The sequence below is a fragment of the Hemicordylus capensis genome, chromosome 4 (genome assembly GCF_027244095.1).
Source record: "Hemicordylus capensis ecotype Gifberg chromosome 4, rHemCap1.1.pri, whole genome shotgun sequence".
Lineage (NCBI taxonomy): Eukaryota > Metazoa > Chordata > Lepidosauria > Squamata > Cordylidae > Hemicordylus > Hemicordylus capensis.
The window spans coordinates 124,140,915-124,677,898 of NC_069660.1; the positions used below are offsets into that span (position 1 = coordinate 124,140,915).

The following is a 536,984-nucleotide window of genomic DNA, read 5'->3' on the forward strand; positions in this document are numbered from 1 at the left end:
ACAGAAGCCCTTGATTCTCATACATACATGTACCAGAATTCTCAAATGTCAGGCAACATTTGTTTGCTAAGCATCCACTCGTGTGTTTTTCCAGCTCTGTCTTCCTTCTATCCCTCAAAAGAGGCCCCATACTGACCTGTGCCTGTTAACCATAGCCAGCTATGAAATTAAAAGTGGTGGCACCAATTGTGACTGGGAGGGAAGGAAACAGGAGAAATCCCCGCAGCATTTCCTTGCCCAATATACTCAGCAGCCGGCTATGGGTAGGAGGGGCGCAGGCAAGCCTTTGACATTTTTGCCCCTGGAGCAGAAACAGACTGTCAGACTGACAAACATGACAGCCCTTGCTCTGAAATGGCTCTCTTTTCTTAAAACGACACAGAGGGATAGATGGTGGAGCCACAGGAAATGGGTTCACTTTTGGAATTGGCCACTTAAAGTGGGCTGCTTCCTATCACCAGCAATAGCTGGAAAAAGCATATGTGGGAAGGTCTAGGGCAGATGATATGTGTGCACTACTAACTGCCACAAAGTATACATTGTAACGTGGACTTTTTAAAAGACCATTGGGCTTACGAAGGTTTTGGTTCATCATACTAGACCATCTGGTCTGTCGAGCACGACACCACCTTATTTTATATAGCCAAGCCTAAAAGAATCCTAATAAATAACATTTCTTTTACTCCCCACTTTTTAGGGTTATATTCATTACTTGTGAAACCTGATACAGAACATGTGCATCAAATCCACAAAATTATTTACACAAAACTTGTGCTTGATTGTAAATTCCATGTCCCTGCATCCATTATACATAACTCCTCTATTTCCAAGTGCACCCTGGAGATCTAGGGAGCACCATGCTGGCTTATAAAAAGGCATTCCCAGCTTAAACAAACTAATCACAATAAACTGCTGACAAAACATCTTTTCATATGAAGGAAACCTGTGGTGGTAAGAAATAAACATACCACATAGGAGGCTTCAGAAAAACAAATTCAGAGGAATTTTGGGATGGAAATCCTCCCCCTAAATCACCTTCCTGTACAACAGATCCAACATCAGTTTAAATGTTACAGATTTATTTCTTGGAAATCCATTAAGCACAATGGAGGTATATGTAATAGTTAAGTAGTGATGTAGAATGATGCGTCATGGTGGGAGGAGATAGAGGCTGCTCCCTCTGCCCACCATAAAGATGCACATACACATTCACACTCACATGTGCATATGCACATAAGCTCCCACATATATATGAATATTAGAGCCCTGCAGGATTAGATCAAGGGCCTATTGAGTCCAGCCGACCTCCAGCTGTAGTCAACCAATTACTTTGGGGGAGCCCAAAGTACAGCAACAACAGCTGTCCTCCATGGTTTGCCTCCATCGTAGACCTTCTGGTATTGAGAGGTATACTTCTTTTAAACATGGAGGTTCCATTTGGTTCACCTGGCTAATAGCCATGATCCAACACAAATTCGTCTCATGTGCATTTGTGCAACACACATGATATACACAAATGCACACACGAATAGTACTAATATGAAGCAAGTCTCATATTGTCTATAGGAAGGGGGAATAATCCTTTTCTAACTGGCTGTTTATTACTACTACTACTACCACCACCACCACCACCACCACCACCACCACTAATTTATTTAAAATATTTGTTGCCATTTTTCAATTAGCCATTCTCAAAACTGTTGCTATAGTAAAAGGTATACGATGGCTTCCCGTCCCAAAAGGACTCACAATCTAAAAAGAAATTGAAGGCAGACATTAGCAACAGAAACTGGAAAAAAGCTGTGCTGGGGTTGGATAAGAACAATTGCTTTTCTCATGCTAAATACAAGAGAGTTACAACTTTAAAAAGTGCCTCTTTGTCCAGTTAGCAAGACTGATGTACATGAAATCCTAAATATGTTATTTAATATGAGAACTTTGGTCCCTTTCATGACCATTGGAATCTTCTGAAAAAGTCCTGTCCTCAATATCTACTGTTAAGCTCCAGAGTCCAGAAGATTCTTGTTCTCTAAGTAGGAGAGGACAGAAGGTAGGTCTCTGGCTGATTTGTAGTAGATCAGCAGGTGTTTAACTCTTAACTGTTTGACAATAGCTACAGCAAAAAGGTGTTCACTCCCCGCCTGCACACACAATTAGGCTAAGTACACTTGGAGAAAAATCCAAGAAACTAAGAACACTTGGAGGAAAATCAGGAGTGGATTTTTATGTTGAAAGACTAGTTCAGTTCTGATACTGAAGACAAATTCCTCAGCTGAACATATGCTCAGAGGCACCCTGTTCCTTAATCTAAGTTTATGCCCACCCCCATGAGCCAATGTTGTGCACCAGTTGATAGGCCTCAGGATCCCAGTAAAAGACATAGTGAATCCCACAAGGCTGAAGGATGCCCACCTCTGCTCCAAAGGGCATGTGGAATGATAAGGTGTCCTGCAAGTGTTTCTTAGTACCTTCAGGAATAAGCCAGATATTCCACCTGAGGCACTGCTGCCCCTCACAGTGTTGAAACTATTTTTTACATGGATTCTGTTGACAGACTGACTCCATTCAGGAAACTCACAAGGTCTTCCTCACTTGCATTCCAGTTGCAGTTTAGGGAACCAGACGTTCCTACTGGGTTTGGAATCCTACTTGCTGGCAGTGCCTGTACACAGTGTATTAGTTATCCCAAGTTCTTAATTCATTTGCCATCTCTTTTGAATCAAAGTCTAGCATTTGGGAAGGAGTTTCCAAACGTTAAAGCGTTTACCTTCTGTCCGTCTGGTGTGATGCATAGACCATCTTCTCTCTTTCTTACATTTGCTGCACTTCTTTTAGCATTTCGTATTTCAAGAGAAACCAGGAAGAATTATAGATAATCGCAGTTGGAAAAAATTTCAGACATACCCTGGTTGTCTGTTGGCTCTCTTCTTCCTCTCTTCTCAGCTAGCCGGGTGCAGTTTTGGGGTACCAGACATTAGCTGCATATACAGTGAGATGGGGGTTGAGTTCCTTCTTCTCGTTGTTCTGTAAAACTTCTTGTATTACTGTCTATAAAAGCCATTTATAGTCTCTTTTAATACACAAACTGAAGGAATTTGATATGCAGTATGAGAGGAGGCGAACTGTGGAGACAGAAAAAGACTAAAGTCAGGGATAATTACAGTGCTTATTGGTATTTCCCGTCTAAATTGAACTGGTTCCCCCCACTCTAACTCCCAGTGCAAAGTATATAGAGTTTTTCTAGAGCAGGGGTAGGCAACCTTGGCTCTGCAGCTGTTGTTGAAATACAACTTGCCCAGCCACAATAAATTGTGGTGCAGTGCCAAGGTTGCCTATCCCTGACCCAGAGCAATGCCAATCTGTGCCTCCAGAGAATTATTATGGCCAACAGCAGTGTTCAGTTCTATCAGGGTCTCTCTCTCTCCCTCCCTCTCTCTCTCTCTCAAATCTTTTTCTGTCTCTAAGGGGGAAACTGGAATTTTCTGTCCGTTTACAGCGTTTTGGCACTTGTGTCACAAATCAAACCCAGAGAAAGATACTGCCACTCTGCTGTGTGCCATATGTAGGCCATTGTGATTTGGTAGGGTTTTACCTGTTGGCTGCAGTACCATAGAGCAGGCAGTGCAATGCAGGAGAGGCAGACAAGAGTGCAAGGCTGACTCTAGGCCCCAGCCAGGCCCACAGGCCCTCCTACTCCTATCCGGGTATGATTTCCACACAAAACTACAATCATTCTAGTCCAAACCAATAAAACCTTGCGTATGGAAGAGACTGCCTGGATCCAGAGGGTTGACTTAGGTCACACGTGTCAAAGTTCCTTGCAGTCCTACATTTCAGTTATATTGATTTAAAGGGCGACAGCATTTCTGCAGCCAGGAAACTCAGATTCTGATAGAAAAATAAGGATTTCTTGACTGAGTTTGTGATGAACATCATTATTGTCTTTGTATACTCTACCTGGTAAGCTCGTCCAAGCTTTCTGTAGCTCCTATGGCACTACTGAGGGCATTTACAGTAATTTGATTTCTGTAGTGTTTGCTTTTCACACAAACTGGGAAACACTAAATCTATTGTACTTACAGCTGATTGGCTGGACGGGATGTTTACAAAATTCCAAGTGCTCAAGAAACAGGAGGGGGGAAGGGAAGGTGCACGCACACCCGCACACAACATGCTCCCTTTGCCCTAAGAACTTGACATGCACCCACCCCTCTTCACAGGTAACTGGGGCAAATAGAGATTGAAGCAAACAATTCTGCTTCTGTCACATGTAGTTTGAGACTGAGAAACCATAAGTAACCCATCAAGTTGTGCAGACATTAGGACACATGCTAAATAAAATTCCTGCATTAGTCATCTGTGCTGTACTAGTCTAGTACTTTGTATCCCCAAATATGTTTTTGTTCATGTCCAAAGCATGCATCTGCTTTTATTTAAATCAGTTTATGACTTTAATTATTTTTCAGACACACACTAAATACCCCCACCACCCAAGCTAACCCCTTCAGTTGGCAGTTCTCTTAAAATCTAGGCACTCAACTAGATAATACTAAAAATGAAAGTTTTCTTCAAGCCTGACTGCCTTGAACCACAACTACAAAAGGAAGTTTATACCAAAAGATCAGCGTAATGGAGTAAGTATTCCTGAATCACTTGTTCTGCTTCTAAGGGATGCATGTGGTTTCAGTGCGCAGGGCATTCACAGTGTGCCAGTGAGTAAAATCTTATTCATTCATCCAGGAAACAAACACATCAGAAACAATCATAATGGGCTTAGCCTCATACTTGAAATGGGCTTGGCAAATCAATAGCACATGGACTGTTCCATCACTTGAAGATTATTTTCCAACTAGCTTAAACCACACAGAGCATCTGTGCGCTGTACTTGATTGCTCCCCTTACCCTCTGCCACAGCCCCCCTGACATCAGAGATCTCTCCACCCTCACCTGAGCTGCACTCCTGCTCCTCCTCCTCCATCCGGTTGCTTCCATCCCCCTCACCCCTCTTGGTCACGGCTGCAGCGTTACTGGCACCTATTGGCCAAGCTGCAGCCCCCTATCCCCAGAGATCTCCCCACCCTCACCCGAGCCCCACTCCTGCTCCTCCACACAGGAGCAGCAGCAGCAGTTGACCAGGCCCTTCCTCACTACCACCATCACCATGGCTGCTCGTTCCCCTCAGGCTGCTGACAGGCCCGGGCCCATCCCTTGCCTGCCAATGGCCTCAGTAGCCCCAAACAGGAGCAGTGGTTGACTAGGCCCTTCCTTGCTGCTGCTGCTGCCGCCGCCGCCATAGCCACTTGTTCCCCTCAGGCCGCTGACAGGCTCGGGCCTATCCCTCACCCTTCCTTCTTTCTCTCTTCCCCTCCCTTTTTCTCTCTTTCTTTCTCCTCCACTTGCTTTCCCCCCTCTGTCTTTCTTCCCCTCCCTTCTTTTTTTCTTACTTTCTCTCTCTCTCTCCCTTCCTGAGTTAACATATCTTGTTCATCTTGTTTCCTCATCTAATCCACACAACAGCAGCCTCCTTCTCCTGAAGGGGCTCTTTCCTCCCTCACAACCCCTCTCTTCGCAGACCCCTGCCCACTATCCTTTGATATATAGATAGATTCCTCTCCTCTACAATCAAGAACATCTTCTGACCAGTAACAGTTGCATTCCAACTGACCTTAACCATCACAGGCTCCTCCTCCCTATCTGCATATGGAATCCCCACTGCCCGGTCACCATGGTGCTACAGGCAGCTCCTCCCTATCTGCATATGGAATCCCCACTGCCCAATCACCATGGTGCTTCTGCTCTCACAGGCTCCTCCCCCTATCTGTATATGGAATCTCCATTGCCCAATCACCACCGTGCTTCTGCTCACGAATTCTCACGAGAGCTGCCATGCACGGGATTAGCCACGGGTATGCCTTAGAGAATTAGATAGATAGATGGCAGAAACAGAGAAAAACCAGGTAGTGCACACATGGTTTTTCCTTATTCAATAATAGTATAAGCTGAGATCCTAACCCTAATAACCCATGAACAAATCTTGACAGGGGACTTAAAGCAGACCTCCCAATTCTACCACCTAACTACTGGGCTAACTTCTCCATCCTTTTCCTTAAGTGCATCATAAGATCAGAAGAATCGCCTTTCGGGAGCAGGGAAAGAAGGCAATAGCCACCCCTTATTGTTTGCCCGCAGCATCTGGTATTTCAAAGCATGCTGCCACTTTATATGGAGGTTCCATTTATATGGCTAATAGCCACTGATAGATCTTTCCTCCTTGAAATCTGTCTAATCACTTTTTAAAAACACAGAATAGCAAAGCTCAAGCAGATGCCAAAGGAGAATTTACTGATACTGCTGAATTGCACAACATGAATAACAAATGGAAAATATTTCAAAACATAACATCAGGACCAGCTCTAATACAGAACTAAACACTTGTGTATATGTGTCCTACTTTATGTTATCTTAATAGAGGAAGATAATTTTGTGAAGAGGCTGTCTGTGAAGCCAGAGAGGAAGATGGACTTAAGGGAATTCAGAAAATGTAAGAGAGAGTTGGAGCGTTCTGAAGGCTGAGGGCCTGCTTGCTTGAGAAGCATTACCATGACAACAGCAACAAATATGGTGGCCTTGTATATTAGACAAGAAAAGCATCATTTGTACAGTATTCAATTTCACAAACATGGCCACTGTCATTTCTCAATAAGGATTCTGTGTGGGCCAGTGGCTGAGCTGCTGCAGTATCCTGCAATGTTACTCCACAGTATTAAAGTTATTTGGAGTTATTTTCTCTACCATCCATTCCCACCCAGATCAACCCTTTCCAGATATACAGAAGTGCACACAAATCCAAGGATAATGAGTACAGAGATGGGATGATTATGAAAAGAAATAGCAAAATAAAATATTTTGTAAAGTACAATGTTAAGATTATTTTGCAGACCAAACTGCACTTGGCTTTTATCATTGCTGGACTACAGTAATTATCAGCTCAGGGGCATTATGGAGTGAGAGGGCATTAGTAATGACCTTCTGTATCTATATCTTCTTTGATGGAAATGTTTTGTCCAAGGCTAGACAAGGCAATACAGTGGTCCTTGGCTTTGCTATGTGAACTTCACTAGCTAAATACTCATTCACTTTTAGAGTGAGTGTCATACTTTCTGGGTTGTTTTTTTTTTAAATAAACTGTGCAGAGAAGTCTGGTTTTCTTCTAATATTTCAACTCAGTAAATATTGCACACAGACCTCATATTCAAGACACAGTTTGTTTGGTCTAACATACCAATTTGATGATTTAGATTTAGATTATTTGTTCTTTTAGTGACAATCTTTTACCAAACAAGAGGAGGGCAAGCCTTAAAAGTGTATCACCAGGCACTTAATTGAAAGCACACATCAGCGTTCCATTGCCTGCACTCATTTCCTATTGTCTTCTGGGCATATTTCATGGCACTTCCCCCCCGCTAAATAAATGGTCAGCTTTCTACATATCTTAGCGAATGCTTCTCTGTGTGTGAGGCCAACCACCCAGCCTGAGAAGAAGTGCTCAGGATTAATCTCTTTGAGAGCTAAAGCTTATGGGAAATCAGACTGGAGCCATCTTGGTGGTGGCTATGACTCTCCAGAACAAGATGCTCAGCCACTACAGCCAGGGTAGCTAAATGAACCAGTGGTCTGTCTTGGTATAAGCCACCTTCCAATGTACCTATGTACAGTACCTTCCATAACTACCACCCCATTCCTACCATACATGAACTATTGTTTGTCAAGCCTTAGTTGTTTCTACCATTGGTAAAGAATCCATCCTTACCTGAGGATCCCCCAGCTTACCTGCAGTATGCAGGGCGACTTGCTAGTAGGGATGTGCACGAAACAGATTTTGCATTTTGTTTTGAAACAAAATGCAAACGGCCTGAATGTTTCATCAAAACAGCAGTCGAACCAGTTGTTTCAACAGAACAAACCTCGAAATGTTTTGAGTATTTCAGCCATAGGGAACAATGGGGAAATGTGAAACACCCCATTGTTCCCCATAGGTAGCTTCTAGAGACACCAAGGTTAGTCGGGTGGTAGGGCATGATGGGTGATACCTACCACCCAACCCACAGAAGAAATGGGTAAGAAGCAGTGATAGTAAACAAATTTTTAACTTGTCCCAAAAACATAGGATCCCCCATTGCACATCCCTACTTGCAAGCTTGGAAAGCAGGTTCTGAAATAGGTTAATTGTCACCTAACCTGAAATGTATAGCTCCTTTCAGAACCTCCTCAAGGCATGCAGATAGGGGTGTGCATGGAACTGGCGGGGGTAGGTGGTTCGAAGGTGGGGGGGGGGCATTCCTTTAAGGGCAGAGGAGGGTGCTCTTACCTTCCCGCCACATTTGCCCCACCAGCAGTCAATTTTAAAAGTCTCCTTCAGGGTGGCAGTGTACCTCCCTGCTGCCCCAGTGTCCTCATACGCCTGGCATGCGCACACACGCCAGGTACTTCCATTAATTTCCGGCCAAGGACACCAGGGCAACAGGGTGGTAAACTGCTGCCCTAATGGGTACTTTTAAAATTGAGCGCTGGTGGGAGAAATGCAATGGAAGGGGTAAGGGCACCCTCCCCTGCCCTTAAAGGTATGCCCCCCGCCTTCGAACCAGCGGAACCGCCAGCTGATCAAACAGGTTCAGAGGCTCATAAAGGGCTTCCAGACTGGTTCTGTGCACATCCCTACATGCAGATACTCCTTCTATTGCAGATGAGATCATGGTTCTCTATTACAAGATCCTCAAGGCTTAATGGAACATAATGTAGGGATGGGAAATGGTATCTTGCTTCCCTTACAAATGTAAGACAGCTGTCAACTGATAACTTGATTAAGAAACAATTCCACCCACCTCTCTTTTTTCTCTCTCCCTCCTTTTCGTACTCTTCCTCTCCTCTCCCTGACTCCATCCGTTTCTCCTACTAGTTCTCCTTCCAGGCAAACCAATTAGCCGGCAGCATACAAAACAAGGAGAGTATAAATAAGTGAACAATTTCAGCTCAGTCGGTCATGTTGAATCTTTCTCATCAGTTTGATAATATTGCAAATATGATTGATAACCATGCAGATAAGAATGGTGTTGTCTTATAACCGATAGTTTTGGTACAGAACTAATGTCTGGTGACATTAAGTATAATTGTAGCCACACTGACAAGTGAGAAATCCTGTTGCAGATGCATATAAAGATTTTTTCTGCAGCTGGTGGAGTCGTTTCTTTTATTATTACTTAAACAAAGCAATACAAATATTTTCGGCTCCAAAACCAGACATTGAGATTGGCACAAACATCTTATTGAAACAGGCAAGGAACAAGGGAAGTTCTTCATGAATGTGCCGTGTTTTGCAACAAACACCTGCGTGTGCTCAGGGACTGAGGGATAGAACAGGAAAGGGATGAAGGAAGAAATCTTGCCAGCCAGCCTCAATTTTGGGAATAGTGACAATTGTACATACCAAAATGCCTAAAATTGTTTTCCTCCGACAGTTTATTTTCTCTGTGATTTTACTATTTCCTTCTCTACTTCATAGGATTGCTTTGTTATGACACACATAATCAGTCTTTCAAAATGGTCTCTCTGAGGCAGTAATAAATCTATAGAATATAGAAAACCACATAGGAACATAGGAAGCTGCCATATTCTGAGTCAAACCATTGGTCTGTCTAGCTCAGTATTGTCTTCACAGACTGGCAGCGGCTTCTCCAAGGTTGCAGGCAGGCAGGAATCTCTCTCAGCCCGATCTTGGAGATGCCAGGGAGGGAACCTGGAACCTTCTGCTCTTCCTAGAGTGGCTCCATCCCCTGAGGGGAATATCTTACAGTGCCCACACTTCTAGTCTCCCATTCAAATGCAAACAGGGCTGACCCTGCTTAGATAAGGGGACAAGTCATGCCTGCTACCACAAGACCAGCTCTCCTCTCACATGACAAACAATATATGTAATTAGGATTATTCTTAGCTCCTAGACATCAAACCAGCATATAGTCCTGGTTCATCCACTGTAAAGGCCAAACTATGTATGACATATAAAGCATTATTAACCTTCATGGGCTTAGTTGCTCCTTAGTTAATAGCAGCAAGCTAAGGACCCTGAGCATTCAGGACCATTGCAGGGGCTTTTACACACAGCAGGTTTTACTTTGGGTTTACGGGGAGGCTTTACTGCAAACTCAAAGTTGTCCCAAAAAACTGACACAAATAGTGGATTTTTTTTTTAAACCATGGATATAAATTACACTCTAATGCACAGTGAAAAACTTGAACTGTGTATGAACTGCTCCCCAGTAACTCTCAGGGTAAATCTAGTCAATATGTGATGGCACCCCCTTCATTCTGGAGGAGATGAGAGTTAAAAGGCTTCAAAAGCCCCATGTGAAAAGCTTCCAGGAGGATTGGGGCATCCCACCCAACAGTCCCAATCCATGTCCCCACTGATCCAGCTGAAACCCTTGGGAGCAGGTGGTTCTCCAGATATCCTGGGCCCAAACCAATAAGGGCTTTAAAGTTCAAAACCAGCACCTTGAATTGGACCTGGAAATAAATTGGTAGCCAGTGCAGTTCTTTCCAAATGCGTGTCATATGATCCCATCAGGCAGCTCTGGATACAATCCCACTGCCACATTTTGCGCTAGCTGGAGTTTCCGAATATTCTTCAAGGGAAGTCCCACATAGAGTGCATTACAGTAGAGGGAATAGACCACAGTAACTCAAATTTTGTGCCTTGAGTGCTATGCCACTGATTGAGGGCATGCACACAAGCAGCCCGGGTAGGGCTGCTTTGTGTGGAGTGCTGGGATCGGGCCCAATCCCAGCACTGCCCCACTGGGGAGCCCAAGGTTTCCACCCCCAGGTTTTTACCCAGGGAGAAGGGTGCGAGTGCATCCTTCTCCCTGGGTCCCTGGTCCTGTGTGTGCTCGGGCTGCCTGCCACCCAAGCTTGTACAAAGCCAGGTGGCAAGAGCACCTGGCAGCAGGGGGATCCCCCAATGTACGGCACGGTGCATTGTGGGATGCCAGAGGACTTCTGTCACTCTCTGCAGTGCCAATCATGTGTCGGGAAAGCAGCAGAGCTTGGAATGGCAGCAGGGAGCTTGTGTGCGGGGAGGCAGGCAGGAACCTGCTTCTCTGCTTGCCCTCCCCAGCGCGATCGTGAGAACGACTTCATTATGTATTTATGATTTTTACGAGCAATTTTACAACTCAAAGCTTACAAGGGCATTAATGTGCCTTTTCTTTGTCATTTAGAATAAATTCTCAAACAAGTTCCTTCCTGTCCCTCCGGTGAGAAACATCATGACATTTTCAAGCCGGTAAATGAAGATATAATGCATAAATTACCCAGTGTGAAGACGATGAAAAGAAGACCTGATCTGGTAGGGACCTGATATTTTGCTGAGTCACATGAATCATCGTCGCCAAGGACAGTCTGTAAGTGGCCTCCACATGTTAACAAGTAAATCAGCCTTTCCATGGCATCAGCATGATATCTAATTTCATACATCTTCTGGAACCAGCTCATTATCTGTTCAATCCCTGTCAGATGTGATGCAGGATCTTTCTAGCAGCCAGCATTTACTGTTACTGCTCTAACTTTAGAAAATTACATGAAGTATTTGTTTGAATCTCAGGGCTTCTATACACACACTTGATACAGGGCATTTGTATTGGTGGGTCACAAGTTGTACAAGCTTGCTGTAATGCAAATGGGCTGGTTCAGACGATGTGTCTGACCAGTCCCACCCACCAGTAATTAGGGACACAAATGTACACATCCCATTCCCCCTTCCTGTGCGCTGTTCTTGTTTTCATAATTGTGTGGCAGGCACTTTAATGTACTATTAAGCGCCATGAAAACTAAAATGGGTGTGGGATGTGCGTGCTTATGTCCCTAACCATGTGGTGAGTGGGGCTGGTTAGATGTATCAGGGGAACTGGTCCTAGATCTTCTCCAAACTGTTAGAAAGTCTGTGTTTTCTTTTCCCACCCAGCTTAAAAGGTTGGCAGTACTCATGCAATGCTTTTAAGGCCACTGTTCTCAGATTGCAAGGTAGGCCTCCAGAATGAAATGAAAGCCATTGCTAGGGATGGTGCATGAATCACTGTAACTTGATAGACCTTTTAGCTTACACTTGCAAAAATGTCTGCTAACGATGCACAGGAATAAAGACAATCCTCAACTCACGTCTTTTTAGCCGGAATGGCTCTATAAAACTAAAAAGGATTGAAAAGTTATTTTTGACATTACCATCAACACTGAACAGATGGTGGCATGCAGAACTGATGTGTAAGCAACGGCCATTGTATGGGTTTCTTTGTCAAAGTAGAATATGGATCTAATTCTCAGGTTTAACTCCCTCAATATAAAATAACCTTTATGTTGGCATAGAGGTAAGAGACTGTAGTTCACTGGTAGAACATATGCTTTGCATGCCACAGGCCCGAGGGCTCAACCTTGGCAGTTCTAGGTAGGACTGGGAATAATCCCTGTCTAAAAACCCTGGTGAGCTGCTGCCGAACAGTGTAGACACTACTGAGCCAGGTGACTCAACTTAAGTCAGCTTCACATGTTCATGTTCACATGGAGAGTGTGGCTTGCTCAAAATATTGCTAACTTGGCTATCAGGTCAAATTCTGGTTTCTGTTGTAAAATAAAAACTACGTTAATTCAGATATTCTTAGGCAGACTGATTCAGGTTCGTATAGTCTGAACAAAAAGGTATACAGATGGGAAAGAGTTAACTTTTTAAAATAAATTGGATACTGTTTTGAGAGGGATGGTATGTAGCTGAGTCTTGGGTCACACAGCAGCTGGAAGATGAGATGAAGTATTTAATTCAGCCCTCAATGCTAATAAACTAGTATCTCATCAGACACCCTGGTTTTTCATTAAGCTCTCCGTTTTGGTTTCCACCCATGTTCTCCCTTCACATGGACTCTCCTCATTTCCCTCATGGCCTCTACTGCAAAACACATGCATAGCTGGTGAAAAAATGACTCTCCAAAGATGATGTCATAAATTAGTCTGAGAACATGTTTGGAGTGAATTAACAGGGAAAGAACGAGATCTCAGTGGGGAGTGGTAAGGAACAACTCCAAACAGTGCTGCAGCCGATGCCTTCTGACTTTGTCTCTCTCCGCCAGCTCACTACACCCTGGCAACAATGAATGAATCACCTCCATGATGCATCTGACATCTACTCATAAAGCTAAGCCCTCATCCCATGAGAGTTCCTTGTGAAAGAAAGCATGGTTTTATGTCATGCTAGCACTGTGACAGGGAGGCGCTGAAATGATCTGTTTCTCAAGCAAGGCCCATAATGCAACATCTAGCTATCTGCCTCTTCCTCTGTGACCCGTGTGTTATATAACTTACCAAGCCACATCATGCGCTCCAGTTGTCTCTATTTTCTGTTCCTAGTAAAACTGTCCTTATGTTTGCCATTGGGAAAGATGTTAGGAGTGCCTTTTAACATGCTGGTTAGTGTGCAGACAAGTGCACAATAATTTCTGCATCTCCCCCAGTTCTCTGCAAATCAAATCTCCAAGAAGGGGGTAGGGGTGGGTATGTACACACACATGCATCTTGACTCTAGTGCACATGCATGTGTGAGCAAATACATGAACACCAAGTGGCAACACATTGCATTGCTACCATCTCCCCATAACTGCCTATCCAGAGACTAAAAGTTACTGAATGTGTTTGAGCTGTGGCTTTTTATAAGAAGAGCAATCACTTCTGCTGCAAAATTAAGGTTGAAAAAAATCAACTGTTTTGATGAGTTTACTCATTCAGAAGCTGGTACAGGTTGGGTACAGCTGGTGAAGAACAGGACTTAGCAGTGTGCCATGCAATGAGGGGGATGTGGAGGCCGTGGAGTGGAGTGTAACACAGCGGAAACCGAGGCGTGTTCAGTTTATTGAACCAAGTTACTAAGATTTATTACTTCAGGTCTCTTAGCTTTCCTGTTTCTGTTTGTCTTTTTAATGGTTGTTGTTTTTGCTGTTTTATGGTTTTTACTGTTTCATTGATTTTAAGATTTTAAATGTACCTTTCATAGAATTTTGTTGTATTTTAACTTTTGTAAATAGCCTTGGGATGCATTACGGAAGGCAGTATAAAAATTGAACAATAAATAATAAAAAAATAAACTATTACCAAATCATGAGCAACAATCCTACTCTGGGTGAAAGACCATCCTAACAGAAACATAACACTCTCAAAGTGTCCAGTAAGAAATACAAACTGACCAATCAGTCTACAGAACTGAAGAAGACATGAACATTCTAAACTCTACCCCAAGCCAAAACACAGATATACTTACAATACATCAGTGCCAAGAACAAAGACAATGTATATACACAGAAATCCCAACAGAGACAGGATAGTGATCTGTGGTGTGAGAACACAAATGTCCCTTCTTTTATCACAAAAATAACGGAGGGAATGTCACACACAGGAGAACAATGTTTGTCTCATGCTGCCCTATACTCATTTCTATATTTAAGACATACCTGTTCATGAAAATGTAATGTTCTAGGAACCCACCTATCAGAGGGAAAGGTTATGCTTTAACTAAGCAGGGCTAAGGGGAAGACCAGGCTGGGGCAAGTAATGAGTCTCTGCCCCTCATGGGTGGCACTTTCATGAGGCAAGGTGAGGCAGCATATTATTGGGGCACCAGCTGGATGGAAAAATGCCCCCTGCCACCGCCAGCAGGGCAGTTCTTTCAGGACTGATCTGACCCTTGCAAGCTTTGCAAGGAGCATCTCTCCTCACACTCTCTGCAAAGCTTGCAAACAGCACAAGGAAAGAAGAGGAGACTGCTGGCAACCTTCCTTCTTCCCTGGCCCCCACACCACCTTCAAAGGTGCCAAGGGTCAGCTCTGAAAGAAGGCTGACCCTCTCCAAGGCCATGGGGCAAGGCAGAATTTGGTGCCTCATCTCAGGCACCACAATACTTTGGGCCACCCCATCCCCCACTGGCTGCAATTTACATTCGGTTCTTAGAGCCAGCATGGTGTAGTGGTTAGAGTGCTGAACTAGAACCAGGGAGACCCAAGTTCAAATCCCCATTCAGCCATGATACTTGCTGGGTGACTCTGGGCCAGTCACTTCTCTCTCAGCCTAACCTACTTCACAGGGTTGTTTTGAGGAGAAACCTAAGTATGCTCTGGGCTCCTTGGAGGAAGGGCGGGATATAAAATGTAGTAGTAGTAATAGTAGTAGTAACAACAACAATAATAGAATGCCTGCATTACACTCCTGACATTGTTCTGTGCTGCAAAGTTCTTGAACCCGTGTATATTTGGCAATGGAGCAGGCAGCCTCAAGTCTGGTTCATACATTAGCAAGAGGAGCGAGGAATGCAGAAAACAAATTACTTCTGTTTTCTCGAGGATCTCACACTGAGTAATGTGCAAGGCCTCTTTAGCATGTTAGAGCAGAAGCAGGAACAGTAAAAGGGGGATTCGCTCTGCTTCTGCCTTTGCTGCTTCTCTGTAACACATGAACTGGCTTTCAAGTACCCCCAAACTCAGTGCCCAAGCATAATTTCTCTGGCTCAGTAAAAAAATGTTGTAACACAGGCTCTCTTCTGTCCCTTCCCTCATGATTTCCTGTCTATTAATAAAAACTGAGGATTTGACTGCTATCCTTTACCTTCCCACACCCTATGCATTTAAGTGCCATATGTTCCTAGCTGTCTCTATCTGTAGTTATGCATGGCAGTGTGGCACTTAAAAGACCATGAGGCTATTCACACAATGGGGTGAAATTGGGCTAGCGGAGGCTAGCACGATTTCGCCCCATCGTGTGAACCACCAGGCTCGGCTGTGAGCCCGGTGGTTCCTAGGCGGGTAACCCGCCTAAATACCCCTGCCCTAAAACCAGGTTTGCGGAGCGAGCGCTTAGCAAACCTGGTTTTGAAGATCATGAATAGCCACACCGCAGCTCCGCACCGTGGTTACTCATGAGTAGACCCCCTGAGAGGAGGCGAAAAGCTGCCTCCTGACTTTGGGGGTCTCCCCAATATGCCCTGCACACTCATGCAGGGCTGACTGGAGCTTCCAGGGGCCGCGCGGCTCCCGAGCTCCCCAGGCCCCACCGGCTCCATCACAGAGCCGGCAATCGTGTGGGCAGCCAATCCGGCCACCCAGGGCTCCCACCCGGATTGTCTGCAGGAAGAGCGGGTTTAGCCTGCTCTCCCCGCTGTGCTTCCCAAACCGGGTCTCCCCAATCTTGAGACCCGGCTCCATTTTTTCATGACCAGAACTAGCACAATTAACTACGATCAGCCAACCCCACATGCTCCTGTGGAGTGTTTCATTAGAACCCTGAATTTTCAGGCAATCCCAATTAAATCGCTGTGGTCAACCAACATTTAACCAGGACTGCTAATTCTGGTTAGTGATCTTGGTTAACTGCTGGTTGACCACAGCTAGCTATTAATTAATTATATACCACCCCTCCAAAAATGGCTCAGGATGGTTTACAACAAATAAAAACAATTAAAATAAAAACAAAATCAATTAAAGAATTACAATCATTTAAACATTAAAAACATTAACATTAAAATAATTTAAGACCAGCATTAAAAATTTAAAACATAAACCTAATTAAAAGCCTGGGTGAATAAATGCATCTTCAGTGCCTTTTAAAAAGTTGCCAGAGATGGGTAGGCTTATTTCAACAGTGAGCACATTCCGAAGTCCAGGGGCAGCAACAAAGAAGACCCATTCCTGAGTAGCTGCCAAATGAGTTGGTAGCAACTACAGACAAACCTCTCTAGATGATCTCAACAGGTGGTGGGGCTCAGAAGACATCCTCTTAAATACCCAGGGCCTAAGCCGTTTAAGGCTTTAAGGGTAATAACCAGGACCTTGTATTTTACCCGGAAACGTATCGGCAGCCAGTGTAATTATTTCAACACAGGAGTGATCATCTCTCCTAGATGATCCAGAGACCAACCTGGCCACCGCATTCTGGACCAACTGCAGTTTCCGGACTATGTACAAAGGCAACCTCATATAGAGCACATTGCAGTAATCCAGCCTAGAGGTTACCAGCATATGTACCACCATTTTGAGGTCATTCATCTCAAGAAACGGAAGCAGCTGGCGTATCAGCCGAAGCCAATAAAAGGCACCTCTGGCCACCTGGGACACAAGGGAGAGGTTTAGATTCAGAAGCACCCCCAGATGGTGAACCTGTTCCTTCCAGGGGAACGCGACCCCATCCAGAACTGAAAGATCAATATTGTCTCCTGAGTTCCAACCCCACACCATAAGTACCTACGTCTTATCTGGATTCAGCTTCAGTTTGTTATCCCTTATCCAGCCCATTACTGCCTCCAGGCAGGTATTTCGGGAGGTTATGCCTTCTCCTGATGAGACTGACATGGCAGGCTGTCCGATATCAAGCCATCGAACTGAACTGGTTTGATGTTAAACAGGTTCATTTCTGAACCTGTTCACACATCCCTAATAGAGACATCTGAATGCAATTACAACATAATGGCCCTGTTAGGACATTATGCCAAATCATAGATAAACATGTTGGAAGTGAAGGACTTTGCGCTGTCTCTTGTCTCAAAGACAGTGGAGGACAGACTAGTGAGTCAGAGGGTTAGAGGGTCAAGACATTGGTCATCCCTTCTCTACTGCTCTGACACTATCCATTTGGAATGTAGATTGCTACTCTTAGGGACTAACTTACTTACTTCCCGCTTTGCAATTCCTCTCCCCTTCATCTCCCCTTCCTTCTACCTTGCAATATGCAAGCTCCTCTCCCTGCACCATGTGTGCAGAGATGCAGAATCCATCTGCATCCAGCTAGATAGATAGATTAGAGATCCTAACTCCTCACTTTCCTATCTAGAATGGAGTTCTCTAATAAATACCACTTATAATGATTCGAAATGATGAACTGGCTCCAAGTTACTTTACTCTCAGCATACACACATGCCTAACTAAATTCCTCTGTGTTGTGCCTCTGTGCACTCTGCTATAATGAAAAAGGGTTTCTCTTACCAGAGAGAATTTCCAACAGGTTATGGGCCCAGTATTTTGAGCTGCATGTACTGCAACTAAAGAGTTAAGTCTGTTCCAGGAGATCCAGTGAGATCTAGCTGTGGACACTTTGAATTGCTAATCTACAGCAGCTGCCCTTTTATGGATCTTAGTGAGGATGGCTACTTTTCTAGAGGGAAAGCTCAGGCTGACTATCCTAAACCCAGACAATTACTTGGAATGGAAAACATGATTGAGGCTTGCATTGTGAGCTGAAGGACTACAGAAAGTCACTGAAGAAGATGCACCCGCAGATGGAACCACAGCTGCTGAGAAAACTGCTAAAGAGGCGTGGCAACTCAAAGATGCAAAAACTCAAGCTTTGATAGCTGCTTCCATGAGTAAAAATTATCTTTCTACAATATGCGATTTTGAGAACTCAAAGGAGATGCTAAGCAAGCTAGATTCCTTGCATATGAAAAAGGGGTGGGCATACACCTTTAACTTGAGAAAGACAATGCAGAATCTCCAGTATAAAGACGGAGACTGTTTTGCCATGCATGTTGAACTGCTATGGGACTTTTTTGTTGCATTTAAAGCTACAAAGGAGTAATTTACAGAGAATCGGAAGCTGGAAGCTCTGTTCCTAAGCATGCCGCCAAGCTATAGCAATATAATCGGCCAATTGGAAGTCCACACCGCTCTAACCTTTGAGAGAGCTGTGGAAACAATCTCTTCTGAAGCAAGCAGAAGACAAGTTTTGAATTATCGATATGAAGGTGAATTGGCAAATAACTTTGCACTTAAGGCAACAATTGGCCATTCCAGAGGAAACTCAAGGTGGGGAGGGAATGCTGCAAGAGGAAACTGCATGGGCCCCCCACATTTGCATACAAAGGGGTCTGGCTCCATTGCCAAGGGAACTCAGTCCAAAGAGAGAGGTCACATGACCGCCAGCAGGAAGACTGCTCCTGGAATGAGGCCAACTGCGACTAATGCCTTTAGATGTTTTCTGTGTAACCAATTTGGCCACAAGGTGGTGAACTGTCCCAAGAATTAGACAAGAAGAGTTGATTTTACTGAGAGCTATTTAAATAAGGACTTTAAGAGTGCTGATTCAAACAAGAATTTCAGTGTTTCCCTTTTTCAAGGAGATGGAAAACTCATATTAGACAGTGGTTCCACAATTCATATCTCAAATCATTTGGATTTCTATACTGAACTGTTTGATATTCCTGAAGAGATTGCTCATTTGGGAAATAATACTATAATTAAAGCAAAGAAGAAAGGCGAAGGAATTTTGTATTGCAAGTTATTGGATGGATCAATTAATGAGTTTTTCGTGAGAGATGTTTTGTATATCCCTGACTTCCCAAGCTCTTTGCTTTCAATATCCAAGCTAGAAAAACAAGGCTGTGAACTGTATATTATAAATAGACAATGTGTTGTTACCCAGAATGGAGAAGTTTGCCTTGTAGGCTCTGAATGCAAAGGCCTGTACAGCGTGCAAGAGCAACCTGTGCCAAAGACAGACAGAGAAATATCAGCCTGGTTCAAACCTGAAGCATGCCAGCCCAATGAAGTGAACCTGGCTCAGTCATACTCACATGAAAACTGCTTGAAACTGTGGCATAGATGCCTGGGACACAGGAGCTACGAGTCAATCCAGAACATGAAGGAAAGGGGATTAGCTGATGGCATTGATTTTGTACCATGTGACATTGTGACTAACTGTGTTTGTTGTCTTGAGTCCAAAGCAGTTAACCAGCCATTTCCTAAGCAGAGTGAAAGGAAGACCAGAAGACCCCTGGAGCTGATCCACAGTGATATATCTGGACCACTACCAGCAACCATAGGCAATCCTCTATAATAAAAGCCTTGGTGTCCGTCCGTGGACACCAAGGCGTGTGTTCGTGCCTCCCTGGCCTGTACTGGGCATGCGCGAAGCGCATGCCCAGAACAGTGCAAGGGAGACATGACCGGCGGCCATCTTGGGCAGCCAGAAGCGGCTGCCCCGAAAAGGCCGGGTGTGCGGCGGCGGGGGAAACTGGCCGAGGTGGCGGCAGAGCCGCCACCTCGGCCAAAAAAGACGGAGCAGAGGCCGGCAGCGGCACGGAGGCCAGCGGCAGCCGGCGGCACAGAGCCGACCGCGAATGGCCCGGCCCAGCCACGGAGGCCGGCAGCGGTGCCCCCAGAGTCCCCCCGGCCGCTGAATGAGGGGGGGAAAGGTGGCGGGGGAAGCCGGCCAAGGCTCCGCCACTGCGCCGGAGCCAGGAGGGAGAATTTGGGGCCTGAAGCCGGGCAGGGGGGAGAAACGGTGGGGGAAGCCGGCCAAGGCGGCGGCAGAGCCGCCTCCGAGGCCTAGCGGCGACGGAGCTGAGCGGGAGGGCGAATATGGGCCCCTTCCCTTCCTAGCGCCCGTTATTCAACGGGCTAAAATTAACTTGTTTCAAATATTTTCTCACATTCATAGACGATTTCCCACGATACATGGTTGTCTTTCTACTAAAGGAGAAATCACAGATGCTCGAGAAACTCCAGGACTACGTGGCCATGGCAAGCAACAAATTTGGGTGGAAGCCAAAGATCCTGTGCAGAGACAATGGAGGAGAGTATATGTCCAGCGCCACACAGCAGTTCCTGAGAGAACATGGAATCATGCATCAAACCACGGTAGCTTACAATCCGTCACAAAATGGAGTCTCAGAAAGGAAAAATAGAAGTCTCCTGGATATGGTAAGATGCATGCTTGCTGATGCACACCTCCTACAGAAACTCTGGGGAGAAGGCATCATGACTGCTACATACATACAAAACAGAATGCACACAAAGCCTGTATGAACAACACCATATGAACTTTAGCATAGTCATAAGCCGTCCATAATGCATTTGCATGTCTTTGGAAGCACAGCTTACTCATACACTCCCAAAGGAAAAAAGGACTAAGTTAGGGGATAGGGCCACAAAAGGGATTTTTGTAGGCTACTCAGCATAATCCAAAGGCTACAGAATTCTGGATCCTGACACCAACAAGCTAACCATAAACAGATCGGTGTATTTTGATGAGAATGAAAGAGCTACGTCTTCAGAGGGGGCCTACACCGAAGCAAGCAATCAACCCAAACACCCCGACGACTGGATTATGCTTCCTGATCTCAGCGGAATTGAGGAGGAGGAGACAGCAGATCCAGATCCAACCACGCTTGACACAGAGACCCCCAGCGATCTACCAGACACACCTGAGATAATGGAAGGGACCATAGAGGGTGAGGTGAGGCAATCAGTGGGCTCAAACAGAGGTGGTTCAGCCTCGAGACTGTCCTACCTCACAAGAATGGTGGAACAACCAGAACCCACATCATGGGAGAAAATATCCCAGCTACCACAACCAGAAGCCCAGAAGTGGAAACAAGCTGCAATGGAAGAGCTTGAGGCTCTACAGAAAAACAAAACCTGGACTCTTACTAAGTTTTCTCAAGGGAGGAAAGTTATAGGCTGCAAATGGGTTTTCAAACTCAAATGGTGAGATTCAGCACTACAAAGCCAGATTAGTAGCGAAAGGATATCCACAGAAATATGGACCAGATTATGATGAAACATTTGCACCAGTGGTCAAACACACCACAGTAAGGACTCTGTTAAGTATTGCTGCTAGCAAAGGAATGCATGTTGAACACCTAGACGTTAAAACTGCATTCTTGCATGGCAAAATAGAAGAGGACATTTACATGCAACAACCACCAGGTATCTTAGAGAAAGGCAAAGAGCACCTTGTATGCAAACTGCAAAAGAACATTTGTGGTTTAAAACAGGCTGCCAGAGCATGGAACACAAAACTAAATGACATGCTGCTTCAAGCAAACTTCAAAAGAAGTGAAGCGGATCCCTGCCTGTACACCAAATGCAGAGATGGCAAATGGACTTATATTTTGGCATTTGTTGATGATTTGATTCTTGCCTATGAGAATCCAGATGACAGCAAGGAAATAATGCATCATCTGAACAGAGATGTGGAAGTCAAGCAACTTGGCAACATTGCATACTACTTGGGCATTCAAGTACAAAGAGAGAAAGATGGAAGTTTCCTCATCAACCAAGAACAGAAAATTAAAGACCTGATAAACCTGCTCAGACTGGAAAATGTGAATCCTACACCAACTCCAATGGAAGTGAACTACATAAAGCAAGAAGATCAAACTGAGCCACTATCTGACAACCACAGATATCCTGAAGCATTGGGTAAGCTTCTATTCATTAGTACACTCACTAGGTCAGATATTAGTATAGCAGTTGGCTTACTTTGCAGAAAGACTGCATCACCAACAGTCAAGGACTGGAATGCAGTTAAGAGACTTGTTAAGTATCTAAAGGATACTGCACACTTTAAGCTCAAGCTACCAGCTAACAGTCAACCAAAACTAGAAGCATACATAGATGCAGACTGGGGTGGAGACCTAACAGAAAGGAAATCCACCAGCAGTCACATAATTTTCTATGGAGATGGAGCCATAAGCTGGTCAAGCACCAAGCAAGACATAACAGCATCATCAACCACTGAAGCAGAATATGTATCAGCTGCACAGGGCTGTCACGAGATACAATGGCTGTGTCAACTACTGAAAGATCTAGGTATAGAGGTACCACAGCCCATACTAGTGTATGAAGACAACCAAAGCTGCATTCAACTCTCCAAACAAGATGTAAAGAGGCGTACCAAGCATATTGATGTGAAGTACCATGTAGTGAGAAGTCTGCAAAAGGATGGACTAATCAAGCTGATCTACTGTCCAACAAATGAAATGCTTGCAGATCTACTCATTAAGCCACTACCAAGACCCTGCTTTGAAAGGCTGAGAGAGAAAATGAATCTTGTGAACTGAGTCACGAGACATCGAAAGGGGGTGTTGGAAGTGAAGGGTGCATTCCAAAGGGTGCAGAGATGCAGAATCCATCTGTATCCAGCTAGATAGATAGATTAGAGATCCTAACTCCTCACTTTCCTATCTAGAATGGAGTTCTCTAATAAATACCACTTATAATGATTTGAAACGATGAACTGGCTTCAAGTTACTTTACTCTCAGCATACACGCATGCCTAACTAAATTCCGCTCTGTTGTGCCTCTGTGCACTCTGGTATAATGAAAAAGGGTTTCTCTTACTAGAGAGAATTCCCAACAAAACATGCCAGAGGTTTGAGTTTCTGATCGTTCAAAACCATGAAGATGTGGTTTTGTCACCCATCTGCAATTCCATTTTCACTCCCAAACCTGAATTTGAACCCTAGTTTCTAGTGAGTTTTGCTGCTGAAACTTAAGATTAGAAGGCACCATTGAGCCGTCTGAATCCTGCCACTGACCATAACCTGTGTTTTGTGTGCAAGGTCCTCCTGCCACCATATAGAGGCCAGCTGAAAGCATCCCATAAATGCATGAGTTCTAAGGCAGCCACATTTGTCGCTGGCCGCCTCTTGGATCTGATGCCCCGTCCTCTGGTGTCCCCTTGCTCCTCCTGCCACTGCTTGGCAATAGGGATGCTGCGTCTCTGCAGTTCCTTCCTTTTAAGGTGACGGAATGGCACTGGGAAAAGCATGCTTTAAATAAAAGAAGGAGAATAGACACATGTGCAAGGAGCCCTTTCGTTGACCTAATACCTGATCTAGCCCCATTCCTGGGGCTCTCAGATTTTATCAATGGAGTGTGGTTTCTTTGGCCTTAATGCACTCAAAGGTGGGGGGTGGGGGACTAGACCAAGGCACATGCCTGAGACTCCCGGGGGAAGGCATTGGTTGCTGGACCATGGAAGAGCCATAGCTGCTCGTCTAGTATTCCAGGAACATATCTTATTGAATTCCTAGGAGGAGATATGCATATTAAGACAGGCAAAGGATCCTAGGGATTGGTTCACTCTAAGCAAGGGTGTCACCAGGCTTGCAGAACCGGGCAAAGCAGTGAGAAAGACCCAACACACACTCATCCTTGTGCCGGCTTGCCAACCGGGGGTTGGGTTAGCCTTCTCATGAGAGGGCCAGTCCATTGGAGAAAAAAGAAAGACTAATTTGTGTCAATTCTCTATTTGACTGCATTCTCATGAGGTAACCCTTCCAACTATAGGAGTAGCCACTGTTGTGCGGCTTCCAGCACCACTGGTTAACAACAGAACTCATACTCCGCACCTCCCCCCTTCTACCCAACCCTTTTGGACTTAAAAGTGGTCTGGGCTGCTTTGGTGCTCAAGCAGTTAGAGGTTGTCTGGGCCGTCAAGGAGAAACCAATGATGAATTGTACATCCTAGTCTAATCACTACCATCTGAGCCTGACGCTATGGCAGTTGAAAACCAGCTACTGTGTGGCACTCTGGGATGGGAGACCTGTGGATTAGAATGGACCCTGACCAGCCAGGTGACCATGAATAGCAAAACCAAGCATGGAGATGTGTTGCAGAGAGACCAGACTCTTTCAAGGGGTGCCTATATTCTTGGTTCCTGGCAGTCACTGAGTCTGGGAGGGATATAGCGGAGGGACCCTTCTCAGGGCTTTGGTAGAACTGTCAACTGGGCTGGGTGGTAAAAGCCCTCCAACTCACATGTGTCTCTCTATGCCTGGATTTTCTCTTGAGAGACTGATCCACTCAGAAGGAGGATCCATCTTCATCACACAAGGGGAATCATTATGCAATTTAATCCTGCTCTAGATGGACAGTTCTTCTCATGAGCTTTGTCTGAGACCAAGAATGCTTGCTTCCCCTACAAACTTGTACAAAAATTAGACCAAAAACCAAAGGGGCAAATCCTAAGTAATATTGTCCTCTTCCTATCCATCCATAATATCACCCTCTTCCTATCCCTCATCCTATTCATCCATCCATCCATATTTATTTATTTGTCATATTTTATACCACCTGATACGTGCATCTCTAGGCAGAATACAGAATTTTAAAAACAGAATAAAAACACTTAAAATTTCACAAAATAAAAATAGAAACAATATCATAAGATAAAAACATCAGTTTAAAAGTAATTTCATCTAAAAGACTGAGAAAACAGGTGTGTCTTGAGGAAGCACTCATGCACAGTATAGGGATGGGGGGTAGAATAGAGGTCCCCGGAGAAATGGGGAGCAGGGGCCATGCATCTCATGGCATATGTGCTGGATTGTGGGCTGGTGGTGGTGTGTCACAAATGGCTTTTGACAGTAACAAACTCATTCTTTGACCTTACAAGAAAAAGTAGAGGGATCACTTGTGCAGTCTTTCCTGGATCAGTGCAAGTGGGAAGAAAGAGGCCCAATCCTTTCTTCGCAGGGTAGTGGAGGCCACAAGACCCTTCCCACCCAACTGCAGAAGACAGTGGTGTGTGCAGTGTGAGGAAAGGGTTAAAATGTCTTTGCCCTGTTGAGGACGGGTGAACGCTGCAAAAAAGGCATGATCATATTGAGCATGCCCCCTCTAACATCGCGGCTAATAGTTGCAGCTTCACCAGTGTGCTGACATTTTGCCAAGGGGTTCCTCTACCCAGAAGCTGGGTAGAGGAAACTAATTGCCAAACTGCAATTAGTCAGTCATCTGTAGCATGATTGTCAGTTTCACTGATTAACCACCACTTTGTCTACCCAATATTTCATGCTATATCCAAACAGGGCCTATGTTTGAATAGGGCTGCTGTTTCCTGTCCTTAGAATGTTAGGTCTTCCATGCATGCTGTTTATCAGTCACATGACTCATCTACTCACAGATGTTCTGGAGCCTTTAGATGCTTATGGCAGCATGGCCTCCCATTGTCCCTGGGATCGTAATGCTCCTGATTATATGTTGCTTGCTTATCCCTCCCTCCTCCTGCCAATCATCAGCTGCAATACTGTTACCTTCTCATGCCTGTGCAACGGAAATGCCCACAAAAACTAAAGACCGCTGGGATTTGTAATTCTTGAGAGAGCATGTCACACAGGGAGACACAGTTCCCTCTGTCTCTTAAACTACTACAAACTACGATTCCCAAAAAATATCGGACCCGAAACGAATCACCCCTGTTTCGGGTCTGAATTTTTCGGGTGTTTTGGGTCTCCTTTTTGTGCCCCAGAAAAGTGCCAGCCTTGTCTTCTTCTTCCCCCTCCATTTTCAGTTTGATGTCTCTTTGAATTTCCCGCCTTTTTGCCTCCATTGATTTAAATGCAGAAATTGCTTTCCTGTCACTTTAATTGAAAAGGTCCTGGGGCCAAAAGAGTGGGGTGGGGTGGTAGTGCCCAATGGGTGGAGGCTACCACCCCAATTACAGAGTGATTGGGCAGAGGGCTGATTTTTGGTGATTTTTTGAGAGTTTTAGTGTCTATGGGGCAGATTGGGGCAGAAAGTGGGATCTGGGGCAGAAGAGTGGGTGGGGTGGTAGTGCCCAATGGGTGGAGGCTACCACCCGAATTCCAGGGCAGAGGGCTGATTTTTGGTGAATTTCAGAAGTTTAAGCATTTTAAAGGTTTCCCCCCTTTAGGTATAATCTCTTCACGTCAGTGGGAAAGGGGTGGCCTAGAGTAGGGTGGGCTTGGTGGTGGTGCAGGGTAGGGGCAAGGAAGCTACCTGAATTTTTTCAAAGGATTTAGGCAGAGGGCTGATTTTTGGTGATTTTATTTGTTGGAGTTTTGTTGCTTCTGAGGTGTTCTGAGTGTGGATTCTGTGATAGCAAATGAGATTTTCAATGACACACCATGAATCCACTCTCATCTGCTATCATAGAATCTAAACCTTAAAGACATGTGAACTTCAACAATTAACCAAAAATCAGCCCTCTGCCCAAATCCTTTGAAAAAATTCAGGTAGCTTCCTTGCCCCTACCCGGCACTACCACCAACCCCACACCACTCTAGGCCACCCCTTTCCCCCCTACGTGAAGCGATACACCCTCCATTCTACCTAATGGGGGAAAACCTTAAAAACGTGTAAACTTCAGAAATTCACCAAAAATCAGCCCTCTGCCCAATCACTCTGCAATTGTGGTGGTAGCATCCACCCATTAGGCACGACCACCCCACCCCACTCTTTTGGCCCAGATCCCACTTTCTGCCCCCGATCTGCCCCAAAGACACTAAAACTTCAAAAAATCACCAAAAATCAGCCCTTTGCCCAATCCCCCTGAAATTTGGGTGGTAGCCTCCACCCATTGGGCACTACCACCCCACCCCACCCCACCCTTTTGGTCCCAGGACCCTTTTTTTACATGAATCGATTTGGATTCCTTATTCGGGTCAATCCGAATCCGAACCAAATCAGGGGTGATTCGGGTGGGCAAAATTCGGGCACAGAACAGAACAGGGGTGTTTCGGTTCGGGTCCGAACCGAAACATGGAAAATCCGTATTGCACACCCCTATTCAGAATGTTTCCTGTTCTGTTCTAACAGTGCTACTTATTAACTCCAGCAAATCAGGCAAGATCTTATAAATTCTGGACATATCAAACAGATACAAAGAGCACTTGCACACTATCAGAAGGGGGGTGGTTTGGGGCTAAGAGTACATACCCCATCCTGGACAGACAAGCATGGTCTCTATTGGGCTCTGCAACCCCTGCTCCCAGCTGAACACCCAGCAGTGAGCTTGGAAAAGGGAAGTCCATCTGAGAATCAGGAGAACTTACCTACAATGCACCGTGCTGCCAGGAGAAGGGAAAACCTCATTATATCACAACTGACCTCTGATTAGGCAGGAGGAGGGAGGAGGCCAGGCAAGCCCCATTCAAGTCATTTTAAGCAAGTGATCAAGAGTGAGCTGCATAGAGTGGCACATTCACAGTTCACAGGCCTTCCAGCCGCAGCGCTCTCTAAAAAAGAGCATGACTGCATTTCTGTTCTTGTCAAGGACCACAATAAAGCTTAAATCTAATCTCTAAAAAACATGGTGGCTGGGTGCCAGGATCTGCAAATGAGCAGAAAGCAGACAGACGATCAACAATCCCAGGTGCCAAGGCCCCTGCTCCGCACTAACCTGGGTTAAAAGTGAAGGTAAGAAGCAGCGTTACCCAGATTTGGACTGCCAGGGCTTGGTGGTGGTGGGGAGTCGCCCTGGTGTACACAAGCATACAAGCCTGGGTTAGAGGTAGATATCCCAAGTTTAGATGTTTGTGTGAAGAGGCTTATAAAGTGAAGTAAGTAAGTCTGAATAAACTTCCCCCCAAATGATATATTAGAATGGCCTTATATTACCATTTTGCATTTGGGTCACAGACAAATGAACTAGAATGTTCCTTTTTGGAATAAAATGTCAGAATCGGTAGCTCCTCATGCACTGTTTCTCTACATATGGAAAGCATGACCGCAGAGTGCCCTCAATGCTTCATTTTTAAAAAGGTGTACAACTTGTAGGGGGTTGTGCTTTTCAACTGCTATTCCTTTAATATGCTATCCATGAGGTAAGTGGACAACAGCTTGTAAGCCCAGTTTTTAATGTTTTAGGCATGTACTAAAACTGTTTTGACTAGGCTGTCATTTTCCTGAAGTTACTAAACTATATGACTTAGTAACCAACTTGGCATTCTGTGAAGCTGAGAATAAGCCATCCTGTCATTCTGCCTAACAAAGCTTGTCATTTGCCATTCTGTCTGGCAAAGTGAACTTAAAAGCTTGTCTCTCAAGTGACTGTTATTCAGTCAGTCAGTCAGGAGATGACCTTAGTGGGAGAAATTCACCACATTCAGTCCTGTCCATAAAGACATGTCCTTTTTTTGTTTTTGGAACTCAAAATTTCCTCTGCAATTCTGTCAAGAGAGAATCTATCTATGTGGTCACTAAGAGTCGACACCGATTTGACGGCACTTAGTCAATCAATCAATCAGTCAATCAATCTTGAGACAGCTCTGTTTTCTCACAGAGATAACCTCCACTTTGGGCGCACATTTATGTGGAAAAGGAGGATAAAAATAATACAAAAGAACTCTTGGAAAGGAGAGAGAAAGCCACTTTAAAAAGCAGTGAATGTGCTTCATGTGCTTCATCACACGTTTTCACAATAATGTATCAAGTGGATTGCGTGTATTTCACTGCCAACACATATTGTGGGAATATGAGGCCTGTTACTGCTCTCTGTAGTGCTTCACAAAGAACATTCAGTTAGAGAACTGCATGTAACTGCCTCCCACATTAACAATTTTATTGCAGAAACATGCAGTAACACAAAATGTGGCCCTGAGGTGAGTTCAGCATGCCTGATGTACTTAACAATTTGTGAGACACTAAGCCCAAGAGACCCTTTCCTCAATATTTGTTAAAGTCAAAATGTTGGGTACAGTCTCTTTAAGAGGCAAGCCCAGAAGGCCTCAGGATGAGAAAGCCATGTGAGAAAACTGGAGGAAACAGTTTCCTTTTACAGCAAAGGTATGTGTGAGTAGCTGACCCCGTATGGTCTCCTCAGGGGCCTAATAGAATAGTCCTAAGCACTGGCATAGCTTTAGCTTGTGCACGGGAAGCCTGTGTTCACCTCTTGGCATGGGGCCCTCCCTGTTCTGGCCACTCCTGCTGCCACTGCTGCCACCTCTTTGGCCCGCTTGTTCGTTACCACCTCCCCTCTCCATGTCAGCCTCAGCCTCATTCTCTTTTCCATCTCCTACTAACTGCACACTGCCTGTTTCCCTCTCCTCTTTCTCGTCTGCCTTGTGTGCGCTATTTGCAAATGCACACTTCCTGCTTGCAGGAAGCAGGAAGTGTGAGTTTGCAAACAGTGTGCACAGGGCAAAGGAGAAGGAGGAGAGGGAACGAGGCAGCATGCAATCAGTAGGAAAGGGGAGAGAGAATGAGGCTGAAGCTGACATAAAGAGGAGAGGTGGTAGTGAGCAAGCGGGCAGAGGAACAGGTGGGCAGCAGTGGTGGCAGGAGTGGCAGCAGGAGTGCCCAGGTGGCCGGAGGAGGGAGCAAGCGAAAGGGCTCCTGGGGACAGAGGGGCCTGTGTTCAAGGGACACCCCGCCCCTGGTCCTAAACCCAGGTGGACCAGAAACCAAGGACAGCCATTGTAACTTGTACTTGTTATTTCATCAATCTAAGTTTTTCCTGGACCTTTCCAGGGAATTGTAAACAATAAATAGTTGAGTTGTTAGAAGGAATATACCACTATAAGAGGATACTTGGGGAATATTTTTGCCATCCCCATCAGTGTTGGCCCAGGTATATCACCTAACTTGTTTTGTACATTAGCAACATGGCAACAACTTTCACATGCTCATGGTGATATTTTAGAAGTGCTTTTGTCAAGGATCTACCCATCAAATCCATTATTGGATGAATAGGGTCCACTACCATCTCGGGGCCTTTCTAGTGGAAAGGTAGTATAATATTTTAAAAAATAAATACATGAGCATCATATTCACCCAAATAGAAGACGACTCTGAATTTTAGATGACCCCCTTAGAAAATGCAGATTAAATGCAGATTTTATCTTTATTTAACCAAAATAAGATTCTCAATTTAAGATGACTCCCTGATTTCTAACGTCAAAGGATTTAGAAAAAACCTAGTCGTAGATTCAGATAAATACTGTACCAGTAATTTTTAGAGCACTTTGTGCAAAGCCCTTTACTTTGTTTAGCATCATCATGACAGCTCTGTAAAGCAGGCCATTTTACACATATATATGCACCTCGTGCACAGGGCTAAGATACATTCCCAAGGCTTCATTCAGGGCTGTGTTGATCCCTTGACATTATCATCCAAGGGATTTTTGAAATTTGAATCCAAAGACTCAAGCCAGTGTTAATAGGACTGCCCTGGGGTATTTGGTCAGCACCCTAATGTTCAGGTGTTGTGGGGGAATTAGCTCTTAAAAGGGGGTCAGCTCCACAAGTTTTAATTTGTACAAACGTTTGGATTCAAGAAATGACTGGATTGAGACAAGGTGATGGTTTCAAAATAAAAAGATATTTGTTTGAGGGAGGGGGAATACAGAAAAGAGAATTTTGTGATTAAAGAAATTAAAAATATGTTTCTATATAAATCTATTATTAGGTGTTTTAGCTTACAGTCTAATAAAATATGTTTTTAAGTAAACCACCGGCAATGAGGCATTTTAGCTTAAAGTCTAATTGTGTAAGTAACCAGGTGGGAAAGAGAAAGAGGCTTATGAGAGAGGTAGATGGGGCTGTATTTAAGAAAGGGGAGCAGAGATCATTTTTGGCTCAAGGAAGGAAGAAGGCTCTTATTCACCTGATCTGGACGATGAGACCCCAGGACTCCTGGAGGGACTGTAGAGTCTTGCTCCTCAGCGTGGTTGGAAGCAGGAGGGTTGTAGAGATTAGTAGAGGGAGAGGTGCCCACAAGAAGGGTACCTCCATGAGACCAGCTTCCTGTGGTGGCTAGGCAAGCTGGATGGATCAGCAGAAGGACCGATCCGGAGGATGGCATGAAAAACTGAACACCCCCAATAGAAATGGCAGGTGGACAGCAGATCGCCCAAGCTGCTAGTGATTTCAAGCTCTTTGTAGGTTGTGTGAGAACACAGGGAATGCTCAATGGAGTCCCAAGTATAGCACACGGTGGAGTATACAAGGAAGCACGAAGATCGTAGGGAGCATCTGATAAAGTCCCAAGTGAGAGGCACAAGGGAGCATGAAGATTGCTTGCTGGGGTCCTTGTTGGAGTCTCCAGTGAAAGGCATGGGAGAGCATGAAGATTGCTTGTTGGAGGAGTCCCAAGTGAAATACATGGGGGAGCACACTGGGTCATGGAAGGGAGGGTTCTTATATCCCAAAACATGCCTTGGGGGCAAATTCCTACTCTCCTACCTGTTTGATTAGAAGTGCCAGGGTGGACCTGCACGGAATGCATTGTGTCTGATTGCTCTTTTCTGAGTGTAATAATGTGGGGATCGCCTTCTGCATGCAAGGCTGATTGTGATGAAAACCAGAGTACACAGGTGCACAAAAGAGTAGCGGTGCCTGGATGGGCTCTCTAGTAATCCTATCAATAATTTCAATAGGTACACCTCTATGTCTGTGTCACTGACTCTTCTTCTTTGTGATGGGGAGACCATTGCTTCACTACCTTATCTACTTTTCTTCCCGCTTTGCATAATTGGCTCATTAGCATGTCTATCTCTCATGAGAGGATGAGGGGAGTTATGGCATTTAACTCCAAGTGCAGAGTGGCCTTGGTCGAAAGTTAACCTTAGTTAGTTAACTTCTGGGGTCTGCTTAGATGAGGCTCCTGCATAGGGAGGGGGCATTTATAAAGGGAAATTCCACTATCTTCCTTCACCTAGTTGTGTTACCTACATAAGCCCTAAAGGTCACAAGTTTCTGTACCCTGCTGGTACAGGCCCATTTTCCTGGAAACAATACTCTGCCCCGCCTGACTAGAGATAAGTCATTGACCATCCATAAGTCTGTTGACCATCTTGCCCTGCCTGAGTAGCAATAAGCACAGATAAAGCTGATAGGTGCATTATTGTTGGTTTCTGCCTTGTAATTGGTTCACCTTGTCTACCAAAAGCTAAGCTTTAATCTGCTTGTACTAGTATTATTGGTGTATACCATGAAACCTTGGCCTATGATAGGCTCTGTACTCAATCTAAATATGTAAACAGTATAAAAGACTCTTGCCAAAAGCCTGAGGGTGTGCTCACTTCTTGAAAAAGAGACAGCTGGCATGTCGTGATCAATAAAAGCTTGAACCTGATGGACGGTGATGGGCTCTGCTCACTAAACGAACCCAGAATTCCTGGAATTTCTCTGTCAGCGTGCATCTTGATCCCCGTTCCAATTTGCTTTGTTTGTAGCCAAATCTAGGGGTAACTAGCCCATTACCTGTGTGACCTGTTCCCATGTGTACCATAAACTGAGAGCTTACATTGCTGTGAAGCTCCTGAGCATATCCAAAGTGCAATCTCCAAGCCTGGGGATGCAACTGCAAACAGGGAGGCTCCTGGGAGCCGGGCAGAATAAGCACAGCTAGCAACTGGTCCATACTGCCTCAACCTAGGATTTTTATTTGCCCATTAATCTAGCATTAGCTTTCAAAAGTGTGTAAAAAAACCCTCATCAAGAGAGTATGAATACTTATAGCATGGTGTTAATCAATCACTCAAAGCTAAAGGAGTCTTAGAACATACAATTAGGTTTGAAATGGAGTCAACAAAACACATTCGATTTAAATTTACCCGAGACAAAGATGTTTATTCATCATGAGAACCCCTTGCTGGTGCCTCCTGTTCCTTGGAGTGTTTAAGTTTCAGCATGACATTTAATACTTGTGCAGACTTATTCTCCTATACAAATTATGTCTGTTTTGACAAACACATGGTACTGTATCTATACCAGATGCTAAGTGGAAGCAGACTAGATAATAGTTTGAAGGCTTTCTTGAATGCAAGATATCGTCCCTTTATGTAGCTGGAAGGCTTAGAAGAATATATTGTTTCCAAACAAAAAAAGGAGGGGGACTTATCTCAATTGAAAAATCACTTTCCCATAAAGTAATCATTTATTGGTTTTACTTACAACCCCCACCTCAAAAACCCCAACCCTTTGATAACAATAAAACTGCTCCATTTAATTCCAATTTATGGTATTATTTATGGAGGGAAACGCCTTTAAACATTTCAGTGAACATCACCTTTGCAGATGATGCTTGTGGGGAAGAGAGAAATGAATAAGTGCAGAGAGAAGGTGATGCACATCTGACTTTTAATGAAAAACGGTTCATCAAATCTTTCAGGGAAGTTCTCCTTCCAGGGCAGAGTCTGAGGATGCCTGATATAGCCATGTTGTTGAAGCTAAGCCTATTTGGTCCTGGTCATATAATAATAATACTAGTACAAGTGCCAGGACCATTGGTGATCACCTGGCAAGCTCAGGTGTGCTGCCTTGAGATCCTCAATGGAAGAAGGGTGGGATGCAGATTTAATAAGATAAAGAAAATCCCAGGGGTGGGTGGGTGTGTATGTGTGTGTGACTCTTTCTAGGGATGTGAACAAAGCATTTCAGTGGGTTGGGAAGCAGGACCTTAAGGACAATTAAAGCAGGTCATTACCTGTTCCTCCACCCACCTCCGCTTTTCCTATTGCAGTGCTATGCCACTCAGAAGTCATCCCGTGGCTGCTGCACTAATTCAGCAGCTGCGCATGAACATCTAAGTGGCACAGTGCCACAGCAGGGAAAGCGGCAGGGCGGCAGAAGAGCAGGTAAGGACCTGCTTTACTTGTCCTTAAAGGTCTTGCTTCTGCCCCGCTGAAATGCTTCATGCACATCCCTAGAAAGAGTCACACACACACACACACACACATACACACACACACACACACACACACACACATCTCAGTGATTTTATTTATCTATCAAATCTATATCCTGCCCTTCCTCCATCAAGGATCTCAAGGCAGCACACATGAGCTTGCCCGGCAATCACCTATGGTCCTGGCACTGATCAGGACCAAATAGGCTTAGCTTCTCTGTTTAGCTTCCCTACTTCCCTAGAGTCTCTTTCGAGGATCTGGGTGCAAGATATTCAGGAAACTAGGGATAATTCAGGAAACTAGGGATAGTTTTCTATTGACACCCTGGCTATAGAACTCTCTCCTCAGTGAGGTTTGCCCACTGAGGCAAACAGTGAGTCTGCCTCCACCCCCAGCCAGTTAAACCTCTTTTTAAAAATTTCCCAGCCTTTTAGTTTTGTGTTTTTTAACTTTGCTTTTTCCAGTCATCCTTCTCAATGTATTTTATAAACTCTTTGTGTCTTGTTTTTATTGTATTGTATTTACTATGAGTCACTCTGGAAATCCGGTATTGAAGAGTGTGATATTAAATCTGTTAAATAAACAAACAAACAAAACTAGCAAAGAAGATGTCACCCTTGTTCCAAGTGTCCTTATTTATTGTATTTCAATCCCACCACATTGCCCATGGGACTCTCAGGATTGCTTTCAAAATGCCAGTAATAACAAAACCATTTAAAACAATGTAAAAAACTTATTACGTTAAAACAAAAGCAACAGCATGATTAATCAAGAATTAAGGCCCCCTAGGACTGTAAAAATGTGAGCCATTATTTATATACCACCCTTTGCCAATGTGTTCAAGGCAGTTTACAATTTAAAATAATGGCATACAGTAATAGACACAAAACAGAAGGAAAAATCAATGGGGAAGGAAAGGGGGGGAATAAATGCAGGTACCCATGTTTACATAATGTTACATAATTGCTAGGACAACCAGGTGAAATGGTAATTGAGGGAGACTGTTCTAAGTGGGGAGGAGTCAAGTGGCAGTTGGTCTCAGCTGAACCAAGAGAGTGGGCCTGGTTGTATCCATGCTCCCTCTCAAGATCAGTGGAGATGATTCCATATGGAGTGTGAAACTCACTTCAGGACATAATGTAATCCCGTGGTTCCAGGTGGAGTGTGAAACTCACTTCAGGACATAATGTAATCCCAATGTTCTCATGGTACCACCACCCCTCCCACGGTGGTGGCAGTTGCAGTGCACTCCACCCCTCCCGGTGGTGGTGGCAGCAGCAGCAGCAGATTCCTCACCAGCAATAGTTCAATCTCTGGTTTCTCTGGGATGGCTGAGGAGGACCTCTGCCTGAGACCCTGGAAAGCCACTGCCAGTTGGGCAGAGTAGGGTTTGAGCAGTTCAGTCTTGAAGGTTGAAACGAATTGTTTTGCAAAAGTCCATTTGTAAGTTGAATATTCATAACTCAAAAAACTAATAGTTCCCAAGAGTGACTACTTTGTGTGTGTGGGTTGGCATTTGTAAGTTGGGGACTTCTTTAATGTAATATGTTATGGAGCTTTGTTTGAAAATCAGATATTTGTAACTTGGGAGTGTCTGTATTTAGGCAGTAAGAGACATCAAAATGAGGAGGAACTAGATTCATAACAGTGCTGTCCGTGTGCACACAGAGCTATTGTGAGCTTGTTCATTGTAGCAAATGCTTTGTGAACAGTAAGTACTTAGCCATACTATTTGGCTGACCAGCTGTGATGCTTCCAAAAGCTAAAAGTTCAATGATATGAAACAAAAATTGTGCCTACTTTAAATAGTGCTTCAAATTATTAACGGAGAGGCATGTTGTTAACCAGGTAAAGTCATTTTGCATCGATTACACTTTTAGAAAAGTTCAAGAAAATAAATATATGTAATAGAATTTTTTCTCTTTTTTTCTTTTTACAATGTAAGCCCTTTGGGGACAGGGTTCCATCTTATTTGTTTGTTATTTCTCTGTGTAAACTGCCCTGAGCCATTTTTGGAAGGGCGGTATAGAAATCGAATTATTATTATTATTAATTGTTAATAGCATGGCATGCTCTACCAGCTGCACGCCACTGGGGATGGGCAAAAAGCAGCAGTGGACTTCATGAGTGTGCCGCTGGGGAGCCAGGGAACGCCATTTGGACTGGGCAGTACGGTGCACCATGCTGCAGAGAGGTGAATGGGTGAGTGAGATAGCCCCAGAGATGAGTGAGGTGGCCCCAGAAGCAGGGCAGCATGGGTTCTTGGAACCCGTATGCCCTACTATAACTCTACCACAGCAGGGTTGTAGCAAGGTTGGAGTGGGCCCAGAGACAAGATATATATATATATCTCCTATGTGCCACAATAGAACATCATCCTAAATTATATTTTAAAAGGTTTTGTAAATTGTGGATGATGCGAGTTATTTAATGGTACTAGAGAAAGACATGCTGTTCTGGTAGCTCCAGCTCTTAACACTCACATCAATTTCGGAGGATAAATACAACTGAAGGAAGCCCAGGCGGGTGCATGGCTGGGGGAGTCAGTCATCTGACATGCCTCTGGGGGGTCATCTGACATGCCCAAGGCAGTGGGCCCCCAGACAACTGTCTCCCCTTGCCCTATTATAGTTATGCCCCTGCACCACAGTGTAATTCCCTGATGGCAATAATCTTCAAGGCAGACAGGTAGTCCTGATTTAAGGTCCTGGTTTTGACCTTCAAAGCCTTGTGGGGTTTGGCGCCTGTCTACCTACAGACCCACCTCTCCCATCCAATTACATCCCATTCAGTCAGATCTTCTCAGATGGCCCTTCTGTCGGTCCCTGATTTCCGAGAGGTTCGGGGCACTAGGACCCGTGAAAGGGCCTTTTCAGTTGCTGCCCCACTTCTCTGGAACTCCCTTCCCCTTCAGATTCATTTAGCTGCTTCCTTATTGATTTTTAAATCTCTATTGAAGACTTTTCTTTTTCACCAGGCTTTTGCCCTGTAGTTTACCTATTTTTCTTTTTTGTTAGTTACTTTAGTTTTTAATTTAGAATGTAATTTTAATGCTGTCTTGCTTTGCATGTTTTTGTACACCACCCAGAGTCTTCAGAGTGTGCAGTATGTTAAATGTTTCAAATAAATAAATAAATAAATAAATAAATAAATAAATTGTACATGATACAGCCATAGTCCAGAAGGAACCTTGTCTAGAATTACCAGAGAAGAAGGCTGCCAACTGAGCAGAAACAAACAGCCTGGCCTATCTTTTGTATTTAAAAGCAGGCTGATGTGCACAAATTGGCAGATAAGGCTTTTTCAAAGTAAACACTGTAACATCTACACCTTAATCTGCTATTAAGGGAGGTACAGTGGCTGGCTGAAAAGAGTGTAATCCTAATAGCAAGAGAGAGAGGGATCCATTCTCGTATTCATTTCATTTCTGGGAAGCCAGGCTTGCCTAACTGGGTGTCCACTGACAGGCCGCCTGGGAGTTTTCTCTCTCCCCCTAGGGTCAATGCACTGGGTTTGCAGTGCTTGGGGCAGATGGAGGAAACAGGAAAGGACAAAAATAGGCTGCTAAGAATGATCGGTAGCTGTTAGAAATGAAAGGAGGGAAGTATGCAAGAGAAGCTTTTGTGGAAAATCAGATCTCAAACTGATCCCCAAACAAAGGTCAGCAGTGAGAGGCCTATTGTTGGCCCCTTCGGCTGAAGGGAGTGAGGCATTCCCACTCAAGTTCAGAAGATTTATGCACATAAAGCCACAACAAAATTATGGGAAAACAGGCCCTGGATGTTAAATTCTAATGATGTATGGGAAGGCAGTATGCATTTTGGAACCCTGGGGTTATGCCCCTCATGCTGAACAGAGCGGATGTCAAAGTCCAACCCATTGCTATGAAAAGGGCCTACCAGGGGAGGTTTTCTTTTATTATCACTCCTAATAAATGTTTGGGGAGTTTTCCAAAGTGAGCCAAACATTTTTGTTTTGTTTTGCTACTTTGCTGATGCAGCATTTTAAATTGCAGTCTTCTTTCTCTCTCCCCTCACCCAATACATATATTCAGGCCATAGAATAGAAACAGAAATTAAAAGGGGTTAAATACCATTGCCCTCCTCTGAGTTCATTCCAGTTTGTCTCCATTCTTTTAAATATGTAACGTCCCGAACTGAACATAGTACTTACTCCACAGAAGGGCTTGCATCCCCACCGGTCCAAGAGCAGGATGCAGATATTGACTATTGACAGCGAAGGCAGGAGTTCCTCGATGTAAACTGAGTACCCAGAAATGTTGGGGGCAATATGCTAAATCATTGTAAACCGCTTAGAGAGCTCCGGCTATAAAGCGGTATATAAATGTAAGTGCTATTGCTATTGCTATTGCTAAACGATGCTGTGCATCAGAGCCGCTGCGCCTAGAGCCCCTGGTGGCGCAGTGGTAAAAAAACTGCCGCCCTGTAACCAGAAGGTTACAAGTTTGATCCTGACCAGGGGCTCAAGGTTGACTCAGCCTTCCATCCTTCCGAGGTCGGTAAAATGAGTACCCAGAATGTTGGGGGCAATATGCGAAATCATTGTAAACCGCTTAGAGAGCTCCGGCTGTAAAGCGGTATATAAATGTAAGTGCTATTGCTAGTTCCCAGCATTCCCCATGCGAATTGGGCACAGCTGCTCTGACACACAGTGTCACTCACACTGAGGAGGTCCCGCCTTTGCTATTTGAACTATTACTTCTTGTAACTTGGCAATTATGGGTTGCAGCATCTGGAGTAAGAGCTGTATGTGGAGAATGCTTTCATTCACACATGGGGTGGAGGAGTGATTTTCAGTGATCCCTCCTTTGCTTTGCAGCCCCCTGTGCCTGCTGAAAACATCCCTCTGAGCTCAGGGAAGCATTCTGCAAGCACAAATCTCTGTTCATGCAGCCTAAAACCGCCTTCACGTTTTTGCACCTGCATCACACTAATGATTCTTGTTCAGCTTGTAATAGTCCCAAAACACCTCCCTTCAAAGTATTGCCAGACCTTAACTTGGGAATGCTCTTAGCATGTTCTGATCAGAACTCTTGTAATATTTTTATTATTAGCATTTATATAATGCTTTTCAACAAAAGGGTCACAAAGCACTTTACGTAGCAGAAGGAATAAAAAATGAGAAAGAATGAGAAGAACATAATTCTCTGTCCTGAAGTGGCTAACATTTTTTAAAAAGAAGCACAAGGGAGATACTAGCAATGGCACTGGCGAGACACTGCACTAGATGAATGGGCACAGTTGATCTCCCTCTGCTAAATATTAAAGTCACTTTTTAAAAGGTGCCTCTTTGTCCAGGTAGCAAGGATTGACAGAGGAAAGGGGAAACAATCTAGCTAAAGAACAACATTGTGCAGCTGTTCCTTTTGGTGAAAACATCATATAGCAAGTCATCCATGGCTGGAGCAACAACTTCCCTAAATCTGAGAAAACCTGCTTCGGCTTTAGCTACCCACCATCTACCATACTCTACAATGTACAGGGCAAAGTGACGTAGTCACCTCAAGTGGTTAATTATTGGGGTGCCAGCAAAGTGGCAACATGTCCCTCACCTGCTTCCCTCTGTCACCCCTGCCATTTGAGTAGCTCTTTGCCAAGTGATGGCGCAGCCACTGCTTGACAAAGAGCCTAGCCATTCTGTTCCTCTCCTGTCCTCCTCTTCTTTTTTGCTACCGCTGCTTCCTTCCTTGCTTGCCACTAGGCTGATAATGAAAAGGGGAAGGAATTGAAAGAGGAAATGGCATCTTCAGTATTCTAGTGACATTTCTTCATTTCCTCTTCCACTTCCTTCCCCTTCTCATCATCAGCCCAAGGGCAAATAAGGGAGGTTTGGGGCCACTACTGACAATGCACACTTTTGCTTAAGACTCACCAGCCATGCTAGGAACAGCTACCATGCTATTCTCCCAAAATCAATTGTCACTAAATAAACACTACACCGAGGAAGCCTGAATTCTTGGATTCTGTACGCCTGGCAACACTGTCCCATGTAACTTCAGTCCCATCCTTTCACAGGGTACCTTTGAGATGTGGACCAATCGTTGCCGTGCAAGTCATAGAAACTGTAGGAGGCAGGACTTGTACAAAGCCAGTCAGAGAAGCTTATTCTAAGCTAGCTCCCCCACCCCCACCACATCAAGGTAGATCTGAAGTAGACAATATAAGCATATAAGTTGAACTATTAGTGAGTCCAGGAAGCATGGTGTATCTAATTTATACCTGTCCAGTTATTCCCCCACTCCACCAAAAGTCATTTTACAAATTATCAGCAATTAGCTCTTTGTGGAGAAGAGGATAGAGGGGAGGGAAGCCAGGTTTTGCTGTCTAGTTAACAGACATGCATAACAAGTAGGACTGACTAAACCTTGTGGTTTCCCAACATAGATTTAAGTCCTTTAAAAAGGCCTTGTCATACATGGTCCATCATCCATTTGGTCACGCATCATAGCAAGCAGATTTCTTTGGAGATGGGGATTCTACTGGTATGCTTGAGTTGTTCCTTCTGGCTGGCAAGAATGAAGATAAAAATAAGTCCACCTCCAAAATTCCTTATGTGAAATAGCCTCCCCCTGGGTACATGTAGGGCAGGAAATGCAGAGTGAAAAACGCAGCTGTCTGTTGTTAGGCAGAATTGTTATAGAAAAATCTGGAAAAATCTATTAGCAAGTTTCTAACAGTGGGGAGGACATGTACACTTGCTGTCCTGTGTAACTGATAGCTAAATGACTAATTATCACGTTTCTCAGATGTCTGCTTCAACATTGTCCAGAGCACCTGGGGTGTGCTTATCACGTCCCTGGAGGGTTTGTTTTATTATTATTAAGATCTATATTGCTTCATAAGGTCAAAACAACCTCTGTCTCCAAGTATTGCCATCTAGTACACCCTACTTGGAAAAGCAATTCTATTGGCTAATGTAAAGACTAATCCCCTCTGATATAAATGAAAATATTGAAACCAAATGTTTTGAATAAAAGCTCTTAAAGCTAGAAATCTGAGAATTTGATGTGTTATGGGAAGAGGAATTTTTTTGAAAGCTTTTGGTGCTATGTTCTTGGAATCAGGTGTGCGAGACAAGAGGAGGAGAATATTGGACTAAATGTGCAAAAAAAAGATCTGAGAGAGGGGGATAATCCCATGTATTAAAATACATGTAAATTAAAGGGAAGGGGAACAATACTGAAGCACTTGTTGGCCTTTATCCAAGATGACTGCTCCCTAGATTAATGTTTCTGGTGTTTTGAGCAAAATAAGAATCTATACTTTTAAGCCAGCAATTCTGTTAGTTGTAAATTAAATCTTCTCCATTGATGTCAGAGGAGAATTGCTGATTAACATACATTTTGGGTGTTTCCTTTGGGGGGGGGGGAAATATCTCTGATGCTTTATAAGTCCTGAAATGAAATAAGCTTTTTCTCCTGGCAGGTGGTGTGTGCTGAGTATATCTGCATGTACCTTTTTAGAAGACACAGGACCACTCATCCTTCCCCATATGCCCACATTAACAATTACAGTATACTGTATGGAGAAATATAGCAGGGTGGATCAATCTTGTGATTTTGTTCACAGAGGATTTATATTTTTAACAAAACTTTTCAGTTTATACAGCGGATCAAATCTGCTTCATCCTTCTGCTGAATTGTACATTTCTGCCCCCATATGTTCCAGTGAGCCTGGGCACAACTAATAATTGGGTTCATGCAGAGCTGGCATTAGCAAAGGGCATCCTTTGGAAAGTAGCAGCTTGGGACTCATTGATGATGCTTAGCCTGGCTCCCCGGTGGGATGTAGCTATAACTGAGCAGGTGGGTTCAAAGAACCCAGGGCCCCCAGCTCTTGAGGGCCCCCTAGCTCCACCCCTCCCTATTTTCTTCATTATCTCCCTCACTCTGAGGGGCCGCCAGGGAGAGGGGCAAACACGAGCCCCCTCTCCCCTAGCTGGAGATGATTGGGCCCGGCTGGCAATGAAGAACTGCTAGCTGGGTGGGCTCTTCTCCCTTACCTTAGTCTATCTAACACTAGATGTAGGTTTCTTTCATTCTTGCTGGGCTGGCAGCAGTATTCAAACCAGCAGCTGCCGTCCGCCATGTTCCCCCCCCCCCATAGTGCCCCCATAAATTGTCATGTCTGCTGCCACAGTAAGTGAAGTGAGACCCACAAAGGTAGGAGGGGGGAGACCAGTAGCCACCATGCTCAAGGCCCCCTCAAATCTGGAGCAGGCCCTGGATTCATCACAGGAAGTGCAGAAGAGTCAGATCAGGGGTCATAGAGTAGAGACAGATAGAATGGTTAGGGAGACCCTTACTCACTGCCTCTACTCCCAATGCCCTGAGTGGTCATTAGGATAGTTGGTGCAAAAGGTCGATGGTAGGGATGTGCACAAATCCATTTTTTCATTTTGATTTGTACCCAAATTGAATCACCCCCAAATTGTTTTGGGTCCATCTCTCCCCGCCCCATGAATCACCCCAGATTCGATTTGTACCCAAATTTTCTGAATCTGAATCAATTTGGGGCAAAAAAGGGGTCCCGGGGGCAAAAGAGTGGGGTGGGTGGTAGTTACCAATGGGTGGAAGCTACCACCCAGATTTCAAAGAAAATGGCAAAGCGGTGATTTTTAAAGAGTTTTTGCAGTCTACGCGTCTTTAAGCGTTTCCCCATAGGGAATGATGGAGATTTCAGCAGCCTTAGTTATGATTCCCGGGGGGACCAGCAGGGACAGAGTGGGTTGTGGTGGGTGGTAGTGCCCAATGAGTGCATGGAAGCTACCACCCAGATGTCAAAGGAATTGGGCAAAGGGGTGAATTTTAGAAGATTTTTGAAGTTGGCATGTCTTTGGGGCAGATTTAGGGTAGAAAAGGGGTTTCAGGGGTAGAAGAGTGAGTCAGGTGGTAGTGGCCCAATGGGTGCCTACTACCACCCAGATTTCAAAGAAATTGATGAAAGGGGTTATTTTTAAAGAATTTTTGAAGTTTGCACATCTTTAAGCTTTCCCCCCATAGGGAATAATGGGTAATTTCAGCAGCCCCATAACTCCACTTGGGGGGCACCAGGGTGGCCCAGAGTGGGGTGTGATGTAGTGCATATTGGGCGCCAACCACCCCCCAAACGACAAGCCCATGGGGCACTGGTTTTTGTTGTTTCTGAGATGTTCTTCTGAGAGTACATTAGGTAGGAAATAAGAGTGGATTCAATGACAAACATAGCTTCCTTGCACCCATTGGACACTACCACCCACCACAACCCACTCTGGGCCACCCTGGTGCTCTCCCTCACCCCGGGGGAGTTATAACTGAGGCTGCTGCAATCCCCATTGTTCCCTGTGGGTAAAAGCTTAAAGATGCGCCAAATTCAAAAATTCTTTTAAAATCACCCCTTTGCCAAATTTCTTTGAAATCTGGGTGGTAGCATCAACCCATTGGGTACTACCACCCAACCCACTTTGGCCACAAAATGGAGGTCTCAGAATCTCCCAATTTTTCGGGTCTGAATCTGGGGTGATTTCTTTTGTACCCGAATCCTGGCAATTGAGAACAGGGGCGATTTGTTTTGTCTACATATCAGCCAAATCAGCCAGATTTGGGTACAAATCATTTTGTACCTGAATCATTTCACACATCCCTAGACGATGCACTGGAACTCCATATCCAACAGTTGCTATACGAGAGTAACAGGAGGTAGGGTGGTTCAAAAGATGGCAGCACAGGCTGATTTACTTTTTTGTGTTTTATTATATCTTTAACATTTGTAAAAACAAACTAAAATTACTAAAAAGGTCAGTTTCCGAGATGTCATCTCTGAGTACTACTTAGCTCATTCTCTCTGAGGTAATTTATGAATCATGGTTGAGAATTTCTAGTGGTATGGAATCTTGCCTTAATTCTGCCTTCCTATTACCTGAGAGTAAGTCCATTTAGCCCAGTGGAAGTTACTTCTGATTAAAATCTTTAGGTTCCATACTGCAATATATCAGTGTTTACTCTGAAGTATGCCACACTGTTTGATTTTAGCAGCCTGAGTAAACCAGATTCAAGTCCCCACTTAACCATCAAGCTATCTAGGTGATCATTGACCAGTTGCTCTCTCTCTCTTTACACCACTGATTGCTGTAAGGATAAGTTCATCAAAGGGGTAGCAGGGGTGGTGATGGTATCTGGCCCCCTCTGAGCTTCTTGGATAAAGATGGAATAAAATGTAATAAGTAAACCATTTCTCTGTAAATGTGGGTAGGATTGCAGCCAAAGTGACACACACTTACTTGGAAGTAACCCGTATTGGACAGAGTAAGAATTACTTCTCCGTTAACATGTGGACTCCTGGACTCTTAACCTAGAATTAGCCTGTAGTGCTATGCTGTAGCCTCTTACCATAATGTGTTTTTAAAATAGCTATAACACTGCAAGTGACCTTAATTTCCAGGCATTCACCTACTTCTCCAATATTATTTAAGGATTTCCTTGCGGTAACTTAACCACTAAATGGCTGCACTTAGATGCTTGTATAAAGATTAATACGGGTGACATGTTCCTTCTATATATGTATGCCATTAACTACAGCAAAAAAGGTTTTATTTAGTGATACAGGATGTGAATGTTTCTAACAGCAACCTCCACAGAGCAAGCCATGCAGAGAACAGCTTGTTGTCTAGTGTGTGTCTTTAGGGGATGCCCCACTTAGAGCTAAGGGCTCAGCTAAGTGTGTTCCCTTCCCGGCTGAATCTGGTTGAGTGGCAATGGTTGAGTCTGTTTAGTGTTATAGGTGGATGCAGCTGCAACTCATTCAGAACACCAGATGGGCCTTTGGGGCCTCACTATAGTCCCAAGTGAATGGAGGGTGCACCTTCTGCAACGGCACACTCCGGGCGGGGGACTCAGTGCCCCCCCCGCAAGACTCTTTGCCATGCTCCCTCTCTCAGGATTCTCAATAAATATTTGACAATCCATCTTTTTAGAGAGGCTATAGTGAGGGGGGTTTCTAGGATGCACTTATTTGAATTTCCAGATTGGCCGACCACACGATTACTGGCTCCGTCACGAAGCCGGTAGGGGCAGCGGGGATCAGGGGCCACCTGGCTGCCGGAAGTCCCAGGATGGCCCGCGTGAGTGCATGGGGCATTCTGGAGACACACCCCCCCCGATGTTGGAGGCTTGTTGTTGCCTCCTGGTTGGGGGTCTCCTTGTGAGCTGCTGTGGCATGGAGCCACGCCGCGGCAACTCACAATCAGGAAAATGGGATTAGCAGAGTGCTCATTTTAGAGGAGGGGGAATTAAGCAGGCTAGCCACTGGGCTCGCCCGTGAGTCCAGTGGTTCTCATGACCGCTGGAAAGTGGGCTGGGCTGCCTTAGCCCACTTTCCAGCGGTCATGAGAATAGCCTCGTTGTGTGCTTGTTCCCATGCCTGAGAGTTGGCAAGCTTAATCCCTTGTTTAGCACTAGGAGGAGATTTAGAGTAGAGCCATCTTGTTCTTTTCAGCTTTATTGGAATTAAGGTTGCCACCTAACTAGAATTTTACCTACCTGCCAGTCCAGTTTTAAGACATTACAGTCAACCGGAGATTTGCTTCCTTCCCTTAACAGATAACAAATGATGTGCCAGTACTATAGTGCTGTTAAGAGATGCCCATACCTGGCAAAAGAGGGGGTTGCAGGAGCAGTGTGCTCCTAACATGGGATCCAAGCTTCCCCTACTGATGGTAGACCCAGGAAAATGTAAGAACCTCCCCCCAGTATGTCACAGTGGGTTAACGGTCAAGTGCCCACCACCACCACCAAATAAGCAACTTGCACCCTTTATTGTGGAACCCACTGCTAAATCACAAACTGGAAATTAAAATAAGGCTGCAGTCCTAAGCATGCTTCAGAAATCTAACATGTGGGACAAAGCTCACCTCTGCCCAAGAAATGTGGAAGAAGCCTGCCTATTCGTTTGCCCACAAAAGATCTGTGACTCTTTGAAATTGAATAGAATACTATATTTGTTTCTGTTGGGAATTCTCTCTGGTAAGAGAATCCCTTTTTCATTATAGCAGAGTGCACAGAGGCACAACACAGCGGAATTTGGTTAGTCATGTGTGTATGCTGAGAGTAAAGTAACTTGGAGCCAGTTCATAGTTTCAAATCAATATATATGGCATTTATTAAAGAACTCCATTCTAGATAGGAAAGTGAGGAGTAAGGATCTCTAATCTATCTACTAGCTGGATGCAGATGGATTCTGCATCTCTGCACACATGGTGCATAGTAGTGTGCATGGTTCGGTTCGGGCACACTGTTGCAGACCTCCGGAGCGGTTCGGCAGTCCGGCGGTTCGGATGGGCGGGGGCATGTAGCTTTAAGCGGGGGGGTGGTAGTACTTAACACCCCCCCCCCGCTGCTCTTCCCCCTCCGGCGCTGGTAGTTTAAAACATCTTCTTGGGGCGGCAGAGTTCCTCCCTGCCGCCCCTGCCCCCGTCGTCGTTCCTTAAGGGTTAAAAGAGACTAGCGCTAGCGGCGCGCATGCGCCGTGCTCGGCACGCATGCTTAGCTGTGATGCTGGCGCTCGTGTGCGCCACATGACATATGTGGCGCGTGTGCCAGTGTCAAACACAAGCGCGCGCGCCGAGCAGGGCGCATGTGCGCCGCTAGCGCTAGTCTCTTTTAACCCTTAAGGAACAACGACGGGGGCAGGGGCGGCAGGGAGGAACTCTGCCGCCCCAAGAAGATGTTTAAAATGACCAGCGCCGGAGGGGGAAGAGCGGCGGCGGGGGGGGGGGAGTACTACCACCACCACCCCGCTTAAAGTAACAGTTCCCCCCATGCTGGACCGGGGGGACTCCGGACCATGCACACCCCTAATGGTGCAGGGAGAGGAGCTTGCATGTTGCAAGCTAGAAGGAACAGGAAGAAGAAGAGAGAGAGGAAGTGACAAGGCAGGCAGGAAGGAAGTGTCCCTGAGAGTAGCATCTACATTCCAAAGGGATAGTGTCAGAGCAGTAGAGAAGGGATGACCAGTGTCTTGACCCTCTAGCCCTCTGACTCACTAGTCTGTCCTCCTATGTCACTGAGACAAGAGACAGCGCAAAGTCCTTCACTTCCAACAGTTTCAACAGTTTTTTAAAAGTATAATAAATGACTGTTAGTTGCTGGTACTCATCAATAAACACATTTTGTCATACACATCATCATCACTTAAACTAACATGCACAGAAAGAAAGATGTGTTTAAGAGAAGATGGTGTGCACAGCGAAATGTTTTTATTGATGAGTATCAACTTTTATTTTTGCGCAATAAAGGGTCTTCTGAAGAGAACTTCAGAATATGTGTTAATGTGTGCATTATATATGTTAATATGTGCATTGCATAGCTGATGTATCAACTTATGTTAATTGCTGGAACTGTGTCATCATCAGTTTAGAAAGTAAATAACCAAATAAAGGCAAGGATTTAAAAAAAGAAAGAAATCCAGCCCACTATTTTCTAAAAGTCCCCCTATTTTTTTATTATTATTTTTACATTTATATTCTGCCCTTCCTCCAAGAAGCCCAGAGTGGTGTACATAGTTAAGTTTCTCCTCACAACAACCCTGTGAGGTAGGTTGGGCTGAGAGATCAGTGAGTGGCCCAGATTCACCCAGCAAGTTTCATGGCTGAGTGCCCAAAGAAAATATTTATTATTTGGAAGGTTAAATTGCAAATCCGCTTACAGCCTCCTACAATCCTCTCTATAAAGTGTCCCTTTCCTTTTGTACTTTGCATGTGATAGGAAAAGTACTCCACGGGTCCAAATGAGAGGCAAAGGACAAGCGTAAGCCATTCCTTTATGTACAGCTGGCCAAATTGTTGCTTCAGCAGAAACTCTTCCACACAGCATGCAGAGATTTCCCTTATGGTTTCCAGTAAATGAGAAAATCCATGAAAGAGTAATTTAAGCTCTGACCTTTTTTGGGTAGGTGGGTGATGTCATTTGATTTTTGTATGTGTGTGAGCAATCCAATCCCTGTAAATGCACATAAGTTCAGAAGGTCTGGTCTAAAGCTCAGGCACTGGGAATAAAGAACAAAAACAAAGGCAGCAAGCAGGCTTCAGCCCTCATAAATTTCTGCCTTACAATTACAAAATGACTTATGATTGCTTGATCAGAACATTGGCCGCCATGCGGCTATAGATATTAAGCTGTGTTTAGAGTAGGGGAAAGGGCCATTCTCTTTTCCTCATACAACTGACACTTCGTAATAGTCTCTTTGTTATCCAAAATGCTTGTTTCATTCACAAGTGTCTGGCAGAAACCAACGCTTTTAAAATGATGATGTCCTCTTAGCAAGATTCTGAGGTTCGAGTTTATAACCTTCAAAAAGAACCGTGCAATCAATGACTGGCTGGTTGTAAACATTTTTTTCTTCCCGAAGAAGAAAATGCTAAGTATGACACAGATCTTTTTTAAAACAATGTATCACCAAAACTATACATCTTCAAGATTAACTTGAAGGACAGATTTAATTTTTTACCCAATTCAGGCTTGGAGGAGAAGAAAACACTGTTCTAATGAAGGGGCAGGGGAGTCCTTTGCCTTCTATGGTTATTATGTATACATCAACTACACCTCTCTGTATGAGTGATACATGTGAATTATCGCTCACACATAGATCTACATCTTATTATGAAAGAACTTCATGATTCATGGGGATGCTGACATTAAAACACATTCCTAGCTTAAATGTTTTAAACACAGGGCCAGAACACATTCATAGGAGTAAGAAATCCACTGAAATCTGTGAGGGATGAAATGCACATTACATTAAATCTGTTATTAAGAGATGTGCCTAAGCCTGATAACTTCTCTTCTGTAACAAAAAGCAGCCTTTCAAGGGGTCAGGTTGGGACTAAGAAGAATTGGGCAGGTATAACTCTTCTCCCCGCCCCCCACTGTCCCACCCCACCCCGTGCCAATTTCCTGTCAAAAACCATCCCTCTAACCCTGCTGCTTTCTCCAGAATCCTTTTGCTGCAAATAACTTATGTATCGGGGGGTAGGGGTGATTTTCAGTGGGGAGACAGCACAGGAGGAAAGAGTTAAACTCCCCTCCCCATGCACCATGGTCCCAGTTCAGATTTGGGTCCCGTGGGTTGATTTGCGTTAAATCAAAGAGAAAAGAGAAGTTTATAATCTTAAACATACATGATTCCCAACAACACATTTAATGTAAGTTTTTAGGTTGTAACTTGTTGAATGTTACAACTCCATGTATGCAGCAGAGCTGAATATGATGCCATTTCCACAATTGGCTGGCGGTACAGCATTGCCACATCCAAAGGGAAGTGGCATGGGATATACTTGCACACACAACCTCTGTAACTTCCTCCTTCAGGGGTGATGATTTTGTGCTGGCAGCCAACCTGACTGTGCATTTTGGCTGGATGCCTGGCTTATCATACCCCTTGATCCATAATAGTGTGTGTGTGTGTGTTTTTCTGCGTGCATGGAAGTTCTGTACAAATGGCTTTTCCATCCGTTTTGCAGGCACCAAGTGGTTCTCTGTTGAAACCCTCGTGGGCAGTGAACATCCGTGTACAAACATCCGAGCCCCGTCTTTTCAAAAAATACTGGATTGTGGCAAAAAGGTGCACTTTAGGAAAAAAATTAAGCATGTTTATGTCTTCTTGGAAAGAACAGGGCTTATAACCTAGCACTAACCACGTGTTTTGGGAATCAAATGCTATTGATTTCAATTAGAGTTACTGTCAAATCAATATGCTTAGGATTGTCAGTCATCACATTTTTATTTTATTTATGTATTATATGGTCCATTGACCATATCCACAGTCCAACAAACTGCATCCCTGTCTATCAATCTGATCTAGAGGCTGCCTCCCACTAGTAGTTACAGGTCTAGCCTTAATCACAAGATTTTTCAAAATGGCATCTGACAGTGTAACAGAGAGTCGACCACATTATACAGAAAGCTCTGTGTCTGCTCAGGCTGCATACAACTGGGGACCTGGGTAAAAGGGCATGCGTGCGCCCTTTCATCCAGGTAAAAGCCTGGGGGGAATTCCTGGGCTAGCTGGTGAGGTAGTGCCTGGATCAGCCTCGATTCCGGTACTTCATACAAGCAGCCCTATCCAGGTAGAGCTGTCCAAGCCTGGGTAGGACTGCTCGTGTGGACAGCCTTAAAGGTCAAGTTGTGCTGTTGAGTCAGTGTCGACCCCTGGCGACCACAGAGCCTTGTCGTTTTATTTGGTAGAATACAGGAGGGGTTTACCATTGCCTCCTCCCGTGCAGTATGCGATGATGTCTTTCAGCATGAGATGATGCCTTTCAGCATCTTCCTATATCACTGCTGCCTGATATAGTTGTTTCCCATGGTGTGGGAAACATACCAGCGGAGATTCAAACCAGCAACCTCTTGCTCCCTAGGCAAGTTACTTCCCTGCTGTGCCTTTTGGTGGCTTGGCAAACAGCCTTAATGTTGTTAAAATGGCCTTCAAGATACTTGGATGACATAACATTAAACCCAGCCCAAGCCCTTATGCACTTATAAATGGAATGGAGTTTTAAATAGAATAGATATTCACTGGGGTTAGGAAAGTTCAGCCTGAAAACCAGCAGTGGGCAAACTAGATGGGCTAAGACAAACGGATCTTGTTTATCAATATCTAAGATCCATTGTTTCATTGTTGCACTAGCATGGGGACTATTCATTGCAGCAACACAGTGAAAGAAAAGCCCTGAGCACTTTTTTTTTTTTTTGTGGGACAAAAACATCTTCCAAGGTAAATCAAAAGTAGGGGTGTGCGATTTGGATTTTCTGTGTTTCGATTTGTAACCGAATCAAAACAACCCTGATTCGATTTGGATCTGAATCTGACCCATCCAAATCACCCCAAATTCGATTCGGATCCGAATTGCGGCTGATCTGAATCGAATCGATTCGGGTTTTGGATCTGTCCTAATAATTCCCCCAGATTCCCAGCTTTCATTTTTTTAAAAAAAGCTAAACTCTAGCCCTTAGTGGAGTTATGGAGCAAAATGTGTGGTCACTATTTTTTAAGTGTTCGGATTCTTTAGTGTATAATAACTTTCACTCGATGAATCCTTATGAGGATTCATTACACACCTTCATTTCTTCTATTCATTTTGACTGTCTTTTAGACAGTGCCAATTGTCAACTGCCATGTGCCAACTACACCCCACTCCCACCCTCAAGGCAGTGAGGTACTACTCAGTTTAAGTTAAGTGCCTAATGGGTAGAGGCTACCACCCAAATTGCAGAGGAATTGGACAAAGGGCTGATTTTTGGTGAATTGTTGAAGGTTTAGTGTCTTTGAGGCAGATTTGGGGCATAAAGTGGGATCTGGGGTGGAAGAGTGTGGTGAGGTGGTAGTGCCTAATGGGTGGAGGCTACCAGCCAAATTGCAGAGGGATTGGGCAAAGGGCTGGTTTTTGGTGAATAGTTGAAGTTTACTCATCTTTAAGGTTTTTCCCTATAAGGTATAATGGAGGTTTCAGCAGTTCCATAAGTGCACTTGGAGGGCGCTGGGGTGGCCCAGAGTGAGTGGTGGTGTAGTGCACATAGGGTGCCAGCCACTCCCATGGGGTTGCTAACCCATGGGGTACAGGGTTCGGAGGTGATCTGAGTGTAGATTCTCTGGTAGCAAATGAGAGTGGATTCATGGTTTGTATTGAAAATCTCATTTGCTACCAGAGACTCTACTCTCAGAACACCTCAGAAACAACAGAACCCTGAACCCCATGGGCTAGAAACCCATGGGGGTGGCTGGCACCCTCTGTTCACTACAGCACCACTCACTCTGGGCCACCCCAGCACCCCCCAAGTGCAGTTGTGGGGCTGCTGAAACCTACATGATTTCCTATGGAAAACTTCAACAATTCACCAAAAACCAGCCCTTTGCCCAATCCCTCTGCAATTTGGGTGGTAGCCTCTACCCATTAGGCACTTAACTTAAACTGAGTAGTGCCTCACCGAATCTAGCCAATGGACCACAGGGGTGATTTGTTTTGTCTCCGAATCACCCGAATCAGCTAGATTTGAGTACAAATCAATTTGTATCCAAATTTATTCGCACATCCCTAATCAAAAGGGTCAGCTAATGTCAGCTGTCAAAGCTTGCCCCGTGCCAGCCCGTCCGCCCATGGAGGCATGTGTACTCGTTTGTGCCCCCAAATGGCAATCCCTCTCCCAGGGACCCTGGAGATCGGGGCTCCCCTCTCCTTGTGCCACTAGATCTGCATACTGCACCACAGCAGACTGAACACAGGAATTTTGAATGGTTTTAAAGATCCATCTACGCATCCAGTGTTCCCCTCGTCTGTACACGTAGCCCGGCTCTGACATATGAAGTGTCAAAATCTTCATTGATTGTGGGTGCATGCAAGGCTTCACAGGGAAAGGGCAGGGGGTTGCAGCACTTCTGCTCTCTTTTACCATGGAGAGTTTGGCCCCCATTTGGGGTTAGTTCAACTCATGAGTGTGTAGTCTGACAGAAGACCTAGGGGTTACAGCCACAAGGCCCTCCCCATAGACTGGTCCTCTCAAGAAAGGAATAACCCACTGTTAGAAAGCTGCCAGTGGAGCAAGAGTGTGATTTGGTTTGCATAGTCTGCTTTGACAAGGTGATCTCTCGCAACAGCATCTTAGGTGACGGCAGGACAGACCTCCCAGGATCCTTTGCCCTACATATCCCCTCCTAGAAAGTCATCATATTCCCTTCCCTATCCCGAGTAACAGGGAAATAGGTCCCCCAAAGTATCTTAATACTTTTGATTTTAAAATATGACCTGAATAAATGCAAATATTAAAATATCTATCCTGGTTTTCTTGGGTTCCTTTCATTGTGAGCCAAGGAGAGGGGATATGGGGGGATTCCAAATATTCCAAGCTTAGACATTTATATTCAAATGACTTGTGTTCAAATGAAGGTGTCTGTCTGTATGCACAACTATGGAAATATCATGCCAAAGCAACATGAAGATAATTAGGGAAGCTGTTGGGAACACAAAGGGATACTGGTATGGTTTTTGAAGGTATGTCTAATGATTTAGAACAAAGAAAGACACAACACCTTGTGAAGAGAGATATAAGAGCCAGATGTGAAAGGCACTTGCATATTTCACTGTGGAAGAGATGTGCCGCTTTCTGCTTTGGACACAACATAAGAAATGCAGGTAAAGGTTCCTGTGTCTTTTCTCTGCCCTGCCATTCCAACCCTTTATGTAATGTCCAAAGTTGCTTTTACATTTGACTGCTTGATAACTCTCGTGCAGCACTTTAGAACTCAACAGCATATGTAGTTCAGAAAATAAACACCCTATTTTGTTAATAATTGATATACCTTTATTAAGCACAGAAAGTAACAAGACATGGGGTTATCAAAACTGTACAACCTTTTTGTCTGAAAGACACAAAATACAGACACAAATACACATGGGGTGTTCAAACTGGCCACAGGGATTAAGTGGGGACATTTCTCCCACTATTTTTTTTTAAAGGACAAAGAAATTAGGCCCATTTTCTTTCTTTTTTTTAAAAAAAGTATTGTATTTTGGAAATGGCACACTCCAGACAATGATTCAGTTGCTTCATGAACACCCCAGATTTGAATGACAAAACAGAGAACAGTTGCCTCGTAGAAAGCACTCGACTCACACAGGGTACACACCAGCCTAGCTCATGGCTGTGCATCCTCCATTCATTTGAAATTGCCTTGTACAGAAGTGCTGCACAAGTCTAGCTGGAATGGACAGGGGATGCCCAGCAGCAGCGCTGGTTGGGTTGCACCTACAATCAGCAGTGAGGTCTTCCTTTGGAAGCATGAGGTAGATACACATCATAGACAAGACCAGGACATACATGACCATAAACAATTAAGGAACAACAAAAGCTGAATGTACAATCTTCTTCCAAAACTATGATGTGGAATTTTGCACCAACCCTACACAATGCATGACATTTTGACTTCTTGTGACAGTAAAGGAACAGCTGCCCAATGCAAAGAATATTTGAAAAGGCAATAGCTAGTGCTTAGATAAACACCGATCTAACAAAGTACTTTTGAGTAGATATATTTCAGAAACAAGTCTTGCAGTAGAAAGTCATTCCTCTTGAACCCCTTAATCCTTAACAGTTCCGCTGATGAGACGGGAGCGACCTCATGTTGGCATTGTGTGAATATAAGTTGATGATAAGGCAAGCAAAGGAGGAATTGCTATTGACATGAAGCAATCAACAAATGTTTCTTTAAATATAAAGAAACCAGCCAGAGGGACATAAGGCCCCTTACATGACAAAGATGTGAAAGGAATAGGGAAGGGAAGGGAAGGGAGGGAAGGGTAATGATTTATCTCTTTTAGTTTTCATTGTGGAAGTTTGCTTGAATGATACCCACAACTTAACTATTGTTTTGGGGCAGGAAATTTGAAGAGCTATGTAAAATGATGATGATCACAATGAAGATCTTAGAGCCATTGACACATTACAAATCTGGATGATTTAATTTGAGAGTCTTTAAACAGCTCAAATGAATTTGGTAAACTTTTAACAAAAAGTATTCAACTTACTAACATTAGCCTGATTAACAGAAGGTAGCTAATGTAATACAATTTTTTAAGAATGAAGATTTTGGGAAGATCTAGGAAATGACAGACCTGTCAGTCTAATATCTGTTCCAGGTAAATTGGTAGTGAATAATAATGTGATAATTCATTGGTAGTGATAGAATAATGTGATAATTCATAAACAAAATAGCACAGGCCTTTTCAGGTGTAGACCCTTGGCTCTGGAATGCCTTCCCAGAAGAGCTTCACCATGCTCCCTCCCCTTAGGGATTTTTTTTAAAAAAAAAGATCTTAAAACCTACTTGTTCAGAGAGGCTTTTTAATGTGCTTTATTACAGCACAGTGGGTTTTTAATTTTAATTGGGTTTGTTTTAATAAATTTTATTCTACATTAATAATAATAATAATCTGTATTACGGTCGTTGACCAGCACAATTCTACATTGTGTTTTATTTGTTTTATTGTGTTATATTACTTTTACTGTTTTACTGTTGTGAGCCACCCCAAGCAGTATTATACTGGAGGGGCGGGATATAAATATTTTTAATAATAATTGTTGAGGATGAATCGGCATGGCTTCTACAAGTCCTGTTGTGGAATGGGACTTTAAACCACCTCTGAGCAGCAGTACAGTGCTCATTCCCATTGAAAACAAGGAAAAGGAGTGCTGTGCTGATGCCCAGCAATGCTTTAAAGTCATTCCGCAGCAGCCCTGATGCTACACCACTGAGGCTAAGGGTGTGCAGAACCAGTTCGAACCAAACCAAGTTTGCTTCAAACCAGCCCAGTTCAACCTTGAACTGGACCAGCCTAAAAAAAAGGTAGTTGCTCTGAATTTGACCTGGAACTGGCCCAGTCCATTTTGGAGCGGTTCAAGGGTTATGCTTGTAAATGGGAATCCGGTGAGGATTTCCCTTTACAAGCAAAGGGGTGGGGGGGATCCTTTAAAAGTGTTCTAATGGTGGCCAGGGGGAGGGCGAGAGGGCACTTTACTGGCTTCGTCGTCATAATCAGCTCCTCTAAACCCTGCCGGCACTCTCCCTCAGCAGTGTGGGCCAGCAGCGACCCAGTTCTGGCCTCTGCAGAAGTCATGCAAATGGCATCCACAGAGGCCGAAACGAGGCTGCTCCTAGCCCGCACTGCTGGTGAGAAGCACTGGTGGAGTTTCGAGCAGCTGCCGATGCTGGTAAGGTGCCCGGCCGCCCTTAGAACACTTTTAAAGGATTTCCCCACCCCTCTGCTTGTATACGGGAATCCTCACTGGATTAACCTTTAGAAGCACAGCCCTTGAACTGAGTTGAACTGGGTCAACTTGGTTCAACCGAATGGACTGGGCCACTGGCCGGTTCGACTGAACTGGCTCGCAGATCAGTGGTTTGGTTTGAATTCCGTTTGGATTTGAACTGGACCGCCAAACATGGTTCCATGCACACCCCTGTTGACTGGTTCCTTTGAGGCTGCCTTTGAAGTTGCACAGCAGCTCCAGTGGATCCCTTACCTTGGCAGAAGAATGTGCAGAATGTAGCCCACTACACACTACTCAAGGTCCAGGACACTCATTTGCATGGTTTGTGTTCGTGTAAGATCTCATTTTGTTCATGTATGTTCTCCAGTCCAGACCAAGTTCTCGAAATACTGCTATACCACATTAAACAATATAGCATGCAACATCAAAGAAGATGAACAACTTGCAGTAAATAAATGGCATCAAAATGTAGAGCTTACATCTGAAGCAAAAATACAATTGTTGTGGGGGAAAGGCACTGTTCAAATTTGTGACAAAATTATTGGTTAGGAAACCCTCTTTCTTTCTGCATGTCTGAAATATATATAAAAGTCAATCCTTTAATACTGAAATCCTCAAGACTTTGGCAGCCCCACTGAAATTAACAGCACCACCCTGGACTAATGGCTTGAAGTTTGCTTGAACTAGTGGCTTGAAATAAGAAAGACATTTGTATGTGCATCCTGGGATCACATGCATGGTTCTGAGCCAAACAAATAAATGTGCATAGCCCCATTAAACCAGAGGGACACATATATATCTGTAGGGTCATTATTTGCATTTGCTCTACCATTAATTACCCAATACAAATTTCCCATTAACTCAGACTGTTAATAAAGTAAGTATAAACTCATCATATAATAAAGTGATCATTCTGAAGTATTCTTAATTAAGTGCATCAAGGTCAAACTATTAATTACATTTTAATCTTGAATATAAGCCTAGAAAATGTCACTTGTCTATTTGTAAATATTGCTTTTTTGGTTCTGTGAGTCTGTAAATATAAATCTAAAAATTTAGAGTAAATTATTGATAGAAATATTGATAATGCAGCATCTCTCTCTTTTTCTCTCTCTCAAATATACATTTAATTATTTTACACAGAAAAAAACTAACCCTTCATCCCAACAACCCAGTTTATAATACTTCCTATGAGATCTCTACTTTTTAAAAAAATCTGAGAGGAAAGATTTGAAACAGGGAAAAGAAAGAATGTACAAAGCTGTAGAATTCACAGTAACTGAAATTAAACATCTTACATAAAGCCACTTATATTTAAATATATATATATATGTATATCTTTATGCCCACATTTAATGTAGTAAAATATAGCTATGATTGACTTAAAGACTCTAGTCTTCTCTGAAGACATTTTAAAGGTTTTCATACACAGAATATGACTACATAATACATTCAGCTGAAGGTTAGGCAAAGCACGTTATTTTTAAATACACAGGTAGCATATTGGTTCTCCAGATACCTCCCAATGATCTAGTCCTGCAAACACTTGAGAATGGCAGCAATTTACTCCTAAAAATAATCTCAATTTCATTTTGAGACATTCCAGACCTGTCAGGATCCTCAGATCTGCTGGGTGCTACTCCAGCACATGTGGACAGATCCTCACTGTTGTCTCCCCTTTGCCAGCACAAATGCCTGTGTAGAGTGGTGAGGGTGAAGAAGGGCCACAGAGGAATGGACCCTGTGTTGGCTCAAGGTGACTTTTGAAACAGGCTTTGCAGCAACTGGCAGCTGATAATGTTTATCTCCATGATGTGAAAAGATTCATTAGCTTATTTCTGTTTATCAAACTGCTATTAAGAGACAAGCACGGGGCAGTTTAACAAGATGATTGCTCAGTTAGCAATCTCCTCAGGCTTTCCTCTGAACAAAACCCAGCCAGATTGCGGTGGCCAACCTGAAGCTCTCCAGCTGTTGGACTACAGCTCCCATCACCCCCGCTGCAATTTACTGCAGCAGGGGATGATGTGAGTTATAGTACAAAAGCTGGAGAGTCTCACCCCTGAGCCAAATGATCAAGTGCATTCAGGCCTTACTCCCTTCCGCAATCCCCTTTGTAGTTCTTAACCCAGCCAGCCTAAGGTTCATGAGTTCCTAACATCAGTTTGGTGTACAAGTGTTTACAGGACTAAATTCAAACCTTGTTTAAACACCTAATTAAAGGCACATCTCTTGCCCAAACCATACTGTATAAGTCTGTCATACATACTCATCTTGAAGTCTGAATATCCACTGATCAGAATATCAACTGGGAATACAGATTGAATGGGTGCTGCACAACTGACTAAGCACCCTGGCTGCATTTGCACTAGAATTCTACTGAATTCTAGATGTTGCTTTAGCAGAATGAATTTTTTTCTGCTACAGCATGATAAAAACTCCACTGAAGGTAATAAAAACTGAGCTTTTGACAGTCTGCAAAGGGAGAGCAGCACTTCATTTTGTTTTCAGTATGGAGGAATCAGAAGACTGTGTTTCAGTCCACAGAGTGACAACAGAATATTCTTACAGTTTCAAATCCCATACTTTTCTTTTGGTTTGGGGTATATTTTAAGGCCAGTGGAAGGAAGGGGTACAACAAAATATTGTGAAAATTAGCACTGCTTTGCCTTTTTCGCATTCCAAATGCTACTTTGGGATAGATTGAATTGCAATGCGGAGATGACTAACTAGCTGTTGGTTACAAAACACTGAGGGGCTTTAAGGAATCCTTTCATTCCTATACATGGTGAGTCATACAGAACAAGAAGCTCAATAGTTTTCTCCTCCAAACACTTAAAAAAAGAATCACCATAAAACTGGAAATGTTGGAAGCACAGAGAATGTGGGCCTGACCTAAGTATTTTTGATAACAAAAAACTAGCTTTTGATAATGTAGAACATTCTTCTGCAGTTGGGGTGGGGTGGGGTGGGGTGGAGAGTCAAATCAGAGTATTAAAATTATTTCCTAAACTGAAAAAAGACAATGATATCTATGTGATACATTATAGGTCAGTCCCAAAATGTGGACACATCTGGATGCCCCTGAGTAAAAATCTAGAACTGTTTGTGCTCCACAGGCAGAGATCTGGATTTATGTTTATTAGAACATGTATGTCCCACCTTTCAGTTGTGTAAGGGTCCCCAAGGCAGCAATAACAGATGCAGTAACAATGTTCTTCTGAATGAAAACTGAAGCTGCAGATAATAAGGCAGTGGGCAAAATGCTAAGCTCAGCTCAACTATCATACAAATAATAAAGAAATAGCGTTTGTGAAATGGCAATGTGTAGTTGATGAAACCAGTGATTTTAAAGTCAATCACTCTGTGCTTGAAACTCATCTTTTCTGATGAGATGGAATCCCCTGACCAAAGGGAGGAGGGGGAAACAAAGACTCCCCCGGCAGCTTATAAGGGCTGAAATCCCTTTACAGACACCATGTGTCACCTTGACATTTGCAGAACTCAACACTATGGTTCTTTAGCAACAAAGCAGCATTTACGCAAAAATAAAAAATAAATTTCCAACTGGCTTGTGTTTCACATTGAGAGCCTGTGGACCCTTGTATACAATCCACGGCTTTACATAAATAGTAGTTTAGTCGTGTGTTAACCTAGCATGTTGCACGAGGTTCAAGGACCACATTTATCCAGAGAAATGAAGGAAATTTCTCCTCGTTCTGCCAAGGAATCCAAACCAATCAGTTCAAAGCAAACGGCAACAAACAGCTCCTTTGAAACCTCTGCTCTCCTATGCTGCTTCTCGGACTTGCATCCCTGCCCCTAGGGTTAGGCTGTGCTGCTGCTGGAACAGGGGGTGCTTTGTGTGCTGCCAATACTGTGGGCTGCACTGCTGTTTTCAGAGGCCGGTGGGGATGTGGGTACCTGCTGTCTTCCCGCCGGTTCTCCTGGAGGAGAGGAGGAGAAATCGACAAAGAAAAATTATATGGTACAAGAAGAATCTCTGATTATCCCCATAATCTTCCTGCCACTTCCAAACAAGCAAGACATTCAGCACAGCAAGAGAAACTTCCACATTTTAAGCGTGCCAGAATATTTTTTGAGGGACACACTGATGGGCTACTTGCGATGCTGGTTGCCCTGCAGCGTTCCTGGTTGCACTCTCAGCTGAGGACAGCCAGGGAGTGGTATTCACAGTAATCTGTGAAGGGACTGAAGCTATACAACTCTGATGGGAAGCAGGCATTTTGTGTTTTATGGAAGATCACCACCCAGAGTGGGAAATGAGAGGGTTTTTTGTTGGGGTGGGGGGAAAGCTCGTGTAGAAACGTATTATTTTAATGTATTTTTCTGTATCACTTCTGCATCCTGCTGTCACCCTCTGGAGCAGGGTGACAGCAGGATGGGATATATCCCTCAGGAAGGGATATATGGATCCCACTTTATCCTTGCAATTGCCCTGATAGGCTGAGTGTGTGTGACTGGCCCAAAGTGACCCAGGACCAAACTCCAAGTTGGGCCATGAGAGGAAGCAAGTACCAACCTAAATAAAGAATGGGCCAAGGCAGCTGAGAAGGGAGAAGTCAAGTTAACGCCTATTGTGTGATTGAGGCCTGCATTAGGGCTGCCACATTCATTGAAGAGAATTCCTGGTCACATCTGTCAAAAGGAGGGAGGGTGCATATTTCAAAACCCTGTTTTTTGTTTGTTTGTTTGTTTTAAGTTTGAACCAGGATTGGAAAAAAGGTACTCAACAGTGGAGCTTGGTGGCTGTTTTGTGCATTTTCCCCTATAGCGTCCTTTGCACAGGAGAGGAATAGGAGCCCATGTCGTTTTGGGAGCCTGCGGGTGGAGCTTCTGCAGAGCTCCATCTTTCCTGTTGTAACAGGAAAGGACAGTTGTTTGTTAAGGCCTGTTGCTCCCTTCACTTCTCCCTGCTACTCCGCACAGGAGGTACTACCTCAAGAGGGGCCCTCACAAGACTGCAGGGGCTGCATCAGGCAACGAGTGTTCTAGGGAGAAGTGGGAACCCGAAAATGCCAGGAAAGGAAAGGGGGAGGGACTCTTTTTGTCCATATGGTTCACAGTTAAACCCAGAGGCCCACAACCAACCACCCTTGGCAACTCTAGAGATGATCCAGAAAGGAGGGAAAGGGGTTTCCTGAGCCATAGAGAGGCAACCTAGCCAGTTGGCAGCACTGGTGCCAGAGAAAGGGCAAGAAAATAGGGCATTTAAACATTTGCACCATGTAGCTACAATTCCTGAAGAGAAGCAGCAGAAAAATTGCTTTAAAACTTGCTAAAGCAATCTTCCTGCAGCCACAATCGGATCAGGACCCCACCTGACCGCTACGTGCATAAAAAACAAACCATGGAGGCCCCAACCATACAATGGGTGTGTCACCTAGTATGGCTCTTAATGCATTTTGTAACTGTGCAGCTATCTGAACATAAGTCTCCCCAGTTTGGCCCCAGCACTTTATTGACTACATTACACCATGTAGCTCTCTGACTAAAAGCTGTGCGCCAATACATACATTCTGCCAACAAGGGGCTTTCGGAAAGTAGAAGATAATGCAGAAGCAGCAGCAATGAGCAGGACATAAACCTAGTGGTCCAACTGGAGGGATTTGATGAGCCTGGTGTTTCCTGTGGACCATCTGCTGAGGGACTAGGGAATAAGACTATTTAGATTGTAGGGAGAGCACAGATCTCGATTGATCCAGAATAATTTTTAATCAAGAGGAATCTCTGAAGAGGGCCATAGCTCAGTGGTAGAGCTCTTGCATTGCAAGGAGAATCTCCCAGGTTCAATCCCCAGAATCCCAGAAAGGGCTGGGGAAGATAAAGTCTTCCGTCTGGAATCCGGGAAAGCCACTGCCAGCCAATGTGGCAGTACTAACCTAGAGGGACCAATGGTCTGACTTGGTAAAAGAACCTTCACACGTTGAAGGCAAATATGCCAAAATACACGTGTGTGCATATGTGTGTGTGTGTGTGTGTGTGCGCGCGCACGCATGCACACACACACCCGTGTATATATACCGTATGTGTGTGAGAAGCTGTCATATATATGCCATTTTTACATTTGTGTAAGCACACAATCACAAATACATTGATACATAAGAATCTGGCCCAATGCTTTTCCAGTACAAAATGCTGCTGAATACCTTTTTGTAGAAAAATCACTGGAAGCAATGTGCATGTTAAATTGCATGTTAGAGTGTAGGTAAAGCTCCTCATTAATATTACTGCTTTATTCTTCTGCCCGCCAGTTACATGTGCCTGAATGTCCTTCTGAGATATTCCAAAAGCCACTTTTACAAGATAGTGATCAGCAAACCTCCCTTTGCTAAGAATTGGAAACGTTTAGGGAGAAAAGAGACCCCTCATTTCCATATTTGCGCAGAAACTGCAGTTGCTTCCCTTCCCTTATTCGGGCCCCTCAAGTCCTCTGCCAGGAAAGCAGTTCTGCAAAATGTAGAACTGGCCCATATTCCCTGCTGCTGGGTCCTATTACAGTGATGCTGTCACCCATTTTATAAACCACACGATTACATAGAACTGTGCAGCAACCACAGCATATCAGATACGATCTGTATACATTTTGCTCTCACTTTGTGCCAATGAATACCTTTTCGTCTTTCGGGAAAATGGCGTGTACAGCTGTCATCATCTGGAGGCCAAAAATATACTGTCTTTCCCCTTCCCCCACAATTCTTTCTGGGTAACTTTTCCACAGATGCATGCTTTCCTTTCAAGTATGGGGTTATGCCCCCTTGTCTCAGTGGCACAGCCCTCTGCTGGAGTTTAATCTTTTCTCCTGCACCCTCCTCCTCCAAGAAAAATGTTGGCTGTTCTCTGTTGGTGGAACAAACCGCATTTGCCGTGTCCTCCCAACTATAGTGGCTCGGCTTCCATTATTAGGAGTTACATGGAACGAGCTGAGCAGCCACAAATACTAATTTGACTAGTGAGCTGCTCTCCAAATGGTGGGAAAGTGTACAGAAATGTGGTTGTAAAGAGTGGCTGTGGGTGTGTGCATGGCTAGGAGGGTGCCAGCCCTAACGTGTCTCTTCTCAGCTGGCTTTGCCCCTGCTCTGCTTTCCTTTGGTACCTGCTTGTTCTCATGGCCAAACCTGTGCTATGGAACTTGGGAGAGGGCAGAAGGAGCTGATTGGTCATGACTGGTAGCTGCTGTCACAGTGGCCTTGAACAATGCATTGAAAAGGCCTTTTCCTTACTGCTGTTTCTAAGAGCATAGGGCATTTGCGGGGGAGGGCTCTGTCTCTCTCAAGGGCAAAGTCACAGGTTCTCAAGCACCGCTTATTATCTTTTGATCTGTCTTAGCTTTCTGGTCTGCACACAGCTGCAGCAGTTCAGAAGGAGGTGGAGGACTCACAGGCACCTGAAATGCTTTATTACATCGCTCTCCCATTTTTGAATCATACTTGATCATGAATATTCAGAATATATTTTAATCTAACTCCCATGTATATTGTTTTGGTTTATTCATTTAGAACCGGAGTTTTCAGTGTGTGCAAGGTAGCCCTCCCTAAGGTCTAATTCTGGTGGTGTGGCTGTTTGTGCACATTTGGGTCCCACGTTGCACAGGTCACATTTGAAATGGGGAGACTCGAGCAGAGCTGCTGGCCTCCTAAGGAGGAAAGCACTAGTGGGGGGGAAGCCACAGCATAAGCTGTAGTTTACATAATATATAATACCATGTAATTTGCATAATATGCAATAAGAGTAAATAATAATATGTATGTAATAACTTGACTTGCACAGTGCTTTTTGAGTGTACAAAACATGTCACATGCATTACAGAAATGTGCACGAATGGCTTGTGCCTGGGCTCGCGGGGCAGGGAGTGGTCATTTGCCATGCTGACCACACCAATGGCCAGTGCCATGCGCATGCCGATGCTGCACAGAGGGACTGGAAAAGCAGTGGGGCATGAAGGAGCAGGTGAGGAGCTCCTTACTGGCTCCTGAAGGGAACTGCTGCTCACCCTATCAAGCCAGCTCGAATGCCAGCGCCCGAGTAGGTTCGGCGCTTCCCAAAGGAGGTGCTCAACCAGCTCATGCACATCCCTAAGGCATAACCCCTGCTAACTGGGCAAAGAGGCACCTTTTAAAGTGGTGATTCTCTTTATTTAGCAGGGGGAGAGTAACTGGCCCTATCCACACCCAGCACGGTACCTCCAGTGACTGTTGCTGGTTTGTGTCTTATGTTTCTTTTTAGAATGTGAGCCCTTTGGGGACAGGGAGCCATCTTATTTATTTATTGTTTCTCTTTGTAAACCGCCCTGAGCTATTTTTGGAAGGGCGGTATAGAAATCATCATCATCATCATCATCATCATCATCATCATCATCATCATCATCTTGATGCAAACCTTACAAAAACCCCTATTAAGGTAAGTAAGTATTGTGATCCCCATATTGTAGTTGGTTCTCAGCTCAGGCTGAGAAGGAGTGGCTTGCCTTAAGCCACCTAGTAAGTTCACGGCAGAGGTGAAATCCGAATGAGAACTTCCTGATTTGTAGCTCTGTCTCTTAGCCACAATGTGATAACAGCCATCATTCTGGCCTGCCTCATTTCAGATGTTACTGGTGTGCCATGAGAGCCCAATTACCGCAACAGTAGCAGCTAAACTGCACGGTTTGGGGGCACTGCTGGACCCATCTCTGCTTCTGGATGCCCAGGCAGTGGCCAGGTGTGCCTTTGCTCAGCTTTGGCTAATGCACCAGCTGCATCCCTTTGGAAAGATGGCAGATTTGGCCATGGTTAGACAGTTAGATTACTGCAATGTGCTCTATGTGGGGCTGCCCTTGAAGATTATGTGGCACCTGTATCTGGTGTAAAATACAGAGGCCAGAGTTTTGTCCAGAGCTACTTGCTATTATGCTATTTCTGAAAAGAGCTGCACTTACTACCAGTTTCCCTTTAAGTCCAATTCAAGGTGCTGGATATCACCTTTAAAGCCCCTTAATATTTAGGTCCTGTATATCTGAAGGACCACCTGTCCCAAATGACAAGATCATCAGACAGGGCTCTGCTCTATCTGCCAGCATTGAGGGAGGCTCAGTTGTGCATATGGGACAGGGCCTTCTCAGTTAGTCTCCTCTAGGCTTTGGAGTGCTCTCCTGAAGGACAGTGACTCTTTGGCATCCTTTGCTGCCTTAAGAGCAGGGCTGCTCAACTTCGGCCCTCCTGCAGATTTTGGCCTACAATTCCCATAATCCCAGGCTATTGGCCACTGTGGCTGGGGATTATGGGAGCTGTAGTTCAAAAACAGCTGGGGGGCCTAAGTTGAGCAGGCCTGCTTAAGAGATATGTACAGACTTGGCTGTTCCGTCAGACCTTCGCTTTATTTTTATTTTTTTGGCTGTTGGTGCTGCTTCTCTGTGTTGTATTTTATTGTTTTATGGGCTGTATGTTAGTTTTTAATTTTTATAGATTTTAGGATTGTTTTTAATGTATTTGTTGTGAACCGCCATGAGATAAATTTGTTATGTAAGGCAATATATAAGTTTAATAATAAAATAACACAAATAATATTGGGGAGGTTTCAGACACATTTTTCTTGGCAGGAGTGGCTCTCGATGACAGTTTGACTTACAGCCTCCTCTGTTTCTAAGGCTGATGGGAGGCAACACATCTAACCAACTATCTAACTCGCAGCCCTGTGAGGTAGCTCATTATTCTTTTCATTTTACAGATAGGACACTGGGCCTAAGAAAGCTGCCTAAGGCAACCCAACAAATGTGTGGCAAAGCTGCTATCTTAACCCCTGTTCCCAAGGTCCACATCCAACATACTTCACACTGGAGGAGATGCCTATTTCTTAGGTTAATATGGCACTTTCGCAAAATGGCCGGGTCCTGTATAAATAAGCTTTAACCCATCTGCATGCAACATGTACTTGGTTATTCACACTTAGGAAGACTGCCAGTACTGTTCCCTGTCCAGGAAGTCTGACTCTTTGCTTTGCTGTTCCCATCTGCCAAATATAATTTGTTGCTTTGTCAGTTTATTTCAATCAGATTCTATTAAACAGAGTCTTCTCAACTTCCAAAGGCTTTTTTTGGAGGTGGGGTGGGGGGGATGCATCTTGTTGATTGGAAGAATGGTCCAAAGACAAAGGAACAAAATCTTCAGACCATCCTCTTGACCGGAAAGGATGGCATGTATGCACAGTGCATTTTAAAACTGCTTGCTTTGTGTTTCAGTTTAAAAACTTATAAAGCTGTTTTTAGCCCTAATTTGCAAGGCTTATTCATGTACCAAAAAACCCTCCAAAACAACCCCAGAGAGGAAGATATTTTCTGCAGCTAGTTTCTGAGAGTTCCCTGAAGCTATATGGCATGATAAAAACTTTGACTTCAAAATGAACCACACAATTTCATAGTATGTACAAAGGCTTGTAGTTGGTGATTATTTTCAGTAATGGAAGTACAAATGCAACAAATCTCTCCTACAAAAGCCCAGTTCCAACATTCCATTATACCAGCTCCAGGTTTCAGGGGACCGTCAGCAAACTGCCCTCCACGGACCCGCTCCTAATTATTCTGCCACCACCCGATGAGGGTTATGGGCACAAAAATGGTCTCAGGAATCACTGGTGGGCCCTTCTAAGGACCCTGGGGTCTCAGAAATGGTGCTGTGCATGGACAAGTTTGATTCTCCATGTCTGTAGTCTATGTCTGTCTGATTCTCCATTTCTGTGGTCACCAGGAGCAGAGAGCTGGACTAGCCTCACCCTAGTGGCTCAGGAAAAGTCGCTCACCTTCTCCATCTTCAATCACTTAAGACAGGAACATAGGAAGTTGCCTTATCCTGAGTAAGACCATTGGTCTGCCTAGCTCAGTATTGTTTACACTGACTGGCAGAGGGCTTCAGGCAGGAGTCTCTCCCAGCCCTACCTGGAGATGCCAAGGAGTGAACCTGGGACTTTCTGCATGCAAACACACAGCTGCTCTTCCACTGAGCTATGGCCTCATCTCCTAAGGGGAATATCTCACAGTCTAATGTGAAGTCACCTATCCAAATGCAAACCAAGGAGGACGCTGCTTAGCAAAGGGGACAATTCATGCTTCCTACCACAAGACCAGTTCTCCTCCCCACAAAGATGATCTGCCTTATTGCTTTAAGAAATAAAAATGAAAAGCTTGCTTGTTCAGTTGAATTGTGGTTTTTTTAAAAAGTCCCCACCATTTAAAAAAGTCCCCAAACCTGATTTGATGGGGAAGACAGGTGAGATCTCTCCTAGTAGTTTTTTGTATTTACTGCAGCCACAGGGAGCTCTGAAAATGATCAGGGCAGCAGAGGGGAGTGGGGAGAGAAAGTGTCCATTCCCATGGGCCATTTCCCTGGTCAAAATCCCCCCCAAATGCATTTTCTTTTTGCAGGAACAAAAAAATCTATAGACCTTGCTAGAAAGTATGATTTTGATTGAAAAAGACGACCTACAGGGAAATAATTAACTACCTCCTCTTTCCATTGCTCTGATCCAGTTCAGAGCCCCCATGGCTGCAGTGAAGAAAAAACAAGGGAGAAAAAACACCCCAGGGGTTACAAATAGGGCCCTTGCAGGGTTTTCTTCTTCCTTCTTAAAGGTCTGTGCATTAATGAGCATTATCTTAGATGTTCAACAAAAACGATTCTTCAGTTGTGAACTGGTTCGGCTGAACCACAAACCGGTTCGGCGGTTTGAGGACGGTGCTAGGGAGGGGGCGGTGAGCGGCACCTTTAAAACTGAGTAGAGCAGATCCTTACCTGCATGCCACTGCTCCATGCAGCTCCCTGCTGCTGCGGCACTCCCCCCAACAGCCTGTATGCAGCTGTGCATCACCAGCATGCACGTGGCCTCTGCACATGCACAAAAGCCATTGGCATGGTCAGCAACACCATGCTGACATCATATATTTGTATAAAATACAAATGATTCTTTCCCCTCCCCTAGAATGTGCTTTGTAGCTATGATTTTATTTATTGTTAAATTTATATACCGCCTTTCATTTTTTGATTTTGCCCTAAATAATCAATAAATGTGGGGTAGAAATATAATTAGAACATATTTACATATCACAGTTGCAATACTACATCAACTCTCCCAGCAGCTAAGGCCCACAGTTGTTAAAGAGAGTAGCTCCGGCATTGCTTTGTCTAGCAAAGTAGCCTAGGATTGTCATTGAAAGGGCTCTTGGTTTCCATACCAAATAAAGGTATTGAGAATTTAAAATGTATTACATAATTGGGGGGGAAACGAGTCAGACTCACCTGTGTGAGAATAGATGAACCATAATGCTCCTGTCAGCAGTGCACCAATCACAAAAGCTGCAAAGGCAATGCCCACAACTGTCATAGTATCCAGGCCATGGAAGACAGCTGTGAAATTGAGAAGAAGAAGAAAATCAACGCTTACATTTGGAATATAGAGCTACATTTTAAATTATTTCTAAACACATAGAAAACAAACAAAAACCACTACCACCACTGCCACTATTTATATAGCACTTTTCAAACAAGTTTCCAGAGTGGTTTACAAAGAAAAATAAAGAATAAATAAATAAGTTGGTTCCCAAAAGTCTCACAATCTAAGAAAGAAACAGAAGATAAACACTAACAATTGCCACTGGAGGGATGCTGTGCTAGGGTTGGACAGAGACAGTTGCTCTCCCCCTACTAAATGTAAGAAAACCACCACTTTATAAAGGTGCATTTTTGCTCAGTTAGCAGGGCTTACAAAAGGTATTTGTTCAAATCATTTCATAATAAGAGCTTGGGACCTAGCTTTCTGCCAGGCCAGATGCAGATGAAAGGGGTGCTGTAGCAAGGGGAAAGCCAAATATCTCCTCCCCTTACCAGAAACAGAGCCACTCCCTCTTTCCTCTCTTTTATGCCCTTGTAACCATTAGGGATGTGCACGAACCTGTTCAGAGGCCCTTTTTACAGGCCTCTGAAAAGGTTCAAACAATGGCCGGTTCAAACGTTCAGCAGGGGTGGGGGGTAGGACTTTAAGGGTGGGGGAGGATGCACTTACCCCTCCCCCTACTTTCCCTCCACCAGTGCTGGAGTTTAGTAAAATGCCTCGGGGTGGCAGCACATCCGGTACTTCTAGCAACTTCTGGGCGGCGGGGAGGTACGCTGCTGCCCCAAGGCATTTTACTAAACTCCAGCGCCATTGGGGGGAAATTGGGGGGAGGGATAAGTGCACCCTCCCCCGCCCTTAAAGTCCTACCCCCCACCCCTTTGAGCCACCATTGCCTGGTTCTGTGCACATCCCTCGTGGCCATGCCCTCTCTCCCCATTCTTGCTGCTTGAAAGCCCATTTCTGATGAGAAAAAGGAGAGGTGCTTGCGGCGGAGCAGGGGAGAGGGGCAGCAAGAGAGACAAGTCACAGCAGTAATGGCAGGGGTGAAGGGAGTGTACCGAGGGAGAGTTTGCTAGGAAGCCACCTTAAAAAGCAGAAGGCTGTGTCTGCTAAACTCTCTGCTTTCTGTATCTGCAGATATGCATATAGGAGGACCTCAATATCTGCGGATTCGTTATCCATGGATTTGCATATCTGCGGTTGGGTAATAGATACCCGACCTCGGCATATGCTAGGAAAAGGGGATGGGACACATCGACCTCACATATCTGCAGGTCGGGGGTGGCCAGAAATGACCGCTGAAGTCATTTCCGGCTACCATTTTGTGTTTAGGAGACTCAAAATGGCTCTGTTTACAATAAGAAGGGGGGAATCAGCTATTTTCAATTGATCTGGGGGCATTCCAGGGCACAGGAGGAGTAGCTAAGTACAGTAGGCAGCTTCACCGCGTGTTTCCCCTCACGAAAATCGATGTTTTGGTGATCTTTTCCCCTGACCGGGAATCTAACCCCCAATTTCGCATTTGCTGCAATGCCTTGATATTTTTGGTTTCTGTATCCACAGTTGTATAATGAAATGGAACCTCTGTGAATATCAAGGTCCTCCTGTTTGTTTGTTTGTTTGTTTATGTAGGTAGGTAGGTAGGTTTCTGGCTAATTCAAAGGGAACAGTGAGCCACAATGATTAACACATTGATAGTGGCACATATCCCATGAGAACAAAGCATGGAAGCAGGATGTCATCTAAAAATGTCTCCATGAGCAACCTGAAGCCAACTCAAGTTTTAGGTTCATGAGGTTTCTTGCGAGTTATCGCTTGTTTTTAGTTTGAAAGGCAAAAATAGCTTACTGTTCTAATTTTAGTAGATTTATTTTTATATCTGCCTGTCCCTTCAGCCTGGGCCTTTGGGGTAGGGTGGGATAAGAATTCAAATAATTAAATAAGTGCCCTGCCAACTTTGCTCCATCTCCTCCGCCCCTTCAGCTTCTTAGTTAGCTGGGGAACGGAAAGGCTGTTAACAGAAAGGCAATGCCAGCTTGAAAGTCAGCAAAAACATAAATAGAAACAATTGCTATCTACATTTGGCAGTTATTTTAATCATGAGAATCAGTTCCAGGCCACACACACACACACACACACACACACACCAACTTCTCTATGGAGTAGGCAGGGCAATTTATATGTGAGAGCATCTGGTTCCTAATGTATTACTCTGAATGTGGGCTAACAACTGCAGCCACTTTCAGTCATTCTGGTCTTTTCTGCCTTTCACAGAGGGGCATTTACATGATCTGCTCCTAGCTGCATTGCTTAATTTCTTTTAAGATTTAACTGCAGATGTAACATATCCTATATCATAAAAGGCTAAAGTGTGCAGCCGTGCTGCCCATGTCTTTTTGGGCCATTCTAGGCATGCGCGGAGCGCATGCCCAGATTGGCCCCAAAAGATACGGCCGCCCAGACATGGGCGGCCATGTTGGAGCAGGAGAAGCGGAGAAGAGTGCTGGCGAGGCGGCGGCGGAGCAACATCTATACCCACGGTGAGCTGCGGCAGCCTCCCCTTCTCCACTCTCCCCGTCGGGACTTGGGCTCCAAGAGCAGCACCCCCCCCACTAGGGCCCGTTATTAAAATGGGCTTACAAATACTAGTCTATTATAATAGAGTATCGAGAAATGGGGACTTGGGTTCAGTCAGCAAAGTATATAGCTATGTTTAGTGCTGATGAAGAAACCAGAGGCTTTATAGGCCTTCTCTGCAAAGAGAAAGCTCTGTTGCCACCTCTAGATTGACAGCGGGGGTGCAAAACAGCATAAGGACAAGGTTCGCCCAGGATCTTCCAGCTGCAAAACCCTGCTTCCTTCAGTGCATACAGACTTCCTTCAGTGTGCCTCTCAAACATATTTGTTTGCTACATTTATATCACACGGGTTCTCTCAGAGTGCCAGGTTAGGGCCTCACTACGCATTACACACATATAAGTGTACCACACCCCTCTCCCCTGCCTTCCAGGAAAAGCTACTGGGATCTTGGTGATTTGGAGTAGTGAAGTGGTGGGGAAGGAAGGGGTTAGCCATTACCACCTTCCCTGTTCCAAACTGCGCCCTCACAGAGTACCTTTTCATGAAAAATGAAAGACTATCAGGCTTCAGTTAGAAATGTTTACATGTAGTGTACAGCTGGGCCAGGGCTGCACAACTTCGGATCTCCTGCTGCTTCTCGACTACAACTCCCATCGTCCCCAGCCACAGTGGCCAGTAGTCAGGGATTAAGGGAGTTGCAGTTCAATGTCTGCAGCCTTGAGTTATGTCCTTAGCCTCAGAACAACTCTACAAAACCCAAGGCCACACAGGAAACCACCTAGTTAAGTAGCAATTTGGACCTGAGCATCACATGCCCATGCCCAGGGTTTCCCAAACCCCCGTCTCCAGATTTAAGGTGATTATCAGTCCAATACATTTTTAAAAATGCTCTGGTGTGCTCGTTTGGAACAGACAAGCTCATGCAACTTACGTGGTGAGCCTTCAGGAGGTTTTGACTTGGAAGGAGTTTTATCTGTTGCTAAAGAGAGAGAGAGAGAGAGAGAGAGAGAGAGAGAGAGAGAGAGAGATGCATGTTACTTGTTTCAGCAGAATTTTATAAGCTACTTCAGCAATCCCTATGCAGCGTCTGTAATATATTAGTAGGAAATCCAGCTGAACTGATGAAACCTGGGTAAGTGTGTAAAGAAGAAAATAAATTTCTTTCTTAACTATAGCCCTCTGAGGATTAGTCCATGCATGTGTGCATGCAGCAGGGTGTTACATGGATTTACCAACCGCTGTCCAAGCATCCCGGCCCATCTGTCATTGACTCTCTCCGGCCATCACCCTTCTATTCCTTAGCCTGGTTTCTTCTTCCAGCTGACGATGGATTTGGGACCACCATCATCTTACTCATTTCCTGTCTGCAACAGCAGAAGTCTCCTGTGCTTTGTCTTTTCTAAGCATAATGGGTTTTATGCAATGCTCCATACTTATGGTCTCACCACAGAGAATAAGGGATTGCACAGAGGGCTGTTCATAAGGAAAACATGGACGCATCATGCCTTGAAGCGCTGCCCCCTTGCTCAACGTGATCCAGTAGCAGCAGTGTGACAACTGTTCAAATAAGCTTTGTTGCAGCCTAAGCTTATTCACTTAAAATGGGGGGGGAGCACCCAACACAATCCCCCCAAACCATTTTTGTAATGATTGAGACAGAGTGAATGTACTTCAAAAGAAAAGAAAGATTCCCTGAAGTGAAAGAATGAAGAAGGTAGTCACGTATTATATTTGGCAGCCCTTTGCTTTTTAAATGGCTACTTCAGCACTAGTGTGGAAAGGCAAGGAAATGCTTATCTCAGGGGAAGAAAACAAACTTTGAAACCTTGTTAAAAAGGCCCAGGTGTGGGGGGAGGGAGTAGTTTTCTTTTTAACTGATGTGGTGGACTCTGCTCAGTAGGTGCCCATCCTAGTGACACAATGACTTGAAACAGCCAATGACACTGCTGGTAGCATGAGGAATGGGGAGATTAAGGGTTTGCAAGCAATTTTGACTTTTTGGCTAAGTGTTTGCAGGACTGGTTTCCCCAATGACAGAGGCACTATCTGAAGGGAAGGTATCTACATTTGCTGCAAAGGGTTACAAGGGCATCTAAATGAGCCCTAACGGTTGCCAATGCACCGAAGTCACTATAAACAACATACGCTTTTATAACATGTACATGACATAATTATGTACTACTTGTGTAGCCTCCAATATCCCTTAACGTGCATTTCTCACCAGTGCACTGTACAGAGTGATACGCTTAAATGAAGGGGACCTACAAAAAGTGCATTGTTTAAAGAAATCTATTGATCCACTCTGACTAATGGTCAAAGACTTCTAAACATGTATCCAGTTCCATTGGGATCTGCTTCAATAAAACAATGGGCTGAGCTTGCAGAAACTAACACTGTAAAATAATACAACTTGGGAAAGTGTATTTTCCTCTAGACACATGGCCATACAACCCTATCACTACTAATGGGAGTTAGTATGTGCGTGGCGTATGGAAGGGAGAACAGACTTTCTGAACTGGACATTCTGTTCTGTCTCTCTATCTGTAGAGCCTACAAGCTTCCTTCTTTGGCTTCTGGTGCACATCTAACAGGAATGGATCCAATAATATGGTTTGCAACAATACACACTAAAGCACGCCTGTTTTGCATCAGAGTAAATGATAAGCAATGTCTTGAAGATGTAAATGCTCTTATTTTGTAGGTTACTAGAATTTATTTTCAAAGCCTTTCAAATGTGCTGTTAGGGCTCAGTGGATGTTAACCTCAAGAAAAGGACCTCCTGATTCATGCTGGCGAAACCAGATGCTAACAAAGACACATTGTCCATGTACTATTGCCTATTATGCAGGACCTCTCAACAATTCTGGGCAACATTCCACCAAACATCCCTTAATTCATCTAGGCTGCCCTCAATGCACAACACTCTCTATCACATTACAGTAATCCCTCGACCTACGAACTACTCGACATCCGATGTTTTCGAGTTACGAGCGACAAAAAAGACCGGAAGTAGTTGCCGGTTTAGATTCAGCTTACTCGACCTACGAATTTTTAGATGCGGTCTCCTCAACTTACGAATGTTTCCAGACTTCCGTGGTGCGCTCTTCGACTTATGAAAATTTCGACCTCCGAACGTGCGTTCGGAATGGATTAATTATGTAAGTCGAGGGACCACTGTACAGACTTTATCTAGCTACAACATACTCAGGAACTAGATTCCTTGAGGAATCAGAACTCCGAGTGATCAATTCCTATTAATCCATCAGTGGATTGTTCTAGTCACTGAAATCAGTGGAAGATGGCAGAAAAGTGCCAGAAAGACCCAAAGCAGCATGCAGTTTTAATTGTACTGTTTGGAAATGAAATATTTATGAGTTAACCACAGTGGATTCATTTGCGTTAAGGGGGAAAAAAAGCTGCAACACTCCTCCCAGCCTTATACAGTTAAACAGAAACAGTTGTTCCTCAAGTCCCCCAAGCAATGCTCTATGGTATACCATAAAGTACTTAAACGCCAAAAAAGCACGCTCTGCAGGACTGAGGTTAAAGGATTTTTGATCCGCAGCTTTTGAATCTCCCTGGAAAGCATTCCAGAATTTCAAATAGTCTTTGCATGCAAGTGAAAGATTTTGATCTCTGAGGGAAGCCAGCTGAAACCCTCTAATTAAAGTGGCATGTGAACACCAAACAAGAGCAGGCTAGGCCAATGTTTATTTAGAGGTTTTAAAAATAAGCAAAAATGTGCATCCCTGCTGTTGTTGTCAGAGGGGCTCAGGGAAAGATATTTTGCACATGCAACTGTATTGTTAGCTGAACTCTCTCAGCTTTTGCCATATATCTACTGCACTGGGTTTTACAGGACATAACTGACACTTTGAACTGGGCCTGGAATGAATCTGGAAGCCAGTACAGATCCAACAGTAGGGGAGTTGCATGATCCCAGTACTGGGCACCCAAAAATGATCTTGCCGCAGCATTTTGGATCAGCTGCACTTTCCAAACACTTTTCATAGGCAGTCCCAAGTGCAGTGCATTACATTACAGAAGTGCAATCTAGAGGTGACTAGGAAAGGAGAGACAATGGCCAGATTGATTTCCTCTAGGAAAGGGCACAGCTGGTGCACAAGTTGAAGCTGTGCTAAAGCACTCCTAGACACATCAACTACCTGGATGTTCAGGAGCACATCCAAACTGCAAACCTACTCCTAGAGGGAGGACAACCTCCTAGAGGGAGGACAACAGCTCATGAGAACCCCAAATCCACAATCCCAGAAAATTAGAATATTACATGAAACCAATAAAACAAGGATTGTAAATAGAACAATATCAGACCTCTGAAAAGTATAAGCATGCATATGCATTCAGTACTTGGTTTGGGCCCCTTTTGCAGCAATTACTGCCTCAATGCAGCAATTACTGCCTCAATGCAACTAGGAAAGGAGAGACAATGGCCAGATTGATTTCCTCTAGGAAAGGGCACAGCTGGTGCACAAGTTGAAGCTGTGCTAAAGCACTCCTGGACACATCAACTACCTGGATGTTCAGGAGCACATCCAAACTGCAAACCTACTCCTAGAGGGAGGACAACCTCAGCAAGAAGAGGTTGTATCCCCTTAACCCAGTATTAGATTGCCTCCTGATCTTCTGATGGTTACCCGCATCCAATCCACCACGATTTTCAAACACTGATTCAGAGCATCTATTGCTTCCCTGGCTCCAGATAGAAAAGAGAGGCAGAGCTGGCTGTCATCTGCCTACTGATGGCACCCCCAGTCCAAATCTCCAGACAACCTGTCCCAGTGGCTTCAAGTAGATGTTAAACATGATGAGGGACAGAATAGAATCCTCTGAGATACATTATCCCTATACTGGGCACTCGAAAATGGTCTTGCCACAGCATTGTGGCTGGGGGTGATGGGAATCCTGGGAATCCAAAATTGGCAACCCCTTTCCATACACAGCCATCTAGACAGTTCACCATACAGACTTTCTGTGGAAGTGATGCATTTCCTAGAAATTACTTGTTCCACTCTTGTTGTGTATACAGGTGAAACTCGAAAAATTAGAATATCGTGCAAAAGTTCAATAATTTCAGTAATGCAAATTAAAAGGTGAAACTGATATATGAGATAGACGCATTACATGCAAAGCGAGATAAGTCAAGCCTTAATTTGTTATAATTGTGATGATCATGGCATACAGCTCATGAGAACCCCAAATCCACAATCCCAGAAAATTAGAATATTACATGAAACCAATAAAACAAGGATTGTAAATAGAACAATATCGGACCTCTGAAAAGTATAAGCATGCATATGTATTCAGTACTTGGTTTGGGCCCCTTTTGCAGCAATTACTGCCTCAATGCAGCGTGGCATGGATGCTATCAGCCTGTGGCACTGCTGAGGTGTTTTGGAAGACCAGGATGCTTCAATAGTGGCCTTCAGCTCTTCTGCATTGTTTGGTCTCATGTCTCTCATCATTCTCTTGGCAATGCCCCATAGATTCTCTATGGGGTTCAGGTCAGGCGAGTTTGCTGGCCAATCAAGCACAGTAATCCCATGGTCACTGAACCAGGTTTTGGTACTTTTGGCAGTGTGGGCAGGTGCCAAGTCCTGCTGGAAAATGAAGTCAGCATCCCCATACAGCTCGTCTGCGGAGGGAAGCATGAAGTGCTCCAAAATCTCCTGATAGACAGCTGCGTTGACCCTGGACTTAATGAAGCACAGTGGACCAACACCAGCAGATGACATGGCTCCCCAAATCAACACAGACTGTGGAAACTTCACACTGGACTTCAAGCATCTTGCATTGTGTGCCTCTCCATTCTTCCTCCAGACTCTGGGTCCTTAGTTTCCAAATGAGATGCAAAAGTTGCTCTCATCAGAAAAGAGGACTTTGGGCCACTGAGCAACAGACCAGTTCTTTTTTTCTTGAGCCCAGGTAAGACGCTTCTGACATTGTTTGTTGTTCAGGAGCGGCTTGACAAGAGGAATACGACATTTGAAGCCCATGTCCAGGATCCGTCTGTGTGTGGTGGCTCCTGATGCATTAACTCCAGCCTCAGTCCACTCCTTGTGAAAGTCCCCAACACTTTTGAATGGCCTTTTCCTGACAATCCTCTCCAGGCTGCGGTCATCCCTGCTGCTTGTGCACCTTTTTCTTCCACACTTTCCCCTTCCACATAACTTTCTATTAATGTGCTTTGCTACAGCACTTTGGGAACATCCAACTTCTTTTGCAATTACCTTTTGAGGCTTTCCCTCCTTATGGAGGGTGTCAATGATGGTTTTCTGCACAACTGTCAAGTCAGCAGTCTTTCCCATGATTGTGATTCCTAATGAACCAGACTGAGAGACCATTTAAAGGCTCAGGAACCCTTTGCAGGTGTTATGGATTGATTAGCTGATTGGAGTGGGACACCTGGAGCCTAGACTGCTGAACCTTTTCACAATATTCTAATTTTCTGGGATTGTGGATTTGGGGTTCTCATGAGCTGTACGCCATGATCATCACAATTATAACAAATTAAGGCTTGACTTATCTTGCTTTGCATGTAATGTGTCTATCTCATATATCAGTTTCACCTTTTAATTTGCATTACTGAAATTAATGAATTTTTGCACGATATTCTAATTTTTCGAGTTTCACCTGTAGTTCCATTGCTACATATCAGCAGGATCAGCAGGTGTGATAATATCATAGTAGCAATTACATTCCACTCCAGGTTGTTTAAACATGAATGGCTGATCAATTCAAAGATTTAGGGCGATTCTCAGTCCAACACATTTAAAAACAAAACAAAAGAAAATGCTCTTGTGTTTTTATTTGGAACAGACAAGCATGTGCAACTTACGTAGTAGGCCTTCAGGAGGTTTTGAACTAGAAGGTGGTTTACCTATTAATAAAAAAGAGGGTAGGGGGAGAGAGAGGATTAATACTTGTTTCAACAGAATTTATTACTCCTGTCAGCAGTGCACCAATCATGAAGATTGCAAAAGCAATGCCCACAATTGTCTTGGTTCCAGGTCATGGAAGACAGCTGTGAAATGAAGGGGAAAAATAATTTTACAGATTAAAAACCACAGGATTGAGCAGCCAGGCCACAGCACCATCTTCTAGGACCTAGCCTCCAGACAGGACTGGAACCAATGCAGTACTAAAATCTGCAGTTCTTCCTCAGTAAGGTGGCCCCGAAGGATACCATTCCTAAAAGTCATTTAGAGGTCCAACAGAGTTTGCCCTGTTTAGCTCCTAGCATAGGTTGTTAGGGGGTGACCAATGCAGTCTCTGTCCTAAAACCAGATAAGAAATCAGACTGGAAAGGCCCAAAACAATCAGTCTCATCCAGGAAACCCTAATGTTGGACTGTCACGGTCTACTGGAACACCTTGCCCATGGATAGCAACTTAGAGATTGGTTGATAGTTATTTCACACAGTAGGGTCTCAGTGGGTTAATAGTGGTCTGCTCAGAGCCTCCTTCAAAGGAGCTGGAACAACACCTTCTTTTAATGAGGCATTCACAGTCTTCTGGACTCATTTGGTCAGGTCTCCCCTGGCTGCCAAGATGGGTAAGGGTCAAGAGAGAACCTGGTTGGTTGTAACATCCAGGGATCCTGCCCCCATCCTCAGGATGAACAAACTGGCTGACATTCTAACTAAAGAAGTGGCAGCATGCAAGGAAGATAGGCCCACACTGCAGAAGGTGCAGTGTACAGCAGCACAACGTGTGCAGAGTGGGTGGATGTTTTTCACCAATCTCTACATCTCCAGAAATGTGTAATGCCACCCAAAATATGTCCCTGACGGCTACGTGACCATCAGGAACATATTTTTGGGTGGCACAGGGTATTTGGGGAGGGGGGAAGCAGAGACTGTCAAAATCCCACCCCCTACGCTCTGCACTGAAGTGCTAAAAGCACCCTGAGAGCTGGCCATGTCTTCCTGGCATGCTGCCTGGCATGCTGCAACCCTTAGTTAGGATGTCAGTCACTGAAAATAACTCATAATAGCTGTATAAGCATTTGTCAAAGTTACCTCAACAGGACCTATTTTCAACATGGAGTCCAAGTCAGAATGGATGCAAATGACTTTGCGGATCAACAATTTCCACCTTGAGATGTAATAAGCCCCTCACTACTTAGAAAAACTCCACTGACAGACACTGAGCAGATGCAATGGCAGTGGCAAAGTAAGATTTCTTCACCACTGACGCCACCACAGAGCAGGCTCGAAAATGGGCTCTAGCCTGTATTCATTTGAATTCATCACAAGTTTTCCTCTGCTGTCATTCTAATCATTATCTTTGCCATTCTACCATCCTTAGCTCATTAGAAGATGTTCACAACTAATCAAAACCTGGCAGCGTGGTCACAACTTAGCTCACTACTGAAATAATTTACTAAAGAGGACTCAGATTACTTCAGCAGACCCACACTTTTAGAAGAATAGCCTTCACATAAAAGCTTAATCTGAATTGTCCACAGATTCTGTGGAAAATAACGTTCTTGGTATTTGGCTGAGGTTTCTGAATGGTAAACGATCACACTTGTAATATTTATAAAACTGACACAAGCCTATGGCTCCAAGGGAAATACAATATTTATCCATCAGTGTTTCAAATCTCTGGCAAGTGGAGCTAAAAGTAAATTAGTAGTTAGAATATGTCATGATGACTTTAAAAAATAAAAAAGAGGAAGACAGAACACCATGTCAAGGAAAATGAAGTGCCTTTACTACAAACCTTTCTTCAGTTCTATCCACACAAGTGTGTTTTTGCCTATCAGAAATACTGAAGACTAACTATATTCAAGGAAGAAAACTTCTAGAGTTGGAGTGGAATTTATGAGAGAAATCATGTCTCAAAATCATGTATTCTGTTCTTGTGAAAGAAACCTTGAATGAATGCATGCATGCTTTATTATGGTCACTGACCCAACATCAGAGAAACAAACAAAACAAAATAAATATAGTACAAGTAATGCAAAACACCGATACTCAAATCAGCTCAGACCTGATCTTATATGTGGCCGCACAAAATTTGGCCACATACAGTGCTGCAGATACACAGCGATCAGCTAATTAAAAGGTGATAAAGCCTTGGTATCAATCACACTAAAATAGCTACTGAAATCAATAATGGATGCATTAGTTTCTCCATAATCTTCTGTATATGAGGATGATGTCATAATTCATTTCCAGTCCTAAGGATGAACTACTTTCTCTTCAGACAATTTCACATTTAGAACACAGTGGCTGACATCCTGACTAAGTTTCTCAATAGTATTACTCAGGAATTGCTCTAGAGGACTAATAAGTTTCAATAGGACATCCACTAGTAAATTTAGTCAGGTTGTCAGTCAATATTGGTGGTTGTGTACGTGTGTTTTTAAGAGATCTTAAGGGAAGTAATAGCACCAAGAAGTACTCAATTCTGGGCATTACATTTCACAATAAATACTGTGATTGCACTCTTTTAACATGCCCTAGAACAGGGTATCAGCAAATATTCTAGACAAAACGTCTAGGACTTTCAAGCCCCAAATGGGTAATAGATAAAGTGCAAAAAACTAAAAGTCATTAAAGTCTTGGATCTATTGTTGTCTAAAATAATCTAACGTGGTGTCAGCTACTCTGAACTGATGTTCTGAGCCCAGCCCAGCTAGTAGTAAAGATGAGGAGTATTTTCAACATTCCACCATTATAAGCACTGAACATTTTTTTGCTTATAAAGTCAGAAGTATCCACCTAATCATATGCACATCAGCTAGGGGACAGGCAACACCATCCCTCCAACCTTGGTGCAAATCCGTTGCAAAATGGCTGAGATACAGCAGTTTACGTTTTTAAATCCTAAAAAGGGTTTTCAAAAGTGTTGGCTACATTTCTTAAACACAGATAATGAGGTGCTTCACATAATTAGCGTGAAGTACCTCGAGGTGGTCTGTGGGGAGCGCGGGCTTAGCCCACAGAGCCCTGGGCAGCCACATGACTACCAGCTCCATCATGGAGCGGTGGGGGCTGTGGGGATTGGGGGCCGTCCCAGGATGTCCCGTGTGAGTGTGTGGGGCGTTCTGGGGGACCCCTGAGCCCGGGAGGCTGCTTGTAGAGTCCCGGTCAGGGGTCTACTTTTGTGTTGCTGCGCACTGCAGCGGCACGTGAGCAGAAAAACAAGGTTAACAGAGCACTCTGTTAAGCTCTTTTAAGGGGAGGGGGAATTAGGCAGGCTAGCCGCCTTGGAACCACTGGGCTCGCTCGTGAGCCCGGTGGTTCTGACAATCACCAGGAATGGGCTAGGCTCCCTTAGCCCACTTTCTGGTGATCATCAGAATAGCTTCAACATATATTTTTTAAATGTTTGATGTCTTTTTAGAACAACCCCCACCACCCAAATCCAGGTCCATACTGGACTGGTGCTTTTTGCCGGTTTGAAACAATAAAAAACATGTACCCACACTTTGCCTTGGTCTTTCAGTTGGGCATTGGGCTGGGAAGGGATGCATCCAGGCAGACATTTAACAGGTACAGTTTCCCTAATTACTTCCTAGATATGGCCCTGATAAATTTCTGCTTGATGCATCTCTGATCAAGGCAAAGTGTGGGTGCATGGAGCCTCATTTCTAAAGCCATCATCATATACCAGACTGTACAAAGTCTTTACAGCTTATATTGTGCGGAAATTAAGGTGGGCACCTTAACGTGCAATTTCCATTCCTTTTAGAGTACAAGTGAAAATGTAAAGCATCTTAACTCTCATCTTAAACGTTTTTGGATTACTGGATTTTATTTAGTTATCCCTGCTAACTGAACAAAGTGGTGGTTCGCTTATATTTAGCATGGGGAGAGCAACTGGCTGTATCTAACCCTAACATGACATTTCTCCAGTGGTAGCTGCTGGTCTACCTTGAGTTTCTTTTTAGATTATGAGTCCTTTTGGGACAGGAACCCACCATTAATTTATTTAATTTCATTCATTCATTCATTCATTCATTCATTCATTCATTCAATGCAAACTGCTTTGAGAGCTTTTGTTGAAAAGTGGCATATAAATATTTGTAGTGGTTGTAGTGGTAGTAACACAATGTTCACACATCAGCTTCTGAAAACAGCTTCAGAACCATTGTTTTATTCATATACATCTTTATGCATATTTAACTTATTAATTATGCTTTTAAAATAACTTTTAATTTGAACTTGATACTGATTGTGGTTTTTAACCTGACTTTTAACTTGTTTACTCAATTTGGTTTATTTTATTATTTTTATTGTATACTGTATCTATTTTATTGTTGTGAGCCGCCCTGAGCAGTAGTGTACTGGAGGGGCAGGATATAAATATTTTAAATAAAATAAATACAATTAATTAATTAATCAATCAATTGATTAATACAGTTTATCCACTAAGATTTCTCAAGCCAGGTGACAACCCTAGCTGGCCTCTATATTCAAGACAAGCAAACTTCATTGGAGAAAAGTTATAGGATGAAACAAAACAGGAGATGTGATAGTTAAATTGTGCTGCTAAAATAACAACATTGACCTCAGACCTCAATGTATGAAGCCCAGGTAGAAGGGTCCCACATTCCTACAGCACAGTGGGAGCACATTAGGGAAGCAAGTGGAGGCTGAAGAAGTTTTAACACGAAGCAAGAGGAATCAGTCCCTGAACTATCTAGAGAAGACCAACAATGGTAAAAAGGAAAAGAAAAAAGTCCAAGGATACTGAAATACGGGCTGAAGTAAGCACTTTGGCTTAATGTTTCCCCCCCCTATTTTGAGGCCACAACCACCATGGAGAACAGCAAGAATGCTTTAAAAATATATCATTATTTGCCTGTTATCTCCTGCAACTCCACAGGCTAGAAATCAGCGAAGGCTCTGCATGAGCAGCCTCGTGGGAAATGGACGTGCAGAATGAACGCACCCGAGACCAATAAAGCATCTATACGCTGTAACTGTCACCACTCATACACAATGGCTTGGATCCAGAGCTACTTTAGGCATGGCCAAAGGCGCACATAGTGAGATGTATTACTTTCTTTTTCTTGGAAGAGCAGGCTCGCATCCTACATCTCAAACTGCTTCTGAAAGTCCCCACAGGTTGAAAAGCAGCTTGTTACATGTCATGTGGGTGACTGGAGTTGGAGAAAAACGAATCCAATCAACCAACCCAGGACCTGTGTATTTAGTTTTGGGGTTATTTTGGGTCCAGGCATATGGGCTTCCTGGCAGAGCGACCCCTAATGTCCCCCTCTGGCTGCCATTGTTAGCAGAAGCAGATCATCATTGTTTTTAAAAAGCATATCTCTTTCAGAGGTCTCTTTTCCTACAGGCAGCAGAGGACAAATTAATGAAACCATCCACACTTCCATTTTCCATAAGGATGGTAAATTGGTTCATATAACAATTCAAAATGTAAGATGAAAAACTAATGAAACATTCCAGGAGTTCGTCTCTTTCCAATAATGATCTACATGGCTAGTTCAGCCATCTTCATCTATCTCCCCAATTTATTAAAAATATACCATTCTTTAATATTTGCAATATGTTGGAAGTTCCACTGTAATGATGCTGCTTAAATAAATATTTACAACCACAAAAAGAAAGATAGATAGAAAGAAAGTATACAGCCTTCAGTGCCTAAACAATAATCAACTGCTAGAGTAATTGGAGAGAATGATTTAATGCTTACAAATCACATATTGTTCTATACCATCAGAAATGCATTCCTTTCCCACTGCCTAGCCAAGCAAGGTTTTCATAGAAGGTAGATAAAAGAACAAATAAATACTCAAATACATGCTCAAAGATTACAGTGTCTTGTACCCCATAAACAATAAAACACCATTAGAATATGAAACCATATACTGTATATATGCCTAGAGGCATGTTTGTACAATTGAAGTGAAATGCACTCCTATTAACAGATTCAAAATGGATCCAGTACCTGGTTTCTCTTTAGTTATCACAGCAAGGGGTTTGGTGAAGGTTTTCTTATTCTGCATCATGGCCAAGATCATATCAACAGTGAGAGAGGTACAGGCTTCATCAGGAGGGATGCACTGCAGGAAAGAAACCACATGTGGTTCGTGAGATCAGGGACACACTTAAAACATTTAAAGTATCAGAGCAGCTGCACAGCTGCCTCATTATCAGCAGCACTCAGTGATGTTTGCTGAGCAGAGAACAGACCATTATCAAAAACCCAAGTCATCCGAAACATATCCCATGAAAGCATCCCCAGCTGCATTTCAAGATGTAAACTTTGAAGCTCTTCATATGATACGTGTTAAGAGCTTCGGGAAGGTCTGTGAGGAGAGCGGGTTTTCCTGACTCTCCCCACAGACAATCTCTTACCATTCTCCCAGCAGCTCTGGGGTTTGGGTGCAGGCAAGCCCCCAGAGCCCCAATAATGCATCCTGTGAATGCGTGGTGCATTACTGTGAGCCCCCCTCCCCCTGAGTGTGCCCACCACTGACACACGATGAGTTAAACCTGAGTTGAGCGGCGGGCTACTTAAAAGGCTTCGCCGTCACAGCTCCTGGCAGTTCTGACATGCAGCAAAAACCAGGCTGGGCTTCCCTAGCCCGGTTTTCGCTGCTCGTGAGAACAGCATCATAGTATTGGTACTGAGATTACTTGAAATATCCAACAAGCATCAAGGTTGCATAGGTTCCCTTCTCTGCAATGCCAGGGCAATGTAATGTTGTGTGACACTGTTCTAGAGAAGCCATTTGCATGCCCAGTTCTAAGTCTGTAAGATCCAGTTCAGATGTTGGACTTGCCATGGGGATCAGCATTGCTGTGTAAAGCCCCCTTTCCCTCTTCTAAATTCATTGTGGGGGTCCCTGTCTTTGCCAGCTAAAGCCGTTTATATGGATTACCAGCAGCAAAAGTCAAGGAGGTTATTCACACAATCAAAAACTGTTCCACCCAAGTCTGGAAGCTGTGAGGGCTACCAGTTTTTGGTTGCGTGGAAGCAAGGCTGGAGGAAAACCTGGGGACCTTTTTCTCCTACTTTACTTCCACACAATTACTTCTACCCAGGTTTTCCTCATACCTTGCTTCCACACAACCACAAATTGGGAGAACACACAACTCCTAAACCTGGGCAAAACAGGTGAATGACCTCAACATCACAATTCATGTGATGAGTTGCACACTAAACGATACCGTGAAACTTCAGTGATCATCTAGAACAGGGTTTCTCAACGTGTGGGTCCCCAGATGTTATTGGACTTCAACTCCCATAATCCCCAGCCCCAGTGGCCTTTGGTTGAGAATTATGGGAGTTGAAGTCCAATTACATCTGGGGACCCACACGTTGAGAATCCCTGATCTAGAACAACTATAAGGCCAGGTTCACATAGGACAGAACTGGTGGTTTGGCCAAGTCACTGCAGGCTCAAGTGCATGTGCAAGCCCTATTTCCGATCTTGGGAAAGATATGCTGACATCGGACGTGTCGTCTGAACCCACCAATTTCGATAAATTCTATCCTACTTGAGGCATGGAGCCCAACATCTGTCCTATACTCCAAATCTAAGTTACTGATTTTGGGTTCCGTGCCCCAACTAGGGTAGAATATGCCAAAATTGGTGGGTTCATACGACATGCCCAATTTCAGCATATCCCTCCCGAGACCAGGAGTAGGGATTGTGTTCACTCAGGGCTGTGGTGAGTGGGCTGAACTGTCGGTTCTTTGCTATGTGTAAATGCAGCCTAAGACTGATGTCTAAGAATGCTTATTTGTAAAAGGTAGATAATTTGTTTTCCTATCTGTAATTAAAATTTTCCATTATCTATAAAAATTGCAGTAAAGAATGCTGGAAAATGATCACTTTCTTCTTCAGAACAAAAATTTTTTTTGCCCTATATAGCTATGCTGAATTTTTCCATACAATGAATATGCTATGTCAATAGAAGATAAGCTATAAAAAGGATGCAGAAAAGAAGCTTGAATGTTCATTTATTTCCCTTCACAATTCTTCTAAGGCAGGTCAACCTAATAATTCACACATGGAGATTCAAAAACAATAGCATTATTATTTCTCAGCAGGATCTTGAAAATTAATGCTAACACATTGTTTACAACTAATGCTATGAGCACTGAATAGCATAGATAAATCTGGACCACTCCCAAAGTGGAAAGCAATTTCTGTTTACCACCTGTAGCCATTTAGTGGGAAATGTACATCATGCTGTCAGGAGCCACAAACCTTCTCACTAGGAAAACTCAATAAATATTCTAACTCCCACTGCTATTATTTGCAATCATTCATAAATACTTTAGTCAAGTACACATACTCATGAATTTATGTGACTGAACTTCCTGTAGATTTTGGAGGAAGGAGGAATACATTTTTATTGATATCTAAAATCCCCATAAATATATACAACAGTTACAGTTTACCCTGAATGGCAGCAGCCACCATATGTGATGAAGAACTCACATACTGAATAAGTAAATGAGCTGTGAGCGTGGAAATTCTTGGTTCAAATTTTATGAGAGTCACGAGCTCACTGGCTGCCCTAAGGAAAGCATCCCCCTAGCTAAGCAGGGTCTGCTCTGGTTTGCATTTGCATGGGAGACTACATATGAGCACTGTAAGATATTCCCCTTGGGGGAAGGGGCCACTCTGGGAAGAGCAGAAGGTTTCAAGTTCCCTCCCTGGCATCTCCAAGACAGGGCTGAGAGAGATTCCTGCCTGCAGCCTTGGAGAAGCTTCTGCCAGTCTGTGTAAACAATACTGAGCTAGATGGACCAATGGTCTGACTCAGTATATGGCAGCTTCCTAATAATGTCACAGCCTCAGCTCCTCATCTATATTATGGCGATAATACTACTGTCCTCCTTTACATGCTTATAGAGCATCTAGGAAAAGCAAGCGCTGTATTGTAAGCCAATATTGAAGAGCCCCTGGTGGCGCAGTGGTAAAACTGCCGCCCTGTAACCAGAAGGTTACAAGTTCGATCCTGACCAGGGGCTCAAGGTTGACTTAGCCTTCCATCCTTCCGAGGTCGGTAAAATGAGTACCCAGAATGTTGGGGGGCAATATGCTAAATCATTGTAAACCGCTTAGAGAGCTTCCAGCTATAGAGCGGTATATAAATGTAAGTGCTATTGCTATTGCTATTGCTAATATTCTATATCTACAGCAGCAACCAATGCCTAGCAAGGGCTATACATTTGTTTTGAAATGCTTCCCAGCTGTTACATTCCCACTGTAAAAACGTGCAATAAAAGTTAGATTTCTCCCAAAGCAGGTTTTTCTGAACTAGTCGACATGCCTTCAGGAAGTTAAGGAAGTCAGACAAAGTCAAGCTATTGAGGCTATTCTCACACGTGGTGGAAACGGGGCTAAGGGAGCCCAGCCTGGTTTCCATCGTGCATGTGAACCATGTGGCTCCCAGCAGCAAGCCCACTTAATCCCCACTGTAAACGAGGTTAGTGGACCGAGTGCGCCACTAACCCTGTATTCCTGGCTGTGTTGCTGTGGCTCCGTGGTGCAGCAACTCACAAGTAGCCCCGAGCAGGAGGCTACAACAAGCCTCCTGGCGTTGAGGAGGCTCCCAACATTGTCCCACACACTTGCACTGGGCATGCTGGGACTTCTAGGGGAGTCAGGAGGCCCCCGATCCCTACCACCCCAACCAGCTCCATGACGGAGCCCACCCAGGCGAGCTGCCTGCTCATCTGCGGGGAGAGCGGGTCAAGCCCGCTCTCCCTGCAGAACCCTCTTCAGCTCTCAACACCGCTTGTGTGGAGAGCCAGGACTGTGGCTTCACAAACTATTATTCTATCTAGAAAGCTTAGTTTCTCAAACACAAACTTCTCTGTTTGCCAATATTAATCATCATAACTCAGGGCTTCTCAAACTTGGGTCCCTAAATGATGTTAGACTACAACTCCCATCATTCCCAAGCACAATGACTGTTGTAATTGAAAGTGGAACGGGGTGGGGAGAAAGCCTCTGCTGCAACAACTTTCACTTCCAACATTTCCCAAGATTTGCAATAAAATACTTCCACAAATTTCTCTTCTGCTATTTCCTGTGTAACTCAGCCCATTCCCCTTAAGCACACCCTTCGTTTCAAGACACTAACATAATGTGCACATCCTGCTATGCAGATATTTCACATCTAGATGGTAACTGCTGCTGTCACAACAGAGCCAACCCCCCACCTCCGTGCCAGCCTGCTACGTCTGCCTACAACAGCAGCACTATGTCACACAGTTCCAGACAATGGCCCACGTGTCCCACAGTCTAAAGCAGATGGTGGCAGTGAGTTGCTGGCCACACTGGCAAATATTTCAAATAGCCCACCCATGCTCTGGAAGCACTGCTCAGATTGGAAACATGTCACGTGATGTGCTTTCAATCTAACTAATGCTTCCTGAGCATGGATGGGTTACCTGAAGTATTTTCCCTCTTGCAAAAATGTCTAACACTACCGGTGACCCACGAGGAGCCTGCAGCAGCACGAATGGATCACCACTACTGGCACTAGACTTGGGCCACCATCCTTGGCACAACAGTTCTTACATCTGGTCCTATACACCTGCTTGATAGGACAGATAATTAGATTGGGTCATTACTCATCCCTGTCCTGCCCGCCACCCCACCCCCCAAAAAACAGGAAAGAGAAAGAAAAACTTACTGACCTTGGCCAGTCCTTGAGCATCTTTTCCTTTCTTTGCACACAAAGTCACCTCACAGTGAAGAAAGAGAAGGGGGGTGCTGAATGTGGATTTGAATATAAAGCTAAAGCGCTTTTTGTCTGTCTGAGCATGTAATATCGGAAAATCAGCTTTGGGGACATTGTAGAATTTCACAGATTCATCTTTGGGACAAATATTTTCAATGATGGTATATTCAGACATTTTATCATGGTGTGAATATGGAGAAATAAAGCAAGTCTGAATTGCAAAGCCCAGATTGTTGTCAGCCTTGGTCACCGAGACCTGCATTAGAAAGACAACCAATTTTATTGTTTTATGCAACTGTTACATTTTCTCTCTCTCTCTCTGAAATATTGAGAAGTTTAATGTTGAAGATGTCCTACAGAACAGTTCTGGTAACAGACTGGAGATAAATCAGAGATTGTTGACCTTGGGTTCACAGGCACGACTGTTACCAGAACTGTTCTGTAGAGCCTTCTTGTATACATCTGGAAAACTGAGTGAAAAGGTTTCTACCTTTATTTGTATTAATCTAGACTTTCTAAAAAGGGAAATGCAGACACACAATTAAAAGGTGATTTTATTTTAAAATGTTTTGCCACATAAGGAGTTTTCAAAGGCAAAATACCTGGAAATACATTTAAAGCATCACAGTTCAACTAATCCTCCATGCTAACACACACACGCACTGAGATCAGCAAGCCAGGTTCCACTAAATGTCTGCACACATCAAAAACATCTTGCATTACATTGGAGATCCAGCTCCAGGTGGCATCAACCTTTTGCACCAGCCACCCTAATGACTGCTAGGGGCATTGGGAGCAGAGATAGATAGGGTCTCCTCCTCTTTTCTGTTTATCTCTACCTCTATGACCCCCTCTATTGCTAGAATGTACTCAGGAACTTCCTGAGAGTAGCTTCCTTCTTCTTCGCAGAATGCTCCTAGCTCTGTCTCTGAGCACCATGCTTCTATAGGCCTCTCTCTGACCAACATGTAGCCAGCTGTTAGATATAGGTCTTCTCCTATCATTATGTACTTCTGAATAAAGTAGATTAGTTTATCCTTACATGAATCTCCATGTTTATCATTTACAAGCTTTTGCCCCTGAGACCCTGTTAATTTCTGCTGTAATGGGAGTGAGTTAGCTCCTGAAAAGCGCTGCTATATAAGTAATTACCCCCAACACATTATGAGTAAAAGGTAATTGGGAATGGGTCTTGGCAGGCCTCCTCCTTGGGCAATTGGTTCCACAGAGCTCCAAATGCCCCAAGAGAGGGCTGGACATGGTTGCTGTACTGTAGGTTCCTCCTGAAGTAAAGGTTATATTGTATCCTAATATTCTTTGTCTTGTTGCTCTTTTATTTTTTTAAAAAGTAATTTTTTAAAATTTATTATTATTATTAATTTTTTGTTCAGTACTGCACTATTTTACGACAAACCAACACACATTAGTTCTGTAAAAGGCTACAGGCAGTGTTGAAACTGAAATAACTTCTGAAACAAGCTAGATCTGGAAATAGCTTCCATGTGATGGATTTATGGAAAGAGACATCCACAGAAGAGCACCTATAACTAAAAGGGGAAATTTACTGAGCACTAAATCCCATGTGAGGAGAAGAAGAGTCAAGGGGCTGCTGTTAATTTAGATACTAGTTGGATGCCGTTAACAGAGCTTGCATGTCATTGGAGGTGTACAACAGTTAGTGAACACACTGTAGTTTTCCAGTTTTCTTAGGATCAAACTAGGTGTGCCCTGAAAGATATGCTATTGAGGAAGGACCTCTTATTTCATCACAAACAGCTGAAAGGGACTGTAACATGGGAAAAGATCAACTCTTTTCCCGACTGCTATTTTCTTGCCAAATATCACCACTTCAAGCAGCTATTTGTCCCCGCAGTGGCCACTTCAGGGGAAAATAACCATGGGGGTGATTTTTGTCAGGAAACCAGCACAAGTGGGGAAAGTTAGCCTCTTCTTCTCCACAAGCTGCAGTCCATCCCAGCACTCGGGCAGCCAGTTTCAGTTTGGTGCATCATCTAGAACCCATGCTTGCACACACAGCTAAGCCCTGTTCAGATTTTTTTAAAAAAAGAATCCTGTACTCACCAGCAGGGTCCCAGAGCACACCTGAAAGTCCTACCCTGGTGCACCAGCACCAAGAAGCATCTTACTACACTCTTTTCATTATGGGGGTTTGTCTGAAGAGGCAAATGCCATAAGTGTGAGGGAGTTTGCTTCTGTGACTGGAGGTTTGAGGAGCCCCAGCCTTCTAATCACAGAAACAGATGCCATCACACTCACAAGACATTTGCCTCTTCCAACAAAGCGCTGTAAGTGGGGATGTACAAAGGGAGGATAATGCTTCCTAGCACTCATGCTCTGGACAGTACTCCTGGTTGTGCTCTGAAACCCTGTATGTCAGTACAGCATCCTACCCCGCCACCCCTGCCTTTTAAATGTCTGAATGGAGCTCTTGCTTGACCCTTATGCTGGCATGTCATGGTCAAGTGTCAAAGAACAACTTAATCTCTGAGGAAACTTGAGGCATGGATGGAGAAATTATGAGAGTTTAACCATGTAACGTATTTCAGCTTCTGCTTCCTTGCTTCCTTGTTTCTTTCAAGTTATCTGTTTGCAAGCATAAGGGCTAGAAACTTATTTATATGGAAAAGTGGAATTGTCAGAGCCTACAGGCTGTAGGCTACTGATTTGTGTCGTAGAGATTTATGAGGTCCTGGGTTACTTGGGTTAGAACAATAAAATAGGGGAACTGTAATTTACTCTTTCATCTTGATTGGTCTTCCATGGAGAGGCAATTACAGTGAAAAAATTTACCTGCTGATTTCTGTTTTTCATACTGTTGTTAAAGGCACAGAGGTTCTGTCCATTTAAAAAACAAAACATGAAAACCCTATTAGCTAGCAATGGCCTAGTCTCCCTGATAATGCTATATATTTCTATATTTAATGTTTTTTTCTTAAAGTTTTTGTCTCTCTACATGCCCCCATCACTACAGCGCACCAAGTCTTTTGTTTGTCAGAGAGAGATCAGTGGGAAGAATTGTAAATAAGAGTACTGCTACCCATCCTATGTCCTTGTGGTAATTCAGGCTATAAATCCTAACAAATATTTTAAAAACCCACTCTCTCAAAATACAAGATTTGTTTAAAATGCCTTTTAAAAGCCATGATTATTGTGAAGCAAAGATCCACATGCCTTTGAAGATCTGCCTGTACAGAAAGCCATTATACTCGAAGTGTTTACATAGAAGAAAGAAATGAAGAGCTCTTGTAGATTACAGCATGGAGAATTTATTGACCAAAAAGATGAGCATTAAAAAAAAAAAAAAATCTGTCACTTGAGGATAGGGAACAGATGTCAGGCACAGATACAATTTTTCCACTGTGCAGAAAGGAGAAAGCCAAGCTTATGCCAGGACAGGTGATGAACAAATTAGAATATCTGTCCAAAGAACTAATGGCAGGGCCAGATGGAGCTGATGGGATTCATCCCAGAAGGCTGAAAGGAATTAATCGTTTATGAGTGCAAAACAAACGTATTTAAAAGCATCCAGTTCTTCTTGAGTCGATTCAGTTTTGCATCAGTTTCTTAACCCAGGGCACCATCCAGAAAATGTCACAGCTGCCCTGGTGCCACCCTCTTCCTTCTGTACAGAATTATATCATTTTAGAGTTGGAAAGGACCTTGAGATCTCCTAGTCTCTGGCCAGGGCAGGAAACCCCTGCCGCATCCCTGACAGATGGTCAACCGGCCTCTGTTTAAAACCTCTCGTGAAGGAGAGCACATCACTGTGTGAAGCAGAGCAGCGGTGGCGGCTGGTGGGGGCACTGCCAGGGGTGGGTGGGACGCACCTTTCACTCTAAGTTAAACACTACGGTGCTTGCCATTTCTTCCGCCGCACCTGAAAGCTGTTGTGAGCAGTGGCGCGTTGCTTAGCACCTGCTGCAGTGGAGGACCAGCTCTGCCACTCAGCTGGCGCCGGAGGCCATTTGTGTGGCCAGCAAATGGCCTCCACGCATGTGTGGAAGCCAGAGGAGTGGCAGAGTGGGTGACGAGCAGTCCGCCGCTGCTCACATCTTTCAGGTGCAGTGGGAGGAGAGGGAATTACCTAGTAATTTGGAATGAAAGGTGCCTCCCGCTGCCCCTCTGGCGGCGCCTGCACCAGCCTCCACAGAGGCAGAGTGTTTCACTACCTCTTATAGTTAGCAAATTCTTCCCAGTGTCTACCTTCCTTATAGTTTCAACCCATTGGTTCTAGTGCTGCTCTCAGGAGCAACGGCTGCTGCTCCCCGCCACCCAGTTCCGGGAAGCTGAGCCTTGGCAAAGCCTCAGCATATGGGCAAAGCCTGGGCACAGCCCAGATCCATGCACCAAACCAATGTTGTAGATACTTAGAAGGACCCCCCCCCCCAAAAGGCACCACAAGGCTGCAGCTCCTCACCAGAGGCTGTTGCAACTGCTCCCACAAGTGTTGGTGGTAGTTACCCAGCAGCTGGCGTGTGCTCTCCCCTAACTCCTGTTGTGCCAGGTGTTTCCAGTGGCTGAGGCATACTAGTGCAATGCCACACAGTGCTGGGCATGCTGATGAGCTGTAGGTCAGGCTCCACAGTTAAAAAACCTCCACGTGAACTGCAAGTTGTTTTAAAAGCAACTCATTTTATAGATGAAAGTCCAAAAAAGTATTCAAACATATGAAATCCATCAACCTCTTTTAACATTGTTCTTACAATGTCCTCATTAAATTCCACTGACACTGTGGGGAATGACATGTATAAAGATATTTCCTTGCCTAGAGGATCTTATTTTGGGAAATGAGAAAGCAATGGGATGTTTAATTTATCACCACCTTGCTGGTGAGATGTTTAACTTGCAAAAAGTGGCACACATGCAAGATTTATACTATATGAACCTGATTTCTCTGTTAGCAACTACAGAAAGCAAAAAAGTAGCATGTTATATCTGATATTCTGTGAAAGATTTGAACACTACAGGCTGCCCAAGGAGCAGTTATGAATTTTGGCAGATACAGGAAACAGGATACTGCTCTAGTGAAAAATAATTTTTAAAAAAAAAATAGAAAAGAGAGAGAGAGAGAGAGAGAGAGATTATGTTCCCCATATAAGTGCCTCATCAGCATCCTGAATGAATCTGATGAACCAGTATCAGTTGCAAGGCTTACCACAGATAGCTCTGGTGGAATATCTGCAAATCTAAGAACTTTAAGAAATCTAAGCATCCTAAGAAAGATAGGCTACAGGCATTTGGGCACAAGTGAGAAATGGAGGAGGCTATCTGATTGTTCTGGAGACACTGAATGTTCTGAGGGTACTTCTTTGGTACTTCTTTTCAAGTGGTGTGTGGGGTAGCGGTAAACCAACTGCAAGTGCGGCTCCTTCCCGCTTTCCTCTTAATGTCTTGGTCACCACCGCATTAGCTCCAGGCATGCAGGCTGGTTATTTGCTTGGTTGCCAGACCTGGGGTAAATGGAGTGGCAGGTGAAATGAGGCAGGGAGAGGAGAGTGGGAATGAGCCACACCTGTGGCTCATTTACAGCCCCCCCCCCACCGCCACTCCACCTGTATGGGCCATTCCTGCCAGTTCCTTAGTAGGAGCTCTTAGTTGTCAAGATGGGATATATTCTATTCACACTGTTCAGATAAATATATACATATTTAAAAGGATACTGTAGTTGTTTACAGCATCCAAGAGTGTGCCCATAAGTCCTGCCCCCGGTGCTAATGCACCAAGAAGCCTCACCCTCCCCAAACTCTTCACAGTTATGGCATTTGTCTGAAGAGGCAAATGCCATAAATGTGTTGGCAATCAGAAGTTAAGAGTGACTCACCCTTCTGATCACAGAAGCAATTGCCATCATGCTTACAGTGTGTGCCTCTTCAGATAAATGCCCGAACTGAAGAGCATGGGGAAAGTGGGGCTTCTTGCTGGGTGTGGGACTTCTGAGAGCACTCTAGGATGCTGTACAAAAGTACAGTGCGCGCTCTCTCTCTCTCTCTCCATATATATATATATATATATATATATATATATATATATATATATATTCATCTGAATAGGGCTATTGTCTTGAGCCTATTGGTTCTCTAACTCACAGTCCAATGCAGCAACTTAAGCTGCACAGTAGCATGAGAGCCAGTGTGGTATACTAGTTAGCTTTGTTGAATTAGGACTGGAAAGAGTGGTCCAATCCATGGTCATACCTTTAATAAGACAAAGGGAGACGAATGTCTCCTGGTCCACAGCCTCTGAGGGGCCCCCAAGGGACAGTCACCCCAGGCCCTGCTCTCCAAGACCAAGCAACTTGCCCCTGTACTGCCATGCTGCTCACTCTCTCTGTTGTCACTGCAGCTACAGGAGCAGCATGCAGAGAGGCAACAGCTCAGCTCACTGTTCTGGGGGTGGACCGGGGTGTGTGTGCAAGGGGTGGACAGTTGCACTCCCTGTGAGTTTTGATCCTGGTCGGCATTTCCTGGGCAGCAGCAGAGTCAAGAAAGGGTTAATACTCTCTCTGCTAGTCCCACCCTCTCCCAGAAGGAGCTTCCTGATTAGTTCTCCTAAGGTCTTGTGCTCCTCCCACCAACCCACTCCTCTGACCTCCATTTTGGACGTGTTGCTGCTGAGTGAGTCAGGATGCAACAGAAGTTGGCTGTTCGGCTTGTCTCCTCCCAGGAAAGTAAAACCAAAAACGTCCCTAATCCTTGCTTAGCCTCTTCAGAAGTAATATCAATTTGTGTGCATGTAGTGTGTGTGTGTGTGTGTGTGTGTGTGTGAGAGAGAGAGAGAGAGAGAGTATTTTACATGTGTGGTTTGCTTGAATGTGTGTTTTACTGGAGTGCTGGTCACTATTCTAAAGTAGTCTCTGCCCTGAAGTTGCCTTTTTCCCCAAACGGTATAAAAAGTCCCCTTTTTGCAGACCTTTCTACCATTTCTAGTATTTTGGACTTAAGAGAAGACGATTTGCCCCATTTCATTTCCCTGTGGTTCACCCCAACTCACATTCCTCCTCCTGGAGTCTTGAGCTGGGGAGAAGAACTGGTCTTGTGGCAGCAAAAAGGAATTGTCTGCTAAACAGGATCCACCCTGGTTTATATTTGAATGGCAGACTACATTTGTGAGCACTGTAAGATATACCCCTAAGGGGATGGGGGAGAGCAACGGCCTGCTTGCAGCAGAGACATGGGGCCAGGAGAAGGAGATGAAGGCAGTGAGGGGCCCATTTTAAAATCTCATCTCTGGGCCCACTTCAACCTTGGTACACCCCGGTTCAATGCCCATTCAACTATGAAGCTCACTAGATAGCCTTGGGCCAGTAACTAATTCTCAGCCTAACCTACCTCACAAAGTTGTTGTCAGGATAAAACTGGGAGAACCGCCATGTGTGCTACTGTGAACATGAAGAAACTCCATGCTTCTTCTCTTCAGATCTTGAGACAAGATTGAGGGGAGAGAGAGAGAAAAAAAATCCCACCCTTCCTCTAAGGGTGGGTTTTTCTCTCTCTCTCTTTCTCTCACTAGACTTCTCTCAAGAACATGGACTATAAACTTCTTATTGTATGAATTCTCTCTTGAAAATAGAATTAAGCCAGTCTGCTAAATAAAATTAATCATCATCTCTTTCTACCAATGTTAGAATTTTTTTTAAAATTGGGTTTCTCTGAAGGGGCAACAATGTTCAATTACTCTTGTTTTGTAGAGGATCTGACCAGGGTGACAAATATATTTACTTGGTTTTCCCATGCTGAGAGGATTATTTGGTCTTTGCCACAAAGCATTCACTTTCTCATGATCTTTACAATTTCAGCTTTCAGAACACACCTATCTGCCTAAGGCAGGCCTGCATAACTTTGGCCCTCCTGCAGTTGTTGGCCTACAACTCCCATCAACCCTGACTGTTGGCCACTATGCCTGGGGATTATGGAAGTTGTAGTCCAATAACAGCTGGAGGGCCATAGTTGTGCAGCCCTGGCCTAAGGCAATAGTGCATTGCCAGTTCAGAGCAGACAAGAATGGCCTTAGCTCAGCTTCCATGGTCCTGCAGAATGTTGCTCTTGATTTTTATTCCCTTCACAGTTCATTACCTCAACAAAAATCTGGTTATTCTCTGCGGTGAGGAAGATCCCCTGGGTCGGCTTACGGAAGAGGTCAGTTTCATAAAGATCCATGCTGAACGACACATTGCCGATGCGTGTTTCAGGTGGCCAGTAAATGGGAGGATTCAGAGCTTTTGGCTGACGGAATGTGCAACTGAACTAGAATAAGCAACACAAGACAAATGAATTTAAGCAGACAGAAAAACAAATAGGATTGCTATGGGGGCTGCGGGAGTGGAGAAGGATAGTATTTTGCCTCCATGTACAAGGAACTCCAGTGGTTTCAGAAAGGTCACATAGAAGCAGAATGTGGCCAAGTATATAAAAGTTTAGATTTAAATTCAAAGAAAAAAAGTAGTTCACAAACATTTTAAAAAAGGGAAATCAGTCTTTGTTCTGGACTCACCTATCTTTCCACTCAGAAGGCTTCCATTCAAAAATTAACCATTCCATTCAGAAATTAATCCTCTCCTACTCTGTTGCTGGGCTATCTTGCCCATGATTGGTACCCCAACAACATACTCCAGAACAGGTCTCTGATCCCTTAAAGCTGGGACTCCGAGAATCACCCATAGTTAACCTCTCTGTGTCAAGGAAATCATTCCACCTACCCTCCATGTGCATAGGACAGAACAAAAACAGTACTGTGGTAGTGCTTGTTTTCATTCTTAGTCCAACAACAAAAAGATCAAAAGGGGCGGGGGAGAAAGGAGAATAGCATATTGGCTTGTGACATTCTCTAAGAATGGAGAATTGTGATGTTCTTGGGGAACACCCCCAAAGCCTACTGGGGAAAACAGAAGGTTTCTGCTGTTGTTCACCAGCACTTTTATTATCCAAAGAGTTCGGAAGAAATACTCAGGTATTGCATGGACATGAAAGAGAAAGGCTGGCACTCTGACTCAAGGGTTGCATGCTTGGCTGTGGCCTTGCAGCTTGTCCTGGGGCCACCAGCAATCTTGCTACATCCCTGCTCTGACTCCAAGTCCAATGAAGACAGAGACAGCATAGACACCAAGGAGAAGTTTTTGCCTTACTTGACAATTGCCTGAACATCACAAGGGTAGCTTATCTCATATTCTAAATTTCACAGTCAGTTCATTTCCTTCATGCAGCCAGACAGTGGATAATTGTTACGTACCTCAATTTCAGGCCGGCTGGGGAAAGTGGTGTCAGTTTCATCAGTGTCACCTGGGAACCCATTATCCCCCGATTCCATGTCTTCATAATCAATCACCAAACCACTGGCTTCAATTGGTGATGACAGCTGAATAACAATCTGTAAGACAAGTAACACAAAGTACACACTTATTTTCTGACAAGGCTGTTCTAGTCCTAATCTCAGATCACTTTTCTTCTTGAGTTAGTAATGTGCACCAAAGATGAATTACACTGAGTACTATTTAACCCATTTGTACACTTCCAAGGTAGCTTAATCCATTTTATCTTTACAACCACCCTGGAAAATAAGAGATACTGAAACTCTTCTCACGATCCATGAGAAGAGCTTCTGTTGAGTCTGCAGGATCTGGGCAGGATCGTCTACTGATAATCCTGCCCAGAGTCCTGAGTGACCGCCCACACGACTGCTGGCTCCATCACGGAGCCTGCAGGGGTGGCAGGGATTGAGGAACGGCCAGCCCCCGAAAGTTCCAGGATGTCCCGTGCAGGTGTGCAGGGCATCCTGGAGAGACCCCTGAGGCCATGAAGCTGCTTGCAGCCTCACGGTTGGGGGTCTACTCATGTGTCACCATGCACTGCGATGACACATGAGCATCAAAATTAGGTTAACAGAGCACTTGCTCCATTAACTTCTTTTAAGGGGAGAGTGTTTTAGGCGGGCTAGCCGCCTTGGGAGCACCAGGCTCATCCGGTGGTTCCCACGATCAATGGAAAGCGGGCTAAGCTCCCTTAGCCCACTTTCCGTTGATCATGGGAATAGCCTCATGGCTCACATTCATAACACAGGTGGCTTAGCACCACCTGTGCTGCTACATGTCTCTAAAGCACTGCCAATGGTATGTGCAAGCACAGTTGTGCAACACAATGTCTATTATTTCCAATGCATGTCACATTGCACAACTGTGCTCGTGCAATTTTAGGTTGTAGTGGAACAGGGCTGTTTGTCACACCACCAGATGTGTTTTTGATGCACACAGTAGTGCAGACAATGCTCAATTGTCCATGCTTTGCTGTGCAGAACGTTAGCCAGTAACTTGTCCAAGATCACCAAGTGACTTGCATGGCTGAGGAGGGATTTGTACCTTTTCTGGTCCAAATCCACCACTCTTCACCACACTATCCTTCTAAAGGCAAGCTTAGCATCATGAGGAAATGTCTTCAGTTTGTTTCTAAATCTGGAATCTAGTAGAGCAATAAAACTGTTGCATCGGCTGAAAAAGCAGGCTGGGTACTGCTATGTAAATGAACATACCAACAGCCTTATTCTGCTTCTGGTAAAGCTATATAAACAACATTGTTAAAAAGTAATGGCTCACTGAATTGAACTTACAGACATTTTAGATTTCAGAAATGGGCTCAAAATACAAGTGCAGAAGCCTTTGCATTTCTTGGCTTTTCTTTTTCAAGGTACAGACGTTTATAATCTGCTTTGTTATTTTATCATTGTCTTTTCTTATTTCTCATGACACCTTTTCTACTTAATTCCCCCAGTTACAGTCCTTTTTGTTCTCCAACACTGGGCTGCAGTAAGCATCTCCTGCCTGCTTGTATGCAAACATTCTCTGCATACTCGGCTCCTCTGCATTTCCTGACCATTTGGCTTTTTCTTAACTTGGTTTCATCTTTATTTGCTCAGATGTTGGATAGTTGCTATCCAAGGGAGTATGTCTAATATTTTCAGGCATTTACCACATAATTCTACATAAGCTTTGATGATATTGAAACTGGCCTGAGCTTCATTAGTCAGAAAAAATCTGTGCTTTGGATCTGGAGTGAACTAGAACTACTGGCAAGTTTTGGGTTAACCCAACGTTAAAGATGGTGGGCCAGCTGCTGAGTTGAGATCCAGATGTGTATTTTTCCACAGCCTGTTGATCCATGGTTTTTGGTTGGGTACATCTCTAGATCAACAGCCAGAAGGTCTGGCCAATACAGGATTTTTTAAAAAAAAATTGGACCAGGCTATGTCTGATCAGGTTGCTTTAGCTGTATTTGAGTTGGATAACAAACTCTTTTGTATTTGCTAATGTTGTCACTATGTGCTGAAATCTCAGAAGCCAAAAGATGCCCTTGCCTGTTGACCTGAGCTGGCCAACATCTACTCAAGATAATAGTGAAAATGCTGAGCTAGTGCCAAAGACAGAAAATTAGTACAATTTTTTGCATTCCTGCTTACCTAACTGAAAAATCAGATTCTGAGCTTGGATTCAAATTTTAGCTGTGCTAAGCATACATTAACTGTACTCTAGAATACACTTAACAAATGTAGCATATACTAGGGAGTCCTGAAAAGAAGTACACATAATGCTGCTCCTTTGCTTTACAATGGAAATGTATCTGAAAGCCGTCAAACTGATGTACCAGGTTAATAGGCTTACAAAGTCTAGGGCCGTAAATGGGCTTGTGACTGCTGCTGTATTTTCCTGAACACTGTTCCCTTGTGACTGTTCAAATCCTCTACTTCCAATTCTTTATTTTTTAAAAAATAGGGACTGGTCGGAATGACCAGATTAATAAGAGAATGCACACAGATATAGCTCAATTCTGTGAGTGGAATTAGATGTAATAAAAGGACTTGAGCTGCTGTCACTCTGCATCTCTTTGCCATCTCTTCTGGTGTAATAGCCAAAATTTGTGGGGTAACAATGAACAGCTTGCTATACTCTCTTCATGGAGTATTCTTTGGAGGACATTTGTGACAATTTTCATTTCCATTCATCTGACACCATTGATGAAATTTTATAGTAGTTTTTCAACGTTTAAAATCTCTCAAAACTCCATTGTAAATTTGGTTGCTGCAGGCCCAATGGTCAGAACAATAAATGCATTATAACACACTGAAAGCTGAAAATACTGCAATGCTATCACCGATTTTCCATTTCTAGGCATGTAAACCTTGTCAAAAACCACAATAAGAATTTGTTCCCTCAGAGGATACCAACCACCTGAGCTGGCTCATGTCCTAAGGTGACCAACTGAGGCAGCTCACACACAGCCTTTTATTCTTGCACTTGAATAAATGGGGAAACATATAGCATGGTGGTCAACTTCCCTAAAAGAACCTTGTTTTTAAGGCAGGCCCTTGCTCCGGAGATGGTAGGTGGGAATGTTTCTTTCTCTCTCTCTCCATATCCTGAGGAGCAGAGTAAACAGTACCAGAAGCTGCTTCTAGAAGGAAGCTATGTCTTAAACATGATTACACTCTCAGTACAAAGTGACAGCTGACTGTCCCTGCAAGAAGGCCAGAAAGTGGATCCTAGTCCCACCAGCCTCAATTAGTTTTCCCACCTGCATAAACAGAATGGAACAGGCTGTTGAATTTCTGCTAGGTTTCTGAGTGGGTCAGAAAGAGAAAGAGCTGGGGGAGGGGGCATGCAGGCAAGAGAAAGCAATTCTGGTCAGAAAAATGCCCCCCTCCCCCTGCTGTCACTGCTCCAATTAAATTCACAGCTCCCCACAGCTGTATTCCAGTTAAAAATAGAAGTTAGGAGACTGCTCATGAATCTCCTGCATCACATTTGGTTTGGTCGTCAAAGCCTTTAGCTCAAAGTCTGGAAGGGAGACAGGGAGAAGTCATCCTTAGCCCGGGTACTATTAATGGAAGCTACCCTTCCCTCTTGGCTTCCCATATTGTCTAAGAGTTGAGGAGGAGGAAGTTCTAGCTCCTTCTCTAAGTTCTGGGAGGGGTAGAACTCTAGTCATGAGAGAGAATGCTGGGAGACACTCTGAAGAGTGGGGCATGGAGTCTTGAGCAAGCCTCCTCGGATTACCTGCAAGCCTGCATTCGTCCACTCAAAATTGTTTCAGGTGTTTCTTCAATACAATTATACTTAAAACATTTTGCTGATTTGCTGCTATGCTCTGGGCAGCCCACACAACCTCTTGGTAAGGATTTATGACAAGACTGAGCTCTCCTTGCAGAAGGGGGAAGCACCAGCTGGGCCATCTTTTAAGTGTGTTTTTTGTTCAATAGTGCAGTGATGCAAAGAGCATGAGTTCATCACTTTCCATCCTCTGCAGAAAGCTTTATGCCTCCAGAAGTAGAATAGTGGAGCAGCCATGATAGATGGAATATGCTAGAAGCCATTCCACTCATACACAGGAAATGACAGAGTTCTTGCTACAGGCTTAGTCTCCTCTCATACACAATTCTGTGACACACTAACTAAACAATAATCATAATAATAAGGATAGTCTGACTAGGTTGCAACACAGAGACCTCTCAAAAAGTCTTGCTTCCTGTAAAGTACTCACAGAGTTCTTATACACAACACTGTTCAAGGCAGAGGCTATCCGTCGAGTCCCACAGTCTTGCAGGGATGACTTCAAAATGAAATGGGTCCTGTTTGTCTTAGCTCTGCATGTAGGATCCAGCAGTGAGAGTGTTCCAATATAACCACTAGCCTAAATAGAGAGACCAGCACACAGAATTATCCACACCTTGAAATATGATTTTAAAACTTACAACTAAACAAGGTTGCCTAACTTGTCCTTGGCATTTCAATGGGACTACTTGGAGTAATTTTCCTCATCAATGTGAGCCAATGTGTTTTGGGCCATACTTTAATCACGCATAAACTTTGACTTCAAGACCCTAATGTTATACATGGAAACCCGTTCCATAATTGCAACTGAGGGAATGCAGTTCCATTCCAAATGCAAAGCTTTGGGAGAGGACAGAGAACTGGTTGGGCAACAATATCAGCCATATTCCCCCTTATGACTCTGTGTATTCTTTGACATGAAGCAACACACTCAACCTTTAGATCATATTCCAGTTACTCCACCCTAATTTATCAAATAATTAAAAGGTCACACCAACCTCCAGTGAGTCTTTTGCTACAGCTACAGTCATGGATGTGTCATCACATTTCACTGACAGGGCAACACCAACACTTCCCTGAACTTCTTCTGGTTCTTTGACTTTTGGGAGAAGTTGCCCAAAGTCACGACTGGCCATTATTGTGTCCACTGTATCAGTTGATGGCAAGGCTCCTTTATGATTATCATCCCGTCTATTAAAGGGGAAAGCGAAAGGAACGCTTTCACTCAAGGGTGGGTTTGGAGCAGGCTGTGGGTTAATGTCACGGAGCAATTCCGTAAGCTCTGGTGGAAGAAAATGGTCCTCTTCATCATTCATCTCTTCTAGAGTAAGATAAGCAAAGATTCAGAAAATATTCATGAGGTTAGTGGTTGAATTGTTTTATCTTCCTTGGTCTTCTCTGTAATAAGAAACATCAGAATCATTTTGCTTATTTACACTGCACTGTTTGCCAGGAGATTTTCCTTTCAGTCACTTTTTCATCCTTTGCCCTTCAAAACTGCAGGCCCAGATACCACTTTATATAACAGAGGTAGATTCTCTAATTTTGTTCACAAACCTATCTGGCAGCAATGTAAAAAGAACCTCTTAATCTAGGTGATACTGAATGCACAGATGTCTAAAAACGTGTCAGTTATTTCCCTGGTGGCGCAGTGGTAAAACTGCCACCCTGTAACCAGAAGGTTACAAGTTCGATCCTGACCAGGGGCTCAAGGTTGACTCAGCCTTCCATCCTTCCGAGGTCGGTAAAATGAGTACCCAGAATGTTGGGGGCAATATGCGAAATCATTGTAAACCGCTTAGAGAGCTCCGGCTATAAAGCGGTATATAAATGTGCTATTGCTATTGCTATTGCTGAAAAGCTGCCATGGCATGTTCAGTACTGCACTCTTATTTGAGAAAACTTATACACAATGTTTGGGAGGTTATAATTTTCTAAATTGTTATTTTGCACACTTCTTCAGATCCTAGCATAATTGCAGAGGCCTAGATTAATTGCCTAGAGTTGTCCATGGAAGAAGCACAGTGCTGGTTCAACTGTGCATCATTTTCTAGTTGGAAGCCTTGTATTTTTTTTTTTAAACACTAGTATCTTTGTGCATGTCCTTCCCCTGAGTAAAAAAAGGAGTATAAAAATACGTTCTGGGGATGGGAGAGGGGAGCACAGACCTGGCTGTTGAAGATCCTTCCCAATTCAAAAGAGTAGAACAAGTTATTTCATATGCTTACCTTTGTGAAATAACAGCAGGGTTATGGTCCATCCTTCCCCATGCAAACTCTTCTTCCCTTAAATCTCAACTCATCCTTCCCTAGCTTGCCTTTTTAAAAATCCAGTCCCCATGTTCTCCTCCATAGTCTTTGACAACTGTGCAGAAGCCTATTACTTTATTTAGGACTGTTGCATAGTTGCTTGGGGCCACAATCTCCAACTGCCTCAGAACTGCTGGCTAGGGGGTTAATTGTCACCCTATTCCTCCACCAGCCGTCCGGGAAAGGGGTCAGACCACTCCTCATTGGGAGTCTCTAGGGCCAAGTCACTACCATCTCTCCAAAACTTCCTCATCCCTGGCCATCCAAACCTTAAATAGACCTGCAATCAGGGCAATACCAACCACCCTCTGCCCTCTCCAATCTAGCTGCCTACATCTTCCCTCCTTCAGCTGTTGCCCTTCTTGCCAGCTTTTGAGGCCCTGCCTTCTTCCAGGAGTCAACCTACTAGGCCATGCTGGCCCACCCACGGCCTGTTGGTTCCTGGGTGTCCTACCTCTCCCTGACAACCAGGGAAGCTCCCAGCTGGCTTTGCCTATACCCAGGAGCTGTGTGGCCTTCGTGTTCTCAGCCCCATGACTGGGTGAGTGCTTGGGCCCTCCCGTGGCTGGCGGGAAGTCCCGACAGGGACACTAACCATAACTGAACTGTGAATGAACTTTTACTCCTGGGCACCAAAGCCACAGATGTTTACAGCAGGCCTAAATGGACTAAACATGTTACAATGTAAAGTGAAATGCTAACAAATTAATCCTGTCAACACAACCACCTGGTGTCTCTTAATAAGAGAGTTTGCCCCCACCCCCACCCAAAAGTCTCTCATGAAAAGGCCCACTAATCTAGAGAAATCAAGAACCTTGGAAACTGGACCAAAAAGAGCTCAGGAATATTGCTGTACTTGACACAATCCATCTTCCTCCTTACCAGTGTCCTCAAGCCGTAGATGGAACCTATTAGCAACAGGTGCTTTTGTATAAGAAGTAACTGCATGGTAGCCATGATCATGGGCCCAAGTAATCAAATTCTCATGAGAGGAAGGAATATTAGATATTATGGTTTTAGTCATCACCATAGAGCGTTCAGCGTCTTTTCCAAAGCCAACACTGTTTGCTGCCTGCACACAAAAGAGACAGACTGCTTTAGGACTTCTGCTTTTCTTAGTAATAACAAACACATTTTTAAATGTCAAGGAACCAGAGAGGTTACATTTGATGAACCATTATTTTGTAATCCTTTCCATAACAAATTAAAATGTGAGAAAAACCATGTGAGGAACTGAATTACCCAACTGGCCCCTATAGCAAGTATTAACCTCCTGTTTAACATACAGAAGCTATCCTGTAAAAGAAAGAATGGGAAAATGAACTTGCACCTGATACACATAATTTGGATGAACAATGGATATGACTGAGCTTCTGGTCTGCTCACAGAGGGCAGCATACGGAGGCCTGAGAGAGCCAATGTGGCATAGTGGGTAGAGTTTTGGACTAGGACTGGGAAGACCCAAGTTCAAAACCCTACTCTACCAAGAAACTCACTGGGCGACTCTGGGTCAGTCACTTATCTCTCAACATAACCAACCTCACAGGGTTGTTGTGAGTAACCATGTACACCATTCTGGGCTCTTTGGAGGAAGAGTGGGATATAAATGCAAACAAAGAGACTAAGGTTCCAGCTATGTGGTGTCACTGGATTTCACATTTAGCCCTCAAATTTTATGTGAGTGTGGAGCCTTCTCCTGCCATGCCATGTCTGTGTTAGGTATGAAATGTGCCCCATTTACTGAAGCCCACTCGTTTTATTGAGCTTCTGAGGCTAGAAAACAGATCCCGAAGCGCTGACTGCTTCGTGCAACCTGACCAAAGCCCTCAAATCCTGTAGTAGCATCACTTGGGCCCACACATTTAGACAAAGACATAAAAAACTTTCCATTGTTTGCCAACATAAGGATTTTTAGATAAAGAACAAAACATTCTGATAATGCCAAAGAATAATCAAGCCTCTTCTTAAATTACTGTAAGAACAAAGAAAGAACCAGGAACCAGGGCCAGTTACAAAATAGCACACAGAAGCTCAGTATAGAGGCTTACTACGTAGCTTTCTCCGACCATGTGGACCATTTCACAAACTGTTATATTGAGCAGTAGAATGGAGACCCTCCATATAATTGGGGGTGGGGGGGTGGGAAAATTTGCCATGTAATGGGGGGTAATGTGGGGAAAGTAACGAGGAAGCTGCTATCATACACAAGCCATTTCAATTTCAAATCATCTTTGTGTGGCAATTGTGACATTTAGACTGGCTCTCACTGATGGCTTACATGAATGTTCTTCCTTCGTATGTTATGAATTTTGTTTAGTTCTTGATTCAGAATTCTTCACTGTCCTGACAGGGTAAGAAAGGATTCTGGATTGGACCCTATGACGCCCCTCATTTACCAGTAGTTTGGCAGGGAGCTACTGAGGCTCTTAAAATTGAGCACAACAGAAAAATAAGGTTGATAATAATATCTGCTAATTGTGCCATCAAGAAAAGCACTTCATTGTGATGCATTGCCAGAAGAGTAAAATGTAAGCATTTTACTGAAACAAACAATAGGAGATGCATCTTGCTCCTTCAGGCAAGAATAACACAAAACACTCAGAAAAATAAGTTTAAAGACCTTGAGTGATTCTGATAGAACCTAGAGTTGCTGAGATTTGATGAACTACCTCAGTTCAATTAAGTCATTTGAACTGAACTGGTTGAGTTAGAAAATATATTACACCCTTCTATATTGTAGGAACATGGAAGGACCAATATGAGGCTCTCACTGCATGGAGCTTTGTACTTTTTGTATAACCATTTAGTACACTTCCATGTCAGTATTTCCCAGCACATAGTAAACAGTGGCTGACATCCCAGAAGTAGTATGTGCAGTGGGAAAATATGTCCCCGAATGTGATGCAGCACACATGTGAGCCCCTGTGCTTCAGAAGCAGGGACACCACCACCACAGATATTTTTATACTACTTTTCAACAAAAGTTCCCAAAGCAGTTTACATAGAGATAGAAGAATAAAATAAATAAAATGGCTCCCTCTCCCCCAAAGGGCTCACAGTCTTAAAAGAAACATGAGGGAGACACCAGCAACAGCCGCTGGAGGGATGCTGTGCTGGAGTTGGAGTCAGTTGCTCTCCCCCTGCTCAATAAAGATAATCACCACTTTTAAAAGGTGCCTCTTTGCTCAGTTAGCTCACTACCACAGCTAGGCTTGGACTGGCTCACCAAGCAGCAGGGCATTTTCCCAGTGCACCCTTGCCTGGTGTGCCCTGCTGCGCTCGCTGGGCTCTCCCCGCGCCAGCTGCCCAGCTCCCCTTTCCCCCTCTCCCTGTCCAGAGAGCGCCACCTCCTCTCCTTCCGATTGGTCACGAGAAGTAGGCTCAGACTGCCCTTAGGGCAACAGGGCACATTCCCCGTGTGCCTCACCCACCCCACCCCACCTGGTGTGCCCCACTCCACTCCTGCGCCCCAACTCCCACCCTTAATAACCCATTCTGCTCAAAACCTGGCCCCTCCCCACATACATTCCACCACCTTCTCAGTGCCCCCAGTCCTGCTCTGACCACAACACATGTGGGGTTTTTTGGCTGCACATGCGCAACTTTATAGTCAGGATGTCAAAAGTAATCTTATGATATGAAAAATAAATATGAAAGTCCACTTTATCATATAAACATTGCAAGGAAAAAGTATCTTTTGCATGTCAAAATGCTTTTTAAAATCAGGCATACAAGAGGCAATCCCTAATTCTTTGTGCACTAATAATAATTATTATCCCATGAATTAAGGTTAGGAATTAAGGTTAGCACATCCAAAGTCACATCCAAAAAAAGAAAATTATATATTTCAAAAGCCTCATTGGAAAGGGTCCTATGGTACTCCTACAGAACGTATGAAGTAATCTTGCTGTCTCTCTCTATCCATCTGAATGGTTTGCTGCAGGTGGTACTGAAAGGAAATCCATTAACAAAAAGGGTATTGTTCATGCTACAAATCCCACTGCAGGCAGAGGAGTTCTTCTTCTTGAGCTGTGCCTGCCCTTTCTGCCTCTGCCCAAAAGATGATCTCTTCAATAGAGTCAAATCTGGATACAATTTTTTACACATGTTTCAAATAAACAGACAGTTCGGACTAACTGAGATTACTAAATTGACTAAATTCGCCGGATTTCCTGGTCTCTCTCTCTTTACTTGGTAGATAAAACAGCTGAACAAATATTTTTTTTCAGAAGATGATTGTCACAACTGGAACCTATCCATGTTTTAGGATTGTTTACCTCTCTACTTATAGTACTTGCACAGTCCCATTAAGATTAAAGGACCCAAACCAGAGCACAAGGAGGGTTCTGTCTATGCTCTTGTGCTATACTAGTGCTTGTCTCCCTAACTCATGGAGACAAAACTCACAAGTTATGTTTGTAATTTATGTTATGAACACAAGCTAAACATATGTACCAAAAACTAGATGTTGATTTACTTACTGGTCAAACGCAGTTCACTTTGAAGTATATTCAGATTTACACACACACACACACACACACACACACACACACACACACACACACACACCACACTTTTAAAGAAGTCTTTTTTCTTAGTAATTTGTTGTAGGCTCACTCAAAACAGATTTGATTTGATTTAATATTTGTAATCTACTTTTATCTCCCAAGGGAGACCCAAAGACCTGGGTTGTGAAAACAGCAATTTAAAATTTGGATTCATCTCAGCCCACCTTTCAGGTGTGTTCATTCTTGGTTTCTCTGTTCCACATAGTGAGTTGGTATAAGTATCTCAAGTGGCAGTCAACTTTACCGGGGAGGGATTAACTAAAATGTTCTGATCAAGCCTAAGAAGTGAGCATTAATGTCGCTCCTTTGCTTAGGCTGTTGGTTCAGATCTGCTTCAGGTGTACATCTACCATTTTCTGGGCTCAAAAATACACATGCACAATTATTTATGGGTCACTTGTCTATTAAGATTATGGTTTATATCTGCAAAATACACATCTCAGTCACTGCCCCACCCCCCAATGTATACTGGGGCCAAACCTTTGATATATACATTTCCTCACTGTTCATAAATAGGATGAATATGTGTTTTGTACTTGTGAATTTGTTCCTGAGTACCAAATGCAAAGTATGAAACACTTCCTACTCAAGCAGTGAGTGACAGACTTCATTTTCTGTTAAGATTTGAGGTTCTCAAAGACAGAAAATGAACTCCCTTATCTATCTATCTATCTATCTATCTATCTATCTTGTATATCAGAACCGCCCCCACAACTTTATTTATAGTCAACCTAATCTCTAGGTGTTCCTTTCAGTTTGGCATTATTGCCTCTTACAACCACTGCAATTTGCACTGAATAAAAAACGTTAGGAAAATAAGAAAGACTGAAACTTTTTCAGCTACTCAACAAAGAACCTAAACTGTTATTTAAGAAAAGCCCTGCTGGAATGGACCAAAGGTAGACTGAGGTTTCCAGAAGTGATCAGCAAAATGCTTTAGAGATGCCCCTAAGAAAGGGATGAGGGAGCTGGGTATGTTTAGCTTGAGAAGATAAGAATAAGGGGAGATATGATAGCAGTCTTTGAATATCTGAACGGCTGTCACATATAAGGAGCAATAGATTTGTTTTCCGTTACTCCTGAGGGCAGGACTAGAAGCAATGCTTTAAAATTACAAACAGAGGTTGGACAGGTGTCTGTCAGGGATGCAGTAGCAGTTTCCTGCACTGAGCAAAGGGCTGGACTATAGAAGGCCTCCAAGGTCCCTTCCAACTCTAAAGTTCTATGATTCTAGTAATGCTTTTAAGTAGTGGCTCCAAAATGGACAATCAGTCACCAATACTCAGTGACATGCAACAATATCTCAGCAACAACATGTTGGCAACAACATCATCATCATGTTGGCAACAACGCCATTGTGAGATAGGAGTATCTACCACTTGAGTCTTACGTCCCCTTGCTCAAAGCTGCTGCAGAATCCTATTAACATCTCAATTAGCTGTTTAATCTACCCTAGGTTTAACAAATCCCACCCTTAAGGCTGTTCTCACGAGTAGCCAAGCCCAGGCTGAAGCAGCCATGCTTGGCCTTGGCTGCTCATGAGAACCACCAGGATCCATGCAGATCCCGGCACTGCTGTGGCATTAAGCCCAGAGCCGAAGCTCGGCTCGTAGCTAAGGTTAAGGGCACAGAAGAAGTAGAAGCTCACACTGGGCCTGAAATTATAAAGAGGTTGGTTGGTGTCCCAGGCTATAACCATGGGGTTTCCCCACTCCTCTCCCTCCAAGGTATCAGGACTGCCATCACTTCTACTGATGGCTTGCTTGTGGCACACTCTTCTGTGAGATAGCTTCGTTTGTGTGTGCACTGTTGGGGGCAGGGGAGTTATGATGGCCATCAAGTCCCTTTGGATTCTGTGAGTGGAATGTGTAGAGTAGCTTTGTATAATGAGAAACATATCCCTCTAATACCTTCTGGGTGTGCATTGTTTTTTAAAGCCATTACAATTTCCTCACTGAGGTGTTGAGGGGAAAAATCAAAAGGGGAAGTCTTTATCTGCATGCAAGGAACAGCATGCAGTGCTTCTGCCAGGGATATCAGACATTCAAAAATGAGGGAGTTTCATCCCTCACACAGGAGCGTACCACCCATTAACTGAGCAACAGATCACACAGTAGCTGGAAAAACAACCAGCAACATTAGCAAAAGAGGGGGAGACATTCAGACAGATGTCTGTTATCATGCATTCAGTCATTCACATAAAGCATATGCTGTTATGCTTTAACACCATGCATCCCCACAAACAAGAAGTTGTGCTGTATCTACTTACAATCGCTTCCAGTTTCCCCTTAATGTCATGTGACTTGATGACCCAATTGACAAACTTTCTACACTTGAGGATAAGTACAAGATCCCTGACAAGTGTGGTGTCTGGCCGAGATGGTCTAATGTCAATGATGATATCCACCTGGAAAGCACTGAACGTGGAAAATAAAGGCAGAGTGAGCCAGCATGCTAGAAATTTTCAGCTATCAAACATCTTCCAATCCATCATGTTTCCAGTGTCTGGCCAGCTGATTAAAATGCTGGAGGTTATCCCAGAAAGTACAACATGTGCAAAACAGACTATTACGCCACACATGCTAAAACCATTTTACATAACAATGGAAACAAAATGCTTTCAGGCTAATAATTATTGTCCAACAGCTTTCCTTTCACATGGAAAGGTTCTCCATTTCTTATTTTCTCTATCCTGATGTTGGATACACAAAAATACTAGGAACGTGCTTTCTCTTTTCTTTTTGTCAGTGTTTTGTTTTGCTTTTTCATTTCTGCATCATAAATTTTCTGCTTCCAATTTATTTCATGCAATTGAAGCAAATTTCACCTTCATACTTTTGGCAACAGCATCATGGCAGAAAAGTAGAAATAATATGCTAGAGAGATACAACTGTTTGATGAGTTTTGGAAACTACATGTGGTACAATATTTGCACTTGTAAAGTTACTGCACCATTGTGCCTGTATTTCAAATTCAAAATGATATATGTTTTTACTAAAGGCCTGTTGCCAAAATCTAGCTGGCTATTTTAAATTAATATCCCTCACCTCTCTAGTAGTCTCTGATAATGCAGAGTACCTTTCCCTCTACCTATTCTCTCTTTTCTTCCCCTTCTCAGACTCCTTTTCTTCCTTTCATTGCTCAGGAGTATTCCCTTTTCAGCTTTTGGACTCCTGTCACTTTTCCCCTCAGCTTCTTGTTGCCTCCTTTTTCAGACTCCTTGTATTTTACCCCTTCTTCTCTCTAGGATCTGAACAGCTCAGTCAATGGCAACAAGAGACCCTTTGGCTTGCATCAGTCATCTCTGACGTAAGGACAACAGCCAATCAAAGCAAGAGGCGTTATCATTCCCTCACCTCAAAATCCCTGATAGCATTACAACATAGATTCAAAATGTTTTTAAAAACCTATTGTTTGTAAATATTAACTGATGGAGAAGGAGCAGATACAACTGAGATATTTAGGACCTCAAAAAGGGGAGGGGCAAAGAGAGATAAAAGAAAAGCAAGTTGATTTGTATTCAAGCAATAACAGTTCCTCAAACAGGAAATTAAATTCTAAAGACAGTTTTTAGTCTCCAAACTTTATTGTACGGTGGAATTAAACAATCTAACAAAAAGAGGGCTAATGACTGAGGTGCTCTAACCCACAGACGTGCAGCCCTGGTCCGTGGCCTCCAAGGTCCAGGGGGGACTCCAAATGGCTGGGGGGCCTCCTACAGCCACCCTGTGCCTGCCTGCCATGGATAACCTACATGCCTTTAAAAAACAAAAACAAAGCTGCTGCACGGCCAAGGGGTGTGTGTGTGTGAGCCAAGTAGTCGACCTCCTCCCCCCACCGGCAGCAGCGATGGGGGCAGCGACCACTGGGCACGTCCCCTCTGCCCAACAGTTGATGTGAACTGCGAGGCACACAGGCACAGTTCAGAAAAAGATCGTCCCAAGCCTGTGACATCAAATGCTTGTGACGATCTGCTTCTGAACTACGCAGGCATGCCTTGCAGTTCACAGCAGCCGCTGGGCAGAGAGGACGCACCCAGCGGTCACTCTCTGCATCGCGACCACCGGTGGGGAGGACAAGGTCAACTACTCAGCCGCCCCCCCGCAGTCACCCCTTGGCCATGCAGTGACTTTGTTTTTTAAAAACAAAAATGGCACGAAGGTTAGCCGCAGCAGGACACCCCCCAAAAGTCGGTTTTGGGGGGCCTCGCGGTGGGCGGTGGGAGCTCGCAAAGGTGCTGGTCCGGGCACCAAAATAATCTAGGTGTGCCCCTGATAACAGATCCTAAATATAAGTTTACCATTTTAATCCATTAACAAAGGTGTTTGTTTTATATCCTGTAATCCTGCTCACTGTATGTTCTTTTTACTTTTTCTGATTGATTTACTTGATTGATTCACTTTGCATAGCAATTAATTGCAATCAGAAAGTCCTTTATAAACAAACAGGTGAGTGCATATATGCAATACTTTCCACCCCTAATTAAAAACAAATATTTCACTATGTGGTAAGGAGAGTGCATGGGTGGGAAGGTCTTGAACTAGAAGATGGTTATGTTACATTTATAAATCTAACAAATTATCTTCTCTACATTGTGGGTACAGGACTGGCTCATTCTCACAAAAATCCTCCTCAAGATGAAGTGTCAAATTTCCAGAAAATTATAATTAGTTATTCTGGAAATTCTGGAATAGCAACACTTACTATAATCAAAACTGCTTAAAACTATCAATACTTTTCTCCTTCGGGTTTATGGGAAAGGTGTAAAAAGAAAAGTACATTTGGACAGCGACACACCATGGAAAAGGATGAAAAGAGTTGAGAAGCTAGGCTAAAAATTGCCTATATAAATAATACAACTAATGGAAGACTTTAAACTAGGGATGTGCGAATTGATTCGGATACAAATAGATTTGTACCCGAATCTACCTGATTCGGGTGATTCGGAGACAACATGAATCACCCCTGTGGTTCATTGGCTATATTCGGGTACAAATCGAATCGCGGCTGATTTGATTCGAATCGATTCGGGTTTCAGATCTATCTTAATAATTTCCCCAGATTCCCAGCTTTCATTTTTTTAAAAAAAGCTAAGCTCTAGCCCTTATAGAAGTGGAGTTATGGAGCAAAATGTGTGGTCACTATTTTTCAACTGTTCGGATTCTTTAGTGTATAATAACTTTCACTCGATGAATCCTTATGAGGATTCATTACACACCTTCGTTTCTTCTATTCATTTTGACTGTCTTTTAGACAGTGCCAATTGTCAACTGCCATGTGCCAACTACACCCCATTCCCACCCGCAAAGCAGTGAGGTACTACTCAATTTAAGTTAAGTACCTAATGGGTAGAAGCTACCACCCAAATTGCAGAGGGATTGGGCAAAAGGCTGGTTTTTGGTGAATTTTCCATAGGAAAATTGGTGAATTGGTGGATTTTCCCATAGGAAATAGTGAATTTTCCATAGGAAATCATGTAGGTTTCAGCAGCCCCACAACTGCACTTGGGGGGTGCTGGGGTGGCCCAGAGTGAGTGTTGCTGTAGTGAACAGAGGGTGCCAGCCACTCCCATGGGTTTCTAGCCCATGGGGTTCAGGGTTCTGTTGTTTCTGAGGTGTTCTGAGTGTAGATTCTCTGGTAGTAAATGAGATTTTCAATACAAGCCATGAATCCACTCTCATTTGCTACCATAGAATCTACACTCAGACCACCTCAGAAACAACAGAACCCTGTACCCCATGGGTTAGCAACCCCATGGGAGTGGCTGGCACCCTATGTGCACTACACCACCACTCACTCTGGGCCACCCCAGCACCCTCCAAGTGCACTTATGGGGCTGCTGAAACCTCCATTATACCTTATAGGGGAAAACCTTAAAGATGAGTAAACGTCAACTATTCACCAAAAACCAGCCCTTTGCCCAATCCCTCTGCAATCTGGGTGGTAGCCTTCACCCATTAGGCACTACCACCTCACCACACTCTTCCACCCCAGATCCCACTTTATGCCCCAAATCTTCCTCAAAGAAACTAAACCTTCAACTATTCACCAAAAACTAGCCCTTTGCCCAATCCCTCTGCAATTAGAGAACCAGTGTGGTGTAGTTGTTAGAGTGCTGGACTAGGACCGGGGAGACCCGAGTTCATATCCCCATTCAGCCATGAAACTAGCTGGGTGACTCTGGGCCAGTCACTTCTCTCTCAGCCTAACCTACTTCACAGGGTTGTTGTGAAAGAGAAACTCAAGTATGTAGTAAACCGCTCTGGGCTCCTTGGAGGAAGAGCGGGATATAAATGTAACAACAACAACAACAACAACAACATCCCCCAGTGAGGCACTACCTTGGCGTGGTTGTGGGGCTTGTGTGCTCTGAGGAAGGTGAGAGCTATGCCAGAGGTCCAACCATACTGGACAGGTCTCACCAGAGGAGCCAGACAAAGAGTGCCTCTCCCATCAACAATATGGTGAGACGTAACTTTAATAAATCTATACCGGATCAGTCGTCGCCCGGGTCAACAAGGACCGCGCCAAGTGCTATAGTCCCTGGACATCTGGTGGCAAGTAGGCAACAGGACTCAGGATCTTCAGTTGAGCAACCAGGGCTGGAGACAGCAAAGTTACTGGAAGAAACGTCGCTTAACCGAAAAAAGTATACGAAAAATGCCAACAAGGAAATAATGATCTGCTATTACAAGTCTAGTCCAACTAGAAGAGGTTATTTAAAAAGAATGTACCAAATTTGGAAAGAGAAGCATCCAGATACAGAAATAACAGAACAAAGGCTAGCAGACCAGAGAAGATACATAATAAGAAATAAAGTATTCACAGGAGTTGAGCTGGAAGAACTGGAAAGAGTAACACAGGCTCAAGATATGGAAGGAAAATTACCACCAATTGAAGAAGTTGCTCAGGCGCAGGTGGAGGAGGTGTTGGAAATCGAGGATGCCACTGTTACTGAACTGTTTCAAAATCAAAACCAAGCAACCACCCCTTTGCCTTCACCTCAAAAACCCAAATGCCGTTTAACAGAAAAGCAACAAGAACTAAAGCAAAAAATAACTGAGCTCATGAATCAAACAACCACCAGGGTCCGACTTCCAGCTCTAAAAACAGTTGCCAAAAAACAACTTGCTCAGGCATTAAAAGATGTCAATGCTGCACTTGCAGAGATAATAACCAAGAATTTGCAAGAAACAAACCAACTAATGTACAGTGCAGCAACAATAACAACACAAGAGCTCGGATATAAGATCAGTGGACCTGTAAAAAAAGAAAGTAGTACATCACCTAAATAGAAGATTAGATTAGAAAATAAAATCTCCAGGCTTAGATCAGATGCTAGTAAATTGAAAGATATGAAAGACAAGAAGCTGAAGAATGAAAACACCAAACAGTATCTGATCCAAAAATACCACCTAGATTCAAGGAAAATTAGAGAAGTCCTGGAAATATTAAAGCAGCAAATAACAGCAGTGTCAAAGAAGATTAACAGGTATGAAGCCAGAATTACACAACACAGGCAGAATCTCCAATTCCAGTCAAATCAGAGACGTTTCTACCAAAGCATAGAAGGAGAAACTGCAAGAAACCTAGAAACACCAAATAAAGAAGAAACAGTGCAATTCTGGGGGAAATTATGGGACAATCCAATAGATTATAATAAAAAAGCAGGCTGGATGAAAGAGGTCAAAAAATGTAACCAACAAATGCAAGATCTAATAATAACACCAGAATTAATAAGTGAAAGAGCAAAGAAAATTAAAAATTGGACTGCACCAGGCGACGATGAACTGCATGGCTTTTGGCTTAAACACCTAACAAGCCTTCATAAACAACTATCAAAACAGTTCAATCACATTTTGCAAGGAGGTGATATTGAACAATGGCTAACAACTGGGAAAACTCATCTCATCATGAAAGACCCAGCAAAAGGTGCAGTTCCAAGTAATTATAGACCGATAACCTGCCTGCCAACCATGTTCAAATTATTAACTGGAATAATAGCAGATGAAGTGATGCAACACTTATTAACTAACAAACAGCTTCCAGTTGAACAGAAAGGAAATTGCCCGAACACCAGAGGCACAAAAGACCAGCTGCTGATTGACAAAATGATTTTAGAAAACTGCAAGAGAAGAAAAACAAATCTAAGTGTTGCATGGATTGACTACAAGAAAGTCTTCGATTCATTGCCTCACACATGGATACTAAAATGTTGAGAAACAACTGGTGTCAGCAAAAACATTCAGATATTTATATAAAAAAGCAATGAGCAGGTGGAGTACACAGTTAATCAATGGCGAAGCACTTGGACAGGTTAGCATTAGAAGAGGCATTTTCCAAGAGGACTCACTATCCCCTCTGTTGTTTGTAATCGCCATGACCCCACTTTCACAAATACTAAACAAGACAGGCCTCGGATACCAAACATCTAAAACATCAAGTAAAATCAACCATCTGCTGTACATGGACGATCTGAAGTTGTATGGAAAGTCCCAGTCAGAAAGAATCACTGCTAAACACTGTCCGTATATTCAGTAGTGATATAGCAATGGAGTTTGGACTAGACAAGTGAGCTGCATTAATAATGAACAGAGGGAAAATAACAAAAACAGAAGGATTAGAACTGCCCAATGGAAGCAAGATCAAGAACCTGGAAGAGAAAGGACATTACAAATACTTGGGCATTCTCCAGGCTGATAACATCGCACACACTGAAGTTAAAAGAAAAATGGGAAGTGAATACATCAGGAGAGTTAGAAAAATCCTCAAGTCCAAACTCAATGGCGGGAACACCATACAAGCCATAAACACCTGGGCTATACCTGTTATCAGATACACTGCAGGAATAATAGACTGGACCCAGGCAGAACTAGAGACGCTGGATCGTAAGACCAGGAAAATCATGACCATCAATCATGCTCTGCACCCCCGCAGAGATGTCAATAGGCTATACCTCCCTCGCAGCTCAGGTGGAAGAGGAATGCTGCGAGTCCATCAAACAGTAGAGGAGGAGAAAAGAGGTCTTGAAGAATATATCAAGGACAGTGAAGAAGATGCACTTCAAATGGTCAATAACGCGAAACTATTCAACACGAATGAAACAAAGCAGGCCTACAAGAAAGAACAAGTCCAGAACCGAGCAGAAAAAGGGAGAAATAAGCCCCTGCATGGTCAATATTTACACAATATAAGTGGAAAATCAGACATCACCAAGACCTGGCAATGGCTTAAGAATGGCAACTTGAAGAAAGAAACAGAGGGTTTAATACTGGCTGCGCAAGAACAGGCACTAAGAACAAATGCAATAAGAGCCAAAGTTGAAAAATCCACAACAAACAGCAAGTGCCGCCTTTGTAAAGAAGCAGATGAAACAGTGGACCACCTGATCAGCTGTTGTAAGAAGATCGCACAGACTGACTACAAACAAAGGCATGACAAGGTAGCAGGGATGATACACTGGAACATCTGCAAAAAATACAAGCTACCTGTAGCCAAGAATTGATGGGCCCATAAAATTGAAAAAGTTGAAGAAAATGATGATGTAAAAATATTATGGGACTTCCGACTACAAACAGACAAACATCTGCCACACAATACACCAGATATAACTGTAGTGGAGAAGAAAGAAAAACAAGTCAAAATAATCGACATAGCAATACCAGGGGATAGCAGAATAGAAGAAAAAGAAATAGAAAAAATCACCAAATACAAAGATCTACAAATTGAAATTGAAAGGCTGTGGCAGAAAAAGACCCAAATAATCCCAGTGGTAATTGGCGCCCTGGGTGCAGTTCCAAAAGACCTTGAAGAGCACCTCAACACCATAGGGACCACAGAAATCACCATCAGCCAATTACAAAAAGCAACTTTACTGGGAACAGCCTATATTCTGCGACGATATCTATAACCATTGACAATAAAATTCTGGCATCCCAGGTCCTTGGGAAGGACTCGATGTCTGGATAAAACAAACCAGTCAATAACACCTGTCTGACTGTGTAAACAAGAAATAATAATAATAATATTAGGGTGGTAGCCTCCACCCATTAGGCACTACCACCTCACCACACTCTTCCACCCCAGATCCCACTTTATGCCCCAAATCTGCCTCAAAGACACTAAACCTTCAACAATTCACCAAAAAATCAGCCCTTTGTCCAATTCCTCTGTAATTTGGGTGGTAGCCTCCACCCATTAGGCACTTAACTTAAACTGAATAGTACCTCACTGCCTTGCGGGTGGGAGTGGGGTGTAGTTGGCACATGGCAGTTGACAACTGGCACTGTCTAAAAGACAGTCAAAATGAATAGAAGAAATGAAGATGTGTAATGAATCCTCATAAGGATTCATTGAGTGAACTTTATATGAGCCCCTGGTGGCGCAGTGGTAAAACTGCCGCCCTGTAACCAGAAGGTTACAAGTTCGATCCTGACCAGGGGCTCAAGGTTGACTCAGCCTTCCATCCTTCCGAGGTCGGTAAAATGAGTACCCAGAATGTTGGGGGCAATATGCTAAATCATTGTAAACCGCTTAGAGAGCTCTGGCTATAAAGCGGTATATAAATGTAAGTGCTATTGCTATTACTATATTGCTTTTATACACCAAAGAATCCGAACACTTAAAAAATAGTGAGCACACATTTTGCTCCATAACTCCACTTCTATAAGGGCTAGAGCTTAGCTTTTTTTAAAAAATGAAAGCTGGGAATCTGGGGAAATTAATAGGACAGATCCCAAACCCAAATTGATTCGATACGGATCGGCTGCGATTCGGATCCGAATCGAATTTGGGGTGATTCGGATGGGTCAGATTCGGATCCAAATCGAATCAGGGCTGTTTCGATTCGGTTACAAACCGAAACACAGAAAATCCGAATTGCACACCCCTACTTTAAACGCATCACGGGGTCGGGGAAGCATTAGGGATCAGACAGGTCATGCATGGGCCCGAGGTCCTGTATCCATCCAGCCAATCCCTGAAGAGGCTGGGCTTGAGGGCCCAGCCAACCAATCCCTGAAGTCCTAGGAAGAGCAGGCACTACTGCCTACCACGAACTGGTGAGTCTCTCCATTGGGTCCTGACAAACATACTGAGTGTGGTGAGCAACAACAGCAGCAGCAGACATTCCTCCTTCAGCATTGGTGCCATTTTAGAATGCCAGTGCTGAAGGAGAAGGGCCTGCCCATTGCCTGAATAGCTCTCCTGGGCACCACTAGGGAGAAAGCCAGTGCATGGCCATGCACATGTCATGGGGTAGAACCCTAGATTGGGCCCCTGTCAGGGGCCCAGTGTAAGGATCTGCCCCAGGACCACCTGCAATCTGATGCATGCCCTGCATGTAACTATTCAATAAGACTATTCCTAGTTTTTAGGATAATGGAAGCCTAAGGAAGGTTATATTCAATCTCTTTAAGTTATACTCTAAGCCAAATTTGGAATATTTTACCACTGACTGACTTTACTCCTGAAATTCTACTGGGGCTGAGATGGGGAGTGGGCCTTAGCCTTTTCTACCCCTCCCCTCACCACTTATTGTCAGCAGAAAATAATGACTGCTCCAAGGTCCAAACCTGATATTAATTAGAATTTGGGTGGGAGGGGGCAAAGTAACATTTGAACAGGCTCTATAAAGCCACTGATCAGCTAAGATGGCTCCTTAAAATGTGTCTCTTACCTTTGTTTCACTTAGGAGTCTTTTTTGGATGTAGAATTTGAAGACAAAACACTAAATCCTAATAATCCTCATATGTTAAGCATTGTATTTCCTTTTAAAAAAAATGCTCAGATATTGAAATCCTTATTTCATATAAGATACATAGTCTAAATGTGTCTCTATCAACAACATTGAAGACTTTTATTCCCCCCTCCTACATTGACAGATTTATTTAAAATGATTCAACACATTACCTGTAAGGGTTAGAGTCTGGGGTGATTAGTTCAATTATATGAACTTCTCTTTCTTGACCCATGCTGGAGATAATGCATCCTTCTGCTTCCTTTGGTTGTAAGTATCTTGCAAGGTAATTCAGCGAAATAAAGTTCTTTTCTATATTGCATGTTGCAGGAAAGAACTGATCTAAAAAGAGAGATAAAACTACTTAACACATACAATTTGTCCTAACAAAACACTCTTAGATTACCAAATACAGTTACTAAAGCAGAGTTTAGCACAGTGATGAGCCAACTGGGGCTTGATAAAATTGGTGATAACTCAAACAAACCAAAGATAGATCTCCAGGAAAAGATACTATCAAACTACTATTCATTGGTAAACTCTAAGAGCATTTCTACTTGCAAATGCCAATATTTTAATTGATAGAAAGTAGTCAGAAAACAAATGTAGACTGGGTAAACATGATCTGCAGCGCTGAATGCACATCCAACTCGTATTGCTAGTTATAGGAAAGTCAAAGGACCTTTTCCTTCTCTTAGGTCAAAGAAAAACTTGCTATACAGGTATGTGCAGGCCAGTTCTCCTGGATCACAACTTAAAGCTTCCAATCCACCTAGTACTATTAATACATAGCCTTGGCCTTTATTACATCATCATCCCTGGTTGGGCTCAGATGGTATCTCTTCAGAAGCAAGTTAAGGATTTATTAACCTTATATGCATTAAACCCTTCTCCTGAGTCATATAGAACCTTACTTATGGTTAAATATGAACTTAATAAGTTATACTTGTTAGAAACTGAATTTTTGTTGAACTGGACAAAAGGAGAAAAAGGGAGAACATCTAGTAAACTTTTGGCTTATAGACTGAAGGTGATTAAACAGTGTAACATTATAACTTTTATCTGTGATGCTCAAGGAAATCCCTTGGTTTCAAGGTAACCCTTGCTAACTTGGCAAAGAGGCACCTTTTAACGTGGTGATTCTCTTTATTTAGCAGGAGGAGAGTAACTGGTCTATTCACCCCCAGCACAGTACCTCCAGTGACTGTTGCTGGTGCCTATCTTATGTTTCTTTTAGATTGTGAGCCCTTTGGGGATAGGGATCCATCTTATTTATTTATTATTTCTCTGTGTAAACCGCCCTGAGCCATTTTTGGAAGGGCGGTATAGAAATCGAATAAATAAAATAAAATAAAATAAAAATAATAAATGTCTATACAGATCCTAAATTTATAGATCAGCAGTTTTAGTTTTATTCCAGGTTAAAGTACGAGGTGCTTCACACAAGCAGTGTGAAGTGCCAAAAGGAGATCTGCGGGGAGAGCACATTTGCCCTCCACTCCCCGCATACTAGTACTCACCATTCCATGGGCGGGTGGATCACCTGCCCAGACGAGCAGTGGCTTGGCTCCGGCTCTCCCGCAGCTCACCCAGCAGCTTCGGGGGGTCGGGCGCAAGGAAGCACTGCTGTGTGGCGCTCCACCTCTCAGAGCCCAAATAATACACTGCCTGAGTGCATGGTATATTACTGGGACACCCCCACCTCCCCCAAGAGTGCCTGCCATGGCTGCAAGTAGCTGCGGCAGACATGCAATCGCGTATCCCTGTTTTTGGGCATGCTCATGCCCAAAACACTGGCTAAGTGGAGAGCTACTTTAGAGGGCTCGCCACCCTGCCACTACTGCGAGCTGCGCGGCTCCTGGCAGTTCTCACATGCAGCGAAAACCAAGCTAGGTCTTCCCTAGCCCGGTTTTCGATGCACGTGAGAATAGATACTAAGAGTAATAAGTTTATTGCTACGACCACAGGTCACAACATAACATAAAAGAAGAAATGCAATGTACCAAAAAGTCACATCAGTTAAGATGAGCTAAAACCAATGCTACATTTTAGACAAGAAGTTTCTCTCTGAGTGTAAAAGAAAGCACAGCAAAAGTAGTAACTTGACAGCTGATATGTGGAATCGTATCTGCAAGAAGATAAGTCAAACGTTCTACAGCCAACCCCTTAAGTTTATCTATCTTCACTGTTCCTCCCCTGATCTCATCATTAACAGGGCAATAGAGGACATAGTAGATTATGTCTTCCACTTGACCAGCAACGCAAAGACAAAGGTGCTGTTCCACTGGGAGTTAGCAAAATCTCCCTTCAAGATATGCTGAAGGCATAGACTGAAAACGAAAAGATGTAAAAGCCTTCCTCAGTGGAACACTGATAATATTAACCAGACACTGAGAGAGACTTCTATGGTTCTTATAATGGCAGTGCCAGAATGAGAACTTTGATGACTATACCATAATGGTGTCTCTACTGGCAGTAACTGGCCCTATCCACCCCCAGCACAGTACCTCCAGTGACTGTTGCTGATGTCGGTATTATGTTTATTTTTAGACTGTGAGCCCTTTGGGGGCAGGAATCCATCATTTATTTGTTGTTTCTCTGTGTAAACTGCCCTGAGCCATTTTTGGAAGGGCGGTATAGAAATAAAATTAAATAAATAAATAAATAAATAAATAAATAAATAAATATCCATTTGAGGAGTCGATCCCTAAAATTTTCTCTGCTCCAGGAACTAAATTGCGCCCCTCGAGGCAGGGAGTACAACTGTAGGATGTGAGACAATGTTTAGTCCATTATTCCCACCCAAATAGTGTAAATAACAAGATTTAACTAGGTGGTGTTCTTGGAGACTTTCTAATTACTTAAAGTACTTTAACAATGCTAGATGGCCTATACTGGAGATGAAGGGTAACCCTACCTCCATTCTTAAATAGGCAGCAGGGGTGCCCTGGTGAAGGCCCAAAATCTTCCTTAGGAAATTCTTCTGGACTACTTCCAACTGAGCAATAGTTATCACACCCCACCCCCATATCTCAACCCCATACAACATCTGAGCCATCACCTTGCCCTGAAATATTTTAAGTGCAGGGGCTATTAACTGCCCCCACTTTATGTCGGGCCTTTGCTAAAACAGTGTTTAGGTGTGTCTTCCATGCAAGGGACTTATGCAAGGAGATGCCAGATATTTGAAGGAGGAGCATTGCTCTATTTGTTGGTTGTTAATTGACCACCTATGTTTGGTGTTGCTACTACCAAAGACTACTGCTCTTGTTTTGTCATGATTTATCCTCAGTTTTTCTCTTTCACAATAATCAACAACTATTCCAGGTTGTATAGTAGCAATCTATCTAATATTGATGTAGACATAGTTTCCTTCATATGCTGCATCTTCCACAATTAACACAAGATCAGATCAGCCTTTTAGCGGCATCTCTTTATCTACAGGAAATAATGACTATAATAATAATTAAATCTATGAAATTGGGAAGGGTGCCAGGGCCTGATGGATTTTCTGTGGAATTTTACAAGGAATGTATTCATTTCCTGGCTCCAATTTTATTTGAAGATTATAATTATGTTTTTGTTAGTATTTCCCCTCTTTATTTCAAAGAATAATGGGATAATCGGAGCTGTAGTCCAAAAACAGATGAAGGGCTAAAGTTGTGCAGTCCTGCCTAAAGGCATGGTACTTAACAAGAGCCAGTCATGGTTTAGTGTTAAGTCTGCACAAAGCCTAACTTATGGATCGCTTTCCGGGATACATGTACACTGTTCAGTGTCAAGGTAACCCAAATTCTGCACACATTAAGCCAATAAGTAAATTTGTATATATTACATTATTTATACTTCAATTTCCCCTATTTGCGCATTTTCTACTTCTGTAGAGGCAAGATAGAACACATTATTTTGGACACTGAATCCCAATTCTCTAGTCACCAAAGATCTCAAAGTCCGTTGGCTCAAATTCTGTTGCCTTCCAAGATATCATATAATGCCAGCCTGGAGGAAATGGATGAGAGATAACAGGCTGAAGTTGAATCCAAACAAGACAGAGGTACTGTCTGTAGGGGGTCGAAATCCAAGACATGGTTTAGATCTGCCTGTTCTGGATGGGGTTACACTCCCCCTAAAAGATCAGGTTTGTTATCTGGAAGTGCTCCTGGATCCCAAACTCTCCCTGGTTTCTCAGGTTGAGACAGTCACCAGGAGTGCTTTTATCAGCTTCAGCTGATACACCAGATACGTCCATTTCTGGAGACAAATGACCTTTAAACAGTAGTACATATGCTGGTAACCTCTAGGCATGACTACTGTAATGCACTGTACGTGGGGCTGCCTTTGTACGTAGTTAGGAAACTACAATTGGTATAGAATGCAGCAACCGGATTGGTCTCTGGTTTTACCCAAAGGGACCATAAAACAACGACTTTGAAAGAACTGCACTGGCTGGCAATGTTTCCAAATGAAATACAAAGTGCTGGTTATTACCTATAAAGCCCTTAATGGATTGGGTCCAGGGTACTTAAGAGAGCGCCTTCTGTGTCATGAACCTGTCGCCTAGTAAGATCATCTGGAGAGGTCTAGTTATGGTTGCTGTCAACCCGTTTGGTGGCAACTTGGGACTGGGCCTTCTCTATGCCTGCCCCAGGGTTTTGGAATAAGCTCCCTGCTGAAATAAGAGCATCTCCTTCTCTGTTTGTTTTTAGGAGGACCCTGGAGATGTACCTGTTTCCCCAAGCTTTTAACTGAAATTTAAATTGTAATGTGTTTTTATCTATTGTGATTTTATCTGTTTTATGAATTTTAAATGTTTTATATTTTATATTCTGTTTTAATTTGTACACCACCTAGAAATTTCTATATCAGGCGGTATAGAAATTCAATATAATAAATAAATAATAAATATGATCATAACCATAAGGACAGAAAACCTGGTTTAAGAGGGAATCATAGTCTGTGGAAGTTCACATGAAACACAACACCATGGTTAACATCAGGAAGGAAAGAAGCAGTGACAGGAAGCATAAAACACACATTCAGTTCAAACTGCTGAATGAGCCAAACCGGTTTGGTCCAAATTCAGACTGAACTGCAAACATTGGTTCGTGCACATCCCTAAACCACACATTCAAAAGACTACCTCCCAGTTTGCAAATCATAATTTGCAGGAAACCAATGGAATGTCAGCAACAGGCCTAAAATTACACACTCAAAAATAGTTTAATAAGGTAAGAAACAAACTTTGAACTCCTGAACTTTAATAATATATCATGCTTTCAAAATATACCATATAATAAATAACTTCCCAGTTGGCAGCAGCAAAACATTGCGTATAGTGTGGCAGATTTACTGATAAGACTCATTTTAATAGCTTCATAGACATTTGTCTTGTAATTAAGAATACAGCTTTCTTCCGCTTGATTTGTATTTCAATCACAAAATCATGGGGACACTTGCTATGCCCACAATCTATAGGCATACCAGAATCAGGTTCCAGGTTCCTTAGAGCTCCATAGTAAGTGGTATTTGAATGCTCACTTTGCTTTCTTCTCTAGAGGATCATCCTATGTAAACTATGAAAGGCGAAATCTATTCATGCAGCCTGACAGAGCACTCCCCAAACATCTGTTAAGTACTCTGCCAGATGGGATCTCAAAACATCAGATATTCTGCCAACTCCACCCCCACAGATGATGGAAAGTGATATTGAAGTTGTCCATGCGGAGCTCAAAGTAATGTATGCATATATACGCTCAATACAAATTTAATTCTCAGTACCAGCACTGCAATACTTTTAAACCAGTAAATGACTTGCCAACCAGCTTTTCAATATCATCATCATATGTTTTAAGGCAAGTTGCTATAAGAAGTTTCCTGTGTTTTCATTAGGTGTTTCTGGATCATCTCCTGTTCCCATCAACAACACAACTTAGTAGGGGTCCCTTTGCAATACTTCAGTTTCTTTCAAGTTTAACTTTTAACAGCAAGTATTGCTGCTTCTTGCTTATTCACACTGGCTGAATTTTAGTACAGCGCTAGGAGGATAAAGCAGGAGTTATGCCTGGGTAGAGGGGCTGCTTCAGGGCTTAGCTTCTGTGTTACTGCGCAGCAGGTCATGCATGCAGGGTGAGGCAGGATGAATTTTATTGCTCTCGCCTCCTGCCAAAAAGTTTTTTTAAAAAATTTGGCTTTGGGGAATATGTCCCTGAAGGTGCTGCAGCCTTTGGGGACATATTCCTGAGGCAGTGAAAAGGGCCTTTGCAGGGAGGTGAGAGAATTAAAAATTCCTTCCTATTCCCTGTGTGCTAGGCATGCAGCCTCTCTCACACCAAGTTTACTGATTCCTTGCAAGGATGGAGCTCTTACACTCTGCCATCATAAGACTGTGCATCATGTCAGCCAATTGCATCCCACTCCTCCAAATCTCAAACATTTTATCAGACTATTTTAGGTTGTATCTTCCTAATTTAAACTAGGGAGCTCTGAAATCTAATAGCAATATCACATGTAAAATGGCACTGCATGATGGGGATGGTAATTTTGTGGTAAAACCACAAATCTTGTGAAATTCCAGGGGGGAAAGGGAGAATAAAGGAGTTTGCAGTAATTATTAAAGCTAAACAGATGTTATTAAAAACAAAACACAACAGTGGCCCTCTAGTTCTACAAACAACATCATGAAACAGTACAGATTTGCAGAGCAGAGGGCAGCAGTGTTGCTGCCCTCATATGTCAAGATATATGAATTAGGAATGTGCAGAACATTTCAAGCTCGAAACTTTCTGACTCAAAACAGGCCATTTCAAGTGTTTCGAGCTTGAAGCAGAACACCCTTTAAATGAAAGGCCTGTTTTGAGCTCAGAACAGAATTATTCCATTTCAAGTCGGAACATTTTGAGTGTTCCGAGCACATTTTGAAGGCCAGTTTCCCCCTTGCTGATTGGCTTTGGCACCGGCTTCTGATTGGCTTGCGATCTCCTTGCTTTTTTGGCTGGCTTGTTATCATACAAATCAACTTGATTTGTATGAAAAGCCAAGTAAGAAGCAAGGAGATTGCAAGCCAATCAGAAGCTAGTGCCAGAATCAGTCAGCAAGGAGAAAAGAGGCCTCCAAAATGGCACTTGAAACACGTGAAATGTTCCTAGCTCATTCCATCGGAACCGGTTCGACCGATTATTCTGACAGAATGTTTGCATTCTGTTTGTGGAATGGAACACAAACCCTGTTTCATGCACATCCCTAATATGAATGTATTTTCAAAACTGATAAAATTTATTTGCAGCTAAATCTATAAAAGGGGTATAGATTTATACCCCTTGTATAGATTTTATACCTTCCAGCTTTTGATGAACTACAATTCCCATCACCGCCAGCTGAGCCAAATTTACCTACCCCTGATCTATACTATCTATTTTATTTCAAGTGTAGACTGCAGCTTTTTCAACAGAAGCAAGTTCAATTGGGGCCAGGGCAATGATGAATCTAGTTCAGCACTGAACATCAACAACCACTGGCATCTCAGACACAGGATGAGCCCCTTTTACCAGGTGTTCATTAACAACTTCCAGGACTAGCCATGTCTGGCAGCACTCCACTGACATTAGGGATCCACTGGGGTTCCTGCACAACTTGAAGGCTGCCCTGATGGTCTAATGATGAGTTTGCTGTGGAATATCTTAGCAGCACAGAGCTTCTTCCATTCAAAGGAGTTCATCCCACAGCACAGTAATGATTAAAGGCCTATCTGTTGTCGATGGGGCCAAATGCATGGGTCCTTATCACACATAAGGACACACAATTACCACACAGCTGTGACGGGAGGCAATGAGAAAGAGGGAAGGACCTGTGCAATTGGCCCTGTCCAAGTGGTGGTGGGCCTTTAAACATCAGAGCCGGAGTTAGGATGAACTCGTGGAAAATCATTCTTTGGAAAACAAGTTGATGTGGAAAACATTCTCTGAAAACCAGTGCTGAAGATCAATCATAATAAAAGTATTCATAAACTTACTGGACACCTAATTGGGGTGTTTTTTTTAACTTAAACAAGGGACCATAAGTATTTGTGTAAAATATCTTACCCTCCTTTTAAAAACAATTGTTTTAGTTAATCCTAGTAGTCTTCACCTCCCCCTCTTCACTGCATTGAAGTTCATATAAGACTATGCATAGAACTATAAACAGCAGGATGTCAGACAGAATATAGAGCAGCTCTGGAGCAACAATTACCATGGAAAGCACTGGAGCTGCATTATTTCTTTCTTTATGACAGTTCTACTCTGCCTCTCTCTCTTTTGGCTTGAAACACTCAAGGCAGCTACTGACAGATACCTCTACTTGCTATGCATGCTGGCAGCATGCCTAACAAAAAAACAAGAATTGCACCCTAGGTGCTACTATTTTCTTTGGGCAGCACCCTTGCCTTAAAAAGGAACATGAGTCTTACCATGAGGGGTTCTTTTTCCCAGTGTCTGGAGCTCCTCACTGATGAGTTGTATAGAGCGCATGCTTGAGACAGGACTGAAACTTTGCAAGGCCAGCTACCTGCCTCTGGAGGGTGCCCTATCCCAGTTCTGGGACTGAAGCGAGAAGCAGCACTATGGAAAGAATGAATTGCCTAGACGCCAGTAGGAACAAACAACCACCTACTAAACATAAATAATAGTTAGAGACACACATCTTTAACACACACAACTATGGAGAAAACTATTGCTAGGAACCCTAGGAGCTGACTCTACCCAAACCTAGCAACCATCTCTCCTCCAATGCTCAACAGAGATGAATACAAAAAACAGTACTTCTGGGAGGGCATGAGGAGCTCCAGACACAGAGAAAAAGAACCCTTCACGGTAAGACCAATGTTCCTTTCCCCCCTGTGCTGGAGCTCCTCATTGACGGGACATGCCCAAGCGGAATGGTATAATGGGGAGGAAGGATGTATTTACAGTACCTGCTGAAGCACTCGATGGCCAAAGGCTGCTTGTTCAGCAGAGAAGGAAGATATTTTATAATGGTGAATGAATGGTGCGATGGAAGCCCACATAGAAGTCCATAAAGAAGGTGTAAGCCAAAAAGTAGCTGATACCGCAGCACTGCGGGAATTGAGCTAACACCCCTCTTGGTAAGGGTAGATTAAGAATATGGTAGACCAAGATGAAGCAGGATCTGATCCATCAGAACAGAAAAACCTTGGAGCCCTTGTGACCCAGTGAAGCAGGTTGAAAGGAAACAAAAAGTGAATCAGTCTTGCGAATACATTTTGTGCACAAGATACAGAGACACAGGACCCGGTGGACATTAAGCTTATGCCAAAACTTGTCTTTGTAATGAATGGGAGGAGGACAGAAGAACGCAAAACGAAGTCCTGGGAATGATGAAATACCATATTGACCTTTGGGATGAAGGTGGGGTCCCACTGAAAAATACACAGCTCCTTGCACACGGAGAGAGCCCCCTACTCGGAGACTCTTCGGGCTGACATGATGGCTACTAAAAATAGGATCTTGTAGGTAAGCCGTTTCAAGCTAATAGAAGTCAGAGGTTCAAATGTGGGCTGGGTCAACTCATTAAGCACTTTGTTCAAACTCCATGATGAAAATCATTGAACAGGTGGAGGCGCCAAGTTGGAAGCTCCTCTCAGAAAATGTGAGATGTGTAGTTGAAGTGACAAAGAGGCCAGATAAAAAATATTCAGGATGGAAGCCAAAGAAAAAGCATTTCTATGCACAGTGTTGAGACGTAGACATAGGTCCATTCCTGACTGGAGAAAGGCCAATACTTCCCGTACTCTTGCAGCCAATGAGTCCATATGCTTGCGGGCCGACCACCTAGAGAAAGTGGCCCAAGTGGATTGGTCGATTTGCTGAGTTAAAGGGCGTCGTGAAGCCAGGATAGTGTTCTGAACTATTTTTGAATACCCCTTGGCAATTAGTCTGAGTGCTCAACATCCACATGCAGAGCTGGAGCCACTCTGGCTCTGGATGCAGCAGGGGACCTTGGGACAAGAGATCTCTGTGGAGGGGAAGACAGCATGGAGGATGGATAGAGAAATGAACTAACTCTTAAAACCATGGCCTTCATGGCCAATCCAGAGCAACCAGTATCAGCTGTGCCCTTTCTGCCACCATCTTCTGGATGACCTTGGCGATGATGCCTGTGGGCGGAAAGGTATAGAGAAGGCAGTTGGGCCAGGGAGCCGTGAGAGCGTAGGTAACTTCTGCCAGGTGTGACTGGAATCTTGAAAAGAACTGAGGGCGCTGGTGATTGAGATGAGACACGAAAAGATCTACCTCTGGAATGCCCAGGCACTGGACAATTTGTAGAAAGATCTGTGGATGGAGAGACCATTCCGCCGAATTCACTACTTGATGGCTGAGACAATCCACTTGTGTGTGTTTTACCCCGCTGAGGTGTTCTGCGGTGATGGATGTAAGATATTTCTCTGCCAAAAAGAGCAGATCATCTGTCTCCACCATCAATAACCTCAACCACGTATCACCCTGGCGATTGATGTGAGCGTTGGTCATTATGTTGTCTGTGCGTAGCAAGACATGACGGCCCCACAGAAGTAGATGGAATTCCCTGAGGGACAATTTGGCCATCTGATGTTCTAGCAAGTTGATACTCCTCATCTCTTCCTCCTTGGACCATACACCTTGTGCTACCTAATTTTGGCAGTGCGCTCCTCACCCTGTGAGACTGGCGTCCGTAGTGACAACGATTCTCTGTGCATCAGTCAGAAGAAGGCCCTTGTTGATTGCTGGAGATAGCCACCACAGAAAAGAGTCCCTGACCTTTTGAAGCAAGCGAATCTGCTGGTGTTTACTTGCCATGATGCCATCCTGGTAAGGAAGGAGAAGTTACTGCAACAGATGAGAATACCACATTGCTCATGGTGTGCATTCCATGCAGGCCACCACTGAGCCCAGGATCTGAGCCAAAAGCATAAGGTCTGCCAAAGCGGACTGCAAGAGCGAACATAAGAGGGCGGCGATCTTGATCTTGAATTCTTCAGGCAGCAAAATCAGACCCCGTGCCATATTGAAGACTGCCCCTAAGTGTTGGAGAATCTGTAATGGGTACAGATGGCTCTTGTCCAAATTGACCACAAACCCGTGATTCTCTAGACATTGTATGGTATTACCCACTGCTTAGGCCCAGAAAGCCATTCAACCATTCTCATGTGTTTCTCTGGTTTGATTTTGGGGATGTCCAAAAGAAGTCGGGTGGAGTAGAGGTGAGATCTAAGGTGAAGCCACTGGTAACTGTGTCCAACATCCAGTGACCCTGGGTGGTGGACATCCAAGTGGGAGCAAATTCTAGAAACCGTGTCATTGTTTCTTGAGGAACTGGGACCTGATGCTGAAAGGTCTAGACCCCTGTGCTCTTGAGAGCCCTCTATAGCAGGGATTCTCAACGTTGGGTGCCCAGATGTTATTGGACTTCAACTCCCAGAATCCTTGACCAAGGCCACTGGTGCGGAGGATTATGGGAGTTGAAGTCCAATAACATCTGGGGACCCAACGTTGAGAATCCCGGCTATATAGCGCTGTCTCCACTGCGATTGGGCAGACCCTGTGAAATAGTTGTTACAGAAATCTCTACCTCGAGAGGAGTTATTTCCCTGGAATTGTCTGTAGAAGTGAAAGGAAGGAGAGTAGGGACAAAAAGGCCGTCAAAAATCCTTGCTAGTGGAAACTCTTTATCTTTAGTTTCTACTAATAACGTATCCAGGGCTGGGCCAAACAAATTAGCTCCTGTAAAGGGGGAAGAAATAAGGACCAATTTGGATTTGTTGTCCACCTGCCACAACTTAAGCCAAAGGGACCGCTTGTACAGAAACTCCCTATGCCATAGCCCTTGATGCCTGATGAATTCAATCAAGGCTTGAATCCGCCATTAATGCCACTGCCTTGGCTATCCTATTGATGCCCTGGCGGAGTTTAACATTCTCTGGGTGTTTAACATTCTGGCGGAGTTTAACATTCTCTAGAGTGATGAGATCTTCATCCCAAAGGATAGAAGCACGAGAAAAATAGAAATGGTAGTGGCGGCTTCTATAACCATAGCAGAGGTTCTGTGAGCTTTCCTAAGTAGTACGTCACATTTTCTGTCCTCTGGAGACTTCAATTTTTTCTGCCCCTGTGTTTAGAAGAGACCCTGACATCATCTGCGCCACAGGTGGATCAATGCAGGGAATAGTGAGTAGCGAAGTAACCTCTTGATTGAGCGCATAATGTTTCCTAGGGTAGCTACCCATTGGTCTGGAGGAAGCAGGCTTCTGCCACTCTGCCAACATTACCTTACGGAAAAATGAGGGAAATGCAACAGACTCAGAGGACGAGAATGACAAAGGAAAAACATTATGATCAAAGTCTGGAGTTATTTGTGCAAACTCTGTAGGGGTCACATCATTAAAAGCCCTTTTAGCCTTAGAAAGCAACACCTCAAAGTCAGCAGAACTATATAAATGAGCTGAAATGGGTGTCTGTTGCGCTATGTCTTCCCCAGACAGTTCTCCCTCCTCCTTATCCAAGTCTATGGGCTGCAAAGGACCAGGTGACTTGGGAATTGAATCAGAATCAGATACATGCCTGTGTGGAATTCCAGGGCTTCTGGGGAAATGGGGAACCAAAGGAGGTGCTGGTAACACAGCGGCAGGTGGAGGTACAACAGGAACAGTTGGCAAAGACACTACAGGTGGTAAGAAAAGAGGTAACACAAGAGAAGGCAACTGCCAAAGGGGGCATTTAGGAGGTGAGGACTCTGAAGAAGATGAGCGATAAGATGAGCGTCTGTGCCGTTTGCACCCCAATTTATGTGGGATAAATCTGTCCTGTTCTGACAGTGGAATGGCCTGCCTTCTAGGGCTGGAATCAGGCGATAATGATGACAATGGAGCCCTGGGGCATCACGGCCTCTCAGAGGGCGACAGGCCCTGCAGGCTGAATTGGAAGTGTGGCAGGCATCAAGGGGTGTGAGGTACTGAAGGGGCAAACACTCCCTCACAAAGGAGGGAGTCTCGCACCCACCCAGCCACATCAGGGGGAATAGAGACAGCTGGCCCCAGAGGGCAGGGCACCTCATTACTTATGGGCACCGGGGTCAGCGCAATCTCCAGAGGGCTACACAGGAATCTCCACTGGCTTAGAAGGCATCGGAGCCTTATATGCTGGCGCGATCTGAAATTCTGGAATCAGCGCTTTGTTTAACTATGCCATAAGTATCCAATTGTTCAGGAAGAGGGGGGTGCTCTACAGACCAGCCAACCCTCCTCTGCACCCTCCGCCACTATCGTGAGTGGCACGGACACCATGGAACTGCCCACTGGGCGCTGGTCAGCAAGGTTTTTCACCTGCCTTTCAGGAGAAGCTCCTTTGTACCACAGCTTTGTTTTAGGGCACACATCCTTAATCAAAAGGCGCTCACTGAGGCGCACCGATATTTGAGAATGCTTCTCTCTCTTTTTTGGAGCCTCAGGTTGCACTTTTAAATGCTTAGATTTCTTTTTGGAAAGAAACCTTTTCTGGAGCGGCCTCCATGGAGCCAGTAGCAAAAAGTGCGGGAACGGAACACAACTGAGAAGGCAACTGCGCCTGAAAGGCGGAGCATGCCAGCAGAGCCGACATTAAAAGAAGCATGAGGGCCCTCGGAAAAGGAACCTCTAGGCAGCTCCTTCGTATGCACCTGCTCCATGGGGAGAAGGGTCCACTTTGTAACGATCCAATAGAATAAAAATAAAAGCAACAGATGGCCAAATATAGCTAACTGAAACAACAATTTTGGAATTTGGACAAAGCAAAACAAAAAACCTAAGGCAGCTCCCTTCCCACCCTTGCACAATCTAAAGCGGGGAGGGGCAGAGAAATATAATAGCAAAAAACAGTAAACTGCAAATAAAAGCTAGCCTGAAAATAGGAGAAAACTATCCGAATGCAGAAGAGCTGTTCCCGTGATGTTCCAGCTCGAGCAGACAGAACTGGAACTGGGATAGGGTGCCCTCCGGCAGCAGGAAGCTAGCCTGGCAAAAACCCAGTCCTGTCTCGAGCATGCTCCCTGTACAACCCATCAATGAGGAGCTCCAGCACATGGGGGGAAATGGGGACAACAATATTTTTGCTGTTTTCTATACGAATGAGGTGTTACCATCAAGTTCCTGGCCAACATGGCCCAAAGCTGGAGTATGCTCCAGTGCTTCTGGCTTAACATACGAGGACACTTTTTATGAATATCAGAACCATTCATCAGCTATCAGCTTTCCTCAATGAATTATGATTGCTAACAATTATAAATCAGTGGTAAAGTTTTTTCCTAGCTGGAATTTTTTTTTAAAGGTTTAACTCTAGGATAATGGAGAACCAAAGGAACTGCAGCCTAGGAGCTAGGAAATGCTGAAAGGAGAAAGAGTTTCAGAACTGAGATTGGAACCATTTGTTAACCAAGATAATTTTGAACTAATAGGAAGAGGGAAGCAATAAGAAGCCAAAAAAGTTGCAGAGCAAATGTGAGAGTAGTCAACCAAAGGACCAGTTAACTTGAATGGAAAAAGGAATGCAGATGGTAAAGCAATAGAATAATACTAGCTGGGCCAGGTGCAGAGCATCTGCGCCTCCGGCCAGCCCACCCACCCACCGCCACCTTCTTCTCCCCCTCTGTGGCTTTCCAGCCGGCCTGCTTCTTCTCCCCCCCCGCCCACTTCTCCGCGCCCCCCAACTGCTTTCTGGTGGGTGGGCCGATTGGCCGGCCCGCTTCTTCTCCCCACACCCGGCCGACTGGCCTCCTGCTTTCCGGCCAGCCAGCCCGCTTCTTCTCTCCTGCTGCTGCTTTCTGGCCGGCCAGCCACCATTTTCTTTGCTGGCCAGTTGCTACTACCATTTTGTTTTCCCCCACCTGTACCCGTGGCTATCTGGCAGCTCTCCAAACTCTCGTGAGAGCTGTCATGCATAGGATTAGCCATGGGTATGTCTTAGAGAATTAGATAGCTAAGTAGGTAGATATATAGACAGACTACACCATGGACAATCTGAAGTAGCATTGTCAGAATGCTTGACAGCACCAAGTTTATGGAAATCTAAGACCCACACAACTATTTCCTCCTTGCCAACAACAAACTATTAGTATGAATTCTCAACACAGAATCATTTTTTAAAATGTGATCAGTGACCACAAACTGGAAATCGAAAAGTGAGAAGCTAGGTTGTCTCTCAGAATTGAAATAATAAATCTACAGCCATTGTGACATGAAACAGAAACTGCACAGAGAGATGCTCCACTATCTCAAATATAGCAAAATGCAAGCTGCTTTCTCAGCCTCAGAACAAAACAATCTCTTCCTGCCACAGTTTCCCCATCTCTACAGTGGAAATTGTCATAACCTCCCAACAGGATGGCTTGTGAGAAAAAAGGATGCAGAAAAAATTATATTGACACTAGAAGTGCTCTGTAGAAGATTAACAAGAAGCTGAATTAATACCTCTTGTAGCTAAATAAGCAAAGTTTCAGTGACTAGGATACCAGTGATACATATTTTACTGCATTAGCAAAGAGCCAGTGAGCCATTTCATACAATCAACAACTGACGCTTAGCTTGGCTGGTGAACACAGCCCAAAGCTTACCAAGACACATGACTCCTTTTTCCCCTTCTCCACTTGTGTGTCATAGACATCCTGGTTTCTATGCCATGGCTCCATTGCTCGAGCAAAACCAGGAACCGTGGTTTAACGCTGGTTCACAGAACAGAATGAAAAGCACAGCTTAATTCTGGTTTCACGTCCTGGTTTGTGAACCAAAGTGAAGCCACATTTCCCAGTTTTGCTTGAGGCACAGAGATATGGTTTAAACAAAGTGGGATGTCAATTGCACAGCTCTGTTCTAGAATTGGGGAGGGAGCACACAACCTTGGTTGGCAGACTTCGGATCACAATCTTAATCCAAACTAAGCATAGTTTGTTGATTGTGTGAGCTGGCCTATAGTGTTTTGAGAGCACCTAGAGCACCCATCTCTCAGGGGTATAGCATGGTGCATTGTGGGATACTTGAAGGCTGGGACGACACGTCCCAGCCTTCAGGGATCTGCGCTACTTACAATAGCAGAGATCGTATGAGCACACAGAAAAGCTGAGCCATCATCTGGGGAGAAGGTAGGTTGAACCCTGCCTTCCCTGTCCCTGTATTGGTCATGTGAATGACCTTTAAGCCTAGATTCCAAAGCTCTCACATCCATTCAAAGCAGCTCCCTAGCCAGAAACTAGTTTTCCAGAGGACCACTTATAGGGCAAAGTCTCTCCAAGTCCTTCAAAATGGCTTCCAACAAATTTCATCACCAGAGCAGTTGCTCTCTCCATCCACTCATCCCTCACATCTGGGTTGGCAACTGGCAAACCAGGTGGAAGTCTTAGAGGAAGACCAGATTTGGTTCAGGCACCCCCAACTGCTCCTTCTATCATTGCTCTTTTTAATGTAAAGGTAAAGTGTGCCGTCAAGTTGATTTTGACTCCTGGTGCCCACAGAGCCCTGTGGTTGTCTTTGGTAGAATACAGGAAGTGTTTACCATTGCCTCCTCCTGCACAGTATGAGATGATGCCTTTCAGCATCTTCCTACATTAATGCTGCCTGATATAGTAGCAGCGGGGATTCAAACCGGCAACCTTCTGCTTATTAGTCAAGCATTTCCCCACTGCGCCACTTAAGGTCACCGTTTTATGTAGTACATTATGTAGAGCCAGCGTGGTGTAGTGGTTAGAGTGCTGGACTAGGACCAGGGAGACCTGAGTTCAAATCCCCATTCAGCCATGATACTAGCTGGGTGACTCTGGGCCAGTCACTTCTCTCTCAGCCTAATCTACCGTATTTTTCGGACCATAAGACGCACCTGACCATAAGACGCACCCAGTTTTTAGAGAAGGAAAACAAGAAAAAAATATTCTGAACCAAATAGTACACTAAAATATTTATTACCGTAAAATATACCGTAGCTGCATTCCTCTATTATAGCACCACATTCAACTAACTCTTCATTCTGACTTTCCCTGACTCTCCTTTCTCTTCCTTCCCCAGTAGTCCAGTGCAGACATAATGCTCCCAGTCCCCAGACTGTAGTTTGGAGATCCAGAGCGTGCCTGTTCCTCCCTCGCCCTCCTCCCTTTTCCTCTACAGAGGCACCCTTTCCCTTCCCTGCTGTGCTTCAACCATATTTAGTGCTACATCTTCATTGGTGCATCACCCAAAAAGAAAGTACCATAGGTTGCTTGCTTACTTTCCTTTATTTTGGTCATAGACCAGAATACCAGGTTGCTTGCCTCAGAACTCTTACTACCCTATGCAAATTTTATTAAGCAAAACTCCTACAGTTAACTGACTTGGGCTTCTTTAATTGGATGACAGCCCCTAGCCTTGTGCCAAACATTTGCGTGTAACATTCAGTCTGTTCTTATTGTGAAACTGTTGACAGAAAGCATGTTATCCCTTGAAAAGGGATCAACTTTTGAAATCCTCCCATTGGAAGAGTGAAATAAATTGGGCTTTTTTCTCTTAACTTGCTTTTCTCCTCTCTATACCCTGTAGCTGATTTGGTCATAACAATTTCAGACCCATAAAGAAGACAGGTAGAAGTTTCTTTTTTAACCTGAAAGTGAGTGCGGACTCTCCTAGAAACGGAACTAGCTAAACCCACAGGCTGGCTGTTCGCCCCCGTTAGATGCCAGGCGACCCTCCCGACGGGTCCAAAGGATGAGCGGACAGAACTGTCTGGTCACCGTCTGCGAGCTATGCCCGCCCTGCAGCATCCATCACAGGCCACCTGGGAGCCCCAAAGGAAAGGGAGGGGAGGGTCGTCGTTTATAGGGCCAGGAGGAGGAGGGAGCAGGGGCTGCTGTGAGAACAACGGGAGGGGGCAGAGAGGAGGGCCCTGCTGCAGACCGAGGGTGAAGAGCCCTGGAGCAGGGACACCGAGGCGGGGGTGCCCAAGAAGTCGGGGGCACACTGACGCTGGGCATCTGGGTCGCTGGGAGAGACCCTGGGGCAGAAGCAATGCGCAGCCCTCGCTCGGGATGCGCGGATACACAAAAGGGAGCCAGTAGCGAGGCGAAGCGAGGCAGGGGGAAACCAGGTGCCAAACAACAGACGAACCCACCTCGTCACTGCCACCTGAAAACACACCCGTCCTCCACTCCTGCGCCTCCTCTCTGAGCCGAGCCGGGCCAGCATTGGGGAAGGCCCAAGGGAGGGGAGGGGCCTCCAGCTCCGTAGCGACAGTCTTCGCTCTGTGGCGACGATCGCTTTCCGAGAGCTCTGTCGCTTCTGGGTAAGCGCGCGCAAATCAATCTCAGAGAGCATCGATTGCGCCTCTCGTTCGGCTTCGTCTCCAGACGAAGCTTCGATTTTTCCTGCGGCGGCGGTGGCTATGCTGGACAGCATTCGGACCATAAGACGCACCCGCATTTCCCCCCCACTTTTTTGGGGGGGGAAGTGCGTCTTATGGTCCGAAAAATACGGTACTTCACAGGGTTGTTGTGAGGAGAAACTCAAGTATGTAGTACACCGCTCTGGGCTCCTTGAAGGAAGAGTGGGGATATAAATGTAATAAATAATAATAATAATAATAATAATAATTCTTACCATTCTAATTCTTACCATAACAATTGGAAAAATGATTTCTGTATCCAGTGCTGATAAGTAGATTTTCAAATAAGCGTATGAAAAAGAAACATTAATAAAATCCTATTCTCTATGTACAGTCCTATTGTTTTAAAAGACTTACCTTCACCCACTTTGATGTAAATGTTTCTCGATACTTTGAGTTCAGTGAAAGATGTGACTGCCCCATATTCATTCTGGGCCCACTGTAACAGATGCTTATTTTCCTGAGGGAGAGGCTTTTCCTCTATTTTTGCTGACAAGGAGAAGTTTCCTTTCTCAAACAGCACAATGGAACCTGCTGAAACCTGAGAATAGAAACATCCTTTTAATGTGACATTCACCTGATACATAACAACATTTCTCCAAAAAGCAATCATTTAGACCTGTCACACCAAAATCGGTTCAGCACAGGGGCTCTTGCCATAACATCTGCTAAACAGACAATATTGTAAGCCATTCAGATACTGTTCAATCATTCTAACTGTCATAAGACAGAACATGAGACTGAATTCTCCTCACTTAGCTGATAGAGATAAATGACAAAAGACTCCTGGGTGAGGAAGTGTTATCTTGAAAAAGGAAACTTTCACTGTTAATATCGAGATAGGAAAAAAGGAGACTAGAGAGTTGAAATACATAACCCAAAATGTCAAAGAGTAATCACAGACCTTTTCACACCCCATATGTAAATTAGGTAATGACTGTAGCCAATTGGTCACAGGTGCCATGCCCACCTCCTCTCCTGCTACAGTCACCTCCTGCAGTATAGGGAGTTTCCTCCCCACCATTCCTGCAGAGTCAGGGCAGATTTTTCCTCAACAATCAGGCTGCCCCACAGCTTGTAGAAATAAGCATGGGAGGCTGAGTGAGGTAGAGGGAGCAGAGAGGAAAGACTTCCCATCAGATATTCTTCCTGTCAAGACTATAAAGAAAAGGAAAAGTTTTCAGGTGGCTGACATATGACATTGATGAGAGGTGTGTGTGCACGTGCATGTGTGCACGTGCAAGAGAGAGAGAGTGCTTCTTTTGCCCATTTTGCTGCTGTCTTTTGCAAAACCAGAAGTTCTCCTTCCAGGAGCTGCTGGCTGGAAAGCACTACTTTTTCTTAAAATCTCCTGTGGAATGACACTATAAGATGCCATAGCATTGTTCCAAGGGGGATTCTGGGAAGAAAATTGGGACCACCAAGAGGAGCACCAGTGAGTTTCATCCTCCCTGCTATTCTGTCCTCCATCTCCCAAATCACCGAAACATTCCTCCGCTTTGAATGTGGATGTGAAATTGGGGAAACAGTTCTGGCCCACTCCTAACTGTAACTTGCAATGGGCTGAGAATACAACTGGATCAGAACAGCAAGGGCTCAAAAACTAGTAGTAATTACTGAGCACTGGAACCAAAGCTGACAGGAGCAGCTCTCTGAGTGCCTGGCAATTACCTCCATGGATTACCTATTTCGGCTAATCAGTTTGACTGCTGAGTTTGGCTGCTCATGTTTTTGAGGCCTGTATGAATGACAGTCATGGGCTTGAAAGGAGGTCAAACAAGGGGCACATAAGCTATCTATTTTAAAGGCTATACTGGAAGCCCATTTCCTGTGTTTTCAGCAATGTTTGCAATCAGACCCGGCCCTATCTTGGAGCAAGAAAATATAGGGGAAAAAGATAACTTGTCTTTCATGTTGTCAAATCTCACAGAATGAAGGATTGCCTCATAGGAAACTTATTCTTGTGGGAAAGCACGAGCTGTTATGTTTGAGCAGCATACAAAAGTGACAAGGGGGGATAGAGGGATGCGATTATTTCACAAGGCACATTTTCTGAAGCACTGTGACCACCGACTTGCAGCAGCAGTTGCGAACATCTCCCAGACAACTAAGTCAACACTGGATTGCTCCAAACAACAACATGTTGCGCATGAATCTGGAGATTAAAAAAACTTGGCTGAGTTCATCTGGAAGGACACAGATGTGTTCTCAAACAATAGACACATTTCAGCAAGGCATTGTTTACACAAGGCTGCAGTGCACTTCATGGTTTCCCTATCAGATATTAATGCAGAACACAAGCATTCTGTTGCATTTCCATTTTACACAAGGAGAAAAGTGGCTACCATTTGAATGGTAAGCCACCACAAATTAAAATTCAGAATGTCAAGATTCTTAGCAAACACATGTAAGTTTTGCAAAAGGGACATTCACAGAATTTTAATACATGTTGTTGCACACAGGTATATCTACTTTTGCTTGTCATGTGTGAAGCACTCATCATTATAAGGCAGGCACCAGAGTATATCTGCATGGAATCACCAAATATGGCCAGCCTCACTTGTAGCTTCCTTGGAAAACAGGCTTTTAAATATCTAACATTCTCTTACTATGGAGACACATAGCACGTCTTGTGTTTTGTAAAAAGACAACCCTTGTACCAAGAGTTCGTTTCGGCCAGACTAGTCACAGAAAGCAGCTTAAGAACCCTTATCCCCTTGCCAGAATAATTCAAAAAGTTTAGACTAACATCTGTTTCAACTCTGGATGATCCCTTTCATTTGTTGCTGGTCATGTGACCATCATAAACCATCTCTATTAAAGAAACAAGTTTTATTCAGTGTTATGCATCATACATCATTTTAACTATAAAAGCATACCCTGTCTTCTATAAAACAAAAGTCCAAAATGTCATTGTTTTACATTTCATTAAACCTTCTTCTGGCCGCTCATCACCTGGTAGTCTCAACACATCCTTCTGAAGCCCAGCAATGAACTGCTTGAAGAAGACAAATCTCCACCTAGAGTCACGACTGGAATTGGAGTGGTTGTTTTTTATTCAGTCATAGTAGCTGGATTGTACCCCCTCAGGCAGATAGGAGCATGACGTGGAGAAAGTGGGTATTAACTTTCTGCCCTGCCATGGTCTTGATCAAGATTGGGACACTTATTATTTGCCCAGAAGGTTTTCTGTTTGTTTTGTTTTGTTTTTAAAAGGCTCTCATTACTACCAATGGAAGCTTTTTCTTCCAGAGCAAACAGCAGCTGTGGCAAATGGTGGTTGAGACTGGGACCTTAGGAGGGGCAAAGGGCTGAATTGCTCCTCCCCCACATTTGGTTCTGATACAGATTTGGGTGCTATTTACTGATTTCGTGCCATACAAGAATGGTAACCCCAATCACACTTGCTTAAAGTAACTTTTTGCTCCTTAGAGGAAGATCTGTGGAACTGAAGCTTTATTCAACAAGTCCATTGCCCAGCTGCTACTAGGTATGGAGGGTAGGGACACAGGATGCTGCCTTGGTCTATCTAGCTCAGTATTATCTACAATGACTGGCAGCAGTTCTCCAAGGTTTCAGGCAGGAGTCTCTCCCAGCTGACCTAGAGATGCCAGGAAGTGAACCTGGGACCTTCTGCATGCAAAGCAGATGCTCTGCCACTGAGTCATAAACATCCATTTTATGGGTCGAGTGGGGCAGAATGTGACCACTCCATCCTGCTGCCACAGTTTGGCTGCTCAAAATGGCTGTTATTTGAGTAATTATTTTGATGTAAATTGGTATGATGTGATGATTGCACTCCGAATATTGCATAGGAGGAAAGAACGCCACATCCTTTTAATCTGCATTCATTAATCTAGAACCACCACTTTGTGCTCTCAGTCATAAAAACAATGAGGACCCCTGCTCTATCCAACAGTAAGCACTGAAACAATCTCCTACCACTCTGATTTGAGTGAAAATATGAATCTTTATACTAAACTGGACAACAGTTCCATTCAGCTCAGTATTGCCTATAACTAGCAGTGGCTCTCCAGGGTTTCCTGCAACCCTACCTGGAGATAACAAGGATTGAAGCTGGACCTTCTGCATGCAAAGAGTGTGTGCTCTACCATGAAGATACAGCCCCTACCCACATTACATTTGAACACATGAAGCTCCTATGTACTGAGTCAGACAATTAATTCATCAGGCTCAGTGCTGTCTACACTCTGACAGTGGTTCTCCAGGCTTTCAGGCAGGCTTTCTAGGCTCCAGTGCTATCTGGTGATGCTGCCAGAGATCAAACCAGGGACCTTTTGCATGTAAAGCAGGTGCTCTTGAAGCTGCGGGCCCTCAGCATAGACTGCCATATACAAAGTCAGAACAGTGGTCCATCTGGCTTAGGCTTATCTACACAGACTAGCAGGGACTCTCCAGGGTCTCAGACAGAAAGATGAAGGGGACCAAACCTGGAACCTTCTGCATGCCAGTAAGGCTAGGATGGCCGTGTGACAAGCTGAGATTCATCTGGTACATCTTTCCCCTAGAACTGTCTTTTCATGCTGGGAAGAGCTTCACTACTTGTTTATACATAAAGTGTCACCAAGGTGCATGGCAGACTACAAAGCTTCAAAAGTGAAAAGAACAGGCCTTGACCTCAAGGAACATACTGTGATCTAATATTGGCAGCAAGCAAGACCACACACAGAGAGAGGTTAGAGTTGGAAGGGATGAATGTGGACAGATTTAGTAATGTTACTTAGACTTGGTAGCTGGGCATGAGGATGAATGGGTTAAACCAAAGCTTCATCGGAAAAGTGAAATTTGAATAGGGATCTGATGATGTAGCTTCAGTCAGAGCACATAGCTTCTGTTAGGGAGCAAGAGTGAGAGAGGGAGAGAGGGCTTTCCTCTCTAACTAACCAGGGATTGCAATATTGGTAATACAGCTTTAAGAGTTAGATGGGAATATCAGAAGACAATTGGGGTGAGGGTGGTGAAATTGGAAAAGAGCTTCAAGAGATGCCCCGTGATTGGGAGGGGCAGTAGTTACATTTACAGTACACAAGATTTACATCACTTCCTGTGCACAGTAGCAAGTGTGCACCAGCTTTCATCTCACCATGCACAGAGAACTATCACACCTATATAAATTGATCGGTCTGGCCTGCAATGTCAGTGGGATCCAGTGAATCAGTGCTTCATTACTTAAAAAGAGGCTTTGGGGCCCAATTCTGCCTGGCAGCCATTATATAGGCTTAAGTCCCTAATCATAAGTGTATGGGACATGACTAGAGTTAACCAGTAATGAGAGACAGGCACTTTACAATAGGTATGTGCACAAACAGGTTCTGTACTCCTTTTCAGGAGCGTCAAACCTGTTCAAATGCTGGCGTTCAAGCTGGCAGGGGAGGTGCCTTTAAAAAACAGCTAAGGCACTCCTTACCTGCTCCCCCCATCCCACCACTTTCCCTCCGCCAGTGCTCGTTTTATAAACAGTTGTGTGGGGCTGCAGCGTTCCTTCCTGCAGCCCCGATCAGCATTGGCAGACACATGGCTGTGGTACACTGGGGTGGGTAAGTACAATAAAATAAAAATATATATTTAAAAATATTTGTGAACCCCAGCAAATGGTGGGTGGGCTCAGTCCGATGTCAAGCCGAACTGGTGTGGGGGGACTCGCTCCGACGTTGAGTTGAACTGGGGGGCCCCGTTCGGAATTGAACTTGATCACACATCCCTACCGCCAGCAGCTAAGCCCAGATCCCTGCACCACCAAGGCAGCTCTCATGCGCACAGAATCATGAACTTTATTTTTTGCTGTGCATTAGCCAAATGATGGCCAGAGAGGGTACTGTTGTTCATCCGTCCAGCCAGGCTAGGTGATCTAGGCAAGCAATAGGCGCCTGCCTATTTCCACTGTTTCAAGTGGAATCCCTCAGTTTGACCAATTCATCTCTATGAGTAGCCACAAAGGCCCCCCTTGCCTCCTTTCCCCACAGCAATGCTGGCATGTCAAAACTTGAGCAGAATCTAACCTGACCTCTAGAAAACTGTCTGCAGCTAAACCTGATTACATACTTTCCTCTGACCCTGCCCACACAATTCTGTTTACCTGCTCCAGAAGCTGACCTGTATGCCACTTGCCCCTGAGCTCAGCCCTGCATCATGTAGTCTGAGCATGTGGTTCTCTCATTCCCTGCACTGGATTTAAAGTGCCAGTAGGCCTTTAAGTCTCAAGGGGAGAGGGAAAGAGAGAGACCCAGTGCATGCACAGCCCAAATGGCCCTGTGCCACTGTTTCAAATATGACAAATTAATTAATGCTAATTAAGTGTTACATGCTTTTAAAAAAAATTCAAATGAAATTTTGCAATCTAAAATTGAGCAGAGGAAGCAAGAGCAAAGGAGGACTCTGCTGTGCCTGCCAGGTCTCAGAGTTTTACTATGAGGGCTTAAGGCTACATTAAATGAGCCAAGCACGTTATTTTCTTTGGATTATGTTCAAGAAACTCTTCCAAAGAGGGAAAGAAAAGGCAGCCGTCACTTTGTTTCACCACTTTTCTTCAAACATTAACTGTTTCCTCTATAGAACTGATCTGTTCAAGGGCAGAGAGGCTGCTCTTGAAGTATCCGGAATGTGAAGGTACGTGTGGATTGAGACGGTAGCATTCCAAGGCCAAAGACTGGATAGGCCTGAAATAACAGAAAGTGTTTAGGGATTGACAATGCTATTGAGCATCTTTTAACAAGGAATAAGACTGAGACTACTGAGCCCTACAGAACAGAAGTACAACATTGATGAATTTTCATTCCCAGGTCTACCGGAGTCCTTAAATAAGTTTGTCTCTTGTGCTTGTATGTTTGTTTCTGGGGTTGCCTTCTCATCTGCCCATTGGGTTTGACTCCTATGTGTGCCAGTAAACAGGAATTAAATTAGTTTAAAGTTGGTTCCTATTTGTACAAGAACAGAATAGAATAACTCATCCTCCATTATTGTGGGGCTCTTAATAATGTTTAACTTGCTTCAGCCTCAGATTTAACACATGTATATGCATAAATTGAAGCAAATAACTGGATTGCAATCTTGAGATAAAGGGACTATGCTTCCCAGCTGGAACTACTCCCATTCAGCCAGGTCCTGTGCAGTCTTTAAAATTATTCAAAAGCTATGCGTACTGTTTGCCTTGAGACTACCTGGCCAGTTAACTGGTTGGCTAACATCTCCTCTGCCAAGGCTTGTGATTACGGAAATGTCTTTGCCAGTCACTCCAACAAACTCCACAGAGGCACCATCTGTCATCACTTATGCTTCATTGTCAGCAATAAGCACATGATGCACCTAACATGTGCCAGCCATCACAGTGAGCTCCAGACAAATCTGTCTTTACACACAAGCATCTCCATATAAGGATGTTCTCCTTCCTATTCTCCAACCTTCTCCTATGACCTTTCTCACTCTTCTCAGAACAATGTTTTGGCCAGTCACCCTTTGTTTCCCAAACAAGGCCTCTGACAATGACCCTTTACTGACAAGGAGACATTCTCTAAAGCAGGGAACTCTGACTGGTCTTTAAAATATTCATCCACTGGGAAAAATGGAATCTCTTGCCTGAACAATACTAATTTCAGAAAGAAGCCACACATCATCTTTACTCTTTCGATCCCAAATCCCACCCCCCTCCTTTCTGCCTAGCTCCATGGCCTATTGAGCCCAAATATGATCTCCTTAACTACTGCATTCTAACAGCCATGCTACCCAACCACTCATTCACTAAGATACAATTCACACTGCCAAACCTGAAAATCAGGGCCAGGTTAGGGCAGTGGGTGGTGATATCCCAATTCAGACTTGAGCTACACTCTTCAGTTTTGAGTCCTACATGCCAGTGGCCTGAGTGGGAAGATGGAGTATGAAATGCCCAAGTGCAATACATTATTTTGTTGAACAAATGCATAATGCCAGGATTCTAGTATTTATATCATGCTGGAGAAATACCACTTATCAATGAGAGAGGATGATCTGCACAGCCCTATTCCCTTCTGTGGTTGAAGAAGCCTCTGATTCCAGAGAATACAGCCCATGGTTGTCACCAATATTCTCTGTAACAGGGATTCCCAGATGTTGTTGACTACAGCTCTCAGCATCCCCAGCTGCAATGGGCCTTTGGCTGGGGATTATGGGAGTTATAGACAACATCTGGGGATTCAGATGTTTCAGGGAACACTAGTTGTCACTAGGCTAGGTCATAGGAACATAGGAAGATGCCTTATACCATTGATCCATCTAGCTCAGTATTCCAGCTTCCACTGATCTAGGTCCAGACCCTGAGTCCCATTTCCAGCCTAGGACTATCCAACAGAGCGGTGAATATCTGGGGTGAGTGGATGTGGACTGAAAGTGATACACAATAGCTGCTTTGTGCAAACATTCCCAGTGTGCAACAAAACCCACTTGTATGTGCAATTGCTACGCAATCCTCTCTTAATAGATTTGTGGCAGGCCTGTAAACTTGGATTGAGTTTCAGGTTGGATGCAGGATGAAGAACTTTGTTAGGCACTTTACTGTGTGCTTAAGAAGCCCAGATGCACACAGCCTTAACATTCCCATGCAATGGTCTGAACTGGCTCTTGCAACTCCTAGATCCAAGTTCTGAATGAGAGCAGTAGCTAGAGCTGCTGATACTTTATGCATTGCACCCAGCCCACTGCACTGCTTACATGCTGACACTGCCACAGTTGTATCACATACCCTTTCACCCCTGTTTTTAGCAACCAGTAGAAGTAAATGTAAATGCATCAAAGCAATGAAAGGATGGGAAGGTTTGCTGAAACAGAACTGTTAACTTGGCAAAGAAGCACCTTTTAATGTGGCGATTCTCTTTATTTAGCAGTGGGAGAGTAATTGGCCCTATCTACCCCCAGCACAGTACTTCCAGTGACTGTTGCTGGTGTCTATCTTGTGATTCATTTTAGACTGTGAGCCCTTTGGGGACAGGGATCCATCGTATCTATTTATTATTTCTCTGTGTAAACTGCCCTGAGCCATTTTTGGAAGGGCAGTAGAGAAATCGAATAAATAAATAATAAATAATAAACTGGTCCTCGTTTTAAAAACAACCACAAAAAAACCTACCCAGAGTCCCAAGTGGTCAGGTCTGCTCTGACCAACATGTCCATCACTTTTTGTTATGGTAGCGGCCTTGTGCCATCTCTTCGGCTAGCAAATGTATTAGAAGAATGATGAATATGCCTGCACACTCTATTCATTTTGTATCATGGGCCAAATGCCTAAAAAGAAGCAGTTCTTCCCAAACATGTTTTATTAACTCAAGCAGAGCATACCTAAATAGTTTTTTAAAAGGAAGAGGGATATACACTGATGAAAAACAATCTAGTCAATGCCATCCCACCAGCATTGATAGATTACACATGTATCAGTTTGGGAGCAATATGTACAATGTTGTGCCTCTGTTGCCAGATGTCTCCTTCCATGGAGCTGATAACATTTAACATCTCTGTTGACTGGGGAGCTCCTCCACTTCCCTCCTACCTTGGTATGCCGAGCATTTGACAAGGCTTTCCTATTCCCATCTGTCACTGTGTGCAGCTGCAGTTCCATTTGTCATAGCTGAGGGAGGGACTGGGGGCGGGGGATGTCCATAGGTGAATGGTCGTATTCTCACCTATAGCTAGCTATACTGTAGAGTGTGTGTGTGTGTGTGTGTGTGTGTGTGTGTGTGTACACACACACACACACACACACTTCTTACCTTTCCTTTTCTTTCCCTTTGAAATTGCCTGAACAATTAGAAGGAAATTCATTATTTCATTTCATTATCCTTGGAGCAAACAGAATGAAATTAATTCCAGAGAACTACTACCATGAATGTTTCTACATCACTTCTCAACAAAGATGTGCACAGTGGTTTACACAGAAAATAATAAATAACTGAAGAGGCATGAAAAAATGTATATCAACTTGTTAGTGAAAACAAAGTGTAATTTAAACTTGCACATATTTTTATTCAACAATGAAGAATGGGAAATGCACACCAGATGGGGGTCTTTTCTGGCTTTTCATTGAATTGCCCCAATAAAAAGATTATGAAAGGGAGAGGCATCTCTGCCCTTGACTCTACACTTGTTTATGTTTCTGACCAGAATTCCTTTCAAAAACTATGCAGACTTACGGAAAATTTGCCCTTGCAAAACTGTCAAGGTCCTTGTCAGCTTGAATTATCTGATGAGTGAGAGCCAGCTGAGAAAGGTACAGAACCTCATTTCGGGGACAACTTGAACTTCCAACTTTAAACCATATCCTAAACAATGCACTACTGGGCAGTTATAGTTCTTTCCACCCCCTTGGTATTAACAAAGGATCATAATTACAAAAAAGGAGGGGTAGTGGGGAGAAAAGACAACCTACACAGGACTAACTACTAAAAAAAGCCAACTAACGCCTACATTTGACATTAACTTTCAGCAGGCACCACATATTATACAGGTCCAGCATCAAAATTTAGTAGATCTTTTAAATATTCCAACACATATATTTATGAGGAGCAATAATTATTAGGCCTGTGCACATGGGAAATGGTCAGATCCAATCTGACCCAACCCAACAGAAAAACTGTTGAGAGGGATCAGCACCCCCACCCCCACTCTGTGGGGTTTTCTGACACACAAAAGGCCCACGTTGCCCTACTCAACTGAGAGGTGCCACGCGAATGGCAACCCCATTAGCTTTTACATCCCAACCCCGTGAATGGTAACAGCTGAAAAGCGGGATGCTATTCACACAGGGTCTCTCAGCTGAGAGGCGCTCACCGGCCATTTAACATGGTATGACAGGAATGCTGGAATGCCAATGGAGTTCCACAATGACACCATGAAGGATTTAAGATGGAGTTCCAACTGTTGGAGGTCCTTCCTGGTGCGGTGAAACTCCTTCCAATAATGCCCAACAGGAGGCATATTGGGCCCAATATGCCTGCACAGCCCTAATGGTTATCACATCCAGGAAGGTCCCTTCTATCATCCATTGTACCATTCATTTATTTTATCTCCACTTAGTATTACATCTCATCGTCAGTGTCAAACAATAGTCAATGCTCCCCCGCACAGCAAAAGGGTGGGGGCAGATAACTCAAATGAAGCAAATGTTTGTGCAGATAGGATAGCAGCAATCTATTCAAATTTTCTATTCAAATTATAGAAATGGTAGGTAGACAGCAAGTTCTCTCAAGACTATCCATGAATGTTTGTTCCTCCCTCAGCCCTAAACAGTTTTGGGCTGGGTCAGATGTCATGTGGAACTAAGAGGAAACCTTGGCTTTGTACAATGTCCTCAAGCCTTGGGAGCATGTACTCCATCTTCTCCTGCCCACATAAACCTCTGAAGATTTTTATTTCCTACTGTGGTTAGAAACAATCCAGAATTAGTTGTGACATTCAAACCAACTGATCCTGATTTATTCTACTCAAAGTTGTAAAGTAAACCATTATCTGAACCTAAGGTTTGAAACGGGATCCAGATTGTGGTTTATTTTAATACTTCTGGTTAGAATAAGCCAAGATAGGTCAGTTCAGATGTCACAATTTATCCTGGCTAACTGAAACAGGAATTCTTCCAAGGCTCACAGGGGCAGTGGAGGGGGAAGCAAACGTTGCTCAGAGATGTCAGATTAAGCCAAGGTTTACTGTTCATTCTGCATGATGTCTAAACTGACCCATTGTGTCATATGATTCCTATAAGGCGTTGCACTGAGGTTGTGGCTGCCAGGACTGGATATACACATATCAGCACCAATGTGAAAGGACAGTTCATCTCCCTCACGGTACTGATATGTGACTTGGAGTAGCCACAGACAGTCACTTATCATGAAACTTGGACAAACTATATATTTGATTTAAAAATCCTTCAGCCTTCAAATAGCTTTCTATGGTCTCTGCCTCCAGACAATGGAAACAACAGTTAAATCTGGGCATGACAGTAACACTCTATGGGAGTGGTTACACCTTTGTGGTTGGGAGAAGTGCACAATAATCTACTATGCACTTTATTGTTCCTTGTATAGATATATAAATACGAAAGTGCTGGAGGGAGGTAATTCTGAGAACATTTCTGGCCAAAACAACCAGTTCTGGCCAAAACAACCAGTAAAGGTCAATCAATCAATCAATCATTTATTTATTTATTTATTTTTGAGATCCTGACACTCTTAAAGTTGCTGTAATTGTTACTTTTAAAGTAGCCTTATCTGCAGTGGGTGCAGCCAGGGTTCATCTGTAAATACAGGCAAAGATTGATATGATAGTGATATTAGTGTATAAGGCATCCTTGTGGATCAGTTTGAATGTCTACAATATATTGTAAGGCAATATTTTGCTATACAATAAAGATTGGTTGACATCCAGATTTATACTGCAGTGGCACTATGGGAGAGGAGCAATTCTGGCCAATTTCCTCTTCCCTCTGAGCCCACTGTGTCTCCTAAAAATATGTCTTTGAGGGTCAGGCTTCAGGGGTAAGAGAAGAATGGCCAAAATCACCCCTACCCTGTAGCACCAGTACAGCATGAGTCTGGACGTCAGCCATTGATGTGATTTGATTTGACAACCATTTGCCATGGTAAATTATCACAGTGTATATACAACTCCTTGACAAGCTGGTTGTCCTGCCAAGTGTAAAGAGAATTTTACCATATGTCTGTATGTCGATATGTGATAAAGAGTGTTAAAATGTTCTGTATTTATATATATGTTTAAATGTATACTTTGCTCTATAGCCAGAACTCTCTAAGCAGTCCACAGATTAACACAATAAAGCCAAAAATAATGAAACAATTAGTTAAACCCAATTATCGTTTTAAAAATCCCACAGCTAATTAGGAAAAGACTGACAAAAGGTCCATCTCTTGGCCATCTTCCTAAAATTCAGTTAAGAATGTGTGGTTGGTGGGCTTTTTTTGGGTGCTGGATTTCATAATGAGGGGAATTACTTGTGGCCACCTATCCTACTTTAAAGGCTGAAGGCACTTTAAACATAGCATCCTTAGAAGATCTCTTCCCCTCTTAAGATATTCACACACACACACACACACACACACACACACACACACACACCATATCAACCAGTGCCAAAGCACCAGCTGCCAAAGCACCAGCTGCCAAGGGCCTTCTGTGTGAGGAGGTGCAGCTGAGGCAAGGTGGATCTTCTATTTTTTGACATCTTATTGGCCATTTGCTGGTCCAGGAGCAAAGAACTGCAGTGTAACCTGTGTTGCAGTACCCAATAAATTCTACATAGACTTAGCAAGGCATATTGACAGAAATTCTAATTCATGTCATTGGACTTTGATATTAAAATCTTTCTAAGTCAAGTCATATCTTAGCACATATTTCTAACATGACAGTCAATATCCTGAATGTATAGCATATGTCAATAAATGTTTAAGACCATGCTGCAATTTCAATGCATTATTTAAAATGAAAAATCAGATAACAAAAGAAAAGAAGTTACTTTATAAAATGGAACTTGTTATCGTAATACAAGCTGATAACTGTATACAAGCGGATCAGTAGATTCAAAGCACTTAATTCCATAATTTCCCAACCATAAATCCTCTCTGACTCAGTTCTGCGCCATTATTCTACACTGCTATAATAAATTCAAGTGCAGAATAAAGCCCCAGTTGGAAAAAACTATATAAACAACACTTGCATTCTGAATTTGGTTTCCTGGCAAATATCCAGTCTTTTTAGTAACATAAGAAAGTGATTATAATTTTTTAAAATTGGAATTTTAATTTTGAATAATCTCAAAGAGCATAGGGAATGAAGGTGGGAGGAAATTAGCTGCCAGGTTAATTAAGCCACATTGGAAATATGGTAATTATTATTACAATACATATTTAAGCATGTGTGTGTTTAAATTAACTTTAGCACAATTGTCCTCTCCCCCTCTAATTGGAATCATTTATGGCCACTATTTATTCACATTTTATCACTTATTATACATTTCCTATCCCACCTTACCCTCCTCCTCTCCTCTTAGCTTGGTGCTCAACTCACATCTGGGTTGATTTAACAAGTGATTGGAAATGTAGCCTCCTGATTTCCCGTTAAATACTAGGCACAGGAAAAGAAATATCACTTGTTTTTCAGTGAGTTTTGACAGTCATCCAAAATCCAATGCAAACCGAAGAGCTGCCTGCGGTTTCATGGCAGAGGCCCAACATTTTTGAAACATATTATTGGGGGAAGGGAGTAAACCAGCTTTGGCAGAAATAGTGACACAGCTTTATATTTCTAGAATTGCATACAGGACTTTTAATTAGAAGCCTACAGTAGAGTAGTCCTTCATTTTTGCTGCATTAAAGGGGTGGGGGGAAATCCAATCATCTGTGGAATCCCTTTAAAGCCAATGTGATTAATTACCTATGTAAACATATACCAGAGAGAGAGAGAGCTCAACAAAAACTGATTGTGCGGTCTTTAAAGACCCTTTCTATACCTTTTCAGTCCCTATCCTAAAAACATAAATATGTATACAATCTTACTGGAATCAGCACTTGTGAGAAATGGGTTAAGGGATTTCAGAAGTACATGTTACCATGTGCACAGGGAGCTCCAGAACATGTGTGCTGCCTCACTCATTTCAAGAGAAAGTGCAGCTCCAGATAGAGGACAAGATAGTAGTCCATCCATTAACCTGGGAAAGACCAACTGCCATCTTCTCCCACCTTTTTGAGAAGACCTTTTCCCCCCTTTTAAGTTTGTGTGAGTCCCTTGGAGGCACCACTATTTTAAAAAGTGCTGCAAGGCACTCTGAGTCTATGGGATAGAGTGGGATATAAATCAAACCAACGATAACTAGCAGCTGACATCCTGACAAGGAAAGCACCAGCATTTCCCACGAAGTGCTCTGCAGACTCATGCAGTTCCACTATTCACACAGGGTGTGTGTCTACAAATTTTGCTGATCTCCACTGCTAATGGAAGTGCTCCCTGAGACTCGGAAGTAGGTCCCTGAGAGGACCTACTTCTGGGTTGCAAGGAGTGCTTCCAGGGCAGGGAAGATCAGCAAAATTTGGCAGGGAAGATCAGCATAATTTTAAAAATGCCCTCCTGTGAGCATGTGCACTGCATTAATCCTGAATGCTGCAGCACCACATGCACAGCATCAGCACTTCATTGCAATCACTGGTGCTTCCTTAATCCTTCCTTAACATTAGATCCTACGAATAGATGCCACTAATTATAATAAACAAAGGGGAGAACCCCTGCTAACTTGGCAAAGAGGCACCTTTTTCACATGGTGATTCTCTTTATTTAGCAGGGGGAGAGTAACTGGTCCTACACACCCCCAGCACAGTATCTCCAGTGACTGTTGCTTGTGTCTATCTTATCTTTCTTTTTAGATTGTGAGCCCTTTGGGGACAGGGATCCATCTTATTCATTTATTATTTCCCTGTATAAACCACCCTGAGCCATTTTTGGAAGGGTGATATAGAAATCAAATAAATCATCATCATCATCATCTTGTGGAGACACCTCAAGAAGAGACATTTTCTCTTGAAAATGATTCCCACCTATAAAGGGGTTAAGCAGGGATGTATTTTGGCACCCACTCTATTTAAATTTTATATCAATTCGATGGCCTCTTGTTTGCATAACCCAGATTTCCATCCTCCTAGAATGGCAGGTACTGATATGATATGATATATGATATGATATGATATGATATGATATGATATGATATGATATTATTTGTTTGATTTATATACCGCCCTTCCAAAATGGCTCAGGGCGTTTTACAATTAAAACAAACCACTAAAACAGTAAAGAGCTAAAACAAATTAAAAAACATTATAACAATTAATTTATAAACATTTTAAAACAACAATTAAACAATTACAGTGATTAAAAACTCCGAAATCAGGTTTTGAATTTTAAAATAAACCAGATATTAAACCCCCCAAAATTTAGGAAGCTGAGAAAGCTTGGGTGAAAAGATGGGTTTTCAAGTGTTTTTTAAAAATTGCCAGAGATGGGGAGGATCGTATCTCAGCAGGGAGCGCATTCCACAATCTCGGGGCAGCAACCGAGAAGGCCTGTCTCTGTGTAGCCACCAAACGAGTTGGCGGTAACTGGAGACAGACCTCCTCAGATGACCTCAATGGGCAGTGGGGCTCACAATGAAGAAGACGCTCTCTTAGATACCCAGGGCCTAAGCCATTTAGGGCTTTGTAAGTTATAATTAGCAATTTGTATTTTGTCTGGGAACCTATTGGCAGCCAGTGTAACTCCATCAGTAAAGGATGGAGAATATTCCAATTCTTTTATATGCAATTGACGCGGCAATCATCTCGCACACACCAATTGAGCTTAAAGGAGTGGTGAGAGCCATAATCCAGTACTGCAATGCGAACAGGCTGGTTATTAATTTCCACAAATAAAAACTACGAGGTTTGCAAAACATGGGATATTGCAAAAATGGATTGTTGATGGAAACAGAATTGAGCAGGTGTCTAATTTTAAATACCTTGGAGTAGTTTTCCACCTCATGGGGATTTGGAAGTCCCACACTGAGTATATTGTGCAAACAGCGTTGAGGTCATCAATGGCTATCAAGAGGTTTTTTTCTATACTAAAGGAGGAGAACTAATTCCAGAAGCTTTGAAGCTTTTTGACGCCAAAACTCTAGCCCAAATCCTATATGGGGCACAAGTGGGTGTTTATCTCAACCAAGAACGAACCCATAGAGCAAATCCAAACAAAATTCTTGCGGTCTCTTCTAGCTGCTCCGAGATGTGTGCCTAATGCAGTGCTTATATTGGAGACTGGGATGCCCAAAATTGAGGTGAGGGCCTGAAAGTTTATGATCCACTATTGGCTTAAAGTGCAGTTCTTCTCAATTGGATTAACTCCCTTGGTCCTTTCAGATGACCATCTGTCCAAGTGGAAATTAGAAATTACAAAGAAGTTACTGTCACTGGGTCTTTCAATAGAACTCCTTATTTCCCTAGGCTATGAGCAAGCCAAACAGCTATTTTCTCAATGGGTAGATGATATAGAATATCAAAATGATGTTAACGGATTGCCTCAGTACATTAGGGACTGGGCACTAAATTTTGTATGGGAACATACGAGTTATTTAACAACGCTTTCCTTCCCCAGGCTGCAAAAGGAATTCTTCTGGGCAAGACATAATGTTCTCCCCTCCGCCCTCCTTCAGGGCAGATACTCAAAAGTGCCATTGGCTTATAGAACCTGCCCATGTGGAGCAGAGGAGATAGAAACGTTCCAACATGTCCTGTTATATTCCCCTTTTACAAGGACTCTGGCACAAGATATATTTCCCCTCTATTGCAGAGGTATCAGACAGATTGGAGGGGTTCTATACCAAGCTATTGCTCTCTGATACAAATCAAACCATAAATTGCACGGAAGCCAAATTTTGTGTAGCAGCAGTAAAAATATGACAACAATTAGGGTTGTAATATTTTTATGTATTTATTGCTTGTTTGTTTTAAACACTGTATTTGATCTTTGATCGGAATAAAGATTGATTGATTGTGGAGCCACCATATCCATAGCAGTTAGTTCAAATGGTGGGATGGAAGGTCACCTCTGAGCTGCAATGCCCACAGCAAATCAATGGATCGTGGAGAAAATAATCAAATAGTAATAATCCACTATACTGAGTTTGCTGAATATTTTACACTAAAGAGGATCTGCAGTCACAGGGCAACTTATCGAAGGAAGTTTAATTGTAGTTTCCATAACAAACAGCCTTGCTCCAGCAGGAAAGCTCTTCAGCCATGGAAGTCAAAGGCCTACCGCTTGAAGCAAAAGTTTCCACCAGCTGAGTAACACCTGCAAAAGCCACCCCTTTGACACAAGAATAAAACATTAAAAGCATGGCTTCCTGCCAATACCTTCATGTGGAAAACTGCTTGAGGCAGAAAAAAAAAAGAAAAAAAAGAGGGAGAGCAGAGGAATTAGCAATGGTGTGGCTGGGATTTCCCTTCACCTCCAAGACCGTGCAACAGCTTGAAGATATTTAAAACCTGTAGTGGGCAAATCTGCTGGTTTGGAATATCTTCTAACTTTGGAATTGTAGAACCTGAAATATCTCAAGATACAGGTTTACTTGTTAGCACGTTGTATAAGTATCCTGTTAAAATAAACCCTAAACAGCACAGGAATCTGGCATGGCCCATATAGGGCAGAGTTCTGGCTTCTACACTGCTTTCTATCTCAAAGCAGTGCGTTTCTGATTCTGATATTCCAATCTAGCAATTATCTTTGGGTTATGTAGCTGGAGAGATGGATGGAAACAAACCATTTCGGCCATACCCTGCCAATGTAGTTTTACAGTGGGCCTTTTCAGATAACACTCCCCTCCACCACCATTCCACACATATTCATATACAGTAATCTCTATTTACAGTGATATTAGAAGCAGATAAGAATCCAATCCGGGAACAACTAGAGAGACACAATTAAGCTAAATGCAATAACTGCTCAATGAAAAAACTAAAAACCCAAAGAGAAAGTCATCCTGTAGCAGAGATCAGAAGATCTGTGCAGGAAGGTGCACATCCTGCCAATCTGAGCAGGCACAGGAGGCCTCTGGCTGATGAGAGGGAGCAGCAATGCCACCTTCCTAGCTAAAAGGATCCCAACTGTGGAACTGCACAGACCATGAAGAACTCCCAGGTCTTTGGATCCAAACTCTACTTTCAAGGGAGCTCTGGATACCTGGATCAGGATATACATCTACCAATCAACACGGCATTTCCCATGTTTAAGTTCTAAATGCAGTGTATGTGGTCGGGGGACTATGACAACAGACAGCATGAGGAGAGGTACATGTTATGGAGCATATTATTCTGTTCCGTGAACAAATGTAGCTTAACTCACTCTAGCTTCCTCCCCATCCCTGCAGCATAGCTTGAATGAACAAGTCACTAAAGATCTCAAACAATGTAACTTTCACAGTGATTTACCCCTGCTATTAAATTAATCTCCTAGTACAGGAGAACACAATTTACTTCCTAACAAGATGTTAGGGGTTGCAGAGAAGGGAAGTCAACCTAATGTACATACCAGCTTTCCCCCCAATGCAAAGCAGGTTTAAAACTCTTCCTAAATCATTGTAAATTTGCTCTCTCATGAATCATACTCAAAAATATAGTTGACGACAGGTTGCAGTTCCAGTCAGTCAACCTTCAACACTGATGTATCCACAGAGGACACACAAAAATGGTAATATGGCCCCTAAGCATGGCTTCACCATTTAAAAGTATTTGTGATAAAGTACAAATGAAGTTTGTATATGAGTTAATGTAGCTAAAAAGAAAAAGAGTAAATGAAAGAAACATTCAAATTGCCTATATCTCTAAAGGCAATTGTATGTACGGTTTGTTTTACAGACATTTTTGCTTTATAAAATGTACTCACTGTGGCTGCAATGAGGAGAACTGTGGGGAGGGGATTCTTAACTCTCAGACTATTTTCTTGCTGAAATTCACCCCCCACCCATGTCTTTTATCCTCACAAGGGAAACTATACAAGTATCTTTAACTTTTCTCCTGCAGACATAAAAGTAGCTTGGCCAGGATGATATCTGGTGGGGAAGAGTTTATGTAGCTTCTCCTCAACCTGTGCTGGTCTCCAGACTGCAGCCTCAGCAGCCGCATGTAATAAAACAAATGGCTGTTATTATCTGTTAGAATAATGGATCTATATCTAACATGTGGTTTCACCCATAGGCTTAGCTCTCACAGAGCTTGTAAACCCACATTTCTGTAGCACAATAAAATAAAATAAAAGAATAAAGAAGATAAAATGAAAATAAATCTTTGCCCGCAGAAATCCGACAAGTCAGGAGAACACTAAGCGAGAACCTTCATCCCTGTCCTGTCCCACAATCAGGAACTTGCAAAGTGAGGTGAAGTTGCAGAATCTTGGATCGCTCCAAGTGAGCAACTTGCACCAATAAAGGTTAGAGGTGGAATGAGCTCTTATATACCTCCTGGCTTAGAGTACCTCCCAGTCTCCGCTTCCCTGCCTGGAGAGCAGAGAAATTTAAAAGGGATAGTCCTCTGGCCTGGAGTCTGGCACTTCTCCATTCCATCAAGTCCCTTCTGTACTGTTGCTGGGGTTGATATGAGGCTTGGGGAAGCTTGAGCTGCTTAGTACAAAAGAGGAAGATGAACTGAAGAGATCATAATAGCATGTGCCAGTTCCCTGGTGTCGAGTTCTGGTATCTTCCAGCCTGCAGGCTCAGACTCCAGCCTGAGGTCAGGGCTTGGGGCTGGGGCTGTAGTTGGCTCTTCTGGCCCACATGCTCCAAGTGGAAGAATCACATATTTGAATGCTCCCCAAATCAGCAGTTCCCAGCACATGGGAAGCTTGTATGCCAGGAAGAAGTGTCTAGGACAGGGGTGCACAACTTAAATGCCCTGGTGGGCCAGAAGCAACCACAACGTGATGTTCGGGGGCCGAGGTCGATTTTCAGTGCATTACTGCCTTAAAAACAATTATTAAAAATACAAAAGAAACCAATTACTAGTTATTTGTGGATATTTTTCCCTTGTCCAAGGACCCATTGTTTTAACTAAGGGCAGTAGCCAGAAATAGGACCTGTCCCTGCGCAATCACTGGAGCACCTGGAATGTACACCAGCCCCAAACAAATGTCAAGTCCTCTCCCCTCCCTAAATTGCTATTGCTTTCAAGTTGCAATCCTAGGCATGCTTACCTAGGAGTAAACATCACTGGGAGCACTGAGCATATATCTGAGTAAACATTCATAGACTGGTGTTTTAAGAAAGTTCCAGAGAGGACAGAAAACGGTTCCCTGGCTTGGAAAAGAAGGAACTGATCCAAAAGGTGGCCCTCTGCCTTTCAGCGGTGCTGTTGCTGTAGGATAGTCCTGCCTGAGGGCCAGCAAAAAAGTCCCCGTAGGCCAAATCCAGCCCCTGGACCTTATGTAATACAGGCCTGGTCTAGGATAACATGATTTTTTCTGAACATTTGCACTGGATCTTGGGCTCATCTCTTATGGAAGGATCTATATCACACAACAGTTCTTACCAATTATGTGATCCAACCAGAGCATTATATGCCACACACAGAGAGAGCAGGAATGAACAAGGTGTACCACATTATACCTGTCTACAGGCATAACTGTATAGTCTAGGAACTGGTACTGGAACTTTAGTTAGTAAATTCTGGATTGTCCCCCAGAATTCAGGTACAGTTTAAGATACTCTTTCCTCTCAGGCTAGACCAGGATGAGCATCATTTGTTCTAGCTAATGCTGTGGGTGAGTCTTCTCCCAACAGCAACAGTAATGTTTATTTCTGAAATTAGAATGTTAACTAGTGAAGCTTTAACGACTCATCATGAGACATGAGATCATAGCGGAAAAATGCAATCCAAACAACCAGTCTGCTCAGCACTACAAATAGCAAATTCGGATGTCCTGGCAAATGATGGAGATGTGATTTACAAAACAGTAGGTAACAGCTGAATCTTCCAGCAGAAGCAGCGTTCCAGCATTTGAAATGCATACATGACTTCATTCCAAGTCTAGTTTGTCCCTTTAACAAAACCTCAAATAAGAAGGAGAAGGAGACGATGAAGAAGACGACAACAATGAAGAAGAAAAAGACGAAGACGAAGAAGAAGACTTTCTACTAAGCCCAAGAGGCTCAGCTCAAACCAATTAGAGTTTTGGTTGCAGACCACACAGCAAGCGAATGGCTAGTAATAGTTCCTACTGTGCTGTTGCCTTTGACATATCTGCTATAGTGTCTTCAAGGGCTCGTGATATGTCGCAGACCACAATGTCTCTTAAAGTGGAAAGGTCTACTACAGTCAATAATCAGACAAGGGCAATTCCACAGAACCTCATTAAAAAAGAAGTTCAAATACATAACTGAGCAAACTCAAATTGTTTTCACATTATATCTAATTGCCCCCCAAGAGCCTTTGCCCTGAAACCTAATAGCTCATTAACATTTCTTTAATCTACTTCTTCTCAAAATGAATACCTTCAACCACGTATAACTTATTTTGATACAGTGGCTACACAGCATCAGGAAACTCAGAATACTTACAATGAAAGATCTTGGAATCAACGGGGCAAGCCTTTCTGTTTTCACCTTCCATACTAAGGGCACAGGTGAGTTCAGCAAGAACACCAATGGTTTCTGGTGGATATGAACGGAAGAAATTGTATTCAGATGTAAAGCGACCTGGGAAGGGGGAAAATGAGGAAAATAAAATACCTATCAATTAGAATGTGGCCAAGGAATGTTTATCAATTAACAATCAAAAATAGTTAATACTATTTAGCATTAACTATTAAATATTCATTTACAAATATTTAAGCATTTGTTTTTATTACAAACATTATAACAATATCTGAAGTATTATTAATTAATTTATTTATTTAGCATATTTCTATACTACCCAAAACTTGCATCAACTTAGCACTGAGTGTTCACAAAGTGCTTCACATATTTTCTCAACAATCCTTACACATAGCCCTGTTGAGAGCGCCATACTATTATTTCCGGGTTGCAGACAGCGAGTAGGATGGAGATCAATGCTGAGAGAAAGGGAGGTTCAAGACCACCTACTGAGTTAATCACTCAGGTGAAATCTGAACCAACCACTTCAGAGCTTACAACTCAAGCTTGTTAGGAGTAACCCCATTTTCAACCCAAACTATACACCTGTGGGTCTCCCATGCAGAACCAGGACTTTTCAGGTCCACATTGGCATTACCAGAGCAACAAATGGAAAAATACATTCTGCAATGGAATGAAGGAAAGGTGAGCATCAGTGCCTCTCTTCTATGCTTGATAGTAACAACACAAGGTCTGATGAGGTCTTTGAGTAAATCAAATGACTTGAAAAGACCCTGGAAAAAATTAACTACAACAGCAAATTAGTTTGGAATGCATATACTAAGATACAAATCCCGAAAGAAATTACAGGTAATTATAAGTAAAGAACTTCCTCAGAAGCAATTCCCTCCCTCAAGCATGAACACAACTTCCTACTACTAATTAGATTAGCCCTGAGGACTAGCACCTCATGACTGGATTACTCCTCCAGGACTGAGCCTCATACCTAGAGTAATCTCTAAGTCTCCAGAACAGACTCACACACAAGACTTCAGTGCTGTCCCTCAGCAACAATAGATTAGGAATTCTTCCTTTGGAACTCTTGAGCGATTCCCCCTTGATTTTAGGGTATAAAACCCCTCCCTCAGAACTAGTACATTCTTGAACTCAGCATCTGATACAGACAGGAGATCCAGTTACACATCATTCATAGAGATGTTCCTGGAGATTGAGGCCGCCCTGATTCTCATTACTTTGACCATCTGTCGCATGGCAAAGTCCAGATAGAGTGCAAGTTCTGGGATGAGTCCCAAAGATTCCCTATTCTTAAGGGTCGCTGGTTCAAAGAGCTGATTTCACTATTTTTGAGCTGATCTCATATTTTGGGTCCCTCCATCTCTCATAAGACTTTAACCTAGCTGCCTGCAGTCCCCTTCATCAAGGGATCTCCAACCTCATAGATCCAGCCCAGGAAAGCTACAGGACAGGTAGATGTAGCCCCTTCCTGCAATCGCCCACTTTAGGACATGGATTCCTTTCCCCCTCCTTCTTTATAGTGGAATCCCCAGCCAGGGACCCCTTAATTTTTTTGGATTAAAGAGGCACTAAGCTCCAATCAGGAGTCTAACCTTGAGATATATCGGCTTTTGTCTGCAAGTGAACAAAAACCAAATGGCAAAAACCAATATTAGAAGCTCCGATTTCAGCACATTAGTGTTTAAACTGATGATGCTTCTCCATTTATATCCCACGGAATAACATGGCCAAGAGGAAAGAAGGGGAATAATGAACGCACCATCTTAAAGCAACCCCAGCCTTCACAAAGTCTGATCTCCAAATGTACAGATGCTGTTATATTATTCTCTTACATTCTATTAATAAATTTTGATCACATAAATGTATGGGGTCTGTGGAGTAAATAGAGGCATAAGGCTCATGAGGTCATGGTGGGGAGAAGAGGAAGACAGGAGATTGCTGCAACATCTAGGATGTGTGGGCTCAACAGTCTTTAGGGAGAAAGTCTAGGAAGTAAGGGATAAGGTTTGCTAATCAAAACAACTTCAGGAAAGAGATGAGATAGTTTGGAGTTTGTGTGGGTTTTCTTCTGGAGCAAACCAAGAAAGACACCTGCTCAGCACTACAGAATCCTTCAATACCACGCATTATCCTAAAAACCCTTTCTTGCTTGTAAGTGGCTCGTCTTTGGTAGGAGGGGAGTTTGGATATGGAATATATTTATATACTTATTAATCCTTGTAAGACTGGATATATTTTTCAAATTTCATTTCTCCCCCAGCATAGCACATTTCCTCTAGGGACCTATCTAAACATGATGGTTTCATTCCAACTACCCTCTCACTTTTGTTTCTATTCATGTGCTTGCTTAGAAAAATAGACTAAGAAGTAATAAATGCATCAGGTATTAATAGGTACAGATATAGATCCAACAAATGTTAAGTAAGATGAACAAAGGAAATAGTTCTGATGAAAATCAGGCCTCCAATGCTACTATTAGCCCTGGAGAGAAGCTTCAAATGGCACCAATGGAAGTTTCCTGTTCAGGGTGTCTATACCTACAGCCAATGGGAGGCAATGTAGTTCTGGAAATGATGCGATCGACTGGTGGGGTGGACAGAATGCAAGATCAGAGAGCCTGGATGGGAAACAAAAACGGAAGCAAGAAACTAAGGCAGAGTCTTGGGAGCTGACTATAGAGAAGCTATTGTTTGGAGGTGTTCCGCCAAGTGCCTGGTTGAAACTGAGGAGCATATAAAAAGAGCAGTAACCCCCACCCCTTCCTAGATTCAAACTTCAGAGCAAGCTCCAATGCTGTTCAGAAGCAACAGATGTGGAAGCAGCATTTCCACAAGTTTCCTATGACAATGGGGAAACCTGTGAAAACCCTGCTTCTACACCTGCTGTTTCTGAACAGCATCAGAGTTTGCTCTGAAGTCCACAGCAGCCCTGTGGTAATGGGCAGACCAGGACCATTATAGTGTAATGGGTGGCCCACTGCAGCAACAGTAGGCTGCACATTATGTCAGATAGTGTCTGGATTCCATTGGAAATGACAAAATGGCAAAGTGTAATACCTGGAATAAGGAGGAGGGAGGGGACTCATATACTGTATCTGTTCAGTGTGGGGAGGAGGGTTGTCTGAATGTTGGGCTGTAGACATCTCAGAGAGCGGGGGCAAGCAGGAAGCATGAGATTCCAGGACAAGACCCGTTGGGAATCTAGCAGGCAAGCAGGAGAGCAAGCAATGGTGTGGACAAGAGTATGCCAGGCTGACAGATGAGATCAAGGCTGATTGTCCCCAAACCTGGCAGCCTTTATAGCCATAACAGGTCAGGTGAAACCTATGGGCTGCCAGGAGAGATGGAGTCACCCAAGCCTCAGAGAACAGCATAGCCTTGGGCAATGTTCAGTTTGCATCCCTATATGGTTCACCACAAGGGACAATAGAGCATAGCTATGGAGGCTTCTGGTTCTAATGCTGGTGTACAATTTTTGTGAGTTTTTGCATACACAATTGTACATATTGATAAATATTCAGAGGCAAAAGAGACTGATGCATAATCTTGATTGAACTCTGCCACCACTTACCTTTACCTTGATTTCCACCCCAAGTATTATACAATAAGCAGGTAAGTAAATCCTATAGGAGGAGAGTTGGTCTTGTGGTAACAAGCATGAACTGTCCCCTTTGCTACGCAAGTTGCATTTGAATGGGAGACTATATGTGAGCACTGTAACATATTCCCCTTGGGGGATGGGGCTGCTCTGGGAAGAGCACCTGCCTGCTTACATGCAGAGGTTCCAAGTTCCCTCCCTAGTATCTCCGAGATAGGGCTGCCTGTAACCTTAGAGATCCCACTGCCAGTCTGTGTAGACAATACTGAGCAAGATGGCCCAATGGTCTGACTCAGCAGAAGACAGTTTCCTATCTACACATTTGAAAAAGCATGTGGTATGGCCTTATTTGAACTGAACCACTTCAGAATGCAGGTAGAGGGTCCCATGTTTAAATAATCTAAATTTTAAAACAAAAAATCCTTATTTCTGCATGTAGAGAACTAGCATGACACCAGTGTTCCCTTGTGCTGTTGACAACAGCTCCCAGCATCCCCAGATGCAATGGCTTTGGCTGGGTATTATGAGAGTTATAGTCAACAAATATCTGGGAAGTGTGCTGTCAAGTCAGGGTCAACTCCTGGCAACTACAGAGCCCTGTGCTTGTCTTTGGTAGAATAAAGAAGGGGTTTACCATTGCCTCCTCCTGTGCAGTATGAGTTGATGCCTTTTAGCATCTTCCTATATCGCTGCTGCCTGATCATAGGTGTTTCCCATAGTCTGGGAAACATACCAGTGGGGATTCAAACTGGCAACCTCTGGCTTGCTAATCCAGTTGTTTCCCTGCTGCACCTTTAAATTGTAAACAGGAGTTTCACTAGGAAAGTATTTGGTTTTCTAGTATGAGTAGTATTGGTAGTAGTAGAAGAAGAAAAGAAATGCAGAGGCATAGTTCATAAAAGAGTTGTTAAGCATTTTGAGCATAATATAACCAGGACATGATAAATGGGCTTTATCTAGTAAATAAAACCTCTGTGGGTTTTATATGCCTATGCAGCTATTAAGAATCTTTTTTAAAAGAAGTGTTGCAGACACATAAGATCTCAAGGAGGTAAAGACAGCTGCAAACTTTCTGTTTCCCTGGAGATACCAGTTTCATGAAAGGCTGAGCATCACCACGGCAACCAAACTACAAAAACAGACCATGGGCTCGTGCCCCATTATTCTGGCAAAGTAATTTGTATTATAGGAACAGACTAGGGCACGAATATTGAAAAACGATCAAAGTGAAAACCGCTGTTGAAGGCTCATTTTGTTTTGCCACTTTTAAGGCCTCAAATCACAAGCTCCCAAATGTTGTTATGAAAGCCAATGCCCAAGGTTTTGTAATGCTGAACTAACCACTATAGTGTGAAGGACTCCAGATTAATTCACAGCACATTTTTCCAAAACAACCATTACAAATTTGTGCTAATAAACCAGGGCAAAAATATATCAAGTTACAGTCCCCATATTGAAACAGCTGTTCAGAAAACCATAAGAGAAAAAGGATACTTTTAAGCCTAAGAAAGAATCACACTTCATATCTTTATGTCACAAATCGTGGGCATTATGGTTTCAAGAAACACTAAGCCATTTTCTTCTATGAAAATCTATAAAGTATTCCACACATCTTCAAACTTTTAAACCTTTAAAATCTTCACCATGGGTGAAGCATGAGCGGAGGCCAGGTGAGTGCTGGAGCTGCAGCAGACACCATGTGGGATGCTGGGCAGGGCACTGCTACTCATGGCGGCTTGCAGGTGCTAGAAGTAGCGCCCATAATCAATTTTTAAAGGTACCTCTCACTGCCACCCCAGCACCAACCGCACTGGCCACCACTGCTGTCCAGCATGTAGGAAAAATGTTGTCCTGGATATAAAATATCCTACATCTGTAGGAATGTTCCCTTCCTACAGAGTGAAGGGAAGAATGGTGAAAATTGCCCCTTCCCCCCATCAGAGCACAATGGTAATCTGGAACTTGCACTGCTGCACATGTGCCATGTCAGTTTGCATGTCTAGTAGGGATGTTCACGAACTGGTTCAGCACTCCTTTTATGGAGTGTCAAACCAGGTCAAAAGTCTGATCGGTTTGGAGGTGGGGGGGTTCTTTAAGGGGCAAGGAGGGTGCCCTTACCTGCCCTGCCACTTTCTCCCCGCCAGCGCTCGCCCCAAAAGTGCTGGCGCAGGGCTTCAACGTACCTCCTTGCAGCTCCGGTCAGCGTTGTACCAGAAGTGGCCGACGCACATGCCCTCTGCCTTTTGAGGCAAGAAATGGAGCTCCCAGTCAGGCTGGAAACTCAGCACTGGCTGAAGCACCTTACGGACGGGGCCACACGGCCCCGTTTCCTCAGATGGCCACGCCCTCTGTGGCCTGGCTAGGGGGCATGGCTAGGGCGCCTGGGGACCACAACTGACAGGTTACACCCACTCCACTGGCATCTCCCTACGTTCATGAATCCACTGCTGCATCTTCCTTTTTCATGGCAGCAATAGCCAAGTGCTTGGTGACTTGGTGTGTGTCCTTGCTTGCATGCTGTAGGGTTGGTGAAAATGGGAACAGAGTGGAAGAATAAATGTCAAAAGGGCAGTAGAGTACAAGATATGTTCTATAGAGCATCTCCAATAATCTACTAGCCCTCTGACATTTTCTATTTTGCTCTGCCCCCCTTTTATTGAACAGACCAGGAGCACAGGAGGGCGTGTGTCAAATCAAGTGGCAGTGGATTACACTGCTGTGAAGCAGGAAGAAGAAGAGGAGGGCTGTGACCATTTCAGAGCGTCTCCTTGCTGCTCGGTGAAGGGCTGCTTGACTGGTGGCAGATGCCAGAGGGAGGCAAGTGAGGTGTGTGTGTGGGCCACCTTGCTGCCCCACCAGTGCTTCAGTAATGTGTCACTTGAGGCAACTGCCTCGCCTTACCACATGGAAATAAACAGGATAATAATACGGATTATTTAATAATCGTTTATTAAAATGGAACCCAAGTGTATGTTGAAGCAGTCACATGACTGCTGACTACTTCAGGAGGCACGCATCTCCCCACTCACCCCACCCACATCAAGTACTCAGGGGAGGAATGCGGTTTGTATCAGTTCTAATCACATCAGCTCAAAATGGCTGTGAGAAACAATCCAAAGATTATAGATTATTGGCAGAGATCTACCTGTAATTTTAGTGGGTGCACAGTTGTACTCAAAAACGTTTGCTGAATGCTGCTCAAACAGCTATTTGTTATTCATTGTAAATCCCAAAGGTTTGCACTGGAAAACTGAGTGGGGTGTGTGTGTGTGTGTGTGTGTGTGTGTGTGTGTGTGTGTTGGGATAAAATACACACCTTCTCTGTCTTTAGTGCATATAGTACATTGGTAATTTGTAGTTCTAGTAGGTCTATTAAGCACAACTTCTGGGTTTCTTCTTTGGAAACCATCTGTTAAAAATTGAGTGCAAATACTATTCTTTCCACACATGGAAGAATAGGTTCATTGTAGTACAATGCATTCCTTGCTGTACCAAAACATATTTGATTCCTTAATCCTTTCAAGACTAAAATATTGTTACTAGTTCATTTGACAGTTCTGTGATGGGTTTGGTGGAATTTGCATGTGTTGGTGTGATGAGCAGGGAAGTGGGGGACACATTTCCTGAGTTCTCTATTTGGCTTTTGGATATTTTGTGTGTCTAAAAGAATAATCAGATAACAATTGGATTTAGAAGACCAAAAATAAGACTTTGACATCCTGTAACCTCTGGAGGTTTCAGATTATAAAGTATACTCTTTCAGAACCTAAGATTTACAGGAATCAGAAACTTGATCCCAGTCCAGATTTTAAATATTGTACACTGTTGCTCAATCATCAGCATCTAGAGCTGAATAAATTGAACCAAAATTAAGTATGACATTTTGTATAATACAGATATGGCTTTGAGGACATAATGTATGTCGAAAATGTTGGCCAGCATCCAGAATGGCACTAGAACAAGACTTTGTCACCATCCCTCCTTGCAGCCCCCAGAGCCACCCTGCAAGCCATTCCTAAAGGTCAAGGGACCCTCAAGCTGTGGTGTAGGATCCAGGAGCGGTGGCTGCAGGGGGAGGAAATATTTCTATACTGAAATATTTTCCACAGGTGAAGTTTCTACTAGTGGAAGATGTCTCCATGCAATTCCTAGGGTCTCCCTTCCCCCACAGCAGTCATCAGTGACACATCATTGCCAAGGGTCAAAAGCCACAGTATTGGCTTTTGAGGCTTCAAGGAGAAGGTGAACAGAGGAAAGTTGCTTCTGCTAATTTGCTCTCATACTACCACCAGAGATATGAGCTTTCTGGAAATTTTTGAATTGGAATTTTTTCCCATGCAAATCCCCCCAATTTGCATCTTTTTTCCCTCCAAAAAACCCCCAGAAAACAAAATTTTCCTGATACTCTAGATGCATCATGATCTGATTTGGCATGTTATTTGACCTATGTATATTTATAGTTTTTAAAACCCTCCATTGTACTAATTTCCCACACTATCCCAAAGGGTTTTCAAGTGATTGGACTGAATTATTTAAGGGTGGGGGATCAGTATAGACATTTCATGTGCTTTTATTGTTATACTGAAACCAATTCAAAGCTTTATGTGGAAAGGATTTTTAAAAACTGAAATGCAGTACTAAAAAAAACACATTTTAAAAAGTAACCTATCACACAGTTAAAAACATTAATTACAACTTTGAAATTGCATTAGCATCCAGTCTTTGTTATGAATGAATTTTATGAAACAATACTGGATATTAGGAATGCGCACAAACTGGGATGCCACATGGCCCAGTTTGTGAGATGCTTCAGCCAGCGCTGGGTTTCCTGCCCGGCTGGGAATGCGTCTCTCTACCTTTCGAGGTAGGGAAAGGTGCTCCCAGCCAGTCTGGAAACCCAGTGCTGACTGAAGCATGCTGCAAACAGGGCCACATGGTCCTGTTTCTGCATATGGCCACACTCCCAGTGTCTGACATAAGATGCAGGGGGCGTGTCTAGGGCACTTGGGACAACTCAATGGGGAGTGGTGGTCGGGTTCTTTGGACTTGCCTGAACATTGGTAGCTCTGCCCCTAGGTGGATGGGCTTAACAGGGGGATGGGGCAGCGACACTATTTGATGTTCTGCTTCAGGGGCTCCATTTGGTGCTCTGCTTCAGGCATGCAAAGGTTTGGGGCCACCAAAGTTAACTAGTCAACATAGGAACATAGGAAGCTACCATATACTGAGTCAGACCATAGGTCCATCTAGCTCAGTATTGTCTACACAGACTGGCAGTGGCTTCTCCAAGGTTGCAGTTGGGGATCTCTCTCAGCCCTATCTTGGAGATGCCAGGGAAGGAACTTGGAGCCTAGATGCTCTTCCCAGAGTGGCTCCATCCCCTAAGGGGAATCTCTTACAGCACCCACACTTCTAGTCTCCCTTTCTTATGCAATCAGGGCAGATCCTGCTTAGCTTAAGGGGACAAGTCATGCTTGCTACCACAAGACCAGCTCTCTTCCCACTGTCACTGGAAAAAAGAGGTCTAAAATGGTACATAGAGCTGTGACTGCACATCCAGAAGGAGGGGAGAGAAACAAGACTAAAGCAGCATCTAAAGCAGCATCCTTAACATACTTATCTGGGAGCCCACTGAAGATACTGGGACTTTCCAAATAAAGTTGCATAGAACTGCATGGCAAGACTGCATCTGTCCACTCCAAACTAAGTGGAACCAATCAGTTCTTGTCATCTAATCTGGATTTATCTCAAACAGAAAAATAATTATGAAAATCTGCACCTTTTAATCAGTGGGTGGTCACCTCTTCTGACCTCCTTATATGCAGTACCTACAACATCATTAAAAATATTAAACTGTGAATGAAGATGTTTTCTAAACAAATATGAAACAAGTTGAACAGCAATCACTATTTATATTAGTACTTAATTCTGTAAGTACTGTCCTGAACACCCTATCCTGATATACGTGCAACTTCATTTTCAGATCTTTGTGTGTGTGTTTAAATGTAAATACTACCATATACAAAATCCAAGGAAAACTAGATGTCCAAGTCTATATGTCCAAGCAACATTCTCATTCAACATTTTGTCCACTTCCTTCCTTCCATTTAGTTGCCATATCCATGGCACTCTAAATATTCAACTAATAAAAACTGGTCTGTTAACCTATTGACCGATTATGCATAAACAAATTAAAATGAGTTTACATATTACCAGTACTTCAACACCGTATAGTGTTACAAAAGAAAATGCATAATAGCTTACCATTCTAAAATGAAAGCTACATCATTGTTAAAAAGTAAGGTCATCTTTACTATTTTCTAATTTATTCCCTATTACAATAAACACAAAACCAGAAATGGTCTTACCTAATGAACAAGCCTGCCATTTGTTTATTGCTCCCCCCAGCCCCCATTCAAATTCCAGGTCCAATTGGCCCACAGTGGTTAATTTACTAAAGCTCTGGTTGATTTAGCCTGCTGATTAAACCAATGGCAGCTCCCAACCATAAATATCATGGAGAGATCACAGAACCACATACATGCTAGAAGTCATCAGTTTTCATATTTTAGCTCAAGCCTTTCAACACTGATTTGCTGCGGACAGACCTTTGACCCATGGTAGCCTGGTGTAGGATTGTGGGTAATGTTCTAGGACAGGGGTTCTCAACCTGTGTTAGTTCAGCAAGATCTGGAGTACCAGAGGTTGGGAACCCCTGTTCTAGGAGATCAGTCAATCTGTACTGACTATGAACATTCAACTGAAATAACCCACTACCTTCAGACCATCCACTAGATGAATTCAGTTCAAACAAGGCACTGACAAGGCCTGTTAGGCTCCTCCGCCCACCCCCATTGTCCCATGTGAACCGAAAGAAAGCTCTAGAACACACCCAGCATTCTCGCACACTGTACATTGCAGAGGGAGACTGATAATTTGCAGGACAGTTGTCGTTAAAGTGATCTGCAATTAACAACATTCTCAATGAAGAAGCCCAGGTTGCCTTGAACATAGTTTGAAAAGCAGCTCACACTCTTCTTAGCTGCCTTGCTCTGAATTAAAAGTAAAGCAAAGTTTGGCTTTCTTTGAGGCTTTTAAATGAACATTTGGGAATGTTTTAGTGCCGCTATGAAGTAAGAAACCGAGGGAATTGGCACAGTGTAGGCGTGCAATGTACAAACTTTGCCACATAATACTGCCAATGTCTTTAGCCCTCATCTGCTTTCCAGTTCTAAGCACCTGCTGTGCAAAAACCGCTATTTGTACTGAGCGCTGCCAAATTATACAGTATTTTAGCAGAGCACATCCATCGTTTGGTGGGCATACTGGAACTAAATTTGTCTGCTATAACTAGGGCTGTGTATATTCTTCACAGGAAGCAGGGGGCGGGGGAGAGAAATGCCAAGTCCTGCACCAAGGAGACCCCAATTCTGCATTTGGAACTGTTCATAGTAAAGCTGTATACATTAATGTATTCTGCTTAATGTAATAAGTTTCCAGCATTTTTGCTTTAAGATATTTGTATTTGGATAGAAAAGGGTGGGTGACAAGAGAGGCATAGATGGCCAGTGGGAACAAGGTAAAAGTGAGGCTGCCAATAAAAAGGTCATTATATGGGAATAACAAGCTACAAACAAGCTACAATCCTCTGTTCTAGGGGCTTCCAACAGGGAATACTAGTACCCTTAAGGTGTTTGAAGGGCTCCCAAGGGGTACTTAGAGGCCTTCTGCCTCCCCACACTACAGTTGTGCTAGTTGTTCTCCATCTGAGGATCGCTGGCTTGAAGCAGACACATCTTCCCATCTTCATGGCAGAAAGAAAGCAAGAAGAGTGAAGACTCTCCTCCTCTGCTCCTGATTGGTGGGTTACAGTATGTGCTGAAGCTAAGCAGAGCCCTCCTGACTGATAGGCTTCAGAAAATCAGCACTGAATACTTCCATTGAAATTAATGGCACACGAACACTTGTCCCAGTAATTTCATTGAGACTGCATATGAGTAACTTAGTGTGGGTGTGAGCCAGTGACTGGAGAAATCTGTTTCCTTCTGTATAACTGGAATTTGTGTTTTTATAGATAGAATTGTGTTCATACACAGAAATTTCAGGCTTAATCAGCACCTTCAGCCAGCTCTGCCTATATGTTTCTTTGTTCCTCACTGCAAACTGAGAGGATTATAAATTTGCAGTTTCAAAAACCCTGAAACCTCAATTTTAGCATATCAAAATTTCCCAGCAGATTCCATGCATGCATGCAGTGATCCTGTGAATTCATGGAATACACACCGTTTTGCCTATGAGAAGTGGGACAATCAAGCAACAGTTCTAGCCAAAGTCATTTATAGCTAATAGTTGCCAGCTTTTCTTTCTAAGGAAATTACAATCCACCAAGTTCAACATGTACAGGTAAGTAACTGTGCATAGGATAGCAGATGTGGTCTGGTATGAACACCTGTCTTTAGCAACCGCAAAGTGTTTAAGTAGAGTGTCCTGAAATATGAAGCCAGAAGTTTAGACTCAGACCACCAAATCGATTGCTTCCATGTCTTAAAGCAGATATGGACTGAGGCTCCCGAAAGTGAAACACTATCACCTGCAAAAAATATTTTCGTTTACAAAATGATCATATAAAATCCAAAGCAATCCATATGTCTCGGCTCACCGCAGCACAAAGAGGTCAGCTGGGTTCCAGCACAATCAAAAGCATCCTCAGGAGGCAGAGGCACATGAAATAGAGCACATTTGCTTGTTTTAATTCTATTTAAAGCCACCGGGGCAGCCTGTGCCAACTACCCCACAGAGATCAAGAGTCTGCTCTCTAAAGAGCTACAAGCATGAGGCCCAGCCATTTTATTTTTGCAAAGCTTTTCCTACAAAACCTGAAATTTCAAAGATGAACACTGCCATGCTTGAACCATTAAATGCAAAAGAAAGTTCTTTACAGAAACAGAAGTACCAGTACAGAAAACTATGAATACATAAATATGAAGCAAATTAACCACACTTTAAGTCTCAGCCAGTCATGATCATAGACGATGTACCAGGTACAGTGTCCACAAGAGTGTGTCAGCAAAGCCCCAACCCTTACACTTATGAGCATCTCTTTTGAAAAGACAAATGCTGTACTCTATTTCTATGAAAGTATCTAGCCATAGGAATAGCACCAATCGCAGAATAAGGTCATTCTTATGAATGATGGAAATTCAGAATCTCTTCACTTGCCATGACAATTTCCAAGATATACTGAGTTTTATAAACATAAAATAGTTATATTAAGCTGGTAATCACAGCTGGAATTTCAGAACTGGCAGACATCAGCATTGTTTATTTGAGGAAAAGAAGCTCTGCTTAAGTTCTTCTGCAACAAGATTTGCCAGGGCAGAAATACATCATTCTTTGACTCGAAAACAGAAACGTCTCTGTAAACAGGTATGTTTTCAGAGACAAAAACTCAGACAGTGGGACAGACAGAAATTTGTTAAACTCTACAGAAATTTCTTCCACCTAGTATAGCTTTTGGTGATGGAGAGAGGGAAGTTATCCTTTGATTTTACCAGAGTCAGATTTCTATTGAATATGCAAGCCAATATTTATTTATACAACCATTCATTCAATGTCTATACTGCCCTTCCTGAAGTGGCTTAGGGTGGTTTACATTAAAATCAAAAACACAGGATAAAACAATTAAAATCAAGAATCATTTGGAGCAGATCAAATCTCATTAAAATTAAGGTTAAAACTATATACATATCATTAAAAGCCAGGCTGAAGAGATGGGTCTTTAAGGCTCTCCTGAAGGCCTCCAAGGAAAACAGTCCTCTTATATCCATGGGGAGCGTAGTCCACAACCTAGGCATGGCATCTGAGAAGGCCCAATTCCAGGTTGCCATTAAATGAACTGGTGGCACCCGAAGATGGATCCCTCCTGATGATCCTAATGAGTGGTGGGGATCTTGTAGAGAAAGGCACCCTCCCAGGTAACCCGGACCTAAGTCACTTCAGGCTTTAAAGATAATAACCAGCACTATTTACTTTGCCTGGAAACATATGGGCAACCAATTTTGCTCCCATCCTTTCATATCTCACACAGAGAGATAATAGGTTTACACATACTGTGGCACTTGAGGTTGGAGGGAGCAGCCAGTTCCTGGGAAGCATGCATTTCCCCACGTGAGCCTCTACTTCAACTCCAGTTTCCGATATGCTGAGATTGGTTGGTTTGGACATAACTACTCTCAACATATCCTACTTTAATTCCCTCAGGGAACGTGACATCCGTAACTCACTTCAAATCTAAATTACAGTTGTCAGGTTCCCTGAGGGAAGTAGGGCAGGATATGCTGAGACTGGTGGGTTCAGACAACATGACCAATCTCAGCACATTGGAAGCTGGAGCAGAAATAGAGGCCCGTGCAGCAAGTGTGCACTCCCAGGGAATCAGCTGCTCATCCCAACTTCAGGAACTGCCATATGTATGAACCTGCCCAAAGAAGAAAGGAAAGTGGCAGACTGAAGTTTGGAAGACGAACCAGCACAATACTCTGTGAAATACCATGTAAGCAAGGATTGTGCCCAGAAACAAGAGCTATATTTGCATTCCCCTCCATGTGTATAGCCATGGAAGTGGAGCAGGGCCAGATTCCACCCCTGACAGCCATACTCTGCAAAGTCCACCCTAATTCCATGTCTACTTGTCATAAAGTTAGAAAGAGAATTCTACACACATACAACAGTATGTAGATAAAAACCTCAATCTGACCTTCATCCCAGTGCACAAAGCTGAGACTTATAGAAGGTGATAGGAGGTGCAGAGTTTGTAGGAGGTGCTATACTTGCACCTCCAGTGGGACCAGTAAACACAGCCCTGTTCTCATTCTCCACCCACATGGGGTGTGTGTGTGTGTGTGTGTGTGTGTGTGTGTGTGTGTGTGTGTGTGTGTGTGTGACAAAGAGAACATGAATATGGCCTTAAAAATCAGTCATTAGTAATATATTACAAGAGAGGGCTGAGACAGGCATGTCTTTTCTAAAACTTTTATCTCAACTTTAACAAAAAGCCTGGAGCTTTTCTGATGACATCATTAAGTCCTTCCCATAGATACAGGATTAACCCTTTGTACTACATCTTTCTTCTCTGGAAAAGGTTCAGACTTACAACAATAGCAATTACACACTTCTAACTTTAACATGTTTCTCCAAGGACTGGAAACTTTACAACCTTTACATAACCACCCTTTAACTATAAAATATTGCATATTTCTGTCATGGATACGTTTCTCCAAGGACTGGAAACATTTAAGATCTAATATCTCTGGAACTGAAGCACAATCAGATCTGGTATGGTAGTCTGGAGGAACAACACAAAGGTGTTCCCAATTCTACAAAAAGGAGTCCTTTTTGTGTCTTTACCACATAAGAGTGGGATGTGTCTGCTGCAGCCTGAACTCTGCCTTGCACACCCACATCCAGACCCCACACATCCTGCTGGGGGTTGAGGTATGGAACAGTTCTACAGGCATGTCAGATATTGAAGTTGTACCTCTGGTGATTCTTTCTTAGTTTGTCTTTCTGGTCAAACTCTTGTCTATCCACAAGCTTACGAGTCAGCTCGGCTTCTGACATTGGCAAAGTTGTATGGAGGCATCAGCTCATAAGAAGTTCTGCTGGACTTCACCCATGTTCCAAAGGAGTTGAGCGATATATCAAGAGGGCCATGACATCATCAGATCCTTCGCTTAGATAGATGATTAACCCTTTATATTACAAGTAATTCATCAATTTACCAATTTCATCTTGTGCTGCCATAACAATGTTACTTTATGCAATGCAAGTGGGACATATCCTCCAACCCTTCACAGATGAAAATAGTGACATTCTGGTTAATACAGCTAGTCTCACAGCGAAAATCATTTTGCAAACCTCCAATATTGAAAGGTGTCAAAGGCTCTTTGCCATGTGTCGTATGTTACATACATTTACTCTGTAGTAGCCGCATCCTGCATGAATTTAAAAACTAGGAGAGTACTGGGTCTTTTGGTTTAAAATATTATAGAAAAACATAATTGACATATATGTTAGCAGCTGCGGCAGTGTACCACATAGTTCCTTGAACATACACAGCTGTCTTATACGAGTCAGACTTTTGATTCATGTAGGTAACTGACAAGGACTCTCCAAGGTCCCCCTGTCCACTCCAAGACAGGGTTCTGTCCCAGCTCTCGCTGGAGATGCCAAGGATTGAACCTGTAGCCTTCTCCATGCAAAGCAAGGGTCTACCACTGAACACAATCCTTCCACATTGCATCGACCTGCATGTGCGCTAGAAATAAGATGAGCCACCCAAGATCTAACTTCTAGGGAGCTTAACAGGACATTCCCAGAAGGGCAACAAAAGGGACCAGTAGCAGAGAGACAGAGTCAGTGCTTGGGAAAAAGTATGAGTTGGAGCATATGTGGTATACACTGAAGAAAGGAAACTGGGCTACCCAGGACTGCCTTTGTTCTTGTCTGTTTTGATGCTGGCACCATGTGACAGAGCGGAAGGGCAAGGGCAAGGGCCAGAGTGGCCTGTTTTGACAATCCCTCAATGTTCCTTCCACCACTGAGAATTTCGAATAAGCTAATCTCTCCTCTGCTCTACTTGCAAGTAGCAATTTTAAAAGTGCTGTTACAGTTATAGAAGCAAAGCTGAGAAACAGGATTTACAAGTCCATGCATGACCAATTTCTGCCTCTGTACACTGAAATAAAAGGCATATAGCAGCACTGCTGAAAAACTAAACCTAAAAAGAGGATATTTGGTCTGTTACAAATTTTAACACACTTTTAAAGTTATTTTAACTAATATACCTGGACAGGTCACTCAAAATAAGCTTTTTAAAAAAAACTTGGGTTTATTATGGAAGTGCTTTTGGGCTACAATCCCGTTGAAAAATATCTGTGTTTCTTTAAAGCTAAAGGTCAGTTCAGTCCACATGGTATTACACAGTTCTCCAGCTGGGTATGAAAGAGGTAGATCACTTTACAGGTGTGTTTTGGGGAGGGAAGCCTCAGTCAAATGCAGGAAATGTCTAATTTATAATGAAAAGTTACGTTGGAAACATAAAACTGTTTTTAACCTCTTAGAGGCAGTATAAAAAACGAGTACTGTATATGAGTCACAAGAGACTGGAAATATTTAAGCTTTAAGACAGGGCTCTCTGGTAGATATGTCCATATTTAAGTACTATGGAATGAGAAGAAACGTGGTGTGTATGTTAAGAGTAAAAATGTGTGTCACAATATAGTATTTCTCCTGGTTCTTAATCCACCTCCCCTGTAGCCTGTTTAACTCAAGTGTGAGTTATCTGAAGCTTGAATCTCTAGCTTCTTCATTATGTATTATTTCATTGTATCTGTCATGGACTAGACCTTTAATTGTGGAGAAAAGGATTACGACTTACAGTTACTTTATTTCTCCCTGGTTTTACTATATGAGGCTGTTCTCTCAGGTGCCCAGAGGCGCCTCGGCAGCAAACCCGCCTAGGTAGCCAATCTCTTACATGAGGTTAAGGGATCGAGTGCTCCCTTAGCCATGTTTCCTTGCTTTCAGCTGGTGTTGCTACAGGGACCCCCACAATGCACCACAGCTCACGCAGTACACTGTGGGATTTCTGGGGTCCGGGATGCATCATCCCAACTCCTGCACCTCCACATTGCAGGCACGCACCGCTGATTGGGAGTGAATGTCCCACCCCCAATAGGAGAACTCCGTCGTCAGGAGAAAAAGTAAGTTTGCTAAGCCTTGCCCGCCATCGTGCCTGCCCGGTTGTGAGAACGACCTCTATACCTGTGCAACTTCCAAGTTTTCCCACCTCCTACATGTGAGTAATTCTCAACCATGCTTTCAGGCTCTTTGAGGCAAGTTAGTGAATGCGAAACCTTTTTTTTTTTTTTTAATGTACTTATTTCCTTTTTGTTCACTCTTTGTTTGTGCTCTGGCATGATCTCAGACCCCCATTAGGCATTTTTGACAAAATATACATAGTTCTTCTTATGTGATTTCTACTGCCCAATTTTTAAGAAAAAACAGCTGTGGTTAAAGCACAGTCTGCCTGCAAATAATTGGTTCTTATCTCTTTAAGAGTAAACTATCATTAGCTGATGTTTCTGTTGGACACGAAGCTCTAAACAAACTTCTGGCCCACATACAACTTCCTCTAAGTTCTGGTGGGTAAGAGTTTCAGATTCAATGACCAGTAATTTTTGAGCTGACTTAGAAAATAGCCTTGAAGAGACTTCAGTCCAGAGTAAACAAGATGAAGGGGCCACATTAAACAAGACCGGATTTTCTGTGTAGGAATGAATACTGTAACGTATTCATTACAAGGTAAAAAGGGCTATAGAGGGTTGCTTTTAATAAAAAGTTTTTAAAACATATAAATATAGCAAAAACACACTGTAAACTAATCAAGGCAATTAAATGACTGATGTCATTAACAATCACAGTTCACACTTCCCACTATTGTTGTTCAGATAACAGCATAAAAATTAGTAATAATGTTGAAAGAGATCAGAATATTGTTTTGAGCAACAATCACTTTTACTCAGTCATGGGAGTCGAGGAGGAAAGCTGGTCTTATGGTAGCAAACATGAACTGTCTCCTTTGCTAAGAAGGGTCCACCCTGGTTTGCATTTGAATGGGAGACTACATGTTTACGCACTAAAAGATATTCCCCTTAGGGGATGGGGCCACTCTGGGAAGAGCATCTGCATGCTTGCATGCAGAAGGTCCCCTCTCTGGAATTTCCAAGAGAGGGCTGGGAGAGACTCCTGCCTGCAAACTTGGAGAAGTTGCTGCCAGTCTGTGTAGACAATATTGAGCTAGAATGACCAATGGTCTGACTTGGCATAAGGCAGCTTCCTATGTTTCTGCTTTTGAAAATGAGCTAGATAGATTTACGATGAAAAGTAACATACAATAAGTTTCAATGTAATGTTTTCACTATAATATATTATGATCAGAAAGGAACTTTCATCTCCAGAATTCTGGGTTTATTCTTCTTTTCACATTCCACAGTTATGACAGACACATGGCATGGCACTAGCTTACATCCAGACTAAGGAATCACCAGCACTTCCACTGAAATGCTGCTGCTATGTTCTAGATTAACGCAACATGAGCACCTATGGGGGTGGGGATTTTTACCCAACTCCCCTGCCCCGGAAGTGTTCCCTGTGACCCAGAAGTAGGTCTCTGAGGGTCACACAGCCCTTAGAGACCTACTTCCAGGTTGCAGGGAACACTTCCGGGGCAGAAAACACATCCTTGCATGAACAGCAGAGCTGTATTCTCTGCAACACAGCATCACATGCTTTGAGAGAGCAGAACTGGTTCTTCTTTCTCCAGATGTCAGCCACTGCCTGCACAGTTTGTTTCTTCAATAGTGTGCAGCTAGCATGAAACTGACTCTAGGTCCATGTGGATATGTCATTATGGTAGTCTAACATGGATGCAGACTGCCTAATAATTATTTCCAGAATCTGCACCTAACCTGAATTTAAACCTTTCTAGGTAAGCTAATTGATGTTAATGCAACTATAGTGGTGCATGAGGGAATGGCATTATTTTTACCTAGTCTAGCTATGTACCCATCCTCAGATTTACTACCCTTTTGTTCTAAACAAGCTGACCTGGCGCAGAGCATCTGCGCCCCTAGTTTTCCCTCGGCCTGGCAACGGCCGCTTCTCCTTGGCCCAGCAGTGGCCACTTCCCTTCAGCCCGCCAGCTGGACCACCAGCAGCCACTTCTCCTCGGCCCGCCCAGAGGCCGCTTCTCCTCCACCCACCGGCCACCCATCCCCGTTGCTAATTGACAGCTTGCTCGCGAACTATCGCAAGAGCTCCCACACATGGGATTAGCAACAGGTACGTTTATGAGCATTTTATATATACAGATATTTCAGTACAGTATAGGCCAATGTGCTTGAAAGATTGATTAAAAGAGATGGTCACACGTCTGTGTATTTTGATGTACAGCCGCCCAGATCAGAAGCTCAGAGTGAGTATGAAATATTTTATGCGGATAGAAAACAAAACTGTGTAGAGGCAAATCTTGTTATCTGTGGAATCGCTATTCATGGGTTCACATATCCACGGGTGGTAAGAAGACACCCAACCCGCTCTATCAGCGGACATGAAAGGGTTAAAACCTGCATATCTGTGGTTCTTACAAGACCAGAAATGACCACAGATGTCATTTCCAGCCACCATTTTAAGAAACTGAGCCATTTTTTGTCTCTTCTCCTCAAAAGGGGGAATTTCCCCCCCCCCCCACTTTTCATGGTTTTGGGCAGCATTCCAGGGTTATAGGTGGCATTCCTTGACACATGGAGGCCCCGCAGAGCATGGTACTGTAAATGATTTCTGTTTATTTTGCCTTAAATCGCTTTGTTTAACCTTTTTTGCTGTTTTTTTCACTATTTTTTTCCATTCTGGTACCTAACCCCCATTTTCTATAAGTCACAATGCCTCGTTACTTATGGTAGTAAGTGAGGAATGGAACCCCCACGAGTAACTAGGTATACCTGTACAGCTTTATTGCAAATGTGTAATAGAAGATGGGATCAAAACTAGGGCTGTCAAACCATTTAGAAATCTTAGTTGATTAATCAAATTAATTTCAATCAATCACATAAATCTGGGGGTGAGTCAATTCAGCAGAGAGGCATCTTTAAAGTGGTGACTCTATTATATTTGGCAGGGGAAGATCAATTGTCTCTATTCAGCTCAGCATAATATCTCTCAGTGGCTGTTGTCTCTTGTGTGGGTTTTTAGATTGTGAGACCTTTTGGGTCAGAAAACATCTCATTTCTTTGCAATGTAAACCACTGTGAACTTTTTTGGTTGAAAATAAATAAATACACACACACACACACACATATATAAATAAAATACACTAAGGTCGTACATGGCAAGCCCCACCCCCACTGCAGCCACAACCAATGGAAATGTGGGGGCAGGGCTTTCAAGTATAAACTGGCAGGCCCATGGAAGGAGCTTTCACCATGATGAGAGTTGCGGAGGGCAGAAAGAGCAAAGGCAGAGTGACGAGCGGGCGAGAGGAACAGCCGAGCGGCAAGGGAGGAAAGCCGAGCAATGTCTTGCATGGGGGAGGCCGAACAGGGGGGAAAGGCTGAGGGAGGAGGCCTTCTGTCACCCCACCAAGTCTCTGGGGCGGAGAAGGTTGCGTGCACTAGCACTAGTGCACAGATGCTGTGTGGGTTCAGCTCGTTCTAAATAATAAGAAATCTGCATATAATTGAAAACAATAGTTTTGAAGAAAACATTATAGTCTCTTTGCTTTTAGATGTTGCATGTATATATCAGTGTAAATGTGTCATCATAATGGAGGGATTCCCTCCTATGTGTGAAGTGGGAGGTGCCTCTTCTATATGGGACTTTCCAGCTGCAATTCTTATTTATACTTACAATAAACTTTTTTAAAAAGACGCATTGCCTCCCTCCTCTGATCATGGTGAGAAAAGAAGCAAAAGGCAGTTAAAGCACAGTGCTTCCCACACCTCCTCTTCCTCTCATTGCAGTGAGAGGAGAAGGTGATGTAGGGAAAGTGCTGGGTTTTTCTATCCCCTCCTTTCAGCGTGGTGAGAGGAACAGAAGGCATAGAAAGTGCCGACTGATGCAGCGTGCAGTGTTCTCACTATTCCACCCTCTTTCTTCTCCTCCTCCAAGACTGTTCCCATCATAAGGCCTTGGCAGCATACCATGAACCAGCATTATTTCCACAGTGGGAGACAGTAAAGAGGGGAGGGGTAACAATTGCCACCTGTTGCTTTTGCATCCCCTTTTCTCTTGCCATCCACCTTTTGCCACTGTCACTCTCATCATCTGACACTTCTCTCAATCAATGGGAGGAAGCCAACTCGGGATATTTTCACAGGGACCCCTAAAACCTGAAGCTCGTCCTGCCAATAGTGGCATATACCATGGAGAGGTATGCTTGGCTTCTCTCCCCTTCCTCTCACAGGACAATAACAGAACTGTAATAAAGGAATAAGCAAAATTCACACACACCAAGAATTGCATACAGACACTATCAGCTTTGGCTGATACTCTAGCTACGTCCAATTCTTGAGATGAACGACCTCAAAACGGTGGTACATATGCTGGTAACCTCTAGGCTGGATTACTGCAATGCGCTCTATGTGGGGCTGCCCTTGTACATAGAACAGAAACTACCATTGGTCCAGAATGAGGCAGCCAGGTTGGTCTCTGGATCATCTAGGAGAGACCACATTACTCCTGTGTTGAAAGAATTTTACTGGCTACTGACACGTTTCCAGGCAAAATGCAAGGTGCTGTTTATTACCTATAAAGCCCTAAACAGCTTAGGCCCTGGGTAAAGAGAACGTCTTCTTCACCATGAGTCCCACCACCTGTTAAGATCATCTGGAGAGGTTCGTTTGTGTTTGCTGCTAACTTGTTTGGTGGCTACTCAGGAATTGGCCCTCTCCGTTGCTTCCCCTGGACTCTGGAATACACTCCTTGATTAAATAAGAGCCTCCCCAACTCTGGCAACTTTTAAGAAGGCACTGAAGACACATATATTCACCCAGGCTTTTAATTAGATTCATGATTTTAAATTTTTAATGTTGGTTTTAAATGCGTTTAATGTTAATGATTTTAATTGTTTAATTGATTTAGTTTTGATTTTAATTGTTAATTGTTTTTATTTTGATGTGAACCACTGTGAACCATTTTTGGAAGGCTGGTATATAAATCAGATAAATAAATAATTTCAGACTCTATATAACAACAACAACGGTCCCAACAAGAACAACAACTGTCCCAAAGGAGGACAAGAAGAAATAAGATTTTGTCATCACAAAGCTCCAGAGTGAACAACTGTGGGAACAATGCTGCTTCATGGTATGTTGCCAAAGCTATATGGTAAGAACAGCCTAGCAAGTGATTTGCATTTTCGTGTTTGAAAAAAGCTAGAACAAGTTTCTCTTTTTCTCTTCTGTTATCAATCTGACTGTTTCTCAAAGTCCAAGTCTCTCTTTGCTTCCCTCTCAAGAGTAATACAAATAGATTTCGGCTTAAATATTGTAGTTTCCCATTTTGTTAAAGCCTCATCACATGCCTGACAAGGATTAGCTCAGTAGTCTGTTACCAGGAGGATCAGTCAGCTCCACCTACCCCCTGGAGTGTTTGAATGCAGTGTTCTCCAGTTATGTTGGATATGATTTTATAAAATAGCTCCTTATATTGGACTAAAAACCTAGTTGCTATTTCTCATAGATAAACATGACTGGAGAAACCCAAGGCTCTGAAGTTGGATGGGGCCACAGCTCAGCAGTAGAGCACCTACTTCCAAGTTCAATCTCTAACTCTGACATCCCTGGACAGGGCTGGAAAAGATCTCTGTCTGAAACACTGGAGAGCTGCTGCTACTTAATACAGACAACATCGACTTGTATAGACCAGTGATCTGATTCAGTAGACAGCAACTTCATGTGTTCAAGCTTTACCTCACTGGGCTTTCCTATATCAAGATACAGGAGAAGTTCAATTCTTCACAACTCTAGGAGAAAAGAGAGTTCTGCAATTAATTATGTTATTATCGTACTAATCTATATCTACCAATTTACTGTTGACTGTTTCCTAAATATTAACTATTGGTTTCATATTTGCTTGTGTGTGTGTGTCTGTGTGAGTGTGAGTGTCTGTCTGTGTGAGTGTGGTGCGTAAGCGTGTTTTGAAGATTAAAATACTTTTTCCATCTCACAAGTGTGATCTGGTAGTGAATGAGGCTTGTTCACTGTTCACCTTCATGAATGGAGTGAATTCCTTTCCCAAGAGAAAACTTTATTTTCCATTTTAATTTTCTCCTTCTTTGTATGCCCTTCTTCAAGTCTTGTAATTTTACAGACTACTAATAAGCAAAACCCAACTAATTCCCTAGGAAAGAGGTAACTTTTTTAATGGTCTCTCTCTTATATTTAGCAGGAGAAGAACAACTGTACCCATTCATCCCAGTACAGTGTCCCTCCCAGTGACAACTGCTGGAGGTTCTTGCTGTCCTTCCCCCGCCCGCCGCTTTTTTTAATTTTAATTTTTTTTAAGATTATGAGTGCTTTGGGGACAAGGAACCATTTTATTATTCCCTTTGCTAAATAAATACTTTGAGAACATTTTTCGTTGAAAAGCGGTATATAAATATTCTTTAAAATTCTAGTAATACAGTACATTTCTAGTCTTGTATCCCCATCTTTGGAAGGTATCACTAGGGGAAGCCTCCTTCATACTCTGAAAAGTCTGTGTTATTCATTCATTCATTCATTCGATTTATATACTGCCCTTCCAAAAAATGGCTCAGGGTGGTTTACATCAAAATAAAAACAATTACAATCAATTAACAATTAAAATCAAAACTATAAAAACAGCATGAAACCAATTAACAATTAAAACATTTAAACAATTAACAATTAAACATTTAAACAATTAACACATTAAAAAATCTGGAGAACCAGGCCAAAGATCTGGAGAACCAGGCCAAACATTTACAACAGTTTAAAAACCCTGGAAGGCTAGGCCTTTAAGGGCTCTCCTGAAGGCCAATAATAGTTCAGATTACAGATTTCTGCCGAGAGTGCATATATTGACTCCAAGAGGAGCAGAAATTTTAGGTGAAGGGCCATAGCTCATAGGTAAAGCAATGACTGCATGCCAAAGGTCCCTGCTTCAATTCTTAGCTTGTCTCTCCTTAAAAGGATCTCAAGTATCAAGGTTAGAAACAGTCCTTGCCAGAGACTCCAGGGAGCTGTTCACAATATTGGGCACATATACCAAGTCAGATCATGGACCAATGGGCTGAATTGGTATAAGGCAGCTTCATATATTCAACATATTTTACTGCATTTTAGATGGTGGGCAATGACTCTGTGAAGCTTATAAGAACATTTCAGAACATAAGACAAATAGTGAGGCTATTCTCACGACCTCCCAAAAGGAGGTTAAGGGAGCCCTGCCCGTATTTGGGAGGTTGTGTGCTGCAACAGGAGCCACATGGCTCCCAGCAGCAAATCTCCCAAAATACCCCTCCCCTTAAATGAGCGCTCCGCTAACCCCATTTTGGCAATCGTGAGTCGCCATGGCGCAGCCCCACACTCATGGAGCATTCTGGGATTTCCGGGGGCCAGGCAGCCCCCAATCCCTACTGCCCTTACCGGCTCCATGATGATCCGGCCGCCCAGGGCAAACTCCCTGCTCAACTGTGGGGAGAGCAGGCTAAGCCGGCTCAGTTAGGCTCAACACAGGGATCGTGGAATGAACAGGGATAAATTCTACTGCTTCCCTTTTTCATCATACATTATGAAGATGTACATTAAGCACAGAATTGTCCCACTTCTGAGAATGATTGCACAAACAATGGCATTACCATTGAATTACAAATTCCATATATATACACACACACAACGTGGAGATTTTTCCTCTCTTTTAAGGCTGTCCATGCGAGATTACTTTTTATCCCTTTCTCATTTTGACTGTAAGCTGTGTGTTTGAAGTTCTGGGCATTTAAACTTGACTTTTACTAGTTAAAGATGTCTGCTTGTAATTAAGGAAGATTTGCAATACATCTATATGAAATGCATGGTGATGCCTTTCATCTTTTGAGAACTAAATTTTATGTATGCTCTTGGGTGCTAATCTCTACAGTATCAAACTGCCTTTGCAAGTATTAACTAACTAATGAAAAGTTAAGCATTATTAGAACTCAAGAAATTCCTCACACCTGCAGAGAAAAGGAGATCAGTAAATCCGAGACTTTAGCCTAGTTAATTGAATCAATACATTCCTCGGACATATTTCTAGCAAGAAAGAGGATTAGCTACTCAAGATGTTAAGAAGATTCAAGTAGCCAGGCATCATGAAAATAGCCACTCCATATTCTACCTAAAGAACAGTAGAAGTACTCACCATTTGCCAGATCGGCTTAATTCAAGTTGGGGCCAAGGAAAAGCGAGGCAAGGAGAAAAAGGTGAGGAGTCAGGAGGCCAAAAAGACAACAAGAAGTCTTAAGAGCAGAATGCGAACAGGCCTGACCATGAAGCCTTGAAAGGGGTTAGGAAGCTCTGACCTATTGCTGTTATGTGACTTTTTTGCTGGTCAGGACTGAGCTCCCTGCAGTTCTCTGATCTAGCCAGATTTGAGTGCACAAGCTGAATGCACACCTCTTGATCTCCAAGCCTCAAAATGTATGCTTGAATCCTGACAAGCATGGGCCTTTAACTGGACAGCATGAGACTGGAGACACCAGTGCCTTGCACTCCTACATATTTTGAGATGGATAACAGTGGAGAAAATACGCATCTGTGTCTGAGTTCATGATAGTATTTTCTCCTTTCACACTATAACCTCCTGTGCCCATCAGAACCCAATAGGCTCTCCACCTCTTCTTCTTCCCCAAGTCCACACAATTACCTTGACCATAATACATAATACAGAGTACAGCTAAAGCCAGTCATAACCAGATATGGTTGGCTATGCTTCCTTCTCATTCAGGGAAAAGGTAATTGGACTAGATATTCCAAGCCTAGAAACACTGGAAGCAATACAAGTACAGAAGTGACCAGAGAAACGAACATTCTAAATTTAGTCACTTTTGTTCTCTTACCTTTCATGGAAGGGAGGGGGCACCTCTAAAAGCAGCACAGATACCATGCCCCTCCATGCACAAAATAGCCTCCCCTGCTAACTTGGTAAAGAGGCACCTTTTAACGTGGTGATTCTCTATTATTTAGTAGGGGGAGAGTAACTGGCCCTATCCACCCCCAGCACAGTACCTCCAGTGACTGTTGCTGCTGTCTATCTTATGTTTCTTTTTAGATTGTGAGCTCTTTCAGGACAGCGATCCATCTTATTTATTTATTATTTCTCTATGTAAACTGCCCTGAGCCACTTTTGGAAGGGCTGCATAGAAGTGAATAATAATAATAATTTCACCCACTCAAAGCATCCCTAACCTGAGATCTGAATGGCCACAGCAGGTCTTAAAGGAAAGCATTCAAATATCGAAGAATGAACAACTTAAAAGAAACCTTGAACAAATAACAAGAATAAAGTCTTTTACTTTCACCCCAAATTATATGTTTTTCTGAAGCAAATGCAAAATTAATGAAATCAGATGGAGACAGAGCTTAAAAATCTTTACAGATAACAGTCATGCTGTGACATATTTCCATTTTGCAGGTTTTATAACCTTAGTCTAAGGAACCAGAGAACATTTATGTGGCAGCTCTGGAAATACTTCAGATCGAATATATTTCCAAACCATTTACAACTCTCTTTTCCTTTGTTTTTCAGTAATATTATATCGTTTAGGCGTAAATAATTTTAATTAACCTTAGGAGGAGCTCTGTGCTTGCAACATGATTAAAAAGTAGAGCCCTGAGTGGTTATATTTGAGAGACGTTTGTTTTCTACATGTTCTAAGAGAGTGTCAAAAAATGTAAGCACAATATGTTGTATATTTATGAGACACAGGATAATGGTAGAAGAATGTTTAATGCATGAGGCCTATGAGGAATTTGCTGCAAGAAGGCATTTGCACTTGCTCTCAGCAGGTAAGGCATATGTAATTTTGCAAAACCCATAATGTGACAAGTTTAAGGAACAAAACAAAGCACACACTCCTAACATGAAGACTGGTGAGATTTATTTTTTCATAAGATTTTCTTCACTGTGCTCCTAAGATCACCAAGTTCATGTGCAAGCTTGTTTGCTGTCACTTCAAACATTAGCAGTGGTAGACAAACAAACCAGAACAGAAAATATTGTTTATATTCCAAGATCTTGGAAGCACTGTATGGTCAACACATAAATCTCTGGCTTTTCTAAGCGGGTTAGCAGGCAACAGGAAACATCACAAGCGGTGCTGCTCTCAACAAAAGGTGATGGAGACCGCACTTTCCTTTGAGTCCAATTTGGGCACTAAGCCTCAGTTTTCACAATGAGGATAAAGATAACCTTTGCTCTGCTTTGTTTCCAGTCTTTTTATCCTACAAGCAAAAATGCTATCTCATCCAATTGTTTACACTCATAAGCTCTCCATTGTCGCCAGCAAGGCTTTTCCTCTCATCACCCTTTTCCTGTTCATTTTCTCAGCAGTGATCTCTAAAGGCTATGGCTATCCAACTTTAAGAAAGATATGGGAAACAAACTGGAGATTGCGGATGTGGAATGTACTGTACAACAGTACACAAGAGGCTGCAACATAACACTCTCAGCAACACAGGAAAGACAGATTTGGAAAGCTGTTCTTGGAAAATCAGCTTAGGTGAGCTACTATGAAGCAAGGCAGCTGCAAGCCTAGAAATCAAACTGTGTTGGATATGCCTCAACTATTTGTACTAGAGAGAGGATAAAACTAAACTGTGCAGATATGGTGGTAGATTTGCCTAAAGGTTAAGAGACTTTGGAGAGGAGTTAGGAAGCCTACATAAATTCTCACAGTGGCTTACATGAATGATTCTCTCTATCTCTCTATCTCTTTATCTATTTTAGAAATATCTATATCCCACCTCTCCAGTGCAATTCTGCAGCTGGGGCAGCTTACAACAATAGCAGAAGAATAAAACGGATAAGAAATTAAAACAGTATGCAGTTACAAACAAAACAGTAAAACAAATATGTCATATACCAAGATAAAACCATTAAAACAATAAATCCAAATCCTAATATTAGTAGACTATGTCCTGCACTATTCTCTCTCTCTCTCTCTCTCTCTCTCTCTCTCTCTCTCTCTCTCTCTCTCTCTCTCTCAAGAGAGGTGGGAGAAGCTAAAGATTTATTCTAAAAAGAGAGGAAAACTGAACATTCAGTGAAGTGGCCAGGGTTAACCTTGATGAATCCAGACTCTACACACATTCCATCCCCACTCCATGGCTCTGGCCATGGTCCACATCCATTCTAAACATTTGTGCTGACAAAGAAGTTTGTGGCACTAATGAAACATCCCCGCAGCACCAGTATATATACTTTTGTTTGCGGCACTGTGCTGGCATAGTGCCCTATATTATATAAAGGTGCTTACTTAGATGCAAGGTTTATTAAAAATACTGTCCAATATCCTCACTAATGATGCAAAGGCAGTGCGCGCAGAGTGCCTCCCCCATGTTTAGTAATCCCATGGCATGGGTGGGGGGAGGATTTTTGCCACTCTCCTCCCTCCAGAAGCGTGATATAACACGTGAAAATATGTCCCTAAAGCAGGGGCATAACTACCATTAGGCAAGGGGAGGCGGCTGCCTGGGGGCCCCCACGCCTCGAGGGGCCCCCCAGAGGCAAGTCACATGAGGCAAGTCAAAAGACTATATATTGTGAAGTATGTGTGCATCAGTGAGGGGCCCATTTTAAAATTTTGTCTCTGGGCCCACTCCAGCCTTGTTACGCCCCTGCCCTAAAGGCTACATGACCCTCATTTCACCTGTTAAACAGCATTTCCAGGAGAAAGAAAAATTGTTGACAAGAGCACTTCCTGTCTGCACAGCAGGACCTGGTTTACCAAATGCTGCAGAAACATTGCATGCAGCACCTCTGTACCATTAGTGAGGATGTCGGCCACAGGGAACTACTATGCAGTCTCTATGCTTAGGACTAGAATGAAAGCATGCATTTTTATCTATCTATCTATCATATTTCTATACCACCTGATATATACATCTCTAAGCGGTGTACAAAATTTAAAACAATATAAAAGTCACAGATCAAAATCCACAAAACACAATAAAAACAATAGCATGAAACAATTAAAACAAATTATTAAAATTAATTCTAATTAAAAGCCTGTGAGAACAGGAGAGTCTTGAGGGTCTTCCTGAAAACAAACAGAGAAGGAGATGCTCTAATTTCATCAGGGAGCATATTCTAAAGCCCCAGGGCATCCACAGAGACAGCCCGGTGCCAGGTCGCCACCAGATGAGCCGGCGGCAACCGTAAGTGGACCTCTCCAGAAGATCTTAACAGGCTGCAGGGTTCATGGCAAAGAAGGAACTCTTTTAAAAACCCTTTTAAAAGGCATTTCTTGGCACAGCAAACCTTAGTGGTAGACTGTTGAGGATTCTGCTCTCTCTTCCTAGTTAGGTTAGGTTCCCTGTTTCACGTTCAGCTAATGCCCAGTACTTCTTCACTGAGCATTTTGAGGGCATGTGCTAGAGATATATACAGTCATGTTATGCAACATTTCCCTTTTTTATTACAGAACAGAGCATTACATTACAGAACAGTAATCTGTTCTGATCCATTTTCAGAGCAAAGCAAACAAAAATATTTCATATGTTAATATCAAGTCATTTCTCCTTTTTTGCCTTATTCTTTCATATCAACTAGAACAAAAGTTCTTTTTCTAGTCCCTCAACATGAAGCCTACATTAGTCATTTACAGTGTGCACAGGAACGACTAGATTTAGCAGCACATACTATCTGAACAGTCCTCATCAGTTAAAAACTGAAGGCACGTTACAAGGCAAAATGAATATGAATTTAAATATTTGTTTATAGTAACTATGGCAAACCTCCAAAAGCATTCAGAATAATTTACAACATAAGCAATTTCATTTTGAGGAAAGTGAGATCCTCCTCTTGTTAAAAATCTGTTTCTCATTCTCCTTCTCTCATCTTTTAAATGAAGTTAAACATGTGAGAGGGAAAGAATGAATCAGTTACTCTGGAAATTTAGGAGTTGTATGCCTTAGAGCAGGTTAGAGAATGGATGCCAAACATTTGTCAGAATATTCTGCTTTAGGGTTCAACTACACATTACACACAAATGTGTGTAAGAGTGCCCTAATGCTGCTTTTTAAAAATGTGAATCTGCTTTGGGAGAAGGGAATTTAAAGCAAGAAACGCCATGGGGAGGGAGGCTTGATTCTTTTCCTGCCTACCACTTTTCTGTTCCAGATCTTCCACCACCATGAAAACATGAGGCTGGATCTCTGGGTAGGGGCAGTGGGGGGGGGGGAGGGGGAAAATCAGCAGACAGGTCAAGTGTTAGGCACTCTTACCCCCGCAGTTCTCTACTCTGTGTGCCTTACGTTTCTTTTTAGCTTGTGAGCCCTTTGGGGACAAGGGGCCATCTTCTTTATGTATTATTTATTTTTCTATGTAAACCGCTTTGAGAACTTTGATTGACAAGTGGTATATAAATGTTGTTGTTGCAGTAGTAAATACCCTCTCCCAGAGTAGCTTCTAGACAAAATGAAAATGGCATCAGAGTGCTCCCACACATTTGATTGCAACATAGTATGTTGCAATCAAATGTGTGGAGTGCCCCGAGCGCCACAGTCAGACCCTAGTTCAGCAAGTCAAAATCCCTTGTACAAACATTTTACTAAGAAAGCATGGCTAGCTTCAGGGATTGGCAAGGTAGGGAACTTGCTGGTATCTGAGTCTGATAAGAGGCCCACCATTCAAGAATCAATGCCAACATCTTGATTCTCAGTTGATGCATAGCCTGGCCTACTCAGAGATATCATGTACTGTTTCTGGCCATGTTAGATCCTATGTCAAATGTATTCCATAATCCTCTATGACAATGCAAAGATCTTTGGGGAGTTCTCTTAGTCTGTACACCCCATTACCCTCTGCTCCTCCCCTCAATAACCATGCTTCCACCACTCCAAGACAGGGTCCTCTTGGGCAAAGTTTTCCTGAAGCTCTCTGCCCCCGTATGTGCAGCCATGCGCAATAGCATGATTTCATCATTACCTCTCTTTCATGGTGTCCAAGGCCTTCTTCAGGGCTTCGAAGGTTGAGGATGTGAACTTCCTGTGGCAATCCAGCAGTCCCTTGACTTGCACAGCCAGATAACACTGTAAAGCTCTCCAACAAGGCTTGAACTGGGTGGGAGCTATTGACAGGTGACAACACACATTCATTTGTAGTTATAGGACCTGCAATGTAAATAACAAATGAAAATCTTTTGAGGAAAAACATTTTACTGTAAATGAAATTGAGGCAAATGTTATATAGAGGAAATTGGAGCCAACATTTTAAATAATAATTGGCTGTTTGATTTTAACTCCAGTTGGAATATAGGCTATCAATATGCAAGTTACAAACAAAAAATGAATAAATCAGCTAAGAAAAACAAATTTGGCAAAATTCAGGAAACCCAGAGCATACTTCTCACCCATTTAAATTAATGGGAGGATTAAATGTTTAAATCCTGTAATTTCCATTGGAATTTACAACACAACCCTACATCAGTTTAGTCAGATACATTTTTGCAATGTGAATGGAACTTATTTCCAAAATAAGCCACATAGGATTATTATAGCTTTAGACTTTCTTGAGTTTCTCTGCACCCATCCTTACAAATATCACCTTGTGCAATGTGCTCTTCGGGGCTAGATACTTATTTATTTATCATATTTTTATACTGCCTGATATGTAAGTCTCTAGGTAGTGATTTACTTATAAGCTAATCAGCATTTAAAGCAACTTGTGGTTCTTCTGCACCAGACCGATTTTCCCAATCTGATGTAGTCCAGCAGTTGTATGTTGCACTTGGGTTTGAAACATCAGGATTCAAAATTCAACTTAGCTAATATACTTATCTGGTTATCTTAGTAAATACCCTTTCCCCACCTCTGCATCTTAGCCCATGAAAAAGTTATGACAACTTCTTTACTGTGTTACAAATGTTTACTTTTTAACAAGAATCCCATGCTACCTTTCTGTTTGTTGTTGTTTGCTGTAGTCTCTAACAATTTAGTAGTGAATGTTAAACATGATGGATTTATAAATTTTAAGTAACCAATAAATTGTGATATTTTCAGGGGGTGGTGGAAGGCCATAAATTTGGTTGAAAAGATAGAATATTTGTATTTGAGTGGCGGGGGGAACCTTGGCTGTTTTCACACAATCATGGTGGGTGATCCTGCTTAATGAGTTAACCAGGATCTGATCTTGGTTATCTATCCTGCTTAAATGCAGGTTAACCATATTAGTTTGATCAGAATTGCCCAGAAATTCTGGGTTCTCACAATCAGCTCTGCAGGGCTCAGCGATCCTGGTTAATTCTTTAATCAGGATTGCCTCAATGTGTGAACATAGCCCTTGTTATGCAGTGGGGCCATTCACACAACCTACTGGGGGTGGGGGTGGGGTGCGGAAAGGCTTCACAAACCTTGCCTTCCCCCCAAGACAATCATGCTGTGCTTGGTGGGAGCAGAGCAGAGCAGTTCGCTCTGAGGATGGGACTCATTGTCCCGGCCTCAAGATATCCCCCACAGTGCACTGTGTACTGAGCACAATGCACTGGGGGATTCCCCTAGGAGATGGGTGCACTAGGCCACCATCTCTGTGTCAGTGTGAGCTGCAAGCAGCCCATGCCAAAACACGATACCAGCAGCTGGATTAAGGGCATGCTTGCGCCCTTAACCTGGGCTAAGAGCCGAGCTTCGGTGCTCAGTTTTGCGTTGCGGTACCACCAGGATCCGAGTGGATCCCAGTGATTCTCATGGGCAGCCAAGCCCAGACTTGGCTCCCTAAGCCTGGACTTGGCTGCTCATGAGAGAACAACTTCAACATCTAGAGCTGATGAGAAAGAGAAAGTAATAGAATGGTTCTCAGGGCCAGAACTGGATAGAAATAAAAAGTATAGTGAAGCCAGATGTCACCAAAATTGAGGTGTAAATGTGCACATGTAAACATTGTATTATTTCAAATGCTACATGCCGCCTTTTTTGCCACAGGAAAACTAAGATGGCTCTCACACTGTTTTCAAAAACCATAAAATGTAGCAATATAAATAATAGGTATGCCTCAACCTACTGGTAATTCTAAGAGCATGTTTGGAGATTCTCCTCCAGGTGCTCTATCATTTAAGGTGCAGGCAAAGACCTTTTTTAATTTCCCAACCCTTTTAATGCTTTAAACCGTGCTGTTGTTTTTTAACTGCTATTTTAACATTATGATTGTTTTATGCTTTTTATTCATAAACTGCCTGGAGAAATTTGTAGAAGGGCATATAAATATGTTAACTAAAATGGGCTCAGGAAATCTACTTGTCTATGACAAATGATGCCTAATAAACAAAAATAAAAATTAAAAAATCCTGAAGAGTAACGTACCAACGCAGCTCAAGGAACCATCTCATGAGTAAAACTTTTGTCTGGCTGGTAAACTGAGCCAACATTTCCTGACCCCTGTAAATAACATATAAATAACCAACCGATAGGCAACTCCGTACCAAAAAGTGCCTACCCAAATTAAACAAAACCAGACCAGCATTTGGGATGGGGCTGTAGCTCAGTACCAGAGAATCTGCTTTGCATACAAAAGGTTCAAAGTTCAGCCCCTGGCATCTCCAAGTAGGGCTGGGAAAGGCTCCTGCCTGAAACTTTGGAGCCACTTGGCAGAGTGATTCCCCAAGAACTTTGGCAGAGTCTACACGGTCAGAGTAGGCAATATTGAGCTAGAAAGACCAATGGTCTGACTCAAGAGAAGGCAGCTTCCTTTGTTCTTAACTCAGAATGCCAACAAAAACATCAGCCTCCCTCAAAGACAGGGCCGAAAAGCCAAGTCTTAATGCAGTGCCTAATGGACTGCAAAATAGGGGACAGCAGGTCTTCATTGGGGAGGGCATTCCACAAGAAGAGAAGATTGTATATTATAGGGGTGTGCATTTTGGAATTTTCTTGTTTCGATTTGTATCCGAATCGAAACATCCCCGTTTTGTTTTGTATCCAAATTTTCTGAATCCGAATCAGCCCTGTTTTGTTTTGTAGCCAAATTTTCTGAATCAGAATCAATTTGGATTTTTAAAAAGGGTCCCAGGGCAAAAAGAGTGGGTGGTGGTGGTAGTGTCCAATGGGTGGAAGCTACCACCCACATTTCAAAGGAATTAGGCAAAGGGCTGATTTTTTTGTGAATTTTAAAAAAAGTTTATACATCTTTAAGAATTTTCCCATAGGGAATAATGGGGATTCCAGCAAATGTATCACTTCAAATCAAGGCGAAAGGGATGACCCAGAGCAGAGTGTGGTGGGTGGTAGTGCCCAATGGGGGCAAAGAAACTTCCAGAATTATTTCAAAGGAATTGGGCAAAGGGCTGATCTTTTGTGATTTGTTGAAGTTTACGTGTCTTTAAGATTTCTCCATTGGGGAATAATGGAGGTTTCAGCAGCCCCATAATTCCACTTGGGGGGCACTGGGGTTGCCCAGAGCGAGGGGTTGTGTAGTGCACATAGGGTGCCAACCACCCCCACACCCACAAGCCTGTGGGGTACTGGGTTTTGTTGTTTCTGAGGTGTTCATTGTAGATTCTCTGGTAGCATATGAGATTTTCAGTGAAAAACAAGAATCCACTCTCATTTGCTACCAGAGAATCTACACTCAGAACACCACAGAAACAGCAGAACCCAGCACCCCATGAGTTAGCAACCCTTCCCCTGGCCAATGTGGAGTCAGTAAAGAGTGTGAAGAAGCAAAAGAGCCAATGGGGAACAAGGAGGGAATTGTCAGCAGGTCAGCCCACTGATCAGAAGGCTGGAAGGGTGGGAAATTCAAAGAGATGTCAAACACAAAATGGAGACTGACACCACAAAATGGAGGTCCGAAACAACAAAACATTTTGTAGCTGAAACAGGGACGTTTTGTTTTGTATACAAAACTTTGGATCTGGAAAATGGGTGTTTTGTTTTGTCTACAAAACACCCGAAACAGGCTGTTTTGGGTACAAAATGTTTTGTATCCGAAACGTTTCGCACATCCCTAGTATATTATTCTGTGCAACAGAAAGTAATAACTGCCACCTCAATTTATGGTGTTCTTAAGAAGCAGAACAGAAGATCTGAATAAAATTAGAATTTAAAATTTGAATTAAAAAGTAGGAAATTCCATGCTTAAGATAATTATGTATTTATCCAATATTTCATTAAAAGCCTGGCCAGGGGCAGGGTGAGGGGACACCAACACTACCGGCTTACTGCATTCCTTTTGATGTTACAACTGACCTATAATGCAAACCCTACTCAGGTAAACTGCCACAATACTGCAGATACGTATCACCAAACAAACAGACATGTCTGCGTGCCTGGCTTACCAGGTCTGACAGCAATTACTCAAACTGATATCAGCCCCCTAGTCCAAAATGCACTGTACATCCTTGCAAATAATCCCTACAACATGGCACACTATCACATTATTTCATTCTATATAAAACATCACGGTTTTTGCAGTACAGGAAGACAGCTGAAGCACGAGGAAGAGTTTACATACAGAGTATATCTGCAGGAAGCGAAAGCAAGGCAAATATTTATGGAAAGCAGCCCTGCTTCTCCAAGTCAAGGCGCAACCCCACAATGATAGCCAGAGAGTCTGTATGCTTTTCATTCTGGGAGGTCACTGAAGAAAAACTGTGGTTTGAGCTCCTACCTCGCTCGTATTGACACAGAAAGTCATTCAGCCTAGCTGAATGCACGTTAAAATATAGAAAGCACATTGCCCAGAGCCTTTGGATGGATAGGGCAGTATAGAAATGTAATTAAATTAATTAATTAAAAATAATACATATCTTAGGAAACACCACATCTTGCATGAGACCACAAGCACACCTCCAGCACTGCAGATTATCTGTAGAACTTGCAACAAGGAGCAGCTTCAAACTGTCGGTGGGAAACCCTTCCTTCCCTCTCCACAAACTATAGTCCCAATCCAAATCGGGCCTCTTCCCACACAGCTGCTTTTTTTTACAACCAAAAGCAACAGTTCTGAATTACCTCAGGTGTCGTGCTCATCATGTTAACATGCAGTTTGGCCTTAAATGACCTGCCCTGCACCAAGAGATGGCCCATGAGTGCATATGCACATTGTATCACCTTTCAGGGTCCTCTCTCTCTATGCACCCCCTACCTGTCATAATGCTGGGCATTTTGCTAGATACTCATAAAGTCCAGGATATATAAGTCTGCTCAGCTAGTTATTTCAATGTGTCTCTTGGCTGATCATCGCAACGTTCTGTGGAGAACCACAACATCTGTATGGGTCTAATGTTTATTTGTTAAACATTTATATCCTGTTTCTCTCTAAGAAAACACAACGGCTTGCAGGAAAAATTTTTAAAACACATGAATCATCATACAATATCATATATTATATGATAATAATGACTATATGATGATAAAGATATATTACAAAAAAGAAAGGGAGGATTGTGCACATTAATGTAGAGAAGGAATTTGGGACACACTGCTGAAGTGTGTGCTCGAAGCAATGTTTTTCAAAAGTGGTCATGGTGGTTGCCCATGACACCAGGGTACGTTCCTGTAGCAACAGAATGTTTCTCAGCAAACACACTTTCCTCCCAACACAGAAATCTGGAAGAAGTCAGAATGCCGGAAAAAGACAAGTATGGGTCTGCTGGAAGAGAAGAGTCAGCTGCAGGTAAGGTATAGCCATATGGTCTCAGGAGAGGGACATCGGGCACATGAAGTGGTATGGGAAGCAATGTTGAGGAAGCAGCATTGTAGGAATGACAAGAAAGAAGATCACATCCTCCTGGCTCAACTCTGATTTAATGTGTATTTCTATTTCTGCAGCTCATTTATTTCCAATTCAATTCACATCTGCAACCTGTCTTATTCAGAATTCTGTTGCCTGATAATCCCTTCACTGATAAGTTATGATGGAACTCCTTCAAACAAATAACTCCTTGTTTTCATTTGAAAAGCAAGGTTGTGGTTGATTGCACTCAGATTCTGGACTATATCAAGGAGGTAGGCAAGTAGTCAACAGATGTAGGGAAACAAGTTTTCATTTTATTTTGTATATATACACATGTTCTATGTTCTTCCATCACAGAATACAAGGCAGCATGTATAGGATTTCCATTTCCAGGTGGTCAACCATCCAGGCACTGATGACTGGTGACTGCATTGTGTACCTTAAGAGATATTAGAATTCCCAAAGTGATTGCCAAATTGGAGGTAGAACTGCATCAGTAACCTCCTCCTCCAACCACATAGGGCTTGGTCAGTCTAAACCACAATTTTTCAGCCACCAGTATGATTGCTTCCAAAAAGAGAGAACAAGTTTTCATTTGCTCATTAATACTGCTCATAACACTCCAATGTATATACTGTAGTAGTTTCAGAAGATGGTTGATAGCACGGTGGGAACTTGGCAAGTGCAATCATGTGCAGAGCCAACTGATCAAACTACACAATGAAGCCAGTGTAAATATGCCCCCAATAACCAGACAGAAATCAAGACATGCCAACTGGGGAATTCAAGAGGGGAACTTGGAGACTCAGTCTTGTGAGTAGATGGTAGGAGCAGAGACTCCTTGGGATACTAGAGACAGCAACTCACTGTGCAGCATCAATCATGTGCATTCGCAAAGATAAGTTTTTAGGTGGAGCATCTGTCTGAGTGGAATCCAGGGCAGTACAGGGAGAGTGCCTGCCACAATCCCACATATGATGATCACACATACGTCCAAAAGCAGAAACTGGACAACTTCCTAATGAAGTGTCACTGCTATATGAAATGTGCTGGTATTGCTGCTGAAATCTCCCCTAGATGCCCTCTGTGCCATCCAAAAATATGTCCCTGAGAGTTGCATGACCCTCAAAGACATATTTTTCAGGCAGCATAGAATGTTTTCAGGGGAAAGGAAGGTCATAAAAATCCCTCCTCTTGCGAGTGCTAGTGCTTTATTAGTTGAATCTATCAACAGCAGTGGCACATCTTGTGAGGCACCAGTGCTTCGTTGGTCAGGATGCTGGCCACTATTTACTGGACCTTCCTAGCAGGGGTTGCAAAAGGCGGGAAGGCTCAAGAACAAAGGATAACTTCAGAAATGTTTATTGGGAGACCAGGGGGGATGCATGGGTGGGGACACAGCTATTCAGATGGATCATCACAACAAAACAGTATAGTACACCAAACCTACTTAAGAGCTGGTTCGGATAATACTCCGACCACCAGCCCAACCATATGTGGTTAGGGTCTGTGCGCACCATGAGTGTGTACATCCTCTCACTGTGCCAGGGCACAATTCCCTAATTACCTGGTGGCTGGTTTGCCTGAACCACCTTTCTACATGAGCTACAAACAGCAGATTAAATTAGTATTTGCACCACATGTAGATGAGTGACTTGGATAAACCAATCACCCAAGCGATTAGATAAATGTTCCCTGGCCTGCTTGAGGGGGAAGGACATGCATGCTGGTAATGGGATTGGGCCAGCCAGAGAAGTGTCATACCAGCTCCATCTTAGAGCTTACTTTGATTGCACTCCAGGTGCGGTACACAATTTCTCTGAGCAGATTCTTGGATTCCTGATAGGAGAAAAGCTGCTGGGGTGCGGGGGGAGGGGGAAGCATTTTTGGTGGAATGGTAAGCAGAGCAGATTCAGCAGCTTCTCCTGCCCTCTGTTTCTCCATTTGGTTGCTGTGCCTTCCTCCCCAACTGCCCCAGGAAATCTGCATGTGCATGGCCCCCTTCCCTAATGCCTCTCTTCAATCTTCAATCTCCTACTAGTACATCTCCCACTATTTGCTTGTTTCACTAACTGTTATTTTAAATTGTTATTGTTTTATGCTTACTGGACTGTCTTTACAGTCGGACATAAAGGTGGGATATAAATGTTTTATATAAAAGCTAAATACTTTGAATGAATAAATAAAACCCACAATATAAAAGCACACCACTGGCCTTCTGGTAGGTAGTACAGCCTGTGAGTCATCTTTCCCAAGGAAGCCCAATCAGCATCAAAATAAGACCTTTCTTCCTGCATCAGCTTGCTTTTCCACTGCCAAACCACATACCAGTTACAATGCAAAACCTGCCAAGATTTCATTTGAAGGCCACATCCTGATCTGCCCCCCGCCAAACCATCATAAGCAACCATTGGCATCTTCCTAAACATATTAAAAACCATTCACTGTGCCACCACCTGAAGGCAATCATTCTTCTCACTGCAACTAGACATGTGCTCATGGCTCAGAGAAAGGCAACTTGGACTAAATTTGACTCTTATCTAGCCATTTCAATGTTTTGCAGAAAGGTTCCTCTTGCTATCTTCAAAAATGTTCAAAGCTCAGCTGCTTTGACAAAGCAAGAGAGTCACTACATCTGTTTCACTTTGCCTACACTTAAATCCTAATGAATTTATAATCTTAAAGCCCAATGTAAATAAAAAGCAGGTTGAGAATTATATTATAAAACTAGTAACATGATCAAGAATAACGCAGGGGCTGTAAGGAAGAAGCCTAGGGAACCAGCTGCTAATGGGCATAGCTTTGCTCACCTCTTGAGTCAAACTGCAGTGTGACCCAGAGACAGGGTAGGCTTTTTAAATATGCAATAATTAGCTTAATTTTCATCACATGACCTCGAGGCTTGCATTGCTAGTGCCTCTGTGAGCAAGAGCAGGAAATTCTGCCTCTGTGCCACTTGCATCCAATCAGCAATACCATGGCTGAAAGCAGATCTGGAGAACCTGCTCTGCCCATCTGCATGTCCTCATCCATCACTTGGTTATGGCACTGGTAGGTAGCTACAGATGATTTACAGAAGAATCCTAAACAATTAACAGCATTCCATGACGACTGCTGTTAAAAATACCCCCCTCCCCGAAAATGTGTTTTTAAAAACAGATATGTGCTCCTTATTAAGATACACAATTCTAATGCTGACATCTGGAAATTATTGAATATAATTTCAGCAGTCCGATTTCTCATATTGCCAGGCTACTAATGCTTAACGTGTGTTGTGTTGTAAAAAAGCAATAAAGATGTGGGAAGGGGAGGGTTATTATGACCTTGAGGCTAGCTTGTAGCTACAGTGGATTTGATTCTAACTCTAATAATTGCCAATATAACGTGTTCCATTTCCATAGAGAGCTCCATGGTGCTGTCAGCTAAAAAGCGTGACCAAGTCCCACATATTGCATGAATATGCATTGCAATTTCCAGAGTGTGTTAACTCCTCCAACTGGCTTCCCCAAAAGTATTAAGATTGCTCTGATGGGATGCTGTGCACATGGGAAGAAAGCACAGATTTATTAGTGGAGCTTCATTAAAGAGAATGCTGCAAAGCCACATTGTGGGCACATAACACTCAAGAGCTTTCTTTCAAAGCTAAAATATGACTGGAAACAGCAGGCTACAGGAGCACCAGGGATATCTGTCCTGTCATTTTTGAAAAGATACAAATTACCATCTGCCCATCTTCACTGACCACTGGGGATCAGAATGGTGCCAACGGCATTTCATGCCTAAAAGCTGTCCCTCTACAAACCTTAACTGCAAAAATCGACATTAAATGGTGATGATTGCCCAGGAAGAGATGCTGAGGACTGACACACAGTACACCCAGAGGCAAATAAACAGTGTCGCAGTGTGATGGCCTCCAGCTGAGGGGCCTCCAGCTCTCTTCAGTTCTATGATGCCTTTCCTATCCATATTGCGAATATATGCCAACAGGATGGTCCTTGTTTTGTCTCAGCCTTGACTTTTTCAAAAAAAAAAACCACCAAACATCTTATTGTCTACTTACTTTGATCTGCTCAAGATAAGGATGTGCCTCCTCTGTGATCATTATGATTCAATGAATCAAACAATGACCTTCAAAGAAGAGGTTCTATGTTGGAACTTTAATACTCTGGTCTACCAAGGATGAGGTGGCTATTGAGGACCATCATAGCTCACCTAAACCAATGATCCAGCCCAGGGAAGGACAGAAACAGCATGGCTAGATTCAATCACTGAGCAAGCAACATAGGCCAGCCCAGTCCACCCAAACTGTCAACAGGGAATCAGTTGAAGATCCACCCCGAACTACCCCAGCGATCGCAGTCACTCAGTTCTATTTGCCAGAAATGTGGGATAGCCTGTCACGAAATCACCAAACACCATGGGAATGCTTAATCCACATGGAAGTGGGGCTTTTAAAGAGCCACCCCGGGGAGGTGAGTCTAGCTGGGTCTTCAGGGTCTGCACAAATATGCAAGAAGGTTGTCAATATTGGGGCAATCTGGGTCCACTAGACCCACTCCTGGCCTTTAGGTCAAAAGCCTAAAAGTGCCCCAGAACTGGAACCCCTTGAACAACACTCTTAGAGACCGAGTGCTCTGATGCTATTCTGTACAAATTTGCCTTGCCTCATTCTTCCACTCCCATTCTTCCACTGTGGCAGGGATGTGGTGGTGAGTGGGAGGAGGAGCAGGTATGGACCTGCTCTCCTCCTTGTTCAAGGGGCTGTGGAAGCCCCCATTTTTAAAGAGACTGTGCCAGTGATTCAGACGCTGAAACACATTTGGGCACATCCATACACTGTGGGCCATGCTGATAGGAATTTATCATCCTTTTTTTTAAATCTTACTAGAAATGGTCTTCTTTTGCCATTAAGTTCCAGGCAACACCCTCTTTCAGGAAGAAATGCAACATTATTCTGGGGATTTAAAACAGCTCCAGAACAATTACTTGTTTTCACTCCCACTTCTCTGAAACACAGTGCCAAGAAAGCAATGCTTGAGACAGCTTAATTTATGAACTGAGATACAGAATTATTAATCTGAAAGAGGGAATTATCAAATAAAAGCAGTTTCTGCTTAAAGTGGGGAGTCAAATACAAGCGGAGGAGTCTACAATGTGCAGCAATCACATGGCAAATCCAGATACTTTTTCATTATATATTCAAAGGCACTTTTGCTGAAACAGGAAGAGCTTCGCCAGTATACACAGTATATTAGAAAACAATATTGAAAGATAAATGCAATTTAGCTGTTTCTCTAAAAGGTTTTAAAACAAAAGAAAACCAAGTAAGGGAATGAATAAGAAACCTGTTCAGTTCCACATCTGGTGAGCACTGTGCACAGAACACAACCTGAGATGCAACATCTGTACTGGGTAAACAAAGACATCTTTGAGAGCAGATGCACCAAGGCCTTTGCCAAAGCACTACATGTTCTGCAATCTTTGTTGCAGTTCAGTATATGAACAAGAGTGCTGAGAGACTCAGGCTCTTTTTTCATACATTGCCTTTGACACTGCATTCTTTTGATCCTGGTCTGTCTTAAACCCAGGACCTGTAATTCATAAGAGTACATGGACAAAGTCTCTGATAGTAGGAAGCACTGTCCTGGCTGTTGGCTGGTGTTATTCATACCCCTTCCATATGAGCTCTGCCTTGCCAGTTGAAGGTCAAAAAAATGTTACAGTTCAGCAATGTACACAATGATAAAGAGCTGAATTGTAATGCACCGGCTAGAACCTGAGTGATGGCTGTATTTGTAGGTGGCTGCGTAGCAACCAAAGGAATTTCTGGTAAGAGCTGCTCCCTAACCTGAAGGGAAAGAGTGCACCTGAGAGGAGGATTGGTTCTGAGTGTGGACAGGAGGCTATCAAGGACTGGAGATAAGCATGGACAGAGAGACACAAAGTAGGAGCCGACATCTATTCAGACACATCTGCACTTGCATCTCAATAGTATGCTGGACTGGACACCTAAAGAGATCATCTCAACCTGGCAATGATCAGTTCTGATGTGCTGATTGAACCTGGGATGAGAATGTCCAGAGTCAGATAGCCCACTTCTACTCTACAGGAAGCAAAGACAGACAACCTAAAGTGGGCATGAAATGGTTGCATAATTTTGTTGTCAAGTCCAATAACACAGCCAAGCAGGTCTCTTCTGGAGAGATGACAATTGCCAGCCTTGTATAAACAATAAGAATTTGGGGAGAAGTGTCAGAATTGCCTCCCACATCTCCTCAGATGAGGAAGATCCAGACTCTAAGATAAGGAGAGGGACACCCGAGACCCCTGTTCTAGACAACAGCCCTGACCAGGAGAAGCTGCAGATAAGCAGCACCCCCAAGTGTTTCCTGAGAACACCCAGGAACAGGGAGAGAAAGAAGAAACCCAGCAGGACCCAGAGACCCCTTCATCCATAGAGTCCCCAAAACGTAACCCCAGTGTTCAGGAAGCATTCCATGAGGAGACTTGCCCATCAGAGTGTGAGGGACCCTCCAATGACCTCCCCCTGAGACATTTCCCCCCTTCACCTCCAGCAGAACCAGAGAGAATAAAGTCGAGCCAGGCTTGAACTGCAGCAGTGGTGGAAGAGTGCCAGGTCACCAGCTTAACTACAAAAGGACTACCCAAGAGGAGGGATCCACTCAGGAGGAGGGCTGATAATCAAGCCAGCTGTGGGAGATTAGCTCTGGGAGGACCTAGAAATGCTCAACGCCTCCATTTCAGCGTCAGATTCCCAGGGGAAAGTGCTGGTTCATTTACTGAGGGCCTTCATTCAGGTTCCTGCCCTACATCCCAGACTCTTGCCTGGCTCAGAGTCCTGTGTGGCCAGGGTGAATACTCCTGCCCTGCTCCTTCCAGACTGTGACCTACCCTCACCAGCCACACTTGCTCAAGGGCTCTTCTTCTTTTCAGGGGGTTGCAGCTCCATTTTGCAAAGGCTGTGCCAGCTGAGTGGGCAAGCGAACATGGCAAGAGGGAATGAAGAGATGCAGAGGCCATTCTATATCTGTAGTTACTGTAGTTTAACAGTAATTAATTTAACCCTCTCCCTGAAAATAACTCCTCACACATACACTCAGCCCACATACTCTCAGCCCTCACACTTTTCCACTGTTGTTTCTTAGAACTATTTCCTCAAACCCTTGCAAATTTCAGCAAGGTATTTCACAGATAGCCACCTAACGGTGCAGTGGGGAAGTAACTTGCCTAGGAAGCAAGAGATTGCTGGTTCTAATCTCTCCTGGTATGTTTCCCAGACAATGGAAAACACCTATATCGGGCAGCAGCACTAAAGGAAGATGCTGAAAGGCATCATCTCACACTATGCGGGAGATGGCCATGGTAAACCCTTCCTGTATTCTACCAAAGAAAACCACATGGCTCTGTGGTCGCCAGGAGTTGACACCGACTCGACAGCACAACTTTAATTTACTTTATTTCATAGATACCTCCCTCTTGTGGTTACTCTTGGGAATACAGGATGCATACTCCTGCTTATTTGTTGTAAGTTATCAAGCCATAGTTGCCTACATCAACAAGCTTACTGGGCTTTGAACAAGTTACATTCTAAAAAGAAACACTGTTGGCTGCCTATATAGGAGGAAATCACAAAAATCAAGCCTCATGGCCGTGGGGACATCATGCCTACCTGAAATAAGGTCAGTCAAGGAGAAATATGGATGCTATTTTTACTGTTACAGAGTGCAGAATCAACAACATTTCAGAACACATACAGGAAAAGCAAGGTTCACAATCTGCCCCTCAGTAATGTTTAGATAGATCTTGTTGGGTAGATAGGACTGTAGAGTCCTCAGAGCTACTCCTATCTCTGACGCAGATGGCAAGTCCAAAAAGGATGAGTGACTGGCTTTCTGAGAATATTCTTTCATCCTGTTGGAAAAGTTGCTTTTCAGAGCCCTCAGTCCTTCTATTAAAAAAAAAATGTGCTGAAATTTCTTAAATCAAGTGGAGTAAGGTGGCAAGGGGACAAATTAGGTAGAGCTGCAGTGAGTGATACACAGGAATACCCCAATGACATAATTTGTGATGATGTCATCCACACCATCCACGAGACTCTAGCTCAGGGCCTTCCTTAAGGTGGGGTGACCAGGCCCCACGCTCCCCCAGGCCTCACGGTCTCTCTCCTCTCCCCCAACCACCCCCATACACTCTATTTCCCAGGCAGCTGCTGTTCAGAAAGGAGGCATAACGATCAGCCTCTGGTCAGCCCCTACTTACCCCTAAGGAGTGAACTGGAAGTGAACCCTGTCCCGACTGACAGGCCGGTGGCCTCCACCAGGAGGGTGGGACCTAGAAGGCCATGAGGCAAGAAGAGAAGGGTTTCTTTGTTCAGTTGAAGCTAGGCTGGGGTTGCAGCAGGATGTGTGGCCATGGAATTTGGCTGCAGAAACAACTGCAGATCCTTGAGAAAGGATTGCAGGAAGCTTGATTCTCATCAGGTGATAGGTGAGTTCAAAGAAGACGGAAACCAGGGCTTTTTGGCTTCTGAAAGTTTAGCCTAAGGAACAGTTTGTTAGTCAGTTTGCATTAGACTTTTATTTTCCTTTTGTGTGCTCTGTATATCCTTGAACTGGTCTAGGACTGTGTACCTGTAATGTAACTAAGCTAAGAAACAATAGCCTACACCCATCCATCCAGGGCACTGTAAAAGACTCTAAGTTTTTAAAGGTAATTTTGTGTTTTCCTACATCCCAGTTCTTTGCAACTGGGTAACCACAATTTTTAAAGTGTGCCACCCCAAATATCATCTGGGGTGCTTTTGAAGTATTCTTGCAACTACTATGTGTTTCTTCTACCTGTAACTAAAAGCTGAGAGAGCCTCAGACAGAAACTGCCTGTAGTATTTTGAATAAAGTGTATTTTTCTTTTTGTTCTTTGCAATTTTAGTAAGCCTTTTGAGTTGATTAACTCAGGAAAGTGGGGCTGGAAAGGGGATTTTGACTCTGGTGCCACAGCTCAATTTGTTCATCAGCTACCAAGTTTTCTCACCATGTGTAAGCTTGCACGTGGAAGGTTTCTGTACTTTTCCAATGGTAAAGAGAAGGAGAGTTCCCTGGAATTTCACCCAAGCCCAAACTGGGGTGGTGGTGGTGGTTAAACCCGTTAATAATAGGGTGTGATGGCAGCGAATAAACTACTGAGTACAGGAACATTTGGGGGAGCAGGCTTTGTTCAGAAAGCATAGGGATGATTCAGCATTTTTCTTCCCTTCACATGGGCTTGCTCTGAGACAAAGGCTAGGTAAAATCCACTACAGAAGGCTTGGGCTCTGCGCTCCCCCAAGCCCCTCTCTCTCCCCCCACCAACCAGCTGTGCTCTTTCTTCCTGCTCTGCTGCCCTGGACTGGTCCTACAGTGGGTCCCTGAAGCACAGGAAACACATGCCTCCTGAAGAGGCACTGAAGAGCCTCCTCTTCAGTCACTCGCTGGCTCACCTGCTGCTCCTGAGCAACATAGGATGAGAAGCTCTCATCCCCTAAGCTGTGCAGCAGAGGCAAGTGAGTGAGTGAATGGAAGAGGAGGCACTGTGTGTGCTTCCTAAGCGTCACAGTGGCACAAGCCATCAGCCCCTCACCCAGATGGAGCTCCCTGATGGTGGGGGGGGGGTAATTGCCAGCAGTCAGCAACAGCTTGGAAACAGGCACACTGATACCACGCCAGCACACCATTTTTGAGTTGCAGCTGTCCATCCCTTCATCGCCCACCCATTTGTCTTGCTTTGCTCTCTCCTCGTGATTGCTGTCTCCTTCAGCCTACCTGCCCATGGTTGCTGCCTACTTATGCTACTTCGGAGGGAGGGAGACCCAGGTGAGCATGGAGACACACACTAATCAGCAGCTTCTAAGGAGGAAGCGGGGGGCGGCGGCAGTTGCTTGCTTCTGCATCAACCTCTCTTCTCAACCATTCTGGAAGTATATCATGGGGTTAAAAAAAAAAAAAAACCCAAACAGATTAGTTCTACTCCTTTTTATGGAAAAAAGGGGGGATAACTTCCTCCAAAGTAGGGTTGAATGATGCTCATTGCAGGGGCTTCAGTTTCAGAGCGTTTTATAATGTTCTGCCTATTTATTTAATTCCAGGGAGAAAATACTATTGAACTTTAAAAAAAAGTAGCATGGCATAACTGTTCCTACCTACGTTATTTATTTTGAAGAAGTGAGACCATTTTCCCTATTTACATGGAATGGAGCCTGCTTATTTCCCCTCTGGTTCTTCAAGGTACTGCTGAAGTGCTGAAATATGTTATTCCTAATAGGGCACAAAACTTTAAAATGAACAGTTTTAATTGGCAGGGTCATTAACTGTAAAAACACTTTCTTTAATTATTTAAGTGCTCTTATTGACCAATTTCCAATGTGCAAAGTGTTGAAGCATTGGTGCTGGAAAACATTTACACAGGGAGCGGGTTAATGCCTCAACCGGGTTTAGAACTGTAACTATGCCAAGGCCTGCAGGATGCAGCAGAATGAGGTGGTGGACTTCTGAGCACAGGTTAGGCATAGGATTGAACCGCTTTAGACTGCAGTAACATTTCTTTAAAGCACTCCTATGTAAGAGATTCCCTTTAAGTGAAAAATTACAGTAGCTCAGTAGAAAGCAGGCTCAGCTAGAGCCTTCCCGCCTGCTTCTTACTTACAGGGAGCTTTTCACAAAGCAAAGCAGAATGTAAAAAAAAAATGAGACTCCACCTGAAGTCTGAAGGCTTTTTAGATATGTTCTGATAGGTTTGAGACTGCTTTTGTATGCACTTGTGCAAATGGTCCTGTAAAAGTCTCAAAGTGGTTTACATAGCAAAAGATATAAGAAAATGGTCATCCAAAGGAGCTTACAATCGTAAAACAAACTCACTCATTCACTCACACTATTTACACAGCCAAGAGCGAGCTAAGGCAGCCAAACCCACTCCTGCCTGCATGTGTGAAGCTGCAGCAGCCGAGTGGCTGCCGCCGCAGCAGGAAGCCCGCCTGTGCAGCCACCCTCAAATGAGGTTAAGGAGTGTTCCTTTAACCCCTGCACATCTGCAGCAGCAGTTGCATTTAGCCAACACTGCAGCAGCAACAGGCACCTATCTGTCACTGCTGGGATACACATAAAGCACCGCACACTCATGCAGTGCATTATGGGAATTCCAAGGGCTGGGAGGATGCATCCTGTCCCCTGACTCTCCACGTTGCCAGGGGCTGCCGGTAATCATCTGGGCAGGTGATCTGCTCACCCAGGGAGCAACGAAGGATCAACTGCGGGGGAAGGCATGTTTGAGCAGCCTTCCCTGCCCCCCTCCACCAAGCCCTTCTCACTATTTGTGAGAAAGGGCTCAGTATAAGAACATAAGAACAGCCCTGATGGATCAGGGCCAAGGCCCATCTAGTCCAGCATCCTGTTTCACGCAGTGGTCCACCAGATGCCACTGGAAGCCTACAGGCAGGAATTGAGGGCATGCCCTCTCTCCTGCTGTTACTCCCCTGCAACTGGTACTCAGAGGCATCCTGCCTTTGAGGCTGGAGATGGTCTATAGCCCAACAACTAGTAGCCGTTGATAGACCTCCCCTCCATGAAGTTATCTAAACCTCCCTTAAAGTCATCCAGATTGCTGGCTGTCACCACATCTTGTGGCAGAGAATTCCACAAGTTGATTATGCGTTGTGTGAAAACATACCTCCGTTTGCTGGTCCTAAATTTCCTGGCAATCAATTTCATGAGATGACCCTTGGTTCAAGTGTTATGTAAGAGGGAGAAGAATTTCTCTCTATCCACCTTCTCCACACTGTGCATGATTTTATAGACCTCTATCATGTCTCCCCGCAGTCATCTTTTTTCTAAAGTAAAAAGCCCCAGGTGTTGTAGTCTTACCTTACAAGAAAGGTGCTCTAGGCCCCTGAACATCTTGGCTGCCCTCTTCTGCACCTTTTCCAGTTCTACAATATCCTTTTTTAGATATGGTGACCAGAATTGTACACAGTGCTCCAGGTGTGGCCGCACCATCATTTTGTATAAGAGCATTATAATATTAGACATTTTATTTTCAATCCCCTTCCTAATGATCCCTAGCATGGAATTTGTCTTTTTCACAGGTGCCGCACATTGAGTTGACACACTGAGTTGACACTAACGAGCTGGCCACCATAACCCCAAGATCCCTTTCCTGGTCAGTCACCAACAGCTAAGATCCCATAAGCGTATACTTGAAGTTGGGTTTTTTCGTCTTAATGTGCATCACTTTACACTTGCCAGCACTGAAATGCATTTGCCATTTTGTCACCCACTCACCCAATTTGGAGAGTTCCTTTTGGACCTCCTCACAATCCATTTTGGAGTTCACTGCCCGAAAGAGTTTGGTATCATCTGCAAATTTGGCCACTTCGCTGCTTACCCCTACTTCTAGATTATTTATGAATAAATTAAAAAGTATGGGTCTCAGTACAGATCCCCGGGGGGCCCCACTTCTTACTTCCCTCCATTGTGAAAACTCTCCATTTATACCTACCCTCTGTTTCCTGCTGGTTCTCCCCCAGCAGGGCCTATTCTATGTGCTTTACAATTTTATTCTTGAGGATGCTTTCCATCCATTTGCCTGGAACAGATGTTAAGCCAACCGGCCTGTAATTTTCCTGTATGTCATCAGACAGTATGATTCTATAATCGTATGAAATGTTAGAGGTCCTGCACATGCTGATTCGCCCCCAGCCCCGCACCCCATTAGAGACGGCCGTGCTCTGGCTAGAGACAGGAACTTCAGGGAAGACCAGTCAAAGAAGCTCCTTACACCAACCAGTCAGGTGATTAAAAACCTCTAGATGAAATTTGCTTATCAGTCTAGGGAACCAGTGCATCTGCTCTTGCTGGCTTTAAACCACCCTTCCCCTTCTCCCTCTCTGCGCTTTCCTATCCCACTGCTGCATCTTACAGTGCCATAGTGGGGATTAGTGCATTGCATTATAGGTAAACTAAGATGGTGGGTGCCAGCAGTGCAGCTGCCGAAGGGCAATCTAGACTGCAGATACCATCTCCACCAAGATAAACCTCCCCAAAACCTTTGTAAGGGCTCAGCTTAGTGGCAGTGTCAGCCTATAGTACTCTGCAGGAGCAGTACAGTAGAGCAGCCATGCTGGCAGAGCTGCCATATTTGTTTACAAATAATGCATTGTGCTTGTCCTTGCCACTGAATCACTAGGTGCAGCACTGGTAACTGGTTCACTGCACTCTTAGTAAACAGACATGGATGCCCAGCTGCACTGCTAAGATGCCCACAACAGCACTTAACCAGAGGCCCACATGGACCTTGCACTGCTGTTAAACTAGGAACAGCGATCCCCAGGTACAAATCCCTACTGAGCCATGAAACTCACAGAGTAACCTTCGGTCAGCCACTGGGTCTCAACGTACCTCTCTGCTTTATCCTTACAACAAGCCTTGTTAGAAGGATAAAGTGGGGGCAAAGAACCGTTTATGTCACCCTGAACTTCTTGGAGGGAGAACAGAATATTAATGTAACAAATAAAGCTGGACTGTCTATAACCAAAGGTTATGAAACTAGGCGACTGTTTATGTGCAATGTAAACATCCAATCATCCTCAATAGCAGAATAAAACAAAATGGGAAGGGGTGGAGGCCAAATGTTGATCCACTGAAGACCTTTTAATTTAGGGCTGCACAACCTTGGCCTCCAGCTGTTATTGGACTACAACTCCCATCAGATCTAGCCACAGTGGCCAATAGGTGGGGATGGTAGGAGTTGTCGTCCAAAAACAGTTGGAGGGCTGAAGTTGTGCAAACTTGTTTTAATATAATGTTGAAGAACCAGGAAAATAAAAATCACAAAAGCATTGGTGTTGGGCTGGGCTGGTTTTCTGTACTTGATTTATTATGTCATACTTCCCACCCCCCTGCTCACATTATTCCCACCTCCAAAGATAACCCATGCATTTGTCTTGGTTTTGAACCTTCTTAACTACAGAAAGGATGGGAAGTTGCATGGAAAACAATGGATGGAAGTGCTGTGTTTAAGTATGTGAGGGCAGGAAACTTTCAGCAGTTTTTACAGAAGAGTTCCATACTGGGGCCCAAGGGAGAGGGGAGAAAATAAACCACATGAAGCTAACTCTGTTTAGAGTATAAACAATTCTAGTGGGTTTTAAAAACCATTGTATTTGTAACAGAATACTGTACTACCAAAATGCCTCCGTCCAATATATAGTTTTGTTTGTTGTACTGCTAAAACCGAGTCATCATAAATCATTTGGTAAATTAAAGACAATAAGTAAGGAAATACTAGACATTATAAAAACCAACAGCATGAGTCCAGGAGAGAAGTGAATTTATTTTTATACCAAATTGTGCAGGAATTCAAAAATCAGCAAACAAAACTCACATGCAGAAAAGTAAACACATATCGGGCCTCAATCTCTGCATGCTCACAGAAATAAAAGCATGTCTGTACATTCCTAGATCTGAAAATAAGAGAGAGGTGGAGCGGGGGGAGGGAAAGAAGAAGGGGGAAAACTCATGACTTCTTTCCAGTTACCAGCTGCTGGCCAGGTCATTCACAGATGACTCTAGAAACCAAAACAGAAGATAGAAAAAAGACAAGTCTACTATCTTGTTTGGTGACATGACCCACAACATACAGTGTGAAGCTGTACATTCTCACCAATGCATCTAAACCTAGTACCCAGAATGTTGGGGGCAATATGCTAAATCATTGTAAACCGCTTAGAGAGCTCCGGCTATAGAGCGGTATATAAATGTAAGTGCTATTGCTATTGCTAAACCTTTATGGTGCCCCACACAAATCTACAGGACTTCTTTCCACACCAGGGGCGGCTTCCTGCCCAAGGGATCATGGAGGGAACACAGTTTGCCACTGCCCACGGGAACACGGAGGCGCAGGGGCTGAGTGCCGGAAATCGCACAATGCACCGCACAAGTGCGAGGTGCATTGTGGGGACCCCGTCAGCAACGGGTGGGCACTAGTTAGTTTTTCAGTACCGGCTGCAAGCAGCCAGCACTGGCATACGATCAGGGATATTTGGCTAAGGGAGTGCTTGCTCCTTTTGCCTCATTTACAAGGCAGGCTCACTGCCAAGGTGCTACCAGGAGCCACATGCCTCCCAGTGGATCTTACGGGCAGCCAAGCCCAGGCTTGGCTTCCTTAGCTTGGCTGCTTGTGAGAACAGCCTCCAAGTATCAAAAAAGATCTTGAACAAATGGAGGACAGAGCATTTTCTAAGGGCCAGACTCTGCAATCAGAAAGAGAATTTAAAGACAAACATGCTTTGTTATCATAAAGAATATTCACTTTCTTACTTTAGGACAGGATCAGCTGCAAAAAGGACACTATGACCTGAGTTTAAAAACACCAGAGATGCTGACAAATAAATAGCAACAAAAAGAGAAAGAGGCTAAAAATTCCAGCACAGTTAGAACCACAGCTGTATTTTCCATTTACAGTAGGAGAGCTGTAAAAGAATGGATGAAAACCATATTCAAGTTACCATAGTAATATCCCTTCCCCACACAACTTGCCACCAGCATTTAATCCCTGTGGACACTGTGTGTATGTTTTTAAATGCCAGAACACAACAAAAGTTGGTTGGCCCATATTCCCAGCAAAACCATGAAGTTTCTGAAGGTCAGCAATGAGCAGGGGTTGTTTTCAATTAGAAATCCTGCTCTGCTGGAAGATTGCCAGAAACTATATAGCTTAGCGTTGGCTTAGCGTATTCAAAACCAGGAAAGAATGTACGTTTTCCATTTTGACCTGGTAAGCATTCAGCCATGCTTTTTTTAGTAGGCAGGGAAGGGCTGGGTGGAGAAAGGCAAGACTTTGTTTCGTGGATCCTGTACAGGCACAATTACGGAAAATACTTTCAGCCTATCAATTTAGCCAATAGGCCCCATCAAAAGACATCACCTCAACTGTATTGTGGCCCATCCGTCTTTCTTTGGCACCACCATGGCACCCCTTCTTCCAATCATTGTACCGAAATATGGGCCAGGAGGCAGCTATTATTTGCCTTCTTTGCACCTGTTCAAACAATTGAGCTACAAAACGGCATTCCTCACTAATATTGCTAACAAGCACAGCTGTCCACCTGAGATAGTGGAAGCTTGTTTTTTACATGGGTAAACATGGCTACTTAAGCATTCTTCTTAGTGAGCATATGATTTATTTGGCACTTCAACACATAGATCATTCTACTCTAGAGAGGTAAGGCTCGGGAATTTGCTGGGGATGGGGAATATGAAGTGTTTGGAGCTTTTATTACATGTAAATATCCATCTGGGAGAATGTTTTTTTATGCATGTGGGACAGAATTGTCCGTCTTAACCCTGGCTGCTTTCCAGTTCTCAAGACTAATATACATAAGATGCACAGATATGGCTGCTGAAGGCAGCATGTGGCCTAAACAGATTTTTTTAAATTTATATTAGGACACTTTCATTCCCTAGCTTCCAGATGCAATTTGTTCGAAGTTGACATATCTCATTTTGCAACAGACAGAATACAGTTCCCAAGGTACTATCATCTGTCTTAGTCTGTAAGATAGGCCTTGCTCAATAAACAAATCCAAAGCATAAATCTAATTATACAGGTGTTGGGGGGGGGTGATCCCCATAGAATGAATGTTTAATTGAAACAAGAGCCATTATTCAGACTTTATTATTTATTTTTATTACATGTTTATCCTTCCCTTTCTCCAAGGAGATCAGAATGGTGTACATGGTTTCCCCTTAGTCATTTAAACCTATCCTGAGAGGTAGTTTAAGCTGAGACACAGTGAATGCTCCAAAATCTCCAAGTTAGCTCCGTGAGTGGGGATTTGAACCCAGGACTCCACAGTCCTGTTCCAGCACTCTAACCACTATAACACACTGGCTTTAAGTCACATGGAGATTTGTTCTGCTTTTGAAGCCTAAGAGACCCATATTTCTCAACAAAGTTTTTCCTAGTACAGCTTTGTTCAATTTGCTCCCAGAAAATATTAAATTTATTGGCTGACATGAGGGAACCTACTGAAAATAATTCCATTGAAATTAAGGGGACACTTAAGGCAATGCCCATATAAAAAACATCAAATGTGTAAGAAGGATTAGGAGATTAGGAACAAGCTGTGCAAAATGGAGGCCTTCTCATTCTCAGCCCCTCTCCTTTCTCCCAGAGGCCATTGTGAGGCAGCAGAAGTACAGGGGCTCCGAGATGGGCACCATGCAGGCACGCAGCTGCCGAATGGCTAGCAGCACCCAGAGTGAGCCGTTGATGTCAAGGCCTGTAGTCAGTACTGTGAGGGCCCAGTAGAGAGTCAGGAGTGGGGAAACAGCCTCTTCCCGTGCAATCAGCTGTGGTGGTGCAGTGGGGAAGCAGCTTGCCTAGAGTGCAAGAGGGTGTTAGAGCAAATCCCTGCCAGTGTGCCTCCCAGACTGTGCCTAGTACTACTATCTGTAGTGACCTATTGTAGTGACCTATATATTGGGCAGCAGCGATATAGGAAGGTGCTGAAGGCATCTCATACTGCGCGGGAGGAGGCACTGGTAAAGCACTCTTGTATTCTACCAAGAAAATCACATGGATACACAAATCTATGTGATGGCTAGGAGTCTACACTGACTCAATGGCACAATCTTTCCCTTCCTTTTCCTCCCGCACAGTGTGAGATGTCTTTTAGCAGCTTCCTATATCGCTGCTACCCGGTATAGGTGTTTTCCCATATTCTGGGAAACATACATCAAATCAAATCAAATGTATTATTACGGTCCATGACCAAGAAAACAAGAAATAAAAACAATAAAATACAATAAAAATACACAACATCAGAAGAACAGATTACATAAAACTGAGTTACAAGGATGGTAAGGTCATACACAGCGAAGTGTATCTCGTCTCATTTTACATGCTACAGCACAAAATCTTGCAATCCTCTCCGTAACCTCTGCGTGGCAATCCATTAAAAAAATAAGCAACATAATAATCATCAGAATAACCCGGTTTGGCTTTTAAAAGAGGTTCTATCCATATAGGGCGAATAGTCCTATAAAAGGCACAGTGTAAAAGGATGTGCGCTATCAACTCAACAACTCCAGCACCACAAAGGCATAACTGATTCCTTAAAGGAATTCCCTTAAACCTCCCTTCTAACACCGCAGAAGGTAACGCGTTAAAGCGTGCCTGTGAGAAAGATCTTCTATGACTTAAAGTGGTCAGACGTATCAAGTATACTGCTGGCTGGGGATAGTTCGAAAAACTGCAGGCGTGCCTTACAGTTAGAAAGAGATGCTGGGCTGAAACGACAGCTCCGGCATTGCTCCAGCCACCGCGGGCGGTAGGGGGAGGACTGCTGTTTTGCTGGCTTGGGCTCACTCCTGGCTGCCACCCCTTGGTCGCACAACAGCTGTAATTTTTTTTAAAAGCCAACAGATTTTGGTGCAGTGGGCACAGGGTGGCTGCCTAAGGCCCCCCCTGACCATTTCGAGGGCCCCAGACCTTGGAGGCCATGGACAGGTCCGGGGGTTAGAGCACCTCTGGTCTCCCAGTCTACAAATCTGTATGCACACAGAAGCAGGCTACATAATTTTTAGATTGTGAGCCTTTGGGGGACAGGGATCCGTCTGTGTAAACCACCCTGAGCCATTTTTGGAAGGGCAGTATAGAAATAAAATCAAATCTATAAAATAAAATAAAATCAATAAAATAAAATCAATAAAATATGGCTGTGCTGAGAATCTTATGTGCTTTCCTACCAAAGAGATGGTTGTCAGTGGCTTGAAAGACTCTGAAGGTAAAACAAGTTTGGAGGGACCCCAGCTCAAAAACTCTGATAAACAATGACTAATCTACATCATTGATTTACTTTATGCAGGTTCTATCCTGCCCTTCTCCGTAACATCCAGTTTGCCTGCTGGTCTTGAAGACAGAGGAAGCAACAAGCTTTTATTTCTCTCCTAAAGACTATATCAAGCAAGGGAACACAGCAAGGAAATTAAAATAAATAAATCACTTTTAAAAAACCAAAGGGAGAGGAGAAGCTACATTTGTTAGGGCTGGTAATTTTCTAGGGTTTGATTTCTGGCTGGCTGGAAGTGTTTATGTGTTTGGCAGGAGTAGACTGAGTGGGGGGATTTATTAAATATGAGTGCCTCAGCTTGTGGGAGGGGTCACATTCCTGAGGAGAGTCAGATTGCCTACAGGTTCTGAATACTTTGCGAACAGGAGACTGCAAACAGATATCGAAGGAGTTTTGCAGGTGTTTAGTGGGAGAATGGTGGGAACTCTGTGGGGAAGCACACAAGTGGTGCCCCTGCATTACAGAGGAGACACTGAGTGCAAGAATAAGGTGAATACTACCCAAATTTTGTAATTTTCTTGGAGGACATAGCTAATAACTTTTAATTAGCTGACAACTGCACTCAGTACATAGCTTTAAGTGAACAATCCCTATATACTCTAAATGGCCAATGAAACTTCATAACTTCATACCAACTCCATGCCAGCAGGGGAGGGGGAGCTTCCCAGTGTGTCGCATGTATGACAATCTGCCTGAGGGACAAAAGTCCTGGGTGTGCACTGAGTGCAAAGAGCTCTTGGCTCTCAGGGCACACATTCATTCCCTCTGAGCCAAGGTGGCTGACCTGAAGAACCTTAGGGAGGCAGAGAGGTACGTGGCTGAGACCCTTGGGGATATGATACAAGCTCCCCACTCCCAGCACTTCTGTTATCATGGAGAGTGAAGGTCTAAGGGAAGGACGACATTGGTCTGAGGAAGAGGGAAACACTCCCTTATCAGGGACCTCTTCCTCAGGTTATGCTCCCATATGCTTTCGCACACTCCTCCAGTGGGTGGGGACCTCCTAGTAGTGGGTGATTCAATCATTAAGGGCATAGAGCGATGGGTCTGTGTCTCATGTGTAGACTGCATGGTGACTTACCTGCCTGGTGCGAAGGTTGCGGACCTCACACTGCATCCAGGTAGATTGTTAGGCAGTGCTGGGGAGGGGTCAGCTGTTGTGGTGCACACTGGCACCAACGATGTTGAGAGATGCAGTCGGGAGGTCCTGGAAGCCAAATTTAGGCTGCTAGGTAGCATACTGAAGTCCAGGACCCCCACAGTAGTGTTCTCAGAAGTGCTACCCATTCCGCACACAGGGACAGTGAGACAGGTGGAGCTGAGGGATCTCAATGTGTGGATGAGATGGTGGTGCTGGGGAGCGGGGGGGTTAGATTTGTTATGCACTGGGATACATTTTGGGGCAAGAGAAGCCTGTACAAAAGGGATGGGCTCCACTTGAACCAAGATGGAACCAGACTGCTGGCGCTTAAAATCAAGAAGGTCACAGAGCTGCTTTTAAAATGACGCCTGGGGGATTGCCGACAGGAACTGGGTGGTATTTGGTTTGGCCAGCAAAATCCCCTAAGCTGTGAGGATACATATGTTTCAGATAAACCAGAAGGGGACAGAGTAGAGCCAGGAGTTGAGCAGAAGAAAACACATGACAGCTTGCCAAATAGGTCAAATGTTGGTAAGGGGGATAGCACACGCCAATACCAGGAGAGGGACCTGGCATATAGGTGTCTATATACCAATGCCAGAAGCCTCCGAGCCAAGATGGGTGAGCTGAAGTACTTGGTTACTAATAAAAACATAGATATAGTGGGTGAAACGGAAACAGTGAGAACCAGTGGGAACAGTGAGAACCAGTGGGACACAGTTACTCCTGGATATAAACTCTACAGAATGGACAGAGAGGGGAGGAGTGGCCCTGAATTGCTGTAGGGTATATCAAAGAAGGGATAGATTCAATAAGCTAAGTGGAACGGAGTCCTCCACAGAATCATTATGGGTAACATTACAAGGACTGAAAGGAAGTGTGTTACTAGGGACATGCTATTCCCCTCCAGATCAAAGCATTGAGAGTTGGAGAGGCAAATAAGAGAGGCGTCAAAGAGAGACAGGCAGTAATAATGGGTGACTTCAACTGCCCACACACAGACTGGGTAAATTCACATTCAGTTAAGGAAAGACGCCACATTTCTAGATATGCTAAATGACTGTGCCTTAGCACAGTTAGTTGCAGAACCAACCAGAAAGACAGGCTTAATCCTTGGACTTAATCCTGAGTGGTGCCCAGGACCTGGTGCGAGATGTTAGAGTTGTAGAACCATTGGGTAATAGTGGCCATAAAGTGATCCAGTGAAGCATATATGAAAGGGAAGAATTGTCAAGGAAGTCCAACACAGATGTTTTGGACTTCAGTAGAAGAAACTTATCAAAAATGAGGGGACTGGTAAAAAGGAAGTTGAAAAGGAAAGTCAGGAGGATCAAATTACTCCAGAAAACATGGAATTTATTTAAAACCACAGTACTAGAAGCACAGTTGTAATGTATACCAAGAAGGAGGAAAGGTGCCACCAAGTTCAGGACGATGCCAGCATGGTTAACATGTAGAGTCAGGGAAGATATAAAAGGGAAGAAGACTTCCTTCAGAAAATGGAGTCCTGCCCAAATGGAGAACAGAAAGGAACATAAACTCTGGAAAAAGAAATGCAAGGAGACCATAAGGGGGAACAGAGAGTTTGAGAAGGGCAAAAAGAGAGTTTGAGGAGCATATAGCTAGAAGTGTCAAGGGGAATAACAAAAACTTCTTTAAATATATCAGAAGTAGGAAACCTGCCAGGGAGGCGGTTGGCCCCTTAGATGATGAGGGTATGAAAGGGATTATTAAGGAGGAGAAGGAAATTTCAGAGAAGCTAAATGAGTTCTTTGCATCTGTCTTCACGGTGGAGGATACTGACCATATAACCTCTCCGGAATCAAGCTTTTCAAGTTTAGCAGCTGAAGAACTGGGCCAGTTTGAGGTGACAAGAGAAGATGTTCTAAACTATCATGAAAAACTAAAAATTAACAATCGCCATGGCCAGATGGCATCCACCTAAGAGTTCTGAAGCAACTCAAAAATGAAATTGCTGATTTCCTAGGGAAAAAAATATAACTTGTCCGTACAATCAGACTCTGTACCAGAGGACTGGGAAATAGCCAATGTAACTCCAATTTTCAAAAAGGGACCGGGGGGGATCCAGGAAATTACAGGCCAGTCAGTTAACTTCGGTGCCAGGTAAACTGATGAAAAGCATACTTAAGGAAAAAACTGTTAAACATGTAGAAGAAAAGGCCTTGCTGAAGGAAAATCAGCATGGCTTCTGCAAGGACAGGTTTTGCCTCGATAACCTTTTGGAGTTCTTTGAGAGTGCCAACTAGCATGTGAATAAAGGGGATCCGGTTTACATAGTGTACTTGGATTTCCAAAAAGCTTTCTACAAAGTTCCTCATCAAAGACTCTTGAGGAAACTTAGCAGTCATGGGATAAGGGGACGGGTTCATGTGTGGATTGGTAACTGGTTGAAGGACAGGAAACAGAGGGTAGGTATAAATGGACCATTTTCACAATGGAGGGAAGTAAGAAGTGGGGTCGCCCAGGGATCGGTACTGGGACCAGTGCTCTTTAACTTGTTCATAAATGATCCAGAAGTTGGGGTGACCAGCAAAGTGGCCAAATTTGCAGATGAAACTAAACTATTTAGAGTAGTGAAATCAACAACAGATTGTGAGGTGCTGCAAAAAGATCTCTCCAAACTGGGGGAGTGGGCAACAAAATGGCAAATGCGGCTCAATATAAAGTGATTCATATTGAGGCAAAAAACCAACAATCCCAACTTCACATATACACTGATGGGATCCGAGATGTTGGTGACTGACCAGGAGAGAGATCTTGGGGTCCTGGTGAACAGCTCATTGAAAGTGTCGACTCAATGCATGGCAGCTGTGAAAAAGGCTAATTCCATGCTAGAAAACATTAGGAAGGGGATTGACAATAAAAAGGCTAATATTATAATGCCCTTATACAAATCTATGGTGCGGCCACATCTGGAGTACTACGTATGGCTTTGGTCATCATACCTTAAGAAGGATATTGTAGAACTGGGAAAGGTGCAGAAGAGGGCAGCCAAGATGATCAGGGGCCTGGAGCACCTTCCTTATGAAGCTAGGCTACAGCATCTGGAGCTCTTTACCTTAGAAAAGAGGCGACTAAGCAGAAACATGCTCAAGGTGTATAAAATTATGCATGGAGTGGAGAGGGTGGACAGAAATCTTGCTCCTCCTCTTACAACACTAGAACTAGGGATCACCCCATGAAACTGAATGTTGGGAAATTTAGGATGAAAAAGAGGAAGTACTTTTTCACACAGAGCATAATTAATCTATGGAATTCTTTGCCATGGGACGTGGTGATGGCCACCAGCTTATATGGCTTTAAAAGAGGCTTTGAGAAATTCATGGAGGACAGGTCTATCAACGGCTACTAGTCTGGTGGCTGTAGGCCACCTTCAGCCTCAGAGGCACAATGCCTTTCAATACCAGTCTCAGGGGTCAGTAACAGCAGGCGAGGGGGCATGTACATACCTCTTGCCTGTGGGCTCCCCAGAGGCACCTGGTGGGCCACTATGTGAAACAAAATGCTGGACTAGATAGGCCTCAGGCCTGATCCAGCAGGGCTATTCTTGTGTTCTTAAGTGTTCCATCTTAAGATTTTGATAGAGGGGCAACATGAGAATGTGCAACACCTGCTGTTTAGAATTATACATTCTCGGGAACTCTGTGTTCCGTTGAGAGTCAACATCTAAAATGAGTGATTTTTGGTCATCCATGTTCTTCTGGTTAGAACTAGGCTTGGTAACTATGTGTGCTTTGTGTGACAGCCAAAGACTTCTCAGAAGCCATTAATGGTATTTTAAAAGAAAGCAAAATCATTACTATTTTGCACACGCAACTTTTGCCTCTTTTACAGCCTCTTGGAATGACTGCCTGCTGAAAGGGAAAAGCTAATCCCAAAATGTGTGCAGTTTTTCCTTAGGCAACTACTTCAACAGTTTTACGTTTAAAGACATCATATTAAGTCCCTGTTTATTTAAAAGAGCATACTGATTTTACAAATATATAAAAAATAACCCTTCCTAATTAATTACCTCTCCATAAAAAAGAGCAGGCAGCATATCATTAAATCTATCACATAGCTAAGAAATGGCAGGTGGAACTAATACGAGTTATACAGTAGTGTAACTCAACACTGCTGGAATACATGCAGCTTGATAGTTTATGGAATGCATACAGTTTATAGCCTCAGGGCATGCACCGGTTGCACATTCAAACTGTTGAAAATAATGACAGCCATGAAAATTTATGTTTTACAGAGAAAGAAGTGACACAGTCAAGCTCGCTGAATATTATGCAAATTGCTATAATACACAATTTCCTTGGAAAACAATGTCTGAGAGCTATTTCACCACTGGTCTGTTGACTACACCATTGCATAACTTTCTTTTGAGCATATCTCATTCACACTAAGCAGCCAAAATTATCCTTTATAGTGATACATACTTTATTTACGGCCAATGGCCAAAACAACAACACAAAGAATAAATTCCAGCATTCATCATTAACTCAGTCATTAACTTTAGCATCAATCAATGAACTACGAATTCTAATTGCGATGTAACAAAATTTTGCTACAACATGAGAGGTGCAAAGTACATTATCTTCAAGTAAAAATTTCACCAGAAAATCATCTGATTGATGTTGAAACCTAGAAAGAAGTGGCAGAATCAAATGACATCTAATGTTACTTTAGAATCTACAGCGTTCTAAAATGTGAGCAATTGATAACCCTTTATATATAAAACCCAATGCTGGAAACAAACAAAACAGTAAATATTTATATACCGCTTTTCAACAGAATTCTCCAAAGCGGTTTACATAAAGAAATAATAAATAAATAAGATGGCTCCCTGTCCCCAAGGGTTAACAATCTAAAAAGAAACACAAGAAACAAGGTAGTAAAGATCATAGAATAAAGCAATTTCGACAGAAATTTCATAGAAAGATGCACTGAATGTTTTAATCTTACCAATTATTAGGACCTAACTAGATATTACAGGAGAAATGTGTGTCACTGCTTCTTTCTGGTAATGTCTAGTGTGTGTGTGTGTATATATATATATATATATAGAGAGAGAGAGAGAGAGAGAGAGAGAGAGAGAGAGAGCGAGAGAGTATTCATTGGCTGAAATCCAGACTAACACTGTGTGTGCTGAATAATGTTGTTGGCATGCAATGGTGAAAGAGTTATATTCATCAATCCTCTCTTTCTTCTTCAGCCCCCTGAAAATATGTCTCCAAGGGTCATAGAGCCCTGAGAGACATATTTCAGGAAGGCACAGAGGGCTGCAGAGGGAAGGGGGATTGGCAAAAATCACTCTCCCCACTGCACATGTAAAACATTACTCAGCATGTGCAATATTAGTCTGTATATATGTCACTGTTTTCCTGTCCCCATAAAACAATGAATCAGATTGGGGGTGTGATGGAACGTACATGTAGGAGCTGGAGAGTGAGTGTGTGCGTGTTGCCATAGTAATCAGGCACAGAATATTCATAGGGGGAGAGATTTAAATCAGGACAGTTGATCAGGAGAAAACAGTGGGAGTTGGAGTGTTGGAGCTGATCGTTAGGAGTGAGGGGGTAGGACAGACAGTAGCAGAGAGAGTATTCAGGGGGTTGTGTGAGACTTGAGTGGTGAATGTGGGGACTGTGGAACCAGCAGTACACTGGGGCAGTGTTCTAAGAGTGGGAGAGTGTTAAGACTGGGAAAGAAACCTTGAATGTAAAAGGCACCCAGTGGTGAAATCTCCAAGTAACAGACAAGAAGGTCTGGGAAAATTCACTAAGTCTGCAAACCAAGTTTTATTTACCTCTGTCCCAGTTATCTCACCTCCCCAATTGTTACATTTTATTAAGGAAGAAAAACCACTTTTAGCAACTTGGTAGATAAGTTTATGTGCCCTGCGTTGCAGAGATCTTTATTCCAATCAGTTGTAAACAATAAATCTATTTTTGTTTCTGTTTTAAACCTCAAGTTTTGTTTCATTTTTACACTGCATATATGCCTATCCTGCGCTTGCAAGGCTGCGTAACCAAGGTGTTGAGTATTGAGAGCAGAGTAATAAGTAATTATATGGTGGCAGCGAAAGAAAGTAAACACTGAATTAATTCCCAGAACCTGGAGACTGTTGTTATAAAACAATATAAAAACAAATCACCTCCCTGGACTTGATAGGGGTGTCAGGGTGGATTCCTGACAGGGGGCAAGGAAATGTCAAACATAACAATGTCATATGTTTCTTTTACTTAGCAGGAAGATGTGTGGAGGAGATGTGGGCCATGCCAGCCACATGCCCACTATAACATACAGTTAGGCTGTTTGGAAAAACTGTTTGGCAGGCCACAGATAGCAACACTTTATTAGAAGGAAAAGACCACAGAGATTTGACTGTGGCCATTCATTCCAGAGACATCAGTCAGGAGTACTTTCATCAGTCCGGTATGAATGAAAACTCAGGTAAAGTTAACCTAGACTGCAGCTGTTACAATCTTGCACATAATTAAAGGCTGTTTTGAGTTAATTTTGGTTGCTAAACATGTTGGCTTGTCATAGAATTTTATGACTGTATATTCTAAACCGCCCAGTGATTTTTATATGGGGCAATATAGAAATGTGCCAAATAAATAAATATTTTTTAAAAATATATATATTTTTAAATAAATAAATAAAAATATGATTGGTTTATGTTTCATTATAGTTTTATATGGTTGCACTGTATGTCTATGTAAACTGCCTTGAGGCTAAGAAAGGTAGTATATGGACATTTTCAATAAATAAATAAAAATACCAATGAATATCTGAAGCCCCATTCATTTCCAGATGGCTTACTGATTATAAATGTGCACATGATTGCACTGTGGAAACACAACAGGAACTGCTATGATGCAAGGGACAATCCACCACAAATTCTCATAGAGGAAGCACTGGTTTGGTCAACATTTACAGTATGCACCCACTATGATGCCCTACTGTCAGCAATTTTATCGGGAAGGTTTTTGAAAACTCCCCTGGCCAGTCGGTTTTGCCCCTGTGGCTCAGGTGAGGTCGAATCTGTCCACCATGTGCTGCTGTTTTGTCCTTTTTATAATGATAGCTGGTGTAGTCTTATTTCTCACCTGCTATCACGTTTTCCCGGCCAGACTGCTGAATTTTACGTCACATTTCTTCTTAAGATAAGAAACCTTCTATCACCTACAATGTTGCCGAATTTTGTGCAGTTGCAGTTAAGATCCGCCAACAGCTAATTTCCAGCCATTCTTTTTAGATGCTGCTACAAGAGGCTTCTTTGTTGGTGTATTCTGTATGACTTAACGCTTATCGGAATGCAGTAGAATTTGCCTGTACATATAAACTGAATTTGCCTGTACATATAAACAAACTCTGGCAAAAGAAATGCAAGGTGACAATAAGGGAGGCAAAAAGAGAGTTTGAGGAACATTTAGCCAAAAGTATCAAGGGGAATAACAAAAACTTCTTTAAGTACATCAGAAGCAGGAAACCTGCCAGGGAGGCGGTTGGACCATTAGACAATGAGGGAGTGAAAGGGATTATTAAGGAGGATATGGAAGTTGCAGAGAAACTGAATGAGTTATTTGCGTCTGTCTTCACGGCAGAGGATACTGAGCATATACCTGTTCCTGAACCAGGCTTTTTAGGGATGGAGGCTAGAGAGCTGAGTCTGATAGAAGTGACAAGGGATGATGTTCTAAACTGTCTGGAAAAACTGAAAGCTAACAAATCACCAGGGCCGGATGGCATCCATCTAAGAGTCCTCAAAGAACTCAAATGTGAAATTGCCGACCTCCTTGCTAAAATATTTAACTTATCCCTGAAATCGGGCTCTGTACCAGAGGACTGGAGAGTAGCAAATGTAACACCGATTTTCAAAAAGGGATCCAGGGGCGATCCGGGAAATTACAGGCCGTTTAGCCTAACGTCCGTTCCAGGAAAATTGATGGAAAGCATCCTCAAGGATAAAATTGTAAAGCACCTAGAAGAACAGGCCCTGCTGGGAGTTAGCCAGCATGGCTTCCGCAAAGGTAAATCTTGCCTCACCAACCTTTTGGACTTCTTTGAGAGTGTCAACAAGTATGTGGATAAAGGTGATCCAGTTGACATCGTATACCTGGACTTCCAAAAAGCTTTTGACAAAGTTCCTCATCAAAGACTCCTGAGGAAACTTAGCTGTCATGGAATAAAGGGACAACTACATGTGTGGATTGCTAACTGGTTGAAAGACAGGAAACAGAGGGCAGGTATAAATGGAGAGTTTTCACAATGGAGGGAAGTAAGAAGTGGGGTCCCCCAGGGATCTGTACTGGGACCGGTGCTTTTTAATTTATTCATAAATGATCTAGAAGCAGGGGTAAGCAGCGATGTGGCCAAATTTGCAGATGATACCAAACTCTTCCGGGTAGTGAAATCCAAAAAGGATTGTGAGCAGCTCTCTCCAAACTGGGGGAGTGGGCGACAAAATGGCAAATGCGATTCAATGTTAGCAAGTGTAAAGTGATGCACATTGGGACGAAAAAACCCAACTTCAAGTATATGCTGATGGGATCTGAGCTGTCGGTGACAGACCAGGAAAGCGATCTTGGGGTTGTGGTTGACAGCTCGTTGAAAGTGTCTATTCAATGTGCAGCAGCTGTGAAAAAGGCAAATTCCATGCTAGGGATCATTAGGAAGGGGACTGAAAATAAAACGGCTAACATTATAATGCCCTTATACAAAACTATGGTGCGACCACACTTGGAGTACTGAGTACAATTCTGGTCACCACATCTTAAAAAGGACATTGTTGAACTGGAGAAGGTACAGAAGAGGGCAACCAAGATGATCAGGGGCCTAGAGCACCTTTCTTACGAGGCAAGACTACAACACCTGGGGCTTTTTAGTTTAGAAAAAAGACGACTGCGGGGAGACATGATAGAGGTCTATAAAAGCATGCATGGTGTGGAGAAAGTGAAGAGAGAAAGATTCTTTTCCCTCTCACACAACACTAGAACCAGGGGTCACTCCATGAAATTGATTGCCAGGAGGTCTAGGACCAACAAACGGAAGTACTTTTTCACACAACGCGTGATCCACTTGTGGAACTCTCTGCCATAGGATGTGGTGACGGCCAACAACCTGGATGGCTTTAAGAGGGGTTTGGATGACTTCATGGAGGAGAGGTCTATCAATGGCTACTAGTCGGAGGGCTGTGGGCCACCTCCAGCCTCAAGGGTGTGCCTCTGAGTACCAGTTGCAGGGGAGTAATAGCAGGAGAGAGGGCACACCCTCAACTCCTGTCTGTGGCTTCCAGCGGCATCTGGTGGGCCACTGTGCGAAACAGGATGCTGGACTAGATGGGCCTTGAGCCTGATCCAGCAGGGCTGTTCTTATGTTCTTATGTAAACTGATCAATGATTGTAATAAAGCTATTCATTCAGTATGCACCCACTCATTTTGAATGATAGCACTGTCCACACAAACGGTTTGTGCAGTTATTGCCACAGAGAAGCCAGATCCACCCAAAGTGACACAGAAGCTCTCCCAGAAGAAAAACGTCTGAGGCAGAAACTTCTCCAGGGAGAGTATAGTTTCTGCTTCAGATCTTTTGAAAGAAATCCTCAAAACTGGCAAATTGTGGTTCCCAAAAGATACAGTATTTGGGTCTGGAGGTACAGGCTGCACCCATTTAGTCAAGACTGAAGGCTTGTGAAGCATTAGAACTGAGAGGAGCAGTGACGTTCTAGCACAGCTTCCCAAGCTTTGAATGATGACAGTAAGCTCTATGTGATGTCCTCTGTAGCAAGACCACCTTAGCCCAGGATATTTCATAACTAAAGGCCTACAAGGCAGAACTTCCATACTTCAACCGGCCTTCTTCCCCATGCCTGAGCTCCAAGAGCCCCCTGCCTTATGCTTTGAATGCCAATAATCTGCCTTTACTAGACAGCAAAGTTCATTTTCAGCTCTGTGCCCACAGAACTACACTAGCCTTGAAACTGGCTCAAATGACTCCATCTGCTCAATCAGTCCAAGGGTATGTTCTGAAGGACTGCAATGGAGCAACCTTGTTGAGGCTAAGCAGGTCAAGATATGGTCAGTGCCCGAGTAGGAAATCACATACAAACCCTAAGTGCAAGCAATATAGGCTATATATGTAACAAACAGACAAACCTAGCTGCCAACATCTGGACCATAGCTAGTTTGGTCCCTGTCTGTGAATGACATTACTTATACTATATGAAGGCTGTTCAGAGGGATGGTTCGTATGCAGAAAGATATGAGGAAGGACCAAACAAGCACTTCAGAACTTATCCCTATATCTTTTCATTATTGCTCTAACGGAGCTGGCAGGCTTGGTCCAGAACAACTGTGCAGATGTTCAAATCCTACTTGCAGTGACAGGGAAGTGGGACAGCACCAGCCTGGCCCACCCCCACCTGAGGTTTATGCATTCAACATTACATTTGCAAGGGCCCTGCACACGTAGAGTCTAATGCACACACAGGTATACAAATTTCATGGAAAGGGACTATGCGCTTTAGGTTCTGCACATGCAGACCCATTTACAAAATGAAGTCCAATGAGTGAACATCAGGAAGCAGGGCAAACTGGCATGATCCCAATTTCCCATTATGCACAGGATTTGAACATCCACAGCTTATATCTTGTAATTCATGCACATGAAGGTACAACTGGCTTGTATTCAATTCAGAACCAGATCAAGTTCTTTCTGAAAACAGTGTCTTTAGATAAAGAAGCAAGCAAAAAGGAAGGTATCCTTGCCATTCAAAACATAGCTTAATTTGCAATTATCTCTCTCAGCGATCCTTTAGGGAATTGGTACTGAAATCATGCAAATAAAAATGTTCCTGTTTGGGGATGTGCCTCCATCACAAACTTGTTTTTTAAAAGTTATCAAGGAAGTCAGATCTCTGAAAAACAAACCATGTAAGGAATAAACCAGCACTCTCTTTCCATCTTCCTGGATCTATGTTTTGTTTAGAAATGCAATAACATCAATTTCAGTTCTCACTCCTTGTAGCTCTAATACCCCACCCTCTATTACACATGAAAGAGAATGTTTTCCTCCCCCTCCTATTGTTCCCCACTTAAAAAATCATCCATAGTTTCCATAATATTTGGATGGTGTGTTGTCTCAAGAAGCACAAGACAGAAATGCAGCACAACTATAGTTAAGTTAGTCTGTAATTAGTTCATGTAATGGTCAGCTGTTCCTTTCATTTAACTGAAGCAGAAAGGATCATGAACATTTATGGTTAACCAGTTCCACTCATTTTTTCAAAATTATCAGAAATCATTTGAGTCCAGAAAACCAATTTGCTACACTCCAAACCCAGCATTAGGCACAGAAATAGCATAGTTTAAAACAAAACCCTTAACACATCTCCTTAAATTTCTCTTTTCACATCACAGAAAGATCTTGAAAACATATTACTTATTTCTTAGTTAAAGACCAACACAGTTCTAAAATATATGAATTGCCACAAAGAGAACATTGAAAAGGAAAGCACAGTATAGTGACAATTCTCAAGCTATGTGCACAAGAAGATTTACACATCTAAAATAACAATTCCATATCAACAGTAAAAGGACCAATTAAGATACCCATCTGGCAGCAAGAAGAGCCAGATCTTGATGTCCACTGGTGCTCACAAGCCAATGGTTTTCCAACTCACAAGACTGAACTGCAATTTTAAAACAAATGTATTTATTTACATGTGGGAAAGAAGATAGTATCTCACAGTTTCACCTTTTCTGTACTGGGAAAAACATGATATACATGCTTAAATTTTAGCTCAGTAGTCCACGGTACTCCCGAAGTTAAAGCATAAGAGATAATATAACATTCTTTTGTCCACTGGACGACTGCTCAGAATTCCATGAAAGCTCAGTATTGTTCATACTAATTTGCCTTCTAGGCCCACCCCAAACAGAAAATTGTCCTAGTGGGATTATTTCGCTCTCTCGTGCTCTCGGGTCCACTTTGGGTTATGATTGGGATACCAGTCAATTGTTTGGTCAAATACTGTCAAATCACCACCCATTGTTTGAATATTACTAAAAATTCCACAAAGTCAATAATGCCTTTATGTAAATGGCCGATTGCCTTTTTAGTTGTATATTGCTATCATCTGATATCAAAAAGGAAGGACTGAATGTTTCTTGCTCTCCAGCTCTGCAGGGGCTTTCCAAATACATGCACACATATGCACACACAAAACATGTGTATTGTTTAATTTCATTTTAAACCAAATTTGCAATTGTTCAGACTACTGCAGGACGAAGTCCAAGAAGAATGGTTAAATATCTTAAGTATCATGCTCAAACATTTGTGTGTGCATATCCTTCTAAGTATAAATACTAATTGATTATAGTCTATTAATTGAAACATTTTTTTTTCTTAAAAGTTAATTTAAACTAATTCTTACATTCTTTGGTGAGATTAAAAAGTAACCACAATATGTGGTGACATAATCTTCTGAAAGTGTTCCTGTTTAGCCTTTTATAAAACCACTAGGTGAAAAGTGAAATCATATATAATCTTGTGGGTTACCTCAGCCTGACTGAGTAAAACTGGTGTGGTTGCACTGTTTCCATGGCCATTGTGCCTCTCCTTTAAATAGCTGGGTTTTATCTAGATAGGCTGACAGCATTTCAACATACATCACAATTGACAATTTCTAACCCCAAGGAGGATAATCTCAGACTTTCATATCATTAAACTAAACAACTCACTGGCAGTTCATTAAATGTAAACCCGTTTTTCAGGAATTTATAACTGTCTAAAATTCCTCCAAGTTGACCTTAACAATACAGGTTATGGACTTGGACACATATTTGGCTTTCTTTAGAATGCTCCTGAAACAACCTTTTGAAAAGATCCACTAGAGAAGTAAGGACACAACTTTTGTGATATTAGCTGCCGCTAACCAGCTCTGTAGAAGATAAAATTAGCTTGCCACTGAAACCACTCAATCTGAATCCACAGTTAAGCAAAAGATGACTGAGAAGTCTCAGTCATAAAAGCCTATAAGCAATTACAACACAACGTTTTGCTGGTCAGAGACCTAAATAAAGTATGACTGACTGAATTATAACACAACTTTGATCTGCTTGAAGCAGAGGATAGCTGAACTTCACAACATATTCAGCTTCCTATCTTGACAATCTGGGACTCTGTTCTTAACTGGTGCTTTATATTGTTCACACTTTAATACCTTCCTATTATACTATACTCCACAAAGTGTAATCTTTGGGGGAGGAGGGGAGAATCTCTGCATTCATTCTCTTTTGCCTACTGGTTCAACCTCATGCATACAGGATTTAAACACAAAATCCTATCAAGCCAACTTTGCTAAAGATTTGACACATAGACATCCCCATCAGCAGCTATACCATCTCTGCTCTTATGTGCCTATATATAATCTGCTTTCCTCAACCAATCCCACATCATATCAAGTGCACCCATCCTCATCTATTATCACATGCAGACATGTACATTAGCAGGGATTCACAAAATTTAGTTGCCCATTTGCCACTGGTAAAAGCATTTTTTTTAAAAAAAAATCTGGAAAGAGCCTCTGCCTATTTCTAGTCTAGTCTCCTAAAAATGGTGGGAGAATCTTCCTGACCCCCTACTGAACTTAAGAATGCAGAAGGATATCTCACTAATGAGAGTCCCTCTGAGCAGTTGAGAGTAGGGGTGTGCAATTCAGATTTTTGGTGTTTCGGCTCGGACCCGAGCCGAAACACCCCTGTTCTGTTCTGTGGCCGAATATGGCCCTCCCGAATCACCCCCCGATTCGGTTCGGACCCAAATTTATTCGGGTCCGAATCTGAATCAATTCGGGGCAAAAAAGCGGGTCCCAGGGGCAAAATAGTGGGGTGGGGTGGTAGTGCCCAATGGGTGGAGGCTACCACCCAAATTTCAGGGGGATTGGTCAAAGGGCTGATTTTTGGTGAATTTTTGAAGTTTTAGTGTATTTGGGGCAGATAGGGGGCATAACGTGGGATCTGGGTCAAAAGAGTGGGGTGGGGTGTTAGTGCCTAATGGGTGGAGGTTACCACCCCAATTGCAGAGGGATATTAGAGTGGATTCATGGTTTCTCATTGAAAATCTCATTTGCTATCATAGAATCCACACTCAGAAAACCTCAGAAACAACAGAACCCTGTACCCCATGGGTTAGAAACCCATGGGGGTGGTTGGCACCCTATGTGCACTACACCACCACTCACTCTGGGCCACCCCAGCACCCCCTAAGTGCACTTATGGGGCTGATGAAAGCTCCATTATAAACTTATTATGAGGAAAAACCTTAAAGACGCGAAAACTTCAGCAATTAACCAAAAATCAGCCCTCTGCCCAAATCCTTTGAAAAAATTCAGGTAGCTTCCTTGCCCCAACCCAGCACTACCACCAACCCCACCCCACTCTAGGACACCCCTTTCCCCCCCGACGTGAAGCGATACACCCTTCATGGGGGAAACCTTAAAGATGCGTAAACTTCAGAAATTCACCAAAAATCAGCCCTCTGCCCAATCACTCTGCAATTGGGGTGGTAGCCTCCACCCATTAGGCACTACCACCCCACCCCACCCTTTTGGCACAGATCCCACGTTATGCCCCTATCTGCCCCAAAGACACTAAAATTCAGAAATTCACCAAAAATCAGCCCTTTGCCCAATCCCTCTGCAATTGGGGTGGTAACCTCCATCCATTAGACACTACCAACCCACCCCACTATTTTGCCCCTGGCACCCGAAATTCAAGCAGACGTCACATCCAACCTTTTTGCATTGAAGTCAATGGGACGCAAAAAGGCAGGAAATTCAAATGGACGTCATAGCTCAAAACGGAGGGGGGAAAGGAAGGCAAAAAAATGGAGGTCCGAATCACCCGAATTTTCGGGCCCGAAATTCGGGTGATTCGGCTCATGCCCGAAATTTCTCGGATCTTTTCGTGGGTGATTCGGTTCGGCCCCGAATCACCCGAAATTCGCTGTTTCGGGCACAGATCGTTCTGTGCCCAAAACATTTTGCACATCCCTAGTTGAGAGGATATTTTGTCTACTGGTTTGGCCAAATGCAGTAAGGCCATATTGTGCAGCATAAGCACACAAGTCCTCCTTCCCTCCTGGCATGCAATGACACCTTTCCCTAGATGGTTCATCCAAACCTCTCCTCTACAGACTGTACAAACAATAATCTAAATTAGTAGTTGTAGCATGTGTGGAGGAAAGAGTCAAATGAATTCCGCCCTGCCCCACCACTCCATAGGATTAATATATGATGCCAGGACAGGGGGAGAGGACATGCATGCATTGTACACATCCTTATTACATGTAGTCAGGCCAGTAAACAAAGTACTTCTGGCCTGACTATAAAGCACTGCCCAAAGTGACCCCCAAGGGCTCAGTATGAGCCTTGGACAGAGGCAAACCCCCACACCCCTGATATTCAGTGTGATGTCACACACATAAGGGTCAGTGGCAAGCAAATTTTTCGGCAGACTGACAGTCAGTCACAGTTTCTGGACCTCTGCACATCAGTGCAAAGTACTGACAAAAGTTCCCAATGCAGATATTAAAAAAGCAGCTTAGATTCTTGAGATCCAAAGAATGAACAACTAATTCCATATGTCCAAGGAATCCTTTGGTGCATTTCTTGAACCCACCTACCCCCATGCCATGCAGCAAACCACTTTTTAAATGACAGGGACTTTGAATCATTGAATCAGACCATGGGTCCATTCAATTCCGTACTGTCTGCTCTGACAGGCAGGCAGTGGCTTTCCTGAGTCTCAGGCAGTATCTCACTCATCATCTGCTACCAGAGAACATTTAACTGGAGATGCCAAGGGCTGAATCTTGTGAATTCAAAACTTGTTTTAAAAGTCTTATTGGGTATGCCCAGTAAGTACTTTGGCATGTCTAAATTAGCTCTTTGGATCTCTATCATAGTAAATGCAAATGACAATCCACTCTAAGTTGGTCCCAGAGAACAAGAAACATCAACCAAATGAGTAGCTATCGATACTGCATCAACTGGTTTCAAAATGCTGAAAGCCAAGAACTCTTCTTCAGGGACAGCAACTGCAGACACTTGTTTCTTGTAATGCCATAGTCTCTCTTTTTGTTGTTGTTCAAACAGGAAGTGGTGCCTAGAGAGGAAGCCCCCATACCTTCTTTCTTAACTGGTGTGAATGCAATTATGAAACTATGACCCCTTCTGGCCAACAATCAATCAGTTTTTATTACAGCCGTTGGCCAACCCCTTCTGGCCAACAAAAGGACTGAAGGGTTTTTTAAAATTATTATTATTTGGCATCTTTTCAATATTGAAGAAATCCTTGTTAGAAAAATAATAGCATGCACAGTATCAAAATCCCTAGCCAAAAACTCATACAATCCATTAACAATAACAAGCTTAATAAGGCTGTATAATTTTCCCTCATTATTGGAAAAGGCATCCAAACTAAATACAAGCAATCCCTTCTCCAGTGCATGCAAAACAGTACATTTTTGTTGATTTTAGAAGAGACTGTGTTTTAACTACAGAGAATTGATTAAATGTTCCATGAGATTATCAAAGAGATTACAGAACCAATTATTTTTCAGCTCTGCTTCATTTGACATCTATTTAGATCCACATGTGTATCTTAGAAGCATTACAGGGCATAAAAACAGAATTACAAGCAGAGTTCTGTGGGGGGGGGGGGCCGAATATCTACATTACTGACAGTATTTACAAATATATTGACATTGGAAGGAGAAAGATTCTCCCCAAGAGTGTGACAAACATTTACATAACAAATGCAGCTCTGGCTTTTATGGGCTAATTTCAATATTCCCTCATCTTGCAAACTTAAGAGTCTACAGTGCACAAGCCAGAATCTTTCTTACTTTAATTGCAGAAATGAAGACAGTAAGTATTTTGAGATAGGGGAAAAACAGCCACAAAGCAAAAACCCAGAATTAATTCTGATCATTTTGTAGTCATCCTGCAAAACAGGCCTCAAGCAATGGCTCTATCCATTGAACAGATGGAAGAGGAGGAAGAGCAGGATCTAAAATGCAAAACATTAATAAGAAGCAGAAGCAGGATCTGCAGTGCAACAAGTCTCCACAAGGGGCAGTGGTAATCAGAATCACAGCCTTAGGAACTCTGACAGTTACAGTTAAAGCCTTGGGAACTCTAACAATTACCACCCTGAGCCATTTTTGGAAGGGCAGTATAGAAATCAATCAATCAAATAAATAATTACAGGGAGCTACTGGGCTGATGAAACAAATGTCAGAAAATGGAAAGAGAACTGAGTAGATATAGAGCAAGCATCCTTCCAGAGTGCCTATGACTGAATGACCTTGAAGCCCATTCAGGCACTGTTCTCTTAGAATATTTACTAATGGTGAGCTCAGAAGGTCTTGAGCTCATGTATGCTGTTCCCCCATCCTTTAAGTCAGGCCTACACAACATAAGGCCCAGGGGCTGGATCTGGCCCACAGGGACTCTTTGCTGGTCCAAAAAAGGTAGAAATATCCTGCAGCAACACCAGGAGCCACAAAAAAGCTCAATGCATTTGGCCACTTGAGACCAGATGTTCCCTGCCCCTGGGCCACTGACACCATTCCTCTTTCCCCTCACTTTCCCATGACTCCAACCCTATGCCACATCAGTTTCATTATTATTTTTAATAATTAATTTTAATGTGATGATTAACATGCTGAAAATTGATCTCAGCCCCCACATACCAAGTCATGGTTGGTTCCAGCTCACTGGGGCATTTGTGGTGTGTACCCATGCCCTAAGTAGAGTTTGCATCAGAAAATCAGGGTAAAAAGAATTGTGGTATCTGCTAGTTCAGGCCCTATATTCTACTCACAACCATTTAGGAGGAAAAGGTGCACACAAACCTGATGCCTGCTCCTGTCTACATCATGCACAGAGGCTCTGGAGCAGGGATGGTAAAGGAGTGGGGAAGAAATTAAGGTCATCTCAACAGCAGATAACAGTCTCCAGGAATTGTTCCTTTAGAACAGGGCTGCACAATTTCAGCCCTCCTTCAAATGTTGGACTATAACTCCCATAATCCCTGACTATTGGCCACTGTGGCTGGAGATGATGGGAGATGCAGTCCATTAACAGCTATTGTTGGGCAGTCCTACTTTAGAAACCCACAAGGGCAGATCTCCATTCTCTCTCCCCAAGGCATGTTCTGCCCTTTATTTAATCTGTAAAACACGTCAAACAAAGCAAGGAAAGAAAGAACCACCACCACCTTTTTGGGGAAGCAAACATCCTTGGTGGGGGTGTGCATGGAACTGATTCTGGCAGTTTGGTTCAAGTTCGAGCCGAACTTGAGCCAGACTGCTGTATCATGAGCCATCCAAGTCAAACCAGCCCTTGGTTTGGTCCAAGTGTCAAACCGAGCTGATACGGTTCAGTGGTTCGAGGGGCATGCTTGTAAAGGGGAATCCGGTGAGGATTCCCCTTTACAAGCAAGGGGGGGGGGACCTTGCCTACCTTTTAAAAAATTCCTAATGGGGTGGCAAGAGGGCAACTGTAGTCGGAGATGGTGGTAAAGTGGTGGCAGTGTGGCTCCTCCGGACACTCTGGACCAGGCCTGGTGCTCCAATGTGGCCCAGTTCCAGCCTCTGTGCATGTACAGAGACCGGAACCAGGCCATGCTGGAGTACTGGACCCGGTCCAGAGAGTTCAGAGTCACACCGCTGCTGCACCACCACCTCCAACTACAGGTGCTCTCTCACTGCCCCATTAGGATTATTATTATTTTAGGTAGGCAGGGCTTTCCCCCCCCCCTCCCTTTGCATGCCCCCTTGAACTGCCAAACCAGCTCTGAACTGGTTCTGTTAGAACTGGGTTCGGTTTGGCTCAACCTCAGACCAGTACGCCTTTTCTGGGTTCCAGTTCAGTTTGAATCTGAACTGGTTGAACCTGGCCAGTTATATTCAAATCAGGTTTGAATAGAACCATTTCTGCACACCCCTCAACCTTGGCCTGACTTACACTGCCAGAAGAAACCCCTTGCATCCACCAGGTGGTCATTTTAAGCAACTTAGAACTCTAACTTGGGGAGAGCAAATCATAGAGATGAGCCCTCTTTGGCCATAGACTGGATTCAATAGCTAAACAAAAATAAGCCAGCTAGAAAGGGGTTACCACAATAAACTGGTACTCTACTGTTATCCAAGTCAAGTGTGCCATCCTGTTGGAAACTGAACTCTAGGTTACACACTCCTGAGAATTTCTTACAGAAGGAATGCAAAGGGCTTGTATTCTAGCCACTTCATTCCTTTACGTGCTCAATGGCTTGTGCATAGTGGGACACATTCAAGCAGGAACACATTTATTCCTGGCAGATAAGTCATTAGTACAATGTTTATCTGCAATGCTTCAAATTGAGAAAAAGGAGAAGTATGCAATGCCTTTTCTAACACAAGAAGACTTAACAACATCATTAAATGGCACAGCACTCAAAAGTTTCATTAGAATTCTTTTCTTCTGAATCACATTAATAAAATCATGGCTTGGTCTGGTATTCATATGTTGACTTACTTGCATACTTCTAGCTGCAGATGTACAGTATAGCTCTTGTAAATGTTAGAAGAGGGATAGGAAAGAGCACCTTCAAAATAGCAATATTTGAGCCAATAACATGTACAGTACTGGATAAGTTGATTTGAACTTGAAGAGGTGGAGATTCATATCCTTGCTCAGACATAAGACTCAATAGATCTCAATGAAGAACCTGAAAACATACCTGTTTAGCCAGGCTTTTAGTTTATAGTTTTAAAGCTTCATTTTATAGAGCTTTATATGTCTTTTTAATTGTTTTAATCATATTAATGCTTTAAGGATTGTGAACTGCCCAGGGACTTTTTTGTATGGGGCAGTATAGAAATGTGCACAATCATAATGGATACCCTCCGACAAGTCACTGGCTCGGTTCCAACAATCTAGCAAAGCGTAGCTTGTTGGATAGTGAATATGAGCCAAAAGAGCACCAAGCCCATGCCTTCTCTACTCCTCCAGATATGAAAGATGACTGTGTGTTAAATCCCCATTCAATGTGCTGTCCAAAACAAGGAATGTGTTTATCTGTGGCTTACAGATCAAGATATGAAACCATGAGCGTTCTCTCATGATCAGTGAGAAAAGGCTCGAGGGAGAAGGGTGAGGAACGCTGCTTGCACTTACTTCCCCGCAAACAACCATTTGACTGGTTTTGATTGCATGTGAGAACAGCCTCCATGTTTAGTTATTAAAGATGGTCAGGGCCACTGTATGCCTTTCTTTTCAAGAATGCCATATTTAAGGTCCCTCCATCCCACAGCATAAAAACTAACTGGAATTGGTGCCTTGGAAAACAGAAAAAAAGAGGACTCACAGCAGGCCAGTTGTAATGAAGTATCCCTGCTGTGAGAGAGAGTAAGAAAAACAGGCCATACTCTCAGTTCCGATGCACTTCCATCAATAACTGTCCCCCTCCAAAACACACATCTTTAAAAACAACGGGTTAAAATACCTCAAGTCTCTCTTATATATATTTAAACTGATCCAGAGAGTATGATGGCCATAAGTCTTCCCAGCTATATGAATAGGAGTCTGAATTCAATAAAAATAAAGTGATTGCTGGCCCCAGACCAAGAAGCAATTGACATGGCAGGGGAAAGAGACCAACAAAAGCTCTGCAGTTTCCTTGCCTACCCCCCACAATCTGGCATCAATTGTTTGTTTTTCCCAGATGAACATTTGAAAGAAAGTGAGGAAACCTCTAAACAATTCATTACAGCTTTAAAATATACTAGCACCCAACATGAACCCTCAAGCAGCTACCTCTTCCAAAATAATGCTTCAAAATTAAATTGCAACCCAGAAGAAACTTTTTGGACTATGCTCCACTGATAAATACTCAGGTGTTCTATTCTCTCCCCAAAATGACAGTTACTCATAAGCAAATGGATGGCCCAGACAAGTCATAGAGAACTTAATATGAAGTTTAAACTGTATGGGGATGGATGGGAACTTATGCAAACCAAACCACTGGGACATATTTCAGCTCAGTTGTCTGCCAGGCAAGTCACAAAAGATTCAATAAGATTGAATAAGATTAATTTCACTTGGAATATGTGAGGCCATTAATACAAAAAGATAGCACAATATGGCATTTATGGCCCAAGGTTTAGTATGCTTCTCTCTTCTGCCCATTAAAATAAAAGAGCAGGTCATATGTACACAGAGTGCCATGAAAATGATAGTGTATGCAATACACAAGAATGTGGGAATTGCCTTGCAGGATCAGCCCAAGATTCATCTGGCCCAGTGTTCCATTTCCAAGGGCAGCCACTTTCTTTGCACTTGCTTTTGTTGCAACATAGAACATTCAAAATATAAATGCTTTTCCTCCTCCAAAATCTAAATACAGCTTGCTCCAAAATCACTGGCAAGTTCAAGAAGGAGGAGGAGGAAGGGAGGGGAGGGGAGGGGAGGGAGGAAGATAGATTGATTTAACTTTCTCTGGTTCTCCGGTATGAAAAATGGAAATCATCTCCCTTCTTTATTTATCTATCTATCCATCAAATTTGTACACCGTCTCAAACTTTTGAGGTTACAATAATATAAAAACAAGTTAAAACATACATAGAATTTAAAACAATTTAAAAGTAAAAACACAGATTAAAACCTAAAAATTTAAATTGCAGAAAAAGCTTGGGTGAAGAGGTAGATTTTCAAATGCTTTTAAAAAATTGCCAGAAATGGAGAGAACTGTATTTCAGTAGAGAGCGCATTCCACAATCTCGGGGCAGCAACCGAGAAGGCCCATCCCTGTGTGGCCACAAGCTTTGCTGGTAGCAACTGGAAACGGACCTCTCCAGACGACCTCAATGGGCGGTGGGGCTCATAATGAAGAAGACGTTCTCTTAAATACACAGGGCCCGAGCCATTTAGGGCTTTATAGGTTATAACCAGCGCTTTGTATTTTGCCCAGAAACCTACTGGCAGCCAGTGTAGCTCTAATAGCAAAGGAGTGATATGGTCTCTCCAAGATGACCCAGACACCAACCTGGCCACCGCATTCTGAACCAACTGAAGTTTCCGGACTATGTATAAAGGCAGCCCCACATAGAGCGCATTGCAGAAGTCAAGTCTAGAGGTTACCAGCATATGTACCACTGTTTTGAGGTCGTTCATCTCAAGAAACTGATGCAGCTGGTGTATCAGCCAAAGCTGGTAGAAAGCCCCTCTGGCCAGGGCTTAAAATAGACTCATTATCTTTGATAGATGAGTCTATCTTTACATTTTATGCCTATCCACCAATATAGAAAGAAAAGAAGACGCTAAAGAATCAAGAAAACCTTCTAATGGAATGGTTCCACCAACGTCAATGGCCAACTCATCTTCCACTTGAGAGCCTTCAAGGAGAATTACTCACCACATCAATTCAAACAATACCATCCAAATGTATTAAATTCAACTAGCTTATCTCACACAGAACATCTGCCCGCTAGGACTTTGTTGCTCTCCTTGCCCCCCCCACCCGGCAACCCCTGCTTTATTGCTCATTGTCAGCCACACCACTTGAAGCCACATCCTTCCCTTCATTCACCCACTCACAGTCACCCCCTCCCCTTCACGCATCCACTCACTCACTCACTCACTCACTCTCAGCCACCCTACTCTCAGCCACCCCCTTCTCCTTAATTCACTCACTCCCTCAGCTCACCCGAGCGCCGCTTACTCCCTCAGCACCAACCACCGCCCTCTAACACCCCCGCTGAGTCTCCTCACGAGGAGGATGGCTGAACTAGGGCTTCCCATCTGGCCTGAACAGTCAGCCCTTGGTGCACTCTCCCTCCCCGGCTCAGCCATCCTCCTCCCAAGAAGACTCAGCGGGGCAACGGAAGCCGGTGGTTGGAGCCAACCTAGGCCGCCACTGCGATGCCACTGCTCAAGTGTCTCTGCTTCTTTCTTCGGCCCTCCCTCCTCCTCCACCGCCACCCTTCTGCTCCTCCTCTGTCTGCCACTCAGTCCTCCTCCATGCCCTCTCTCTCTCTCTCCCCCCCCCGCAAGTGTTGTCAGAACTCTCGTGAGATGTGCCCCATACCGCAAGGTGTGCCATGTACGTCCTTAAGCTTTTATATATAGAGATGAGAGTTTTCCCCTGAACTTTAGTCAGATGTGGATTGCACAGAATATTTGTAAATGTACAGTTGCTCACACTCATCTAACACTTCTGACCCATAAATCCTGCTCTTTAAATCCCAGTCTGTGAATCATGGGGGGGAAATACTTTGTGTATGCCCAAGGGCACTCTTTATACATGTTGGGCAAGTGAGTCGAGGTGAGCTGGTCTTGTGAGTAGAGGTGAGCTGGTCTTGTGTTAGCAAGCATGAATTGTCCCCTTTGCTAAGCAGGGTCTGCCCCGGTTGCATCTGAATGGGAGACTATATGTGAGCACTGTAAGATATTCCCCTCCGGGAATGGGACCACTCTGGAAAGAGCACCTGCATGATTGCATGCAGAAGGTTCCAAGTTCCCACCCTGGCATCTCCAAGAAATTTGGAGAAGCCACTGCCAGTCAGTGTAGAAAGTACTGAGTCAGATGTACCAATGGTCTGATTTGGCATAAGGCAGCTTCCTTAGTTGCTATGGTTGTGCGTTTCCACCACTGACAAGCATTTATTTATGCACCCTTTGTCATTTACACCAAGTTTATAAATGAGCAATGATAGCCTGCCATAACCTTTCACAAGACTAGGGGGCTTGGACAGAGTTTCTGGCAAGCTAGGAAGTTTAACTCCACATTCTAGTAAGAACTGGAGATGATCACAACATTTTTGTTTTGTTTTTGTGCAAATACTTTTTCACAGCCATAAACTCTTGACAGACAGCATATTATTACAACAAAGTGCAATATTCCATTTAGAATGTGGTCAACAAACAGCATGGGAGACTAATGCTTAGGAGACTGGCTTCGTGACTGTATGTACCCAAGTAAGTGACAGCTTGTAAAACACTGGCTACTGCGTGGGGAATACACACACCTATCAAACAGCTGGACTGTCTGCAGGAGTTACACATGGCCACATTAAAAAACCCATCCCAAGTGCCTTGGTAAGAAACAAAGCATCTGCTGTCGGAAAAGCAATTGCTGTCCTGATGTACTCATTAAAAATACTGTTGCATTCCTACAGTCCTTGCATGTGATAAAACTTTTCCACTGGAATATAGTTGCACGTGCCAGCATTGTTGTTTCACTACTCAAGGTTTTGATTATATATCTATAAGACATCAAGCACCTCCCCCTCCCTCTTCTCACTTTCTCTACCCAGTAAACTTTCTTTTGGAAATATGTATCAAAAATTTTAAATATATTCCATTCATAGATTTAAGAGCTTACTTTAAAGTTAAAATTATATCCACCTAAAATAAGAGTCAGAAGTACTGCATCGGAAATACTTCCTTAGTACAGGCTTTTGTAAAACTAAGGGGACTTTGGTACCCTTGTATGAAATGCAGTTACTACTAAATTACTTAACACAATATTTAGTTATAGAAGTCTGCTGTGTGACCACTGCTACCCTATGCATTGGCATTTTATAGATATGGTATTCCCAGTTTTCAGAGTGGTATTACACTTCAGAGCCCTGTGCAGTTATGTCTCTTGCCACACGTATACTGAACATATGGAGAGGTAAGCAGAAATGTGTCTGAAAGCCACTTCCCCCATTTGATGTTAGTGTGAAATGCACAGCTGTATATGTGTAGGGTTCCCTCCATAAGATCTGGTCAAGCAGGGGTCTAGCTCACAGAGGGGCCGAAACATGCATCCCTTTCCACATGAACAATGAAGGCATGGTCATCAGGATATAGTTAGGCTCAGGTCTGCTTCCATCCCCCAAATATTCAGTTTAAGTGCCGGGCAGGTGAGATGTCTACAGGCCCTTTAGCACAACCAGAGCCCAGGGCATTACTGCCTGTAGGTAGGCATTTAAGGGGCTAATGCCATTTCCTGCTATTGATGACAAGGAGAGATAGATTTGGGTGTTACCAGCATATTGATAACACCCAGCATCAAATCCCCTAATGACCTCACACAGTGGTTTAATGTACATGGTAAAAAGCATTGGGGGCAGAATGGAGCCCTGAGGGACCCCATATAGTAGCTCCCATTTAGAAGAGTAACTGTCACCAAGCGTCACTATCTGAAATCTACCTGAGACATAGGAGTAGAACCACGGTAAAGCAGTGCCTCCTATCCCCAGATCCCTCAGATGATCCAGAAGGATACCATGGTCAATGGTACTGAAAGCCGCTGAGAGATCCAAAAGAACCAGCAGAGTTACACTGTCAGTTCCCTGATGAAGGTCATCTATCAGGCTGACCAAGGCCGTCTCAACCCCATAGCCACAAGTCAGTTTGAAATAGTCTAGATAATCAGTTTCCTCCAAGACCACTTGGAGTTGGTCAGCTACTACACTCTCAATCATCTTATCCAACCATACAAGGCTGAAGACTGGACTATAATTATCCATCAACAGGGGAACCAGAGTGGGCTTCTTAAGAAGGGGCCTAACCACTGCCTCCTTCAAACAAGGTGGCATCCTGCTCTCCCTCAATGAGGTATTAATGATATCAACTAGGCCAGCCCCAACAACCTCCCTGCAAGATGAAATCCGCCATGTTGGGCAAGGATCCAAAGAACAGGTGGTAGACCATTCTGCTCCAAACAGCTTGTCCACATCCTCAGAAGTCACAAACTGAAATTGATCCAATCTAATCTTGTAAGAGGGATTGCTAGACACCTCCCTAACTGGCCCTACAGAAATATTTGAGTCCAGATCAGCCCGAATGCAAGAGATTTTATCTGCAAAGAACTCATTGAATGTGTCACAGTAAGACATTTTCCTCCCAGAAACAGATGTGAAACACAAGGGGCTTGAGTTAAACCCCTAACAATTCAGAACAGCTCTTCTGGACAATAACTTGTAGACACAATACGCGCAGAATAAAATTGCTTCCTTACTGTGTATTGCCTTCAAATGCGCTCTATGCTGTGTCTTATCCAATTCAAGATGTGTCCTCCTCCATCTGCCCTTCAGTCATCTACCTTGCCGCTTCAGCTCCCATAGCTCTTCTGTATACCACAGAGCTAATTTTTAAGTGGGTTGGAGAGGACGCTTCCAGTAGGAGCGATCTTGTCTACTGTCCTGGTAAGTTCCGTGTTCTAGGTATCCACCAGGGCATTGGCAGAACCAACTCCAAAACCTTCCAAGGCCCTTTGGAATCCTACTGGATCCTTCTCAGGCAGACCATTCTAATAGATTCACCACCCCTACAGGGATCAGACATGACTGTGAGACCAACCTTAACCAGAAAATTGATCTGTCCAGGACAATGAGGAAGCTACAGGAGACACCACCCATGGAACAACCCCCCTGACCAGTGTTCCCTCTAAGGTGTGCACATGTACACACTCAAACACTTTTTTTTTAATGTCTGCTCAGTTAAAATAGATCTCGTTCAGGTTGAATCAGGAATGCCCCACTCTGAATGCATGTGTGCACTCACTGCCTTGATACTGCCACCCCAAACAAAACTCATTCCGCTCACAGATTGGAAAAAAAATTAGAGGGAACACTGCCCCTGACTCAAGCAAAAGACCAAATCCAGTGTGTGACCAGCAACATGCTAACTTGGCGACATGCTAACCCCTGCTAACCTGGCAAAGAGGCACCTTTTAACATGGTGATTCTCTTTATTTAGCAAGGGGAGAGTAACTGGCCCTAACCACCCCCAGCACAGTACCTCCAGTGACTGTTGCTGGTGTCTATCTTATGTTTCTTTTTAGATTGTGAGCCCTTTGGGGGCAGGGATCTATCTTATTTATTTATTATTTCTCTATGTAAACCATCCTGAGCCATTTTTGGAGGGGCGGTATAGAAATCAATCAAACAAACAACATCCATCAATCCTGGAACTAATTGGGATAAGCCCATAGTTGTCATGGCCACCATGAACTCCTGAGCAACACCAGACAAGCCAGTCCCAAAGTGGATGGTGAAATCACCCAGCACTAAAAGCCTGGGCGACTCCAACACCATCTCAGCAACCAGCTCTGTCAGCTCAGTTGGGGATTCTGTTAGGCAACAGGGTGGATGGTACACCCACAGAATTCCAAATCTATCCTGAGTCCCCAACCTAATGTACACACACTCAATATAAGTCAATTCTCTCAGAGGAGTCCTGGTAAGGAAGATGTGATTCTTATGGACCACAGCCACTCCACCAGCAGCCTCACCCACTTCCCCTTACCTGCTCAGCAGCAGAGTACCCTGAGGGAAGAGGTTGGGCCCACACAGGACCACTAGCCTCCCCCAACCAGGTCTCAGTTATACAAGCCAAGTCAGCTCCTTCATCCATGATCAAATCATGGATAATTTTGATCTTATTTTGAACTGAACTGACATTACAAAGGAGCCTGGTTAGGTTCAGTGGGGAGCTGGAACTACTCCCTGAGGCCTGAGAGCTGACAGGACAGCCCAAAGGGGAAACAGGAAATAAATTACTGGACTTCCTTCCCCTGTTAATAGCATGCTGGCCTGCCAAAGCCCGATTCTCTATTCCCCACCACTACTGAAATAGCCGCCCCAATCTCATTGAACTTGCTCCCTGCTCCATCCTTAACAAGAGAGCCCAGACACATCCCTGGAGCAGCCTTGAACAAACCACACACACACACTCAAACCTAAAACTAAAACTGGAGGACCTTGAACATAACTTCCCCTCAGTCCCACACCACGCCTGCAGGCAGCTATACAAGTGAGCCTCTGGCTTACCTGAGTCCTTTTAGGCCAAACTCTCCATACCTCACCTCTCACGTGGACTCTGGAGCCCAGCTGGTGAAACTGGCCCTCACAGCTGCAGCTCATCAGGGCAATCAGGACAGTGACAAGCTGGCAGAAGAAATTCTAGCAGCATGTCTTCTCTGCTGGTCAAGGCCGAAGGGAGGAGGCAGGGCTGGCTCAGCAAATCTCCCGGCTCAGGCCAGGGAGATTCTGATGGGAAAAGAGTCCCTGGCCTTCAACTAGCCCCCTAGTCTTCCTCCAAATGAACAAGTATTTTACTGGGTAATAACATATCACACTAAATTATCTGCATCACTGTTTTGTTTATGGCATTTTTAAATCATCTTTCCAACTTTTGGAGGTGTTCGCAAGAATATATTAAAAACACAAAATTAGAAGTTAAAATAATCTAGATAATTTGATCAGATCAGTTATAGGTGTTTGGATTCAAAAGCTTTCGTCTTTCTTCTAGTTAGGATCGGACCCATGGGTTCCAAACTTGGCTCCCCAGAGGATGTTGGTCATCAGCTGTGGATGATGGGAGTTGTAGTTCAACAACCTTTTACATGATCCCCACCGCACGTTAAGGTCATCTGGGGAGGTCCGTCTCCAGTTACCACCGGTTCGTTGGGTTGCAACTCAGAGGCGGGCCTTCTCTGTAGCTGCTCCTGGGCTGTGGAATGCACTCCCAGCAGAAATTCATAATTCTTTACTGACCTTCAAGAGAGCCCTTAAAACCCATCTGTTCGGCCTGGCCTTTCAGGGTTTTTAATTACTTTTAATTGTTTTAATGTTAACCTGGTTTTCAGGGTTTTAATTGTTTTGATAGTTTAATTGTTTTTTAAGATGTTTTTAAACTGGTGTTTATATTTGTATTTCTGTTTTAATTGTTTTTAATGATTTCTGGTTTTAATTGTAAACCGCCCTGAGCCAGTTCGGAAGGGCAGTATAAAAATTGAATAAATAAATAAATTAATAAATAATAAAACCTCTGGGGATCCAGTCTGAGAAGGCTTGCTCTAACTGTTTATTGCCCTGCCTCTATAGAGGCAAAGTACAAGTCCACTGAAGATAACTTGGTATCTACATATTTCATAACCTTATATTATATATGTAAACTGGTATAATTTTTACAATGTTTCTGTGACTCAACTCAGCTTTCAACCCCTCCTTCATTCAACTATGAATTCCTAAGCTTAGGAGCTCCAACTTTTCAACACTTCAGGTGCCATCAAAGTTCAATGTAATGCCACTTTCCAAATTGTTTACAAGGTTGGAGAAAGTAAGCATCTTCCAGTCGAAAGAAAATTAGTGCACGTGCTACTCCTGTTTCCAGAAAGGAAAGACGGAAGTCCACACCTCTCTTCCTTCCCAGCAAAGTAGGATTCAGTATTATGGAGGAAATAATGAAATATAATTTGCAATTTTAATGAAATTAGAGAATACAAGGCAAGAAAACAAACCAAAATGAGCACAGATTTCCTTACGCTCTTCCAGTTCCCAAAATGCAGTTCACCATGCTGTTCAAAGGATTTCTGTTATCTTAGCTTCTAATTTATTTTGCTATTCGACTCTAGAAAGCCCATGAGGATTTTTCATTTAAAAAGATATAGCAACAAATGAACTGTTTATTGTTATTATTCCATTTCCATGTCAATCATCACCATGGCGTTGCATGACTCAGAACTCAGATACAACAGTACATCCTTATCAGGATGGAGTGACAAACGCGACCAAAAAAAAAATTACACAAGACAACCCACAAATAAAGCCAAATCATTACCATTCATTTCCACAGGAACCCTGCTACAACAGCTGTGATAATATCACACACAGGCACAGACACACATATCTATAAAACTTTAGTCACATGTTAGCAACATAGGAAGCTCCCTTATACTGAGTCAGACCACTGGTCCAGCTAGCTCAGTATTGTATACCCAGACTGGCAGCAGCATTTCCAAGGTTGCAGGCAGGAGTCTCTCTCAGCCCTATCTTGGAGATGCCAGGGAAGGAACTTGGGACCTTTTTCATGCAAGCATGCAGGTGCTCCTTCCATCTCCCATTCAAATAAAAACCAGGGTGGGGCCTGCTTAGCAAAGGGGACAATTTATGCTTGCTACCACAAGATCAGCTTTCCTCCCCCTGATGGAGTACAACACCACACTGATATTAAAACACAAACTATTAATATTCCATATTTACTACTATGTGAGAGCACAAAATTGGGCATACCCATCCCAGTCTGAGAAAGTGATACAATGCTGTCAGGAAATGTGGGGCTTGAACTAGGAATTGAATTGTTTGAAGCTAACTTAGTAAGTTTCTCATAACTTTGTGTACAGGAGAACCTCAATATTCGCAGTTCCGTTCCGGGCTGCAGCCACAGATATGGAAATCGTTAATATCGAGTCATTGGGGGCTATGGGATTGCAGGGTTTAGACTCCCCATCAACTGAAAATCAGCCAAAATGACTGAAAATCAGCCAATTTTCATGAAGGGGAGCTTCTTACCGTGCTCTGCTGCTCCCCCTGAGTCGTGCTGTGCCCCCAGATCAGCCCAAAATCATCATTTCCCCCTCTACTTTTTAACAAAGATGGGAGCCCTTTTGTGGCTCCATCAAATAAAATGGCAGCCAGAAGTGATCTCCGCTGTCATTTCCTGCCACCTCTGACCCACGGGCACACGAGGCTGGCATGTCCCCCCCCCACACACGCATATGCCAAGATCAGGTGTCTTTTTCCCAACCGTGGATACACAAATCCACGAATGAGGTCCACCTGTACTTGGTGTGTACTCCAAGACCCTCTTGAGGCACAGAAGGGGTGTGTAATATTGGGCTCTGTGGTTGGCAGGAAGTGTGAAGCCTTTTAATTGGCCAAATTGGGTGTTTTTAGGGAGATGACTAGCCACATCCTTCTCTGACTCTCTGAAGTAAACAACTCACAAGATAGTTTTAGAGAGGGCAAACATCCTCAATCTAGACAGCATCTGCAGAGGTGCTTACAGAACAAAGGGTTAGCAGAAGCAATTCTCATCTTCCCACCCTCCTTCCTGTAGTTGAAAGAGTCATTGATGAGGGTCAAGGGATTTGGGGCAATGGTGTGGGAGTTATGCATTTATAACATATGTATATACAGCCCCAAACTCACACCTCTGGGTGGTTTCCAATAAAATGCAAATTTAAAACGTTGAAAGAACTTAAAATTTAAACACAATGATAAATTCTATGTAAGTCTAATTAAAAGCCTGGATGAACAAATACATCTTAACAGCCTTTTAAAAAGCTGCCAGCCACAGGTGTCAGATATCACACTGGTGGTTGCAGGGGGAAGGGAAACACCCTAGAAACCGCTTCTCCCCCTGCCCACTGCAACCACCGGTCTTTGGGAGTAGCTTTCCTGGAAGTTCTGGAGGCTGCACAAAAGAGGGTGCTCACTCTTTATTGTGCTTGTGTCACTGTAGATGCTGCCCTCTGTATCCAAGAAAAATCTATCATTTTCCTTAACTGTATTTGCTTTTTATGCCACAAATATATTTGTGATGTGGAAACTTGCAGCTTTTGTTTTCCAAAATAATAAAACAGGGTCCTGTTGAGGTAAAATTAAATTATTCTTTGACATTACAGCAAGTAGAAAAGATCAATTGGGGGGGGGGGGAATCACCATATTACATTTTATCACAGCTTTAACAATTTTCCTTACAGTAATTACAGCTTGCTCAAAGAAGCTAGTACATGAAAGCCAGCAGGAAAACAGAGGCTAGGTTCAAATGTACTGTATGTGAAATTATGATTCCTTTACCTAATCCATACATTGTTTTAATGTCTGACTTTGAGTCTGCTCAAAAAAGATGGTTTGTTTGGGGTCTGACAAACCAGGATCTGAAACTATAGTTTGAGGCTGGTTTGCAAATCACAGACAGTGCTTTTGTTTTTTGTTATGTCTAAATTCATAGGCCATTTACAAATTACATATGGAGCCACTGCTCCACTTCAAGATGGCTGCTGCACCGTAGAGATGGGAGTGAATTTATGAAGCTGAGTCCTGAACAGATGGGAAACAAAAGTAGTCAAGTGGCTCTAAATCATGGTTTCCCTGTTGGAAGCATAGTATGGCTTCTTAACTATGGTTAGCACAAATAATAGTTTCACATGACATCTAAACTCAATCAGTGGTTCAGAGAGTGAACCTGGGCCTCAGCTGAGTCAGGGATTGTGGTGGGATACTGACTTCAGATAATTCCATGGGAAAGGGAGGTCAGGACCTTGGAAAGCTCCAAGCAGGTGACCAAGAAAGCTGGGCACAATGGGCATGAGATTGTTGCTCCAGAGGATATGTGGAGCTTAGTGCTAGTGTTTAGAGCTCCTACTCAGGTAGAATGGATTGGCCCAGCCACTTCCTTGGGGCAGACTCTGTTATTTATAGGGATTGGTGCCTGATTTTCAAAGCACTAGCTCTGGCAAGGCTGTGGGATCTCTACCTGGGTTGGCAGGTCTTCAAGTGACTACTTTTGAGTCAGAGGATGAAGGCAGGGCCATGTTCTCAAACTGTAGTAGGGGTTCTGTCTCTAGTTGCCCTGCTGTGGAAGATCCCAGGGTACAAAGTTGCCTGAGGTGTAGGTCATAGGATTTTTCCTGTATTGTATATACCTCATCACACAATTGCAGGGTCCCTAATCTGGGGTCATGACAGGAAAACTCTGGTTCAAATCCTGCCTTGGCCATGAATTTGTTTGGTGGCCTTAGCCAAGGCACTACCTCCTAAACGTAGCTCCACACATCTTTCTGAAATATGGGGGTAATAATATGACCTCATTTCAAGGCTGTAGTAAGGGATAATTGAGATAATGCATGTGGAGTGCTTTCTGAATACTCTAGCTATAGAAATACACAAAATAATTATTAATAAACAAAGACCTTCTTTGCATCCCATCACAGCACACCACTCTCACATTCAGATATGCTTAGCATATTTCTATATGTTTATCTGCAACAAAACAACAAAATAATGCCATTAAAAAATCTGTAACAAAATAAGGCCATTACAACATCCAAACATCACGCGGTATTAACGAATCAATGCTAGCACTGGCTGTTTGCCTTCATGAGAGTTGAAGCCTGGAGAAGGTCCCAGAAGATTTAAATGCATTCTTGAAAGAATAGTATTTTCCATGTAATAGATGAAAAGAAGCCAGCTTGTAATGTACTTTATTGTCCAGACATGTCTCTCCTGCGGCTGGTCATCTTTTCCATAATGAGGACATCCCAAATTTAAACAAGTTATCATCCACTGTCCAGTCTCCAGACTACATCATCTCAACTTGGCCAATCCTCTGATGACCAGTCATGGACTGCATACTTCATTGCCAGAACAAAAACCCAAGGCAGCCGTCACCATGAGACAAAAAGTATCCAAAGGCTTCAGAATCATTTTTAGAACGCTGTTGTTAGAAAACTCATACAAAGGTTGCTACAGAAATACACCTGAGCCAGCACGTTATTCAGATATTATGTTCATATAGAAATACACTTCCTATCCATACCCTGCATTTGAGGGCCTGTACCAAGGTTCACTTTTTAAATGCATGTGTAGTCATTAACATAAAAACAGACATCTGTACAGACATCTGTATGCAAGTACAACCTAATGTCTTGATTGGGCTAATGTATTTATAAAATGTCATCAGAAGAACCATCCTATAGAAAAATAATTTATTTGCTAATTCCAAGTACAAATGTTTAAAGGATAGTGGAGTCCTTTACATTTGCATGAATAGTCCAATTATGAATTCAGGCAGAGCAAGGCAGGGGAGGGAAGCTATCCAACAACTAACCATATACTTTTGGATGAAGTATACCAGCATATCCATCGGTTGTTGCTATCTAAAGACCCTGGCTATATTTGAGACCTGCCTTATGAATTTCAATAGCCTGGCAGCTATTGTCAAAAGAGTTTTAAAGTACAAGAAGAAAAAGCAGAATGCTGGTGCTGCTACTGGCACAATCCATCTTAAGTTAGGGCACAGCCCAGTTGTGTGCCTCAAAAGTTAAAGACCAGTGGCCCTAGAAGTGGCAGAGAGTGAGCCCCATTAAACTCAGTGGGACCCGTTTCTGAGTAAACATGCTTAGGTTCATGTCGCATGATTAGTACGATATCTCCTTCATGTGTCATGCTTATTTTATATTACTAATACATTGTCACATTTGTTATTTTGAACTTTTTTTGTTTTCCCCACCTATGCCATCTCAAAGACAGGGTGAACTAGTCTAAAGCACCACATGCTTCCTATTCTTTTTTTAAATCATCTTAAGAGGTCCTACTCCAGTGGCCACACCTAGGCAGATAGCAACTGAAGATGTGTCCTTTTATGCTATAGAATACACATTCCAGAGACATTCCTATAGCATCAATACCGTTGACTTTTAGGTGTCAGGAGAAGATAATTTTATTCCCCCATATTTTTAAGGAATTATGAGTTTTCCATCTCTTTTCAGGGAGTTCATAGTTTCCATAATCAATTTCATTGTATACTACTTTTCTGTGCTGCTCAAATAAAACTGCTCAAAGCAGGTAATAGCAAATGAATATAATAAATTTAGATAAACATGGATACATGTTACAATAAAATAGGCCATCCTTTAACAACTCATACAAAACGACAACTAAAAAATAAATCATTATAATAAATATACAAAACAATTTTAATAAACCCTCAAAACTCAATTCATCATTACTAAATCATAACCAAATTCCAAAGCTACTCAGTTAATAACACAACACTCCTCCCTTCCCCCTCTCCTCAAAACCACCACCACCAAAAACTACTTGTAGGGATGCGATACTATAGCTTTTATTACTTTATTATTTTTTTTAAAAAAATTAAAAAAATTATCATTTGATTGTTAGCCATCTTGTGAGCCTTTCAAGTTAAAAGGCAGAATAAAACATTAAAATAAATAAAAACTCTAATTAAGTCCTATGTGATTGACACTTGTTCAGTATGGGATCTCCAGATGAGGGCACAATTGTGGTTGAGCACATTTGGGGTTTTGTGATGCAATCAATTAATTATTCTCCACTCCACAGGATGGATAATTTTGTCAGGCACTTACTTAGTCCAAAGGTAGGAAGCTACTGCTGAGGCACATGAATTGAAAGCTGAGAGGCCAGAGGCAGACCGAATTGGGAGGCCAAGGTTGTCTTTCCCAGTCTTGAGCTGCCCAGACTAAGGGAAATCAATGGTTCTGTGAGACTTTATATTTCTCAGAAGCACCAGACTGACTATTCAGCATCACCCAAAGGCCAGGAGAATGATGTCAAATTCTGCACTGGTATGGCCTGTACTTCCTTCTACCAGCCTGGAGTGCTTCTGGTGCAGGGAGCTGGGTGTCACTGCCTGGTTCAAAGGACTCCTAGTCCAAGCAGCTAACATCTGCTTAGTTGACACTTTACCACAATACAGAGCTAAGAATACCTAAATCCATTATTTTGATGTGCTTAAGCATGCATGTGTGTGTGTTGGATTGGTTCTTAAAATATGAGCTCCAAGACCTCAGTGCACTTTTTTCACATATAAAAAGAGGTAATTCAAGTAATCAGTAAGGTTGTACATATGACTGTTGTTCGGGCAGGGAGGGCGGGTGAGGGCAGGGATGAACCCACCTTCCCCCCAGACAAGAAATAATTTTCTCTTCAGCGTGCCACTGCACGCCCATACAATTTGTGCTGCTCCGTGCAGCACAGATCTCTGGAGGCCCGGACTCATTTTCCTAGCCTCAAGGAATCCCACAATGCACCACGCAATGAGCTCTAGGCACCCGACTCTATGTATGCTCAGGCTGTGTACAGCCCAAGCATACACATGACCCTGGACCTGGGGTAAAGTGCACATGTGCCCTTTAACCCAGGTAAAAGCCTGGGTAAAAAACTCGGGCTACCGGGGAAGACAGCGCCAGGATCAACCTCGATACCAGCACTGCATATGAGTAGCCCTACCCTGGTAGGGATGCCCTAACCTGAGTAGAGCTCCTCATTTGCACAGCCTCAGTGCACACAAATTACAAATTACAATGTTGTAAGCAGCCAATATGATAGAAAGGTTCCCAGTGTTTTTTCCTTGTTATACAATTACATCAGGAAAAATTACATTTGTACATTATTTACTTGTAATTTAGTTGACATAAAAGTCAGCTGATTGAAATTTGTTACTGATAAAAGACTATAATTGGCAATTAATTCCAAATCCTCCCAACATGAATTACAATGAAATTCAGAGTAACATAATGCCACCTACCTGCAGATGTTAAACACCCAATCATCAAAGCAAACACTGGAATCATGCAACTTGAAGTCATTTTTACAACACTGGGATTTCGCACATCAAGTCCCTTTGTAAATCTTTACGCCAATGTACGTTCTTTGAAAAAATACTACTGTAGATGCTTTTACCTGCAAAGAGAAGCAAAAAGAATTCTTTTTGCAACATGTCTTACACAGTAGTGGGGGTTTTCAATGTAATACCAAACACATAGATATAACCAGAATTTCTTTTTCAAAGAAAACATCTCTATTGAAGAATAAACTAAGAGAGAGATATTTGTCATAGGTGTAATTTTCTCTAGCTCCTCGCTCTAATACAAAATCTGCCACTTGCCCTGCATCTAGTTTCAATGCAATACCTCAAATGTTTTCCATATTTATTAGGAATAGTAATGAAAGTTTGCTGAGGTCTGAAAATTGCCTCTGTAAAAAAAAGAAGTGTCTTATCTCTCTGCACTCCTTTTTAAAACACTGTGCAGAAGTCAGCATTCCAAACAGCCGCACAGTAATACTTGTAAAATTATTGTGGTAAATTGGACAAATCTAAGGAAAGTCCAAGAACAGATTGAATATTAAAATTTTAAAATGATTTTAAAATGCAAAATGTCACAGTATATACATAATTCCTTTGGGACACAAATATAAGGTTCCAGACATCTTCGTAGCAGTAAACTATGAACTGTGGAATTTAGAGCAATCTGAACTATATTTTCCCAACCTTGGTTATCCAGCATATCCATCTTTGGTTTAATGGGAATGGGACTTACTGCCATTCTAAACACACTCACTGGGGGAGTGTTAGGATTGCAGTCACAGCCTTGGATCCAGCAAATTACAAGTGGCATTTAGCTTGCAGAAGGGGGCTTTCCCACCTCCCACTACAGCTCTGTGCATCTCCCAAAAACCTGATCCTAAAAGCTAGGGGACCCTCCAGAAAAGCATGAGATGTGCTTCAGGGTGCTGTAGTGGGAAGGAAGAACATACATCAAGGAAGGATCACCTATAGCACAAGCAAAAATACCTTCCACTCACACCATCAATCTACTGGATCCAAGCCACAGTAGTAACAACTGTGGAGTCCTGAAAATCTCTTATTAATTTTTAAGAAAGCACATTTCTAGGATTCACTGCTATGACATAATGATCAATTATTTCACATGTTTATCCTGTTCTCTCTCCAAAGAGTTCAAGGCAGCACACATGTTCATCCCACCGATATTATCCTCACAACCACCCTGTCAGCTAGGTTTGGCTAAGAGACAGCGACTGGCCCAAAGCCATCCATGGCTGTGGGGATCTGAACCTCTCTCCCTCTGGTTCTACCCGGACACTCTGCCCTCTATTGCGTACTGGATCTGCCCACTGGTGGGCAGTCTCTGCTAAAAATTTAGCACAAATGACTTCAAGCAAACTTTGAGCAAAGTCCTTCTATAGAAAGCAAACCCACATGATGTCTTAGCTGTAAATATCTTCAACCAATCCACACCAAGAAACTGCCTGCTGTCTGTCGTGGGAGATGGTGCCCCAAAATCCTGTGGGGCATGAAGACCATACCAGCCCACTGGCCCTTCTTAGGAGTCCTATATTATACATATATTCCCAAACGCTTTTTGGTGCATGCCTTAAACATCCTCATTACACACCAAGCGGGGGACATCAGTGGCAAGTTTAAGTGGATTTTGTAATGGAGAGAAGGGAATTCTGCCAGCCTAAGTGAAGAGCTGGGAAGAAAAGGGTAAAAAACAGGAAAATGGGAAAACTACCTCCAAGTGCACCAGGTTACGGCAGATATTCCCAGCAGGGGTTATTAGTACCCCTAGGGTACTTGAAGGGCTCCCAGGGGGTACTCAGCTCTTCGGGCTCCTCCTGCTGCAGTCATGTTTGTTTGTTTGTTTGTTTTAATTCCTACATTTATATTCCGTTTTTTTCTTCAAGGAGCCCAGAGTGATGTACATGGCTCTGTTTATCCTCACATCAACCTGTGAGGTGATGTGTCTGCTGCTGCAGGAAGGGAAGGAAGAGGGTGAGAATCCTCCTCTTCTGCTCCTGATTGGCTGAAGTTCACACTGACTACACACTGAAGTTCAGCATACCCCTCCCCTCAGCCTGACTGATAGGCTTCAGAAAATTAGCACTGAGCTCTCCCACTGAAATTAATAGGAGTACTCCTAAGTAACATAATCTGGAGGATGGAAGCCAGGGACTGGAATCGTGAGTGTGAGTGAATGAGTGTGACTAAAATGTGTCACACTAAAAATCTCTATGGGTACCTAAACTTAAGGCTTGAGACAGAAGCGGTACATTTGTTTAAAAACAGGACGGGGAATCCTGCTCCATTGGAAACAGCATGCTGGACCAGATGATATTGGTCTGAACCAGCAGGGCAATATTTTATGTTTAAAAGTATCTCTCTCTCTCTCTCTCTCTCCCTCTCTCCCTCTCTCTCTCTCTCTCTCTCACACACACACCCCCTAAAACCTCCCTTCACGTGCAAAGCTTACAAGCCAGGAAGAAGAGGAACCTTTAAGCAAGCCTCCTCCCTGACGTGTTAGCTGACTATTCCAGATCCTCCCTCTCTTTCCTACACACTCAAACACAAATTAAAACCATCATTCTGCACGTATGCCGTAGAAGAACACTTTGCTGTTGATTTTGGAATGAAATAATGTGTTCTTTACAATCCATTCCAATGCGTAACCACAGATTTACTGGAAGTGCATCTATGAGTTTCCAAAAGTAAAACATGTGAGCTACATATGGCCAGCTATTTTCTTTGCAAAAGCAAAATTCTCTTCCATGTTAGAAGTGATCCTATTCAGAAAATGAGTCACAAATCCAGTAAATACATGAACAAAAAAATCCAAAACACGCCATATTTGAAAATGTTATCATAAACGTATGTCAAATGTCCAGTCTGAGAAACCATTATAGAGTGCATATCAAATAAGTGCAAATAGCGTTTTGAAAAGAAAAACATCCCTTTTCCATCTGAAAGAGTCACTAGGCAATTAATTCATTAAGAAGAGTTTGGGATTTAAGTACTACAGCAGGGTTTGTTAACCCTGGGCCCCCAGATGTTGTTGGACTACAACTCCCAGTATCCCCAGACATGGCCTCTGTGGCTGGGGATTCTGGGAGTTGTAGTCCAGCAACATCTGGGGGCCCAAGATTAAGAAACCCTGTACTACAGCATGGAAGACTATCTTAGGTCAAACATTAGGGCTCAAGCCACAAACTCAAGGCTCTCATTCTTGGAGACAAGCAATGAGGAGTCTTACTGAAATCTACAAGCTCCACCCACTTGATTTGTTCCCAGTGTTGAGCCAAATCATTCCCCTCCCATAGCCTTCTAAAAAAAACCAGTAGCTAAAGGGACCTGCAGAAAAGCTAGAGGGCAGGTCCCTTTGGCCCCTCCCCCTGTAATTTGAGCACTGCACGAACAGCAGCACTACATTGATGCTCCCCTGATACCAGCATCTGACCTTGAGCAAGCTCCAGGAATATCTAGCTTCTGAGACATCACAGGGCCCAGAAGCCCTGCACCATCTGCTGAAGCAATTGTCGCTGGCCAGAGCACCATTCAACCAGCAACATCCCATACTTGCCGCTTCTGAACAAGAGGTGGTGCGACTGCTCTGACTAGTTTCTACAGCCTCAAGCTGGGTCGTGCCATGTCCTGGATCCCTGGTATGCAGTAGAACCTTATAAGGTTTCCTTGCCTACACGGGGGTGAGGGGTGGAATAATTTTATTTTATTTATTTATTTATTTATCAAATTTATATACCGCCCAAACTTTGAGGGGGAGTTAAGGATCCAGCAGCTCGTGGATCATACACTTACTGATATCATACTAACAAGAGTTTGCACAATTAAAATTAGTAGATTTTTAAATAAAAAGTAATCCAGTGTTAATAAACTATGTCCATGCTGTCTAGGGTGCTGTTTAGAAACACAGAAGTCTAACATTTACCAAGCTATTCAACAGAATGGAAGTCCACCCTTCTCATGTAGAATCAACTGCATATATGCAGGGCCAGCACTGGGTTGCCCAAGTCTTGATTCCAGAACCTGCCCCCACACCCCACAACAATAGTTCCACCCTCTCAAGCAGATGAAGATGAGGGTCAATCCCCCTCATCCCCCACAGAACTGTCAAAAGGGGAGGTCTTTTGTGGAAGCTCCAAGCCCCATCCACTAGCCAACAGCTGTCATTTTTATTGCAGGGGCCTGGAAGAAAGCTCATTGGCTGGTGAGGGCCAGACAAGGAAGAGCTGCATCACAAGTGGCATACAGAGATAAGAAAATATAGAGTAGGCTCTTACATGGGCATGGGTCATAGGAACATACAGTGGTCTATAATTTGTAGAGGCCAAACATCTAATACCACCTGCCCTGTGAGAAGAATACTGTCCCCTCCCCGACTCCAAAGGCCATCTAACAACTACCCTTTAAGGAGGGAGACAGTCAAAGATATCAGAGGCTTCAGATTGACAGGTTTCATTATTCTCATGTTTAAAGTAGAAGGTTAATATATCGAGACTTGGTTTACTTTTTAAAAATTATTATTATTATTCCCTGCCCTACCAGTATAGCTTTCAAAGTGGCTAACAAACCATAAAAACAATCCGGTAAAACCAAAAAATCAACAGTGAGATCAGTGAAAAGTTGAAATAAACAACACATACAGACATCACCTATGTGTGCAATGATCCCATGCAAGAATGTACTCTTGGGGATAGTTTGGACAATAGCTCCCTGGCCCACACAATTAGAAGGAGAACACTCAGAGAATGTGCCTATCAGGGCATCTTCTATGGATATCCTGACACTCTCCTGGTGTGTTCCTTTAGCATGTTGGAGGACAAGCAGAGCTGCCATTTGGATGAATGGAGGGGGCTCCACGCAAAGGGACACACCAGGAAGGCTTTGGCACTCAGCACCTGTGGGCCAAGGAGCCCACTGTCCACCTAACCACTCTGTAATATATTTGCAGCTCTAAAGTTGCCCCAACTTAGCTTCCACAGGTTCAATGGGCAAATGTACTTTAAGAACTTTATCCGCACACATTAAAGAAAGGAAATACCATTTTGGAAGAGTGCTTTAGAAAAGGAGTAAGTGACACTGAACTAATGAGAAAGGCCTGCAATAACCAGTTTGTAAAATTAGGCTGTGTAAAGGTAAGTGTGTGCCGTTGAGTCAATTTCAACTCCTGGAGCCCACAGAGCCCTGTGGCTTTCTTTGGTAGAATATAGGAGAGGTTTACCATTGCCTCCGCTTTCCCCCTCTAACACCACATGTATCCGGCTCTGAATCCAGTGCTGGTTTTGGGTTCACCAAGCTTTGCCAGGTTTTTGACATTAAAAAATAAAATAAAGAGCAGGCATCTGGCACTTTAATTTGGTTAAATGTTTCACTGGAGGCTTTTTTTCCTGGTCCTGTTTGACTGGTTGGCAAGTGGCTTAATCATTATCTTAATTATGATTGGAGATTTTTCGGGCTTTGGTTTTTAGTTGCTGTTTGCAGTTGTCTTCCTCTTCCTCATTTTAATTAATTGCTGCAATTTCCTGTATTATTGTTGTTCCTTTTATTGAAAGCTGGTATGTGTGTCACCCAATCATGAGAGAAATGGAGTGTGCATTTTTATAACATAAAAGGAACATTTTAAAAATTTGAAACATTGCTTGGCTTTGTAACTGCCACAAGGGCCAACCAATCACACTTTACACAGCTATCAGGGTAGGATGAAGGTGGCTTTGTGACTGTCACAAGGCCACCCAATCATTATTCAACTCAAGTATGTAGTACACTGCTCTGGGCTCCTTGGAGGAAGAGCGGGATATAAATGTAAAATAATAATAATAATAATAATAATAATAATAGAATAATAACTTGAAGAAAGAAACAACTTGAAGAAAGAAACAGAGGGTTTAATACTGGCTGCACAAGAACAGGCACTAAGAACAAATGCAATAAGAGAAAAAGTCAAAAAATCCACCACAAACAGCAAGCTACAGGTAGCTTGTATTTTTTGCAGATGTTCCAGTGTATCATCCCTGCTACTTTGTCATGCCTTTGTTTGTAGTCAGTCTGTGTAATCTTTTTACGACAGCTGATTAGGTGGTCCACGGTTTCATCTTCTTCTTTACAAAGCTGTAAAGAAGAAGATGAAACCGTGGACCACCTAATCAGCTGTTGTAAAAAGATTACACAGACTGACTACAAACAAAGGCATGACAAAGTAGCAGGGATGATACACTGGAACATCTGCAAAAAATACAAGCTACCTGTAGCCAAACATTGGTGGGACCATAAAATTGAAAAAGTTGAAGAAAATGAAGATGTAAAAATATTATGGGACTTCCGACTACAAACAGACAAACATCTGCCACACAATACACCAGATATCACTGTAGTCGAGAAGAAAGAAAAACAAGTCAAAATAATCGACATAGCAATACTAGGGGATAGCAGAATAGAAGAAAAAGAAATAGAAAAAATCACCAAATACAAAGATCTACAAATTGAAATGGAAAGGCTGTGGTAGAAAAAGACCAAAATAATCCCAGTGGTAATTGGCGCCCTGGGTGCAGTTCCAGAAGACCTTGAAGAGCACCTCAACACCATAGGGGCCACAGAAATCACCATCAGCCAATTACACAAAAAGCAGCTTTACTGGGAACAGCCTATATTCTGCGATGATATCTATAACAATTGACAATAAAATTCTGGCATCCCAGGTCCTTGGGAAGGACTCAATGTCTGGATAAAACAAACCAGTCAATAACACCTGTCTGACTGTGTAAACAAGAAATGCACATTTGGTTTCTGTGGGAGACAGGAAGAACCAGTTGCTTATACCTTTACAAGAGTCTAGAGCAGTTACTCCATGACTGATTGATTACGTGTCGTCAAGTTGGTGTTGACTCTTAGTGACCACATAGGTTCTCTCCAGGATGATCTGTCTTCAGCTTGGCCTTTAAGGTCTCTTCATTGCTGTCGTAATCGAGTCCATCCATGTTGCTGCTGGTCATCCTCTTCTTCTCTTTCCTTCAACTTTTCCCAGCATTATGGACTTCTCAAGGGAGCTGGGTTTTCACTAAATGTGTCCGAAGTATGATAGTTTGAGCCTGATCATTTGTGCCTCGAGTGAAAATTCTGGATTGATTTGTTCTGTGATCCATATGTTTTCCTGTCCATGGTATCATCAAAAGTATTCTCCAGCACCAAAGTTCAAAAGCGTCAATACTTTTTCGATCTTGCTTCTTCAAAGTCCAGCTTTCGCATCCATAAAGTGACACAGGAAAAACCACTATCCAAACAATTCTAATCTTTGTAGGTAAAGACACATCACGGCATCTAAATATCCTTTTCCAAGGCCTTCATTGCAACCTTACCAAGTGCTAGTCTGAGGCATATTTTTTGACTGAGGAATGCTTTACTGTTGTTGGTCAATCCTAAAAAGCAGAAGCTATCCAACACTTCAGTATCTTCATTATCAATTCTGAGGCTGGTTGCTGTACCCATTGTCATTAGTTTAGTCTTCGTTACATTTAGTTGTAGTCCCATTTTTTTCACTGTGCTCCTTGACATTCATTTCTAGAGCTTGCAGATCATTCACATTCTCAGCTATCAGAGTGGTGTCATCAATGTAGTGCAGGTTATTGATGTTTCTTCCTCCAACTTTAAAACCACACTTACCTTCTTCCAATTCAGGTTCTCTCAGTATATGTTCAGCATATAAGTTGAATAAATAAGGACACAGCCTTGTCTCACTCCTTTGCCGATCTGGAACCAGTCTGTTTCACCATGTTCTGTCTGGACTGTGGCTTCCTGTCCTGTGTATAGGTTTCTCATGAGAACAATTAGATGTTCTGGGATGCCCATTTTCCTAAAGATATTCCACAATTTGACATGGTCAATGCAACTGATTGCTTTTCTGTGGTCAATAAAGTACATATTGACTTCTTTGGGGCATTCTTTGGCTTTCTCAATTATCCAGCGTGCATCAGCAATGATGTCTCTTGTTCCTTGGCCTTTTCTGAAACCAGCTTGAACATCTGGCATTACCCTTTCTATGTAGGGCTCTAATCTGCATTGAATGATCCTGAGCATTATTTTGCTAGCATGTTAAAATTAGGATATTGTATGACGGTTTGCGCAATCTGTTAAGTCTCCTTTCTTTGGTATGGGTATGTAGACTGACCTCTTCCAATCTGTTGGCCACTATGTAGTTCTCCAGATTTGCTGTCATAGTTTGGTTAGAGTCTTGACTGATTCTTCTGCTGCCTGCCATATTTCTGTAGCTATTCCATCAATTCTTGTAGTCTTCCGACTTGGTAATGACCAGAGTGCTGATCTAACTTCATCTTCCCGTACTAGAGGTTCTTGCAAGTAGGGAATATCTTCTAGAGTATCTTGGATGTTGACATCCCTGCTGTACATTATGTGCCATCATCAAAGTGAATTAGCTGCTTCAGCCCATCAGGAAAGTCTAAACCTCCGCCAATTTAATTAACTAGACTGAAAATCAGATGAACAGTGAATAAAACTATCATTAGGAGCAATTAGTGATTATTTAAACATGGTGCTGCCAAGCAGTTTGTAAATAAAACTAGCAACCCTTGTAGGTTGGGGCAGGGGGAGAAAGTATATACTTCTAAACATTTAGAAGAGTCCTTTTATGTTCACTAAAAAAAATTGCAAGTGCAAAAAGAGAAATTTCCTTACAATTATGAATTATGATTCCATGTGGTTTCTTCCATGTCACATGGAAGAAACCACATGGAATCATAATTCATAATTGTAAGGAAATTTACTTTGAGTTGCTTGCATAGAAATAGGAGCAGCTTAGTAAAAGCTAATCATGCTGGATGAGAAAGCTGAGTTACATGCTTGGATGGAGAGAGAGAGAGAGAGAGAGAGAGAGTGAGTGTGTGTGTGTGTGTGTGTGCTGGTATGCAGGAATTGATTAACCTATCAATCCCTCCCACCCACCCACCACCTCTACTATTTGCTGAGTAACAATAACAACTGAATAACGAACTATATTTCTTACCAAACACAAAAGTTAAAATACCATTATCCATATATTTGAATCTACTCACACAGGCAGACTGAAGATTAAACAGGTCAGCTCAACATTACCATCACATAGCAAAATGTTTTTGTGAAAGTAACTCCACATGACATTTTCAAGGGCATAATAACCCATATTACATTGTCAACTTGTTTCATGAGGCACATTAATTGTGTTAATGTTGGGTCAACTCCTGGAAACACCTGTGCTTCAAAAGTGGACAAATCAGCCCCCAGTTATTCAAAATATTAAGTCTATAACTGTAAAAAAGAGTTAAAAAATACTGACGAACTACAGTTAAATCCAAATTTTTAACGGTTTAACTCCATGATCTTCTCTCTCACACACAGTATGGTTTAGAGAAAATAAGAACACACCACAACTCCTTTTTCTTTTCTCTACAAACAGCAGCAACACATGAAAACAAGTTTTCTGAAAGATGGGTGTCAGATGTTTGGAGGGGGGGGACAATTTCAGTGCTTGCCCTAGGCAACATTTTCCCTAGTTATGCCCCTGTCCATTGAGCAATGGTCCTGTCCCTCTAAGGCAGTGATTCTTAATGTGGGGTCCATCAGATGTTGCTGAACTACAACTCCCAACACCCCTGGAGATGCTGGGAGTTGTAGTTCAGCAACATCTGGCAGACCACAGGTTAAGAACCACTGCCCTAATGGGAATATCTTACAGTTCTGTCATGTAGACACCCATCCACGTGCAAGCCAAGGCAGACCCTGCTTAGCTATCACAAGAGCAGCTCTCTTCCCCACATAGAATGTGCTCAATTCTGCATCTGACCAAGAAGATACAGATCCATAGTAGGCTCACTATATAACCTATAGATGTCTGTATGTCCAGACTGCAATAGAAATAATTAACATAGGCCTGAATTCTAGCATCAGGCTTATATATAAGCTGTCACTGCATTAATCTTTAAACTCAGATGAGTTTAAGCTATCCTTAAATTAAGCCAAGATTCCTTATTACAAAGACATAATTATTACCATTATTACATATTATTACCAAAAATGTTCAATATTTACTTTAGTTCAGCAGTTTAATCACCAAAAGAGAGTAAAATTTAAAAAAAAAAAAACCAAGCTAAAAAGCCACAAACCATTTATATCATCTTGATCAAAATAGAAAGACATTGATGGCATTCTCTTTGGTTGCCAGAAGTCTTTTGAGATTAAAATGAGAAGGATGGCTTTTGCAGCAAATGAAGGATTGTGGCACCTTAAAGATTAAAATAAATTTATTGTGGCATACACTTTTATGAGTGGAGCCCACTTTCTTGGATTCATGAAGCAGTCCTTCCAGATGCAAGAAGTAACCACTTCAATCATCTGGAAAGAAATTCTAGAAACCCCCGAGATCAGTGAGCAGATTTGCCTGAAGTTTCTTAAATAATGCAAATACCAGAAATATATGTGCTAGAGTCTATGAATAAGCATTCTGAAACGTTAAATTGAAACCCATGACCATTTCACAAACAATGAACAGAAGAGAAATTGGGAACCAAGAATTACAAGATACAGAAACGTTCGACAGAACAGCCTGAATAGGAAAATTGTAACCATTGGTTAGATCACTCTTTCCTTAAGGTCAGTGTATAATCTAGCAATGCCGCTCTTTGTGGCGCATAAAGCTTTGCTGAAGTGGAGTACACAAAAAGGGTCATGGGAGATAAAGCTCTACTGACTCTCAGTATCAAAGGGCACAACCTTACCAGGGGTTGGCATCAATGGGGCTTTTACTCATGAATGTGTTTAGGACTGCAGCCTAAGTCAGTCTTTAGCCACACAGGAAAGAGAGGACTTTTCTAAGTTATGTGCCTCTCATAGGAAAGATCTGCCAAGTCCTCCCCTTTCTGACCTGTTCATACACAACCACATTTCAGCAATATGCTCCATTGATTTCCAGCCTTTCATCAGACCTTATGAGAGTCTATTATAAATCCAAATCCGGCCTATTAAAACAAAACAAAAAATCTAAATTGTAAAATAAGATGGAAACATTTTGATCTCATTCACATTATGTGAAACTGAGTCCCATTTTAGGGTTGGGCATTTGACCTGTCAAAAAAGGATCTGGTCAACTGACCCATCCAATATAACCATTTTAAAAGCATTAACTTCATTAGAAAAACAAAACTATGTTAGTCATCAACAAGTTTGATATGCTGATTACAAAAACGACTCGGTTAAATAATAAAACAATGAAATTCTTTTTTTTTTAATGTGCTGAATCTTTATAGAACTTTTAACAATGCTAGGCAAGGCTTTTATATATGGGAATGAGTCACTGAACGGTGCATCTGTTTGACTTTAATCTTGAAACATCAGGCTCAGCCTACAACTACAAAAATGTTATTAAAATTGCATTAAAATAAAAATAAAGCAAAAGCAACAAAAACTATTAGAAAAATAGCATAGGAAACTGCCTTAACCAGACCATTGGTCGATTTAGCTCCGTATTGTCTACACTGACTGGCAGCAGCTCTCCAAGGTTGCAGGCAGGAGTCTCTCTCAATCCTACCTGGAGATGCCAGGGGTTGAACCTAGTACCTTCTGTACACAAAGCAGATGCTCTACCACAGCACTGTAGCCCCATTCCACCCCTCAAAAGGAAGTTTTTAAAGGCAGTTACATTAAGCAGGCAAAAGGCCAATTTTTCAAGCATCATCAGTTTCAACCAGTTTTTATCTAATATAAGTGGTGACCTTTGCCACTGATGACTACTGGTATTCCTGCTCCTGGTTAAAAGATACCTGCAAACAGAAGCAGGTGGCCAGTAGGAGAACCTTTGTTATGTTGCTACTTTTGTCCTCATTGCTGCAGGGCTAGTAGGCAAGCATCCCCCATTCCTGCTAATAAATGATGTGAGAATGAAATCAAGAAGGTAAAAGCTGTCATCTATAACTGGTATTCTGTGCTTCATGAAATACTTACCCACAGTCAAATAATAGGTGGCTAGTTTACAATAGGTCAGTTGGTCCGGCAGGCCTACCAACCCTAACTCCATTTATTTCAATGGTATTTCCAAGGGATGTCTGTAAGTCTAAGGTATGAGGCAAGCTATTCGAATCAACAGTTCCTTGTATTCTCAGATTAGAATAGTGCAATGCTTAAAATCTCATCATCTACTGCAACTATAGTAATAAAAAGTTCAAAAAAGCCCTTGTCTGGTTTGTTTCAGGTGCTGCCCCATCTCAACATGCTGAAATGCTACCTACTGAGTGTCATCTAGCTATAATGTTAAAGAGCATGAATGTTACATGCTGTTCTCATAGGGCACCTTAGGCCAGATTCAGACGTAACACAAAACCAGAGGTTGGAGGACCTGCGGTTTCCATTTGAAACCGTGAATCACATCGCAGACATTCATCCAGCAATCTCCAGTTGTGAGAGAGGAGAGCCCCTCCCTCCTGCCTGGCCCTCAAAGCCTATCCCATCAAGCTTCATGGCTAGACTGTGGGCAAAGTCAGTGGAGTGACCACGATTGGCCATAATCTTGAAGGGGGCGTGCTGAACACAACTGTGCATTTTCAAAGCAGACTTCCAATCTTCAGCATGGAAAGGGCATTTAAATCCCTTTAAATGACATGACATGCCATGCCAGTGCTTCTTCTGACAACGATGGCATTGCCACCCCCACAAAGAGCCCTGAACCTAAATAGCCCTGAACAAGCAAAATTGGGTGGGGGCATGCACTGGGGAGCATTATTTCCCTGTTGCAAAGGGAGGGGAAGGGAAACTATGACTTCCTAGGAGGGGATATGTAGATGAGAGAGGTCAAAGGATCCTGGAAGGGTCTGTCCCGAGAGATCACCCTGGCAAAGCAGTCCATGCATACCAAACTGAACTCCAGCTCCACTAACAGCTTGCTGCTGGTGGGCTTGCCCTCTCATGAAAGGGCCAGTCTACTGGGGAGGACCACAGAGTGCGAGACTAGGTCTCCTTTTGGACTGCATGCTCACAAGTTGAGCGAACCAAAGGGGGCCCTACTTGTGTGGGGCTCCCAACTCTCCATGGTAAAAGATAGAACAGAATATTTGCAACACCCACCCCCCTTCCCTGTGAAGCCTTGCACACACCTGCAACTTTCCTCCATAGAGCAGCCTGGCTCAATTTAGAGCTCCAATGGCCCATCACTCTCGTGAGAGAGCAGTCCATGGGAATAGGGGATGTTTTGCTTGGTAATTCTCTCTCCTCCTCTTCTATGGTCCTTCTCATGAGTTGTAAGGGGGTGTCCCCATGGCCTTACACTCTCTTGAGCCTGGGTCCGCATGCTTCTTCTGTTCCACTGCTGCTTCTAAGCACTCTGACTGGAGTGCTGCTGACCCTGGAGGCCGACTCTCCTCATAAGCCTAGGGAGCACAAACCCCCAAGGGGCAGAGGCTGGGACCCCCTTCCCCAACCTTTCTGTTAAAAAAAAAAATAGAACTTGGCTGCTCAAGAATCCCTGCTTGGGGCTGCCTTTTAAACCCAATCCCAAGCACACACACCCCACCAAATGTTCCACTCCTGGTGTGGTGACGGGGTACCCTGCTTATGTTGCCACCTGGAGTGTTTGTTCTTGTGAACATACATCATTATCACTTCCTTTTCGGGGAGCAAAGCATTTAGTGCCCATCCCGTCCCTCCGGACTGCATGCTCATGAGTTGAGCTAAACCACCAAAGCCCATCCCGTCTGCTTTCCCTCTGCTGTGGAGGTGTGGGGAGTGAGGGACAGAGTGGGAAGAGGGAATGCCCTTGTGTGACAACTTGACAACTCCATAGCTGTGAAGATGACAGGAGGGGTGGGGCTGCTGCTTGGAGAGGTGGCCAGTACAGCGGTCATGATTCTGGGCACATCTGTGCTGCTGCCTCTATGATTGCAGTTTGAAAATCAGCACAAAACCACACTTATGGCAGCATCCAGGTTCAGATGCAACACTTCAGAAGCCAACTGGAGGTTTTGGCAACCAACCTTTGTGCAAACTGAAGGTTCAAACTGGAATTTGGCGAAGCAAACTGCAGGTCACTTTCAACACAAAACCATGGTTGCACCAATTCAGACGCACTGGAGTTCCAACTTCTGTTCCATTTAACTCCAGTTTTGTGTTACATCTGAACCCGGCCTTTGTTTCTCCATCCTTTGTCTCCAGTTTCCTTCCTTTAGTGCTTATGACAACATGTTCCCATTACTCCAAATGTTCCAAGGCAAAAACAGCAAAAAATATATTTTAGATTAAATGCTGACTGGAGATTTATTTATTTTTTTTACAAATCATTTCTATCACTGGGCCTAGCTGTTCAATGGGGGTCCTTGATTCTCTGCTTTCTGCTCATTTCTTCAAACATTACCATCCGTTTCTCGTATTACCTTCTTTCCTTCCCATTTATTGTCCTGCTTTGCTTTCCACCTATTCAAATTCTATCATCTTCCCTGTCTAACCTTTTCTTTGCAGCATGAAAAAATGGCTTCCTATTCCTGATCTCCTTATCACAGCACAGTCCCTAAAGCTCCCTTCCTTTCAGGGTTCATAACCTTTGCCCTCCACAGAGAAAGTATCACAACACAAGACTCTTCCAAACCCACCAACACTTCACATCACAGCGTAAACTAAACTCCACTTCCCAGGAGCAGTTCCACTGAAGGTATTGCTATTCCTCGAATGATTGGCTCTTGGCCCACTATTAATCTTCCATTTTGTTTGTTTATTTGTTTGTTGTAAATCAGGGTTGGCCTGACACCACAAAACAATGTGAAGCAGCTTCTCCAGAAACAGTGTCCAGAGGAGACATTATTTCTTGCAGCCAATGTCCATCTGTAGATCTGTTCATTCAATCCATCGGGTACTCATCACAAGGGGCTGGGGGGGATGGGGAATTGTTGTGGCAGGCCCTACCTTGACCTTAACTCTGCAACACAGCCTTTGTGCATATAACTTGTATGCATCCAGGTTTTCTCCATTATTTATTATTTATTTATTACATTTATAAACCGCCCCATCCAAAGGCTCTGGACGGTGTACAACAAATTGAAAAAGACATAAAAACACACACCATTTAAAACACAACACTAAAAACAATATAAAAGCAATTCAAAAACAATTCAAAACCATTTCAAACTAACTAAAATACTTTTTTAAAAAAATTTCAATTTACAATTTCCATGCAGCAGACCTTGCTTTTTGCAGGGTTTCTGACTGCAGATATACAACCTACAGGTACAGAAGCTGAATGTGCACAGGCTCTGTTCAGCACTTCGGAGAAACATGTGGAGGTCCATGGAGGAAATGGGACTGTACTGCCACTCCATCTGTTCAGGGCACCCTGCTTCTCATCAGACAAGGGCTTCTCTGTGCCTTTTAGAATGAGGCTTTTCTCTAATAGGGCAAATAGCAATCAGCCACTTCAGAGTGAAGGGTTTTCCTTTTTCATTGGGAAAAGGACACAGGGTTGGCACCCAGCAGTACAGTCTCCACCTGAGTTCTCCACTAGGCAGCTGCTACAGCCCCCCGCCCCCCCCCCCCACACACACAGCTTAGAGTTGGGAACTCTGATCACAGATTTCAGTGTCTTCTCTGGTTTGGCCCCAGGTTTCTGTCCAGAGAAAGCATGGCTAGGAATGTTTGGATACTTGTTCCAAACATGAAAACTTCTATGACTGACATTATTTTAAACAAAGTAAACTTTTTTACTGTTTGTCTTGTGTTCCCCACGTCATCTATAACAACTGTAAAAACAAGTTGCAGTTCTTACAATAAAGAAAAGGTGAAGTGTGCCCTTGAGTCGGTGTCAACTCCTGGCGATCACAGAGCCTTGTGGTTTTTCTTTGGTAGAATACAGGAGGGGCTTACCAATGCCATCTCCCGCACAGTATGAGATGATGCCTTTCAGCATCTTCCTTTATTGCTGATGCCCGATATAGGTATTTCCCACAGTCTGGGAAACATACTGGCAGGGACCTGAACCAGCAACCTCTTGCTCCCTAGCAGTAGCAGCCGGTGAGGAAGCTGGTAGAGGGGCGGCGAGAGGCACCTTTAAGAGTAAGAGAATAGGTGCTTACCTCCGCTCTCGCTGCACCTGAACGCTGCTCATAGAAGCAGCATGCCACTCAGCACCCCCCTGCAGTGAGGGATTGCCTCCGCCACTCACCTGGCTTCCATGTCGCCCATCCACGACCCGCAGCCAGGCAAGTGGCGGAGGCGATCTCCCGCCACAGGGCATGCTGGGTGGCACGTTGCTTCTATGAGCAGCGTTCAGGTGTGGCGAGAGCGGAGGTAAGCATCTATTCTCTTACTCTTAAAGGTGCCTCTCGCCACCCCTCCACCGGTGCCCTCACCGGCCGCTACTGCTCCCTAGGCAAGTTAGTTCCCCGCTGCGCCATTAGGTGGCCAGTTTTTACAATAGCTGGCTTTATTTGCAGAATTCTTACAGCAGAAGGCCTGCAACAGCCAGGCAGAAAGCACTGATTTGACTTGTGTTTCGTTTCTGATCCCACTACAGTAATGGATACCTCCAACAGCAGCTCGTTGCTAGTCACTGCTTCAGGTGGTTTGTTATGTAGCACCCCACCCTCAGCTGGCTCCATCCCCTGGGCAAGCTCAGCATCAACGCCACCCCACCCCATTAGCTCTGCCCCCCGCTACTTGACTCGCCACTCTACCCCTGGGCCAGAAGCTCAGCGCTGATCACCACCCTTCTTCCCCTCACTGGCCACTTCCCCTCATAGTGGCACACAGTGCTGTATTCTGTGCTGCTTGCTGTAGCAGACCGTGGGCACCCCACACGGTCTCTGGTCTCTCTCACTCTTTCCCCTCCAGAAATGGTGTCCACTTTCTCTCCTCCAGACAAGTGTGGTACTGGAGAGGAGAAAAGCAGCACAGTAGTGATGGCGAGAAACTGGCTGGCAATGCTGGATGCCCCCTATCTATGCTAGCAAGCAATAGCCCTGGCTGGAGAACACAGTGCTGCACACCACCGAAGAGGCCGGTGAGGGATGATGATCAGCTCTGGGCTTCCAGCCCAGGAGGCAGAACCGTAGCTGGGGGTATGGAGCCAGCAAGGGGAGTGAGGAGCACAGAGGCAGGGGTGGCAGCAGCAGGCAAGTGAGATGACATCCATGGGGGTGTGAGATTGGAGGGACACTTGACAGCACATTCGACAGCTGAGACTGTCGCCTCGTGGAGGAGCTGCTCCTGGATAGCTGATCCAAAGAGCACTGGCCAGCAAGCCCTAACCTGTGCTAATGATGCAGTCACTGCATACCAAAACCTAGGGGCCCAGGCCAGACCCAGTACAGAAATTGTCACGCCAAGCAGAGTTGGATTTGCCCATCCCTAATTGAAATTGCAGGGTCAGGCATGCCAATCTGACATGCTTGCAACTGTCAAAAACACTGTCACTGTTGGAAAGCAGTCATCTCAAGCACCTTTAAAGTAAAAGGCTGTCCAAAACAAAACTCTTAGGCTGTGTTCAGATGCAACATGAAACTATGGCTTTGCATTAATCACCATTAGAAACCTACACTGTGGTTTGAGCTTCCAGATGCATAAGAGGCAAACCATGGTTCAGAACTTTGTTTCCCATCTGCTCAGGACCCATTTTCATGTAAGTTCACTCTCATCTTCATGGCAGAGAAGCCTCTTGGAGAGGAGCAATGGTTTGTGGTTTGTCAAGGTTCTGTAAATTCAGACAAAATGCAAAACCATGGTGAGCACAAACTGTAGTTTTCAACCCACTTCAAACTCTGGTTTCAGATCCTAGTTTGTCAGCCCCAAACATATCACAGCTTATGGGCAGAATTGGTTAGCTAAATACACCATGGTTTTGCATTATGTCTGAATCCAGTCTGTTTATCAGTCCTACACTAGCATGCTTTAATTGCTATTTTTCAAAGTTCTCGCTGTTAGGTCAGTTTATGTTCCATTGGAGTAGCAGAATGAGAGGATGATGAAAGATTAATCCAGCATTCCACGTGAATAAATAATAACAATAATCATCCTCATCATCATCTTGTTTTCAGGACTGAGCACAAGACCCACCAGTCAAAATAAAAACAGGAATGCATTCAGAAACTCTTGGGGGACTGATTGTAAGACCAATGACATTTCATTTTCAGGGAGTTAAAATAGTTCTTAGTTTATGAAATACATCAAAAATCCAAGGAAAGAGCTACTCGGATGCCTGAGAGGTACTTAGAAGTTGCTGTGTGTAATAGGACATTTCCACAAATCTCAGCTAAAGGCTATGGGAACTGGAAGAGCGCCAAGATTAGCTGGTTATACCACTCACAGCCATGCCCCCCTCTACTCCCACATGACTCTCGTAACATTCTGCTTACTTCCTTTTATATTTAATATATTACTATGTGTTCAGTCAAATTACAGGAAGCCACAAAATATACATAATTACACCCTAAAAAGGATAGAGAGGCTTTCACATTTTCTGCATGTACAGCAGCTCAAAATCCATCCTGCTTTGCCATACACATCTGGCTCCTAATAGGATATGCCCTCATGAAACAGTTTGACTCGATGATGCCCAAAATTCCCTCCAACAAATATATGGGGAAGGCTACCTCCCAGTGGCAGAGCACATTTCAAGAAGAAGGTCCCAGATGCAATACCTGCAATACCCAGTTTAAATGTTCTTTAATGACATTGCTGGGAAAGATCCCTGTCTGAGGACTTGAAGATGTTAAATGGTTTAACTCAGTATAAAGAAACTTCTTATGTCAGTAGGGCCTTTCAAGATGATAGGAGGAAAAGCATTTATTTTCTGAATGCCATACTTGCAATGCCCCCTGATCTAGTGCCAGTGACACGATGTCCCCATCCCTACATAATGGATGGCAGATGACTGTGCTGTGGGAGAAAGTAAGTCTTGCTCATATTCCCAGAGATTTTTTTAAAACATCCAAGGGTGATGCATGCATGCTGCCGTGCTGAAAAAGAGGAAAACTAGATGAGTTGACAGAAGATCCACAACTGGATTTCTCGTGCTTTTTTAGGAGGCTGAATGCAGCCCTAGCTGACACTTTTCCCTGCACCATTTTCCTGATGTAAATTGCACATGCACAAACCTTTACAAATGCTATATAGCAAAATATACAGCTATCCATATGGCACCTGTTTAGCAAACGCCCATATAGCCATCTTCCCCCATCGGAGGTCGTGTATGGAAGATGCTGCCGATCTTGGTACGTGGCAAACCTACTCACAAAACCAGTTATAATATATGCTAATTCAAACTGGGTGGAGCAAACAAAAAAGGTCAATCCTTAGGTTTTGAAACAAGTCCACAAAAGGGTAATGTGGATCAGCTTACACACATTTATCTTTTACTTTCTGGGTTGAGATTTAGTTTAATATGAGGAACAGAAGAAGAGTCCTGGTTTTGGCGTAACACACTCTTCCCAAATATAATGCATGCCAAGTCCATCTTACACAAATTCCATTACTCTGCATTCGATTTGGCTCAGACTGCAACTCTACTCACCTAAACCAACAGCTAATGATTCAAATCTATGTGCATAAAATGCAGAATTACAACAAGAGATTTGGATACCCACCTCGGGAATAACAAAAACAACAGAGCCATAACAGCAGACTATGAAAGAGAAAGCTAATAATAATAATCATCATCATCATTCAATTTCTATACCGCCCTTCCCTTATATTTTACTGCTGTCTCTTACTGGGATAAAAAAGGTCTTTATCTAAGGAATTGTCTGATAATGCAATTAGTTTTCAGAGATAATAAAAGCTCCTAAGATTGTCTAAACAGAGTTTCACTGGGAAACTCCCTATCAGAAAACAAACTATTTTAATCTTTACCAGATTGAAGTTTGAAAGAAAGGCCATTTTTTTCTTCAGAATAAGTCACAGTTGTGCAAACTCACTCACACAGGAAGTTTATAGATAAGCAAAGAGATAGGCAAAGGAAGTGTATATATAGGTACAAAGAGGTTTTGAACATTAGCATTTACACCATGAGCTAGATGACAGAGTTAAATAATAGATTGCTACATAGAAGCACACAAGAATTAGAAGTTTAATTATAGAAGAAAAATAGAGACCTGTTGTCTCTGGAATATCAAAAGCTAAATTTCATTTATGGGTCAAGAAGAAAATGCTAAATATCAAAAAGATCAATCCAGGCAGCTTTCTCTAATGGTCAGAACACAGACTCTAAATGCACATTACTAAATTAGAAAACTTCTCCCACATGTGTGGAAAAGGCTTTTGAGTGTAACACCTCCAAAATAATGAGTCAAATGATGTTTCCTTTGCATAGGAGTCCTTCCTCCTCCCTCCAACTGTGCCTTTTGTCAAGCACTATAAGCCTGTAATGAAGAGAAATCCATTAAAATGAAAGTGAAACACTTGCTTCTGAAGGCAAAGCAAGGAAAAGGAGGATATTGCTTTTATCATACGCTACCAAGAAAGGAGTTTAATAGGCTTTGTTATCCAAGAACAGGGAAAGAGAGGACCAAGACAGGAGCTCTTAAACTAGAGTCAAAGAACCAGACAGCACAAAGGCATGATTCTGCAACATATTAGATTGGATTTTTTTTTAAAAAAATCTCCCTGGTTGTGCTACTGCACATATAAAATGGCAAGTCCTTTCATGTAAAGGTAAAGAAAAGTGTGCCGTTGAGTCGGTGTCAACTCCTGGCGACCACAGAGCCCTGTGGTTGTCTTTGGTAAAATACAGGAGGGGTTTACCATTGCCTCCTCCCACACAGTATGAGATGATGCCTTTCAGCATCTTCCTATATCACTGCTGCCTGATCATAGGTCTAGGAAATCTTACCAGTGGGGATTCAAACCGGCAACCTCTGGCTTGCTAGTCAAGTCATTTCCCCACTGTGCCATTAGGTGGCCTGAATAGTCCTTTCATGTACTCATGTCCTTGACTAAAGCTGTCCAAGGAACTGAAGCGTGACTCCATTATTCTATACTGTATAAGTAAATCATATTGAGACAGTATTTGGAACATTAGGACACAGATATTAAGCTATTTGTGGCGCAGTGGGGAAAATGCTTGACTAACAAGCAGAAGGTTGCCAGTTTGAATCCCTGCCGGTATGTTTCCCAGACCTATATCGGGCAGCAGCGATATAGGAAGATGCTGAAAGGCATCATCCCATACTGTGCTGGAGGAGGCCATGGTAAACCCCTCCTGTATTCTACCAAAAAGAAAACCACAGGGCTCTGTGGGCGCCAGGAGTCAAAATCGACTTGACGACACACTTTACATTTACCTATGAGAAAGAAGCTGTAGGCAATGCAGAATCCAGTGTTATCATGCACATAAAAGCAGATGTATCTCTTGGTCATGCAGGTGCACTGTTCCTTCCTCACCAATAGGAAGGAACAAAAACACACACAGGAAGCACAGAATGAAATAGGAGCAGAGGTGAATTCCACTCAAGGAACCACGTGAAGGACTGCATGTTTGAATGCTTCCTCATATTAAAACAAAAACAAAAAAACACCTTCAACAGGGAGAAGAATGGGCGAGAACACTTCTCTCTGGCACAAATTCCTTCAGGCAGGAACTTTTTGACATGAAGGCACATTCAGTCACACAATTCCCTACCTGCTTTGGGACTAAGAGTCCCAAGAGACTGAACCTCAACCTGCCGCCACTCTTACACCTAAGGCTGGAGCTTGTCGTGAAGGGGCTTGCCCCTCCATCACTCATGGATGTGCCAACACATTCTCAGCCCGTCTTTTACTCACGTGTAAATTGTGATCATCCAAATCAAAAGGGTTTTGCAGAATACTGTATGTTGAGGGGCAATTCAGATGACGGCCCTTTACACGAGTAAAAGACATATCAAGTATGCATCAGCACATCTGTGAGTGACATTGGGGCAGTCACATTCATGAGACTCCAGCCTTATTGTGTGAAAGAGTGGTGGCGAGCTGAGGATCATGTGAAGGAGCCCTTGGTGTTCCAGTTAGTGCACATGTAGGCCCCTTTACACTATACCACATAGCCTCTTTCACCACCTGAAGAATGATCGAAGTGGCTCACCAAGCAGATCGGGCAGTTCTCCCCAAGAAAGGTCTTTCTGTGGGTGGGTGCTCTTAAGAGGATTTATTCCCCCACCCACACACTCCCATCAGCAAGATACTTTTGCACAAAAGAGCTCACAGACCTCCACATGGCAGCTCTAACATATACCCTTGCCCTTACTTGGCTCTATCTATAGTAAGAAAAAGGATCTCTTAAGCACTTTGTCACTCCATCGAAAATGCAAGGTGGGATGGTACTGGAGCAGCAACTGATCTGCTTCTAAATTAAGGATTTATTTATTTTTAATGGAATCTCTAGTCCATCAAGGAGACTTTGGCAAAGAAATCTCTCTTTGCCATATGAGTGCTGAAAACATGCTTAGCACATCTCTTGATTTATTTATAAAGCACAACCTATTTTGCACTACGCTATCATTCTACATGGCAATTCACTCATATACCCCCCCCCCTTCCGCCTCCAAAAAGCCACTTATTTAAATGGGAAATGCCTATGCGGTATCCAGCCTTCAGTGAATTGATATCATTTTATTAAAATAAACCAAAATTAATTCACAGCTACAGCTTCTTCTACCGGGGTTTATTGCACCACATAGAAGCAGCCTCACACACATGCCTTTTTCTTTCTTTTAAAGAAAACTAGCTAGTTGCAGATTATGATCTTCAGATAAGCTATTCTTCCTGCAATCTAAAGAGGTCTCTTTTAAGGTCTCAGCATAACCAATTTAATCTCAAGTTCTTATCGCTAAAACATCCTTGCATGCAAAAGCTGAGAAACTGACTTGGGCCATCTGCTTAAGCTTTAGCTAAACATTTCCTATCAAAAGGGACATTTATCGGAGTGAAGACCGTTTGGCATGGGAAAAAATACATATGTTGAGATGAACTGTTCCCACAATGTATATGGAGAACAGCGAACAGCATTAATAATCCATCTATCATTGAGTTTCTTGCTTACAACCAAAAAAGGTACAACACTAACAACCTCCTAAATGATTAATCAGGGACTTCACATATAGGGGGGAACACACTGCTTTCAGCTATAATGCATAGATTTGAAAACTTGATGCTCCCAGGGAGAAAATAACAACATTTTGGATGAAAAGCAACCAAGAAACTGATCCAAGGGTAAAATCCCCAAAGTACTTTCAGAGTTATGCTGCTTTCTGGTCCAGTGAAGCTATACAAGAGCTAATTGCTTAAGTTGTCATAATGTAGAACCACTGCATAATAGTCACTACCTAGATATAGAATCCTGTGGGCAAGATTTGGGAGGCAAATGTATTTCCAGTCTGGGACCCAAGTAACTGGTTGGCCATTTCCAAGCCCACACACAAACCTTGCCCATCAAATGCATCCAACCATCCACAGCCGTGCACCCATATATGTAATACCAACTCCAAGGAAGAAGCTGCTACGGGAGGGAACCTTGCACAGGGCAGATTGCCTAGCGACAATGAAGTCTTTTTGCCTTCTCCAACAAGATGCAACAAAGCAGACCAGGCCCATTTGTGACCTGCTGAGCTAAACAGAGCCCACCCACCCCACCACCACCACCCAAGCATTTATTGTGCCCTGACACACCTCCTCCCTTACACTTTTAAAGTTTATAAACATCCACATATCTGCATGCATAGTTCTCTAAAATAACAAACCAAAATAGCAGTGAAAGGCTGTCTTCCCCTTAAGCAATACTCTGCCATTCAAGAGAAGTTTCTCTGATTCCTTGGAGTGATATTGATGAGACTGGAATGTCCCTGCCATCCAGTCTTGTCAGTTTCAACATTCCACGGACTGGCAGAGGGCTAAGGGAAGCAGCTGCAGGAATTTACAGGCTTTTCCTGTCACAGTGAAAACGCTCGCTCCCATTATACTTGCACAGTTATTGTTGACTAATGTTGGATCTGGGCTAGTGCCACTGTAGCATTAACGGGGACACTGCTATCAACTTCCTTTCAGAAATCACTGTGTGTACCCAGTCTTGGTGTATACTGATGGAAAAGTTACCATGTGGATCAATGTCCCCCCCCCCCCCGCCACTCACCATTAACTTTGCAACGCCTCAACCAATATGAACCAAACCAGGTGCAGTTGTAGGGACACATAGGGATGCCCTAACGGTGCGGTGTGTGATGACATCATCCATTCCAATTCAAGTGGGTGGCCACATGAACAGCTAAGGTGCAAGCAGGCTAATTTGTGGACTGCCTAAACCATTTGAACCAAATTGGGTACAGTTGCAGTGAGTGACACACAGGGACACCTCTATGGCATAGTTTGTGATGATGTCATCCACCCCAATTCAAGATGGCGGACACAAACTTTTGAGGTACAAGTGGGTTAACTTGTGAACCGCTTAACCGATTTGAATCAAAATTGCTACAGCTGTAGGGACACACAGGGATGCCCCAATGGTGTAGTTTTGATGATGTCATCCACCCCAATCCAAGATGGTGGATGTGTGAACTTTTGAGAAGCAAGTACACTAACATGAGGACTGTCTAACCAATTTGAACCAAATTTGGTACAGTTGTACTTAGTGACACACAGGGACACCTCAATAGTGGTTTGTAATGATGTCATCCACACTGATCCAAGATGGTGGGCACATGAACATTTGGGTTACAAAAGATCTAACTTGTTTTTATATTGTTTTTAGCATTGTGTTTGAATTGTGGTTTTTATGTCTTTTTAAAAAGTTGTTGTATACCGCCCAGAGCCTCTGGATGGGGCAGTTTATAAATGTAACAAACAACAACAACAACTTGTGGACCTCAGTTTGAACCAAATTTAGTCCAGTTGTAGAGACAGTAAAAGGAAAGTAGGCTGATTAGTTCTTACTACAACATGTTCTAGTTTTATAACACTCTAGTTAAAGTAAGGTTGATCTTTTCACTACATTCAGAGAAGTCTAGAGAATGTATTACAAATCTGATGACAATGTGTTCCATTTTATCATTAGGTCCAGACATGTTCTGAAAGCAAGAGGTAAGCTATTCTTGGATGCATAGACAGTTGGGAAACTAGAGTTCCTTCCTGGCCCATTACAGTCAGTGACCTGACTGAGCCAAGAAACCAACTGCCAGTCAGATCAGCTCCTCCCTGTCAGTGCAACAACCAGGCCATGCGCCTCATAACCTGCATTTATTGTGAGTGCCAAAGAACAATGAACAAACTCTTATTCTAAAACTTTTACTTCTTTGAAGCCATTATTTATTTTTATACCGCCTTTCATTAAAACAATCTCAAGGCAGCTTACAAAACATTTAAACAATATAAAACTATAAAACAATTACACAATAAAAACATTAAATTGGAATATAAAAATACAAATCTAATTAAAAGGTTTTTTAAAACGTGCGTAATGAGACCATAAAATACAGAGCAACAGCAACAAAAACATATAAAAGCCTGGGTAAAGTGCCAATATGTCATTTGCTTTCTAAAAACAGTGATAGACACTGAGGAGCAGATGCCCACTTAGAGCCATAACTTGGGGCAATAAGCCTCCCTCATGATTGGCATGTGGAGAAGAACCCCCTCCAATGACCTCATCAAGTGGGCAGAAACCCTTGAGAGCAGGCAGTCCCTCAGATATCCAGGGCCAAAGCCGATAAAGGGCTTTAAAGGTCAAAACTAGCACCTTGAATTGGACCCAGAAACTAATTGGCAGCCAATGTAGCTCTTTCAAAATGGGTGTAATATGATCCCATCAGGCAGCTCCAGATAAAAGCCTAGCTGCCACATTTTGCACTAGCAGCAGGCTCCAATTATTCTTCAAGGGCAGCCCCACGTAGAGCGTATTACAGTAATCCAGCCGTGATCTGACTAAGGTGTGGGTAACTGTGGCCAGAACTGTCTTCTCCAGAAAGGGACAAAGACTCAATAATCTTAAAATAAAGTGTTGGCTGTGTGTTGCTGCTTCCTCTCTTGCTTTGACCTGTTTACCCGCATCTCCAGGATGAGGACACAAATGAGCTTTTTCTGGGGAAAGGTGTTTGTTTTATCCAAGTCTTGTGGAGGCTTGGATGGGAGGTTTTTCTGGCTCAGGGAGGCTGTGACAAATGTTGAGAACTCCCACTCTAGATCTGGAGTCACAAACACAAAGTTAACTCTGCAGCTCTTCTCACAATCAGTGTGAAGAGCTTCTTGGTGGTCTGCGGGGAGAAAGGATTGGCCCGACCCTCCCTGCAGATGAGCACTCACCCATCACTGGGCGGGCAGGCCAGCCACCCAGACGAGAGATGCCTCACCTGTGGCCCTCCCGCGCCTCGCTGCACCTCACCTGTGGCCCTCCCGCGCCTCGCTGCACCTCACCTGTGGCCCTCCCGCGCCTCGCTGCACCTCACCAGGCAGCCCCGGGGGTCGAGCACAGGGAAGTGCTGCTACACAGCACTCCACCCTGGAGCCCCAGTAATGCACCACACACGTGTGCAGTGCATCCCCACTCCCCCCCCCCCCCCCGCAAGCAGCCACGGCGGACACACAATCCAAAAAACAAGGTTAATGGAGCGCTCGTTCCGTTAACCTCATTTAAGGTTGTGGCTGTTTAGGTGGGCTTGCTGCCGTGGAGCCACTGGGCAAAACCGGGCTAAGGGGACCCACAAAATTTACAAAATTTAGTTTACGTTATCTAATCTTGTGTTTGCAGCTTCTTAACCACGTTGCCATACCATGAGGACGCTTACAAGTAGTAAAAGGGTAGGATTTTCCCCATCCTTTATGGTGAATAAATTAGACATAGTTCCTCCCCCACACCCTGCAAAAAAGGCGGGGGAGAGTAGCCTGGTTTCACTTTTTTCTGAAAGAGCTGACAAAATGAATGGGTGTAAAGCCACAAGGATGCAAATACACCCATTTTCAGAGGCTTCACTGATGAAGAGGCGTAGTACGAGACTTTTTGCCACACCACCTGTGCAAAAGCTTGTAGGGCACAAAGGGTAGCAGAACATGGACTACAGTGTGAACTGCATGAACTTCTTACATGAAATTCTGCAAGAGAGCATACAAAACATTGCTGGTCTGGATGCACCCTTACTGAGGCGCTTCACATGATCGGTGTGCAGCGCCAGAGGGGATTCTGCGGGGAGACAGACGATAAAACGGCAGCCGGATTGGCCACCCACACAACTGCCGGCTCTGTCACGGAGCCAGCAGGGGCTGCAAGGATTGGGGGCCGTGTGGCCCCCGGAAGTTCCAGGATGCCCTGCGCAAGCACGCGGCGCAAGCACGCGGCGCAAGCACGTGGCGCAAGCACGCGGCGCATCCTGGAGACACCCTCAAGCCCGAGATGAGGTTATATGGAGCACTCGCTCCGTTAACCTCATCTAAGGGGAGGGGTAATTAGGCAGTCTAGCCGCCTTGGGTGCACCGGGCTCACCTGAAACCCCGGTCGTTCCCACAATCCCCGGAAAGCGGGCTAAGCTCCCTTAACTCACTTTTCAGTGAGCGTGAGAAGAGCTTCACTGAATAGTGACGTGAAGCCTGATCTCCCAAGCCAAAGCCTCCACTGGAGTCACTGGAAAACACAAGGTCATTCTGGATACAATCATGAATCTAAGAGTTAAAATGAACAGCTGCATAACAGAAAGCACCTACTTGAGGGGTCAAACTAGCTTAGCTGTGACAGAGGCAAATTTGAATAATTAAAGCCATATCTGCTGCAAATCACACAGCAGCTGGGGGTGGAGAGGAGGTCCAACATCAACAGCAAAAGGGACAGTAGGAACATTCCAGCCCACCGCTTACCTCCCTTTGGCTTCTCCTCATTTGCTGGCCACTTTTCCCTTCGCCACATTGCAATACCAGAACTGAGCCTGGCTGGGAGGAACACACTTGAAGTGAATGGTTACAAGGAACTAAACAGTGGACAAAGGGAGGATTTAGCACTTCTCGCCACTGTTCCCTCTAAGAGGGATTCCCAGATGTTGGTGACTACAACTCCCAGCATCCCCAGCCACAATGGCCTTTGGCTGGGGATTATGGGAGTTGTAGTCACCCACATCTGGTAATCCCTCTTAGAGGGGACACTGCTCCTCACCCACACACCCATTTGATGTTAAAATTGGATCTAGACCTAGATTTAAGCACACAGATCAGCCACTATCACATCCTTTTTGGCCCCAAGACTCTCCCAGCATGCAGAGAAAGTCCATTTTCCCAGATAAAGCCTGGGAGAAAAGAAACTGTGCAACATGCCCTAAAGGTCAACATCCTTGTACTCTTGTAAACAACAGGGGAGAACATGTTCCAAAGATGAAGACTCTTCGCTGCCACTTTCTCTCTTGCAGGGCCCTCTTGATTAAGCCAGTAGACTTTTGATCTCATTTCTCAGCTGCTCTCAGACTGTGGCAGTATAACCCGGGAAGAGAAGCAAACTCTGCCACAGCAAGGGTCTGAATGCCTGGCATCTGAGAGGTTAAATGAGAGTCGGCCAAAATAAATAGAGTAGTATTGTTTTCCCATGAACTTTTTTTAAAATTAGATGTTGCAGAGGTTTAACAACATTTTTTAAGAGATGTAGTGAAAAGCAGCTAACACTGTAAACTTACTATAAAGTCCACTGCATATTATCTAAGAGGTGTCAAAGGTTCTTTGGAAGAACCTCCACCTCCATAAGGCAGTTTTGTTTTGATTTAATTAAGTACCTTGCTAGCAAAGCAAAGTGGACAAACAAGGAGGATATATTGCGCCTGCTAGGTTAAAGGATATCATTTTGATTCCTTCTGAAAGTCAGTTAAAATTTTACTTCAGTTAGAGAAAATAAAATCTCCCTTCAAATGATATGTATTTCAATAAACAGTTCTGACATCCTCAAAAAGTCAAATTATTTATAGTTAGAAACATCTGCATTATTGTATCTTCTTCAGAGGATACAGATTGCTTAGAAGGTACTTGAAGCTGCATAAAACCCCTTGTAAAGAAACAGCCCTAATATCAGGCATACAGTATTTTTATAATCAACAATGAAGACTTCGCTATTTCAGCGAAACAAGTTATAAGGTGTATTTTGCATGCTACTGAATATCTTTAGGCATCATAAAAACAAACCTAACATTCTGTTTTCAACCAATCAGTGTTAACAAACATATATTGTCCCCTTACTAAGCAGGGTCTGCCCTAGTTGGCATTTGGATGGGACACTGCATGTGTCCCGCCCTGGTTGGCATTTGGATGGGGCCATTCCTACACACATTTTTTTAAAGGTCAAGTCCCACTGAGTTTAATTGAACCAAGAATGCCTAGGATCTGCAGCTGTAGAAGCAGACACAATTGCAACACATTTCAGGGCTGCCAACTTTCGTCCTAGCAGGTCTTCTGTCAGCTGCATTCTCCAGGAAACTTTCCCCATCACTGTACCTGAATGGGGGAGGGGGGAGCATTGCCTTTCAAATTTCCACTTGTCATACAACTGTTAAAGAAACAGGAGCACTGCTTAAAGAAAAAAGTTAATAACCCTAAATGGAAAGTAAGGAATTCTTAAAAAGTTCTAGTTGTTTTGCAAATAGACACATGCAGAGGAGCTCATAAGCTGGTACTAAGGGACAGAGCAACTCTGCCAGAAAAAAACAATGGCAACTCTCTGATACTTTCAGGCTTTAAGTAACAAACAGACATTTGCCCAACAATGTGCTTCTGCTTTTCACTCTCAGGCAGCACTGTCTGCACCTTAACTCTACCAACATACTCAGATTCAAGCACTGTGGCACAGCAAGGCAAGCTTCCTTCTACCCATGAAAGAGGAGATGAGATAAGCAAGTACACTAAACCATCTAAGTACAAAAACCAACATCCATGATGGTAAAAAAAGAATGTCATGTCAGACTGATCTCCACATAGCACTTCTATTTCCACCCACCAACATAAGATTTACCCTGAACCTACACATCTGCATTGATGTAGTTTTCAGAGCAATCCTAAGCATGTCCAAAGAAGTCTCACTGAGTCCAATGACACTTTACTTCCTAGTAAGTGTCTTTATGACTGCTGCTTATTCTGGTACAAGGTTAGGTTTAGCATACGCTGTCTCCCCACCCCAATTTTTACTTTTATTTTACTAGCACAGCAAGTCAGACTCGGAACGCTAGAAACTATTATTGGAAATTGCACAATTACTCCGACAGCTAGATGTCAAGTCAAATCTATTTAAAGGGTGGGAGGGGAGACAGCAGCCCCTGTTTGGGGAATTTTGTGATAAGAGAATGATTTAAAGGAAGGGATAGACTTTTAAAGTAACAATCCCTTTACATACAACATTCCCAGCAACCTTCTTTGACTATAAAGCAGGGGTTCTCAACCTGTGGTCCTCCAGATGTTGCTGAACTACAACTCCCATCATCCCCCAACCATAATAAATTGTGGCTGGGGGTGATGGGAGTTGTAGTTCAGCAACATCTGGAGGACCACAGGTTGGGAGCCCATCCTACAAAGCACTGATAGAAAGAATACTGACATGCCAAGTTGCATTAAGTTACAGCATAGTACTTCTGCAATGAAAGACACAGCCACAAGAATGAAACTGCAGGAGTCAAAAGGATATCGTTTTGTACAGCTTTTCCAGAGAACATATTATATGTTGTTGCACTGTTCAAAAAATCTAGTACCACAAAACCACAAGTGGCAGCACTCCATCCAAAAATTCATAAACCGAACTTGCTGTTGCCATCCTGAAATGATGCAGGCTTACAGCTTGATCTTACACATGTTCATCGTATATATAAGTTGGACTGTATTTAATGACACTGCTTCCAGGTTGATGAGTACCCAGAATGTTGGGGGCAATATGCTAAATCATTGTAAACCGCTTAGAGAGCTCCGGCTATAGAGTGGTATATAAATGTAAGTGCTATGTGCATAATCCTGCTACATGCATCAGCAGTACCTGTGCACACAAGCTTGGGAGTAAGTTTGAACTCAGTGAGATTTACTTCCAAGTAAACATGGAAGAGTCTGCATTGTCAGTATCTTCTACATGTCACTTTGTGAAAGCTTCTTTGGCACACAGATTCACAAGCCACTGGTGCCTTGCACTTCTTCCATCAAAATATACTTTCTTCCATCCAGCCCTCTACTACAGTATCTGTCATGTTTAATGGATTTATTCCTGACCCCCGCCCCCCCCAAAAAATGACCCCCGAGGTGTACATAGTTTAACATCCATAGTTTAACACACAAGAGGCCAGTAGCCAAATGTGAACAGAATCTGTCCAATGCTGTTTTCAAAAGAAAGATAGAAGAAGAAAAGGCACCATTCTGACCCCATAAATCCAAATTGCAGCATGGTGGAGTATTGCTACATACTTAACCATAGGAAAGTACTACTGTTAAGTAAGAGTATGGTGCCTGAAGCTGAAGAGGCATTTATCAAAATCTAAACATAGTAAGAGTGACATAGTTCAGATGCTTTACAAATCAAACCTGTAATCACAGCCAAGAAGTCAAGAGTGTAATAGCAATTGTTGTGTAACAGTAAACAGCATGCAGAGGACCTTATAAACTGCTTGGTTACTTGCCACAGCTAGAGAGGCTCCAAAATCAACTTCAGAGAGTCACACAAGGCTATGGTTAATCAAAACAACCAGAATGAATGCGTATTTTTGCATAGAGTCTCTCTCTCTCTATCTATCTGCAAAACATTTTACACTTAGTGAAATTCAGTGACACTACTCTGGTGTAAACGGTTTGAAGAATGCCACTGTGACAGTTGGTTTTGTATCTTTTTGTGGACAATTGGTTTTGTAGCCAGGAGTAAAGAAAGGATTACAGATCTGCACCATAATTGATCCATTTCTAGTCTAATCCTAAACATGTTTACTCAGAAGTAAGTCCCACTGAGCTCCATGGGGCTTGATCCCAATAAAAGTGTATTTGGGATTGCATTGTATACCAGATTTTTCTGGGGTAAATGGGCAGGGGTGGGTGGGGCAATGCTTGCAACTTTACCCTAAAGTCTGGCACATTGATGGAGTTAAGTGGTTCATGGATATCAATCAAACCACTAACTCCAGAGAGATCCAGTTTACTTATGGATTAAATCCAGACTTCGGTCTGGAATCTTGTTCCTACTCACAAGTGGTTTGTCAGGTATTTAGTGTGGCCTTCAAGTTACTTTATTTTATTTTATTACATTACAGTAAAAGGGTTTAGAGATGACGAGCAAAGATCACCACCCTCAGTCAAATCTATGCTGCCTCCGTCCTACCCACTTATATCGCAGGGGAAACCCCACAGGAGGGCATCCAGCTGCCTCCTCTGCAGCTGGAGCACAACCATTGTTGTTATCTGCAAACAAGGCGAGCGGCTTTCTTATCTCTGCTCACCAAGCCCAGCCAGGAAAGCCGCTCGTCTTTACTACAAAGACTTGGCGCTTGTAAACACACACACATACACACCCCGCAATCAACGCGTGGGCACAGCCGAACTCAGTGCGCGTTCTCGGTTGTTCTCAAGCAGCAAGGACAGAAGTGGAGGAATGGAAAGTGGGTAGGGGGGAGTCCCCGAGCAGTCCAATCGTAAGGAGCAAGAGGAAAGTCTCCCCAAAGAAGCCAGCAAGCATCCCTGCCCAGCACGCAAGAGCCTTCCACACTCCTAGGCTGGGATTCCCTGGTTTTTGGAGCAGTCCAAAGAGGTGATCGCTTACTACCCCGCAAAGACCAAGGGAGCTGTTTCCCCATCGCTCGCTCCTACCTCTCAAGAGATCTGTCAAAGCAGCCGATCGCCGCGATCGCAGGAAACAGGCTGCAAACTTTCTTTGCTTTGCCCCCCTCCTGCTCTTCCGACACAACCACGAGCGGGAGCCGCGTCCCTGCTACGCCATCCGGGATTCTGCTCGCCTCCTTGGCCGGAATTTGCTGCTGCGGGGCAGGGAAAAATGGGATCGATCGGCTCCGGGGTAGGGATTCGCCAGCCCACAGATGCCCAGAAGCAACTCCAGTGCAGGGAGTACCCTGATGGGCCGGAGCGAGCGTCAGGAAAGACGCACCAACACGCTGCGCCTGGACTCCCCGCTGAACTCCATCGTGCTAGGAGAGAAACATCCCCAGCGGGGGACTCGTGCTCAGGCCCATCAGTCAGAGCCGAGGAGGTTTCCTATTGGGCAAGGGGCGGGGCTTGCACTGTGATGGGAACCAGGAGTCCTCGCCAAGGAAAACTCCTCCTTCCTCTCTCGCCTCCAGAGCTTTCCCTTCCTTCGGATGAGCCCTGAGCAGTGTGTGCCTTGGGGTCCCCCTTTCCCTTCCCCACGAGAGAGGACAGTTGGTTTCCTCGAGGGGCCACAGCAAAGGTTGCGAGGTTGGGCATGTCCGTGTTTGCGGAAATGTGTTTCCTTAGAAGGCAGACCGATCTTTTGACTCTTGGCAAACTACGGCTGAATCCAGTTTGATCTTCTTTCTCCCCCCTTCTCTTTCTGCGTCTCAGACATTTCTAAGTTATGCAACGTCTCTCGTTCAGTTTTTCTGTCTCTCCGAAAAGTTCCCCCCAACCCCCTGATCTCCGTGTCTAGATAAAAGGTCGCAGCCCGCCAAGACTGATTGATTGATTGATTCTCCCCTAACTACCCAGTATTTCTTATTAGTACGGTAATTGCAAAACTCACAAGGTAAATATGGAATAAGTGCCTTTATTTGTGCCTTTGAAAATAAAAGACGTTAAAAAAAATCAGTCATCCACCCAGGAATTTGCTGGATCATGGCCCTGCGAAATGCAATCCTGGCATGTTTACTCGGATGCAAGACTTGTTAAGTTCAGTGAAACTTGCGCTCACTGGTATGTGTGTTTTAGGATAGCAGCCTTAAAATCAACATTGGCTGCCTGCAGGGTCAGGGTGCAGTGCGGTTTTCATCCCAGTTGTAAATGCCTAAGCAGGAACTACACACACAGCAAAAGATTCAAATTGTTAGCATCCGGATCTGACAAGAAGCAAAACAGACTGCAAGGATTTTGAAAGTGATTTCTTCCCTCACTCATCCTTCCTTTCTCATTTTTTTTAAGGGGGTGGGAGGGGAGGTTACTCCATGTAGAATAGCAGCCTAGACAGTTATCCCATGTGCATGTCCTGCAATGTGCTGGATTCACCTGAGTTTGCACATACGCAGCAAGGGGAAACTTTACAGGTTTGCAGCAGGAGATTGTGACTTGCTTCATCACCATCCTGAGCTGAAGGACTACCCCTATTTTAAATTAATTAATTAATTAATTAAACTATCCAAGCCAGAGGGTCTTGCGTGCAGTGCAATCCTGCGCCTATTTTCTAAGAAGTCCCAGTCTGTTTAATGTGCATAGGATGGCGGCCTTCATCTTTTCACCACAGGAAGTGAGTTTGCAGTTTGCCTTGCAAACCATATTTGGAACTTCTTGAGGGGGCAGGTGGGAGAAAGGGTTGGAGGGATAATACAGAATGGAGAAGGAATGGTGGGGAAATGTGTTAAGCGACACATCCCTGCTTTGCTTTGCTTTAAAAAAAATATGCTGGGGAATAGCATTGTATTGCATTACATGGATTTGCATATAAGCTGTAGTTGGCCCCTAAACAGCTTTGAGAACTTTTGTTGAAAAGTGGTATATAAATCATCATAATATAAAGTGGTAGAATGGATTATAGAGATGTAAGAATTGATTCAAATTTGAATCAGTTTGACTCAGATCTGGGTGATTTGGCTGATTCAGGCTTGAAACGAATCTGCCCAGACATTCCTGGCCAAATTTGAGCTCAAATCGAATCATGCCAGATTCAGTTTGAATAGATTCAAGATTTGGGTTCCTCCTATTAATTCCTCCAGATTCTCAGCTTTCATTTAAAAAAAAAAAAAAAGCTAGGCTCTAGCCCTTGTAGAAGTGGAGCTATGGAGCAAAATGTTTGGTCACTATTTTTCAAGTGTGTGGATTCTTTGGCGTATCATAACTTTTCCTTAATGAATCCCTATGAGGATTCATTACACACCTTCATTTCTTCTGTTCATTTTGACTGTCTGGACAGTGCCAAATGTCAACTGCCATGTGCCAACTACACCCCCCTCCCACCCACAAGGCAGTGGAGTACTACTCAGTTTATGTTCTAGGATTTTTTCCCCCAAGTGTTTAGACTCTTTGGTGTCTAATAACCTCCTCTCATAATGAATCCCTATGAGGATTCATTACACACCAAAGAGTCTAAACACCTCAAAAATTCCTAAAATATAAACTGAGTACCCCAGTGGCTTGCAGGTTAGGGGGTTGTTGGCACATGGGATGCCACTAATTCCCCACCCACAAAGCAGTGGGGTGAAAATGAACAGAAGAAAGTAAAGTGTGTAATGAAGACACCAAAGAATCTAAACACTTCAAAAATCCTTAAAAAAATAAACTGAGTACCCCACTACCTTGTGGGTGGAAGGGTATGTGGTTGGCACATGGCAGTTGACATTTGGCACTGTCCAGTGACAGTCTTTGAATCCCCATTATTTCCTATGGCAAAAATAAACAAAATCATTTTTTAAAACTTTAAAAAAATCAACGAAGTGCACTACTGCCTTCAAATTTGAGTGGTAGATGGCACCCATGGAGACCTACCAACCACCCAAATTTGGTGCCCCTAGGACCTTTAGAAGTGGGTCTGAACAATCCGAATTGAATCAATTACAACTCGAATTGAATCTGATCAGATTTGAGTTTGCAGATTTGAGTTTGATTCTGGCTGATTTGATTCGACCTTGAATTGAATCACAAAAAACCAATTCATACACATCCCTAATGGATGGTACTGTTTCTAACTGCAAGTGAAGGATCAGATTTGTGAATGCTTCCCTATACAATAAAAACTCTATATACAATAATGTGCTAGAAAACTAGCATGTTAAGAAATAGATTGGACGAGAACCTTTCTCCATAATCTGCTGGTTTGTCGGGGGCGGGGGTTGCTTGTTTGCATGGAGTTATGTATATACTATCTCACATCTGTCATCTCAAGTAGAACAGTCCACCCTGCCAACACAGAATTTTACTACCTCCTCATTGTATTGCACGTGTAGAACAAGAGGTAAGATAGCAATCAACATAAACCTCCTAGAGTAAGTCTCTCGCACTCAAAGATGCATGAGTTTTCCAGCCTATATCAATTTCATTCCCAGATATGCATTAGACAAACCAGTTCTGGGATGGGGGGGGGGGAGTTTCATGACTTCATAACTTGCTAGTGGTCAGATGCTTGCCTATTTAACTCTGATATACAATCTCAGAGTTAAATAGGCAAGCATCTGACCACTAGCAAGTTACCAAGTCACACATCTTCATGCCACCTTCTGATACCATCATCAGTAACGCAGGAAGTCCTTCTCAGAGGATCTCATTTTATTTTATTTTTATCATATTTCTATACGGCCTGATATGTGCATCTCTAGGCGGTGTACAGAATTTAAAACACAATAAATATAAAAGAGTGTAAAAACAGTTAGAGGCTATTCACATGCGTGTGCAAAACCAGGCTAAGGAAACCCAGCCCAGTTTTGCACACGCATGTGTACTGCCAGGATGGATTGGGCCGATCCTGGTGGCACCATGGCAGCAAACCTGCCTATGGAGCCTCCTTTTAAAAGGAGGAAAGGAGAATGAATGCTCTCCTAACCTCTTTTTTTTTTTAATCTTCTGTCAGCCGTGGCTGCTTGCAGTGCTTTCGGGAAGGGGAGGGGGGATCCCCATAATTGGATCTCCAGGGGTGGGGTGACGTGTCCCAAAACCTCAAACCTCGGAGCTGCCAGCAGCAGCCACTGCTCATCTGGGCGGACAATCCGCCCACCTAAGGACAGCAAGCTGCTCGTGTGCAGGGAGATAAGCTCTTTAGGGCTTCCTCCCCGCAAACCCTGTAGCCTTTTCTCACTGCTTGTGAGAAAGGGCTCATTAAATTTTATAGAATAAAAAGTAAAAACAATCTCAGAAGATAAAAACAAACAGTTTAAAATTAATTCCAGTTAAAAGCCTGAGCAAACTTCTTAAAAGCAAACCGAGAAGGAGATGATCTTATTCCAACAACAACAAATATGTATATACCGTTTTCCAACAAGAGTTTCCAGAGCGGTTTGCATAGAGAAATCATAAATAAATAAGAAGGGAGTATATTCCAAAGCCCCAGGGCAGCCACAGAGAAGGCCCAGTCCAGAGTCGCCACCAAACAAGCTGGCAGCAACCTTAACTGGACCTTTCCAGATTATCTTAATAGGCGACAGGGTTCATGACAAAGAAGAATACGAAGAATACATTTTACAGATGCATACACCTGCCACTTACCTTCCCGCATATATTTAGCAAACCAAGTTCTTAATATATTGATGAAAGACCATTGGGAAACAATACAGTCATTTAGTATTGGAAATGACTTGATTAGCAAGCCAGAGGTTCGAATCCCCGCTGGCATTCTTCCCAGACTATGGGAAACACCTATATCGGGCAGCAGCAATATAGGAAGATGCTGAAAGGCATCATCTCATACTGCCGTGGGAGACAGCAATGGTAAACCCCTCCTGCATTCTACCATATAAAACCTCAAGGCTCTGTGGTCACCAGGAGTCAATACCAACTGACAGCACACTTTACCTTTACTTTAGGAACATAGGAAGCTGCCATATACTGAGTCAGACCGTTGGTCTATCTAGCTCAGTATTGTCTTCACAGACTGGCAGCGGCTTCTCCAAGGCTGCAGGCAGGAATCTCTCTCAGCCCTATCTTTGGTAGTTTGTTGGTTCAATAAAAAAAAATCTTGTCCTATAAAAAAATAAATCTTGTCCTATCTTGGAGAAGCCAGGGAGGGAACTTGGAACCATCTGCTCTTCCCAGAGCGGCTCCATCCCCTGAGCGGAATATCTTACAGTGCTCACACTTCTAGTCTCCCTTTCATATGCAACCAGGGGACAAGTTTCATATGCTTAGCTAAGGGGACAAGTCATGCTTGCTACCACAAGACCTCCTCTCCTCTCCCACTTTAGCATAAGCATTCCAGTCTTCAGCCTGCAAAGGGGGTGAGCTTTTGCCTGAGTGCCTGTGGCTTCCAACACTTTCTCTTTCATTCCCCTCCCCCATGTAAGTACTTGTTGCTAATGTTGAGACTAATTAAACCACTTCATGGTTTTTGTTGTTGAAAAATGTTATATAAATATATGTAAATAAAGTAATAAAAGTTAGCCTCGAGGGCAAGGGCAGGAGAGGAAATAGGACTGAGGCGAGCACAGACCTGCTCACCTGCTGAAGCAGGCTGCCTGCGCTGGTCTGTGCTCACCGTGATCCTGTTCCTGAGCATTCAAGTAGGGGCATTCACTCTTTCAAATGCTTCTGCTTAAATGCTTGCAACACCGCTACATTTAAGTCTGCTATGCACACTATAAGGGCAGAGCACACCTGTTCTTTTCTTCTGCTAAAGCAGTCTGCCTGCTCATGGTGAATGAGTTACTTTGACACGTCCATCCAAGAGGTTTCTAAAGGACAATTCAGAACTGCACAGTGGTATGTGAATATAATTCATGTGTGTAGATGCAGAGCTACAACACATACCGGTGCATTTTCCTTGTCTGTGCACACATACCTGGTTACCTAGAGTCATATTCCATAACATTTAGAAGCCTACGTAGAGCAGGAGAACATCCTCAGAACCGGGAATTTGACAGCACTATTGCAGAAGCCTAGTATAGTCACTGGGTGAGGTCTCTGTGGGGTTTAGCAGTGGAGTCTGCAGGAGCGTTCCCAGATGGGGCTTTTAGCTCACATCTCCATCAGAATGGAGGGTGGAGATTTACCATATCGGCCAGATTTACCCCAAAGTCTGTGCAACGTAGAGGGCACTCCATACATGGTTTGGGTTTTTCCCTCCGTATTGGAGCCTAGCCCGATTTATGTCCAGGGTTAAAAAATCCACTTTTTGCGTTGGAGTATCCGATATGCTCCAAACTCGCAGCAAACCCGCAGTGAAGCCTGCTGTCTGGGAAAGCTCCAGGAAGCATTTTTGGCCAGGGGAAAGAGAAATGTGTATGAGTGTCTGGGTTCTAGAAGAGCCTGGATTACTACTCAGTTCACTTTTCCTATTGTGTTATCTTCTAACACAATTCAACTTTGGCATAAGGTGAATTTTTGAACTGCACAAAAGTCTTTTATAACTACATTTATTTATTTCTCTCTCTCTCTCTCTCTCTCTCTCTCTCTCTCTCTCTCCTTTTTTTGGAAACACAAGTGTTGTGTCTGGTTGAGGTTCTAAAAAGGCCCTTGTTCATCCCAACCAGGACTTGCAATGTTGCACAGCAAAATTTGACCAGCACGGAGTGGTTCTTCTTTTCAGGATGAAGACATCACACAGCCCATTCAGCAGGAGCAGGGAGCTGCTGAGAAGCTGCATGGATAGTTTTTAAGCAGCAGCCAGGAAAGGGCCCAGTCCTTACAAGAAGAAAATTAACTTGGAACACTGATTGCCACTGAACATAGTCTCAAAGTTAAATATGTACAAAAGCCAAATTCCTTGTCTAATAGAGGGGAGTCTCCTGTTTCTAATCACTTCCACGCTGACTCATCTTAAGAGAATGATTCACTGTTTGTATTTTGTAGCAGTGAAGGAGGGTGCCAGTCAATAGAAATGTCCTCTAGCACTTAAATTTTACATTGCCAAGCCGTCTTCCCAGCAGTAGTGGGTGGAGGTGGAGATGAGTGGCAAAGTTTTAAACATGCCATGTGCAGGCCAAACCTGTGGCCGTTTACTTGGAAGTAATCCAGGGGGGGCTTATTCCCAAGTGAGCATTCACACGCTCTTCCCCGCGGGCCCTGGGGCCCCAACCCATGCCTCCAAGGTCCAGGGCGCCTCCTGCTGCCCCCCGCCACAGCAGGCCTTTCTCTCCTTCCGCCGTGAGGCTGAAACGCCGATCTTTCAAAGTATTCTACCCACCAGGTGCTCGGGTGGGGAGGTGGGGTGAACCGAGCAGGTCTCCCCCCCGTGGCAGAGGTGGTGGTGGAGTGGGAGCAGCCGCTGAGCCAGACTGCCCAGCCCAACGGCCCTTGAGAACTGCGAGGCGCTACAGCACACCTGCAAAGTTTGAATAGATCAAACTGCGCAGGCAGGCCGGAGTGCCTCGCAGTTCTCAAGGGCCACTGGGCTGGACAGTCAGGCTCAGTGGCCTCTCCTGCTCCACCCGCCGCCACTGCAGCAATTGGGGAGAAGCCTGCTTGGCTCAACCCCCCCCCCCACTCACACTCATGGCGGCTAGAATACTTTGAAAGATGGGTGGTTCAGCCACACAGCAGTGGGGGCAAAGCTGGTGGTGGCGGCAGTGGAGGGCTCACGGCAGCGGCGGGCCTCACAGTAGGGGCAGTCCGGGTACCCACTTTGCCTAGGTGCACCACTGACTGCATGGGGAGTGGTAGTGCTCGTGGGCTTGCTTGCAGTTCAAGCTGAGAGGGCTTAAGACAGCTCCAAATAAATTAGCCTTGTCCGTCAAATCTGTCCCCCACTTTTGCATAACTCAGCAAAAGGTAACACACAGTGACATCCAGAACAGATCTTGCTGAGGTTGGGTGAGCATGTCTTCAGCACTCTTACAAAGACTTTCAGCACTTTATACAACATCATCTGAGAGCCCATTCCTCATCCTTCTGTTGAGATTAAACAGAAATCAGCCCAAACTGTCAACATAGGGCAGAGTTGGGCTAAAATATCTAGGGATCCAAGGTTGAGAAACCCTGACAGAGGGATGCCAACATGGAGATTATTTAGGGGATCAGATATGTTTGCAAAGCACACCCTGTCCATATGATAAAAACATAAGAACAGCCCTGCTGGATCAGGCCCAAGGCCTATCTTGTCCAGCATCCTGTTTCCCACAGTGACCCACCAGATGCCTCTGGGAAGCCCACAGGCAATTGCAGAGGGCATGCCCTCCCTCCTGCTGTTTCTCCCCTGACTTGTCCTCCATTAATTTATCTAAGCCTTTCTTAAAGCCATCCAGGCTGGTAACACGCCTTGTGGCAGAAAATTCCATAGGTTAATTATATATTGTGTGAAAGAGTACTTCCTTTTGTCGTCCCAAATTTCTTGGCAGTCATTTTCATGAGATGACCCCTGGTTCCAGGTTTCAGTCCATACTAGTGTTTTCACTATCTAACACACAAAATAGGGAGTGACAGTGGAACCAAGGCAGGCTGTATATTTCACATGGTAGGCATCCTGCTGTTGGCACAGTGGTGTCCCATGGAGCTTTTTCCTCATGGTACTTATGCACTTTCACACTTCATCCAGGTTCTCTCTGAAGTCCCTACGAGATCTTTGGGAGCACTTCACACACAACTTGGATTTTTCCTTCCTAGTTTAAGCTTAGCCTGCTTTGTGTAAAAAACCCCAAACTCTGTATTTCAGTCTCTTTTTCCGGATAAAGCTGCCAGTCAAGCTTTTAAGATGCAAATAGGAAGCTTCCTTCTGTAATGCCACAATTCATTTTCAAATTGGCTTTGCTTGTGGCATACTCCCGAGAGCTGAAGCACTATGGGGGGAAATATCAGCTCCCCTACATCACTACCTCCAGAGACAAGGACAGCTAGTGAGTAGTTATACATATACTGAAAGCAATTTGCAACCAATGCAGGAGCTGTTCTTGATATAAAGATGAATTAGACAAGTCTTCTATTAAAAGGTGACATCCGTGCAAGCCATCCATGTTTGGCTCAGGATTATCTTCACTGTTAAGGTTCTATAAATTGTTGGAGACCGTATGGCTCACGGGCTGGAGTGCTGAGTTTGACTTGGCTTTTTCTTGGCATAGGTAGCAATTTTTCATCAAAAAGGTGATCTTCCTTCACACCATGTCTCTCATTTCTTAGGAACAGCATGGCAACATTATCCCAGAGTCCTAAATATGATTTCTGATGGCTCTATGGCAAGCCATGCACTCAAGATTTCGATCTGTTAATAAAATAAACACAGCCATGAAGGCTGCCAGAACTTGTCAGACACATGTTGGGGCTGATTTCTGGCAGCTTTTCTTGATTAACTTTAAACTGGTTGGAATACTCTACATGTTGCAGCGTGCCATGCCTCAGTCTTATCACTATTGGGCTACTTTTAGAATACACAGTCTTTAGGCGTGACAACCAAGGTGTGGGAGAGGAAAGTCCCTTGAACAAAAAGGGAAAATGGTAAGTTGCAGCTACATTTAAATGTTCATGCATATTCTAGCCCCTGGGTCAATTTAAATAGATTTGATTAATGCTAATGATATAAAGAAATCTGCTATGAATTTAAATATCAATGCAGGAAACCAGTTTCTACATGTGTGTTGATAATTGTAGGCTGATTCCAACCTTTTTCCTTCCTCTTCACAGCAGAATCCTGGGGAAGAACACCTATGAACAATTTGACATTAAACTGCAGAATGGTCAGGATATATTTTATTTCATTTTATTGCTTTTTAGGGTTTTTACATTGTTATGGTCTGTGGACAGAGCAATAAATAAACAGCAGTGCTACTGACCTTCATTCACCTGGACTTGGTTATGCCCCAGTCCAGATATTCAGGAAAAGAAGCTTGGTTTGTGAATCAGAGATCCAGGGGATGGGTACATACTGGATTGTAAGCACAACTTAAGCACAACTGACATGAGATACGGCTAACTTAGTGTGGATCCTACCCACTGTTTTGAAATGTATTTCATTTAAATCACTCTGGTCTTTTTCAGATCTCAGTGACATGAGGAACAAACCCTTGAAAAGATCTGAGAGCTTGCGGAAAGCCACATTTGGAAGTTGTTCCATGACTTAGAATGCCATGTTAAAATACCTAACTTGGAATGCCCTTTAGAGTCACATGCGCTAGTGCAGTAAAACTGGTGAAAAAAGAACAGCCCGGCAGTCTAGTAATCCTATACCAGATGTAGTGATGGAATAGAAGTGGTGGATAGAAGTCAACAGGCCTTTTCCAGGAAGTGCTCAGATTCTCAGATATGTTGCAGGGACTGCAGCAAATTTGCAACCATCCCCTTCTGCCCCCCAGGTGTTTTAAACTCTACTGCAGTTTCAGAGTCTTCTTTCCTTCCCAAACAAGGGCCTGGAACCCAGAAGCAGGAGACTCTGGGAAAATTTTAAGGAGAACATAAGAACAGCCCTGCTGGATCAGGCACAAGGCCCATCTAGTCTAGCATCCTGTTTCATACAGCAGCTTTTCTTTGAAAACCCAAGCTTTCTTGAATGCTGCAGGACTTCTCCTTTGATGTGTAGATTGGCCATTGACAGTAATTTGCGTTAGGGTCTGCTCTGAGTGATTTGCAATTGCAAGTGCTGGTGTGGGGAGGGGTAGTAGCACATTGGTGAAACTCTGTTCTTTCTTAACCAGCTGTCAAGCTCTCTCACCTCTTCCTCTGTCTCTGACTGTGATTAGAGTACCTGCTGATACTCATCAGAGCCTCCCCCTGCCTTGGAGGCTCAGCAAGTTGCCTGCCCGCATCTCTGGTCTGCGGTGAGGAGCAGAGTGAGCCCCACCATTGCTGTGTGACCCCTTTCCCTGTTTGCCCTAGTGGGGTGGGGTGGAAGCATAATACCTCTGGCCTGTGAAGACCTCCCTTCTGTTGGGAATTCTCTCTGGTAAGAGAAACCCTTTTTCATTATAGCAGAGTGCACAGAGGCACAACACAGCGGAATTTAGTTAGGCATGCATGTATGCTGAGAGTAAAGTAACTTGGAGCCAGTTCATAATTTCAAATCAATATAAGTAGTATTTATTAGAGAACTCCATTCTAGATAGGAAAGTGAGGAGTTAGGATCTCTAATCTAGCTAGCTAGCTGGATGCAGATGGATTCTGTATCTCTGCACACATGGTGCAGGGGAGAGGAGCTTGCATGTTGCAAGGTACAGGTGAAACTCGGAAAATTAGAATATCGTGCAAAAGTCCATTAATTTCAGTAATGCAAATTAAAAGGTGAAACTGATATATGAGACACACGCATTACATGCAAAGCGAGATAAGTCAAGCCTTAATTTGTTATAATTGTGATGATCATGGCGTACAGCTCATGAAAACCCCCAATCCACAATTCCAGAAAATTAGAATATTACATGGAACCAAGAAGACAAGGATTGTAGAATAGAACAATATCGGACCTCTGAAAAGTATACAGTGTACTGTGCTTGATTGGCCAGCAAACTCGCCTGACCTGACCCCATAGAGAATCTATGGGGCATTGCCGAGAGAAGGATGAGAGACATGAGACCAAACAATGCAGAATTGCTGAAAGCCGCTAATTAAGCATCCTGGTCTTCCATAATACCTCATCAGTGCCACAGGCTGATAGCATCCATGCCACGCCACATTGAGGCAGTAATTGCTGCAAAAGGGGCCCAAACCAAGTACTGAATACATATGCATGCTTATACTTTTCAGAGGTCTGATATTGTTCTATTCTACAATCCTTGTCTTCTTGGTTCCATGTAATATTCTAATTTTCTGGGATTGTGGATTTGGGGTTTTCATGAGCTGTACGCCATGATCATCACAATTATAACAAATTAAGGCTTGACTGATCTCGCTTTGCATGTAATGCGTCTGTCTCATATATCACTTTCACCTTTTAATTTGCATTACTGAAATTAATGGACTTTTGCACGTTATTCTAATTTTCCGAGTTTCACCTGTAGAAGCAACAGGAAGAGAAGAAGGGAGAGGAAGTACAAAGCAGGAAGGAAGGAAGTTAGTCCCTAAGAGTAGCAATCTACATTCCAAAGGGATAGTGTCAGAGCAGTAGAGAAGGGATGACCAATGTCTTGACCCTCTAGCCCTCTGTCTCACTAGTCTGTCCTCCACTGTCATTGAGACAAGAGACAGCGCACAGTCCTTCACTTCCAACACCTGCGTCCCACTTGCCCACCTGCCTGCCTTCCCTTCCATGCTCTTTCCCGTAGTGTGTGCCTGTTTTGTTTTTCTGACAGCTTGCTGTGTCAGATCTTGGGTTGGGGAGTGGCAGCAGCAGGAGAGACAAAAATCACCCCTGGGACCAGTACACAACTAACTGGTTGGGGCACACCAACCAGGAGGATGCTGAGGATCGACTCCCCGTGCCGAGCAAGAAGCACAGGGATGAAGCTGCAGTAGTAGCAGGGGGGTGCCAAGTTGAAGTAGAGAAGCTTCTGCAGACATCCTCCATCACTGCATGCCCGGGCATGCCCTCCCTGCCAGGCAACCCCCTCCTCATCCATGCCATCACCCCCCACCTTGCCTGCCTAGCCAGAAGGATTCCAGAAGCACCACCAGCTTTTCCAAACATCACCCACCCCCAGCCCAGTCATGCAAGAAAAGGAGAAAAAACTCAGAGCAATCAGTGAGAACACTTGAGATCTTAATGTTGAGATCTTTCATTCGGAGAAAGATTGCAGGGAGTGAAGAGGGGAGCCTATGGCTATGTGAACTGTCCAGTAGCTGGAGAGAAGAGCTGGTCTTGTGGTAGCAAGCATGACTTGTCCCATTAGCTAAGCAGGGTCCACCCTGGTTACATGTGAAAGGGAGACTAGAAGTGTGAGCACTGAAAGATATTCCCCTCAGGGGATGGAGCCGCTCTGGGAAGAGCAGAAGGTTTCAAGTTCCCGCCCTGGTTTCTTCAAGATAGGGCTGAGAGAGATTCCTGCCTGCAACCTTGGAGAAGCTGCTGCCAGTCTGTGAAGACAATACTGAGCTAGATAGACCAATGGTCTGACTCAGTATATGGCAGCTTCCTATGTTCCTGTGTTCAAATTAAACTGCCTTGAACCAGCTGCGAAGTAGATTCGCTCCTCAGATACCTCGAGGCATAAAGCCAAGTGTGAAAAACCTCCTGGTGACATTTTGGAGGAGAAAAGGAGCAAGCACGTAACATGTAGCTAGCATGTAATGTGTAGTTTGGCTCTGAACCTGAGATCGTAACTATATAGTTCTCTCTGGAGCACTAAAGAAATTATCCATGTCAGAATAAAAATGAGGCACCTAATTTCCTTTTGAAAATCCAAGAACATTGCTAGAATCCTAGGTGTACCATTATCTTGGCAGATAATGGTTGCATAACCCACCGCCTTGGGGTTATATTTTAACGAAAGGCGGTATAAAAATGCAAAAATAAATAAGTAAATAAATAAATAAATAAATAAATAAATAAATAAAAATAGATCTGAGTTTCACAGGGCAAGATCCAGCAATTTGAATTTCCATTGGGGTTTTTTTAAAAGCATGTGCTGAACTCCCTGATCTATGAGGTTTCAAAGTGCTTAACTTTGGCTGGATTGTACCTCTGGAGTTTAATTTTTCTTTTAAAATAAGCTATGCTAGTAATTACTCTTAATGTTGAAGAATAGGGTATAGTCCATTAGTCATATCTATGCTGGTTTTTTTTTCAAATTATAAATTCCATTTACTTTCTATGGAAACACTGGTCAAGTTCAGACCTAACACTAAACCATAATCAAACCATACTAATATAAGCCATGAGCTCACACATTCGCCACTCGCATTCACAGGTGAGGCATGTGGGGAAGTGTCTATTCCTGATTTAAACCAAACCACTGTGTCCAAACCCAGCAAATTGCAGTTTGTTCTGACTACAGTTTGTGAACAAGCCAGGATATCAAACAGGAATGTTTCACAAACTCTGACTTTCTGTGTTCAGATGCAACAGCAATGTGGTTTATTTTAAACACAAAATGGAAGCAACAAATTTCCTCCCCTCTTACACAAAGAGGAGTGGAAGAAAGCAAGCTTGAGTCTTATTCTGGTAACGCTAATTCTGGTTTAGCATTATGTCTCAACCCAGCTATTCTGATGTGAGGGAAGACACCAGATTTATTACATATTAAAGGTAAAGTTCCTCCACCCCTGCAGGGCTGGGTTGTGGCTGTGAAACCAACTTTAACCAGGTAGTAGTCCGTCCATGACAATGGGGAAACCACAGGATCCCGCACCCACGGAACATCCCCCCGATCTGAACAAAAAATCAAGTGTGTGGCCAGCAACATGAGTTGGTCCTGAAACTATTTGGGATAGGCCCATAGTTGTCATGGCTGCTATGAACTCCTGAGCCTATCAGACAAGTCAGCCTCACAATGGATATTGAAGTCACCCAGAACCAAAAGTCTGGGTGACTCCAACACCAACTCCGAGGCCAGCTCCATCAGCTCAGTTAGGGAGTCGGTTGGGCAGCGGGGTGGATGGTACACCAACAGAATCCCCAATCTATCCCTAGTTGCCAGCCTTAGAAAGACACACTCAATGTAAGTCAACTGTTGCACAGAGGCCTTGGTAAGGGAAATGGTATCCTTATGGACCACAGCCACCCCACTCTACCCCCCGCCCACATCCCCAAGCCTGCTCCACAACAGAGCAGCCTGGTGGAAGAAGCTGGGCCCAAACTGGGCCACTAGCTTCCCCCATCCAGGTCTCAGTTATACAAGCCAGGTCAGCTCCCTCATCCATGATCAAGTCATGGATGATTTCGGTCTTATTCTGAACCGACATGGCATTGCAAAGGAGCAAGACTAGGTTCTGTGGGAAGTTGGAACTGCTCCCCGAGGCTAGAGAGCTGACAGAACAGCCGGAAGTGGAAACAGTAACTAAATTCCTGGTTTCCCTTCCCCTGTAACGGCCAGCTGCTCTGCCAACGCCAATTCTTCTATTCCCCACCACAACAGTAAAAGCTGCCCCAGAGCCACTGGACACACACCTGGCATCATTCTGCCCAAGAGAACCCAAACACATGACAACAGAAGGCCTGGCACAACCCAATAAAAGGGAGAACTAACAACAAACAACCCAGACCTCCAACCCCACCTATAACTCCTCCCCCCAGACCTCAGTCCCACACCGAAGGCCTGGCACCAAAGGCCGGCCCCCTTTGGCGGTCCGCCGACTACGCCATCGGCTATGCCTGTGGCGTGCCTCCCTCCAATATATGCTGCCAATGACTCCAGAAATCTCTCCTCTCACGAGAGTTCTCTGGTCCTTGAAAATTAAAGCTTTGGAGCAGGGAAATCAAGACCGAAGTTTGTAGCCAGCTCAGCAACTTCCTGAAGACTGATATCCCTGACTATCTCAGTCATTCCTGGTGCTCTCCAGTCATGTCCCGCTTGGTTGAGGTAACAGCTACAGCTGCAATGGTGACTGCTTGTCCTATTTGTCCATATCGTCTCCTAATTTTTGCAAGCCCCTCCAAATCTCCTCGCATTCACTGACAGCAGGAGGGCAACCGTGCACATCCTTGGGTGCCCCTACCGGCTGCCACCTTTCCCCTGGCTTCTTTCCCTTCCCTCACATTTTGGATTGGGAGAGGCCCCCTCTGGGCAGTTACTGCTTAAACCTGGGCTGACAGGGAGGCATAGTCTGCAGGCTCCCCTGCAGCCTATAGCCCCATATGGCTAAGATACCAGGGATTCAATCCACTTGCTGTCTCCCACAGCTCTGCCTCAGTCCATCAGACCACAGACATTGAGTTGGCCATCCCCCGGTCTTTTAATCCTGCTAGAATCTTGGCCATGTCGGCCCTATAGATATATTCTAAAGGATCATTGCCTGGCTCTTGTTTCATGGAAGGGAAGAGGGAACATCTTGGGCAAGGCAGTGACTGTGCTTTGGCTTCTGCCCCACCTTTTCTCCAGGTGTGTACCATCCACCATCAGCCTCTGCTGCTTTAAAGCTCAGGCTGAGCCAGGGGCGTGAGCCTCTTGGCGTGAGCCTCTTGGCGAGAGCACAAGGGCTCTCGTCCTTGTGGCTCTCAGCCGTGGAGTGAGCTGCCTGGGGCCCTGAAGACCTTTTCCTTCTGCCTTGAAGATCCATCTTCCTCCAATCAAGAAGTCAGCAGAGATTGTATAAGTCTGGTCCTTGTTTTAAATTAAGCCAAGAAGCTGTGGTGGGTTAGTCCGGGGGGATGTGTCTGGGAGAGTGAAAAAGTGGGTCTGGAGTGGGGGCAGCAATATCACAGGTAGCGGGCAGAGGGAGGTATGGCGATGGGAGTTGGGCAAGCCGTTACAGGGGGAAACAGTCCAGGCAATTGAGGCCTGTTCCTTTTTCCGGCCCTTCTCCCAACCCTCTGACCCTAGGGAGCTCTGAGAACACTCCTTCGAGGATTAGGGTGCTGCTGCTGAATGCCAGGTCAGTTAACGCAAAAACATCTCTTATCCACGATTTGATTGTGGATGAGCATGCTGACCTGGTATGCGTGACGGAGACCTGCTTGGATGCGCTGGGCGGGGTTGGTCTCTCTCAGCTTTGTCCTCCAGGTTTCCAGATCCTGCAGCAGCCCCGCCTCGAGGGTCGGGGAGGAGGCTTTGCAGTCATCTTTCCAGAGACCTTCCCCGTTTCCCGGTCAGGCAATCTCAGAATTTCGAGTGTTTGTCCTTGAGGGTGGGCCTCCGAGATAGGCTGGGGATTCTGCTGGTGTACCGACCACCCCGCTGCACTTCAGTCTCCCTACCTGAGCTGGCGGGGGTGGTCTTGGAGGTGGCCTTGGGTTCCCCCCGGCTTATTGTTTTGGGGGATTTCAATGTCCACGCTGAGGCCCCCCTAGTGGGTGCGGCTCAGGATTTCATGGCCTCCATGGCAACCATGGGCCTGTCTCAATTGGTATCGGGCCCTACCCACGTGGCGGGACACACTCTGGATCTGGTTTTTGCCGACTGGGAAATAAATGATCTGGAGGTGGGGGAATTTGAGACCACTCCCTTGTCATGGACAGATAATCACCTGGTGGGGTTTAGTTTGACTGCTCCGTCTGCCCTCTGCAGGGGTGGTGGGCCGATTAAGATGGTCCGCCCCCGGAGGCTTATGGATCCGCTTGGATTTCAGACGGCCCTCGGGGAGTTTCCAGTGTCCAGAGCTGGTGACCCTGTCGAGGCCTTGGTTGATCTCTGGAATGGGGAGATGGCCCGGGCTGTTGACACGGTTGCCCCCAAGCGCCCTCTCCGGCTTGGTGGAGCCCGTTCTGCTCCTTGGTTTTCCTCGGAGCTTAGGGCAATGAAGCAACTTGGACGACGGCTAGAACGACGCTGGAGGAAGAGTCGTCACGAATCCGATCGAACACGGGCTAGAGCCCATTTTAGGGACTATGCCGTGGGGGTGGCGAAGAAATGTTTTTTCTCCGCCTCCATTGCGTCTGCTCAGTGCAGACAAACAGAGCTGTTTCGTGTGGTGAAAACCTTGCTCCACACATCCCCCCGGACAATGGGGGAGGAGTCATCTACAGCTCTTTGTGATTGGTTTGCCTGTCACTTTGCAGATAAAGTCGCTTGCATCCGTGCTGACCTGGACTCCAGAGTTTTGGCAGTTCCGGCAGACGTGTCTTTGGTACCATCTGGTCCCGTTGTGTTGGATTCTTTTCGGTTGGTGTGGCCTGAGGATGTGGACAAGATCCTGGGCAGTGTGCGGGCGACTTCATGCGCTCTTGACCTTTGCCCTTCATGGCTAATAAAAGCTGCCAAGAAGGGGACAGGCAGATGGCTGGAGGTGATCGTTAATGCTTCATTAAGGGAGGGCAGGATGCCATCGTGCCTCAAGGAGGCGGTGGTAAGACCTCTATTAAAAAAGGCCTCCCTTGATCCCTCCAACCTGGACAACTATAGACCTGTGTCTAACCTTCCCTTTTTGGGCAAGGTGATAGAGCGTGTGGTGGCGTCCCAGCTGCAGAGGGTCTTGGATGATACGGATTAACTGGACCCTTTTCAATTTGGCTTCCGCCCCGGGTATGGGACTGAGACTGCCTTGGTCGCTCTAGTGGATGACCTACGCCGGGAACTAGACAGGGGGAGTGTGTCCCTGTTGGTTCTGCTGGACCTCTCGGAGGCATTCGATACCATCGACCATGGTATCCTTCTGGGCCACCTCTCGAGTATGGGAATCGGAGGCACTGCGTTGCAGTGGTTCCGGCCCTTTCTTGAGGGGAGGGTCCAGAAGGTGGTGCTGGGGGACTACTGCTCGGCCCCGTGGCCGTTGGCCTGTGGGGTCCCGCAGGGTTCGGTCTTGTCCCCCATGCTATTTAACATCTACACGAAGCCGCTGGGAGAGGTCATCCGGGGATTTGGACTGAGTTGTCAGCAATATGCGGATGACACTCAGCTCTATCTCTCCTTGTCATCTGATCCTAGAGAGGCGGTGGATGTCCCGAATCAGGGGCTGGAGGCCGTGATAGGTTGGATGTGGGCTAACAAACTGAAATTGAATCCGGATAAGACGGAGGTACTGTTGGTCAGTAGGAGAGCCAATCGGGATGAGGAGATTTTACCGGTTCTGGATGGGGTTGCACTCCCCTTGAAGGAGCAAGTACGCAGCTTGGGGGTACTACTGGACCCGGCTCTGCTTTTGGAAGCTCAGGTGGAGGCGGTGGCCAGGGGTGCCTTTGCACGGCTTCGGCTGGTGCGCCAGCTGTGTCCCTTTCTCGAGAAGGCAGATCTGGCCACGGTTACCCACGCCTTAGTCACGTCGCGGCTGGATTACTGTAACGCGCTCTACGTGGGGCTGCCCTTGAAGAATATCCGGAAACTGCAGCTAGTGCAAAATGCGGCAGCGAGGGTTTTATCCGGAGCTGCCCGTTGGGAACATATCACCCCCATTTTGAAAGAGCTGCACTGGCTGCCGGTTCATTTCCGGGTCCAATTCAAGGTGCTGGTTTTGACCTTTAAAGCCCTTAACGGTTTGGGCCCGGGGTATTTGAGGGACCGCCTGCTCCCAAGGGTTGCTGCCCGCTTGACGAGGACATCTGAGGGGGCCCTGCTCCGGGTGCCGACAATGAGGGAGGCCCGGCTGTCGTGTACTCGGGACAGGGCCTTATCTGTTGCTGCTCCTAGACTCTGGAATGCTCTCCCAGTGGCCATTCGTTCCTCGGACTCCATCACAGCTTTTAGAAAGCTTTTAAAGACTTGGCTTTTTACCCAGGCTTTTACATAATCGTTTTTTACTGCTGCTTTTGTGTGTTTTTATCTGTTGTCTTGTTTTTATGCTTGTTTTTAGCTTGATGTTTTTACTGCTTTTTATTGTATGTTTTAATTTTTGTAAACCGCCTTGGGGTTTTCTTTTAACGAAAGGCAGTATAGAAATGTAAAAACAAACAAACAAACAAACAAACAAATGCTAAAAAGCTGCGCTTGTACCACCTGTGTGGTGGTAATAGACACACAAATCTGCTGAGCTGCTTGTAGCAGCTGGAGGACACCCTGCACATTGCTACTCTGATCTGTACATTAAATTAGAGTGCTCTGGTAGCCGGGTGCAGCCACACACACCAGGTTCTTTCGTTCCAGTCCAATTACATTATAATCAGTGGTTAGCCAGGCTGAGTGGCTCACCCATCAAACTATGTTCTGAGGATCCAAGGGATCCAAGCTCTTAGCCAGCTCAGCAACTTCCTGAAGACTGATATCCCTGTCTATCTCAGTCGTTCCTGGTGTTCTACAGCCATGCTCCGCTTGATTGAGGTAATGGTTACGGGCATCCCTCCTGCTCCTCCCCATAGTCCTACACATACTCCCCACCCCAGCTATGGGGTGATCTTTTATGATCCTGTATGCTAGCTATCTGCAGGGCCTGCCTTTGGATTTGTCCCTTGAGTTTTCTAATGATATAGTCACATCTGCAAGTGCCAGCCAGGGCTGTGGCCATCTGCAGAGGCATTTCCTTTACTAATTGTCTCAGCCCAGGAGCTCTGCTGTATCTCTCTCTCGAGCTCCACTTTCTTTCTCTGAAGTTGGGCAATTCTGGCGAGGCTCTCATCCAATTGGACCTGGCTATCAATGGCCTGGGTCTGTAACAACTGTGACATCAGGAGGCTAAACTGTTCTTGTATGTCTACCTTCCCCTGGCAACTCTCCAACTGTCTCTTCCTTTCACTAACCTCCAGTCTCAGTCTGTGTAATTCACTGAGGAGTCATGAATTTTCCTCCTATACACTGGCTACTTGCTTGTTCAACACCTCTCATCTTTCCTGCTGACTCAGCACTAAGCAAAGACTAGGGTGGCCACCTTTGTTTTCTCAGAAGGGGTGTCTGCTCTACAATAGTCCCTAAAGATTGTACTACAGTCCTCTATACTCCCCAGTTTTCCCTTCAACATGTTCTTGTCTCCCCAGGGAACTTCTCCCAGGGACATTAAAGTCTTCTGTCAAGTGTCTACCTCTTTGCATTTCAACAAGGGGGCTATACGATCATTCGTGTTCATGGCCAGGTCTTTATCCCTCTTCCACAGAGCCACTGGTATCCCACTGATGACACCAAAATGTTACGCACAATTGGACTTTAGTTTGAGGGACTTCCATGCACCACTGGACTTCAAGTCCCAAGGGACTTCACCAATACAGTTAATGGACTGTATTCCAAGGGGCTTCACCAATGCACCATCGGACTATTGTTCAACTATAAATTGGTGGTCCCTTGGACTATAGTCCAATGGTGCATTGGTGAAGCCCCTTGGAAAACAGTCCATTAATTGTATTGGTGAAAGTCCAATAATGTGTAACACTATATAGCATTATGTGTGAACCAGCTCTAAGGGATGAAATAAGTAACAACAAAAAGTTGCTTATTGTTACAAAGGCTGTAAGTTTAAATGGCTTAATCAGTACACTAATAAACTTACACTTTAATTGATCAATTGGTGATGTGGTCAATTTTTAAAGCTGAGACTGAGTTAAAAGTACAATTGTTTATAATTTACAGTGGTTGTTATCCAAACTAAAGTTGCAGATGCTGAAAAATGTTTCACTTAGGCAACTGGGGAGGGGTGATTTCCCCCCCCCCATCTCCTCTTCCCTCTGCGGCATACTGTGCCTCCAAAAAAGATGGCTCTAGGAATGTAGGACCCTCAGGGGCATATTTTTGGGATGCCCAGAAAGCTGCAGAGGGGAGAAGAGATCTGCAAAAATCACCCCCCTCCATTGTGTATGCAAAACATTTCTTGGCACGTACAACATTTGTCTGGATGTCAGCCAGGATGTTTTGATGGTAATGTGTTTTTGTAATAAGCAATAAAATGTGTTAGATGGCCTCCCCTTTCACAGTTAGTGATAGCTTTTGTGTATTAAATTATAAACTATTTTACATTTATTTCAAAATCTCAAAAGGTGCATGCATTGAGGCTTTGCTAATACGGAGATGTATTTAAATATATTCACTTAATTAAATGATCAGTTCAAACGCAGATAACAAGTTAACTAAAAATCCTTGAATGGCTTGACAGCCTTAATTGTCATCTTTGAGAAATGTACCTGAAATTGTTTTAATGATATAAATAACTGCTCAAAATAAGCATATTCAGTATAGGTATAGTTTGGCATTATTCTCAGTTTTTATTTTCAGCTCAGTTCTAGGAACAAAGTAATTCTTCGCATAATATCTAGTTAAATGGTGCCCCCACCCCCCATGAATTTCCCATCTTAAAAATGCATTAGCAGTCAGAAATTAGTCAAGCTATGCAATATATGATATTTAACACCAGACTGATTTTGCTTTTTGGTATTTGTCATAAAGAGAACATCACTGAGAAATTATACACACACAACACCCCCCAGGAACCAAATAAATCCTCACTGAATAGCATCGAGCACATTTCATAACCGGTATCATTCTCAAGTTCACCTTCTGTTAATGAACATGTTCACGCACTAAACCTACTGTCATAAGTGAAAATAATTGAGAATACTTTAAATGCCAACATTTCTGTAGAAATACATAAGGAGACAACTTAATGATCACTTACTTTTATACAGTACCTTTCATATAAATGTCAAAGAACACTTCACACGCTGAAACAAATCAAGAGGAGAAAAGTAAGAAAAAAAGTCTGAGAGATGGATTTACATTCTCATTGCCAGTAATCTTAAAAGGCATAAACAAGTTCCACAAATGAGCAACACCAGCATAGAAAAGACTATTCCCTATGGAATTAATCACAAAAGAATAACCTCAAAGTTTTAGAAAGTCATGAAATAAAGAGAGAGCTCTGCATAATGTGGTTCTGTGCAGACTCAGAATCAGACAAGGATCTGAACAAAAGATCCTTGTCTTGGCTCTGATGCCGTATTTGAATGCACACATTAATCTCATGGCAAATGTCACAAGGACTACAGCTGGCAGGTAGGTTAGGGGCAACTGTTCTGCAAAAACCAAAAGGAATCGGCTCCTCAGTCTGTTTACTATTACGACTACAACCAGTTCAATCAATAGATTAATCTACCAATATTTAGTTTAATCAGTCGATTAGTCAGCTAAAGATTTAGTTGATGATTGGTTTTTATTTATTAAATTGTAAGGCATCTTATATGTCTCATATCAGTATTGCAAAAACACATCTACCAGGATTTAGCTGATGGAAATATGGTTAAATTAATTTAATGTATTCATCAAACAATTAGCATAGGAAGACTATTGTTATATATGCCAGGAGGCACTGGGTTGTTTAGTTGTGCTTTTTGGACCTTTGCAGCTCCTGTAGTTTTTGGGAGTTGCAGGGGCGGAGCCGCCATTGGGCGAATGGGTTCAAAGAACCTGGGCCACGCCCAATCAGGGGCTGTGAGCGTGACCCCAGACACGCCACTGTATCTGATGGCAGACACAGGGGCATTATTTCAGTCCCAAACGGGGCCATGCAGCCCCGTTTGGAGCCGAAATTGGCCCACGCTGTGTTGGCAGTGCGGCCAGATCGACTCTCCCTGCCTTAAAGGCAGGAAGAGCTGCTCCTGGTCCCGCTGCCAACGCAGCGGGGCCGATCAATCTCCCTCTCAAATGGGGCCACACAGCCCCATTTAGGAGAGAGATTGGCCCATGCTGCATTGGCTCAAAGCAGCGCGGGCCAATCTCCTTTCCAAATGGGGCCGCGCAGCCCCATTTGGAAGGGAGACTACGCCCCCACATCTGATGTCAGATGCAGGGGCACGGCTAGTCAGGCATGTCTGACGTCAGATGCAGGGGGCGGGGCCAGCCGTCACACATGAGCCGCCACCAGCCTGGCTCCGCTCCTGGGGAGTTGTAGTTGTTGGGTGGAGTTTCTGCAGATCCTGAAAGTAACCATAAAGAGCATTTGTGGTTTTTAGGCCTGTGTGTTCCCTCCATTTTTCCTGCTACCAAGACAGTAAATATGAACTAAAAATTGTTTAACACTTCACAGGTCTATTTTCAATATGGTTAATAAGTAGCAGCTTATTGGTCTGAAACTGGTGCCTTATATTAAAAAGGCAATCACTGTTGGTCAGCCCAATCGTCAAAGCAGATTTACTTGTGCATTTAGATCTATACAGATTTGTGTCCACTTGTAGCCCCTGTGACCAATAACATCCAGTGCACCCAAAACCTAGATTTGTGATTTGCTAAGTGAACATGCTTCTGAGTTGGAGACGACACTTCCTTCTTTAACAGCTCCAGGGTGGTGAAACATTCTGCCGAAATGCTATTCTCTCTCTCCATCTCTCTTTCCCACCATGCAATTGTTTTGCCTGCTCTCAATTCCTTGAATCTGTACCCAACAAGATTTCTGTTTTATTTCATCCAGGGAGATCAACAATCACACCTCAGAGCTGTTAAAGAACAAGGAAGTTCCTTGCAGGAACAGTCTCTGGGTCAGGATGGGCCTTATCATGAGACAAGGTGAAACAGTTGCATCCCTTCCCTGTTTGCAACAAGATGGCAGGGGGAGCACTTTTTTCTGCCTCCAACCTCCCTTTGTGCATCATTCCTTTGAAAAACAAACAGGGAAGGGATATCATTTTGCTCTTTCACTTTATGAGAAAACATATGAAGACTGGCACAGGGTCAGAAGCTGGCAGTCCTCACTGCAGGCAGTCCACTCTACCTTACCTTTAGGTCAGGATGGCCAACTTGAGGTTTTTCAGCTCTTGTTGGTCTACAGTTCCCATCATCCTCAGCTGCAATAAACTGCAGCTGGGAACGATGGTTGCTGTACTCTGACAAGTGGAGAGATTAGCCACCCCTGTTTTAGGTAGTTGCTACAACTCCTTGGTTCACAAATAAAGCTCCAAAAATAGCCCTCATCTCTTATTATTCAGAGACAACCTCATAAGTGTCACACATTGCACACACCCTTTCTGTTGTTACATACTGTAGTGCTTCTAAGGCCAAAGAGCCGGTGTGATGTACTGGTTAGAGTATGAGGTGAAGACTAGACTCAAGTTCAAATCCCCATTGAGCCATGAAACTCACTGGGTGACTCGGGGCAGGTCACTTATCTCTCAACCTAACCTACCTCACAGGGTTGTTGTGAGGATAAACATAGGTTCGGGCTCGTTGGAGGCAGAGTGGGATATAATTGTAGTAAATAAATAAAATGAAGAGATAGCATTTGTAATAACAACATTGTTATTTTATCAGTTATATGACTCGACAGCACACTTTACCCTTACTAACATTTATAACCCACCTTTCTAGAAAATGTTTTTCTCAAAGCAGTCTACGTCAAAATGCATAAAACATCAAACAGCAATAAAATCAATGTAAGCATGCATGAATGCACACATTAATATGCATACATATGTAATCCATACCACTTTCATTTCAAGTTGCCCCACAAATGGGTCATATCAAGTGTGAAAGAATATAACCAGCACAAAGACATTTTGTTCAGCTATTTTTAACTTGGTTTGTTCCAATGTGTGAAGTGCTTGTTGACATTTCTGTGAAGGGTGTGAAAAAAGAGAAAGCACTTGCTAAGCTATTCCAATGGGACTACTCTAGAGCAAACTATTTGAGACCTTTGCAACAAGTAAGAGGAATCCAGATAAAAAGAGAATGCATGCTAACTATAAAGGGGTGAAAAACTGGACAAGTTGTGTATACTGTTCACAGGTTTATTATACTAGAGCAAAGAAGAGTCAAAAACACAACCCTATCCTTTCCTTCACTCATTTGCACAGTCATTGGGGTATTGTTAAGAATCCTGCAAACCTTTGTTCCATTAGATGAAATTATTTCCATTGTGATGAAAGCAAAAATTTGTTGCTCTCTTTAGAACCAAGCAAACGAGTTGACCAATCCTGTACAGAGTGTGGATATCTTATTTAATATCTTATTCTGTGTTGGGAGTTCTCTCTGGTAAGAGAATCCCTTTTTCATTATAGCAGAGTGCACAGAGGCACAACACAGCAAAATTTAGTTAAGCATGCATGTATGCTGAGAGTAAAGTAACTCTCAGTTCATACTTTCAAATCAATATATATGGCATTTATTAGAGAACGCCATTCTGGGTAGGAAAGTGAGGAGTTAGGATCTCTAATCTAGCTAGCTAGCTGGATGCAGATAGAGTCTGCATCTCTGCACACATGGTGCAGGGGAGAGGAGCTTGCATGTTGCAAGGTAGAAGGAACAGGAAGAGAAAGGGAGAGAGGAAGTGCAAAGCAGGAAGGAAGGAAGTTAGTCCCTAAGAGTAGCAATCTACATTCCAAAGGGATAGTGTCAGAGCAGCAGAGAAGAGATGACCAGTGTCTTGACCCGCTAGCCCTCTGACTCACTAGTCTGTCCTCCACTGTAATTGAGACAAGAGACAGCACATAGTCCTTCACTTCCAACATTCTGAATATCTTATTTATTTGAAACCCTACTTTTCTTCTGTAGAACTCGAAAGTGGTAGATATGGAATTCCCCAACAGTCTCTCATCCAGCCACTTGTGTGACCCAGACCTGTTTTGCTTCAGCAAGATCCCCCTGTTTTGTGCATTGGGGGGCATAAACTGGGATTCTGGCAGTGAGTTAAATGAATGGAGCTGGGATTTGTTTGTTTTTTAAAGTGGTTAGTACTGCCCAGAGACATAATAAATAAATAGTATATAACTCACCAAGACAACCTATGCAGCTGTATGCATAGTATCCTATAGCCCTGCTCTGCAACTGGACTGTGATTGGGGCTGACACGGGTGTACAAAACCTTTGAGGAAAGCATGGTAGTTGTAAGTAGAGGAAATGGTCCATCCTGAAGTGCTTGTCTTTACACCTTAAGCAGAGGTGCACCTAGGTAATTTTGGAGCCTGGACCTAAAGGCCTTTGAAGGCTACCCTCCCCCACAAATTAAGCATCATCCCCCTACACACACCATGACACACACAGTATTTTTAACACATGGGTTCTTGAGGGCACAAACAGCAACTGAACTCACAAGAATGTAAGACTATACAACAGGTATATTGATGCAAATATGCATTAGCAGAAACATTTCAACACACAACTTAACATATTCCCTCCCCACAGGTTTCTTTCCCCACTCTTCCCTCTGTCTCTAAAGCAGAGGTCACATTGACCACCCGGCACAGCGTAGGTCACAGTCACACTCGGCTGCCTGGTGCAGTGCGGGCCAGTGGGATGGCAACCACACCACCTGGGAAAGACTAAAGAGGATTTGGGGGGCCCCAGCGGGTGTGGAGTCCCTGGAACAGAAGTCCAGGGGTAAGAGCAGCTCATAAAAAGCACATTTTTCTGTGTATTCTCCAATAAGCACCCATCCTACAAAAACCTTCACTCTTTTGTCAGCTGCTTCTGAGTTGCCTCAAATTCAGAGGAAGCAGGGTAGAAATGGTTTCAGGCAGGCACATAACGATGATCAGACAAGGGGAGACAGTTGTCTGGGGGCCCCACAGCTTAGGGGGCACCCAAGAGACATGTCACATGCCTCCCCTACCCAGCACTGACCCCAGCTTCCTTGATTAACTGTATTTTTTTAAAAAATGTAAAAAAAAATTTCCACCTTCATTCAGGGGCATAAGTACACCAACAGGCCATTATTTTCCACTGAGGAGACATGCCTGGAAAGCTCATGGCAGGTTTTCCCCACTGCTACCCAGGACATGGTGGCCCTGGCACAGCACCATTCACCAACTTCAGGGGGCATTGCGGCCACGCGGCCACCCTCCAAACTGGCTGGCTGAGGTCCAGCTGCCCTCCAAGCCCTGAGCTGCACCCCGTTTTCTGCTCCCACAGTGCTCTGGGGTGCTCTTATTTGCATGCCTGCCTGCCACAGCTTCCTGCTCACACAGTCCCACCCCCGGTATCTGCTTAGCGAGGCTTTCCAAGGAGTCAAGGGATTCCTTGATCGCGTTAGGCAAAAGTTTCAAAAATTTTCAGAGGCTGATCCAAATTTGCAGCCCCTCAGGGGTGAAGACAGAGAGAAAACTTCAATCCCTCACTTCTATTTCTTTTGGAGGGAAGAGGAATGACACTTCTGCAGGTAGTAAAATTGAAGGTGTGGGTTATGGGTTTAGCCGGGGAGCAGAGTTCAGCAGAATAAGAGGGGAATCCTTAAATGCTAAACGGGGCTCTCCACCCCTATCTCCCCCGTAAACCTGAGCTCCACTTTTAGATTTCATAAAGTACAGGCAGTTGGGGCTCCTAAAACAAGCCCCACCCTTCCTCCTCTGGCTTTTTGCTTACCTCTGCCTGAGAAATTGTTCTGTAGGATTAGAAAGAAAACTTACTGTTTGATACTCGTTTACTTTGGGTTGGTCCTAAATAAACCTCATTTTGGTTTGCAGATTTTCCTTCTGCTCCTACACCAGCTCCTAAGATTTTGGAAAAGACCCCCCCCACCCCCCCCCCTTTTTTAAAGTGAAGATTGGCAATATACAGACATGCCCCGTTGCCACAGAAGATTGTTTTAACAGGAATTGTAACGCAGGCAGGACTATGTGGAGACAACCCAAAGTAATTGAGTGACATCCATAAAGCTATAAAAAAGGAAAGGAAAGGTTGTGGTCGAGTTGGTGTCCACTCCTGGCAACCCAGAGCCATGTGGTTTCCTTGGTAGAATGCAGGAGGGGTTTACCATTGCCTCCCCCATGCAGTATGAGATGATGCCTTTCAGCATCTTCCTATATCGCTGCTGCCCGACGGGGGGGGGGGGGGGCATTTAAGAATCTTGTCTCAGGGCCCACTCCAACCTAGTTACGCCCCTGGTTTCAGGAAAACAAGTAATTAACCAAATAAAAATTACAGTGTTATAGCGAAACCTCTCAAACGCTGTGATTTCTTAGTCAGGGGCTCTCACCCTTGGTCCCCAAATATTGTTGGATTGCATCTTTTATCATCCTCAGCCACAATGCTTGAAGGGATAGTAGTAGTCCAATAGTACAAGAACCCAAGGTTGGGAACCCTTGTGTTAGTTTATTATGAACTGGATCAAGGATACCAGTTTCTTCCACAGTAGCCCTTTGTTTACTCACTTTTTATGGAGAATCCACATGATGTGAAAATTTTGCATTTCAGCATTTTCTGTTTGATTCTCCCATTTTTTCTTTTTTTCCCCTAACCTGTCCTGGTGCTCTTTTTGTAATAAATGCACTTACATTACCAACTTGCCCAGTGTGAACAGGTAAAGCACTTTGGGGTTTTTTAAGGGCAAAAGTTCCTTTAACTGAAATATTGCTGTTTATAGGTTGGCCATTTTACTGCTTCCTGCTTAGTGCAGCTGGGGGATTGGTAATAAATGGGCCTTTAATTGCTTTTCTTGTATTCCATGTTTGTTTTGTGAGTGTATGCATTCTGCCAACATGTCCCTATTTTCCCATTCACCTGAATGGGAAATAGGGACATGTTGGCAGGTATGGTGAATGTGAAGGAATGCTTTCCTTCCATTATTTTTTTCTTCTCCTTCCTCCTTTCTTTTATACTGAAATAGTGCTACTTCAGTCTAATGGAAATATTTCCCCCCAAAATGACAAGAAACTAGTAATTTCCTCTCTCTACAAGGAACAAAAGCTAATTAAACCAAACTAATTAAACCTAATTAAACAAAATTCATCACTATTCCCTGAGCCACACTGATCAGGAAGCAGTAAAATGGCCAGAACATGCAAACAGGGAGTTTTCCATTAACATTGAAAAGGACCTTTGCTGAATAGAACATACTTGTATGAAAACACTATAGAAGAATCTTGGTCATGGAGAAGGGCATTGCTAGATTATATCGTACTATATTAAGTGTGTGGAGCCCTCATTTTAATTCCACTTCTAGCTATTGCCACCAAAGAATTGGCTCACTATGCTAATGGGCTTCAGGGTGGAACCAATGGGTGTGACTGAGTGTGACGGGTTCCGTGAATCCTACAGAGTGTTAGGTTTAAGTTTTTTGGATGGCAGCGCTCCCCCATGCCATCTGGCAATCCTCTTTTGAAACAGGGGAATTGCAAAAGTAGTTTCCAATACAGCATGTGGATCTGCTGTTCAGAGAGGGGAAGTAAAACATTCCACTGGGTGTGCCTAGGCCCTTGGGTGCACCTAAAATAGCTCTTTGAATTAAGGGCTGCAGAAGGACCAGGCAGGAAAGTAAAATCAACACATTTGAAATTTTAAAAAGAATGTTATTTAGTTGCTTACACAGCAAACTATCCTGCCTACTTCCCTGTTCTCCTGCTTGGTGTGTCCTTCAGTCCCCAATCCAGCACTGGGCTAGGCTGTAACAAAGCCTTATTCAAAAGCTGGCCTGGATCAAGGATATGATTTCTTAGAAAAACTGCAGCCTGCACCAGAGGTGCACAACTCAAATGCCCCGGTGGGCCAGAACCAATCATGATTTGGTGTGTGGGGGCCAAAGTCAATATTCAGCACATTAATTATCCCATTAAAATTAATTATTATTATTAATAATGAAAGGGAGGGGGCAGAGGGTGGGAAAGGTGAGGGAAAAGAGGGATGGTGTCAGAAAGCTCTGGCTCAGGGGCAGGGGGAGACATCTAGTCTCACGCAGCCAACTGCATTCAGCCACTGCAGCTCATCAGCAGGAAAGGCCAAGGGCTCCTCATGGCTCCTGCTGTTGCAGGATATTCCTACTTGCGAGCCAGCAAAAAAGTCCCTGCAGGCCAGATCTGGCCCCTGTTCCTTATGTTGTTCAGGCTTGGCCGACACTTTATAGACAGTGAGAGACAATGATTGGGATGATGGGGCATAGAAGGTCTGGGAAATTATAGGAAGCTGCCATATACCGAGTCAGACCATTGGTCTATCTCGCTCAGTACTGTCTAATCAGACTGGCAGCAGCTTCTCCAAGGTTGCCGGCAGGAACCTCTCTCAGCCCTATCTTGGAGAAGCCAGGGAGGGAACTTGAAACCTTCTGCTCTTCCCAGACATGACAGTTGTGATTAAGAAACACTCCAGACCTGCTCTCTAATCACTAGAAGCCCCACTGAATTTGTTCTGAGCTTTCATTGGGCACTGCCAGGTATGGTCCTTTTATGAGATGAGGAGAAGCAGTCACCTTAAGCAGTGGATTACTGGAGTGCTGGCAGGGCAGCGAGATACACCTCCCCACTATCTCAGCTGTCTTCCTCTGCCACCCTCTCATAGGAGCAACTCTTCGCCAAGTGGTGGTGTAACCCCTTCACAGGGTGTAGTAGTTAGTTCAGGCTGGTGAGTGTGGCCAGGGAGGAGCGATGTCTGCTGTGAGTAGACCCAAAGGGAGATAATGGATGGATGGATGTCTGATGCATGAGGCAGACGTTGTACCAGCCTTAACCCCTTGCTTAGGTGAGGAGATGTGTATTTAATTATATTATAATTTACTATATTAAAGGTAATTTTATTATATCATATTTAATTATATTAAATATTAATTATAAGTACAGCTCGGGATGTATTTTGTTTTGCTGTTATTATGTGTATGTATTATTTAATTACAGGGCATTGTAATTCTTGAGTTTGTCTTTTGGACCGTCTTGGAAAGCTACAGGTAAAGTGCTTGAAAAGGAAGAAGACCTATATGGGTAATATATTTTATTTATTACATATTTTGCATATTTTAAATAAGCAAGCCTGCAAATTCAGAACGTCTGCAAATTCAAGTTCGACAGTTACCATTTCCCCCCTCCTTCATTCCAAAGCTGTTTGGATCAATTAAAAACTGGACTTTCTAAAGATAAAGGACAGAGGGAGCGGGTAAGACATATGTGAGAATATGTTAAATTAAATGTTTCTGTTAATGTGTATTTGCATTAAATATACTTTTGATGCCCTTGCAAATTCAATAGCTGTTTGGGCTCTTCAGAACCCATGGGTTACAGTGACAGTCACCTCGTGGCATAGAAGCTACTTTGAGACAAAGAAGCCACTGTTCACAGTGACACCTGCCATGTGTGCATATGTAAGGGGGTGGCATTTGGCCCCTGCTTCCGGCGCACAAAGGTCATGGGCACTACCCATATAGGTCTTAAAATATAAATAACTGGAATAGGTGGTGCCTGAGCCTCCTGCCAATTCCATGAACATGTATCTACACATAAGAGTGGGAGTGTCCTGAGGAAATTGCTGAATTGCCTTCACTAGTCTCTAAAGCAATTTGTTCTTACCTAATGTCATCGGCATAAAAGGTTAAAAGTTCTGCTCTGCTGATTAATGCCTTATGTTGGATATTTCTTTCTTCAGTGAATCTATGTGAGTTCATCATCCTGGGGATTATGACTTCCTTCTCTAATGAGCTGATGATTAACTCTAAAGGAGTATCACAGAGAATGCATCATATCAGCTTTCACTGTTATTGGGAGAGGCTGTTGGGAATCGTAACACAACTACACACAATATGAAATGTATTATTGCCTATTAAAATATCTGATGTCAGATTTTCTTGCATGTGCTGTTAGACTCAGTTCATTTTATTTTGATTACAATATGACATTTTATATACAAAACACCTTGGAGGACATGAAATTTCATTTGTCTTCCATAACCCTCTAGAAAAGGAACCATAAAGCCAATAGGAATATAATAGTAAAAAGCATAAACAGTATTTTAAATAAACATTTTTGGACCTTAATACGATCATTTAAAAATTTCATTTATTTAAGTCATATAGTAACTTTTTTTTTAAAGCACTAAATATACCAGCACTTCAAATTGTGGATTTGCATCCATTTGTTTACGATCATGAGCTAGTGTGATGTAATGGTTAGAATGTTGGGCTAGGACCGAGGAAACACAAGTTCAAATCCCTGTTAAGTCATGAAACTTATTGGGTGACTTGGAGCCAATCATTTATCTCTCAGCCTAACCTACCTCACAGACTTGTTATGAGGATACTGTAAACATGGAAGCTATTCACATGTGCAGGCAAAACCAGGCTAAGGAAGCCCAGCCTGGTTTTGCCTGCACATGTGAATTGTTCCAGTCTTACAGCCACAGTCTTGTGGGACTCACAACTATCCACCTTCCCTGTGCCTTAGCTTGTTACACTCATGACAGTTCTACAGATTCCTCTTAGAGGGTGGTACACCTTTCCAGGGAATGAAGACTCAGTAACCATCCCTGCTTGAACCACCACCAGCCTATCTCCCTTTGTAGAGCGAGCCTTCTGTCCTAACCCAAGTCAGGGGAGGTACCAAGCACAAGCTAGGAACACAGGAAACTGCCTTTTGCTGAGTCAGATTACTGGTCTGATTTCTCTGATTGATAGATTGATACCCTCAGGGGTCTCTCACTTCCTTCTTCTTGCTCCCTGCTCCCCTGCATTCTCCATTAGCCATGTGGCTTCTTTCTCTCCCTCTCTGCTCTGCACTATGAAGATAGAAAGCTCAGGGAAACAGACTTTTCTGTCCAAGTATGTAATTTCTCCAACAAACCTTACTTGCTTTTGAACCTTAAACATCTGTCTCAAGGTACGCTTTAATGGGCTTGCTCTTCTCACACATGTTTGCTCTGCTATAATTGGGATGAATTAAACTTCTCCCCTCCAACAGTTATCAGCCCCATAGATTGGGACTGGGATGTGCTCCTCCTCCAATGAAATCTCTTCTGGGCAAACTCCAGCAACCTCCTTCTACTTGTCCCTAAGGTTGCCACCAGGCTCATTTTAAGGGCAGCAGGGGCCTGGCCCCTGGCTCTGTCAGGACCAAGTGTGTTCATTTGTACAATCCTGAAATATTTGCTAGGGTCATATTGCCCTCCCAGTTAAGTTGGGGGTGGGTGGGTTTCACTCTTTCTCACCTCCCATGTAGGGTTGCAATACATGGGATGTCCCTCATTTCGGGGATGAAATGTTGGTCCCTATAGGGACAGCATTTGTCCCACATTTTGGTGGTGGGGTGAGCAGCTTCTTATTTTGAGATGCTTTTGGTTGAAAAGTGGTATAACTTGAATATGTTATAAATAATAACAATGCCAGGATTATTCAATAGCATAAAATTCAATTACATATACATCAATGATACTCAGACTCTTGATCACCACTTTATACACCTCCCCCCGCAGCCAGCCCCCCAGCCCCACCCAACTTGTGTCCCTCATTCTGGCAATGAAAGGTTGGCAATCCTACTCCCATGGGCCCCCCTTTTCTAGTGTCACCTTCTCCCATGAGCAGCAAGGGTCACAGAGTGGGAAAGAAATGGACTTCTCGCTTTCTTGCCACTTTTGTTAGTGCTTTATTGGTTATATAATGGTTCACGCTGTTGTTTTTAGAGTGTTTTGTTATTGTTGTTATATATAACTACTACAATGTACATTTATTACGTTGTAGACGACTACAATCTGCTCTACATAGGGCTGCCTTTGAATATAATCCAGAAACTTTGATTAGTGCAAAACTCAGCAGCCAGGTTGGTCTCTGGGACAACTCGGAGAGACCATGTTACTTCTGTTTTGAAAGCATTGCACTGCCTGTCAGTACACCTTTGAGCAAAATACAAAGTGCTACTAATCACATATAAAGCCCTAAATGTTTAAGCCTGGATTACCTAAGAGAATGCCTTCTTCTGCGTAACCCCCACTGCTGATTAAAGTCATCTGGAGAGGTCAGCCTACAGTTGCCATCAATTCGTTTGGAATCGACTCAGGGCTGAGTCTTCTCTGTAGCTGCCTCTGAGTTTTGGAACACGCCAAGATACAAGGTCTAACATCTTGTATCCCAGCCAAGATACAAGGTCTAGCATATCTGGTGGCAAAAACACACCTCTTTAACCAGACTTTTGGCTGTTTTTGATTGCTTTCCATTGTTTTAATCATTATTGTTTGGTTGTAAACTGCCTTGAGATTTTATGATTTGGAAGTATATAACTGTAAAATATAAATAAAATATAGTACTTTCTCACTGTTGTTCTTTGCTTTTTCAAGTATCAAGATTGAGATTTGCAGCCTGATCTTATTCAGCTATAGTTTCTCCTTTCTAATACTATCTTCAACACAAGTTAATTGGTTAATAAAATTTGGATTAACTTTATTAACATCTTGGATTTTGAAAGTCCTTAATTCAAGAATATGACAGTTTACTCAAAAGTACTTCTCAATGAATTCAATGGGTTTTCGGATTGCAGTCTGTTTATTATAGGTTTGTCATGTTTAGTGATACTAGTCATCTTCAGACGTTCAAAGGAGATTCTTTCCTTTCTGATTACAGAAACAATCATCTTCACTTTTACAGCATTGATCTGTTCTTCTGTGTGTGGGCAGTGCAGGATGTGTGTGTGTGATGTTAGCATGTTAGTGCCAGTAGGCCTTCTGGATGCACTTTCAGGATGTTGTATGTGAGTACATCATCTTGGTGTGCTTTTTTGGGGGTGGGGGGGATATTTGAAGAGAGCTACTGTAATGCTCCTTTCTAAGTTCACAAGACGGAGTTGACTATGAATAGAATGACATGTTTTGACATTATTTGTCTATATAAAGTTTACAATTTAGAGCCCTGCTGGGTCTCTAAATTAAGCCACTCAAAACCAACTCCGTCCACCCATCTCAGCCTGCACTTCAGATGATGCAACACTTTTGTTAAAAAACAAAACAAAAAACACCACCAACAACAAACCCTGCTCAGCAGGAGAGAAATAGAAGATACAAACAAGATTTCTATTTCTAGGAGAACAGCCTCATCAAATAAAGCAAATGCAGTCCACTTCCTAGGCTTCATTCTGTTTTGGGAGATTGTATTTATCCATCCTTGCAATCCTGAAGCCCATGAAGCCTGTCTGAAAGCTAGGAAATATAGTTGCTTGTTAAATATTTTTATTAGGTTGGCATGGCCAGTGCATGTGCCGGGAAGCTCTTTGACGTCTTTCAAACTTCTCTTTCATGAGTGTTTTCCTCAGTACTGGTAACAAAATGTACAGTGTCCTCTACATTGCCTGCACAAGCTGATTTATATGGCACTAAAGAGACAGATCTAGAAATAATGTAACTGCAACTAGATAATCTTAACAAAGTAATTGCAAAGTTGTCAGTGTGAAAGTGAAAAAGGCCTCACGTTGGGAGTCAAACTTCCTGTTTTCCGTCTCGACTACCAGCATCTTCTCAATAAGATATGAGCAGTTTCAGAAGAACAAGGGTGGGATGGAAGAGGGGACTCAGATATTTTCTCAAATGTGTTTTAGGCATTGCCTAACTTGTCCTTTTAATCTCATAGCCACTACGTTCAGTACCTTTCCTCATCATGGCAGCTATTTATTATTAATTATTATTAGTAGTAGTATTAGTAGAAGTATTAGTAGTGGCTGGCATGACACACAGCATTACAAAGTCATAACACTGCACCCCAGGGCTCCTATGGACTCCTATGGCAGCCCCATGCTATTAAGAACAGGCAGTAATGCAAGCAGCACCACTGCAGTTTCCCAAATTGTCCCTAATAGGGAAAACAACAGTAGCAGTGCTTGCTCTACTACCCATTCTTAATTGTGATGGGACTGCCTTAGGAGTCTGCAGCAACCCTGGGGCACAGCATAACAACTCTGCTGTGCATCATGTCAGTCATCATTCTTTATGTGAATCAAATGCAAAGGAGAGGTAGAGCTCAGTGACATCAGCATATCAAACTCTACATAAAACAGGTAGGAGGCTCAATTCTTGAACAAAAAGGGGGCACTGAAAATGTGTGTGTGGCGGCAGGAGGGTAATGTTATGTTGGGAATTCTCTGTGGTAGGAGAAACCCTTTTTCATTATAGCAGAGTGCACAGAGGCACAACACAGCGGAATTTAGTTAGGCATGCATGTATGCTAAGAGGAAAGTAACTTGGAGCCAGTTCATAGTTTCAAATCAATATATATGGCATTTATTAGAGAACTCCATTCTGGATAGGAAAGTGAGGAGTTAGGATCTCTAATCTAGCTATTTAGCTGGATGCAGATGGAGTCTGCATGGCTGTTCTGGGAAGAGCAGAAGGTTCCAAGTTCCCTTCCTGGCTTCTCCAAGATAGGGCTGAGAGAGATTCTTGCCTGCAACCTTGGAGAAGCCGCTGCCAGTCTGTGAAGACAATACTGAGCTAGGTAGATCAATGGTCTGACTCGGTATATGGCAGCTTCCTATGTTCCTAAATGCAAAGCAGGAAGGAAGGAAGTTAGTCCCTAAGAGTAGCAAACTACATTCCAAAGGGATAGTGTCAGAGCAGTAGAGAAGGGATGACCAATGTCTTGACCCTCTAGCCCTCTGACTCACTAGTCTGTCCTCCACTGTCTTTGAGACAAGAGACAGTGCAAAGTCCTTCACTTCCAACATGTTAAACCCTCCTTCCACCCACAGCTGAGCATACATCCCTGCATCCTCTCTCCTAATGTCCCTTTCCCCTCAGTCGGGCTCCAATACATGTAGTTAGTTCAGCTAGAAGAAAAGCACAGGGCAGTGGGGAGGCTTTCAGGGGGTAGGCAGCAGCCATAGGAAGGGTTCAGTTCCCCTCACCTGTGTGTCCCTTTCCTCTAAAACTCTGCCCTCTCCCAGCTTTACATGGGATTTGGGTAGACCCATGTTTAAATAAACAGAATGCCACCTTCATTAGAAACTGAGATAATAACTGGGTTTTGGGTTTTTTGGTAAAATACAAGTTATAACTGAAACCCAGATACATTTCTTTGTGTATCCCCCCCCCCAAATTAAATGGTTCCAAAACCACAAATTCAGCTATTTTATTTGAGTTTCTACGTTCCACTTCCAGTTTTGTTGTACTGCCCAAACCAAAGCTTTAGGATCCAAACTCTAGTATGATGCTAAATGTGCCAATAAGTAGAGCTTTTTTTTTTAAAAAAAAAATTGAAACCATGTAAGTTTCTTAAGAAGCCAGAAAGAGGGGGAGCATTCTTAGCTCATACTTCTTTTTCCATATGTAGTTGCACATGTGGCGAACATCTGTCTAAGTTGTTAAATTGTCTTTCTAAATTGCATGCACACTGGGATATAGAGGCACACAACTGTGTATCAAGTAAGATCCAAAGAAAGAAATAATTATGCCTCTTCCCCCCGCCCCACTCAACAGTAAACATAACCATTGGAGGAGGAGTGGGTTTTTCTTTAATTCCTCAGAATTACAGACATACTTTTGTATTGTTTAATAGCAAGACTACGTGATTTAAGCAGCCCCTATTGCAACAAAGTATCACACACAGACACACACCCTCAAAAAAACAACCAACACCCCCCCACACACAACCCAGGAGTGGAAAATAGAACTGTGTGTGTTCAAAATACATTTTGCCCAAAATGTGTCATCCAATGTGATTCCACTGGAAATTGGGCCAGCACTCAAGAAGAAGCTGAATGCTTCTGAGCCTTTTGTTTTGTTTTGTTTTGGCACAGGGCACCTTAATCAAATGCTCTAAGCTAATAAGGTACCTTGGCACATTAAACATATGATCAATTCTGTTCAGTGGGACTACTGCAGGCACATTTTTGAATGAAGACCAGAGCAAAAGAGGACAGGTGGTTGAATTCTCCTCTTCTAGGAGAGAAAAATCTTCATGTGGTTGAATCTATTTTAAAACAAGAAGACACACAAATGGTGCTGCTGCACATTCACTCAGAAATAAGTCCCATGGAGTTCAATGGGACTTACTCCCATTTGAGTTTGTATAGAATTGTAGCCTTAAAAAGGCAAAACCATGGATCAAGCAGGGTATGCATGGTGTGGAGAGGATGGATAGGGAGAAGTTCTTCTCCCACTCTCACAACACTAGAACCAGGAAGGTGATTGGTTGACTTGTATTGATAATGTTGCCATAGTCAACAGAAGTGCAACAAAAGTTCTTGGAGACTGATTCTGTGCAAGTTTACTCAGAAGTAAGTCTGCTGATCTCAATCAGACTTGCTCCAAGTAAGCATGCATAAGATTTCAGTCTTCAAACATGCTGCTGTTTTGCAAGTTAACCTTAAATGTATCTGAGAGTAGACCTTTAAAAGTTACGGAGAACCTTTCTTCCACCACAATAATTGAAATCTCCACTCCAAGACTTAAAATGGCACTCCTCATCCAGGGGTCTAACTACACCTCTCATAATTTCATATATATATACACGCTGCAGATGATTATGTATTCGGTGTTCATATCCTAAGGCAGGGGAAGGCAAACTTTGGCACTCCAGCTGTTACTGAACTACCATGGGAGCTGATGGGAGTTGAAGTCCAACATCAGCTGGCATACCAGAGTTTGCCTGACCCTGTCCTAAGATATGCTCCCTCCAGATCACTGTAGGGCAAGGGTTCTAAAACTTGGCTTCCCAAATGTTGTTGGACTACAACTCTCATCATCTCCAGCCACAATGGCCAACAAGATCTAGAGAGCTACCGTATTTTCCCAAATCCAAGACAAGGTTAAATATTCCTGTTAAATATAGGGGAGTCGTCTTGAATTCAGAGCCCTATTTCTTTGGGGTAAATACCTGTATTTAGCCTCTGTCTTTTAAGGCATCATCTTAAATTCAGAGTCACCTTCTATTTGGGGAAATATGGTACATTTGAGAAGCCCTGTCCTTGTGGAAAGCGGTGTCTGGAAGTGCTCCATTTGAAAGCAAGCAAACCTACAGAGAAAATGCTGAGATTTCAATCTGGAAATACATAACAATTAAAAATGTGACATAAAGAGTAGCATAGACCATTTTAGCAAATAATTCATTTGTTCAGTATCATATTCATAGGAGAGCCCCAATATGCAATTTTGTTTGAATTAGGGTTCACACTCTGGTCCGTCATATTAAACAAAGTAACAGACAAAAGAATCTGGCCCTTTGAAAGCAAAAGAATGCATATGCTCCACCATCTGCCCATATATCCAGCAGTTATTGGCTCTCCTGAAAGGTAGTTGTGTTTCACTAATACGGTAGCTGTCATTTATTTAAGCCTTTGTTGATTGCCTCAAGAAAGATCAGATTTCCACTGCCTAAGGGTTATTCTCTTGGCCATCATACAATTTATCAAAATCAATTTCCACAAATAAGAATCTGCTTTCTTTTGCCAGTAATCTTGACCTATGGACACTTTGATGTGAGTGGGTTAGAGTTACAGGTTTCTACTGATAATGGAAAGTACTAAAATTACCCATCGATATTAAAGTTGCATTATTTAGGCTTTTCTGCCCTGTCAGGCATTCTCAATGTATGGATGCTGTACTCATCTATTAGGAGCCTGCTGACAATCTTTACTCCCACACCAACATAGTCCTTAACCACACACCCTACAGATACAGCATTTGTCTTTTGACACAACTTGTGGAACTCCAGGGGATCCTACCCACAGGGCCGGCCATAGGGTTTTTGGCATGCCAGGCAAAGTTTGACTTTAGCACACACACCCCAGCGAAAAAGTTTGGGGCTCCAGCTTTAATCTGAATCGTGCAGGCGGCAAGGGAGGTGGGAGGGGAACCGGCTGTTTCCCAGCCAGCAGAGCCAAATGTCCCAGGGACATTTGTCCCCACTTGCTTGTTCAATTATAGTTATGCCTCTGGTGCGCAGGCAGACAAGGTTGTCTTGTGTCATGTCCTGTCCTGCAAGTGGTCCAATAGGACACCTGACCGATAGCAAAGTAGGTCAGAGCTGTAGCACCAAGGAGAGCTCCAAGTAAGCAATTTGCTGCAACAAGAATCAGAGGTGAATTGAGGCCTGGAATCACCTCCCAGCCAGGAGTGGAGAGGCTTTAAGGCACCACTCTCTGGCCTAGGGTCTTGAGGTGCTACTCTGTTCCACCATGTCTCTTCTGGTGCAGGCACTGGTGTACAGGCTCAGGGGAGTGAGTGATCCTTCGTGTGTAAGAAGCTACTTTTTCCAAGGGGCTTGGGCTCAAGGGTTGCAGGCTCTGGTTTCTCTCAGCTGGCAGGCCCAGGTTCCAGGCTAGTGTTGGGGCCTGGGACTGGGTCCAGGGCTAATGATCCTTCTGATCTGGCAACTCATCCCCAAAAGAACTGAACTACTGCTCTGGCTGGGAGTCTTGACAGGCAGACTCACTTGGAAGCAGGCAGGTTTGCCAGACACATGCCATCTAAGGCTTTAAAGGTGATAACCAGCTGCTTGAATTGGACTTGGAAACAAATATGGAGCTGATTCAGGTAGAACAGGACTAGATTAATATGATTCAGTAGTGGGTCCCAATAAAAACACTGTGGCCATCACCAGCTGTCGTTTCTACACTCTTCAGAGGTAGCCCCATGTACAGCGCATTGCCCAAATCAAGCCAATTGAGCCTGCTGGTTCTGCCCTCAATGTCCACATATCCATTTGTATGAAACCTGTGCATCTACACCCAAACACAGAAAGGCTCCTGAGCATGCAGTCCAAGACACTCCATTTTCCAAGGTACTAGATCACATGCACTGCAGCTTATGTGCAACTGGGCCTGCTTGTGTAGATCTGGTGCAAGCAGAGCTTCTGTGCATGTGGAGGTCAAAGATGTGACCTTGCTCAGCCCTCTCCAGATTTTATTTATACCTAAATATAAAACTGGCTATTGTTAATTACATTTTATGAATAAAGTATTTCAGTATTAAGATGTTGGGTGACTAACTGAGTGTCAGCAAAACCAAGATTCATATTTCAGATGATCTCATCTTGGAGACATTAAGGAATTGTTTATGCTTTTTCTGAAATAGCAATATTGTGCGCTCCCCCTGCCAGCACCTTTTACAATTGTTTTAAAATCGTCACTTTGTTTGGAAGAGAAATGCTTCTTTTATGAGTGAACCAAAAACCATTTTACTTCTAACAGGGAGGCTAAGTGGGTAAGGCACTGTGAGGGTTTAATTTCCCCAAACTGCCACATAATCCAACCACCACGCAGCCCTTCCTGGACAATTCTGGGCAGTGATTCAGGCAGAGCTTTTAAAACCAGAAAGGTAATAAGCAAAGACAGAGGGAATTTGGTAACAGATACAAGACACTAGGTCCCAGCAAGGCAACCTGGGATGCTAGGAAGGAAGCAGCAACTGGTACAAAGTTCTGGACAGCAGCCTGAGCAGCAACATAGCGTGTTGGAGCTTTCCTGCACACAAACCCCCAAATCTGCAGTATTGGTGCATCAGGGATCTAGAATCCCATTTGTTCTGTTCCAGCTAGGCTGAAGAACCTGCAGGATGCTAAGCAAAGTCTGAGGGGGAAATGGAGCTAAGCAGCCAGAGACATCTGTTTGTCTTTGTGGGAAACAGGATGCTGAATGAGATGGATGTTGGTCTGATCCAGCAGGCCTCTTCTTATACAACTAGCAGCAGGTAGTAAGATGGAGTAGTAGGGAGCAGGTCTTGAAACCCGGAGTGTAGCTATAAATTAACAAGGGGAGACAAATGTCCTAGACCCCTGAGGGAAGGGGGCTCACCAGCTGGTCGAAGCTCACTCTTCACTTTCCTCCACCTGCCTTCTCGACTCACTGGCATGCTGCTGGCTCCTGATCGGAGGAGTCATCTTGACTTCAAAACAAGTGTTTAAAAATGTTTCTGAGTCAGGGATAAGCAAGTACATAAGTGTGTGTGTAAAAGTGTCTGCATGTATGGGGAATGTATGCTCTCATTTGCATAGGAGTGAGTGAAAGGGTATGCCAAGAATGTTTTGTTTTTCACCATGTCCTTGTCCTTATAGAGGAAGAGAGTTGTACCTTTGGCCTGTACGTGGGGGTGGGGCAGGGACCCATTTTCACTTTTTTTGTTCGAGGGCCAACTCCAACATTGCTACCCTGCTCATAACAGCAAGTCATTTAAGAAGCGATGATTCGGGTATTGTATGATGTGCAAGAGCTCCCAGGAACAGCGGCAGCAGAAGGAGCAGCAGCAGCAGTTGATCCTATGAAGTCCAAAGCCCAGCTGAGTATTTATATCTTTAAGCAAGGCCTAATTGCTTCCTGAGCATCACCCTTCAAGGAGTGTAAAGAGGCAGCATTCTGGCTAAGAGCCATGTATTGTGTTACCCCTGAACAGCCTCAGATTTGCCCTTTCCTGGAGGAACCCTATAAGAGAGTGAAGTGTTCTCAACCAAAAGGCTGGAGTTGCCAATCTTTAAAGTCTGGCTACTTATTCTCTTTCTTCCTCCTATAAAGAGGTCAACAGGAAATTCTGCCTTCCAACCTATTTCTGATAGATTCAGGGTTATGAATATCTTGGGCAGACAATCCTGGTTTGAGGTCCTCATCACAAGGGTCACCAATGGAGCCGTCTATGGCCTGGGTCACAACACCAGTGCTAGTGACATCACAATTCAGTATAACATTGCATTTCTTACTGATGATCTCAAAAGTCCTACAGACATAATAAACTCCAAAGGAAGAAGGAGAAGGTCTCAGGTAAGAACACAGAGTGCCACATCCTCAAATCAAAATGTATACTTGAGAATCTGTGTTAGATGCTGAAAAGTGCTTGAGATGTCTGGACACTCCTGAACACTTCTTTGCAACTTGTGTGGATTCTCATGAGTGCACGTGCTCAGAATGGGGTGCATTGTAGGGATGTGCACGGAACCAGTTTGGCGCTCCCTTCCTGGAGCACTGAACTGGTTCGATCTGCTGGCATTCGTGTCAGTTTGAAGGGCAGGGGGTTGCTTTAAGTAAGGGACAGGGAAGTTGCTGCCTACCTGTCAGCCGCTACCACCACCCCCGCCAACGCTCTCCATAAAAGCGGGCCTGTTTGCAGCCCCGATCTGTAGAGGGGAACAGCAAGGCGGGGGCTGACAGGTAGGCAGCATCTTCCCTGTCCCTTAAAACAACACCCCCGCCCTTCCAGGAGTGCCCAAACTAGTTCTTGCACATCCCTAGTGCATTGCAGGATGTGGGACATGCAAGAAGTGTAAGCTAGGTTTGAACATACTAGCTGTCCACAAGAAGTCTGAATTAAATCATATAAAATTGTAGGCTTGCTGGGGCTTGAGTTCATTAGCTGGGTTAGTGTCTTGCAGAGAAACCAGAGGCTGGTAGGTGCAGCTAAGAAGAGCAGGCCAAAGAAATGACTCACAGGAAGGGAAAGAGGAAGGAAAAACAAAGGCCCAAAGTTTAGACCACTCATCCTTTCTTTTATTTGTTCCTATCACATATTTGTTCCAAGATAAAACAAACTGCAGAAAACAAACAAGGACAGGCCAGTACAAAAGGGGATTATTTGTTAGAACAGCAATTGGTCACACAGTTAACATTTTGTGATGCCCTCTTGCAGCTGTAGTGCAAAGGCAAAAGAAACCAGCTTTTCAACATTTCTGCTGCTCTTTCTTAAAGTAAGCCCTCTGTAGGCAGAAGACTGTAAGGGGCAGTCAAAGACCACCAGGCAAGAGAAATTGGAGAATCTCTTGTGTGCCACCTGGAGGTCCTGGGAGGATGGGCAGCATTCAAAAGGAATTAAACCAGTGGAGACTTGAGAAAATTCAGCCTGTGGGGAGCCTGGGTTCAGAATGCATGCACTATTTGAGTTAAATTCCCTCATCCCTCCCAGCCCTTTAGGTAATGAAAGGGCATCCCCACCATTCCCCATTGCTGCTAAAGGATCCCAGAAGGGGGCCGAATTGGGCTCCTGTCATCTGATGGCTACAGAGAACCAAGCAAAAATCTCTGACAATACAGGGAGCTCCTGGGTGGGATGTCTCTGGGTAGCCTTTCCCCACCTCCCAAGAGCTACTCAGACATGGCAGTATTACTATTTCATACCCCTCACTTTTGGTCCTGATGGACCCCCAAGGGAAGTTACAAATAAGAAAGCAACAGCCCTTGTTAGGTGCAGCTTGAAGTTTGGGAGAAAAAGAAGGGTTGTTCTCACCCCTGATGATCCCAGTCAGTACTGCACCGACCCTACTTTTCAGCCCTTTCTCTCCTTTTGTTGTAGACATAAACCCTGAAGCAGATTGAGTGAGTGTTGCTTCTTTCACAGCAGCCTTCTTCAGCTACCTTTTATTGGTGCCACTGATAATATCAAAGTAGCCAAAGTGCTCCCAGCTGTAATTAAGTAAAAGTTAGGAAGGCAGGATGAACTACATATTGGCTGGTGCAAAGGATACCTGCTCTCAAGATTTTCCCAAGATTTGAGACACTCTTCTGTCTCCTTATTATATAGAGATCAAAACTGCCAGTGAAGGCTGCAATCCTTGACAGCCATCACATGAGCAGAGGAGAAGTGACCACACAGAAGTGTCGATTGTTGAAAGTGTTTATTTGCAGCTAATCACATAGGCAAGAGTGGCTTAAATGGAAAAGTACCTTACCCATTCCACTGGGTGACTGAGCAGCTGCAGAAAAAACTTTGACAGTCTACATGATGTGGCTGTCCAGAATCATGTGGCCTAAATGAAGACAGCAGCATAGAACTGTCACTGACATAAAAGAAATAAAGACAGCACCTGCTATGAAGCCATAATTGTAATGGAAAAGAAATAAAAATCAGATTTTCAAAAGAAAGGAAGGAAGGAAGAACCCCACACAACTGTTACTTATATCCTCTTTTCCATACCACCAATAGCCTTGCCAGTGTCAAAAGATTAACATCTACTAATCTATGAATATAGCTATTTATTTTGTTAACATGATATCTCAGCAGTAGAATGAATCCATTTGATACCTACATCGTTCGTTTGTTTTCATTATAGGCTAAATCTGAGAACACAAAATGTTGATGTTACCTAAGTGACCTTAACTATCCAGTTTCAGTTGTTCTCTGAATGAAGCTTGCATATGAACTCCTTAAGCAGCATATACTATTTCATTGTTAGAAGACTTTAGTTAAACAACTTATAGTACATCCATTCCCTCCAAAGTTAATTTCCTTCTTATGAGCAGAAAATGATATCCTATGCTTGCCCAATCTCTTATGGCTTGATCCTGCAACAGCAAAACTGAACCTTGTGAAAGAGTTGGGCTTGATGATGTATATTCTCTCTCTTTCTCTCTCCCACATGGTAACACAGGCACATAGACAACTGCCTTATAGTGAGTCAAAGCACTGGTCCATTTCACTCAGTCTTGTACACTGACTAGCAATGGCTCTCCAAAGTTTCAGACAGGAGTTTTTCCCAGCCCTACCTAGAGATGCCGGTGATTGAATCGGGGACTTTCTGCACACTAAACAGAGGCTCTACCACTGAGCTAAATCCCCACTGATGTACTAAATAAGGTTATAATAAAATAAAACAATGAAAAATGCTGTAATGTCATGTAAATGCTTATGGTTGTATCCTCAGTATCATGAGTGCAACAGCACTTGTGCAAGCTACCTTCCATGCTCCTCCACCCTACTGAGGATACAGCCCATAGGCTTTGTTTAAATCAAACAATGCTAACATATGAATATAGTTAAGAACAAATACAGTCCATAACATGATTTGAAGTAATGGCATAAACAAGCACTCTATTAATTCACCCTCAGATCCAGAAATGGAGAAAAAAAAGCTTCAAATTGCCAGTCACATGTGTATACCTTGAGGTCTTTGTCGGTGACTTTGACAAACAAAATAAGAATCCTAACTCCTGCATACTTCAATAAGGAATAACAGGCTTGCAAGATGTGTGTCTTTTTTACACAAAGATAAATAATGCTGTGACCCTTTTAAAAGAAAATCATCACTACACATGGTGCACATGTGTATTCAATACATGGTACACATTCTGAATTGCATGTGGTTTTAACTATATTAGTATTCTAGTAGTGTTTGGTTCACACACATTTCTGTGTGTTTACATGACATCATCACATTTGTTAATATTTTCCACCCAGAGCTGCTTTTGTTCACCCTTGATGGGAATGTTAAAAGACAACGATCCACCTTTCTGGATAATGTTTATAATATTCTCAAAGTACTACAGAATTTTTGCAAAGGTTATCATCTTGATAATAAAATTGCAATACACCATACCCTTACAAATACCTACCCCAGAGAAAAGCATATTTCACTGTAAGAACAATGGTCATTGCCCATTTCTGTATGGACTGGGGCCCAAGTTATAATTACAGCCACAAGCTTATAATCTTAATTGTCCTGAGGCTTCTTGGGACATCAAAGAGAGGCCATATTCATGCAGGGATCTGCTAAAGTCCTGACCAACTTGTACAAAAAGATAGGAACAAATGCAATCAAAAGCTCAGGGGATTTGGAACATAGGTACACAATCAAAACATGGACCATATCTGTTGTCTTCTTCATTGGCAACAGATACGCTGGGTATTGCAAAATGGCAACAGCACATGGATTGAAACACATTACTCTAAGGGACTATCCATACTACATCCTACTCAGTATTGTTTTACCTGTTCATTAAGATATTCAACTGATCTCAGCATGCTTGCTCATCCATATTTAGATTTTCTTGACTGTGGATGAATAGCACAGTGTATTTATGCTCAGAAAGCATTCACCTGTAAAGAGGTATAGGAAGCAAATACAAAATGAGCGGTGTGGATTTTGTTACTCACAGAGAAAGAAAAGCTGTCTCGAATAATTTGCTCTTAATGGCTGTTTTAGCTCAAAAGGGGCCCTGAAGTGAAGAATAAACAAACTGTCAGAGGAACAGCAAGAAAGTCTCTTAAGATCAAGGTTAAGGTTCATTGGTACAACTGCTCAGAGGCAAAATATTACCACATCTTGGATTCATCTTGGCACATGGATGAATGCAAAGGTACAGATGTAGCGACTTTCCTTGTTGAGATTTCTGCATCCATTAAACAGGTCACAGTGCTTTTTTTTCAGGGAAAGGTAAGCTTTCATAGCAATAAAGAATGTTTTCCGAGGAAAAAAATTCAGTCGGGGGTTTAGAAACTGGGACATGGTGCATCAAAAACAGTGGTACTAATTTAAGCTATGGCTTCCCCCTACATAAACAACCTACTAATTATATTATTATCTTGTTTACACAGTCAGACAGGTGTTATTGACTGGTTAGTTTTATCCAGACATCGAGTCCTTCCCAAGGACCTGGGATGGCTGAATTTTATTGTCAATGGTTAGAGATATCGTCGCAGAATATAGGCTGTTCCCAGTAAAGCTGCTTTTTTTAATTGGCTGATGGTGATTTCTGTAGCCCCTATGGTGTTGAGGTGCTCTTCAAGGTCTTTTGGAACTGCACCCAGGGCGCCAATTACCACTGGGATTATTTTGGTCTTTTTCTGCCACAGCCTTTCCATTTCAATTTGTAGATCTTTGTATTTGGTGATTTTTTCTATTTCTTTTTCTTCTATTCTGCTCTCCCCTGCTATTGCTATGTCGATTATTTTGACTTGTTTTTCTTTCTTCTTGAATACAGTGATATCTGGTGTAATGTGTGGCAGATGTTTGTCTGTTTGTAGTCGGAAGTCCCATAATATTTTTACATCTTCATTTTCTTCAACTTTTTCAATTTTATGGTCCCACCAATTTTTGGCTACAGGTAGCTTGTATTTTTTGCAGATGTTCCAGTGTATCATCCCTGCTACCTTGTCATGCCTTTGTTTATAGTCAGTCTGTGCGATCTTTTAACAACAGCTGATTAGGTGGTCCACTGTTTCATCTGCTTCTTTACAAAGGCGGCACTTGCTGTTTGTTGTTGATTTTTTGACTTTTGCTCTTATTGCATTTGTTCTTAGTGCCTGTTCTTGCGCAGCCAGTATTAAACCCTCTGTTTCTTTCTTCAAGTAACCATTCTTAAGCCATTGCCAGGTCTTGGTGATGTCTGATTTTCCACTTATATTGTGCAAATATTGACCATGCAGGGGCTTATTTTTCCATTTTTCTGCTCGGTTCTTGACTTGTTCTTTCTTGTAGGCCTGCTTTCTTTCATTGGTGTTGAATAGTTTTGCGTTATTGACCATTTGAAGTGCATCTTCTTCACTGTCCTTGATATATTCTTCAAGGCCTCTTTTCTCCTCCTCTACTGTTTGAAGGACTTGCAGTATTCCTCTTCCACCTGAGCTGCGAGGGAGGTATAGCCTATCAACATCACTGCGGGGGTGCAGAGCATGATTGATGGTCATGATTTTCCTGGTCTTACAATCTAGCGTCTCTAGCTCTGCCTGGGTCCAGTCTATTATTCCTGCAGTGTATCTGATAACAGGTATAGCCCAGGTGTTTATGGCTTATATGGTGTTCCCGCCATTGAGTTTGGACCAGCAGTGCATAATGCATGCATAGGGACAACGAATGGCCGAAATTCACCCCTTCATAATTGAAACTGGATATTTATACCTTGGCCACAAATAGCTAAAAACGCAAATGTGGAGCCTGCAATATTCAAGGGTCTCCTATATTTACAGCTGTTTGTAACTTGCATTTAGGGAGATACTTACAAATGGTAAGTTTGTAAAATTCGGGTCTATAATGGACCTAAGCATTTAATTCAATTCTAGACCCCAAAGTTACAAACATAAATTACAATTTTACAGATGTTTCAACTCCTACCTGCCTGAAACACTGTGGTGTTTCTTTCAGTGCAGCTCACTGAAAGCCCTATGGTATTTAATTTTTAGGGGGGGGGGAGTTTAATTTCTGTTTTGATAGCTTCTCAGCTTTTAACATTTAGGTCCATGTGAAATATTGAATATACAAGATATAGAATTTTTATAGAGGCAACAGCTGAACTGAGCTTAAAATACAATAGGCAGAACTCTTGGATAACCTCATAAATGCTGCAAAGGATCTATGAAACTGTTTTAATGGACTGGAGGGGATTTGGAGACTGTTTACATTGGCACAACCCTTTTGAAGTCAATCACACTGATCTGTTGTCAGTGTAAAATCTCTGGTGCACACACAAGATCTTCTCCATTTACTTCAACAGATGGGGCAACTCCCAGTGCACACTCTTGCATGTGTGAGGTTGCTTGCATCCATTGAAGAGATGGCAATCTACATACACTGGAATATCAGAGGGTATGTACGTGATTCTGGGTCAGGTTGAATGGGAGCAATCTGATCAAAACCCTGCTCTCATGTTATGTTCAACCCTTGTATGCGTCTACAGTGTATGCAGGTAAAGATTTAGAAACAGGTCCAGTTATTCACATGTTATGTTAAATGCAGATACAGCCGTATACTTCCTATCTGTATCCTGCATTTGAGGGGCCTGTATCACTTTAATAAATGTGCCTACAATCTTTCACACAAAAACATGCAGAAGTGTACAGGTATCTGTACACTTGTACAATGTAATGTCTGAAAACTAGTATTGAGCTGTGTTGAAACATTCTTTTTATCAGCTACAGTGAATACTTCTTCTTTGGTCACAGAGCTAAGGCAGTTTCATACCAACAATAGGAACCCCAAGAGCTCATAGCCCTAAGGGTTAGTTCTCACAAATACGGTGGTAAACTTGTTTTTGGACTATACCACTTCAGGCTATGGCTGGGGATGAACAAATGAGTATTTCTCCATACATACAAACAAAACAAAATAAAACTATTCACTTAGAAAGCTGTGGAATTGTCTGGGAAAATACTAGGGCAGAAATTTCTCCCTCATACCTACCTTTCTAAGGTGGGGATTTTCTTCTTCTTCCTGTTTAGAAGCATTCAGTCATATACCTTCCACCTACAATCAAACATGACAATTGTCAAGAAATGGGATCACTTTTTCATCTGTTTTTGAGAACTAGGCTGAAGTTGGTGGCTAGTGGGCAACAAATGTGGGGGTGACCATTAGCAGTAGTATTAGGCCATGTTGGCACGGGGTGCTGAACTACCAAGGGAGAAGCTGTAGCTCAACAGAACAGCACTTGCTTTGTAAGATGGCCCCATGTTTGATGCTTGGCATCTCCAAGTGGGGTCAGGAGAAGACCCATGTTTGAAACCCCAGAGACCACTACCAGACAGTGAAGACAATACTGAGCTAGATAGACTAATGGTCTGACCAAGTATAAGATTCCACACATTAAGGAATCAAAGTAGGAGTGCAATAAACAATGTCCTTTAAGAGAAGAGTCTTCATGCTAATGCACTGTGTGCTGTAATGGAAATAGATACATTAAATAAAGGCTTGTATGAGTCAATTATGAAGAGATGCAGTAGGAAGCCTCATCAGTGAATGAACACTTTAAAGGCTACTCACCCACTGATTAGGTTTCCTACTGCTTCTCTGCATGATTTACTGCTCTGGCCCATCTCCTTCCTATCAGTCTCCAGCGGGGGCAGGTAATTTTGCTGCCTCTTTGCATCAAGCATGATAGGAATTATTTTGCTACTCCTGATGCAGACACAGAAAAACAAATGAACTACCAGTAGAGGACGTTGCCCACTGAATCTGTGCTTTGGACTGGCCACCTCCCAAGAGACACGTCTAAATCAATGCAACAGTGCAGGCAGATGGGGTCATCTGAGATCTCATTCAGAAACAAACAGTACAAGCTCAAAGATGCTTGCTCAGAAGCAAATCCCACTGAGCTTAGTGGTGTTGACTCCCACATGAATGGGCTTAGAACTACAGCCAAAGTGTGCTTCATCTATCAGAAGTTTAGAAAACACTGCAGTAATTACTAGAACATAGAGATACAAGGACTACAAGGTGGATGGGTCACAGCTCAGTGACTGAGCACATTCACTGCATGAAGGAGGTCCCAAGTTTAATCCCCGAGTTATTTAGATAGGGCTGGGAAAGACTCCCCTATGAAATCCTGGAGAATCTCCCCGAGTCAATGTAGAGAGCTAGATGAGCTAATAGTATGACTCAGTATAGGGCAGCTTCCTATGTTTAGGTGCAAACTTCTCAACAATTCCGATCCATTTGGGACATTTAAAATAAATCTTAAAATCTGAACAACAACAACAAAATAAAAACAGCTGTGGAAAAAAGGAACATTTAGAAGTATTATGGAGGAGCAGCTATAATTCTGCATTGGGGAAATATTTCATCAAGAAATAATACAGCTAGTGTCAACAAGTTAATTTTACTAAAGATGACTGGCATCCAGATGAAGTTACTCAGTATTACTACTCAGAAGTTACTCTAAAGCAATTGTCAAGCTCAATTGGTGGTGGGCCAGAATTGATCCCAGTGTAATTCCAGGGGGCCCACACATAGCCTCATGCCACCTCCTGTTGCCTCACTCTACCTTCTGTCTTCCTCCTCCTCTTTCTCACTTTCTTCCTCCCTCATCCCCTCATTTGCCCTGCCACTTAAATTAGTTGAATGTACTGCTTTTACACCAGAATATGCTTAGGGAATTTTTTTTTTTTTTTGCTACTTCGTTGAAGAAATTCTGAATATCATACTCCCTGATGACCTACCAATACCAAATTTTGCATACACAAGCCTGCCACTGAAATTAGTCGAATGCAGTGCTTTTTACACCAGAATGTGCTCAGGGGGAAACGTATTTCATGAAGAAATTATGAACATAACCATCCTGTTTTTACAGTTTCTGCAATCAAGAACACTACACAGAGTGATAAAAAGTGGGTCTCTTCCCCCCACCCACCCACCCACCCACCCACCTCATGCACACCTCAATGCTTGCTTGTGGATTAAATGAAGAATCTAATCTGTGTTCTCACTGTGGGGACAAAGCCAGGAAGCAGGCTGTCCACATGAAAGATCAGTTCGTTTCAAAGTGAACACTATTACTACAGAGTAAGCCCCACTGTACACAGTGAGACTTACTTCTGAATAAACAAGAAAACAGAAACCGTCTTCCCCCCCTTACCCTCCACTTATTTCCTCCTCCTCACTCTTTCACGTCCTCCCTCCCTTTCTGTCCAAAGAAAAGGCACCCCGCCTGTGCCATCCTCTAACTTTGTCGTCTTTTCTCCTCCCCCACCTTCATCTCCCCTCTTCAGCGCTTTGCACGCTGAAGTCCACCCTGAGTGAGGAGGAAGAGAAGAGAGTGGCGGCAGAGAAAGTAAGTAAGTAATGTTTCCAAGTCATGCTTCCAAGTTGTGCTTCCCCTCCAACGAGAGCCAGAGAGAGGAGGGGCGGCAGTGGCAGCAAGAAGAAGGTTGGCTGACAAGCAACTGGAGGTGCCACCTCTTCAGGCAAAAAGCGACAGCAGCGGCTTGTCCCAGGGCTGCTGCCTTAGGAACATAGGAACATAGAAAACTTCCATATACTGAGTCATACCATTGGTCTATCTAGCTCAGTATTGTCTTCACAGACTGGCAGCGGCTTCTGCAACTCTCTCAGCCCTATCTTGGAGAAGTCAGGGAGGGAACTTGAAACCTTCTGCTCTTCCCAGAGCGGCTTCATCCCCTGAGGGGAATATCTTGTGGTGCTCACACATCAAGTCTCCCATTCAGATGCAACCAGGGTAGACCCTGCTTAGCTATGGGGACAAGTCATGCTTGCTACCACAAGACCAGCTCTCCTCTCCATAGCTCTCTTCTCCATAAGATTCTGGCCAGCCAGGTGAGCACAGTGGGCCTGATGTGGCCCACGGACTGGCAGTTTGACAGCCTGGCTCAAGATGGCTTGCATCATAGGACTTGCATCAAGCCATTTCGTCAGGATGTCAACCAATATCTCAATTGATATAAAATGCGCCTTGAACATATATGCATGCAAATAGTTTCCCCACCAAATGTATATTTTATATTTATTATACTTACATCACACTTTTCCTCTGAGAAGATTAGAACAGATAATCTCCTATCAGGGTGAACTTTATTGGCAGGTGACGATACCGGGTATTTTAGTGATTCTTAGAACTGAAAAGCTTTTATGAGATTAGGCAAAGCAAATTTGTTTTTATTTACTTATATGCACAAATAAGGGTGAGGCAGGGGCATAGCTAGAAGAGAGGGGGCCCGTGTTCATCCCTCCCTCTGGCGGCCCCCCAGAGTGAGGGAGATAATGAAGAAAATAGGGAGGGGTGGAGCTGGAGGGCCCTCAGGAGCTGGGGGCCCGTGTTCTTTGATCCCTTTCGCTCAATTATAGCTATGCCCCTGGGGTGAGGGTTAAACCCTCACGCTTACGCTAACCTTCACACTAACCTACCCCTTGCCCAAATCCATACTTTTCCTATGGGAGAGATTTCCCACATTTTCCAGGAACTTAATGCATTTTTCCAGCATTTTCCATGGTTTTGGTAGTCTGGGCGAGGTCTGGAACCTATTTGCAAAAATGTTTCTGTCCTTTGTGGTTTGGTCTGGGGCTTTCATGTCAGTGAGTAAGTCAGTCTGTCAGTCAGTCAGTTACTGAGGTCCAAGCAGCTTTATATTATAGATATATATGCGTATGCAGCAAAACACAGCTAAAATCTGTGGCAAACCTGTCCAGGATGATGCAGGCACTTCCTAGGAAAGATGCAAGTTGGTTCCACATCTAGGTTGTAAATCATTGGTCTAGGAGTTGGAGTGCCAACCAATTTTGTCCAAATCCATACAAACTGCATGATTCATCCAGGCTGTACACTGGGGAGGAAAGGGCATCATCACCTCATAAGTTGTGTAGAACAGGACATTCTAGCAGATGCACTTTTCTTACTTCTGCTCTGCATAACAAAACTGGCTTTTTGTACAACTAACAGAAGTAGATTTAATTGTGGAGGCTGACCTGGTTTGTATTATAGAGACCTGGGTGGGGGACCTGGGAGAGATTAGTCTTTACCAGCTGTGTCCTATAAAAATGATCCACCCTGATGGACTCCGATGGCTTCCTGAGGGCTCTGGGGGATTTTTCCAGTTGGTATTTTTTTATTAATTATTATTATTATTATTATTATTATTATTTACATTTTATATTCCACTCTTCCTCCAAGAAGCCCAAAGCGGTGTACTCCATACTTAAGTTTCTCATCACAACAACCCTGTGAAGTAGGTTAGGCTGAGAGAGAAGTGACTGGCCCAGAATCACCCAGCAAGTATCATGGCTGAATGGGGATTTGAACTCAGGTCTTCCCGTTTGTAGTCCAGCACTCTAACCACTACACCACGCTTGCAGGCGCTCCTGTCAAAGCTCTAGTTGCTCTCTGGAATGGAGAGGTGGCCTGGGCAGTCAACATGATTGCTCTCAAGTGGCCTCTCCCACAAAGCAGAGCCCATGCAGCACCTTGGTATGCACCTGAGCTGAGGGTGATGAAGCAAGCTGGAAGAGTCTGAGCAAACACAGGTTAGAGCTCATTATCGAGCCTACTCTGTGGCACTGATGGAACAGAAGAGATTCTTTTTTTCATCCACCATTGCTTCCTCTCAGCGTCGTCCAGCGGGGTTTTTCTGGGTGCTGTGGAGCCTTTTTGAAATCTGGCCCTGGGAAGGATGCATTTGAACCCTCGGTGGCACACTGTGACTCATTTGCACAGCAATTTGAGGGTAATGTCACTCACATTCACCATGAGTTGGACACTATAGTTGATGCAGGAGAGGTGCCAAGGGTAAAACCTGGTCTAGTTTTGCTGGAGGAGTTTCAATTATTGGTCCTCGAGGATGTGTACAAGGTATTCAATCAAGTTTGACCAACCACGTGCATGCTTGATCCTTGCTCTTCATGGCTTACTGTATCTAGTAAGGAGGGAATTTTTAGCTGCCTCCAGCAGGTTCTAAATGCCTTACTGAGAGAGGGAGTGGTCCCAGCTTCATTGAAGCAAGCTATTACCGTATTTTACAGAGTATAAGATGCACTTTTTTCCTTGAAAAATATCCCCCCAAATTCAGGTGCGTCTTATACTCCGATTGGCCGGGGAGAAGTTGAAAGTGTAGGGCTTGTCGGGAAAGAGAGGGGGAGGAGGAGGAGGAGGAGGAAGAGGAGGAGGAAGGGTTCGGAAGGATTGGAGTTGGGGGTTCCATTAAGGGTGGGGGAGGGTTTACTTACCCCTCCCGTGCTTTCCGCACTCCGGCGCCGTATTTCCTTTATAAATCGGGTGGCAGGATACCTCCCTGCCGCCCCTTTCTCCTTGTTCTGTTCAAATCGGGCGGCAGGATACTTCCCTGCCGCCCATTCCCCACTGGGCTCCTTTTAGAAATCGGGCAGCAGGATACCTCCCTGCCGCCCCTTTCCAGGCTTGGCTGCAGAAGGCTTCTTAAAGCCTTTTGCAGCCAAGCAGGGAAAGGGGTGGCACGAGCCCGTGCAGGCAAGCGCCAGCCTGCAGGAGCCGCCGGAGGCACAAGGTGAAGGAGGCCCCGAGCAACAACTAGCAGCAGCCGCCGCGGGTCACCAACATGGGCTCACTGCTGCTGGCAGGAGGGAAAGGACAGAGCGGGGCTCGGTGGGAGGGCTTGGAGGGGAGATGGAGGCAAGAGGAGAAGGAAAGCTCGAAAACTCAAAAACTGGATGAAAATTTAAGGTGCGTCTTATAGTCTGTAGCGTCTTATAGTCCGTAAAATACGGTATTTGACCACTCCTAAAGAAACCCAGTCTGGATCCAGAGGATGCAAACAACTATAGGCCTGTGGCCAATATTCTCTTCCTTGGCAAGGTACTTGAGTGTGTAGTGGTGGACCAGCTCCAGTCACTTTTGGAGGAAACGAACTATCTAGATCCATTTCAATCAGGCTTCAGGCCTGGCTTTGGAACAGAAATTGCTTTCGTCACCCTGTGGGATGACCTATGCAGAGAGAAAGATGCCAGGGGTGGGGGGTGCAACCCTGTTAATTCTCTTGGATCTCTTAGTGGCTTTCGATACCATTGATAATGGTATTCTTTTGGATAGGCTGGCTGAGTTGGGTGTGGAAGGCACTGTTTGGAGGTGGTTCCACTCCTGCTTGAGACTTGTTCCCAAAAGGTGGTACTTGGGGACTACTGCTCAACCCCTTGGCAGTTATGCTATTGGGTTCCGCAGGGTTCCATTCTTTTCCCTATGCTGTTTAAAATCTACATGAAACCACTGGGAGAGGTCATCCGGAGATTTAGCTTGAGGTGTCATCTATATGCAGATGATATTCAATTGTATCTTTCTTTTTCATCAGACACAGGTGAAGTGGTGACTGTCCTGAATTGGTGCTTGGATGCAGTTATAGACCACTAGATGAGGGTGAATAAGCTGAGACTCAATCCAGAAGACAGAAGTACTGTTAGTCAGTGGTTCCTCTTCCTGGGTGATGTTCAGCCTGTTCTAGATGGGGTTGTATTCCCCTTGAAGGACCAGGTTCACAGTTTGGGGGTGCTCCTTAGTCCAGCACTTAGAGGCTCAAGTGGCCTCTGTGGCTTGGAGCATTATCAGCTTCTGATGATATGCCAACTGTAACCTTACCTGGACAGAGATAGCTTGGCCATGATCTGGTAACCTCTTGCTTAGATTACTGCAATGTGTTGTACGTGGGGCTGCCTTTGAAAATGGTCCAGAAACTGCAGCTGGTACAAAATAGAGCTGCAAGATGATTAATAGGGAGGGGCGCCTTGGAGGAGGGGTAGCACTGTATGTTAAAGAAGGGATAGAATCTAACAAGCTAGAAAACCTAGGTGGACTGGAGTCCTCCACAGAAACCCTGTGGGTGACTATACAAGGCCGGAAAGGGAACGTGCTACTGGGGACGTGCTATCGCCCTCCGGATCAAAATGCCGACAGTGACTGGGAGATGCAGGAGGAAATCAGGGAGGCGTCAAGGAGAGGCAGGGCTGTAATTATGGGTGATTTCAATTACCCACACAAAGACTGGGTAAATTCACATTCAAGTCAGGACAAAGAGGTCAAATTTCTAGATACACTAAATGACTGTGCCCTAGAACAGTTGTTGGTCATGGAACCGACCAGAGAGAAGGCGACCTTGGATCTAATTCTGAGTGACACCCAGGACCTGGTGCGTGACGTCAGTGTCATCGACCCTTTAGGGAACAGTGACCACAGTGCCATCAAATTCAGCATACAAGCGGGGAGAGAATCACCAAGGATGTCTAACACAGACGTTTTGAATTTCAGAAGAGGAAACTTCTCCAAAATGAGGAGTATGGTGAAAAGAAAGCTGAGGGGGAAAATCAGGAGAGTCACTTCGCTCCAGAGTGCATGGAGTTTACTCAAAACCACAATACTAGAAGCCCAGTTAGATTGTATACCCAAAAGGAGGAAAGGTACCACTAAGTCCATGAGGATGCCAGCATGGCTAATGGGTACCGTCAAGGAAGCCATAAAAGGGAAGAAGACTTCCTTCCAAAATGGGAAGGCCTATCCAAATGAAGAGAACAGAAAGGAACACAAACTCTGGCAAAAGAAATGCAAGGTGACAATAAGGGAGGCAAAAAGAGAGTTTGAGGAACATTTAGCCAAAAGTATCAAGGGGAATAACAAAAACTTCTTTAAGTACATCAGAAGCAGGAAACCTGCCAGGGAAGCCCTGCTGGGAGTAAGCCAGCATGGCTTCCGCAAAGGTAAATCTTGCCTCACCAACCTTTTGGACTTCTTTGAGAGTGTCAACAAGTGTGTGGATCAAGGTGATCCAGTTGACATAGTCTACCTGGACTTCCAAAAAGCTTTTGACAAAGTTCCTCATCAAAGACTCCTGAGGAAACTTAGCGGTCATGGGATAAGGGGACAAGTACATGTGTGGATTGCTAACTGGTTGAAAGACAGGAAACAGAGGGTAGGTATAAATGGAGAGTTTTCACAATGGAGGGAAGTAAGAAGTGGGGTCCCCCAGGGATCTGTACTGGGACCGGTGCTTTTTAATTTATTCATAAATGATCTAGAAGCAGGGGTAAGCAGCGACGTGGCCAGATTTGCAGATGATACCAAACTCTTCTGGGTAGTGAAATCCCAAACAGATTGTGAGCAGCTCCAAAAGGATCTCTCCAAACTGGGGGAGTGGGCGACAAAATGGCAAATGCGGTTCAATGTTAGCAAGTGTAAAGTGATGCACATTGGGACGAAAAATCCCAACTTCAAGTATATGCTGATGGGATCTGAGCTGTCGGTGACGGACCAGGAGAGGGATCTTGGGGTTGTGGTGGACAGCTTGTTGAAAGTGTCGACTCAATGTGCGGCAGCTGTGAAAAAGGCAAATTCCATGCTAGGGATCATTAGAAAGGGGATTGAAAATAAAACGGCTAACCTTATAATGCCCTTATACAAAACTATGGTGCGACCACACTTGGAGTACTGTGTACAATTCTGGTCACCACATCTTAAAAAGGACATTGTTGAACTGGAGAAGGTACAGAAGAGGGCAACCAAGATGATCAGGGGCCTAGAGCACCTTTCTTATGAGGCAAGACTACAACACCTGGGGCTTTTTAGTTTAGAAAAAAGACAACTGCGGGGAGACATGATAGAGGTCTATAAAATCATGCATGGTGTGGAGAAAATGGAGAGAGAGAAATTCTTTTCCCTCGCACACAGCACTAGAACCAGGGCTTACTCCATGAAATTGATTGCCAGGAGGTCTAGGACCAACAAACGGAAGTACTTTTTCACACAACGCGTGATCCACTTGTGGAACTCTCTGCCACAGGATGTGGTGACAGCCAACAACCTGGATGGCTTTAAGAGGGGTTTGGATGACTTCATGGAGGAGAGGTCTATCAATGGCTACTAGTCAGAGGGCTGTGGGCCACCTCCAGCCTCAAGGGCAGGATGCCTCTGAGAACCAGTTGCAGGGGAGTAATGGCAGGAGAGAGGGCACGCCCTCAACTCCTGTCTGTGGCTTCCAGCGGCATCTGGTGGGCCACTGTGCGAAACAGGATGCTGGACTAGATGGGCCTTGGGCCTGATCCAGCAGGGCTGTTCTTATGTTCTTATGTTCTTAACTGGGACTGGACGTTTTGATCATATCATGCCAGTGCTTCATCGCTGCACTGGCTCCCAGTCTGTTTCTGGGCCAAATTCATAGTGCTGGTTTTAACCTTTAAAAGCCCTAAATGGCTTGGGACAGGGTTACCTGAGAGAGCGCCTTGTCCCATATATCCCTACCCAAACCTTAAGATCTTCTTCAGAGGCCCTCCTCCAGGTGCCCCTGCCAAATGAGATGAGGTAGGTGGCTATTAGGAAGAGTGCCTTTTCAGTGGTTGTAGCCTGTTGATGGAATATTATTGTTTATCATTCATTCGTTCATTCATTGATTCATTCAGTTTCTATACTGCTCTTCCAAAAATGGCTGAGGGCAGTTTACATTAAAACAAAACAATTGAAATCAATTGAAAAATCAGTTAAAAACAGATACTATCAAGCACCATAAAAGAATTAACAGTTAAAACATTCAAAACAGTTTAAAAACCCTGGAAAACCAGGTTACAAGTAGTTAAAAACACTTACAACAATTTAAAAGTCCTGGAAGGCCAGGCCAAACAGATAGGTTTTGAGGGCTCTCCTGAAGGCCGATAGAATAGCCTCCCCAGTTCACCTGGTTTCATAATTTTGTTGTTTAGACGCCAGGTAAAGACCTTTTTGTTCACCCAGGCCTTTTAAATTCTTGTTTTCAGATTTGATCTGATTTTCAACTGATGTTAAAATGAGTTTTAAAGCTGCTCTGTATTGTATTTTGTATTTTCTTTTCTTCTTCTTTTGCCTGTTATGATTTAATGTTATATGTTTTTATTGTATGTTTTAATTCTCTGTTGTGAGCTGCCCAGAGAACAATTTGTTATGGAGTGACTAACAAATAAAGTTTTTTTTTAATTTATATTATTATTATTATTTCTTGTTTACACAGTCATACAGGTATTATTGACTGGTTTGTTTTATCCAAACATTGAGTCCTTCCCAAGGACCTGAGATGGCTAAATTTTATTATATTATGATTATTATTGTTATTATTGTTTACACAGTCAGACAGGTGTTGTTGACTGGTTTGTTTTATCCAGACATCGAGTCCTTCCCAAGGACCTGGGATGCCAGAATTTTATTATCAGTGTTGTTGCTGTTATTATTATTATAGATATCGTCGCAGAATATAGGCTGTTCCCAGTAATGTTGCTTTTTGTAATTGGCTGGTGGTGATTTCTGTGGCCCCTATGGTGTTGAGGTGCTCTTCAAGGTTTTTTGGAACTGCACCCAGGGCGCCAATTACCACTGGGATTATTTTGGTCTTCTTCTGCCACAGCCTTTCAATTTCAATTTGTAGATCTTTGTATTTGGTGATTTTTTCTATTTCTTTTTCTGCTATCCCCTGGTACTGCTATGTCGATTATTTTAACTTGTTTTTCTTTCTTCTCAACTACAGTTATATCTGGTGTATTGTGTGGCAGATGTTTGTCTGTTTGTAGTTGGAAGTCCCATAATATTTTTGCATCTTCATTTTCTACCACTTTTTCAATTTTATGGTCCCACCAATTTTTGGCTACAAGGTAGCTTGTATTTTTTGCAGATGTTCCATTGTATCATCCCTGCTACCTTGTCATGCGTTGTTTGAAGTCAGTCTGTGCGATCTTTTTACAACAGCTGATTAGGTGGTCCACGGTTTCATCTGCTTCTTTACAAAGGCGGCACTTGCTGTTTGTTGTTGATTTTTCGACTTTTGCTCTTATTGCATTTGTTCTTAGTGCCTGTTCTTGTGCAGCCACTATTAAACCCTCTGTTTCTTTCTTCAAGTTGCCATTCTTAAGCCACTGCCAGGCCTTGGTGATGTTTTATTTTCCAGTTATATTGTGCAAATATTGACCATGCAGGGGCTTATTTGTCCATTTTTCTGCTTGGTTCTTGACTTGTTCTTTCTTGTAGGCCTGCTGTGTTTCATTGGTGTTGAATAGTTTCTCGTTATTGACCATTTGAAGTGCTTCACTGTCCTTGATATATTCTTCAAGGCCTCTTTTCTCCTCCTCTACTGTTTGAAGGACTTGCAGTATTCCTCTTCCACCTGAGCTGCGAGGGAGGTCTTGCCTAACTTCATCACTGTGGGGGGTGCAGAGCATGATTGATGGTCATTATTTTCCTGGTCTTGTGACCTAGGTTCTCTAGCACTGCCTGGGTCCAGCCTATTATTCCTGCAGTGTATCTGATAACAGATATAGCCCAGCTGTTTATGGCTTGTATGGTGTTCCCGCCATTGAGTTTGGACTTTAGGATTTTTCTAACTCTCCTGATGTATTCACTTCCAATTTTTCTTTTAACTTCAGTGAGTGTGATGTTATCAGCCTGGAGAATGCCCAAGTATTTGTAATGTTCTTTCTCTTCCAGGTTCTTGATCTTGCTTCCATTGGGCAGTTCTATTCCTTCTGTTTTTCTTATTTTTCGTCTGTTCATTATTAATGCAGCACACTTGTCTAGTCCAAACTCCATTGCTATATGGCTACTGAATATACGGACAGTGTTTAGCAGTGATTCGATATCTGATTGGGACTTTCCATACAACTTCAAATTGTCCATGTAGAGCAGATGATGATGATGATGATGATGATGATGTACAGGAGCACTGATCTTGCCTGCTTTTGTTCAATCTTGCATGTAACTAGGTTTGAAATTTGCTTTGTTCTGAAAACTACATAAATGGCTGTTACAGGCCTATGTAAATGACTGATTGGGAATAATTAACATTTGGGTGGCAGGGTGGGATTAAGTCTACTGGTCCTGTCTTCCAGCCTCCCTGGTGACTCGCTCTTGGCATTGAGCCAACACACATCCATGCAAAGGCTGCATGCAGAAAAGCCAATCAACATGCAGAGACTGGGGCAGGACCAATTGGTGGAGTTCTTCACCCTCCCAAGATTAGTTACTGTAACCTATCTCTTACCATGATCTTCAAATGGAACCCAGAGCAGGGCTATGCTTTAGAGTTCAGGACAGATTTTTGATGTCTCACACTGCGTTCTGTGAGGCAAAAGAAACAGACTTTGATCTGGAACATGTGTTGGGAGGGGACCATATCCCTGCCACAAATGCTGGGATATCCCAAGTGCAGAGCTATTCTTTTTCTCATAAGGATGAATACTAAAAATCAAATCTCTGTGAAGTTAGGAACAGTGTTGTAGAGGTGACCTCACCTCAGACACTGAGTGACCAAGCCACTGTCAAAAGATGCATGTGTGTTACTGTGTCATATTCAGGGCAAGGTTGGAGTGGGCCCAGAGACAAGATTTTAAAATGGGCCCCGCCCTCACTAATGGTACTAGAGAAAGACATGCTGTTCTGGTCTTAACACTCACATCAATTTTGGAGGATGAATACAACTGCAGGAACCCCGAGCGGGTTGTACGGATGGAGGAGTCAGTCATGTGACTTGCCTTTGGGGGGCCCCCCAAGGCAGTGGGCCCCCAGACAACTGTCTCGCCTTGCCCTATTATAGTTATGCCCCTGGTCATATTGTACACAAAATGTCTGGGCCTTCTTTCTGTCTTCCTGCCCTTCATAGTGATGGACATTTTGCTAATTTACAATACAAGCAAAGAAAACCAATTTATTTTAATTTCTAAATTAAAATTTCTAAAACTATCCTGATTTTTGAAATGGGATTTTATAGATTACCTAACCAATTTCATTTACCTGATTTCCAGCCCCTGATCTTTTTGAGATCTAATGACTCACTTGTTTGAGTAACTGACTTCAAGTATTTCTGAGGCTTTTCTATCATGTCCTATCCCACCCCACGCTTGTTTTTCACAACAGTCTCAAAAAGCATTCTGGAGAACTCAAAAGCTTGCCTATGACTCTGTGACATTTGAGTTGGTTTTAATAAAAGTATTACTCTACTTGGATTTGTTTTTCATGGACCAATGATTTTCAAATGAAATGAAATCCAGTTGTAAGCTGACATCTACTGGTGGAAAATTGGAAGTTCCATTATGATAAAAATTAGCACTTTTATTTGGAGAATATATTTTTTCATGAAAATACTCCATAATGACATTGAGATATTACAATGGTCAGGGATATCAATACAACAAATAACTTGTATTGCATCCAAAACACATAAAGACCATCATGAAATGTATGGCCTCAAGTAATGCAGTTTAAGAGAGTCTCCAAACTTTTTTATAATATAAAGTTGTTTTATAATCTAAAACCAGTTCTCAGATACCATTTCTCATCCGGCTGTGATGAAGGTGTAAGCTGTATAAATAAAAGCATTGATTATTTGGGAATTCCTAATCTTACTATCTTATCTTGAAAGAAGAGGCTCTAGCCAAACCTACTTGTAGAAAAACAAAAGAGATGAGGTGGGTGTTCAGTTGATAAGTGGCAGCCACCACTTAGAAGATTGTTCTCAAGTGCCCCAAATGTTCCAATCTTCCAAGCTAGAAAATGACTTCTATGCAAGGATAGCTAGAATTCAAATGCTTAGTGCAGAGGTTATTGAGTTGGCACAGGTGCTGCCATCTCTTTTCCTCTCCGCAGGCTCCTGAATCTGTAAACAGTTGCACAACAGGCAGACACTCAACAGGTGGCACTTTCCCTATAAGCACACCTTCATGTGGACAAAAGCTTCACCTGTTGAACTTCTGCCATGGAGCCAGGGGGGCAGAGCCACCATTGAGCACACAGGTTCAAAGAACCCAGGCTGCTGCCCCTTAGGGGCTGCGCCTCACGCCCCAGACACACACACCCCACATCTGATGTCAGATGCAGGGGGTATGATTTAGCCACGCGGCCCCATTTGGGAGCTAAACCATGCCCTTGCATCTGATGTCAGACATGGGGGCCATGGCTAAACACTCCCTGGGTCTGATGTCAGATGCGTGGGGCAGGGTTAGGAGGCGGCAGCAGCAGAACCCGGGCTGCCGCTGGACCCCTTCTGCACCTGCACGGAGCTATGTCAATTACTTCCTGACCCAGGCTGCAATAAACTACGGTTGATCCTTTAACATTTGCTTTCATGCAGGGCTGATCCTAACATGAAGCAGACTAATTCAGGCAAGAAGATGTGGGCCAGTTTTCAGAGAGAGCATGGCAGCTCACCCAGCACCCTCACCCCCATGGCCTCCGGAGGAAGGAAAGACAAATGGCACCACATTGCTTTTCCTCTTTCTTTCCCAACAGAGAAGGAAGGAAGGGAGAGAGATTTGAAGGGAAGGAAGGAATACTGGGTACAATTTTAATAGAAGAAAAGGGATGTGGTGCTATTAGATGTTTTGTTTCAGGCAGCAAAAGGGCTGGGCCAGCAGAGCTTTCAAGCAATGGTATTCCTAAAAGAATGTTCTAAAGTGAAAACATTAAATTATCTCATACAGTAATGCTATGAGACTGAGCAATCATAAATGTTTGCTACTCTATGTTTCTAAAATCTTAGTTGATCAAAAGATTATCTAAGGTTATACAGGCTAAGGTTGTACAAGACCATCTGCTTTCATTGTATTTCTGAGCTGAAGAGATAGGATTTTAAAATGTGCTTTGCTTGGATCTAACATGCGCAGTCATTAAAAGCTTAATTTCCAATAACCTTAGTTAGGCAATAATTAAGAAAAGAACATTTACAAATACTTCAGATGAGGCTGACCACCAGAACAAATACATTATTGAAAGCCGTAAAATCAAACCCAGAAAAAGATCAGTTGTAAAGTATAATGCTGTATTTTTAAGTTTTACAGTTCAGGTTTAAAAGCACATTTGTAGTACAAAATTCACTTATAAGAAGGTCCATATCTAAGCCACTGATGTCTGCCAATGCTATGTTAACATACTTGCTACTAAACATTTAGAATATGGAGGTTTTCCAAACTTTTTCTAGATAGTCTACATGCCAATTGATGCTACTGTTAACTGGCTTTCCAAAATGTAAGGATTCACCTAGCTGGACTCTACAATCATTTTATAAGGCATTACTCTGCAAATCAAATGCATTGTAAATATTTCAAAATAATCCAGTAAAGAGCAAAAATGTTGTACTCTTTGACAGGAGGAATGTGTTTCTAATAAAAGGTTCCTTGTAAAAATAAAATAAAAATCCTGAAAATAATACTATATACTGTAACAGAGTTTTAAGCACTTTCATTGTTAATATGATTCCTGGCTAAAAAAGAGGCTAAAGAAGCATATATAGAAAATGCAGTCATAAATAAAAAGATTTCTGATAATAGAAATCTGCTAAACAGCCAACTATGGGATAAAACAGGCCAGTAAACAAAGAAAAAACAAAATTCAAACTTCTCTAATCCCTGAATACTCTAGGAGACCCAAATAGAATCCTTGATGGTAGAAGTTTGTGATGTGAAGATTTCCATTTGAATCTCCTTATACAACTTGTTTGGAGGCTGACTTTAACCATTCTTGCTAGTCTGATCAACAGACTAGCATGTGTGCAAAACTGTGCTAAATTGGTTCTAAAATGATCTCCACCAAATATAAACTCTTCCAGAGTATCAGCAAATTGGCAGCCCATCACAGGGCTTAGATGTGCCTAATTCTGCATAGGATCAGGCTGCTAGCATAATAAATGGGTAATTGCATATGGATTAGTCTCTCTTTGGTGTGAAATCGAGAGTTTCTCACTTGCTATTGGTATGATGATTGTGAAAAATTATGCGTGATCTGATCAGAAAACTGAAGTACCAAGATCACCATAAACCTAAATAGGGCAAAGCCAGGTGGATGAGGAACTAAGGAGGTTAGATCTTGGTTCTGCACACCAATATAGATCATTATGTCCAAACCATGTCTTGGTGTATTCTAACCAAAGTGTTTGAAATAAACTTAGATATAAAATTTTGAAGTGGGCTTCAGATGTCAGTTTATGGCTGAAAGTCACATGTAACATGAAATTGGAGGTTGCCGAACCCATGGTTAATTTTTCTAACTGTGAGTTGCATCGCAGACGTCTGTCCGACTGCAGCCTGGGAACCTCCTGTTTCAGGGCAGGGGAGCCCCTCCCTCTTCCTGGTCCACCAAGGCCGCATCCCAGCAAGCCCCGTAGTGCTTGCATTGCCAGACTGTGGGCAAGGCATCAGCACGTCTCCAGGGTGGCAGTCATTGGCCACGATCTTCAAGGCGGCGTGCTGAGCACAATTGTGCCTTTTTGGAATGGTCCTCCCGCCCTTGGCACTCCCAAGTTGGCAGGGAACGGGCATTTAAATCCCTTTAAATGTCACTCAAGCCCTTCATCTGATAGCAATTGCACCGCCGCCCTCATAAGAGCCCCGCAACAAAACAGTCCTGCACAAGCACAATTTCTGGGTGTTGAGGGGCACTGTTTTTCTGTTACTTAGGAAAAGAAAGGGAACATCATGACTTCCTAGGAGGGGATATGTATATGAGGGAGGGCAAAGGATCCTGGGGTCTGGCCTTCTGTGACCAAGGATGCACTTATGATTGCAAAGCAGTCCATGGAGACCAAACCACACTCCTGCCGCCATGGCGTCTTGCTGCCAGGGGACTAACACTCTCATGAGAGGGCCAATCTACTGGGGAGGACCTTCGGCTCGCCTACCTTTGGTCTTCCATCGGACTACGTGCTCATGAGTTGAGCCATCCAAGAAAAAAAGGAAGGGCCTCCTGACACTCTCATGAGAGAGCGATCTGTGACAGAAGGGATGTAATTGCATATTATTAGCAATTCTGCCTGACACCCCTGCCCCTACAGACAGTTCTTCTGATGGGTTATGAAGGGGTATCCCCATGGCCTTACCCTCTCATGAGTGAGTGGTCCACTCAGGAACAGCATCCATAGCCATCACAGAGAGGGAATCTCCCCTGTCACTGTTGGCAATGCTGATAAGGCTGCCGGGCCCTTCTCATGAGTAAGCCTAGGGACCACACACATTCACCCAAGGGAAAGGGGCTGGGGGCTCCTTCCCCAACATCATTGTGCAAAAATTAGACCTGAGCCATCCAGGAATTCCTGGTTGGGGGTGCCCTTTGAACATGACCCCAGGTATCACTGCCCTGCCATATGTTCCTGTCCCAGCAATATAACGGAGTTGCCCTGTTTATGTTGCCACCACAACTGCATGTGCTTGTGAACATACATCTTGATCGCTTCATTTTCTGAGAGCTAAGCACATAGTGCCCATCTTGCCACCCCAACCCTTCTCTTCTGACTGCCAGGAGGGGGATGGGACATGGGACAGAGTAAGACGAAGGCATGCCCCCATGTGACTTTATCATTTGAAAGGCTTGGAGACTTGGGATGGCACATGGCAGTATCCCTGTTGCCAGGCAACTGCTTTATTAAATCGGGGGCAGGGCAAGTGCTTGGAGAGGTGGCCAGCCAGAAGAGCCACAGGCATAGAACGGGTCTGGGTAACCCTGGGCAAGTCTGGGCCACCCTCTCTATGATTACAGTTCCAGAAACTGCACAAAACGGTAGTTACAGTGGTGTCCACGTTTGGATGCAATGCTGCTGCTGCTGTGTTCCAGGTCTGCTAGGGCAATCTGCTCCAGTGTTCTCTCTAATTTTTTTTCCATCTGTGTGCAGAATTAGTTTTGTGCTGGGCAGCAGTATCAGGGCAGTGTGCACATACATGCATTCATAGTGGGGCCTTCCTGATTCAACCTGAGCTGGATCTAAAATTAACTGAGCGGGCATCCAAAAACTTGTGAGCACACACGCATGCACACACATTAGAGGGAACACTGATCTGTACTTGTTATGCATAAGCACTAGGAGTCTGACACAGCTTCGCTTGGGTTCACAAGTGTGGTTGGCTATTATGGAGAGAAACACAAGAAACACACACCAAATTCCTGTATGCATTTATTTAGAAGAAATAGAGAAAAGTGTGTAATTAAAAATGATTATGATGATTATTATTAGCCAGCTCACAGTCCAACTACCCAGAACCAGGATGGGGAAAATTTAAAAAAAAGGGGGGGTGGAGGAGGGATGAGGATAGATTTAAACAGTCCATTTTACATATGATACCAGTGCAACCACTGGACTGTCAGTGCCTTGGGGTATGCAACTTCCATAAAAAGGGAAGGCCCTCCAGAGCCTGCAGCTTGGCAAAGTGAGGAGGGTCAGCTTCCCCCTTGCTTCATTCATGAGTTCTCTCTCTCTGGTCCTCTACTTTTACAGCCATTTCTCTAAGCAAGCAGTTTTTTGGCATAGACATCTATTTCCCAAAATTCGCCCCCCCCCCCAATTCATGCCTTTAGCCATCAAACTTTGAGCAGTTCTGTTCACTTCGGGAGGCAGGGTGCTGAAAAATATGGGCCAGGGTCGGTCCATGGCAATTCCCCCACTTGGCCTCCAGAAGTGAATCTTCTACTCTGGTGGCCATATGATCACCTTGTGACAGCCCAGTCAGCACCAGACCAGTTAATGGAAATCTCAGTCTGTTGTCCTGAAGACCTTCCCTTACAAAAACAGCAACATAAGATTAACACAAGCAGACGAGTACATATGATAGCAATGCCTAGGCTGAACATATATGAGCTGCTATGTTCCCAAATATAAAAAATAGTATATAAGGTAATTCCAGAGGAACAAGCACATATCCCTTTTAAGGTCACTTCACAATTATAGAATAATATTCAACTAAGATTATCTCAAGGTTCTTATCAATCTTAGTTAGATTAGATCAGGGCTGCTCAACTTCAGCCTCCTGCAGATGTTGGCCTACAACTCCCATAATCCCTGGCTATTGGCCACTATGGCTGGGGATTGTGGGAGTTGTAGTCCAAAAACAGCTGGGAGGCCTAAGTTGAGCAGGCCTGGATTAGATAAAGCATATTGCAATTTCTGCAATACTTTCTCTGGGGCATGCCAATTGAACATCCACTTCCTTGGATGCACCAAATCAAGAGTGTAGTTCAAATCAAGTATGGGAGGCCAGTCCAGAAAAGTGGGCCAGTTGTCCAATATAATAGACCATTGTTGCCAGTCGGTTCCATTTGTTTGTCTTATGCAGGAGCAGATGTTGCTGAATTGGATCTGTCCTCCCTTTCCAGAGAAGGCGGCCTTTCCCGTCCAGCACACTCTATCTCTTATGTTAATCCAAGAATATTCAGGCAGGGACTGAGCACACTTCAAGGGGGGTGGGGCCTTTGGCCAACCCATTCAAAGTATTCCCAGTCCCTTCTAAACAACCCTTGGATCATCAGAAACACCTACCATGAATCTGGATTCATTTTGTGTGGCAGGCAGAATCAATTCACTAAAGGAGTCCAATGACCGTCAAAGGCACCTCATGCCCTAAAATTGCAAACTTTGTTGTCACACCCCCATGAGTTCAAAATCCATGAGTACCTGAATCCAGAGCTCCCTTGCCCAGTGCCCATTTATCACTCGAATGGCTTGTATCTGGGAATTCATGAAATCCTGCACCTCTGCGCAGGCTCCATTCCAGCTTAGGAATCACTAACTCAAAGTGGGTCAGATAATTGCATGCTCTGTGTGTGTGTATCAGTACAGATATTGACATGCCATATGAATTATTGGCATCTTAATCAAAACTGAGCTCCAAAAACAAAAGCTAATGTTTCTTTAAGGTGAGGTACCTTTCTTAAACAAGAAGATAAAAACAAAAACAAAATAAAAATCAGGATCCCAAAATGGCCATAGATGCAATTGGAATTCACACACATTTGCTCATGAGCCATACAACACTTAACATACATAGACATACAACACATAACATTTAGATTACATGTTCTTGCAAATTATCTCGCTTTTCTTCAGGTTTCTCAGGCTTCCCTGTAGAGAAAAGAAAACTCAAGAGCCCTTTTGACCCCCTGCTTATTTAATGACATTAAAAAGAAAGAAAGAAATGCAATATCAATTTGCCAGCTGCAATCTAAGGTCCCATACAACATTATAATCTAAAATCAATCCCAATTTCAGGTAGCCCTTTTCTTGAGTAGAGATTCTCCTTACTGAGTTCCTTCTGGATCAACAGGTCTCTTATTAACTACAGAATAGTCAGTTTCTTCAAAGATTTCTAGAATGGATCCTTCTTTTTTGCTCCAACACCCACCCACCCCATTCAATGATTCCCTTTCTCTGACATAGGTCTTTTCTAAGGGGTTTTGCCTCTACGCCTCTTCTAATTTCCAAATAGCTGCTTCTTGCAGGAGTGTTCAATTGGACCACTACCAATCTGTCATGATGGGACTGTCATGGGCACCCACAGGAAAAAGCCAATTTACCTTAACTAATACAAGCAAGGGCACAGTTTTGTGTTTTCCACAGTCATAGGGGGATTTCTGCAGACATGAGGGACCTGGCCCCTCCAAAACGTTTCATCTTCTTCTGAGAAGGCAGACACAACTTGGCTTGCATGCATAGCTCCTATATTCTGGTCTGGTCTAAGCTCCCCTTCTATTTTTCAGAGAGCAGTATCAAACGGTGTGTATGAGACCCCATTTCCCCCTCAGCCAGGGAATCCCCAGCAGCACTTCTGTCAGAAGCTGGGTCAATGACAAAGCATGCCTTTGCATGCCATTCCATGATAGAGAGAGAGACACCTCTCTCTTTGTCTACAGTTCTTCCAATTTAGGGCTCCACCAATTGGGGCCACGCCCACACTCCCTTATTAGGGACAAAATCCAGGATATTTGCCGATGCACCAGGATCCAGTAAGGCCATTTTCTGCCCCCCACCAACAAGGAGCTACACTATGGCCGTTCCTCTGGGGTACCATCTAATCCCCCATATAGCATCATCAAGACCCTATTTCCTTGTTTCCAGTGCTGGGGCCTCTATGCTGAGTTCTTGGGGAAAGGCAGGGGCAGTGCCTGGCTGTCCATCACATTCTACAGCCCTCTAATTGCTCTGACCAAGTCAGCACTGCTGGGGGTGGTGCCAATGCGGAGGGGTGTCCCCCTTTTCCAATAATTTCTCTGACTGCCTGAGTGGCTTTGTGTTTCTCATCTCCTCTTAATTAATTCCTCAGCCCTTTCCCTAAGAGCCTCTGTGGGCTTTTTGTTCCAAATATCCATGTTTCTCTCTCTCTCCCTTTTCAGTGCCTTCCATAGGGCCCCTCTTTCAGTCGGCTGGGATCCCTGCCCTCCTGTTTGCTCATGCAGTGGTGCTGCTGTCTTGGTTCTGTTGTCACATGCTGCCGCTGTGTTCTTGGTGGGACTACTCCATTAGGGGGAGGGTGGCCCCTTTGTATGACCACCTGTTGGACCTGAGGAGTGAGAACTCCATAATTAGCTGGCTCATTATCTTCCCACAAGCCAATATACATGGTATACCAGGGAAGCAAGCCACTGGGAATTCCCAGTAGCTCTTCTGCCATCCATTGGATGGCAGTCATATCGGCTGCATTCCCTGGGTCATTCAAACCCTGAATGAATGAATATCCAGGCAATTGTAGTCCTATACACATACTCTAAGGGATCTTCTCCCTCCTTCTGTCCAACCATCAATAACTGAATTCTGACAGCCTGAGCTGAAGTCAAGGCACAGCACATATTACAGACTGCCCATAGCATGGATAAGTCACCATCTGGGTTAGTGGCCTGTTGAATGCATTGGATAAAGGAAGTCTGATAACAGGAGGCTGCCACTCTAATCAGAGCCTTAAGCTCATTTGCATTCAAGTCAATTCATTGTCTTGTCTTCCACCACATGTACTAGTCGGCTTACCCAGGATACCACCTCCTGGGGATCCAGGAGCCCTAGGAGCTTGGCTAATATGGCAATATCTTTTATCCCAGTTCCCTTAGTTACTATTGAGGTGCCCATTATAGCTCCCTGTTCATCTCTGGTGGTGGTCCTGGTGGTTATGGCTGCCACCTCAAGAGGTTCTGGGTCTGCACTCTTTAGGAAGCCGTCCCTCAAGCAATGCTGTTCAATAAGGTCATGGTATTCTCGGTCCAAAGCCAAACTAGGGTTTCCCTCACTAGTGCTGGCAATTTGCAGGGCTTTCCCCTCGCAACTGCGTCTTTAAGTTATTAATGGTTCTGTCACAATTGCAGGGCTTATTCAATTCCATAGTAGTCTTCAGAGTCAAATCTTTTACAAGTCTTTGTAGCCCTGGATTGCCTTCGTCTGCCATCTCAGTTTGCCCCTCTCAGTCTCTAGTTGTTGAATTCTAGCTAGATGAGTATCCAATTGCCCCCTAAATTCCTCAGCTTGGGTCTGCAGGTTTCTAGAGATTACTACATTATTTTGTTCTTTAATTAAAAAAACCCACCAACTTCCCAGCGTAAAGTCATTTGTTTGTTCCTTATCTCAATTTCTTTTTCTAATTCTGCAGTTCTGGCCTCATCTGCATGTCTCAAGTTTTGTAGTTGCTCAAATTTCTTTAGCTGCTCATCCAATCGTTCCCACAGACTATGCACAAAGTGGCAAAGGCACAAGAGCCACTCCGCTCTCTTACTTTCAGGGTTTTTTTGGCTTGGCAGCATTCCTCAAAGTTATGCAAACAGCATAACTTTTCACTTTCTCCCAGTCTCCCCAAGGGGCTTCCCCCGGAGCTACGAGGGTGTTATGCCAAAGGTCCTTCTTTTCTTCCTTCAGCAAGTCATTTATTGGTCTGCTGTTAAAGGGAGGATTGGCAATTTTTCTACTTTCTTGCATTTTCTCCAAAAAGCCATTTTTGCACAAACACTGCACTCCTGGTTCCAAAAGTGTTGTGCTCCAGGTCCTCTAGGGCAGTCTGCACATGCTCTGCATAAGCAGTAGAAGTCTGGGACAGCCTTGCTTGGGTTCATACTTATGTTGGCTATTGTGGAGAGAAACGCAAGAAACACACACCAAATTCCTTTATGCATTTATTTAGAAGAGATAGAGAAAAGTGTATAATAAAAAGCAATTATGATGCAGATTACTATTAACCAGCTCACAGTCCAGCTACCCAGAACCAGTGGTCCCTCTAATTTTTCACATCTCTGTGCGGAATGAGTTTTGTTCGTGGTGGCAGTATCAAGGCAGTGTGTGCACATGTGCATTCAGAGAGGGGCCTTCCTGATTCAACCTGAGTGGGATCTGAAATTAACTGAGTGGACATTAAAAAAAAACTTGTGAGCGCACGCACATGCGCATGCCTAGAGGGAACACTGCCCAGAACCAGGAGGGGAAAATTAAAAAAAGAAGGGGGGAGCGAGGGAGGAGGAAAGATTAAAACAGAGTCAGTTTCACATATCATACCAGGCAACCTCTGAGCTGTCGATGCTTTGAGGTACACAGCTTCTGAAAAAAAGGGGGAGCCCTCCAGAGCCCACAGCTTGGCAAAGTGAGGAGGCTCAGCTTCCCCCTTGCTTCATTCATGGGTTCTCTCTCTTTGGTCCTCTACTTTTCCAGCACTCTTCTTTTTCGTACTCCTCTTCTATGCTGTATATCACAGTCTCTCACCCCACAGAGGCCTTCCCTCTGCTAGCTCCAGCATGCCACAAAAAACATGGTCCTTGAGCAGAAAATGCTCTGGTATTACTCTTCAGAGTGGTTTCTTTGCAATTAATGCTGAACAGGAGAGGAAGGGAGGATGTGAATTCCAGGTAAAGGATGGAGCTTGGCCCAGGCTATTCTGATACACATCTAAGAGCAATAAACATATCAAAGAGAAGAAACCGGCCAGATGGCTTGGAGGCAATTAGGCAGTCACAGAGGCACCCACAGCCATGCCTTTAAGCAAGCAATTTTCTTGAGAGACACACATCTATTTCCCACAATTCTCCCCCAGCCCCCAATCCATGCCTCTAACCATGGAGCTTTGAGCAGTTCTGTTCACTTGGGACGGATTTTTTGAAAAATATGGGCCAGGGCCAGTCCATGACACTGCCAAAAAAACTTAGGTTGTCGTGGCAAAACTCACTACAAACCAAAGGTCCAAACTGGAGTTTGGTGAGGCAAACCACAGGTCACTTTTGCTGCAAAACCACGGTTGCACATATTCAGACGTTCACAGATTCCAACCTTTGCCCTATTTAACTGCAGTTTCATGTTACGTACAAATGCAACCAATGTCTAGCACTTTGGTTAGAATAAACAAGATTGGTTCATTTGGATGTCATGACTGATCTTGGTTTGTTTCTAACCACAGCTGGAAGTAGAATTCTTCTGGCTTGCATGTGAGCAGGGGAGGAGTAGTGCATGAGGCTAGGGAATATCAGACAAAACTTTGATACACAAGCATAATGTCCAAACCTGCCCATAGAGACACTATTGATAGAATAGTGGGGCTCGATAAATTTTATTTATTTAAAATATTTATACCCCGCCCCTCCAGTACACTACTGCTTGGAGCGGTTCACAACATTTATAAAATAGATACAATGTAAAATACTAATAAAATTAACCAAATTAAATTAAACAACTTAAAAATATAATCAAGGATGTAATGATTACATAGTTCAATCCTATGCAAAGGCTAATCAAAAGTAAGCCATATAGAATTCAACACAACTTACTCAAAAGTATGTATTCTTACAATCAGCCTCATGTGGATGGCACAGTGCAACTTAACATTAGAAAATGAGCCTCAAGAGCCTACCTTATGGCCCAAATCAGAAAACTGAATAGGTGGAGACCGCCCAGATGCTATGCTCCTGCTCCCACTCCTAGGAGGAAAAGTTGAGTTATGCCAGTCCTATTTCCCTTTTATTCACTTAAAGAAATATATATATGTTTGCCAATCATTCCCTATGAGCCCTTACTATAACTATTTGTCTGTTCAGACTCAGAAATTTTTTTAAAAATTGCTCATAAGGTGGTTGAGATCTCACATCCTGCCAATTTTAGGGTTAATTTCAATGATCCAAAGTTGTCTTCCCATCCTACCTTCATACCAATGGCCTGCTTTCTCAGAAACCCTTTTCTTTGAAAGAACCAGGAAAGAGTATACAAATATGTCAAATAAATAAATAAAAAGCAAACATTACATCTGTGTGGCTCCCCCATCTGTGGGACAGCATGCCACTACTACAGCTCCCATTCCATTCCTCCACTAGTCCCCTCACCCACCCTGCTCTTCTGCCTGCTATATCTTAGAAACATAGGAAGCTGCCATGTACCGAGTCAGACCATTGGTCCATTTAGCTCAGTATTGTCTACCCAGACTGGCAGTGGCTTCTCCAAGTTTGCAGGCAGGAATCTCTCTCAGCCCTATCTTGGAGATGCCAGGGAAGCAACTTAGGACATGCTCTTCCCAGAGCGGCTCCATCTCCTGAGGGGAATATCTTACAGTGCTCACACTTCTAGTCTTCCATTCATATGCAACCAGGGCAGACCCTGCTTAGCTAAGGGGACAAGCCATGCTTGTTACCACAAGACTAGCTCTCCTGGCCTTGCTTGCAATAAGGCAAGATGCAAGTGAGACAGGGTAGGAGGTGCAGTAACTGCAAGTTTAAAGCTCAGCTGTACCTGCTAGTTTACAAATTTAAGTAACTGATTTTACAGAGAATGTTTTGTGCCAATTTCTCTGTCCAATACAAACATTTAAAAAACACACACACACAGCCTTTTTAAATATTGTAAAGTGGTGGCTCTCTTACATTTAGTAGGAGGATAGCAAATGTCCCTATTCAGTCCTGCATAGATCCCTTCTCTGGCAGTTGCTGGTGTCTCTTATGTATGTTTGCTTTTATATGGAGAGTCCTTTGGGGACAGGGAACTGTCTTCTCATTCATTCTGCTATGTAAACTGTGTTGAAAACTTTTTATTGAAAAGCAGTAAATAAACTAGATAATGAAACAAACCTGATTCCACTATCCATGATGCCATTATGCTTTGAAACAGCAGAGGGCCCCATAGCCATCTGTCTACAATAGGGCTGCTAGACCAAATCTCAGGATTCCTCTGAGCTGTAGCGTGTTTTCCAGAAAGGATTGTCACCCTAACTGAGAAGCAGGATCCAAATACCATCTTACTTTCTAAAGACACGCTTAGGGTTCTCCAAGCACCATTTACTAGTCCAGAAGCTGTTTTAAACATTTAATCCTCACATAAAGGGATTTTTTAACAGACTTCCCAATCGGAGCACATTAGTGAATACAATCCATCAGCTGCAATAACCCTCCCTTTGGCCCAGAACAGCAAATGCTGTGAGTGTTCCAATTATCAAAGTCACCTGGATTTCTAGGCAGGTCCTCCATTTCAGAGGCAAGGTTTATGTTTTTTTTCTCTCTCTCTCTTTTTAAGTTCTGGGAGAGATAAGGTAAGACCCACCTGTTCTGTCACATGAATCCAGCCATCTTAATCAAGGTTTACAACATGCTGGCAAATTCTAGAAATACATATTCTTTTCTGATTGAAAATGTCCTTTCAGTAGAAGGAGACCAGAACTTTTTGTAGTGTGTTCACACTAGATGAATGCATTTATTCCCTCAACTACTGAACTATCTAAGAGTGCTACTCAGCAGAACACTTAAAACATTTGCTTTAGACTTGCTGTTGGGGTTGCCACCATCTTCTCAGACAGAGCTCTTGTGTTTTTAAAATGCTACATGATAGGCAGAAATTCAACAAGAAGCTTTTCCTAGTACTGAGATGCAGAGATGGTGGAATCTTTACCAGTCAGTTCTTCTGCTTGTCATGCATGCAGTTTATAAATTTCTATTTTCCAAAACTGATATTTTTGTAGATTCCTGCCCCATAGACTGTCTAATTCCCCAGAAGATCTTTGTAATTCAGCATTATATTTTCTGAGTCCTTTTCTGCTTATCCAGCTCCCCAGAAGGCAAATTCTTCATAAGAACTGCACCCCATCCCTCTGATTATGTTGCAATTATGTATATACTTACATAAGAATAAATCTTGAATCCAGTCGGACTTACGTGTGAGTATCATGTACAGAATTAGATTGCACAACCCTTTCTTAGTACCCTAATAGCTCATTCGTTAGCCCCAAATTTATTGTATTTTGTACATTATTTTAGGTGCATTTTATGCACACACACAAAAGTACAAAAAATAGAAATAAATAAGCATTAAGAAACATAAAAAGCACTATAGCAATTAAAGCAGCAGAGAAAAATCAGTGCCTGTCTGTGGGGAAAGCAAGGAGTCTGCCAAATCTCATCATGGAGAGAATTCTATTACTATGGTGCCATCTCATGGAAGACCCTGTCTCTGAGGCCAAATTACTGTTGTGTCACCAGTATATTTTATTATTCACTTCTTCATTAGAAAGAATGTGTGTCCATCCCTTTAATGAAGAGAGAGATTGCAAAATGTTTGAGCTTGTGTCTAGGAATAGTGGCTAATAGGTTGAGGAAATTACTCAACGCAGTGAGGAAATTACTCAAAGCAGTTAAAATTAAAGGGACAAATTAGGCAATGCTTAATGTATCCTTCCATTCCTTCCTTCTAAAATATACATTATAACCAACTCCACACTTTTATTAATTAATATAATAATAATAATAATAATAAAAATAATAAATATCATTTCTCAACAAAAGTTCTCAAAGTGGTTTACATACAAAAAGAATAACACAAAGATAGTCCCCTGGCCCCAAAGGCTGTGATCTAAAAACAAACACAAGGAAAACACAAGCAACAGCCACTGAAGGGATGCTGTGCTAGGGCTGAACAGGGCCAGTTGCTCTCCCCCTGTTTAATATAAAGAGAAGTGCCACTTTCAAAGTTGCCTCTGTGCCTTTGTGTTACTTGATCAGTTTTCTCATAAAAGAAAATAGATCTTCTATATGGGGGCAGAGGGACAAATATGGTTTGTAATATCCAAAGAAGGTTTGCCATGACTAAGCCCCATTGAAATCAATGTGACGTAAGTTAATCATGAGTAACTTTGTTTCATTGATGTCAATGATGCTTAGTAGTCATGACTAAATTTCTTTGGGTACAGCTCTAGGAAAAGCTGACCATGTTCGGAGTTTACAGGTTTTTATAACCTCTGTCCAAAGAGGGGAAATATGTTCTGTTATATCCAACCCACAGAATCTCAGAGATACAAACTAAGTGTACCAAAAATTATTTAAATAAAAGAATGGGCTTTGTTTCAAAACATGATCACTCCAAAGAACCTGGCAGATCAGACAGCAGATCTGAGATTGTCCATTAATTATAAGATTAATTGTACTACTACCACGATGAGTTTTTATAGACTGCTCTTCAACCAAAGTTCTCAAAGCCATCTTGCTGCCTTGCTAGCACCCCCAAAATTCACTACTTGAGGCAACCACCTCACCTGTAGGATCATTTATGGCATGATGTGATATCATCACATTGCATACTACTACTATGAATATGTATATACTGCTCTTCAATCAAAGTTCTCGAAGGAGGTTACATAGAAAAATAAATAATATGTAAATAAGATGGTCCTGTCCCTAAAAGGCTCACAATCTAAAAAGAAACATATAGCAGATACCAGCAACAGCCATTGGAGAGATGCTGTGCTGGAGTTGGATAGGGCCAGTTGCTCTCCACCTGCTAAACAGAAGAGAATCACCACTTTAAAAGATGTCTCTTTGCTCTAGCAACTCTTATTCCAACAGTGAGAAACTCAAAATTGAATGTTCTGATTATACGGTCCAGCAGTGTTCTCTTTAATTTCTTTTCATCTGTGTGCGGAATGAGTTTTGTTCTGGGCGGCACTATCAAGGCAGTGTATGTGCAGATGCATTCAGAGTGTGGCCTTCCTGATTCAACTTGAGCGGGATCTAAAATTAACTGAGAGGACATCAAAAAACTTGTGAGCGTGTGCACGTGTGCACGCCTTTGAGGGAACACTGCTGTTGAGACAATGTTAACTCCCTCTCTCAAGCCTATACTAAAATTAGTCATGAGTCTACAAAGACATAGCAGCCTATTGCACAAATATAAGTCTTTGAAGGATGATTATTTGAGCCGTCTAACCTGCAGTCACATTGATAAGAACCTGTTCCTAATATGAATGGTCAGCAGGCTTCCAAAACAAACAAACAAACAAACAAACAAACAAACAAACAAACAAACAAAACAAACACTCCCAAAACCCTAGGCGCCAATTCTACAAAGACGTTAGTATAGCTTTTGTAGTGTATCATTACAGGGCAAAAATGTTCAAATGATATCCTACAAATACTTAGGACTTACTCTGTTTTCGTGACTTCAACGTAACTCTGCACTGCAGTTCTGTGCACACTTGAGAGTCAGTTCCATTGAACCCAGTGTGTCTAACTTTCATGTCATACCTGCCAACATGTCTCTATTTTCCCTGAATGGGAAAATAGGGACATATTGGCAGGTATGCCATGTAAACAGACATTGGATTGGACTGCACAGTGGAGTAAAGATAATCTACATTAGGGTGGTAAGATCAGGAACAAACACTTTTCCTTTCATTTATTTAATGTAAATCAGTGGAACTCCAAATTGTATACAGAAGCATATACTGGTTAATGTGGAATCTTTGATCTTTCTATTTGCTTTTGCTATTCACTCAATTGCTTGACAATAGAAAATAGATACACACACAGCCCTTATCTACCTAAGTAAAACAAATTAATCAATTTTTCTATTGTCTTTTTTAAGCAGTCTGGTAAGTGGGTGGAGCTAGGTATAAATAAAGGGGTGGAAAACATGGGCAGCTGCTGTCATTATGAAATTATATATTGCTAGATTTTGGAAGCACTCTCCTAGTGAAAAAAGCAAAGATAAACTTTCTAACTTGCTTTGTGTCAGAATCCTGCCTGACCTATAAAGGTAAATCTTTGTGGTAGTAGCAGTCTAATAGGAGAGCTCTGTTTTCTATTGTGTTTATCTTCTTTCCTCTATAAGGAACAAATCAAATGGTATTGCAACATGGTCTTGCCCAATGGTAAAAAGCTATTTTGCTGTTTTTAGTTCAGCATCTCTGAACAGCATAATTGTGATGAGGTAGTACAAAATAATCTCCATATTGGGGCTACTGAACAAATTAGAGTGTTTGTGATATTTGCTTCTTGGTGGCATTGAGTATCAGAAATGATGATTGTGTAGGAGTTGTAGTAATTGCCTTTAAACCATAGGGTCCACTGCTGAGAATAAGTTCTTAATGAAAGAAAAGCATTTTGATTATGGAATGGCATTGGAAACAATCAGAGGGCTATGGGATCCTTGGCAAGTTTTGCATAAATGGGGAACAGAGTACAGGGCTATATGTGCATAAGAGGAAGCTGCACTGAACTCAATGGGGGGGGAAACACAATTTTCAGCTAAGCACAAATGTACTTAATATTTCCACTACTTGACAATGAGGCAGATCACTGTATGAAGTAGGGTTGCCAGGTCCAGGTGGCAAAAAAAGTAGATATCCATCACCAAAAGTATGGAAAGGGGACAATTTTCTCCAAAAAGTCTCCATTTTGCATAAAATCTGCATATTTTAATGATAGTATAAGTATATCTTTGAATAAAAATGGGATAATTTGAGAATAAATACAGCTCACTGCTGTGAAGCTGATGACACCATGAGCTGTATGTCTGCTGTCTAGGTGCTGAGTTCTCAAGGCCCCTGCTTCTGAACTGTAAGTTCAACTTCTGAGTAGGTTTACCACACACACAGTCCTCTGTCTTCCACCCCCACAGGTCACCAAGCCAGGCCAGCAACTTCACCTCTTGGCTTGAGGCAGGCAGGGCAGCCAGCTAGTTATCAAGCCAGCCTCTTTTCGTGCTGGCACAGTGGTCCATGCACAGTCTCCCACTTGCTTGCCTGTTCCCTGTCACTACAAACATCTATATACTGCTTTTCAACAGAAGGTTTCACTGTGGTTTTTAAAGAAAACTAAATAAGATGTTCCTTAAGGATTCACAATCTAAAAAGAAATTCTGTGGAAACACCAGCATCAGCCATTGAAGGAATGCTGTGCTGGGGTTGGATAGGGCCAGTTGCTCTGCCTATGACAAGTAGAAGAGATTCACCACTTCAAAAAGTGCCTTTTTAATCAGCGGGGGCAACCACTATCTGAATAGTGAGATAACTGCTAACTTCTCACTGCCACCACATGAAGGAAGCAAGCTGTACCTCTCAGGCCCACCTACCCATGCTCCAGCATCATGTGGCTCTGCAACCTGCCACTGAAGCAGAACCTCCCCTCCAACTTCCGCATTGGATGGGTGGTCAGGAGGAAGGGGAAGGAGACTGAAGAAGAGAAGCTGCTCATGAGAGCAAAGTGTTCTCAGTGAACAAAATGTTCCCGTTGCTCCCTAGAACTTTGGACACCCCAACACATGCAAAAAAAAATTGTACTCCTCCTTCCAAATAGTTGCATGTCCTCTATAAAAGTCCCTAGTTGGCAACCCTAGTATGAAGGCTGTATTCCTGTGTACACTTGCTTGGAAATAAGTCTTGGTGAACTCAGTGGGACTTGACTTCTGAGTAACCCTGCATAGGATTGTGCTATAAAGCTCTTTGGGATTTCGTGTTTTATGATGGGCCCAAGAGCCAGTGTTTGTAGCATCCATAGCCTTATTGTGTGCAACCAACATTGTTCCCTCCTAACAAAACTGCTTGCAGATCCCAGCTGAAGTCTATGGTGGCTCCTTGTGTGCGTGTTGCAATAGCTGCATTTAACCTATATCTCCCTGGTGTGTTAGTGCCTTAATTAAAAGTTGCTTTCATTTAAATTCTATTAAGTTGCTTAGAACCTCTTAATCCTCACTTAATTACAAGCTCAATTTTTCCCCATAGCACTTTGTGTCTCTTCTTATTCCTGCTGAGTGATTGGCTCAGGGCAGGCTTTGGATCCATAGCCAAATGACTGATGGTGTTCAATAGTCGACAAAAACTCAGTTTTGTTGAAAAGTTGGAAGTTGCTTTTGATTGGGGCTATTTTCAAATCTTATACCCGCTAAGGCAAATGTGAGCCTGCTTCACATTTCTCACCAGCACCATGGGTACACTGGCTGCACAGAGGCCAAGTTATGGTAAGGAGGCCTTAGGCAAGGCTGTGCAACTTCATCTGTCATCATCCCCAGCAACAGTGGCCAATAGAGATGATGGGAGTTGTAGTCCAACAACATCTGGAGGGCTGAAGTTGCACAGCCCTATACTAATACAATTCATAAGCTCCACCCCTGACTTTCCCCTCACCTTTAACTAAATCATGCTCCCCCCTTCTAAAAATAGTAGCTAAGTGGGGGATTCCCCCCCCCCCATAATTTGAACTCTGCACTGGCATTTGCTGTGATAAACACAAACCCCAAAGGGATTATGTGTATTCACAAGAAGTGGGCATGTGCTCTGGAGCCCATGATTGGCCACATGTTAGGAACTTGCAGCCAATGTGTGCACTTCCCTTTCACACTTACCAGTGTTTATTGCAGCAAGCACTGATGAATCTATGGTGTTATGGAAAACATAGTGTCTTGTCAGCTAGCTGGGATTAAACTATGCATTATGGTCTTTGCTGTGGTTTATACATCATCTTGTTGGGCACATTGCTAATAGCATAATCTGGCACATGTACAGTATTGCATTGTTAGGCTGAACACTTAAGCTTCTTGACAAATAATTCTATGCTGCTTGTAAGTGGGTACTTAAAAAACTTGGGAACCATGCTAACCTTTCGAGTGGCTATATATTCTCAAAGATTTTATGAAGAGGCCTTGGAAGAAACTGTTGTAATAGAAATGAATTTTATTGCTGAGTGGAATTGTTGTTCAGTTCTGTATGAATGCAATAGATCTGTATTGACACTGCTTTATTTGAACTTGGCTTTCAGTCTGTGATATACAATGAGGAGGGTCTCATGACTGGTGAGACCCGCCATAACAGCGTTTGCGAGGAGAGCAGGCTTAGCCCACTTTCCCCGCAGACGATCCCTGCTGCAGCCCTGGGCAGCCGAATTGGCCGTCCACACGACTGCTGGCTCCGTCATGGAGCCAGTGGGGATTGTGGGGGTCAGGGGCTGCACGACCCCCGGAAGTTCCAGCATGCTCTGTGCAAGCACACAGAGCATGCTGGAGAGACCCCCGAGATAGGAGGCTGCTTTTTAGCCTCCCGGTCGGGGGTCTCCTCGTGAGTTGCCACAGCATGATCCGAAAGCCCGGATTAGCAGAGCGCTTGCTCCGCTAACCTGGGCTGGGGGAGGGCTCTGTAAGCAGGTTACCTGCTTGTAAACCACCGGGCTCGCCTGCGAGTGGTGGTTTGCACGACCAGCAAAAATCAGGCTCGGCTCTCCTAGCCTGATTTTTGCTGGTCATGAGAATAGCCTCTCTATCTTGATTATACTGATAATTATGTTGAAGCTAAGAGTCTGGAAGTCTTTGGTTAAACTCTCACCTCTGCGAACTCACAAGTGGTCTTTGGCAAGCTACTCAACTTTAGATTTAATATTGGAATAATATTTACTTGCCTTAAGGTTTATTGTAGGGATTTCAAGTGCTGTACAAAATATAACAACAAGCATTTGTATCTTTGAGTGTTGGTAACTGCTTTGGATTTCCTTCAGAAAGGAAAAGTAGGAGATAATTAATCAATGAAATGGGGACAACAAGCTGTGTAATTCCCAGTGCAGAACTGCACTGTGATTGCATATCTGCCAGATTGTATGGTTGGGAGAAAAAATACATAGGAGCAAGCTGACTAAGAAGCTATAGCTATTGCCTGTCATTCTGGTCGTAAGAAACTGCATTACCCCTGGAGTCTCTTGCAGAGAGTGACCCTGGCTGTAGGGTTTTGCTCTAAGGCAGAGCTTTTCATACTTGGGGCCCCAGATGTTGTTGAACAAAGATTCCCATAATCCCTAGTCACAATGGACTAAGGTGGCTGGGGACCCAAGTCTGATAACTGCTTTGAGGCAATGCCTAGTCAGATCTGAGATCTGACAAATGAATGTAAATATTCCTTAAAGGCTGAGAGGAAGACCAATTCATGTTGCTTAACAAAGTTAATGGTGGGGAGATGGTTCTTCAGAGATCTCTGAGAATGAGGGAAGCCAAAAAGGTGACTCATTCTTCTCCCCAACCCTCCCCTTGCCAAGGATGTGGAGATGGTGGGGGAAACGTGATAGAAAGCACCTTAGGGTACAGGGTGTTTTTTCTGAAGATCAGACGTAATCTGTTGCTGACTTATATACATATTGCATAACTTGTACTCCTAATGCTCCACTTGAATGTGTGTAAATAAACCAAATACTACCAAGACTCCTTAAGTCTATGGTGATCTCTCCTCTAAAAGAACCCAGTAGCACTGCTCAAAAGCAGATTATGGCTGTACATATACACATGTAACAATACTATATTATAGGCTATAGGCGATTCGGCCTCTAGATCAAGAGAACTGAACCTTCAGGGTGGCTTCTAATTGTGCACTATACACACTTATCTGGGAAGCTGCTGAACTTACTAACTTTTAACAACTAGGCCTCTACCATGGTTCTTGTGAATAGACCATGTATCAGCCTCTTAAGTGTGCCAGGTGTTCAAGGTGCCCTAATAGAATTTTCTAAAACATATTTAGAAAGTAGTATAGACAGCTGGTAAACAGGGTGACTGCCAAAAGAATCTGCTCCACTATGGATTGATGCCAAGGTCCATCATGGCATGCTGGTCTTGTGGTAGCAAGCATGACTTGTTCCCTTAGCTAAGCAGGTTCTGCTTTGGTTTCATGTAAAAGGGAGACTAGAAATGTTACCTCTGTAAGATATTCCCCTCACTGGGTGGAGCCTCTTTGGGAATAGTAGAAAGTTTCAAGTTCCCTCCCTGGCTTCTCCAAGATTGGGCTGAGAGAGATTCCTGCCTGCAACCTTGGGGGAGCCGCTGCCAATCTGTGAAGACAATACCGAGCTAGATAGACCAATGGTCTGACTCAGTATATGGCAGCTTCCTATGTTCCTATGTTCCTCTGGGCCATAATGAGTTTAAATAGTTTTTGCTCATGTGTGCAAAAGTCACTTTTTCTGTTTAATAGGAAGCCTGAAAGACAGCATCTTTTGTGACGAATCTGAGAAGGCAGAGATGTTTTTGGGAAGAGTAGATAAAATGACAACTCTTAGAGCCTGATCACCAGCCTAGAATGGAAGATTCTATGGCAGTTGGGAAGACTGTTGAAAAACCTAGAAGAATAGTGAGAAATTGGCTACTCTGAATGATTAAGGGGGTGTATTAAATGACTTTTTTCACACCTTGCAAAAGACTGATATAGCACATGATATAACTTAATTAGAGCTTCCTTCTAATAGGCAGACCTTCCTCTAGCTGCTGTTGACAACCCATGTCTGCTGATGTTTTTGTATTTCCCAGAAGTGTCCTGCTCATTTAACATGAATTAATTACATATTAACCTAACTCTAACATCTTGCTGAGCTTGCAGTTAGTGTTGTAAGTGTAGGTGGTTTTCCTTGTTTTTCAGTGTATGTTTCTGGCATCTTCAGGCTGGAAAGAAAAAAAAACTTTCCAGAAACCTGAAGCTGGTTTGAAAGAGGGCCTGCTGCTCATGATGTGTGCCCTTATCCCAAATTTGCCTCTGGTAAACAGCTTTATGTATTGGTTCCGAAACCTTGTTTGACCTGAGGTGAGTCAAAAGAAATATCTGCCAGTTCAATACCGCTTTATAACCACTTTCAACACTCTTAACCCATTGTCTGCATAGAGTATAAACTAAGCAATGAATCAATGGACTAATTACACACATCTTTTCTTTACAGATTCTCTGATGAAGACATTGCAGGCCACTACAGAAAAGATGACTGCCCCAAATCAACAGCAGATGATAATCGTCAATCCTCTCCCGCCAAAATATATCAATACTCGAGGAACTGGCTGTTTAACCAATCAGCTTCAATACTTGCAGAGGGTGGTCATGAAAGCAATGTGGCGGCATAACTTTTCCTGGCCATTTCATCAGCCTGTAGATGCTGCAGGTTTGAAGCTTCCAGTAAGAACCTATTGTGATTTTCTTCCATGAAAATCTTAAAAGTTAGAAAACAACAACAAAGATGTGTCTTTATATGTAAATATGAAGAAACTTCTGTAATACAAGCATACTGGCAGATCGCCAACTGATATAAAAATCTGACACTTTTTTTTAATGGCTGTAATCACATAAACCAACACAAATCATATCAGGTTTTCCTGTATAATTTATTAACAGGGCACATATTCAGTACTTTCCCATGTCCCTTGTTCTTGATAAGGTCCATAACATTAATAACAAACATGCTCTTACCTATTATGTATTGAAATGCATGTTCCCATTCTTTCTCTAGGATTGTTGCCAATTAAAACACTTCTGCCCTGCTTTTTAACTATTTAATTAAGCCAAAGCACATTTTAATATAGGCATTTTTTGATACAAGTGTGAGATGACGCAGCTAAATAATCAGATTAAATGCTACTTTGTTCAAATAAGACCATCTTTAATATTTTCCCTTTCATTCCCTACTACAGTAAAACCAAGATAAACAAAAAGTGCCCCCAATTTTCAGCCTCACTGACTCATATTTACCCTTAATGATTAAACAACCACAACTTTCATTGTCTAATGTACCAATTTTAAGCTTGCGGCCTATCCTGTCCAACCTCTCTACCCAAGAGCGTCAAGTCTCTACAATGCAGCCCTTATCTCAAAAACAGAGATTGGCTGGGTTCAGATGCAATGCTAAATCATGGCTTAACACTACTAAAATAAGCACTGGGCTTCTGCAATTCCCCTTTGTTTGCAAGGGGACAAAGCCAACTGTTTTTGTTCCTAGTTTGTATATGAATCTGAGAAACCATGGTTTGTTCTAACTACAGCTTGTAAATAAACCAGGATGTCAAACCAGCATCAGATCCTGGTTTGTTAAACTACAGTTAGAAGAAAACTATGAGGCAATTCTCACGATTGCCAAAAAGTGGGATAAGGGAGCCTAGCCTGCTTTTTGGAGAGCATGAGAACCACTGGGCTCACAGGCAAGCCCAGCCAGTGTCCTCAAAGTGGGTAACCCGCTTACAGAGCCTTCCCCTTAGACGAGGTTAGCAGAATGAGCACTCCGATAACCCTGTCTATTTGCTCATGTATTGCCGCACTCCCTGCAGACCTCATTTTGGCGAGTCTCGCTGATCGTGAGACTCTCCTCACAGTTAAACTATGGTTGGGGATTAGATGAGCACATACACAATGAACAATCCTGTTTTGTGTTAAACCAGGAATGGAAGCAGCAAACTTTCTCCAGTCATGTGGAAAAGGAAAGGGGAATGCATGAGCCTGAGGCATGTACCAGTAATATAAAACATGGTTCAGTGTTATCTGAGCCTGGTCACACGTGCCCAAAGCTGGCCTATTCACTACAGATACGTCAAATGCAGGAGGAAGGCTCAATAGTACAAAGGACTTGTTGAAATAACTGAACTTGTGAACATGGCCAAGCAGGCACTGTTCCTTAACAATTTGCTTAAGGTTGATTCACACAAGTTTGCACATCACTTGTATCCACTCAGCTTGGAACTGGTTTCCACTGAAGAATTCTGTTTTTGTTAGTACACAGAAGTGGCCCAGGATTTTGGGCCATGTGAGGTGGAATGCCAAATGCCACTACCCCTCCTGCCTTCTGCTACCACTTAAGAGGCAGTGTGAAGAGCTGATTGCCATACTGAATTTGAAACTGAGGAGGAGGACTGAGCAAGAGGAAGGATGGAGGGGAGGGGAGTGGTGGGCTAGAGTGTCTGCTCATCCCCCTCCTCCACATTTCCTCTTTCATTCTGTCCCCCTCATCCTTTTCAAATCCAGTGTGTCAAGGAGAATTTGAGCTATTGCTGAGCTACTTCTTTGAGCTGCTGCCAAATGGCAGTAGTGGTGATAGAAGTGGCTGCAAATATTACATGATAAAGAGATATGTGCAAACTTAACCTTAAGGAACTGAAACAGACACCATGTGGAAACATCCTGGAGCAGAGTTTTTTGCAAAACGATGGCAAAAGATTTTCCACACCCATCCATCAGCCAGCCAGTATCCAGCATCTTGCTATATAGTACTGAATATGCAAACAAAAGATTAGACCTGAGCTAGTCCTCTATTACCTAAAGAAGTAAATATGTGCTTTATTGACTACAGAAAAGCCTTTGATTGCGTCGACCCTGTCAAGTTGTGGATTATCCTTAAAAAAACTGGTGTCCCAGAACACCTCATTGTTCTTATGAGAAACCTATACACAGGACAGGAAGCCACAGTCCAGACGGAACATGTGAAACGGACTGATTCCAGATAGGCAAAGGAGTAAGACAAGACTTTATACTTTCTCCTTCTTTATTCAGTTTATATGCTGAACATATACTGAGAGAAGCTGGACTGGAAGAAGAGCGTGGTTTTAAAGTTGGAGGAAGAAACATCAATAACCTATGCTACGCTGATGACACCACTGTGATAGCTGAGAATGTGGATGATCTGCAAGCCCTAGTAATGAAAGTCAAGGAGCACAGTGAAAAAATGGGACTATGACTAAATGTAAAGACTAAACTAATGACAATGGGTACAGGGTACAGCAATCAGCCTCAGAATTCACAATGAAGAGTTCAAGTTCAAATTTTATTTATGGTCTTAGACCAAAACAGAAAACATATACCATCTGTGGATACAATTACATCTATACAACAATACATTAACATCCTAAAAACAGTTACCCTACATACATCCTGGAAGCAATATAACAAAGCTACAGAGTTAGAAACTGAGGCAGCCTCATCTGAAAGTAAAAATTTAACAAGATATTCATCCCACTGGTTTGACAGTCTACATCAAAGGAAAAATAAAGCATGTCCTTGGGTTTAGATGTAGTTTACAATGCAATAAAATGTGGTCGATGGTTTCTACTACTCCAGTTCCACAGCTATAACAGCGTTCTTCTACAGGGATACCCTGGTATCTCCCTACTAATAACTCTGAAGGGAAGGAGTTAAACCTAGCTCTTGTAAATGCCCATCAGAATGTACTAACGGCAATGGAGGACAGATAGTTAGCAGGTGAGAGAGTCATCTCAGATCTTATTCCTTTATAAAACTCTGGTAGAGATGCCCAGTTATTTTGCAGCTCAATATCTACCAGCCGTTGTCTCACTGCTCTTTTAGCATTGCCTGGCCCAACTCTAAGAGCTGTTCAGGAGCTATTCCTAAAGAGGTAAGCTTATTGCTTACTGCTAAACACCAAATTGGCTGAGGAACAGCCGATAAGAACTCGGGAATTAGGCCAGTCCGCCGCAAGTGTACTCTCAGCAGACTAAACTAATGACAATGGGTACAGCAACCAGCCTCAAAATTGGCAATGAAGACATTGAAGTGGTGGATAGCTTCTGCCTTTTAGGATCGACCATCAGCAGTAAAGGAGCCAGCAGTCAAGAAATACGCCGCAGACTAGCACTTGGTAGGGCTGCAATGAAAGCCTTGGAAAGGATATTTAGATGCCATGACGTGTCTGTACCTACAAAGATTAGAATAGTTCAGACCATGGTTTTTCCCGTGACACTCTATGGATGCAAAAGCTGGACTTTGAAGAAGTAAGACAGAAAAAGTATTGACGCTTTTCAACTTCAGTGCTGTAGAAAACTTTTGAGGATACCATGGACAGCCATGAAAACCAACAAATGGATCATAGGACAGATCAATCCAGAATTTTCATTTGAGGCACAAATGACCAGGCTTAAACTATCATATTTTGGACACAGTATGTGAAGACCCAGCTCCCTTGAGAAGTCCATAATGCTGGAAAAAGTTGAAGGAAGGAGAAGAGGAGGATGTCCAGCAGCAATGTGGATGGACTCAATTATGACAGCAATGAATGCACCACTGAGATACCTTAAAGGCCAAATTGAAGACAGATCATCCTGAAGAGAATCTATCTACGTGGTCGCTAAGAGTCGACACCAACTTGACGGCACTTAATCAGTCAGTCCTCTGGTGACTCGTGGCTTAATCCAGTCACAGGAGGGAATCCTAAGAGCTTGTGTACGCATTTCCGCTTAGGGTCAAACTAAATGTCATGCAGGAGATGTGTGAATGGAGCTCTCAACATCTTTTTATTTTGCTTAAAGCAGCACATAGGAGCTTGATATGGATTGTGGTGCTGTGGGAAGTGAAGTCTAATTCTTCCCCCATGTGCCAAAGACTCAATTCAAACCCACCCCGCTGAAGATGCTATTAGCAGTGAAGGGGGAAACTTACGGGCCGTAAGGCATGGGGCCATAGTTCAGTGACAGAACATCTGCTCTGCCTGCAGACGGTTGGGGTTCAGTCCCTGACATCTCAGGGTAGGGCTGGGGTAGCCTCCTGCATGAAACCTTGGAGAGCTGCTGCCAGTATAAATACTGAGCTAGATGGCGGTGGTCAGACTCTGTATAAGGCAGCTTCCTTTGTTTCCTATGTACAGGAACAATGCTTAATCAGCGTTCTAACTCCTCCGCTAAAAGCAGCTTCAGGGTAGTGGTTTGGATTGAGGCCAAAGCACAGTACCCCCTATTGTGGCCATGTTTGAAACTGAACATGCCCCTCTCCCACCCAGCTGACTATAGAAAAGAAAGGGGGGGGGACTAGGATCTGGCTAGGGTCTAACATGCTTGCACGTGAAGCAGTTTGATAAGCCATCACCCCCATCCTCATGGCACAAAATGAATTTACACATAGTAGCAGCAGGAACCCATTGCTTGTAGAATGTGCTGCAAATTTCCCTTTCCTCCCTACCCAGATGGATCTCTCTTCCCCTGCTACCCCTGCACTTGGACCTCTTTCTCCTACACTTCCTTCTTACCTTGTGATGGTGGAAGCACCACCACTCCTTGATTACTGATTTCCCTGCCTTCTGAAAAGGTGGGGGCAGGCAATGAAGCAACAGGAAGTGTGGGCTCTCACTTCCTGCTGTTCTATTCTTCACCCCTTGCCTTTTCAAAAGATGGGGTGATTAGTAGCAGCAGAATAGGCAAGTTGAAAGAGGGCACAGTGGGGTGGCAACAGCTGGAGGGGCCTCCATTTTGTCCAATCACCTGCCTCATTGTGACTCATTGGTGGACCAGCCCTGGCTGGGAGGTGCATTCCCGCCTCTTCCACATTACACTTCATTTGGCCCTAAGGGGCACATGTGTATACAAGGCAATAGAGATATGGCTAGACTGAGCTACAGATCAGCGTAGGGCTGGCCCAGGTCTGAGTGTGTGTGTTCATGAACCATATAGCAAAATACAAAATACACTGGTTGACTGCTGGACGGGTGCTTTTTGTAGAAAGATCGACTCCAAGTTAAGTAGTCAATTTCAGTTCCTTAAAGCTATTCTACCTGGTCATACCCTTTTCACTTTGTTTTGTATTGTAACTAAATCTGGATTAATTGATCTACTAAAAATTCTTCACACTGCATTGATTGGGTAGAAGACAGTAAATCTTGATCTTGAACAAGGGTACCCTTAACTCTTTTGTACTGCTTAATATTTGTCCTTGTCGATTAAAATTGGCCCCCATCAATTAGTCAACTAAAGTTTCATTTGACTGATATACCAATTAAACTGCTAAAAGATTGCTGCTGTAATAATAATTCTTATTGGCACTTATCAATATTCTGTCAGTTTCTTAAATAGGTTGTAATATGCATGCTGAGTCTGAAGGCCTTTCCCCTCAAAAATCATTCTAGAGCTTTGCATATACTCGGTGAAGGCTAAACCCTCAGACATTTTTTCATTTTTCTTGACAAACTCAAATGGTCAGTTTTGTCCAAAAGTGCTTTCAAAGTGACTGTCGCCTTGCATTTCTGGTGCTGGATCTTGAGAGAAACTGTCACTTGAGGTTAATATTAGAGGTCGTTCACTCAATGCAGCTACAAAATAGAGAGCTAGCCTTGGGTCAATTCTGCCTCTTCACATTTCTAAGGCAGCCACTTATACTGTATTTAATACAAAGGAAGGAGCTTGGGATCAACCTTGGCTTGAATGACAACTCCCCACCCCCACACCGCCTGCTGTGGTTTACTTAGGAAGCTGTTGTTTCCATGTACCCCTCTACTCTCTATAATCTGGACTAATAGATTGAATTAGGGGTGTGCATGGACCAGGTGGTGTGGTTCAGTCAGAATTCAAATCAGATTTGGACCGACCCGCAGGTATGCGAACTGCTTTGGTTGAACTGATCGGCTAGGCTGGTCAGTTCAATGAACCAGCTCAAACCGGTTTGAAGCTGTTCCCAATCGAACCACTTGAACCAGCGTGGTTCATGGTGAACTAACCAGTTCTTCACATTCCTAGTCTGGGTTCAAATATATTTGCAGAAAAACCATATAAACATTTTTGACCTGGGTACCAATGGACACTCAGAGTGCTGCTATAAGCAATCCAAAAGTGGGTTGAGTGGAAGCATACTGAATTATAGTTACAGTACTCCTATGATTACTTTGCTGTGAGCACAAAACACTCAATTTGTAAGAGCTAACCATGTCTGGGGAAAGCCACTCCTACTTAAATTCCAAATGCTATTTGAAGAATGTTTTTGTTTTAAAGTTGGGTCAGGCAGAATGCTCTATCTGGAAGTCTTTTCTGGAAGAGCTGATGTACTGTGGCAGCTAAGCATGAGAATGAGCTAGGAGGTTTCTGGATTCAAATCACTTTCCCCATAAACTCACTAGTTGATCTTGGGTAAGCCACTTATCTTCTCAGTTATGGCTCCTCTCACCCAATGTGCCAAATGTATGGGCTGTTGCAAGAATTACACACATTCTCTCTCTCTCTCTCTCTCTCTCTCTCTCTCTCTCTCTCTCTCTCTCTCTCTCTATATATATATATATATATATATATATATATATATATAAAAGAGAGAGAGAGTTCAGTAAAATAGAAATGGATCTGCATCCCTGTGTGTCCATGTTGTGCTCCCGCTCTAATAACTTTTGCATTTACAGATTGTACAAATCAAATCCACAGCATAAAAGAGGGAATCCTAGGGGACCCTGATAAGTGGTTTTTTGTTTTGTTTGTTTGGCCAATCTGCTATATTTCAAGAGAGCAACCTCTTAAAATATAGGCAACACCCTTTTGTACATACCCATGTTCCTTTGGATACCAAATTATTCACAGCATGTGGGAGGGGGTCCAAGGTAAGAGTCACTATGTTAAAAAGAAACAGAAGCAGACTCTATTAGTTTTAAGTAGAACTACTTGTTTTCTGTGTGAGTTCCCATGTTCCATTTGTCCCTAAGAACAATGGCACGAGATCTTAGGTAGTGCTAAATGTAGCTCAATGGATCTCCAATTGTGCCTGATTCAATAGAAGATTATTTTCAGGGCCTATTGGACCCCTCTACATCTTAAGCTATTTAAATATGGCCTCTAATAGTAATTGCTGGAGATGCATTAATCCTCACTGATACTTAATGCATATGTTTTGGGACTGTCCCACAGTGCAAGGCTTGTGGAGGGAGGTTACTACACATATTAATTTGGTGATGGACTCATCTCTAGCACTGAGTGACCTGAACACAGTACTTTGATATATCCCAGCAGATTGAGGACTAAAATCAAGTTCTAAACAATGGCTATGGAGAGGCTTACTGGTGGCCAAGAGAGTAATACTGCGGCACCGGAAATCTCCCACTCCCCCTAGGATTGAGGCCAGGGTACATGACTTGCTTGAGTTGGTGGCACATGAAAAATAGGCCCTCATAAAAGTAAATACACCAGATAAACGGTCAGAAATCTGGGACAACTTCCGTGACTTATTCTTGAAATGAGAATCCGATTGATTTACCCACATTGCTTGTTGCAAAGATGTGTATTCCTTCTCCTCTTTTCTCCCCCCTTCTGCTTTTCTTCTCACCCCTCTTCCTCTTTCCCACCATCTCTCCTTTCTTTCCTCACCTCCCACCAGCCAGTGCAACACACAAAGGGTGGCTTAGGGAAGAAAGGCCAGGCTTGGGGCTGTTGTGGGGGCGCGACTGGGAAAGATCTTTGTAAAATACATAATGTCAAAAAATCATTTTTAAAAAAAGATCTCTAACCATGTGGAGCAACCCCGCCCCCCCAAAAAAACTACTTGCTTTCTCCTGCATATATTTGCTGTCATAAAATAAGCAGTAAAACTTCTGCCATTTTATTCTTGTTTGAAAATTCAATTCAATGCTTTGCCTCTTTAAATTGGGCAACTCTCCCCTCTCCACAAGGGTTGTCTATGTCCTACCAAACTGTGATCTCTAAATCTCAATACACTCATGCTTGACTCTTTTTCTTCTCCACAACAGGATTATTACAATATTATTAAGAATCCAATGGACTTGAGCACAATTCAGAAGCGTCTGGAACACAACTATTACACATGTGCTGCTGAATGTATTGAAAACTTTAAAACTATGTTTGCGAATTGTTATCTGTATAACAAGGTATGTGTATAATCAAAATCTGCAATAGTCAGAGTCTTTTCTAAGTTGGACTATTTGGGAGATTTGGAGTTAATACCAGCAGAATATCTCTTGTCATGACGTAGGAAATCATCTGTACATTGTTCATTTGTTCTTTCTTTTCTTTCTTTCTCCACTTAGATCTCATCAAAGAGGTGTCATGAAAATCCATTTTGTGGCTATCATCCCTCCCCTCTTTCTTTTAGCTGTAGTCTCTTTTCTTTTTGTAATGGTACCCATTCCCCTATACTCTGTTCATTTGCCCGAAGCATTTCCAGACAGCAGGCTTTACTGCGGGTTTACTGCAAGGCTTTATTGTACGTTCAAATTTGCCCCAAAGCACCAACAAAAAGTGGGTTGGGTTGGTTTTTTGACCCCAGACATAAACTGGGCTATGCTCTAACATGCAATGGAAAACCCGAATTGTTTCTGGAGTAATCCTGGATAGCTCTCAGGGACTTTGGAGTAAATCTGGCCAATATGTGAATGCATATCCTCCATTCCAGAGAAGAAGCGAGCTAAAAGCCATGCTCCTGGGAGTTATTCACACATGGCTTCATGCTGTGGGGTAAATGTTGAGCGAAGCCACTTCGAATTACACTTGCGACATTGAGGGTAGCAGCCCCTCCCCTCTGCTCTCGGGTTTGCTTTTGATGCAAGTTCACATAGTGTTTTCCTTCTAGTCAGTGTGCAGGGGGGAGATTACTAACGAGCTACATCTGCATTCATGCTAATGATTCTACAGCAGTGCCTCCCCCTATTTGGTCTGGCGTTTTCAGAAAATGTAGCTTAAAACCAGCATTTTAAAAACCCGGAAATATCTCAAGATAAGCTAGAACTCACAAGCCAAAGCCCAGCTTGTGTGTGGAGTGGGTCCAAAGATCTCGAAGGGACTTTGGGGTAAGTTTGGCTGGTGTGTGAACGCACACACTCTCCCGAAGGAGATTTGGGGTAGAAGACCTGTCTGTAAAGCCTCCTGGCGATTCTTTCTGGCAGGAGCAACACCTCACTCCTTTGGTATCTTGTCCCACCACACACAATCTGTAATTGAAATTGCATCAAATTCACCAGTCTGCTTCAAACTTCTCTGCATATATATGGATGCACATATGCGCACACTCATCTTCTTCTATGGGTGGGGAGAATGAAAAACTTGTGCCTTTGTTTGGCAAAGGGCAGACTGTATATGTACAAAAAAATAAATGCAATGCACTGGAACAGCAAGAAACAAAAATGTACTCAACTACATATTTCTTTGTGAAGCTCCTAAAAGCAGGCTAAGTGGTTTACAGTAAAAGAAAGGCAGTCTCTGCCTGCAGGCTGATAGTTGAATGTGACACAAATCTTAGTCTGGATACATTCTAGCATTGTAAACACTGCAGTCAACTATTGTGTTAAGACTAACATGCTTATCTTGCAGGCTGGTGATGACATTGTTTTCATGGCACAAGAGCTAGAAAAAGTCTTTTTCCAAAAAGTAGCACAGATGCCAGCAGAAGAGAAAATAATGGTGGCCAATAAAGGCAAAAGAAAGGGGGGGAAAGCAGATGGTAAGAAAATATTTGATTGACATTCTTGGAAAGTACTATAGCATTTAACTGAAACACTATAATAAAATATCACATGCTGGAGAGAAGCCTTTCTGCTTGCAAATAGCTAGGACAAAGTATATAGTAACTGTAAGCAATTGACTGTCGATGTCAAGAGTTAGGAATTGCATTTTGTAAAACTGCAGCTAGCATAAAGAATACTGCACACGCTGACATCTTTAGGAAAACCAAAATAGTAGGAAACTATTCCTCTAAGATACATCAGTTAATTGGGCAAAAGCCCAAATTGTTCTAGCTGACAAACTTTCTTAAAATTCTTTCAGAACTAAATGTAGCTTTAACTCTATTCTACCAAAGAGAATCATAGGGCTCTGTGCGCGCCAGTAGTTGAAACAGACTTGACAGCACACTTTACCTTTACCTAGTTTACTGCTAAAAATGGTAAAAGCAATCAAAATGTATTATATGACCAAAGGTCATAACCTCTTCAAGAAAATATAGATATTATGATGGCAATGTCTAGGGATGTGCACAGAAATATTTGGCGCCGGTGGGGGTAGCGCTTTAAGGGCGGGGGAGGGTGTACTCACCCCTCCCGCCGCATTTCCCCCGCCAGCGCGTTGTTTTTTTGAAGCCCCTCGGGGCGGCAGCGTTCTTCCCTGCCACCCTGTTTGCCCCGTCGGCCGGAAGTAGCCGGAAGTTGCGAGTGCACGTGCGCCTGTTGTGTGCGCGCGCACACGGTAGAAGGGAGCGTGCATGCAACAGGCGCACTCGCGACTTCTGGCCGCTTCCGGCCAACGGGGCAAACGGGGTGGCAGGGAGGAACGCTGCCGCCCCAAGGGGCTTCAAAAAAACAACGCGCCGGCGGGGGAAATGCAGCGGGAGGGGTGAGTACACCCTCCCCCGCCCTTAAAGCGCTACCCCCGCCGGCACCGAAATGCCGAAACCGCCCCAAGTGCCGAAACGTTTCAGAGGCCTTCATAATGGCCTCCGAAACGTTTCGGGCACATGCCTAGTAATGTCATTAATACAATTGTACCTTAATGGTGGATTCTCATGTTGTGTTCATGTAGTAATTTTTGTGTGACGTGCTTATTGCTTTCTCGTTCAGGTATTGTTTATGTTGGAAGTTTTGGATGACCCAAGTGAAGGGTTGCTGAGCATATGGCTTGCTGTTTGTTGAGTGTACTGTCTGCACTCAGTACACTCGGGGGGCGGGGAGTGGCAACTCTTAAACTAACTATGAGGGGCACCAAGAGACACCTTAGCAGGGTTCTGTTTATCCTATGGCTGGCCATAGCCTTCAATAATTGGGCTAAGGGGTTGGGCTGCTAATGATCTTTAATAAGAGATGTGCCTACTGTCACCTGTGCTGGAAATATGGAGAACACTAGTCTTGTGTTGGAGGCATGGACTGAAGCTTGGCAGACTGTTGCAACTATGTATGGTTGTCATCCATAGTTGCTCCTCTGAGGGAAGGTAGGATGCCTCCTTGTCTTAAGGAGGCAATTATTAGACCACTTCTGAAGAAGCTTACCTTGGATCCCTCGTGGTTGAGAACTACTGGCCTGTCTCCAACCTTCCATGGCTGGGCAAGGTAATTGAGAGGGCCGTGGCCTCCCAGCTCCAGACAGTCTTGGAGGAAACTGATTATCTTGACCCATTTCAAACTGGCTTTCAGCCTGGCTATGAGGTGGAGACTGCCTTGGTCAGCCTGATGGATGATCTCCAATTGGAAATGGACAGATGAAGAGTGATTCTGTTGGTCCTTTTGGACCTCTCGGTGGCTTTCGATACTATCGACCATAGTATCCTTCTGGAGCATCTGAGGGGGTTGGGAGTTGGAGGCACTGCTTTGTGGTGGTTCCGCTCCTACCTCTTGGGCAGGTTCCAGATGGTGTCCCTTGGAGACTGCTGTTCTTCATTCTTCAAAATCTGAACTCTTGTATGGTGTGCCTCAGGGCTCCATATTGTCTCCGATGTTGTTTAACATCTACTTGAAACCACTGGGAGAGATCATCAGGAGATTTGGTGCAGGGTGTTATCAGTATGCTGATGACACCCAAATCTATTTCTCCATGTCAGCATCATCAGGAGAGGGCATAACCTCCCTAAATGCCTCTCGGAACTTGAGAAACTATTTTGATCTGTCTGTTCTGGAGGGGGTCACGCTTCCCCAGAAGGAACAGCTACGCAGTCTAGCAGTGCTTCTTGATCCAAGCCTCTCCCACATTGAGGCGGTGGCCAAAAGTGGCTTCTATCAGCTTTGACTGATATGCCAGCTGTGTCCGTTTCTTGAGATGAACAACCTCAAAAAGTGGTACATCTGCTGGTAACCTCCAGGCTGGATTACTGCAATGTGCTCTATGTGAGGCTGCCCTTGTATGTATTCCGGAAACTGCAGTTGGTCCAGAATGCGGCAGCCAAGTTGGTCTCTGGGTCATCTCGGAAGACCATATAACTCCTGTATTGAAGGAGCTACACTGGCTGCCGACATGTTTCCGGGCAAAATTCAAGGTTGGTTATAACCTATAAAGCCCTAAACAGCTTGGGCCCTGGGTATTTAAGAGAACGCCTTCTTCGTCATGAACCCCACCGCCCACTGAGATCATCTGGAGAGGTCCGTCTGCATTTGCCACTGGCTTGTCTGGTGGCCACTCAGGGATGGGCCTTCTCCACTGCTGCCCCGAGGCGTTGGAATGCGCTCCCTAGTGAAATAAGAGCCTCCCCATCTCTGACAGCTTTTGAAAAGTCTTTAAAGATGTATCTGTTCACCCAGGCTTTTAATTAATATTGTTTTAATGGTTTTAATGCTTTTTAAAAATATGTTTTAGAAATTGTAAATTGTTGTAATGTTCTAAACTTTTTGTTTTAACTAATGTTTTACTTTCTGTTTTTATTTTGTTGGAAACTGCCCAGAGATGTAAGTTTTGAGCAGTATAAAAATATGTTAAATAAATAATAAATAAAATAATTCACTAGTTGAGTCTTAAGTATTGGTCAGCCTACGTTAAAGGATTTCAGTCTATTATATGGCAGACATGTTAACCAAAAGCTTTAAATTGCAAGGGACAAGTGGAACCATTTGTGAAGCAGTATTTGGAGCTCTTCCCTGGTTTCATTCTGCAGGCACTAGGCAACCTGATATGGGAATCTTGCAAGTTAAACAAAGCCAACAGCCAAAACCAGCTAAGAAAGTTAAGCAGTTTCAAATGATGATGCCAACATCACAGCAAAATGCCTCAGAGCCTTCACCTGAGACTACTTCTTCAGACATAATACCAGCTAGTGAAATGACAACAAAAGTAAGTTATTTCTGAATATTTCAGTCCCTAAATAGATGAGGGTTGTCTGGGACGATAACTTGTATGCCTGTGTATATTATGTGTACTGAAACAAATAGCTATGTTAGCCATTAGTAACTCTATGATGAAGATGAGAAAAGGCCTTCTAAACATTAAAATTCTGGAATAATTCCCATAGAAATGAACAATTTAGCTAAATTGATTTAATTCATTTTAGAGCCAGTCCGATTGAATTCAATAGGGCTTATTCCCAGGTATGTGGTTATAGGATTGTAGCCTTTGCCCCCATCAGGAAAAAGTCCTGTAGATGCCCAGGGGTCACCAAATGAAGGCACATTGCTTCAGAGGGAGTGTGTGGCTTTGCTGGTGGTTAGGTACTTTAAAGAATAGACTAGATAAGCATTCTGGGCTACATCACTGCACTCTAATGATTGCTTTAAAACAAGATGTTCAAGAATGCCAATAATGGCACATAATTGTGTACATCATCAGCCAATAGATGCCCATTACAATTTATGCAACCACATTCCATTCAATGATAGTAATCATAATGATGGGGTGATATGGGAAGGAAAAATTCTCAGCTACACAATGCTGCAGTTGGCTGGGAAAATAAGCTTTCCCCAAAAAGTATGGAGGAGAGAACATAATATGGATTGCTTGCAACAACTAAGCAAGTGGCATGCATTTCCTATACAAATAGTTCTATGAAGAAGACCTCAAAACTACTGAAGGATTGGAAAATTGTACAGTAATTTGAACTTTTTGCTCTACCTCCCTTCTAAGTTAGCAAAAATATTACACCAAATGCATCTCTTAGGCGGTGTGGGGAGGAGTGCTGGACTCAGATTTCACTCTTAAAGAAGATCTCTACCTTGAAATCTGAAAAGAATTGTTTGAATAAAAAGCCCAATTGCATATTGGCCATACTGCCATTCTTAGATTTGTAGCAGTCTTGTCTTAAAGTCTCCTAACACAGATTCAAATATTGCACTTCCCCCTTTAGTTAAAACCTGTGTTTCTGTATTGAAAAGGGAGTGAAGAGAAAGGCTGATACAACTACTGCAATCATCACAGCAAGCAGTGAATCTTCTCCAGCACCCAATGAACCCAAAATTGCAAAGCTCTCCTCTAGAGAAGAATGTGAAGAGTCTCTATCAAAGAGAGACTTGCCGGACTCCCAGCAACCACCTGAATCTATAAAAACTGTAAAACTAACAGAACAACTCAGATACTGTAATGAGATCCTTATGGAAATGTTTTCAAAACAGCATGCAGCATATGCTTGGCCTTTTTATAACCCAGTAGATGTTACAGCTTTGGGACTTGAAGATTATCATGACATTATTAAATATCCTATGGATCTTGGAACTATTAGAGTAAGTGTTGTTTAGTAAGAGCAGTTGATTACTAGTCATTATCTTAAAAAAAACACCACACAACTTCAACATATAGCATCCCTAGTAGAGGCGCCAACTACAGAATGGAATAATACTTGTAGGGCAGGAATCTGTTTTCAGCCGCGCCTAGGCCAAACCTCTTTCTCTTTCCTCTGACCTCTCGGTTGCCAACCTAGAAGCAAGACAGCTGTATGGAAGGATGGTGGCTGTGACCTTAGGAGGTTTCACTCCACTTTAAGGAGTCTATATTGCAGGGCTAGGACAGAAATTGGGGGGATAGCAATTAGGAATGGGGGTAGGAGCATCTAAAAGGATTTGTAAGGGATGGTGGCTTCAGATGGAGGAGATGGTGGGGAACTCTTCCAAAGAGTGAGTAGCATGAGCTAAAGCTGATATTTGCACATGCCAAAGAAACAGGCAGCATCTGATTTAATGGTTGCTCAGGAATTTTCTCCTCCTTTAGTTGATACAGGTTGTTGTTCACAAGTCATACTTTGCCCACTTGAGAGATTGCCATGCTGGACATGGAGTTCCAGTGCATCGACCTTTTGCACCAACTGTCCTAATGACCACTAGGGGCATTGGGAGTAGAGATAATGAGTGATGGTCTCCTTAATAGTTCTACCTGTTTCTACTCTATTATCCCTGATCAGACTCTTCCACACTTCCAGTGCTGATTCACAATCCTTCCTTTCCTCCTAGAGAGCAGATGGAACCATCTCTCTCCCTCCTTACCTATCCACTATGTAGTCCTTTAGATTAGGTTTAGGTCTTTCCTATCCAAATGTACTGAACCAATAAATACTTAGTATTTAGTTCTACAAGGAACTCCATGTGTTTTCTCTAAATAGCTGCAACAACTAAACCATCCCCTGCTACTTACTCGGTAACTGGAGTGTGTGCTAATTACTTAGTGCTCTGCTGTTTTACCTACTGGGGGTAAAAATTAACAACCCCCAACACACCATGCCCCTCTAGGTAGTGTAGGAACAGACACACTCCTGCTTGTTTATACTGGATGCTGGGCCATAGTGCCCTGTGCCTAAGCTCTGACTAAATCCTGTCATCACATGTTTAGTAAAGGTAAAGTGTGTCGTCAAGTCGGTGTCAACTCCTGGTGACCACAGAGCCCCGTGGTTGTCTTTGGTAGAATACAGGAGGGGTTTACCATTGCCATCTCCCACGCAGTACGAGATAATGCCTTTCAGCATCTTCCTATATCGCTGCTGCCCAATATAGGTGTTTCCCATAGTCTGGGAAACATACCAGCGATGATTTGAACTGGCAACCGCTGGCTTGCTAGTCAAGCCATTTCCCCACTGCACCATTAGGTGGCTGCCACTTGTTTAGTAACAGAGTGGAATTCCCTCCCATTTCTGCATTACTGGATTACCATTCCCACTTCCTTCATGATCTCCTCTCTCTGGTAACACAGATATGGGGAAGGGAAAGTCTGGTCTATTTAATGCAGGCTTCCTCAAAGTTGTTCTTGTTTCTCATTAAAGTATTGCTACGTGTACCACTGCTGGAGCATATATGTAAGACTTTTGAAAAGGGGATGCAAATCAAAACAAAAAACCTGTGGTGGTAAAACAGATGATTCTTTCCCCAAAACTGTCAGTTTCACTGGAGACCATGCAGAAGATTTAGGCTATGAAGGCAATGGTCGTACTGCAGATGCCGAGAGCTGGTCTTGTGATAGCAAGCATGACTTGTCCCCATAGCTAAGCAGGGTCTGCCCTGGTTGCATCTGAATGGGAGACTTGATGTGTGAGCACTGTAAGATACTCCCCTCAGGGGATGAAGCTGCTCTGGGAAGAGCAGAAGGTTTCAAGTTCCCTCCCTGGCCCCTCCAAGATAGGGCTGAGAGAGATTCCTGCCGGCAACCTTGGAGAAGCCGCTGCTAGTCTGTGAAGACAATACTGAGCTAGATAGACCAATGGTCTGACTCAGTATATGGCAGTTTCCTATGTTCCTATGTTGAGTGATACTTGTTCAGACTGTGACAAGCCTGTTAATAAAGACCAGAGATGCTATTCTGTACAAATACTATTCACATATTTTTAAAATATGTGATACAAGTGCATTTAAAAAGGCATGTCTGAACTTTATGCATGCAAAGCACCAACGGGAGAGAGGCTTAAAAGTCCTTAGTGTTGCATGTGAAATTGGGCAAATACGAGAACGGAGAGGTGACAAAGTGGTCTGGCAGAAGAGGGGCTTGAGCAGAATGGGAGAGGCCAAGGAGATTGAAGGATTTAAGGGATCCATTAAGTATGCTTCTAGAAATGATGCTAGTGTCAAACTGCAAAGCACATCGGAGCTTCCTGTTGGATTGCAGGGACTGGAGATAGTGTTGCTGGTCTGGCACATAGGCAATGAGTTGTCCTCTCTCTGTGTTGATCCTGCTAATCCATATGGACTAGCATTTATTATTACAGGGTTCAGTACCCTGATGTGATTGCGGTTGCTGCAGTCTAATTCACCCATGCAAAACACTATACCTGGAACTTCCAGGCTGTAAGTACCTACCATCAAGGTGTGAGAAATTGAAAAAATTAAATTACACCTGTAGCAGAAGTATTTGAGTTTGTAAAGGAGTGGCCATTGAGGAGGTGGCTGCAGAACTGTGGAGAAGTAACTAGAGTGTAAAAAAGCTGCTCCTCCCCCCAACCCCCCAACAGATGATGTAGTAAAGTAGAGGTAGATTTGGGGAGGCCTTGAAAAATAAATCCTTGTTGGCTACAAAACTGTAAAGTATAGACCCATAGAGAATGTTGGAAAATTGTTATCAAGCATATCCTGGGTAGATATTCTTATTTTGATCTATAAACAGGTTCTAGTTAACAAACCACTGTGGATACCTATAGCAACTTGTTTAAGCATGATTATGGAGTTCTGGTTGTAGCAGGCTAGCCCTACAATCCCCCAAATACTAAATTTATGGTATTGGAATAAATGGTTTGCTTAAATGAAATATCTGATGTGTCACTACTGTTTTAATCTTGTCATTCTATTCTTAACAGAAGAAAATGGAAAACTATGAATATAAAGATACACAAGAATTTGCTGCTGATGTTAGGCTAATGTTTATAAATTGCTACAGATACAATTCTCCAGACCATGAGGTGGTAGTAATGGCAAGAAAACTTCAGGTGAGTTATTGACTGTTAAAATGACATTTCTGAAATCACAGTGTGAATACACTCTGGTAAGTGCCTTCACACAATAATCTACCTAGAGTGAGAATCCTATTAGAACTGCTAATCTAAACCTTTGTCGTGGAGAAGGTTTTAAAGTCTGCTAACTTTTCTTCTATTAAGGATGTCTTTGAGATGCAGTTTGCCAGAATTCCAGATGAACCAGCTACATTTACACCGCTGTTGCATCCCATCACCCCAGCTTCTATTTCTAGTGAAAGTAGCAGTGAAGCCTCCTCTGACTCTGAAGAGGAAAGAGCAAGACGCCTTGCAGAGCTCCAGGATCAAGTAGGTAGCAACAGATGTATGACTCCTCCCTCCTCCTCCTCCTCCTCCTCATATACTGCTTTTCAATATTCTAGCACAGGGGCTTCTAACCTTGGGCCAGCCATTGTGGCTGGGAATAATGGAGAGTTCTAATTCAACAACATCTGAGGATCCAATGTTTGCAATCTCTGCCCTACTGGCAGTGGGTATGTGTTGCATGCACTGTGTGTGCCACATTCCACTGTGTGCCTCAACATGCATGGCTTTATTCCTGGGGTGTATGTGTGTTTGGTATAGTAAATTGTTGATGATTTGATTATTGTTAGCCAGCTTGCAGACTGTACATACACGTGGTCTTGCACAAACACATTTTGTACAGCGAGTTGCTGGCCCAGGCCTTGCTCCCTCTATTGCTCCCACTCCTAGAGGAAGTGTGCTTGTACAGGAAAGGCTAGGTTTGTAGTCTGAATGAGGGACGACGAGCGCTTCTCTATGCGACATGCTCCTTAAGAACTACAAGTCCCAGAATTCTGCTCAGTTCCTGCTGGAATCAACAGGGTGTGGCACCTGATTGACAGCAGAAAGGTGCCAAGAATTCTTGAGATCCCAGAGCTGGAACTTCTGATAAGACTTGCATGCTGTAGAAGATGTGTGAGTAAATGAACTGGGAAAGGCTTCCCCAAACTGCGGCCCTCCAGATGTTGCTGAACTACAACTCCCAGCATACACAGCCACATTAAATTGTGGCTAGGGATGTTGGTAGTTGTAGTTCAGCAACATCTGGAGGGCCACAGTTTGGGGAAGCCTTGCTCCCAGCCCTGGGGCAGGCACCAGTGTCTAAAGGAGCACCTCTCACGTATTTAATTAGCATATATGTATTCCATATATGCCTGCCTATAAACACAGAGCAGGCATTGGAAACTTAAGAAGGTTCAATCAACCAGTAGGTTTTGTTTTTTAAAAAATATATATAGAACAGATGACTCCTTTCATGGAGAGGAATGGGGCTTGTGTTAAAAGCTTGTGCAGGCCTGGATCTGGAAAAATGTTGCTTGGGTACCACACTGAGCATATGCATAGCAGAGAGTGGCCTGCAATCACTCCCCGGTCCCTAGTATGAGCACTTAGGAGCTGGTGTGGTGTAGTGTGCCTAAGATACTGAGCTATGAATTGGTAAATCCTTGCTTTGAATTTGGCTCTGCCATGAGCTCCATTGCATGACCTTAACCAAACAACCTTTCAGCCTCATCCCCATCTGAAATGTGGGGATAATAACTAATTACCTTACAGGGTGATTATAAGAATTTCAGCAAGGTAATGCATATGAAGTGCTTTGAGAACCTGAAAGTGCCGTGAAGAAATTTATTATTATTAAGCATGTTTCCAAACTCTTGTTTTCTCACACATTTCTGTAATCTCTATGCTTTAGGTGCATTCAAACTGATATGTTTGTTCACATGTTTCCACTATTGTTGCTATAACTGTGTGAGAAGGTGGAACAGGTCCCATTGCTCCTCCTGGGGTATTATCACACCTTTGTTCTGTGGCTTCCTAGCATTCTGTATCTTGAGCCCCTGCTAACTGAGCAAAGAGGCACCTTTCAAAGTAGTGGTTCTCTTATATTTAGCAGGGGGAGAGCAATTGGCCCTATCCAACCCAGAACAGCATCCTTCCAGTGGCTGTTGCTGGTATTTACCTTATGTTTCTTTTTTAGATGGTAAGCCCTTTTGGGACAGGGAACCATCTTATTTATGTATTCATTATTTTTCTATGTAAATCGCTTTGGAATCTTTGTTGAAAAGAGGCGTAGTAGTAGTAGTTGAGGGCAAAGCCCATATACATCTGTACCTTTTTTAATTTTTTTAAATTTTATTTTAATAACTTGTGTTAGGAGATTGTTTTTATTTTGTGTTAAATTTTGTACATTGCCTAGAGATGTACATATCAGGCAATATAAAAATATGATAGATAAATAAACAAAGCAGTATAACTTGGATTACAATACAGCACAGAAGCTGGCCAACTCCCAGCCTTGCTAATGTATTCCCTCCTGAATTCTCAGTTTTCCTTTAATTTCTTTTTCTCCCCATGTCTTGCAAGTGTGGAGAGAAAATAAAGGTATGCATATAAAATATTTCTATCCTTCCTTTACTACAACACGTGGTCAAGGTGACTTATGATAGTAAAAATATTACTAAAACCATTAATTTTGAACAAACAAATCAATGGACGAAGCCACATGCATGAATTATTTATATGTTCCAGATCTCTGCTTTTTTGTTTGTCACACTGCTTAGCCAATGGAAAGTAAAACCTATTGGTTTGACTAACAAATAAGGAAGTGTTACCTAGATATTGGTTGATGAAGAAGAAGAAGGGGCAGTCTACTGTAATTCTCTTCCTTGTCAATTATAGTGCTTGCTTTTTTCTTATTGGCTACTGTCAGAAGATTGTTAGTGGAAGCTGGTTTATTTATGATACCTGCACACATGGTGAATTAGGTGCTGAGACTGTGTGAATAGTTGGATCTACCACAACCAACCGGTTGAATAGTTATGCAGAAGAGTTCTATCGTTTTTGATAGTAAATTGGGGAACTGCCACGATGGAACTAAGATCTAGTATAAGCTTTTTAGCTTAGTCATCACATGGAATTTTATCTCCTACAGCAGGGGTTCCTAGTAGGGATGTGCACGAAAATCTTCGGCGCCAACTGGGGTAGCACTTTAAGGGCGGGGGATGGTGTACTCACCCCTCCCGCCGCATTTCCCCCACCAGCGCGCTGTTGATTTTAAGCCCCTTGGGGCGGCAGCATTCCTCCCTGCCGCCCCGTTTCCCCCGTCAGCCGGAAGTCACGAGCGCGCATGCACCTGTTGTGCGTGTGCGTGCCCACGCACGATGGGCACACGCGCGCTCGCGACTTCCGGCCAACAGGGGAAACGGGGCGGCAGGGATGAACGCTATGGCCCCGAGGGGCTTAAAATCAACAGCACACTGGCGGGGGAAATGCGGCGGGAGGGGTGAGTACACCCTCCCCCGCCCTTAAAATGCTACCCCCGTTGGCATTTCGGTGCCGAAACTTCCCCCAGCGCCGAAACGTTTCGGAGGCCTTCATAATGGCCTCTGAAACGTTTCGGGCACAAGCCTAGTTCCTAGTCCTGGGTCCCCAGATGTTATTGAACTACAATTCCCATCATCCCCAGCACCACCCATTATGGCTAGGGTTGATGGGAGTTGTAGTCCAGCATAATCTGGAGACCCAAGGTTGGTCGAAGAAGCGGTGTCGCTTTCATAGTCAGGAAGCATATAGCAATTACAGTACTTGGGTACAATGAGGTCAATGACTGACTAATATCAATTAGATTTTGTGGACAACCCTTTAACATAACAGTTTTTCAAGTCTATGCCCCAACGACTGATGCAGAAGAAGAGGAAGTTGGTGAGTTTTATGCCCAAGTTCAGTCTGAAATTGTGAGACCATGCAAGCAAGATGTGCTAGTGGTGGTTGGAGACTGGAATGCCAAAGTTGGAAATGGTAATGAGGAAAACACAGTTGGCCTATATGACCTAGAAAACAAATGAAGCAAGAGAACAACTTATTAGTTTCTGCCAAGCCAATGATCTCTTCATTGCTAACACATTTTTCAACCAAAACGGCACCTATACACATGGACATCACCAGAAATCAAATTGATAAAATTATTGGTGCAAGGAACTGGAACAGTAAAATATGGCCAAGGGCTGATTGTGGAACAGATCACGAACTGCTCATGTGCAAGTTCCAAGTCAAGCTAAAGCAAGGGGAAACCCAAAGCTATCCAGTTTCCACGATGTGATCTTGAGAATGTACCCACCATTTTCAAGGAGAACATCAGGAACTGCTTTGAAGTTCTGAACCTCATTGATAGGGAACCAAAGGAACTGTGGAATGAAATCAAAAAAGTTAAGGATGAATGTGAAAAGTGACTGCCAAAGTCCAAGAAACAGAAGAAAGCAAAATGGATGTCAGAGCAGACGGTGGAAACTGCCCAGAAGAGGAGAGAAGCCAAAGTCAAGAAAGAGAAGTTCCTCAGGAAGGAACTTAATAGGGAGTTTCAGAAAGCTGTTAGAGACAAGGAACAGTACTACAATGACATCTATAAAGATTCTGAGGATGGAAATAGGAACAGAAAAACAAGGCAAGTTTCCCAAAAGATCTCTGAACTCAGAAGGAGGTTCCAGCCTCAAATTGGTATGTTAAGGGATGCTAAAGGACAGTTAGTAACTGATTCAGAGAAGATCAAACAGAGATGGGAGGAGGAGTATACTGCAAAACTGTACAGCAGGGACATCAACATCCAAGATACTCGAGAAAATATTCCCTATTTTCAGGAGCCTCTAGTATGGGAAGATGAAGTTAGATCAGCACTCTGGCCATTACCAAGTCGGAAGTCTACAGAAATTGATAGAATAGCTACAGAAATATGGCAGGCAACAGAAGAAGAATCAGTCAAGGCTCTAACCAAACTATGCCAGCAAATTTGGAGAACGACACAATGACCAAGAGATTGGAAGAGGTCAGTCTACATACCCATACCAAAGAAAGGAGACTTAACAAATTGAGCAAACCATCATACAATATCCTAAATTTCACATGCTAACAAAATAATTCTCAGGATCATCCAACGCAGATTAGAGCCCTACGTGGAAAGGGAAATCTGGATGTTCAAGGTGGTTTCAGAAAAGGCCGAGGAAGAAGAGACATCATTCCTCATGCACACTGGATAATTGAGAAAGCCAAAGAATACCCAAAAGAAGTCAGTATGTACTTTATTGACTACAGAAAAGGCCTTTGATTGTGTCATTCATCTTTTTTTCCTCCCAAAAAGAATTTTTGCTTTTATTAGTAATAGAAATAGATCTGGCTACATCTCTGAGATTGACATAATCATACATGAATAAGAGCAATGACTCATCCACAGCAAAGAAAGCAAGAGAGAGAGAAAAAACATACAGAGAAATAATATTTAAGTATACTTGAATGAATTAAGATAATCTGTAAGAAATAGAGGGTGCGTCTAAAAAACTAAATCTAATCGTCAGAGAAAAAATGAACCTTAAACCTCACACAACTCTCACCTTGGCCTCAAAAGAACAATTTAAAACATAAAAATTCAATGGAGAAGAAAATGTGTTAAAACATAGGCTCTGCCATAAAGAAAAGGTATATATATTGTAAATACGGAACCACATATCCACCAATATTTTATAATCAAAATTCCCATCTTGTCCCATAGAGGTATGCAAAACGTCACAGTAAAGTAAGTGACAGAAATCAGTTAAACCTTCAGCAGTCCTCCTCTTCATTTAACAAACAAAAAATTGGAGAGATAAATGGAAAACTATTCTTTCATGAAGAGACAGACTAACTTCAGCCAAAACTGGTCTCTATAACCCACCACTGGGAGAATAGGCTATCAAGCTATAACACCCAGATCTCTTCCCCATACATACATACATACATACATACATGTAATCCTTTTCAGTTTCCTTCTGATTGTTTGTATCACAACAAGCAATTCATTCAGCAGTTACCATTATACAGTTTTCATAACAACCAGTAAAAGCCCATAGGAGGAAATGAAAGTAAAGAAAGATACTGAGAAAAAAATAGGAATGATAAAGGTATATTTTTTTTAAAAAAAAGTTGAAATTTGATTTCAATTAGAAGCTGAGGCTAACTAATTAATTGTTCAAACCAAGACTTAAGAGTGCCAAAAAGTCAGATACTGAGCTTTCCAAATAAAATATCTCGATATGTAGTCTTTTTAAAGCTATAATATCATATAATAAAATAGTGCCAATAATCTGCCTTAAATTTAAAATTCCTCCATTCTTAATATATCATTTCTTCTATGAAAAGGAAAAGAGAAACATAAAGAAACAAAGGACAAAAATCTGTGGCAATTCCTTAAGTCATTAAAACTATCAGGTTTATTATACAACATCCCATTTCCTAATTAGGTTATTTGTTAGTTTTAAACCATTATATAGAGCCCCCTAATTGAAAGGCCGATTAATGAGGTATAATAATTAATTATACTCAAAGATAAAACCTATATATGAAACCCTAAATTAGTTACATTAATTATCGTTTCTTCCATAAAGATATATAGCAGTTCCTTAAGTCATTAGAACATTTGGGTATATCACAAAAAATCTCAGTTTCTGAGTAGGTTATTTCAATGCTAAACACCTATATAGAGTTCCCTGAATCTTAATGGTTAAAAGAAAGAAAGAAAGGAACAATTAACACAGGGAATACATTGAAATACAATAATAGGGTATATTATTTAATTATACTCTGAGTTAAAACCTGTATATGAAACCCTAAATAAATCAAATATCTCAAGAAAAGGAGCCACGGGGGGGGGGGAGACCTCAAAAGGAGAGGGGGGGAACAAGCTCAGGGGGAAAGAGAAGTAAGAGAGAGAAGATAATTCAATTATATTAAAAATATATCAGTAAAGAGAAATAAAATACTGATAGACACACCACTAAAAATATTGGGCTTTTCATTATCCCAGCACAAAGACAGAAAGAAAGAAAAATTGGTAAACATCTCAGCTGACTCACATAACATAGGGTTAATATCAAATCTTAAAACCAGTGTCCAAGGACACTCTCTCATTGAGGGGAAGACGAAACCGTGCCAGAACTTTAACTTCTATGCCTGGTGAAAAAATGGGTTATCAAGTTTCTATACAGTAAAAATCCTTCAGTTAGAATCCTTCTGCGTAAATCTCGCCATAGCTACCTATCAAAAAACTAAGTAGTTCTGATAAAACACACCCAAAAGGCATATAGCTAAAGCAAATAAACTTTTAAATAAGATTTAAATAATTAAAAGATCCATTTTTGTAAAATCTTCTTAAATTGTCTTAAAGTGAAACACCACTTAAGTCTCCCCCCATGTCAATTTCTCCTCCCTGTATTTGACAAAAAGTACCACGATTGCAACACCAGAATAAAAAACCATCACTCCAACTCAGCTGAGTAACAAGTTTAGAAATTATTCAAAGTAAAGTCAAGATCCCGATACAAAATGCTAATTGACATTAACTGTGATTGAATGGCAGTTCCATCAGTGGTATTGAACTACAAAAGACTGAAAAGTCCTGATTCCACTAAGAGAGATAGAACATAGGAAAACAATCCTCCTCTTCCTCTGCCGAAACAGCCAGATCGCACCAGTCATTTTCATTTCCCCAGTCAGAGCTTCAAATGGTTGGTAATAGGAAGATAATTGTCCAGCCATAAAATACTTTGTCAGCCGTGCAAACAGAAGGGACTATAAATTCAAGGAAGATCTTTCGGGATCCTGGAAGGCAAATCTTCCCAAATGCAGATAAACTAAGTCTTTCCAGTTGGGACTTTGTAAGTAAAACTTAAGCTGGTTAAATGTGGCATTGCAGAACAATTTTTAAAAGACCCATAAAAGAGCTGCTTTTCTCTCCAAACCAATCTTCTTCGCCATTCCTCTTCTCCATTGCAGATGTCGCACATTTTTACTGAAAAGTTCAAGGGGAGGTTCTCAGAAAATACAAAATTCATAATCCTCTCCGACAGATTACGTGTAGGTTAAAGATCAAGATAAAATAAGTAATTGCTGTAGCCTCAAACATTTTAAAAGGATTCTTCAAAGAAAAACTAAAAGCTGATAGCACTGGAATGTTGAGCTCTCTGGCGAAGTCCATAGAAAGATTCAAAAATAGAAGATAGCAGAAAATAAGCAAAAGTTGTCAGTAAAAAAAATTCGTAGATCTGACAAACTCACAGCGGTAGTCGTTTCAGAGATTTATTAGAGCAGGTTAAAGATTTATAGCAGGTCGTCCATAACTGCGCGGTGCAAATGCCTCTTCCCGTTCAGTCCGATCGTGTCATTCATGTCAAGTTGAATATGGAGATATTCAACTTGATATAACTATGAATAGAGGAGAGCTGGTCTTGTGGTAGCAAGCATGACGTCCCCATAGTTAAGCAGGGTCTGCCCTGGTTGCATATGAATGGGAGACTTGATGTGTGAGCACTGCAAGATATTCTCCTCAGGGGATGAAGCCGCTCTGGGAAGAGCAGAAGGTTTCAAGTTGCCTTCCTGGTCCCTCCAAGATAGGGCTGAAAGAGATTCCTGCCTGCAACCTTGGAGAAGCTGCTGCCAGTCTGTGAAGACAATACTGAGCTAGATAGACCAATGGTCTGACTCAGTATATGGCAGTTTCCTATGTTCCTAAATTGTGGAATATCCTTAAGAAAATGGGCATCCCAGAACATCTCATTGCTCTCATGAGAAACCTATACACAGGACAGGAAGCCACAGACCAGATGTAACATGGCGAAACAGACTGGTTCCAGATCGGCAAAGGAGTAAGACAAGGCTGTCTACTTTCTCCTTATAGCTGAGAATGTGGATGATCTGTAAGCTCTAGTAATGAAAGTCAAGGAGCACAGTGGAAAAAATGGGACTACGACTAAATGTAAAGACTAAACTAATGACAATGGGTACAGCAATCAGCCTCAGAATTGATATTGAAGACACTGAAGTGGTAGATATCTTCTGCCTTTTAGATCGGCCATCAACATTCAGCAGTCACAAAATACGCCTCAGATTAGCACTTGGTAGGGTTCCAGTAAAGGCCTTGGAAAGGATATTTAGATGCTGTGATGTGACTTTACCTATAAAGATTGGAATTGTTCGGACAATGGTTTTCCCCATGACGCTCTATGGATGTGAAAGCTGGACTTTGAAAAAGCAAGATAGAAATAGCATTGACACTTTTGAACTTTGGAGTGGGAGAAGACTTTTGAGGATACCATGGACAGCCATGAAAACCAACAAATGGATCATAGAACAAATCAATCCAGAATTTTCACTCGAGGCACAAATGACCAGGCTCAGACTATCATACTTTGGACACATTATGTGAAGACCCAGCTCCCTTGAAGTCCATAATGCTGGGGAAAGTTGAAGGAAAGAGGACAACTAGCAGCAAGCTGGGTGGCCTCAATTACCACAGCAATGAATGTCCCACCGAAAGACCTTAAAGGCCAAGTCAAAGACAGATCATCCTGGAGAGAATCTATCTATGTGGTCGCGAAGAGTTGACACCAACTTGACGGCACTTAATGATTCAAGGTTGGGGCCCACTATCTTGCACAACCAAGAATGCAATTCTATGCTGCTTCTGAGTACATATATCTAGGATTATGCTGTAAGTTCTCTATTTTGCCAGTTCTCTTATGCTAAAGAGCAAACGACCAGTAGATCTCCGCTAGCTGCCTATGTTTTTATGAGCAGATTCTAGCCATCTCTAATATTCTCCTTTTGTAATAGTTTTCATAGACACTTAAAAAAAATTGCATACAAACATTTTTTGTTTTGAATCTCTCTCTCTCTCATAGCTTAAGGCTGTTCATCAGCAGTTGCAAGCCTTGGCTAAAACTACCTTACCCAGGCTGAAAAAGAAGAAGAAAGGCAAATCTAAGAAGGAGAAAAGAAAGAGCAAATTTAAAAACAAGTCTGGGAGTCAAAAGAAGAGAAAGATGAAGCAAATGAAGAAACTGAAGAAAAAAATGGCTTTGAACATGTAAGTTTGCTTGTGGGTGTGAAATTGTACTTGAAGCTGCTGTCATGCAGTTAACTTGTTTTTATTTTCTCACTCTTACAGTCGTTCAAAGAATATCAAGCCTCAAGAAGAGCCAGCACACAAGTCTGAGGACAAGGATAACACCAGACCTATGAATTATGATGAAAAGAGGCAGTTAAGTTTGGACATAAATAAACTCCCAGGAGAAAAACTTGGTAGAGTGGTCTACATCATACAGTCAAGAGAACCTTCACTGAGGCACTCCAATCCTGATGAAATAGAAATAGACTTTGAAACTCTAAAAGCGTCAACGTTAAGGGAACTGGAGAAATATGTAATGGCCTGTTTGAGGAAAAGACCAAAGAAACATTATGGTGTGTATGTAGTGTGCACAAAAATGTTAAACTACACTTTTCCTACATTGATATAGAGCTTTTTTGGATATTGTCTCTTCCCCCCACCCCTTTCCTTTATATGCAGCAAAGAAATCAAAGGAAGCACTCAATTTTGAGAAGAAACAAGAATTGGAAAGAAGACTGCTGGATGTCAATGGGCAACTCAATCCTAAGAAACAAAATTCAAAACGTGGGTGAATCCTCTACCCAGAAATACAGAGTGCAAGTAAAGTGTTTAAAAACCCCCAAACCTATAAAATTGCATGGTGTTGTTGAAGAGTGGAGATTTTTCAGCTCATCTACTTATAGTTTTATCCAATAACACCAGTGTTTGGAAAGGGGTATCGTAATAGAAGAAACTGCAGAATTCTCCTGTCCAGCTATTAAGAGCACAGGAATGTTCTTTGTGGCTAGGTGCTCTAGTTACGCTTGAGGCTTCCCACCCCCATCCCAAATCCAGTGTTCAGATTTCCTCCTTGTCTTGCAGTTGAAAACAATGCTGTACCGAAGATCATTGGTGGACCAAGCCGGTTGAGTGAAAGCAGCAGTAGCAGTAGTAACAGCACCACCTCTGACTCAGATAGCACCAGCAATGATTGCAGCTCTTCAGACAGCAGTGATCCTGAATCAGGTTAATCTGGCTTTATTTTTTAATTGATAAGATTTTTTTTTGGAGCAATTTTTTGATTGATAAGATTTTTGGTGCAGAATGCAGCAGCCAGACTGGTTTCTTGGACAACCTGAAGGGATCATATAACACTGATTCTAAAAGAACTGCACTGGCTGCTGATACATTTCTGAGCAAAATGCTAGTTATTACCTTTTTAAAGCCCTTAACGTCTTGGGTCCAGGGTACTTAAGAGAGCACCTCCTTTGTCATAAACCCTGCCACGTACTAAGATTATCTGGGGAAGTCCGGTTATGGTTGCCACAGGTTCATTTGGTGGTGACTCAGGACCAGGCCTTCTCTGTCGCAGCCCTAGGGCTTTGGAATACGCTCCCTGTCAAAATAAGAGCTTTTCAATCTCTGATTGCTTTTAGACACTCGAAACACCTGTTTTCTCAGGCTTTTAATTAAAATTAATTTTAAGTTATTTGTGTTTTTATGTTGTGAAATTTGTTTTTATTCTGGTATTTATATTTGATAAATAGTTTTTTTGAAACAATGGGCATCTTTGCTACATAAAGTTAAACTGGGAGTTCTTTCAAGATAGTCTCTCCCCAATTGTTACTGAGAATTAAGCTCAGAATAAAGCCCCCTTGAAGACTTTTGTTGCCATTCCCATCCCTGGCTAGTTGTTAGCCAAGAGATATTACGTGGTGGTGGTGTGGTGTTATAGTGCTTTCTATGCACATGGTGCCTGACAAAGAATGAGGAGAAAATTCAGTCCCCTAAAGAGCTTACAATCTGGAAAGTGGCATTGGAGAGACAGGGGAAGAACATGCACATATTGCAATTACCCATACTTAGGCTTTGATACAGTAGGGTATGAGAACTAGGGAGTAAAGTGGGTTTTGAGGAGGGATGTGAGGGAAATCAGAGGGGTGGCTTCACTGAGGCATTCTGGCAGCCAACTCCAGGCATAAAGGGCAACAAGAGAAGAGGGCAGAGCCATCTGAGGGAGCAGGACACTTAGCTGGCATGTGATGTTGGACAAGTAGCTTCTGTTTCAGGGTGAGCTTTGAACTTGGGTTCAAAAGTGGAAAGAGAGCATTTAAAAAGTTAACATAGAGCTCAGAGGAAGAGCAGATGCTTTTTTGTGTGTGAGACGCTAGCTGTTAGAACCTGACACCTTTTGTGGTTTAAAGATCTTGGGCAGCAGGACTAGGAGAGACCTCACCCAGAGAGCTGCTGCCAGTCAAAGTAGACAGTACTTTGGCAAGATACTCTGGTTTGGTTCTTTGGTGTCGAACTGGCCTAAGTGTGTGCTCACCATCTACTGCTCCATGATTAAAAGTAGAGTTCCATTTTGCTTCCAATAGCAGTAGTATGTGAATACCATAAGAAGGAGGAAGCCCATTTGACCCCTTTAGTGTAGTCCTGCATAAGCAAATCTTCAGGGATAAAACAGCAGGATTTGTCAAACATTATATTGAGATGCTAGTTTAGTAGTCACAAGTTATATCCAACATTGGATATAACATTGGATATAACTTACAGCAATCTCTGTAAGTGTATTTAGAGTTCTTCACACATTATGTCCAACAAATGTACAGTAGTACACATCCTATCTGTACTCTGCATTTGAGGGGTCCTGTACTCTGGTTCACTTTTTAAATGAACAATGTACGGTCATTCAACAAAAACATGGGCATGTGTACAGCATCCATACATATATACAGAGTTATGTCTGAACACGACTCTTTAATTTGTCGAAGAAGGCACAAACTCCTACCTTGCACATCATGTAACACTGATATAAGGGACAGATGTGCAGATCTCTCCTGTTGGATACTGCATGATAATGGGGGGAGTTAGTACCTTCGTATTCACAGTACAAAGCAGATCAGTGGCCTGGGTATATAAGCCAGACTCTTTGGAGATCAGAGTTCAAGTTGAGATGCAAGAGTGGGGGATGAGAACAAGTATCTAGAGCAGGCTTCCCCAAACTGTGGCCCTCCAGATGTTGATGAACTACAACTCCCAGCATCCCTAGACACAATTTTTTGTGGCTGGGTATGCTGGAAGTTGTAGTTCAGCAACATCTGGAGGGCTGCAGTTTGGGGAAGCCTGCTCTAGAGTATGTTTGTCACTTTAATGCAACACTTGTGGGTTAGAAAGGCCTTGGTTTTTTAAAGTCACTATTATTATTAAAATATTAATATACTGCTTCTAAAAAAAAATCCAAGTGCGAACGTGCAGTGGCCATTTGAGGGGCTAACCCGGTAAAAATCTTTTCCAGACTGACCTCTCACATGGCTGCCGCACATGCGCACCTAGCCAGTTGAGCAGCTGGAACGGATTCAGTGTGGAGCTGGGCAGCAGTGCAGAGTGCCAGTGGTGGGACATTGTACAATTTTAAAAGGCACAATCTGCTTCCTTGCCGCCTCTTTGCCCCAGCCAGTATGATTTGGCTGTCCCATTTCCCTGCTAACATTGAGTTAAAATTTTATATTATGTATGGTACAGAATATAACTTTAAGAGAATGCAAGGGCACCAAAGTCATACTTCGCGTAGAGTGCCAAAAAACCTAGGGCCAGCCCTGAGCCACTGGGAGGAATGCTATGCTAGGTTGGATAGGGATAGTTGCTGTCCTCCTCCTAACTACACAAGAGGCACCACTTTAAAAGGTGGCCCTTTGCCCTGTTAGCATGGATTTCTGCTGGAAGAAGAAAAGGTAACATAGACAATGGAAAATACATAATATCTCTGAGTATATCCATATCACACATCAGAATTTCTCTCTCAACAGAAATGCACATAAAACAAAGTGGAAACCAACAAAAGGATTTGTTTTGCAAAGAGCAGCGTAAGGTAAGCTTCCCTCCCTCATTGCAAATACTCAAGCCCCCATTCATAATACCTTCTCTTTCCTTCTGCTTCTGATGTGTCTTCCTAAAGTGCTGTGTGGAAGCTGCCTTATACAGAGTCAGACCATTGGCCCATCTAGCTCAATATTGTCTACACTGAGTGGCAATGGCTTCTCAAAGTATCAGGCAAACGTCTTTGCCAGCCCTGCCTGGAAATGCCAGGGACTGGACCTTCTGCGTGCCACGTTGATGTTCTGCCACGCAGCTATGGCCCTGAGCTACACACACTGAGAGGGGGTGCGTGTGTGTTAATGAGATGCCCTTCTGTATATGTGTTTGTCTGCCTCCAGTGAATCTTCTCCTTTCTCAGTATTTTCAGATCAGATCGTTTTCATAGCCCTTCTAAGTGTAACCTTACTGATCTGCAGCTTTTCATGTGATCTATTGGAAACATTTTAGAATACAAAACAATGATTCAATCAATCTGAAAATATTAACAGCCCTGTTTTGAAATTTTCTCCATCAGATTCCACTGCCTCATCTAGGGAGGTCCTGCAATGGCGTGTCCCAAGTACAGGAAGCTTCACCTACTAACATTCAAATGCAAAGATCAACAGGAGTGAGGATCCCTCAGCAGATACCGCAGCATCCTCAGTCTTTGCAGCGCGCTCCTCTTAAACTACCAGAACAAAATACCCTCTGTCCTCCAGGTAAACCTCCCTCAGAAAATGAGTGATTGAACTAGATGCTCTCACTTGGCATCATCAAGGTTTTTGTAAAAATGCTTTACATTGCAGCACAAACATGTTCTATGGGGAGAAAGTGGGAATTATACAATTGTGACTGCTCTCCACTTCTTAGAGCTGCAAGAAGTGCCTTGAGTGATGGCTAAAGGTTTATTTTCCTTTGGATGAGCAAGCACTGGAGTCTGGTGGAGGCAAACCAGTGCTCTTGTGAGGAAGCACATCTGCTGTTCAGTGCCTGATCCTCAGAGAGAGACCGAGCTGCACACTAGGGTGCCTTCCCATGCTTGCTGTTCCTCCTCCTCCCACCACCACCACCACCCCATTTCCAAATTAAGAATGGCAGTTTTCCTTACTCTGCCAAGTGGTCCTCTTAGGTCTCCTCTCTGCAGGTGAATTGTCCATTCAGGAAATGCCTGTAGCCATTTTAAGAAAATGCCATTTCTTTTGTGTCAGATCCTGGACTCACATCCACTTTGAGCAGAACCATAGTGACAAACCCATTTGGATGGGAAGTCCACAACACCACACTGCTCCCCAGTAGGAAAGCACTATTCACTTTGGCTAGGAAAGTGCCAGCCTGTTGTAGAACTCAACGTTCATATGCTACTCCACAGACATTGCCTCATTATAACTCTGACACTCTCAAGGCAGACTGAGACTGTGCATGATGGATTAAAACCCTTTTAGGGGTTAAAAAAACCCGCATGATATACAAAAGAATCCCAAACAAAAATCTTAATCTGGATACATAAACACCTTAAATCATGAGAAATCCCATTTTATTACATCAACTGTGTGTAATAAATAACACTTCATTAATCCCAATGCATTAATCCCAAATACTAAAATCCTACTGAATACTCCCACATTAAAAATACATTCCTATTGTAACAAACATATAAACGTAATCTCTAAAAAGAAAAATCCGAAGATTATTTCTTCTATGATTCCTAAAAGATGCAATAGAGGTCAATGTGGTGTTTTTAATAGAGATTCATGGATATATCTAGAAATTCTATATGGAAATATCCACTGTTTCAGAGAAATATATCCAATGATGCCTCATAGTATGACAAAATCCAAGTAAAAACTGTCTTGGAGAGAGATATCCAATAGTTCTTTACAATACGCCAGATGTGTTTCAGCTGTTTCTCAGCCTTCTTCAGGGGCATTGTTTCAAGTATTCTTCAATGCAGTCTATACAATAAATATGTAAAAGAATTCTCTCAAGAATACACTTCAAACATAATTTAGTTCTCCATATAATACTGCTAGAAGCTTCCACATATGGCTATACCCCTTAGAATTTGTGATCACAAATTCCCTACAATAACTCGCCCGAGATATATCATGAATAAAAAATAAAGATTCAGTGTATGGGCCTCAAATGTTTGTATATATTCCCCTTTTACTTAAACACCTATATCTCACACATTTCGATATTTCATGACTTAAGGCAGGATTTCTTAACCTTAGGCCCCCCAGATGTTGTTGGACTACAACTCCCAGAATCCCCAGCCACAAAGGCCATGTCTGGGGATTCTGTAAGTTGTAGTCCAACAACATGTGGGGGCCCAAGGTTAAGAAACCCTGGTTTAAGGCATTTATGTATCCAGGCTGAGACAGTGGTTCATGAAAATATTTTTTAAAGTTTTGAGGTGAACCACATGAAATTAATCAAGCATGTATATAGTTGTGTATATGAACACACATCTACTCTTCCTTTGCCACATACATATGTGATGGGAAGCTGCGGCTTCAACACTAACCACTAACTAATGAGGGATCTGAATCTTACTAAAAGACTATATGGGTAAGCATCTGAAAGGCATTTTTTTAAAAAAGGGTAACCATCTCAAATGGTATTCATCTCCTTGAAATAGTTCCTGCAGGATGTATTTTTTCTTTGATGACTTGAACCCTTAAACTTGTTCAGTGTGAAGGAGAATGGGGCTTGTATTATTCATAATATAGATACATATATCTCATATTACATGGTCACATTATCTTATTATTTCATCACTTTATCATATTATTTTAATCATATCACATAAGGTGCTTCTATACTTTTAATCAAGAATCCGTATCTAAAGACTTTGGTTCAAGTCTGTTCATACAGATCTATTGTTAATAAGTTATTTTTAAGATTGCTTTTGCAGGCTCTGTAGCTGTGGGGAAAGGGGAGTTTGGCTGACTATGGGTCAGTTAGGTAGGCTTGTGGATTTCGATTTGGGCACAAATCAATTTGTGTCTGAAAATGGCAATTTTGGATGATTTGTCTACAAATCGAAACCAGAATTAGACCTCCGATAATTTTCATTTACAAACCAAAATGACCTCCTCTCGGATCTGAATTTTGTTTACTTCGGAAAACGCTTTGGAGCTCCATCAGCATTGCATTACAAATTGTCCTTTTTGTCTCTCCACACTCCAGCAGGAATTGCTGGTTTGTCAGAAGGATTTGCATAGCAGAAGATAAGATATGCAAAAAGGGACACAGCTTCTGTAGAGATTTCCTTGGGCAATGGCATGAATGATATTAGTTAAGAGAAATGAGCTGTATTGTGATGCGATTGTATGCTGAGAATGAAATGATTAAGCTGAGAGCAGCCAATCCATTGTCAACTCTAAGTAACAATATCCGGAGCTTCCCACTCTGTCTGGGGGGCTGCTGGGAGCGCCTAAAGCTGTAAGACTTCTTGCTGTAAGAGACTTCTTACAGCTTTGCCCCCCTCCCTTCTCCCTCTTTATTATTTTGTGTGTAATGATTAAGATTTCACATGCCCTGTTTTGTTTGCATTTAAAATATTTAAGCCCTTGCAGAAAACAAAACAAAATGCCAGCAAGGACACTGCTCTGCAAGTCTCTTTCAAGGTATATGGAAGGCACAAGCTATTATGCTTGGTTAAAGCAAAAAACATACACTTGTTGGGTTATTATTAACACACTGGGAAGTATATAAGTGGAATATGGGGAGGGTGAGGGTTTGGGAGATAACATGATACAGGAAGACATCCCGATTGACAGATCTTTAAATTTCAAATTTGCATTGGAAAGGAAACTAGTTGGAGTTTCGACCCAGCTGCCTTTATTGAATGGATGGCTCTATTTCCCGTTTCCAGAGAGAACTGAGTTTGCACCAGGAATATATATGCTGGTGTAGGGCACCATTTCCTTCTTTCTGCTGCATGTGTGGGTGAAGAGAGAGCTCCATTCATTGCCTGTTCCATCATCCTTTGCCCCATCCTCCACCATTGACTCCACTTTCCCAGGGGAGCTGCCATTCTCCAGGATTTATGCACTTGCTTAGCCTCACTGACCAGCCTGCTGCGTCTCCCAGACTCCCATGGAATTGGCCTAAGGGCTGCTTTCTTAAGAATTGTCGAAGTTGGAGTGTCCTTGGGGCAGAAAGGAGTCTGCTGGGGCAGAACAGTGGGTTGGGTGGAAATGCCCCAAGGGGTGCCTGCCACAACCCAGACTCCCATGGAATTGGCCTAAGGGCTGATTTTTAAGTGTGTGTATTTGGGGCAGAAAAAGGTCTGCTGGGGCAAAACAGTGGGTTGGGAGGAAGTGCCCCAAGGGGTGCCTGCCACCACCCAGATTTCAAAGGAATTGATCAAAGGGTTGATTTTTTTTGTGATTTGGGGGAAGTTTATGTGTTTTTAAGCTTTCCCCCCATAGGGAATAATGGTGGTTTCAGCAGCCCCATAACTGCACTTTGAGGGAACTGGTGTGGTGCTGAGCAAGTGGTGGTGTGGTGACCAGAGGATGCCAACCACCCCCCTGGATTGCTAACCCATTGGGGTACTGGGCTTTGTTGTTTCTGAGGTGTTGAGTTTAGATTCTCTGGTAGCAAATGAGATTTTTTTAATGAAAAACCATGAATCCACTCTCATATGCTACCAGAGAATCTACACTCAGAACACCTCTAGAACAACAAAACCTTGTACTTCATGGGTTGGCAACCCATGTGGGTGGTTGGCACCCTATGTGCACTACACCCACCCCAGTGCCCCTCAAGTGGAGTTATGGGACTGCAGGAACCTCCATTATACCCTCTGAGGAAAATCTGAAAGACGTGTAACTTCATTAATTCTTTAAAAATCAGCCCTTTGCCCAATTCCTCTGAAAAAGTTGTGGTAGCGTTCTTGCACCAACTGGGCACTACCACCAACCACACTCCACTCTGGGCCACCCCTCCCCCCCCCACATGAAGTAATACTTTTCCTGAAACCTCCATTATACCCTATGGGGAAAATTTGATAGATGCGCATACTTCAAAAATTCACCAAAAATCAGCAGTTTGGCCAATTCCTTTGACACTTTTGTGGTAGCTTCCACTCATGGGGCACTATAACCCCCACCCAATCTTTTGACCATGTGACCCATTTTAAAATCTGAATTAATTTGGATTCAGATTAATTTGGATACAAAACACAACTGGGGTGATTCGGAAGGCTTAATTTCGGACAAAATACAAAATGGGGTTGATTTGGATTTGGTACAAATTGAAACGGAAAAAATACAAAATGTGCAACCCTACAGTTAGGCAAACTAGTTACCATTGTTAGCCTGTTTTCTGACGGGACGCAGACAGGATTCCCACCCAGTCACCCCAGAGTCTGCTCTTATGACAGGTGAGATAATCTAGTCCCAATATATTTTTGAAAGCAAGGCAATAGGAATTCATTTTTAGTTCTATTCGAAAATGACTTCTTTCTGACTAAGATAGGTGGTATCTTCTAATTAGAAGTGGCCTATCAAAACCTAACATGCACCCCAAAACCATCTCCTTGGGAGGCTAAGACCTTCACCTGAGAAAAGGCACTATAAGAGTTTAAGCCATGGATTTGATTTTTGGATTCTCTTTGGGACTTTCTCCTCTTTTTTGGACTTTCCTTCCTTTTCTTTATTTTTCCTAGCTTTGGGCTTCAAGCTCTGGCTATAGTTTTTTATGTGATTTTTCTTCTTCAAAATTTTCATCCGGTCTCCTTTTCTGGGCTCTATCTTTTGTGATGCTGAGACTGACTTGCAGACTCCCTGGTGAGATGTCTACTGAACTCTTTAAAATGTTTAGACTTTTAAGATTGGCTCTTCTAATCTATTCTAAATGTCACTCAAATATTAACGTTATTTCCTGGAGTGTGTACTTCATTTTCTAAGTAGTGGGCAAACAGTGGAACACTAACCTGAAGCCCATGGCCAAGCTCTGCTCAGTCAAGGCTAACTGGGAATCCTGGGTGTAAATATTTCCTATGAACAGACATGGTTTTGTGTGTTACCAGATCAGTTGGACTCTGTATATAGAGGCAATGGCCTTCTCTTACATTCCCCCCCCCCTTCTTCTGCAGGTATAGTGGCTGTTGTCTCCCCACTGCACTGCACTCCAGTTCAACAAATCCCTCAAAGTAATTCACATGCAGCCTGCCCTTCTGTCGCTCAGTCTCCTTGTCTACACCCAGAGGTAAATGATGTATAAAATGGGGAAATCTGTCATTAAGGAAAATTCCATTTTTAAAAGCTTCCATCTTCTTGGTCCTCCTAAGAGCTTTCATTAGTGGAAGGTCATTGAAGAAGACTTCCCCTACCCCCACCCCCTTTTCATGGCTGACAAATGGGACTCACTACATCTGGTATCAATAGCTGTTCTTATTAAGCCTGAGATTGTTGGAAAAGACATTAAGGCTCTACACACGATCCGTGTGTAGAGCTGGAAGGGGGTTTGCAAGGAGAGCATGTTCAACCCTCTCTCCCCACAGACAATTAGGGAGCCCTCCCTGGGCAGCTGGATTGGCCGCCCAGACAATTACCGACTCCGTCATGGAGCCGGTTGGGGTGGGTGGGGTTCAGGGGCCTCCTGGCCCCCGGGAGTCCCATAAGTGCACTGTGCCTTTTTGGGAGCCTCTCAATGCCAGGAGGCTCTTTCTCTCCTTCATTCAGGGAGGGAATTAGCAGCTTCCATTTGTGCTTTAGAACAAACCACTAGTTGTCATTGCATCCGAACCCAACAAATTGAGGTGTGTTCTAACCACAATTTAACGAGCCAGGATATCAAACCAGAATCTGTTCTACTTTGTTATAACAAATTGTGGCTTGAACAAACCTCAGTTTGTCAGGTTTGGGGACAACAATAAATTGTAGACTCTTCTAAATCATAAATGGAAGCTGCCAGTTTCCTTTCTGTACAAAGGCCCAGAGTGGGGGCAGGGGGCATGTAACCCCATGGGTTGCACTAATAATGTTAAATGGTTTAGCATTATGTTTGAAACTTTCCAGTGTCAGCTTTCCAAACCAGGAGACGTTTGGGAGAAGGAGGTAGAAGTCACTTAATATTATATACTGGGTTTTGCAGAAACTGTTGTAACATGTAGCAGTTCTGGAGCTGTTTCAGCCTTGAGGGTTCTCCTACACAAAGGTGGTAACCTTTCCTACACAAGGAAAACTATTTGTGAAGTATGGTACAGGTATATTTTTGCCACATGTTCAGAGGCAAAGAATCTCTAGCCCTAGAAGTGGAGGGTGGGGGATTTACAACCCTCAAAGAAGGCTCATAAAATTGCATAACACTGTTGTTGGAAGAAAATGTCCTTCATTACTTTTGAGGGGATTTAAAAAGTGCTAGGGGAGCACTTCGTTTTCAAAACTTGTTTTTAAGGAAGCACAGGATAGTATGAAGTCATCTCTAAGGCTGGATACAGATAAACACTTTACCACACACGTGCTTACCACATGACAGGATGATGCAAATGACAAAACTATCCTGAGGTAAGGGAAGCTCACCCTGGAAATGGCTTTGTTCATACAGTGTTCCTGAGCGTGAACTTGTAACCCTGACCCCACCATGAGAATCATGGGTACAGTATCTATCTCTTCAACAGGTGGGGCAGGGTTAAAGCATGTCTCTTGGAGGAGGGATCCAGATGCACTCTTGGGGATACTATATTCAAGTACAGTGCCTTCACTTTATATAACTTCTGAACAGGGCTTCTGTCTGGGCTCTACAGCAGTAACAAATCTCAAACTTTTCTCTAAGACTCTGAACTTTTCTATAGGTATCTTGCTCCTCTTCACCAAATATTCCAGCAGGCGATACCAAAGAAATTGGAAAAACATCATTCTGGCATCGGGCACAACCAACAGCTTTCCAAAATAAAACTTTTTTTGGAACTGCAGGCTCAAAACCTATTAATCGAGAGCAAAGTATGTATTCTGATAATACAAATGTAACTGGGGATGGGGCACATACTTCAAAATGAAAGTTGAATATTCTGGTCAAAATAAAGTGGTACAAAAGGGTACTCCACTTTGCTGGTTTATCTAAATACTATTTCACGCACTTAGTAGGATAAGCAAATTGTATTGTGGGAGGCCTCTTGTTATGTTTCACTGAACTACAGTTTAACAGATGAAACAGGCTGTAATCCAGATATCCACTTTAAATCAATCAGAACTTTGCTATTGATTTAGTGGAGTGTGGATTGTGCCAATAGAGGCTGAGTGCATCAGTACATATCCTAAAAGCCAGTTGTACTGTAATTGTAAAGATTTTATTTGATGCTTGTTAACTTTACTCAAATGGCTCAGTTTCCAAAATGTTGAGAAACTTTGTACTGAGTTGATGAAATTCTTCCTGTCTTGAGGGTAAGAGCAATGCCATGAAATAACAGATTCCAAGTAACTTCCTCTAAAATTGGGCTGAGGAGGAGTCACTGAATGCAGCACACCCAATCTGGCGTGAAAGCATGTAGGGGAACACTTGGTTTATTAAAACTTCTTTTTGAAGACTTGCAAGATGGTATGGTGTCCTTTCTAAGGCTGGATATAATCGGAAATGCAATAGTAGAAGGATGCTGTAGACAATTTACAATTTATTTCAATATTGCCATACAATTTCAATCTTCTGTACTCATGAGAATTGTATTGTGGGAGAGGGATAGAATATGTAATGTAACTAGGCCCATCTAGTTAATATAGTCTGATGTCTTAGAGTAGTTTAAGAGCAGAAAGTTCTAATTGGGTATGTGTGGGAAGCAACAACCTTCCTCTGGCTCCTGAGAAATTTCATGAGTCTTAGCAAACCTAGTTGCTTCACTATAAATTCTTCCATTGTTTTCATCAAGCAGAAACCTCCACACTTGCCCTGAATTTGTCTAAAGGCATAACTCAGTGGCAACCAAAGGACAGCAGAGTACACTCTTGCTCTCTGCACTCCTGAGAAGTGTTGCTAGTCCTTATCAAAACTTTTTTTTCCTTTCCCCAGAAATTTGGCAACTCTAGTCTTAATGTTGGTATGCAAATATTCTGCATGAGAATACTCCACCCCACCAGATGTAGGGATAACTAGATAGATTGCAGTAGAATTTTGTGGGGGAGAAAAAATGCTATGTTACAATAAGATTCTTGTGTGGCATAGCTTTGCCATCTTCTGTAACTTTAAAATACCTTTATTCAAACAGTGGTGGTGAACAGTGAGCATTATTTGGGGAGGGCTTAGAAATGCTTAGTTAATACAGTTAAACAGATATCTGAGATTGTATCTGTACTAGTATAAATATCACTACTCTATTTAGTTTGGCATTCTTTTACAACATGCAAGAACAATATCATAACTGTGCATTTTAAAAAGGACTGCTATCATAATTCTTGAATCATGGAGTTTGTGAATAATGCCTATTGGCAGCATTCACCAGTATCTACTGGGAGTAGACATCTAAGAGAAGGATTTTTCAAAGTATGAATTATTAGTGACAACTGCCTATAAGCTTAAAATTAACCTAACCATCTCTGTGAAATGAACAGATCTATATATTAAACACCATTTTTGGTAACACAATGAGGTCTTGAGTGTATAGTATCAACCAGTAGGAACTAAAGATTCTCTTCATAAGAGAACTTTGAAAAAGTTTAGTTGGATTTCATGTTCACCATATTGTTCTGCTTTTCTATCTCTTATGTTGTATTCCACCCCGCCACTTTAGATACCTGATCAGCTTACGTATCTAACAACTGAATAAATAGATGAAAACACATCTTTTTATCAGTCTTTTATACTTTATGTAGATGTTTTCACAGTAGTAAAAATAGCATTAAGAGCTGCTAATCCATTTTAATGTGCCCCATACATATTGGATCCCAAATGAATTTAATGGCTTCTGTTTTTGAATCTTGGTATTATATTTTGAGTTCATGACATAAAATGATACAAATCTTCATAGGGCACTGTATGGTAGCATTCTGTAATTCCCTGTTTGATTTGTATTAGTCCAAACAGACTAGTAGGAGCAGTATGGATCACGCTTTCAAAATGAATGAAGGTTGCAGTAAAACCCTTTACTAATTTCTTTTTGAGATATGATTTTACTGCTATGGGTTAGTGCTGCAGTTCAAAGCCTATTACAGGGGAAGCTGCTATCTGGAAATGCCCCCCTCCCCCTCAAAAAGACAAAAGTGTCTGCTAGCGTAGTTTTGTTTCAGTTGACAACCAATATGTTAAAATTGCAAATTTCTATACACGGAGTGTATATGTACATATCTATCTATGTGATCGCTAAGAATCAACATTGACTTGATGGCACTTAATCAATCGATCGATCAATCAATCAACCGAGTAGTGTGGCCCTTATTCACATCATCACCCTCCTTCTGGCATGCTGTGATGGGACTACATAGGTAAATCCTGGAGGAAGAAGCTCTGGACTTGTCCGCCTGTTGTCTTCCTCTCCATGGTTTCAAGAGTTCTGGAAGACTGTAGCCAAACAGTGCATCCATACTTCAGACTTCTCTTGCTCTTCCCACATTCAGCACCTTCCCTCTGCAGGCAAGCTCAGGGATGTCTGGGGGCATGGTTAGGAAATCACTTTGGTGCAGAGTTGTGGCTAGCCAACACACTCCCATTTGCTCTATCTAGAGAACATGTTGGTTCTCTACAGAGGACTAATGGGACTGTTCAGGGCATGCAAATCTATATTAAAATACTGCAGTAAGAATGGCAAAATATTTCATTAAATCATTTGAACATGCCCCAGCTCCAGTCTCCCTATGTATCTGACAGCATGAACCCTTTATCACTGTATAATTCACCCCTGCGAGCAACTACATGAGAAGCTACTTGAAAAACTCGGCTTTTGAGGATGCTCTTTATGGGGAGCCATTTATATTGAGTCTCTTCCATTTATATCAAGTCTCTTATGACTTAAGCAGTTTTCCTCATGGGGCTGTTCTTAGATGACTGCCCATGTACCATCCCATTAACTTAGAGAAGGGTTTCGTCCCCTCTAGATCCTCCAATTCCAAGAGACAGTCCGTTCCATTTCATCCTTTTTTCACAGTCAGGAATTATCAGAATTACTGGGATTGTACTAAGGATATGCAATACACTGATACCCATGGCCACCAGAGTTATTCCGGTTAAAGAACTCTTCCTCCATTCAGTGCCTACAACTGAATATTGGGACATCTGTGGAAGCATGGCCAAGAAGCAGGTCGAGGTATGTGCCTTGCTGGCACACTCTTGTTTACCTTGGCATTAATGGAAGATTAATGCTTGAACAGAACTAAAGACTAGTGATAATTCAGAGTTGCATCTGCATCAGTATTTGTGTTAAGCAAGTTTCTTCCATGTGATCCAAAGTAAAAAAAAACACTTTTGATGGGTAATAGTTTAAGTTGGGGAAGAGGGCTGAATTTTCTGAAGCAGCACAAGTACATCACTTGAATGCTAGAAGATGGATGGATGAAGTACAGGACAATCTGTTACTTGGGAGCTAATGAATAAAAACAAAAGGAAGGAGAGCTGGTCTTGTGGTAGCAAGCATGACTTGTCCCCGTAGCTAAGCAGGGTCTGCCCTGGATGCATCTGAATGGGAGACTTGATGTGTGAGCACTGCAAGATCTTCCCCTCAGGGGATGAAGCCGCTCTGGGAAGAGCAGAAGGTTTCAAGTTCCCTCCCAGGCTTCTCCAAGATAGGGCTCACAGAAATTCCTGCCTGCAACCTTGGAGAAGCTGCTGCCAGTCTGTGAAGACAATACTGAGCTAGATAGACCAATGGTCTGACTCAGTATATGGCAGTTTCCTATGTTCCTAAGGTCTGGAACACCAACTAGCCAGATCAGCTGGCTCATAGCAGCTTGCTGAATTTGTTGATCAGAGTTGGTGTTTGTAGCCTTTTTCATTTTTAAGAGGAAAACATTTTTAGTTCTTTAAATATTTGTTTTGGAAGTGGACACTAATTCAGAGAGAGCGAGGCTCTGAATCTCTTTACATGGAGCTCAGTGTTGTAGCACATGTTATTTCCATTCCAGTTGAGAAATCTGCTATAAATTTGAGATTGAACATACTACTTCTGCTGGTGAACCAATGCAATATTAAAATATCATTCCACGAGTGCAGCAGGTAGTCACAGACTTTTCAAGATAGTCTCAACTTGTGGGAACCTGTGTTATTGGAAGAAATTTTGATCGTACGCCAGAAAGTAGCAACTTGACAAAATGCATTGTGTGTGTGTGTGTGTGTGTGTGTGTGTGTAAGTGCAAATATTTCAAAATTGGTATGCCAGACTGTGAAATAGAAGAATGCTACTTAGTAGGGACATACTTGAGTGTTTTATAGTCATGACCTTCAACTTTTCAAATTTGGGACCCACTTCTTAACCCCAACTTTCAGCATGGGTTTTACTTCTTCCAAGTTATTCATGCATTCATTCTCTTTTCCATTCCAACTTTCCATTGCTTCCTTCTTTCTACAGGCTAGACTTGAACTTTTGCATTCATGGCTGAAGACATGCAAATATCCATAGCTATCATTTCTCTTCTCTTTCCAACCACTGGAGTCCCTTCTTCCATTGGGCATTTCTTCCCACCCCCTCCACACCACTGCTCTCTCCTTGATACTTGTTAGCAAAGAAACCCCGCCCCCCTTCTTAAGTGTTACCAACTTGTGGATTGTGACTCACATCATCATCATCAATGGTTCATCGTATATGGGGAGTACGAAATAGGGGATATGAAAGTTATCTTTTTATTGGCTTTTTCAAGATTTACAGAAATAACTACATGAGACATTGTAATATTTTAAAGTATGAATTGTTTTCATAAATGTAACTCCTTTCTGAAATTATTACAAAGAAGTAATAACTAAAGCAGTGTTACCTAACTAATAGGCATTATGAAAGTAGGTTGAAGGGGAGTTCAAAGAGTTGTGAATTAAGAAATGGAATTAAAAATAATCCCATTGTTGTCATAAAAGCTGTAAATACTGTATGTAAAAGGTTATTGCAAAGAAATTTGCATTCTCTGCATTAATTTCTTAAAATCTTAATTTCTGCATACCTACTGTATCTCACATTTTAGTTTAAAGTTTAGCCATTCTTTAATAGACCCCCTTTCCCTCTCCATAATTAACATTTAAATGCTAAAATAAAGATTTTTAGCAGCAATCAAGATTGTCATTCTTTCTCAGTGTAATATTATTCTATCACTGCATAATAAAAATATCTCACTTTAAAAAGCAGAAAGTAGCAGAAGAATGGCTGATGGGTGTGTAGGATGAGACCCTGCCCAAACGGAACTATATTGATAACACTGCTGGGATTTATTTGTCAACTGTGCTCATTACTAGCTCAACACTTGGCCATTTGAAGCTCCCTTTGTGAGCTAGCTGCATGCATTCATTACCATATGCAGAATCTGGCTTCCAGCTTCCGTTGAGAAGACTTGGGATCAAAGTTATGTTGGTAACATTTTTAGCCCAAATTTGCACAGTGTTTATCTTCTTCTTCTCAGTAGCCATGGCAGGGAGAGGGGAATCCATATTGCAACTGCAATATGTGGACAGTGGGGTTGGTCAAACCCTTTTGACCCCTTCACAGTGCCATTCTGGATCATTCTCTCCTCTTGCAGCTGCTATTGAGTAAATACTATACACATATCTGGACCAAGCATGTTACAATGTGTAGTTTGGCCCCTGTTTTCTTGGTGCTTCTCATTGTATGTTAACCTGGAAACCTGCACATGGCTATAGAGAGTGAGTTTTGTGTAAAGGTTTTACAAGTTGCCATATGGGCACTGAGGTGATTGTAGTAAATTAAGTCATGTTTGCTTTCAGTGCTGTAGCAACTCCATAAACTGGTGCAATGTTCTTTAATTACAAAAATAAATTGCTGCTCTGAAGATACTCGATACTTAAGGAAGAATATAGCTTACCTTATGATGGTGGTGGTGGTGGTGGGAAGCACACAGCTTCCCTTACGGATTTTCTATTGGCCGTGGTGAAGAGTATAACTTGTGTATAGGAAGTAATCAGTGAGATGTGGGTTATAATACGTTTCGAGAGTTTTTATCAGTATAACAAGTTTTTTTCTTAAAGAGATGGTGGCTCACAACCTCTTATTCCTCTGTTCTTGTAACCCAGTGCAAGTGAATTGTGCGTTTACACCATTGGTAGGTAGGTATAGGGGCTGACCTACTTGTTTAGAGGAAGGAGAAACAAGCAGCATGGCGAGTTTTATTGTAAATGCAGGGTTTCTAAGTAACAGCCTCTTCTTCCCTGGGGAGCCTGGGAAAGAGCATCACAGGAGGCAAAATGGTCCCTGTTAAGATTGGAGTGGGGGAGAGGAAATGAGTAACGGAAAATGTGCATCTACTACGTTCAAGTAGGCATCTGAAAATAGAATGCTGCAGCCACAGGGGGAGTTTTTGCCCTTCTGCTTACTTGGAAATTGTGCAAAGTAAACAAGGGACAAACAAAACCTTTCTGAGATGGAAGAGTGGAATTGTACGCTGACTCCCACTCTAATGGATACAAGCTTTTTACTTAGGCACTCTTGAGGTACATTTTTCTCATCTAATACAAGAAATTTAACAGAGGTGTTCGGCCCCTGGAAACTCACTCCCTTGTCACTCATTGCTTCTGTTTACATTTCCAGAATTAAAGACTAGTGTTCCAGATGGTCCATGTGGGCAACGTATGACTGCTTCCGCACATGCCACTGTTCCAGCAAGCTGCTTTGATAAGTGTGATGGTAAAAAAAAGAGGGAGATTAAGCCGCCAATACCTTTAGTAAAGGTAATGTGCTGCCTTTGGGAACAGCCTTCTCTAACATGTCGACACCTAAAAGCTGGTTGCCTTTTGGCACTGACTTATTGGGATTCTTCAAACCACATCCGCCTATGTAGGTGGCTGGGGAAGACAGTAGCTGCTTTTATCACCCTGGTTTGAACTGGTGCACGTTGACTGTTCAGAAAAATGCAAGCAGAACACCCAACAGCAACAACACACCAAAAGTGACACAGTCAGTGGGCATGCTAGCAATCTGGCTGTATGACTAACCCAGTCACATGCTCAAACTTGCCAAAGCAATTCACCTAATTTTTGATCTATCTATTGGGGAGAGATGAATTTTTCCCTTAAAAATATTTTTTACTAGCAAATTCTTCCCCCACAGACACTGACTAGGGACATGTGCATGGAACCGGGAAGGAGTGGTTCAATGGTGGGGGGCGGGGGGGGGAAGTGTCGCATTTTAAGGGCGGGGGAGGGTGCACTTACCTCTCCCTCCACTTCCCCCCCGCTGGCACTCTGTTATTCAAGGCTCCTTCGGGGCGGCAGCATACCTCCCTGCTGCCCCGTCCCCTCTTACCTGGCGTGTGGCAGGTACTTCCGGGCAAAGAGGGGACAGGGTGGCAGGGAGGTATGCTGCTAACGGAGCTCTGATGGGGGGGGGAGCGGAAGGAGGGGTAAGTGCACCCTCCCCCACCCTAAAAGTGTGCCTCCTCCACCTTTGAACCGGCCAAACAGCTGGTTCAGAGACCCTTAAAAGGGCCTCCAAACGGGTTCGTGCACATCCCTAACACTGAATCCTGCTATTAAGCAAGAAGCAGGAGTTCAATGGAATGGTGTAATATAAAGGGATCTTATGCATGGTGGACTCCATCATCCCCTTTCATTGAACAACTGTTACCTCACTGTTCAAAATCTACCCTGTCCAGGTATTTATAACATTCGTGTTGACCTTCATGGTTTGGTGAGGGCTTGTATGGAAGGTTATGTCCTGCATCTGTGCCTGTCTGTGTACCATTCGCAGTGCATGCTACTATAACATCAATAGCTTGTCCAACAGTGTCTCCACTTGCACAACTTTAGCAATCAGTGCAACCTTCTGCCCCTCATCCAGAGGAGCCAAGTAATCCTCCTTGTGATCCAAAGAATTCACAGGTGCCTTCTCAACCAAATAAAATGGTAAAGAAGAAGACACCTCCTGTAGCACCTCTGGTGGACGATGATGATGGAGATGGATATACTTCGGGAACCACAGAAAAAGATTTTGATGGAGAAGATTTTCCCTCTGACCTACTTTCTAAAGTGTCTCCAAAGACTTCACTTTCACCTACAGAAGAACTTAAAGCCTATCACGCCCAGATTAGAAAGATGGCTGAGGCTTTGGGCCTCTGGCTGTTCCAAAAGATTCCATCTACAATATGATGGCTAAGGCAAAGACTTCACACCCAGTGGCACTTCCCATTCCCATGTTGCCAGTTATCACCAAGGTGGCCCAGTCTGCTTGGAAGTGTTACAGACATCTACACCTATATTGAAAAGCTTAGAGGGATTATATAGAATCCAGTAAGAGGATAATACATACCTGGTATGCCATCCTGTACCAAACTCCCAAGTAGTTGATTGTGCAACTTCATCCAAGGGAGGTCAGCGTCATTGAACTCGGGCTGAACAAGGGAGAAAGACTGATGGTCTTAGGAAGGAAAATATATTCCACCTCAAGTCTGCCCATTAAGATTGCTAATTATGCTGCTTGTCTTGCTAGATACAGTCGTCATTTATGGGACATACTTTTCCAGGATTCCTCCTCAATGTCGCCAGAGGATTTTCAAGATAAATTTGCAGAGACCTATGAGAAAACTACAGCTGTAATTAGGCAGCTGCTCAGCACATTCAAGCACTTTGCAGAGACAGAATCAAGAGCCAGGACGATGGCTGTAACACTACGTTGGCATGCATGGTTGCGATCCACCAACTTGCAGCAGGACATGTGTGATCGGGTGAGACATTTACCATATGATGGGAAAGGATTTTTCTCTGAGAGTACTGACTCTACTATGGAGTCTTGGAAAAAATCAAAATACACAGCAAAAACATTTATGGCATCTACAGCCTCTGCTTCTACGTCAGCCCGTTATCGGTCATATGGCTGGCAACAGCAGCATTCTAGTTTTAAAAATCAGGAATGCAAGGAGACAATATCGCCCTTATCAAAGAAACAAGGGGGTTGGACAAAAGAATAAGAGACAGGCTACTACTAATAGGGACCAGAATAAGTAGACTCTGATTTGCAGATCTGTCCACCACAATTAAAACCAAAAGCACCAGTAACACCAGCTTTGTGATTGCCAACAATTCCATCAAATTGGCAAGTCATGCTCAAGCATGGCACCATCTAATATCAGACCAATGGGTCCTAAGGATTATAGAAGCTGATTACGCAATAGAGTTCAAAACTTTTCCTCCATTTTCTGGGATGAAATACACAAGAGCAACTCCTGTGTTAGATGTGTTACTACAAAAGCAGGCAATTGTTCCAGTGTGGTGGATGGAAAAGATGTCAGGATTTTATTCCTGTTACTTTCAAATCCCCAAGAGGGATGGAGGCATTTGGGCAATTATGGACCTGAGGGAACTCAATGTTTGTGTGGGCATGCAAGTTCAGAATAACATTGCAAGGAATACTACATTTCCTGTGCATGGAGGAGTGGGCGGCAACGTTAGATTTGAAGGACACATACTTCCATTTGGGAGAATGCAAAGAATGTAAATCTAAGATTTACAGTGGGCAGTGTAGCGTACCAATATACTGTCCTTCCATTTGGATTGTCAATCGCATTCACAAAAGTGATGGCGGTAGTAGTGGCATACTTATGTATGGATGGCATCATGATCTTTCTATATTTAGACAATTGGCTATTGGTCAGCAACAACAAAGGAAAGTTACATGTGCAGATCCGGTTTGTGTTGTGGCTTCTACAGGACCTGGGCATCAATGTCAACTGGAAGAAGTCTAATCTGGAACCAGAAAAATGCACATGTTATATCTGAGCGGTACAGGATATGCAGTTAAAAAGGGCTTTCTTACCAATGGACAGATATCAGCAAATCAAAGACCTAGTTCACCATGAGTCTGCTGCAACCGGCAGAAGCTGTTCAATGGCATTTGGATTTGATGGTGTCATGCAATGCGACAGTGTGTTATCTGTGGATATGAACACTGCAGATGTGGTATCTAAAAAAAAATTTTGCCCCAATGTGGACAGTCAGCAAAAAATGCTAACTCTTCCTTGGAATGTGTTGAACTCTCTGTGGTGGTGGACAGGGCAGTCAAATCTGCAAACAGGAGTCCCTTTGATCCCCACATGATGGGTGACAATGGATGCCTCCTTGTGGGGGTGGGGGGCACATTGCTTCGAGCATCAGGTGCAGTGGATGCAGCACCAGAGTTGTATGCATTTGGGGCTACTAGCTGTGTTGATGGCTTTCAAACTGTTCAAACCGTTGCTTCAGAGAAGAGTGGTGCAATTTCATCTGGGCAATATAATGGCAATAGCGTATTTAAACAGACAAGGAGGGACAGTGTCCCGCTCCCTCTGTCAGCTGAGTCTTCAGATGTGGGAATGGTGCATAGACCAAGGAATCCACCCTTTAGCCATCCACATAAGGGGTGTAGACATTGTTCTTGCAGATGACCTCAGTTGTGCGATTCAGCAGTATCAACACCATGAATGGGAACTGAACAGTGCATACCTAGAAAGGGTCTTCGACCTGTGGGGTCATCCATCAATAGATTTGTTTGCGATTGCTGTCAACAGAAAGTGTTGGAGATACTGCTCACGTGCAGGATTCAGCAAGGGGTCTTTGGGAGATGCATTCTAACACATATGGAACAAAGGGCTTCTTTACCTGTTCCCGCCACAACCATTGATGAACCGTGTACTGGTGCAAATGATATGGGATGATACATTGGAAATTCTAGTGACTCCGTGGTGGCCCAGGCAGCCATGGTTTGCACCGCTTCTCAAACTCTCGAGGGGGATATTTCAGACTCCCACTTCGCCCAAAGCTTCTGGTCTGGGACAGCAGGGCGGTGCAATAAAAACTCTACGGATAACAGTATGGAGGGTCAACTTCTAGATGAGAGACTACTTAATAACAGAAGGCCATCAATGAGAGAGAATTACTACAATAAATGGAAAGGCTTCAAAGTGTACACAAGGCAACATGGATTCCTTCCTGGGAAAGCTACATTGACACAGGTCTTGCTTTATATGACCTTGAACGGGTTAGCAAACCTGTGTCTTAGAGTGCATTTGGCAGCTATTTCATCAGAACACAAGGGCTGGGATGGTGCAACAGCATTCTCCCATCCGGATTGTAAGAAGTTCCTAAAAGGGCTGAACAACTTGTATCCTCCAATTAAGAATCCAGTGGAACAATGGAGCTTGTCCCTGGTGGTATTGTCATCACTGACTGAGCAGCCTTTTTTGCTGATAAGAGAAGCATCTTTGAAATTGATAACTTTGAAAACAGTTTTTCTGATTGTGATTACTACTGCAAGGTGTGTGAGTGAACTGACTGCGTTGAGAACAGATAGTCCATACACTCAGTTTTATCCGCATAACATAGTTATGTGCATGGATCCACAATACCATCCTAAAGTGCTGATGGAATTCCATATGAATGAAGATATAATGCTGCCTACCTTCTTTCAAAACCCAGAAACACAGCTGGAAAGGGCTCTACATTCCTCGGATGTGTGGTGCGCATTACTGTACTATCTGGAAAACACAAAGGACATGAAAAAGACAAATAGGCTATTTGTAGCGTTCAAGGGGAAAGCCAAAAGTCAGCCAATATTGAGAAAAAGGCTTGCCCATTGGTTGGTACAGTTAATTGTGTTAGCATAGAAACAACAAGGGGTTAATCCCCCACGTACCATACGAGGGCTTATGCAGCTTCAGCAGCCCATCTATCAGGAATTTCTAATATGGCTGATATCTGCAAGGCTGCTACATGGTCATCTTAGCCGCCACTCATAAAGCATTACACCATTGACCTGTGTTTGGCAAAAAAAAGCAGGTTTTGAGAGGAGTGTGCTAAAGCGGGTGCTGCCATAGCTTCAAGGGCTACTGTGCTTGCCACCAATTGGGAAGCTGGCTAATCACCCATTCATTATGAATACAATGGCAGTGGATCTCAGTCCAGAGAAACAGATTGCTCACCTGTATGATGATCTGGTAGTGATCCGTTGTATTCATAAGACCCACTAGAACCTCCCCGTTACAGTAGCAAGAAGCAAACATACAAACCTTACAGGGACACTTAAGGATCATCAACATATGGCGGTCTCCAAGAAACTGAGTAAAGGACGCCCCAACTGCCAATATTAATGGAAGCACGGTGCACGTGCCTGGCAGAGTGGGCATCGCAAGGAGCTAGTCAATCTATCTGTGAGGTCCCTGCGCAGGTGCAGAACCCATTTATTATGAATATAATGGATCACTACCAGATCATCAGTTACAGGTGAGCAACCTGTTGTTTTCATGCATAGGTGCATCATCCTAATCTAATAAGAGAACGAAGGGAAGAGACTATCCCATGGTCAAAATGGATGGTAGCAATTAGGCGTTGCCCCAACCCAATGAGCAATCTTGTCCAGGCAATCTGAGGAGTGCTTCATCCTACTCTCTGGAGACTTTTGTAGCTTTCTAGGAGCAAAGACCTTTAATGGGATTAAACTGTTTACTTTTTATTCATTCTAGTGGTGGTGTATTGTATATTTCTGCCTGTTGCATACTTCTGTTCATTGTATATTTTTTTGTTTGTTGCTGGTCATAGACTGCAATAAAGAATTGAACTGAGCTTTCTAGGAGCCAAATTACATCTTCCAGAAACTGCTTTTCCCAGAATAAGGAGAATGTGTGGGAGGTTGATTACATGTATTTGCATATAATGTAGTTCAGCAGTGCCAGTCCATGACATTTTGATGCCTGAAATGGAGTACCAAATGGTGTTCCCTCCCCTCCTTCCTTCAGTTCCTTCCTTCATTCTTTTCAAAACTCCCCCTTCCTTACTTTTTTTTATTAAGAAAGGAAGAAGAAAAGCAGTGTGGTGCCATTTTGCCCCCCTTTCTCTTCAGGCCATCCATGGGGATGGTGTTGGGTGGGCTACTATGCTGCCCCTGGAAACTGGCCCACAATCTGCCACGTGAAGCTGCCTGCTTCACCTTGCTTTATAGTACGGCCAATCACATATGTCAGTCCTAAATCAAAGCAAACTCTTGTATCTGGTGAGTTCATAAAGATATAATGGAAGAACAATTTTTTAAAGTACTCCACACTACACTATTATATATATATATATTCTCAATGCAGTTTACATAGGGGGGGAAAGATAAGATGGTTTCCTGTCTGCAAAGGGCTCACAATAGAAAACACAAAGTAGAGACCAGCAACAGCCACTAGAGGAATACTGTTCTGGGACTGAATAGGGACAGCTGCCCCCACCCCCCCCCCACTGCCAGACATAAAGAATATCACACTTTGAAAGCTTCCTCTTTGCCCAGTTGCTAATTTTGCTAACCAGGCAAACTTAGCAACCCATAGACAATATCCTATTATACCTTGTATTTCAGTCCTGTCGGAAGTGGAAAGCTGGTATTTGCTTGTCCTTAGAGCTGATAGATCTCACCTGTTTTAATTTCAGGACATAAAAGTCAAGCATGCAGATTCCTGGACAAGTTTAGGTAAAATGATACCTGCTCCAGTCTCAATCAAATCCTCCAAGGAAAGCTTCAGACAGTTCCAAAAAGCTGCGCTAGAAAGAGAAGAGAGTGAGTGGGCAAAGGAGCGAAAAAGGCAATTGGAGCACGCTGAGAGGAGACTGAAAAGCCTCCCTCAGGAAAAAGAGAGGTTTGTAATTCATATAATTAAACTGAAAGGCTGTATTTCACATGTCTGTTTAACTAACTTCATATTGAGTGGCTGCCAACTGGGTTGCTTAGTGGCTATGTGGAATTGATTCCTATTTGAGGGGAAATAATTAAAGCTGGTAGCAAGTCACCGTACTGGTACAACACCACAGTCTACTGAATAACATTTTCAAGGTTAGCCTGATTTTCTTTTATATGCTCATGTTTATATTAGACAACTGCAGAAAGATTGTTGGTTGAAACAAGCACTTGTGGTAAACCGTGTGACTCCGTCGGAGGCAACAAATTTAAAGTAAAACATAAGGTTATGCTTTCCAAAGTGTCCACGCCACACAGGTATAAACAAAGATATCATGTTTCAACAACTAACTCTTATTTTGCTGTTTCTCAGACTTTGGAGACTTAGAAAGCTTTATGGATTAAACAAAGCACACTTACCTCTCTGCTTTGATATGTCTTTTTGGTGGACTTAATTTAGCATGAATGTTGTAGTTTTGCCTGCAAACTTGATGGGTGATGGGAGACAACAGGCTTTAATGGCTTTTTCTTCAGCAGCCTTTGGAATGTGACACCCATGACACTTGGAGGGAAGAGAAAGAAGGAGGGAGGCAGAAGAAGTTGAGATTTGAATTTGGAGTCAGAGAGCATTCCAAACTGAGTCCTTGATTGCTTAAGTGCCATCAAGTTGGTATTGACTCTTAACAGCCACATAGATAGATGATCTCCGGGATGATCTGTTTTCAACTTGGTCTTCAATGTCTCTCCAGTGGTGCATTCACTGCTGCTGTAATTGAGTCCATCCACCTTGCTGCTGGTTGTCCTTTTCTTCCCTTTCCTTCAACTTTCCCCAGCATTATGGACTTCTCAAGGGAGCTGGGTCTTCACATAATGTGTACAAAGTATAATAGTTTGAGCCTAGTCATTTGTGCCTCGAATGAAAATTCTGGATTGATTTGTTCTGTGATCCATTTGTTTGTTTTCCTGGCTATCCATGGTATCCTCAAGTATTTTCCAGCACCAAAGCTCAAAAGCATCAATACTTTTTCTGTCCTGCTTCTTCGAAGTCCAGCTTTCACATCCATAGAGTGTCACGGGAAAAACCATGGTACGAACAATTCCAATCTTTATGGGTATAGACATGTCACAGCATCAAAATATCCTTTCCAAGGCCTTCATTGCAACCCTACCAAGTGCTAGTTTGCGGTGTATTTCTTGACTGCTGGATCCTTTACTGTTGATGGTCGATCCTAAAAGGCAGAAGCTATCCACCACTTCAATGTCTTCATTGTCAATTCTGAGGCTGGTTGCTGTACCCGTTGTCATTAGTTTAGTCTTCTTTACATTTAGTCATTGTCCCATTTTTTCACTGTGCTCCTTGACTTTCATTACTAGAGCTTGCAAATCATCCGCATTCTTAGCTATCAGAGTGGTGTCATCAGTGTAGCTCAGGGTATTGATGTTTCTTCCTCCAACTTTAAAACCATGCTCATCTTCTTCCAATCCAGGTTCTCTCAGTATATGTTCAGCATATAAGTTGAATAAATAAGGAGAAAGTAGACAGCCTTATCTTACTTTGCCGGTCTTACTTTGTCTTACTTTGCCGGTCTGGAAACAGTCTGTTCCACCATGTTCCTTATGCACTGTGGCTTCTTGTCCTGTGTATAGGTTTCTCATGAGATGTTAAGACGCCCATTTTCCTAAGGATATTCTGTAACTTGACATGGTCAACACAATCACAGACTTTTATGTAGTCAATAAAGCACATATTGACTTCTTTTTGGCATTCTTTGGCTTTCTCAATTATCCAGTGTGCACCAGCAAGGATGTCTCTTGTTCCTCGGCCTTTTCTGAAACCATCTTGAACATCTGGCATTTCCCTTTCCACGAAGGGCTCTAATCTGCGTTGGATGATCCTGAGCATTATTTGGCTAGCATGTGAAATTTAGGATATTGTGCAATGGTTTGTGCAACCTGTTAAGCATCCTTTCTTGTGTATGTAGACTGACCTCTTCTAATCTGTTGGCCACTGTGTCGTTCTCCAAATTTGCTGGCATAGTTTGGTTAGAGCCTTGACTGATTCTTCTTCTGTTGTTTGCTGTATATCTGTAGCTATTCCATCAGTTCCTGTAGCCTTCCAATTTGGTAATCTTCCTGTGCTAGAGGTTCTTGCAAGTAGGGAATATCTTCTACAGTATCTTGGATGTTGACGTACTTGTTGTACAGTTTTGCAATATACCCCATCCATCTCTGTTTGATCTTCTCTGAATCAGTTACTATCTGTCCTTCAGCATCCCTTAACATACTAATTCGAGGTTGGAACCTCCTTCTGAGTTCAGAGATCTCTTGAAAAACTTGCCTTGTTTTTCTGTTTCTATTTCCATCCTCAAGGTCTTTACAGACGGCGTTGTAGTACTGCTGCTTGTCTCTTCTAACAGCTTTCTGAAAATTCCTATTAAGTTCCTTCATGCAGTCCTTAGTGGAACTGAAAGTACCTTGGGAGACACCAGGGCCCATGTGGTTGCCTTGAGGAATTTGGAAGATCAGTGAATTATTTCAGAGCAATGCTTGGATTTTGAGGGGGGAAGTAGGAGGCCCCTAATAAAATCCACAACCACCAGAATTCCCCTCCCAGTTTTAGCTGAATCATGCCCCCCTGTGGATGTCTAAAATCAGTAACTAAGAAGACTGCAACAAGAAGTGGGAGGTGTGGCTGCTATGTAATTTAAGCAGGCATGTGATTTAAGCATGTGATTTGAGCACTGTTTTCAGCATTTGTTTTGTTGCTGTTTCACTTTGTTCTTATTTTGTGAATAAAACATCTATAGCATCTTTGTAATATATCTCCATTGCCCTCATAGCTATACCTTTTAGCACTACCACTGGACTCCTCACTATTTGGGAAGTGGGCTGTGCTTAATATTTTCTCCTTCTGTTCCCATAACAATGGCCACACATCCCTTGTGTCTGCAAAATAGCCCAGTTGTTTTCCAGGGCCAAACTCTGTATTCTAATGTAATGTGTACTTTGCCTTTGCATGCCAGGGATCTATTTTGTTAAATGTCATCTGTAGAGGGTAGGAGAATGATCTGGATAAGGACCATTGTGGTGGTGGGGGGAAAACCTTAACCACATGTCCAGTTCAGGCCCAACTTCCCCCATGAGGGAAACTTCCATTGGTGCCAGTGGGAGCTTTACTTCCAGAGTAAATACGCAGAGTCCTGTTGCACTTCGTCAGTCAGCGTTGGGACTGTGCTTTCTGAGCGATGGTGATGATTCTGTCAGCTGTAGTGTGGGCTATGTCAGGGACTTCTAGTGCATCCTTGCTACCTCCCTCAAGATATTACTGCCTCTGTATTTGTGGGGAACAGAATGAGTGTTGCCTGGAACCCCTCTGCTCCAACACACATAGAATGAATGTGTACCTATACACTTAAATTTTCAAGACACACCATTTGGGAGTCCACTGCACTAAATAACAGCTGATTATAAGTCAGCAATTGCTTTTGTACACTTAAGGCCTGTATATTTGAATCTGTAAGGAAACAAAAATTACTACTTTTTAAAAAAAAATAAATAGAAACAATGGAGAAACTTCAATCAAAGCAAGTTGTTCACCTCTGAAAGGAGAACCATCTACAAAAGAGCAGCTACATTCACCACAAAGTCTTGTTGTAGACCGTAATTTGGCAAGGAAACTGGAGCAAGAACGCAGGAGGAGAGAAGCGGTAAGTAATTGACACACAAATCAGCTTAATCAGCATTGGTCCCTGAACACAATGCAACAGCTGAGGATCTGCTCCAATAGCTTAGCTGACTTCAAATGAAGTTAATGGAAATTTATTGACTAAAGCTGGCTGTGAGGAGCTAGCTTAGAAATAGAGGTTGGGTGACATGGAATGCTTTGTCTCCATGGTATGCCACAAAATAGCGACTGATTGCTATGCATATTGAGTAATATATAGTTTAATTCAGAAAATATTCTTATTGTTTAGGGCAGGATTACAAGTTAGAAAGATGTCTGAAAACAGCTGCCACATTCAATGTTTTCCTCTTTATTGTATTCATTATATGTATATCCCAGCAGACTTCTGTCATTGATAGTGTTGATAGAACTTGATGGTGTTTTCCTGCTAACTGGGCAAAGAAGTACCTCTCAAAGTGGTGACTCTCTTTATATTAAGCAAGAGGAGAGCAACTGGCCCTATTCAACCCCAGCACAGCATTCCTCCAGTCACTGCTGTTGGTGTTTCTTTTTAGACTGTGAGCCCTTTGGGGACAGGGAATCACCATCTTCTTACTGTGTGTTTTTTCTTCTTCTGTGTAAGCCACTTTGAGAATTTTTCCTTTGAGAAGCAGTGTATAAATAATAATGTAATAGTAATATAGGGTTCCAGGTGCTCTTGCATCCAGACACTAACCAGACCTTGACTTACTTAGCTTCAACAAAATGGCTGTATCATATGCCCTTTAATTTACCTTTGTATCCTTATATCATGACAACCTGGTTTTCCACACATGAGTCATCATTTTTGCATGCTGCTGATGGGGGTGGGGAAATGCACATAATGACCTGTGATAGGTTGAACTTGATGTGGGGTGTGTGTGTGGCGGTGGGGCTTCAACAAGGGCCTGCCATTTTAGCTTTGCTTGTAGTTATGGTTAATCCATAACTACATAAAGAGAGCCAGTGTGGTGTAGTGGTTAGAGTGGTGGACTAGGACCGGGGAGACCCGAGTTCAAATCCCCATTCAGCCATGAAACTAGCTGGGTGACTCTGGGCCAGTCACTTCTCTCTCAGCCTAACCTGCTTCACAGGGTTGTTGTGAAAGAGAAACTCAAGTATGTAGTACACCGCTCTGGGCTCCTTGGAGGAACAGCGGGATATAAATGTAAAAATAATAATAATAATCCCCGCATACCTTGCATACCACTGGAAAGCTGACATTTTAAATACCTTTACTCAGTGCCAAACTAGATGATAAACCTATTGCATAATTGAGGCCTGCATGTATATTTGTTTACTTGTTTGTGTGTTATATATAAATAGGAGCAACAAGGGGCCCTGTTTGGAACAGCAGTGGCAGGGAGAAGAACTTTAACCCTTTGCCTCTGCTGTGGTTCTAATCTGGATCGGAACCAGTGCAAGTGCTATTTTAAAAGAACATAAAATAAACAGGTCCTCATACAATAATCTATAGAATTTGGAGCTAGCCCTCAGAAGCACGTTCTGCTGAAACTTACTCCCAGGTATGTGTGTGGAGAATTGCAGCCCTAAGAGTACACAGGATTGCAGTCCCAGGGCATAGTCTGAGGGCACATGATACAGCCACTTTGTTGAAGCTAAATTAAATAGGTCTAGGTCTTGGGAACGGCCCAAGATTGGCCCACATCTGAAGCAGGGAGTGCTGCCACCATCCCTGCTTCATGTGGCAGCATGTGATGCTTTGCTGCACCAGATGCTATCCCCTCCCTTACCCAGTGGTGGCATTACTGCTTCTTTTCCTGTCATGTTCTCTGGATTTAAAAATGAAGAGAAGAATGGAATGGAAGAAAATCTAAAGGAGAGAACCACATTTCCCCTCCACACTTCCTCTTGCACACCATTCTTCTCCTCCTCTTTAAATCTAGGGAGCATGGGAGGAGCAGAAGCAGCAACTGACAACGGAGGCAAACAGCAGTGGTCAGCATCCCCTGACCACTGCTAAGCCACCACCTGAAGGTACCATCTCACAGCTGGCCAACTCTCCTCAGGCTAGTTTGGAGACCACCCAAGAATCCCATGAGCTCCATGATGGAAGAAAGGTGGAATATCAATGTAATAAATGTGTTTTCATTTTTTTAAAAAACAGATGGCAGGCACCATTGATATGAATTTTCAGAGTGACGTTATGGCAACGTTTGAAGAAACCCTGTAGTAACAGGAATGAAGATTACGGTTACTTGAAAAGTGGCTCTAGATTTCAAATATTCCTCCAGTCTACTGAGCCTGTTATTGGAATACCTCTGTGGTAATATTCCATTGGAACAGTTAACTATTTTGAAGAGTCAGTGTATTCAGTTTGATAAAACTTGCAATATTAAAACCATAAGAGCATCTGTAAACTTTCAGTGTAAAGGCCTAATTGGTCAGTCATCAATGCTTTATAAGCCAGTTTTCTGAGCAGTGTTAAAATACTGTATCTTCTTGTTCCAAACATTTTATCCTGTGTTTCAAAATACTTTGTTTTGATTTAAATAGAGTAAAATAAGCAAAAGCATTGCTTTGGGGATTCAAATTTTGAATTGAGATATGTCTGAGATGAGGAAGGAACACTTATTTTTGTATCTTAATATCTGCAAATAGACATCTTGCGTCTCCATACATGAAGTACATTTTTGTTATACCAAATACTTCATCTTAACACTGGTATTTATATGTGTTTGTTTTTATTTCTGGCTAATTGTATTTTAAGTTGTAGTTTGCTTTGCAATGGTAATGGTTTTCAACTCATTTACTACTGAATACATTAATTTGGGATTTCTCATTTGAAAAGAAAAATCCAATATCTGCTAAAGATTTTTTCACAGTAAAATCTGTAAATAGGTAGTGTGTGTTTGTTTGTTTTTCAAGTATAGTTTATTCTCATCTTCTTTTGAACAGAACCCTGCAGTATTTTGTATTTGATATTATTTGCCTTTATATTTTACATCTTCCACATGATAATAAAATATATTGCCATGTTGAAGCTAAATTGTTTTGCAGTTTCTGAAACTTTGGTTGTTTTTAAAAACTGTGATATTGTTAGGAGAATATCTATAGAACTTAAATCCCATAGTTCTTGGATTTCTCATTCATCTATAGACCTACACTCCAGTCTCAATCCTCTTGACTGGGATCCCAAGGGCCATGCATGCTCTACTATACTCACACAGAAGGCTTTTCAGTGTCCCCTTTCCAGTGGCAGCCCCCATGCCGCCCTCAAAAGCTGCTCCAAAGATTGAGGGGATCTTCTGAAAGCAGCCCCTTGCACCTCATGGATCACCTTTCTTGAAGGGAAGAATCCACTTCATAAGAACCGTAGAAGGTAAGGAGGCCATCTTCAGCTTATAGTTTGTAGTTGAAATTTGTGACATCCCAGGTGAAATGGTGATATAGGTTCCATACTGTGACAAGGGCGTTCCCTGGTCACAGATGCTTATCGACTGCATCTGTTTACCCTTCTCTTACTCTGTCCTTCAGTTCACATGAAAGAAGATATGGCTGTAACAAGGTTGGAGTGGGCTCTGGGACAAAGATGCCCCACCACCAGCCACTGCCTCCAGAGAGGCAAGAGGGGGAGAGCACAGAGCAAGCTGTCACCCAGCTGTCAGGCACCGCTCCCTCAGCGGCCCAGGATGTTTGTGTCTCTGTCCAATTGGAGAGATCTTGTCCAATCCCTTGTCCAATTGGAGCTACACCCCTGAGGAAACAGCTACATTTCTCAGCTGGCAGCAGTGTATTCCTTGTAAACAGTAACACTTAGAGCATACTTTACAGGTACTTATCGCAGATACGTAGTTCCCTTCCTCCCCACCATACAAATTTTGTGTTTCTGTTGCTCTTCTTATTTTTAAAGAGGTGGTCTCCTCTTCAGAGGGAGGGAGAGGAGAATGAGTGTGATAGTTCCTAGGCAACCACTGACATTCCTCTGTTGCAGCCAAGTTTGGTAAAGACAGGAGGGCTGGTAACTGCCAAGGGGGTATCCATACTCAAACACGCACACTCTCTCTCTCGGTCCCTTTTGATATACTCTATGCCTTAACTTTTAGGAAAGGTTTTGTAAGCCCTACAATTGAGTGTGCATGTGCGCGCGCACGCTCTCCACCCCACCCCACCCGCCTCCTCTTCTGCAATGTACAGGACTCAGCAGAATACAGTTCTTATGCCTGGTTCAAGTCCTAGCCATGATTTGAAAGAGAAAACTTAATATGAAGAAACAGTCTTTAAATGGAAACTTTGTTTTTGCTCTACCCCCTGCCACCTGCAAACAGTAGTCATAGCCAGCAAAATTGTATTTCCTTTTGCCCCCTTTTAAAAGGCTAATCTTTGTAAACCAACTATCCTCTTTTGGAGCATTGCATCCTCTAGAACAGGGTTGGGGAACCTTGGCCCTCCAGCTGTTTTTGAACTACAACTTCCACCATCCCCAACCACAATAAGGGCCAAGGTTCCCCACCCCTGCTCTAGAAAAAGAAACCTTAAAATACAACCAGTATAATCTTAGCCACTCTTTCTGGTAAGTATGCTACAAGTCATCTGAAGTATGAGATTATGCCAGTCCAGTGTGTGTTAGAGCAAATACGAAGCCTCCCTTGCTTTGAAGTAGTTTTGCCTCTAGCTTACTGAACCATGAGGTGGATGCCAGCAAGAGGCAGGCAGGAGTGTAGGCCTGGCTCTAAGTCAGAGGCAAACTCGTGGGCCCTTGGATTCCTGTCCAGGCGTACTCACTTCTTGGGCTACTGTTGGCCACTCATGGTTTAAGCTTTTTTATTTGCTATGTACTTATGGTACAAAGAAGCAACTTTCTTAACCTTGCTGTGCGGCTGACACTCTTGCCAGGGTCGTAACTACTATTAGGCAAGGGGAGGTGGTTGCCTGGGGGCCCCACTGCCTTGGGGGGGCCCCCAGAGACACCTCACATGACTCCCCATTGCCCCCTGTCCAGCCCCAAGGCCCCTCAGCCACTTGCCCTGTTTGCCCTCTCTCCTGCTTCTCCTCCTGGCCGGCAATCTAAGAAGCAGGCAAGCTGCGGGCAAAGAGCTCCTTTTCTCCCCGCCTCTCAACTGATCGGTGGGTGGGCGGGGCTTCCAGGGAGGCCTCCGTGTAGGCCTCAGTGAAGCCTGGACTGGAGTAGGCCTGCAGGGAGGCCCCAAGCAAGGAAGGAGGCAGGCAGGCAGGCAGAGTAGCCCCCACAGCTCTCTGCAGCAGACCCTCTGCCCAGCCCAGCATTTTCCAGGTAGAATGTGAACTCCTTTTTGTGGTCACACATACCCGCCCATATATAGGGATCTGCTTGCCATAGGGCTTTGATAGGGAGGGGGGAGAGACTGAGAAGTCTCTGAATATTTAATTTAATTTAAAACAGCTGGGAAAATTTGCTGGCTTAAAAAAAACTATCTAAAAAGTCCTATAAGTGGCTTGTTTCATGGCAGAAAATTATACAAACTTCTGGAACAAACAATATTGTATGTATGTATTCATTCATTCATTTATAAATGCACTTATACTCAAGTTGTTTTGCAACCCAGAAGGTCTGAGTGAGAACTATGAAGCATGTGTGGTGCTTTTATTTTATTTTATTTTTCTTGTGTGTGAACTGCTCCCCAATAACTCGCAGGGACTTCAGTCTGGCCAACATGGGAATGCAGCACCTCCATTCCAGAGGGGATGTGTATTAAAGGGCTTTAAAAGCCTCCTGTGAAAAACCTCCTGCCATCAAACTTTACTGAATTTGTTCAAAATTCTAAGAAAACATACATAGGCTCACCCTGCATGGTTGAAAGTCTCCTTTGCTAATCTGCAGCGAGGGTCCCATTTTAATAATTAGTGTTTCTAGTGTGTTCTAGGCATTAAAAGTAGCGCAAATATATAGTATTCAATATATATCACTATATATTGTGAAGTGTGTGTGTGTGTGTGTGTTCAGTGAAATGTATTTCTAGGCAGCATACTTATTTTGAAATATCAGACTTAAATCCTTGGGGGCCTGGGGTGTGCGGAGGCCCTGGACTTTGGGGGAGGGGGGGGCATTTCAAAATCTCGTCTCTGGGCCCACTCCAACCTTGCTATGCCCCTGCTCCCCAGCCCAATTTTGCCTGATCGTGAGAATAGCCCCATTATATTTTGTTGTTAGGATACTAATTGTTTTAATTCATGACCTAAGACTGCTTATGTTCAGCAGCATCATGTTTCTTTTTCTTTATGTTACTTGTAGGACAGGTCCACATCCACTTGATTCATCCACTTGATTGCTGCAACCAACACCTCTTGTCCAAGGCGTACTAGAATTCTGTGAATTCTATTCACACAATGCAGAACACAATAGCAAGTTGTATTTATGTATGCTTTTATTTAAAGGGATTTTTAAGCTACAAAAAGGGATTTAAAGGGATTTTTAAGCAGTCAAATTTCCAGGTCATTTACAAAGGGGTGGTTGTGGAATAACAGAGCAATGCAATTACAATTTTAAAATACAAATGTCCAAAAACCAATTAAAACTGCAGTTCAAATTTTAAAAATCGGGGAGAATAACATGTATTTGCCTGGCACAAAAAGAATAATAAGATGCACACCAGGTAAGTCTCCCTGGGAAGGGAATTCCATAGGTGGAATTCAGCTGAGAAGATCCTCTCTCCTGTCACCACCTGCCCTACCTCAGATAATGGGGGCACTTTGCGGAAAGCCTATGAAGTTGATCTCAGGATATGGGCAGGTTGATGTGGAAGAAAAGATATACTGATTGAACCAGTAAACACAACAATACCGGTTACAATCCTATATGTGTTTCCAGAAGTGAAACAAATTTGGCAGAAGAATTCTTTAAAAAAAAGAAAATGAAGTGAATTTGTTTGCATGAAGTCAAATGTGTCCTTAGTAGTGCCTGTATCAATCATTTCTAAAATGGTTTGCTGACCCACCAATATAGGTTCTCTTAGATGATATTTTACCTCCTCACAGTTAGTAATACTGATGACCCTGCACTTGTGAACACCGCTCTCTAATTTAGTGAGGTATCTCTGTTTGTGGTTCAGGCTTCATTTCATGAGCAGATTTTCTAAAATAACAATCAGCTTTCATATGCCCCCTTTCCCCACATTTGAAGCATTTTGTATCACTGTCTTTTGTCCTTAGAAAAGGTTTCTGAACCCCAAACCTTTCATTGGTAAAGGATTTTTCCTATTTATTTACTAGTTTTTCTGTTGAACCAGAGCAGTTTGACTTTCTGTTTACCTCAGATTTGCCATATCTAAAAGACGATTCTTCCCTATTAAGCACCAATTGATCAGCTAAGTTGCTCTCTAACTGTTTCTGGTGCCAAATCTTATTTTTATTTTTACTGTTTCTGGTGCCAAAGATTTTATTTTTATTTACACTCTTGGCGTTGCTGAGAATCAAATTGAGCATTCACAATTAATTCAGCCATTTTATCCAGGGTGTCTACTCTTCTTCAACAAATGCAATAACTGGGTACCAATTCAATATAAGACTTCCGTGGTTTAGGCTGCAGTTTTCCTTAAAAATTCAGGTCCTATTTTAAATCTTTTGTATACAGCTTGTTTGAACTCATATATGATGTAGCCTGTCCTCCATGAATCTGTCTAAGCCCTTTTTTAAAGCCATCACAGCTTCTGGCTATCACCACATCCCATAGCAAGGAATTCCATAGATTAATTATGCACTGTGTGAAAAAGTACTTCCGCTTGTCTGTCCTAAATTTCCCAACCTTCAGTTTCACGAGTGTTGGACTTCCTTGACAATTCTCCACTCACATATATGTTGAATTGGATCACATGATGGTCACGGCTACCCTGGTTCTAGTGTTGTGAGAGAGGGAAAACAATTTCTCTCTATCTACCCTCTCTACTCCATGCATAATTTTATACACTTAGATCATGTATCTCCTTAGTTGCCTCTTTTCCAAGGTGAAGAGCCCCAGATGCTGTAGCCTTGCCTCATAAGGAAAGTGCTCCAGGCCCCTGATCATTTTGGTTTCCCTCTTCTGCACCTTTTCCAGTTCTACAGTATCCTTCTTAAGATATGGTGACCAAAGCTGTACACAGTACTCAAGATGTGGCCGCACCATAGATTTGTATAAGGGCATTATAATATTAGAAGTTTTCTTTTCAATCCCCTTCCTAATGACTTCTAGCATGGAATTAGCTTTTTTCACAGCTGCCACGCACTGAGATGACACTTTCAATGAGCTGTCCACCACAACCCCAAGATCTCTCTCCTGGTCAGTCACCAACAGCTCAGATCCCATCAGTATATATGTGAAGTTGGTGGGTTTTTGCCCCAATGTGCATCTCTTTACACTTGCCAGCATTGAACTGAATTTGCCACTTTGTCGCCCACTCACCCAGTTTGGAGAGATCTTTTTGGAGTTCCTCACGATCTGTTGTGGATTTCACTACCCTAAATAGCTTAATGTCATCTGGAAATTTGGCCACTTCACTGGTCATCCCAACATCTAGATCGTTTATGAACAAATTAAAGAGCAGTGGTCCCAGTATTGATCCCTGGGGGACCCCACTTCCTACCTACCTCCAGTGTGAAAACTGTCCATTTATTCCTACGCTCTGTTTCCTGTCCTTCAACCAGTTACCGATCCACACATGAACCTGTCCCCTTATTCCATGACTGCTAAGTTTACTCAAGAGCCTTTGATGGGGAACTTTATCAAAAGCTTTTTGGAAGTCTAAGTATACTGTGTCAATGAGATCACCTTTTATCCACATGCCTGTTGACTCAGAGAACTCCAAGAGGCTAGTGAAGCAAGACTTTCCCTTGCAGAAGCCGTGCTGGTTCTCCTTCAACAAGGCCTGTGCTTCTTTATGCTTAACCATTTTGTCCTTAAGTATGTTTTCCAACAATTTACTCAGCACTGAAGTTAAGCTGACCGGCCAGTAATTTCCTGGATTCTCCCTGGATCCCTTCTTGAAAATTGGAGTCACTTTGGCTACTTTCCATTCCTCTGGTACAGAGCCTGATTGTAGGGATAAGTTATATATTTTTGCTAGGAGATTGGCAATTTCACATTTGAGTTCCTTCAGAACTCTTGGGTGGATGCCATCTGGCCCTGACTATTTGTTAATTTTTAGCTTTTTAAGAATGTTTAGAACATCCTCCCCTTGTCACATCAAATTCACCCAGTTCCTCAGCCACTAAACCTGAAAAACTCAATTCTGGAGAGGGTATATGGTCAGTGCCGTGAAGACAGATGCAAAGAACTCATTCAGCTTCTCTGCAATCTCCTTATCCTCCTGACTAATCCCTTTCACACCCTCATCATCGGAGGGCCCAACCGCCTCCCTGGCAGGTTTTCTACTTCTGATATATTTAAATAAGTTTTTGTTATTCCCCTTGACGCTTCTAGCTATATGCTCCTCAAACTCTCTCTTTGCACCACTTACTGTGTCCTTGCATTTCTTTTGCCAGAGTTTATGTTCCTTCCTGTTTTCTTCATTTGGGCAGGACTTCCATTTTCTGAAGGAAGTCTTCTTCCCTTTTAGAGCTTCCCGGACTTGTTAGCCATGCTGGCATCCTCCTGGACTTGGTGGTACCTTTCCTCCTCCTTGGTATACATTCCAACTGTGCTTCTAGTACTGTGGTTTTAAATTAGTTCCATGCCTTCTGGAGTGATTTGACCCACCTGACTTTCCCTTTCAACTTCCTTTTTACCATTCCCCTCATTTTTGAGAAGTTTCCTCTTCTGAAGTCCAACACATCAGTGTTGGACTTCCTTGACAATTCTCCACTCACATACATGCTGAATTGGATCACACTATGGTCACTGCTACCCAATGGTTCTGCAATTCTGACATCTCGCACCAGATCCTGAGCACCACACGGGATTAAATTCAAAGTCACCATCTCTCTGGTTGGTTCCGTGACTAACTGTTCTAAGGCACAGTCATTTAGCACATCTAGAAATCTGGACTCTCTGTCATTACCTGTATGTGAATTTACCCAGTCTATGTGTGGGTAGTTGAAGTCACCTATTATTACTGCCCTGTCTCTCTTTGACACCTCTCTTGTTTGTCCAACTCCAGGTCACTCTCAGTGCTTTGAGCCAGAGGGCGTTAGCACGTCCCTAGTAACACATTTCCTTTCAGTCCTTGTAATGTTAGCCATAATGATTCTGTGGAGGACTCTGGTCCACCTAGGTTTTCCAGCTTATTGGAATCTATCCCTCCTTTGATATACAGTGCCACTCCTCCCCCAACCCTCCCCTCCCTGACCCTTCTATAGAGTTTATATCCAGGAATAATTGTGTCCCACTGGTTCTCACCACTCCACCAGGTTTCTGTTACACCCACTATATCTATGTTTTCATTAGTAACCAAGTACTCTAGCTCACGCATCTTGGCTCGGAGGCTTCTGGCATGGGTATGCAGACCCCTATACGCCAGGTCCCTCACCAGGTGTTGGCATGTGCTTTCCCTCTTACCATCATTTGACCTGTTTGGGAAGCTATCCTGTGTTTCCTTCTGCTAAACTCCTGGCTCTACTCTGTCCTTTTCTGGTTATCTGGATTAGCCAATCATGGCAAATACAAACCAGATGGAACATAATGACCTCCAGACACAAAAAACAAACCTGAGATGGATAAAAGGCCAAGTGTGCTTAACCTTTTGTATAAGGAACTCTTAACAAGAGATGGGGGTCAGGCCGCCATTTTAAACATATCAAAATGAAGAACAAGCACACCTACAACAAAATGGAGGTTTGGGCCATATCCTCCACAAAAATAAAAAAAAGGATATTGTGGGGGCTGTGTCAAAGGCTTTGTAGAAGAAATCAAGACACACAACAATGGCTGCAGCATCTCCATGCTCTACTAAACTAGGAACTCGGTTGAAAAAGGAGGGGAGATTACTCTGGCATGACTTGTTCTTGACACATTCATGCTGGCTCCTATTAGTAATCACCAAATTCTTTCTTTCTGCAGTGCTCACAGTCTTCTGATAATATTTGCCCACTTAAACATTCAGCAAAACCAGGCAGTTACGTTTTAGAAGACTGTGTCACTTCCACTTGTGTTGGATCCTTCTCCCCAAAATGCTAGGTTTCCACACCCAGAAAGTTCCCTTAAAATTATTATTTTAAAATCCCATCTTCAACCTGCAGCCTGGATGCAGAGCTTTGCCACTGAATTGTGTGAGTGTATGAACCAGCCTCTCCTTTGGAGGATTTGGAGGGTAGGGCTGGCTCCCAGAGTGCTGCTAGGGCAGAATGAGCAATCCTGCTTCTCATGGATCCTGCCTCTTTGCAAAGCTTATCTTTGTGGCTCTAGAGATCCTGCTCAGGCCCACTTGAGAACATCTTGCAAGAGGTCTGACATGAGGTTCCTTTGCACCCATACCCCCAAATAAATGACACGACACAGGAAATGGATTAAAACTAGGGCGATAACTTTATTAACCTAGTTTCAACAGAGAGCTGCAATGTAGCCAAGCCACAGTGGAGCTGCCACCCCTAGGGTGCAGCACCGTATCCCCTCCTCTGACCTACCATCATGGTGCTGGTGACCAAGGGGCTACTCTATTTAAAGGCACCGCTCCTAACATGGGCCAGATCAAAAACCCCTACCAGTGCAACAGTGTAGAGTAGGCAAAAAACCAGCCACCTCCAGGCCAATCTGGGTGGATGGGGAAAATTCCTACTCGGCCCCAAAAGGCGGCCAGCTAATCCCACACTGTTACCCGGTGGGGTGAGCGGATGCCAAGGTGTTCCTGCAGAAAGCCAGCAGAGGTTGGGGACTGCTTTCATTAGCATGTCCTCATCCCTCTGGATGGCCCTATGGACCGAGGATAAGGGATGTGCTCACATCATTCTGGCGCCTCATTAGAGAGGTACCGAAACGATTCGCCTGGTTCAGATGTGCCGATTCAGGAACATCCCTACCAAGGATGCTGTCACAGCATGGTCCACTGTGTTTCCCAGGCTTGTTTCTTATACCCTGTCGGGAATGGATGCAAAAAACCAGCACCCCACACTGCATGCAGCGCTAGGAGGAGATGTGGTCTTGCACCCAGGCTCCGAATCAAGAGATGGGGCAGAGAGAAGAGTTGCAAACTCAGGCCACAACTATAGAAACTAGTTTGAAAGGAGTTCTGTAAACTAAGGTGTGGCCTCCACTCCTGGGGTGAAGCATTGCGGTGCAACCATGCCTCCCTGTTAAGGGGGTGGTTTTTGCCTCAGAGGTGAAGGCAAAACTCCTCTGAATGGAAAAGTATCCTCCCTTCCACACAGAAGGATCCTTTGGTCTCCTCCCAACACCTGGAATAGACTTGAGGCTTTGGGGAACCTAGCCAGAAAGGGAATGGGAATCTGGTGCGGGCTTGATCTCCTCAACCTCTTCCTGCCCACAATTCCCTTCACCCACGAGGGGAGATTTGTCAGTGTTGATGTGTACTGACCTGGCTGAGGTCGCCCTCTGCACTTACCTCGATAACAATGCCAAGTGGGATTCCGGGAAGTGCTCCTTTGCTGGTAGGATGGAGAGAGAAGGCAAAGATAACAAGTGTGAGCTTCAGATTGGCGGATCTGCTATGACTTGTTAGGAAGGGAAACCTATAGCTTAACCAGAAGAGAGCGAAAGTGCCATTTTCTCTGAAGAGAAGGGAACTTGCTTAGCCCCTTCTCCCTGCGGCTGTAGCTGCTTCTCTTCCATGGTTGGCCAGAAGAGGTGCCAGTCAAGCTATCCTGTCTGATTGTTTCGGTACTCCCCTAAGCATTGCCCACCCCCTCACCCCAGGAGAAACAACTACCAGGCTGATTGCCACAGCCTGTATTTGATTGATTGACTTTGACATTTTTCCTCTGGGAGGTGGGCAATGCTTGGGTAGACAGGATAGCTTGACATTTGGGGTAGGGGGGATGCCCACCTGCCCTGACCCCAGCTGTTGAGTGCCAGTGTCTGCTCCGCCCAATGCCGCCTGGAGCTCCTGGTCAGACTCCCCCAAACAATCAGAAGATGGCTTCCACTCTTCCCTGGCCAATCGGGGAAGACAGGAGGCTGCAGTAGGAGGAAGGAGTGGTTGAAGCAAGCTCCCTTCTTCTCAGAGAAAATGGCTGTCTGTGGTTCTTCTGAGGAAGCTGTACAGATTGCTTCTCAGCAAGTGTCTACATGGGCTTGGTTGCAGCCCCTTCTGACTGTTCCTGCCCAGCGAGCCTTTCCCCTCCTGTTGCCCAGTGAGGTTCTCTTTTTCTTGTACCCTCCCCCCGCCCACACGACACTTCCCCCCTTCTCTTGCCGAGTAGGTTCCCCCCTTCTTTCCTTCCCCTCCCTCACCACCCCTTTCCCCTTCTTTTGCCCGGCCAGTAGTATTTCTGTTTAGAGATTGAGCCATGTGCTTCCTATAAGAAAACACTCAGGCTCAAGCTTGTTCAGCTGCCAGGAATTAGTTGCACAGGTCAGCCTGGGCGCTTTCCAGATTAACCCTTATCACAGTGCCACTACGGATCTGCAAATCGTGCTTTTGTATTGCCTGTGAATTGACATCACAGTCTCTGTGCTATCAGCAAGGTGTCATTCACATTTCCAATGCCTTCTTTCGGATTTTATTGCTTTATTACAGTCCTGCAACATGGTAAAAAGATTGCAGTATTTTTCCATTTTAGGGAGTTTGGGGCAAACTAGAAAAGACTGCTGCCCCTGCTGGTGGACTTGAGCAACACCCTTTCATTACGTTGTCAATTCGATCCCAAGCTGAAGCATTTTACGGAGGTTGTTGTAACTGTAATCTGGAAAGCGCCCGGCAGTGGAAAGGTGCTTGCACTGGCACTGAATGGGGTGCTTTATCTTCCCAGAAACTGGGGGGAGTCCCACTTTGGGATTAATAACTGGGATCTACTGAAATGAATTACAAGAATGCGCCACACCCTGCAAGGGGTCCGATGGGCTGCACACCACCCCAGAGTGTCCTAACAAAGCGCAGTTTGAATATAAAAGATAGAAACATTTTAAATATATATGAAACGAAAGGCTTACCATCAACATAAGACCCCCCACCTTATATATAAATGGAAGCAGTGGAGGGCAGCACACCAGTGTCCCATGGAGTCCAGTAGGGCTGCCCCACCTCTACTGGCACTCTCCCCTCCCAAGCTCCCCATCCATCCTGGCTTGGTCCCTCCCTTGTCTTCTCCAGCCCTCCACAGAATTAGAGCTGGGATGCAGCCAATCCCTTCTGCATAGCCCCAGTTTGTTCCCTAGACACACGCACATCCAAGACTTCTTAGGATCCATCCCCAAATCGGGTTCACCATGAATTTGCACCCAAATTGGGGGAAACGGGGAAAGGAACTGAGCAATTCAAAAACAAAATTACAAAACCAGTAACTGATACTGACTTTAACCATGGTTCAGGCGTGAGGCAAGTCCTTGGGTAAAACAGCGTTGATCTCAACAGCATTTTCCACTCTTGGGATGCTCCATCTAGAGCTGCCCCATCCTCCGGGGATTCTGCATTTCCCTTGCATTCACTGGCTGTAGTTACTTCTACAGGAGTTCTCCTCGTTTCTTGGCGAGCCATTTAATCCCTACCCTGAGGGAAATCAAGGGCGGGGGGGGCAGGACTAAACTGTGGCCAGTTGCAGGAAGGAGGCATGACTGGCCCAGAGCCGGTGCTTGTGTGTGTGTGTGTGTGTGTTTGTGTGTGTGCAGAAGTGGGGGTGTGGCGCTGTCCTGGGGCTGGCTGCAGAAAGGGGATGTGGGACAGCCCCGGTTCCAGAAGCAGAAGGGGGTGCTGGACAGCCCCAGTTCTGGCTGGAGAAGAGGGGTACGGGACAGCCCCGGTTCCGGCTGCAGAAGGGGGGTGCGGGACAGCCCCGGGGCCGGCTGCAGAAGGGGGGTGCGGGACAGCCCCGGGGCCGGCTGCAGAAGGGGGGTGCGGGACTGTCCCGGGGCCGGCTGCAGAAGGGGGGTGCGGGACTGTCCCGGGGCCGGCTGCAGAAGGGGGGTGCGGGGCTGTCCCGGGGCCGGCTGCAGAAGGGGGGTGCGGGGCTGTCCCGGGGCCGGCTGCAGAAGGGGGGTGCGGGGCTGTCCCGGGGCCGGCTGCAGAAGGGGGGTGCGGGGCTGTCCCGGGGCCGGCTGCAGAAGGGGGGTGCGGGGCTGTCCCGGGGCCGGCTGCAGAAGGGGGGTGCGGGGCTGTCCCGGGGCTGGCTGCAGAAGGGGAGTGTGGGTTCGTCCTGGGGCTGGCTGCAGAAGGGGGGTGCGGGGCTGTCCCGGGGCCGGCTGCAGAAGGGGGTGTGGGGCCGTCCCGGGGCTGGCTGCAGAAGGAGGTCAGGACAGAAGTTGGTCCAGCTGCAGAAGGGGGTGGGTGGGACTGTCCTGGTTCTGGCTGCAGAAGTGGGGAGGTCCTCCTGAAATGCCAGCCTCTCATCATTATCTCCTGAAATACCAACGTTAATATATAGACTATTCTTATTTCTGAACTAGTGCTATTCAATCGTGTCAAATTTCATTTTGAAGTGAATAGTGGGATTTTCCTCAGGGCAGGGAAGTATATGGGCAGCCTGGTCCTTCTGGCATATATGTAGGAAAATGACAAAACAGAGGAAGCTTTTGATTACATCTAGGTACTATCCATTATTACAATCTAAGCAGTTTCTCAAATAAAACCAAAACAAAACAGCAACCAATTAGGGACAGACTTACACAATTTAACATATCAGCTGAAATGATGAAGCAGAAAAGGTCTACAGTACTTAGACACTGGGAAAACTGTCCCTCTTTCTAGGACTCTCACTCACCACTTTCAGCATTACGTCTGTGGACCTGCTACTTAAATGACTTATTTTCTTAATGACGTTTAGTTTTAACGAGGGATGTGCAGAACGCCCAGGAAAAGGTTCGCTGTGAAACAGGGCATTTCAAGCAGTTCATTCTCACCAGAGAACACCCTACAAAAAGGGGTCTTCTTCGAGATCAACCCAGAACCAACCAGTTTTGCGGCAAGTGGGTTTGCTGTTTCGAGCAGCGATTGTGGGTGCCATTTTGGAGGGCTGTTTTAGTGTTTTCCCCTTTCTTGTTGGTTTTCTGGCATTGCCTTCCAATTGGCTTGTGATCTCCTTGTTCCTTGGTTGGCTTGTCATCATACAAAATCAAGTGTGGTCAGGGGCCACTGTGCTCCCACTGGCTGGGGGGAGGGGGGAGGGAGGGGGAGCCCAAAGGAGGGAGTTTCAAAGTGTATTTAAGGGGCTGCTCAACAGAGAGAGCCACACTCTTAGAGGATATCAGAGGAGGAAGACTGCAGCAGAGCAGAGAGTGGTGGCAGAGAGACTGTGCCCGTGTCTGGCTTGCTCTCTTTTTATTTTCCTTACCAACTGCTTATTTTACTATTATTTTAAAAATTGTACCAGCAGCCCTAGTGGTAGTGGGTTTAACTGGGTGCTGCTGTGGGTTTAAATTCTTTGTGCCCCCCCCCCTTCTGACATGTAACAGCCCTCAGTGCCTTTGATAACAAGGATGCTGAGAGTTCTCCCCACCTTCCCCTTTGGCAACCCCCTTGCTGTCTGCTGCTGTGTGCTTGGGCAATTTTTGTTTTTGTAAGCTGTGGTTGCCCAACCTGCCAGGCTCTCTCTTTTCCCCAGGTGTCTCCAGGATTTATTTATGTTATTTTGCAAGCTTTTTCTTTTAGTCTCTGGGTGGATGGGTGGGTGCCCAACTGCCCACCCCACTAGCTGTTAAGTGCCAGTTTCTGCTCGGCCCAAGTGCTGCCTGGAGCTCCTGGTCAAGAAGAAGACGCCGAGTCATGTAGCCCCCAAACAACCAGAAGACAGAATATCTTATCTGGCACCTTTTCTGACCTATCAGGGAAGACAGGAGGCTACAGCAGGAGGAAGGAGAGGTTCTCCCTTCTTCTCAGAGAAAATGGCTGTTTGTGGTTCTTCTGAGGAAGCTGTAAAGATCCCTCCTAAGCAAGTATCTGCGTTGGCTTGGTTGCTCCCAAGCCCTCACTGACTGTTCCTGCCCAGTGGGCTTTTCTTCTCTTGTCATCCACCCCACAACCCAGCTATGTCTTTTCCCTTCTGTTACCCAGTTAGGGTCTCTTTTTCTAGTACCCGCTCCCCTCCCCAGATGCACCTCTTCTCTTCTTGACTACTACACCTTCTTTCAAAGTCCGCTCTTTCCTTGCTGGATCCTGCTTTATCTTTACGCATCTTGACCTTACACCAGATTGATCAAAGGAAACACCACTTGTCCCCCAAATCTTTCATGGTCCTGTTTTGGTGCCTCTTTTTCTATAGATAGAAGGAAAAAACAGATACATCCAGTTGTGTAAGCAGTTAACTCACAGTTCCCGGGAATGGGTGATGTGCAGCCTGGCACACAAGCAGGGAGGAGGGACTGTGTGACTTTGTAACTCTTTCCAGTCACACTCATGATCCACAAATATTACAAATGTTGAGAGGCTATTTTCAACCAAAAGGGATTCTCAATGTGATTTACATTGCCAAAGGAATGAGAAGAGAGTTCCCTGTCCAGAGGGAAATTGGGACACAATCTATGCAGCAGCACAGCAGAGAGACCAGCAATAGCCCCAGAAGGATGCTATGCTGAATTGATTAGGGGACAGTTGCTCCCCATCCTGCTAAATAGAAGAGAGTCACCACTTTACAAAGTGGTGCTTTGCTCAGTGGGCAGGGGTGAGGTCCAAACTGCGTGCCACAAGAAGGACTCACAGTAGCCACTTAATGGAGCAGTGCGGAAATGACTTGACTAGCAAGCCAGAGGTTGCCAGATCGAATCCCCACTGGTATATTCCCCAGACTATGAGAAACACCTAGATTGGGCAGCAGTGATATAGGAAGATGCTGAAAGGCATCATCTCACACTGCACGGAGGATGGCAATGATAAACACCTCCTGTATAAACACCAAAGACAACCACAAAGACACCAACTCGACGGCACACTTTACACCCCCACACATGACACCATCAACAGCCAAGGTGTTGAATAGGGACAGTTGCTTTCCCCCCAACCTGCCCCACCACTAAATATGAAATTGGAAACTACCCACAAAGGTACCTCTTTGCCCAGTCAGCAGGGCTGATTTTGACATAAGGGAGACCCTGGAAGGGAGACTGTGCTGGACTGAATAGAGACAATTGGTCTCCATGTGCCCAACAGAAGAGTCTTAACATTCAAAGGCAACTCTAGGCCCGGTTAACAGGGGTCCCGCTATTAGCAGATAAAGCAAATGTTATAGAAACCCCCTTAGTCTCCTCCAAAGGGAATAGAGGGAGGGCAGGGCTCCCTTGAAACTCACCACTTGATGAAGTGGGCCACAGCCCAGAAGAGAAGCCCCTTCCATCATGATGAGCACGACTCCCCTGGCAGGATGCTGAAAGTGCCCAGGAGTTGCCTGTTGGGGTCCTTGAAGCCTTTAACTGCAGCTGGAGAATAAACGTTCTGCTAACCCTGTCAGAGGAAAGCAGAGAAGAGAGGAAGCAGCTACTCTCCCAGATCCCAGAAACTGCTTCAGAAAGAGCAGAAACTGACTCCCAAGAAACCTCTGAGCAGTTGACAGTTAAGAGGACAGTTAGGTGATGTCATAGAGGGTGATGTCAGAAAGAGAACAAAGAGTTTGAAAAAGACCAGTGAGGCTTGCTTAGAAAGCAGGTAGTTTCCCCAAAGCATTGAGAACCACAAGTATAAAATACAAATTTTAAAATATTGTATTTATTTATCATTATACCATCTGGAGCAGTTCATAAGTTAGCCCACTTGCACCCCAAACATATACGCATCCGCCATCTTGAACTGGGGTGGTTGATAACACAAATTATGCTGGCGAGGTGTCCCCCTATGGGTCCCTACAACTGAACTCAATTTGTTTTATATTGTTCCAGGCACTGCCAAGTTGAGAGAGAGAGAGAGAGAGAGAACGCGCTGGGTGAGCACATAAGCCTACTGGAACGTAGGCTAAAAAAGGGGAATCTTGCAGGTTATGAACACTAAACTGTAAACATCCAGTTTCTAAAAATATGACAAATGGCAATTTTTTCATTTGTTCCTGATTTCTTTCCTACACGGTTAACAGATATATTTATTTATTTATTTATTTATTCATTCATTCAAATTCCTATACTGCACCTCCAAAAAATGGTTCAGGGTGGTTTACACAGAGAAACAACCAACAAATAAGATGGACCCCTGTCCCCATAGGGCTCACAATATAAAAAGAAACATACGCTAGACACCAGCAACAGTCACTGGAGGTACTGTGCTGGGGGTGGATAGGGCCAGTTACTCTCCCCCTGCTAAATAAAGAAAATCCATGCTAAAAGGTGCCTCTTTGCCCAGTTAGCAGGGGTTAGGGTTATAGATATAGATAGCCATTGACCAAGGTGTAACTTACCAGATTACATGTGTAAGATTTGAGCCCTCTTCAGTCGCTACTGTACACAGCTACAGTCAGGGGCGTAACTACAATTAGGCAGGGGGAGGCCGTTGTCTCAGGGGGCCCCGCCTTGGGGGGGGGCCTCAGAGGCTCTCCCCCACCCGATCTTCCTTTTGAAGTTATTAAAAAAAATTCTCCTCCTTGTTCTGGCACTATTTCCTTGTTGTTTGTCTCCACGAGTCCACCCTTGGAGGAGCCCCTTAGAGGCTCTCCCCAAGGTGTTATCTATACCTTGCAAATAGTTGGGATAGTTAGCAGAGACATCGGGCCAGAGGAAGGAGAGGTAAGCGGTGACGGGGGGGGGGAGGCATTTAAGAATCTTGTCTCAGGGCCCACTCCAACCTAGTTACGCCCCTGGCTACAGTGCACCCAGGTACAAAGGGTACAGGCATCCACCAGCTACCCCCACCCACCCACTATGCCAACCTGCTCCATAGTGTGCTCTTCCCAAGTCCAGTATTTGTCTGCAGAGGCTTATGCGTTGCTATATCTGGGGGAGTTTCTTTCCATGGTCTGGAAAATCTGGCAGCCAGCATTCCAAATCATGGGCAGATGCTTTCCTTGGGTTCGGCATTTGTCTCTGTCTTCAAGGAAAGCCAGGGGTGTGGCTGTGCATGCCCATTGGCCAGCTGGAGGGCATAGCATAGGTCTGGACGAGAGTATGGAATGTAGGCTCAAGTGCCAGACCACCCTTCTGCTGTTGCTGGCAATGGAAGTCCCCCATTTTTAAAGTCCGCTGCTCCTTTTCCCACCACCCCACCTGTCCCAAGGCTCATGGACCACCACAGGAAGTGGGGGAGGACTCACATTTTCCTGTACCCAGGTACACAGCAGAAAAGGAGATTCTTACAACTTGGACTATAATAGCATAACAGGACAGTTTGTGATGGGGCTGGGCTAAGGCAGAGGAAGGGCCAGCATGGTGTAGTGGTTAGAGTGCTGGACTAGGACCGGGGAGACCTGAGTTCAAATCCCCATTCAGCCATGATACTAGCTGGGTAACTCTGGGCCAGTCACTTCTCTCTCAGCCTAACCAACTTCACAGGGTTGTTGTGAAATTGAAACTCAAGTATGTAGTACACCGCTCTGGGCTCCTTGGAGGAAGAGCGGGATATAAATGTAAATAACAACAACAACAACAACCACAACAACTGAGGAGAAAGAGAAACAAAATATTCTTGACATCCCCTTTCTCTCACTTCTACTTGCATGTGTGCATTTCCCTGGCTAGTTTCCCTGGCTCCAGTTTAAAAAACCAACAAACATATATGCCTACTATCGATATAAATACCTCCTGGATGGAAGCCCTCTTTTTTGAAGATGTCCTTCAGTCAGGAGACAACAGCATGCCAGTGAGTTGGGGATGTGGGAGGGGGAAGAGTGAGTTGTCACCTAGCCAGTGGAATCCACCACCCTCAGGGGCCCAACTGCACCCCTGCTGAGGAAATATGCCTACAGGCACCCAGAGAATTCACAGCAGAAGTGAGAATCAAATTAGGGACCTCCAGATCATGCATCCTCACCACTGGGCGGCACTCCATGCTGCAGTCTCAGCAAGATAGGGCTGGGTAGAGGATCCAACAATGTATCAAATAATGTGAAAAATGGTACGCAGGTATAGGTGGAGGGAAGTCCAAAAGGCACTGAAAACAGAAAGTGGCTTTCTTGGGTGACCTATGGCTCAGACTGAAGAGCAACAGGAGACCTTGGATCCCTTCTGATCACCTGGCTCCTTAGCTAGAAAGGTGCTGCCAGAGGCCAGAGATTGGGTGTAGGGTGTTAGCAACATGCTGATGACACCCCAAACTATTTCTCCATATCAGCTTACTAGGAGTTGGCTTAACTTCCCTCAGGGGTGGAGCCCCCATTGCGTGGGGCTGAAAGAACCCAGGCCACTGTGTTCAGGGTCCGTGCCTGGAGCCCCAGCCACATCATTACGTCTGATATCAGATGCAGGGGGTATGGCCACGTTAGCAAACAGGGCCACGTACCCTGTTTGGAAGGACACTTTGTCTGGTGCCACGTTTGCAGTGTGGCTGGGAGTGCCTCTCCCTGCATGGCTCCAGTTTTGAAAAGCTTCAGCCAGCACTGGGTTCTCAGTCTGGCCGGAAGGCGTATCTCTGCTTTTGCAAGCAGGGAGAGGTGCTCCTGGCCACGTGGCACCGGCCAAAGTTTACCTGCAATTGGGGCAATTTACCTGCAATTTTGTCTCTGGGCCCACTCCAGCCTTGTTACGCCCCTGACTCTTGCTCTGACCTCCTGGTGCTGTAGAACAGATGGGACATTGTATTATAATTTTTAAAATGTTTATACTGTACTGCTTTTCAACTCGAGGTTTACAAAGTCGTTACAGTCAACCTTTTGTTATAAAATCATAGGGGCTCAGCAGGGGCATAACAAGGCTGGAGTGGGCCCAGAGACAAAATTTTAAAATGGGCCCCTCGCTGATACACACACACACTTCACATGTGACTTGCCTCTGGGGGGGGGGGCCTTGAGGCGTGGGGGCCCCCAGGCAGCCGCCTCCCCTTGCCTAATAGTACTTATGCCCCTGCCTCCACATATAGGGCAGAGATGGCCAACTATGGCTCTCCAGCTACGGTTGGACTACAGTTCCCATCAACCTCAGAAGTGCGCCTGGGGATGATGGGAGTTGTGGCCCAACAACAGGAGTGCCCCAGATTGGACATTCCTCTAGCAGGGCGCAGTTTGGGGTCACTACCAAATGAGCCGATGGTAACAGCAACCAGTCCTCTACCAATGATCTTCATGTAAAAGAAGGCACTCTCTTAAATATCCTAGGTCCAAGCCGTTCAGGGCTTTATAGGTAATAACCAACCCTTTGAATTTTTTTGGAAATGAATTGGCAGCCAGTGTAGTTCTTGTAAAATAGGAGGGATGTAGTTTCTCTGTGTAGCCCCGGAGACCAGCCTGGCTGCTGCATTCCACACCACTGGCAGTTTCCAGACTATGTACAAAGGCAGCCGTACATAGAGTGCGCATTGCGGTAGTTAAGCCTGAATGCTACCCGGGCGCTTTCCAGACTAGCCGCTCAAAAGCAGCTAAATGCCTCGTTCAGGCAAATCGCAGTCAAAATGTAAAACCTGCATGGGGGGCAGTCTCGTGAAAACTAACAACCTGGAAAAATGACACCTTTTTTATGCTAGATAAATGACGCCATAGCACTAAATTGCAGTGATTAAATTCGAAGCAAGGCGTCCAGCATATGAATGGCACCCTGCAGTCAGCGTCTGGACTGTGATGTCACAACACAGGAAGTGTGGAAGCACACTTCAGATATACAGTAAGTCCTGATCCCGTTTTAGGGTCTAACCTGGAAAGCGCCCTGAATATGCACCACTGTTTTCAGGTCTATCTCCAGAAATGGACTTAGCTGCTTTATCAGCCAAAGCTGATAAAAAGCACTCGTGGGTGCTTTCCAGACTAAACCCTACAATGGGGTCAGGACGTATCTCAGAAGTGTGCTTCCACACTTCCTGCGTTGTGACACTGCAGTCCCTATGTGGACAGCAGGGTGCCGTTCACATTTCCAATGCCTTGTGAATTTAATCGCTGCGATATAGAGCTAGGACGTCATACATCCAGTATTTAAAAGTTCCTGGTTTGGGGGGTTGTTAGTTGCTGCGAGACTGTTCCCCCTGCTGTTTACGTTCCAAATGCAACTTGCCCGAAAGGAGGCATTTTGCTGCTGTTCTAGCAGCTAGTCCTGAAAGCAACCCGGCCATTGCCTCCATGTAAGATATCCACATTAGCAATCAGGGCCACATGCCCAGTGGTGAGGATGCATGATCTGGAGGTCCCTAATTTGATTCTCACTTCTGCTGTGAATTCTCTGGGTGCCTGTAGGCATATTTCCTCAGCAGGGGTGCAGTTGTGGTTGAACAAGGCACGGTGGTGGTGGGGATGTCCCTGGGCCCTGAGGGTGGTGGATTCCACTGGCTAGGTGACAACTCACTCTTCCCCCTCCCACATCCCCAACTCACTGGCATGCTGTTGTCTCCTGACTGAAGGACATCTTCAAAAAAGAGGGCTTCCATCCAGGAGGTATTTATATCGATAGTAGGCATATATGTTTGTTGGTTTTTTAAACTGGAGCCAGGGAAATGCACACATGCAAGTAGAAGTGAGAGAAAGGGGATGTCAAGAATATTTTGTTTCTCTTTCTCCTCAGTTATTGTTTTTGTTGTTGTTGTTAATAATATTATTAATTGTTATTATTATTATTTACATTTATATCCCGCTCTTCCTCCAAGGAGCCCAGAGCGGTGTACTACATACTTGAGTTTCTCTTTCACAACAACCCTGTGAAGTAGGTTAGGCTGAGAGAGAAGTGACTGGCCCCGAGTCACCCAGCTACTTTCATGGCTGAATGGGGATTTGAACTCGGGTCTCCCCGGTCCTAGGCCAGCACTCTAACCACTACATCACGCTGGCGCTTCCTCTGCCTTACCCCAGCCCCGTCACAAACAGTCCTGTTATGCTATTAGAGTCCAAGTTGTAAGAATCTCCTTTTCTGCTGTGTACCCGGGTACAGGAAAATGTGAGTGTGCCAGCGAGCCCCCCCTCCCCACTTCCTGTGGTGGTCCATGAGCCTTGGGACAGGTGGGGTGGTGGGAAAAGGAGCAGCGGACTTTAAAAATGGGGGACTTCCATTGCCAGCAACAGCAGAAGGGTGGTCTGGCACTTGAGCCTACATTCTATACTCTCGTCCAGACCTATGCTATGCCCTCCAGCTGGCCAATGGGCATGCACAGCCACACCCCTGGCTCTCCTTGAAGACAGAGACAAATGCCGAACCCAAGGAAAGCATCTGCCCATGATTTGGAATGCTGGCTGCCAGATTTTCCAGACCATGGAAAGAAACTCCCCCAGATATAGCAACGCATAAGCCTCTGCAGACAAATACTGGACTTGGGAAGAGCACACTATGGAGCAGGTTGGCATAGTGGGTGGGTGGGGGTACCTGGTGGATACCTGTACCCTTTGTACCTGGGTGCACTGTAGCTGTGTACAGTAGCAACTGAAGAGGGCTCAAATCTTACACATGTACTCTGGCAAATTACACCTTGGTCAATGGCTATCTATATCTATAACCCTAACCCCTGCTAACTGGGCAAAGAGGCACCTTTTTCCATGGTGATTCTCTTTATTTAGCAGGGGGAGAGTAACTGGCCCTATCCACCCCCAGCACAGTACCTCCAGTGACTGTTGCTGGTGTCTAGCGTATGTTTCTTTTTATATTGTGAGCCCTATGGGGACAGGGGTCCATCTTATTTGTTGGTTGTTTCTCTGTGTAAACCACCCTGAACTATTTTTTGGAGGGGCAGTATAGGAATTTGAATAAATAAATAAATAAATAATGACCTCCAGACACAAAAAACAAACCTGAGATGGATAAAAGGCCAAATGTGCTTAACCTTTTGTATAAGGAACTCTAACATGAGATGGGGCTCAGGCCGCCATTTTAAACATATCAAAATGAAGAACAAGCCCACCTACAACAAAATGGAGGTTTGGGCCATATCCCCCACAAAAATAAAAAAAGGATATTGTGGGGGCTGTGTCAAAGGCTTTGTAGAAGAAATCAAGACACACAACAATGGCTGCAGCATCTCCATGCTCTACTAAACTAGGAACTCGGTTGAAAAAGGAGGGGAGATTACTCTGGCATGACTTGTTCTTGACACATTCATGCTGGCTCCTATTAGTAATCACCAGATTCTTTCTTTCTGCAGTGCTCACAGTCTTCTGATAATATTTGCCCACTTAAACATTCAGCAAAACCAGGCAGTTACGTTTTAGAAGACTGTGTCACTTCAAGCTGCAGGTGTGTGATTTGCGTGATCCTCCCCACGAAAGGTCACCACACAGAGGAAGATAACAATTTAGGGAAATGATTACATTGAACCAAGGGTTCACATCACCCCAGCCAATTGAGCAGTTCCCCCCACAATTTACTGTCCCCTCACCGCCAAACTTAACAACCCATATCTACTCGCAAAATGAATGCGTTGCTCGTCAAGCTTTCCCTCTGTCTGCACACCTGTGTTGGATTCTTCTCCCCAACATGCTAGGTTTCCACACCCAGAAAGTTCCCTTAAAATTATTATTTTAAAATCCCATCTTCAACCTGCAGCCTGGATGCAGAGCTTTGCCACTGAATTGTGTGAGTGTATGAACCAGCCTCTCCTTTGGAGGATTTGGAGGGTAGGGCTGGCTCCCAGAGTGCTGCTAGGGCAGAATGAGCAATCCTGCTTCTCATGGATCCTGCCTCTTTGCAAAGCTTATCTTTGTGGCTCTAGAGATCCTGCTCAGGCCTACTTCAGAACATCTTGCAAGAGGTCTGACATGAGGTTCCTTTGCACCCATACCCCCAAATAAATGACACGACACAGGAAATGGATTAAAACTAGGGCGATAACTTTATTAACCTAGTTTCAACAGAGAGCTGCAATGTAGCCAAGCCACAGTGGAGCTGCCACCCCTAGGGTGCAGCACCGTATCCCCTCCTCTGACCTGCCATCATGGTCCTGGTGACCAAGGGGCTACTCTATTTAAAGGCACCGCTCCTAACATGGGCCAGATCAAAAACCCCTACCAGTGCAACAGTGTAGAGTAGGCAAAAAACCAGCCACCTCCAGGCCAATCTGGGTGGATGGGGAAAATTCCTACTCGGCCCCAAAAGGCGGCCAGCTAATCCCACACTGTTACCCGGTGGGGTGAGCGGATGCCAAGGTGTTCCTGCAGAAAGCCAGCAGAGGTTGGGGACTGCTTTCATTAGCATGTCCTCATCCCTCTGGATGGCCCTATGGACCGAGGATAAGGGATGTGCTCACATCATTCTGGCGCCTCATTAGAGAGGTACCGAAACGATTCACCTGGTTCAGATGTGCCGATTCAGGAACATCCCTACCAAGGATGCTGTCACAGCATGGTCCACTGTGTTTCCCAGGCTTGTTTCTTATACCCTGTCGGGAATGGATGCAAAAAACCAGCACCCCACACTGCATGCAGCGCTAGGAGAAGATGTGGTCTTGCACCCAGGCTCCGAATCAAGAGATGGGGCAGAGAGAAGAGTTGCAAACTCAGGCCACAACTATAGAAACTAGTTTGAAAGGAGTTCTGTAAACTAAGGTATGGCCTCCACTCCTGGGGTGAAGCATTGCGGTGCAACCATGCCTTCCTGTTAAGGGGGTGGTTTTTGCCTCAGAGGTGAAGGCAAAACTCCTCTGAATGGAGAAGTATCCTCCCTTCCACACAGAAGGATCCTTTGGTCTCCTCCCAACACCTGGAATAGACTTGAGGCTTTGGGGAACCTAGCCAGAAAGGGAATGGGAATCTGGTGCGGGCTTGATCTCCTCAACCTCTTCCTGCCCACAATTCCCTTCACCCACGAGGGGAGATTTGTCAGTGTTGATGTGTACTGACCTGGCTGAGGTCGCCCTCTGCACTTGCCTCGATAACAATGCCAAGTGGGATTCCGGGAAGTGCTCCTTTGCTGGTAGGATGGAGAGAGAAGGCAAAGATAACAAGTGTGAGCTTCAGATTGGCGGATCTGCTATGACTTAAATGTCATTTTCTCAATAACCCTCAGTTTCAGCTACCTTGATTTCATGTTGATGTCTTTATCCAGTCCCCTGCCAAAGAGCTGCTGCCCAAAATGTGTTGGGTTTTCTTCATAAACACATGGGGTTCTGCACTAGCGGACTATATTAATTATTGCAGTGGTGGCCAACCCGAGGCTCTCTAGCTGTCATTGGACTACAACTCCCATCACCCCCGCTGCTGTTGTAGGGACTAAAGTTCCAATAACCTCCTACCACAATACGTGGTGGCTGGAGATGATTGGACTACTGCTTCTATCATCCCCGGCTCCCATTTCTTATGATGGGGTGATGGGAGCTGTAGTCCCTCCACCAGCAGCTATGGTTGATGAGAATTGTAGTCCAAAAACAGCTGGAGAGTCTCAGGTGGGCCACCACTAGCACCTTGGATCCTCTGTGGCTTTTCTCCTGGCTTTGGCTGTCTGCTGTGCTTACTGGGGGCTGCTGAGTAAGGGCATGGAGGCTGTGTGTCCCCCTTCCCCCCCGCAAACTAACGCTCTTGTTAGGAAGGGAAACCTATAGTTTAACCAGAAGAGAGCGAAAGTGCCATTTTCTCTGAAGAGAAGGGAACTTGCTTAGCCCCTTCTCCCTGCGGCTGTAGCTGCTTCTCTTCCATGGCTGGCCAGAAGAGGTGCCAGTCAAGCTATCCTGTCTGATTGTTTCGGTACTCCCCTAAGCATTGCCCACCCCCTCACCCCAGGAGAAACAACTACCAGGCTGATTGCCACAGCCTGTATTTGATTGATTGACTTTGACATTTTTCCTCTGGGAGGTGGGCAATGCTTGGGTAGACAGGATAGCTTGACATTTGGGGTAGGGGGGATGCCCACCTGCCCTGCCCCCAGCTGTTGAGTGCCAGTGTCTGCTCCGCCCAATGCCGCCTGGAGCTCCTGGTCAGACTCCCCCAAACAATCAGAAGATGGCTTCCAATCTTCCCTGGCCAATCGGGGAAGACAGGAGGCTGCAGTAGGAGGAAGGAGGGGTTGAAGCAAGCTCCCTTCTTCTCAGAGAAAATGGCTGTCTGTGGTTCTTCTGGGGAAGCTGTACAGATTGCTTCTCAGCAAGTGTCTGCATGGGCTTGGTTGCAGCCCCTTCTGACTGTTCCTGCCCAGTGAGCCTTTCCCCTCCTGTTGCCCAGTGAGGTTCTCTTTTTCTTGTACCCTCCCCCCGCCCACAAGACACTTCCCCCCTTCTCTTGCCGAGTAGGTTCCCCCCTTCTTTCCTTCCCCTCCCTCACCACCCCTTTCCCCTTCTTTTGCCCGGCCAGTAGTATTTCTGTTTAGAGATTGAGCCATGTGCTTCCTATAAGAAAACACTCAGGCTCAAGCTTGTTCAGCTGCCAGGAATTAGTTGCACAGGTCAGCCTGGGCGCTTTCCAGATTAACCCTTATCACAGGGCCACTACGGATCTGCAAAGAGTGCTTCTGTATTGCCTGTGCATTGACATCACAGTCTCTGTGCTATCAGCGAGGTGTCATTCACATTTCCAATGCCTTCTTTTGGATTTTATTGCTTTATTACAGTCCTGCAACATGGTAAAAAGATTGCAGTATTTTTCCATTTTAGGGAGTTTGGGGCAAACTAGAAAAGACTGCTGCCCCTGCTGGTGGACTTGAGCAACACCCTTTCATTACGTTGTCAATTCGATCCCAAGCTGAAGCATTTTACGGAGGTTGTTGTAACTGTAATCTGGAAAGCGCCCGGCAGTGGAAAGGTGCTTGCACTGGCACTGAATGGGGTGCTTTATCTTCCCAGAAACTGGGGGGAGTCCCACTTTGGAATTAATAACTGGGATCTACTGAAATGAATTACAAGAATGCGCCACACCCTGCAAGGGGTCCGATGGGCTGCACACCACCCCAGAGTGTCCTAACAAAGCGCAGTTTGAATATAAAAGATAGAAACATTTTAAATATATATGAAATGAAAGGCTTGCCATCAACTTAAGACCCCCCACCTTATATATAAATGGAAGCGGTGGAGGGCAGCACACCAGTGTCCCATGGCGTCCAGTAGGGCTGCCCCACCTCTACTGGCACTCTCCCCTCCCAAGCTCCCCATCCATCCTGGCTTGGTCCCGCTCTTGTCTTCTCCAGCCCTCCACAGAATTAGAGCTGGGATGCAGCCAATCCCTTCTGCATAGCCCCAGTTTGTTCCCTAGACACACGCACATCCAAGACTTCTTAGGATCCATCCCCAAATCGGGTTCACCATGAATTTGCACCCAAAGTGGGGGAAACGGGGAAAGGAACTGAGCAATTCAAAAACAAAATTACAAAACCAGTAACTGATACTGACCTTAACCATGGTTCAGGCGTGAGGCAAGTCCTTGGGTAAAACAGCGTTGATCTCAACAGCATTTTCCACTCTTGGGATGCTCCATCTAGAGCTGCCCCATCCTCCGGGGATTCTGCATTTCCCTTGCATTCACTGGCTGTAGTTACTTCTACAGGAGTTCTCCTCGTTTCTTGGCGAGCCATTTAATCCCTACCCTGAGGGAAATCAAGGGCGGGGGGGGGCAGGACAAAACTGTGGCCAGTTGCAGGAAGGAGGCATGACTGGCCCAGAGCCGGTGCTTGTGTGTGTGTGTGTGTGTGTGTGTGTGTGTGTGTGTGTGTGCAGAAGTGGGGGTGTGGCGCTGTCCTGGGGCTGGCTGCAGAAAGGGGATGTGGGACAGCCCCGGTTCCAGAAGCAGAAGGGGGTGCTGGACAGCCCCAGTTCTGGCTGGAGAAGAGGGGTACGGGACAGCCCCGGTTCCGGCTGCAGAAGGGGGGTGCGGGACAGCCCCGGGGCCGGCTGCAGAAGGGGGGTGCGGGACAGCCCCGGGGCCGGCTGCAGAAGGGGGGTGCGGGACAGCCCCGGGGCCGGCTGCAGAAGGGGGGTGCGGGACAGCCCCGGGGCCGGCTGCAGAAGGGGGGTGCGGGACTGTCCCGGGGCCGGCTGCAGAAGGGGGGTGCGGGGCTGTCCCGGGGCCGGCTGCAGAAGGGGGGTGCGGGGCTGTCCCGGGGCCGGCTGCAGAAGGGGGGTGCGGGGCTGTCCCGGGGCCGGCTGCAGAAGGGGGGTGCGGGGCTGTCCCGGGGCCGGCTGCAGAAGGGGGGTGCGGGGCTGTCCCGGGGCCGGCTGCAGAAGGGGGGTGCGGGGCTGTCCCGGGGCCGGCTGCAGAAGGGGGGTGCGGGGCTGTCCCGGGGCCGGCTGCAGAAGGGGGGTGCGGGGCTGTCCCGGGGCCGGCTGCAGAAGGGGGGTGCGGGGCTGTCCCGGGGCCGGCTGCAGAAGGGGGGTGCGGGGCTGTCCCGGGGCCGGCTGCAGAAGGGGGGTGCGGGGCTGTCCCGGGCTGGCTGCAGAAGGGGAGTGTGGGTTCGTCCTGGGGCCGGCTGCAGAAGGGGGGTGCGGGGCTGTCCCGGGGCCGGCTGCAGAAGGGGGTGTGGGGCCGTCCCGGGGCTGGCTGCAGAAGGAGGTCAGGACAGAAGTTGGTCCGGCTGCAGAAGGGGGTGGGTGGGACTGTCCTGGTTCTGGCTGCAGAAGTGGGGAGGACCTCCTGAAATGCCAGCCTCTCATCATTATCTCCTGAAATACCAACGTTAATATATAGACTATTCTTATTTCTGAACTAGTGCTATTCAATCATGTCAAATTTCATTTTGAAGTGAATAGTGGGATTTTCCTCAGGGCAGGGAAGTAGTATATGGGCAGCCTGGTCCTTCTGGCATACATGTAGGAAAATGACAAAACAGAGGAAGCTTTTGATTACATCTAGGTACTATCCATTATTACAATCTAAGCAGTTTCTCAAATAAAAACAAAACAAAACAGCAACCAATTAGGGACAGACTTACACAATTTAACATATCAGCTGAAATGATGAAGCAGAAAAGGTCTACAGTACTTAGACACTGGGAAAACTGTCCCTCTTTCTAGGACTCTCACTCACCACTTTCAGCATTACGTCTGTGGACCTGCTACTTAAATGACTTATTTTCTTAATGACGTTTAGTTTTAACGAGGGATGTGCAGAACGCCCAGGAAAAGGTTCGCTGTGAAACAGGGCATTTCAAGCAGTTCATTCTCACCAGAGAACACCCTACAAAAAGGGGTCTTCTTCGAGATCAACCCAGAACCAACCAGTTTTGCGGCAAGTGGGTTTGCTGTTTCGAGCAGCGATTGTGGGTGCCATTTTGGAGGGCTGTTTTAGTGTTTTCCCCTTTCTTGTTGGTTTTCTGGCATTGCCTTCCAATTGGCTTGTGATCTCCTTGTTCCTTGGTTGGCTTGTCATCATACAAAATCAAGTGTGGTCAGGGGCCACTGTGCTCCCACTGGCTGGGGGGAGGGGGGAGGGAGGGGGAGCCCAAAGGAGGGAGTTTCAAAGTGTATTTAAGGGGCTGCTCAACAGAGAGAGCCACACTCTTAGAGGATATCAGAGGAGGAAGACTGCAGCAGAGCAGAGAGTGGTGGCAGAGAGACTGTGCCCGTGTCTGGCTTGCTCTCTTTTTATTTTCCTTACCAACTGCTTATTTTACTATTATTTTAAAAATTGTACCAGCAGCCCTAGTGGTAGTGGGTTTAACTGGGTGCTGCTGTGGGTTTAAATTCTTTGTGCCCCCCCCCCTTCTGACATGTAACAGCCCTCAGTGCCTTTGATAACAAGGATGCTGAGAGTTCTCCCCACCTTCCCCTTTGGCAACCCCCTTGCTGTCTGCTGCTGTGTGCTTGGGCAATTTTTGTTTTTGTAAGCTGTGGTTGCCCAACCTGCCAGGCTCTCTCTTTTCCCCAGGTGTCTCCAGGATTTATTTATGTTATTTTGCAAGCTTTTTCTTTTAGTCTCTGGGTGGATGGGTGGGTGCCCAACTGCCCACCCCACTAGCTGTTAAGTGCCAGTTTCTGCTCGGCCCAAGTGCTGCCTGGAGCTCCTGGTCAAGAAGAAGACGCCGAGTCATGTAGCCCCCAAACAACCAGAAGACAGAATATCTTATCTGGCACCTTTTCTGACCTATCAGGGAAGACAGGAGGCTACAGCAGGAGGAAGGAGAGGTTCTCCCTTCTTCTCAGAGAAAATGGCTGTTTGTGGTTCTTCTGAGGAAGCTGTAAAGATCCCTCCTAAGCAAGTATCTGCGTTGGCTTGGTTGCTCCCAAGCCCTCACTGACTGTTCCTGCCCAGTGGGCTTTTCTTCTCGTCATCCACCCCACAACCCAGCTATGTCTTTTCCCTTCTGTTACCCAGTTACGGTCTCTTTTTCTAGTACCCGCTCCCCTCCCCAGATGCACCTCTTCTCTTCTTGACTACTACACCTTCTTTCAAAGTCCGCTCTTTCCTTGCCGGATCCTGCTTTATCTTTACGCATCTTGACCTTACACCAGATTGATCAAAGGAAACACCACTTGTCCCCCAAATCTTTCATGGTCCTGTTTTGGTGCCTCTTTTTCTATAGATAGAAGGAAAAAACAGATACATCCAGTTGTGTAAGCAGTTAACTCACAGTTCCCGGGAATGGGTGATGTGCAGCCTGGCACACAAGCAGGGAGGAGGGACTGTGTGACTTTGTAACTCTTTCCAGTCACACTCATGATCCACAAATATTACAAATGTTGAGAGGCTATTTTCAACCAAAAGGGATTCTCAATGTGATTTACATTGCCAAAGGAATGAGAAGAGAGTTCCCTGTCCAGAGGGAAATTGGGACACAATCTATGCAGCAGCACAGCAGAGAGACCAGCAATAGCCCCAGAAGGATGCTATGCTGAATTGATTAGGGGACAGTTGCTCCCCATCCTGCTAAATAGAAGAGAGTCACCACTTTACAAAGTGGTGCTTTGCTCAGTGGGCAGGGGTGAGGTCCAAACTGCGTGCCACAAGAAGGACTCACAGTAGCCACTTAATGGAGCAGTGCGGAAATGACTTGACTAGCAAGCCAGAGGTTGCCGGATCGAATCCCCACTGGTATATTCCCCAGACTATGAGAAACACCTAGATTGGGCAGCAGTGATATAGGAAGATGCTGAAAGGCATCATCTCACACTGCACGGAGGATGGCAATGATAAACACCTCCTGTATAAACACCAAAGACAACCACAAAGACACCAACTCGACGGCACACTTTACACCCCCACACATGACACCATCAACAGCCAAGGTGTTGAATAGGGACAGTTGCTTTCCCCCCAACCTGCCCCACCACTAAATATGAAATTGGAAAACTACCCACAAAGGTACCTCTTTGCCCAGTCAGCAGGGCTGATTTTGACATAAGGGAGACCCTGGAAGGGAGACTGTGCTGGACTGAATAGAGACAATTGGTCTCCATGTGCCCAACAGAAGAGTCTTAACATTCAAAGGCAACTCTAGGCCCGGTTAACAGGGGTCCCGCTATTAGCAGATAAAGCAAATGTTATAGAAACCCCCTTAGTCTCCTCCAAAGGGAATAGAGGGAGGGCAGGGCTCCCTTGAAACTCACCACTTGATGAAGTGGGCCACAGCCCAGAAGAGAAGCCCCTTCCATCATGATGAGCACGACTCCCCTGGCAGGATGCTGAAAGTGCCCAGGAGTTGCCTGTTGGGGTCCTTGAAGCCTTTAACTGCATCTGGAGAATAAACGTTCTGCTAACCCTGTCAGAGGAAAGCAGAGAAGAGAGGAAGCAGCTACTCTCCCAGATCCCAGAAACTGCTTCAGAAAGAGCAGAAACTGACTCCCAAGAAACCTCTGAGCAGTTGACAGTTAAGAGGACAGTTAGGTGATGTCATAGAGGGTGATGTCAGAAAGAGAACAAAGAGTTTGAAAAAGACCAGTGAGGCTTGCTTAGAAAGCAGGTAGTTTCCCCAAAGCATTGAGAACCACAAGTATAAAATACAAATTTTAAAATATTGTATTTATTTATCATTATACCATCTGGAGCAGTTCATAAGTTAGCCCACTTGCACCCCAAACATATACGCATCCGCCATCTTGAACTGGGGTGGTTGATAACACAAATTATGCTGGCGAGGTGTCCCCCTATGGGTCCCTACAACTGAACTCAATTTGTTTTATATTGTTCCAGGCACTGCCAAGTTGAGAGAGAGAGAGAGAGAGAGAGAGAACGCGCTGGGTGAGCACATAAGCCTACTGGAACGTAGGCTAAAAAAGGGGAATCTTGCAGGTTATGAACACTAAACTGTAAACATCCAGTTTCTAAAAATATGACAAATGGCAATTTTTTCATTTGTTCCTGATTTCTTTCCTACACGGTTAACAGATATATTTATTTATTTATTTATTTATTCATTCATTCAAATTCCTATACTGCACCTCCAAAAAATGGTTCAGGGTGGTTTACACAGAGAAACAACCAACAAATAAGATGGACCCCTGTCCCCATAGGGCTCACAATATAAAAAGAAACATACGCTAGACACCAGCAACAGTCACTGGAGGTACTGTGCTGGGGGTGGATAGGGCCAGTTACTCTCCCCCTGCTAAATAAAGAAAATCCATGCTAAAAGGTGCCTCTTTGCCCAGTTAGCAGGGGTTAGGGTTATAGATATAGATAGCCATTGACCAAGGTGTAACTTACCAGATTACATGTGTAAGATTTGAGCCCTCTTCAGTCGCTACTGTACACAGCTACAGTCAGGGGCGTAACTACAATTAGGCAGGGGGAGGCCGTTGTCTCGGGGGGCCCCGCCTTGGGGGGGGGCCTCAGAGGCTCTCCCCCACCCGATCTTCCTTTTGAAGTTATTAAAAAAAATTCTCCTCCTTGTTCTGGCACTATTTCCTTGTTGTTTGTCTCCACGAGTCCACCCTTGGAGGAGCCCCTTAGAGGCTCTCCCCAAGGTGTTATCTATACCTTGCAAATAGTTGGGATAGTTAGCAGAGACATCGGGCCAGAGGAAGGAGAGGTAAGCGGTGACGGGGGGGGGGAGGCATTTAAGAATCTTGTCTCAGGGCCCACTCCAACCTAGTTACGCCCCTGGCTACAGTGCACCCAGGTACAAAGGGTACAGGCATCCACCAGCTACCCCCACCCACCCACTATGCCAACCTGCTCCATAGTGTGCTCTTCCCAAGTCCAGTATTTGTCTGCAGAGGCTTATGCGTTGCTATATCTGGGGGAGTTTCTTTCCATGGTCTGGAAAATCTGGCAGCCAGCATTCCAAATCATGGGCAGATGCTTTCCTTGGGTTCGGCATTTGTCTCTGTCTTCAAGGAAAGCCAGGGGTGTGGCTGTGCATGCCCATTGGCCAGCTGGAGGGCATAGCATAGGTCTGGACGAGAGTATGGAATGTAGGCTCAAGTGCCAGACCACCCTTCTGCTGTTGCTGGCAATAGAAGTCCCCCATTTTTAAAGTCCGCTGCTCCTTTTCCCACCACCCCACCTGTCCCAAGGCTCATGGACCACCACAGGAAGTGGGGGAGGACTCACATTTTCCTGTACCCAGGTACACAGCAGAAAAGGAGATTCTTACAACTTGGACTATAATAGCATAACAGGACAGTTTGTGATGGGGCTGGGCTAAGGCAGAGGAAGGGCCTGCGTGGTGTAGTGGTTAGAGTGCTGGACTAGGACCGGGGAGACCTGAGTTCAAATCCCCATTCAGCCATGATACTAGCTGGGTAACTCTGGGCCAGTCACTTCTCTCTCAGCCTAACCAACTTCACAGGGTTGTTGTGAAAGAGAAACTCAAGTATGTAGTACACCGCTCTGGGCTCCTTGGAGGAAGAGCGGGATATAAATGTAAATAACAACAACAACAACAACAACAACAACTGAGGAGAAAGAGAAACAAAATATTCTTGACATCCCCTTTCTCTCACTTCTACTTGCATGTGTGCATTTCCCTGGCTAGTTTTCCTGGCTCCAGTTTAAAAAACCAACAAACATATATGCCTACTATCGATATAAATACCTCCTGGATGGAAGCCCTCTTTTTTGAAGATGTCCTTCAGTCAGGAGACAACAGCATGCCAGTGAGTTGGGGATGTGGGAGGGGGAAGAGTGAGTTGTCACCTAGCCAGTGGAATCCACCACCCTCAGGGGCCCAACTGCACCCCTGCTGAGGAAATATGCCTACAGGCACCCAGAGAATTCACAGCAGAAGTGAGAATCAAATTAGGGACCTCCAGATCATGCATCCTCACCACTGGGCGGCACTCCATGCTGCAGTCTCAGCAAGATAGGGCTGGGTAGAGGATCCAACAATGTATCAAATAATGTGAAAAATGGTACGCAGGTATAGGTGGAGGGAAGTCCAAAAGGCACTGAAAACAGAAAGTGGCTTTCTTGGGTGACCTATGGCTCAGACTGAAGAGCAACAGGAGACCTTGGATCCCTTCTGATCACCTGGCTCCTTAGCTAGAAAGGTGCTGCCAGAGGCCAGAGATTGGGTGTAGGGTGTTAGCAACATGCTGATGACACCCCAAACTATTTCTCCATATCAGCTTACTAGGAGTTGGCTTAACTTCCCTCAGGGGTGGAGCCCCCATTGCGTGGGGCTGAAAGAACCCAGGCCACTGTGTTCAGGGTCTGTGCCTGGAGCCCCAGCCACATCATTACGTCTGATATCAGATGCAGGGGGTATGGCCACGTTAGCAAACAGGGCCACGTACCCTGTTTGGAAGGACACTTTGTCTGGTGCCACGTTTGCAGTGTGGCTGGGAGTGCCTCTCCCTGCATGGCTCCAGTTTTGAAAAGCTTCAGCCAGCACTGGGTTCTCAGTCTGGCCGGAAGGCGTATCTCTGCTTTTGCAAGCAGGGAGAGGTGCTCCTGGCCACGTGGCACCGGCCAAAGTTTACCTGCAATTGGGGCAATTTACCTGCAATTTTGTCTCTGGGCCCACTCCAGCCTTGTTACGCCCCTGACTCTTGCTCTGACCTCCTGGTGCTGTAGAACAGATGGGACATTGTATTATAATTTTTAAAATGTTTATACTGTACTGCTTTTCAACTCGAGGTTTACAAAGTCGTTACAGCCAACCTTTTGTTATAAAATCATAGGGGCTCAGCAGGGGCATAACAAGGCTGGAGTGGGCCCAGAGACAAAATTTTAAAATGGGCCCCTCGCTGATACACACACACACTTCACATGTGACTTGCCTCTGGGGGGGGGCCTTGAGGCGTGGGGCCCCCCAGGCAGCCGCCTCCCCTTGCCTAATAGTACTTATGCCCCTGCCTCCACATATAGGGCAGAGATGGCCAACTATGGCTCTCCAGCTACGGTTGGACTACAGTTCCCATCAACCTCAGAAGTGCGCCTGGGGATGATGGGAGTTGTGGCCCAACAACAGGAGTGCCCCAGATTGGACATTACTCTAGCAGGGCGCAGTTTGGGGTCACTACCAAATGAGCCGATGGTAACAGCAACCAGTCCTCTACCAATGATCTTCATGTAAAAGAAGGCACTCTCTTAAATATCCTAGGTCCAAGCCGTTCAGGGCTTTATAGGTAATAACCAACCCTTTGAATTTTGTTGGAAATGAATTGGCAGCCAGTGTAGTTCTTGTAAAATAGGAGGGATGTAGTTTCTCTGTGTAGCCCCGGAGACCAGCCTGGCTGCTGCATTCCACACCACTGGCAGTTTCCAGACTATGTACAAAGGCAGCCGTACATAGAGTGCGCATTGCAGTAGTTAAGCCTGAATGCTACCCGGGCGCTTTCCAGACTAGCCGCTCAAAAGCAGCTAAATGCCTCGTTCAGGCAAATCGCAGTCAAAATGTAAAACCTGCATGGGGGGCAGTCTCGTGAAAACTAACAACCTGGAAAAATGACACCTTTTTTATGCTAGATAAATGACGCCATAGCACTAAATTGCAGTGATTAAATTCGAAGCAAGGCGTCCAGCATATGAATGGCACCCTGCAGTCAGCGTCTGGACTGTGATGTCACAACACAGGAAGTGTGGAAGCACACTTCAGATATACAGTAAGTCCTGATCCCGTTTTAGGGTCTAACCTGGAAAGCGCCCTGAATATGCACCACTGTTTTCAGGTCTATCTCCAGAAATGGACTTAGCTGCTTTATCAGCCAAAGCTGATAAAAAGCACTCGTGGGTGCTTTCCAGACTAAACCCTACAATGGGGTCAGGACGTATCTCAGAAGTGTGCTTCCACACTTCCTGCGTTGTGACACTGCAGTCCCTATGTGGACAGCAGGGTGCCGTTCACATTTCCAATGCCTTGTGAATTTAATCGCTGCGATATAGAGCTAGGACGTCATACATCCAGTATTTAAAAGTTCCTGGTTTGGGGGGTTGTTAGTTGCTGCGAGATTGCTCCCCCTGCTGTTTACGTTCCAAATGCAACTTGCCCGAAAGGAGGCATTTTGCTGCTGTTCTAGCAGCTAGTCCTGAAAGCAACCCGGCCATTGCCTCCATGTAAGATATCCACATTAGCAATCAGGGCCACATGCCCAGTGGTGAGGATGCATGATCTGGAGGTCCCTAATTTGATTCTCACTTCTGCTGTGAATTCTCTGGGTGCCTGTAGGCATATTTCCTCAGCAGGGGTGCAGTTGTAGTTGAACAAGGCACGGTGGTGGTGGGGATGTCCCTGGGCCCTGAGGGTGGTGGATTCCACTGGCTAGGTGACAACTCACTCTTCCCCCTCCCACATCCCCAACTCACTGGCATGCTGTTGTCTCCTGACTGAAGGACATCTTCAAAAAAGAGGGCTTCAATCCAGGAGGTATTTATATCGATAGTAGGCATATATGTTTGTTGGTTTTTTAAACTGGAGCCAGGGAAATGCACACATGCAAGTAGAAGTGAGAGAAAGGGGATGTCAAGAATATTTTGTTTCTCTTTCTCCTCAGTTATGGTTGTTGTTGTTGTTGTTGTTGTTAATATTATTAATTGTTATCATTATTATTTACATTTATATCCTGCTCTTCCTCCAAGGAGCCCAGAGCGGTGTACTACGTACTTGAGTTTCTCTTTCACAACAACCCTGTGAAGTAGGTTAGGCTGAGAGAGAAGTGACTGTCCCCGGGTCACCCAGCTAGTTTCATGGCTGAATGGGGATTTGAACTCAGGTCTCCCCGGTCCTAGTCCAGCACTCTAACCACTACACCACGCAGGCCCTTCCTCAGCCTTAGCCCAGGCCCGTCACAAACAGTCCTGTTATGCTATTAGAGTCCAAGTTGTAAGACTCTCCTTTTCTGCTGTGTACCCGGGTACAGGAAAATGTGAGTGTGCCAGGGAGCCCCCCTCCCCACTTCCTGTGGTGGTCCATGAGCCTTGGGACAGGTGGGGTGGTGGGAAAAGGAGCAGCGGACTTTAAAAATGGGGGACTTCCATTGCCAGCAACAGCAGAAGGGTGGTCTGGCACTTGAGCCTACATTCCATACTCTCGTCCAGACCTATGCTATGCCCTCCAGCTGGCCAATGGGCATGCACAGCCACACCCCTGGCTCTCCTTGAAGACAGAGACAAATGCCGAACCCAAGGAAAGCATCTGCCCATGATTTGGAATGCTGGCTGCCAGATTTTCCAGACCATGGAAAGAAACTCCCCCAGATATAGCAACGCATAAGCCTCTGCAGACAAATACTGGACTTGGGAAGAGCACACTATGGAGCAGGTTGGCATAGTGGGTGGGTGGGGGTAGCTGGTGGATGCCTGTACCCTTTGTACCTGGGTGCACTGTAGCCAGGGGCGTAACTAGGTTGGAGTGGGCCCTGAGACAAGATTCTTAAATGTCCCCCCCCCCGTCACCGCTTACCTCTCCTTCCTCTGGCCCGATGTCTCTGCTATCCCAACTATTTGCAAGGTATAGATAACACCTTGGGGAGAGCCTTTGAGGGGCTCCTCCAAGGGTGGACTCGCGGAGACAAACAACAAGGAAATAGTGCCAGAACAAGGAGGAGAATTTTTTTTAATAACTTCAAAAGGAAGATCGGGTGGGGGAGAGCCTCTGAGGCCCCCCCCCAAGGCTGGGGCCCCCGAGACAACGGCCTCCCCCTGCCTAATTGTAGTTACGCCCCTGACTGTAGCTGTGTACAGTAGCGACTGAAGAGGGCTCAAATCTTACACATGTAATCTGGTAAGTTACACCTTGGTCAATGGCTATCTATATCTATAACCCTAACCCCTGCTAACTGGGCAAAGAGGCACCTTTTAGCATGGATTTTCTTTATTTAGCAGGGGGAGAGTAACTGGCCCTATCCACCCCCAGCACAGTACCTCCAGTGACTGTTGCTGGTGTCTAGCGTATGTTTCTTTTTATATTGTGAGCCCTATGGGGACAGGGGTCCATCTTATTTGTTGGTTGTTTCTCTGTGTAAACCACCCTGAACCATTTTTTGGAGGGGCAGTATAGGAATTTGAATCAATCAATCAATCAATCAATCAATCAATCTGTTAACCGTGTAGGAAAGAAATCAGGAACAAATGAAAAATTGCCATTTGTCATATTTTTAGAAACTGGATGTTTACATTTTAGTGTTCATAACCTGCAAGATTCCCCTTTTTTAGCCTACGTTCCAGTAGGCTTATGTGCTCACCCAGCGCGTTCTCTCTCTCTCTCTCTCTCTCTCTCTCTCTCTCTCTCTCTCTCTCTCAACTTGGCAGTGCCTGGAACAATATAAAACAAATTGAGTTCAGTTGTAGGGACCCATAGGGGGACACCTCGCCAGCATAATTTGTGTTATCAACCACCCCAGTTCAAGATGGCGGATGCGTATATGTTTGGGGTGCAAGTGGGCTAACTTATGAACTGCTCCAGATGGTATAATGATAAATAAATACAATATTTTAAAATTTGTATTTTATACTTGTGGTTCTCAATGCTTTGGGGAAACTACCTGCTTTCTAAGCAAGCCTCACTGGTCTTTTTCAAACTCTTTGTTCTCTTTCTGACATCACCCTCTATGACATCACCTAACTGTCCTCTTAACTGTCAACTGCTCAGAGGTTTCTTGGGAGTCAGTTTCTGCTCTTTCTGAAGCAGTTTCTGGGATCTGGGAGAGTAGCTGCTTCCTCTCTTCTCTGCTTTCCTCTGACAGGGTTAGCAGAACGTTTATTCTCCAGCTGCAGTTAAAGGCTTCAAGGACCCCAACAGGCAACTCCTGGGCACTTTCAGCATCCTGCCAGGGGAGTCGTGCTCATCATGATGGAAGGGGCTTCTCTTCTGTGCTGTGGCCCACTTCATCAAGTGGTGAGTTTCAAGGGAGCCCTGCCCTCCCTCTATTCCCTTTGGAGGAGACTAAGGGGGTTTCTATAACATTTGCTTTATCTGCTAATAGCGGGACCCCTGTTAACCGGGCCTAGAGTTGCCTTTGAATGTTAAGACTCTTCTGTTGGGCACATGGAGACCAATTGTCTCTATTCAGTCCAGCACAGTCTCCCTTCCAGGGTCTCCCTTATGTCAAAATCAGCCCTGCTGACTGGGCAAAGAGGTACCTTTGTGGGTAGTTTTCAATTTCATATTTAGTGGTGGGGCAGGTTGGGGGGAAAGCAACTGTCCCTATTCAACACCTTGACTGTTGCTGGTGTCATGTGTGGGGGTGTAAAGTGTGCCGTCGAGTTGGTGTCTTTGTGGTTGTCTTTGGTGTTTATACAGGAGGTGTTTATCACTGCCATCCTCCGTGCAGTGTGAGATGATGCCTTTCAGCATCTTCCTATATCACTGCTGCCCAATCTAGGTGTTTCTCATAGTCTGGGGAATATACCAGTGGGGATTCGATCCGGCAACCTCTGGCTTGCTAGTCAAGTCATTTCCGCACTGCTCCATTAAGTGGCTACTGTGAGTACTTCTTGTGGCACGCAGTTTGGACCTCACCCCTGCCCACTGAGCAAAGCACCACTTTGTAAAGTGGTGACTCTCTTCTGTTTAGCAGGATGGGGAGCAACTGTCCCCTAATCAATTCAGCATAGCATCCTTCTGGGGCTATTGCTGGTCTCTCTGCTGTGCTGCTGCATAGATTGTGTCCCAATTTCCCTCTGGACAGGGAACTCTCTTCTCATTCCTTTGGCAATGTAAATCACATTGAGAATCCCTTTTGGTTGAAAATAGCCTCTCAACATTTGTAATATTTGTGGATCATGAGTGTGACTGGAAAGAGTTACAAAGTCACACAGTCCCTCCTCCCTGCTTGTGTGCCAGGCTGCACATCACCCATTCCCGGGAACTGTGAGTTAACTGCTTACACAACTGGATGTATCTGTTTTTTCCTTCTATCTATAGAAAAAGAGGCACCAAAACAGGACCATGAAAGATTTGGGGGACAAGTGGTGTTTCCTTTAATCAATCTGGTGTAAGGTCAAGATGCGTAAAGATAAAGCAGGATCCAGAAAGGAAAGAGCGGACTTTGAAAGAAGGTGTAGTAGTCTAGAAGAGAAGAGGTGCATCTGGGGAGGGGAGCGGGTACAAGAAAAAGAGACCCTAACTGGGTAACAGAAGGGAAAAGACATAGCTGGGTTGTGGGGTGGATGACAAGAGAAGAAAAGCCCACTGGGCAGGAACAGTCAGTGAGGGCTTGGGAGCAACCAAGCCAACGCAGATACTTGCTTAGGAGGGATCTTTACAGCTTCCTCAGAAGAACCACAAACAGCCATTTTCTCTGAGAAGAAGGGAGAACCTCTCCTTCCTCCTGCTGTAGCCTCCTGTCTTCCCTGATAGGTCAGAAAAGGTGCCAGATAAGATATTCTGTCTTCTGGTTGTTTGGGGGCTACATGACTCGGCGTCTTCTTCTTGACCAGGAGCTCCAGGCAGCACTTGGGCCGAGCAGAAACTGGCACTTAACAGCTAGTGGGGTGGGCAGTTGGGCACCCACCCATCCACCCAGAGACTAAAAGAAAAAGCTTGCAAAATAACATAAATAAATCCTGGAGACACCTGGGGAAAAGAGAGAGCCTGGCAGGTTGGGCAACCACAGCTTACAAAAACAAAAATTGCCCAAGCACACAGCAGCAGACAGCAAGGGGGTTGCCAAAGGGGAAGGTGGGGAGAACTCTCAGCATCCTTGTTATCAAAGGCACTGAGGGCTGTTACATGTCAGAAGGGGGGGGGGCACAAAGAATTTAAACCCACAGCAGCACCCAGTTAAACCCACTACCACTAGGGCTGCTGGTACAATTTTTAAAATAATAGTAAAATAAGCAGTTGGTAAGGAAAATAAAAAGAGAGCAAGCCAGACACGGGCACAGTCTCTCTGCCACCACTCTCTGCTCTGCTGCAGTCTTCCTCCTCTGATATCCTCTAAGAGTGTGGCTCTCTCTGTTGAGCAGCCCCTTAAATACACTTTGAAACTCCCTCCTTTGGGCTCCCCCTCCCTCCCCCCCTCCCCCCAGCCAGTGGGAGCACAGTGGCCCCTGACCACACTTGATTTTGTATGATGACAAGCCAACCAAGGAACAAGGAGATCACAAGCCAATTGGAAGGCAATGCCAGAAAACCAACAAGAAAGGGGAAAACACTAAAACAGCCCTCCAAAATGGCACCCACAATCGCTGCTCGAAACAGCAAACCCACTTGCCACAAAACTGGTTGGTTCTGGGTTGATCTCGAAGAAGACCCCTTTTTGTAGGGTGTTCTCTGGTGAGAATGAACTGCTTGAAATGCCCTGTTTCACAGCGAACCTTTTCCTGGGCGTTCTGCACATCCCTCGTTAAAACTAAACGTCATTAAGAAAATAAGTCATTTAAGTAGCAGGTCCACAGACGTAATGCTGAAAGTGGTGAGTGAGAGTCCTAGAAAGAGGGACAGTTTTCCCAGTGTCTAAGTACTGTAGACCTTTTCTGCTTCATCATTTCAGCTGATATGTTAAATTGTGTAAGTCTGTCCCTAATTGGTTGCTGTTTTGTTTTGTTTTTATTTGAGAAACTGCTTAGATTGTAATAATGGATAGTACCTAGATGTAATCAAAAGCTTCCTCTGTTTTGTCATTTTCCTACATGTATGCCAGAAGGACCAGGCTGCCCATATACTACTTCCCTGCCCTGAGGAAAATCCCACTATTCACTTCAAAATGAAATTTGACATGATTGAATAGCACTAGTTCAGAAATAAGAATAGTCTATATATTAACGTTGGTATTTCAGGAGATAATGATGAGAGGCTGGCATTTCAGGAGGTCCTCCCCACTTCTGCAGCCAGAACCAGGACAGTCCCACCCACCCCCTTCTGCAGCCGGACCAACTTCTGTCCTGACCTCCTTCTGCAGCCAGCCCCGGGACGGCCCCACACCCCCTTCTGCAGCCAGCCCCGGGACAGCCCCGCACCCCCCTTCTGCAGCCGGCCCCAGGACGAACCCACACTCCCCTTCTGCAGCCAGCCCCGGGACAGCCCCGCACCCCCCTTCTGCAGCCGGCCCCGGGACAGCCCCGCACCCCCCTTCTGCAGCCGGCCCCGGGACAGCCCCGCACCCCCCTTCTGCAGCCGGCCCCGGGACAGCCCCGCACCCCCCTTCTGCAGCCGGCCCCGGGACAGCCCCGCACCCCCCTTCTGCAGCCGGCCCCGGGACAGCCCCGCACCCCCCTTCTGCAGCCGGCCCCGGGACAGCCCCGCACCCCCCTTCTGCAGCCGGCCCCGGGACAGCCCCGCACCCCCCTTCTGCAGCCGGCCCCGGGGCTGTCCCGCACCCCCCTTCTGCAGCCGGCCCCGGGGCTGTCCCGCACCCCCCTTCTGCAGCCGGCCCCGGGACAGCCCCGCACCCCCCTTCTGCAGCCGGCCCCGGGACAGCCCCGCACCCCCCTTCTGCAGCCGGCCCCGGGGCTGTCCCGCACCCCCCTTCTGCAGCCGGCCCCGGGGCTGTCCCGCACCCCCCTTCTGCAGCCGGCCCCGGGGCTGTCCCGCACCCCCCTTCTGCAGCCGGAACCGGGGCTGTCCCGTACCCCTCTTCTCCAGCCAGAACTGGGGCTGTCCAGCACCCCCTTCTGCTTCTGGAACCGGGGCTGTCCCACATCCCCTTTCTGCAGCCAGCCCCAGGACAGCGCCACACCCCCACTTCTGCACACACACACACACACACACACACACAAGCACCGGCTCTGGGCCAGTCATGCCTCCTTCCTGCAACTGGCCACAGTTTAGTCCTGCCCCCCCCCCTGCCCTTGATTTCCCTCAGGGTAGGGATTAAATGGCTCGCCAAGAAACGAGGAGAACTCCTGTAGAAGTAACTACAGCCAGTGAATGCAAGGGAAATGCAGAATCCCCGGAGGATGGGCAGCTCTAGATGGAGCATCCCAAGAGTGGAAAATGCTGTTGAGATCAACGCTGTTTTACCCAAGGACTTGCCTCACGCCTGAACCATGGTTAAAGTCAGTATCAGTTACTGGTTTTGTAATTTTGTTTTTGAATTGCTCAGTTCCTTTCCCCGTTTCCCCCAATTTGGGTGCAAATTCATGGTGAACCCGATTTGGGGATGGATCCTAAGAAGTCTTGGATGTGCGTGTGTCTAGGGAACAAACTGGGGCTATGCAGAAGGGATTGGCTGCATCCCAGCTCTAATTCTGTGGAGGGCTGGAGAAGACAAGAGCGGGACCAAGCCAGGATGGATGGGGAGCTTGGGAGGGGAGAGTGCCAGTAGAGGTGGGGCAGCCCTACTGGACGCCATGGGACACTGGTGTGCTGCCCTCCACCGCTTCCATTTATATATAAGGTGGGGGGTCTTAAGTTGATGGCAAGCCTTTCATTTCATATATATTTAAAATGTTTCTATCTTTTATATTCAAACTGCGCTTTGTTAGGACACTCTGGGGTGGTGTGCAGCCCATCGGACCCCTTGCAGGGTGTGGCGCATTCTTGTAATTCATTTCAGTAGATCCCAGTTATTAATTCCAAAGTGGGACTCCCCCCAGTTTCTGGGAAGATAAAGCACCCCATTCAGTGCCAGTGCAAGCACCTTTCCACTGCCGGGCGCTTTCCAGATTACAGTTACAACAACCTCCGTAAAATGCTTCAGCTTGGGATCGAATTGACAACGTAATGAAAGGGTGTTGCTCAAGTCCACCAGCAGGGGCAGCAGTCTTTTCTAGTTTGCCCCAAACTCCCTAAAATGGAAAAATACTGCAATCTTTTTACCATGTTGCAGGACTGTAATAAAGCAATAAAATCCGAAAGAAGGCATTGGAAATGTGAATGACACCTCGCTGATAGCACAGAGACTGTGATGTCAATGCACGGGCAATACAAAAGCACGTTTTGCAGATCCGTAGTGGCACTGTGATAAGGGTTAATCTGGAAAGCGCCCAGGCTGACCTGTGCAACTAATTCCTGGCAGCTGAACAAGCTTGAGCCTGAGTGTTTTCTTATAGGAAGCACATGGCTCAATCTCTAAACAGAAATACTACTGGCCGGGCAAAAGAAGGGGAAAGGGGTGGTGAGGGAGGGGAAGGAAAAAAGGGGGGAACCTACTCGGCAAGAGAAGGGGGGAAGTGTCTTGTGGGCGGGGGGGAGGGTACAAGAAAAAGAGAACCTCACTGGGCAACAGGAGGGGAAAGGCTCGCTGGGCAGGAACAGTCAGAAGGGGCTGCAACCAAGCCCATGCAGACACTTGCTGAGAAGCAATCTGTACAGCTTCCCCAGAAGAACCACAGACAGCCATTTTCTCTGAGAAGAAGGGAGCTTGCTTCAACCCCTCCTTCCTCCTACTGCAGCCTCCTGTCTTCCCCGATTGGCCAGGGAAGATTGGAAGCCATCTTCTGATTGTTTGGGGGAGTCTGACCAGGAGCTCCAGGCGGCACTTGGGCGGAGCAGACACTGGCACTCAACAGCTGGGGGCAGGGCAGGTGGGCATCCCCCCTACCCCAAATGTCAAGCTATCCTGTCTACCCAAGCATTGCCCACCTCCCAGAGGAAAAATGTCAAAGTCAATCAATCAAATACAGGCTGTGGCAATCAGCCTGGTAGTTGTTTCTCCTGGGGTGAGGGGGTGGGCAATGCTTAGGGGAGTACCGAAACAATCAGACAGGATAGCTTGACTGGCACCTCTTCTGGCCAGCCATGGAAGAGAAGCAGCTACAGCCGCAGGGAGAAGGGGCTAAGCAAGTTCCCTTCTCTTCAGAGAAAATGGCACTTTCGCTCTCTTCTGGTTAAACTATAGGTTTCCCTTCCTAACAAGAGCGTTAGTTTGCGGGGGGGAAGGGGGACACACAGCCTCCATGCCCTTACTCAGCAGCCCCCAGTAAGCACAGCAGACAGCCAAAGACAGGAGAAAAGCCACAGAGGATCCAAGGTGCTAGTGGTGGCCCACCTGAGACTCTCCAGCTGTTTTTGGACTACAATTCTCATCATCCATAGCTGCTGGTGGAGGGACTACAGCTCCCATCACCCCATCATAAGAAATGGGAGCCGGGGATGATAGAAGCAGTAGTCCAATCATCTCCAGCCACCACGTATTGTGGTAGGAGGTTATTGGAACTGTAGTTCCTACAACAGCAGCGGGGGTGATGGGAGTTGTAGTCCAAAGACAGCTAGAGAGCCTCGGGTTGGCCACCACTGCAATAATTAATATAGTCCGCTGGTGCGGAACCCCATGTGTTTATGAAGAAAACCCAACACATTTTGGGCAGCAGCTCTTTGGCAGGGGACTGGATAAAGTCATCAACATGAAATCAAGGTACAGTAGTTGAAACTGAGGGTCATTGAGAAAATGACATTTAAGTCATAGCAGATCCGCCAATCTGAAGCTCACACTTGTTATCTTTGCCTTCTCTCTCCATCCTACCAGCAAAGGAGCACTTCCCGGAATCCCACTTGGCATTGTTATCGAGGTAAGTGCAGAGGGCGACCTCAGCCAGGTCAGTACACATCAACACTGACAAATCTCCCCTCGTGGGTGAAGGGAATTGTGGGCAGGAAGAGGTTGAGGAGATCAAGCCCGCACCAGATTCCCATTCCCTTTCTGGCTAGGTTCCCCAAAGCCTCAAGTCAATTCCAGGTGTTGGGAGGAGACCAAAGGATCCTTCTGTGTGGAAGGGAGGATACTTCTCCATTCAGAGGAGTTTTGCCTTCACCTCTGAGGCAAAAACCACCCCCTTAACAGGAAGGCATGGTTGCACCGCAATGCTTCACCCCAGGAGTGGAGGCCACACCTTAGTTTACAGAACTCCTTTCAAACTAGTTTCTATAGTTGTGGCCAGAGTTTGCAACTCTTCTCTCTGCCCCATCTCTTGATTCGGAGCCTGGGTGCAAGACCACATCTTCTCCTAGCGCTGCATGCAGTGTGGGGTGCTGGTTTTTTGCATCCATTCCCGACAGGGTATAAGAAACAAGCCTGGGAAACACAGTGGACCATGCTGTGACAGCATCCTTGGTAGGGATGTTCCTGAATCGGCACATCTGAACCAGGCGAATCGTTTCGGTACCTCTCTAATGAGGCGCCAGAATGATGTGAGCACATCCCTTATCCTCGGTCCATAGGGCCATCCAGAGGGATGAGGACATGCTAATGAAAGCAGTCCCCAACCTCTGCTGGCTTTCTGCAGGAACACCTTGGCATCCGCTCACCCCACCGGGTAACAGTGTGGGATTAGCTGGCCGCCTTTTGGGGCCGAGTAGGAATTTTCCCCATCCACCCAGATTGGCCTGGAGGTGGCTGGTTTTTTGCCTACTCTACACTGTTGCACTGGTAGGGGTTTTTGATCTGGCCCATGTTAGGAGCGGTGCCTTTAAATAGAGTAGCCCCTTGGTCACCAGCACCATGATGGTAGGTCAGAGGAGGGGATACGGTGCTGCACCCAAGGGGTGGCAGCTCCACTGTGGCTTGGCTACATTGCAGCTCTCTGTTGAAACTAGGTTAATAAAGTTATCGCCCTAGTTTTAATCCATTTCCTGTGTCGTGTCATTTATTTGGGGGTATGGGTGCAAAGGAACCTCATGTCAGACCTCTTGCAAGATGTTCTCAAGTGGGCCTGAGCAGGATCTCTAGAGCCACAAAGATAAGCTTTGCAAAGAGGCAGGATCCATGAGAAGCAGGATTGCTCATTCTGCCCTAGCAGCACTCTGGGAGCCAGCCCTACCCTCCAAATCCTCCAAAGGAGAGGCTGGTTCATACACTCACACAATTCAGTGGCAAAGCTCTGCATCCAGGCTGCAGGTTGAAGATGGGATTTTAAAATAATAATTTTAAGGGAACTTTCTGGGTGTGGAAACCTAGCATTTTGGGGAGAAGGATCCAACACAGGTGTGCAGACAGAGGGAAAGCTTGACGAGCAACGCAGTCATTTTGTGAGTAGATATGGGTTGTTAAGTTTGGTGGTGAGGGGACAGTAAATTGTGGGGGGAACTCCTCAATTGGCTGGGGTGATGTGAACCCTTGGTTCAATGTAATCATTTCCCTAAATTGTTATCTTCCTCTGTGTGGTGACCTTTCGTGGGGAGGATCACGCAAATCACACACATGCAGCTTGAAGTGACACAGTCTTCTAAAACGTAACTGCCTGGTTTTGCTGAATGTTTAAGTGGGCAAATATTATCAGAAGACTGTGAGCACTGCAGAAAGAAAGAATCTGGTGATTACTAATAGGAGCCAGCATGAATGTGTCAAGAACAAGTCATGCCAGAGTAATCTCCCCTCCTTTTTCAACCGAGTTCCTAGTTTAGTAGAGCATGGAGATGCTGCAGCCATTGTTGTGTGTCTTGATTTCTTCTACAAAGCCTTTGACACAGCCCCCACAATATCCTTTTTTTTATTTTTGTGGAGGATATGGCCCAAACCTCCATTTTGTTGTAGGTGTGCTTGTTCTTCATTTTGATATGTTCAAAATGGCGGCCTGACCCCCATCTCGTGTTAGAGTTCCTTATACAAAAGGTTGAGCACACTTGGCCTTTTATCCATCTCAGGTTTGTTTTTTGTGTCTGGAGGTCATTATGTTCCATCTGGTTTGTATTTGCCATGAATTGCTAATCCAGATAACCAGAAAAGGACAGAGTAGAGCCAGGAGTTTAGCAAGAAGGAAACACAGGATAGCTTCCCAAATAGGTCAAATGATGGTAAGAGGGAAAGCACATGCCAACACCTGGTGAGGGACCTGGCGTATAGGGGTCTGCATACCCATGCCAGAAGCCTCCGAGCCAAGATGCGTGAGCTAGAGTACTTGGTTACTAATGAAAACATAGATATAGTGGGTGTAACAGAAACCTGGTGGAGTGGTGAGAACCAGTGGGACACAATTATTCCTGGATATAAACTCTATAGAAGGGTCAGGGAGGGGAGGGTTGGGGGAGGAGTGGCACCGTATATCAAAGAAGGGATAGATTCCAATAAGCTGGAAAACCTAGGTGGACCAGAGTCCTCCACAGAATCATTATGGCTAACATTACAAGGACTGAAAGGAAATGTGTTACTAGGGACGTGCTAACGCCCTCTGGCTCAAAGCGCTGAGAGTGACCTGGAGTTGGACAAACAAGAGAGGTGTCAAAGAGAGACAGGGCAGTAATAATGGGTGACTTCAACTACCCACACATAGACTGGGTAAATTCACATACAGGTAATGACAGAGTGTCCAGATTTCTAGATGTGCTAAATGACTGTGCCTTAGAACAGTTAGTCACGGAACCAACCAGAGAGATGGTGACTTTGAATTTAATCCCGTGTGGTGCTCAGGATCTGGTGCGAGATGTCAGAATTGCAGAACCATTGGGTAGCAGTGACCATAGTGTGATCCAATTCAGCATGTATGTGAGTGGAGAATTGTCAAGGAAGTCCAACACTGATGTGTTGGACTTCAGAAGAGGAAACTTCTCAAAAATGAGGGGAATGGTAAAAAGAAAGTTGAAAGGGAAAGTCAGGTGGGTCAAATCACTCCAGAAGGCATGGAACTAATTTAAAACCACAGTACTAGAAGCACAGTTGGAATGTATACCAAGAAGGAGGAAAGGTACCACCAAGTCCAGGAGGATGCCAGCATGGCTAACAAGTCCAGAAAGCTTTAAAAGGGAAGAAGACTTCCTTCAGAAAATGGAAGTCTTGCCCAAATGAAGAAAACAGGAAGGAACATAAACTCTGGCAAAAGAAATGCAAGGACACAGTAAGTGGTGCAAAGAGAGAGTTTGAGGAGCATATAGCTAGAAGTGTCAAGGGGAATAACAAAAACTTATTTAAATATATCAGAAGTAGAAAACCTGCCAGGGAGGCGGTTGGGCCCTCCGATGATGAGGGTGTGAAAGGGATTAGTCAGGAGGATAAGGAGATTGCAGAGAAGCTGAATGAGTTCTTTGCATCTGTCTTCACGGCACTGACCATATACCCTCTCCAGAATTGAGTTTTTCAGGTTTAGTGGCTGAGGAACTGGGTGAATTTGATGTGACAAGGGGAGGATGTTCTAAACATTCTTAAAAAGCTAAAAATTAACAAATAGTCAGGGCCAGATGGCATCCACCCAAGAGTTCTGAAGGAACTCAAATGTGAAATTGCCAATCTCCTAGCAAAAATATATAACTTATCCCTACAATCAGGCTCTGTAGAAGAGGAATGGAAAGTAGCCAAAGTGACTCCAATTTTCAAGAAGGGATCCAGGGAGAATCCAGGAAATTACTGGCCGATCAGCTTAACTTCAGTTCTGAGTAAATTATTGGAAAACATACTTAAGGACAAAATGGTTAAGCATAAAGAAGCACAGGCCTTGTTGAAGGAGAACCAGCATGGCTTCTGCAAGGGAAAGTCTTGCTTCACTAGCCTTTTTGAGTTCTCTGAGAGAGTCAACAGGCATGTGGATAAAAGGTGATCTCATTGACACAGTATACTTAGACTTCCAAAAAGCTTTTGATAAAGTTCCCCATCAAAGGCTCTTGAGTAAACTTAGCAGTCATGGAATAAGGAGACAGGTTCATGTGTGGATCGGTAACTGGTTGAAGGACAGGAAACAGAGCACAGGAATAAATAAATGGACAGTTTTCACACTGGAGGTAGGTAGGAAGTGGGGTCCCCCAGCGATCAATACTGGGACCAGTGCTCTTTAAATTGTTCATAAACGATCTAGATGTTGGGATGACCAGTGAAGTGGCCAAATTTCCAGATGACACTAAACTATTTAGGATAGTGAAATCCACAACAGATCGTGAGGAACTCCAAAAAGATCTCTCCAAACTGGGTGAGTGGGCGACAAAGTGGCAAATTCAGTTCAATGCTGGCAAGTGTAAAGAGATGCACATTGGGGCAAAAACCCACCAACGGGATCTGAGCTGTTGGTGACTGACCAGGAGAGAGATCTTGGGGTTGTGGTGGACAGCTCATTGAAAGTGTCATCTCAGTGCGTGGCAGCTGTGAAAAAAGCTAATTCCATGCTAGAAGTCATTAGGAAGGGGATTGAAAAGAAAACTTCTAATATTATAATGCCCTTATACAAATCTATGGTGCGGCCACATCTTGAGTACTGTGTACAGCTTTGGTCACCATATCTTAAGAAGGATACTGTAGAACTGGAAAAGGTGCAGAAGAGGGAAACCAAAATGATCAGGGGCCAGGAGCACTTTCCTTATGAGGCAAGGCTACAGCATCTGGGGCTCTTCACCTTGGAAAAGAGGCGACTAAGGAGATACGTGATCTAAGTGTATAAAATTATGCATGGAGTGGAGAGGGTAGATAGAGAGAAATTGTTCTCCCTCTCTCACAACACTAGAACCAGGGTAGCCATGACCATCATGTGATCCAATTCAACATATATGTGAGTGAAGAATTGTCAAGGAAGTCCAACACCCATGAAACTGAAGGTTGGGAAATTTAGGACAGACAAGCGGAAGTACGTTTTCACACAGTGCATAATTAATCTATGGAATCCTTGCTATGGGATGTGGTGATAGCCAGAAGCTGTGATGGCTTTAAAAAAGGGCTTAGACAGATTCATGGAGGACAGGCTACATCATATATGAGTTCTACATCATATACAAGCTGTATACAAAAGATTTAAAATAGCACCTGAATTTTTAAGGAAAACTGCAGCCTAAACCACAGAAGTCTTATATTGAATTGGTACCCAGTTATTGCATTTGTTGAAGAAGAGTAGACACCCTGGATAAAATGGCTGAATTAATTGTGAATGCTCAATTTGATTCTCAGCAACACCAAGAGTGTAAATAAAAATAAAATCTTTGGCACCAGAAACAGTAAAAATAAAAATAAGATTTGGCACCAGAAACAGAGAGCAACTTAGCTGATCAATTGGTGCTTAATAGGGAAGAATCGTCTTTTAGATATGGCAAATCTGAGGTAAACAGGAAGTCAAACTGCTCTGGTTCAACAGAAAAACTAGTAAATAAATAGGAAAAATCCTTTTACCAATGAAAGGTTTGGGGTTCAGAAACCTTTTCTAAGGACAAAAGACAGTGATACAAAATGCTTCAAATGTGGGGAAAGGGGGCATATGAAAGCTGATTGTTATTTTAGAAAATCTGTTCATGAAATGAAGCCTGAACCACAAACAGAGATACCTCACTAAATTAGAGAGTGGTGTTCACAAGTGCAGGGTCATCAGTATTACTGTGAGGAGGTAAAATATCATCTAAGAGAACCTATATTGGTGGGTCAGCAAACCATTTTAGAAATGATTGATACAGGCACTACTAAGGACACATTTGACTTCCTGCAAACAAATTCACTTTATTTTCTTTTTAAAAAGAATTCTTCTGCCAAATTTGTTTCACTTCTGGAAACACATATAGGATTGTAACCGGTATTGTTGTGTTTACTGGTTCAATCAGTATATCTTTTCTTCCACATCAACCTGCCCATATCCTGAGATCAACTTCATAGGCTTTCCGCAAAGTGCCCCCATTATCTGAGGTAGGGCAGGTGGTGACAGGAGAGAGGATCTTCTTAGCTGAATTCCACCTATGGAATTCCCTTCCCAGGGAGACTTACCTGGTGTGCATCTTATTATTCTTTTTGTGCCAGGCAAATACATGTTATTCTCCCCGATTTTTAAAATTTGAACTGCAGTTTTAATTGTTTTTTGGACATTTGTATTTTAAAATTGTAATTGCATTGCTCTGTTATTCCACAACCACCCCTTTGTAAATGACCTGGAAATTTGACTGCTTAAAAATCCCTTTAAATCCCTTTTTGTAGCTTAAAAATCCCTTTAAATAAAAGCATACATAAATACAATTTGCTATTGTGTTCTGCTTTGTGTGAATAGAATTCACAGAATTCTAGTATGCCTTGGACAAGAGGTGTTGGTTGCAGCAATCAAGTGGATGAATCAAGTGGATGTGAATCTGTCCTACAAGTAACATAAAGAAAAAGAAACATGATGCTGCTGAACATAAGCAGTCTTAGGTCATGAATTAAAACAATTAGTATCCTAACAACAAAATATAATGGGGCTATTCTCACGATCAGGCAAAATCGGGCTAGGGCTCAGTCTAGTGGACTTAATGCTATTACTTACTCATTTCCCTCAAGTTCCTTGGGGTAGCATACAACAGACATCTTTCTGTCTCCCTACCCCTTGTCCTAACAACCCTATGGGGTTGGCTAATGTAAGTCACCCTGTGCCTTCATGCCTGATGTGGGATCTGAACTTGGTTCTCCCTAGTCCAACACTCTAACCACTACACTACACATTGGTTCTTGGTTCCATTTGTGGACTGAAATCTATAATGGCCCTTTCCAGACCTGTAACCAGAGAGTGCTGGGCTAGGGTGGGCCTGTCTGCCTAAATTTCTGTCCCAATTGGGTTTTTTAAACACTTTTTCTATAACTGAATGTTGCTTGCACTGATGGAAGTTAGAAAAGCTCCTCCATACTTTTTTTGATGCCCCCCATAACTTAGTCTGGCTACAGGCTTGAGCCCCTTTCACACAGGCAAGCTATTGCTCAATTTTGTGGCCATCAGTTGAGCAGGGTGTGCCTATGTGTGCGCCAGTTATGAGTGTATGCTCGGTGGCAAACCTGGATTCGCCCTTGCTTTCAGTTGCAGCGCCAGAAACAAAATTGAGGGGGGCACAGAAGGGGCAGAGTGGGTGAGCGAGCAGATTTCTGAAACGGAAAGGGCGGGGGGGGGCGGCAACTACTTTTCAGAGGGGCGTTTATATCCCCTTGTCCGCGGGAGCCACTCTTTTCCACCCGCCACGCTGCCCAGCCAACCTTGTCTGCATTCTGTATGAATCGACCTTAATACTGCAAGAGAGCGAAAGGCGGGTCAGAGGGGGGAAGAAGCTGCCAGAATCTGCACACTGGATTAGGCGCAGCCAGTGGGGGGGAAAGCGAGCGGGGCACAGAGTGCATTTATGGGTGGGTAGGTGAGCTGTGTCCTACATCTTAGATGTCTGAAACAGAAGCGAGGGGGCTGCCCATCATCCATGGCCCCGCGCAGCCAGCTTGCCTGCAATGGCTCAGTGTGCACGCCGCGCCGGCGGCTCCTGGCTGGCCTGAACAGCTCCCCGGTGGCTGCTGGGCTGCCTCCCCCGTGCTGCGGCCGCCTGTGCTTGCCGCTTCTTCCCTCCAGCTCTGGTGTTCTTCTGTGTGTGCGCGCGCGCCTCCATTCACGCGGTGGCGGCGGCGGCTGCGACGATGTTGTTGATTTCTGCCTCCGCGCTGCCCTCCTGCCGGCAGAGCCCATCTCGCCGTCGCTGAGGGGGGAGGAAGAAGGCTCGGGAAGCGGAGCAGCTGCCGCGCCGCCCTTGCTGTTGGATGGCGAGAGCCCCGGCTTCTCCCCGGCTGTGCATCCCCGACAGGCTCATGGTGCCAATCCGCTCTCTGGTCTTCTGGGCTCTGGTGTACAGCTACTGCGGGCTGTGCGCCTGCCTGGAGGTGCTGAAACTTTTGTGGAGCCTCGGGACGAGGCCGGGCAAGACCTTCCAGTGGCTGATCCGGGAGAACCCGCCAGGCTGCCTCAACGACCCCTCCTTGGGGACGCACTGCTACGTCAGAATCAAGGTAACGCTTTCTGGAGGGGCGACGACCCCGAACGAACATGTGGCGTGACTGGGCAGGGAGGCGGCGGAGGGAGGGGAGCCTGTCTTCGGCTGTCAGCGTGCGGAGGGGCAATGGTGCTTTTTCTGTAAAACGCGGACAGGCAGAAGGCGGTGGGGGCCTGCCGCACGGCCTGCCTTGTTTGTTTGTTTTCCTCCCCCTCCATTTCTACGACCCCCTCCACAGCCTTTCTTGCCTCCCTTCTTGGCTGCTGTTTGGCTGCTGCTGAAAAGAAAACAACGCAGAATGTAGGTTACAAACAGCCAATGAAAGGAGAGGGGTCATGGGTTTCTCCACTCATGCGAATTGATGTGTGCGCACGACTCTCTATTCTGTGTGCACCACTGATATTGGGGGAGGTCTCGAAGAGGGTGGGCTGGGAGCTGCCGCCGCCGCCGCCGCCAGTGGCTGGCAGCATATCGGAGTCTGTGGGTTCTCTGCTCTGTATTGGGTGGCGTTTTGTTTGGCTTGGATTTGACCTCACGGTTAAATGTTGGTGTGCTGAAACCACAGAGTCTTATCAGGGTGACCCCTGAGGAATCGAGTACACGGCAAATATCATTAGTGGTCTGACATTCTAGCCTTTAAACATACCTAGAGAAGATAACCATTAGGACGACTAATATATGCACACTCCAGGCAATGCATTTAAAGGGAGTTGAGGTGATTTACAAATAAACTCAACCATTGGTTGAGTTCATTTAAAACAAAAAAAGTCTTAGGGCTTTCATCAGGGAACTAATTCAAAGCCACATTAGTCATTGCAGAAAGGTTTTGCAAGTACTGAGTTAAAGGCAACAGTGCAAAATTCAGTCTCTCTTTCTCACTCTCTCTATGTATTATAGATACATGTTAGATTTTTGATGAGAAGACAGCAGAGGTCCTCCCCACTCCTTGGGGGACAAAAGAGCCTAGTTGATGTATACTTCTCCAGGGTGTTTTTCAGACTACGAGATTTGCAATGGGCAAAGCATTGCAAAATGTGACAGAATAGTGCAGTGGTTTAAAACCTAGAGTAAAGCATTATTCAGTGCTTCATTGTAGGCTGGCCATTCATATTTTCTGACAATTGCGATGGTGTTTTCAAGGCAGAACTGTCCATATTCTTCTTGAAACTTGTTTATCTGCCCCTCCTCCTGCTCCATTTTGGCCAATGGAGTTGCGGGGTGGGTGGTGAAATGAATTTCTTTTTTTAAAAAACCAACTTCTTGGCTGCCTTGCACAAATCTGCCAGCAGGGGAAGTGCCATTTAAAAAACCATCTAACTTTGTTTTGCATCATTCCTGTTTTGTGCAAGGAATAACGGGGGGGGGGAGGATGGAATTAAAAAGAAAAGAAAAGGGGAAGTCGGGTGCATGAGGAGATCTTTTGGAGTGACAAAACAAGGGAACAGCTTGTGGAGGGGAGCGAAAGGGAATCTTATGGCGAGCGAAGAAGGGGAAAAGACAGGAAATGGTGTGCCTCCAGAGTAATAAACAAATAGGAGGGAGGTGGCGGAGGGGAGGGGTTGCTCCTCCAGTGAGGGCTGTGGGATTTCACAGAAGTAAATGAATCATGATTCAATTCAATGGGCTTCCTTTTAAGTAAGTGACTGTTCTCGCTCCCTGCCCTTTGCCTTGCAATAAGCAAGTGGGATTGCACAGAAGTAAATGATTTAGTTCAATGGGCTTCCTCTTCAGTAAAAAGTGCACGAGAAAGGGTTGGATTCAGAAATCTGCTCAGCTGCACTAGTATGAGTCTCTGGCCAAAGTAGCAAATTAAAAGAGGAATGCACAAAAGAAAAATAAGAATAACAAAACACCTCTGATCTCCTCCTGCCCCCTCCCCTTCTGTGTTGACAAGCTCAAGTTATATTGGAAGCAAGCAGAGGAGGAGGGAGGTGTGTGAGGTTTGGGATCTGTGGGGAGGAAAGGAGGGAAAAACCAAGATTTCTCTCTGCCTGTTTCTCTCCCCGTGCTGAGGGGGCGGGAGGGGCAAAGAACTGTCCATACTGCAACAAGCTGCAACGCATAAACTCCATTGCAAGCCTCCCTGTCATGGAAAAATACATCTACTTTCCTGCAACGTGATTACCATGTTATAGAGCCATAACGCATCATTAAAATTCAAAACAAAGCATCAGAAATATGGATGGCACCCTGCTGACAGCACAGCGAGTGCGAGGTCAAAACACTGGCAATACGGAGGGGAACTTATGGGACACGTGGCAGTATGTAATCTGGGAAACGCCCAGTGCACAAGAAGACCTTGTTATTTATTGAAATGTTGATACTATTTTGATATTGTTGCTGTGGTTCCATTCTGTGTGTTGCAGTTGCTTTTGAATTTATTTTATTATTTTTTTGCAGGAAAATGGCATATAAATTACCATATTATCTAATCTATCCATCACCAGGGAACAGAAATTCTGAACATCCAGGATATAAAGCTATAAATGGAGCAATAAGCGACCCTTGTAATTATCTAAATTTGTTGAAAAGCGGTATATAAATATTCATTGTATTAGTATTTTTATGTTACCTTGTTACATTCTGGTGTAAATATGGAAATTTAGCCTAAGGTTGTGAAATTTTGTGGTGAAGTTTGTAAGATCAGACAAGATATGTTTTAGCTGGATATTACTGATTAGTTGGATACTATGATTTAGTTGGTGGTTATGGACTAGTGGGTATTTTTAATTATATGTTAATTTTAAGTTATAATAGATATGTATACCATTGGTTTCCCCTTCCCACCCTGGTCATGTACTGAAATAAAGTTATTTCTTCTTCTACTAATACTCCTGCTGCTGCTGCCGCCACTGCCCCCTTTTCCTTGTTTGCTTCCTTCCCCTTCTCATTACTCCCTGGTGTGAAGGAGGCAGGAGCATGTATACTGAGCTAAGAGGAGGAGGTGGCAGCAGCAGCGGCAGCAGAGGACTGTGTGCTCCTTTCTTTGCTGAGTGGTGGCTGTGCTACCACTAAGTTCTGAGCTGCTCCAATGGGAGGCAGTAGAGAAAGGCAGTTGTTGCAGCAGGGACACATCTTGCTGCCCTGCTGGCACCCCGGAAATCCGCTACTTGAGGCAATCACCTCAACCACTCACAGAAAAGAGCTGCCCCTTGTAAGATCATTAATGGCATGATGTGATATCATCACCTTGCATACTACTATTATGAATATTTATATACTGCTCTTCAACCAAAGTTCTCAATGTGGTTTATATAGAAAAATAAATAATACATAAATAAGATGGTCCCCTGTCCCCTGCCACTGGAAGGGTGCTGTGCTGGGGCTGGATAGAGCAAGTTGCTCTCCCCCTGCTAAATATAGGAGAATTGCCACTTTAAAAGGTGTGTCTTGGCTCAGTTAGCAGGGGTAACTATGTAAGTATAAAATTAACCATGGTAAAATCCTGCCTGAAGATTTAAAATCTAAATAGATAGATACATGAGGAAAATAAATGAGCCATGTCATTGGCTGGTGCTGGTAGAGGTGAGGAAATGCCTGACTTGATGACATCATGATAAAAGCCCTCTTTGGACATTGTGCAACCGCCAACAGGTACGTGCCAAGAAGGGGCCCCCCGCTGTTCTTTGTAAGAGGGACAATGAAAAAGAACATGCTCACTAGTTTCAGTAGCACCTGAAATGGGCAGTAGGGTACCGAAGACACTCTTATGAATCATCTCCAGTGCTTTCTGCAAAGCGCAGTACATATTATGCACTTAGTGCATCTCCTGTGCTCTATTGTCCTTTCATAATTTCCTCTTCCATTCCCTTCCAATTTCATTACTAGTCCAGCACAAGGAAGGTAGAAGGGTACTCACTGGGCCAGGAGGGGTGTTTGTGTTTTTGTCTGCATGCATGTTTGGTGAAGCGTGGCATGTTTAGTGAAGTGGTGACTGTTTGCCGCCACAAGCAAAAAAGGAAGCTTGTGGGGAGAGATGGCATTTGGTGTCCTGCTTCAGGCATGCTGAGGTCTTGTACTGTCACTGGTTCTAAGCAGCACTGCTGGGGTGAGGAGAGAGAGGATAACCTGACATGGGGAAGCCAGTTTGGGTAGTGTGTTATGCATAAAATGTCATTATGCCCTTAATGGTACAGGAACCATATACTTCTATGCATTTGGCCATTCTGTGTGGAGAAAAACTGCTAGAAAGATAGGTGCAAATGCTTCCAGTAAAATTAGGTTTAGTAGATTGCCTTGTCGTTTATTGACTGGAGCTTGAATGTGGTGGAAATGCCCTGAAGTGCTGATTATAAAGACCACCTTGTAAGAATTTCACACACGTATACCATATTAAACACTGAAAGAGAAAATTGCCAACAGTATGAAGCTTAGAGAGTTTCCGAATGCACTTAATCACTTCTACTGTGTGGTTAAAAATTATCTGAGAGAAAATGAATTAGCAGTACTGCAGTATAACAAAACAGTATAAAGTGATTAAATATAAGCAGCTGTTAGTGTGTTTAATTAAATTACACATCCAGTCAGTTAATGAATTCAGTATGATATGCTCTTAACTACAATAGAAATAAATTGTGTGTACTATCAATTACTAAAATGAAAATTCCAATAAATCTATGTTAAGTCTATAAAACCATAAAGAGCTGATCTGGATTATTGAACAAAAAGTTATTTTCATGAACATTTAAAATTCAAGAGGTTAAAAATGAGTCATATACAGTGATAGATTACCCCAGTGGATCATGTAAGTAATTATTTTGAAAATTCAGATCACATGACCCAATATGGAGCCCCACGCAAAGCAATGTGCAAGTGGATCTGCTTCCACCAATGAAATGAGAGGCAGGCCTTTGAAGTCAAAAGAGTTGTGCAAGATGAGGGAGAACCCCTGCAAAGGTCTGCCAGCTCCAAAGGCTGCCTCCTACTCCCAGTCTGCCAATCAATCCCCCTGTTAAATCATCTTTCAAGTAGAAATTGTCATGGTTTGTTCTGCTGTGCCACTAATTAGCCACTCAACAGCCATGTACCAGCACACAGTACTGAGTTAACAACCCCCATGTCTCCGCTATTGCCTCCCAACACCCTCTAGTACTGGATCCTGCTGCCTGATGTTGGTGACCTCCAGAGAACCATCACATGAGCAGCTGCTGAGGACTTCGATTGTTGATTCTTTATCCACAGCTATTACTACGAATATTATATACCACTTTATATGTTGCAACTTTTCCCCAGTGCTTCAGGCAAAGTGTATACCTTAAAGAGGTTAGCGTTGCTTCAGTGTTCATTCATCTGACTGTTTGTCAATTTAGCTTTTTAATGAAAGGAAAATTAAGAGGTTTGGGGAATGGGGAGATTTTGACATGCAGGTGCCAGTCAGTCGGCACTCTGCACAGTCAGTTCGTGCTGCAAACCGGCAGAACCAGTTTTTCTAAGCTTGATTTCCACAAGAAGGTTGTTCACCATGATCATGCTTCCAAACAGTCTTGACTGCTGAAATAATGTATGTCCATACGCAGCCTTAAGACCAGGCAGGATGTGGTTCCACATCCTCATGAAATAGAGATTCAAGTTTCCTGTGGCAGGAACTCACCTCTGAATTGCTTGCTTGAGCCTCTGACTATGCCACAAGACACCTAGAGTTATTACTCTCTGATACTCAAGATTCTATATTCTCCATGACCTAGTTCAAAAATTCAACCGAACCCAACCTACAACAAGGCAGTGCTGTAAAGCCCAATAGGAAGTAGTCCAAAGTGGACAATGGTGCAATTGATTGTTGTCATCTGGATCACGAATGAATGGATGCTGTATCAGGGCCTTCTGTCACTAATAGGGAGAGATGCAATTCATATCTAAGTTCAGGCGCTATAAAGGTGGACAAGACAATCTCAAGAATACAGTTGTCCCAACATTCTTCTGTGGACCATAGCCACTTTCACTTTATTTCTTTGTTGACACTTGATTAACCTGTCGTTTATTGGATGGATTCCTGGACTCTGTTTAAGTTTTGGTTGGCTGCATTCCTGGAAGTTTGCTTAACTCTTTTCCTGTTGGATTTCCTTGCTAAACATTATCTGCACACACTCACATGTGTGCACACACACACATACACACCCTTTGCCCATTCAAAATACCACCAGTGAGTTACCATTTTCATAATGAACTCTTTGGCTAAGTAGAGCCAGGCTTGGATAAGTTCTGTCTGTACATTGAAGTTTTTCCTATCACACTGATAAGAAGTTGCTGGATTGGAGTGATTATATGTACATACATTCATAGTAGTCTTCTCTCTTTCAAGGAAAGCTAAATTATGTATTTATGTAATAATTTGTAAAAAAAACAGTGTTTATTTTAACCTTTCAGGTTTTTTATGTTGATTTATAACCCTTTAGCTTGGATCGGAAATTACCAAGTGACTACTAGGTAAACATTTCTTGAAAGCAGCGTATTCCATGTCTTAAAAGAGTATATTAAAGGACTTGAGGACGTATCACTTCACATGTATAATATTATTAGATTTAATCAATGTATAAAATCAATATAAGAAATGTATAATGTGAAATTATGAGTGAGTCTACACCCACAACTTAAACTGGATTAACAATCATGGTTTTACCACAAAGAAAATTGGGAAGTATAGTTCTGTGAAGGAATGACTATGTAGGCATCTTTAACAGAATTTGTAGCACATTCACAGGTCATCAGTTGGTAGAGGCCATGACTTAGATTTGTCATTTAGCTAAACCTTAGTTAAAAGTAACTTACAGATTTTACCAGGAGAGTAATTTATGTTCCTGAAAATAACGAGGAAGCAGAAGGTAGCCACATAAACTTCATTTATCCATAGCAAAATCCCATGACATATTCTTGCACTGCAGCTGAGTGTCAGCCTCTCACAGCTGTCTGATGTCAAGCATGAAATGAATGGAGGCTCTCAAGGTAGTTACTAATAGACAAGGATCCACAGTGCCTGGCTGGTGTCCTTATTAGCAGTCTCAGCAGAGAGCTTGTTTGTTGTTCTGAAATAATATGAGAACTAACTTGGTGGTTGAGGAAGCACTTAACCATGGCCCAGTAGGACTACTGTGGAATGTTACAGAGACTACCCCCTGCTCTTGTATCGACTGATCTAGGGTATGTACACACCCAATCTGTTATTCTTGATAGGTGGATAGAAGGCAGGTGTTCACACCAAATTTCATTACCAGTTCCAATTACCTCATTTTCTGGATGATGTGCTGTAATCTGCTGCTCCTGGATGAACCAAGAATCATCCTGCACAGTCTTTTAAAGTTCATGTTGAATCTTTTAAAATGGCACAAGGAAGTAGGCAGTCTCAATTTTTATTTCCCCTCCTCTGTTCCTTGTGTTCCTCCTCAGAGGTACGCAGATGCATTTCCATAAGACACATTTGTGGAAATAGCGCAAGAAGCAAAGTTGAAGGTGCTCAGAAAGGCATCTCAGATGAATTTCCACAAAAGCATATTTTTAGCAACAATATGAGAGTTCATTTAAAAAAAAAGTGGCTATAGAACATTCTGCCAAGATGTACAGAACACACACTTGGAGACTGGGATAGCTATTATTTATTACATATCCCACCTTTCTATTTATTACACATTCCACATTTCTTTCATCATGGAACTCAAGCCAGCATTTATGCAGTTCCAAGGCATTTGTTCATCCAGGCACTAACCAGACCTGGACTTGCTTAGGTTCAGCCAGGTGACTGTGTCCTGGGACCACAATATGGTATGTATGCTCATAAGTAGGTTTGCACAGCTCTGTCATGGGATGGGAAGTCTAGTGTGAGTTCTAGGGCTATTTGATTAAAGAAATCTGTCAGCATGAGTTTTTATAATATAAATTTGCATACAAATAAAACAAAGTTTGGAAGAGAAAAGCATTCTTTGTTTTTAGAAGCGCCTCAGCAAGCACCATCTTAGAAGAGGCATTCCCTCCTGTGTGAGAGAGAAGGAGCTGTCTCTTCTAAGAAAACACTTTGTAAGTATTTACATTCAAATTAATTAACTATGTGTTTTTTTTAAAAAAAATTGCCCAGTTAGTTGGCACTTGAATTTATCAAATATTTTTAATTGGTTAAATTTTGCAGCCCTAGTAAATACCCATCACGGCACGTTCAGCAAGATGCTGCCAAAACCAGACAACACAGCCAAAATCAATTTTTTAAAAAAATGAGCAGAAAGGAGAGGGAGCAAGGAGAAACAAAACATGATAGTACATTCAGGGCCTTGCTGATACAGAGAAGTTGTGTACTTCTGGACTAATCAGTGTGACACTTGATTAAGTCCTAAATTCAATCTGTCAAATGAACAAAGTTCTTATTAAATATCTTAACATTCCCTGTAAATATTTTTTAAAATCCCACAGCTTGTCTTTTCTTTCTCTTCCAGGATTCTGGGTTAAGATTCCACTATGTGGCTGCTGGAGAGAGGGGTAAACCACTTATGCTGCTTCTCCATGGCTTTCCAGAGTTCTGGTAAAACTCCCTGTTTGCTTTTCCTCTCTTTTTGTTAGTTCACATAACATTTGCTTTCACTGTTTTTCTACTGCATAAGCAAGATCAATAGCCAAGTCTGTCTTGCTGCTGTTGTTTATTTTATGTGTATACTGCATTATCTAATAGGTCTAAAATGAACAGCTATTATCTGTGATGATTATAATCAAACTGTTATTATAGTCCATGCTGCATACACCACTGAAAAATAAATCCTAATGCAATTCTGCATAGTCCTAACTAAGGCTGTAATCCTAAATGCACTTATTAGGGAGTAAATAAGTGCTGGTCAGCTCCAGGTGGCCTTGAAGGAAACTGATTATCTAGACCCATTTCAAACTGGCTTTAGAACGGGCTATGGGGTTGAGACAGCCTTGGTCGGCCTGATGGATGACCTTTACCGGGGATTCGACAGAGGGAGTGTGACTCTGTTGGTTCTCTTCGATTTCTCGGTGGCATTCGATACCATCGACCATTGTATGCTTCTGGGTCACCTAGGGGAACTGGGGATAGGAGGCACTGCTTTGCAGTGGTTCTGCTCCTATCTCTAGGGTAGATCCCAGATGGTGGAGCTTGGCATCAGTTGCTCCTCAAAACAGGAGCTGTTATATTGAGTCCCCCAGGGCTCCATTCTGTCATCAATGCTTTTTAATATCTGCATGAAACCACTGGGTGAGGTCATCAGGAGATTTGGTGCTGGGTGTTATCAGTATGCTGATGACACCCAAATCTACTTCTCCTTTTCATTTGCATCATCAGGAAATTCCCTAAATGCCAGTCTACAGGCAGTAATGGGCTGGATGAGGTATAAAAAATTGAAGCTGAATCCAAACAAGACAGAGGTGCTCATTGTAGGGACTCAGAATCTGAGGGATGAGTTAGATCTCCCTGTGCTGGATGGGCTTATACTCCCCTGGAAGGAGCAGGTACGCAGCTTGGGAGTACTACTGGACCCAGGCCTCACCCTGATATCTCAGTAGAGGCCATGGCCAGGAGTGCTTTCTATCAGCTTCGACTGATTCGACAGCTGTGTCCATTCCTTGAAGAGGACGACCTTCAAGGTGGTGCACCAGCTGGTAACCTCCAGGCTTGACTACTGCAATGCGCTCTATGTGGGACTGCCTTTGTACATAGTTTGGAAACTTCAGTTAGTTCAAAATGCGGCAAACAAACTGGTCTCCGAGGCAACTCGGAGAGACCGTATTATGCCTGTTTTGAAACAGCTGCACTGGTTGCTGATATGTTTCCGGGCAAAATACAGAGTGCTGGTTATTACCTTTAAAGCCCTGAATGGCTTATGTCCGGGTTATCTTAGAGAGCACTTTCTTCCGTATGATCCCCACTGCATGTTAAGGTCATCTGAGGAGGTCCGTCTCCAGTTACCACCAATACGTCTGGTGGTGACGCAGAGGCAGGCCTTCTCTGTAGCTGCTCCTAGACTGTGGAATGCACTCCCTGCAGAAATCCGCAATTTGAACTCTTTTTTGGCTTTTAGGAGAGCCCTGTTTGGCTTGGCCTTCCAGGGTTTTTAAATTGTTATAAAGGGTTTTAACATACCTGGTTTTTCAGGGTTTTAAAACTGTCTTTATTGTTTAACTGGTGTTTTATGGTATTTTAAAATATTTGTTTTAATTGTTGATTTAACTGTTTTGTTTTATTTGTAAACTGCCCTGAGCCATTTTGGAAGGGCGGTATAAAAACTGAATAAATAAATAAATAATAAATCCCATTGAACTCGGAGACTTACTTCTGAAGGATTGCAAATCTAATCAAAGCTCTGCTACTGGTGACGTCAGTGGATTTTTGGCACATTGATGTTATCTCGTAAATACTCAGCACAAGAAAAAAAACCATTCATCAGTAAAAAGTTAAGTATTTATTGTAGAAGTAATTGATAAATCCATATACCTTACCCTTTGTCTATATCAATTCTTATACATTTCCAAAACTTCTTAAGAAATTGTCTGCAATACAAGGTCTCTAGAGACAGCCAACTATAATTTATATATTTGTATAATTAATGACATGTGTAGTTAATCTCAGCCTGTTGAAGGGTGAGATTTGAAACATAATGGCATTTATTTTTTATTTTGACAAAAACTGTGGCAATTTTCATTTTGTGATGGTGTATTAGTTAGGGGCAGAGCTATCATTGGGCGAATGGGTTCAAAGAACCCAAGCCATTCCCAATCAGGGGCCGCGCTTCACGGCCCCAACACTCTCCCCGCATCTGAAGTCAGACACGGGGGGCTAGTTTAGCTCCCAAGCGGGGCCCCCGCTGCTAAGGCAGGGAAGAGCTGCTCCTGGCTGTGCTGCGAATGCAGTGCCAGCTTAAGTAGCTCCTGAAGGGGCCGCACAGCTGCTTGGCTGCCTGCTGAAAGCAGCGGCAGCCTTAGTTTAACTCCCGAAGGGGCCGCGCCAACTCAAGGCTCCGTTTGGGAGCCAGACCCCGCCCCCGTGTCTGACGTCAGATGCGGGGGGCGTGGCTAGCCCACGTCTGATGTCAAATGCAGGGGGCGAGGACAGTGGGGCGGCCGCTACGACCACACACGGGCCGTCAACAGTCCCGCTCCGCCGCTGGCATTAGTATACCCTTCTTTTTATTCTATCTCACAAACACTTCAATATATGTAGAAATCACAATTTACCATGCCCTGGTAAATTGTCCAGAAGTGGGTTGACTAAATCAGGTCCTGGTGAGTCACGATCTTGACATCTATTAAAGCAGTCACAACAGTTCCATCAGTATGCCAAAAGCCATTTAAGTTAACTGAGTTTATAGATTTTGACCCATTACAAGATCAGTCTATACACTTCTGTGTCCCAGATTACTTTCTAGAGAATAGAGTGGTCCCAGAAAATACAGAAGCTGGCCATCCCTGGCATAAAGTAATACCTGCAGTGATTTCAACAAAATGCAAAACAAAGAAAAGAGATCCTTAGGTAATGTGTTGTGGTGGTTAGTGTCAGACTAGAACTGGTGAGGCCAGAGTTTGTTTGTTTGTTTGTTTATTTATTTATTTATGCATTTTTATACCGCCTTTCATTAAAAAATAACCCCAAGGCGGTTTACAAAAGTTAAAAACATACAATAAAAACACAATAAAAAATCATGCTAAAAGTATAAACACATATAAAAACAGGCATAAAACAATACAACAGATAAAAACACCCACAGCAGCAGTAAAAACGATTATGTAAAAACCTGGGTAAAAAGCCAAGTCTTTACAAGCTTTCTAAAAGCTGTGATGGAGTCTGAGGAACGAATGGCCACTGGGAGAGCATTCCAGAGTCTGGGGGCAGCAACAGAGAAGGTCCTGTCCCGAGTGCACAACAGCCAGGCCTCTCTCATTGTCGGCACCCGGAGCAGGGCCCCCTCAGATGTCCTCGTCAAGCGGGCAGCAACCCTTGGGAGCAGGCGGTCCCTCAAATACCCCGGGCCCAAACCGTTTAGGGCTTTAAAGGTCAAAACCAGCACCTTGAATTGGACCCGGAAACGAACCGGTAGCCAGTGCAGCTCTTTCAAAATGGGGGTGATATGTTCCCAACAGGCAGCTCCGGATAAAACCCTCGCTGCCGTGTTTTGCACTAGCTGCAGTTTCTGGATATTCTTCAAGGGCAGCCCCACTTAGAGTGCGTTACAGTAATCCAGCCGTGACGTGACTAAGGCGTGGGTAACCGTGGCCAGATCTGCCTTCTTGAGAAAGGGACGCAGCTGGCGCACCAGCCGAAGCCATGCAAAGGCACTCCTGGCCACCGCCTCCACCTGAGCTTCCAAAAGCAGAACCAGGTCCAGTAGTACCCCCAAGCTGCGTACTTGCTCCTTCAAGGGGAGTGCAACCCCATCCAGAACCGGTAAAATCTCCTCATCCCGATTGGCTCTCCTACTGACCAACAGTACCTCCGTCTTATCCGGATTCAATTTCAGTTTGTTAGCCCACATCCAACCCATCATGGCCTCCAGCCCCTGATTCAGGACATCCACCGCCTCCCTAGGATCCGGTGACAAGGAGAGATAGAGCTGAGTGTCATCCGCATATTGCTGACAACTCAGTCCAAATCCCCGGATGACCTCTCCCAGCGGCTTCATGTAGATGTTAAACAGCATGGGGGACAAGACCGAACCCTGCGGGACCCCACAGGCCAATGGCCACGGGGCCGAGCAGTAGTCCCCCAGCACCACCTTCTGGACCCTCCCCTCAAGAAAGGACCGGAACCACTGCAACGCAGTGCCTCACTCGTCCTTGGAGCTCACTGGATGACCGTGGGCCTCTCATTTTTTCTCAGTCTAATCTACCTCACAGGGTTGCTGTGAAGATAAAGTGTGACATGTAAGAGCTCATTGGAGCTCTTAATGCAATTACATTTTAATGCAATGTACTGCAACTTCACCTCCAAGGATTCACAAAGAAATCCCTGTCCTGAGTCCTTCCAGTATTTCCCTCCATGGTGATTGAGAATGTCTTTAGTTGTCAGCTTACTTGCTTTGCAGGCAGAAACCTGTGCTATCAACTATACTCATCCACTACTGTTCCAGCTCCTCCTCAGACTCTGGCTGAGAGGAAGCAACAGAGGCATCATGAACTGCAGCAGACTGACAGCAGCTAGGCCAAATCAGGACAGCATTTTTATGTTCAATATCTTATTCCCTATGACACATTTTCTCTGAGAACTGTAGGGCCAATGACTCCATAATTATTTTTGATAACACATACTGTGTTTTAAAGTCTTGTTCTTAGGTCTTTTATTGCTAAAGGTGTCCAAAGCACAATCCTGTATATGAAAGACAACAGTACTGAGAGTCTATGACTATAGTATCCAAGGAATACCTTCACCCATATGAGCCTCCACTGCCCATCTCCAGTCTTTGAGATAAGCTAGAGAAGCCTTGGTTAGAGTTCCAGTTTTTCATGTTGCAAGAATGGCCTCTATTAGCACAGGGATTTCTCAATAATTGCTCCAACAATGTGGAATCATGCCCTCCTTTGAGATGTGAGCTTGACCCCATCACTGGATGTGACTGTATTTTTGGAAACTGGCATAGTATTTGTTTCACCTAGCTTTGGTCATATTGTCTAATTGCTACTTTACTGGTTTTGATTTAACTTTTAAATCTGTATTTTATTTCTTTTCATGTTTTTAATAATTTATTTTATTTAAAACATTTATATTTCACCACTCCAGTACATTACTGCTGGGAGAGGCTCACAGAAATGATAAAATAATCAACAACATAACATTAATAAAATAGGTAAAATAACTAGAAAAAGGACACAGTTAAAATCAAATTTAAAAGTTGAAAGTTAAAAAGTTACTATAACCTGCTTTGCCAATTAATTTGGCAAGTGGCATATGAATACCTTATAATAAAATAAGAGTATCATGTATTATAGTACACAAAATACTAGAGAGGGAACTAAGCTTGTAGAAGATTGCTTCCTGATTTACTGACAGATTCTTCAGCACTACCGCTCTTCTTGGCTGGGGTTAACACTGGCTGGGGTTAACACTGAACAAATTCTTAACAAATCCTGGCTGGGGTTAACACTGAAATGATAAGTTAATATAATATACATAACATTATCTAAACTGAAAATTTGGTTGATTGATTGATTGATTGATTAAGTGCCGTCAAGTCAATGTTGACTCTTAGCAACCACATAGATAGATTCTCTCCAGGATGATCTGCCTTCAACTTGGACTTTAAGGTCTCTCAGTGGGGCATTCTTTGCTGTTGTAATCAAGTCTATCTACCTTGCTGCTGGTTGTCCTCTTCTTCTCTTTCTGTCAGCTTTTCCCCGCATTATGGACTTCTCAAGGGAGCTGGGTTTTCACATAATGTGTTCGAAGTATGATAGTTGGATCCTGGTCATTTGTGCCTCGAGTGAAAATTCTGGATTGATTTGTTCTATGATCCATTTGTTGGTTTTCATGGCTGTCCATGGTATCTTCAAAAGTCTTCTCCAGCACCAAAGTGCAAAAGCATCAATATCTTTTCTGTCTTGATTCTTCAAAGTCCAGCTTTCACATTCATAGAGTGTCATGGGGAAAACCATTGTTTGAACGATTCCAATCTTTGTAGGCATAGACACGTCACGGCATCTAGAGATCCCTACCAAGTGCTACTCTGTGGTGTATTTCTTGACTGCTAGATCCTTTACTGTTGATGGTCAGAAGCTATCCACCACTTCAATGCCTTTATTATCAATTCTGAGGCTGGTTGTTGTACCCATTGTCATTAGTTTAGTCTTCTTTACATTTAGTCATGGTCCCATTTTTTCACTGTGTTCCTTGACTTTCATTAGTAGAGCTTGCAGATCATCCGTATTCTCAGCTATCACAGTGGTGTCATCAGCGTAGCACAGGTTATTGAGGTTCTTTCTCCAGCTTTAAAACCATGTTCATCTTCTTCCAATCCAGCTTCTCTCAGTATATGTTCAGCATATAAGTTGAATAAATAAGGAGAAAGTAGACAGCCTGGTCTGGAACGAGTCTGTTTCACCATGTTCTGTCTGGACTGTGACTTCCTGTCTTGTGTATAGGTTTCTCATGAGAACAATGAAATGTTCTGGGACGCCCATTTTCTAAGGATATTCCACAACTTGACATGGTTGACGCAATCGAAGGCTTTTCTCTAATCAATAAAGCACATATTGACTTCTTTTTGGGATTCTTTGGCTTTCAGCCTGCATCAGCAATGATGCCTCTTTTTCCTCTGCCTTTTCTGAAACCAGCTTGAACATTCAGCATTTCCCTTTCCACGTAGGGCTCTAATCTGCATTGGATGATCCTGAGCATTATTTTGCTAGCATGTGAAATTTAGGATATTGTGCGATGGTCTGTGCAATCTGTTCAGTCTTCTTTCTTTGGTATGGGTATGTAGACTGACCTCTTCTAATCTGTGGGCTACTGTGTTGTTCTCCAGATTTGTTGGCATAGTTTGGTTAGAGACAATTGAAATTTAATTCCCCATAAATATTACTCAGAGTACAAGATGTATGCAGTTCTACCTGTCATCATGGGTATGCAGGTATCTAGCAAGATAACTGTTAATGAACTAAAATGAAGCAATGCTTTCCTTCATAGAATCTCTGAAGAAAATAGGAGGAATATAACCACTGTTTTAATGTGGTTATATTGGAGCATACTGCATCAATCTAATTGGTGCCTTCTTACAGTAACAGCTTCACAGTTGCGGAGCACAGACACTTAAGTATAGGTATTACTCGAAAATATATGCATCTGCATATTACACACACATTATGTGTAACACCAAAAAAAATATGTAAAATAAAAGGGTGGCATGTCTCTTACACCTTGACAAAATTTTTCTTTTGCTTAGGAGTGAAGGCTTGAGCAAAACTTTTTCAAACTTTATGAGACCATGAAGAACCCAGATAAAATTGCCTCAAGAGTTGTATTCAACCCATGTGGCCATCCTTTAGCCTATGTAGCCATCCTTACAGCATAGTTTATACCTGGTTTAAAAAACCCACAACATACATACATACATTTATTTATTTATTATTAATCTATTTTATTTCTGTACCACCTGATGTTGGAATCTCGAGGCAGTGTACAAGTTAAAATATAATATAAAAACCAATATAAAACAGTTAGAAATTCATAAAACGGATAAAAACAGTCACAGTAAATAAAAACATTAAAATTAAATTTTTAGTTAAAGCCTGGGAAAACAGGTACGTCTTAAGGTTCTTCTGAAAAGCAAACAGAGAAGGAGATGCTCGTATTTCAGCAGGGAGCATATTCCAGAGCTCTGAGGCAACCACAGAAAAGGCCCGGTCCTGAGTTGCCATCAAACGAGCCGGCGGCAACAGCAACAGGACCTCTCCAGATGATCTTAATAGGCAACAGGGTTCATGACAGAGAAGGTGCTCTCTTAAGTACCCTGGACCCAAGACATTAAGGGCTTTATAGATAATAATCAGCACTTTGTATTTCGTTCGGAAACATATTGGCAGCCAGTGCAATTCTTTCAAAGTCGGTGTTATATGGTCCCTTCAAGTTGACCCAGAGGCCAATCAGGCTGCTGCATTCTGTACCAATTGTAGTTTCCAGACTACGTACAAAGGCAGCCTTATGTAGAGTGCATTATAGTAGTCAAGCCTAGAGGTTACCAGCATACTGTATGTACCACTGTTTTAAGGTCATTTACCTCCAGAAATGGGTGTGTCTGGCGAATCTGCTGAAGCTGATAAAAAGCGCTCCTGGCCACTGCCTCAACCTGAGAAACTAGGGAGAGTTTGGGATCCAGGAGCACTCCCAGACTACATACTTGATCTTTCAAGATGAGTGTAACCCCATCTAGAACAGACAGATCTAAACCATCTCTCAGGTCCTGACCCTTTATAGACAGTACTTCTGTCTTGTTTGGATTCAACTTCAGCTTGTTATCCCTTAGTCATCCCTTTATCACCTCCAGGCAGGCATTTAGGGGGTCATGCCAGTTCCTGATGAAATTGGTATGGAGAAATTGATCTGGGTGTCATCATCATATTGATAACACCCTAGACCATGCCTCCTGATGATCTCTCCCAGCGGTTTCATGTAGATGTTGAAAAGCATTGAAGACAGTATGGAGCATTGTAGTACTCCACACTTTAGCTCAAGAATAACAGTCAGAATAACAGTCTCCAAGCGACACCATTTGGAATCTTCCAAAGAGGTAGGAATGGAACTATTGTAGAACAGTGCCACCCAATCTCACCTCTTTCAAGCAACCCAGCAGGGTACCATGGTTGATAGTATCGAAAGCCACCAAGAGATCCAAAAGAATCAGCAAAGTCACACTTCCTCTGTCAATAGCCAATTGGAGATCATCCACTAGGGTGACCAAGGCAGTCTTCAACCTATAGCCCACCTGAAAGCCAGTTTGGAATGGTTCAGATAATCTGTCATCCAAAACTGCCTGTTGCTGAGAGGTGACCACTTGCTCAATCATCTTGCCCATCCAAGGAAGATTAGAAACAGGTCTGTAATTAGCCAACTCTGAGGGATCCAATCTTCAGATAAGGTCTAATAATAGCCTCTTTAAGACAAAGAGGCATCCTGCCCTCCCCCAGAGAAGCATTTATAATGTTTACTAGACTGTCTCTGATAATATAACTTCCAGATGAAATAAGCCAAGTTGGGCGAGAGTCAAGAGGACGAGTTGTGGGACACACAGTCCGAAGCAGTTTGTCCACATTCTCAGAAGTAACAAACAGAAAGTGATCCAGTTCAATCATAAAAGAAGAGTTGCTGGACATCTCTACAATAGACTGCAATAACTGTGGAGTCTAGTTTGGCACAAATACAAGAGATTTTATCTGCAGAGAAGTCATTGAAAACATCAGAGCAAGTGGCAGATGGTTCCAAACCCAAATTCAGGGTGGAGGGGGCATGAACTAGCATTATAAGGTTAATGTTTGTTTGATTGATTGTAGGAAAATCATGACACAAAATATTCCAGCTAGGAATACCATAATTGTTTTGCTATGCAGATTTTATTTATGAGCCTGGAGTTTATAATTGAAATTTCAAGATGAAATAATTATCTCTTAAGAGAAATGTCTGCAAAACTTTCATACTTATAGAATGAAAATAAGTTATGCAATAGCAACACATTTTACAAAATTGTTCAGTCTCCAATGTCTCAAGGTTAAAGTTAGGACAAACTAAAAAAAACTATCAGGACTGACCACATACAGAGAAGACAAGGCAGATCAGTAGATTATATAAACCATTATTTTATTTTATTTTATTATTTACATTTATATCCCGCTCTTCCTCCAAGGAGCCCAGAGCGGTGTACTACATACTTGAGTTTCTCCTCACAACAACCCTGTGAAGTAGGTTAGGCTGAGAGAAGTGACTGGCCCAGAGTCACCCAGCTAGTATCTTGGCTGAATGGGGATTTGAACTCAGGTCTCCCCGGTCCTAGTCCAGCACTCTAACCACTACACCACGCTGGCTCACAATTACCTGCAAGTGTCTTATAATATATATACAAAATGAAAAGCAACAAAACCAATCTGATACATTATTAGCTTGTCTGATACATTATCTTGGTGGTATCATTACTGCTGGTGGTCTGGTCCATGTGGGTGCTGATAAGTAGTTAGTTTTTTTTTATTTGCATATAATTAAACTGACTTTGGCAAAACATAGCAAGATAAACAGTGAGTGAACGGATATGATTAACTAACCACTTGTGTGAACCAGCATTCACATGAGTCTAGAAAAGACAGCCTGATTTTGGGCAGGGGGCAGGGAAGATAAGAAAAAACCCTGATTTTGGAAAGCTTTGTTTGTGTTTCTGACTTTCATAGGTGCTGATTTACACAAATGGCTATCTATGTGTAGTGATACTCTTAGGGTTTAGCCACTGGGATAACATTTGAAATATGGTACATTATATGGGAAGTGAATGTACTTACCCTATGATAAATGTATTGGCTGACATCCAGATTAAGGCAGTGTGGTGCCCTAATGCTGTGCTGGTGCCATGGGAGCAGCAGTTTTCACTAATCTTCCCTTTCCTCTGAAGTCCACCATGCTTCTGGGAAATATTCCCTCAGGGATGCATGGCCTTCAGGAATATATTTTCAGGAGACACTGTGGACTTCAGAGGGAAGGGGATGTTGGCTAAAATCACTCCTGTGTCATAGCACCAGTGCAGTACTCTGTTAGACTGAATGTCAGCCATTGATTGTTGATCTATCTATAACAATATATACATTATCTAACAATATACAAGTTTATATATCTATAACAACTTGTACCAAATATCTGTGAGATGCTAACATTTGGTACAAGTTGCATCTCAGGAATAACATCACTGGACAGTCTCAAAATAGTTGCCATTATTTATCCTTGGGAAACCATCTATTTTCTCTAGAAGCTGATAAAAGATTGAATTCTAGAGTGTTCTGTTTACCATAGTAACCACTAGGGTGGCTATTTGTCTGATTTTCCCATTAAGTGTCCAGTGACTGCTAGAATTCTGTGAATCTGCATTAAAGGATATATGCAATCACCAAATACATCTGCAACAAGCAATCTATCTACTAAGGCTGAGCAGGTTCTCCAAATTCAAAAGGTGTTTCAAATGTTCAGATTTTACACTGTTGGGCTGTATCCTTTGCTACTGTTTAACTGAAGAGCCTCCATGGTAGGTATTACTTAGAGAACCATCACATTATGGTATTAAAGCTAAACGCATCTCATCATGGTCAGTGCTTGGGTGGGAAACTGAAAGATTCTAGATCTCCCAGAAAAAGAATGAGAAAGTATAATACAGGGGTACTCAATCCTTTTAATGCTGTGACTCCCTAAAATAATATATATAGCTGTGTAATCCCTTGCCTCCATCTTTAAAGCTACTGGCTGACATCCTGACTAATCACGTGTTGACCATGATTAGTCTAAAACTCCAGAAAGTATTTGCAGTCTTACACAAGAGTGGAAAAGTCCCTGTGCTTTGGAAGCATGGCAGACCAGCACAGGGGCTAGTGCTTCATTGATGTTAGAAGTACACACACTTTGTTAGGATGTCAGTTAATGATTTGATTAGGTTAGAGAAATAAAGTACATTTAACCTTTTAAATGGGAATTAGCTTGCTTGCTCCTACTTAGTTTTTCAAATTTGGGTTTTATGTTTGAGACTGCCTGTAGCGGATTACAGCCTTTGTCTCAGAGCAAGTTCATGTGAAGGAACGAAATGCTGACTCATCCCTGCAGAGTTTTCTGGAAAAGGCTACTCCTAAAACTTTCCTATGATTCTTGGTAGTTTCAAAAATGGCTGCCGCCACCACCCCTCTCTATTACAGAGCTTGACACTCCCTGGCTTGGGACGGAAATCCCAGGGGAAACTCTCTTTATTTTGCTGTTTGAAAAGTACAAAAAAAACCTTCCACGTGCAAACCGAGACATGGGGAGAAAACTGATAGCCATTGACCGATGAGGTGTGTTTTGCACCAGAGAAAAAGCCCCCTTTTAGGCCCCCCTTTCTCCTGAGTAAAAAATATACTCGGATGAGGCTTGTAAAAGAAAAGAAGAACAACAAAAACCTCAGTTTTATTCAAATGCCACAGACTGCTTCTGTCTGTGGTTTTTCTCAGCTTCTTACCTAGTTACAGGTAAAAACAGTAAGTTACAAGAATACTTCAAAAAACACCCCAGATGAAGTTGGGGTGGCATGCTTTTAAAAATCGTGGTTACCCAGTTGCAAGAAACAGGTATGTAGGAAAATACAAAAGTACAATTAAAACTTACAGAGTCTTTTGCAATGCCCTGGCTGGATAGGTGTAGGTTAGTGTTTCTTAGTTTAATTACATAGCAGATAAACAATAATAGACCAGTATCAGGGATATATAAAGCACCCACAAAAGAAACAGAAAGTCTAATTCAAAATCTGATTAAACAAACTTTCCCTAGACTAAACTTCCCAAAGCCAAAGCCCTGGCTTCCTTTGTCTTGAACTCACCAAATCCTGGATGAGAATTCAAGCCTCTGCAGTGCTATTTTCCAAGAACTACAGTCATCCTTCTGCAGCCATACTCCATGGCCACAAGTCCTGCTATCCACATTCCCAGCCTGCTTCTTCTAACAAAGAACCCTCTCTTCCTCCCAATGGCTCTCTAGCAGTGGCGTATCTAAGGAAAATAGTGCCCAGGGCAAGAACTGAAATTGCGCCCCCACCCCCATCCAAACATCTGACACCCATCTTTCAGATAACTTTACCATAATATCAGCTAAAAAATACAAGTCAAGTTCTTGGTTTGCAATATCATAGTTTATATTTTAATTTAAGAGAACAACAACAACAAGCCCCAATAATGCAAGGTAGGATATCAGAAATAGCTATTGATAATTGTCTCTTTTTATTCAAGGGCTTTATGTAGAAGTTCTGCTGGAATGCAAACCATAAGATTTGAATCATCAGGAGTTTTTTTTAGTCTGGCTGGGTGAGATTTATTGGCGCCTGATACTAGAATGACTTTCAGTACTATCTCCATTTAGTTTTCACAACATATGTAACCATTTATAACACTTAAGGTCACTTTGCACTGCTGAAATAAATTTGCTTAAGAGGTTTTGATGGCCTCCTTCTACACCAAGTCTCCTCTCCTTAAGAGGGGATGAACCAGTTAAAACCAGGGAAGTGATTCCCAGCAGTGTAACCTTTACCAACTTCTCCCCTGTGCACTTGAACTAGTATCAAGTTCTCTTTGAGGTGGGATGACTTGATACTAGTTCAGGGCAGGAAACAAAATGAACTACTTTTTTAGGCACATGCCCCAAATCCATGCAACATCCCCAGCCTCCAAACTGAAGGCTTCTGCACCCAGACAGCTGGCTTTGGGGGTCTTCTCTAATAATATCTAGATAAATTTTGGGGCAGCAATCTTTGGGGAAGTGATCAGTCATCAGTGGGAAGTCGTTGTCCCCCTCAGTTCCTTTTGTACTAGGGATGTGTGAACATCGAGGGCTAAGCAGCCGCTTCCCTCCCTACCAGATCCGTTTTACTTGAGCTTGTGACGGATGGGATGGGAAAGCATCCAACCCAGAGCAGCGCAGATTAAATGAAATTAAGAAGGAGCCTGCCCAGTCTACATTATGAAGCTCCGCTTCTTCCACCCACTGTGCACATGTCTTCAGCTAGAGATCCTCTTAATTTCCCCCTCTCCATCCATCTTCAGGAGAAGGGGGCGATGCTCAGGCTTTTGCCCAGACTCCCCCCACTCCTAGCCTTCCTCAATTTTCTTGCTTAAGGTAAACAGACAGCATGGCTAACCCATCCCCAATTCCTGGATGGCTTTTTAAAATTCTTGCATTTCTTTTTTGCAAGGTTTCCCATCATCTCATTTGTCACAAAGAAAATGAGCTCTGATGTATTAAGCAGAACCTCTGATTTATTTGATTTAGTAGTGGTCTGGGCTAGAGCAAAGTCCTCCGAAGCAATCTCCCAACGTAGAGTTAAAACGGAAAGGGGCGGGGGGAATAACAAAAACTTAAGAGGCAGCGTTTAAGCCTCTTCCATTTGGCTAAACTGACCATGATTCCCAAAGGGCTGAAGAAATATTGTTTTAACAAGCAGCTGCAGTAGAAGGGACAAATGTTTGGGAACCACCGAGCCTTTCAGTATTGATGGGGGTAGAGGGAAAACGAGGGTGGGGGTAGGAAAGAGGAGGAAGGGAGTAGAAACAACTACCGGAGAGAGAAATCAAAGGCAGCCCTAGACGCTGAGAGCGTGAACTAAGCTCTGGAAAAGTTTCAGCCTGATTCGATGTCTGTCTGTTAATGCAAAAGGAATGGAAATAAATAAATAAACCTCAAACCGGCTAGTTTGGGTTTAGTAGTTTAGCAAGACTAATTGCAGACAATGGAGCTGGAATGACTTTTCCAATTAGCTGCTGGTGGTTTTGTACGAAATCCCCTGCTTTCTCCAAACTTGTAAACTCGAAAAGCAAGGTAGGAAGCGAGGGGATCCAAGAAGAAGGTTACCAATTGCTCGCTGCCTGGATACAAAGCCCTTCACCCCTTCCACTTGCACACGGACAGGCACTTCAGAGAAAAAAGGGCGCGATGCAACAGGCTTGCATGCTTTCCCCTCAGCCTGCCCCAGTGCTCCCAAAGAAGGCACGCTCCAAAATGGGCTGGAAATGTGCCGAGAGGACAAAGAAAGACAGCAGCAGCCCAGCCCCAAGAGGCATGCGTAGGCACCACACTACACATTTCCCTCTTCACCACCACCAACCCTCACTTCAATCAGACTGGTTCCCCAACTAACAGCACCTAGATTGCAGATAAACATGGGAGTAGCCCCGCCTGCTTTCAGTTTCCTCCCGAGAAGGAAACACGCAGGGAATCAGGGCTGCAAACTGGAAAGCGGTTCTTTCCTCACATGGGAAAAAATGGCTTCCAGAAAATTATATATACAGAGGTTTCAGTTATAAGGGGGAGGAGGAGTCAAGGTATATTTAAAAATCAAGGCTGTTTGATATTGCCAGAATGCTGTGTGCTTTAAATATATAAATAAATAAATGGGGGGGGGGGGTTCCCTTACTTCAGATGTAGTCTGAGTCTGATACCAGTTCTTAACCCCCATGCCCCATTTTCTGTTTAATAGACAATACTGCAGCAGTTCTTGCTCGTTTGGCAAAGGCAGAGAAGCACGAGGAGTGAAACCAACTGGCAGCCGCTTCTTAAACGCTGCTCCTGCAGGGTCCAGTTTCCTTGCAATGGGGTGGGGGGCTTGACTTCTTGGGCGATAACTCTGCCTTAGCAACAACAACGGACATTTCAGTTTCAGAGCAGTTTACTTACTCAGACTGAGTCAGGACACGAACTAACCCCCAGCTCTCTCTCCAACATCCACATGGTCACTGGTTGTGCCATGACTGGCTGCATACTAAGGAGGGCAGAGCACAACAAGGCAGAGCTCAGGAGAACCAGCAGCTGCTGGGAGTGGGCGGGGCTGCCAACAGGGGAGGAAAGCGCCATAGTTTTAACCTTTCCGCCGCTGCAATGGACTCTGCTTCCACTCTCCAGGAGCCCCGCCCGGACAGATCTCGCAACTGGCAAGTCACGCGGCATGGGGGAGGGGGAGGGGTCCCCCCCCAATTTTTTTTTAAATCTTCGGGAAAGGGTCAAGGCAGGGGATAGGCGGGGGCACTTTTTGGCGCCCCCCACCATGTGGCGCCTGGGGCACGTGCCCCCCTGGCCCCCCCCATCGTTACGCCCCTGCTCTCTAGGTCCCACCCTGCTGATTGGCTGAGCTCTGGAGATCACCTGCTTGTCAGTCAGGACAGGGTTCACTTCTGGCCAACTCCTCAGGGGAAGGGTGGCTGGTTACTACACTGCCAATCTAATTTCAGGCTCCAAATTATTTTCACTAGGTATTTGCTTGTTTTAGCAGCATCTACTTAAAATTCTGATTCACAAAAGTAGGAATCAAGCAAAGGGAATCAGTATTTCCATGGCTTTCTCACTTAATTCTTGGTACTCAGCTTGGACACTAATTCAAAATTCAGGAAGAGACACTGTCAAGAACGTAAAGCTAAGAGCTGCTCCAACTTCTCTGAGACCCTGGAAGGCACACAAGGAGACAAGAGCTGAAAACCCTGTATCCTCCACTGCTCACAATGCCAAGGGAAGCACCACAATGACACTTCTTTGGCCACTCACTAGATGAGCTCTATTTTATTATTTATTTATTTCTCAAATTTGTAGAGTGCTCCAAACTTCTGTCTTTGGGTGGTTTACAAAAATATAAAACAAATTAAAAATGAAGACCTTAAAACAATTTAAAACCACAGTTGAATTAAAAAGTCTTTGAGGATTTTTAAAAAGTTGTCTGAGATGGGGAGGCTCTTATTTCAGCAGGGAGCATATTCCACTCTAGCGAGTGTTTCCTGAGAGAAACCTCTCCCCCAAGCTAATCAGTCAAAGAAGTGCCACTGGGTCTGCCCTTGGTTTTGTGTGTGGTGGGGGAGCCAAGTCATTTTTGGCTTCTGTCTTCATCTCCCATTGTCCCTGACTGTCTTCATATCTTGATATATCAGATAAGGCTCTGCCCTCCTGACAGCTCCCTAGTGAGTTGTTTTGGACCTTCTTTTAAGTTGTTTGGGACCCCCGTATAATCCCAACCCCCAGTTTGAGAACTTCTCATATAATAGATAAATAGCATCTGAATGGTGTGCTAAATAAATGGCTTTGCATAAAGTACCACCTGTGTAACATGAGTGCGCTCTCTCTCTATTATCAACTTGTAATAAAATGGGAGTTTCTACAAATTGTATTTGGCATCAAATTGTATTTGGCATCTTCCAGGATCTTTTAAATCTTTATCCCACTGTTACCCAATCATAATGAAGTATATGCTTAAATGAGTAACGTTCTTATTAAATTGATTATTAAATTCATTCATTATTCATAATTATTCATAATTCATTCACTATTAAATTCATTTTCTCATTAGAATCCCTGTTACACAATGCATTTCTAACAGTTCTTCGACGTGGTCTCTGCCTTTTACACCAATGGGCTATGTGCCTGCGCAAAGACCTCGTCGGAACCTAACAAGCTCAATTCTCCTGCTTTGGGCAGGAACCCCACCCTCAGCTGCTATATGCGGCTGCACCACTCCTCATCCCCTCAGTCTTTCGCCGTCCACGCTTCAGTCAACATCATGGAATGTGCAGCTCGGCAACAAGTAGGATTAGTATCTATCCCCTTGTTTTTTCCTGCTTTCTTCTCTGTTTCTTCTTTACTTCTTTATTTTTGCGTAGTAGCATTTTTTCTTGGCATTTTGTTTTCTATGGGTTTTTCCCTCCTTTGGAGCTCCGATCCTGGCTGGGACGGAGCATGGTGGCTGGCCGGTCTATGGTGTTTATGCCGGGCATGACGAACTTCAAGAAAGGTGTTTGTTGCAGATCTAAAATCCCTCCCCCCCCAATACTCATACTGAGTGTCATCTTTGTCTGGGGAAATTCCACATTGTCAAGACCTGTCTTCACTGCCAGGTTTACGAAGCAGGCTCACAAGAACAGGGCTTCTCGCCTGCCCACAGCCCTGTGGGACTTGTCTCTTTGTTCTTCAGAAGTCTTATCTTTTAAGCATCAGTTAAAATGGCTTTGTCGGTACAGTCTGACAGTCCTGAATCTGCTTCCGTGGAAGTAGAAAACCCGGCCTCAATACCGGTTTCGACGCCCTCCATCGTTGTTCCTGCGATGGTTTCGAGCACTTTGATGTGTTCAGAGGACTTGCCTCTATGCCCTCTGCCAGTGGTGCCGGATCGTTCTCCGACTCCCTCGAGGTTGATGAAGATGAAGAAGATGAAGATGATTCCGAAGTTGCTTCATTACTTGCCGGTGGGTCAACACCTCCTATTCTGAAGAAAAAGAAGAATGCGTCGGTTTCTACACCAGAGGGCCCTTTGGCCAAGAAGCCTAAGTTGGACTCGCCGCTGACCGGAGATTCGTTGGACGTGGCACCTGAGCATGCTCGCCTGTGTAGAGAACAGTTGGTAGCGATCGATGAGCCTGGCTACGCTTCGTTGGGGGAGGAGGCCTATTTGCCAGAAAAGCCCATGGAAGATACATCGTGGCTGCCTCAGCATCAGTCACCCTCTCGACAGCATCGGGAGCATCTCTCTCCTAGGGATCAAAGCTCCCGTTGGGACTTGGAAGATTGCTCCTCTCTTTACAGACAGGATTGGGACTGGGACTGTCATGAGACCATTTACACGGATCGGTACCATGTATCAGAGCATCGTTCTCCCTTAGATGAGGTGATGCCTTCATATAGTGTTTGGCATCAGGACTCGGGTTCTTATGACCGATACAGCGGGGACTATCGTTCGGACTACTTGAACTATGTTAGGCCTCGATATGGCCTTCGATACCTGGATGATCCTGCATATGGGTGACCTGGAAATGTTCAGGACTGGTGTCAGCCACCCTCACACTCTGATGGGAGCCTATGCTCTCACTCCCCACATTGTTCCCTTCAGGATCATCCTGAGCAGTGTGTCTCGCCCTCTGCAGCTCCTGTTATGCAGCAAGCTTCGCTCCCTACCCAGGTCCTGCCAGTGGAGCTTCCTGCCTCGATACCAACTGTGATAAGGGCAGCAAACCGGAATCGCCTACAGTTTCAGCGGCCTTGGCCCAGGACTCATCGGTGCCTCCTGAGTCAGAGTATGAGAGTGATCCTAGCTCTCCGGAATCAGAGGGTGTTTCTGGGGCTCATCTCCCCTGGATATACAGTTGGACTCTAAGCCTGTTTCTCCATCAGAAGATCTTAAACAGTACTCCACGTATGTGACATGGATGGCTTCAGCCTTGGGCGTGAGCCTCGGTACGCAACAGAAAGGGGAATTGGACCCTTTGTTTAGCCTTATCGATGCGGAGGCTAAGGTACTGGCCACTTTACCCCTTATCTCAGCATTGTTGGGGGTCATGCGGGGTCATTGGAAGAAGCCAGCGACTCTGTCGCAGCCTAATAGATGTTTGGAGAACTTTTATAGGGTGCTATTACAGGATGATACAGCGTTCCTAAAGAATCATCCTACCCCTAATTCTATAGTAATAGGAGTGTCTCTGCAGAAGACTAGGAGTCACAGTCAGTCGGCACCGGGTGACAAGGAAGGCAAAAAATTGGACTCCTTTGGGAGAAGGCCTCAGCTCTGCACTTAAGAGTGGCGAACTTTCAGGTCTACAATGCTTGATATAACCACTTTTTGTGGGAGAGAGTGGCTCCCTTCCTGGATCTACTGCCAGAAGATAAACGTGATCCTGCTAAGGCGTTCCTACAAGAAGCAATACAAGTTGCTAAACAAGAACTCTACTCAGCCAGGCACTCAGTGGAGTGTGCAGACAAAGTGATGGCCATGTCGGTGGCTCTCAGGCAGATTCCTGGCTGCGTTGCTCTGGCTTGACCTATGAGGCCCACGCTAGAGTTGAGGACCTTCCCTTTGAAAGTTCTAGCCTCTTCACAGAACAGACTGATGACATGCTTCAAAAAGTCCAGAAGCTGAGGAGCACGGCAAGGTCCATTCCTATTCTTCTCCAGCACCCAAACCGCAGAAGCCTTCCAGATGGTCCCCTTATCAACAGAAGGCCCCATCTCAACAGCAGTCACCTTCTGAACGTTCCTTTCAGGGCAACAAGTACCAGTCCCGATACAAATCAGGCCCGCAGCCTAATAAGCTGGCCTTCCAAAAGCAATCCCCGAACACCTTTCCAAAGCAACTATGACTCAGGGAGCTTTTGGACTCACCTGGCCCCATTTTCAACCGAATAAGACAAGGTGACCACGGACCAGTGGGTCCTCACGGTCATACGTTTGGGTTATGCTCTTAAGTTCTGCGGGACGCCACCCGTGTCCAGGGTCGTGTCTGCTCTGTATACTCTGGAATTGGACCAAGAAGTCACTGCTCTCCTGTCAAAGGATGCAATAGAACGGATCACCAATCCAGAGAGTCACGGTTTCTATTCCCGGTACCTTATCATGCCGAAAACGGACTGAGATGGGCGTCCTATATTGGTCCTCAGGGCCCTGAATAGGCACCTGGTGTACAAGTGTTTCCGGATGCTGTTTGTGCCTACCATACTGGCCATCCTGGAGAAAGACATGTGGATGGTCTCACTAGATTTGAAGGATGTGTATTATCACGTCTTGATATGTCCTCAACATCAACGATTCCTCCGCTTTCAGATAGGGGGGATCACATATCAATTCAAGGTCTTGTCGTTTGGTCTCACAACAGCGCCCAGGGTTTTTATGAAATGCCTGGCCCCTGTGGTGGCTTTCCTGCGGGAGCAAGGTGTGCAGATCCTGCCATATTTGGATGATTGGCTCATCCTGGCAAGCACCAAACGAGCAGTCTTGGACGCCTTCAAGATGGTTGTGGATACTCTGCAGGTTTTGGGTTTCCAGATGAATTTTGAAAAATCTCAGCTGGAACTGACCCGCAGGATTCAATTCATAGGGCTGATTTTCGATGCAGCCTTGGAGAAGGTCTTCTTCCTGGACACCTGCATACATACACTCAGGAAGCTAGCCTCCACATTTCTATCCGGAGGTCTCCAGACTATGCATTCGGTGCAGCTCTTGTTGGGACATTGGCAGCCACCACTTATGTGCTTCCTCAGGCGTGCCTTCGGATGCGAATCATCCAGTGCTGGTTCTTGGATTATATTCGACCCCCTTCGGGATCCAACCCGTTTGGACTGCATGCCCCCTCTATGGGTGCAGGAAACTGCGGCCTGGTGGGCCGAGATCCACCATGGCTGTCGGTGCCCCTTTCAGAACTCCCCGGTCTCGATGGGTGATTACGACTGATGAGTCAGAGCTTGGTTGGGGAGCGCACCTGGACGTTTTTCACCTGGTCCCCCAGGGAAAGGACTCGACACATCAACTACTTAGAGTGGCTGGCCATATTCAATGCACTGAAGGGGTTCTTGCCAGTAATTGCAGTAACGGTCCAAACAGACAATACGATGGCGAAAGCCTACGTAAATCGAAAGGGTGTCATGTCTTCGAGGAGCCTTCTGTTCCTGTCAGTGGATCTTTGGCACTGGTGTGTGGTGCATACAGTGTCGCCTCAGGTGGTCTACATTCAGGGTGCCCTGAATGTCCAGGCGGGCACGTTGAGCCGGATGTTGTCAGTCTCCCACAAATGGACCTGGAACCAGGATGTTCTCAGGAACATATTCGCAAAGTGGGGTGTTCCAGTTCTGGACCTATTTGCTTCCTGGGACAATGCTCGATGCACCCTTTCTTGCTCCAGGGGAAGCGAGGGCTCTTTGAGTGATGCCTTCGTCCTGTCTTGGACGGGCCCTCTACTGTACCTGTTTCCTCCATTCCCCCTCATTCCGAGGGTGCTGAGCAAACTGAGATTGGAGCAGGCCAGGGCCATCCTGATGATATGAACAAGCTGGCAACCCCCCTTTTAAAAATTAGACCCAGAACCCAGAGAGCCAAGTTGAGGCCTGTGAGTGTGTTATTGCAAAAGACAACCAGGATGTGAGCTTTTGATTTTTGCTGAACTACAGTAACCAAAGGGAATTGTTTATACCTACCCAAGGCTTAAAACTTGTTTTTGCACTGTGCTTGTCAAGTGATAAGTCTGCCTAAAAAGTAAGAAAGGAATGCTCTCTTCCTGTTAAGAATTGAAATTGCCTTGCATTATACTACTGGTATGTTTTAACTGTCATAGAAATCATTGGATTAATTAAGAGAATGCCTTTTCCTGCTAGAGCTGGGCTGTGAGATTGTTTTGGTTTGTTGCTATGCTGCAGAAGAGATAAGCCACACTTTTCACACAGCAACAGTTTTGGCCACTTGCCTGGACTAGAGGAATGTGTTTTCCACTGTTACTCAGAACAGAAATTGCCTTTAGTTGTTAGCTATCTCTAATGAGGTGGAATGATTTTAACTGTCACTGAGAACCCTACACTAGGAAACATCTGGTTGATCTGCTTATGCTAATTGCTTGAATGTAATCATAGTTAATAAAGCTTTTAAACTGTAGTCTTATGTTGTTTGGCTGTGCCTTCCTCTCCTCCTCCTTCCTCCCAATTGCTTCCATGACACTCAGAAAGGAACTGGAAGTAGCCTCTGTTGGCTAGGGTGAGAGCGGGCTGCCTGCTCTCCCTCCCCCTTGTAGAAGGGACGCAGCAGCCTTATCTTATCACTGATAGCCCCTTGGTGGCCCAGGAGGCCTTGGTTTTCGGCCCTGAGGCGGCTGGCAGTGTCTTGGATGCGCCTCCCCGCTCAGCCGAACCTGTTGTCACAGGAGAGGGGTTGAGTGCTCCACCCGAACGTTCGGGCCCTTCATCTGATGGCCTGGAAGATCCTGCCGACTTCCCACCAAAACCAAGGGACATTTTGGTTGCAGCCAGGAAGCTGTTCACTAGAAAATCTTATAAGTGGAGTCGTTTCAGTTCCTTTGATAACCTGCATGGGTTTGATGTGTATAATCCTTCTGTTCAAGATGTATGTAATTATCTACTCTCACTTAAGAGTCTGGTCTAAAGCTGTCGTCCCTTAAGGTAGATTTGGCTGCCATTGTGGCACATTCCCTGGCAACCCGGGCTTCATGATTTAAAGACCCGGTAGTTAAGAGCTTCTTGAAGGGTCTGTCACATGTTTTTCCTGACGATCCTGTTATGTCACCGACCTAGGATCTGTCTGTGGTTCTGGCTGGATTGATGCGGCCTCCCTTTGAGCCTTTGTCTTCAATTGATCCCTGTCTCCTTACCTGGAAGGTTGCCTTTCTGGTGGCCATCACCTCCAGGAGGAGGGTGAGTGAATTATGGGCACTAAGGGTTGATCCACCTTACCTGCAATTTCATAAGGTCAAGGTGGTGCTTAGGCCGGATGTACAATTCCTTCCTAAGGTGGCCTCTATGTTCCATCATTCCATGCCACTTACTCTGCCTGTATTCTTCCAGGACTCTTCCTCTGAAGCAGAGCGTAGGTTACATCATTTTTATGTTAGGAGGGCATTATCCTTCTATGTCCAGAGGTCTGCTGAGTGGAGAAAAATGCATTCCCTGTTTGTTCTCTATGATGGGCCTCGTAAAGGCCTCCAAGTCTCTGCTCAGTCTATGACCAGGTGGATAGTTTCAACAATTGAGCTTTGTTATAAATTGGATCATAAGCAGTTGCCTGCTTCTGTTAAGGCCCACTCGGTCAGATCCATGGCAGCCTCTATTGCCTTTGATCGTGCAGTCCCTTTGGACACTATTTGTCAAGCGGCTACTTGGGCTTCGCCCATTGGTTTATCCACCATTATGCTATTGAGAACAGAATAATGCTGTATTTGGCAGGAATGTCCTGCAGTCCATTTTCAGTTGATGTACTTGTTTCTGAAATAAATGATTCTGGCAGTTTACATATTGCTTTATTTCTTCCCTCCTCCTCGGGTGCTAGCTTGTTATGCGCCCATTGGTCTAAAAGATAGAGACCACGTCGAAGAACAATAGGTTGCTTACCTGTAACTTTGGTTCTTCTAGTGGTCATCTGTACTTTTACATGCCCTCCCGTCCTCCCCGCAGGGTCTCCTCAAGGTGGACTCCGTGACTGAGGGGATGAGGAGTGGTGCAGCCACATATAGTGGCTGGGGGCAGAGTTCCTGCCCAAAGCAGGAGAATTGAGCTTGTTAGGTTCCGACGAGGTCTCTGCGCAGACGCATAGCCCATTGGTGTAAAAGTACAGATGACCACTAGAAGAACCAAAGTTACAGGTAATCAACCTGTAGTTCTAACCAGGTATGCAGCTGGTGAAAATATATGGAGATATCAAATCACTGACAGTTAATCTTTGTTGTTAAGAAACAGCTGTGATTGACTAAATAAGGACATGTTGATAAATACACTGCTGATAATAAATTACAAAATATTTATAATTAAGTTAATTTGTGACACATTTTACATCTCCTTTTGATTTCTAGAATGAAAAAGTTACATTGTTTGCCCGCCTCTGAAAAAGAACCAAATTTTATCCATCAGACTATAACTGAGGTCTAATTTTTCTGGTCCAGCTAGTCTTTTGTTTGTGGTTTCAAAAGGAGGAAGAAAGCTTTCTTTTTTTTTATTGCAGTCAATTTAGGTCCTGGCTTAAAGATGCCCAGGATGCTGTCAGCTATTTAGAGAGATGCCTTAGCCACATATCTGTATTCACTCACGAAGGTACCATGAGGATAAGTTAGGAAGAGCAGCGGATGAGGGTCTGTGCCCCAGGACATTGTCCTTCTTCAAAATGGAAACTACTAGCAGGATAGAACCTCCAAAGTTATCGCACAAAGACTCTGTAGGATAAAATAAAAGCCCAGTAAAGCTGAGAGGAACAGCAGTTAGATCCCCGCTGAAGTGGCTGTGTGAACAGTACAAAACGGAAATACTTTCCTGAAGACAATGTGGGAATCAACTAAGGCTTTTTGGAAAGATAGATACAGATTAACCTGTGTGCCACAAATGCAGTTGGGAATTTTTGTATAAATGGTATTGTGAATAAGATGATCAATCAGTCTGATCCCCCAATTCCCAATCTATATGGAGAGTGTGTTGGTCACTATGTTCATGACTGATGGTCTAAATGGACCAGGATGAGCGGAACAAGTGCCAGAGCAATTATGGTATAAACCACTTCTGTTTGCTACTTCTTCCATAAGACAGTTGAATACACACACACACACTTCCTCTCTCTCCTCTGCCTCCAAATCTCCCAAATGCAAATTTGCCAGACTGGCTCCATTCTCCTCCTCCTGTCCCCTCCCACTAACCAGAGAGCATTAGGGATGTGCAAAAAATTTCAGGCACAGAACGATCTGTGCCCGAAACGAGCAATTTCGGGTGATTCGGGGCCGAACCGATAGAATGAGAATTCACACCTCAGAAGTTTTTTCTGAGGTGTGAATTCTCATTCTATCATAGCAAATGAGATTTTTTTCAATTAGACAACTCTCATGACCCCACTTTCACTTTTTCACACTCTCAATTACTATGAATATGAGGAAGTAATCAATTTAGCACACTTCACCTTATGAAGACAAACCTCAGAATTCACCAAAATTCACCCCTCTGCCCAATCACTCTGAAATTGGGGACGGGTGGTAGCCTTCACCCATTAGGCACTATCTACCAGCCCAGCCCACTCCTCTGGGGCAGATCCACTTTCTGCCCCAAAGACACCAAAACTTCAAATATTCCCCAAAAATCAGGCCTCTGCCCAATCCCCCTGAAATTGGGGTGGTAGCCTCCACCCATTAGGCACTACAACCCCACCCCACTCTTTTGGGGCAGATCCACTTTCTGCCCCCAAACTGCCCCAAAGTCACTAAAACTTCAAAAATTCTCAAAAAAATCAGCCCTTTGTCCAATCCCCCTGAAATTGGGGTGGTAGCCTCCACCCATTAGGCACTACCACCCCACCCCACTATTCTGCCCCAGTCCCCACTTTCTGCCCCAATCTGCCCCAAAGACATGAAAACTTCAGAAATTCCCCCAAAATCAGCCCTTTGCCCAATCCCCCTGAAATTGGGGTGGTAGCCTGCACCCATTAGGCACTACCACCCCACCCCACTCCTTTTGCCCAGATCCCATGCTATGCCCCCGAACTGCCCCAACATCACTAAAATTTCAAAAATTCCCCAAAAATCAGCCCTTTGCCCAATTCCCCTGAAATTGGGGTGGTAGACTCCACCCATTGGGCACTACCACCCCACCCCAAAATTTTGCCCCTGGGCCCCTTTTTTACCCCCCGAATCAATTCAGATTCGGATTAAATCCGAATCCGAACCGAATCAAGGGTGATTCGGGTGGCCCATATTCGGGCACAAAACAGAACAGGGGTGATTCGGTTCGGGTCCCAAACCAAATCACCGAATTCCCGAATTGCACACCCCTAGAGAGCATTATCTTCCAAGACTATGATAATAGGTATTTTATTTCAAAAACTGGAGAGAGAGAGACCCAGCTGTCAGGAAACTATTTCCTGTCATTAGCTTGTATTAATGAAACAGTCATCTTGGAATATTAGCCATTAATCAGTCTAACAAAGGACCCTCAGTATCTTTAACCCCATCTTTTTACTAAAGAAGATATGTGGCAAAGTGATACTATTTTTTCATTGATGCTATGAATGCATCTCCTACCCCACCCCAATACTTGCTGTCCCTCATCCATCATCAGGATCCACACAGGAACAATAATGTGCATGGGTTTTTATTTTTTATTTTTAAAAAAACTCTTCTTTCCTTCCCTTCCCATACTAAGCTTGACCTAGCAATTATTAAAGAAGCATGTCAAGGTTTTATTCAGGCAGACATTTATAATTTAATCTGTTACTGGACTGTGCTTTGATTTTACCTGTTTTTATCCAGCTCCCCCTCCCCCTTTGATGGAGTTATGTTTATGATGTTGTTTGATGTTTCTATGTGAACAGCTTTTGGTTTCTTTTGAAAGAAAAAGCAATTTGTAAATCTTAAATAAAGACTGTGAACTCTTCTTCTTATTTACTAGGTACTCCTGGCGCCACCAGATGCGGGACTTTAAGAGTGAATTCCGAGTTGTGGCCCTGGATTTGAGAGGTTACGGAGAAACTGATGCTCCTGCCCACCGAGAGAATTACAAGCTGGACTGCCTGATTACAGATATAAAGGATATCTTGGAGTCTCTTGGTGTGTTAATAGCAGCCATACTGCCCAATTTATAATATTACTGGGGAAGGGAATAGCTAGATGATAACATTTTTCCTTTTAACAAAAGCATTTTTTAAGGTGATGGCTCGTGTGTGTGTATAGCATATGCTACTTTCCCCACTTTAAATCTAATTCAGGCAAATTTGATATGCTTGTAGTTTTTGTTTAAAAGATGTGATTTTTGAGCTGCTTAACAAAATGTGTACTTTATTCGGAATGAAAGTGTCAGCTCATGCAGCGCTAATATGTAGTGCTCATGCAGTGCTGAGAGTTAAATGGAAGGATCTTTCCAGACAATCTCTTTTTGCACAGTAAAGTGAAGTTGTCATGCATTTGTTTAAGGAAATCCAGCTATCTCCAAGTAGAAATATGTGTCACATATAAATCATATTGTTGCAATGCCAAAACCACATCATATTGTTGAGAAAATATAACCTCACCTCTACCCATACCCCTAGCCAGCACTATCAGTGCAAATACAGCTGCCATGTGAAAGGTCACAATGGCACAGGCACTTACTGGATGATTAGCAGCAGCACAACATCTTCACAGACACACACACGCTTGTGCACTTTGGCTGACATCCAGACTAATTAAGTGGGTGCACTTTGAGGAACTGTAGGGATGCTCTGGGAGTCCCTGCACAACACTCCCAGCCCACACCCCCAGTATGTGCACTGTTGTGTCAGAGCCCTTAAAGTTTGGAGCACTCGTGCTCAGGAGGGGCTCTGCAAGATCAGAAACATGTCATCCTTCCAAACTCTCAGGGCTCTGGCACAACAGCGCACGCAGGGAGACTTGGGGAGCTGCGCAAGAGCTCCCAGCAGTGCACTGTCTTCATTAGTTGGGATGTCAGCCTTTTTAGCCTACTTTCCAGCAGGCTTATGAGATCATTCTGTGTGTGTGTCCCCCACATCAACTTCGCAATGCTTGGACCAATATGAACCAAATCGGGTACAGTTGTAGGGACACATAGGGACACCTTAATGGTGTAGTTTGTGATGATGTCATCAACCCCAATCCAAGATGGCAGATGCGTAAACTTTGGAGGTTTAAGTGGGCTAACTTGTAAACCACTTAACTGATCTGAACCAAATTTGCTACAGCTGTAGGGACACATAGGGATGCCCAAATGGCATGGTGTGTGATGTCATCATCCACTCCAATTCAAGATGGCGGCCACGTGAACATCTGAGCTGCAAGTGAGCTAATTTGTAGACTGTCTAACCCATTTGAACCAAAGTGGATACAGTTGCAGTGGACACCTCAATGGTGTAGTTTGTGATGATGTCATCCACCCTGACTCAAGATGGCGGATGCATAGACTTTGGAGGCACAAGTGGGCTAACTTTTGAAATGCTTAACTGATTTGAACCAAATTTGCTACAGCTGTTGGGACACATAGGTATACCTCAATGGCATAGTTTGTCATGATGTCATCTACCCCAATCCAAGATGGCAGACACATAAACTTGAGGCACAGATGCACTAACTTGTGGACAGTCTAACTGATTTGAACCAAATTTGCTACAGCTGTATGGACACATAGAGATGTCCCAATGGTGTAGTTTGTGATGATGTCATCCACCTTGCTCCAAGATGGTGAACTTTTGAGGCACAAGTGCACTAACTTGAGGACTGTCTAACACATTTGGACCAAATTTGATACAGTTGTAGTGAGTGACACACAGGGACACCTCAGTAGTATAGTTTGTAATAATGTCATCCACCCTGATCCAAGATGGTGGATGCATGAAGATTTGATGTGCAAGAGATCTAACTTGTGAATCTCGATTTGAACCAAATTTAGTCCAGTTGTAGAGACAGTGAAAGGAAAGTAGGCTGATTAGTTCTTACTAGAATAACTAGTTGTATTTCTTTGGTGGATGATTGCTCAAGCACAGGTATGTTTATCTAGACTACAGAGTCTGCAAGCAGCCTTCCCTTAACCTCCCTCAAGCAACTGTATGCTCTCACTTTCTGGCATTCACAGCCCGATAGGACTGTTTTTTAAAAGGACAAGGTATCTCTGCATAAAAAAGACTACACACACACACACTAATATGCAGACTGCATGTTATTCTGGGAAATAATTGTGGGAGTATTGTATGGCAAAAGTAAATTGAAGTCTTGATAAGTCCAAACATCTCTATCATATCATACTTACAAATAAACCTGAAACTAGAGCTCATCCTAAGCAGGCATTTCAGAGCTCAAGGTAAAATACTGAAATTGCATGTTTGCTCTATCATTTATTCTGCCTAGTCCTGTGACTTGAACAGCCTCCCTTCCCCATCTTCATATCTGTTCAGTGACAGAACACCTGATTTGCATGTAGAAGCTTCCAAGTTCAATCTCTGGTATCTCCTGGAGGCTTTTCATACATCACACTTTACTGCAAGTTTGGGTCATAACAGATACTCCGACACAAAAAGAGAATTTTTTTTACCCTGGAGAAAAAAGCTTTTTCCAGCTCAAGTACCAACATCTCTTTGATCAGCCCTGCTTAAATTATAATGTGTTGCAATAAGGCCAAAGAACTTTGGAGGGGTTAAATATGTTAATAGTTAATAGGGAGGTTGTTACTGCATCAGCACAACCTGGACCCTGTCATTCTGGACCATGTTTTAGGGTTTTTTTGACAAGCAGGTTGCTCTAGTCTCTGGGGAAACTTCTGTCAATTACGTCTGCCATGCAGGCAGCATTCCCTTTTGGAGGAGACATGCCTTCCCACACTGATCTATGCACTCATAACTTCCAGGCTTGACTACTGTAATATGTTTTACATGGGGCTGCTTTAGAAGGCAGCTTGGAAGGTTCAGCTGGCACAACATTTTGCTGCCTGTCTTCTCAAATGTCAGGAGGTAGGAGCGGGTACTTCATGCACTGTGCTACCTGCTGGTGTCCTGTACTTTCAGGACCAATTCAAATGCTTGTTTTAACTTATAAAGCTCTATGTGGGCTGAGACCCAAACATCTTGGAGCCCATCTTTCTTTATATCAATCCTCATGCTGTCTTTGTTAACCAAATCGGTTGCTTCAATATCTTTCTATTTATGCAATATGAACATTTGCTGCTAGAAGCAAGGCCTTTACAGCTGACACCAAGACTGTGGAATGACCTCCCTTTGGAATAGAAGAGTCTCTATTTCCTTGCATTTCCTTATTATCACACCTTTGAGAGTTCTCCTTAAGTGACTTTTCCAATTAGATGATGTATTTTCCAATTATTTTATTGGCTGAAATTCTCTGAATTTCAGAGAACAGAAATAGTTCTGTGGAGATGCAAAAAGACTCAAGCTTAACTGCTCTATAGTATTTCCCTGCAGCCCCACAGGTGCAGAGGGGGGAGGGTGCAATTTTTGCTGCTCTCTCCTCCCTCCAGATGGTTATTTAAACTCCAGGAATATGTCTCTGAGGGCTACAGTACATGATCTGCATGGACAGATTGCTGGGGTTTAAAAAATCCATCTGAAGGGAGAAGAGGGCAGCAAAAATTGCACCCTTCCCCCAGTTCCCATAGGGGCTGAGGGGGAAAGACTATAGAACAGTTAAACTTTAGTCTTTTGTGTCTTTGTAGGACTACTTTTTTGTAGTCCTGCAGAGAATTTCAGCCAGTATATTTATAAAATTCTGTTTTTATTTATTTTATTCTTTTCTCCCCCTCTGAGTAAAATGCTTTGAGCAACTTCTTGAAAAACAGGATACAGATCTTGACCGACATCCTGACTAACCATGCAGCCAAGACCCAGGAAGAAGCACCCCTGCTTCACAGAGTTTCCTGAGTTCCGCAGTGCTTATTGTGCAAGGCATGGTTTTGTTTTGTTTTTTCACTCTCCTTCCCCCGGAAGTGCCCTCCTGTGTCATGAAAATATGGCCCTCAGGGCTATATTTTTGAGTGGCACAGGACATTTCTGCTGGAAGGAGACTGATGAGACTGGCGAGAATTACTCCCCCCTTGGACAATCAGCACTGGAAAACTCAGGAAGCTCTATACAGCAGGGACACTCAGCATGCAGGCACACAGCTAGTGAGGATGTTGATCAATAAATGAACAAAACTACAGCTAACAGAAAAAAGAGAAACCCATTCTTATGTTCTTAAACCCTGACTGCACTAAAAAAATTTTTTACATTCCCGGCCTTCTGTGTTGCTGCATTGTCAGCTGTGGTTCTTAACAGGGTTTATTAACAGAAGTGATCACAGCTATGGTGATGTAAGTTATTTCCCAAGGAGAAAAAAAGAGTGAAGCTGAGATATTGCAAGCAAATATACAGCTACTGTCATTTCCTTTGATGTGATAATTTATTTGGATGTTACTGTTGGTAAACAACTGTCAAAATTCTATTTTTACATTTCAGGATACAGCAAGTGTGTGCTGATTGGCCATGACTGGGGTGGAATGATTGCTTGGCTAGTTGCTATTTGTTACCCAGAAACAGTAACTAAGCTGGTGGTTATAAATTTTCCACATCCTTCTGTTTTTACAGGTGAGTTTGGAAGTCAAATCTAACTTCCCATGAATCTGTAGCATCATCACGTTTAGTGGAATGTGTGTTGCTGTGGCCAATTTAAGAAAATAATAATTGGAATCTGAAGAAAGAATAAACAGATCCACAACCCATTAGAAGGAAGATGATACAGCAAGTTAGTTCAAAAAGATTATGGCTGGAATGAAGGGGAGGACTTTCCCCAGCATAATACAAAGGATTCATTGTATGAAAAAGTAGATGAGAGTAACATCAGAATTTGAGGGGGAAATGGCTGGAATTAAGAACATAAGAACAGCCCTGCTGGATCAGGCCCAAGGCCCATCTAGTCCAGCATCCTGTTTTACACGGTGGCCCACCAGATGCCGCTGGAAGCCTACAGGCAGGAATTGAGGGCATGCCCTCTCTCCTGCTGTTACTCCCCTGCAACTGGTACTCAGAGGCATCCTGCCTTTGAGGCTGGAGGTAGCCTATAGCCCTTTGACTAGTAGCCAATAAGAACATAAGAATATTTTCTTCATATTCAAATTCAATCTACAATGAAAAACTCATGCAATTAGCTTGTCCAATGATGCCATCAAATACTCTAATAATGTGAGGAAGGGCTCTGCATACGCAGGGTAAGGTACATGTCTCAATTTACTCTCTTGCAAGTCTCAGCCTTTTCCCAGAATGCAGACTTTAGGCTTATTTAAAGTTGGGATTTTTTGCATGTCCCTGGAAAATAGGGGCCTATAGAACTGGCTTTTAACTGCTCTGTTTTGCAAAGGAAAGATCTAGAGGAGGCAACTTCAGAGCAACTCTTTTAGCTGAAAGAGCAGCTTTGTCTCCAGCACAGAAGGGCTATATGGGCACAGAGGTGGTTTCAGGGATTGGGTCATTCATGGGGTCCTGGGCAGCTGCTCAGTGATGTGCCCCTCTGACATCAGTCCTGTAAGCCAGATCAATTTTGCAGCTCCTTGTTATAAAATAATTGTAGAGTTTATCAAAATGTCATCAGCTTTCCTTTTTAATTCCTGGGTGTATTTTTCTTTTCAAGAATACATTTTACGACGTCCGTCACAAATGATTAAATCGGCCTACTACTACTTCTTCCAAATGCCATGGTTTCCTGAACTTATGTTTACAATAAATGATTTCAAGGTGAGTTTCTAGAAAAAAGAGCTTCTTACATGTATTTCTGATGGGGAAATGGCCGTGCAGAAGTAAAAGGTATGTTTTTAATGCTTCAGTATGCACGAGATTTTCAGGATTTATTGTGTAAAATGCACAATATGATGTTTTTATTTTTGTGGGATGTGCATGCTAGTTGTACATGTGGAGCCCAATATTATGCACACTTGTGAGTACATGCCATTGAACTCAATAGGACATACTTCCAAGAAAACATACAGGATCAGACAGGCCATCTGCACAAACAAAAAAGGATATATATTTTTAGCATGTTCCACCTCTAATTAACATGTAACACCTACAATGGCTTGAATAGTCATTTAATTGTAAATGTTTATTTATTATTAAAAAATTTATAATATTTTTGATGTTGATATTGTCTGGAAACATCAATGCTTTAGCATTAATGAAATTAAGTGGGTGTGAACCTGATCAACAATCAACAATGTTGCTCTTTTTAGCTTTTCAGTCCTGTATTAAAAACACACAAACATGCACACATACAAGGAAGAGAGGGTTATGTTATGTCAAAATGCCCTTACAAAAAGAAATGCCCCATTAAAATTAGGCTAAGCTTTTCAAAATGATCTCCAGCTACAGCAGGTGGGTTTTTTGGTATGTTTTTGTCTTTTTAAGGTGTTTGGACCTAGTAAATAGTCTGGAAACATCAATGCTTTAGCATTAATGAAATTAAGTGGGTGTGAACCTGATCAAGAATAAAGAGACTACTGGGAACCCCATGTTAGACTAAAAATCTGCATAACAATTATACATGTGTTTGTCACATATGTTATTTAGATTTTAATGTGCATTTAAAATACCTTAGGTATAGGCACCTAAATACATCATGTGTGGAGAGATCATTATATACATTATTGTTAATTACATATGTATCCTGCCCCTCTTTGAAGGGGTTTGGAACAATGTACTCCCCACGATTTTTATCCTAACAACAGTGGCTGATATCCAGAGCAAGGAATCATGTGCTTAACTATCATTGTTGTGCTAAAACAGTGGTTCCCAACCTTTTTAAACAAATGTATCCCCTCTGTCACAAACGTTCAGCTGAGGTACCTCATAGAGATTGTGTATGTGTGTGTGGCTTATATCCAGACTAAGTCACTCATGAGTAAGGTAAAGTGTGCCCTCGATTTCGTCTCCTGGTGGCCACAGAGCCCTGTGGGTTTTTTTGGTAGAATACAGGAGGCGTTTACCGTTGCCTCCTCCCATGCAGTATGAGATGATGCCTTTCAGCATCTTCCTATATCGCTTCTGCCCAATATAGTACCAGCGGGGATTCGAACCGGTGACCTTCTGCTTGTTAGTCAAGCATTTCACGTATTCCCACTGAAATTAATGGGACAAGTTTACTTGTCCCATTAATTTCAATGGGAAGACTCAGTTCTAATCTTCTGAGCCTGTCAGTCAAGCTGAGGAGAGGGTATGCTGAGCTTCAGCACATAAGCAGCCAATCAGAAGCACAGGAGGAGGGTCTTCACTCTCCTGCCTCACCTTCTGCAGTGGACACATTGCTAAGGTATCATCTTCAAGCTGCTGACAATCCTCAGATGGGGAACAAAGAGTGCAGCTGAAGAGTGGGAAGGTAGGACGGCTCTGAGTATCCCTGGAAGCCCTTCAAGTACCTCTACAGGCACTTGTACCTGCTGTTGGGAACCCCTGTGTTAGCACAAAAGGATGGCTTCATTGCGCTAAAAATGAGGACCAGCAGAGTTGCACTATAGCACTCTTGGACAAAAGTTCCCATTAAAACAAATGAGGCATACTGCAGTTGTGCCACTGTTGAACAACCACAAGCAGTTACAATACTAATCAGGAATGCAAGCTCCAGACTTACAACAACTAGCTAGTGCAACAGCTTTGTACTAGCACAATGTCTTCCCACATGCAGTTCATTGCTCTGGATGTTGGCCAGTATGAGTTAGGTTAGGTTGCTGCAGATCACAAATTTGGAATCCAGTTTTCTTGGGTTGAAGTCCAACAATATAAGCACTGCTCTGCACTGGCTGTCATGCTTCCATATTGATGGTGAATGTAATCTGCTCAATAATGCTGCTGTTATATTCGTCTTGGCTAGATTCCAGTGAACTATAAAAATGGGCTGTACATTTCTTAAAGATGACACTTCACTGCAGTTAAACATTTTTAAATGGCAGTATTCTGAGTCAAACTGTGCCATCTCTAATGCAGTCTTATGGCTGTACGTCAATATGTTTTGCCTTATTGACGTATGCTGTGTACAGATTTGATCAGCTATAGGTCCATGGGGAAATTAACATTTTCTAATTTTAGCTTAGGCATAAATACCAACAGAAGGCTGACTAACCATGCCAAAAGTCTGGGGGAATTAACATAAATCTAGTATTTGCTGCTCCATTTGAGAAAATGACAATGCTTATGACTGAAAATGGCCTAGTAATTTTGGGCAACTTTTAATCTATTTTATTTGCTTGTATGTTGCCGTAGACGCTGAAAAACCTCTTTACCAGCCAATCCACCGGAATTGGAAAGAAAGGATGTAAGCTAACAGCAGAAGACATTGAGGCTTACCTATTTGTTTTTTCCCAACCAGGAGCACTAACTGGCCCCATTAATCACTACAGAAACCTCTTCAGGTCAGTATAATGTTCTTGGGTGAAGCAAATCTTTCCAGCTTCTATCTGCAAGTACATAGTAAACCCAGTTGTTTGTAGGTGCTCAGGTGCTGGGCATGAGTAGTTAACAATAAATATAATACTTCTTTATTATTCATATACTATCTGACTTACTTTTTTAAATCAGAGAGAAATCGGGAATGTTTGCTGGCCTTTTTGAGAATTCTACTTCTTTTGGGCTCCTTTGTATGCCTTTCTGGCACTGGGGCTCTTTGAGAAATCACAATATGAGCCTTGCGACCGTAAACTGCTGGTTTACGTATGTCTTAAACCAGGACACCCAGTGGTCAGGACTTACCTCCTGTGGCACCAAAATTCTGCCTCCACTGCAGATCTGGCTATATAAGTGATGCAGTATAAGGGAGTCACCTAGGCCAGCATTTCCCAGTGTTCCACGGATGGGACACTGTGCTGACTAGCTCTGAGTAAACTGTAAAAGCAGGGAGTTCCTTGCTTTTTCAGCTGCCAGTATGCATTGGAAAGAAGGCATCTCTTTCCACATCCATAAAGGAGCAAGTCAGTGCAAAAGCCGAGAGTTTATCAGCCAGTCCAATGGAACTGGAAAGAAAGGATGTAGGCTATGACTAGAAGTAGTAGCAGGAATTGTTTTGCCTCACCCAGCCTGTCTTCTCTGGAACTTGACCCTTGGCCCAGTCCTGCCTATGCCCTTACCTCTGCCTTCTGCCCCAGCTCTGTTTGCTGCACTTGTCAAAATTGTCTGTTTGAACTATGCCCATGCTTCTGGTAGCACAAATCTTGATCTGCCTGTTCTGGCCTTGACCTTGTCTGTTTGGACCATGCCCTTGTCTTGACATCCAGCAACTGAGATGTGTTTTCAAATAATCCATCATGCAATACAAGTGTAAAGACAAGATACCTATGATGCTCTAAAATATTTCAGCATGTTTTTCAATGATCTTAAATATTAAAAAGCTCTCCCCCTACTCCTTAAGTTTTGCAAAAATTTCACCAAACCCCTGAACTTTGCTGTTAGAGATCTGAATCTTATGAATTTTTTGTGCAAATTTAGGAACAATTTTGATCTCAGCACATAATTTATATATGCAATTGCCAGAGCTTTTAAAATAATCTATATTCCTTTGTAGAATGAAAGCTATCACCTGTGGCTTCTATTTATGCATTCTTCAGATCAGTATATCCGATTGCTATAAAATTCATAAAAGATTCAGCATTAACTGCAGTAATAATTAGCTAAAGAACTTTTTATATGAGAACCATATTCACACCCATGAATAAACATTTCAGTATGGATTCTGGGTCTGAGGTATTCGTTTGGTAGCACATTACTTGTGATGGAGAAAAAATGTGTAACAGCATGATTTGGAAGCCTGGTAGATGTAATCTATTCCGGATATAAAGCATTATCAGTACATTTGACAACCCATTTCAACTGAAGTACTTGGACACTGACAATTCAGTTACCAACTTTGCAAGTAGGTTCCATGTTATGTGTAAAATAACCCAATATATGTATTTATTTATCATATTTTTATACCACCTGATATGTACATCTCAAGGCAGTGTACAAAATTCAAAAGAATATAAAAAATAAAAACAGATTAAAAAACACAATAAAACAATATCATAAAACATGTTGTTAAAACAAATTATTAAAATTAATTCCAGTTAAAAGCCTATGAGAACAGCTGAGTCTTGGGGGTCTTGCTGAGAACAGACAGAGAAGGGAGATGCTCTTATTTCAACAGGGAGCATATTCCAAAGCCCCGGGGCAGCCATAGAGAAAGCCCAGTCCCGAGTCACCACCAAACGAGCTGGCGGCAACCATAACTGGACCTCCCCAAAAGACTGTAACAGGCAGCAGGGTTCATGACAAAGAAGGTTCTCTTTTAAATACCCTGGGCCCAAGCTGTTAAGGGCTTTATAGATAATAACCAGCACTTTGTATTTCGCCCAGAAACATATTGGCAGACAGTGCATTCTTTTAAAATTGGTGTTATGTGGTCCCTTCGGGTTGTCCCAGAGACCAATCTGGCTGCCACATTCTATACCAATTCTAGACTAAGTACAAAAGCAGCCCCACATAGAGTGCATTACAGTAGTCAAGCCTGGAACTCTGAGGAATCCAATGCAGGTTTCTTCAACACCCTCATAATATTTATATTATATTAATTTATATCCTTTGAACATTACTGTATTCATACGCAATACACTTTTCATATGCTTTGAGGGCTGTTACTTAAACTATGTACAGAACAAAGGAGAGACATTAAAATCAATGAACATGTGATATGGCACTACTGACTCAGTACAAAGAGTAGCAGCAATATTATGAGTACATTTCAAATTCCTAGGCACTAACAGAAATTATTTAGGCACAAGCCCTAAATAAGATGGAAATTCCTACACCCCACCACCCAATTTTAGGTGTCTCGGATGTGATTTTTCTTATTTTGGTCTTACTGATCATGTATTACCATATTAAAAACTATATCTACTTTATACAAGATTTCTGGGATAAAGCAGATTTAAACCCTCACTTAAGACTCACATAATGCAGAGTCTCAAGGTTGGAAGACGCCAAACCGTCACTACCAGCAACTCTTCAACTACAAAGCAGGTTAGTCCACAGATGGATCAATTCAAACAACTTCCATTTGTCTTCAGATTATGGAAGGGTTGTCTTGAATGGAAAACATATTAAATATCATAAAATATTAATGGGATCCATTCAGTGTTACTGATTTTATACCAAATTAAGGGTATGTTGCTTGGTACCAATATTAAAAAGTAATCTTCAACAAATATAATAAAATAGAGGAGGTTGTATAAAATCTATGGCCCTAATCCATCTTTAGTCATGTGTAACTACTAGTATCTCTAGATTATCTATCTATCTATCAAATTTGTATACCGCCGCAAACTTTCGTCTCTGGGTGGTTTACAACAACATAAAAGCCAGTTAAAAACATATACAAAAACTTAAAAACAATTCAACAATTTAAAAATAACCAGAAATTAAAACCCAAAAATATTAGGAAGCTGAGAAAGCTTGAGCGAAAAGATAGGTTTTCAGGTGTTTTTTGAAAATTGCCAGAGATAGGGAGGATCGTATCCCTGCAGGGAGCGCATTCCACAATTTCGGGGCAGCAACCGAGAAGGCCCGTCTCTGTGTAGCCACCAAACGAGTTAGCGGTAACTGGAGACGGACCTCCTCAGGTGACCTCAATGGGTGGTTGGGCTTGTAATGAAGAAGAAGCTATCTTAAATACCCAAGGCCTAAGCCATTTAGGGCTTTGTAAGTTATAACAAGCACTTTGTATTTTGTCCGGATTCCTATTGGCAGCCAGTGTAACTCCATCAGTAAAGGAGTAACATGGTCTCTCCGAGATGACTCAGAGACCAACTTGGTTGCCACACATTCTGAACCAACTGAAGTTTCCGGACTACGTACAAAGGCAGCCCCACATAGAGCGCATTACAAAAGTCAAGTCTGGAGGTTACCAACAAATGTACCACTGTTTTGAGGTTGTTGATCTTGAGAAACGGGCGCAGCTGGCATATCAGCCGGAGCTGATAGAAAGCACCCCTGGACACCGCCTCAACCTGAGAAACCAGGGAGAGGTGTGAATCCAGAAGTACTCCCAGGCTGTAAACCTGTTCCTTTTGGGGAAGTGTGACCCCATCTAGAACCTGTTCCTTTTGCGGAAGTGTGACCCCATCTAGAACAGGCAGATCAAAATAGTCTCTAGAGTTCTGACCCCGCACAATAAGTACCTCCGTCTTATCTGGATTCAGCTTGATTTTATTCTCCTGAGGATTTACATCCCTACCTGCATTGAAAGGTGGATCCAGTTAGTTAATGAGCCCTGGATCATCCTCCAAGGAGCACTGTAGTGTCAATACAGATACACAATTTACCCTTGCTAACTGGACAGAGAGGCATCTTTTAGCAGGCGGAGAGCAACTGTCTTATTCAGCCCAGCAAAGCATCTTTCCATTTGCTGTTGTGTCTTCTTTGTGCTTTTCTTTAGAGTGTGAGCCCTTTGGGGACAGTGAGCCATTTTCTCATATATTTTGCTATGTAAACCGCCATGAGAAACCGCCATGCTATATAAACCTCCACTTTTTTTGTTGAAAATGGTACAGAAATGTTTTCATCATCATCATCTATACCAGGGCTGCTCAGCTTCGGTCCTCCTGCAAATATTGGCCTATAACTACCATAATCCCTGGCTATTAGCCACTATTGCTGGGGATTATGGGAGTTGTAGTCCAAAAGCAGCTGTGGGGGCCTAGGTTGAGTAGTCCTGATCTTACACCCACTCTGGCTGCAATCTAAACCTGCTTCCATGCTTGGGTCTCCCTTTCTGGATTGGGTGAAATACAAATAAACTTGAAACATTTGCTATGATTTTTTTCAGCATAGTAAGATAAACATCTGCATATTTTGTTTTTAAAGCTGCCTGCCTCTGCAGCACCATGAGGTCACCATGCCTACTCTTTTGCTGTGGGGAGAAAGAGATCCCTTCATGGAGGTTGAGATGGCAGAAATCACACGAATTTATGTAAAAAATCAGTTCAGACTTACTATCCTGTCTGAAGCCAGTCACTGGCTCCAACAAGATCAGCCTGACATCGTGAACAAGTTGATATGGACTTTTCTAAAAGAAGAGTCAAGAAAAAGAGAGTGACTTTTTTGCTAGCACAATCTAAATGTTAAAAGCTCAAGTAACTTGTAATCAGGGCCATATTTGCAGCAAACCTAGACTGAGCTCCACTAGAGAAAATGTTTTAAATGTACTGTACGTATTGATGCCAATGTTATTACAAGAAGATGGTGTAAGACTATGTAATGTTAATGTTGGTTTTACCTGTATTCTGTATTTTGCACATGGAACACTTGCCTTAAAATGTTTGTGCTTGTACAATAAGGAACTCATAGAAAGTTGCTTACTTTTGGTTACTCACTTGCTTTAAAATTCTAATGTGTGGTGCCTTTTAAAAATTTATAACGAATCAGTGCGGGAGTACCAGATGTAAAATAAGTTGTTATTGGTATGATGATCAATTTTGATTCTACTGGTTGGAATTTTTTTTTTACTATATTTTCACCATTAAAAATGTTAACAGATCTTTTGGTCTACATGTTACTGTAGAAGTCTAAAGAAAACAAACTTTTGTCTGGGCACATTTGAGATCATGAAGTAACTAATCAAATATAATTGTAATGAGTTGATAGCTGCTTGTGTGGTGGTGTTAACTGGGAGAAAAGCCCCTAGGATGTATACACACAGTGTTTCAAAAGCTAAAATAGAGAATGAAGAGCTATGATCATGACTTGTGTATCCTAGTGTTTGCCTTGTGCTAATAAACTGCAACTAACATTGTGCCCTGTACCCAGGTCTTTATAGAAATATTTTTGTATGGATGGCAGACAATGTGAAGAACCCATTAACAATTACCTGGCTTATGTATGACATCACTATCACAGTTACTAGGGAGTGCTATGTTGGCTACATCCAGCTTCACAAGCTGACAGCTGCCATTTTTGTAACTGGTAAATGTGAAGTGTGTTGTTGAGTCGGTGTTGACTCCTGGCGCCCACAGAGTCCTGTGGTTGTCCTTGGTAGAATACAGGAGGGGTTTACCATTGCCATCTCCCATGCAGTATGAGATGATGCCTTTCAGCATCTTCCTATATCACTGTTGCCCGATATAGGTGTTTCCCGTAGTCTGGGAAACATACCAGCATGGATTCAAACTGGCAACCTCTGGCTTGCTAGTCATTAAGTGCCATTAAGTGGTTTGCAATTAAATCTGTAGGCTTAATCATAACTTTCTACGAAACAAGTCCATTGAAGCTAGCTGTATTTACTTCCAAGTATGGGACTGAACTGTCAGCTTTCTATATAATGAAACACCAAAGGGACACTTAAGGAAATTAAGTGGGTTTGAAACAATAATCCAAAGATAATTTTCCATAAACTGCAAAATGTATTTGGAACATTACTAAAGGTGTGGGTAGAAAATAGCATATCTCAGTTCTGAAATTACTATAACATGGAAGATAGCAATATTAAAAACTATAAGCTAAGAAAGGTAGGCATGAAACTTTCGATTCAGGCTAGGGCGGTCTTAAACTGGAGTTTCAGAGTGAACACCAGTTAATTATCTCCCCTACCATGTCCTAGCTACTCCCATCTTTTAGAGATATGTGACCAACAGCAATGGTACATAATATATGGATATTCTACACATGGTGCTATATACACAAACCCATTAGTTATTTCCTTACCACTACAGAGACAATAAATCACAGAAATAATGCTGTTGTTGTTTCTGCATTTGCCAGACTCTCTGTAAAACAGCAAGTTTCTTGCTTTTCTTCTGGCACAATCTAAATGTGACAAAGACAGCAAATTCTAAAATATCTGAAAACAGATTTGTGAGAAAGTTTTTGTGTCTAATATGAATACGAAGAGTATTTATATACCGCTTTTCAACGCAAGTCCCAAAGTGGTTTACATACAGAAATTAATTAATTAATTAATTAATTAAATGGCTGCATGTCCCCAAATAGCTCACAGTCTAAAAAGGAAACCTAAGAAAGACACCAACAACAGCCACTGGAGGGATGCTGTGCTGGGGTTGGGTAGGGCCAGTTGCTTTCCCCCTGCTAAATAAAAAAAATCACCACTTTTAAAAGGTGCCTGTTTGCTTAGTTAGCAGGGGTTAAATGCCTAAGGTAAGAATTTGTCTATTTTTCACCGCTATTCTTTTTCATAGATTCCTTGCTCTACCCTGATGTCATACAAATCCATACATTACATTCCTTCTTCCAGTTTGTTTGTGGAAGAAGGATCATACTATATTCCTACTACAACATAATTTCCAAGTTAGCATCTGGGGTCACTGCCTGGGATAAACTATTCCAGAGGTGTGTTCATGTTAACTCCTGTGGATTTTGCACATAGTATATGAGCCAAGTTTGACTGACTGCTTAAGGCTTCAATCCTATGTGTAAGACACTTTTTCAAATGTTTTGAGACCTGCTATATTTCAAATGTGTATAGAAATTAAAAGCAATGAACCTGTGATATGGCACTGTTGACTCAAAAGGCAAAACAAACAAACAAAAAACAATACTGACTAATATATTACTATTTAGCATTGCACATTAGCAATACTGATTAGCACAAGCGAGATGATGCAATAAAACTTGCTTCTCTATAAAGATGCATGATTACATTGCAAAATAATATGACTTGAAGAATGTGCATAACTTGCCTCTGAGGTTTAAGGGTTATCTGGGCTGTTGAATTCTGCATGCTAAGTTAGATTGGTGTTCATCAACCTAAATTTATTTCCTTAACTACCACAATAACGATAGCACTGCCAGTGTGCCCTGGTTGCCTGTAGTGCATATATAGCTCTGTGCATATAATAATTATGTGCGCTCCTGCTTCCGTGCCACTGACTCACTGGCGTATTCTTGGCAGTTCTCTAGCACTCTCTTCCTTCTCCTGAGAAGCTGGATTTCATCTTTCTCTCGTCAA

The 536,984-nt window shown here is 43.7% G+C and overlaps 4 protein-coding genes and 3 long non-coding RNA genes across 16 annotated transcripts; 4 read left to right on the plus strand and 3 right to left on the minus strand.

The window, feature by feature from the left end:
- Positions 1 to 1,062: 1,062 nt before the first annotated feature.
- Positions 1,063 to 5,037, minus strand: LOC128323426 (uncharacterized). 2 transcript variants are annotated; one of them, XR_008306260.1, is made up of 2 exons: positions 4,081 to 5,037; positions 1,063 to 3,122 (listed from the first exon to the last, which is right to left on the minus strand). It is a non-coding gene; the product is annotated as an uncharacterized LOC128323426 (long non-coding RNA). The 2 variants fall into 2 exon arrangements; XR_008306259.1 differs by having other exon boundaries at positions 3,958 to 5,037.
- Positions 5,038 to 53,557: 48,520 nt separating this feature from the next.
- On the minus strand, positions 53,558 to 314,184 carry TGFBR3 (transforming growth factor beta receptor 3). 5 transcript variants are annotated; one of them, XM_053247377.1, is made up of 20 exons: positions 314,145 to 314,184; positions 313,243 to 313,331; positions 309,159 to 309,204; positions 254,346 to 254,500; positions 192,374 to 192,558; positions 160,961 to 161,098; positions 139,198 to 139,381; positions 120,616 to 120,784; positions 110,975 to 111,122; positions 105,020 to 105,209; positions 102,827 to 103,149; positions 102,259 to 102,408; positions 97,964 to 98,101; positions 96,811 to 96,981; positions 88,674 to 88,973; positions 83,955 to 84,069; positions 77,864 to 77,905; positions 71,939 to 71,986; positions 68,334 to 68,441; positions 53,558 to 59,993 (listed from the first exon to the last, which is right to left on the minus strand). In XM_053247377.1, exons 4-20 carry the CDS (start codon positions 254,404 to 254,406, stop codon positions 59,875 to 59,877), a joined length of 2,589 nt encoding a protein of 862 aa, XP_053103352.1. In that variant the 5' UTR covers positions 254,407 to 254,500; positions 309,159 to 309,204; positions 313,243 to 313,331; positions 314,145 to 314,184; the 3' UTR covers positions 53,558 to 59,874. The 5 variants fall into 5 exon arrangements, with proteins under 5 accessions (XP_053103352.1, XP_053103353.1, XP_053103350.1 ...); XM_053247378.1 differs by lacking the exons at positions 309,159 to 309,204; positions 313,243 to 313,331; positions 314,145 to 314,184 and adding an exon at positions 287,169 to 287,509 and having other exon boundaries at positions 102,827 to 103,146; XM_053247375.1 differs by lacking the exons at positions 309,159 to 309,204; positions 313,243 to 313,331; positions 314,145 to 314,184 and adding an exon at positions 287,169 to 287,509.
- A 235-nt stretch (positions 314,185 to 314,419) lies between these two features.
- LOC128322175 (uncharacterized) lies at positions 314,420 to 319,012 on the plus strand. The gene is made up of 3 exons (XR_008305578.1): positions 314,420 to 314,624; positions 318,067 to 318,150; positions 318,809 to 319,012. It is a non-coding gene; the product is annotated as an uncharacterized LOC128322175 (long non-coding RNA).
- Positions 319,013 to 339,347: 20,335 nt separating this feature from the next.
- On the plus strand, positions 339,348 to 433,074 carry BRDT (bromodomain testis associated). 3 transcript variants are annotated; one of them, XM_053248953.1, is made up of 21 exons: positions 339,348 to 339,370; positions 372,706 to 372,935; positions 381,241 to 381,378; positions 382,817 to 382,946; positions 386,076 to 386,251; positions 387,286 to 387,630; positions 390,678 to 390,806; positions 390,975 to 391,139; positions 393,219 to 393,236; positions 400,556 to 400,740; positions 400,822 to 401,114; positions 401,221 to 401,325; positions 401,623 to 401,766; positions 404,550 to 404,611; positions 405,134 to 405,317; positions 410,705 to 410,817; positions 412,406 to 412,553; positions 419,276 to 419,415; positions 426,118 to 426,323; positions 429,921 to 430,068; positions 432,193 to 433,074. In XM_053248953.1, the coding sequence occupies exons 2-21, from the start codon at positions 372,714 to 372,716 to the stop codon at positions 432,256 to 432,258; spliced, it is 3,117 nt and encodes a 1,038-aa protein (XP_053104928.1). In that variant the 5' UTR covers positions 339,348 to 339,370; positions 372,706 to 372,713; the 3' UTR covers positions 432,259 to 433,074. The 3 variants fall into 3 exon arrangements, with proteins under 3 accessions (XP_053104928.1, XP_053104927.1, XP_053104929.1); XM_053248952.1 differs by lacking the exon at positions 339,348 to 339,370 and adding an exon at positions 366,652 to 366,781; XM_053248954.1 differs by lacking the exons at positions 339,348 to 339,370; positions 393,219 to 393,236 and adding an exon at positions 372,158 to 372,572.
- LOC128324417 (uncharacterized) lies at positions 417,243 to 425,465 on the minus strand. Of its 2 annotated transcripts, XR_008306844.1 has the most exons (6): positions 424,349 to 425,465; positions 424,115 to 424,190; positions 423,316 to 423,513; positions 422,354 to 422,424; positions 420,992 to 421,255; positions 417,243 to 418,631 (listed from the first exon to the last, which is right to left on the minus strand). It is a non-coding gene; the product is annotated as an uncharacterized LOC128324417 (long non-coding RNA). The 2 variants fall into 2 exon arrangements; XR_008306843.1 differs by lacking the exons at positions 417,243 to 418,631; positions 420,992 to 421,255 and having other exon boundaries at positions 421,635 to 423,513.
- A 34,203-nt stretch (positions 433,075 to 467,277) lies between the features above and the next one.
- On the plus strand, positions 467,278 to 478,850 carry LOC128323159 (KH domain-containing protein 3-like). The gene is made up of 4 exons (XM_053245881.1): positions 467,278 to 467,439; positions 474,080 to 474,232; positions 474,268 to 475,340; positions 477,752 to 478,850. Exons 1-3 carry the CDS (start codon positions 467,278 to 467,280, stop codon positions 475,111 to 475,113), a joined length of 1,161 nt encoding a protein of 386 aa, XP_053101856.1. The 3' UTR covers positions 475,114 to 475,340; positions 477,752 to 478,850.
- Positions 478,851 to 485,100: 6,250 nt separating this feature from the next.
- EPHX4 (epoxide hydrolase 4) lies at positions 485,101 to 534,824 on the plus strand. Of its 2 annotated transcripts, XM_053248956.1 has the most exons (8): positions 485,101 to 485,899; positions 493,804 to 493,887; positions 494,298 to 494,383; positions 520,933 to 521,090; positions 525,473 to 525,601; positions 526,641 to 526,744; positions 529,259 to 529,407; positions 533,888 to 534,824. In XM_053248956.1, exons 1-8 carry the CDS (start codon positions 485,654 to 485,656, stop codon positions 534,117 to 534,119), a joined length of 1,188 nt encoding a protein of 395 aa, XP_053104931.1. In that variant the 5' UTR covers positions 485,101 to 485,653; the 3' UTR covers positions 534,120 to 534,824. The 2 variants fall into 2 exon arrangements, with proteins under 2 accessions (XP_053104931.1, XP_053104932.1); XM_053248957.1 differs by lacking the exon at positions 493,804 to 493,887 and having other exon boundaries at positions 485,107 to 485,899.
- The last annotated feature ends 2,160 nt before the right edge of the window (positions 534,825 to 536,984 follow it).

Coding starts and splice junctions, on each gene's coding strand:
- TGFBR3 (XM_053247377.1), bottom strand. CDS start 254,406: ATGACTTCAAGTTGCATGATTCCAGTGTTTGCTTTGATGATTGGGTGT. Junction 105,210..110,974: donor AGGGGAAACTGGAAGCGATT/GTAAGTAGATAC, acceptor TTTTGTGTGCAG/GCAGCAAACAGTGTTGGCTT. Junction 96,982..97,963: donor CCAGCCGGCCTGAAATTGAG/GTACGTAACAAT, acceptor TGCTTATTCTAG/TTCAGTTGCACATTCCGTCA.
- BRDT (XM_053248953.1), top strand. CDS start 372,714: ATGAAGACATTGCAGGCCACTACAGAAAAGATGACTGCCCCAAATCAA. Junction 372,936..381,240: donor CTGCAGGTTTGAAGCTTCCA/GTAAGAACCTAT, acceptor TCTCCACAACAG/GATTATTACAATATTATTAA. Junction 430,069..432,192: donor AACGCAGGAGGAGAGAAGCG/GTAAGTAATTGA, acceptor TTTAAAAAACAG/ATGGCAGGCACCATTGATAT.
- LOC128323159 (XM_053245881.1), top strand. CDS start 467,278: ATGGCCAACTATGGCTCTCCAGCTACGGTTGGACTACAGTTCCCATCA. Junction 467,440..474,079: donor CACTACCAAATGAGCCGATG/GTAACAGCAACC, acceptor GAATAGCACTAG/TTCAGAAATAAGAATAGTCT. Junction 474,233..474,267: donor GGACCAACTTCTGTCCTGAC/CTCCTTCTGCAG, acceptor ACGGCCCCACAC/CCCCTTCTGCAGCCAGCCCC.
- EPHX4 (XM_053248956.1), top strand. CDS start 485,654: ATGGCGAGAGCCCCGGCTTCTCCCCGGCTGTGCATCCCCGACAGGCTC. Junction 494,384..520,932: donor CATGGCTTTCCAGAGTTCTG/GTAAAACTCCCT, acceptor CTTATTTACTAG/GTACTCCTGGCGCCACCAGA. Junction 521,091..525,472: donor GGATATCTTGGAGTCTCTTG/GTGTGTTAATAG, acceptor TTTACATTTCAG/GATACAGCAAGTGTGTGCTG.